Below are 576716 nucleotides of genomic sequence, written 5' to 3'. Positions count from 1 at the left end.
CACTGCATTTCTTTATTTCTTTATTTTTTGACATGCCCAGTGAACCTCGTGCCCTTCATTCACAAACTTTGAAGCTTGCAGTTGTCAGATCTTCACAAATTCTTCCTTTTATCTCTACAGCTTTTAAGACAGATTCCATATTTCAAATTTTCCTCTTTTTTTTTCTTCTTAGGACCCTTTACCCCTGCATTATTCATCCAGTTATGTTTTTATATCTGCTGTATATGTTTTTTCTCTCTTGCTTCTTGAAATAGAAGCCCAAGATACTTTCTGTAGTTTTAGTTAATTTTTTCCTTCACTTTCAAGTCCCGAGATCATCTGTCTGTGCTAATTCATTCCCTCAGTTCACCAAAGCTTACCCTTTTCAAATAGTGATAATAATAATACATTTCACTTACAAACCTACCTTTGTCTATGTTGCCTTTGAACTGAAATGCATCTGACTCATAATCTATCACTCCACAAATAGTTTCCATGACCAATTGCTTTGTAATATCCCAGGATCGTGTACAACAGCTTCATTCCTACTTACTTCTCTATCTTCCTCCTCTTCTCATATACTCCTCCATAGAAATGCAATCCGCTTGGAAGCATCTGATTTCAGGAGGAGAGATTCCCCGTGTGGTTAATGGACATTCTGAACCACCCCCTCAAAGTCCTCCATCCCAAGCTAAGCACGTACACTGGCATTCAGCTGCAGGCTCAGGCTATTTAGCTGCTGACAATATGCATGTATACATGGGAGCCGGGTGTCCAAGCTCCTGCCCTTGCCAGTGAAGAGTTCATCAGAGCAGGCAGTGGAGCCTGCGGAGCTATTCGGTTGGCTGAGTGTAGATGCCCAATGTAAGGTGCCCTGAATAGCTCTCCAGGCTCCACTGCTGAAAGTCTTGATTCTGTTACTGAAGCATAGGCACCTGGGGTCATCTGACATGCCCCAGAGGATCCCACCTACTTTTCAGATACTCTTCCAGAAAGGCATGGCTGTCATGTAGGTCTTATCAAGCCTAGTGCAGATGTCTTAGGCAATCTGGGGCAATGTAAATAATATCACACACCTACCTCTAGGCAGCTGAATCAAGCTCCAGCTTTCCATTAAATATAGCAGGAGCTTTGACACCTTTTTCTTATGAAGACACCTACATTCATATGCCTAAATTTTTATGTCAAAAGTCTGGAGCAGACTCCCACCTCCAATTATGAAGTCTTAATTCAAAAGATGCTATAATTCCCCACTGGATAGAAAGAATTCAAACAGAAGACTATGGTAAGTTATGGATAGCAGATATTTCAAGTACGAAGTATAATCATTTCCAGCACAGGTGCAAATGCACTTTATTCATTGAGTAAGCTGGCATCCTTGAGTAATGATCAAGAATAAATACAGAGAGTCCCTGGTTATTTGCCTCTCTTGCTCTGAATTTGGGCAAGAGCCTCATCACAGAGTTAAAGTTCTGTGGGAACTCGTTTCTAAAGTAGTGACAGTACATTACTAGCTAAGAACTAAAAATCAGCTGAAAATTCACAACAGTATAGAAGGATGTGCTGTGTGCAATCAGTTGTGTATTGACAACTGAGAAAAGAGATATGGAAACATCATTTGAGACTTGACAATGCAGTCCTCCAGCTCTACCATCACTCCATGGTAGGACGTTGTATTCTGCATCTGAGTAATACTACAGGACATAGCTGATCTTGCACTGACTCCAACCAGCCATGATATGATGTTCCCAGTTCATGCTGGGGCGAGGATTCTCTCTGTAAAGCCTGGCACAAAAAAAGCACAGGGCTAAGTGACCTTTTTCCCCTCTTCCCTGCCACAACTTTTATCACTAAATTTAGCCAAAGGTGGGAAGGCAAATATTGTTTGGTAATGGCGACTAATGCAACAGGTATTGTAAAGATTTTAGACTGTAGTAGAGCTCATATGAAACATGAAGTCTTGCCAGATTTGGGACTGTCAGATCCCAGCCTAAATGGATCAAGGAGGAAAAGAGTGCAAATACCCTGAAATGATCTATAGAGAAATTCTGCTGCTCCTCGCAAGAGGAGGGAAAAGGAAGCATAACAAAGCAGGAGGAACAGATGGCTCGATAGAAGCCATAAGACAGGTTGGGGATGTCTGGCCATGAGGATGTATTTCTAGAAAGTGTTTTTTTCTGCAAAAGGAACTTTCTCTGACTCACCTTCAGCTATTTTCTTGCTGGCAGAAAACCTTTAAACCGAGAAACAAAAGGACAAGACTTTCCTGCATGTGATAATAAGCAAACTGGAAGAGAAAAGCAACACAAAGGAAGATGCAGCAATGGATAAAGCAACGTCAGTGGTAAGAAGAATATTCAGCCAGGAGATGAAGAGTACAAGTATTCATGAGACCAGTGGGTAAGGCACTTAGTGAAATGAAGCTACTGAATCCTGCCTCAGAGCTGGGTGGATGAGAAGGAGACATCCTTTCATAAGAAAGGACTAAGAGAGCTTAGCTCGTTTAACGTGAAATCTGAAAGGGGGTATAACTGTTGGCTATGTATTTCTAGCCAGGGAGGAGGAGGCGAGGGCAAACACAAGAGAGCGAGCCAGAAAGGAACCGCTATGGAGAATCCTGGCACAAAAACAAGCGTGTCAATGAAACGTACCCTGGAAGTTAGAGAAATGTCCTTGCTCATTGTAGCTGTGAGGTCTTCACATAGGAATAATAGACTCCAGAAAACACTACTCACTTTGCGAAACAGAGCTTGACCTGCTTAGGACTGTACGATGTGATGGCAGAAGGCTGGCCTTGACAACTAAGAAAGTCTTTTCCATCCTTGTATCCCTCTGATAGCTTTAACTTACATTAGAGTGCATTTTAAGCCTCCACAGCAGTCCTCAGTCTGGGTAGCACAAAGGTGAAATGAAGCTTTTTCTCTTACCTATTTTGTACAGAGATGCAGCCTGGCATCTGGCCATGCTGGCAACTTTCTGGGCTGCTGGCATCTTCCCTCTCACTGACAGAGTGAAAAAAAAATCGTGAACAGCATCACTGACAACACATCAGGCCATGGACTAATGTTTATTTGCTTTTTCCATTTACAGTACTCAATAAGGAATGTTAATGGAAAGTTGTTTAAGCTCAACAAGCAAAAGCTAAACGTATGAATAAGAGGTCTTGGAACATTTTTATTTGAAATTTCCTTCTCTTTCCTCTCACCCCCTTCCACCCCTCCTCTTCTTTCCTATTAAACTGAAGTCAATTTCCCTAATAGAGTCCAAGGCTTTTAAATCCAGCCTAATGTTCGTGATTACTATCTTTTCCTGAATAAACAAAATACTTTGAACGTTCTGCTGGAGGCACAGGCTTCTCTTATTTGCAGGGGAGAGTAGTAGCAACATTTTAAACACTGCTTTGTGCACAGTCAGATGAAAGCTGAAAACCGTAAGAACTGGGCTGCTTGATCTTCATTCTCTTTCGGGAACCAGGGTGATAATGAAACCTGATGTATTGCGCTACTGTCCTTGATCAGCTGCTGATTGCAGGACTGTACACAGGGGAACCCAACAAAGGGGAAATGGGACCTATCCATAAACCCAAGGACTAATCTTGTGAGACCTCAAGCACGTAAAGTGCTCCCACTGCCTGCGACAACTCAGGCAACACCTAGGGCTTTTACAGAATCGGGCCTTAAGTGCCAATACCAGTAACAAAGAGATAACCCACTCAGATAGATTGCCCTGGGCAACAATACAGCAAATACATCTCATGAAGAGCAATGGGAAGACCACAGTCTGACAGACACAACACCCACAAAGTACCGCTAAGAAAGACTGCAATTTCTCATCAGGGCGTTGCCCTGACGCCAAACGCTCTGCTGGACATGAACCCCCTTTTCATGAGTCACTGAAACAGGGACGTTCCCCTTTCTCTGTTCTTAGACACCTTCTTCCCAAGGATGAGTACACGTCCTGGAGGGAGGGGATGGTTATCCCAAGGTGACTCAGCTAGACCAAAAATCTCCCTTTGACCTAGGGCAGCCCTGAGTTTTCTCCCTCCCTGATACACATGCATACAGCTCGTTGAAATCAACAGAAAACTCCCAGAGAGCCACAGTTCCTTATTGTAGTATCTCCTTTAGCCTATTAAATTGAAACAAAACAGAAGAAAAAACACACACTGAGATGCAGGAGTTTATTGTGCCGTTCTAGCCACACATGGTTTCAATGTATTTTATAACAGCCACAACAAAATGTGATTACTCAGTATAGGCAGGCATGCTTCTGAATGGTTCAATAAGAGCCTGGATCTGCAGGGGCTGAGCAGGCCAAGGCTGAGGCAAGGGCTTCGCTCCCCCTTCCCCTTTGCACAGTCGCTCCCTGGCCCCACCGGCTGCGCTGGCCCGGCGTGCTGGTCCTGCTGCTCTGCTGAACCTGCACCCTGTAACTGATACAGGGCTGACGCGGTCAGGGGGGACAAAGATGGCAAGACCGAGACATGATGGAGAGGAGATCGCATAACTGCTCACTCTCCCCATCCGGCACCTTCGTCAGGTTGTGGCTGCAACCGGCTGTCCCTCTGTGCCTGCCAGCGAACTCATGCTCTGATGAGATAAGACAGATAACAGGAGTAAAGAGTGTTTTTGCTTATAGGTGCAGTGCTAGGGCTCAGCCACGTTGCAGGGTCGGTCCGATGATCACAGATGTCTTTCTCTTCACCACACTAGGGAATGACTGTCTGCAGCAGAGCTGACGACAGGACTTAGATCCGTTGTGTATCAACAACTGCTCTGACATAATCTTGCCTTGACTAGTCAGTAATCTGAGACTGTGAGCCTGCTCAGGTTCTGGCTGCTGCAGTTGAGGTCATGTATTTGTCCAGAAGACTGGGAAAGATCGTGGATTTGAAAAGCAATTCAAGAAGAGCTTGTGAAATCCTTCTGTTCATAAATGAAAGAAGGAAGTAATTTCCCTTCTCAGTCCCCCCAAACATTCCTTGCTTACTTCTCTGATAACCAAAGTCTAGCTTAACTCAAATTAAGGGAACAAAATCAGCAGCCAATCTTATGGGAGCTGCAGATCATACAATATTACCCTTGCCGTGCTAGACTGTGAGATACTGGTATTATAGAACTCTTCTCTGGAAAAATCAGAAGCTATCCCAAATCCTGCTGACTCCCAAAGCATTCATGAGCACTAACAGGTGATGATGTGTGTTCGTGAATGACAATCTTCTTACAGCTCTCATAAGATCCCAGCCCTTTAATGACCTAAAGATTAAAAACTCGTGTGCCCTAGGATGAAATTTATCTTCAGTCAATATCCATGTGGGCAGTACTTATTCACAGAATATCTTTAAACTGCTTTCTAAGGCTTGCTTGTTGGAATAACACTTGTAGGACAGAGTCTCTCCAGGGTATGGTCTTCTCTCCCTGGCTATACTTGAAGGCACGGGCACTGTCTTTTATTTAAATATTTAGGTGCTGCTTTAACCAACAACCTTCCTGAGAAATTTGCTAGTCAATAAAGTCTCTCACATTTTTCTGCTAACTAGGCACTGAAAATCCAGTTACAGTCAAATGTTCATCTCCTAAATGAGAGCTGTGTTTTCAAGTGTAACTTATTGTTACGCAGTCACTTTGCATCTCTTTCTTTTTAAAAATTCATTTGGGTAGATCATTCAGCATCTAAATTCCAGTCAGTTCTGGGCAATAATAATCATTCACTTCATTGATTTCTGCTGTGTACCTACTCAGGATAAATAATAAGGCAACTCTGTGTCATGGATTCAGGCTGAGGTTTCAGCCCTAATAATGATTGAATGTCCCCACGGCGGGGTGTATGGAAGTCAGAGACAACAGTTCGTCAATTATGAGGCCCTGCACTTCACCTACTGCTGGCAAAAGAAAAGGTTAATTATCTAAAAATAAAGCAACTGTATTCTGGCGCAGGCGGGTGAGCTGGGGGGAGGGCTGTGAAACAAACAAGATAAGGGTGTGATCTACAATGTTAAAAAACCGAGGCTATATAAGGAACTGTCCAGTATAATATGTCACCCACAGGCAAATCAAATTGCATGGCCAAAAACTCTCGACCAAAATAAATGGGCTACGTCATGTCTTTTAATAAACTTTTTCTGGTCTGACATTGAAACCAACAGGTGCCCAGGAGCTGCAGACACTCTTACACCCACATAGTTTCTCTAAGACTGTACACATTTAAGTGACTTACTGAACAAGAGTGAGCCTAAGGCATGAGGACTAAAATCAGAGCTGAACTTGCTTGGTGTTTCAGTTGCATCTGAAGAAGACAAGGCCAGCTACTTTTTGCAGATGTGGATTTGATACTTTCTCTCCAAAGTGCTGTTGTGTTTAGATGAAGGGTTTTACTCTCCAGGAGCATCCATGAATCATGAAAGGTCTAGACAGTTGGAGAAGCATCCACAAGTTTAGGGGACGAGGTTCACCACTGCAGACAAACAGCCAGGCAGGTGGCATCTTTCAGTATTTGTCAGGACCACTATACTAGAGAAAAACTCACTAACCCTCAGTGGTTCTGTCACAGAAATCCCAGCAGCCAGAGTGGATAAGAGGAGCAAGGAAAAAATTACACTCCTTCAGTTTGCCCTCTTCATTTTGAAGGCCTGCCAGGCAGCCATGGACCTCACAGCTAGGTTCCAGCCAAATATCTATGGAAAAGAGGAACAAGCAGCAATTACTTCAGCCTGGATTAATAGCTAAAGCAAAATCCAAAGAGTCTGGAGTCAATTTGACTCCTAGAAATGAAAAATCACCAGTAAGACCAACAGGATAGAGCCTTTAATATAGGCCTTAGGTACAGCTTAGAGCCTGGAACGTGCATTTCATCCAACACACTCACATGCCTTTTTTTCCTAAGTCATTCATTCTATTGAGTCAAAATTTCAAGGGTTCATTAATACTTTGAGTCTTATAGCAACTGAAATCATCAAAGGCCATTGCAGGTGTTCCCGGTATTCTGTGCAACCCCCTCTGAGATAGGAAGGGGAAAATATCATGTCTGAGTAAGTAAAGGAACTGAGGCACTGAGAAGTTAAAATCATTTGGTTAATTGCACTTTACAAATCTGTGGGAAGGCTGGCAAATTTCAGATCTCCTGTCTCCAAGGCACGTCCCTTAACCACAGAACCGTTCATCTTCTGGGTTAAAGAAACTACGTTATAAGAAGCAATCCCCCCCACCCTCCCCCGAAAAACACATAATGAACTAATAAATTGCGATTACGTTTTCAGGTCATTGTACTAAATACCACCACTAACAGTACTAGATTTATGTAGCTTGGGTTGCACTGAGCTAAAAATGGATCCTATTACGTTCTTTGTATTTTTGGTCATGGCAAATACATGTGAGAACCACAACACAGGCAGGTGCATGGGTAGGATTCCCACGGTGTCACAAGCAGCCTGCAGAAGATGATGCCTCCCCTTCATGTAGTTCCTTCAGGTGCCTGTTGGCACAGATGACTAGTCACACTGTTACTGTGAGGAGAAATCAATGGATAATACAGTCAGGTGTCACTTTGATACAACCTTGTTTATTAATAGAGAAAATATAGAAAGTCTTGCTTCCCTGAACATAGGATGGCAGTTTTCTCTTTCCTATTTTTTGCTTTAATTTTTAAAGAACTGTAAGTCAGCTTTCTGAACAAGGATTGCTCCAAATCATTCAACTGGGAGCATGATGAGTACAGCACTGATTCATCTAGACCAGATGTACCATCACTGTGAGGGGGCAACTTTATTTTCATGGGCTACATCATATGAGACAACTTGACCTGACATGTGCTCATGTTTTCCTGACAAAGAGATGGAAAGGAACTTGGACTTTGAAGCTTTAGCTGGCTATGATCACTCTAGCAGTGTAATACCATGCTGCATATGTGCACAAACCCACAATACAGGTATGAACAGCTGGATTTTTCAGAGGCATTTCCATATGAGCTGTATGTATTCCTCATGGCTGCAAATGTGAGTATTTCTATTTAGATGCATTCTCACAGATTTAGGAACTCATGTCCACCTTAAAGATATTGTCATACGGTTGATGAGCTGGAACACGGCACCACATGGAGTTGTTGACAGTAAATTTGCCATAGAGAGAGAGGACATCAGCCAAGCTCCCACTTTTACATGATTACGCTCTTTATCTGAGTCTTAATATTTGAAATTTCATGTTTATTTCCTACAATGTGTCTGTTACTAAAATACCTGGGGATTTAGACACTCTCCTACTGCCTTGTTGCAGAGTTATATACTTTCCTGGCTAAAGCTGGTTATTGGAAAACTTGCTTCCAAACAGATCCTTCTTCTTCTCATTCCTAAAGCAACCTTTGCACTTCTGTGGGAAGCCCTCTTTTCTCATTCAAAGGCCCAGAGAAACGGACTTCTGTATGAAACTCTGACAGCAGCCTTTAGGATTAAGGATTGCAACGGGGAATAGCTTGCTGTTTGCCAGGTACCTGAGTCTCATTGTCATCATCCTTAACACATAGCAGATAATTCTATTTATTTTCAGAGCCAAAACGTAAAGAAAACATGTAAAATGACTTAGAGGTATGGGAAGAAGATAAAAGTACAAGCACTTATTTACTTATCTTAGGATCAACTTCAAGAAGACATGTCTCACTCTCACTGACAGCTGATCAGCCACCAGAAGCTTACCACTTCTTACCCAGCTTTATATCCTTAGCACTCCTTTCCTGAGAGAAAATCTCAGTTCATTTGCCTCCTCTTCCTTGGGGTCCCCTGGGGTTCTCTTCAAATTCAAGTCTCCCTTCACTCCTGGGATCACTGGCATTAATATATTTAGCAAGTATTTTCCATGCTCCTGCTCCAAGGCTGTCTGTCTTCAGCTCTCTAGAAATGCTAATCATATTTTGGTGGGCAGGTGCCGTCCTCTCCCATCCTGGTAGCAAACAGAAGCCACGGATAATGACTGCCCATCTCCTTAGCTGAACTGCTAGCAAGTCATTAACCATCATTAGAGCAAAATGCTTTCCCACCTGATGAATTCATATTCTAACGTCGATGCGAAGCCTTTCTGTTCACTAGATGAGGCTTTTCCTACAACACATACACTGACAATCAAATCATACTTTATACAAAAATATAAACAGCTTCAACGGATATGTCTCATGACCAGCTCCAGACATGACAGTAATCATTATTTTGGTATGCTAATAGTGACACCATCCTCATGCATGCTGAGACCATGGTCTCCTCTAGGTGAGGAAATTTAGGGGATTTTCTGATTTGAGCCATCTTCCTGCTGGAAATCATTAGCATCCGTCGCATGTTCTGACACTGGAGCTTGTTCCTAGAATAGTTTCTTTTTCTTCAGAGAAAGTGTTGTTTTAGAAGCCACCAGCAACCCACTAGGAGCTTGCTGAGTGATGGCAAACCTTCAGTTCTGAGGCACAGCTGCTGGTTTAATGCTTTGTAGCTAGAGGGTAGAGTAAATCTGAGACATCTTGGAGCCAGTTCAGCTACTAATGTGTAATGATATCTGTGTTTGCTGTGGAGCTGGAGAGGGATGGTGACATGAGCAAAAAGATTCCATTTTTGCTCAGTGTATTTTAACTAGACTTGCCTTCTTTGGTGAATGGAAAGTACGGAAGTTATAGATACAACAGTCCATATGCTTCAGTCCTGTGAGCTAAATGTTTATATGTGTAGAAGGGCGGATTCATCTCGCCTAAACATGGTCATTTATGGGCAGGTGTTGGTTCCTTCAGTGTCAGCATTAAGACAGGATCTTGCAAAGGATATCTCAGGCCACTATTTTTAATATGCTGATATGGGATGAACTGCCCTTGGGAGGTGCCAGTGCTCCCCCTGGGATGTAGGAGGGGCCACACTGACGAGGTTAGAGAGAGAGACTCACAGCAGCATGTGGTTTTTGTTCCCTTTGCGTGGTACCAACGAAAGCAATCACAACTCAGCGTGTCATGCCTGCTAAGATGGCCAGGAATTTTTTACAGAGCATTTCCTCAACCCTATCCCTCCTTGTTTTCTTCTTTTTTAATAAGTTCTGAGAACAGTGGCATTTTCTGCCAGTTTGCCAGGAAAATAGCAGGTCCCTGGAATGGAGGCTTCACTGTGTGACAAACCATTTGCAAAGATAAATACTCCATGAGCGTGATACACAGCTGCTCCAGTGCTCATTGGCAATACCAGCTGCTCAGTCTTACATGCTGAAGTTACTCAGAGTAGAGATTTTCCAAAGAGCTACCAGGGAATTAAATGTCTGAATTCTTTTCACATTCCACAGGAGCTTGGTGCTGAATAGTGCCCCAGGTTCATTTTCCAGTTCAGCTCTGGTACTGGAAAATTGCTTCCATTGAGAGGAACATGCCCACTTGCCGTCGAGTCAGAAGCTGCCAAGAGCAACATTAGCAGGGTTTATCGGAAAGAAGGCCAAGGCATTAGCACAGAACTATCTCAGGAATCTAAACATTGTTACCACAAACCTATCTTGAGTTTTGATTTTGAAAATATGTTCTTCTAACTCAGGAGAAACAGTAGATAAATTATGCAGTCCTGCCTCTCCTAGGAGGGAGCCAACAACTACAAAAGCTAAAGAGTACCTCTTGGCTGTATTCTTTGTATTTCAGCATGATAATAGCTTAAATTTGGAATTCACAATCAAAAAGAGTTAGGGAATAAAATGAAAATGCTTCTCGATGGTCTCTCAAGTTACAAGCCTTGCCCTTATCATGATGAAGTAAAGAAAACAGTGGCGTCATGTGCTGTGCATACCCATCAGTATGGAGGCACCTTTGGGAGGCTTCTGGAGCTCCACGGTCTCATCCCAGCTCCTGAAAACACTACTAGCTTGAGTGGGGCCGCATCCAGTTGCAAGCACTAAGCTCAGTGTGTTTGTTGGGTGTTCTCCTGTCTGACACATGAGAGACTGAACCGAGCAATTTCTGGGACAAAAGACCCCCTCAAAATATAAAATGTCACAATCTGAGGTAATAGCCAAGGCTCTGTAGTTGGGGCCATACAACTCGTGTCCTCTGAGCTGGCATGGAAGAGGCATGTAGCAAATGCCCCATCATAGTTCACATTTTTATTCAGGGAGCAAAATGCAGAGAAGAGGGAAATGCAAATGCAGAAAAGGGATGGTGGAGGGGAGTGAGAAAAGGGGGAAAAACGAACTCAGGTTCTAGAGTAACTCCATATGCAAACATTTGGCAACTGGCATGCTCTCTGGTTTGCTAATGTTCAAACTCGTGCCTCAGAAACCCTAATAAGGACATTTTAACTGTTCTGTCTTTGCCTTTGCCTTCTTTCACGTGATGTTAACAGACAGATCTCTTCCTTGTACCCTGGCTCAGTGCAGGATCACCATAAGTGTGATTCTCTACATGCTTTTGGATAAAAAGAGAGAATTAATATTACCAGTTGCAATCGTAGCTTGGATCTACAGTACAGAAATACACTTGAGATAGTCATCGAGGCTTCCTTTCCAGTCAACACAGAAAAATTAGAGAGAAATTAGGACTCCCAGAGCACAAATAATCTGACATACTTCCAGCTTAGGATGAGACAAAGTGCACTGCAGATGTACCTGTTTTTCTCGACTGACTCCAAGAAAACTCACTGGCTACCCTGGAAATAAACACCAGCTTTCAGGTGAGAGGAAATCAATGGGAAGTTGGGTGAAGAGGAGTCAGGTCTCATGGTACTTGGTTGAATAAGGGCTTTAGGCCTGGTTCCACAGAAGTATTTCTGAATGTGTATCATCCTATCTATGTAAATCTAAAGACATTAAATATGATTTAAATTAGTTCTCTTTAGCATTTTTTCTCTTGAGGGAGATTGCTTGTGCAATCTAGGGAAGAGGGGAGTCTTCAAGCATAAGAGTATCTTTATTTCATAAGGGAGGTATTTAGAAGACTACAAACAAGCTTAACATTTGTGTGTCAGGGTCTAAGGTGCTGCGGGATTAGTTATCAGCCAGAAATATGTATAAAAAAATCAATTATATGAGTACTACCACATTTTCTAATAGAGTCATTTAAATACTATAACGACTTCCATCAAATATTTGCTTAAGTTTCATCATTCCTTCACTTATGCCACACTCATACTCAGTTCTATTTGCCATTCTCAGCCTGTTCCGTTCTAGAAGCGATGGGTGGATTATCAATTTAACTTTTTTTCATAGGAGTTTACCTGAAAAAAAAAACAGGATAAAAATGGCCTAAGAACTTATGATATCATCCAAGCTATAAGGCCAATGGTAACAAGCTAACAAAAGGAAACTGGAAACAGCTGCCCCCAGATGCATTCGCATAACTCATATTCATGCACCTAACTCAAATTATAATTAAATAAGAAATCAAAATCCTTATATATGTGGTGCCAAGAGCTCATCCTCTCAACTGTTCAATAGAAGATACACTTTTAAAAGGGCAAGAAGGAGGAGCCAGGAAACTACAGGCCTGTCAGCCTCACCTCCAGCCCTGGAAAGCTGATGGAACAGCTCATCCTGGAGGTCATCACTGAGCATGTGGAGGACAAGAAGGTGATCAGGAGTAGTCAGCATGGATTCACCAAGGGGAAATCATGCTTGACCAATCTGAGAGCCTTCTCTGAGTGGCTGGGTAGAGGAGGGCAGAGCAGTGGATGTTGTCTCCCTGGACTTCAGCAAGGCTTTGGACAATGTCTCCCATCACATCCTCCTAGGGAAGCTCAGGAAGCACGAGCTAGATCAGTGGACAGTGAGGTGGATTGAGAACTGGCTGGATGGCCGAGCTCAGAGGGTTGTGGTCAGTGGCACAGTCTAGTTGGAGGCCTGTAGCTAGCGATGTCCCCCAGGGGTCAGTACTGGGCCCAGTCTTGTTCAACGTATTCATTGTTGGAAGGCACAGAGTGCACCCTCAGCAAGTTTGCTGATGACACAAAACTGGGAGGAGAGGCTGACACACCAGAAGGCTCTGCTGCCCTTCAGAGGGACCTGGACAGGCTGGAGAATTGGGCGGAGAGGAACCTCCTGCAGTTCAACAAAGGCAAGTGCGGGGTCCTGCCCCTGGGGAGGAAGAACCCCATGCAGCAGGACAGGCTGGGGGTTGACCTGCTGGAAAGCAGCTCTGCGGAGAAGGACTTAGGTGTCCTGGTGGACAGCAAGGTCACCAGGAGCCAACAATGCGCCCTTGTGGCCAAGAAGGCCAATGGGATCCTGGGTTGCATTAGAAGGAGCATTAATAGCAGGTGGAGGGAGGTGATCCTGCCCCTCGCCTTAGCCCTGGTGAGGCCACATCACAGAATCACAGAATCACAGAATCACAGAATGGCCAAGGTTGGAAGGGACCTCTAGAGATTTAGTCCAATCCCCAAGCTCAAGCAGGCTCATATAGAGCATGTTGCACAGGATCGCGTCCAGGCAAGTTTTGAATATCTCCAGGGAAGGAGACTCCACTACCTCTCTGGGCTACCTGTTCCAGTGCTCAGTCACCCTCACAGTAAAAAATGTTTTCCTCATGTTCAGATGGAACTTCCTGGGCTAACACACGTCTGGAGTACTGTGTCCAACTCTGGGCTCCCCAGTACAAGAGAGATATGACACTATTGGAGAAAGTCCAGCAGAGGACTACAAAGATGATTAGGGGACTGGAGCATCTCTCTTATGAGGAAAGGCTGAGAGAGCTGAGACTGTTCAGCCTGGAGAAGAGAAGACTGAGAGGTGATCTGACCAGTGTGTATAAGTATCTGAAGGGAGGGTGTCGAGAGGATGGGGCCAGACTCTTCTCCGTGGTGCCCCAGTGACGGGACAAGAGGCAATGGGCACAAACTGAAACACAAGCAGTTCCATTTGAATCTGAAGAAAAAATTTCTTTCCTGTGAGGGTAACTGAGCATTGGAACAGGTTGCCCCAGGAGGTAGTGGAGTCTCCTTCCCTGGAGATATTCAAAACCCACCTGGATGCGATCCTGGGCAATGTGCTCTAGATGACCCTTTTTGAGCAGGGGGGTTGGACTAGATGATCTCCAGAGGTCTCTTCCAACCTCAACTATTCTGTGATTCTGCAAAAAATACTATGTGAAATTGCAAACAGCTTTGTGTTCACTGGCTGTTCTCTAAGAGAGCTAGCGTACACAGACAGTTGTCCTTGTTTTGGATTCTGTGCATGGAGAGCATCTATGTATCTCCACTGTTAAGTCTACAGAAATGTGGATGCAAGTAAGGTCCATGCGTCAACTCTGTGGACTCTAGATCCTGCTCTTAAAGAGTATATATTCTAACCTCCTTTCATTTTAGAAGAAAAAAAAAATCAGACTGAAAATTTGATTGCATTGAATCAGCCACAAAGCATTAAAAGATACAAGGTCCTTAATTTACGCTGTCTCAAAACTGCATGCATTTCTAATATCATTTCTACCCTTTATTCTGTAGTGACAGGTCCTGAGGGGGGAAAGGACTAGCATGAAGCAGTGTCTGTTGGTGCATTCGCCAGCCTAATTATCATTTAATCAACCCTAGCAACGTCAAAAAGAAATGTAGAAATGTCAATCCACTTTCAACTCTTTCCTCCCTAGTTTCCCAGAAGACCGCCTTATTTTAAACACCATAAAAACAATTTAGGGGACTCTGGGCTTTTTCTTCTCTTTCTTCTTCATCTTCTACTAGTGTTACTACTTCTCCCCTTTCAAAATATTTTGTTCACTATCCCAGGGAGCAACTAGTTAAAGCCCAGTGTAGCCTTTAAGACATTTTCCAGCCTGTTTACATCTTGAATGGAATGGGAAACCTGAGAATAATGAACATTGAAAACAAACAAGCAAAGCAAATAAGGATTTATTTATAATTCTCTTGAGAGAAAGTAGACAAACTGGGTTTGGATCTACAGGACCACGAGAGGTGTGAAGAAAACAGAAAGTCATGGTTATCCCAGAGGTGGAACTTCATCACAAACCCAAATTCTCTGACTTTGAGGAAGCTTATGTTTGCTGATGAACTTTGCTTTTGACCCTGACCACATCAGAAGCTTCTAAGTAACCTCCCAGACTTTTCTGGAAAGCCTCTCTCTGTTCCTGGTCTTGGCACTTATGGCTTTGAGTCATCACTTTTTAAACATTTAGTGTGACTTAGGCTCTCTTGCTATAGCTGTGCAGAGGGAAGCCTCTGCCCTTAGAGACAAGGGCAGTTGTATGCAGAGAAAGCTACACTGGTGGTGTGTCCTCAATGGCACAGGCAGAAACAGGAGGGCAAGAGATGAACCTCATTTTTCCTGGATGACGCTGAGGTGAGAGGACTGGAGAACAGGAATAGTTACACTAGTTTGGGGCAGATATCTAATGGGCACCAGGAAGAAAGGTCTATATGAAGATACTATGAAGGGCAGAAGCTAGGCTAGCTGCTCAGAGCTCACTGGCTGAGACAACTTATATTAACACTGGATGAAACGAGTATCCAAGCACAATCCTGAGCCTTGTAGGTGGAAAAGTATCTCCTTAGCTCTTAATATCCCTAGTGAAAAAACAGGTTATTTTTGGAATGTGCAATATATAGCAAAGTAAATACTCCCTTTCTCAAAAAAAATAGAAGCACCCCTTTTTCGGCTTATCTTTGAACACCTTAAAGTGCAAGAACAGAAACTTACGGTTTTTCTTTTGCGAGTCATCTCTCACACATACGAAAAGCACACTGTTGTGATGTGAAATCCCCTCATGTAACCTGGAGCTCTCTCTTGGAAAAGCAAGTTCATTCGGTATCCTCACAGACAGGATCAAAAACAACACTCTATTGGGAAGGCGGGTAGACTTGGCAGATCTGAACATGTTTGCTGTTAAGGGTTCTTTGCATACGAATCCAAAGGATCCTGCCAGCATTCCAAAACTCTTGCAATGGCAACTTGTTCTTGAGGAATAAATGGGGACTCAGTTTGCTCCCGGGTTCACCAGATGATAACTGATTGTGCTTGTGATGTTAAGAGGTTCCCCCAACACCATGCTTGACGCTGTGACTGATTCTGCTTATAGAATGTCCCCCTTTCCAGGGAAACCACTGATTTTGACTGGCTATTTTTCTTTTAAAGGGGAACTAAAAATTGTTTCTCCAAAAATCCTTGAATGGCAGGGATGATTTTGTTTTCTAACTAGCCATTCTCAATTCTCAAGTAAGTAGCATCAAAGTTTTCATTTCCTAGCTCATAATTTACCATTCTGAGGAGAGCAGAAAGTTCTGGAGAAAAAGATTCATCAAGGTGAATCAGATGTGGCCTCAGAAACTCACCATGCTGCAATGTGGAAGCAATGCAAGAGACACAACAGTGCCACAACGAGCTCTTTCAGCCTCTCCTCATCCTCCATTGCTACTCCGGCAGTCTTACAGCCTCACACCAAGTCCCTGTGCATGCACATACATCACATAAACCTGAGTATGAAGGGTTATGAGGTTATCTAGCCCTGACATGGACACTAAGAAAACCAAGATCTTGTTGATATTTGCTGGGATGAGGCCAACATGTCTGGCTGCTGCCTCCAAGGAGAAACCCGCAGCAGTAGTACAAGGAGATAGTCATGGAGGCAATTCAATTCAGATCTGTAAGACCTGGAGAAGAAAGTCAGCTGGTCTCATCTGAACCTCCAACATGAATTATCCTATGATCTTATGATCCTATGAATTACTAAGGACCAACAGCATTCAGATTCAGGATAGAAGCTGGAATTCAAGGGCACTTGCACAGATGTGACAACATTTCCATCTCATACTAAGGACCAACAGCATTCAGTTTCAGGATAGAAGCTGGAATTCAAGGGCACTTGCACAGATGTGACAACATTTCCATCTCCAGTTCTATATTTATCTCTGTGATCAAGTCCAGTCTCCTCTCAAATAAAGTGGACCCTGACAGCTTCTTTCTTAGCCAAGAAGGGATCAGATAGGTACTGTGCAATTCCTTATGCATGACAGGCACAGGACACAATCATAATGGCAAGGCAACAACACACAGAGAGGTGAGGCTTTTTCTACCCACCTGCTCATGGTCCTCCTGGGACAGTGGGCAACTCAAACACCGTGTTCATCATCTGCCCGCTATGGACCTGCTGAGGGTGGGTGATGGAGGCACCTCACAGATTAGGCATATCCAGAAATACCAAGCCAGTAAGGATCTCTTTTGGAAACCACAGTATTCCCAGGAAGGATACTGCCCTGCTGGCTCCTGAGTTTGCCTGAGGAGCTGCATATCCTATATGCCATCACAGATTTCAAGTGCCTGCTCCAGCACTTGACACAACAGTCATTACTCAGAGCTAGTTACTGACGCACAGCAGGGAAACACTGCTCTCATGGCGTACCTCCCCCTGCAGAAACAGCTCATGTCCTCTGGCCTTCCTTTGACTGTATCTGTAAGATCTTCTTGCCACAGATATACACCTCTTGTGCAGTCTAATTGCTAAGGCACTGTCATAAACTGGCATCTTTGGTATCTTTGCCTCTATAGTTATTTCAGACAAGGACAACTCAGATAGATACACCTGCTCCCGGGTTCCCTCCAAGCCCTGGTCTCCAGGGCCTGCAATAGCAAGCTGCTGGCTGAAGGCCTGTAGGTGAGCTCATGGATGTGATGAGAAAGGAGGATTTTCTTAACAAATTATGTTCTTGGCTCTCAAAACAGAGGAGTTCCAGTCACTTTCCCAGCTAGGTTTACCTGGAGTGGAGGTCAGGGATAGGAGGCATGAATAGCAGTTCCTTGTTGGGTGGTAGCTGAAGCCCTGTTTTTCCTGTTTCTCTGGAGGCCAATGCCACAGATCCGACTATCTCTACACTTTGTCACTGGAGCTGACCAGCAGTAGCAGCATTTGTCACTGTGGGTAGGATACAGAGGCCACACGTGAGACCTTCAGTGCCTTGCTTCCTGGTCATCAGATTGGCCCGCACAAGAAAATCCTTCCTTTTTGCAGATAGTTTCAGTAAGGATGATACCATTTGGCCTTTCACTTTCCGTTAGAAAAAATTAAAAGTGAAAAGGGAGTTGGCCAGGAGGACCATTTCTGGTTTATATTCTGGTCTGACTGGAACTGGTGAGCTATCTATTGAGTTTATGGTGTGCTTCTGCCACTGTGTTATGTAGATGCAACCTGTTCACTCTAAAAGGAGACGTGACCATTCCTCCACCACTTGGGGTATATGGGCATACAAGTGATGCCAGCATAACTGTCTCAGACAATGATTTTGCAGCTGCAGCAATATATTTTGTATATAACACTCACCTGCGATACTTCACTGCAGTGGGTCCTGGAGGCAAAGGGACTCTTAAGAGTGTTCCAGTCGTGAATGCAGTTGCAGAATCTGATCCACTAATAGAACAAATTGCAATAGTGTTTATGTAAGGTGCAAAAGGGAATGCAATCATATAAAATGCTTTTTGGAAGCTTAAGCGCAATAACACAGCCCAGAGCCTCTGAGTACCAGCAAGCTAACTTCACCTACACGTTGCTTGTATTTGGGTCCTAAACTCATTGCTAAAAGGGAGCAGGTCTTGGGGAATGTTAATTTTGCTATGCCTTCTGTTAGGCTTGCTCCAGGTTTGAGAAGTGCAGCTGAGGGTGGGATTTCTGTATTTGATGTGAGAAGCAGCAGTGCCTTCAGGTATTGCCCGTAGAGGAGTCTCCCATCTCCCGGATATGGGAGTATTCTCCTCCCACGGCTGTTGTTGGGATTTAAACATACTCTCATCACTTTGGATCACCAAACATAAATCATCTTAAACTTTGTTCACTGCAGAATATCTCACTGCTTGGGACAGCAGCAAAAGCAGCAGGTGATTCATCAACACCTTCTATTTTGTCTCTGTGTAAAAATTCGTGGATGGACTGGTACTGCTGCCAAGTGACTGAAGAGAAATCAGGAGAAATTTTGAGAGCAGATCTTGTCAGATCTCTTGAATATGGCAGAATATTTGGGCTTAGACTGATGTTGCCAGCTTTCCAGTGATATTTTCCTAAAAGTGTTCTATAGACTCTATATGGAGTGCCTGAGCATGCTAGTGAAATGGCAGTTGCTGCTCAGCCCAAATAAATCTTTATCATCAAGCTCCTCCAAGCTTTATGATCAAGCCATTTTGAATGTGCCCACAGGGGAGATGGGTGTGGAGAGGGGAAGAATGTGTGATAACTTGTTTTAGTGGCTGGCAACCACTTCACTGAAAGATAATTTCCCCCCATACAATCTCTGCCAGGTAAGACAGACCTGAGGAAGAGTTTATTTTTTCAGAATTTCATTTTGTGCCTTTACAATCGTTAATTGCAACTCCTTGGAGAGTCTGTATGGAGGGTGTGGAAACCAGTATTGCAAGGTAGGAGGTTAAAATCACTATTTTATTTATTGTACTTCTAAGGTGAGACATCTAACATAGAGTGGCCTAAACTGGCATGCTGAAGAGTCAGTACGAAGAGCAGTCCCTGAGCAGACATTGGCTTTGCACCCTGAGACATACAGATAGCTAGTCAGGTCTCCTGTCACGTGCACAAGTGGGCTAAGGTATAGCACTACCTTGCTTTAAATCTCAATGTTTCCTGAAGAAGTTAATAACAGCAGCTGCTGATCATCTCCATCCTCATTACACCAGGAACCAAACACTACTATAACCCCTGATCCTGTGAATAAATTATTATTGTGGAGTTTTTGTGGATTTATTGAATTACCTACAAGACATGGCTACATAAGCCCAGAAAAACTCTAAAATGAGAAGGTAAATAAGAACATAAAACTTATTCTGAAGAAAAACCCTTTATTAAGCCTGTTTAGGCACTTTGGAGGCCTGTCTTTCGAATGTTTCGGTGACTAGAATAACACTCATCAGATTCATTAACTGCATCAAATCCACGTGTTTGCTGGAAGTCAACATTTAACAATGCAAATGAATATTTTTGTGTTCAAGGTAAATTCCAGCAGCTACTCACGTGCACCAGCAGCTGCTTTGCATCTGCAAATACTCTTTGCTTTCACCAAAACAAGTTTTTGCATGTGCATCATGTGTGCCTGTATATGAAAATGTAATTTGTAAATATTTACCTTATGTTTTAATAACTTCTATTCACCCCTCAAAAGGTGTTACCATTGCAGCAACTGGCTCAAGACTGATGAAGATTTAATCTGAGATTTCACAGACATTTCTCTGTGGGGCCAGTGCCAGCTTAAAGTATTTGTACCCCAAGTGAAGGAATACTTCCTTCTTATTCAAGTATCTTTAACAATGAAATCATCTTATCATTTCCTTTTCATCTTCAGCCAAGTAAATATCTTCAATTAGACTCAAATTACGTAGATTGTGCCCTACTTGGAGGCCAGAAATTGAATCACATCTCAACAACTTTAATTTTCATATCACTGTATCATAATTGTCACTAATTCCTGAAAATTGATGCAGCTAGAGCCTAGGTGATTTCTCAGACTCATGCACTAAGGCATTATGTCTAAGTGTAATGGCCTTAGCAGTCAAGCTGATATCCTAGAAGCTGTCTTCTATTTGTAGCCAAGTTGCCCTCAGCCTGCCAGTTCATCTTTCCTGATAAATCAATGAAACATGGAAGGTTGCACATTTTCCTGGGGTTTTCCTGAGAGTAACAAATGGTTAGGACCAACTCCAGCTATGCCAGATGGTGCTGCACGTGGACACTCATCTATGGTTATCAGCAGGTACCTCGCTGCCCTGCACAGACCTCCTACTGTGAGCAGGTCATGTCTGAAGCAACTACACATTGACAGCCTGTTTGCAGAGATCTGCAACTGGGCACAGGTCCACCCCACAGGCTCTACTGCATGTGTTTCACTCAGAATTCTGGTGGGAACCATCCAAAGCGATCAGTATTCAAACTGTTGCTCTGACTCACTGCAGACTGCCAGTCTATGGGTGTGTGAATCCAGGGCATTTACTCATTAGTTAGGGAGAAGTGAGATAGCTATTATATCTATAAGTCACTCTTCTTCCATAAGGGACCCGAGGCCAAAACTTGTGTGAGAATGGCACCTATGAAACCTCAGTTGTGTCATACTGTAGCCGTCATACTTGGCACATCACCAAATTGTCCCTGATATGACCTTCATTTGGCCTTGATGACAAGAAAACTGAGCAGAAGAGGTGGCAAATTCATATATACCACGTAGTTTTTATTACACCAATACCAACTCCAAGTTGGAGTCCCATCCTACATGGGCTTGTGGGATGATTCCTTTCAGTCTGCTGCCAAAGGTGCCAGCAGAAGCTCTCAGACTGTGCTTGTGGCCCTGCTAGAGACAGACAGCAGTTCTGTCCCCTCAACGTTATTCTCCAAAATAAGATTAGCCAGAGTCTTCTGGGTTTGCCACAGCAATCGCTCCTGGGTTGATGACTTTCCCAAGTCAGAAAACAAGGCTTCTCACTCCTCTGGCTTTGTCCCACCTTCACTTCATGGGTGTTCAGAAGGGCACACTCACACTAACACTCTGTAAAAGGATGTATGGGCTTTTCTGTAGCTTGGTACCCATCTGCGTACCTGGGACCCCTCTGTCTCTCTGCAGTCAGCAGCTGCTCCCTCCAGCAGGTGAGTTTGCATCTAGTAGGAAACACTTTCCCCATGAGACCCTCAGCCCTCATCCCGTATCCATTATTTCAGCTTTCAGAGATCTCAGTGTTCACCTATATCACCAGTTCCCACCATCTTCTTTGCAGAATTTTTAATCCTTGCTCCGTCAATACAAATACTAAGCAAAATCTTTTGACACAACCCGTTGTCATCTCCTCAGTGGCCAACTTGTTCATCACCTTGTGGTGGGACAAAAGCTTCCTGACTAGATCATTATCTCACCAGAAGATATTGTCCTGGTGTAGAAGGCACTGTTATCAGGCACTTTAACTGCTGGAAGTAACGAGATATTATTGCTCTTTGGGGCACTCTGCAAGGATGGCTGTCTTTTGAAACATGCTGAAGTATGATGTTGAAGGTTATTTGTGAGACCTGAGGTTTATTGTAGTGCTGTTTTTTGAGAGGGATGATATCCCTAACAGTCTGCTCCTGGTTTTGTTTTGGTTGTTCTATTATTTTAAATAACACCAACGGGCTCCCAGAGGAGATAATGGACTTAGTTCTCCCTGTTATTCATTGCCACTAATAAATACCAAATGGCAAACAGCAGCTAGAATGAAGGATACCTTGCCTTAACTGCAGATTGTGATATTCCCCCAGAGAATGCCACTGCTGGCCACTAACGCGGAAACATCAATCACTGTCGGAAAGAGATCATTCTAGCCATCCTAGGCTTCCTCATGTAAATGAAGAGCAGCCAGATTAAAAGCAGTAGGCTCACAGTCATGAGCTGAGGAGAGAGGGTGGTCCTGCAAGGAAGCTCTGGCACAGTTGGCAGAGCTATCGTGAAATAACCAGGACCAGTTCAGTGCTGTGGCTTCACAGTGAAAAGGGAGTGCAGGGCCGTTAGCTGCAGTGGGAAAACAGAAAATGAGCCAGCCTTCAGTAGGGAACATATGACCGTGCAGCATGCTTAGTAAGTCAGATTCCTAGGAAGAAAGAAAGGAAGGAAGGAAGGAAGGAAGGAAGGAAGGAAGGGAGGGGAAAAAAAGCATAAAAAGTAATTGATATGATTCCTTAATTAGGCAGCTTTTGCTTTCTTCACACAGAAGTCAATTAAACCCGCACTGGGAAAGGCTGTTCTGACATCTCTGAGGAATGAGACCGAACAAAGAAACCCTTGCCTCTCCCCCATCGTCTGTAGAGCCTCAGCATTGCTCCCTGACGCTGGAAACAAAAACAACAACTCGCAGGAGCTGAGCCACCCCGAGATGCCATCAAGTCAGCTCGATTTGTGCGATGGCTCACAGGTGATGTGGCAGAGGAGATCCAGCTGATGGGCTTGGGAGACTTGGCGTGTTGCGTCAGGTGGCATAGCGAGGTGTAGCACCTCCCTACCTGTCAGTTCGGTACAGGGCCAGCGCTGAGGCTGTTCGGCACGGTTAGGAGCTGACTTAGCTAATGCTCTCATCCTGCAAACGTAGGGCAGGGCACTGTCTTGAGAAAGGGGAAGAACAAAGACATAAGGCCGCTTTCCTGCTTCGCCCTTCCTACCAGCCCCCCTCCATCTTCCCCTGACTCCAGTGCTGCGAAGGATGAGATAAAGTCACACTGGGAGCTGCAGCTCCTGCTGACGGGGAACGACCCGGGGCAAGCGTTATGTGCCTCCATGCACACAAGCCTGCACTGGCTTTTTGTGATCCATGCACAAATGTCAAATGTGACAGTTCCAGCTGAGACTGTGGCGCTCCCTTAAATTGTTACTGTGACTTGAAGCTCAAAAGATCAAGATCAGCTTGTTAATAGAAATATTCTTTTTCCCTATTTCGTTAAATGTTCCCAGTTCAGCACACTAAGCTGACTGAGTGGCTTCAGTTATTTTACAGCTGCTGCTACAGCCTACCTCTTCAGCAGCCCCTTCAAGGTGAAACCAATATCCTACATGTTTTAGGATTTCAGCTCACAGACAAGCCAGCCAATTGTTCTTCCATGGTAAACAGCAAAGAAGGATGAAGGTAAAACTGCAGAGTTTCACCAAACCAGTTTGATGCCTGCTTTGGGCTTCTCAGCAGAAAAACATCACCTGGAAGCCTGATATTGGGGGTATCTGAGCAAAACCTTGTGTGCTATGGGTTTGATATGGGATTTGAAGCACTTCCCTGGACCCTGAAAGGCAGGATGGGAAGTTCTGTAACAAACCATAGCTTCCTGATAAGGGTTGCAAAATATTAAAAGCATTTGAAAGCAATATGAAACTCATCAGATTTCAGACCAATTGGTAATATAGGAACGTAACATTTTTGGCCCGCCTCTGATCAAACAACCGTTGGATTGTGACTCCAGAAACAGATTCCTCCCTGTGGCCTTGCCATTGGGTAGTTTTTGCAAAGCTGGTTCCCCCAGCTCTGCCCCCCCTCTCCCCAAAGCCCATTTTGCCTCTTATCCCCACTGACTGTGGGTTCTCCAGGGTAGAGGTCATCCTTTATACATCTTAATACAACATCCCAAACAGTGCTGACTAGGACTTCTATATGCTACTAGAATGGGTGAGAGAAACAGGGCCTTGGGAGGTCATCTGATCCATTTGCCTGTTCCACATCAACAGTGTCAGATGCTGGTCTAACCTGTTCTGAACCTCCCCCACCTCCTGCTCTGCCACCATGACAGAGGCTACACAGCTATCCCTGATAAACTATTCCACAGCTTCACTATTTTTATCATGAGAAAGATTTCCCTATTATCTAAGCAAAATGTCTTTTATGATGATTAAAGTCCTTTCCATCTTGTTCTATGCTCCATGGACATGGAGAGCATGTCCTTCTTTGAGGTACCAATCTTTTTTTCTATACGAAAAATGGTATTATATCCCCCTCCTCCCCCTTAGTCTTTTCTTCCTTAGACTAAACAATCCCAGTGACCTCAATCCTTTCTCACTGGTATCCATTGGTGCCAAAAGCAGCAAAGTTTTGACAATAACTTCAGTAAAGCAGTGACTGGGTACATGTGAATATCCATATAAATAGTCGGAGAAATGTCCAACCTGGCAAGTAGAAGTGGCTAAATGCAACACTTCCACACATTTGCTGAAATCTACGTTGTCTGGCTCCACACACACCCCAAAGCCACAGTGAAACTCAGCCGCACAGACCTCACAGAAAGTTTGCACAGATGTATGCAAATCCACTGGCTTTGTGTTGCTTTGCTTAGCGGCAGTTGGATGTGGGTGTGATGGCTGGCTAAGAAAGGCGAGAGAATGGCAGCCACTTTGCACCTGGATGGGGAGAGACCTTCCTAGCTTAGCCTGCTGTTTGAGTCGCCTGGGGCCAGCCGGCAGGGATGGGACAGAGGCAGGTCTGAAGGGCAAGGCAGTAGCAATGTGAGGGGGAAAATGCAGCCCAACTCCAGCAGAAAAGCTGTGGAAAGAGCTGTAAGATGTCTTTTTAGGCCACTGGATTGTGAAGGGCACTGAGAACTGCCCTGGTTTCCAAGCAGAGGTGCTTGGCTGGACAAAGAGCCCTGTTTTTCACCTTCTTCCAGGGTGCTCTCACACAGCCTACTTGCTCCAACTACTGAAGCAGTGATGGAGCTACGGTGTGCCATGCCATGAGCTATGACAACTGGCAGTGGTTTCCTTCTCTGGTCTTCCTTGGTAGTGGCAGACCTTATGTCCAGTGAAAGTTTAGGAGAAACTAGGAATGAGGCAAAACAGTCCTGTTGCCAGATCAGGGGAAGCACGGTCAAAGATCAACGTAATATTCAAAGAGTACATTAAAGTCATCCTTAAAACGTTCTTCTTTACCTTATCCCAAGACCCAGGAGCTACAAGACACTCTGAAATTTAAGAAAATCATCACTGCAACAATATTGGAAATAACTTATAGTTAGCTATTAATTCAGAGTTACAGGTAGGCATCAGATCCAATACACAGAGAGCTTTGAGAGGGCCAGGTCATCTCCTGAACAATAACAGCATCCAAATGAGTCCTGGGGCCCAGGACACACTTCAGATTATCTGCAGAAATGTTTTCCCCTCTCATATCATTTTAGGCCACTACTGGCCAGCAGCATGTAAAACTAAAATGTTCTGAGCTGGTATGCAAGGCATACTCCTTTTTTTCTGACATTTCCTCTCTCCTTTATCCTGATAAACCATGTAAGACCTGAGCGCATTCACCACAGCTTCAAATAGGAAGTCACTTTACTGTCTACTTTTCATACTTCTTATCCAAGCGTTACATCTCACACATTAAGTGTAACCCAGTTAGCTAGGACAAAACTGCACTGTAGAAGTCATGTGTTAAGCAGAAATCCTTGCAGATGAACAGCACAAGAGTGTCTGATTTGTTTCAGAGCCGTGATCGTTTCTGACCTTCTCTCAGTGTGACTTTTAGCTACACTGGATTTTCAAGTTAAAAATCTGTACTATCAGAGAAACACCAGATGGAAGACTGTTTGTTTTTACCTTCCTCTGAACGTCCTGTCAAGCAGTTTGCTACTACTCAAAATTCAGACAAACAAGATAACTGCACGCGCAAATCCTGTTTGTGCTGTTGGGCTCCTTCATTCTAAATATAGCCTGGTGGAGGAGTCCTGACTGAAAGCACAGCGGAGTCCTCCCCTTATCTGCACAGCGGCCCTGGCCCCTACAGGAGCAATAAACCATTTTCCTTGAGTTGCTCCACCCTACTTGGATTTAAGGGTAGAAAAATGATTCAAACAGTCAAAGTAGTTGCTTATGCTTCCCTTGCAGTCAACGGAAAGAGGGAGGGACTCCTCAAGGGTGATCCATCCCACCCCTCTTGGGCGCTCTTTTAAGGATGGGGTGAATCACTCTCAGGATCACCCTCTCCGGTGACGTATCCGGCTGCTCCTCCAGCAGCAGGGAGAGGTTTCCACCTCCCCACTGGCGGCAGGCCTGGGGAGCGAGGTTCCCGAGCTGCAAATTCTCTTCTCACTCACTCCATTTTAAACCTGGAATCACTCCATGAAAATCAAAGGCTCGTTTTCACTGGAGTGTTCCAGCTGTTTAACACAAATCCTTTGTCAACTGGCTGGTGAAGCTGGGTTTAGAGCAGCTTTATTCCAGCAGAACAGACTGCTGAATCTGACCCAGTACAGTGATTCACGCTAGTGCAGTTTTGACCCAGTGGGCCCAAATTCTCCATGATCTTTCTTTTTTTGCAGCCATTTTTACATAGCATGAAGTGTTCCCTTGGGAAGCTCATTCTTCTGCCTTCTCAAACAGTTTCGGCAGGGGTATGCATTGCCTTGGAAATTCAGCTCTTCAATAGAGAGGAATAGTTTATTTGCACCTCCCAAAACTTTCAGAAATTCTACCTCTGTGAGTCTGTGTATGTTTGTTTGTTTCTTTCTTTCTTTTCTTTTTTTTTTTTGGCACACGATTTCTAGGCTTTGAATCTGCCCCAGAAAGAGGAAAGCCAGCTAGAGATGGCTGAGTTACTGTGTTTCTCCACGTATTCGCCAAAGAACATTTCTATATAATCCTAAAGTCACACAAACAGAGCAGCTGCGCAAGAATGGAAATCCTGTTTAGGGCACAGCTAGGTTATTTTTCTGATGTCCTCTCTGGGAGATCTTAGAGGAGATTGTTACAATGGCCAGATTTTTGTCTTTTTACAAACATGCCATATCTTGGCTCCATTTCCTCCTTGCTTATCACTATTTTGTTAGCTTGAAGATAACTTCCAGAAGATCTGTTCTCACCTTAAAATCTGATCAAAGTGAATTCCCTGTTTTTGAGAAGCAATAGGGGAAAAGGGTGGGTGTCTTTTTGTCTGGTAAGAGTTTATTTTAATCTGAATGTTTTCTCCTTTTGTAATCCATGAGCACTCATGTTTTTAGAAGGCTTGCCAGTTATGATAGGTTTCCTTGACGTTACGGTAACAGACAAGGCTAAACACAGCTGTCTGGTGCCTGCAATCCTTAGGAGTCCTGCAGGACCCGAGTAAGTAAAAATAAACTGAACTTTAGACATACTCAAGCCAAGGGCTTCTTCAGCCAAATCCTTCATAAATGGGCAAAAAGTCAAAGGAGATGTAGTGGGACAAATCACGCCTGGGGTCGTCCAGTAGCTTCACTGAAATTCTACTGAGGATTCATTTGCTGAATTTGTCCTCTACAGAAATCCTTACATTAGGAATAGCAAGTAAATGAGAAGCCAAGACTCAACTCTTACACTTTTATATTCACGAAAATGAATAGAGAAGAGCTACTAATGGAGATAGCATACACCTAAGTGTCAATATAATATTGCATCTGATATGTTTTCATTAACTCCCAGAGCCGAAACAAACATTTCAGAATAATATGTGCCAAAGCACTTTGAAATATTCAGAAAGCATATGAAGATGAATGTTTGGGAGAAGGAGGATAGACACCATTCTGCAACATCTTTGATTTTCAGTCCACATTTTGATAATTCATCCAATTTTTAGAGTGGGAGGATTCAGCATGGCTGAGTCATAAGCTGGAAGGGCATCCCGGACGTCGATAATTATCCCAGCACGACACCAATGGAAAGTGTGTCCAAAACTTCTGTAAGGTAAAATGCCCTACTTGTCCTCGCTGGTATGTTATGGAGGTTTGTTACCATTTAACTACAGTTCTCAGGCTTAATTTGCAGTACAGAAGAGGGAGAGAATATTGTCCAGATGGCACTTTAGAAGAAAAGCTTAACTTAGATGCTCTACAGTCATATCTAGGTTATTCTCCCTGGGCCTACTTCCAAGTTCTTCATCTGGATGCATACCCCAGACATATCCTGGTCCACAGTGCACAAACCCTGCTCTTTTTTGTCCCCTGGTTTCCACAGAAAGGCAATCCAAACCAGCAGCAGTGTGCTGTGAACAGGCCCCAGTCAGGATGGTCGATGGACCCCAGGGTGTCCTGTCCCATGCACCTGTGGATAAGTCTGGCCTTGGCGTTAGTGTCTGGAGAAGCTTCTCCATCTTCACTAGCAAGTGAAGGGATGCTATGCTCCTATGTGCTATGTCACCGGTATGTCAGGTGACGTGAATATCCACCCTGTACATCCTCCTGGCACAAAAGTAAATGACCAGCTGAAACTTTAAAATGATCCTAACAAATGTGTCACTTCAGCCCTCCATGAAGGCTGGGGTCACAGCTGCAGAAAAGCATTGCAACACAATGATCTATCAGGGAATAAAGTTAGAGCAGGATAAATGATGAACTGGGAAAGCTTTAGGAACTCTTCCAAGCACCAAGCCCCTGTTTTTTTTCCAAATGTACCACATCACAGGAAAGAGGCATGGATCTGTAATGTTTCTCCTGGAGAAATTGGAATTAAATGTTATTCTTAGGAATGGCGTATGCAGGTGTTCACCAGATATTAACAAACGTTTGGCTCTTAATTGCATGCCTGGTGGTTTCTACAGCAAACACTTCATCTTCTAATTCATATAGCTCCTCTCCTGTTGCCTCGCTACTTTTTTTAAAAAAATGAATGTGTCAGCCATGCAAAAAACATACTATGCACAAATGGATATTCTCCTAAAATAGCAGCACATATTGTACATTCGCTTGTCCTGAAAGCTCCGAGATGCTTTGGGGAAATCCCCATCAGGGAGTAAAAATAAAACCATGTGATTTAGGTGACCAGTACCGGACTTGATTTTCCAGTCACTGAATACTCATAGAAATAACTGCAGCCAAAAAAAAAGGAGAAATCAGGAGGATGAATTATGTTCCCACACACCAGTCAGTGAGTCACGCTGAATAACACAAAGAGGACTGGTAAAATTCATCAGAGACTGGTCTCTGTGTGCAGCTCTCAGCAACCTCTTGTCATAACAGCACAACAGGTTGCATGAATACGCACACACACACACATACACACAGTTTTCTTCCCTTTCTTACACATAAAAGTAACATTCCTAATAAATATTGGAGTTTTGGGGACAATTTATACCTGCTCTCATTGCTACTGTGTTACTTTTTAGAGATAGCTAAATTTAGAAGAATATATCATGGTAATATTACGAAGGGGCACACTGTGTTTCTAAAAGGAGTTTCTTCATTAAAAATGCATTAAAAAACATGGAGGTCTGAAGTACGTATCAATATTATAGCAGGCACTTGAGGTTTGTTTTCCTAAGATTGATCTTGCTCCTGTGTAAAGTCTGCCTCAGTAAATGCCAGCTGTTTGTTTTTGTTTTCTTAATTCCCTGTGCCCATGTTGAAAACAAATCTACTTAAGACTATGGCAGTGTAACCTTCTTCTGTAGGAACAGATCTATACATTTTCTAGCATGGGCAGAAAATACAAGATTGACATTATTCTCTCATGTTCAGAGAAACGTCTTTAATCAATAGATTTACCAGGTTCACTGCTAGTTTGGCACCACTGAAGCTAGAGCAGCTGCACCTTCTTGTATCTGAGTTGAGTTTATTCCTACATATTAATATGAATAAAGACAGCATCTGCAGTTACTCCAGAAACACTGAAATGACATGGCCTATCAATCTTCATGCTTCAGGGTATATAATCTGATAACCAGCTGAGGTCAGGGAGAAATTTCCCCCACTGGTATAATATTGACTAATTGGATTCATTAGAAGCCTTTTATGTCTTTCTCTAAAAAATTTTGCATTAGCCACGAGATGGAACAGTGGCCTGTTCTGGCATGGTAATTCCTGTGTATCTAATCTGCAAAACAGTCGGCTATGGGTGGTATGGCTCCTGTTTAAAATACCATTGAATCAGCAGCACAGCAGATGGGACTCTGTTTATATCCCCATGGTGGCAGAAGACTCTCCAGATGAGGCCTTAGTCAGGAAGTGGGGAAGAAGAGGAGGCTTTTTGCCACCACAAATGTGTCTACAGAATATCTGATTTACAGTGTTTGAAATGGAAGTACACATCATCTGATCTGACATCCAGGCAAGGGTGAAAAAGTAGGGTAGCATAGGATAGGGCTGGGTTGGGTCAGGTAGGATAGGATAGGATAGGATAGGATAGGATAGGATAGGATAGGATAGGATAGGATAGGATAGGATAGGATAGGACAGATCTGGAGGCTGTGTAGAGGAACAAGAATCCTGAAATTGGAGATGAGCCAGTGCCAGTCTGTGAAGCGCTGGTTTGTCTGATGCCAAACTATCTCCCTTATTTCCACCTCAGAGGAAGAGAACAGATGGGTGGATCAGAGTGAAATAAAGCGTAAAAGCAGATCTCTGTGATCAACTTTCTTCAAAGAACAGTGAAAGCCCTTATGATATTAAAGAAAGCAAAAGTACCTTAATATTTCCTTAGTGGTACTTCCCACAGAAGCAGAAGCTGTATTTGCCACTAAACATAAGGTGGCTGTGTGATTCTCAGGCAGCAGAGGCTGGTATGTGATGTAATTAGGAAGGTTGTTCAGAGAACAATTTCACTGGTAAGATGAGGTGCATTAGAAAGGGGGATTCTCCCAGAGTACAAAGATGAGAAGAGAGAGGTGAGAGACTGCTGTTCCCCAGCTTGCTGAGTCACAGTTCTAGGAATATTTTCTATCCAAGGCTATTCTTGCTAATATGCTACGCTTTAATGACACTTGAGGTTCAAAACGGAACACTCTTATTCATTTGGCTGCTTGCCAGAGTAGCTGGAGATTTCCGGGCTGTGTGCTGACAACGGTTTATTCGATTAAAAGAAATTGTACTTTCATTCTGTCCCCGGGAGGAGAGAAGGCTGCAAAGCAGCATCTTCGTATCTCTTTATGTGGAAAATACAAGCACTTAGGCAGGAATAAAAATAGTGTGTTTGGTTTCCCTTTATACTAATCATCCTCAGTGAACTTATCAACTGGAACCAGTGTTTCAGCTACTCAAATAAGTTCCCAGTAGATAAACATATCTGCCATGAATCATATATATAAACTGCCCTATGACCACTGAAATAAACACTGATTTAGAGTCCATCTGTTGCCTCTGTTTATCTCTGAAGAGCCACACTGTCAACAATTGTCTCACCATTGCAATGCACAGCAATATTCATGTAGCTGAGCCAGTTCTAGGCAGCTGGAGTTTTCTAACACATTGCCTTTTCCTCATTTTAGCTATTTTCTGATATCTGGGAAGTGTTCTGGGAAGCTTTGAGGAAATCCTTCTTAAAAATTGGGTCCTGGCCTTATTTATGCTAAAGTCCATTTCTCATCTGCTAGATGGTTGGCAGGTGAGGGTGGCTCACAAGCAGCCCAGACATACCTCCCAAACTAGTCTGCTCCATATATAACATCACTCTATGATGGCATGGGGGTGCTGGGTCTTTTGGATCTCTCTTGGTGAAGAATATTAGTCAGAAAACTCAACATCTCCGTGTCTTACCTGCACCAACCCCAACCTAGCAAAGGGCAAACGGGACCTACACCAGTCTCTTTCCCTTCCTGTTAGCTCCAAGGAAGGTACTAGGCAACCTGTGGCTCTCAGGTATTAGAAGATTTTTGTGTTCAGATCATAGCAAGGTGAGGCACTCCTACAAACTGAATGGAATAAACCGGCCTTCATACACCTGAGACTCAAACCCGGTAATTTTCTTTTTGCTAGTATGGGCTGCGAGCCTGAGAAGAGAGTCAGAGGGAAAGGAGCTGCCCTTCACCCACAGTGGTCCTTTTAAAGTCACTTTTGCTGTCTGCTTTCCTTCAGGCCAGCATGAAGACACCCCCGAGCACAAGTGACCTCCAGGCCTCATAACCAACATGTTGTGGACAGAAAGGGCAGCTGCAGCATTCATCCCCAGACAAATCCATGTGGGTGGGGCTTGGAGGAGACCGTATGCTGGTGCCTCTCATTAGTGGAGTGAAAGGGCAGCACAGCAGCCTGTAGCCAGCTGGAAGGTTCCCCAACCCTTGGTCTAGGGGCAAAGGAGGGGAGGTGGCACAGGTCTGCGCTCAGAGACTGCACTGTGCGTGTAGCTGGTGTTGACTGGGACGAGTAATTTCTGACTCACCAGCTTTCATTGCCTTTCAGTTCATTTCTGGGCGGGAGTTTGCCTGCCAGGCTGAGAGCCTGGGAGATCCAAATTCTGTATTTCTCCACAGGAACTGGAAGCCAGCAAGGTGTTGGCTGTTTTGGTCTCACTCTTGATCTCCTTCACCTGAACTGAAAAGGACCACCAGGAGAGAGGTAGAGTTCACAGTTTCCATGGTGTCAAAACTGACACGACTGCGTTTCGTCTGATTTCTGATTTAAAGGGGGATTCTGTTTCAAAACCCTTAGTTCTTAAGCATGTGAAAATGAAGACTGGGGCTTTTTAAAAATATATATGTGTAGTTAAAATGATTCTAGTAGAATGCAACTCTCAGTTCTGGCGAAGACGTGGAAAGGGGGGAGGAGAGAGAGGACAATGAATTTATAATCTTGCTTTTAGTGAGGTGTAAAGTTACCACCCAAACTCCCATCCATTGCACCACAGACAGGAAACCAGCTGATTGAGGGGGCAGCGAGTTCGTTGTTCCTCCTTGCACAATGACTGCGTGTGTTATTTATTTCACAGGCCTAACCATGACTGGTGTAATTCTTAAATCTGCCTCTTGCCTTTTCATGTTTCAGATCGGCTATGCGTTTCATCAGCCTCCTGCCCACCAGCAATCATAAAATATGAGCCTTTGTGGGAAAGCAGAGACGTAGAAAGAGTTTCTTATGAAACTGTGGCTGGGATTGTTCCAGACACCTCAGGCCAGCTGCTTTCCAGGCAGCAGCTTTGTGATACAAGGGACAGTAAACATCAGCCTTGGAAAGTCAGACGGTTGGGCCTTTTGGCTTCAGGCCCACTGAACAAGTTCTCCTGTCTACTGAGGCATGGCTAGAAAAATAAAAGGACTCTTTACTGCTGATATCTTTGGACGCTGCCGTGCAATATAGCTGGAATCAGTCCAGGATATTCCTACCTGCTTTGCATCTTAGGCCAGAAAGCAAATCCAAACACATCACTCCTTTCCCTGTGCTCAGTTTTAATTAAAATATCTCCTGCTCTCAATTCTGTCCTGTCCAATCTTGAACAATGCGATGTCACTGGGCTGCTGTATTGAATATGGTGACTAGAAATAGATGATATCTCTCATGAAGTGGCAGAGATGGCAAAAATATTTTTTTTTCCAATCTGCAATGCTGTATATATTTGCATAAATTCTACATACAGAAATTCTGCTTCTTGCACTTTCCTCCTGACTGTCTGAAATGTCAGTCAGGTTAGAAAAGGCAACGCTCACTTGCAAGGTGTTTTATACGGATAAGGCAGGACTCTGTATTATTCTTGAGGACTTTACATTCAAACTACAGAAAAGGTAAAGAGGAATATAATAAAGACGAATACCTTCCAATTAAGGAGAGACTAAATGGGCTGGAGTTTTGCAGTCTGGGAAAAAGGATGAATTGAAATCTAACATCGTGCAGCTTTTCAGACAAGTCAAAAAGTGTACAATTGCTCACTGCAGGGGAGGAGCAGGGGACACTGAATGAAATGATCAGGTAGAACATTTCAAGCAAACCAAAGGGAACAGTGTTTCATGCAGCCTGTAATTCTGTGACGAGATTCACTGCCATAGGCTGGTAGAAATGCCAAAAATATAAACGTCAGCAAAAGAGATTGTGAACAGTAGTCTTAACAGGAAAAGGTAGACTCACCTCAGGACAGTAGCCTGGACACAATGGCCAGCTCCAGAAGTCCCTAAAATACAGATTATTAGAGGCTGTAATCTCTAATCTGGTGTTTCCACCCTCTCCTTGTCCTCTTTTTTATATCCTTTTTCAGCAGCTTCTATTGATAACTGTCAAAAACAGGATACTGTCTTGATGGGCTTTTGATTTGACTCAGTGCAGCCACTCTTATGTGATTTAATGGACCGGCTCCTCCTTGGGGCAATTCCAATGTCTTCAGTGAATTTGAAGCAGAAATGATTTCCTATGTGTTTGACAATTCCTACTTTATTTCCTTTTCAGCATTTCCTAAGGCTTAAAAGCTGCTCTTAGCCTCTGAACTTTTCCTTTGAGTTCATGTCCTGGTTCTCTCAGTTGTGCTTGGCACAACTATATTACTGCTACTCTGGATCTGAGTATTTTTAAGTACCTGGCAAGAGGGGACAGACAGGCTGTGATGGACATATCCTGGTAATAATCATTGAAAACAGCTGGGAGCACCAGTGCAAGGACTGGGTACCACTAGCAGGCCATAGGCAAGCTGGATTCAGATCTCAGTCCTGTAAGGGCTGCCTGAGAGGCAGCTCCCTCAGTCTCTCTAGCATTTCTGTAGAAGAGGGAGGACCTAGGAGTGCTTTTGGTTCCCCAGGCCGGGTGCATCTCTAGCCATGCCCTGCCCCCAGATGAGGCAGAGGCCCTGCACCCTTCTCCCTCACTCCAATTGCCGTGTCCAAGCCTCCAAAGAAAGGAAACTCGAGCATCAGAGTTGAACAGAGGTCACTTGCACTTTGTCAGAGCTCCAGTAGGGCAGACCAGGAAGGAGAAGACCGAGTTCCTGGGACTTACTGTGCTTTGCCCCAGCAGATCTGTGCGCCTCCATTTGCCAGGAGAAGGAGAACAGTCTTTCTTCCACCCAGCCTCTGATCACCACAAATATATGAACTCTTCAAGGCGGGTGCTGTCCTGTCCCATTACACTGATGCTACATAGCCTACAGGGGCCTGGATGTAATTTGGGCCTCTTATCCATCCTAAAGAACAATAAACTCATGTCTATCTCAAAAGTCTTTCCACCCTCTATTATGATAAGAGATATTATCATCCTCCATAATCACAGGAAGAAACCAGCTGGCTTAGTATGAGGTGGAAGTGTGCACTACAGGCCTTCTGGCCCTTGCTACGCGGACCAGACAAAATGCCTGCTCTCCGGCTTACTTGAGTAACGAGAGTTTATGCAGTCTTGGATGCCTGCACAGCAGCAATGGGAAGAGACACCTTCCTGGTGGTCAGATCTTACTGCCAATTCTCCTTGGTTTTCTCCCCCACCTTAGGAAGTGGTCTAGTGCAAGGAAAGCAGAGCAGGGATGCTAAGCACTGCATATTTGTTGGAAAGAATGAGCTGTCAAAGCTAACACAGTCCATGAAGTGAGTGTTAAGGAGTATCCTGTACAATTTATCAAGGGCGATATTATGAGCCCAGTCCTCCGTTTCCTGAAAACAGGCTGGAGAGTTCTTCCTCTCTGTACTGTCCTGCTTTAAAAACAAGCCTTGCAATTGTAAAGAGACTCCCTTGCAAAGCTAGAGCAGCAGTTAAACCAGCCTTTTCTTATGATATTTGCCACAGGAAGAAGGGGATATTTATTGAGAGCCACAAATGGGCTGTCTCAAAAGAGACAGCAACTTCCATTTTCATTTTCATTTTCCCCAAAAGAGGCATCAAAATGGGAAAGAAGGTTCACGGAATAATTGAAAATAAAGATATTAACAAAAGAGCTAGACTTTTACTGGGAAAGAACTGTGACTGCCTCCGCTCACTTCCTCCCCGCCCTCCCAGTCCCATGGTAATGGAGCAGCTTGTGGCTGTGCAGCCCTCAAACCCAGAATGGAGCTGTACTAGCCCTGCTAGCATTCAGCAGAGCTGATCCCTAGGTTATATGTTACAAAGCCATGGAAAGACTATTCTTTTCTATCTTCTGTGTAGTTTCACCTTTCTTAAAAACTCGTGACAACTGATTAAATACATCCCCCAGGATTCTCTCTCCAAATGAAATGCGATTAAGTGAAATTCACTTCTAATAGGAGATAGATCCATTGTAAAGAATTCACTGTTCCTTGGACTCTCAAGACATTTGATTACACATATCTGTTTATGTCAGTGTAGATTACCCTATTATCTCTCTATTGTCAGTGCAGGCTTGAAGTTTAATTCTTGTTCGTAGCTAGTGGTGATAAGCCTGCTCTGAGGCTCTCGGCATCAATAGGAAATTTTCCATTGAGTCTGATGGAGGTTGGCCCGTTGTTAGGAATTCAATGTTTAGCAGAGTATGGCTATCCAGCATTCTTATCCATGCAATTACCATAATGACCATCTATCGCAGAGACTCCAGCTCTGCCACTATTTTTGCTCGCCTTCTGACAGTTACCTACATTTATGTTCAAGAGTTTGAGAATTTCACCCAACTAGCTTGCTTTCCTTTGGCTTTGGTTTCTTAAACACACCATTTAGTTTGTCCTGAAGCCTATTTTCTCACAGGAGAAAATCCTGTTGAATTATTAAAGCAACCAGGTACCCCTTCCAATATTCTGATTCTCGCCCAGAATCTAAATGGAGCTAAGACAAGTTGAATGATTCCAAAAGTGAGTTCACTCTTATGGGGCAACACAAGCTGAGAGATTAAACATTAGATGGGTGCTTACAGCCAGGAGATTAATGGTAGTGCTTCAAAATGTGTGGCCCTTTGGCCGCCCAGTTCCCTCTAGTAACGTCAGAAAGTACATCACACACCATCTGTATCTACCAGTAAGAATTTCTGTCATGCCTGCAAGATCATTCTAAAATGAAAAATATTGCTAATGTTATCTCCTGCAGCCAGGGCTTGTACTTGCACAGGGAGTTTGAGGCTGCATGTAAGCTATTGCTAATCCTTTGATAGCTCCTGGTTGCAGTTATGCTATTGCTATATTTCCAGTTAAGTGTTGGGACAAAAAACTAGTCTATGTTACAGAGAACATTTCCCTCAGTTCTTCAAGCCCTGCAAACTCAGATGCAAGCCTTTACTTGAGCAGATGTTCTGAAACTCCATGGTAATTTTGCTATCAGCTTCTGATCCAGCTCCATCCTGTACAATTGAGCAAACCTGGCAAACACGTCTTGACGAATGAGCATGAAGATGGGGTCAGGACGCTGCACTTTTTGGAACTCCTCACGCAGTGAACAGAAAGACAATGTGAAAATCTGGGATCTTTAGAAGCAGTCATGTCTTTGGAAGGGTGGAAGGTCCTCCAGGCAGGACTGAACTGGTCTAGGCAACTACCCAGGGTGAAATATTAAATGGAGCTTTTGCTTGACTAGCCCAGCTGCATGAGTACAGTGGAGGAGCTGGCAAAAAACTACGTGTGCTCTGAGCTGCCACCAATTGGTGGTGCATTGGATGGACTGATTGGATGGTCCTTTGCTGGGCTTTTTGTTTTACAAAAGTGGACACAGTTTTAGTATGTAAGTGCATGACTAAAAATGGTGGTATCTCTGCTTGTTCTATACTGTAACACTTGGCGCTCTGCCTCTGTTGATACAACACCCCATTTATTCTAGGTTATCACAGCCAGCACTGAGGCATGGCTCCTATTTTGAACAGAGCGGGATCCAACCCTTATCATTTGAATTGACACTGCATCTTCAAAAATACACGTAGAAATGACCACATGGGGAATAAGAGAGATGTAATTACATATTTGAATTTCTTATGTATGTATGCGCACACACAAATTCATTTTACCTGCCTTATCTATATAAGTATATTTGTCAGGACATACCTAAATCATATACACTTATAAACAGACTCATACATATACACACATCCATGCTCACCGACATATATACATATATGTATGTATGTGCTTACATACATATATTTACACACCCTCCCAATGAATATCATGGTTCTGTCCCAATCTGTTACAAAGCAGACAGAGGCACTGAACCTCATACATGTGCAAATAGATGGTATACCCTGCTGTGGAATTAATTGTTCCTGAATTCTTCTGTTTTAGCTGTGGGACAGTTCCATTTTCAGATAGCATTAAAAGAAATTCAACATTTCTACCTTTTTTTTTTTTTAAAGTCAGATTTATTTCCTTGCTCTTCTTTTAATTTCAGGACTTCAGGATATACACCTCCTGGGCTCCTGTTGTGGAATGTCAGTTCTGCAATTTGTCTAGGTTACAAATTGGTTTGCTTTGCAGGCTTGTAGCTTGAACCAGAACTGTTAGTGGGAAACTCGAATGAATAAAATGAGAGAGACCCTCCAGGCACCACACAAATTCATAGCGCAGATTGCCAGTGCCACTTAGGAAACAGAGTGAGATCAAACACTAATCCATCTATGTCTGCAGGATACTATGGAATACAGTATGGCCAAAAAAGGACACATCAGCCTTTTAAAATATGAGTTATACTTCTCATACATCAACAGAAAAGAAGGATACAGACTCTAGCTCTCTCAAGGCACTATAAGAATACATTAAAACTTTACTGCACATATGTATTTCTTAAGTTACTGCAGCACTGTTTTTTCTTAGTGTAAATTGCTTTAAAATGCACTAAGACTGCATTTAATAACATATATTCCTGCACAACACAACTCCGTTTGTAAGAGTCATTGGTAACCTTTCCATGCAAACCACGCAATGAGTGTAGTGAAAGTTGTACATGTTTCTATGATCCTACTCAGTAGATTTATGATTCAAGAAATAGCATACACACACACAGACACACACACACACAGACACACACACAAAATCAGCTGAAAAATCCTTCCAGACCTGCTGAGCTCCACAGTTCAATAAGAAGACAGAATTTAATAAACCTCACCCCATATTGTCTCACCAATGATGTTTTATACATCACTGTTGCCCAGGATGTCTGAGGTTCATTTTATTGTTCAGAGTCTTTTGAATATGCTCAGGCTAAAGTAAGGGATTGCAAATTCTAATTTGTGGTGACCCACTTATATGAAAAGACCTTAGGATGAGCAAAATTTGGAATAAAGCTCCTGTTCCTTGTGTTTTCAATCATTCATTGTCACTACAGTGCATAGTCTCAATTCTGCAAAGCTTTTGGCCTCTACATTTAATTTTAAACACAGGTTTAAGGCCATTCAAATTATCCACGTTTAGCCATGTAATTTATATCTAGACATAACAGCTTGGCTGAATGAAGTCATATAATAAGAAATAACTGAGTTTTCGTAGTGAGTCCAAATGAAGCTGTAACACAGCTTCAGTATGCAAAACTCTGACTTATATTTACAGCTAATGTTACAGGAATAAGGGAACATTTCTGGAACAGGGGGAAGATTGTGACTGACAGCTAAACAAGAAAAAAAAATCAAACTCCTAAATCACACTAACAACAGATGAAATAAATTGAAGCTGTCACCAGAGAAGAAAACACAAAATTGTCCGTCTGTCTGGCAAACATCAGAAAATGAGGCAAAAGTGTGAAACCAAAGAGGGGTATAAATTCATTCCAGTTGCTCCTAGATGCCTCAATTAGGGAAAAGGAAGAGATAAAATCAGCTGCATTGAAAGAGGGGGAATCTGATGCACCTAAAGCAGAGCAGGACAAAACCGAGTTCAAGCCCTCATTGGTAGTACTGAAAAAATGAGCTTTTCTAAAAGAGAAGAATTTGATCTGAGTACAGGTAACATAACTTCCCTGTTAGATTTGATTTTGATTTTTAAAAGAAGAAGAAGAAAATTAAAAACCTCGTGGATAGACCATAGGAACAAAATAGGCCTGATCCGATTTTAACAAACCACAGTGGATGCTGTAGATGGAAGAATGGCAGGAATAAGTGAATAAGAGGTTAGGATAGACTTGAGAAAAAAACAGCCTTTTCAGCCATTTCGTTACACCTAACACAGTGCCCATGGTTTGTTTTACCATTTGTTTTCTCCTGCTTGTGAGCTTCATATTTATACTAATTTCATGTTTCATGTATACAAATGCTACAGGATCTGAAAAGTTATGACTAGGAGAAAAGTAACAGAAGTCACCATTTGCTTCTTCAGCTACACTCTTCCAAAGAAGAGCTGGAAATCCTATTGCTTGAAATATTTACTACACCGGACACAGAACAGACAGCTGTGTACAAGCTTGCCCTGGCAAAGGAGTGAAGTGGGTAACCTCATCTACCCTTTCAGTCTCTAAGCTTTAATGATTCATATTTTACAAGAGCAGCTTTGCTTATAAATAAAAGCAGGTTTAGCAAGTGAAACCAGTTAGCCTCTACACACAAGCTAAGCTCATGTTTCCTAAGAAAAGGAAGAGCTTGCAGTCAAAGAGCAAACCCCTTTTGCTGTGAAATGCTTTCCAGTGTTTAATTGCGCGTGCAGGACCAGGAGCACTCACAGGGGGAAGGTGGAGTGAGTCATGTGGGGATGTCAGGAATCGGGATGAGAAAGCATTATAAAAGTACCCATAACATAATTGCTTATTCTCCTGTCTTTTGTTCTTTAAATGGAGATGACTTTGGCCCTGTATTCTGTTCTAAGAAAAAAGTAAAGACAGGAGGGTGCCAGACTGAAGGCTAATTCTACCAGCACTACTGCTGTACTGAAAAGCAGCACAATTGTTTCTCATGCGATGCTGTAATGCAAGATAAAGGAAAAGTTAACAATATTTTTGGAAGGTGGCATTGTATCTTAGTTGCCCTCTATCTGTGTGGAGTGACTTATTTCAGAATGAACAAGAGGTAAAAAAGCTTCCTTCTGGTTTGACAGACTTTCTACCTGTTTCCTGAGTGCTTTGCATTACTCTAAATGAAAAAGTGCAAGGCAAAAGTTGTTCAGGCATGTTAGTAGTGATAGAAACTAACAACAACAGCCTTTCATTTTATCTCCAATCTAGTCCTGCTTTATCATTCGTATCACTGTCAGTCCAGCAGAGAGGAAAGAAGCCACAGAGGAAGAAGGGGTTTTGCTTGGCTCCTTCTCAGGGTAAGAGCACACATCCTCAATCCAGCCTACACAGGTTCCATTTCTCAAGGGCTTTTATGCCTGAACACCACCTGCACAAGTGAGGCCTCTTCACTTATCTTGTAGAGAAAAAGCCCTGACCCAGAATTGCTGTTTTGCCTCCTATATATTTTTATGTGAATCACAAAGCCCAACGCTCCTCTCCAATGCCATCTCAATGTAGAGCCTGATCCACGTTTAGCTTTCGTATCCGTTTAACTCTTTCAGGGAAAGGGAAAGTGATTTTTCTAGGTAGTAGGGTAGTTCCAGGGTAGTTGTCATTTCCTAGGATAGGTAGTACAACTGGGGTGAATCAGTTAAATCAGAGCAAAGACAATCTATCCTAGTGTAGTTTATCTGCCTCCCTCAGTCCTGTGTATTCCTTGTCTGCTTTTGCTGCATCCTGTGAAGCAACTATGTTACACCAAAATCTTTCCTGATTCAAACAGTTTCCCATCAAACTTTGGGAAACACAGAAATCCTTCGTCATGGTGGAGGTCAGTCAGTTCATCCTGTTAACATGAACGCAGTCCAATACTTTGTTCCTTCGGCAGACAGTAGAATTACATCACAGAAGCAATGCAAAAGCCCAAGGGGCCCTCTCCTCCACTATCCATCCTTGTCGCAGCTAGTCAGTCCAGCGTAAAGTGGGTACGAAATGCTTCCGTTGTGATTTAGTGGCATTTAACACCCGGCCATTGCTGGTGTGAACGGTTTGACTTCACAAGAGGTCCAAGAACAGAAGACAACAGGAAATATACAGCAAATATGTTTGAATATGCATTGCCCCAGCTCTAAAATGTACAAATGAGTGAAACTTTTGTAACATTTGCTTAGTCTGGGTATAGCTGAAATTGGTGCCACGAACCCTTTTTCCTTGATGTCTTGTCTGCTACAGTGACGGATGAGTAGCTGAATGGCATTTCCCTTTTTTTTTTGTGTGTCCATAGCAAATTCCTGAGAAACTGAGCAAAACAAGGGTCCTGCTGTTAGCTTGATCGGGTTTGAGTGAGTCACCTCCTTGGGAAATGTGTCTGTTGCATATGGGGGCCTTCTGCTTTCACATGAGGTCTGGGAGGACGGAGAACTGGTCCCTTGTACGTTACTACATGATAACCCAGGGAATCCAGAGATGGAGGAACAAAGGGGCATGGATCCGTCATCCAGAGCAGATTAAAAAATAGTACTAGAAAATTAAACCATATTTGCAGATGGCCCACAACACAAGGATCTTATCACTTCATTCAGCAATGGGAGACATAGGAACATCTGTCCCCTAGATTAAGGTTTGGTTATCGTGCTTTTGCAGTCAGACTCATCTCTTTTAACTTCTAACATATACATGCGAGCTAGTCACATCAAGCCCCTTTTATAGCTAATGGAAAGAAATGGGAACTTCTAAGCTATCCTTCACCGGGCTGAGGCAAATTTAACTTTTAGTATCTTTCACCTGCAGTGATTGTTGTCTAATCCTCAGAAGGTAAAACATTCAAAAGCCCCATAGTGAAACTCCAAAAATTGCAATCTCCTATCAAGTATTCCAATGAAGATAAGGAAGTTTTTACTTTGTCTTTATTAGACAGGTTTTTTCACTAGGCAACATTTTTTAGACAACATCTGGAACATTACCTATCTTGCATCACAAATTAACATGAAAGGACCCTGCTGGTAAGGTTGCGTTTCTGTAAATGAGACATCCTGTGCAAATCCCCATCCACATTGCTATCAATGGCCAGGAGCCCTGCAGGGCCACTGAACTCTGCCTAACCAAAGTGACTGAATTTGTTTGCCTATCCCCTCCAAGCCTGAAGTCAGACTTGTCACATATTGATTTTCACAAATCTGAGAAGTCATCGCAGCCTTTCTCATCTGCAACACTGCTCACACATCAGGTCACAGGATGGCGAGGAGCTCTTAGTGCTCCTGGTGGATCACATGCCCTTTAGAGGGCTCCTTTGGAGAGAGGGTAATCCAGACAACAGAGCAATGTCCAGGCATCTCTTCCAGCCTGTGACCTCACTTACTTGCCCTAGGTATTAGCAGAGCAGAGGATCCATTGGCCAGCAATACCTGCATGGCACATCGTGGAGTGGGAGAGACACCACAGCTCTGCATTTTAAATGCATACAGCAAAGGCAGAAAGGAAGGGAGCCAGGTGGGAGCTTCATGCTAAAATACACAGGACCCAGCAGGTTTGAGGACTGCAGCTGATCGTTTCAGGGAGGAGTCCTGTTTAATGTATCTGAGCTGGAATGACAGGTTAGTCATGCATATGGCCTAAAGCAAGGAAGAAGCAGAGATGAAAGAGGGGGAATCCCAAAGAGAGGAGAGGTGCAGAAATACACATCTCAGTAAAAAAAAACACACAAACAAACAAACCAAAAAAACAACCTTTACTTTAGGAAGGGCGGTTTGCTCTGGATTAATGAGAACTACACAAATAACCCAACATCCAGGTGTCCAGCGTAAATCCCACAGATCTTTGTCCTGAGGGGCTAGGGATGGATGCTAGCTCATAAACCACATAGATGACACACAGCCTGCAAGGCATGTAACTGGTCTGCTAAACCATGTTAAATAGTAAATATCATTAATTTACTCACTGCATAAGTCTGCGGTCCACAGAAAATTTGAAGGCTACTGGCAGTTTACTGCTCCAAACATTCGGAAACCACTCCTCTAGGAGTCCTCCCCAGGCAACTGCGGGAGAAGCTGTCTGTCCTCTGTGGGGGAGAAAATACAGGACTATCGTCACCAAAGGGATTCAAAAAGAAGGTGCGTTCAACTAAGTCAAAGCAGAGCTTTGGCTATAACCCATGCCTAACATATAAGCTAAGATTAACTTCCATTACAAGCACACAGGGAAGGGGATGGGCACACTGTCAGTTGCTTCATAGTAATTTTCTTGATCCTATCTCTTACCCCACACTACACACAAGACAATGTGCGATCTTGAAAGTGCTAAATCTGCCTCGGAGTGAGAGCCTGACACTTGTTAGTAACCATTAAGTAGCTCATATGCAATAATATGGCATTTAGGAAAAACTTATTTGTCTGCAAAGCTTTGTTTTTCGCATGCTAGCTGCACAGATAAGCTAAAAAGAGACTGAGACTCTGGGCTGGTTCTGTAGTGAAGACCTGTCCTCAGATCTCAGACAAAAACATTAGTACAGTCATAAAGAATCAGGAAAACCAACTATACACTCTCTGAATTTCTGTATGAAGCAATTATAGTTATGCAACACATAATTTATTGAGTTTGCTGTTCTTTATTATACTGTTGACTAATGAAGTCTTACTTTAAAATAAAACCCCTCTTCTGGTAACATTCGGGTGTTAAAAAAATTGTTTGTGTATTGTGTCTATGCCAATGCTAAAAAGCAGATGTCAACAGTGAAATCCGAAGAGTTTATTATAAGCAAAAATAATTAGCTTCCTTTTCTGTAGGAACAAGTCTGTTGTCCACCAAACTAATTAGAACATCAGTCAGTCTTACATCTTGTTATAACTAGATCTCTGAAATGTTATTTTTTAGGGTTCCTAGGCCTGACCATGAAGCAACTCATCTGGATATCATATGAAAGGCCTGATTTTGCTTTCATTTATTACTATACCACCCTATTTATTGAAGTGGCATTATACAGATAACATATTGCTATAACTATTTTTGTCCTTGTTACTATTACATGCTATGACTCTAATAATTTTTTATTTTTATTTTATTAGATCTACAATCCCCTGTGCACACAGATAGAACAAAAAGATATTCTCTAATCTAGGAAAACTTGCAACTGAACTCAGAAAACAACAAGCAGATAGAGTGCACTTTAGAAAAGGTAGGGACCAATTGTAGAAATGTCAAGGAGAACAAAGAGAATGACCAGACATCTGAGAAAGGACACAAAAACAGTTTTCAAAGACATAAATAAGAATGCAGATGAGAAATGAATAACTTTCTCCCTATATTTATGTTAGGTAGGGCAATATTTAACCTGCAGCAATGGTGATTTCAGTGAAACATTAGGAAAAAAAACTTCCTAATTGTAAGAATAGCAAAGCACTAGGGTAGATTGTCTAGGAAAACTGCAGATCTGTTTTATCCATGCATGTTAGACATCTACTGTCACTGTGAAAGCTGCTGCAGGGTAAGATGAGATGATCCCTTAAGGTCCTCATGCTTCATGATTGTATGGGAGAGATAGGCAGGCTGTCAAGTCGGTGAAACAATGAGACAACCCGGTACCCAGAGCTGGAGTGAAGATAGATAGGAAGGATCACATTTTAGAAAAATTACACAGGAAAAATCTGCAAGATAGTCTTGGTCTGAAGAGTTAGAGCATATTCTGAGATGATGGGCTGAGGGTCAGAAGAGCTGCAGGATTGTCTAGGGTGACATCAGGAGAGTTGAGATGACAGCTAAGACTCACAGGAGCTGCTATAGGACCAGATTTGGTGTCTTTTTTTTTTTTTAAGTGCAGTTTGAAATAATCTATATTGTAAAAGAATTTGAGTCCACAGGCTATGCTGGAAAAGCCTTTATCTGACTACAGTACGGCGCAAACACACAGGAGGAAGATAGTCACTACCAGAGATGGGTCCACATCCAAATTTCTTCAAAGTATCAGGCCATTCAGAGCCAATCACTTTCAGACAAGTCTTCATCTGGAAAATACAGTTTTTAATGGATAATTGTGCCTTATTTTTCTAATCAGTTCTCTGATCATACATGAATTTTTATAGTTGGCAGGTAAAATCCTAGCCTAAAATATCCAGGATATCTTCTGTCACTGCAGAACATGCCATATGAGGTATGGAGGAGGGAAATAGGACCAGGCACTCAGTTATTTTGACTAATGCTCCACTGTTCACAGAGCTGTCAATTCCTAGGCTTAAACATTGCCAAATCTTTTACTACAGCTACTCAAAAAGGTGGGCCAAAAGAGCAGGGACCAGTTTCATATGAACCTCTCCTTAGGTTTGTGTTGTGTAATGCTGGTTTCTGTTTCTCTTTTTGCAATAATAAGCTGTATCTGCTGCTTCAGGGATTCCAGAAATGACAAAGCTTTCCTTTCAGGGCCTTTCATGTAGTAGTCCACCCACACGCAGGCAGTGCACACAAATGACGTACCACCCAGGGGCTGAGACTTGCGGCAGAAATTGATAGTAAGTCGTTGTTATTCTAATTATGTGGCCGTCTTCCTTAATTAAAGCTATGCCACAGGTCATTTACCCTGGTGCAGAGTCCATGAACATTAAGCCAGGCAGTGTCTTGAAATCAGAGAGTTCTTATTAGCACAGGATTGGCTGTGCGGGAAGTATAATCATCTGAAACCCTTTACAAAGGAATGTAAATTAGCATCCATGCCTCCCGTGTGCTATTGACATAGTGAATTATTTTACTGACTAGAAATGAAAATGAGCATAGAGCAATGACGTTCATATTTGCAGCTCAGGTTCTACTCTCTGTTTGCTGTGGGGATTTGTGTGTGTGTGTGTCTATCCACAGCCAGAAACTCCAATTATCATCTTTGATGGCTCATCAGCTCTTGAAGCTCACGCTCCTCCCCATGCAAAGCACTGCAATCTGTTTACACTGAATGACTGAAGTAATGAGTGAGTATAAAAAATAGACTTTATAATGCCTTATTAATCTTGGTGTGTTTCAGTCAGTAGCACAGAGCCCCGTACTAGGAGTGGATGTAGATTTGGGAGTGGCTTCTTCTAATAAGAGGATTTTAATCTCTGAGTTGTCTAATCAAACACTGTTAGAACTTAGTTTGGTCACAGCCTAGCATAAAACCGTGGTTCAACATAGACCTTTGCTTTTGCAAACTATAGAACAAGCCTTGAGAACAGAAAAACTGCCTGGTTGTGATCAAGTAACTCAGTACTGATTCTACACCAAAACAAGATCATTCTCACGGTAAGTAGAACAAAGTGTACCAAAAAATGTGTGTTGTGCTCTCAAAGAGATTATGACCATATCATTTTGATTGCTTAGAAGTTTTCCATGTCTAGAATCTGAAATCTTTCCTCACATTTTTTCATTATCTCTTCTATCTCTCATGTGCCTTCAAAAGATCATGGAGCACATCATCCACAACTAATCGAAAATTATTCCTAACCAGGAGATGAGATGACGGCGATCACCCATGTTAGAGCAGAAGAAAGGGACATTGCACCCAGAAACAGTGGCCGAGTGTTCTGACCATCGGTCCCCTATTCTAGCTATCCTATGCCATTGCTTTTACATTTATGTTATTATGACAGCATAGAAATGACAAATGCAGTTTTACAATAAGAATTGTTCTAAACAGTTGAATTCTTCTTTCTTCTTGAATAATTATTCCTCTGGAACAGCTCCCAGTACCACGGCTATCATTTTGTAGACTACTTCTCAGAAAAAAAGACTTATGTATTGCTGATAGTAAAATACAGTCAGGACATCAGGACTGTAATTGAAAGTAATGCAGTATTCTACCGTCATGGATCAAAGGGCTATACTTTACCATACAGATATAGCCAGAGTAGTGGAAAAGCCAGGGAGTGTCAGGATAAAGCCTATTTTCCTCAGAGTTAAAGAGACTGGTTCTAAGGTGTGACCCTTCTGGCAGTCTTTACTGGAAGAAGATAAAAACCACTAAAGAATAGGAACTTGTATATTAAAAATGAGCAAAAATAGCTACTGCTCTTAAGGGCCACATCGAGACTAGGACAGAGTAGTCAGCAGTACAGTAATACCATTTCTAATTAATTTATATTAAGGCATTGATAGGATTACCAGCAACACAATGTTCAAGTAGCTCACAACACTGAGATATTATTACCGTCTTCATCATCATTTTACAGGTGAAGAAATGAATGCCTAAATTCTTAAAGCTATTTAGGTACATAGGATAAGGCATTTCAACTAAGTGACTTGCCCTGCGGTAGATCAGGAAATCAAATTCAGGTTGCCTACTCCCTCAGCAGCACTCAAATAACTGGTCCAATATCTCCTTTCAGTGGGATGGTTTTCCTCTTGTTGTAGCGTAAAATCATCTTAATCAAGCACACATGGTGTTACTGAGTCCTATCTTGCAAGGGTTCAAAAACTGTTCAATCATCTCACTTCCACATTCACGAGAGTAACGTATTCCTTTGAACATTCAAAGTTCAATCTCGTGTGTGTGAGTTTGCTAACAACTCATGATAAATTTGTTTTCCCACCTATATCTTTGCCTTTAGCAGCCATTTGCTCCTGGTCTCCGGTCATCATCATTCCCAGCACCTTGGCATCAGAATTATTTGATCTTCAAGGTGAGAGGACAAAAAAGATACACAGTTGTAAACGCTTCCAAGAAGCACCTGAATGACGTGATAGAAGGTCTGGAGCTGACAAAGAGGTCACTCTTACTCTGCCAGGATTTGAATGCATTCTGCATCCCATGGTGCCACATCATTTATGCTATTTTTTTTGTGCTGCAAATAAAAAAGCTGGGAGGTCAGTTAGCAAAACAAATAAGACTGGCCCGTGGAGTAGTTTTGGGAAGCAAAATTTCAAACACTCCACACTGTTTTCTGTAATCAAACTTTCTTTCCTGATTAGACATCAAAAATTTGTAAGCCACAAGGTTTCATCCAAAGTCCAAGCAATGTGAAAACAAAGGAAGGACTCCCATTGATTTTAATGGGCAGCCTGCCATTATGACTGTAGGGTGGGTAGGTAGCAGTTTCTGATTTTAGTCTAGTGAGATGACAATAGTGGAAAAGTTGTGGCAGCAGAGACTTCAGCAAAGGCTGGAAACCTGAACGTACACTGCAATCGCCTGGTCTGGGTATGCAGGGTCCTATGGTGAATTCTTTGTTGCTTTGTTTTTCTGACAGAGCTTTCCCATGCTAGCAAGTTTTATGCTTGCTTATAATACAACGTGTCCCAGGAACTGAAAATAAGTGGGCAACAATATGAGTTCTTTAAGTGTATTGGCAACAAAAGAAAGGCTTGTTCTCCCTGCTCAGTGGGACAGGGGACTTAGCAACCAAGGACATGTAAAACAGTAAGGTACTCAATGCTTTTTTTGCCTTAGTTTTTATTGGCAATGTTTGCCCTCAAGCCTCTCCCGTCCCTGAGATTACTAGCACACTAGGCACGTGAAGCATTATTCACAGTAGAGGAAGATACAGTTGGGGAGCATCTAAGTCGACTGGACATGCACAAGACTATGAGACAAGATGGGCTGCATCAGGTAGTGCTGAGAGATCCAGTTAACGTAATTGCAAGGCCATTCGCTATCATATTTGGAAGGCCATGGCAATCAGGAGGTTCCTGATTGGAATAGTAAATATCACACACTTCTTGAAAAAGAGTAAGAAGGAGGATCGGGGGAACTACAAATCAGTCAGTCTCACCTCAGTCCCTAGGAAGTGAGCCCAGAGGAGGGCCACCAAGATGGTCAGGTCACAGAGACTGAGGTTTCCTCAGGGGAGATCTTACTGTTTGTCTACAGCTATCTAAGGGAAAGATACAGAGAGGAAGGATTCAGATTCTTCTTGGAGTTGCATAATAAAAGGAAAAAAGACAAGCTGCAACATGTTCAATTCAAACTATATAACAGGAAAAAAAATCACTATGATGGTGGCACAAGTTTCGCCCCAAAGCTGTGGAATCTACATCTTCAGAGATACTCAAAAGTTGAGCGGTCATGGCCCTAAGGAACCCGAAACAGTTGGTGCTGCTTTGAGCAAAGGATTGGACTAGATGGCTTGGCAAGGTCCCTTTCAACCTAAATTATCCTATGACTGTGTAATTCCAGGTAAGCCCAATGATTTGCATTGAACTAAGCAAGATGTCTCAAGAAGGTAGCTAGTTGTGATCTGAAGATGTGAGAAAACAGAAAATCCATTTCTTCTGTTCCTGATGGGTTTCAGTCACAGTGTTAGAAGCAAGCTCTTCCTCCCCTGTCAACATCCTTCTCGGTTGTGATATGTGAAAGAAACAAGGACTGTGCAGAAATCAGGAATAATTTATTCTTATTTGTTTAAAGTAAATTCCTGTCAAAAGGCAGATGCACATTTCAGTGTGCTGTATTAGACATGCTCTCTCTGCCCTCATCAACTTGTATCATTGTAATACTTGTCAGCATTTCCTGGGAAGGTCCTCAGGACACATCCACCTTTTTATGATGTGCTTGTACAGATGCTATTATGAATATAGCCTCAACTGGGGCCTCCAGGCATGGCAGCAACACAAACTGAAAGAAATCCTAAATAAACACAGGAGAGACAAAGGGCTTTTCCAATCATAAGTAATTTTAGGGAGATGGGTAGGTCATTCTCTTGCACTCTATTTTCGGCTGGGAGGAAGCCTTTGAGATGCAGGATACAACAAGGGCAGAGGGGATAAATTTGTTATGTACGCTAACAGCAAGCTGCTCGGGTATTGGAGGTAAGTCCTCACCTTCCACATGGAGACGTGAGCATGAGGAGGGCAGGGAGTCTGAGGGATGAATGCAGCCGAAGGTAGCAATGTGCCACCCACCCCTGCAGCTTTACAGCATCTGCAAACAGGTGATGGGATATTTTGCAGGTCTGGCCATCCTCTCCCCTCGGCAGCTGCCTGATTTGCCTATGCCCTGCAACGACTGTGGAAGAAAAGGCCAGTGACCGAGAGGGAAAGTGTCCAAAGCAGAGCTGACAGAGCTCATTTAGCTTTGGATGACCAACTATCAGGAAATGGACTTTCTGAATTCAAATTCAGTGAGGCAAAGGGACTTTCTGCTGCCTGCATTTCTTTCAGAAAAGCCGTGTTTGTCGTGCCACCAGTCTTTGGGTTAAGGCATTTGAGATAGGAAGAAAGGTTCTTCTACAAGAATTTTGCTCTGATCTGGGGAGGAGAGAGAAAGAAGGACACAATATTATCCTTTTTTTTGCTTTTTCTTCTTTCTCTTAAAACACGTAAGACAGATAAAACAATGTACTTTGGTATACAGCAGAGATGTCTCACCACGGACTCCCGTAAGTGCTTTGTGAATGTCTACCCAGGTAGTGACTGTGCTGGGGTTAGCCTTGCCCCATTTATGTTAACTTGCTGACACAACAGGGTAACAATTAAGATACTGCAGTTAATCTTCATACAAGGTCCCCAGTAGTTATGTAGGGCCACTAATTCCAATGGGACTTAGGTACTGTATATGTCCTTGGGAAGCTGGGCCTGAGGATCTCCCTAGATACTGCAGCTCTGAGTCTCTCCTCTGAGCACCATATCTGACTGATAGCACAACCAAGCTATTAATTACTGGTGGGGGGTCATACCTCAAGTCAATTGGCAGCAACAAATACACATTCCTCGAGTTCTTAGCTCTGGCTGTCAACCACAAAACTATCCTCTTGCAATGTATATAAACCAAAACCATTTTGCTATATGAAGTACTGGCAACACCTTCCCCCTCACCCTGCCTTATTTGAAGGACTTAAAGTCGTGCGTTTAAAAATATAACACCGATGGGCTAGACTACGGAAGCAAGCCTTCTCTCCAAAATGGCAATACGTCCGGCCTGACTGACTTCTCCAACATACCTTTTTTGGCTCACGGAAACGAGCACAGAAATTACACAGTTCTGGGCTGAAAGAGAGGCCAGGGAAAGATAGAAGAGCGAAGTGACTCCACCAGGCCAAGTAGGCACAGTGGCTACAAGGAAACTGGTAGCCAGTTCCTGAAGCTGGATGCACACATTGTGACCCCTACCAGGGCAAGACAGAGGTGCACACCACCAGTTATTCCCTCCACCTTTGTTTTCTGCGGAAAAGCCTTTACCAGAAAAGAGATGTGGCATCTTCCAGGCAGGTCACTAGTCCGCTTGATGTGAGGCTCAGGACTCCAAGATGTATTCCTGCATAGGCCCATGGTTCAGACCAGCCACAGCTAGTCATGCTCAAATCAGGACTGACAGGACTAGTGAGATGACGTTTGGTCAAAAAAATCGAGAAATTGAATTAATGGAAAGGGCAGATCCTCTTTCTGTTTGACAGGATTTGAAATGTTCCCCTTTGCCGGTTTTCTTTATATCTTTACTAAGACTTATTAAAATAATTTAAGAATTAAACTGTTAGTTATCAAACAGCCAGATTTACCAGATAAAAAAATAGCCATAATTTTCAGAAAACAAAAATAAAAAACATGGCATAAAGCCATTTGCTAGAAATATTGTTCACATAACAGCAAACAGCAAAAGAATTATTTTAAAGTTGTAATCTTTTGATCTTAAGTCTCATCTCCAAGAAAAAAAAAACTCTAAAAAGATAGTGCTGTTGATAACATTTTCCAACAAGTTTTATATTGAATAATTTGAAAAGCTGGCGCCACAAAGGTGATGTTAAAAACAGAAAGAAAAAAGGAGAGAAAGAAAATCAAAACACTTCAGACCAAGCTCAAAGGCTGTAAATCGTGAAAATCTGTTTGGTGATTTACACTGTCTTTGGACTTAGCCCAGATAACATAGCAATGTTTTTATTTATCAGTCAACTTTTTATAAATCTCCGACGGGGAACTTTGCATTTTATAAATCAATGTGTAGAATGCTTTGGCTTGTGAGGCTGATTTAAAATGGTCTTTTCCATCTGCTACCTAAATCCCTCATCCATATGATGTAAGAAGCCTTGTAGGGCAGCCTGTGACGATGCAAACAGGAGTAACAGGTTTCCTAAGCCTCATCAGTGCTATGATCGCGGAGGGAAGGATGTGTTTGCGGCAGTGGTAGCGGCAGGTGTCAGGTACTTGGCACCACAGGCAGCATCCAAGCATGTGTCCGGCGTTCCTGGATGGACAATGCCGCTCAGTGGTTCAGTTCTGGCACTGCAAGCTCTATGGGGTACAAACATCACTGCCAGCCTCCATGGCTCCAAACAAAGGGAACAGCAAAATGCTAGAAGACGAAATGACTGACATCATAGCTCTGGGGATGGATTTCAGCCGGGCCAAGCTGAAACTCTGAACCTGAGCCAGGTTCCCAGAAGGTGCCAAGGGCTGGTCAGGTCTGGGAAAGGTCTCATTTTTTTACCGAAGGGGTTCAGTAGGATTGGGCCTAAACTGAGACTGCAACATCCATTAGGCAATATCCAGGCCTGAAAGGACTCCCCATGGGACCCCAAGAATCAACCAGAAGACATCCTCCAAAGCAGTAGGGACCTCCTATTACAGAGAATACCAGTCAGACCACACCATAAGGACCAGGTGAAAATAAATGAAAATTCCCCCCTTTTTAACTTGACAGATGATTTAAATATATGAATGAGAATATTATAAGAACCCTTGCTTCATAAACTAGCAGACCCCTGCGGATGTTATTTACAGTGGATATTTAAGCAGACATTTCAGTAAGACACAATGAGGGGCAAGAGACATGGGGAAGGAGGAGTTTGAGGCCCTGTCCCCAGCTTTTCTATAGGATTTAGGAAGAGAATTTGCCTCCCCCTGCCCACCGTCTGCCTCACCTGCCTACACTGTGTCCTCTGTGATGTTCCTAAGACGCTGGCACAGTGCCTAACAGAGAGGGACATCCATCTAGGCACTGCCATCATACAAATGATAATAGTAATAATGCTAACAGATGGCAAATCTAAAAGGAAACCGCTGCCACCAATGCAGGCTAGCGGACAAACATTCCAGCTTTGGCAGCTGGAACAACGGTAGCGCAAATGAAACATGAACAATTTCCTCCCCGCCAGCAAAGAAAATAGCTCCAGGGAAAACTCACGGAGAATAATTGTCAGCCTCCTCTAGGTATCAAGGGAACAGAGGCCATTCAGCAATCCTGGAGTAAACAACAGCTTCTTATTTTAATGCCGAATAAAACCCCAAGAATCTAAGAGCGGGTACTGTACAATGCTGAATTAGCTGCTCCAGTGTCCACCTCCTCCTGACCTTTCCTTGAAAATTATTGAAGTGAGGCACATAGGAGTTTAACAATAACTGAAATGTGCACATAATAGAGGGTGAATCTCTTGTCACAATACAATGCAGCTACAACAAATGCTTCACATTCTTCCTGCTCTCTTCTTCACAGAAGATGCTAATCATTACTGTAGTGAAATTCCTCCCAGCTCCAGCCCCTCTCTTGGGATTCAGTCAGGTCTCTCTTTCTGTCTGCAGAGGCTTGTTTCCTTTCAGTCATGTTTAAAATGTACTGCAGTCTTACAACGTGTACCTCAGACCCAACAGTGTACCTCCCAAAAATTTCGGTAGCAGCAAGGCTTGATTCTGCCTCTCACAACAGTGTAAATGGGTATCTTCACTGATATCCAAAGAGTTAGACCAATGAGTGATTCTCAGGAAAGTTAAAATCGTGTAAATACTTACTGGGAATTCATAATAACACATCCAGGAATGGTGCCGTGGAGTTCAGTGGGACTATTGCTAGCAGAAGGAACTGTGGCAGAATATCAGAATAGCTATACTCAGCTAGACAGATCTATCTCACGCAGCCTTTTCGACAGCAGCTAATTATGAATATGAAGGAAATAATAAAAGAATAGGGCAGATTTTTATCACTGCTACATTTTCTCAGTTTCTAATAATATCCAATAACACTAGCAGTTCCTGGCTTTTTAGTTGCAGTACTCTTAATATAGTGCATGTTTTTATTCCTGAGGAGTGTATCAAATGTCCCTATTTTCATTCCACCAGGTACAAGAATCCTTTCCAAGCAGGAGTGTCTAAAAGGTTCCTGCATGATCATTTTATGTCATGGCCTCTACTTCATCTATACTTGCAGATTAGCCTGATGTTTAAGAGGTTTCTCTCGAACATAGGGTTTGCATACAGATGGTGCAGTAGAGATACGGCTACCAGCTTTTCCTATCTACAGCAACCTGCTGTGCAACATGCCTCTGGCTTTGGTATAAGAAAACTGATGAAAACGAAACTGCCATGAAAACACACACTGCAGTGAACACAGCTGTCAGGAGGGGGGGAAAAAAAAAAAAAGATTTCTATATCCAGGGCTTGGAAAGCAATCTCTTTTCCTATCCCAAAATTTGGAACATGCACAGACCAAGAGAAGTTAATGAGAGGCCTGCTCAGCCCTTATCACCTTTTTTCTTTTCCCTTCTCTTCCTCTGTCCCCCTCATACCCCCTCCCCTCTGCCAGCAAAACCCTGCACTCATTTCCTCAGACACAGCAGAAATAACACTGATAGGCAGTATGTTTTCCTTCACCACATGGATGATTTGCACCCAGAAGCCTGATTCCAAAATGCATTCTCCAGCCATCATCTCTCCTTGAATGTCTGCAGTGGAAAAAGCCCCACAGCTGATTCCTCTAAAACCACTTTTTCCTCAATATCTGATTCAAGGAGGGTAAAAAATCTGCACATTCCTGTAACAGCAAATAATAACAAGACTGCCTCTGGCATTTATCAGAGAAGGACCTTAATATATTTTGACAGCAAGGTTGTGTGAACATTATGGTAGCTTCATAAACCTTCATTTCTGTACATAGGCCCTAGAAACTGGTAAAGTCTTAGGAGAGCCCGTAGAGGCGTGGAGCAGGGGGCTCTGGCTTGTCATGTGACTACAGCCAGGCTGGGCAGGATTTTGGCTCCTGTCTTTCATGTGATGGGGAAGATGATTCAGTTTCCACAGAAACAACTGTGTGATGCCCTCCCCAGAACTTGTATTCCACAGTTGCTCAGGCGAGTTACATTTCCCCTCAAGGCTTTTATTTTCCTCGTGTATAATTTCTCGGTGCTCCAGCAGGTCTGCCTTTTGCAGTTTCCAGTAGCCTGTTTCGGGAGCGAAGGGGCCCTTGGGAGACCACACAAGTAAGGCTCTGGTCGCGCTTTCCCCGTGACATCACTTCACAAAAGACACAGTGTTCCCTATCCCTGTCTGACTCGTCTTCACCAAGGTCCTCCTCTTCCTCGCTTGTCTCTGGCAATCAGCTCACGCATGCCTGGCTTTACATAACAGAGCAGAGCTGTGTGCAAGAGAGGGGCACCCCCACAAAGCAGGAGTGCTGCCCACAGAGGAAATGTCAATATTATTTGTTATTTACAAAACCTGTTTTTATCCTGCTACAGAGACGCATGTAGCCCTGAAAACAGTCATACCTGTGCATGCTCTTCTCTGCCTCGATTTTACCCACATGCAACGTAGGGAGCTTCTTGCTTCTCTTGTTGCAGAGAGTGTCTCCCTCACCAGCACAAAAGAGAGCAAAACGTACTCAGAATAACTGTGTAACTGCAAACGACACTAACTATTCTGGGGATGCGTAGGAGGATCTGGACAGCAAAGCTAATTCGTTTCTGCAGCTGATCAGTCTTCAGTGCAAGTGTTCCTTTAATTTTGTGCGTTTGACATTTGTCTGCTTGAGAATTACGGGACCAAATTCTGTTCTTATTAGTGTCATAAAACATTTTCTCCTTTGGTGCGGAGTCCACAAAGAGAAGGGGCCAAATTCTCCCCGGTGCACTGATTTTGACAGGTTTCCTGAAATATGCATGCACAGTATATCTCTGCCTGTGTTCTGGGAGAACCCAAACCATGTAGTGGAGGCACGTGCACCCCAGGGAGGCCTGTTGATGGGCAAGACACATGAGCTCAGCGCCACACTAGCACAGTCTCCAGCTTTCGGATTACAGTTGGTGCTGCTCCTACCAGCACAGACCCTGACAGATTGAGCTAGTGCTTATGCTTTCTGGTATGGGCTCGCCATGTGAGGACCACAGGATGCAGCACCCAGTGCAGTCTTGGCCTCCTGCTGAAGTCTCAGTGCATCCACTGGTGGGAAGGGCATAATTTAGCATCCACTCACGTTCCAATACCACTCAAGATTATTCCTGCTGCTCCTACCATTGTTCCCGTGCTTTAGGCAAGCTAACTCCTCTCTGCCTAACTTCACTTACTGGCATTAAGATATTCATCTACCCCTCAGAGGTGTTATTTATATCCACAAATGTTTACAAGTACCTTAAAATAAGTGGTCTGATCACCACTTTCAGTAATACTGTTGGACTGATGTGGTGGAAGACCCTCACAGGCTGCACTAACAAATCAAGACCTCCTTGTGGTAAGTGATGCTAAGACAAATTTGACCACAAAAATCCCATTAATTTCCATATGTCACCAAATTTTCCAGTCATCTTGGGAGAATCTTCTACTGGAGTGCGACATCTGTTCTGGCTCATAAAGATGGTAGTAAATATCACATCTTAATTAGAACTGTGGGATAAGTTGTTCTGGGAGACATATTGGCACCTCCTAGAAAAAGGATATTAATGGCTCTGCTCCAGGTACTGGCACAAATGCCTATCGCTCTCATTGTCTTAGAGAATGCTGAGATCCAGTTTGTCCTAGTCAAAACAGAGTTCAGAGGAAATGAAGCAAAAGGATACTGCCTCCTCTTGTCCGAGTGACCCCCTATTGCAGAAAATAACAGATTACCCTTCACAACTACCTTGATAAAAAAAACCCTCTAAGCATGGGGTGGGTGCCCTGATAACAAAGGATATAGAGAAGGCAGTTATTGAATGCCTTCTTTGCTTCAGTCTTCACTGCTAAGGCCAGCCCTCAAGAATTCCAGACCCTGGGGACAAGAGAGGGAGTCTGGAGAAAGGAAGGCTCTCCCTTGGTGGAGGAGGATCGGGTTAGAGATCTTTTGTCCAAACTTGACATCCATAAATCCATGGGCCCCGATGGGATGCACCCACGAGTGCTGAGGGAGCTGGCAGAGGTTATCGCTAGGCCACTCTCCATCATCTTGGAAAGGTCCTGGAGATCAGGAGAGGTGCCTGAGGACTGGAAGAAAGCCAGTGTCACCCCAGTCTTCAAAAAGGGCAAGAAGGAGGAGCCAGAAAACTACAGGCCTGTCAGCCTCACCTCCAGCCCTGGAAAGCTGATGGAACAGCTCATCCTGGAGGTCATCACTGAGCATGTGGAGGACAAGAAGGTGATCAGGAGTAGTCAGCATGGATTCACCAAGGGGAAATCATGCTTGACCAATCTGAGAGCCTTCTCTGATGGAATGAGTGGCTGGGTAGATGAGGGCAGAGCAGTGGATGTTGTCTCCCTGGACTTCAGCAAGGCTTTGGACAATGTCTCCCATCACATCCTCCTAGGGAAGCTCAGGAAGCACGAGCTAGATCAGTGGACAGTGAGGTGGATTGAGAACTGGCTGGATGGCCGAGCTCAGAGGGTTGTGGTCAGTGGCACAGTCTAGTTGGAGGCCTGTAGCTAGCGATGTCCCCCAGGGGTCAGTACTGGGTCCAGTCTTTTTCAACGTTTTCATCGATGACCTGGAGGAAGGCAGAGTGCACCCTCAGCAAGTTTGCTGATGACACAAAACTGGGAGGAGTGGCTGACACACCAGAAGGCTCTGCTGCCCTTGAGAGGGACCTGGACAGGCTGGAGAATTGGGCGGAGAGGAACCTCCTGCAGTTCAACAAAGGCAAGTGCAGGGTCCTGCCCCTGGGGAGGAAGAACCCCATGCAGCAGGACAGGCTGGGGGTTGACCTGCTGGAAAGCAGCTCTGCAGAGAAGGACCTGGGAGTCCTGGTGGACAGCAAGGTCACCATGAGGCAACAATGTGCCCTTGTGGACAAGCAGGCCAATGGTCTCCTGGGGTGCATTAGGCAGAGTGCTGCCAGCAGGTGGAGGGAGGTGATCCTGCCCCTCTACTCGACCCTGGGGAGGCCTCACCTGCAGTACTGTGTCCAATCCTGGGCTCCCCACTACAAGAGAGACATGGTGCTACTGGAGAGTCCAGCAGAAGGCTACCAAGATGATTAGGGGACTGGAGCACCTCTCCTATGAAGAAAGACTGCAAGAGCTGGGCCTGTTCAGCCTGGAGAAGAGAAGGCGGAGAGGTGATCTGACCAGTGTGTATAAGTATCTGAAGGGAGGGTGTCGAGAGGATGGGGCCAGACTCTTCTCCGTGGTGCCCAGCAACAGGACAAGAGGCAACGGGCAGAAACTGAAACACAGGAAGTTCCATCTAAACCTGAGAAAAAACTTCTTCACTGTGAGGGTGACAGAGCATTGGAACAGGTTGCCCAGAGAGGTAGTGGAGTGTCCTTCCCTGGAGATATTCAAAACGTGCCTGGATGCGATCAAGGGCAATGTGCTCTAGAGGTCCCTGCTTGAGCAGGGAGGTTGGACTAGATGATCTCCAGAGGTCCCTTCCAACCTCAACCATTCTGTGATTCTGTGATTCTGTGATTATTTCAAAAGTAACAGATGCAGGTTACAAATTCAGGACGGTATCTATTAAGTAAAGGGACTGATGCTTTACCCTGCTTTTTACTACACTGAAAATTTCTAAATGTAATGACTTTTTTCAACCATGCACAAACCAGCACAATCCTTCTACGTAAGCATCAGCTAATATGTTCTCAAGCAGGCTCACAAACTGCCTGCATTTCATATTCAGTCCCCTTTCCTGCAGACCTACTCGCAGGACTAACATTAAAATGACCATCTCATTCACATATAAATACAACAGCTTCAAGAACCTGTTTCCAACATCCTATCCTCATTATCCACTGTGAGTTGCTCAAAAAGTAGAATTTCATAAGAACTCTTTTCTACAACTTTTTTGGGTTTGAATGAGACTGAAATAAAACTAGAAACTCGTTAGGGGATGCAGAAACTCAACAACGTTGTTAAAAGAAAAGAAAAAAAGGAAGAAAAAGAAAGTAAAAAGAGAAAGGGACACTTGCAGAGGTCTTCAGGTTCATGACACACATATCAAAAATGAATATTAAGAATATTTAAGTGAGAATGTGACTTGCACTGAGCACCTGCTTAAGGCTTTCATAGTTCCCACTTCCCACCAAATTCCTTTGACACCACACAGCTTGTGAATTCTCCATCCCCACTAGAAAGCATCTTTCCAGGAGGCACAAGAAGTGGTATTCCTCTTATATAAATGCAACATAGATGTCCACACTTGAATAAAGTTCCTTAGACTCCCTTTTCAGCCAATGAAAAGAAACAGACCCTTCTAGGATGCAATCCATCTGACTTAAATAGTTCATGATGAAATGAGTTGCACTCTACTTCTCTCCAGTTACTATGAAAGAGGTCTTTGTTGACTAAATCAGATGGAAGTATCAGCATTTCATATGTCTGAAGTAAGTCTGGAAGTGGCCTCTGGAGGTCATCTGGTCCAACATCCCACCCAAAGTAGGGCTAACTTTGAAGGCAGGTCAGGTGTTGCTCAGGGCCTTGTTGAGTTTTGAAAATATCCAAGGATGGAGATTCTACTGCCTCTCTGGGCCCTCACTGGGAAAAAAAATATTTATATGCAATCAAAATTTCCCTGGCTGCAACTGGTGACCGCTGCCTCTCATTTCTTCACTGTGCAGTTGAGATCATTTCATTCTGAGTTAGTCTGCCTCTGTATTTTTCTGTAACACTCCACTAGGGAGTGCTATAAAGGAGGAACTAAATCCCATCACCCTTTGTTCCCTGGTCATGGAGCAACAGTCATCTGTGCATTCTTTGAAACCTCAACAATCCCCAAGATATTTCAGATTAAGTATTCCATGCTCAAATGCTGAGATCTTCCAGAAAAGCCTTCTTCTCCATCATAAAATTTATATCTAGCACCAGTGCTGAAGTGGGAAGATTTAGGCTAGGCCACTAAGTTATCTTCTATTTTAGGTTCATCCTTCCTTTGATAGCTGAGCTGGATTTACACTTCTGGTATAATCTGATGTTGGCACGGGCATGTGTTATGCTGTTGGAGGCATAACGCAAAGACTGTGCCCCACAGTCCAGGATGCAGCTCTTTCCTTGTTGGCCTTCCAGTCCATATAAAGGCATAGCGCAACTGAGTACAAAGCAGAGAGAATGAGCACGCAGTTCATAAATGCAAGGCTATGTGACTGTGTAATGAATCCTGTGAGTATCTTCATTGGTTTTATGTTTCAGTCTGTTTTGATTTGTTCCATTTCTTTTCTTCTTGTTTTAGCAGTTTTGTAATCTGCTTGTTGCTTTGAGGAAAATTAAAAAACATACAAAAACACTGCAAAGCTCACCCAATTTTGTTACTATTCATATTAGGTAAATTAGATTGAAAGTATAGTAAGTCAGTTCTACAAGATAAATATGAAAAAACTGATGTTAAATAAGTTTCTTTTGTGGATGGATGATGTTGACACAGATGCTAAGTATACTTAAGAGTTCATTCTGAAACCATTGTGCCTTTGCTGAAGGAAAGAGAAAAAAGATGGCATAGTCTCCTGTTCAGGAAAGTCCAGAATTGCAAAAATGAAATAGATAGAATTAATCAACAATTCAGAAGCTCAGTGATTTGCGTCCTTGTGAAAGCCTAGGCAGATCGTTTCATAGGACTCCATTTTAAAAACAAAATAGGAGCTGCATAAATATGTAAATGAGACATCCAAGAATGAGCAAGCCAGAGGAATATTATTGCTATTTGTCTGCCTGGCCTGATATATAATATTAACAAAAACAAGCTCAGAGTTGTATATGGCTCTGGTGTGCATTTTTAAACACAGATGCATAACTGCAAGCATGTGTCTATGCATGTAAATAAGTGATAAAAATATGGATGGAAGCATATGCATTCAGATTAGTTGGCACCTCTATTCAAAGAGCACAGAAATTTCATTTCTGAAATTTCATGAAATTTCATTTCATTTCAGAAATTTCACATTCAGTGATTTATTTTTAAATTCAAAATATCTTTCTTCCCCAACCTGTCTACGTATTCTTAAGCACAAAACAAACTTCTCAGACACAAGAGACCTTCAACTTCATTGCTATTTTTCACATTTTCTGACAATAATTCTATGTTCCCTCTCAAATGATTTCATATGTGAGATTTTAATATGCCATCATATTCTTCCACAACACTACTAATGCTTTTTTTCATTCAGAATCAATATTTTGTACCGAGAAGCTGTGGTATTCAGTATGGAGTAGTTTGGCCTCTTGAAAATGTTACGTTATGGACTGACTTTCCAGGTCTAGCTCGCAGAGCACCCTTCAAAATCTGGATCTAGTGCCCAGCGTAGCCACTTGAATTGTATCATCAGGATCTGTTAGGCTCCTGAGGGCACTATTATGGTCCTGACCAGCCTCACCTGTGGCTTCTGCACACACCCTGCCCACGCTCAGGAGCTCTATGTTAAGCTCAGCCTGGGGCCATCACTCCCTGTCTGAGCTATGCTGGAGAAGTGCTTGTCTTCAGTTCAGTCACAGTCATGCTTTATTCACTTCTCTTTTTAAAAATGGTCTCTTTGGTTATGCTCTTACTCTTCATATACTTGCTTTCCACAAGTTTTTATTCATTTTGGGTTGGCATTTATTTTTCCAGTAGGAAAATTCGGGGAATTTTGAGTCCATATGTGACTTTGGTAACCACACTTTCAGTTCCCATGCAGCTATACATGGGTAAAAGTAATTCATACTCCTCCAAACAAAGAGCTAATTTGATCAGTCACGGTTTATCTGTAAATTCGGAACAGAAAGGATGACCTTCAGGAGACATTTTCTTGTGATCCATCCCCACAGTTGAAAATTTTTAGTCCTCCCCATCTCAAAACACATCTCTGAAAACTTCAGTATGCAAACAGGAGAAGAAAAAATATTACAGCGATTTCAAATTGTTCCCTCTGCTCATTTGATAAATAAATAAGAATAAAATGCTGCTTCCCACAGTGGATAAGGCAGGAAGTAGGAAACAGTCCAAAATTTCCTGAGATGGTCTGTAGAAACTGCATACTCAGACAGAATTTGAGAACAAAATGGTCAAAGTTGTTTTTGCGTTGTTCATTAAACCAGATGATTTGTGAAAACATTAACTCACAATGAAATTACTACATTATTGCAACAACACTGATTTTCTTCGAAACAAAAGGCCTTACCTATGGCTGGGGAATTCCACTGCTTACATAAGAAATGCTTTATATAACATGTTTCTTACTGTAACAAAAATATATCCTAACATTCCTATCCCTTTAAAAAGTGTACATTTCTCACAGTGGGCCATCTAACAGCAGCCAGAGAGAGCCTAAAAATGTGAAAGGACATTACAGTGTCCTGATCCTACTATGTATAACACATAACCCATGTAGCAGGCTGGGGGTAGATAACTATGGCTTTTGAGAGACATGAGGTTCACAAGCTCTTAAGTACAGCTCCCAAAGCAATTCTGTGTCCCACAACTTACAGAAGAGAGCTGTTTTTTCATGGCAGATGCTGTCCTGCTGGGGTGCCCTCTGGCAGACTCAACTGTAAACACAGCCACAGATGCCTCCTAGATACATCACACATAAAGCCATGGGATTTCTGCTCTTGGCATCTCTTCTAGAAATCCCCCCCCCCCTCTCTTCTCTTATTTTTGAAAGTATCTGGTATGTCTCATGGCTATGAAACTTTAGGATGGTGCTTGCAAGGCCTAGAAGTTTGGTACTGTCCTGCAGGCCTCCTGGTCTATACATCTTACATGTCTGGAATCAAATACTAGAGATCCTCTTGAAACTCTAATCCTCCCAGCAGAATCCAAAAGAACTGATTCATTCCTTCTCATGATCTGTCTTCTCTCAGCCCTGCAGCCTTCTGTAGAGTCTTACGTTGGCTACCATGTAAATAAAGAATAGTTTCACTATATTTAGCACCCTTGTCCCCTCTGCCCTCCTAGGACTGGCTGGGTCCTGGCTCTGCCTCATCCACTGTGAACTAACTTCTGCCACAGGGAGAACACAACAGCTGAGAGCAGAAGTGTTAATGGTAAGCGCTTACAGAGTCAAGATGTTCAGATGGGGCCCCATAGCAGCAGGGAGCCTGGACTTCTAAGCAAGAAGTTTGGGATTTGCTCCATAACAAACACAAAAAGATTCTTCAAAAATCTTAAATCTCAGCTCTTGAGCCAAACATACCTCATGCCTTTTATTCTCACAGCTAACTTCAGAGAAATATTTTGATAGAAAATCTTCCAAGTCTGTAGAATTGGGCTTTTAGCCAAGCTGAGTGAAATTTCAAAAAGCAGCTTCTCTTCCATATCTTCAGTCCAGTAATACAGCTGCAGAGGGGGAGAATAGGTTTGCCCATCATTGTAATTCTCCTGGACCTGCTGGGGTGTCAGAATCCTGCATGTAGATAAGACGTGCAGCAGTCACTCTCTTTCTCTCATAATAAGCTGTGGTCCTCCCATTACTTACATAAATTAGAAGCTTGTAAATGCATGATAGACCTCTAGCTAGGGTTAAATTAGGGGTAAAGAGAGAGGAAAACTAGGACATGTCCATGAGTACTCCATACTCCAGCCTTCCCCATGGCAAAAAATCTTGAATACCTAAAAAGATGCCTTGATAGCTTTAGCAACTGTGGCAAGTAACTGCACATAGGAAGATGCTTGGCAGCATTACTCTTCACTTCTGACAATATGGTAGGGGGTCATATTTCCACATGGATGAACTCTTCTTGCACTACATCTCCCAAGTGCAGGCGTAGAAATGTCTTCATTGTCATGATGCTGTCTTTTTCTGCCTCTTCTTTCCAACAGTTTCTCATTATGGATATGCAGGCTAGCTGCATCCCAAGGCAAGTTTTTGTTCCCTGCTTCTGTTTGTTTATAACAGCTTCCAAGACTTCAGCAGAGCCAAGGAACGACTGGCTGTTTTTTTCAGTCTCAGATATTGGCTTGGAAGAACATGGCTCATCACCAGCCTTAGCACTCTCTAACTCACTTGCTAAAAGGATACACCAGAACCAGAAGCACCAGCTAGGAATAAATATGGCTTCTACAGCGATAAACTGTGAAGTCAGGAGGGGCCGCTGTATCCCCCTGTTTTCTGCTGTCTTTTATAACAGTGGCCATAAAGCTTCACACCTTTATTCCAGCTCAGCCCAGTCTATTGGGGACAAATTAGCGTGTATAAAGGCATCCAATCTTGACGTAAATATAATGCAAGGGAGGAATGTTAGGTCTCATACTCTGTTAAGCTGTCACAGGCTTTTATTTTCTTTCCTTGTAAAACTATGAAATTATTTCCATTTTTTTAGTTTCCTTGTGTTGGTGTTAGATTTTGAAGAAGTTTTTGCTAAAGATAAAAATTTTCTCCTACCATAAAGTCTATGTCAGCATCAGAAATACCCACTATTTTTCATTTGTTGAGTTGAGCCACATTCATGAAGATTGCTTCTAGAATGAGGTGATGGATTATGAATTATATCTAGGAAGTCTAAAATAAATCCTAATTGAAGTGCAATAGACTATGACTCCTTGAAAAAGAAGGAATGGAGAGAGACCGAGGTTATTCAATTAAGACCGCTCCGAGGTTTTTTGTACTGAGAAACACAAGTTTGCAAGCACAACAGAAAAACAGTCCCTCTACAAAGTTCAAAACAAAAATTACTACTGATTCATAACTCCTAAAATACTAAATAAGTGTGGAGTTGTTCATGAGATTTTTCTGGAAATATCTCATAATCGTTGCATAACATTTTTATTACAATTATGCTAACATGAGGCAGGCTGAAGCATAGGCATTTGCCTATGCTTATGCCTATGACTCCAACCATTACTAGTTTGGAGTTACATAAGCTGGGATGCTTCAGTGGTGGAAGAGTTTCAGCAAAGCTTCAGTGCAGTTGAGGTAACTGAAGAAAATCTAAGCATCAAATGTAGCAAGAACTGTCCACGAGCCTAAAGGAGCTTTTCTAACTCACATCTTGGTCTGCTCACTTTTTACCTCCTGCAAGTTTTTCATTGGAATGATATACAAAGAAAGCAGAGATTTAGAATAAAATTGCCTGTATAATCATATTTTAATACTAATTTTATGAAATACCAATTAAAAGCACCTATTAAAACCTATTAAAAGGGTTTGAGTCACCTGTCACAACACTGATTATATAACTGAGTTCTTTGTGATTCATTCCTGTGTAGGAAAATCAAGCTCATCGCTTTCAAACAAAGAAAACCAAAGCAGAAAATAAATGTTTTCCTTCAGCAATGGTGTATACTTGAATGTTCCTTTAGAACAGAGCTCAGTGCCTCACAGAGAAGCCCTAAAATATTTATTTCAGATAGACAGGGCTTTCTATAGCTGTCATTAGTAAAAATATTTTAAATGAAAATAGCTGACCAAAAGTATGAATCACTGCCCTGAACTATTAAATCGCCTAATAAAAAGTGAATTATGCATTCTGAAATGCAGACATTGTTTTCAGTCTCCCTTATAAAATGCATGTTTTGTTCTATGGTAGGCATACCCCACATTTTTACATTACAACCCATTTCAGATGGTTAGGCCTTTGCCATGTGTGGAAAAGGCAACACAGGAATACAAATAAAATAGTTACTATTTACGAATTACTTTTGAACTAAAATACAGGAATTGACCCCTTAGATAAAAGCATTTGTGAAAATGAACCCTAACAGTTTAGTACAGTCCATATTGATTTTGTCTCAGATCTCTTTTCTGTTCCAGGAATCAAATGGAAATCCATGCTGTGTCCTTGCTTCCATGATTGCTGGAATTCAGGTTGCCCTGGAGACATGAGGTCACATTTGCAGAAGTGGAATAGAGAGATTTCAGTCAGCCGTGCACCCGGGACCCAGCTGATGAAATTCTTCTGTAGGTCTCCTTTGACCTCCCGGGAACTTGCAGACAAAGAGCTCCAGCAAAGTATTTGAAACGTGAGATGCTACTGTAAATTAAACGCTTACTAATGAAAGATCAGAGAGACCACTTTAGAAAGCTAGCTTCCTATTCCTCTGCATGCCTTTGGGAAACACATAATAAGGCTCTTTAGCAGCACGGCCACAGGCACTATGTATTTAAAGCAAGCAGACCAGCAAATGCTCTTAGTTTTATAAAATGGTGTGACACTGGATAACAATCAATCAGTAAGTAACATTCTGGATACAAGAACATACCCAATAAAGATAGTTTTTAAATCCACATGCATTTCTAACTGAATCTTTCATCTGGAAACGCTGGCTACTGTCTGCTGGAAATGGAAAGTAGAACAGCTTTACAGGCTGAGCTTGCTGTCACTCTTTAGAGGTATGTAGATCTCTCAGCAGGTCAATACATTATTTCCTCTGTCACATGTAGAATTTACTAACCCTGTCAGTTGGCTGTCCTGTTATAACGTTGCACAGGAGATCTGAGTTCGGAGAAGACTTTGGTGCTCAGAGAACAAAAGCCTAACACACGACATTAATGCATACACACACACACACACACACACACACACACACACACACACACACACACACACACACAGAGCCTCAGGATAAGTTAAGTGCAGCTCATCTCTCTCTTTGCATCACCCAACAGCAAACTGAGCATGGAGTGGAAATGAGGACAGCAACGAGTGAATCTAAGAATATTGACTTATTTGCCATAGAGGCTGGAAATTGGGAGCTCTTGTGGAAATCTGCACAATGGGAATGGGCTGGAGGACACTGATAAGGATGCTGTGCTGAGGGAAGATATTGTTGCTAAAACAAAAAAGGCATGTGTACAGAAAACAGCAATAATTGCACTGGTCTGCACAAAATGGGATCTGCTTCCTCCAGTACTGCTCAGTGAAGCCTGTTACTTGATTCAGAGGCCTTGTGGGTGGTTGTGAATGTTGCCAGATAGAAAGATAGCAATGGACAAGAGATAAACATGAGGAAAATAAGGCTGAAGGCAAGTAAGACCACTTTGCAAATTGTATTACTGCTGAGGAAAGGTGATACCTTTCTGTCATTAAATGGTTATAATTTGGAGGGAATGTGTTGTCATTTTGATACACTTGTTGTGAGTCAAGATGTGTCCTACTGTTCTGTTGACAGTCCAGTCTCACAACTTCTAAGTCTGCTACCACTCTCATTAGCTCAGCCATCCAATGCAGTATCCTGTCTCCAAGGGTTGTTAGTAGTAGACTATCATTAGACCATCTTTAATAGCCACCGATGGACCTTACCTCTACAAATTCATTTAAGCCCTTTTTAATCTAAACCCCTTTGTATTTTTGCAGCCATTATACACTTGAGCTGCGCTGTTTTACCAGAATAGTGCTTAAGGCCTTTCTCAAAAACGCTTTGATTTACTTAATTCAAATATGTAAATGTAAATGAAGAGGGCTGTGCTTAGAATTTACAATTACAGCAAATAAACAGTAAGATCTACCAAAACCAGTATTCAATGTGATCATGTACTTGTGCTTTCCTCAGAGTATGCCACAATGATAATTAATAATGTTCTTTAATAACCTAATAGACCAGAGATAGATTATAAATTCATGGGTGAGGTTAATAAATAGGATATGGTCAGTAAGTAGGTGCAGCTGAACAATTTACGAAACATTTTAAGAGCTTCCCTAGAGATGGTGAATCAGGGATGATCTGTTTGAGTCTTTCAGCAAGCAACAGGAAAAAAAAGGAAAATATCTACAAATTCTTCACATACAGATAGAAAACCAGCCTCTTCTTCTTTTTAGCATGTCCTTCCTAAATTTTTCATGTTTTTTATTCCTGAATTATAATGCATTTGTAGCAAGGACTTTTGAAAGAAACTCTCTCCATATATGATAGAGCGCCTAACCTCTGCAGGGGCTCGACGTTATTATTATTACTATTTTCTTATTGGTCTTGGAGATCTCCCCCTCAGCAATTCATGTACAAAAGGCTGCCTCCTGTCCTGACAGGTTTACAAAGTAAGTAATTCCGTGTAAACGAATTAATGAATAATAATTGTGGTAACGATTTGTCTTCTAAAAGGCAAAGCTTTTGGTGTTTCTGCTCATTCTGCCATGTTCTCCAGCTTGCACGGTCCTTCCATGACCTGTAAATGGTGTTTTTCTAAACAGAAAAAGTCTCTGCTGCCATTCTTGAGCAGGTATGAACAAGCCAGGGTTTATAATCGGTTTCAAGATAGTGTGTCTTAATATACTGTTCAGCATCTGAACTGTGGCAACTAACGTAGGTGCAAGGTCATTTTACTTACTGCAAAGTGAAAATGCGTTAGTTTAAAACGACGTTTGAGGTGAGATGGACTAAAAGCAGGTGCATGGGCACCTACGATGTTTTGGCCGCCAACCAGTAATCTGCAAAACAGAGTAACTCAGCCGCTTTTGATTGCCTACTCTTAATCCACAAAGGAAGAGGGTTAAGAGATGGGCAATGACAGACAAGCTCTGACAGAGCTTCAGGTGCAGGGATTGAAGACTACATGGTGCTACTGCCCCCATAGCAGAAACAACAGAAGGGAACACGTCTTACTCACTCCATTGCTAGGTCAGGCAGTGCCCATAAAGTGGGTGCACACTTAAATACGAGGGCAGAGGGATAGACTAAATAGTGAGGGTAGGGATTTTTTTACCGAGTGCAGCAAGATAAGCCTGTCAATGTCCATAATATCTTACTCTATATTTGGCATAGGTCAATAATACACACACATACCATGATTGTAGCTCAGCTACTGTGCAGTAACATGTTTAACAGCATTAAGTTGCTGAGTGTGAGCCTGAACCCCTGTTGGAACTTAAACGTCTAATTTGAACCCAGCTGTGAATGTCACAGCAGTAAAGTCACAGACAGAAGCTGAGCTTGATGAAAGTAACAGAGAGGTTTTTCAAAGACAACTGAAAGTGAAAGAATTGTTATTTTAAAGGCCTAAAGTACTACAGCACAAGAGGAATAATAAATAAATATTTCTAAAGAAGAGGTAGGAGAACTGGAAGAAATAATTTTTGGTAGATGGCTATAATCACAGGGTAACCAGAATCACTCTTGTCTAAGGAACACCATTGACAGTTAAAAGAAAGTTTTTACAACAATCTGTTCTTCAAGAGGACAAGGCTCTGAATTGCAGCCCAGAAAAATGAAAAATAGATTCAAGCACAGATACCAGAGTAACTTGGCAGATGATTGCACTGGCAAAAGTAGGAGCGTATGCTGTACAACGCTTTGCAAAATGCTGTTTGAAAAACCAGCTACAAAGTGCAGGTAGGGATGGAAGTGCAGAGTAAGTGAGCACTGACCTCTAGTGGGCAAAACACTCTGGAATTTGTAAAGCCCTTTGGATTCAAAAATAGAACGTACTGCCTATGGCCAGTTCTCCAAGCTCTCTCCAAGCTGAGCTTGGGAACTCTGCAAGCTACAGTCAGCAGTTTTAGACCTGAAAACAAAGGACTGAACTATAAGAAGGTTCCCGCTGTTTTTGTGTCAGGAACGGTCATATCTGTAGAAATGTCTACAGACAAATTTTCTATAGGAGCCTAAGAAAACTGGGTACTTTTAGGTTTTGTTAGCAAAACAGGTAAGTCAACTATTCGTCAGTAAAATTAGCTGATCCTCTGGCTAAATTCACATTCCTTTCAAAATATTTACCAGATAATTGAGGACTGTTCAGACAGTCTCAATGGAGATTAGCTGAGAGTCAACAGTTTAATGAAAAATGCTAAAGAAATATAAGCATAGATGTCATACCATATTAAGAGCCTTAGTCCTATTCTTCATAGAATGAAAAAAGCACAAAGGGTGAGGGTTCATAAGCTTGCATCTCAGTTTTATAACTTAAGGTATTTTTCTATAGGGAAAGCCCTGTAAGCGTTTTAGTGCTTTCTTTAAACTAATCCAAAGGACAAAAACAAGTCCAGGCATATCATTCTGTATAGCTAACCTTTAGCGGAAATTACCGAAGTCGGGTGTTCCCAAACAATTAACATGCAATACAGGTTTCCTCTCCTGTATCGATATGTTATACTTAACTTCATTCGGAAGACTCATTCAGAAGCTAATACACTTTGTGGTTTTTGTGCTTTCACCATCTTAAGACACTGAGGTTTCTGGGAAATAGTTGGTCAAGAAGGCAAAACAATGTGAGCTTGCATCTGGTATTTCAGAGGGGGTTTGACAACAGTGGAATTTGCCCTCGTTCCCTTTGGCTCATGTCCCACAAGAATTATTGGCCTTATACCGCAGATATTTCTTCTTGTCTCAGAATGGCAGGGAAGGAAAGCAGGAGAATCTCAAGACCTGTGAATTGCTTACTGAAAGTCCATGAAAGCAAGGATTAAGACCTATTAGGAGAGCAGGATGCTAGGCAAGGCACCAGACTTACTGTCCAAATACCATTCAAGAATAAGAGATGCTAACTCAGTCTTTGATTGATATGAAGCCAATCTGTGTCCCAAAGTTAGTGCCATCACGAAAGTGAGAGTAAAACTTATCAGGGTGGCATGCAGTACAGAAAGTGATATTTTGATTCTGGTCTGTGACAGAATCATCCTGGATGTTCTCAGGAAGAATCCCACCGGTCTCAAGAAGAACCCTTAGAGAAAGGAAGAGAAACAGAAAACAATTGATCTGCATGTACATCTTCACAATCCTTAAGATACTATTACTCAGCAGCTCAAATACCATCTAAATAAACTATGCCGATATTGTGATTGAGGCTTTTATTTGGTTTGGGGGATTTTTTCTCAATATTAGACTAAAATTATTGCTTTTGTACAACCATTAAGAACCCACTTAATTTGAACATTTGTCTAGAGATCAGAAACTATTTTTAAAGCATAACAGTAAAATAATAGTTGAAAACCAGCAAAGGTTAGCTGATACTATTCATTCAAAGCTTGATCTGCAAAGTGGCGGAGAGTACTGTAACCCTGATCATAATATTGCTGGATAATACTCTATATTGATAACTAAAGTGGGATTAGTGCTACAAGTTCTTTTGCCTTCATCTCTAGTCCACTCAGCACAAAAAAAGCGTTGTTACAGAAATGCAGACTTACCGTGTTGCTCTTCTAAGATCAATATAAGGACTTGCAGAGTCAAATAGTCTCACGCACTTTGGATCAATTCTGTGAAACTCTTTAGCTGATTCATGAGGAAGTTTATAGCAGCAAGGTCCTACAGACGGGCCCAGCACCACAAGGATATCTTTCACATTACAGTTGTATTCAGATACCATAGCATTCACTGTGGCCATAGAAACTCCTAACAAAGTGCCTTTCCATCCTGAGAGAAATGAGAGGTTAACAGTTAAATAGATTGTAAAAATTTTCTCTTTAACTTTACAGTAGCTAAAACATATATCATTACTAAGGACACGAACGCAGAGACACAGCACAAGTAATTAGTTGGGTTTTTTTTAATTAATGGCTGACAGTTTAGTGATATTACTGTTTTGCAGAGCTGGAAACTAAAGACAAGAGTTTGGATGAGGATTCCAGAATTCCTTCCTCCCAGTGTCCTGGTTTTGGCAACTACAACACACCTTATTGCTTGTCCTGGCCTAGAACAAATCAATGGGAATATGGCATAATAGAAATATGTTCCAATTAAAAACATATTTTTATAAAAGGATGAAAATGTGTTTGCGTTATTGGTATGTGTTTGTTATAAGGCAGTTCCAGCCTCTAGCTTTGCAATGTTTAATCACAGGAAATGTAAACTGCCTTTGCACTTTGGCATTGTTTGGAATAGATAGAAGAAAGCTCAGCTTTGAGTTCTCATATCTTAGTTTGAGTCACAGGAATTCTTTGCATTGCACAGGGAGAGCCTCACACCAAAGGATAGGATATGCTAGTTTACATTTCCTCTACTTTTCCACATCCAAAGACGGAGATGTCCCTGTACATAATCGTCTTTATTTGTATACATAGCAACATGTGCACAAGTCAGACATGAACTGAGGTCAAGTTGGACAGGAAAGAAAGGATTTAGGAAAGGAAAACTGTAAGATAATTGGAAATTTGGCAAGGATTGTGATGTGGGAATGAGGCCCAGAAATTGGGGAACGGAAGGTGGGAGTTCACTCTGGGTACAGACGGTAGGGATGGAGAAGGCAGCAGTATGGTTTGGAGGAGCAGTGTCGTGGGTCAGGGAAGGCAGAACTAAGTAAGTGAAAGGCAGCACAGAAAATAATAGCTACAGATTGAAGTATTTACCTATAATGAGGTTTAAACACTTTCACTGTAAAACTTCAATCTCTTAAAACTTTCAGGAGCAGAAAAAATCCATCTGTCCCTTCTCCCCATTAAAACTACAACACTCCCCTCTCTCCCAGTCAGTTGAGGTAGAGTTATCATTCCTCCCACCATTTTTAACCTAAGCTTGCTATGGTCCACATAAGGATCTCCTAAGGATAGACAAGTTTATGAAGCTCCTGTGTAATATGACTAAAGCCTCTCATGATCATATAAGAAAAACAGAACAACTCATCCACAGAATGCCTTGCTGAAAGTTGTCAGGAGTCTGCATTTCAAAGGCATCCAATGATACCTAAACTGTATTGTAGACAAGGCTCAGTAAACTCTTAGGGGTGGGGGTGGAAGCAACAATTTTATTGACAGAAAATCAAAGTTCTGATCATGGTATGATGATTCACAAATTTGAGTTGGTTATGGTTAATTTTTGGAACGCATGAAGAATTATATGAATTAGGTGATATTCACAAGGTCAAGGTAGAGGTGAAGCCTCCCACCATATAAAGGGGTGTACTAGCATTGAAGCCAAGGAGAAACTCTCAGCCATTCATTCACCTTGACCTCACAAACACAGCTCTTTTTTATAAAGTGAAAGAGCTCCGACGGGACAATCTCCCCACATAGGTATTCTAGCCTAACAGTTGGGACATCTTGTAAAGAAGTGGAACGTATCACCTGATCTGCTTCAGTTTTATTCTCACTTGGTTTGTGTCACACAAGTATTTCTGATTCAAAATGGCTGTTGGGGGCACTGGCTTTATAGGCATTCTTTTACATAAGAAGTTTGGAGAGGCACAAAAAATTTAGTTTGGTTTCAGCAACCAGACCAAAGAAAAGAAATAGTAAAATCAACAAATTTCATAGCTCTAGAAACAAATTATTCTCAAGACTGGTCCTTTTTGGGCAGGATACAACGTTAACAAGTCAGGAACTAAACTGTTATGTGATCTTTGATTTATTTGTTCTCATTCAGCGCATCTTCAGCTGCTAATTTATAAATCCCAGTCCAAAGCTCTCTTTCCAGGGGTCTTCTGGTCATTTTGGTATCTGTGATTTAAAATTCCTTACCAGAGTGAGCAGCACCACAGGCTTTTCTGACAGGATCAGCAAACAGCACAGGTATGCAATCAGCCCCTGGAGCCGCTATTGTAACACCTTTCTGATTCGTAACTATTCCATCATAGCTGTCAGGCTCTGTCTTTCCCATAATATACACAGCATTACCATGATCAATCTGTCAAGACAAAAATAGAATATGCATAGTGATAAGGCAGCAAAAATTCAAGTTCCGATTAACGCAAGAACCTTCTTTGCCTGAAACATTCTCCTTGGCACTAACTGCTATGCACGCAAATCAGGCACTCCCTTGTTCAAACGCTATGCAAATGTATCAATAGAAAGTCATTGAAGAAAAACTATTTTTTTTCTTTTAGGAGAAACTGCTCTGATCATTTATCTGATTATTCTACTCTGTGGTAAGCTAAATGACTGATCTGTTAGAATATACTTGGGATAAGAAACAGTGCTCCTTCTCCACAGAGTGCCAAATGGCTGATAGTTTTGAGGGCTATTCCCAGAGATAAACTGCCAGAATGAATGTTTTTATTGTCCTACTTCTCACAAGTTCTTGCTGAGAAAGATAAGAATAATTCCCACAGTTTTAACTAGTGATACATGAAGGAAGATCTGATCAGTTTACATAAATTCATTGTTAGATAAGATACCTTGACCCTGTGAAACGTCTCGGGGTTAAATCCTGCAGTACTAGCTAGCCTCCGGAGGTTTTCTTTAACCACAGCTTGTGGGTCCCTCCGCTTGGAACTGCTGAAGAGATTGCAGGAGCTTAGAGTTGGTATGTAGGAGATCCCACCTGTCCTTGTGGTGAATCCATGTAGGAAGATATCATCTAGCAAAACAAAGAAAACAACAAACAACTGCTTTCAAGACAAGATAAATCCAGATTGTACATGGTTTTATGCTGAAAAGAACTGGAATCAGCCAAGAAAGTTGAGAATTACTTGACCTCTTAGTTAATTGTAACATTTAAACGCAACGGTGCTAAGCTTCCTTCTTGCTCTGCTAAAAGTAAGAAAATGTGCAAAATCCAGAGAAGAGGTAATTCACTGAAGAAAATGAGATTTGATTTTAAAGCAATACTCTAAGGTGGCATCTCCCAAGGTTTTTTGACAAATGAAAATGTATCACCCTTAAGATTTCCTACAGAATCTCACACACCTTTCAAAAGGACATTCAAAACATTGAGAACTACTAATTTAATTGAAAAATCCTCTATTTTTACAGTGCAGACCCCTTATCATGGCCTCATGCACCCAAAGGGAACGAGTGTTTTTAGATATAAATGATTTTTTCTGCATGGCAAAGTCAAATACAGATAGCCCCAGAACTGGCATTTGCTGTCTTAATAGCTGAGGAGCTTAGTGATATAATCAGATTGGAGATTTGCCATATCTTTCATGTAGTGTGATTGTTTTAAAGTCACAATCAAGAACTTGAAGCCCAATGGGAAAGAGAGACTGAAGGCTTTAAGTCACCTGTGTTCCCTTCAGGTTTTGGATGATTTCAGATACATTTTTAGGGAGAAATAGTTCCAAATATTTGTAGGGGCAAACGTTTCAGCTTTCTTCTGGATCAGGAGATGCTGTAACCACACTGCACGTGAAACATACTGCAGTACGCTGCGTCACACCATGGCAAGGACACTGAGATACTGATCTGATTAACCTTAAGGCATGCATGAGGTCACAGGACAGAAGAAATCCTGCCTTGCTTTTAAGGAAGATGAAGGTAACTTTCACAGTTTGTAATCCCCACACAGAGTGGAAGAGATTTGCCTTTCTCCAGTAATGCTGCCAATAAGCATAGGCCTCTTCCTCCTCTCTCTGTGACCCCAGGCCTGGCACAGACCTGGGAGTCTTTTACTACACTTGCAGTCTTTTACTACACTTGCATTGATACTTCCCCCTCTTAAAGAGGGGGGGAAGTATCATGACATATCATGATATTACAACATCATATAGTACTATTTGCTGCCTGAAGAGATTTCCAAATCTTGAGCAATTTTGTGATTTCCTTAAACTAAGTATGCTGAGGAACAGTCTATATAAAATGCATTGGCTGAAGCATAGTTAGAAGCTGTTTTCCATTTTACCTGGGATAAGGGAAGATCTGAGGATGGTGAGCTCCCCTTTCAGGCTTGGCAGGCTTTCCAAATGCATTTGAATCTCACTAGTGACAAGCTCCACCTCCTGGGTGGGATATGTTTGCCCTTCAGTCTGAGGTTCAGCTATCAGTAGGTTATTACAATCAGATGCCATCTGTAAATCCTCAAATTCAAACTGGTAGACTGCAGTAAAGAGATGGTCTATATATACTTTCATTAAGTGCCTCCTGAAGGCAGGTATAACAATTTTAATGACACTTAAGTCTTTTTCATCCAGTCTTTCTTTGATGGTGTACAAAGCAGCAGCTGTCGTCAGAGCACATACTACCTCCAGTCTTTTCTTCAGACTCTGAAAATCTCTCAGAGCTGCAAGCAAGGACTCTTGCTCATCATTCCTTTCACTCCACTGTGTCTGGCAGCACATGACATAGACCAGTGGAGCACTGACGGAAGAGCGTTCTTCAGTAGTTCCCAGCATGTTACACAGTAAATCTTGGATGCTGTTCTGCAAGTTCACTGGCAGGCCAAACAGATCAATCAATACTGCTTCCACCATATTCCAGGCAACTGAAAGATTTCTAAAACTACCAAATAAACAAAAAGACAAGAGGGCATAATTAGTTCAAACACGTAGCATTATTTTATTAAGGGGACACATTTAGTGATAATGTTTAGAGAAGGTGACACCGTAATAAAAAGTCTTCGTATTTCCCCCATCGCATACAGTGTTGCAGCAGAAGAAAACTGTGTGAAATGGGAATTATTCTGTATTTATTTAAATTTGTCTGCTACCTCACCCACCTCAATTTTCTTCCAGGTCAGGGACAATAAAGGTTAGTCTATAATACTAGATTTATAGACACAATTAACCTACATTAACATAATGGATTGTCTTGACCTCCGATGCTGAGCACTCTCCAGGTCCTGTGAGAGGAACCAGAGCTGGAGGTTTTCATGCTCTCAGCTTGCTGGGACTGGGGCAGTTTCCATAATGATTTGGTGTGTGTGTGGCGGGGGCGGATTTACACATTTATCACTGGGGTAGAGCTTATCTACCCCTTCTGGCCATGTGGGTACTAGGCTGTGAAAACACATTTCCTACTGGCCTTCACAAGACTTTTCACACTTCTCCTATATTCCTATCAAAAGTCTTGACTTCCTGATTTCTAACTTCTACCTTCAGAGACACATGATAGCATAGTTCTTTCATCTGCAAACACAGGCATGGCGACAAACACACAGGCAGGAACTCAGCACAGGATACTGAAACTTTACTTAGTAACACAAGAAATACACAGAAGTAAATCATATATACTCTGCACAACTTCCTGCCTCAGTTTCCTCACTAGGCTAGTGGCATTCTTTGCTCTGAAATTAAGACTCATTAAGAATATCTAAAATCATCCTACACTTCATCGCTTGTCTGGTGATCCATGGTGTACTTCCAGTTTTGTTTTTTTTTCTTTTGGTGAACTTTGTTGATCCAAGCCCTGCTATGTCGCCTATCTGTGGAAACCTATCTATCCATCTCTTCCTCTTTCTTTTGTTCTGGGACCTTATTTTATATATCCTCTTAGAAGCATCTTATTTTCTTTTTTCTATCTTTGATAAGTTTTCCTTTGCTTCCAGCGCAAGACTCCTGCAGAGGTCTGCAACAAGGCACCAGTTCCCTTTTCTCTTAGGAAGCTTGAACAGGTGGCTATTAAGGTTTCATGACCAAGTACTGTGCCTGATCTGGGAGGAGCATGATGCAGCTTTGTCATCAGTGTTAAGACTCCACAATCATGTAGAGTGTTCATTAACATCACAATTTTTTTTGGCACAGTAACAAATTGTGTCTGAACACAAATTAATAGCTTTACAGGAACAAAGGTGTTAATTATTAATACAAATGTATTATTACTAAAAGACTGGAGAGTCTTTAAGTCCTTGAAATCAGCGCTCTGCTACCAGGGCTAACCACATCATACAATACCTGGCACTATTCTCCTGTCACAACTCCCCATTCTCTTGTAACAACACGCTCTGGCTTCACAATATTTCACTACCCTGCAGAAACACTTTGTACTTGAGTCCACTGTGGTGGACGTGGTGTCCTCCTTGGCATTTTATGGCTGACAATGGATTTCAAGAGATTCAAATGAGAGGTTGAAGACCTTTCTAGTTTTAATGGATTCTCTGTTCAGGGTAGGTTTCATAGAAAATATTCTTTGCTTTCTCCATTGTTCTTTCCCCTAGACTGGAAGAAAAATAATCCTGACTCAAAATGATGCTTTCCTATATGTGAGTTGAATACTTACTTACAAAGATTAATTTATCAAAACGGCTGAACCGAAAGTATCAAAATGTGACAGCAGATAAAAGCAGCTATCAAGGGATTTATAACTCCTGATCTTGCTCAGAGTATTATTTACCTGTAACTGATGTAAAAAAAAAAGAAGAAAAAACAGCTTGCTAAGCAAACAGTGTTGAAATGGACTGATGTCAAAGACTATGACTTGGGAAATCAGGAGATTTCCTTCTTTACCCTGATTATCTCTGTGGGAGGCTTGTAATTCAATGAGAAGATCCCAACGTAAGTACAGCTAATAACCCCAACAAAGTACAACAGAGAGGTGTAGTGTAAAAACAGATTATTGCTCCACTTCAGATATGTCAATAGAAGAAGGTAAATAGAGTTGATTGCTGTCCTCCTGCTTCCCCAGAAAAATACCACCAAAGAAAGGATGGAAGAAAAGTGTTTGCAGAGGGAGAGGTAACTGCCTACTTTGTTACTAAGCTGCGTGTGTACTGCAAAAAATCCAAAGGGGCAATTATTAGGGTGTACACACAAAACATGGGGTTGATTCACATATCCCTCCAGATCCCTCCAGTTTTGCATCATCTAGCTCCACTAAGGTCGGTGGTTTCAAAAGTACATTTGCTTACGGTTATAAGAACATTTTATGACTGCTTTCTCAGTCCCCCAAACTAAACCCTTTTCAAAACAAGACTCGATAAGCAAAACAATGTTAGAATGAAATGCGTTCATGAGTATTCAGGTTTTAAATAACTTCAGCTCCACCGACCTCGTTTTCCATGAAAAGTTTCACTGTATGTAACTGTACCAGAAAAGATTAAGCGCATTTATTAAAGCGCTGCTCATACAAGTGCATAAGGCAGGGCAAATACTTGCATAACCCTGAAGCCAAGGCCTCCCATTAGTTGCTTCACCCACTCTCTGAAACGCTGTCAGTACAAAAACGTGGAGAGTAGAAAGATTCTCTGGTGCTGACTTCCATAAAAGAATATCAAAGAAAAGGATAAATGCCGGGAAGTGCAAGGAGGAGAGGAACAAGAGTAAAAAGGAGAAAGTGAATACAGAAAAGAAGCAATGAAGGAAATAAAACAAAACGGTAGAGAAGAGCCAGATCAGGACAGAAAATAATCTAAAAATAACTTTCAAAAAATCCTGAAATCTAATTCTGAAAGGTCTCTATGGAATAAGAAAAGATCGCTAACAATTTCTGCATCTTTGGATCCTACTGGTCACTTTATTTTCTTACAGAATGTCAGAAAACTGATAATTTTGACAAAATAAAAAAAGGTAAGAAATATTTGACAATTGCTAGAGAGAGATGCCCAGAGAAAGAAAGCAGGCCATTAAAACAGTTCAAGCAAACAGGGATGAGAGTATGCTTTTAACAAAATAGTGTATTGTGACAACAGCAAAGCTGAAAAAAAGCATAAAAACTTCTTAAACTGGATTAAAACAAAACACTGACTCTCTATTTAAGGCTATTTACGCAATGTAGAGGACACAGAAATCAGCACTTACAATTAAAACATTGAAGTACACGCAGTTTTCATAAATAAAGTTTAAAAAGCAGGTATTTACTCACACAGGTAGGCAATCCTTTTACACGCTGGAAATATACCATCTGAAATAAACACACATTACCAGCTTTATATATCTTAATTCTCACTGTCAGTCTTCCAGTTGATTTCTACAAGATGGAAATTCCGCCTCTAGGTAAGACTGGAGAGGGAACCCGTATTTCTTCTTCATGATGAGATCCTGCTTTGTTGAGGTCACCAGACACAGGAAGTAACAAACTGTACAGAAAGGTACCAACATGATTAAGTGCCTGGGTAGCATTAAACCCGGAAGCAATGTTAACCCTGCCATGTAACTTACTGTTGTAATCCTACGTGCAAATGCATTAGCTTTGCACAACCTCAAACAGATTCAGAAATTCTTGGCAAGCCGAAATAAGAACATGAATACAAATAAGCTATGGGAAAAACTTGTGCAGACAAAAAAAAGTTTCCTTTTCGGAAGGGTAACTCCATGTTCCAGTGAAGGATTTGGCAGTCAATCAAGGAAAAGTATTATTTAGAAGGTCCAACCCTGACAGAGAGCTTATGAGAGGCTGGACTGCAGGGTCACAGGCCAGAAATGTGGAGGGTAGTTTCTCCTGTGAGCAGGAAAACGTGAAGTAATTTTCAAAAGATGTCACTAAAACTGGACACTTTTTTCTTGTTGTTTTATCTGCACTGGAGTCAGTGTATTCTGTAGAGCTCTATAAAAAAAAGTTTGAATGTTCTGACAGGACAATGCAATGGTCAAAAGGACAAGGTGGGGAACGAGGGATTTGTATCAGTTTGTCCAGGAATCATATGATAATAAATACATTTTCTCAACGGTGATTAATACTGGAGTAAACCTGTATTTCTCCCAGATCCAGCTCCATCATACACCTTAGCAGTCCCTTGTCACTTCCTGTCCTGTTTCCGCAGCCAGCATGTGCTGGGCTGGACTGGAGCTGCTGCCAGACAGAAGGGTTGAGAGCTGAACTGTCCCAGCTTTCCCTCCCGAAGGGAACCAGCCTGCGTATCTTGTCCTTCCTTCACCCACACACCAATTTTCATGAAACGTGCAGAAAGCAGTTACCTTATGAGGCTTTTGGCCCACTGTCAAACATGGCTGAAATAGGCCATGGAATTAAAAACTAGCAGGGATAAGTGTTTTGTTTCCTTCAGCCAGACTAAGAAAAAAAGAATTACTGAGATATTTTCAGTGCGGAGTGCTGAAAAGGACAAAGGAAGAGGTCAGAAAACATCCAGGGTAGAAAACACTACCGAGAACAGAATGGCAAACTGGTATTGCTTCTCCAGCTGGAAGGTTATATTCGGCTTTTGTCATCCAGTTTCAAAGAAGAGATGGGTGGATTTGCTTTTGAGTAAAAAGTGAAAAGGTTTAAAACGCTTTAACCCGGAGCTCACAGGAGTAAGAGCAGAGGTGACAGAAATCCGTTAGCATAAAATAAGGCATGGAGTTAAGGAAGGACAGCTGGGGACATGTTTCTTCTTGCTCACAACCTAAGGGCATTCAGTGGAACTTCTGTGCATACCAATTACAGGCAAATTAAGACACACGGAAAATCGAGTTCAATACAATGAATTAGATAACTCAAGGAACTTAAAGCACAAATAAAGCTTAACAAAATTACTGGGAGAAAAAACTATCAGCTCTTTGTAACAACAGCAGCAGCTAGGGTGAACTGGCGGCAACGACGGGGCAAACACGGCGGCTTCGGGCGCGGGCCCCGCACAACCGCCGCTCCCCCACGCCTGACACGGCTCCTTTCTCCTCCTCCTCTTCCTCGTGCTCCTGCCGGGCCCAGCCCGGCCCTCCGCCGGCCTCCCCTCCCCTCCCGCCGCCTGCCCGCGAGCAGCAGCCGCTCTCCCCTCCCTCCCAGGGCGGCCCTCCGCCCCGCCCCGCCCCCTGGGCGGCCGTTGGCGGCGGTTGCCCGACCGTTGGCGGGTGTTTGATGTGCACCACAGGGAGCTGAGCTTAGCGTGCTGCTTCCGTCTGCTGCGCCGCGCAGCTAGAGACTGGCAGCGACGCGGCCTTGTCTGGGGCCGGGCAGGCCTGCCTGCTCAGGGGGGAAGGTGCTGCTCCCCGGGGGCTTGGAAAACAGCGTCGAGGGGAGAAATGAGGAATGGCAGGACAGCAGGAGCGACAGCCCTAAACACAAAAGGATGAATCAGGTTTCCTGACTAATAGTACCACCTTTCAGAGACAGTTCGTGGGTCATTTCTGGGCCAGTTAGTTTTATATCGGTCTTGAAGATAGGCATCAGTCTCATGAACGTGTTCCTGAGAAAGCAGTGCCACCTTCTGTGACAATACAGATTTCGTCATTAACTTCTGTTTGAAGTGATACAAACACAGTACTAAATACTTCTAACCACTAGGTGATCTCCACAATAGCATCAATTTGTGATGGTTTTGATGTGACAACTTTCAGTTATTTTCTGTGAGTTGTTTTCAATCAGTTTTTGAACAATTTTCATTTATTTTGTATCTTACATTGAAGATGGTTGAATAGTTAACAGGCAGTTACAGCATGACAGCAGCAATTGTATTGTAAGTGTTTGGGCTGAGGGAAGAAGATGTTCTTAGAGCTACGACTGTATTCACAAACTTAGGATCTGTCCTGTGGAGCAGCGAGGAGAGTGTTGTAATACTTTATTTTAAAAAACACTGCAAGAAAGAGTTTTGATTGTCAATCATTGTCTTCAAGTGTCCATTCATTAGTGATCTGTTCTTGACAATAACAAGTGAATCAAATGAAATTATGTATTGATCCAGGCTCTCATACAAAAGTCCTTAATATTGCTCTCTGTCGCTAACAGTAAGGAATTAAACTATGATAAAACAATTCACTTCCATATTTTTACAGTTCTGCCCTTTTGTGTAAAATGGCCAAACAAAATTCTCCATCACTAATTGAAGTTGTAAAACAAGTTGCAGAGCAGCAGCATTCACAATCGTCAGAGATAGAAAAGAGCAAAATAGTTCTTTTCCAGTTGCAGGTAATAAGCCTTCCTTAGAATAGTTTACTTCCTCATCTAATCAATGTGTTGCAAATTATTCTTATGAGCAAGAGATGCTTATCATACATTGTTTCTTATGGATGTTTGCGTTTAAATTTCAGGCAGCTACTCTCTTTTTGTGAGTGGCATTTAAGCTTTGCCAAAACTGTGTATGTGTATCATCATACATAAGTCTACACCAAATCTAAAACTTTATTATAGCAGGCTTTAGCATAAGCTTTCATTTTTTATGTTGAAAAAAAAAAATCTCACTGAAATAGCACCCTCTAAAATGTTTGGGACAAACTTAGAAGTCTTTGAATTTTTCATGATGATTTCCTAAGAAATGAATGGGAAAAAAATGGAGTTCAAAATTTGGCAGGTTTTCACTAGATTATATTGGTTTTTCTTAGCATTGTTTTCACGAGAAAAACATTTTTTTCTCTATGGGTTTGGAATGAATGCATCTTAAACAGCCGTTAAATATAGTTTTTATTTTCTAATAGTTTAGGGAACACTGGTCACATGTGTTTTCCTTAAGGCTATGTAATCATTTCTATTACAATCTCTTACAAACATTATTAAACTTTCAATTACTCTTTGAGTGTTTCAGACCAAGTTTCTACTGGGAGACATACATTTACGTTGGTGGAAAACCACAGTAGCGTTCAGGCACTTTTAAAAATGTGAAGATGGAAAGGGAGATACTGTTTTTTTGATGTAACTTTTCCAAATAATGCTGCATCTGAGATAACTGAGGTTTGAAATTTTGGACAAAGATAATTTCTCTTAAGAAGCAGTGAAATACCTTATTCCCTATGAATTAACTGGCCACACCTTTCAAGAACCATTCTGAAAGAAATTTAAGATGTCATAGTACGATATGTTGCAGCAATTAATTTATAATTGAACAATTTAAACAGTTTCTGTTTTCAAAAACCCACAGAACTTCAGAATCCTAGACTCTTAAGGTTGCTCATTTCCTTTCTTCCTCTCTTGCATGTTTTCTTTCTTTTTTCAAAAAAAAAAAAAGCTTAGGAAATTTCACACAAACATTAATGTTAGTAGACCAGTGAACTTAAACAGTTAGGAACATAAAAGTCAGAATGCAGGACTGCTTTTCCATCTTTAAGTCTGTTCCTACATGTACATGTCACAGGAGGCATGTGAAACAATTTTCTTTTGAAAATTTGAGATCTTTGCTATTAAGACATTTTGCTTACCTGTCCTCAGATGGTGGTGAGCACTGATACAAATTCTGCTAAAATTGTAACTCAAGGTTTCAAAATTAAACATTATGCATAAAGGATACTTTTTATTCTTAAAGGTTAATGTAAGTCTTACTCTGTTCAAGATATTCAACAAGAAACTTCATAAGTCTCATAATGCTCCCAGCAGGGAAAATATAATGGTTGAAATAAATCAGATACTAATCTCACTTAATGTGTTACTGTTGGCTGGTACTTAGGGTGGGTTTCATCAAAGCTAATTTATGTCATCTGCAAGGCAGATGTTAAGCCTAAATTTGTCATCTAGGCTCCCTCTGTAGTTCACAAAGAGAGAGAAGCACTTTTGAGATGGCATTTCAGCTCTCCTATCCTAGACCTCTTATGATGGGATGAAACACTACCTGGAGGTGTCTGCTTCTGATGACTGAGGAAGCATAGGTGACTAGATGCTTAACTCTTAGAGGGTTAAAAATAGCTGAGATTAATCTCACTTGCAATAGAAAAGACTACTGAAGCTCAGTCAACCTGAATGCTATTCAATCTGTTTGTGTGTGTGTTTATAAGTACACTTTGTGCAGTTAGCTATTTTTTAGTATGATTTAAATTAAAGCAGACCCCTGCTCTAAACAAAGATTAAGAAGACTGGTGTGGATGTGGTATAGCACAGCCTCCATATCTTGTGGATATGAGCAAGTTAAAAGTATTTTGAAGGATCCTTTATGTCATATTTGAGACTTATCCCTTATATCAAAAAGGACATATCTAAGATAGTATTCTTGCATGATGTCTTAATCATCTTCCATTCAGACCACATTAAGCAAATGAAAAGGAAGATGAATAAACACAAACTATAGTGTTTCACTAGATACATAATATCCCCTCAAATAAAAATATTCTGAAATATTTTACAGGCTGAGTTTAGGGAACTTGAAAAAGAGATGGAGTCTATTCTGTTAGAAACAAAGACAACAGAAAGGAAAATATATCAGCAAGACGATGCCATAGAAATGACAAAATATCATTGTGAAAATCTGGAGGCACAAGTCAGAGCCCTGTATTCTGAAAATATAAAGCTGAGACTTGATGCAGAAACAGTACAAGAAGAGTTTGAGATGACATTTGCAAGAAATAATGAATATCGTGAAAAAATAAAGGCCCATAAACATCTCTTCTGGGAAGTGGAAAGTAAAATGCCAGTTATGATTGAACTTGCAGAAAAGCAAGCTGTTGTTAAAGAGCTAAAGACAAAGAAGGAAGAGTTAATGCATGATCTCCAGAATCCGGAAGGATCTGTTATTAAACAAGTACAGGTACTGTATTTCCTCTTTGAATCTTTTCCTTTTATGTGAAATACTTTTCGCATGGCTTAACTAACATGCTTCTTTGGCTAATATGTTTACCTTAATGATGGACTGACTATATGGAGTATGGGTTAGTTTACAATGCTAGATTAACTGAAGAAATTAGGACTTTGGTTAAAAAAAACCCATCAGCCACTTTTATCTGCATATTATTCTGAAAGTCAGGTTCATCCTACATGATATAATGAACTCAGCTCTGGAAAATATTACAGAGCTGTAAATTAAAATGTGTCATTGCCAATAATTTGTGGGATTCTGTGGGTTGTTAGATGAACTTACATATACACTTTTCAGAATTTTTCAGATAATTTAGTTATCTGACAAAGCTGAATGAATACTGTGTTCTTATACGAAAAGTGTAACAATATTGTAATCATACACAGAAGAACACAGTATTCGTTTGGTTTTGTCAGATAACTAAATGCAGTTGAGCTGTTTGCCAGCAGGAAGTAGATTTCGTTAAGAGGGCAACGGAAAGGAGGACAGGGGAAAACATATGAATTTTGATATTCTAGTTTCTAACACTGCGATTTGTACTTAATTTGTACTTAATTTTTAACAACTGTAACATGTAGAAAGTTTTCACAGCAAAACTTTACCAACATTTAAGCAAACACATGTATGAAGTTGAGCTGGAGTGACAAATTCAGGCTCTGAAGCAGCTTTCGCTACTGAAGATCTGATGTTACTCTGTTCAAGTAAATTGATGAAAATTTGGTTGTACAAATAGATCTCTAAACACTGACAAATAAAGACTCATTAGCGTTATAATTCCATATGAGAAAAAGATTCATCTCAAATCTTACAATGAGTGTTTCTTGATTTTGCAATAAATTGAAAGTAAACAACATTAAAAACTCCAAAATGAGTTAAAATTCCTGTACAGTTATAGTTGTTGGCACGTTTCAGATCAATAGTATATCTTCTTAAGAACCTAAATTCCTATGATTTGCTTAATATTCAAAAATTATTTTTAAGTCAAATTACTGAATTGTGTATTACTATACTTCTATCTCGTTTTTATTAATGAAGTGACTATTAAAATGTGACTCTTTAAATGAGATGCATAAAAGTATTGTACAATCATTTAAAGAGTGGATTTCTATATCCTAACTTACATTTGCAGGAAGAAATTACATTTTTAAAAAGGGAAATCACAGAAGTGAAAGAGTTCATCAATAAAAAAACAGATTTGCTGGAAGAAGAAAAAATATTACATGCTAAGCTTAGGAAAGAGATTGAGGTGAGTCATTTGAATAAAATATAATTGCGTTCTCGGATAGAACGGAGATAGTGCAGATGAAGTTATGAAATACTTCTTACATGGTTTCTAGCCATACAGTATTAAAGCATATATAGTAACCATGCAATCTCAAATTCTTCATGTTGCTAAAGTCTTTCTAAACTTCAGGACTTAACTGCTATCATCAGAAAAAATGACATTATGAATACTTTTCATCAAACCTTTTAAGGAGTTTAGTTGTGATCTCTTGAAACAATGTCCTGAACAGGAAGAGGTCACTGAATGGTAGGTAGTAGAACAGCATGAACAATTTTTATTTCTGTAATATTTTTGAAATAATTTAAATCTCACTGCTGTCTTGATTATTCATGACTTGTCTTATGGTTCCCGATAACTCATCAATGGGAGAATCAGTTGCACCAAGAAAATGGCCTTCGCATGAATCTCTCTAATTTGAGCTGACATTAAATTAAGGAAAACACAGCAACTCCTCTCTGCCAAGATAAAAGTCCGATGAATAGTTAAAAACCTCTCATTTTAAATAATTGAACTATATTTTATATTTTGTTCCTTATTAAAATACTTTACATGTCTAGAAAGTTTTTAGCCTGGAAGTTTCACATCATCTATCTTGTTAGTTCAAATAAATGCCACAAAATTTAATGAGCAAAGCCTGATGATATAAAGGTTAACTGATTTGAGGTTAACTCTGTTGTCCGTTGTAAAATTTAAGGAGAAAAAGAGTCATTTTTCATGTGATGGAGAACAGGAGAGAATTCTTAAAATGAAGAGCAAAATACAGCTACTTTAAAATAGGTCTGTTCTGCTCTTCAGCATCTGAGAAAATATTTTGTTATCAAAGCAACAGCCTCCTAAGAAAGATCTCTAAATTCAAAGTCAAATTAGACAGGCTAAAAAAATGCTCTGTCAGAAACAACTTAAATAAAGTGAAGGTTTACTTTTTTTTGATTGCTTGGATTGTAAGAAAGATCTTTGTATCTCAGAAGTAAGCAAAATTAAAAATCAAAACACAGAATCACAGAATGGTTGAGGTTGGAAGGGACCTCTGGAGATCATCTAGTCCAACCCCCCTGCTCAAGCAGGGACCTCTAGAGCACATTGCCCTTGATCGCATCCAGGCACGTTTTGAATATCTCCAGGGAAGGACACTCCACTACCTCTTTGGGCAACCTGTTCCAATGCTCTGTCACCCTCACAGTGAAGAAGTTTTTTCTCAGGTTTAGATGGAACTTCCTGTGTTTCAGTTTCTGCCCGTTGCCTCTTGTCCCGTCACTGGGGCACCACGGAGAAGAGTCTGGCCCCATCCTCTCGACACCCTCCCTTCAGATACTTATACACACTGGTCAGATCACCTCTCAGTCTTCTCTTCTCCAGGCTGAACAGTCCCAGCTTTCTCAGCCTTTCCTCATAGGAGAGATGCTCCAGTTCCCTCATCATCTTACTAGAGACACAGGTGAAGTTTCATTGAGCTGCAAAGGTGGGATTCAGCTCCAGTTTGCAGACACCTGAATGTAGCTGTTTGAATGTAGGTGGCTACACAAGTCAGCCAAATTCCTGCTGTAATCAATGGAGATGCAGTTAGTACAGCTGATTGATAGAGTCTAGACAGCACTTCAGTTGGCCAAATGTAGGTGTTTGCAGTAGGGTGAGCTGCATAATCTAGTCTTTCTAGACTTTATAGGCTGTATTGACTAGGTCCCTGTTGATTAAAATAGGAACTTAAACATGGAGCTCATGTGTACACCTCTAAAACTAGGTGTCTTAATCTGCAAACTGACCCCTGCCCCAAGGCTCAGATCTTTTCACGTGACTTCTACATATCATATGGATTCTCAGCTTCTAGCACTGCATGGACTAAGAGTAATTGGTCTCCTGTCATAAATTTGCCAAGAATATATGAGTTCCCAGGGTTCTGAGCCTCCCACTACAAGCTAATCATCACATTTGATTAATGAGTTTGTTGTTGCTGTAGAACATCTGGAGCCTTGATTCAGCAATGGTTTTAAGCACTGAAGCAAGGGCACACCTATATACCAGAGCACTTAAGTGTCTACAGAATTCTTTCTGAAGCCCTGCTAATGGCTAGGCTGGTGCTCAGAAAGAAAGAATTGACTCTCACAGCCCTGTTGCTATCCTTTTGCCTCACTATTATTTCAGGTGTCCTAAAAATGTTTTCCTAACTAAGCACATTGTGCAGGAATGTGATTTGAAATGCCTTTCAAAAGCAGCTAAATTTTGGAAAATCAAGGAATTATTGATGAAATGTCTGTGTGCAAGGAAATGTGTGCCTCAGTTTTTTTTTTTTTTTTTTTCCCCAAGAGAAGTCAGTGATCTGACATTGCAGGCTAATTCAAAAACTATACATATAATTCGTAACTGAGATGAGTTAGGGGTACCCATGGACTTGTAAGGTAGCTCACAGACCCTGTCCGACTTGCTTTCCTGAACAGCAGTACCACCACCCATCTTTTAAAGAGCAGAGCCAGGATTCCCAGAATTGGATAGGAGTATTAACAATAGATCATGGTGATTACCTGTGTAGGAGCAAGACATCAGTCATAAAAACTAATTCAAGACATCCATAAATAACAGAAAATGGATTGTTATGTAAAATAATAAGAAAGAGAAGGCTGAAAAGACTGTTTAGTCCCCTGCTGCAACCCTTTCTCCACTTCAGCATATGCCTATATTATTCTTGACAGATGTTGTCTAACCTGTTCTTAAAGACCTCCAGAGGTAAAGTTTCCACAACTCCCAGGGCATTTTTTTCTAATGATTAGTTTATATGTACACAAGGCCCAGTAAGAAGAGCAATGTTCTTCCTTCCCTGTGCCCAGTAGACATACTAGTGCACTCTGCCTCAGCAGGTGTGCCGAACAGTCCCTAGTAACAGTGCTGGAGAGGGATGTAAACTTGAAGTATTAAATGTTCTACTGCTTGGACCATCTCCTTCCATGTTACTGGATTGGCCTGTGCTTCCCAACTGGCTGTTACAGCTCCCTGAGCCAAAGCCTCCACAATTTCTTTCACTTTCCTTTCAGCACCAAACAAACCTGCAGACCTGCACAACATTTTACTCACTAGTGTTCGCTCCATGCTATATAATTTTCCCCAGATCAACAAGGGAGTCCGCTGCTGATTTCCTCTCTGTTGTTTAGCTGTCTCATTCAATGAGAATTAGGTCATCCACCACCTCATTCATGTCTTTACTCGGCAATGATAGGATGCACATTCTTGAAAAGAGTGGATGGTACTGATCGTAGATGTTTCAGTGCCATATAGCACAATCATCATAATGATGTTCAGATTCTGCAAGTACTCATTCAGATGAGTGAATTTGACAGAATCACTAGAAAAGTTGTGTACAGTGATAGCAGAGAACTAGGCAACGTGAATAAAGACAACTCATTGCCAATAAAAGAAGGCAGAGCAATTTATAAAAGCATTAGTGAGGAAGTTACGTGATTATATGTTAAGTTTAGGCAACGAAACTCATAGGAAGTCTCTGGCAATGCTATGGTTTTGATGCAGCTGTACGCCATCATTTGTACAATAATTACGGCATAATAATGTTTCAACAAGCAGACAGAAGAATAATTATATACTACCACTCATATGCCATTCAAATTAAGGTGAGTCCACATTTTCACTAAGTGAATACCTATTATCCATTTTTATTATAATTAATATTTCTTGTTTTTACTCTTCAGAATGCAAATCTTCAAAGGGTCTTTAGCAGGCTTTCTCCTCCAAATAATGCAGTGTTGAGGTACTGCATTGTTTCAATACTGCCTTGCTAAGAAAAATATGTTACAACAGTGGAGCTGCTTCTATAGCCATCTAGCTTTCCTCACTTCTAAACTATACCTGAACACACATTTCAAAGAATGAAAATTTCTGCCTTTGTCACCTCTTTCTCTGCAGCCTGAAATCTTTAGTGTAGAAAGTAGTGTTGTGACAGCTGTGACGTGCTGATTCCAAATCTTTGAATGGGATTCACTTCATTAAACTTTAGACATTTACAGAGTAGATACCCACATTGACGTAGTCGCTTAAGCTTCCTTGTTGAGGAGAATGAGGTATAATTCATATTATACTAAAGCAGATACCTAGAGTAAGCCTGAGGAATTGCTTCACGGATGTGTCCGTGTCTCTTCAGTACTTATAAAATGAACATGGATGTTTGGGTCAAATGTCAGTATCTACACTTTAAACGAGTTAGATGAGGCAAACCGCACTCTGTAAACGTTGATTTACTTGGAAGCAGTTTTAAAATGTACTTTATTCTATTTTATTAGGTGCAGAATAAAAGATGCGATGCTATTCTAAAACGTTTGCATTGCCAATTGAACAAACTTCATTCAAATAAAAGGCAATGGCACTGGAACATTCAGCAGATGGAGAGAAAGGCAGCAGAACTAAGAAAGTGCCTTGGAGTTGCGGAGTGATAAAATAGCATACAGGAAAAACCTAACAAATAAAATGAGGTAGTGCTTTCCAGACAGAGAAGGTTTCTTTTGGAAATAATAGAAATGGTAAAGTAGTCCAGTAGTTGGGCCAAGGCTAGGTGACTTCTTGGATTTTTTTTAAGGTTTTCTCCCCTCCGTTTTTTGGCCCAAACCTGACTGTAGTCTGTGCTCAGCCCTTCATGGTTTAGAATAGTTTTCCCTATTGTTACTTTAGCCACAGGCTGTTTAGGAGGGAATGTATTAACATTTCCAGGAGCTTTCAGTGTCTGGGCCAAATTTATCTAAAAGCTCATTTGAAGTCAACCAGATCAGATTTGAGGAGTTCCTTTATATCTGATTAGATCTTCAAAAATGGGAGATCTACATTCTTTTTGCTCCCGAGAGATCAATATCAGTGCGTATTTGCGTTCTTGGGATACAGAAACTGCAGATCTTTTATCCATGTTCCTTGTTACTGTGTCCTGCTAAGTAACTCTGAAAGGTCTGATTGATAGTCTGTATTTTGCCATATGAGAAATTCATATAGCCGATACTACAGCTTAATTGCCCTTTATGTGCAAGAGTGTCCCAACATGGGGGTCAAAGAGGACACTGCCTTTCTAGCTGTAAGGCCTAGGAACAATTACACTCAGATGTAGCATTCAAATAACCTGACTTTAACTGGTCTAATGCATGTTCTCCTAGTAGGTTACAAAGAGGGGTGAGTAGGTAAGGACCGTACTGCATCCAGACACCTGTTTTAAAATGGAACAATGCACCATCAAATAATAGAAATGCATTGTATATAGATGGCGGATTATAGAGGACCTGATTGGGTAGAGTATCTTAAGTAACTTGTACTAACCATTTAATGTCAGGTAATTAATATTAGGTAAGACGAGTATTAACATGGGTGACCACCTATTAAAAATTATTATTAAAATACTAGTGAACAGTTGACTTTTTCTTTGTTTTATTTTTGATTGTTATGTGCTTTGTATGTAAGTGCTTTCTTTATTCTTACACTTAACGTAAAAGTGCTGGCTGAATGTAACCTGTAAAATTCATTTGTTCCATTAAAGTAGTTAGCATTTTATTTGAGGTACTGGCTTGCTTACATAATTTAATTTATCTCTATACCTGAATATAAAATGAAGACTTTAGTAAATTGAGTATTTACTACTGAACTTACAGTATCTGTTGAGCTGCCTATATATTGTTAGTTTAGGAAGTCAGAGTTTAAAATGCAATACTATTATTATTTTTGTTAGGACATTCATATATTCAAGTGCATGTAAATTGTCCTTTAATATGTATTTTCTTTAATATAAAGTGATTTTAAGCAATATGCTGACTCATGAAAGAGCTCTCAACTGTTTTAGACTCCCAGGTTTGTTTGGCCTAGTTATTTTCCTTTGCAGTGTTATTAACCAGGTTACTTCTATTAACACGATAATTTAGAAATAAAAAATTCAATACTCTATGCTATAGTGACAGTAATGTGATATGAATAATTTTCTGAGTTAAAACATTTCTAAACGGATTTAATTTAAAAGAAGACAAGGACATCTTAAAACTAATCCCTAAACTTAATCCCTAAACTCTCCTACCTTTCATTGCCTATGAATTCAGAAAGCACCATCAGAACATTTAGTGTGATCTTGTACATAGTACATTGCCCTAACATTTGAACTGTTTATTCCTACGTACAGCAAAATAGTTGCCATTTGATTCAGGTATATCTTCTAGAAAGAGATCCAGACTTGGAAAATTGGATAATTTACTGTTTTATTGGTAGTTTCAGTGATCTACCTGCTCTGCTTTTGTTTTGCCTAATTCCTAATTTGAATTTATTCAGTCATCCAGTGAAATGACTGTAGTTTGCATCAGATACTTTCTCTTCATAAAAAATACTTACACTCTGTTATCAAATACTGCCTCTGTGTTTTTGCTAAATTAAATAGATCAAGCCTTCCAAATTTATTGACTATGAGGTCAGAGTGCGATTAAATGGAGTTTAGTTGATATTTATCATTTCTGAAAGGTTACTTTCTCAGCAGTCACAATAAAGTGATGAGAGAAGGTCACAGGGTTACAGCAACAAAGAGCAAGCGAGAAGCTTAACATTTCTTACTGCCAAAATCAAAAGAAGGGTTTTAGACTAATGTATCTTCAGAAAAGCAGTGATGCAACATCCAAAAATATCACCCAGGGTTTTAAGATTAATTGCCCTTAAATGTGCTTTTTATAACTTATTTTGTCTTATTTTTTATTTAGTTCCTAATTATTTCTGAACCAGAACAACCAGTGCCCTAGGATATATTTTTTATGAGCTATACAAATTACTTTGACCAAATTTAGTTTGACACTTACTCTCATATTAACATGTTTATAATATCACAGTTTAACCTTGCGTTTTATTACCGGCTGAAAACAATTATAGAAACAATTCAGGCTAATTTAACAAAAATATCACATCTCCATTTTTCCTTTTAACCAATGAGGAAGTTCTTTCTGTGTTACAGGGCACTTTCCGTGTATACCTACAACACAATTCGCTCATATCAAGCAAATACTTTATGTCTAAATTTTCTCTGTTCTCCTTTATAAATTTCAGTAGGGTTCAGCGTCTGAAATTACTTGTAATTTTTTTTTTGTATATCTTCATAGATTGTTTAATATCATTTAACAAAGGTGAATGCAACAACTATAGGTAATACTCCCATTTGTGCTACCTTTGGAGGAAAAATCATTCCTTCTCCTACGCAGACTTTCCTGTCATCTAAGGTCGGAGGATTATAATATTCATGTTTGCTCTGTGTTTTCCAGGAGAGCTCATAATCTTGTCTACTGTGGCCTTTGACCCCTTTGAATGGATTTTGGCTGTTAAAGGTGTGCTACCCTTTCTTCGATATATTGCATGTTCTTCTAGCTCAGTGTAGAGCTTGCTTTTTCAATATATGTATTTAAATAGACTAAGCTTATATAAATTGCATCTAAAATGCTCTGGTAACTACATAGGATTCCCCTACTTCTCCTTATAGCTGAATTCTCTGTCAAGAAGAGCCCTGGGTACTTGTGATTCCCTCCAACTCATGTCCTGGTTTTCCCAAAAAAGAAACTCAGCCGTGCAGGCTAGAGCTGCTGCATGCTTTAACCACATCCTTCATACGAATGATGTGAGCTTTAAAGTTCAAGCACACCTCAGCTTTCCTGCCACAAAAGGTAGATATATGTTCAAGTGTTTCATGTCAGTGAGTGTGTTTGTGCTATGTGCAACTTGTTCTGCCCTCCTTTTAGTGTTATTAACAAATTATACTGGAACTGAGTTTATCTTTAATTCCATATCAAATAAAAGTAACTGTTGGTCTTGACACCAATCCCTGTGGAGTCCTACTACGAATATCCCCATTACACGCTGGAGCTTTAACAATTTTCTGTAGAAATGTGATAGCCAGCTCTTAATCCATTTTACTTATACTATACTGACCGTGTAGAATATGGGCTCTTTAATACAAATGTTGTGCAGTACAAAGTACACCATCTTCCAAAAAGTCTGTTTCATCTCTGAAATAGTTTATTATAGGAGATGGACTAATTGTTACTGGCATCACACATTACTGCCCTAGCTAAATGCCACAGTTACAGGCTCTCATCCTGCATACACATACTATGTTTCTGTTTAATTCAAGTGTCTTGACACCTAAGTTGATTTCGTTCTTCATATGTGAAGCTCTGACTGTTCTCGGTCCCTGCTAAAATTGCAGAAGTGCAGTCACTGAGTACAGCTGAAATTTCCATTTGGTTGTTTAGTGTGCTAAGCCTGATTTTACAGGATGAAATCCATTTTGCACAGTTCTTATTAAACATAACTCTGTACCACACAATATTTACATCTTTTCTCACATGCAGTAATTTGCAGCACTGCAAACTTAGAATTTTAATATTTAACAGATAATAAATGTAAGAAAAGCATAAGCATTTTAGTAGTGAATTCCAGTTCATCAGGAAAATGCTCATCTGGAAAAAAACTCATCTGAAACAAGGAAATATAAATTACTGCCTTCTTAAACTATTAACATTCTGCAAAGGATGTGAAGAAGGAAATGCTTTCAACTTTTTATAAAACATGTAATTCTAGCAAATCCTGGCAACCTGCTGAGGCCCATTTTTCTTGGTACAATGTTGAACAGTAGTAGGTTCATCTCAGGGCATTTTTTCCCATAGCAAGCAAACGCAGACAGTAGTGAAATGGTTTATGATTTTAGGGGAATAACTCAGTGAACGTGCTTTGTGTTCTTTACCTGAGGCTTTTTCCAACTCCCAGTACAGAAGCATGCTGCCAAACCCATATCAATCACTTCTGCGGATGGGTGTGGGGGTAAGACAGGAACTTGTGGCTCCAGCACTCATAGGCAAGGGGAGGAGGAGGAACTACCCGCTCTGAACAGCAAAACATACAGCAAGCAGTAACAGAGGTTTTAATAAGAACGTGGGAAGACTTACCAGCCAGTGAGCCCTACCCACAGCTTAGCAAGACATTGTGGCACAGAAAACTCTGGACTGGTTCCAACGATACGGCGTAAATCAGTAGGAAAATAGCAGAGGAAACTCCACACTCAGCAGGGGAACAATACAGCAGTTTGATCATGTCACATGATGCAGCAATATGTACAAACGGGTGCTAAGGGGAAGGACTTTACCCGTGTAAAACCCCTTGCACATGACCCAGCAACATCATGAAATGCTGAAATAGAAGAAATTTGTCAGAAAGTACAGAAATATCTGCTGACATCATTGTTCTTGTCTAGGCTACACTCTATAATAAAGAATCCAAGAGGGAAGACAGGTTGGAGATAGACACCAGTTTTATCTTTTATGCTACTTTGCCTCTAGTGCTAGTTACTTTGGTCCTCAGAAAAAATGAGTCACTTTCAGAGTGCCATTCATTTTCGTGACTTTGTGACAGTAAGTAATGCATGGTATCCTACTGTGGCTCATATAGGATATTTCAGAGGAAGAAGAAATACTGGCTGCACCATCCATCAATAGTGTGCCATACAGCTGCATGTCAAAAATGACTTTCCAGACTCTCACTCAGTTTTCTGAAATACAAGAATATATAGTTATCAAAGTAGTTATTTGATCATTTGCTAAAATGCAGCTACAACACGTAGCTTTGAGTTATGTTGAGGCAATGACTTCGTGAGGAGTTCCAAGCAGCACAGAAATATTTTTCTTTTAATTGTCTCCTTTGCAGGAAGCAAAGTTTTTTTCCGGGGCAGGGTTAAGGCAGTGCAATGAACTGCCTCAGAAGTATGGATGATGTCGCAAAAACAGTTTGCAGCCTGGTTAAAGTACCAAGCCCAATTCTTTCACTTGGCTTTTTCTATCATTTGTGTGAAGCATGTATAGATCCAACAAAACAAAGAAAAAAAAACTTCTAAAGACAAAGCAAAGTAAATAAGCAAAGCCTCTATCCTGCCCTCCCCCCCCCCAAAAGAAAGATAATTCCACTACATATTTGCCATCCTGAGGAAAGAAGGAAATAACAGATAGATGAGCCAGGTTTATCATGTCACTTAATATACTCCTGGCTGACAAAGGGATACTACAGGAATGAGTATAGGACAGTGATTTGTGATGAACGGAAAATTTCTCCTGTCGGGAAATTGCCTAAGTAATTTTATACTATGCTTTTAATTTAACCCATTCTGGTTTTACATAATTTGGTAAAATCCTCTTTAAATCTCTCCAAGACAAGCAGTCGTCTTCATCTCTCATTTTATTTAAATGACCACACAGCTTGTATCTAATACTTATTGACTGAATGTCTCATAAAAGCTACAGTGTTTTGAAATACACCTACACATCATATTTTATCAACATAGTAAACCATTTAGAGTGTTTTCAACAAATTTGTAAACACTTCTTGAGTGCAACCAGCATTGTCAGTTTAAACCGTAGTTGCTTCGTCTTTTGCCACCCACAGTAAAGTCTAATAGTTCCCTCTAGTGGTGAAATGTCTTTTTACATAGTCAAAGGCACCTTTAGTACTTGCGTGGGTCTGATTTACTGTGGGAATAGTTAATGTTTCCACAGAAGCATGCTAAGTATTTCTAAATTATAATTTGTTTATAAAAATACAGGATGAAAGATCGTGCTGAGTGCTCACTCCTACAACTGCAAACAACACGAGGATTGAATATATGTATTTTCTTGTTAATTATTCTTCTGTTTTTAAAAATCATAAGCAATTTCATTTTAGGCTGGCACATCTTCTATGTAAAATTACTCTAGCTGATTAAAGAGTAAGAAAGATTTCAGAAAATTTCCTAAGAGTTTTTGTTCTTCTGATCCAAGTTATGATGCAAATTGCATCTACTGCAAATAGAAGGACTTTTTTCCTAATAATTAAAAAAAAAAAAAAGTTTTCCTGAGCTAAAAGCAAGCCTCTGCAAACTTTTGCTCAGTTCACTTTTTTCTTAGAAGTATCCTATTAAAGATCATTGGCTCACTGCTGTTTGTTGTTGAAAAGTACATTTCAGAAAGACTAGGTGCTTTCAAAAAGCCTAATAGCTTATTAAGGCTGATTATAGCTGGTAGTTGCGGTGTTACAACGTATTATAAACCTTATTATTAAACCGTATTATAAATTATAGGCTTTCTAAATAAGCCTACCTAACTGGAATCTTTTGGGCTGACACTGGGATTCAGCCTCAAGTTCAGTGTTCTGGAAAGGTTAAGCATAAGGTATGAATGTTATCCCTTGAGTCTCCTAATATACTCAACACAAGAAAGGCATCCCACAGCTGATTCAGATCTTGACTGCCCTATGGCAGAGTCTGTCTCTTTCCATTCACTACAAAGGGATCCTAGTGCATTTACCCTTAACTTGAAAGACTCAATTAAATGCCTATAATTCTGTGAGATGAGCCGAGAGTAAATAGTACAGCCACTTTCAAGATGAGTCTTAGGAAAAAATTTGCTGCAGTATTCTAATCTATTGAATCCTGACATTATAACATTGGTATAAAATTAATATCAGAAGGCTAGCGACCTCCTCAGTCAATTTGGATAAAAGCTATCTGGGTCTGATGATTAAGAGCTTACCCTCAAATTTTATCATATCCCTCAAAATTACTGAACGACCAGAATGCCCTGTTCTGTGAAGTACAAATGCACTACCAACCTTTTGTTTGTCTCTACTAAGTATGTACCATTGCTAAGAATTCCTTAATTGCTAATGGATTTTTATTAGGTTAGCTGGTGCAGCTGGAAAAACAAATACACTTTTTGGCAGAGAAGAAGGACTTGAGTAGCTCAAGTTTTTTTCACAGTTATGTCTGTTGGCCTTTGTGGGATTCCTCTCACCTAATTTCAGATGTCCATGTTGAAGAAATCTATGCCTGAGCTTATCATTTCAGGCTTCCTTTATAATCATGGAGGGAAATAAAGACTTCTAGGGGGTGTTTCATCTGAACTGCTCTAGATATTTGCATTTGGATGACAGGAACTGTGCCCTAAAAAGTCCTGTTTCTCTCCAATGATTGTAAAGGGAGTGAATGGTGATTAGCTCAGATGTGAATAGCTATATTCTTCTGATATGTAAAGCTGGTTAAGATGAATCCCAGCTCTATATCCTTAAGCCCTCAGAGCTACAGCAGCATTATTAATGAATGCTAAAAATTCCTCTTTTTTTGTCCTTTACTGTCTTATTCCTGGCTGTATATTTTCTCTGTATTTCCCTAGCTTTCCTTATTGAGTTTCTAGACTTTAAGCTCCTAATTTATACCTATTTCAATCAATGTCACCTTTTCCATATGTTACATTGGGGTATGTGGTAGGAGGTTATTTCAAACAGTTGCTTCCATTTGCCGGTGAACCAGAGTAGGTTTTTATCTAAAAATTTCCTTTTTCTTGATGGTATGGGGTACTCTGTTTTTCAAGCATCCTTTTAGTTTCTGTTGGAGAACTCTGACTTTTCATTTACTTTTTGCTATCTGCTTTTCCACAGTCAACCTCATTCATAATTTTCTTCAGCCATGGGAAATTACCTATTTTACTGCATTAAGTATTGTGCAGGAGACTCGCCTTGCCTGACACCTATTTAGAATTTGCTAACTCACACTCTGGTGGTGCCTTGCCCTTTGCATTGAGTATGAAGGTAATCTGGAAAGGAAGAAATCTTACTTTTGGATAACTTGTGTGAGGCAAGATGAAACATCCCAGGGAGCTAAGAGAGGTGGCATTGCCTTCTGGAAGTGCAGGGCAGCCAGTTTTAAACTACTTGTAGATTAAGGTTATATGATATAAATCCCATCTATCATCTTCACTTATCCCTCACCAACTCCAGGCCAGAAATTAATATAGCTCTATGCATTGTGGTAAGATCCGTAATTGAGTTACCCCCTGTTGAGTGCAGTAATACTTTCTGTGTTAAAGGATTGCAAGGAATAATTTTAGAAACTCTAATAAGTTATGTGACCTCCATGCTACATTTCTGAAATTGAATTCACCCATGGCAAGGCAATTGCTCCCCCAGTGTCTTCCTCCCACTACAGAAAGGTAGTAAGAAATAATTCTGGTATGATTTCACAATCTGTAAAGAGTCTCCCACCTTCCCGCTCCACTGTATTCTCTTCTCATCTTTTGTGTGTTAGCACATTGACCAATTAGTTTCTGAATCATCAGGATATATAAACCGGGTAGGATTGTCTTTGTAGTTCTGCCATCACATCATTCACTACTTCATCTCTTTCCTCAAACAAATGTTATGTAGAGGTTTTTTAGCATTCCAATCGTGTGAATCATGTCACCAGTTACCGGTAATACTTGCATTAGTGAGACTTGCCAGTCTTCTGTATAACCTAGATGTTTATAATTGTAACTAACCACCATAAAGATGCTAAGCAGTCCCTGAAAATCAGGGTAAAACTGGAAGCTTAGATAACAGAAACCGAGAAAACTATAGGAGAGGGATGTGATGGGAGACAGACATAGGCTGCAGTGGATGGGAGCAAAAGAAATCAGCAGCGGGAGAAAGGAGTAGGTAGGCCTGTGTTCATTTTATGCCACAGAACCCATAGTGGAACCTGAGGTTCCTAAGTCTGAAAAATCCTCCACAGTCAGCAAATAGCTGTGACACCCACTGTTTTATCTGGCTGCAGCCACTAGGAAATCACAACCTACTGTTGCGGTCAGTGTTCATTAGCTCATGGGGCAGAGAACTGTGCGAAAGATCTAAAATATCGATCCTGCTGTTGACCCTATTAGGATCAGTAGAATTTCACAAGATTATTATTTTTTAATTCATTCTTTAAAACAACCGTGAGATTTGTTTCATTTACGTGTTCAATTTCCCATGTGACTGCTTGCTCTTCCTCACGGTACCTCTGGTGCTTCCTCACAGGGTGCAATAGATGCTTAATTTTGTTAGGGTAATAAGCATGGCAGCCAGACAAATAGCACCTAGATCCTGTTGTAGCTCAACGCAGCAGCTACTTCTTCACTGTGTAACCTAAAGGCCTGGATGTATTTCACCATCATGAGACCCACCATTTTGCTGTCTTATGAACTAGGAAAGAAATTGCTTGAGAGACCTAAATGGAAGAGAGGGTTTTTTTTCCTTGATATTGCATGAATAGCTGCCAGCATTAACGCCTGAGATCAGAATATATGTTTATTTTGCCATCTCTTCAGTGGTGTTCTGTAGTTCTTACACCTCTGACACACCTGCAATCTGTTTGCCTAGGCAAGGAACGGAATTTGAGTTTCAGTGAGTTATCCATAATAGCGGAGGAATTTTATGGCAGAGCTTTGCATAATGTCAGGATTAAGGATTCTTATATTGGCATGTGGAGAAGAAAATCAGCCCAGTGCAGCTGTTATCATTTCCTGTTCTACTTTTGAGAGTAACTGTATACACAAAAAATTCAGTCTTATAGGTAAGAAAAAAAGATTTTGAGCAGGTTGTTTGATGAACATTCAGAACCCCTCAATGAATTGCTGTAAAAACTCCTTTTTATACCCATAACCATTTTTAATGAACTACTGCTTTATAATTATTCAATTATCCATTCTCTTGCTAAAGGAAACTGGCATGGCAATGATCTAACACAGCACCGCAGCAATTAGCACTCACAAAACAACAAAGAAACACCTCACTACTCAAAGAGGGATCAAAGTAGGAAATCAAAAATAACTCATTACAATCATCCTAGCACTGCTTCAGTTCTTACAATAGCAATTACAATGTTTTGGTGTTTTTAACTCCTTAGGTACTTACCTAAAAAGAAGCTACAGAGTATGCTTGCTACATTTTCAAAAATATAACTATTAACCATTTCAAAACTTTGTTGATTCTCTGTTGAAAGTCAGGAGCTAATAGATGAGTTGCTGAGCTATTGCACCTTTTATCTAGTCTGACTCCATCCACTTTGATAAGTCTGGCATTGAAAAAGGAACCATACTTTGGCAGGTATACCCAGAGTTTAGTCATAATTTTTAAAAAAAACTTCATCTAACTCACTTTGTCTTCATATTGTCCAGACAGTTGAAAATGACTTCCTTTGCATTCAGATGGCTTTGTGAATAATCTTAATGATTGCCTTTTTTTTCTTAGTATTACGGGATATTACTAGATGATGGCACAGGGGATTTTGACTACTTTTTAGGTTGTTGGCATCAGCGGCATCCGTAAACATGCTTGTTACACTTTTAAGGGTGCTAATTTTCTTGTACAAAGTGAGTTTTGAACTTTCGACAGTGTATTTCCAGATGCTTTAATTTTATGATAGCATTTAGTACAATTATGTTTACTTTTAATATATATGTGTGGAAAATAATGCACGTTGGGAAACAAACGACAAAAAAAGCTGCCATGTAAAAGCATAAAAGAGCAGCTGATAATAAAAGTAGCAGTGACTGCATTGTTTTTAGAAGGCATGGAACACATAAAGAGCAGACATATTGTGATGCTAACAACTTTAATTAACATTGTATAAAAGGTCAAGTATAAATCAGGAAGAGAAGATCTATTAATAGAAAACATGGGCTAGTATACTAAAATTAGAAGCTTAGAAACATGCAATACAAAACCGGAGAATCCTGAAGAAACGTTTCATTGGAAATACACTTAGTGAGATCTTTTTCCATCCTGGATGGAAAATGGGGGATACATCTTACAGATAACAAAGAGAAAAATTTTTCTATTCCAAATTACCAATGTGAAATATGCACCCATTTTACCTCTTCCTCCATTCATGTAAAATAGTTATACATGTGAAATGGCCTATTTTTTTAACCTAACACTTCTTTTGAATCAACAGCGAAATGGGAGTAGTAGTGGGGAGCTAATAGTTACGAAAATGAATAGTTTGTTTCGTGGCCATTAGTTTTCTTTCTTTTGCAGATGTGCCTAATGAGCTCCGATTGCAAATGATGTACCTTATTAGATACAATAATACAGATCCTCAATGCTGAAATTCAAAATAATTTATTCGCAAAAAAACCCTCCCTCCACAGCCTGCCCTTGGATATTGTATTAGCTGATCAGTTCCCGTCTCCAGAATAGGAAAGAGACTTTTAACAGTGGTCTGTACAGTGAGGCACATGACCCATCATGTAGGGAAGTTTGCTGGATCTTTGTGTGGGATTCTTCTTGGCTAACCTCAGCCATGCCAAAGTTAAAAATCTGATGCAAGCTAGGCAGATAGATTTCCTATGCAAAAGGCACCTTGGGAAGGTGATCCATCCTGTCCTCAAGTAAATGTTTTAGTGAAATGAATTGCTCTTGGAAAGCAGAATTGCCCTCCAGAGATATCTCTTGCTAGAGATGCTCCCTTTAGCTGTGGTGGAATTCATCTTGTCTCATATTTAGCCATCTAAACATTACCAAACGTAACCTAATCATCGAGGTTCCTTGAACTGAGAAGGACATCCAGAGTGCATGCTACATTGATAACTGTTACAGGTAGGATGAATTACCCTGTGACCATGACTCGTTCTTTTTCCATGGACTGTAGAGGGAAGCAACGCAATTAGTTTCATCTGGACTTTTTGAAATCAGACCCAACTCTTTAGTTAAGATAGAGCACAGATACACCTCACTGAACTTCAACCATGCCAAAGCTGGTTGTCTAGTTTAAAGGAGGTGATATTTTCATTCAACCTGTCTTAGCTATTTATTTTAGGCAATAAAATCACCTGGAAGTGCTTGTCTCTTTCCACTGTCTATAGCAGAAGCCTAGTTATGCAGCTTAGACTGGAAGCTTTAGAGTTAGATAATGGAAGTCTGATGAGAGTGTTAATGTGTTCAGGGCCTAGAAATATGCGTTGATGTTGCAAGTTCGATGAGCTGGAATGGAAGACATAGAGCTTTCCCCTGGTCAATGGAGAAGCCCACGGAAAGACTGCTTTAGCCGGGGATCTGGAGAAGGTAAAACAAACCGATTGTATTGATACAACAAGATTCTTCTCTTGGTCTGCTCATGGTGCTGCTCGTATTTGTTCAATGCTTAGTCTGACTGTGGAGGATGGAGACTGGTCTCTTTCTTTTAAGCTTATTGTATTGCACTTGTTCCTTGAGCATGCACAGAGAATTCTTCATATGTAGAGCAAGTGAAAAATACACGTGGGAGAGGAATCCACGGAGCACGTGGCACATGGGGAAGTTACTGCAAGCTACACCATCAAACATTTGCAACTTTTACTGTTGTTGCTTGTTCCCTGTACAGAATGCTGAGAGCACATCTGAGCTCATGTTCATTGGATTTATGTTAGGTGTCAGATGTGACTCTTTCCCTCTAAATATTACCTTACTCTCGTGCCATCCTAGAGTATTGAAGTGACAGAGAAGAACATGTGTAAAGGTACCGTATTAATAATAATACCATAGTCTGGTTCTGGGTGACTATAGTATTTACTGTGTTGAATAATACATTTCTGACCACTTACTATCAAAAATATAACACCAGACAGTCTTTCTTGCATTTATCCGGAATCGAGGTGATGACATTCAGAAAAGCCAAGTCAAAATACTTGCTTTTTAATTTAGAATCATATATTCTGTTGAGATACTGTGCTGAGGGTTCTGCCAACATTTCCCATTGTGATCTCCTATATTTAGAAACGTACAGCTCCAACAATGAAAGAATGGAACTTGGCCCTCTAGAGCGTGACCTTTTTCCATCTGAGATAATTGAACAAATCCATGTGGACAATAAAGTATCTTCTTTTTAGAAACTGATAGTTTAAGAGGACATTTTAGATCCTTTCCATTCAGAAGTATTTTATTTGTTTTACTACACTGTAAATGACTGATCTGTAATGGAGTGTGGTAGTTTAATTATCTTTCATTTTAATTAAAAGCATAAAACGTCCTTAAAAACAGAGAAAAGTTAGCAACCTTACTCAAAAGTGAAAGGCAGACAGAATCTCTGATACAGTTCCTCCTCCAGAGCAGTATAGTCATTGTCATTTACTGTCCGAGAGCATGTAAAATATGTCAGGGACATTACAGAAGACAAAGACACAATTTGTTACCTCAAAAAGAGTGAGATCCATAGCCTGTAACCTATAGGGAAGAAGGAAAAGTAAAAGTTGCGCTTTTATGTAACATAAAAGTTGTTATGCGGATGCCACTCTTGAAACCGGAATAGTTTAATGGAACTGTTCCCAGACTTTTTCACTGCTTCCAGCATGCTCCAGAACTCCCAGTTGCAATTACAGTCCTTTATTCCTGCTGTCAGTTGTGAAACCTACTTTTGCAATAAAACTTCTGTCACACTGCCAACTCTTACTGAGTTCTGATCCCTTGTTTAGGAAACACTGGTCTCATGTTAGTTTTTACCCAGCATATTTTTCCCAGGTATGGTAGACTATTCTGCAGTACTTTTTTTATAAGGACTACCAGGCTTTTTATGAGAGTGGGAAAAATGCTTTAGAGATGATGGCACTCACGTAACTTCTTTTCCACTTGACACTGTAAGAGAGAAGACTCACTTGCACACAACTTTTGCTCTGTGAAGAATTTGCTAAGTCCAAGTTGCCTCACAAAGTTCTGCAGCAAATTTGGTTAGTTGCAGTTGAGGAAGAATGATTGTCTGCACTAAAATGATCGTTGTTTTCACTTTGCTTTGTTAGTGCTCAGATATCTGTAGTTCTCTGACATGGAAAATCACTGCTAAGAGAAAAGTGTGAAGTATTTGCCAGTTGATGGCCCAACACCAGAACACATCAATTAGCAATATCCCCATCTGCTGCCTAGACTCCTGCTTGCTTCCTGCCTGTTCCCAGAGCCAAGAATGGAACTGGAAGCCTTCTGTTTCATGGATAACATCTATGGCCAATTTCACCAGTGCTGCACGTTGTCCAAAGAACGTCTTACAGTAAGTGGAGAGTGGAAATATTGTCAGCACTTTTCCTATGGAGGCTAGCTTCTTATTTTAAGAGTTACACTGGTCAAAAGATCACTGCAGACTAGTTGAGATCCATTCAAGATGAGAGGTTGGAGCTGGTGCCAAAAAGAGAGCTCTAACTCTTTCACACTAGTAGTACTGTGACAGTAACTGCCCTGCTTGGTAGAAGGAACCAGTGTGCTGGCTGTCCTCTTCATTAGGTTAAAATCTCACACGAATCTGAGCCTGATGAAAAATGTAAAGGGAGACCGATGAAAGAGTGGTAGAAAACTGACTCTGTATCTGCCAAGATACCAAATCTGTAGAACTTCAGTTCTACAATATCAGGCCATTAACTGCTGGGTAAACTACATGAAGTGAGAGGAAAATGTTTGCACATATATTAATTTCCTGCTGACAAGAAAACAGTCTGTTAGGTAGGTTCTGCATGCTAGTTACCAAATGCTCACCATTTTTATTGGTGTAACATTCTTTGTGGCCCTCACTTACACCCTTTAAAAAGTACCATTGCATATGTGACAATAGGGTTTTCAACCCATGTTCCATAAGTTCCTGGAGGTCTATGGATTGCTTCTACGGAATCCATTAAAGGTTGCTGAGAAATGGAAATCTGTTGTCAGTTAGCCTAATTCTCTATGCGGGGGTGGAGGACAGTAAGTGCGCTCCTCCACTGGAAAATTTTTAGCGTTCCTCCAGTTTGAAAAGGTTGAAAAACACTGCACTAGAGATAAAGATTGTATATCTAAATGAAAAATCTCCTGGGAGGCTGGGGAATATGGGTTCCATCCATAGGATCTATTCTGAATTAATCTATGTGAAAAGTGCGTGGCAGAATAAAGATGGAATTTGTTCTCCCTTCAAAGCAGTAGTGATTTTATTTTCCAGAAACCTATCATCTTAAGGGCTGCGCGAAGGGCTTTCCACAGCAACTCCAGGACTCCCAGTCTCTTCCAGCAACTCCAAATGGAGTTGTTTTGCCAAAAATTCCTCAGTATGTGATTGTTGTTGGAACTCATACCCCTGAGGACTTCGTTAAAATGTTAAGTTAGCGTTTGTGGGTGCGGATGGAGCTATGAGAGGAGCTGACCCCCTCTTTGCACGTCCCCCCTCTTTGCACTTCTGACTCAAACATGGAGAAATCTACACCAAGAAATCTGCATCTTTATCAGGGAACACTTTCTATAATCTCTTGTACTTCTAAACTCTAAAAGCAATACGTAAGGCATATCTAAGCATGATCTTCATTGATAGGAGGTGAAGCTGGAGTCCAAGAGGCTATAACTTGCTCTGATACAGGTTGCATTGTAACAATAAAATCTTGGATATCCTGCAGTCCTGCTCATCTGTTTTTTACGAGGTAAAGACTAGCATGACAAACAAATATTTTATGAAAAACCAAACTGAAGGTGCATACATACCTTCCTATGGATTTGTGTATGTCGGAGAAGAGCTCCCCCTTGTGCTTTTTTCTCCAAAGGAACACTGACAACCACCATGCTTTTTATGAAGCGCATATCAAAACTGTGTATTTTTGAGACTGTTTCCCCTTTGCCAGATGCTGTGATTGCACTAGTCTCTTCTTCTTAGGAAATCAGACAAAAATAGCTCTACAGCTGACTTTTGCTTGTTCAAGTAAATTATCCAGATATAGTGAAAAGAGCAAAAAATAAGAATATTTTATACCCATTCCCTTACTCAGTGACACTAGTTCGCCCTGTAAGAGGCGCCAGCATTGCTTAGTGTAAGTGAAGTTAGAACAAGGCCCTGTTCATGTATCTTTCTGAGGCTTAAGACAGAGGCAATTCTTGCTCCTGGTATAAATCAGGAAAAGCATTGAGCTCTGAGAACAGAAATTGACCCATAGCTTCTATGTCTATCTGTATATTTCTTCTGTCAGGGCTGTTTGCTTTTTATTTTTTGCTTAATTGAAGAATTTAGAGTGGGTGGAAGGGAAAAAGCAGCATGATCAGATATTCTTTTTCTAGGAGAAGATTAATTGGGAGGGTTTGGACAAGCTCTCAACTGTCCCTCTAAGCAGTCTCATCACTGATGTGTCTGTCCTATGGGACGCCTGCATCTGGTTCAGTTTAGCTGCGTCTGTCTTCAGTACCGACCCTTCATCCAGTTTCACATGTCTGCTGGAATGCTGCCTTTTCTCCTTTGCTTGCATCTTGTCGTTTCTTGAACTACAGTTATTTCATTTTGGACTTGTTTACTTCATGAAAACCCCTGTAAATCATTCCAATATCCGTTGTGCAGGAAGTGCACTATCTACACTCATGCTGGCTTGATTTCTTTGGTTTTAAGGCTACTTGCAGTAGCTGTACTGTACAATCAAACCCTGACACTGAGCAAAAGCAAAAGAGAGCCAGTAGATGGCACCATTTATTATAGGATTCATAACCAAAGCCTGGAGGGTTTTTCCCCTTAAACCTGGTTGTCAGTGAAACATAAATCAAATCTCCATTTTAAGAGATGTTACTTACAAGCTTAGTAGAGACCTCACTTTATATCCTTTCCCAAGGCTTCCTGGGAAGGGTTCAGTGGCAATGCCTTAAATGGAAAAACATTTTAGAAACAATAAAGGAACTAGAGGTCGATAGGATACCACCCAGGGGAGCTTTCTTCTGTTTTGCTCTTAAAAATACCCCATAGCTTCTTTATTTTTTTCATTCTATTAAATAACAGATTTGCTTTGAGGCATATCTCCAAACCAAATAACTTTGGAGAAGATTCAGGCAGCGGTCAGTTACTAGCATGGTTGTAGCTCTTCCGTAATAGTGAATAGTACTATTTTCTTACAACATAGAGCAGCTGTTATCTAGAGCTCTCGGAGTGCTTCTGAACACTAATGAAGTAAGCCTCACAACACCTCTTTTAGATAGGGAATATTAATTCCTCGTAAGTCCTATCGACCTCAGTAGGTGCTTGCATGGTTTTACTTGCCTGAGAAAGAGATACTCATGTGAGTAACGACTGCAGAACCAGGAGTAAACAGGCTAATATATTTTCTACCATTTCAAGCATTCATTTTTCCTAGAAGGAAAAAAAAAGTTATTTTGCCTTACAAGAGTTAACCTCTGCAGAGCATTTTTGGTAGGGAGTCAGACTGCGTGTCTGTTAGCTGCAAATTTCAGACTGGCAATGTGTGCACTGTGTGTGTTTCAAACACTTAGTGACTTCAGCATCATTTACTATTTAAGGTTAAAAGCAGTTGCTCTTTCTAATCTGCTGCTCCACAGCCAATGTAATTTTAATACTGTGTGCTGTAAAAAGGAAAGAAATGCAATGCTGAAACATTTAACAGGATATATTTTTCCATCTTTATTTTAAGTTATGAAAACTGTCTGCGAAAAGCTAGTAAGTGTTTCCAGTCCATGATAGTTTCCTGGCATCAAAAGATGAAGAAAATGAAATGAAATATCCAGAGGAAGAAATACCAAGAGGAGAAGACAAAAAAAAAAAAAAAACTTAGATTTTCTGTATTTATCTGTATGGCATGCGTATCTGCTTCACTAGACTGTCAATTTTAATTGAACTGCAACCTACAGTAGTTTGGTTCATGCTGATTCAATTAGAAAAATCCTGTTACTACTTCTTTCCATATTGCCCATAAATAGGAGTATTGTAGGAGTAATAATGTTAACCCCAGCATGCTGGCAAAATGCCAGATCAGGTAATTATGCTCTGCCCATGTAAAGTTCAGTTGCAGCTTCAGCTGAATACATTAGTCTTTATTTTCCCTTCCCAGTCGTCTTATATGGCATTGCTGTGGTTTGTTAAAGAGCCACCCAGATGTGGCCGATTTTCATGATCGCTGAACTGAGTAGGAAAAAACCAGGACCTCTCCTCCTATTGAAATCCTAGACTGTTTACAACGTCAAAGTGCAGTGTTGGGGGATGCAAGTTGCTTGAATTAAAGATAACTTGATGAAGGTACACAGCTGTTTTGGACGGTCTGTGCAGATAGTTAATGGTTTGTGGAAACTTTCTGTACTGATGTTGTTATGACAAAGAGCAGTGCAAAGTTTTCCTGGTCTCTCTCAGGAAGATCTTCACAGGGCAGGTAGGCCAGGCTGTGTCTTTGATGTAGAGAATGATGTAGCATGGGAACAATAATCCTTTTAGCAGCCTACCTGACAGGCCTGCAAGAGGACTACTAATCACCTAAGGCAGAAAGAAGAGGGGCAGTTAGTTACTGAAAAAGTGGTGATGGTGCCACCAGAGAAGAGTTACTAGAAATGGAAATTTTGTACATCCTTTTCTACATACGTATTGATTCTGACTGTTTAAAAAAAAAAAAAGAAACAAAAACTCAAAAAACTTAGGACTAGCCTATGGGAATGGAATCTTTCAGCATATTTACTGTTAGCTCTTCTCAAAAATACACATGATGTTGCTGAAAAAACATATATTTTGAATACAAAATGATCACCAACAGCTAGCTGCTTAATGCAGCATTTATTAACATATGCATGAGAAAAGATGAGCAATTCTGTGCTTTTGCCCACCACCTCGCAAAGGAAACCTTGCCTATAACGCCTAAACAGCCCATGTGAGAGTTAAGAACAATGATTGTGCCTTTCCAGAATCCTGCTTTGGGTGACTTCTAAATGAAATGAAACCTATGTTACAGAACTAGCAGAATAGTGATAGAGTATGATGGGCATTCAGGAGATCAGCAGAAAAAGGATGGCACAGAGGTCAAAACACCAATCTTCTCTTTCAAAAGATCTCCTTCTCTGAAGCGAGGGGGGTGTGCACTGACTCAAATGGCTGAGATGTATCTAATTCTCATGTACTTTCGATCATGGTTTGGTGCCTACCTCACCCTTGTGCCTTGAAGACATCCATAGCTAACAAGTATAGGACACTGTTAACCTTTGCATTGTTAAGGTGGAAGCTGAAACTGCATTTAAGAATTTATGAATCTTCTATTTAGCTTATATTATCCACACTGTCTCTGCATCTGTTTATTGAGCATAGTATTGCCTTGTAAACTGTCTTCATATTTTTTTTTCCTTTGGGATTATGAAGTAGCTCCTTTTAAACAAAAAATGGACCTCATCTAAGTAATACTAATTCTTTCAGTGAGCCTATTTGAATTAACTGGGTTTTCAGTGGAACTGGCTGCATAGCCTAGTACACCTATGTGACTGAGGATGAGAGGTTAGGCCCAAATCTTCTGATTGTGTTTCATGGTTATTTTCAGTCCTCCTAATTTAATTTTTCCGATGTGGGGGGAATAGAGAGGATAGAGGGTTTTCACTTTCTAATGGTGATTGGAAGATTAAAGATGAGCTGCAGGGCTGGTGACAGCACCTAACTGTTCTCAGAACTGACAGCATTAGCTTATGTATCCAATCATACAGTAATGATGCAATCCTTTAGTGTACAGTACATGGGGAACTGTCAGGTCTGCAGCAATCCAATTAAGTTACATGGGTTCTAAACCTAGATGATTTGAGGAAGCTTAAAACAGAGTTAACACTGTGCTGGCTGGTTGTGTCAATTATCTGGTGGGATGTGTTTGTAGCACTGGCTGCTAAAGTGTGTGGGACTTTTTTTCTTTCTTTCCTATAGCAGAACTAGGGAGAACACACTTCAGAGTTAATTATTAACTAGCTTTATTTTTTTTAATTAAATGAGAATCCTAATATATATTTGAAAGAGGTGATCATGCCAGTTGAAAAAAAAAAACCAGGATAGATGCATTATGCTTTGTTCAGGCTCTTTACTGAAAACTGAGGTATAAAAGTTCCTTTATAGTAGCTGAAGCTGTATTAATTTCTGTGGAGGTCTTTGGCTGACCTTTGCAGTGGAAAGCTCAGGCAGGACCTACATGGTTCTTGTCAAAATCTTCTTCTTCTAACCTTTAGTTGTGGATGTCTGCCTGCATTTCTGTTTGTGCTGTTCACATTATCTTTGAATCTGAAATGTGTGAGGCAGAAGAGGAAAGCAGCTCCATGGCATAGCTACCCTTTTTATAACTCCTTTTTTTATGGCAAATTAGTAAAAAACCCTATGTGCCGCCACCTTCGAATTTAGCCCTCTGTCCTTCCAAGTTGTTCAAAGACCTGCAGCCAGGTAACCTTATCAAACTCTTAATGAGGATTTCTCACAGGTGCATGTGTTTGGCTCTTTATTTAGTAATTTGTACAAGGAGCTACCTTATAGACTTGTGAGTAAAACATGCAAGATTAGAAAGAAAAAGAGATCTAGGAAGTAAGGTAACCAAAGGGGTCGTCCAACAAAAACATAACTAGCCCCTTCTTGGGCAAAAGCCTTAGGAAAGAGAAGTGTCACTCACTGAGCTATGTTATCAGTAACCGGCCTTCATTATCTCATGTGGAAATTCCAGTCAGTATCTGGTCCTCTAAAAATATGTTGCTGCCGGTCCCAAGAAGCTAAGTTCTGGCCATGACAAAATCAATGACAAAATCCGTATTGATTTCACTGAGACCCTGATTTCAGCTCAGATACATAGATCTAAGAAGTTACTGGCTTGATCTCATCCGCCACTTCAGAGAAGGCGTCAGGAGAGCTAGTCACATCTGTATCGGAGTGAAAACAATCCAGCTAGTTAGGTACTATGTTTCAGGAAAGGAACTGCAAGAATGAAGGAAAATCCACAAAGTGAAGTCGAGGAGGGAGGAACAGCCTGGCTACATATCAGAGAGGAAGCCCATTTCAGCTTTATGAGAGGAAAGTTCTTCAGAATTTGCACTATCAAAGTTGATAGAATTATTTAACTTTTGTCACATGTTATTCTTGTATGCCATATTGGACTCTGATAGAAAACAAAATATTGATCTCAGATAGTTCAATTGGCTAGCATAAGCACTCCCATCAGCTCATATTGCAGAAAAGGTCCTTCTAAGGTCAGTGATTAGCCAAGGCTGACCTTCTGTGAAGAATAAGCCAATGTAGGTGCTACTTTTGGTGGCTGTTTTTGCAATGGATTTTAAAGCAAGAAATGTCATTTGTTTATTGTTCAACTGCCCCATGTACCTCTTTGATATCAAGGTATATATCAATATGTATTCATATATTTCTTCTTAACATTCTGCTTGCTGATCAGGCAAAGCTGACCCATAAAGACAGCCACATGCATTTCTCCCAGGACAAAAAAGACATTCTCAGTACAAATTAAAGTCTGTTACTGTGAGCTCAAGCATACCCTCATCTGTAGGAAGGAAAGGTTGAAAAAGAAATGAGCAGCAATGGCCCAGTCCTCTTGCTATCTACAGTCATGGGCAAAACTCCCAAGAGAAAGCCAGAAAGAAGAAAGGGAAGCAGGAGAATTTTTAAACACAGAACTTCCCCTTTTATCATGTTTCTAATCCTATTTTCTTTGCTTCTTTTTTTCTTGCTTTGTTGTTGTTTGTCTCTGGCATGTACATTCTTGAGGCTTTGTAAGGATTCATCTGAAGGGGGAAACTGAAGAGCACATTTTGTTTGCTAACGAATAACCTGAATTTTTTCATCACAGAAGCCAATCAGAGGAAGGAGATTCTAGTAGACGGGGTAGGGAGATTTGCATATTAACAGCGCTGTTATTGAAGAGTAGCTGCCTTATATTTAGACCACACTGTTCACTCTGATTGGCCAATAACGGCTGCCAGCCAATGCAGATGAGGGATTCACAGGTCATATGTTTTTTTGGAGAGACTCGTACACGCTAATATAAATCAGAGAGCGAAACCAGAGTGCAGGAAGCCGAGTAAGTGGAGCGAACCTGTTTGATTACGCCTCTGTAACTGCACAGCATCCATGCCCTCTCATTGGCTCAGAGTAGTCTATCCCTGCGTAATGTATCATATTGTGTATATTAATGTTTCGGCTTTACAGTTCTATTTCCATTAAGGGAAGATTGCCTATGAGCCTCTTAGTGGATAAATAGGAATTTACAGCTTTCAAAAAATCTCTTAAAGCTTGCAGGGTCTGCAGAAGAAGGAATTACACATGACTATTTTTGAAGCTTTAAAAGGTCCAGAGGGCCTAATTGTGCTCTCAGATATGCCAGTGCAGCTCCTATTGAACTCTTTGGATATAATGCATGCTTATGAGACAGCTAAAACGAGTCCTCTTTTTAAATTTTAGAAAAAGAATCCTTCAGTTATTAACAAATTAGACTGTAAGGTCTTTGGGGCCAAGGCAGCAACTTCCCAAGAACTATACAGAATAACAACGCGAGGTCTTAGCTGCAACCTGGAAATGTCCTGACCTACAAATCGCAAATACGTGCTGAAATGAGGAAGTGTTAGTGAAAACCACACAGAGAAGATAATACCTGTTTCTGCAGACTTGTGCATGCATACCTGGGTGGGTGTTTGTCCAGAGAGTTCCAGGGGAGGGAAACAGTGTAAGGGCACAGCCCTAAATTGCCAGAACAAAATAACCCCTTCAAATGTTTTCGTCACATGCAGCCAGATATGTTAAGTCCAGTATCAGCAGAGACACTTTCTTTTACCTCTGTTTTATATCAGCCAAGGCTTGACACAACAGTCAAGAGGGCTGTGTTGGAAAGGTCTGCTCAGTGTTTGTTGTTGTATGTGTGTGTAGGTTTCAAAGTACAATTACATTCAGTGTTAGAAAAGATGAAGAGGAAAATTTAGCACAGGTAAAGGCAACAAGCTTCAGAGTTACATTCAGATACTGGAGTTTAGTATGTGATTTGTTAACTCTTGCCTCATTTAACAACTAGTTAAGGTGAAGAACGTGAACTGTATGTCAACTTCCCTAATTTTCTGCTTATTTTTAAAAGTAGATGCTTGCTTAGGAATGAACAGGCTTAAGGCTTGTGCTTTAGCAGACTGAATAGGTGTGTTTTAGTGTAAATAATATGGGAGAGGATGCCCAAGTTATAATTATGTCTTACTTTCGTCAGGGCTAAGTCTAACAGAAATGCCTCCAGCAACTTTTCCTTTATACAGCTATCTATATCACACGTAAAAAGCACAGGAAGAAACAGTGAAGAAAGCAGCAGCCCACATCTGCACAGTTGGGTGAAGAGCAGCTCCTGCTCAGCAGACGTAGTTAACACTTACCTAAAGCAGAGCATTAATCTCCACGATTTGTCCTCTACGTAGATGTCCTTGTATAATTTGTGTCAGTATTGCTTGTTGTCACTTTTCAAACTGAAGCTGTGACACTAACCCTGCCAGTCAGGGGAAAAAAGCTACACGCAGAGGCAACACAAGCCAGTCTTGTTTAAATCAGATGAGCTTAGTGGTGTGGAAATTACTTCTGTTGCATAAATGTGTTTACTGGTAAACCCAAAACGATGGGCTGGTGAGCCTATATAATTAGCCCAATACCTGTGGATGTATTTGAATGCCACTTTGGTGAAAGAAGCACTATGAAAAAGAGAGGCTGGAGGTTTTTCTGTCAGATCTTCTTTCTACCACTGGAAATCATAGCTGCTGCGTGCAATATTTAATATCTGATGTTAGTTTCCACCTTTCAGCCACAGCCACTTTTCACTTACCAACGAATCGTCACCTAGAAGTATGCTGAAGCCATCTCTGGAGAGGAAGAACTGCTTACAGCAAGCCAGCATAATTTAGGCCAGGAGAAGGAGAACAGGCTTTTCCTATTCAAAAAGCATAAAGAGTTCAGATAAGCAAACACCTTCTGCTGGAGCTGATTGAGCCACAAAAACCTTCCTTAACTCTGCTCAGACAAGGTTTTCAGCAGCATCCCTAGGAGACGCTCAGCTCTCGGGAAGCACTTGTTCCCGCCAGGCCCTTCTGGGCCCAGTGTCTTTTCCTGGGGAGAGCTCTCCTTGGCCACCTGCCCCATGGCTTTGTGAAGGGCAGGTGAGGTCAAGCACTCTCCTCATGCTGTACCCAGCTCTATGTGGGACTGTGAAGGGGCCTGGAAAGGAATAAGTGAAGCCTCCAGCCTCTCTGGCAAGGATTTCCCCATGAAGGGTGCTAGTTTTAAACCATAGCTAACTAGGAGGTGCGAAGCTCTGCAGATAAAACATGTAACACTACTTCTTGCAGGAAGATTTCTAAAAGAAACACCGATCCCATGAGGTGGGGTACAGTTCCCAAAGCAGAGCAAGGTGCTGTAAGCAGAAGCAAGCTGAGTTTGAGCGGGCATACTCGGGCCGGGATGCTCTGCGGAGGTGCTGGGAGTACTTCTGGCATGTTGTGGTTCCTCCCTGTCCCAGCTCCCGCAGCTCTGCGGGTCCCGCTCCGCTGCCCGGCGCAGATTGCCGCACCTCGGCACACAGAGCGGGGCGCTTGGCGCTTCCTCCCCCAGCAGCCGGCTCCTCTCTGCCCTGGCGCCGGTGGCAGAGGCGATGGGGGTCCGGTCCGGTCCGGTCCAGCCCGGCTCCCTGCGCCCGGCGGCGCCCCCGCTTCGGCTGCCCCCGGCCCGGCGGGGCCGCTGCCCCCGGGGCGCCCCGCGGCCGCTCCCGCCGCCGGGCTGCGCCCTCCCCGCCCTCCAACCCGGGCCGCCTCCTCCTCCTCCTCCTCCTCCCCCTCCTCCTCCTCCTTCCTCCTCCTCCTCCTCCGGGAGCCTTGCCTCCGCTGCACACCTGCTTTGCCATTTGTCGGCGGCTTTGCTAGGAGGGGAGAATTTTCCCTCGGTCCCTTGCAGCATCCCTCCCCGACGCACACACACACACACACAGAGGCACCGCGCTGTCTGTGTGCGTGTTGTGCATCGGCGGCCGCCGCCTCTCCGGCACCCCGCGCCGCCGGCCCCGCGCTCCCCGCCGCCGCGGGGCGTCCTCGGCCCGCTGCAGCGCCGCCGGCCCGGGCGCCGCCGGCGGAGGCGGCGGCGGCAGCGGCGGCGGCTCCCGCTGCTGCGCGGCCCGGCACCGGCAGCCGGTAGGTACGGCGGGGGGCCGGGGAGGCGCTGCGGAGGCACGGGGCGGGCAGGGGAGGGCGGCGGGAGCGGGGCGAGCCGCGCTGCCCCCGGCCCCGCCGCCGCCGCCCGCCTCGCCCGGCTCCGGCTCCGGCTCCGGCGGGGCCCGCGGCGCCCCCGCGGCACTAGCTCTCCGCCGTGAGTCAGAAAGTTTGCTCTCCTGGGCGCGGGGTTTTTGTTGTTGTTTGGGGTCCGGCTGATTTTGAGATTTTTTTTTTCCTTCCTTTTCCGTTTTTCTCCTAGCGGGTTATTTATTTATTTATTTATTATTATTATATATATATTTTTAATTGTGGCTGCTGCGGCGGCGAGGAGGACGGCGCTCACGCCGCGGAGAGCCCCGCGCCGGGCCGGCTCCCCCGGGGCACACGCGTGGGCCGGCGGGCAGCCCACCCTGGGCAGCCGGGCTCGGACGCCGGGGTCCCTCCCTCCTTCCCCCCGAGACTTAGCGGGCTGCGGCTGCAGCCACGAGCACCCAGGGCGTCCCCAGCCTCAGCAAGGCAGCCCCCGCCCCCGCAGTTTCCACGACAGTTTTTGTTGGCAGCTCAGAGGGTGACTGACTGTCCCATCCCTCTCCTCCTGCCTGTTCCTTGAGTGCCTGCTTTGCAGCAGGGTTCAGGGAAGCTCTAGGTGACAGGCTCCCGGTGCGCGACCTGCGAGGCACGGGGGAAGCGTTAGGCACCGTTTCGGCAGCGTTACCGTAGTAGGTTACTAGCTGGAGAGCAGCCGGGTCCCACCGTGGCACGGAGTGGGATCGGTGGTGGGTCGCGTCCGTCCCTCGTTTCTTTGATCTAACCTCTAGAGGTAGCTTGTTGTTGTGAGGTATGGGAAAAGCTGTCTTGCATTTCACTCCTGTTCCTTAATTTTAAATGTGTTTTTCGTGGGGGCTTTCTCGCTTCTATGAGGAAGGTTAGACTCCCAGTAAATCTGTCTCAGGGCAGGAGGGGCAAGAAGCTCTCGGATCCTTCCTGTGAATTGGGTGTTTTCTATGCTGCATGTTCTTATTTCTTTTTTAATCATTGGAAGTTCTGCTGAAATATGTCAAAAGCTTTGATGTCTTTTGCAATGTATACCTCATTCATTTTTTTCCCCTCAAATTTAAAATGGAATGATACAATTCATAGGCATTAATAAATAAGTTGAAAGCACTTTGAAATTGTGTGTGTGGTGCATGATGTGAAATTGTAGATATGCATAAAAAGTAATAACTACTGTGCAGGTTTTATTTAAAACCTTTTCTATATGGCTGTGTGCACAAGTCTATTCATCTGTCTCTCTGCTTTTAAGTGTGATTGTTTTTTTGCTACTGAGGTCTCCTTCCATCGTGTTGTGGGAATGCGTTCATAGGCACCCACATTTGTCTGGTTTTAACAGTCTTTTAATCTCTTGCTCTAGGAAGATTGGTTACTGTCAAAATATGTGAAATTTGCTGTTGTGGCTTACTATTTTAGATCTCTTTCCCTGGTGTTTTTATTTATTTATCTATTTTATACTGAACTGGGGTGGGGAGGGGGGGGGGAAGAGTGAAGGGAATGATCTTAGACTTTTCTATCTATCCTAATGGGCAAAATATGTTACATAAAGGATTTAAGGCACCAACATAACCCTGAGTTGAATTCCAGAAAAATGATTCCAGTTTATTTGTTTGCCTGCACCAGGCGTTCTGCAGGATGTGGTATTTACAGAACTTACACTGTACAGTAGCTCTCAAGTAGTAAGAGAACATTTTGTATCCTCAGAAGCAAAAGTCTCTGGCAAGTCAGACAAAACTGTAGATACAATAGTGGAACGATGATGCACGTGTGTACGGGTGTATGTATATAAATATCACTAGACTATTTAAGTTCATTTTTCCTTAGGATAGTTTGTCTTCTTTGACCTGAAATATTTGCATTCTTTCCCTTGAATTTTGAGGCATTGTTATTGTTCCCTCCCTATGTGCATGTGTTTCAGTGTTAGTCTTAATCTCTCTATGAAATACAAAATAATCTAGTAATAGATTTAGAAGACACTATTGCCAGGCAAACCAGGCAATAGATCATGAAATCAGACAATAGTATTTTGTTTCCTAGCAACCCCCTACTGTGAACAGAAAACAAAACGATGGTGGATGCTTCCACATCATGATAGCTGTGTATCAAAATCTTGAAGTAGATACAGAACTATTAATTGTGTAGTAAGATTTGTTCCTATTTGTTTCAGCTGCTTTGTTAATATCTTCCATTTGTGAGGAAGAGATTTACTAGGAGTTGCAGTTAAATGCAATTAAATGGTTAAGACTTGACTCTGCTGCTCTTAGCTTTATAACACTGTCTGTTAAAATGATGAGGGCACAAAAATAGTAATATCTGTAGAATTTTTGCTAGCAAGAGTCATTTGAAATATCCTGTTTGTATTGCTGGAATATTTTTAAATCTATGCTATTACAGACCCTTGGAAATCTGATTTACGATCTACTGTTAGATACAGTATGCAATATCTTTTTGGACCTTATCTTGTTCATCAGCTTTTATCTTTGTGTTTTAAAACTACATTTGTTAGCATGTAGTCAACAAATCCTTTGTTGCTGACGGGAATGGGGAGTGAAACCCAAAGCGCTGCTTTGCCATGTTTACATCCTTGGCACCCAGTGTGAAAGAGAAAGAAGAGCCATCACAGTGCAGCAGAATTGGGTCCTAAGCCATGAGGTTTTTAAAAGTGATTTTGATAATGCAATAATTCCCTCAGTTGGAGTGTCTGAGCATTGAAATGGAATCTCGACGCTGGACGGATCTTAGATGCACTTTGTGCACTGCCATCTATCTGAAAAAATCCATTAGTGCAGGCTGTGGATCTAACCCTCTATCTGTACTTACTGCCTATCGGGTTTCAGCTTTTCAGCAGGTGTTAGTGCTTTGGCGGCTGCAGTAGGAAAAAGAGACAAGTAGCCACAGATGAGTAACTGCGTGTACAACCTAAAAGAGGAGATGCTACAATTTTGCCTCTTTGCCACCCTTCCTTCCTTTGTAGTAGAAAGTAGAAAGTTGTTCACGGGAGTTTTACCTCTGCCTTCCGCATCCGGTACTACTTACCCATGAATAAAAAACAGTGCTGGTTTTCCCATTGGTTTCATCAATGAATCTGCAGAAGTGGAGTTGTTTATTGCATACAAGTTTTTAACACCGTTGAATACGTCTTGGAAACTATAGAATCACAAGGAAGATTTCCTGTGTGGAAAACTGCAAGCTTTGATTAGGTATGCATTATTAAATAACAGTGTTTGTGCATGGGAACTGCGTTCTGTGAGTGATTTTGGGGGGTTCACAGTGTTATTTAAGAGATCCAATGTGCTATCCTGTACAGTTTATTTATATTGCCTATAGATTTCTTTCTGATTCATCTCAAGTACCGAGGTAGGAAAGTCTTACAGTGCTTCAATAAAAATAGTTGAACAGTCAGAGAATATTATAATTCTGATAAATATCAATGAGAAGCTACTTATGTATTTTGGAAAGCCTGCATTTTAGTACCCTACTACATGGGGACAGTTTAATTTAGAACACGTTAATTGATTTTTGGAAGGCTTTATGTTTGAGAGGAAGTAGTCACTTTCCAATTTTTCTCCTGTGCTTCGTTTTGATGGCAGTCCTGCCAAACCTAGAATCCTACAGTCAGGTAGTCCCCAGATTAAACTTGGTACGGCTAACTAAATGCAGTCACCACAGGCAGCCCCTGCCTGTGTTTACCAGACGACAGAATGAGGGAAGGCAAAGAAAACAAAATCACTTCCAAATGTCTTCCATTGTTTATGTGCAGAACAGTTCACAAGCTTTTTCTCCCCCCCCCCGTCTTTTTTTGTTTGTGTGGACTTTTTAAGTACTGTCCAAGAAACTCCAACTGTATTTATTGCTAGCGATGAATGTAAAACCTTACATCTGCTGTTATGTAGGTTGGAAACTGGTGGAAATAGTCAGCCCATGAGCAAAAGCAAAGTTTAGTACCTTCTTTTCCCTCCTTCCCCTTAAAATCCATCTTGTTTGGAGCACTGAATTTAGTGTGTTTCACTTAAGGCTATTTGGTACATATGAATTAAGAAATTGACATCTTTGCTCTTTCCTTTTAACTACAAAATGATGGTAGAGGCTAATGAACTGACAGGGAATGTCCTGCCTATCTTATGTGAGATACATGTGCTGTAGTCCTATAGTTCTGTGATTTTTTTCACAGCCCTTTCTTTTTTCTTTTTTTCTTTTTGACAGTACTGCAGTAACAAGAATATAGCGTTACTTATTGCATGTTTAAATCCTAGAGGCTTAATGATTGTTGTAGTGTTACATATTTACTTAAATATTTGTTTCCTTTTCTTATCTTAAGAAAGGAACAAATGTGCAATGTTAGTTTTGGACTATCTCGAAGCTTCTTTTTAAAATCCTATAACATAAATGCACTGAGCTGTCAATTCTTGCCAAATATGGAAAATAAACCATCCAAGTGATTTACAGACACTGAGCATTTGATTCAGCAAAGCATTGACTTGCATGCCTAATTTTAATTTCTTCCTTCCCCCCCACCCCGCCCCACATATGCTTAAGCTCATCTCTGCTTGCTGAGATCAATGGGATTTAAGCATGTGGTTAAAGTTAGGCATGCAATTAAATGCTTTGTTGAATAGGGGCCTCAAGCAAAACCTATAACCTTTGAAAATAACATCATTTTTGCTTTGAAATAAACAGAAGTAGAATAGAATTCTTACAGGATAGTAGAGAAAAGGGAACAAAATTGGGTAAAATGCAAGCTCTCCTGGGGAGGAGTGTCAAATGTTCCTGATGGGAACTTACTCATGGATAATAGTAGTGCTGGAAAGAATCTAATATTAATACCTAACAGGAAGCAAGACATGAATTTACAGTGTGATTTGATTACAGAACAGATCGATTTGTTTTTGAGTTGTCAACAAAAAGGTACAATGTCAGAGAGCAAAGAGGTAGGATTGCCTTTTTACAAGACTATTCTGAATACATGTGAAAACTCTGAATATCATATTATCAGAAAGTTATTGACAAACTGAATGGAGCTCAAAGAAGAGCAACAAAATACTCAGGGGTCTGGAGGAACTAGCTTGAGGGGAAAAATTCAGAAATAGGCGTATCCTTAACCTAGCATTGAATGAGTGGAGATAGGTTACCTACATTCGGATATTTGAAATGTATTGCAACAAAAGGAATCGGATTTCTCATTACAGCACATGGGAGAATACCTAGGACTAAATGGAGAAATAAAGGAAGTAAAAGCCTAAGGTGAATATTGGGCAACAACTTCATGATGGAAAGATGCATTACAGTCTAGAATAATCTGAGGGTAGTGAAAGCCCCACTTACTCGGACCTTTAAAACAAGAGGAGCAAGTCATTAATAAATGTACTAGGGGAAGAAATCCTGCATTTTGAAGGAGATGGAATACAGGATCTAACAGCCCTTTCTCACGTGTATGTTTGTTTTCGTTTCAGATGAAGGTTACAGGAGAAACTAGGCCAGATATTGGGCCAACCACCCTCGACTTGATTTTTCTCAAACAGGGGTCTTTATACTTTGGCCAAGCAATTTTCAGCGCCAACAGAGGTGGTAAAAAGTGCTTTTATAAATGCATGACTTGAAACAGGTTCATAATGTGGGCGCAGGTTGAGTTGGTGCTGTAGCAGTGTTTATAGAAAGATCAGCTACAGTAGATTTTACAGTAAACAGCTCTATTTTTTACATTTGTTTGTTTTTACCTTTTGAAAACAATGAGCATCCCATCACAGTGCAGAGGGCACAGGGATGACAGCTTCTGCAGCATTTTGTTTAATCATATAATGAAGCTTACTGCCATCAGATGGCAATGATAGCTAGCTAGCAGGTACTACCGCTTCCTTTCTGCCCCTTTATCCTGATGCCCTGGACTCATAACAGCTGTCTCCTATGATCTGGCTGGACTGTGCACAGTGCAAGCCCTGATGACTACTATCACCCTGGAAAGGGGAGGAAAGACTGGCTTGTTTTCTCAAAAAGGCCGAGAGAGGAGGACAGATGCATGAGTAGCCTTTCCCAGGGTGCACTGATTTAAATGGCTCCTACATCTGTTCAGCCTGGGAGAGAGCTTCTCCAGGTAAGATGCAGGTTCAAGCAAGAGCTGGCATTTTTCTTGTGGAGCTCTTGCCTGGAATGATGTAATTGCACTAGTCTTTTCTAATTCATTTTATATTGAAGCAAGTGTTCAGAAAAAATGGTTGTGCAGAATAAAGACTGTCTGACATAGGGCCATGTTTCCCGACAGCCATGGAAATTGCAGAAGAGAAGGTAGATTCTGCTTTGTTGTTCTTAGTGGATACCTGACAGCTGACTGTTTATAAACAAGGCCTATTTTGGTAACAATAAGATTTAAAAAAAAAAAAAAGTGTTTAAGAATAGCCTTTCCATGCATGAAATGATTAAAATAGCAAGCTTGTATACCAATGCCTCGCATAAGCTAAAGCTGATCTGCGGTAGAGCTGCTTGATGAGGCTGACCTTTTTTTTAACTACTTGATGGTGCAAGAAAGGGGTGCATTGAAGCTGTCACTTATAGTAAATCTTTAGGTTTTCTGTGTGAAGCATAAGGTTTGATCTGCCTGTAACTGAAAGTCAGTACCCTCTCAATGTACCAGAGGTGACCACCTAAATCCTCTGACATATAAACCAGGTGTTGCTGGTGTTTGTCTTGAGGGTTGGTTGATGATATTGGGGATGGAGGTCAGAGAGGGGGCCAGGTGAAGCTGGAGGAAGGTTTTCTTGGGCATAATGTAAGGGCTAAGACTGAACTTACTGGCAATGCATTGCTGATGTAAAATGGACATTTTTTTTTTTTTCATGAGTGGACCTCAGAGAAGGTTTAAGGTGAGTAAAAAGAACCCATACAATTGAGCGGATGAATCTAGGTCCTTGCCGGTAATAAAATATGGTAGATTGATTTACATAAGATTAATCTTAATATAAGATTATATTGGGTATATTAATACACTGTAAGTGTTTATGTGAGATCAGGCTTATTGGATGGAATCCTTTAGACTGAAAGGTACTGTGTAAATGTAAGATTATTATTCTCTCTGCTGTCTTTCCAAGGAGAAATTAGGTCAACAACAATCTTAATTACAATTTGTTTTTGTTAATAGGTCTTTATTTTTAGAGTTAAGTTAAACAAGACTTTAAAGATTTTTTTATGCAGATGCTTTTAACATGATGTTAGCATTTAGGATATCGGATTTGGTATGCTAAATCTCATCAACTCACTCCACATGAAAGCACAGCATACAGCTCTTTTGGTATGACAGGCAGGATTTATGTGATTTTTAAAGGGGTCTGTGCCCTACACGCAATACAAAAATGCTTCAGGATATAAAAACTGTGTCTGGGGTAGAAAGTATTGAGGGCTTAACAGTATTCTGCAACTGTCTTTAGACTTACCCATACCTGTTAGGAAGCATTTTGACAGGGAAGCAAAGAAGAAATGAAACAGAAGTAGCTGAAGTAGCTGATAAAGTCATGGGGTGAATTTAGGGCAGTAGAATGCAATAACCTGAGTGTGAGCACGCTTTTAGAGCAGATGCTGATATCTGTGCCCTTATAAAAAGAGCCAAGAAGGCTTTAGGTGGTGACAAATAACTTTGTTTCATCTGCAAGTATCAGATTGCTTCTAATGTTTTGCTGGTTTGGCGTTCCGGGAAACAGTGTTACACCCTGATTTAGTGGCTCCTCTGCATATAGAATAGGAGCTTGCTCCTGCCACCAGGTGAAGCCGTTCCCTCTCATTCTCCAGTGGTAGAGGCCTGTGTTTTGGTGGCAAAAATCCTTAGCTAAATCTCCTCTGATGACTTACGATGGATGTTGGCATTATTTCAACACTGACTCAGAAGAAAGAGTTGCATTACTGAATAAGTGATCCACTTAGTTTATTGAGGGTTTTCCTTGGAGGTGTGACCCTGCTTAGTGGTGAAATCTGAGGAGATCACAGCCCAGAGTAGTATGGTTACAGATGCATCAAAAAAGCATATGTTTATAGTCCCTTGCTGGCAGAGGGCACCTGGATGTGAATGAGCACTCTGTGCAGATTTACTAGCTGTAAAGGGGCAGTCTGTTCATGCTCAGTCGTGCCTCCTCTGCAGACGCACATCTGGCTTCCACAGTCTTCACGTGGAGTATAAACAGAGGTATCATTGGCAGGCTGTTACGTATGGAAACCAAAGACTTAAAGGACATGGAAAGTGAGTTTGATTTAGAATCTTCTTTGTTTTGTCTTTCTGTTAGTTGGCCTAAAATGAGTGTCTCTTGGCTTAATTTCTACTTAGCAGTCCTTCGAAGAGGCCCTCGGCCAGTTTTTGGTCAGAGGTTACGCATATCTTAACAACGAGAGGAAATATTGTTTATTCTGGTGACTTTTTTTTGGATTGGGGGGAGGCAATGTAATCCCCCATTTTATATGAACAACGTAACAATTGTCTTTTTATTTTGCTGACAGCCTGTAAGAGAGCACACACTTTCAGCTCCTACAGGGAACTGGGCTAAACTTGACCTGATATACTCCAGGTGAAAGGCTTGGTGTACTGTTGCCAACCTACTTAGCTATCCAGTTTCTTGCCAATTCTGTAAGCAAGGTTAATATTATTACACAGAACATGTGAAACCAGATGCAATGCGTGTGTAATTAGTTGGGGTCTGCAGCTTTATTTTCCAAGGTACGTTTGTTTAACTTTAGTATCATTTTGCAGAACATACATAATGTGCTCTTTGTATTGTTTCCTTTGCTAAATAGAAGAAGGATCTAATTTCAGCCTGGGAAGGAAACTATTTACCTTTTTAAGTAAAAGGGAAAAAGGTTGAAAAATTGGAATTTCTTCTTATGTTTCCTCAGAAATATTAAGACATTATATAACTACACAAAGTCTCCAGGGAAAGGGAAAGAGAACACTCACTGATAATGAAAGAAGAGAGTAACTGCTTGATGTTTTCTATTCCTCATGGATAGTGAGGAGAAGGAAGTGAATGGCGTACAGTGCAGCCAGGTTTTGTTGGTTAGAATGTGGAAGTTCTTCCATATATACTTCTATATCGAAAACATAAATGTTCCCAGAGTAACTAGACAGCAAAGACTTGTGGTCATCTTGAAATCATGCAGAAAATCCATTTCTTTTGGTTCTTCAATGTCAAATGGGCTGCCAGATGAAACTAAAAACTGAAGTAAAAGAGCAGAACATTGAGTCTGATAATCCTGAAGATGAGATGCTTTGACAGCCCTGTCACTGAAATATAGCTGTGATGATCCATGAAGTCACTGTTCTTGTTGTTTCAGAGGCTCCTCAATATGAACTTCGTTCAAGAGAAATCAAAATTTTTCTTTGTTGTTAGGGAGCACAGAGAGCAATAGCTGCTCATGTCTTAAACACTAGGAAAATAAAGACCTAAAACTTGGTAAGAAACTTCTTTTTGTGCTAACACTGCAGTCAGCATAACACAAAATGAGCAATATAGGCTGAGATGCAAGCCTTTATATATTACCCTTTTAAAGAGACTTACGTTCACCAGTTCACTTTTAAATGGATAAGGGAAAAGGGGAAATGCAGAACTAAAAAACAACCCCTAAGATAACCAGCACTTGTATTAATGCAATGTGGCTCACTGAATATGAGAAATGTTCGGAGAATGGCTATAAGCATCCATGCAAGGAAAAATGCAAACCTTTGTAATGCTATCAGTTATGTCTCTAAGGGATGCTACGGAGTACCTGTATGACAAGGAGGTGCTCTGTAAGTGCCTAAGGAGCAAGAGTAGCAGCAGTAGAAACAAAATAAAATGAGAACTTCTGAAGCCAATTTGTCCCAATGCTGAGAGTTTGTTCTCTGTGAGAACAAACAGTCACGGCTGCATGATTAGATGATGACTGGAAAAAGTAAAATTTGTACTCCATTCCTTCAGTTACTCTGAGGTTGTTCTCTGAGGAAGATCTTGTCTTTATTTTTGCCTCTAGTTTGGGATTCTCAATAACGCAAGTGTATTTGAAGTGAAACTAAATGTGGCTTTTATATAAATCTTGTACTGCAAGAAATTCTCCCGAGACTAACTAATCTTAAGAAAGCAACCAAAAATGATTTCAGAGGGATTTTGACCAACTATAGCCTGATGACACTCTGTTTTAGAGGAAGAAAATTTCCACTTAACTGGCAAACAAATAGCACTAAATATTTGAGAAAAATATTAAAGGATGCTCCAGAAGCTATAGAAACTGAACCACAATATGAATGCATTGGATGAAGGCTGAGAACAGGAATAAGCCTGGTAGGAGAGTGAAAATTCTGTCTGCTATGTCCACTATGAGCAAAGGAAAAGTGATAGGCTGAGTATGTTGCAAGAAAGAACATGTCTAGGAAAAAAATTCTAGTGGTAAGGATGTAGAGAGGAAATGGGGTGGTCAGAAGGAAGGTGATCCTACAAGGTAGACTGAAATCCGGATTCTTACAGTCTGTCATCCCTCTTTGTGTAAGAATAATGGAGAACTGTAGCAGTAAAGTTACAGGAGACACTGGCAGATGAACATGCTTATAGTCCAGGTTTGAAAATATCTTCTTCCCAGTCCAATGTTCAGCACTTTGCCTTGTTGTACCATTATGCTTGAAATATTTTAAGTTCACTTGTTCGTGCATGGTCCCTTGCTAACATAAATTCAGGTTCAGCCCTGGCTGGTGTGTAGGCCTAGATAGAGAGAAACTGAATCTATCTTCAAAAGGCTTATGCAGACATATCCCAGGTTGTTAAAGAACAACTAAAAATAGACTAAAAAATGGTAGACTAGACTATTTATACAGTTATGACTCAATTATGGCAATTTTGTGCTTTCAGAGTTGCACGCTTTCAGTTTTGGACCATGTTGGAGGGATAATCATGTTACAAAATGAATTCAGTAGTGCATGGCTTGTGTTTTACCTAATAAAATCTTTATGGACTTTAACTTAAGGGTTTTCTAGTGGCTGTTTTATGTTGGAGAGAGAAAGATGCATTTGTTCTGGAAAGCATGTAGGGAAAAGACTAAGTAACGTATCCCAGTTCCAGCTTTTCTCTTGACTTTCACTTCAAAGTTAGTAACAAAACTTACGTGTAAACCAATGAAAGCAGAAAAATATGTTAGGAGTACCAGAATAAGCAGAATCCTTTTGGCATAGAGTTTTGAGCTCTCTTAGGAAACAAATTCATTCTCGTGCCTTGTGTGTTGATGGAGATTGCATCCTTTTTATGTGAGTAATAAGTCAAATATTCTTTTAGAGTTAAGATCTATAGGGTCGGATTCTGATTCCCAGTGATTTGTCTTAAGTAATCCAAACTGTAGAGGTATTCATGAGTTATAGTACAAGAATAGATTATAGGCTGATTCTTACGCCTTAAGATTTTAATATGATTATAAAAGGAATATTTATCTTCAATTTCTAAATATCTAGCAAGTTACTGAGTTAATCTAATGTTGTCCTCATTCTGGAGGAGGTTTCATAAGTTGAATTTCATTGTCAAATACCATTCAGGCAGGCTTATGTGGTGGTAACATTAACTACTGATACGGTTATCCTGATGATACAGGTCTATCATTAACTAGAATTACAGTGTAACTCCAATTGTTTTCAGCAGTGAAAGACCACATTGCGGAAAGAAAGAAAGCACGCTATTTTGCAGTCACTATGCAATTAACTCATATAACCTTTATGCTTGTCATGCTTTGTATAAGATCCAGGGTGACCAGCTGTAGGTCACTTATATGAGAATGAAGACCCTGTGGCTGAGAGGCAGTTTATTAGGATAATACTGTGGTGTGAAGATCAGCTGTCACAGTAGCTGCTGTTGAAAGTGTGTTTGTAAAGTGTCCAACTTGCAGTAAATAAGAGTTGCCTGACTTGGACTGTTTTGAATTCTGAAAGACAGAAACACTGACCAGATAAATGGTGGTGTTGTGAGTGCTGGAGCCAACCCCGCCTTGTCTTCTGCAGATTCTGCTTCAGTGGTAGTTCCTCTGTGGATTTTCTGAAGAGGGTGAAGTACCTACCATTTCACACCATGGGGCATTAGTCATTCCCCCCTGCCTTCTATTCAGTGGCTTACTTATTTTCAGGAAAATGTAAGTGCTGTGCCCTCTGTCAGGTTTAGTTGGTGTTGACCAAAGATGCCCCCACTTCCTGGAGAGAATGGAGGGGAAACAGATGAAGACACAGATAAAGCCATCATGGATGCTCTGTTTCTAGAACGCAGGGCTAAACAAATCTGTTTCTTAGACATTTATCTTTTCCAGAAAGAATAGAAAAGTTTAATTGAATTCTTCCATCCATATCAAAAGTGCAAAGGGTGTTGATGCTTGCTGGTACCTCTATGTGTTTGTCACTGGGAAGCCCGCAGCACTGTGCAATTGATCACTCAAAAACGTGCATATAATCTGTTTAAAACAAAATGTACTTCTTTCTTTTTACCATTAGAGCAAACCAAAGCTGTTGCAGATAGTAGATCGCTTGTCACCTTTAGAGTATGTATGATTACAAGTCTGGTGTCTGACTACTGGCTGTAGTAATATAGTGGCAAGTTCTTCCAGCGTCACTTTAAACATTTTCTGTCGATTTTTTTTTTTTTCTCCTAAAAACCTTAGTTAATGTGTAGTTACATTTGAAAGCATCTCTTATTTCAGCCTTTTAGGGAACATGAGTTTTCTGTCAAAAGCATAAAGAAAACTCCAGGTTTAAGATTTAGCTTTGCAAACCCGTCCTCCTTCTTCAAACATTCATATGAAAATACACCGTTAACTGTAAGATTACCTGGCCACTTCAGCAGCCTAGAAGAGGTCCAAAGTCCAGCAATAGTCAATTCTCAAGGAATTTCTACTACCTATTGTTAATATTCATTTTATTCTAATACACAATTTGATAGTACTCTTTCCAAATTCTCTCCTCTTTCTTTCTGTGAGCTGCAATGACTGTTTTATCAAAATGGCAGAGTATTCACTGGTGAAAAGTGGAACCCAAAGCCTCTTTCTCCCCAAAACCCTCTTGAAATTTTCAGAAAATCCACTTTAAATTTATTTCATAGCTATTCCTTTGCTAATTGCTAACAGCCCATAATTTTTCTCTGATAAATTGGTCATTGACAGCTGATAGAAGACTTATCAAACTATTTATAAGGTTATAAAGTACTAATAACTCTGCTTAATGAGAGAACTTGTAATTTCAGGTGCACAGTGGCTGCTGTATGGAGTACTATGACAGTTTTTGCACCTCCTATTCTCTTACCTAGGAAAGACCAGTCATCCTAAAAAAATCCCGAGCTGATGTTATGGTATGCAATGTCTCAGGTGTTTAAGTGTGGAAAATCAGTCAGGCATCGCTTGAGCTCAGTCTTATTCCCATGGGAGTTCAGGAGTACCGGCAAAAAGTCCCACTACTTGACAGAGATGAGACTGAACCCAGAACTGTCAACACTGAATGAAGCTTCTTTAGTCAAGGACACAAATTTCATTTGCTTCCCCTTCAGCTCTACTTTCCAGTTTAATTTGAAGGGGAGGAGGGGGAAGGAGAGGAGGAATGTAGATTTTGTTTGTTTGTTGTAAGTTGTCCCTTTTGTATGTCTTCCTCCCTACTCCTTCCTTTTTGTCTTATCTTTTCTCCTTTCAGTTTTTAACCCTCCTTTTTCCTACTCTTTTTGTCTGTTTCTGTCCCATGTCTTCCATTTCTTTTGTATTTCAGAATTGCCATTTCCTTTTAATGCACCACCCTCTTTATGACTTTCTTTTTCTTTACTCCCTTCAATTTTTCTATTTATTTTTCCCTCTCTCCTACATTATATAGCTTTATTGAGAAGATCCTAATTAATTTACAAGGATTGTAGAATCTATTTTTAATTACCACTTTTCTTTGATTTTACATTTGAAGCTTACTGTAAGTGTTTTTGCTCGGAAACACTGTTTCATCCACTCTTAACTTTTTTGCTGTTCTTTGTGAGTGACAGAAATGTGCATACATTGTATGAAGTAAAGATGGATAATGGATGAAGTCCAGCCATGTTGTATGACCACACTTAACTTCTTATTGTTCTGAGACATAGAAAACTGAGCCTCTTCTTGGTAGACTGTCCTGTCACCTGAGTTTCTTGCTCTCAAAAATAAACTTCTCATAATCTCTGCTTTGCGCCTTTTCCTGTTTGAGGCCGGTAGTGTAACAGGCTGCTTACATCAGAATGGTAATTTTGGCCAGTTGTCGGAATTTTCATGTAGTTTGCTCAATGAAAGATACTTACTTTGCATACAGATCTGTACTTTGAGGCAATTGTTCCAAAAAAAGGAAATATTTGTACCATATAATATCCTTAATCAGCTTATATATGGGTAAGTGAATTTGGGAAATGTGGTTCTGTATCATTAAGGTCCATAATCTTAAATGTTCAAAAAAATACTCTCATGTCTTTGGTCTCAAAATTTGAGTGTGAAATAGGTAGTGCTATCAGAAAGCTAAATGAGTGGTGAGTCAAAGTAATTAAGGGAAAGTAAATAATCTCTAAGGTTCTTATTCCCCATGAAACTAATTTCATATCTTATCCTTCATGTATTTAAAAATAGTTCCCTGCTAATTCAAGATGCGTGTGTACTATGTGTGTGAAGAGCACTTCAGCTCTATTGAAAGGATGGCAGAGCAGGGACTCTTTTTTTTTTTTTTTTTTTTTTTTTTCTCTTTTAGGGAGAGATTTAGTCATTTTCACAAAGTAAGTGAACAAATCTTATAAAAACAACCTGATGTGCATGCAAGACAGCAGGTGATCAGCCAGTAATCTTGTGACAGTTTATGACTAGAAACCCTTTGTTTCTATCCTTAAAGGCCCACGGGAGATAGTACTTTCTCTGCAAATGTGTGGGTTCCCCCCCCCCCCTCCAATCTAGTAAGCCATTAACTATTCTGCTATATATGTGTTCTTTTTACCTGTTTTACCTCCAAGAGATCTGTTTCTTTTCAGTGACCTTTTCTTCTTTTCAGATTATTTTTGTTTTCTTCTTGTTCTTAAACTAATAAAATATACCTTGGAAGATGGATAGAATGCATCAGAGTGGCTAAACTGCTGTGCAGCTGCAGGTCTACCCTGAATAATACTAATATGAGTCTGATGGGAGCGTTACAAGATTATACTGTCAACTCCATCAATATCTTGAGTAGTTATCTTAAGAGAACTAATATACGCTTGTGACATGTCTCCAGGTCTCAGCACAGAAGAAAATAAATCTCAAATTTATTTTATTTCTGTGCACATCCTGCCCTTTAACTCCTGGCATTTTCTGTTGCCCAAAGAGGGCTGCAAGCATAATGCATATGTAGATTTCTTCCTCTTAGTCATGGAGGTGCCTGTCATGAAATGAGGCAATTAGGGCTGAAATAGCAAAGGGGATGCAGAGGTTTGTATGTATAATGTGCATCAGATGTTGTACTATGCTGAAATTTGTGGGAGGATTGCAGAGCCTCACTCTGAACATGTAACGTAGGTCCCTTAACTAGGAGCCTACAGGTGTATGTAGTCAGTGCAGGGCCTCAGGCTCTGAGTTGCCTGCTGGAGGTCTCTGAATGTCTCTGCTGAGCATACAAGAGCCCTACAGTTGCATGTTTAAGTCACAGTGAAGTTAAGTGTCTAAAGTGGATCGTATGGGTGTATCCTCACTGCCTCAGATGAGGATACCACGTTACTTATTAAAGAGTAGACCTGCTGACCAATTTCATATTGAATTTTGAGGAATTTAAGCTTTTTTTATTGTTTACTTGTTGTTTTGGGTTTTTTATTAGTTTGTTTGTTTTCCAGATTTGTAGCCTTTCCAGATGAGCTGGTAAAGCTATTCGTTTTATTCAGGTTAACAGAAGCTTTCTGTTTATTAATTCAAAGTCCTCATGTTAGTTTAGAAGGATTGGAACTTAGTGTTTATGTCCTGCTGTCATCGTCGTGCTCTCTAAAAGCACTGAGAACCTCTCTGCAGAAAAAGTCAATGCTTGGCCAGACCCCTGCAGATCTGCTGAAAGAATAAAACCCATCGGTCAGTATTTCTGAGAGCAGGGTAAACTTATTCAATATAAAGGGAATTTTATAACCTGTTATCTGCAGCAGGAAAGCTGCTTTTTATTAATCGATCAAAGAAAATGTTGAAAATAATTGGAAAAATGACTTGAGGGGGGGAAAAGTAGAGTTAAGAAATATTAGTTGGCGACTGATACTGTTTGTGAAATCAGACTATTCTTAAAGCTTTCATATGCTCTATGTAGTATATGCAAAAAAACTTTCCTTTTTTTTTCTCCTGAGAGAAGCCATGATTTTATCTCAGTAATTGAAAATGATCTCTGAATTTGCTCCTTAACTAAACTTATGTGAACCCCTTTTAAGTTAGCTGTTATCTTTCAGTGAGTTTCTCAATAAATGTTGCTGCCTGCGCTTGGATGGCGTGATGCTGTATAGCAAATAATGCTGTGCATATTCCATTCATGACTCAAAGCAGAGCATTTCTTGCCTAATTATGGTGGCATTTGGCAGTGGTGCTGTAGTTAAAGGTGCTTATTGGCGTTTCTATTATAAATTGTCTTTATGAAGTACTTGAATGGCTTAATTCCTGCCAGGCAGAAGTCTGACCAGCTATTTTCTAATTTTTTTTGTTTTTTCATTAAAATTCCATAGTGGAGAAAACAGTTTTAAGGTCAGTTTTTTTTTTTTTTAAATATAAAAAATACCTTGCATTTCTTTCATTTCATAACTTGCTCTGTTGTGTAACGTGTATGATTCGAGTTCTGTGCCTTGCATCACTCCCAACACTTTGGGTTCTTCAGAAGAAGCTGAAAAGGGGGAAGGGAAGCACAAAGCGTATGGAATTATCTAGTCTGAGCAATCTGCGTGCAGTGCTGTCTGTGGGCAAAGATGAATTTCAGTATCCTCAGTTAGTGCAAGTGGGCAATATTAATTTATGGACTTCTCACTTACTAGGGATGTTGCCAACTGAATTCCTCACAGTTTCACTACCACTGAGCAATCCCTCTGGACGTCACTCAGTAGTCATATCTGTCACGGCTGCATTAATGCATATAAACTATTCTGTCATTTCCCACTGTATAATGACTATTGCTAAATCCAGTTGTATTTATTTCAAATTTTTGGAAAAGAGGAAGAAATCCAAACGAATTAAACTGAACTGGACTGTTGGAAATGCTGCTAAAAATGCACAGTGAGTTTTGTGTAGAAGTGGATTTTTGCAAGGGAGTTCTATTTAGATTTCCCTTTCCTAGGCAAAGGGCCTCATTTGAAATCTATTGAACTTAATGGTGAATTTTCCAGGTCACCTTCCAACGTCTGTCTAAGGCTGTAGATGCCCCGAATTGGTAATGCTGAGAGGTATGATTGGTCCGATAAATCTAGGTGGGTCATTAATTCTAAATTCCTCTAATGTTAAGACCAGGATGCGCATTACTGAAGCAAAGTGACAAGCATAGTAGGAAGATTTATGCAAGCATTGTCTTGCTTTGCTTTGCATGGTAGTATAAATTATTTGTAGTTTTGGCTTGGAAGCTTTCTTTATACCTTAACATCAATTAACATGTATCACCTCTGTGTTTCTGGGAATTTATAAATGCATCTTTTGTGTGACCAGGATGTTTTGCATGATATCACTTGGGCTTGTAGGGGGTATTGGAATATGACTTGAAAAATCTCTATAAGATGGATATAAAAGCCCCACCTCTGATCATTTAATTGTAAAAAGAACCTGTTTTCAAAACAGTATTGCAACTAATGATAGCTCAAATTTTAAAGCAGGTGCATATTTTTGTGTGGTCTGGGTAGGCAGGATCCTGACGTACAGGGAGGTTGTAGTTCTCGCACAGCTGCACCCCAAATGGGGATGCCTGCTTCAGGCAATGCCATAAACCCAGCAGCTCTACATGTGCCCAATTAGGACTGGTAACTAACATAAGTCTTATTGTTATTTACCATGAAGAAAAAGACTTTTCAATGAGTTAACTGAAAAAAATTGTTTGATTTTTGGCTCAGTGAGAACTTATGTCTTGCTTCCCACAACAGGAAGGTGGGAATGTGCCACCATGTGCCCTTGTTTCATGATTTGGGGTGTAGGTGGTTGTTGCTATAAAAGAATATAAGCAAGAAGTCAAAAATGAATCTACGCCTAGCATGCATCATTTGGCCACCAGTCATGTGCCCAATCCATCTGAAAGACCGCTTGCATTTTCCCATGGGACAAGTTTTAATGCCCTCCTAAGGATTATTCAGATGGGTGGTCTTTGCGGCATACCCCCAAGGCCAAAAAATATGAACGTATCCCAGCAGTGGCAGAATGCTATGAGCAAAGAGATAAGATCAGTAGGGGAGAAAAAAAACAAAGAAACAAACAAAAAGCTGCACAAAGAATAAGAGGAAATAGGCCATTTGTGCGAGCAATCTTGAGTATCGGTATTTTTATATAATCTGAGGTGGAAAGGGGAACGTTTGGTATCCCATAGTATTCTGCTGTAATAACACATTCAGCCTTCTGAAACATGTATTTGTCATTTATCTGCCTCCATTTATAACTGAAAAGATAAATTATAAAAGCTTATTGCTTGGTCTCTGACCTTTCTGTGCAAAGGCGTGCGTGCACTGACTTAGAAATTTTGAGAGACTTTATTAGGGTCTATCCCTACAAAAGTTTGTCAGGTGCTTAGCAGCAATGTGAGCTCAGGAGGAAGGAAAAGAAAAGATAGAGTTTGTATGTGTGTGTGTGTTTTTTTTTTTTCATCCATTCTTCAGGCAAGCAATTCAATTTCAGTTTGATCTGTAGTTCTCTGGCTAAGCAGTGGCTTTGACTGCAGCTGTATCTGGTTTTTGTCCAGTGGATGTCATCAAGCCTTCTACTGTATTTGACATGGTTCCATAATATTTTTCTGTAATCTTGTGCTGCACCTATAACAAAATATCGTTATCTCTTAATATTAATGGGCAAAATAAGAACTGATATACACAGCCTGCCTAAGCTGAAGCCTGGCCTGAGGACAGTATAAAGAGGATCTAAACTCAGTTAACTGATCAGTTGTGGATTTCCGTTGTAGCGAGCTTTTTATGTGCTTTCACTGCTCTCTAGGACAGGACAAATAGGTCAGGACCTGGCTTAGGGACAAAGATGTAGCAAGAGCCTCTCTGCTGTAGGTGAACTCTCAAAATGGTCTTTGTGAAGAGTGGTCAAAGTCAGAACAGCTGTGAAGCTGAACTAAGCTGAGCCTGGGCTCCTAGCAAAAGACAGGTCTGGGGCAATTGCAAAAAGACTGGTCTTTGAGGAGCACTTAGCCAATCTAAGGGTCACATCAAATGTTTCCAAATAAAAGGACCCAAGACGTTCACTCTGTGTATCCAACCAGGGCAGATATATGGTTTTCTAGATGGGTCATGCTTAATGTCATGCAATGCAGTTTCTACTGCCATTTCTCTGTGTGAGTCAGGATACCGTCTCAGGATCTAGAATATGCAGGATTTTTCTTGCAAAGAAACTTGCCTAGGGATACTGAAGCTCTTTTTGTTTAGCTTTGCCTATTTAGTTTATGAAATCTTACTTGATGTTATAGTTTTTTATTTATGTTGCAGGACTTATAAAACAAACAAACAAAAGGACGGTATAAGCTGCACACATGGTAGTGCTGGAGTTTGAGTTGGAAAACATCTTGGCTTTTTCTACCTTCGAGCTTCGATTTCAGAGATAATATGATCAGGATAAGAACATCTGCAGGATCAACGCCCTCTTTTAGGTGTTCGTTACAGTAACAGAAAATAGATGTACAGTGAAACTTCACTTCTATGTGCTGTATGTGGTGTCATTCCCCTAAATGATATGAATGGGAGAATTATCCCAGTGCACATCTGTTACGATCCTTCTTTCTGGAAGGGTTGCTGATAATTGCTGTTAATCATTTTGGGGATTTGTGCAAGTATATCTTGTGTGTTCATTTCCCATACGTTTGTGTCCAGGGGGCTTCAAAGTGACAACAAAAAAAGTCACAGTAGAAAATAACTACTTGAACAAAAGCAGTCTTCAATGTTTTATGTTTTAAGTGGTGGGAGGAAAAAAGAGGGAAAGTTATTTTTCGTTACGTTTTCCCCGACTTCAGCTCATCAGTGCCTTCCTCAAAACCTCGATTTCTGTCCCCTCCCACCACCCCCATCCAGGTTATGGGCAACAGAAACTTTCACTTAGTGAACTTCCTTGAGCTGAGGAAGGCTTAATAGCATTCATAAGAGTTTTATAGTCCAGGTATTCTCCTCTGTGTTCACTAGAGTATTTTTTTTTTATGTTTAGTATTTCTGTTGTCATTTGTCAAGGTGTTTTGACTGAATCTTCAATATTATTTACACTGAAAATGACGGCATTCCTTTTTACAAGCTCTTAGAAAAACACATCTGAGGCAGAGAAAACAAAAGTATAACCTGCATCTTAAGACTGTTGCTATATAATGATAATAGCATCATTCTGACTAAGATTGGATTTCCAGTCTTACTTGTTTGCTTGTGCAGACTTATGTGTCTTATACACATCAAGGACGATCATTGTGCCTCAGCACAGGGAAACGGCTTCCCAGATAGAACTGTGGATCTTACTGTGGTGTCTGACAGAAATTTCGGGCCAGTTCAAAGAAAGAGGTTAAAAAAAAACAACAACAACAAACTCTTTCATAAAAAACAGAATACATGGCATAATGGGATAAATTTATATGTCATCATACTTCTATATAATGCCATGGGCATTGTATGGGAGAAATTTGAAGACAGAATTGGGTCTTCTAAGTTTTTGGACTTAAGAAGAACTGAAGGAAAGATAGCTCTGTTAGTTTTGGCCTAACTTTGGAAAACAACTGAATGCTGAGTTAGGCAGAATCTTTTTCCATATAGAGAAGCAGGATAAACTGTTCAATGCACTTTCATCTTCATTCACTTGTGAAAAACTCAAGAACAAGTCTCTTGTTGTGAGAAAGTGAACATTTATGATGCTAGATCACCCCTTGGTCGAGAGTTGTACACTAAGAACACAAACTTTTTTTCACTTTGGAATTAAAGACTTCTGGATTTACCTGGTGGACTTGCTTGATTTTTGAAAAGTTCCTTGAGCAGGGAGTGAGAATTGGTTTGGAAACTGTTGTGAGGATTTATGGAATCTCAGCATGTGGTTTATGAATTCTGGTTCTGTTCCTTTATCATGCAGATATGGTTTTGGGATCCAGAGCAGGAATGATAGATGACCATTAGCCTTTATGGTACCCACTGAGGTGGGAAAAACTGGTGCTGGAGTCTTAGAAAAAGAGGCTTCAGCCAGGTTAATCTGCAGAGAAAGCAGTGGGAACACTTGATATTTTTCCAGAAGTAGAACAAAGAAAGTTTATGAATAAGATCTTGAGGGACTTGCTGAACTACAGGAAGCTTGGCTGACTTGTAGCAAAGAAGCTTGCTTTGCTTAACTGTCTAGCTTAGGAGGAAAGAAATTCTTTACATGGGTGATAGGGCAACACGATGTGATTCAGTGGAGGAGCTGTACGTGGTAGAAAAGGATCACAGATTCATCATAGGATTCTGTTTTCTGTCCAAATACACTCCAGAAAAGGGAAACAAAGAAATACATATCTAGGTAAGATAAAGATGGTGTATTAGTTCTGAACTGTAAATCCAGAGCACCTGTAAGAGCGGAGCCCTGGGTCCTTGATTCCAGCTCTCATCCCTGAATTGCACCTCTGTGAAGGCATAACGGGCAGAAGGATTATTCCTAGAATATGTGCCATATAGGCCAGACAAGGAGCAAGCACTGTAGTTTTTGCGTACCAAAGGGTGCTTAAGGACACCCTGGCTGAATGTGTTGGGACCTGAATGTTGTCAACTTACTCAATGTTCAAATGGGGAACTCTGGCAGAGCTTTCTGAAAATATGTGAAAAATATGCTGTTCGATTCGGATCAGTTCTCTTAGGCAAATGGAAGGAATTTTACTGCAAATTCTGACACAGAATGACACAGAATTGGAATTTATGCTCATGTTACCTATTTCTGAATATCTGGTTCACTAAGAATTAGAACAAGCACTCTCCTTATAGGTAACCTGAAGCTACTCTTTTTAACTAAGAGCAAGAATTCAGATACTATAAATATACATTTGAAACTAATACTCTGTGGACCTTGTTAGCTCCTGCCATGGCTCAGAGATCTGGAATCCTTTTTCAAATGTCCATTTGCCAATAAATAGGGCCTCCATAGTGTAGAATCCATCAATCATCTGCTTATATATCTGCAGTGTGCAACAGAGCCAACAGGGCATGAAAATCTGGACTGCCATTTCTTGGAACAGGACGAGATAGCAAAAGAGACAGTAAATTTACTGAGAGCGCTTGTGTATGTGTGAGGATGTCATCACAGCCTTTTCTCTTCTTTCTTTAAACTGTCTTATTTGTCCGTTTCTAAGATGTCTAGTAAGGTACATGACCAGAACTGTTATGCGTCCTAGATACTGTTCATCTCTTTGTTGTTAAGAAAAATAAAAGGTAGCTTGAATGTTGGGAAAAGGTAGCCTAAATTCGTCCTAGATAACTTTGTGTTTAGCAGAAGTGTCTTTCTAGAAATGTAAGTCATCCAAGTTTCCTCTGTATTGAAAGAGGCAGACACCTTTATAGGGTGATTTTGGTTTTAGCGTAGCTGACATCCTCTGGAGATACCTATCCCTCTGCGTTGACTACACAGATAATCTAAGATGATTGCATTCTCCATTCAGGTACTTCAGCTAAGAACCTCAAGTGGAGCATCTTTGATACTGTAATGGTGGTGAAAAGCACCTTCTTTCTAGCCTTTCTTCACCAAGTGCATGCTGTTGTGTATGTGATTTGTGTAATTTGAAAAGAGGGACTACCTACAGAAGTGAGGTAGCTGAAGATTGACCTTCACCTGTATTGACAAAAGGAACAAGTAGGGGTCTCGAAGAAATGCTGATTGTCCTAGGCCTATTGGACATAGAAGCAAGAAAGGAAAAGGAGTGGCTGTAATTAGTCTGTGCTTTCTGACAACTATTTTGTTGTACTGAGCAGAGAAGACAGCTGAGACTTGAGCAGGTGCAGAAGGGGCAGCAATGAAGAATTAAGTGACTACTTCTCTGTAAGTTTGTTAGGGGACTTTGGATAGTGACTTTGAGGGTTGAGAAACAATATGTTCATATTCAGGTGCTTTAGGTCTGCCCAACTCCAAAGGAAGAGATAATAACTTCTTTCTGAGTTGCCGTAAGGAAAGACATATAACGCTAACTAGCTATACTCCAAAGAGGAAACTTATCTTTAGAATTCATTTTAAAGGGGAACACATTAAAATGAGGTCCATTTGCTGTGTGTATAGTGAAGAATTTGGGTGTTAATGTAAGGAGGGTTCACTACTGTATATGTATTTTATATTGTAGTGAGTTGGAATTTTTACAAGCTCATTAGCAACTTTATTATAAGCTAAGCAAATTACATTTTTGATCACTTAACTATTCGTATTTTATGGAAGAACATTACTCACTGAATATAAATGCACTGGGCAGTACTCCTATATGATTAACTACTAATTCATATAATACATAAAACAGAATAAGCATCACTTTACTACGTTAAATTCATTCAGCATAATACTATTGGTGTGCAGTCAAGGTATGACTTTTCCATGCTCTCTGCCTGGCATTCTGTTTGTCCAAAGTGGAATCAGATATGGAAATTAAAAATATTTGTTTAACTACAACTTAGTAGCCTTCTTAGAGCCCTATGTCTCTGGAAGACCTTCTGGAGATGGGCTCCAAGTAGATTTCCTCCACAAGTTTAGACCCTCTGTTGGCTCTTTCTCTAAAGTGTCTGTTATCTTTTGTCTTTGCTAGCAGGTGATAAATCCACTCACAGTTATTTTTTGAATAATCCAGAGTTCACTAGAGATGATCATAAGGAAAATAAGTTGTGCAGAAATCAAACACAGCTAGTCCAGAACTCTTTGATGAATGTAGACAGTTGGGTGCAAAAAATTCTGTGCAACTTAGGGAGTCCTTTTCTTTAACTTCTAGCTTGAAGTCTCCCTCCCTCTCTTTTCTCCCTCTCTCCATTTTTCTTTCTAATGTCTCAATTTAGAATCTAAGAGCTCAGAAAAGAAGGTGATGCCTCTTACACTGGTATTTAAGATTGACTTTGAAGGCTGTTCTCACATAATCAGAGCTGAGCAAGCTTTCTTCCTACTATATACTTCATACCTGGTAAGTGTCTGCTGTCCTAGTCGCAAGCTGAGCAGAGCCTTTCTGGAAATTGAGCTCCTCTTTTCCACTGGCCTAGGAGAGGCTAGGACTTGCTGGAAGAGGCAGAAGGAGTCTGAGAGAGGCAGTGCAGAACTGGAGCTGGTGACCATGTGCGTGAGGTCCAGACCCTGAGATCACAGAGAGCTACCGGGATCAGGCTGGGACTATCCCTGAGGATGTAACATGTAAAACAAGTTTCTTCTTAACTTTGAATGGACAAACTATTCCGTAACTGCTTCATGTGTGTTTTCCTTTGTCACAGAATCACAGAATGGTTGAGGTTGGAAGGGACCTCTGGAGATCATCTAGTCCAACCTCCCTGCTCAAGCAGGGACCTCTAGAGCATATTGCCCAGGATCACATCCAGACGGGTTTTGAATGTCTCCAGTGAAGGAGACTCCACTGCCTCTCTGGGCAACCTGTTCCAATGCTCTGTCACCCTCACAGGAAAAAAGTTTTTTCTCAGGTTTGTCGTTTGATTCCTGGCAGCGGGATATTTAACTAGCCCCAAACAGTAATTCTGATGCTTTGCATTGCAGAATTTGGCCGAAGAATTTGAGAATCTCTGTAAGAATTAATATTAAGGAATGAGATATTAAGCTCTATTCAAAACTAAAATGAATTTAAAAGAGCTTTTTCCCATTTTCCCCTCCTTACAATCTCTGAAGAAGGTGCTGCTTTTCAGTGGCTGCAGCTTGCAGTTTTTGATAATTCCTGAATGGCCAGATGCTGTTTGGCTGTGATTAGCAGCCAGATGCTGATACATGGCATCTCCCTGTCATTCAGCACCAAGGAGAGTAGTGACTGCCTTCAGCTGTGCTTTAGGCCTCTCCTGCAGCAGGAAATGTATGAGTGAAAACCCGAATAATGCATTCTTAATTGCATAATGACTGTAAGAGGTGTTTGCGTTAGTATTATTGTAGCTAACTCACTGTATCTTGAACGTCTTTATTAGGTCTGAAAACTTTAATGTGTGCTTGTTTCAGTCTGTGTTCTGAGTCTCACACATCTATTATATGCCATAGAGGCCATTAAAGCCTTGCTTAGCTCCCAGTATCATTCTCTGTGTTATAACAACTTACTTTTTGGCTGAAGGCACTTCTGTGACCTAATCAGTGATGTGTTTATACTGGCTGGAGGAGTTGAAATGCTTTTTAAAAAAAAAAAAAAATTAAAAGCTCCCCAAATGTTCCTGCAGCTTTCCTTTCTGTTCCTATTATGATAATCTGATTGTTTTTAATGTGAGGGCTTTTTTTGCCCTGGGTCCCATGTAATCTACAGTATCATAAAAGGTATACCACTTTACAGCTAAGTAATACAGACTGCTTTATAACTTAGGACATTTGGTGTTTTCAGTTAGGATACTGTACTCTGTATTCATATATCCTTTTTTTTTTCTCCTCATAGTTTCTTGAAATGTAAGAAGTCACCATACTTTAATGTCTAGGAGGTCTTACAAAGATATGTAAGCAAGCTATCTCTAAGCAAGCAGAAGCCTGAGAAATACAAAAGGTCTGTTTTCATATCTTGGTTTTTTGGTCATTGGACAAAGAATTTCTTCCCTGCCTTGTTCGTTACTACTGTCACTTAGTAAGCAAGTAACGTAACTTGTTACTTGTTGGTTGGTTATGTCATGTTAGAATTAACTGGCCTGTCTCTGCCTTGGCTTTCTGGGGCAAAGAGACCAGGAAGTGAGAGTGAGCTAATTGTCAGTATTTGGGAAGTTTGATTTTTTTTTTTTTTTCCTTCGGTTCTGCTTTACTCAAGTTCATATCTATGTGTGGTGCAGCAATAGAGATTGTTCTAGCCTGTTTCATGGTCTTCTAGAAAAGACCACTGTAGATGTTCATGCTAATTCACGGAGTAATGCAGATCTACTTTTTAGTGAGCTTGTAATACTCTTGCATGGATACCCAGAGTTATAGCTAAGAAGCTTTGCTTCTCTCTTCCCCTAATTGCCTCAGAGAAATCCCAGTAGGTGAAGTGGGTAATAATATACCTTAAAGCTTTGTGGTGAGAACTTCAGTTAAGCAGGTTCTCTTCCACATGCATTTAATACATAAATAAGGGTGATGAAGAAACTGCAACTTGGGATTTAGTGATGCTATGGTGCTAATGATATGCAGGCCTGCTGCCTTAGCACTGGACCCAGCTGGTGATTTCCTAATGTTTGGCTGGAGCTCGGGCTTGGATGAAAGTGAGCTGGCTGTAGCTCAGGCCAGATAATTTGGAGATGTTAATGGCTCGTTTGTTAAAATAAGTAGAGGACTTGGCAAAGAGAGAGGGAATTTCTCTCTATCTCATCTCACCCCTCCCCTCCATGTTCCAACATTGCTGTCCATGGAAAGGGTATTCATTTCAGTGGTGCTCTTCGGAGTCCTCATGGTCACTTGTGGCTTTAATCATGAATGTCCTTTTCCATTGGTACTCTGCATGATCATAACTGCTTCTTGTGGAGGTTGTTCTTACTGTATTAATATATATTCCCATTTGGTGTAGGCTGGCTTGTTGCAGTGGGTTGCTCATGAGTGTATCTTTGCAGATCACTTAAGAAAGAAAGAAAGGAGGAAAAAAGGGGAAGAAAAAAAGGAAGAAAGAAATGTCAGCTGTTACAGACTATTGACTGCGAGTTATTGATTCGAACTGGCTGGCATGAACACGTTTGTGGCTGTGTTCAAAAGAGAACTCTAGATTTCTTTGCTGACTTAAATTCCAGCTACACAAAATTGTGTAGCTGTTCATGTGATTTATGGCCTAAATTCAATCTACTGCTTCCTCGTGTACAGTTATAACAGATAAGGGCTGTCTATATGTATATCTTTAGCATGTTAGTCTAGACAGTGTGTACACATCTCTGCTTTAGGGTCGTGCTATTTGGTCTCCCTGTGCATAAACTATAATACACTAAGCATGCCTCCTTGCTGAGCGATCTGTTGCAGAAGGAGGTGAACTTTCTTGATAGGAGATTGTTGCTTCTGTCGTGACAAGGCCTTTGCAAGTAAGTGTCTTATGTTGCTCATTAAAGAAGGGAGTTCTGTACTCAGATATCCTGGCTCTCCTCAGAAGGAATGGAAGTGCCGTGCCTCAATAGCTTGAGCTTAGGTACTTTAAGCTGTTTCCTCTGTGTAATCAATACTGTTTCTAGAGCTCCATGAAGACAATTTCTTAAAGGATAGTCAGACCCTATGTCTCTACTAGTTACAGAAGAGCTCTAAAGCATGCAGCACCGGGATGATTATATATATTTTTTTTCACCCACCACTCATGGCTCCACTTTAGAGACATACGGCTGCATGTTTTATGAGCTAGAGCTTCCATTGTCAGTTGCAAGCAGAAAACGTTTTGGCAGTTCAGCGTAGAAGTGATGGTGGAAAGATCACTGTGGTCAGGTCTGTGTTTGAATGAAGTAGACGAAATTCTGCCAGATAGTAATGAAGAAAAGATATTTCTGGCTCCTGTTCACAAATGAGGTGTCCAAGCGTAGAGATATGAATTTGAACATGCACCAAGAGGTACAGGATCTCATTTGAAATGCGGTGAACTTAGTTAAAATATGCCCATTGACAGCTCTTGCCATCTTGGATTCAGCCCAGAATGAACAGTTCTGAATACCAGAAAATAAATAGGAAATGGACCTTGAAGTGGACTTTCATGTTTGTGTACAGAAAATACTTGCATAGCTGTGTATTGTTTTAGTAGAGGAGCATATGATGCTCATTTACTTTATATTTCAAAAGATTCTCTAATGGAATGCAACTGAAAGGTGGTTGTTATTGTTTTAATGATGTTTTTCTTTTAAATTGAGTTAATGGAAACTTTGTTTTGTTATAAACATCATGCAGCTTGGGTCATTTAGTGGAGATGGTAAAAATCTTGATACATCTTTTTTCAGCTGGCAATTTTTTCCATTTACAATGCATATATATCATAAAGGGACCAAAACAAAATGTAATTAAAATAACTTTGTTTCCAGAGGGATTTTTTTCCTAATTTATTTTTATGCATTCACTATTTTATATACCCTTAATTATACAGTTTGCTTTTAATCATTTATATCATTTTATTGTGGCAAATTTGTTCTTGTTGCTGTTTGGGCTTCGCTGTTTTGCTCAAACACTTTTATTGAGTATTCACCACATTAAATAAACATAGAAAAGATTTGCTCTACACAAATTTTGATTATCCTGGGAATGATTCACAGTTTAGATCTGTAAATACCTATACAGGTACTTTAAGCATGGAAGTAATTCTGTTGAAGTTGTAGGTCTGTCGTCAAAGTTATGGGAGTAACTAGGAGTTTATATGCGCTAAGCTGATGGGCCCTTGCTACTATCTGAAATTTATTTTTTCTAGGGTATGGCTTACTAAGGAAGAGGTGTATTTTCTTTTAATCGAAATAAAGGGAAAAGAAGTTAGATAGAAGCAAAGTCTCCTGGTGGCAGGAAATTGGCAGTTTGAAAGATGCTGTGTGCGGTTTCAAAGCGGACACCCTGTCTATCCATGCATTTTAACTGACAGAGCAGCAGGACAGCAACAAAATCTTGCTGCTTAAATTTGATATCTCATCTTAGCAATCAGCTTTTTTGGTTAGTAAATCACAATAGCTAATAACAGGTTTTAATACATGATACTATAATTTAATAGCTATCTGATGCAACTATTAAAATCTAATATTGCCCATTAAACTTTCTTACTAATTGTGGCAAATTTGCTTCTGAAAAGGTGATTCCCTACCACTATCCCTCTTTGCTGCTAGGGAATCTTTATTAATTTCAGTAGAGAATTGCTAGTGATGCTGCTTCCATTTTACAAATAGGTTGGAGATCCTTTTAGCAGCAGCTCTGAGTGTTCCTGGAAGCAAAGACATTAAAAATAAAGAAGAGTCAAGTTGTTGGGGCAGGCAGGAAAAAGTCTAAAACGGAAATATTGAAAACCAAGGGGAAATGAATGGAACTGTCCATATGTAAGGCAGGGAGGGGGGGGAAAGAGGCCACGATAAACAAGGAAGAGAAGGAAAATAACAAAATAAGGCAAACTTGTGCAGTGCCTAGGGATTTGTACACAGAGCTCTAAGTCATGTCCACAAAAGTAACATTTTCCACATGTTGTGATGGGAACTGGGGCATTGTTGTTGTATGCAACTGTTATATAATGCAGTTGTTCCTGAGAATTTTTGCTTTTTCACAGTACTTCCATGCAGGAATTCCACGTTCCTGCAGGGGAAGATTTACTTCTTGCAACAAGTATCTTTCACTGCAAAAGTGAAAATGTACCTGGAATTATATGCTTGAGTTAGCATCATATTAGCCATGTGGAGCTGACCAGAGGTTTTGTACTCCCTGGCAAAGGCCTGGGAACGTAACCCTGCTTGGTAGAGCTGGCCAAGACTTCTACTACGGGAGCACTAGTAAAGGTCCATATGTTGTTAACACTACTGAAGGCACTAAAAATACAATGATTCCTAAGCACCATCAAGCAGAGGAGAAGGCCTCTGTGCCATGCAAAAGCCAATAGTTCCTCTGGCTGTTCTCCAAGGGATGGACAGATCCTGATACCTAGCAGGCACGCAATACATCAATGTTTCTGCAAATAAGCATTATATACTATAAAATGAATGGAGATTGTATGTAGGATTGTATGGAGAAGACTAAGAAAATTTTGTTTCAAACACCTAAAGGCTGCTGCGTTTTTGCACAGATAGAAGCCAAGAAACTTATATATTAGTTAGAGCTGATTTTGTTTCCAGAGCCCTTCCTGTCGTCTCACTGTCCACATTCTCAAAGCAGTACATCTGTGCCAGGGAATTTCAGTTCAGTGACAACTGTTTCCTTGCAAATTTCAGATCCTCTCTATGAAAGAGCTACTGCAGCTTCCTCTTTTGATCTGGTTTGCATCCCAGTTCTCTCCCTGCTGAGAGTCATGTCCCTTCTATTTCACAAGGTCAGACTAGCTATACCACAGTTGCCTAACTTTCGTCTAAATTAAAGGCAGTGTGACACAAATACGATTTTGAAACATCAAGTAAGGGGAAAAAGCAGAGTAAATTTGATCATCTGTCAGTATTTTGTGTGATACACTTTCCAGAGTGAAACATTAATTTTTTATTTTTTTAGATAATAAGGCATATTACAAACTAGCTGTAAATATAATCCTGGTATAAATTCTTTCATTCACTACAGTTACTTGCAGGATTCTCTTTGTTTTATATGGCACTTTGCATATATCTACAAGCAACATAAAAATAAAGTATAATACCTTATTTCAGCATGAGTATTGCAAGATAAAGAAGATTTCTCCAAGCAATCTGTATACAATCATCAATATTTTCATAATCTCTGAGGAAATAATATATCAGTAGATATGTACCTGGTCTGTTCAGTAAATTTTTTTGAAAGAGTTCCTTCTTTCTTGGTAACTTGTATTGCCTGAGGACTGTTGAAAGTATGCAGGATAACAGCCTACCTGTCTATCACTCTAACAACTTAGGACTAAAATCGACTGTATGCAACAGAAAGGTAAAGCAGGTCATGTTGTAGGATCTCCAAGCACATGCAACAGGGAGAACAATGTGATAACCGTTCTAGCGCTTTTTAGAAACGCAATGCTTTTGTCAGTGTTGCCACAAAGACTGGAATTGGTACAGCAGCTATTTGTCCTTTTCTCAGCCGTTACACTTAACAACCAGTAGACATAGGGAAAAGAACATTATCAACTCCAAAATGTGTCACACATCTCTGGGACAAGCAGAGAAGCTCCAAAGATTAAATGTTTAGTGTTTTCTTGGTGACGTTACAGAAGAGGAAGAAGACGACAAAAGAAAAGAAAGAAAAGGACAGAGAGGGTGTCCTTGCAGGCACAGCAAAGAACCAGTTAATAAGGAACAATACTTAAGAGGCGGTAATGTACAGAAGCAGTTTTGAAGTTGTGCAGAAGGCAGCAGTACTAGTGGAGAGCGTGCAAGTGTAATCCAGCACTGGGGCAGCCATGTCCAGCAGTTTCCACAAAGCATTTTCTATGAGAAGTCAGTCACTGCTCAAGGTTTTCAAGCAGATGTGTAATACCTTCACTGTTTAATGCTCACAGCTAGTAATGGCCATAATTTCAATGACCTAAGCTTCAGCAGTTAGTAAAGATGGCTCCTGACACTGATGTTCATCACTCTAAACAAAAGACAGTCGTCAAGACAGTCATTGAGCACAGCCAACAGAGGCAGCGAACAGACGCAGCAGTTTGCGCAGCAGTTCGCGCAGAAGGGCGCCAGAAGGGAAAGAAGGCACCTCTCCATTTTGCACAGTGGTGTGTCCGGGGCCGGGGCCCGGGGCATGGTCATGACACGCCGCAGAGCACGTTCCCCAGTGGCTGCGGGAGGTGCTGCCTCGGCTGTGTCTGAGGCTTCAACCCAGACAGACCCTCAGACAGCAGATGCAGCTCTGCAGGTGTCAGGCTGCAGGGAGTGCCTGGGGCCTCTCCGTGAGGCCTGGGCTGACAGTCAGTTCTCCTGCATGAGGTGTGCTGTGGTTGACCAGTTGCATTACCAGATAAAGGAGTTACGGGAGGAGGTTAGTAGGCTGCGTAGCATCCGAGAGGATGAGCAGGAGATTGACAGGGCGTTCTCGGAGACTGTTCAGCTCCGGGAGTCCCCTGCCCCCACTGCAGCGGAGGTGTCAGAGGGCTCAGCACCGTGTGTAAAGGTGCATCATAACACTGTTGAAAAGGGCTGGAAGCTGGCGACCCCTCCTAGAAGGAGAAAGGCTCTAGCTCCTTCTCAAGAGTTGCCTGTGAAGAACAAGTCTAGCGCCCTCCAAGCCGAGGAGGACCTGGGCATGGCTCCAAGGGAGGCAACTGGCCTGGCAGACCCTGTGCCGTGCAGGAACCCCCGGAAGAAACGGCGAGTGATTGTTGTGGGTGACTCCCTGCTGCAGGGGACAGAGGCACCTATCTGCCGACCTGACCTCTTGTCCAGAGAGGTTTGCTGCCTGCCAGGGGCTCGAATAAGAGAAGTCGTGGAAAGACTGCCAAGGCTTGTCCATGCATCGGACTACTACCCTCTGCTGCTCTTCCATGTGGGTGCTAATGACACAAAAGGCAAACTGGAAACCATCAAACAGGACTTCAGAGCTCTGGGAATGGTGGTGAAGGGTCTGGGAGCCCAGGTTGTTTTCTCCTCAATCTTGCCTGTGAGGGGAAAGGATGGGAGGAGGAGTAGACGAGTTTTCCGAGTTAACAACTGGCTGCGCCGCTGGTGTTGGCAACAGGGCTTTGGTTTCTATGACCATGGAACGCTGTTTGAAGATCAACAGCTGATGGGGAGCGATGGGATCCACCTTACCAAGCGGGGCACGCGTGTCTTTGCCAACAGATTGGCCAGCCTGGTAAGGAGGGCTTTAAACTAGGCAAGATGGGGGAAGGGGAGTGGTATAGTGGCAGGGGAGTCAGTAAAACACCGCTCAAGTCAGGATGCCTCCAGCGGGTGCATGCAGCCAGGGGAGACAGCATGGGACATGGCTATGGAGGCTCCTCTTGCACCTCTCCTGGGAAGCCTGCCTGCTTGACTGGCTCTCTGAAATGCCTGTATACCAATGCACGCAGCATGGGGAATAAGCAGGAAGAGTTAGAGATCTGTGTGCGGTCGCAGGACCATGATCTCATTGCAGTGACAGAGAAATGGTAGGATAGTTCACATGACGGGGATGCTGTCATGGATGGCTATGTGCTTTTTCAGAAAGACAGGCCAGGAAGGCGAGGTGGTGGAGTTGCCCTTTATGTGAAGGAGCAACTAGAATGCGTGGAGCTCTGCCTCGGGGTGGATGAAGAGCAAGTGGAGAGCCTATGGGTAAGGATTAAAGGGCAGGGAAACATGGGTGACACTGTTGTGGGGGTCTACTACAGGCCACCTGACCAGGAGGAAGTCATCGATGAGGCCTTCTACAGACAGCTGGAAGTAGCCTCACGATCACAGGCCCTGGTTCTCATGGGAGACTTCAGCCACCCTGACATCTGCTGGGAAGACAGCACAGCTAGGCACAAACAGTCAAAGAGGTTCCTGCAGAGGACTGATGACAATTTCTTGACTCAGGTGGTGGAGAAGCCAACAAGGAGAGGTGCAATGCTAGACCTTGTACTAACGAACAGAGAGGGTCTAGTTGGAGATGTGAAGGTTGTGGGGCAGCCTTGGCTGCAGTGACCAGGAGATGGTGGAGTTCAGGATCCTGCGAGGAGGGAGCAGGGCAATGAGTAGGATTGCAACACTGGACTTCAGGAGAGCTAAGTTTGGCCTCTTCAGGGACCTACTTAGGGGAATCTCCTGGGTTAGGGCCCTAGAAGGAAGAGGGGTCCAAGAAAGCTGGTTAATATTCAAGCATCACTTCCTCCAGGCTCAAGAGCAGTGCATCCCTCTGAGGAAGAAGTCGAGCAAAGCGGGCAGGAGACCTGCACGGCTGAGCAAGGAACTCCTGGCAAACCTCCAGCAGAAGAAGGAAGTCTACAGAATGTGGAAGAGGGGACAGGCCACTTGGGAGGAATACAGGGACATTGCCAGAGTGTGCAGGGATGCGAGGAGGAAGGCTAAGGCCCAGTTGGAATTAAATCTGGCAAGGGATGTCAAGGACAACAAGAAGGGCTTCTTGAAACACATCACTAGCAAAAGGAAGACTAGGGAAAATGTGGGCCCGCTGCTGAATGGGGCAGGTGCCCTGGTGACAAAGGATACAGAGAAGGCAGAGTTGCTGAATGCTGCCTTTGCTTCCGTCTTCACTGCTAAGGCCAGCCCTCAAGAATTCCAGACCCTGGGGACAAGAGAGGAAGGCTGGAGAAAGGAAGGCTCTCCCTTGGTGGAGGAGGATCAGGTTAGAGATCTTTTGTCCAAACTTGACATCCATAAATCCATAGGCCCCGATGGGATGCACCCACGAGTGCTGAGGGAGCTGGTGGATGTTATCGCTAGGCCACTCTCCATCATCTTGGAAAGGTCCTGGAGATCAGGAGAGGTGCCTGAGGACTGGAAGAAAGCCAGTGTCACCCCAGTCTTCAGAAAGGGCAAGAAGAAGGAGCCAGGGAACTCCAGGCCTGTCAGCCTCACCTCCAGCCTCCTCCTGGAGGTCCTCACTAAGCATGTGGAGGACAAGAAGGTGATCAGGAGTAGTCAGCATGGATTCACCAAAGGGAAATCATGCTTGGTCAACCTGATAGCCTTCTCTGATGGAATGAGTGGCTGGGTAGATGAGGGCAGAGCAGTGAATGTTGTCGACCTGGACTTCAGCAAGGCTTTGGACACTCTCCCATCACATCCTCCCAGGTAAACTCAGGAAGTGTGGGCTAGACGAGTGGCCGGTGAGGTGGACTGAGAACTGGCTGGATGGCCGAGCTCAGAGGGTTGTGGTCAGTGGCGCGGAGTCTAGTTGGAGGCCTGTAGCTAGCGGTGTCGCCCAGGGGTCAGTCCTGGGTCCAGTCTTGTTCAACGTATTCATCAAAGGCCTTGAGGAAGGGACAGAGTGCACCCTCTGCAAGTTTGCGGATGATACAAAACTGGGGGGAGAGGCTGACACACCAGAAGACTGTGCTGCCCTTCAGAGGGACCTGGACAGGCTGGAGAGGTGGGCTGAGAGGAACCTCCTGAAGTTCAACAAAGGCAAGTGCGGGGTCCTGCCCCTGGGGAGGAAGAACCCCATGCAGCAGGACAGGCTGGGGGTTGACCTGCTGGAAAGCAGCTCTGCAGAGAAGGACCTGGGAGTGCTGGTGTACACCAAGTTGAGCATGAGCCAGCAATGTACCCTTGTGGCCAAGAAGGTCAAGGGTATGCTGGGCTGCATTGGGCAGAGTGCTGCCAGCAGGTGGAGGGAGGTGATCCTGCCCCTCTCCTCAGCCCTGGTGAGGCCTCACCTGCAGTACTGTGTCCAGTTCTGGGCTCCCCAGGACAAGAGAGACATGGCACTCCTGGAGAGAGTCCAGCGGAGGGCTGCCAAGATGATTAGAGGGCTGGAGCACCTCTCCTATGAAGAAAGACTGCAAGAGCTGGGCCTGTTCAGCCTGGAGAAGAGAAGATTGAGAGGGGATCTCATCAACGTGTACAAGTATCTGCAGGGGGAGTGTCAAGAGGATGAGGCCAGCCTCTTCTCCGTGGTGCCCAGCAACAGGACAAGAGGCAATGGGCAGAACCTGAACCACAGGAAGTTCCATCTGAACCTGAGAAAAAACTTCTTCCCTGTGAGGGTGACAGAGCATTGGAACAGGTTGCCCAGAGAAGTAGTGGAGTCTCCTTCCCTGGAGATATTCATAAGCCGTCTGGATGTGATCCTGGGCAATATGCTCTAGAGGACCCTGCTTGAGCAGGGAGGTTGGACTAGATGATCTCCAGAGGTCCCTTCCAACGTAAATGATTCTGTGATTCTGTGTTCAAAAACGCTACACTTAGAGATACTTGTGATCAAACAGCATAAAGATGAACGCTTTTAAATGTGTCATTGTATATAGGTGGGATAAAGTTGGAGCCATTTTGTTAGGTGATTAGTTACTACAGGAAAAATTTGCACATATTAATTTGTGCGGTAAGTGGTTCTATAACTCATGCTGTTTCTTCAGCAAGTTATTTTTGATTAAAGTGCCACAGTTTCACAAAATGACCCATCAACCTGTAATAAAATGCCCTTTCAGTAAGCTACTGCTTAAAGCACGTACACAAAAAGTAATGAAAATCTACCAGACCATATAATAATTTTCATTTCAGTTCTTTCAGTCTGTTGCAAAGTTTATTGACAGGGCATATGCAGTACTGTGGCCTGAGTAGAGGCTGTATATAACATTTTAACATAATATCTCTTATTTCTGTATCCTGTTTCATTAATGAGGTTGAAAAATACTGCTGTTGCATATTAAGTATGGGTCAGCAGCTGCTAATTTTACAAAACTGCACCATTTCCCTCTTAGCCTTGCAGACTTGCTCATATGTCTTTCTGGAGCTGCCCAGGATAGACGTGAATATCAGGTAGAATGCAGAACTTTTTTTTTTTTTTTCTTGTATCCAAAAGCCTAGCCAATGGTCTCACTAAAACTGAGAGGAATAAATTAAGGATGCTGAAAGTGAAGGGCTGTATGTACAGCACTGCTGACAAAAGGATAATGGTCGTGAGTTTTGAAAAAATCCTAGGTCTTATGAATCTCTCCAGCCTATATGAACATGAGAGCATTACGTGGCAGGCATGCTGCTGAGAAATCTGCTTCTCTGTTTGTGAACAGTGATTACTGGTGTCCATGACAAAGACTCTTCTCATGGCACGTCAGTGACCTCAAGAGAACCACAAACCTCTTCCTGAATTCTCCCCACCAATTCACTAGAAACTTAAAAACTTTGTCAGTTTTCTGACTGTTGGAAGGGAATTGTTCTTTACTGCAAATCATCTCTTTGTGACAACAGTCCCAGCACCAGGCTGGATAGCTACTGACCCACACGGCTGCCAAAGAGGAGAATAAAAGGCTTCAGTAGATGAATACACTTCTCTATATTGAAGGAGAATTTCCTCACTCCCACCACAGCTTTGAGGTAAGGTCTGCACAGATATCTAGAAGTGGTTAATCTGCAGTGTGGTGTTCATCTCCATCCTTTCCTCCCTGCCTTCCAAATTCACGTTGGCCTCATTCTGCAGCTGCTCAAGGTAAAGTCAAACGCAAACTTTGCTTTTCAACAGTTAGCCTGGGTTTCCTTGACCTGCAAACAGCAGTTTCCTTGAAGAGGCTGTGCTGGGGAAAGTTCTTCTAGCCCTCCTCTCTTGTTCATCTGTCTAGAGAAACTGTAAAACTTTGTGGCTTCTGCCAAAGCTATGTGACTAATTACAAATGTAATGCGCTAGGGACTGCCAGGGGAGATGAGCATAGTATTTCCTCTGTATTAGTTGATGTAAGTTTAAAAATACTACTGTGATTCGTAAAGAGAGAGGAATAAGAAAGAAAACGCTGTCCATGAAATGTTAGGAAAGAATCTGGAGTATTGGCTAGTTTGACCAATGTGGTTCATGGCTGTGGATTCAGTGGGAAGAGGGTGAAAGATAGATGTGTGGATCCAGTCATTTACAAATATTTGTTCTGACCCAGTTAGAGCATGAGGAAGAGAGGTTGAGGGAAGGCAAGTTCTGAGAATCCCCAGAATCCTCACTTCTGGCTTTCTGAATCTGAGATTTTCAGGGCTTATCTACACATTACCTTACTAAAGATACCTCATGCCCTTGCTAGGGTCTTTGTAATGGAGTGCCAAGAGGAAATATATATAAACAATGGATTGAGTTTTGTTTTTTTTTTTCTTCTTCTTCTTGAAAGAGCAACTCAGACCTGCTTTTATGAAAAGTTGAAAGAATTAATAAGATCAGGTTCCTTCTTTTCATTATGGGTTTGGCACATCTTGGAGCTTGGTTCGACAAGCACATAGCCATGTTGCTGGATCTAGATACTGTTACTGAGATACCTCAGGTTGCAAACTTCCTCTAGTGTATTCATCAGCGTCCTATTAGTGATTTTTAGGCCATTTAGGCCAAACAGACATCCTTTTGCCTGAATGAACTTCGTACCTGGTTGCACTGTAGAAGGCTTCTCAGTCAGTAGGAGGCTATTTTCATGATGCCTCATAGATGTGGGTTTATTGAGAACTTGAGTAGAGCATCCTGATTTTTTTGTAGTTCACCTGGCAGGAGTGCAGGCAAGAGAATATGTGTAAACAGTTACAGTATCTCTTTGCCACAGACACTTCTTCCTATTTAGAATAATGGTTTCCTCATTCCTTCCTGATAGACTTTCCTTTTTTATAGGAAATGGTATTCTAAGAAGAAACTGCCCTGTACTAAAAGTGGAATTTGGAATCCTGAAGGTTCCAAAAACAAATTGTCAAGTTCCTAATGCATACTGGATAGAATTACGTATTTTCCAGATATCTCCCCCAAAATACATGTGTCTTCTTATCTCATTTTCTTTTTTCTGTACATCTACCTTATTGTAAATGTGATCAGCAATAAATTAAAGTCCCCCAAGCCACAGTGATTCCAATAGTATAGTATTTTGTCTGGTTGTTTTAATAAGTTGTGTTGTCTCTTTTCTTTTTGTCTTTTTGTCCGTCCTCCAAAAATGCAGTTGCTGCAAAACTTTAACTACAAATTTTAACTACAGTTTAACTGCAAAAAGTAGTTAAAGCCAGCATTACAGCCTTAGCCAAACTCGGAAAAGCAAAGTAGAAGTTAAAGTTGAAAATTGGGCCTTGTCATTAGCTATTAACTCATTTTGTTGTTGGCTATTACAGAAGTGTCCAAGAGAACGTGTGATCTTGCACGTTATATTTGATGTATTCCTCAGACACAATATGGTTGGTTGAGGACAAAGTGTCAGATACAGTATTTGTCATTACTTATGACTTGCCTAATTGCATGCTGTTGTGGATTTGTGTTGAACTATTTTTCCTTGAATGTAGATTTTTCTCAGAATCAGTCACTTTTTTTCTTAAGTTCCTGAAGTGCTTTATCCCTCTTTCATTTTAAATAGCAAAAAAGTCTGCTATTAAATGAAGTTTGTCTCAGTTTTTCATTTCTCTTTAAAGAAAGCAGTTAGCGTGTTAAAATGAATAATATGAATTTAAGTATTTGCTTCTCTTTTGTAAATGCTAGTAATATGTGTTATTGATTACATTGCTATAGTATGGCAATGCTATAGTAAGGTTTTTTGTTGTTATTGGTTTTTTTTGCTGTTCAGTAACTCTACCTTCTGTTGTGTAACTCTCTTCTATAAAGGTCAGCTTTTTAATCAGACAATAATCCTAAATGTCATGCTTTCCAATAGATTTAACTGCTTCATACCTTGATAAATACTTGGTCGAGCACAGCACTCTGCTAAATGACTTTTGAAGACCGGCAAAGTAATTTAATTCAAAATAAATAGAACTTCAATATTTTTCTTCCTGTGTCTGTACCTTGCTACTTTGATATCATCAGCCAATTTTGAGAATGCCTGTAATTGATCTCCATTTGTTTTCTGTTTATAAATCTGGCTGAGGTACTTTGTACTGAAAATCAACTCATCACAGTGGTGATGATTTACCAAAGAGAAACACTTTGTGCCTGAGAGCAGTTTGCCTTCTGGTAATCTCCTGGCATTCCAAATAAAGCACAGGGAAGTAAAACAACTGCTTATATGTTTTAGTAGGTCTGTAAATGCTGAGGATACACATGTCCTATTAGAGACACTTATATGTGGTGGTTATGTATTTTTGGAGCTGAAAGGAGTGTTTTGAATATTTCATAGTAGCTCATTCGGGTGTATGTGTGTTATGTGTGGGCATGCCTAGGTAGGTATGACCTATAACCTCTGCAACGTTAATGGCTTCTAGTGCAGAATTTAGAGTGTTTCAAATACTCTTGCACTTTGCTGGGTGTTCTCTAGGGAGAGTAGAGACCTGCAAGCATTTGTTCCTATTCTCACTCTTTTCATTTCCGTTATTGTTCCAGACCGTTTGTGTTTTCCTTAGATATTTGCTATTTTGCCTTCCCTTAATATATAGGGTAGTGGGTAAGAAGGAACTAATCAGAGGATATGAAGGCTTCCTACTACTTTGTAGAGGGAGATTTTAGTTCATGAGACAGAGTTAAGCTCAAACTGTCTTACACAGCCAATTAAGTGTATACTATCTTTTACTTTGCATGCATGCCCTTCTGCAGTTAAATGAAATTTATGTTGGTAATGTATGCTGTTTGTTCTTGCTTAGTGACCTGGGTTCAGTCTGTGGCACGTTCAGTGCAGCCTGACAGTGAAGGAAGAAAACCTACGTATATACACGTGTAAGACAGGATTGTTAAAACTGGGATGGCAAGGTGAAGTTAAAGATCATATTTTCTGGTCATCATGTGCAGGCAGATAAAAAGCAGGTCTAGTTTTTCTTGGAAGGTCCTTGACTAGTCATTAAATTACTTGATTTAAGAAAAACCTGTCAAGTTGGCAATTAATGAGAATTAATCTGGTTGAGAATGTCTTAAAATTAATACTGCACAAAACTGTGGTATGAATTTCTTTTGCCTCTGTCATTGCTGTTGATTCATAAAGGCTGGATCATTGAGAGTCTATTATTTAGAAGGAAGTGAGTTTATCTGAAATTGTACTAAAATTAGAGATTATTTTGTGCTTATTTTCTGAGGTTTGAGATTTCCCTGCCATCTTTAAAAGGCATATGCTGAAATGTAAAACAATATATTTTAATTGTATTAGTTTTTATTTTTCTGAAATTACATGTGTATATGTATTCCCCCAAAATATATGTGTATATATGTGGGTATTTGAATATAGTATATGCATTTTATAAAATACTTCACATATACAACACATATATTATGTGCCTTCCTTGTACTGGTCTGAACTTCAGGGATGTGTTCCTTTTTTATGGTACTAAGAAAGCTATTCTGTTACTTTTGTTGACGAGATTAGCATCAACAAAAACAAAAATGGTGTCTTTTGACACCATTATCTTCTGGTTATTTCTCGGTGTCTCAAACACAGTGATCCTACATTTTTCTTATTCCTTCTGAAAGTTTTGCACCTTCATGTGTGGAATCTCGTAGGCTATCAATAGGACTTCCTGGCCTCGGTACCTGGGATCACTAATCATGAATGAGGACCCTCTTCTTTAACACTATGTGAACACAAAATGAAGAGGTGTAAGCTGTTTAGGAGAGCAACTAAATGTATATGAGGTAAGAGGGAACAGATGGCTATAGACAGATGGGGGAGTACACGGAAATGATGAGATAGTATTGACCAGCATGATAAGCAATAGTCTTGAGCTTGCTGAAAACAAGTATTTTGGAGGCATCTCAACAAAGCATATTTTAATAGAGTCTGCTTGGCAATGTTTAGCCAGTAAACAGTAGAAGCTGGCATTATTGGAAGAGCTGACATCACCATAAAAGGTGAGAAAATGTATCATCAGGTGTGAGATGAACAGTAAAGAGCCTTAAGAGTGAGAACATATTATGTTTGATGCACCAAAGGCTGGGATAAAAAAGGGAAATGCTGCTGTTAAAGTGAATGACAAAGGAAAATAGCTCTTGCAACAGTGTATGACTGAAGCAAGACTGTGTGTGTCAAGTGTAGAGAACATGATGGGTGAGACCAGAGCTTTGGTCAAGAATTTGAGCTGAGTGGATGGATAGGAAAGGCAATATCATAGAGGAAGGAATCCATAGAACTGACACATAATTGGCATTTGAGAGACTGAATTGGAAATGTTATCCTTTTTGTGGTTTGCATGACAGGCAAGACCGTGATATTGTCCAGAGTGATTACAGGAGAATACAGAAAGCTGAGATAGGGGAAAAAGTTATCTACTTTATCTTCTGCATCTTGATCTTGATCAAGACATCTCATAAGAGAGAGGCAGGGAAAAGGAATAAGAAGAGGATAATAGAAACACAGGAAGAGGGTTTAGTGAGGCCTGGAGCAGATAGGGTGGATTTAGAAATTCTCGGTGGATGATTCATGTTTGTTGACATTGTACTGAGATAAGGTATGGACGGAGAACAGAGGGAGATTAAGGACAAAGCTGCTTTGAGTTCTCCACAGGAAGCTAGTGGAAAATGAGGAGGCCACACAAAATTTGGCATCTGTTTGACTGAGAAGGACTTTAAACAGAGACTTACAAGATAAAATATACATGAAGGTTTCTTCATGTATATTTCATCATTTATCTCCAGTGTAAGACCCTAGGATATAGTGTATTTGGAGCTAATTTTTAAGGACAGCTGACCTTATAACTGAAGACATTTAGTTAGGGGCAACTTTTAAAAGCTTTGCTGAAAACTGACTTGGAGGAGCATGCGCATTGAGAAATAACGGCAACTCTCTCAGGAGATTACACACTTCCTAGGATGTCATGTTTTACATGGGAATAAGCTCTAACTTGTTGAAGACAAGCTTAAGAACTAACATCTCCAGATCATCCTGTACTATGAATAACCGTAGACCAGAACTTTTGTGTAAATCATATTGATAGGTGAGTAAATATGCTAGTTCTTGTAGAGCTGATGGGCACTTGTTCCTTCCTCTCCTGGATGGTGATTTCTGTGACGCAAATTTGAAAGAGTAGGGAATAAAGCACGACCTCCTCTGGGTTTTCAGTGATATTCAGGAAAACAAAAAGTATGTTAGAATTCATTTTAGTTTTTAGATTTCATTCATTTCTGGGATCTAGATCCTCAGTTTATGTAAACTGGCATAATGCTGTTGAAGGATGCAGAAGAACTGACAATGTACATTACACAGTGTGTGTGTTTGAATCAGAATTTATGTTAAAAACCAAATCAATTAGTGTTTCAGTCACTCAGAGAATTACTTTTGCTGTATAAAACTTAAGTCTAGACAATTTTTGTTCTAGTCAGAAGGTCTTAAGCAATATCTGAAAGCAAATACATGAAAAATGAAAACCTCGGGCCTGAGGTTAGCCATTTACTGTAGTTCTAGATTTGATTATAAATAGATTAAGGAAATGAATTCTGTTCATTGCTGTAATTTGTAGAATGGTGGCTCTTTATGTTGATAAATACTTAAATGATGTTTTAAAGGATGCTTTTTTAAGAATTTTGTCCATAAATAAGAATATATGCATAAAACTTCTGAAAAAAAACAGAAATCATGCTAAGTCTTAGTAATTTGATGAAGATAAGGTAATTTTATGAGTTAGTGAGTAGAAAAAAGTACATTTTTCAGGAAGTCAGAGGATTCTACTTTCTTTATGCAGCTATTCATTTATTCGTTTTGACAAATTTTTGTCTTAATGTTTTATCTCGTAATATACTAGTAAATGTAGTATTTCTAATGTAAGAAAAATTAGTATAACTGGAGACTTTGTAGTATCACCCTCTTGTCAAATTTCAGAGGGATTAGGCAGGTAGATTTTATTTTATGGATTTCTCTCTCATTTTTAGTACCTAATACATTATACCAGGGATTTGGGATTAGTAGTGAATGCTCTTAAAGTTAAGGGCCAGACCCTGGTCAGTTTTGCAGAACAGTGTAAACGGGCCTTTTGATTATGCTCTGAAGGGAGAGCTGAAAACTTATATACTACAGGGGACTATCAGGGGGATAAAGCTGGCATTTTGGCTTTCTGCCACTCCTTTTCCTTCTCCATGACTAACCTCAAGGATGGACAAGCAGGGATTGCCAGGTGGCCTAGCTTCCTTTTTTTTCCTTCTTTCTACTCAACTGTACAGAACTCAGTAGCAGTACAGCCAAAATGATTTAATCCTATGTTCAGAGGTTGGGTGATGTATAAAAACAATGAAACAAACAAAAAGGAAACAAAGAATAAAAAGAGAGAAAGAGAGCCGCAGATTTTGCTGGCAAAACTAGCAGTCCATGAGTTTCTCATAGATTCATAGAAATGTTAGCCAGAGGGGAGCTCTGGATTTCTATAGTCCAAACTCCTGCTCATAGCAGGACTATTACTGAAACTAGTTCGGGTCAGCCAAGCTTTCACTGATGGATGAGAAACCTGCTCCAGTGCAATACCTTCCTAGTGATGAAGTTTTTCCTAACGCTCCTTATGGACCTCCTGAGCTCCAATTTGAGGCCATTGCCCCTTATTTTAAAATCTGCCAATACCAAAAAGAGATATCTTGTAACTCTCTGTCAAGTAGTCGTAGGCTGCAACTACTGTCTCCAGTTCATTAGGCTAAACAAACTCAGTTCTCTCAACCTCTCCTCACAAGTTATATGCTCTAGGCACCTAAAAATCTTGTTTTTTCCAAGACTTTTTCCAGATTTTCAGATCCATCTTGAACTGGATGAGGAAAAGCTGGACAGAGTAAAGGGAAATACTAACTTCCCTTGTATGCTGGCTATGTTTCTCCTAATTTAGCCCCTGTGTGGTTTGTCTGATTTGCAAAAATATACTGTTGGCTTATATTTGATATGGCATCTACCATAAACTTCAGGGTCTTTCTGTCAGGGCTGCTACTCAGACAATCTCTTCCCAGCCTGTACTCGTGTACAGGATTATTCTGGCCCAAGTGCAGAACTTTACACCTCTCCTGAATGAGCTTAATGGCGTTTCTGTTGACCTAAACCTTAAGTTTATCAGGATGTCTCTGAATCAGAGGTCTGCTATATTAACCACACCTATAATCTAGTATCATCCACATACTTTCTGAGGGTGCATTTTGTCTTTCCAGTACTGACTCCTGGGGTACTCCTGTCGCTGGTCACCAGCGGGATGTCAGGCATTGGTTACTACCCTTTGAGCCCAAAGCTCCAGACAGTTTTCAATCCATATAATGCTCCATTCATCCAGTCAATACGTTTTCATTTTCCCAATGAGAATGAATTCAATGTGTGTTATGCCCACTAGTTTCCCTTCATCCACATGGCCAGTCATTTCATTATAGAAGGAATTTCCTAGAGGATGAGGTAAAGCTTATAGTTCCTTCAGGTCTCTTTCTTGCCTTCCTTAAAGATGGGCATAAAGCTAGCCCTTTTCCAGTCATCAAGGACTTTCCCCATTTCCTATGAGCTTTCATACATCACAGATATTGGATTTACAATCACATCAGCTAGTTTTTTCAGTGTGTAGGTGAATCTTCTCTTTTTTCTTGGATGTGAATACATCTGACTTCTCCAAATAAAACTTAACGTGTTGCCTCCCTGCTGAGGGGCTGCCTTTCTTCCTCTGAAACTGCACTGGTACTTGCAGAGGTATGGGAGCAGGCTTTGCCTGTGAAGAACCAGGCAGAAGAGACATCGAGTACTTCTACCTCTTCTGTACAATCCATCCCTATGTTGTCTTCTATGTTCAGCCACAGTCACATTGTTCCTAAAGATACCTATAGACTCACTTCTTGTTACACTTTGTTTGTTGTTAGCTTTAACTTCAGATGGGCTTTGATTTTTCTTACTTCTGTCATAGTTAACTGAGTAGTGCTTTTATATTGCTCCTTTGTAGCGTGTTCTTGTTTTGTCTTCTTGTATGCCCCTTTTTGTTTTACTTCAAACTCTCTGTGCGACCGAGTGGACTTTCTGGTGAATTTTCTGATCTTCCTGTACAACAAGATGTTTTATTCCTATATTTCCAGTAAGTTTTCATTAAAAATCAATCAATCAGCTGTCTTGGGCAGCTTTCTGACCTCTCATAGGAGCTTCCAGGGTGACTCTGCCAGTGTTTCCTAGTTGAGTTGAAGTCTAGACCCCTCAAATCCCAAGTCCTAAGTCTGCTGCGCAGCCTCCCAGACTTCTTCTAGATCCCGAACTACTCACCTTGGCCGTAGCCTAAGTTGCCATCTAAGTTGCTAGCAGTTTTTTCCCTGTTTGTGAGCAGTAGGCCATTTAAAGTGTTACCCCTGGCTCTGGCCAAAATCTGCATTTTGAAGCTGTTACCAACACAGCCTTATTCACTTCAACCTCTTGGTCATGGCATCTGTCACAGACTGCCACAACTTCACCCAAGTTACTCTGCTTTTCATCCAGAGACACGCTGGTTTCATACACTGGAGCTATGAACAGTCAATGATCTTCTTTACACTAAGCACAGCTGCTTCTCCTTTTCATTCCTGCCTTTCCTTCTCAAACAGCCTGCATCTATGGCAATTCTTTGGTCATATACACTGTTCCAAGTCTCTTGATTCTGATCATGCCATAGCTCTGCTGCTGCACACAGGCTTTCAGTTCTTCCTCTTTGTTGCTCAAGCTTTCTACATTGGTATAAAGGCATTTGAAAAAAGTCTCTAAGTGCCTTCCCTTTTATAGACTCTTTCAACTTGTACGTCCTGTGTATTTGGACTGCTTCCTCAATTACTTCTGCATTTAGATACTATCACCTCATGAACCTTGCTTAAAGCTTTCCTCACTTGGTTGGCAAGTCTGTTTATGAAGATATTCTTCCTTCTTGTTATCAGGTGGAGTCCATCTCTTCCTGTTAGTTCTCAGAGCTTTTTATTTTTTATCAGGACCTTTATCTGAAAGCATCCAACATCTCCTGTCTGGAAACATGGAACTGGGCAGGAAGAAAAAACTGCACTGGACAGTTGAATAAGACTGACTCGTTGCTCATCATTTTCAGGGCCGGACCTTACTGATATAATAAGACAATGAAATTCACCTGAACAGAGCAACCTCCTGCTATGTCCTTAGTGTATGAGTTTTGTGAAACTGGTTAAATAGGGACTTTTGTGGCTTGCTGGGGCTTGTATGAGCTGCTCAAAAGTTAATGAACTGAATTAATTCTAAGAAAACTGAAAATAAAGTCTAAACTATATACATATATATGTATATATAGCTGTTGGAGAGAATGTTCCTGGGGAGGGAAAAGAGTTAATGAGGCATTTCAATGTCTTTATGTGGAGCTATATAAATTTCAGCCACTTAACTTTAGTAAGACTGTCCTGGGCTGTTTGGAGTGTGGTGAATAATTTAGAATAAATAAGGATAATAAAAAGGGCTGTTTGCCAATTTGAAATGCAAATTCTGAAGACTCTTTAAGATTTTTGCCCGGCCGAGCCCCCCTGCCCCAAAAGTTAAATAATTAGGTCTACTCCTACATTTTATAAACAGTTGAGTGAAGTACAAGTTCTGTTATCCCAACAATCTGTTTGATCCAGTTCTACAAGCATGTACTCATCCCTCTTTCCAGTGTGAAACTTTAATTATTTTTCTAAAGGATCTTCAAAGTGCAACCAAGGTAGTTTAGGAAAACCAGGTGAGAATTGCTAGGGATGGTCAGAGGAAGTCTGTATAAAGTGAGATATCTTGTCTTTTGAAAACATTATTAAGGCTATTTCCTGCTCCAGCACTGACCTTGACCCTGAGAATTACTGAATGTCATTAGCACACATGAATATACATCTGACCCAGGGATGAGTAACTGTCAGTTTTGATGACCCTTGAGAGTACTCATGGAAAAGACCTCCGGAGGTCTTGTAGGCTGTCCCACTGTCCTAAGCTAAGAACATTTATTTTTCTGGCAGATCTCTGATTTGTTCTTAAAGACCTTCTATTCCACTGTTCCACTATTCTTACTGTTAGAAGAGTTTTCCCACTACTGAACTTGAATCTTCCTTGCTGCAATTTGCATGAACTACTTACTGCCATCACTCATAGATGTCTCTTCTCTTTTCAGCAGATGGTTTGGTATTTGACAACTGTTATGGAGTTCCTTGTTAGCATCTTCTTTCATAGGTTAAACAATCCTCGCTCTATCCATCTTTCCGCAGAGGATATGTTATCTAGAACTCTGCTCTGGGATCTCTCCAGTTGTTCTGCCTGCCTCTCTTTTGGAGTGTGATGCCTCAAATTTAACAAAGTCCAACTGTGTGTCTAAAGGATTACTTCTCATACTTTATATAATCTAGTTTATTCATTCTAGTAGGATGATTTATATTAATGAAAAAATAAGATATTGTTTACTCTAGATTCTGTCCTACAAAAATGCAACTGAGGTAATGGTTCCATCTCATATATTTCTATAGCTGATTATTTGCACCCAGGTATCTTACATGTCCCCGCTGAATAAATTCTCTTTTATGTTGGCCTCAAGATTGTGGATTGGATTCAGCTTCAAGCTGTAAATACCTGAATGTAGGTGCCTAAATATACATCTGTATGTTAGCTAGGTCTCTAAATTTGCAGTCGAGCTAATGGAGATCTAGTTAATGGAATCTGGCCAATTGGACATGTCTTGCTTGGGGTCAGCTAAAGAGTCTCATTATAGTCCTCCAATGACTGTATTGTTCTCCATAGACTAGAGAAAAAATTTGTCTACAGTCTGGAGCTGAATCTCATCCCATCTCTCCAATTTACCCATATCATACTAAATTCTAATCCTGGCTTCCAAGATACTCGCAGTCTCTTACAGCTCAATGTCATCTATGAATTTCATTAACGTACTTTCTATTCCTCTAGTTAAGCCATTGATACAAATACTGAATGGTGTTGGACCTGAATCACAACCCTGTGGAGCCCTGCTCAATATGCCATTCCTTTGTGATTGCAATGATTCTTTTCTGAATATTTTTCCAGTTAGACAGCACCCATATTAAAGTGCTTTAATCATTTCTTAAAGTATGCTGTTAAATGCTTTGTTATTTTGTGGTTTTGCATCCTCAGGATCATGAACTCTGTTACTTTATGGTGACTCTCACCTAGGCCCTTCCAACCTTGACAGTTTTAAGCTGTTTCTCCCAATTTATTAGAATCAAATATAGATGACCCATCCCTTTCCCCTCTGCCTTTACGAGCTGCTCTTTTTACTTTCTGTATTAAAAGCTGACTTCAATTTATTCTGGAATTTTGCTGAACAAAATGTCCTGATGTATTTCTTTCCCAGCTATCCCAGATATGTGAGTATTTAAAATATGCATTATTCCGGTTCTGTACCCTGCGTGATTTTACCAGTTGTTCAGAAGACTCTTCTCCCTGATTTTCCTGGTTTGGTGGTTTGCAGTAGATCACTACCATGGGAATGTTCCTGTTCTTTGCTCCTCTATCTCTTTTTGTAATCTTTGCATGGAAGTTTCCAGAAAATCCAAAAATATTTACGACCTGGAACTCAAAGCCATTGTATATGTCCTTGCAGTACACTTTCTTTCACTGCTGGTCCTTTTGAATTAGTGCTACCTTTTAGTATACATATTTAAGACACTTGGATTATGCAAGTCTGTGCTACTCGACTTAAATAGTATTTATTTTAGATCCCTGGCTTCCACAGTTTGTTTCCAGTGTTATACTGTGTGTAGGACTTCCAGTAGACTGATCTGCCATACCTGTTTAGTGCCCTTCTGAATTAGGGCTTTTAGACCCTTCTCAACAATGTTTTTTCATACATCTCCACAGGGTTTTGTTACTTCTTTCTGCCCCACACCAGTCCTGGCTTAAACTATTCAGTTAACGTCAGGCAGTGTGCAAAGATGCTCTCCTCTTTTTCATGAGATGAGCTCCATTCCCATCCATTTGTTTTCAGAACCCTGGCCACTTGGCTAAGGAAGCCAAAACCCTCAGCATCTTCCAGGTCTGAAACAGAGAAATGTCTCATCAGAAATAGGAAGAGCTACGAGCAGCTTTTTTTTTAAATATACCTAACAAGTTCTTTTTTCTGTTTGCTGCAGTGGCAATGCTGACAGTGGTTGTAACAGTAAGGTGGCATCACCTACTATGTTTATGTTCCTTAGTGCTCCTACAATGCCACCTGCTTGTACTGGAGACGAGACTTTCCCAGCCACTCTGTGTATTGCACAGGACTGGAATGCCTCTTTCAGTTTTCACTGCAAAACTTATTTCTTTGATCTTTCAGTTCCTTTGCAGCCACATGTAATTTCACTCAGCACTTGCGACAGAGCAAGTAAGAGCCCTGTAACTCTTAACCCAGACTTCTCATGCTCAAACTGGATCCCTCATCAAGGGTTGTGGAATCAGCAGCGCTTTGATGTGGCTCACTGAGAATTGTGTCTCATTTTAGAGTTTTATGATGCCAGTTTTTCATAAATATAAGATGTGACATTACAGCTGGGACACTTAATCTCTGAGTATTTATTTTCCATTTCAACAAATTGGTTTTACGTTGTTCTATGTGGTCACTGTGCCAGACTTTGATTTTACTTGATTTTAGAAGAAGCTGAAATTTAGGTGTTATGCTGCAGACATCCTGCTACACTGGTAGGGTTTGAACCTTGTGATTTTGGGCAGCTGTGACTTGACCTGCTTACGGACTTGTGGGAAATAGCACAATACCTGTTGTTAACAGCAATGAAATAGTTAACAACACTGACATGTAAACCAGCTTGTTATTACCTCCCAAAGAGGGGAGTGAGGCCTTGAGTATGGATCTCCATGATGGAAAGGTGGGATCACAGCCAGACTCAGCAACTCTCAGGCCCATTGTATAGTGCTAAATTGTATACACTAGGTAGAGGGTGTTTTACGAAAGCTGGATAAAGCAGAAGTGAAATTTGTAGGCTGTGGGCAAATGCACATTCCTTGCTCTCCTCTGGACTGGATGTAGAAATCATTTTAAACTTCCATCTTCTCCCGTATGTGTATAAAGTCCTGACCCTTTAGCTATTGTTGTAATACTCTTCACTCAGCTCCAGAGGCTCCATTTCAGTCTTGGGTGTTGGTCATCTGATGGGACTCTCAAGTTGTTAAATTGTGTTGTTTTTCTGTTTGAACTGCTTAAGTCACCCGTGCTAGGAGAAGATGTGAAAAGTGGGGCTGTCCCCTTTTCATGGCTGAAGGGTCCTGAGTATGCCTATGACGTGTCTAATCAAATGGAGTTAGTGGGAGGATGCATACTGTGGCTTGGATTCCTATTAATAACAACCTGAAGGATGGCTTCTCCGCATGATCTACCGGTGTTCACTATGTTATTTAAAAGACTTAATGCTCTGTCGTATATGATTTATGCAACAGAGGTGCATTTCTATTACCTTAGATGCAGAAGGATATTAGCAGCAAGACAGTGCAGTATTTTTACATTAAAAGTCTTGCAGTGATAAAAAGAGATATCGCGAAAGATCAGTTTTCATTATTTGAACAGCTTTTTTTCTACAAGTGCATAAAAATTTCTCTCTCTGTTTTAATATATTCCCTGTACAAGATGTATACATATTCACAGAATTATAGAATTGGAACAATTTAGGCTGGAATAGATCTCTGGATCTGATCTGACCTCCCGTTCAAAGTAGGATCAATAGATCAGGTTGCTCAGGTATTGTGCAGTAGGATTTTGATCATAACCAAAAATGGAGATCGCACAACTTCTGTGGGCACTGTTTGACCCTCACGGTGATTTTATTTTTTTCTCATATCCAATTAGAAAGTGCCTTATTACAAATTGAATCATTTGCCTTTTGTGCTATCGCTGGGCACCTTTGGGAAGAGTTTGCCTTCACTTTCTCTGTACCATCCCATTAGGCAGCGGTAGACAACAGTAAAGTCTCTTCCTGAGCCTTCTCTTCTTACGGCTGAAATAACTGAGTTCCTCAGTCTCTCCTGTTCGTCACTTTCTCCAGAAATTCATTTATATCTTAGATGAAGGTATATTATAAGGCAACTTTTAAAATGTTATTTATTTAAAAATGCAAAAGAAATCCTCGAATGTAATGTAAATGTACTTTGAGGAACATCCCTTTGTGAAATAGTTCGCTTGGGAACTGTGGATCAGCAGTATGTTAATTTTTTGAACAGTATGTATGTTTTGAAATTTCTCTAGATTAGTATTCATATTACTTTGCAAACACATACTACATTTTTTATCTGTTTTATACATAAATAGGAAAATATTACCAAATATAAATCTACAATATTATGGTGTTATATCCCTCTGTTCTTACATGTACAACAGTGTGACACAGAGGAGAAAAGCCCTGTCCTTGAAGTTTTATCACACCAAAAGTACAATGTTGCCTCATGATGATTTCTTCTGTGCAGCTTGGAGGATGTGATCTTTAACTGGATTCCTCTGAGAGCTAATCAGTGTCAGTGCTGCTGTTGGGATTAGCAGTGAGAAATTGCTGTGTACTCCTTGGTAGCTCTTGCTCAACTCTGCATCATTTGTTGTCAACAGAAAGACTGAATTTTACCCTCTCTGCACCCCAGACCTGGTGGTGAAAAGGGGCCGTTTTAGCTAGAACATCGTGAAGCATGGCTAGAACAGGCTGGCAGCTTCTGGCTGAGGTATATACTCAGGGAATCGGAAGAGCCTGCTGACACAACTTAAGTCCCTTTGGCAACCAGGTTTGCAAATTTAAATTAAAGATAGTAAGGACTTAAATTTTGTCTTAAATATAGATGTCATTGTTTTCTAAGTGATGGAGTTGCAGGTACCCAGAACCTTTAGGCTGCTTTGTGTAAGTCCCTGCAAGCTAATGGCTTGTCAAGAAGAAAATAATTGATGTCATGCTTGAACCTGCTGCAAGCCCTTGGTGTTTTGGCACGCAGTTCATTACTCCAATATGAAAAAGCCATGAATTAACACATGCATTCACGATTTCCTGATCTTAGCAGCTAGCCAGCTCTAGAGGCCTTTTCTTCCTGCTCTTTCCAAGCTCCTCGAAGAGGATATTCCCCTTCATTTTTTTTCTAGTCTGTAACTGTTTCCCCTCTGAGCGCCTGAGTGAGCGAGTCCAGAATGCACATGCTTCCTTGGAAATATTCTTTAGTAAATTATATCCAAACTGTGGTATACCCTATATTATACAGAGTCATGGGACCAGGTACTAGTGCATCAGCCCAGGTTTGGTCGTCTTCATGAATCACAACCGTTTTAGAGCTGCTACGTGTTGGGCTATGCACTGGGTGGGAAGAACAATGAAGAGGAGAGCACAGACTACAGCTATTGGAAGGGAGGGACTTCTGAGGTGGCCTCCTTGCTTGCTGAAGAGCCCTGTTGTGCCATGCCTGAGAGTAGCAGGGAAGAGACAAGACAAAACATGTGTGAACTCTTCTCCATAGCTCTGTTTGTCATGCCTCTAGCCTAACTGTAAAGCAATAATTAACTTAAACCCTTTAGTTTCTCCCAGTTGGCTATAAATTAACTTTGTCATCATGTTGCCTGGAGTAATTCTTCAAGTATCTGTGGAGCTCACTGCAATTTAAATTGTTTATAGGTGTATAGGTATTTAGTGTTCAATCAGTATTTATTTTACTACTGTCATTATTTTCGTTATTTCTTTGGATTTCTGTGTTTGTAGAGGAGCAGTAGTATTGGGCTGCATTGTCTTAGGCGCTGCACATAGGAAGAATAAAGTGGAAAATCCCCTGCCTTTTCATTGCCACCGTAAGGTCCTAGGGTCTTTAACAGTACTTGTGGCCAAACCTTCTAATGTGAAATGAAATGTAGCAAATTAGTTTTAAGAAATTTCAGATCATAATCCTATTGTTAACAAGGCTTTGTTTCTTGAATAGAATGTTGCTTGTTTAGATGTATTAAAATAGTATTGTTTTCAGTTTTTCCAGATACAGACGTCTTTTTTTTTTTTTTCCCCGAAGAAGGAAAATTTCTAATTTATTATGAATGACATTCTTAAAGTAGTTTGAAATAGGAACGAGTCAAGGAGAAGACGAGACCCTTATGTCAGCCAGTTAAGTTTTTCACACAGGTCCTCATAAATCTCATATTAATGTCAAAACAGTAGGACAAGTTACTAAAAAAAAAAAAAGTCTTTTCATGCTTTGTTTAATCGAGAGTCTAAAACTGCTATTTTATTAGTGTTGTGGAGTAATATGATCCATAACTGTAATTATTAAACCCTTCATAAAGCCTACGGAGAAACTTCTTTCAAATGTTAGTGTGTTTTTGTAAGTTATAACCCTCTAGAAATTGCCTTATTATCAGTTTTCCATCAAAGTAAAGTGTTCCAGGAGAATGGAAGATGACCGAACGTGACTTACATTGAAAGCTTGAGTGAAGCTTGATTATTATCCTTATTTGGATACTGCATATGATAACAGTGGATTCTTGTCAAAATACATGTGGATAGTTGTAAGGCAAGCCAGAAAAACATACCTATAAATTAAGGTTGCTGCTTGCATCCCTGTAATAATAATAATTTAAACAGTCAAGCTATAACTAAAACTATAACCCTCTTATTTATTTCTGAATTGACTGGCAGAAAATCCAGTGTAGGACAAGATAATATAGATATGGCAAACTTTTAATATTCAGAACATGAACTCGCTTCTTTGCATTTGTAAAATGATGGTATGAAAATCTAGCAGCGTACGAAAACTAATCTAGCAGTATGCAAAAGTAATTAAAGCAAAGTAAATAATCTACACTGTTCTTATTCCCCACAGAAATTGTTTAATATCTTATCTTTCAAGACTAGTTTTCTGCTAATTCATGATGTCTTTGTAAGACCCTTGCTATTCAGCTGCTGTTGTTGTATTCAATGGTATGGGAATATCTCCTTTTGTAGTATGGGACAACACTTACTGGGCACTGTCCAGACTCCAAAAAAGATTTTTCTTCCATACAGTGGAAATGCCAAGCATAAAGCTAACAGCTGCAATCCATTTCGGCCAGGTATTATTTACATAGAGGAAGGACTTTGGTTGGTTCAAGTGTATATGGTATGTGACACTCTTTCTAAAGTATCCTGGTATGATGCTGTAGGACGTTTGGCTGTTGGAAACCAGGGACGTGATGCTGATCCTGTTTTGGTACAAATTAGAGACAACACTGTTGAAGTAAGAGAAAAGTAAGACTGCTGTGAGGTAGATCAGACTATCTGTCTTTTGAGTTGTCCATAAATATTAGACCCGGATGACCTGTGGCTCTTAAAGTTCCCCTGTTATTGCTGGAAAAAGGCATGACGTTATCCTCAGGGCTAGTTCACGGTTCATTTTGGACGAACCTTGGACACTTCATCTAGCTAACTTTAGATGCCTCTGGATAATTTTCACAATAATCCCCTTTGAATGCTGTGTGTGTGTAAGTTAAGCAATGAGAAATGCTGAAAAAACTACAGATTTTAAATTTGGACCTTAGATATATCTCTGGGCACAAAGAGAAACCTACCGGACACAAGATCCATGCCCAGAAACCTCTTCTGAAATCAGTGTCCCCAGCTGTTGGGTCTCTCCCTCCCTCCCTCCCTCCCTCTCTCTTTCTCTCCCTCCCTCTCTCCTTCTCTCCCTCCTTCCCTCCCTCCAGTAGGCCTATCCTATATGAGAAAGTGGTTGCACAGGGCAAGGAGCTGGTGAATTTTTTACAACTTAGGCCCTTGCCCATTCATAATGAGGGAAAAACCATACTCAATATACTTTTCACCCTGAAAGGTCCCAAGATAATTCCTGCCACTCCAAGGAGATGCCCCAAACACTGAGCACCAGCTAGTCTGATTGGAACAGCTTCCTCACTTCTTGAAACTGGTATGCTGAGCAGAAGTGAAGTCACTGAGCTATGAAAAAAATACAAGAAAGAAAGAGACTTTGATATGGTGATTAAGATATTCAAGGGGACAGAGACAGAAGGTTTCCCAGGGAGCTGGTCTCTTTTCTAAGAAGTATTTACATCGTTTAAATGAATGTTATCATCAAATAAAATAATTAAGGGTTCCTTGGAATTTACCAGGCTTCTGAACAATGCATTGGCTCCTGAACTGTTTCTTAGAAAGGCCGTCCCTAAAATGTGTCCCCAGTGCGCCTCCTGGCTGGAGAGCAGGCAGAACGCACCAGAGGTATCCTGTTTGAGCACTCCGGCTCAGACCTGGGAGTGGTGCAGTCAAGGGGCTGCTCAGCATTGACCAAATGAAGATGTTCCCAGACATGGAATCTGAAGCTGAAAACTGAGATTTCAGACACACAGAGGGTGCTTTTTAGAATTCCCTCTTATGTGGACAACATTTAGGCAAATGAGCACACTTTCATTATATTTAGGTTTCAATCTGCCTCTATGTCAGTATGTCGTACGTGCTTTGAAATGTTTAGTGTTGCAGTAATAGGAAAATCAACAGTGCCATGGACGCAACGGGACATGATTAGTGTCAAAACAGTCCAGTAATCTTATATAGGAGAATGTATTTCCTTATATTAAATCTATATATATCTATATACACTGAAGCATAATTTTAATTTAGGAAAATAAGTGAAGTACCAATTGGTACTGTGGTACAGTGATATGACCTGAAACCTTTCTTTTACTTTATTTTTGGAGCTGATTATGAGAATAAGGTAACATTGCAAGAGCAGACACTAGGCAACATTCTTTTTGACAAACAACATTCAGTTGGATTCTTTTAGAGAAAAGATCCTTTGGAAACTGCTCTGACAACTTTTCACTTTGGGCTTTCTGTCTATGACATAAACTGCTGTAAGGATCATGACCATGGCAGTTGGCTATGAATTGCCAGTTTTGATCATACCACTTTGCTTTTGAATAAATGTTAGTTTGTCCATAATGAATAGCACCTTTCTTGAGAACGTCCAGATAGCTAGATAGAGCAAATTCAGTAGAACAGCTTCTTTTTAATGTTTCTTGACATTAACAGCTCAATTTCGCAGTAAGAATGGGAGATAAAGCTGATAGTGCGTGTCCACAGGGTGACAATGTACTTTTGATCAGTAACTGTAAAGTAAACTGGAAAGGTCACTATAAATAAAATTTTAATTTAATTGTTCCTAGAAGGGCCACAGTGACTCACTACAGTTTTTTTTTGCTCTTGTTATTCCTGCAGCTAGTAAATGATGTTTAAAAGACTTATTTGTTTAAAAGACTTATTTCTATATATTTGTAAAGAGACACATTTTGATGACATAGCTGTTTTTACCAAAGATAGTTTCTGTAAACACAGAAAAGTTGCTGTGCATGTTTTCTTTAGTAGCATTTCCATGTACTTAACTCAGAATGCTTTCTCATTTTGGGTTCAGTAAATATTCCAAGCTTAAGCCTGCCTATAAAACAACTTCCTGCTTTGTACACAATCTCTAACAGAAACTGCATTCCAAGATGAGATCTGCAGATGATGATATTTGAAGAAAATAGTGGATTTATTTAGATAATATTGACACTTTTATGGGGTCATTAATGAAGATCTGCCAGAGCTAGCAAAAACTGATTAGAGAGTACAGAGCAGAGGTGTTTAGTGTTAACTTTATTTTATTTTTCACTAGTTAGGCCACATTCATTTCCTCCAAGACAAAAAGGCCAGGTTATTTTTGTTTATTATAGATACATCACTGGTCTGAATCACATTTGCAATTAGTAGCAAGATTTTAAGTAATGTCAGAGTTTTTTTTTTTTTTGAGTGTGATTTGTATTGTTAATTTACTATACACACATACATATGTGTATCTACAGATTTAATGAGTAAAAAGAACAGCTGGTTCTATTTAAAAGCAGTCAGGTAAAGGTGTTGCATAGTTTGACACGGCTATACCTTCTGGTCGTGGCTGAACTGTGCTGCATTTGCTGCTTCTGGACGGCTCTAGTTTGTCATAGAAAAGGAAGCGGGTTTGGAAAACCAGAAAATAAACCTGTGCTTGCCCCTGTCATCCGCTCAGCCCACTAATTCACTGTACAGAAGTGTTGGTGAAAATAGCACTCCTTAGGCTTGCTCTGTTGGTTTCTGAGACAAATAGAGAAAGATGCTGAAGGGAGGGCAGGATTTGCGGGCAGGCTAGCAACGAGCAGGCCAGGAACATGGAAGAACTGGACTGGAACATGGCATGTGTTCCCCTGCTGTGTCCAAAATGAACCACTGAATAGGTACAAGTGTAGACGGCAGGATAAAAATGGAAACTATTCAAACCAAAAGCAATTAACTTGTATACAGATGGCTTTCTGGCATTCAGGACTGCACAGATTTTGGTTGCATACTTTTTTAGATGTGCCGTGGAAGGTTAAAGCCTCTATATGTCCATTTCCAGCTGTTCATGTGCATAAAACAGATAAGGAAATGAAGCCAAGAGAGCTTTGTGTATAGCTTCAGACTTGCTTGCAGAGATAGGCATCTAAAACATTAGTGCAACATCCTGTCCTGTCAAATGGTCGTTGTATCACTCTTTTATGAGAAGAAATTACATCAAAGGAGTCCCTCCTATTGCATAAAAATGAAATAGAGAGAATTACTAAGTACATGTCATATTTCTAGGATAAAGCCTGGGGCCTGTTAATCCTGAAAAGAAGTGGGTGATTGCTGTATGTATAAAACCTGTAGGTTCTTCAGGCCGCTTTGGTCTGTCCTAGAGACTATGCCTCTGCCAGCCCTGGGAGTTAAGCTGTTTCACATAGAACAAAGTATGCTGTTTATGTGCTCTGATCCCAAATAAAGCAGTGCAAGTAATTAACTTTTCAAAACACTTGTTAAGCCAAGCTTTTTTTTAAAAAAAGAAAAAAAAGAAAAAAAAAACAAAATCATTTTGGACTAAGATGAAATCTACACTGATTTGCACTTTTATAGGTAAGATTTAAAAAAAAATATTGATTTGGGTCAGTGAGTACCTTTATTTTTTGTCTTGCATTCCTTCACCTTAAAAAAAAAAATTAAAATAAAAACAGTCTGAACTTGAAATGTCTTGTTAAAATAGTCAAAATGTTTACACCCGGGCCGGGCTTTCCCAAACTGTGGTGCAGGTACCTCTCTGAATATTTAAAGCGGGTACAAGGCTACCGATCGAATGGCGAATCACCACCCCATGTTTATGCATTGGGCAGGAGTTGTCACTGCAATGCAGAAACTGCACAAGAGGAGCAGTTACAGCCCTGGTGTAGACTACTCTGAATTTTATCCCTCAGTTTCTTCTTGGTGACACTATGAGCTGAAACAGTTTTTCTGCAGTTTCAGGCTTTTTTCCAGTGGAAAAACTCATTCCTCTTTTTTTTTTTTTTTTTTTCTTTCCATCCAACTTCCAAGAGCAGAAAAGCACAGTAGCCACCACCTAGTGATGCACAGCTGGCACGCAGAGCTGTTGGAGTGCCTCCCCGCGGGTCCCAGACTTTCCTTATCACATCATGTGCAGTATGGATCTCCATAGGGACTGCTCTTAATCCCTGCCTGCTCCTGCTGAATATTTGCACCGTGGTGAGCCTGCAGCTGTATGAACCATGTGTTTTCTCCCCTTTCAGTCAGCCGATAGCTGGGAAGAGATGTCAGTCTGGGATTTGCTCTGTTGTAAAAGGTGGGATGTAGTCCTTCCGAGGGTAATTTTTTCTGAGGAATGAAGGAGCCCATCCCGTCATTTCTAGTGGGATGTTGCACCTGTTTACTCGTCATTAATAAGACTTCTCTATTTAATGTTCTCTGGGGTATGTGTTTCTCCCTTGTTCCACTTGAAGCGCTTTCTCATGGTTAATGATCTGAATTTGCCAAGCACACTGACTCATTTCAGTGCTGTTTTTCATTATGTAAGCTATTAACAGGTCACTGCTCAGACGCTGGAAAATCTGTTTAAGGCTAATAGCGAGGTGCACAAGTGCCTCTCCATGGTGTATTTGCTACCTGTGCACACGTGTTCTGGCTTGATAGTTGATAGAAAATCCCACGGCAATATGGGATGCAGCACCTATTCCATTAGTAGTCAGTTCCTAATCAGCCTTTCATTAACACATGCAGCACTTCACCTTTTCTAGGGTTTTTGCACTCTGTGACTGAAGGAGGGTGAGAGGAAACACGCTGCTGTATGGAGGAAGGTGTTGATAAGAAAAGAGATCAAATTCTTCCCAGGAGAAACAGAATTCTTGTGGCGGAGGAGGTAATAACGCAACATAATGCATTGTCTTGGAGACTCATTTCAAGTGGCTGCATATGAAAATCTGGCTCTCTGGCATACAATATTCTCCCTGAAACTCAATAACAAGGCTGTTGAGGAATCAAAATTTGTGAAGACAGGTCAGAAGATAAATGGTTGGATACAAGAGAGCCTCAAAAAAAAAAAAACCAGGAAGGGGGTTATTTTAGGTCCCAGGTTTTGACAACTCTATTATGGCAGAGAGTAATTACTACAGGAGCTGTTCTTGCCATTGCCTCTTCTTTGTTACACCCAAATAACATCTCTCTGCTTGCAGATGGGTGTGTTCACTGCATACAGTTTTTTAATTTTTTCCTTCAGTGTACAGACAGATTTTTTGAACTGATGGATGAAAGTCAGAAATGGTGCAAACTAGAATTTCATTCCTCAGCTTCACACATTTTCAAGGTAGAAAAGGGAGATTCAGATTTCCTGGATGAGGTATGATTTCTATTAGAAAACAGTCCACTTTTTTTTTTCTTTTTATTTACTGTTTTTGTGGCTAAAGGCCAATTAGGATGAGCTTTCACTTTCCTCTGTATTTTTTTTTTTAATCCTTCTTTGAATAATATCTATAAAAAACCTTTTAGGAACCAAATATGAGAGCAAAGAAATAAAAAGTACCACTCACACTTCATTTATTTTGGAGGAAGGTCTAAGTTAGGGCTCCCAAGGGTAACAGATCGTAGAAGAAACTTTCCTCTTTGCAGAGATTCACAGTCCAACAGGTAGAGCTGAAGATCTTGGATGCCAGTGCCCTTCCTTACCAGGGAGATCCTTTAGGAGAAGATAGTCCTTGACTGAGCTTGTATAAGGTGGAAGAAACACAGTTAATGCATGTCTTGAGGTCTGAAAGAGCTTTTCAGCATAAAGCGGTGCAGAAACAAATTCCCTACAGGGAAAAAAGGGACACTGAAGGATTTATAGTGTTGCCATATTTATTACATAAGGGCTATTTGCATGGTAAAGAGAGAATGCAGATTTTATTCAGGGTAAAGAGGACAGGATGAATGATGTTGATGAAAAGCTGATTGATGGAAGCAGGAGTTTGTCTACCATGCCACTTTCATATTTTCTGAGCCCCAGGAATAATTTTATGGACATTTGAGTTAAATGATGGGTAGATTAATCCTTTGGCATGCTAAATTTGTACTGAGAGCTTGTTGTGCCAAGATGGAGGCACCTATTCTCCTTATGCAGTCAAGAGAGAGGGAGAGAGCAGCTTCAGAGAGTGATTCAGCCCAGCTATGTTTTGCACCGCACTCTGGCAGTACCTATCTCTCTCCAGACTGTACAGGAACATGACATAGCAACAGCCTGAACTCACTCCAACCAGCCATAGGTCCCTAATCGGGCATCTCAGTTGCCCTAGGCTCCATGTCTTGCTCTGTTGAATATAAGGGGAACCCAGGCCAGGGAGGGAAGGTAGTTGAGATGTGTCTCTCTTTTTCTTGAGATACAGGAAAACATGCTGATTAACCAGTGGTACTCTGACAGCTGGGACTGCTCTGTTTAGTTTGGTCCTTGTGCTAAGGATAAGACTTCTTGAATGGCTGTGCTAATAAATACAGTCCCTAGCACAGGCATGTGTTTTACAGACTTCTTTTGTTATCTGATCTGGTTTCTCCACGTCCTGTTTTTGTGACTAAGTAGAGCCCACGTTCTGCCGAGTGTACGTCGTGATAAGAACCTACCTGCCAGACTCGATGCCATTAATCATTTCCATATTTTGTTTATTTCAGCTAATGTCCCTAAACATCACGTAGCAGGTCCTCACAACAACTTCTCAGGTAGATTCAGTGGCCTGATTTCTCTTTGACGTCCACTGGTGCTATGCTGGTGGCCATAATCAGTGGGACAAAGCATTTTCAGGAATTGTCTGTGCCGCTCTATGAGATTGCTTTGAGCCCCTCTTGTAGGAGATACAAATATTTTCTAAGAATTTAGCTCTGCAGGGATCCAGGGCTTGTAAGGCAAGCACTCAGAATGACATCTTAAACTCAAGGACAGTGAAAAGCCAAGATTGCATGCCCTCACTTGAAGCCTAACAATCAAGCTGACAGAGTAGGAACGGCCATGTGCTACGTCATTATCAATTAGCCACCTGTCAGGGATTTTCTGTGACTCAAAGATGTAATGGCTGGCTGGCTGCTGCTTTCTAGGCAGTCCCTCCTAATATGGTCCTATGTCCTCCTCTGTCATATATAAAACCTAATTCTTGACATTGCAAATGCCTTGTGTTCGTTCTCATTATGTGATGCGTGTCTGTGGGATGAGTCAGCTGCACAACTCATCATGGGCAAGACAGCTGAAATTGGGCCGTGCCACGGAAGATGCCGATTTAGTTGCTATTATTGTTTTCTCTAATATATGGCAAGTCAAGCACATGTTAATTATTTTTCTTCAGAACAGCCCCATTAAAATTCAAACTAGTATTGTTAGTGGCTAGAATATCTTTCGGTAGTGTGAAAATGCCATGCAACCAACAGACCTTGCAATCCTGTGCTTGAGCCTGAGATGGAAACCCTTCAAAAGCCAGTGTGCCAAAGCGTGCCTTTCTTTCTCCAGTGAGAGATAGGATATGCTGCTTCTCAAAAGGTCGATTGATTTTATTTTATTTTTTTAAGATAAGCTTAAAAAAAGCCACATAGGGAGACAGTATATAAACTCTGAAAATAGATATTATCTTTCCTATATCAGTTAATACTGGAATAGTTGGAGAGCTCTTTGGGTTGGGCTTAGTACAGTGAAGATAACTATTCTTTCATCTCTAAATATTAAATCTGGATTAGTCAAATATATTTTTAGTCAAGCATATTTTAAATTATATAATTTGTGGGCAATCAGATTCCCGTACTGGAACCCATCGAGGAATTTGATTGAGGAGGATCGATATTTTAAGTTTGCAGTGGGGGTGGCGGTTCAGGAACCTTGTTCTTTGCTCTTGGTGAAGTAGAACTGTGCCTCTGAACCTCATTTTCTGAATGACAGAATCTTTACAATGCTTTCAATATTCAGTCCTCTGTCTTAGCAGGGTTTACGCTGAAAAATTCAAGCCACTTGGGATCTGAGGGAAAGCTGGAAAGATTTTTTTTTTTTCTTTTAAATGTTGAATGGCTTCATACGCAGAGAAGGAGTATTATCTAACTGACTGGGATTGTTTTAAAATAGGATATGCCTGCTGCATGAATAGATTTGACGATTTTGGGCTTAACTGGGTAATGCAATTGCACTCACAGACACTTCAACACTGTGGCAACAATTAATGCATGTAAACTTGCTAGATTTTCTTGTGTAGTTATAGCATATTTAAAAAACTCATTTGTAATGAATTAGGCTTCTTTTCCTATAATTCAGAATGCCAAGCAAATTTTGATATCTTTGAAAGTATTTCTTGTTTAAAAAAGCATGTAATTGTTACAGCTGCTCATGTAACACATGTAATGTTACAGGGTGGAGGAGGAGCCCAGGAAAATTTCAGCTTACAAATAAGGATTTGTAAGTGCTTTATCCACTAAATATAGCAAGCTTTGGTCCCTGTAAGCTGTTGGGACACACTGCCGAAATATAGGCATACTCTGTAAAGATGATCAGCCCCTTGCTGCTTCCTCTTCTCCCTCCTCAACCAAACTTCCGCACCCCAAAAAAACCCGCAAAATCAGGCAAACATAAAAGCTCGCAAGAGTCCTCAGGACAGTACCTTAAAATATACCTCTTGAAGCAAAACAATAAAGGTGCTATTGTTAAAAATCTAAGCTTAAAGATAAAGCATAAGAGGCCCCAAATAAAGATTTTAAGAATAAAAGAGGCTTTTTTTCCTCTCAGTCTTCCTGCATTTTAATTTCCCTCAACTTCTGTCACTGTACGTGTGAGGGGGTGGGAAATAATTTGACATTGAAAAGCACAGCTCTCTTTGCTTTCTCAAGCTGAGACTGTTTCCTTTTGCTCATGCTAAAACAAGAACCAACTGCTCCACAATTCTTATCACTGTCCTTTTTCTTCCTTCCTACTTCACCACCTGGACTTGGCGTCCCTTCCGAAGCAGGACTGTTAATACAATGTATGATATCCAGAGCCGCAAAATGTTTTTCTTGTTTCCAAATTATCCTTTTTCTTTCAAAAAAAATTATTTTTGCAGTTTATTTCAATTTTACGTTATCTTTTCAATAAAAGTCTGAGCTTGTGAGAGGACTCCATTTTAGGCATTTTTGTTTTCCTTAAAGTGAGTACACTACATGAATGACCCCTAAAGCTGCTGCTTCCTAGTTTTGGGTATTAGAATGCACAATACTAAACTAGAGCCAAATTATTCTTTAAAGAGAGAAAACTGTGACCTGCTGTGTGAGACAGTCCGAAATAATGAAACTGAAAAGAGATTGCCCCACTGCAGAGATGTCTTTGGGATGGAGGCAGGGAGATCTTTCTCCTGGTCGTTCTTTCCAGTCTACAAGTTTCAATGTTAACCACAAGTCCAATGAAATCCCCTTGGGAAAATCTCCGTGAGCAAAGTCTCCCCCGGCTCGCTCTCTCTTTCCTACCCATCCTTGAGAAACTCCCTGTGGTTGAACACGCAGTTGTTCCCTGGGAATCTAAGATCATCTGTCTCTCCAGATATTTCAAAGTGACTGCAGAAACCTGCAGTAGGAAACTAGGTAGCTTTCATCCCTGCTGCCTGGCCACACTTCTTTTAACAGAGCAAAGCATGCAATAAACTGGACAAAGAAATCAAGTAGCTACTCTGCTGTATAGCTGTGAAGGCATTTTCATGCCATAGCATCTTTATTGTGTTGACAGTCTTGCTAACTGCTGGAAAAAACACCCTTCAAGCGAGGCTTTATGTAGTCCTTATATATGATTATTTTTAAATGGTTAATTCTTGCACTTTTAGTTAAACAGAAATAAAATATTTCCCCTCTCCATTTTTTTTTTTTTTACATAAATTCAATGTTATAGATCAGGGAATAATTGCAGCAACTTAGCTTTTGATTAAGATATCATGATTAGAAATAGCTGTCTGATTAAGAACAATAAAACTGATTTTTTAATAATAATTTGCAGAAAATACTTCTTTTAAAAAATCTTTCCACGTCTTCCTTGATCTACCCCTGTGTGTGGGACTTGAATAATTCTTTAGTTAGCTTCTATAAAACTGCGGGATAAAAGGAGCTTCTCACAACTTTTTTAGGCCTTTCTTGTAGGCAGTGTCTTCTGCCTCACGGTCATTTTGCAGGTGTTAAAGTGCTGCTTTGTCTGGGTCCCTTCCCCATCTGAAGAGATGCTCTTTTCTTCCTTTTCCTATCACTGCCTGCTGCTGCCGTCGTGTGCCTTCCTCCTGCAGCCCATGTATCAACGTTTTGGCCCCCATCACCTCGATTCTCATTGATTTCCATCTTATAGGATCTGCAGCTGCTCCTTGAGCTCCATCCCATGTACACAGCCGTTCACGTCCAACCCCTCTGAAGTTTTTCTGTTGGCATAGCTTTGGACCTATTAAAAGTGGTTGGGACACTTTTATCAAGGCAGCTTCCGTTCTACACGCAGGGCTGTAGGTGCCATTTTTTTTTTTGGCCTTGACTCTATTGCCAGGGCAGAATTAGTAGCTAGACGGTTAAAAGTAATTTGTGTTTTGTCTCATATTATCTTAAGACAGGAGAGAAGGAGAAATTTCAACTGTATTAGCATTGCATATGTTAAAATTCTAGCATTTTAATTCTTTTTACTTTTTGGATGAAGGAAAGAAGGTAGGAAAGTAATAATTTGGTTCTGATTTGGAAAGTTCAAGGGAGAAGGGGAAGAAATGAGGGAGAGATTATTTGAACAATTCAAAACTAGTGGTATAAGCTATGAGCTATTGATCTCTATTCTGTTATACAGACATAGATTTCCATTAATATTCTTTTTTGAAAAACAGAAATCTTGCCTGTGCCATTGTATGCTTAACTGCACACTTAAGGCAAAAAGGTTTAAAAAAAAAAAACATGTCATGCAGACTTCTTCAGACTATGATGTTTAAATACATATTTTTTTTTAGGAGGAGATGTCCCCTGCTATACATGCTAAATACATTCTCCGAAATCTCAGACATCTCTGTCAAGTGGGTAGAAGAGATTTGGTCTGCATTTACCATAAAGTTGGACAGCTGTGGGAAAAATGGAGTTACAATGTGTTGCAGAAAGCTAATGTTATACTTGAAAACACTTTCTTCAGAAAATATTTTTATATATATATATTGTTAAGACCGTCTAATATTCCCTAGTGAGGAAAACAAAATCCACAACTGAATTGAACAGTGATTCTTTAAGAAGTCTTCTGTTATTTGCTGCTGCGATGTAACAGAAAACAGAGAGTATATTAACATAGAGGCTCCTCAAGATTTCTTTTTCCACTATAAAATTGATGTCATAGCCCCCTCAAAATTAAAGAGAAAGCTATTGCACCATTTAAAAAATAAGTGAAATAACTTAATGAAAGCACTGTTGCCCTACTCTTCATAGATCGACATGTGGCAAGATTATTTCAGTGGAAATATGTCTACCGGCTATTTTTTTTTTGTGTTTTGCTTAACATCAACTGGCATCTGAGATCAGGAAGGCTTAAACCAATTATGAGTAGGTGACGCGGCAAAAACCATGATTGATGCATTTAGGAAACAGGGTCAATTTTTCTGGTAAAGTTATTTTATTAAGGAGCAGAGCATGGGAGAGAAAGGGGAAAGCAAACATAGGTTTTTGTAACATTGGATTAACCGGGAACTCTGGCCACATACAGATGTTCCTTCCCTCTTGCAAGACACTGATTGCGCTATGCAGGCCTCGGAGAAGAGACGACTCTGCAGTTGTTGCTAAGCCTATTTCCCTCTTGCTTTGGCTTATTGGATTATTTTATACAGTGGAATGATAGGAATTTAAAAAAGAAAAAGTGCCGTTGAGTCATCTAGTCCATCTTGCAGCTAATGCAGGATTGTTCTCTGCGGATCTTCGTCCAGTTGGCTTTAGATGTGATTGGACTTCAGCCAATTTCCTTTGGAAGCTTATTCTACAATAGAATACATTTCATTATTAGGAATTTTTTCCTGTCAGCCTAAATTTTACTTTACTCAGTATAATCACATTACTCTTAGCTATATTTTCCTGAAAATCCCTATTAAAAAAATCCTTAGTGTGAGCATCCATCTAGAGCTTGTAGATAATTATCATATTTCTCTTTCAATGTAGCTTTAACAAGCTATAAGTATTTAGTTATTTTAATATTTTCTCGTAAATCAATTTTCCTAAATTAATGATGACTTTTATTACTGCTATCATTGTGGCAAATCTCGAATTCTTCTGTTTAAAATTCAATAAGAAAAGTTTGGGCTAAATACAGAGTTGCAGATTAGATCATGGAATCACTGAAAACCCATCCTTTGAACCCCTGTTTATGACTTTAGATCTGCATTCTGAGTGCCAACTCTCCTGAGGCAGACTTCAGCGGTAAGATTTATCTCAGCTACCTTGAGTTATTGGTATTGTAAGCGTCTACATCAAAGCTGCTCTCCCTAGATTCCTGTTATGATCGATGGACCCTATAGTTGGGTGCAATTCATTTAAGCTGTTTTAGATACCCACATTGGGATGAGTTGATTTGAGCCCCAGAGGTATTGATTTCTCTCTCGCCATCGATGGTAGCTCAAGGTGACATGCTCAGATATTGACATCTGCAGTTAGGCAGACAAATTCCCCTCTAGGTGCAGAAGTCTTGGAGATCAACACAGACCAACCACACCGGAGGGTCACCTAACTTAAATCCATCAGTCCCTCTGTCCTGTACCACAGACTTCCTTGGACATTTAGAAGTAGGGTCTATGCGTGTTCAGAAACATCATGGCTTAAATAGGGAGATGTCTTGATGCTCTTGGTTGCAATGCAGAGGTAGCAGTGAGGTGCTTTGGCACTCAGAGAGAGCTGATACACTGGGTGTACTAAGACCATTCCTAATACATTTGAATGGCATTGAATTCAATACAAAGTGTAGTGGTTACATTGGAAAACAAAGTGGAGGATAAAACTACCTCTTGCATAGAAGTGAAGCAGGTGCAACATTTACCTAGAGAACAGGAGGTCTTGGTGCCAGGTGCTTTGGATTTTGAATCTTTTCAGGCTGGAGCAAGTCTATGGTCAATGTCTTCCGCTTTCTAAGTCCTCTAGTAAGATGGCTATTATATGACAGGGGTCTACTCCTTTCCCTTCTGCTTTTAGGTACTTGCGCTTGACAGATAGCTTAGTGTTCAGAATCCTAACTGCATTTAAAGTGCAGCCTCTAGGTGGGTGACTCTTCAGTCCTAATTCTTATCTCTTGGTGGGCCTTAGGTGGTAGCTTGTTCTCCATGCAGGCATTATTATTCCTAATGTATGCCTGGAGTAGCGGGGAAAAGAAATCAGCTTCCATATTTTGTTTGTTAGTTTAAAAAAAAAAATTAAACATGGTTTCTCAGTGGATGGTTCCCCTCTCTCAGACTTTATGGGAAAATACACTCCCCTCTCTATAGTTTGTATGTCAAAGAGGAAACTTTATTCTAAGTACATTTGGAGGGCAAATACCAGGGAGGGAGGGAAGTTGTTGAAATTGAAGGATAATATCAGCACAAGATAATAAGGTTATTAATTACTTCTGAATGAATTTAGACTGAAAATTGGAAGAAATTTCTCAACTATCCCAAGAGGTGAAGTTCTAGAATAGATTCCAAACAAACTAGCTGAGTAGAAAACCAAAATAATTTGATGATAGAACTTGGTAAATTCAGAAAGGGTTTTGTGAGAATGCATAGGAGCATTTATAAAACAATAAACTCACAATCTGAGTGTTCAGTCACGGTATTTCTAAAGGGGCTGGAAAAGAGACTGGCCAGTGTGCATGGGTTTGCACCATCACCTATGTCATGTTTAAGCCAATGGTCTGTGCATTCTGCTGTTTGCTAACAGATGCCAGGAGGATCCAGTCTGAGAGGTCAGTGTAAGAAATTCCCCGCTGTTGCTAGACCTCCACAGCTGGGCATGTTCACTCCAGCTGCCTTCCCAAAGCATACTGCGTTGTTGGCCTTGGCCTTTTTTTTATCGGTATTAGAAAGGGACTGTGTGGTGTACACGTGTCTCTGTGGAGCAGGTACTGCATGGCTCTCCTGAGCTAAGCGTGATCAGACACAATCCCAGTTCGTTCCTCTGAATAGCATATTCGTTCAAGACTGCAGCCCAAGCACAATACTCAAACTTTTCCCAGCTGAAGCCTATGCGCTGCAAATTTGCCAGGCAGCGGGATTCTGCTCTTAATTTGCAATAACTGGAACAAAATGCAGCTATTCTCATCGTTCATACAGACATGCAGCCCTTGGAGATTACAGGCCTACCACAGCATACAATGCTTCATCTTGATGCTAGCAGACAGAATACAGGATTTTCTTCTGGGACATTTAACTTTGAAGCATCACCATGCTGAAGATGAGAAGGACTTGGAGAAGAGTGTTTTAGGGCTCGGGGGTGGGAGGAAGGAGGAAGTATTTCTAGTTACCTTTGTTTAAAATTGCTCTACCTTTCTAATACTGTTTTATTATCACTACAGTGAGCTAATTCTTCCACTACCCTGTCTGTTAATAGTCTTTCCCTTGATGAGCTGTTCCTCATTATTTCTAACTTTTCAGAGGGTGACACCATGGTGCCTATCCTCTGCTTTCAGCAGGAGTCACAACTGACTACTTAAAAAGCTTCGTAGACCTCATCTCTCTAGTTTCTTGATCCTGCTCCTCTTTGCAGCTCCATCTGCCTTAGCTGCAGCTGAGAAAAGAGGAGATGTTGGCCTTTCTTTTCTATAATGCTAGAAATACGTGAAAACACCTGTGAATTGCAGCTGCTACCCGTTATCATGCGTATCCATTGCAAGGAGGACATAATGGTCGTCTTGTTTCTTCTATGGAATTTTTTGGCCTACCTGTGATTTCTGAGACTGGACTTTACTGGTGGCCAATTTGGAATGGTTCCTCCTTTTATGCAGGCATGAGGTATCATAATATTCAGATATTGTGCTAGATGTTTATTTAAGAACCTGAATGTCACAGATATGCTAAACTTAACAGAGTCATCCTCATAGGTCTCAGTCCCGAAAGACAGAAACTATACTTAAGTTACTGGAACTCCTGTTTAAGTTCCTTGTGATTATTTGAACAGGTTTTTCACAGCAGTTGTCACAGTAGTTAAAGAGGGGAAGGATTAGAGATGCATTGAGTCTATTGCATTCAGCTGCTTATTCACTCTTCCACTGGGATGAGCAGCACAGCATAGCGCTTTGGCCTTTCTTTTAGAAGAAAAATAAGTATGTATTTCCCTACTGAATTTATTTTACAACCTTTAGATTGCAAAGATGACGGTACTTGCTCTGCATATCTCAGGCCCTCTTTAAAGATGCAGCAAGGCAACTTAGACACTGCATTATCAAACTACAGGCAGCGGCTGTGTTGTGCAGCTGTTCTGCCTGGGTGTGTGTGTGCAGGTGAGGATTGTTTCCCTTCAGAAGTGTCTGCCTCGGTAAAGATGCTCAGTGCTTTGTACTTTCACAAAAGTACTCCAGTTTGGGGTTCTTTGCACTTTGTCACTGCCTTTGAGAGACACTTTTGAGCAGTGACTGCTTTCTTCCATTTTCCCACACACCACTTGCAGACCCCAGTTAGGGAAAGAGGCCCTTTCCAGCCTTTGGAAATTAGCTTTCTTTGAGTAGAGAGAGGTCTGCATTTTTATAAATCTCCTCATTTTTCTTTTTCAACAGGGAACATTGGTTTGTACCAACTTGCCAAGAAGATAATCAAATAAAGGATTTCACTTTCTAATCTACTTCACTGTCAGTTCAGGATAGTCCCAGGTCCATTTGCTGTTATTGATTAAGCTGCTGTCCAGTGTAGTTAGTTTGTCTGTAATAGCAACGGGTGAATACCTTCACTGCAAAGGGTGGCAGAAATCTGCTAATGGGTAAAGGATGTGGGACTGGGTAGACACTGGTTGGCTCTGCTCTCTGCCTATTTTGTTAAAACGTGCACCCAGACTTTAAACACTGATGTTCCCTAAGGGCGGGGGGATAAAACAACAAAAAAAAAAATTAATAGGTTAAAAAAGGTTTTATTGCTTTACCATATAGCACACTCCATTGCACACTGTGAATCTAATTTTATCAATGATGGTGTACAGGCTAATATATTTTATTGAAGCTGTTTTGTTAGACTGAAGCTGAAATCTATGTGGAAGGCATTTTTTTTCTGCAATCTATTTGATGTTGTGTCTTAGGGGAGCTCTGAAAAGATTGACTCCCATGAATAATTTTGTCCTCCCTCTTTCAGAGAAAACTTAAAATGTTTAATTTTACTTGAGATAATTAGTATAATTTCGTATAGGTTTAGGAGATAAGAGAGGAGATGTGAGATGGAGCTTCCTTAATTTGCCTTTATTAGCTACACCAACCATGAACCTGTTGGCCTTGATATACAGTCAAAAGGGGACACGTTTTTCTGTACTTGTAGATTTATATTAAAAAGAACAAATTTAAAATAGAGATGGTAATAATGGAACCTGAAAGGGTAATTTTGAAAAATGAAGTATAATAAAGAAATGCTTGGCATGTTCATTTATTTCCAGATTTCAGTCTTTGCCTGAACATGAAGGGAAGCCAGAGAATGCACCATTTTGCAAATCTGAAGACAAAAAAAAAGATGTAAAAATGAGAACAGCTCGACTTATTAAATATGGGTACCTGGCATCTAAGAACGATACCAGATTGTTGAAGATATCACTCCTTATTGTCAGCGATACAAACTCAATTCTATAAACAATGTTACAAATAGTTACTCTATTATATATTAATTTGCAAAGACATAAAAACCCTTTCCATGGGGTCTAACACATTCTGAATATTCAGCGTAACAGAATGGGAGGGATTTTACAATTTAATGCCTTTAAAACGAGGAGATCACAATAGATTTCTGATATTGTGTTTCAGTCTGGTCTCTCTATTTCATCGTTTGGTTAATTCTTAATGCAGAAACTGTATCCTATGATTCAGAAATTTAAAATTCCTGCACTGCATACTGTCGAATTTAGTCATTTTGCCTTAGGCAATAAGTAAATCTTGCCTCTATTATTGATAGTAATAGCAATTACTTCTATAGTAGTGTAAAACACGTAATGGACGATATAAGATAAGATAAGAGGTGAAATTGTTTGTATATTAGACATTTTTTTGGGGTGGGGGGGTGGGGGGGGGGAATTTACCTTGTAAGGCTATCAGCTAGCATTCTCACTATACTTGCGTCGTGGACTTTTTTTCTAGCGTAAACTAACGAAGAACCCAGTAAAACATTACTTAGCATTTATTTATTTATTTTTCTTTTGCAGTCCCAGCACTGGAGTTCCTTTTATTTCCTATAAAAACTTGAATTCTGTAGAGTGTGATGGGCATCTTCCAGCTGGACACTTTTAGGCCTAATAAATAGCATGTAAAAGAACTGGCAAATGGTACCCTGGACCTTGTCCATCACAGACTCCAGAGAAATAGATTGAAAGGAAGATGAAGACATCAGATAATTTGTGTTCTGTATCTGTAGTCTCTGGATGACTAGGAGTTCAGAAAGTGTAAGGTAGTGGTCAAAAATTGTAATGAAATAAATAAACAAAAAACCTCAACAAAGTGCCTTCCCTCTTCCTCTTTGTTTCCCAGCTCACCTTCATATATATGCAAGTAAGCAGACAATCTGGGATAAAATAATAAACTGGCATTCATAGTTTAGTTTAACTTTCAGTTGGCTAGGGAAGAGAATCTTGTTATGTTAGTACAAATGATGGTTTGAAGACTTTTCTTCCAAAGGGTAAGTAGTCCCTGTACTTGGGAAAAAAAAAAAAGAGAAAAAAAGAGAGAGAGAGTTCACAAACAGTGGTCTAATCCATATCTCTGCTGCAAGGCTTGACCAGATGCACGTAGGCTTCTTCTGACAGATGTTTTTGGAGAGAAAAAGGTCTTTGAAGGAGATAATCAGAGTACATCACAGTGCTTTTTCTCTTCCACACCTACCCATGTTTAAATAGTAAAGCCAAGATACAGAAACTCCGCACCTACTAGTTGCTGATAAGATTACTATGCCATGTGTTTTCTTCAAAGTAAAAATTTAGATAAGTTCTATTTTCCTTAAAGTCATAAAGGGTGGGAGGGTTACTTGTTTGCTCTCTTTAGCTTCTTTTCCGAAAAACTGAGAGTTTTTTTTAATAACATGGTAAAAAACCTTTCAGTTTTCAAGGACAAATAAAACTCTATAAAATTTGGAGTGTTTTTTCCCTGGTAGTCATTTTAACTCAGAAGCCATTTTTTCCATGATCTTGATGAAAAGAAAATGACTCGATCTCTAGATCAATAATGTTGAAAACAGCAACAGTAGTCATCATCCTGGATATATGTTGTTTTCTGATGTGCTTTCAGATCTAAGCAGTTCTGCATGCGGTAAATATTAGCCTGACTTACACTCTGGCTTCAACCTCACATCAAGCAACTGCGAAAAAATAGTGGTTGTTTAAATGTAGCAAGGCTCGGAAATAACAATTTTTTATAAATGCCAATGTGTCAAAACATTGAAGGAAAATATTGAAGTGTACCAGTGCGCTTCCAGTTTGTCTGTTGCTGAATGCTTTTTCTATTGAATAATCGTGTTTTCTAGGGTCTAAAGCAGAGGTTCATTGTATGTAATGTATTTCTGTCATGCCACAAGGCATTAAAAAAAGAGATTGAAATTATCTTGAGGACACCAAATCACTTTATTTCAAAGACAAATTAGATTGATGCATCTTACCATTCTCTATAGATTTCTTCATAAGCACATTATTGTTGAAGTGGTATCAGACATTTTATATATTATAGCAATTTGCATACGTTCATTAAGCTGTACTTTGTAAGGCTTACTGACAGGGGCATTTGATGAATTTTTCTGTGAACTGCATTGTGTCTTTACACAGAGAAATCTGTTAAATCATGCCTTTGTCCTTGAGTTTGTCAGTATCGGTAAGTGAAGCAGATGTTAATAACTGTGGGAAGGTTTGGGAGTTTCTTTTGGTGTTTGCAGAATATGGGGTAACTGGAGGGCATGATGTGCTTGTAAAAGTGACAGCCGGTGTTGTTAAAGGCAGAAAAAGAGTGCTACAATTAAATACTTTTACATGGCCTCTTTCAACAGTTCCATGAGCTTTTTTGGAATACTCGAATGGGTGGTCACTTCTAAAACAGAAGCTGCTGATGTTAGGCACAGCAAATCTGTGCGTATACTTACATAAAACTGTTTTTATCTTTTATTGCAAACTTTGTATCATACAGCTATCTCAGTCATGCAATAATTCATAATGTTTCTCTATAAATATCTTATAAGCAATCCTCAGGTTAATAATCCCTTAAGACGTAACTTTGAGCAATATTGTTCCCGGCATTATCACGTCAGTAGCGTTTTACATGCAGTTCACGTTTTGAAAGTTACCCTTGCAACAGAAATTTTGCTGGATTTGACAATTTTTAAAATAAAGATTAGCCCATGGAATATGCTACTCATCACTTAAGATGCTTGCAGCAGGGGAATTGCATACAGCTAGGTGGTTAATATGGTTCAGTCGACAAGTGGTAACTCCTGTTAAGCTGTGGTAACGTGAGTGCTTGTGGTCAGCTGTAGAGATCTTGCAAATAAAGGTATAATCACGCAGCCATAGAAGAGCATAAGAGATGAGAGGGATGAGTTATCTGGGAAAGCGCAGAGGATGAACATATGTGGAAAAAGAAATATTACAGGAATAATTGATGGAGAAATAAAAGCAGAAAAATGGGAGAGAGTACTGTTGAAAATAAAGGGTAAACTTTGAACACCCTCTGATCTTGCAGTTGTTTCTTATCAGCATTACCTAGTAAGCAGCTCCTGCTGCTTTTAGAGGTGAAATATGGCTGATTTTCACATTAACTTTAATGGCATTCTCTTTGTGATTTCTGTATTCCTTATTGTGGAAATCTCTTTGGGGGAATAGAGGATGCAAAGGGCAGAGATACAGCAGTGTTGTTCATGCCTCTCTCTGGTGGAATCTAAACTTCTGAATCTGGCTTGTTTGCAGCTGACATCAACAGCAGGAATGGCAACACAGAATGTAGAATGAATAATCCTGAAAATTGTCATGTTTATACAGATTGCCTGAAACTAGGTAGAGAAGACCAGTCAGGGATTTCTGTAGTTTTTTTTCTTAAGCATGAAAGTCGTTAGCAGCTACAAATTAACAAACTATTGCTTTTGTTAGAAGAACTGGCAAAATCTCTCATGCAGTTGCTGGATCAAAATTTCTACTGCTTCTGCTTCTCAGAGAGAGCCTTATCTTTCTGTCTGGTTATCTTACAGAAAAAAATGAGCAGTGAAATAATTATCCATGCTGATATTTACATTTTGCCTCTCTGCATGAAAATTACCAGCTCACTGAAAGGAACAGAGGGAGTCTAGGGCTCCTTTGGTGGGCCCCAACCTTTGGAGAAGAAAATGCCTGCTCTTCAGCTGGAGCGCACAGGTGCTCCCAGCCAGGTGACTGTTGATGCATAGTGCATGTAGGCTGTTTTGTAACTGACTCATCTAACTCTACTGGGATGATTCAGTTTGCCTGCACCAGAAATCATGCTGTGGGTATCAGTGATGCAGCTGCAGGCAAAAAGTCAGGAAAAATTGTGGGGAAGGGAAGGAGGTAAGACATTTTCTGATGTGGGTTCTTTTTTTTAAGAGTTGTAGCTATCTGACAGCACTGTATGAAACAGTATTTCTTACTGCAGGATTCAAAGGTAGTTATGGCTTAGAAATACTTGGTATAGCATCTATGCATGATGGTCAGAAGTTGATGTGATCGTCTCAGAAGTCATTGTACAGGTCATGGACTGGACCAAGTGCATTTGAACATATGAACAATATTTTCTTCTTTGTTCCTCCTTTGGTTTGCTGAGCCTGTTTCTTTTTTTTTTTTTTTTTTCAATACATTTTCCACCTCTTTTTCCTTTTTTTTTTTTTTTTTTACTTTCTTAAGCACATTAGACTTATCAAAGGTGTTATTACCTATGTAAATATGTCAGAATCACCAAGAAAATGTATAGACTCAAGGACTAATTGCATAGGTGTTGCATATATGTTTACAGAAAATGTGCACCTAGAATTTTACATCTGTAGCAGAACTGCCATATTTAGCATGTTTGGATAATGAAGAGGTAATGCACGTAATGATGTCCTTGATTTTTCATGTGGTTTCCTTATTCATGCCACTGTTTTGCTGCAAATTAGAGGTAGAACATTGCTTAGATGTACACAGGGGTTTTTGCAGTTTCCTAATGCATTTTTATTTTGTGCTATGCCACTGGCAGTTTTGCATATTGAATGTATTGGTTTTGTTCTTTCATTATAGATAGTTGTGGCAAAATTGCTATTCAGAATTATGATGTGTTTTCAGAAGCAGTTTTGTACTAATTTTGAACTCCTATGTAGAAGTTGCCTAAGAAGCTGTACAACATTATGTATGTCTTAGATCTAATATCCTGTAAATTATCATACCAGTTCATCATTTTTATCACTCACAACATGTCTCATGTGATGTACAGCTGTGGACGGACTAGCTTATAAACTCATTTCCAAAGAGTAATTTTGTATGATGATATTTTCCTTTCCTTTTCTTTTATTTGCTTAAGCCATTTACTTTTAGTGACTTTTAAAAATATGTATTATCTCCTTTGCAGATCTTGGACTCTGAACCTGGAACAATTTTTGACTATATGCTTCTCTAAACTTAGAAAATATCTGCAATAAATAGGTATGTGTATTGGCTAAATTCATACTTTGTGTTGGATGATTTGGAGTGTGTGTAAGTTTTGTTGACAGTTTAATGTTGAACTTCTTAAAGCTTTTGATAAATCTCAGCTGCCATGAATGGGACAGTATGATAGATATTTGTAGGCTGAATTTTCAGTAGCACATGTGGTGTTTGTATGGCAGAACTTGGGAGTGCATGACACTCACTGTTACTCAAAGAGAAACGTGTAGCCAAACCTACAAATTTAACTTCAGATTGAACAAAAAGGTGAGTCTCCATGAGCAAGTAAGAAATTTCGAAGGTAAAGTCTGTGAATTGGATGAAGAAATTGCTCTACTCTTGATGCTCTCGTTATTTAAGACTGTGCTTTAATCCACTTTTCCTCAGTATTTCCTTTGATTTTGCATCTGCTAAAGATAATGAAGGTATGAATGTAAGTAAATACTGTAAGAAAAGGGCCATAAAGGGTGAAAACTTGGGAAACCAAAATTCCTGGAAATGTTCTCAAGTCTTTCGATGAAGCTTGTATCTTACTTGGCACATTTACAGAAAATATGCAGCCACTTTCAGAAATATATTCTTGCATATCACAGAACAATTTTTATGTGATTTGCTTTTTAAAAGTCAGGTCACACCTCATGAAATACTGGAAATGCTGCTGAGCAGTGGAAAAAGGGAGACAAAAAAAGTTTTAGAAACTTTTAAGTTTAAAATAAAAGTTTTATTCTTTCTAAAGAATTTACAGAACTAGACAATCTTTGCATTTTCACCCTAGAGAGGAACAGGTTACTCAAATGCATGGATGTGATGACTGAACTTAATTTGGTCTGTGTGAGAAACTCAGAAGAGATTTGTACTGGTGAAGACTGAAATGTTCTTATGCAGTAAAATCTAGGGCCAGTTCTTGGCATATTGGACACCTACAGAAAGAAAAGATTTGGCAGTAAGTTGATTGCTTTGTAAGAACTAGAATGCAAGATATTTCTGTAGTGTATTTTGTCTGTAGGTCCCAAGACGTTTAACAGAAACTGGAGAAGGACCGTTATCTCCATTTTATGAACAGAGTCAGGTACTTGCTGAGATCACTTCATAAATGACAATCCTGCTAATGTGTGTCCATTAGAGGATACTGTGTCTAATGGTGCTTTCAAGGTGTTTGCAGATGATCCCCGAAGTGTTTCTGGTTGTGTTTACTTCACATTCGTCAAATCTGACGATGTGCCTTTACTTCTCTCCTTTTCGTCTATTCCCTCTTAGAAGAAACACACCACAATCTCATTTGTTCTGCTTTGTTTTCTCTTTTGCTCCTTTATTTTGCTTTCCCATGTCTTTTGTTTTTCCCTCCTCTTTTTTAGTTCACTTTGAGTCTCTGGAGGTTGGCAGCAGGGGGATTTATACAAGGAGGAGCTTCAGAAAAAAATGGTAGCAGAGTGAGCTTTCCTTTTTACCACCTCCCTGGGGAGCCTGCTGTAAAAGGAAACTTGCAGTCGTTCCTGTAAATCTTCTTTTGTGGCCATCTCTGCTGGGTGTCCCCTTTGTGCCCTGTGAACATCTGTGTTGCAGCTTATGTCTGAACCCAAATGGAGAACAAATATGTGAATCTGCTTCTTATTTTGAGCAGGAAGCTGTTGCTATTAGTAGGGCAGGTGGCCTTGGTTCACCTGTGACTGTTAATCCTCGTCTGGGAGGGAAATAGACGTCTGTCCTCTCTCCTGCCTCCATCAGTGCCTTTTTCCATGGGGAAGCACGTTTTCCTGATTTCCTCAGGGCAATTCCCAATGCCTGTCAGTAATCTGCAGTTGTTTTCTCCCTGAAATTTTCCCAAGACGTCATGCAGTAGGAGGAGAGGAGCAAGCACTGTATGACTTTTATGGCACAGTTTACTTTCCGTTGCTCCTGGGAACTTCTGCCTGTGTGCACGCAGTCATTCAGGCACCACCCAATGACACCACCCTTCTGCATAAGGAATAAATCTTTAAGCTCCGAAGTATTCAGGCTGCAGCTCAGCGGATGCCAGGAGGGAAGAGGTAGCTTCATCCTTTGGAAATTCCGGAGACTCCAGGAAAAGGCATCAACATACCTGTACAGTTTTGGAAGACAACACAAAACAGCTCATTGAACATAAATTGTGAACTTAACCTCAAACAGACTTGCCTGAAGCAAACTTTTGCTTTGAGGGAGGGAAAAAAAAAAAAAGAAGAAAGCAGTAGTGCTGTCCTATTTGCAAAAGTGCTATCCCTCTTGAGCATGCTCAGCAACATTTGAAAAGCATAGGTGACGAACTGCAATCTTTGTGGTGTATGTGAGCCTCAGAGAGAAAAATTAAATCTGTTGTGTCAAGCTGGCTTCAGCTTGTGCTGGCAGGGTTTTTATGACGAGCCCAGAAGGTGCAGAAACTTCTGTGAAAGATCAGGTATGACGGCAGGCAATGACTGTAACTCTGTGGCAGGAGGAAGCTGGAGGACACGAGGTAACTCTAAATTGGCAGCCGTCAGTTTGGGAAGGAGCATGGCTGATTTAGCAAGAGGATGCACCAATTCTGCAATTTCCGTCAGATGCTTGGATTGAAAAGGCTCAGAAATAGCAAATCTCCCCAGCTTATGTTAGCTGAAATGGCTACTGGACAACTTTGTTTTCCTTCTCTTTTAATAAATGAGCTCTCTTTGGCTGAAAGTTAAATGAGTTCTGGAGCTCTCCAAGCCAAGTTAGAAGAAGTTGGCCCCTTTCTCTCCAAAACTAACTGTCAAGGCAGTCCCAATGCATTGCAGACCTCTCTGCTCACGTGAATCCTGTATAGGCAGTGATATGTCTTGCTCGTTCATGTATGCACTTGTTACTGAGGGAAGGATTGGTCTGGCTCATGGTGCGACTGGGAGTGCTAAACAGCTAAAAATTCTAAACACAAAAATCTGGTCCTCTTTAAACGTTGGCGGACAGCTATCTTCCATCTGTGGCAGCCTATGCAAAACAACAGAAGAGCTGCAAATTTTGTGTTCTGAAACCTTGGAGAAATAACTGGCGTGTTCCAATTTATTTCTTAACTACAGGCGAATCTGAAACATTAAACACCGAAGCTAATGCTAAATTGTGACAAATAGGCGAAAGCTGGGAGGTTTAACTGTACGGCCCGTATCTCGTCCGTTCACACAGCAAAACACCCAAGCCTCCCTCCCATGCCGTGCAATCGCAGCTGGCTGGAAGGTCCTCGGAGCTGCTGCCCAGCCGTACCCAGGCGTGGGACAAGGCTGTTGCACGGGCACTGCTCTCGCCTAACGGGTCAGTGCTCACCTAGTGGGGAGGCAGAGTCCTCCAGCTCCACCTGACCTCCCGTGACGCTGAGGCTGTCCCCGCTGGGTGGGTGCCTGAGCCTCTGGCCAGGTCACCCGCACCACAACAAGGTGTTGCGCAGCCTCAGGCAGCAGAAAGGAAGGCGGCTGAGCGTCCTGCAGGCATGTCGCTTGCAAGGCTTCTCTGGAGGTACTGGCTGGTTGTTTCTGTCCCTTTTATTTTCTTGGACAGAAAGGTTGCAAGCTCCATCGGACAGTGTCAAATGTGAACGACTGTATCCTTAAACGGCTCCTTACTGGAGTATCTGAGCAAAGGAGCTCAGTTCAGATGAGAGAGGGGAATATGGATAAGACAGCAGGCTGTAACTGATGTGTTGGCTCCTCAGGGCCATGGCCTGCAGGGAGGGGATGACAGCAGCCTTGGGCCAGCTCCAGCAAAAAACGAGGACTGTAACAGCCCCCAGCCAGCCCCCAGCCATACAGGCTGCACGCAGATGTTTTGTCCGTTCTTGCTCTTCAGGCTTCATCCCAAAAAGGATTCTATTGATTTCACTGAGCTTTGGATCAGCCTTACGGAGCAGCTGGGAAACAAAAACTGTGCATTAGCCAATACCCCTGGACAATAGCAGTTTGGTTTGATTAGAGAAGGTGTCAGTTTTTAGCAGTTCCCAGTTTCTTTTTAATTTGCCCTGTGCTTCCTCGTCTAGCCAGGGGGCTGGGTAGTAATGTGCCTCTCTGCAGCGTTGTCCTTCTGTTTATCAAAGTTACACAAAGAAGTTGCACGTTAAAACATTTGCCTTTTTCCAAATCGGCTTGGTGCTGCCACAGTTCGTCTCCCTTTGCAGTGTTAGAAAATGTGTGTTTACAGTAGGTGATTGCAAGTAGGACACTTTGGTATAGGGGAATCTGGAAGCAAGGCCTCCTCCTGATTCACTGGAGCAATTGTGGGTGAGTCACTTTGCTAAATATGCCCTGTGTTTCCAAGTAACACGCTATGTTATAAATTGAGAATGTCACTAACCTGTTATACAACTGTCAGATTTAAAATTAAGGCACCAATAAGGAGCTTAGAAACTGGTTGCTGTTATAACACCAGCAATTCTAAACACAAATCCAAATGAGGGAAAGTGAAGACAATCTTTCTGCTTACATTACTTAATGTCTTTGCAGTACTTAATGAAGGGACAGTCCCTTAAGGCTGTTAATAGATATTGTCCACCCTACAGAACTCACCAAAGTGGCTATCACCTGCAAGAATTATTTTTTGGGGCCTCCCAAACTCCCATTACAAAGTTCTTGCACATCACTACTTGCGGCGCATGTATATTGTGAAGATAGTAAATGCTCAAGTTAAAGAGGTATTTGGTTTTTGTTTTTGTTTTTTAATATGAGCAGTCAGGAAAATAAAGCAAACAGTGAAGAAGTGGATGCGATCTGCTATTGCGTCTGTTATGTCCTTTTACTTTGCTTGTTTGAGGAACTGTTGTAGGATTGGATAGACAAACATGCACTCAGATGTTGTAGTTTCTGTATAGATAGTTATTGTGCGTTTTGCTTCTTGTTGCAGTGTAACCGAGCAGTGTGCATTGCTATTCGTTATGCAATGATTGGATCTGTAATCTTACACACACGGAAGTGTGTGGTAGCCAAACGTAGCAACACAATATTTTGTAAAGACAAGGTACTGAGCATAGAGTATCATAAATTGATCCCAGGAGGACAGATCTGGAATATAAACTGTAGTGCTTTGAATATATGCACGTTATAATTGCATTAAACACTTTGCAGCAATTTGTATTGTAGTACAGCCGACAAAGTACTTTACCTCCTAGTAACTAAATAAATAGTGTTGATATTTTTCTTTTCCATATTTATAATTGCATTAATTGCTTTGCGTATTAATAGCAAATAGTTAAATGCCAAAGCCCAGGCTGTAGCTGCCAGTCATCCACATGCCATTTCTTTTCATATTCAAGCTATGAAATTGAACAGTAACTACACTTTTTGCAAGTGTGTATATTCACAGCTTAAATTTTATATAGAAAAGCCCACTGCTTTACCTAAATATTATCATTTTCATTATCCAATCCATTGCTCATAGATTGTCTTGCTGAAAGGAAGAGAAACTGTACTAAGAGATCAGAAGACATCTGAATAAAAATAAATAAATAATCAGTTCACTTTAGCTAGGAGTTGTGACTTGTTTCCAAACAATGCTGAACTTTGAAACAGTTCTTTTTCTGCTTTTAAAAATAGCCTCTTTCAGAAGGCACAGCTGAAAGGTCCACATTCATTGCAATTTTTACTTTTGTAATGCGCTTCTATTGGGCTAATAGAATGTAGCAAAGCAGCATAGGACAACTGACTAGTTTTCAAAAGGGAGCTAGTTTTTAAAGTTTCCAGAGAAATCATCTTCCTTCACTTGTATGTAGAGACAATAAAAGTTGAGATTGCAACATAAACCTGGCTAAAACTTGAGTTAAAAAAGACTCCTCTTCAGGTTTCTTGTTTTTCAACTTTTTTTTCCACTGTAATTTTGCTGCTTTATTTGTGTTGAACTCCTTACTTAAGGCCAACATTTAAAGCAGCCAGTGGTTCTGAAAGTTTGAAAACTGCTGCCGTGTGTCACGGCTGCACTGTAAGGAGTCAGTTCCAACTTAATATTGCAGATGTATGCTGAACTATCTGGGGAAGAGCAAAGGTTGATTAAATTCACAAAATAAGGTGCTTCCTAGTTTTCTAAATATGTCACTCAACCTAAAATTAACTCAATTATTTACCAGTCACACACATGCTAATGAATCCTGACAATCTCAATCGACCTGCTGCGAAGAACTTCACTGTCACCCAATATTATTTCCTCTGTGTTTTCCCTAAAAGGAAAATGTGATTGTAGCATTTATCACATGGAAAGCAAAAATACTGTGGGATTTTATTATTCTTTTTTTAATACCTGCAATTCCAGACCACTAGTAAATTAATTACATTTAATTAGTGAGTCTATAAAACAGAGGCTTCATTTTTGTGAGCGTGTCTGCTGAAGTTTAATCCCCAGGAGATGTCTCCTGTGATAGTGATGTAAGTGGCTGCTTCTAAACCAGCATCAGTTATATTATTTAAGAAATAAAGCTGAGGTTACATTTTCATGCAAAATGTGACAAAACTATAACGCTTCGAAACACTTTGGTAATATGGTAAATATAATGGATTATTATTTCTAAAGTTAGAATCACCTGGGAATGACATTTTGAGCTGTATGTAGCCAGTATCTATCAGGATAAATAAGAGATATGTAAGAAATTTTTAAGTTAGCTGAAATCTAAAGTGTTCTTAGCTACATTCTTGTTAAATACAGAAATACATTATTTAAATAAAAATGCAGTTATCTTGCATTTATACCTGAAAACAGTTACGGTTAAATCTACAAGAGGCTGCGTTGGATTATGAAATAGTATTGCTTTCCTTTTCTAAGGTTTTTCCCCCTGAAGCTCTACAAAGCCCTGGACGAGAATCAACCTTGACCCATAAAACAGACATTGCTGTAGCATCGACACGGGTAGGGAACAATAGTCCAGCTGAAGAGATATCTGGCCTACGGTTATTTCTGTCAGGAAAATGGAGCTAGAGAGAGAGACATACAATATTTTAAGCTGCTAGCAATGGCAAGCTCTTTGCAGACAGCTGCATGTTCAGCCTTTTTGGATAGAACGGTTTAGTGCTAATTAAGTGGACAAGTCAGATCTCAGCATGCCCTTTGGGAGAAGTCTGCCGTGCCTCAGCTTCCCGTGAAAATTTTGGCAGAGGTGGGTTTGAAGCTACAAACAATCTCATTGTGAAATGTGGTGCTGGATATGATATGGGCCTGCTAAAACCCATTTTACTGGATTTTACTCAGTTGCTGCTACCCATAGAGAAATATAAAAAATTAAAAAAAACCCAAAACATGCAGTTTTGGAAATGGAAATTAATCATTGTGTTCAGTTGAATTCCTTTCCTAGTTGTTCCTAGTTATTACTGCATTTGTTTAGATGTATTTTTTTTTTATCATTTCCATGATTTTCTTACTTGATTCATTCAGTGACATAAGCTGTAGTGACCAAGCAGTTGTTTCCGTGGTGACAAATTGCAGTGTTACAAGCATCCTTGCATGAATCAGGTAAAAGAAACATGTCAACTAAAAATGGAGAAAGTTTACTTACAAAAATAAAATAGAAATAATGGGTAAAAGTTTATAGGAGAATGGTTTGGAAATCTAAAAAATGTTATCGTGTAGTCAAGTCTTTGATACTTCCAAAGATGCCAGCACTGCCACCACCACAGTGAAACACAAAGGGATCTGTCCATATCTGATAACAGCCATCATCTGGGAACACTGATTGCTTCACTGAAAATAGACAAATAACTCCATAATAGAGCTTCTGCAATTCACGCTATGTAAGTGTCTGATTTGAGTGAATGAATTTAATAGTAAGAAAAAAAAAATAAAGCTTCTTGCCCATTTTCTAGACTGTGGTAATAAACATCGCAATTCCTTGTTCCTTGTTGTTAAGGCCTATCTCCTTAACAAACTGTATCTTAAAAAGACCTTGAGTACTTCTGCCATATCACTGATCCAGGAGCTAATCCATTGAAAACGATGGAGTTGCATCAAGCATATATAAATGCAGGTGAAATCTGAGTTGTGTTCAGTGAGTGTAGTGGGGAATCTAGGCTGAAATTTAGGAAACCCCTTTAGAAAGTCGCAAATGATATTGTTACTAAATTAAATGTTTTTTTGGAGTGTATACTGAGAATGCCAGAAAGACCCTCAATATATAGAGTGATGATAAGAGTTAATTTCATTCCCATCATGACAGCGCTCAGTGGGAATATTGTGGCTTACCTTGGCTCAGACGTTATTTCCAATAAATATGGAAATAATGGCTCACAGTGCTGCAAACTGTTAGGAGATCTCATGGGAAATCTCATCAGATTATGTGATAAGTTTGAAATTAATCCATATCCCCACCGTATTTACACAATATACAATTGTTTCTCTGATGACTTATAAGGCAAGGTAAACACTACCATCCTAAATCAGCAAGGAGACTTGCTGCAATACATTCTCTTGGTAGGGACTAAATTTCTTTGTATTTGATGAAGGCAACTGACAACATGATTATATAACTTTGTTTCACTGCAGATATATTGTTGCCTGTATTTTAAATTAGTTTGTAACCTCGTTATACCAAATCATCATCTTTCTTGTAGTTCTCCTTGCCTCCAGTTCGACAGATATTAATTTTTGTATTATCCTTATTCAAAATCTAAAAGGGAAAAAATTGCTGGGAGCCTCTTGCTTCTAGTGTAGAAAATGCCGAGCTATAGATCCATCTAGCCATCTCTGCGATTGCTCTTTGGTGAGGGTTTCGTTATGGCACTGCACTAGCCCCTTTGCAGACTGGTTTGGGATTGCTCCATACCTTGCCTGTTTAGGTGGACAGGACTGTGTCACGGTAAGCCAGAAAATATCTTCTTATTATCTTTCCCTGAAGGATAGGAGAGCATCATCCGCTGATATATGTATACTTTGCCACACTTGTAAGCATTGAAAGTCTCAAGAAGCAGATGACACTCTCTCCAGTCCCTGGATTGAGTTTCTTGCATCCTACTTGTTTTGGAGTATGATCATGAATCCTTAAAGAACTTAAAGCATGCCAGAAAAAAATTTTGCTGGTCAAGAGGTCCTAAAAGGACTGGAAGAGCAGTGGTCCTCTTCAGTGATGTGCTTCTACCCTACAGCTTGAATACCAGCGCTATGTAATTTTGGAAGCCACAGCAAAAAAATTTTGCGATATGTGAAAGGCCATATGCGATGAGCAAGGGCTGTTAGCCTGGACTAGGCCTTTATTTCTTTTAAAGCAAACTGACTTTCCACTTTGCTTTTGTGAACATAAAAACAAAGAAGAAGAGTCACTGTGCATTTTTGCAGCTTCTCTCTCCTCTCACCGTTTTAGCTTCCGTGTAGCTGCTTTTGTATATGGATTCCACCCTTTTCCTCCTGGTCTTTCCTGAGGCCTCGTTCATATTGTAAAATCCATGCTTTCTCCAAAAAAAGAAAGCATGCTTTCTCTCCTTTGCTCTTCTATAAGTTCCTCCTCTTCCTTGAAGGTTCGACAACCCAGTGAAGATCCTCTAAGATCCTTTCTGTTGGCTTTTTCTGTCCCACGTAGACTGTCTGCTCCAGTTCTTTCTTTTCCCTTATTCTCTATGCTTGCCTTTACTCTGAAGTGAACTTATCTCCTTTTTATCTCTGATAGCGACTAGCAATGGCAGGCAAAAGATTAATCCAACAAGCCCTTTTCTGTCTTCCTACAAATTTGGGAGGTTCACATAGGCAATTGGTACAAACAGTATCTTTGATTTGCTATAAACTCTAGTTCTACTCAGAGTTTTTTTTTTTTCCCAATAAAAAAGGCATTTCAATAAACTGTTGCGTCAGTGTACCAGCAGTCCCATCTGACACTAGTGTCAAAATACAATAGATATATGGCTCCCTTTAATTAATCATGTAGAAGAGAGAACAAGAGAAAACCCACATAATCAGTTGTTTCCTCTAACACGAATGCTTCCTAGATTCCCGTCCTCTTCATCAGATTTTAAAAAACATTTAAGTATATTTTAGAATCTTGTACATTGTCTGATCAGTACAAACACAGTGAAGCTTCTTTTCTACTTCTTGTTATTCATGGTAGAGGAATTTTGTATTTCATTTGTAGTTTCTGATATGCAGTGGGAGAGGAAAAAGGACAATACAACTCTTTATTCTTGTTTACCCTGCTGAGCCATAGCAGTTAGCTTGGGGCATACACCATCTATAGACCATATGCTAAATTTCGGTCGATTAATCCCCAACGTGATCAAAAAGGAAACACAGACTGGCAATACAGGTGCTGCTGACAGCATAAATACAAGACAGTGAGGTTGCAGGAGAGTAGCTGACGGTCTGAAGAATCATTGTCGTTGATAACGATGTATGAGATGGAAAGAAATCAGGTTGTTTCAGAATCAACATTGGGTTTGTAAGTGGGAATCTAGGTTAAAAACAATTGTTATTATTCATCAACTGAACTAGTTCTCAGTTGAATTGTTGGAGCTTTTTTTACTTTATATGATGAGAAATTAATAATTTAAGTGCATCTCCTTCTTTCTGCAACATTGAAAAACACAAACGTGAATAGTATAGGGTACTTAAAATTGTGTTTAGCGTGGAGTTATTTATCTGTTTGTCATTTGCAAGCAATATTAATAATACTCTGTGCACCAAAACCTTAATACTGAATATTTTCTGAAATTTCGGTACATAAAGTACGATAGAAGCTCTTTTTGTTTTCATGTACTGTAATGTGTATTTGTTCAAACAGAGAAATGTTTATCTGCTGAAAAGATAGCAGTGATAAATTACTTCAGTTTTCCTGCCTACCTACTGTTTTCAATTTGTCATTAAATTCCTGGTTGGATCCACGAGGCAGATAGATCTGGATTCAAAAAGTTACCTTGATGCCTTTTTCAGCCAACCCCTGTGACCTGATGATAAAAAGGAAATTCAGTTATCCACAGGTTCATCCTTCTTGTGTAGTTCAAACTCCACTAGATACCTAAAGGACTGCAATTTTACCATTTTCTCTGAACCACATTAATTTTCAGGGGATGTACGGGACCTCTACCTTTACTGTCACAAGAGCAGCACTTTAGATATCAACAGTGTAACTATCTGTTGAATCTAAATAGCATGCAAATTGTGCTTCCCATACTCATCCAATCTCAGTGTGAGTTATGCTGTATATGCTCTGTTAATCCTTTTGAAAAATTATTGACTCTTGAATAACTTTCTTTTACTACTATAAATCATATCTTTTTTTTTATCATTGACTTTTGAGTTCAAGGGCCTGTTTTATTTCTCATCAGAAAACAAATTTCTCACTGTACTTAACATGAAGTATTCAGGGCTTATGTTTTCCATTGTAATGGTTCATCAGTCTCCTCTGCCTTCTCCTCACTGAATAAGTGATCCTTATGCAATGTACAGGATAGGAGCATGCAAACAGAGAAAAGAGAAACCAAATAGTTTAAAAAAGCTGTAAGTGAACATGATGTAAGTTTTCAGTACTAATATATTTGCAGATGTAAGAAAAAATAATGTGGAACTCTTCCCTCATTTACCAATATTTACCATACTTCGTTTATTAGAATAATTGTTTTTTGCCAGAGAGCAGCATAAGCCATGTATCCCAGCTCACTCTTGAGGTCTGCGTCTATGCCTGCTACTCTTGAGGTGTGCATCTATGCCTGCTACTCTTGAGGTCTGCATCTATGTCTGCTTTTTAGCAGATCCATCTTGGCTGCCCACCAAAGGACTGTAGACGTCTGCTCGCGGAAGAGGTGAACGTTCTCACACTGTTTTAGAAAGGGCATTTGCTGCCTTCGGATGAGCGAACACATGCATTTCGGATTACTGACCACTTAGAATAGACGTGTGCCTATGTCTGTTTGATGAGTAGAAAAGGAGCCTGAGCTGACTGGGTTAGATGTGGACACCAATAGATGTGTCAGATGTCAGATGAATCCAGCCCAATGTATCCAGAGATTCCTGCCTGCTATTTTTGGTCTGCTAGGCCATGATTTCTGCAGAACAATTTTGCACTGTTATTTCTGTTGCTCCTCATCCTTTTGCATTGCCTTCTGATATGAAGCATGAATGAGACCTAGTGACTGGAGCACAGAATCCAAGTATTCTGGCGTTTGCTCCTTGCTTTACCACCATCTCATCCTGTGATTTTCCACAGGACAATGGTAGCATTGATCTGTGGTTCTCGTTTCCCTTTCTGTTATATGGGAGCATAATAATGAGCATTCATAATTATTTATGAACGTAATGTACTATATAAGCTGAGTTTTGGGATGGCTTCTTCTGTAAGGCAAAATTCTACAAAGTTCAATAAACTACTCATTATTACCATTGTTATTAATATCATTACTATTATTATTTCTGCGCTGGCTTCCAGCTGGGTTCTCTGCACTCCTAAAGGGGTTGATTTCAATGTGAAATTCTACCGGGAGAGGTGCACCTTCAGCTCCCTTTTAAGCAATGGAAGTCAAGGACGTTCATTATGTTACAAGGCTCACACTGCAACAAAGACAATATTACTAATTACTTCAGGTCCATCAAAATTCAGGTGTTGCCTGTGTGGAAGAGCTGCCGGACAAAATTATTTTGAAATGCTACTTCACATTAAAGGTAGCGTGAGAAAATTATCCCTGTGATGTTAATATCTGTGTATAGCCGGTAGTTTTAACAAGGAGCTCTTCCTGATATATTCCCAGTCTTTTGAAGAAATCTGCATTCTGGAGTACAGTAGCCTGCAGAGGGAAAGGAACAGGAAAGCTTTTTTTCCCCATTAAACAAATGCTTTCTCCTAACTAAGAATAGAGGTAGTTCTCTTTTGGCAAGCAAATGATTGTTAAGGGCACTTTGCTGGAAGTGTTTGTGCTACTCTGTGATCTTGCTGTCTGTTTATTGGTGGCCTGCACAAATGGGCACAATCCCCAGAAAAATGACAGCATGCATAAGTTAATTAAACAAAAGAACCACATCTGCGTGTTCTTGGAAGAGGGACAGCAAGCAGCTCACCTCCTGCTGATGGAGTGGTTGACTTGCCTTGTGAATTATTTTCCAACCCTGCCATTCTTCCCTTAGGAGGGGCCTTAGTGGGGTTTTTAGGTGGTGGAAGTTAGAATTAAGGTTTTCTTTTCTTGCTATTAAATACCTTCTCCATTAACAGAACCAGTCTGCTGCAATTCTTTCTTGACAGTGTTTAGACTGGGTAATTTGAAATGTGAGTGGTGCAGGCAAGCTGTACTTTTTGAAGTCTGAGAATATCCTCTTTCTGGAAAATCTTTCTGAAATTATCTTTTGGTGAGTAGAACTTGATCCATTCTATAGATGAAAGAAGATGCTGTTTACAGATATTTTGATGAGGCTTAGGCATTGTCACGTCTAGATAGTTTGATGGATTTCATTATATCCAGAAGAAATCTAAGCCTGCTAGAGACAAGTAAATAACCTCAAACGTCTCTCTCTCTCTCTCTCTCTCTCTCTCTCTCTCTCTCTCTCTCTCTCTGTCCCTTCCCCTCCCCCCCCCAACACTTTTCTTCCTTTGTACTGCCTGAATTTTAGCAATCGGCTTCTTCAAAAGTCTTTAGTGACCCCTCACACGTAGCACCACTCTGTGTGAAATTTTATTACAATGAAATCATCAAGGGAAAACAAGAAATCAATCCTGGCCAGATAGTTATTATCATGCTTTAAAAAGGTAAAAACCTTTGGAGAACAGAGTTTCAGTAGACTGATGATATGTCACGGAAGAGCTATCTTTTCCCTGTGCAAGTCCTTGTCTAAGATGGATACGAGGAAACAAAATATTCTGTCATCGAGCTCTTGCCCACATCCCGACCCCCCTCTAACAGCAGCCTGATGTTTACTGCTGTTAGTCGCCACCTGCTTCCCTTCAAATCCTCCTCATGCAAAACACAGTCCTTTCAGAGCAGTCATTATACGTTTGGAAATGGCAAAGCAATTCTCCAAGTCCTACTGATTATGTTGTATAGCAACCCTACTGTATGCTGTTTCTGCTGCTTGGAAGGCTGGTAGCTGCTTGGCAAGCTAAAGAAGAAGCTTCTTTCCAATAACAGTGTTTTTCTTTTATCCCAGAGTGTGGTATTATTTTTCTATTGGTGTGATTATAAAAGAAAATATATACAAAGCTAAAGAAATATTCCAATATATTCGTAATATAATATTATGATGGGCATTAAATAAAGTCATTCAAGTGCTTGAGTTCATTCAAGTTTTTTTTTAGCTTTTTTAGAGAAATAATTATTGCACGGAAAGTCTGGCCTGAATAGGAATTATCTGATTAAAAGAATACTGGCCTAGGTCTTGTGCTTGGCTTTCTATAAGCTTAAGCATGCAATCATTTTTATTGCCATTGTTGAAAGTAGACGGATTTAAATAGGGGTTCTCCCACACAGATTGTTTAATACTGATACTTTTAAGGAAGAGAGTACAAGTGGATTGAAATAAAATCCGGAACCCATGGCTCAAGACGAGTGAGGGACAGCATCGGAAGGGAACCCTGGAGCTGGTAGGAATGGCAGGAGTAGCATTACACAGCAAGGAGACTGGAGAGCTGGAGACTTTGTGAGGATGGAAAAGTAGCATTCTTTCTCTTGAGAGCCCTTTGTTTTAATTGGGTTCAGGCCTCATTCTCTCTTAACCTATTGCTGCCTATAACAATACTTTCAAATGTAGTTGGCATTCCTTCCATCTGCCTGCAATCGTTTATAGAAAGCAAACTGAGTTTCTAGGGTTTCTTAGGCCTACCCTACCTAAGAAATGAAACTCCCTAAATGTGAAACAGCCTAAGAAAAATGAAAACATGGAAATCATGATAAATTCTTTATAAAACTTTAAAGAATTTGCATTCTGTTCATTGTAATCTACATTAATGAACTGGAAAGACACATTACATTTCTGCAGATCTGGATGAAGATAAGATAAGTGCCAGAGGTTTAGCCTCTAAGACTCTGGGCAAAGCTTCGTGCTGCTGGAAACATTTTTGTTTTGCAAAGTGAATAGTAGCTGATTGTTAAAGCATTGTCTGTGGTGGTGGCAGGAGTTCAGAAAATGGCTAAGAATCTCGAATGAAATATAGCTGAAACTAAGTTTTAAACAAGAAGAATCCTGTCTGCAAAAACCAATGTGCTATAAAACTCTTTTTGCCAAGAATGTGACAAGCAAGGACTCGACAGATAAAAAAAACAGCAACAAACAAACCTAGCGTTTCCAGAGGCGGTCGAAATGTGCTCAGAGCAATGATGCAAGCTCTCGGTGATTCTGGGTGTGTCACCCACATCTTTCCATTCCAAAGAAGTCCAGAAATACTTGATGTGTCCTTAGTAGTTTGGAAAGACTTGGCAAGAGGCGTCACTGAGTGTTTATTTGAAATGTAGTCCCAGGGAAATATGAAGCAGATATTCATTCAGTCTGAGGGTTACAAGAGGAGAGAAAAAAGAGGTGCAATTATTTACCTGAAGGCATCTGATTTTTCAAGTTCAGAGAAAACAGATGTATTTCTTCTTGTATACTGCTGTTTGAAAATTTGCAGGCTTTATATAAAAAGTGTTATATTTATCAACAAATAAATATCTTTAAATGGTACCTAAAGGCGAAAAATGCCTTAGCTTTATAACAGCATTCTAGAGAATTACCTCATTCTAGAGAATTACCTCAAGTTCTTGTTAAAGTAACTGATATTGTCTGAGAAGCTGTTACTTTAACGCCCTCCACTATTTGTGTTCTGGCATGTATCCATGTACTAGGTGACTTCTGTATTTCACACATGCCAAAAAGATGTTACCAGCTTTTGATCTGAAAGTGAAATATGTGGCATCTTTTTTTTTTGAGTAGCATAGTAGAAATGAAGGTAGCTGGTATGGGTCAGAGGAAGAAATTATTGTTTTGAGTTTCTTCCTGGTGGTCAGTGCTTAGAGATGGTATGAACAGAAGTGGGGAAGCTTAACCCTCCAGGAGCAGCTCTGAAGATATTGTAAAAGGGCACGTTGTTGTTTTGGTTCCCCATCCACTTTCCAAAACTGCCAGATAAGTCCAGAGTTAAAGTTTTATTTATTATAATAAATACATTTTTCAGAAAAAACACAACATAAAAATGTACTGGACTATGCAGAAATCAAGCACATCTTCAAAGGGCTGGTCCAGAATCAGTAAAGGATCTAAAAGAAGAAACGAGGTGCATAAAAGGTTGGAGGGTACATAAGTCAGAGGGTATAAAAAATCAATACAATTAGGCAATTCATCCTTAGCTGATTGGGATTTTATTGAGGCCTTTCACTTTGTAGATCTTATGGATTAATATAAACTGTTTCTGTTCTACACTTTGCATAAGCTCGAGATATTCAGCATCCCTGGAGAAGAAGTAGAACAAAGACAGTGGCACTGAGTTTCCAGTAGACAGACCCCCTCCTCCCCTCAGCTCATCAGACAAAGAAGTACTTGCTGGCTGTCGTTAGATATTCCATGTTCAGAGTATTAAACACGTTTAAAAGTTGAGTTTTTTTTTTTTCTCATACAGATGCTGTGACTGAGTGGGAAATTTATATTTCTATTTCAGGATAGAATTTGACTTAAATTTACATCTTGGTCTGATTTGCATACTGACCTCTTATTTTAGGGAAGTATGGATTATCTTTGTACAGTGATCTGAAAAAAATGTGCTAACTGATTGACGTTAGTGCTTTGGATTTCAGTACTCCACGTTTGCTTGCAGATCTACTTTATTTGTATGTAATAGTAGGACACTAGTCAAGACTAGTGCCCCAGGCATTTGAGACTAAGTCTTGAAGGACTTTTTATGTAAAGGGAGAAAAACAAGCATTTTGGGGAAGAGGGATAGGGGTGGCTGGGCTCTAGCTTCTGGATGGAGCGAAGGAGGGAATGGTTTTGCAGATGATGTTCTGATGCTACACTTAATGTTTTATGTTCATTACCATTATGCTGTAAGTGAAGATAAGCAGAAAAGGAAAGAAGAGAGAAAGGACGCTCAAAGGAAAAGCCTGAAGACAAAAGTAGAGAAGCAAGGAAAAGAGAGAAGTAGAGAGAGCTGGTGAAATAAGTCTGCTGAGGCGTGGAGAAAGTGTAAAAGTGGTAAAGCCCCTGTCAGGCACTGCGTGAGTCTGCACGGCAATGAAAGGGGAGCTTTCTCCAGGCTCGCACCTATGTCTAGCTGGTTTGGGGAGCGCTGGGTAGCAATGGAGATGCAGTGATATACAGTTCAGCTTGGCCCATCAGGAGCCCTGGCTGCGTATTTTGGTTGCTGTTGCATTGAAGTCTGCATTTACTTTGTTTTAACAACCGTTATCAGCCAGGGAAAACAGATTAAGGTAGCACAGGAACATCTCTGTGCTGCAAACGTGCCTTTGTTCTCAGTGCAGGACTCCTCTCCTTCCTTCCCCGGCTTTTCTCCCTCTTGCCCAGAGGCTTTTCTTCTCTGCCTCTTCTACCAGATAAGGGTCCCTGAGTAAATACGTAGTGAGGAAGACTCACTGGAGCAGTTTCTTAACCTGACTTCAATCCGGCTTCAAATTTGTGTATGAAAATGTAATAGGGTAATTTATCACCTTTATTCAGGTAAACAGATAGAACCGTGGGCAGCTAACGACTTTCATTTTCTGTGCAGGAAGTTACAGGTTCCATTTAGCTAGCGGAGCCTTTCCCTTCCCTTCTGGGGTGGAGTGCTCAAAAGGGAGCAATCACTTATAGTTTTCCACTTTGCCCAATGCTGGCAGGTAAATCATAGAGCAGAGACTGGTGCCGTCCTTTAGCTTTGATAGCTGTAATTGTAGCAGTTCTTTAGCAAACATCCAGTTAATCCATACAGGACTTCCCTTCAGTCTAGCTTTTGAAAATAAATAACGAGTTTGTAATAGCTGTTTTCTATATAAGAGCAACCAATCAAGCGCATGTGGAAGAAGCTTCATCAAGACCGCTTGACCTACGAGTAAAATAAAAAGAAGGACAAGACAGGCTTTCCTAGTGATTTACTTTCTATGCCCATGAATCATGGTTTTGGGTTTTTTTTTCCCCTCTGCTATTGTGATTGTGGGGTTTTTTGTTTTTGTTTTTATTTTTTGGTACTGCTTACCCTATCATTATGGGTAGAAAAAGTAAAAGGGATTGAGATATTTTCTCAGCAGTGATGAAAGGCACAGGACATTTCAAGGACATGCTATAAAAGTTGTTAGGACTGCAATATGCTGTATCTTCTTCGAGATGAAAGTACAGTGTATGGTCTGTACTGGATTAATGTGATTCATACTGAAGGATGCTAACTGTACCATAAGCAATGGTGATTTTGCGTGTTTACATTTTAACTTATCATTTATATTAACTTCATATTTTCCCCAGAATTTGGGTGAATATTTCGTTGCGGCTGTAAACCCCATGGGAAGGAGCCAAATAGTTCATGCTGGCAAAATCTGGCAAAAGACACTGTTTAAATATTTAGCACCAGCAACAGAGGGATATTTGAAAACTAGCTGCACACTTTAGTCTATTTTCTTTAAGGAGCTTATTGGGAAAAAATGATTAAGTAAAGGCACAAAATTTTGAAATTTTTGAAGAGCTTTCAAAATGTTTAGGAGTATTTATGATGTAGTCAAAGTTAAATATATTTTAGCACAAATTGATGTGGGTTGGCTTTTTCCTATTTTTGGTAGAGAGGAAGGGAAGAGAAAGCAGAAGGGGCTGGGTGCTCCACAGTCTACTAGAAGCCTTGGGATTGGAAACCACAAAATGAAAAACAGCAGATGTGAAACAGTGGCTTCTGATTTCCTTCATATGTGCGCAAATGCATCAACTTAGCATCATTTAAAACTCCTCTTCTGAGGCCGTGGAACAAAAGAACATGAAAGTAATTAGTTCTAGTCTAAAAAAATCCACAAGAAGATGTTTGTCCTTGGTAAATGTTTCTTCATATTGCTTTATGGTTTCTACATACCCAAACAAGTTAGCATGAGGGAGTAAAGCAGCACTTTGGACATCATATGAGATTGCTATGCAAGACTGCAGTGTGGATGTGGCTCTATCATAAAAGACAGCTACTCCACTGTGCAGCAGAGCTGTTGGTATTGGCTGAAGTGAGGAGGGAGGCTCTCACGATGTACCAAACTTCAAGTTTGGTACATCCAAACCCTTTAAAAAATAATAATTATTAGGAATTTTAATCCAATTACACTAGCAGGTTGAGGAATTAGTGGGCTTTCATACTGATGATATTGTGTGAAATATTGAGCTGTGCAGCTGAATAACTATAGAGGATTTAATTATGACAGTCACTGGTGTTTTTCAGAACATCAAAGACCTAGCTAGCCGATTATGAAGCAGATGTATGGCATGAAGTAGAAGTTGATCACAATTTTCTGGATATTTGTTTTGTGTACCAAGCAAGAACATAATTATTGAATAGCTTCTACTATAGTTTTTACAGCTTTATTTTTTTTCAGCAGTTAACTTTATCTGGTAGAATATGAATTTACCCTCAACAGAAACTGTGGGGGAAAAAAAGCATTTTCCTGTAATTATCTCAGTACACTTAATATCATGCTAACATGCATATAGTTTGACGAGTACCGAGGTTAAAGGTAGACTGGTTTATCCTAGAGTTAACATTTTCTAATTCATGCAACTTAAGCAGATTTTTTTTTATTCAAAAAGAATTTAGGCCACAACAGTGTTACTGGTATTCTCAAGCCCTGTTCCTTAGCAAGAATGGTAGGAGACGCTGTTCTCAGCAGAGCAAACACAGCTCATTCACAGGTGGGCTGAAGGATATTCTGTTTTATTTTGTTTTCAATAAATCCATAGGAAGCCAGAAGTAATCTCATATTTGTGGTGCTGTTTTATTAACTGAAAGAACCTCATGAATTTTTTTTACATATAAGCTGTACCATGAGGTCTCAGCTCTTCTGAGGGGTGCAGCCACACCGAATCAACTTCATGTGAGGTCAAGGAAGTAAACATTACAGTACATGGTACCATGTGTACCCATGTCTATTGCCTTTCCATAGTGGGTTAAGTGCTGACATTGCAAATACTGGTCACCTCCAAAACTGGATAAATACCTCTGCTGAAGTTGAAGCATGGGCCTGACAGAACAGAAAAATTATGCAGTTGTTTTGCATGTGTACTACATACCAGCTTCTCTGCTGGTGTTAAAGGATGAAACAACATTGACATCAGTGGAATTGCTCTCATTTTTACCAACAGCAATATTAGTTTTGTGGCATTCAGGTACTACGAGACTCGAGGAAACTCATGGCCGCCAGATTTTTCAGAGAGTCTGTAGCTAAAAGTAATTTTGTTTATGACCTCTCATGAAAAAACAAAAGAACAACTGGCATCATTTTGGGGGAAAAAAGCTTATTATGTTCAGAGTGGTGAGCTTCTTGATGGTAGTACTGTGTACGATGTGAATTTTTTCTCCATTATTTGCCACAAATAGGTCAGATGATTGCAAATAGTATGCAAGTATGAAAATAGCCCTTTTTAAGGTAGCAGTGCTAGAAGAACTTCTGGGAACAGTTCTGAACTGGCAGATAATTGCTTAGGTCCTTTTGGCCTAACAGGCCTTTTCCAGTTCCGCAAAACTGACAACAATTAAGGGAAAAGATGAACAGTCTTTGCTGGGACACTGCAGCATTTATAGGAGAAATGGAAGTGGGTCATTCTGGATGTGACATTTAATGGAAGCACGTTATGTCAGCATCAAGATGACATTTGAAGATCCATCTGGAAAGGGTGTGTCCACTTCTTCTGCCGTGACATCTGTTTAGAGGCAGACATAAAATTCCCCTTGTGAATCATGCCAGCGCTACAGAGCTGGCAAACTCCTGTTCCTTCTCTTTCTCTCATTATGTTTGATGTCTCATCCTTGAATGGGAAGTATGGTTTACTAAGGGTCCCAGTGGAGAAGAAGGTTTTAAAGAAATTGTGAGGAAACAAATGGTAAGTTCTCATTATCATAGATGATGTGAAATACAGCTCTCGTGGCACTATTAAAATGTCTGAAAATTATTTATTTCTTAAAACACTACAGAGATTTTTATGATATATTCTTTCCAAAATAGGTGATATAAATGAACAGTAATGAGTAATAAAATAGATAGCAAAATGAGGGGGTTTGTTTCAGAATCATAGATATTGTGCATTAGATATTATAGATTAGGATGGAAAAACTGTTGTTTAAAAATGCTGTTTGAAACATCATGGTTTAGGCTACTTCATTTTCTCTTCCACTTGGGTTTGAACATTTCATGTCCCTTGGAAATTACATATTGAAACTAATATTCCCCATAATAATGCATTAAGCTGGAAAGTGCTGGATCTCAGGCATATTGAGCAGTAAATACTCTGAATTTTTATTGTTGCCACAAACCTTTTGATAGTTGGTCCCAGAGTAATAGAATACTATGCCTAGAACTGATGTGTTTATTGTTCTAAAAAGATGAATAGGCCCTGATGTTGATGATGATGTTGACCCTGGCTGCTAGACGGAAATGAAGATTTGTACAGCATTCAGTGTAATATTAAATTTGCTGCATTAAATGATGTATCTTTATTTTGGCGAAGGATTTCATTTGTTAAATGTGATCCGTAAGTCTACTTGCAAATATTTTTAAAAATACTGTCAGAAAACCAAATCTTGTATTAGCGTTCACAGTGGACAGAGGAACAGATCTGTGTTCTGTCTTATTCACTGTGATGTCCTGAACACTTCAAGGTGCTTCCACATCTATGCGTTGAGAGGTGAATAGTGCCATAAAATCTAGGTCACTTCTGTTGCACTAAAACTGAAGCAGAGCCGTAGAGGTTTTTGGTAATATGTAAGCCCTATGAGTTACAAAAATCGGTCCCCTGGAGGCAGGCTTTCTTAGCATGGGCACAGTTTTATAGTAAGATATCAAACTGTTTTTTCTAGAGTGGAGCTGTCTGTGTATCAAACTTTGCAGTACAGAGAATGGGCAGATAAAGCTCAGGACTACTGTTGAGTGTATAGGCATATCCTTAAAGGGATCTATCTTGTGGAATTAGAGAAAATAGTCTGTTTGGAATAATCTAGCTAAACTACCGTATATTCAACTTATGTCTATTTTCAATTGTCTGTGAAGGTAAGGAATTAGTGTTTGCCTGCAGAGGAATCATACTAGATTTGCCTTTTAAATCGTTACAGGATATACAGCTGGGTAAGCACATCTGTAAGGCTGGAGTGAGAACTATCTCTCGTTTGTTTTCTCCAGCCGAGTGTAAATCTCTAATTTTAAGGGCATTCTACCCTTGGTTTAGATTTGTTTATTTTAGTTTTATAGACCCCATTTTAAATCTATTTTAATGAGCTGTTTATGCAGTGATAGTATTTTTAATATACGCTTAGGTTCTGTGTAACTCTAAGTCAGGCAATGTTGCATAGAGAGGGCATGAATTAATAATATGGCAAAGGCAGCTGAACTATCTCTAATATACCAGCCAAAATAGATTTTGGTGTGGGTGCCTGTCTGCCAGCTTGCTTGTCCCTGTCTGGAACTGACAATTCGAGTTGCCTTTTCTCTCCTTAAGGGTGGCTGATTTTGCCAGCCCTGCTGCATCCTGGAGCTAGTTAGGATCTGGGCTCTGCAGCACAAGAGAGATATGGAGCTATCAGAGAGAGTCCAGCAAAGGGCTACTAGGATGATTAAGGGACTGGAGCATCTCTCGCATAATGAAAGGCTGAGAGCCCTGGGATCGCTTAACCTGCAGAAGAGAAGACTGAGGGAGATTTTATCAATACGTATAAATATCTGAAGGGAGGGTATGAAGAAAATAGAGCCAGCCTCTTCTGAGTGGTGCCCAGTGATAGGATGACAGGCAACAGGTACAAACTGAAACACAGGAAGCTCCATCTGAACATAAGGAAAAAGTTTTTTACTGTGAGGGTGAGGGTGACTGACCACTGGAAGAGGTTGCCTGGAGAGGATATGGAGTCTCCTTTCTTGGAGATGTTCCAAAGCTGTGTGGACTGGGTCATGGCCAGCCTGCTCCAGGTGACCCTGCTTGAGCAGAGTGGTTGGACTAGATAGTCTCTGGAGGTCCCTTCCAACCTCAGCCACTCTGTAATCTCTCAGCCTGGTATATGAATAGTCTCAATGATCCTTGAGATGAATAGTCTCAATGATCCAATGATTGTGAATGTGAGATGAAGATCAGGGAACAGAAGAATATCAGGAACCAGCATTTCAGCCTGTTCACCATCTGCAGGAAAATCCTTCTGCACTTAGCTCACTCTGTATGGATGAAGAGAAGCAGAATAATAATAATAATACTCAAGCCAGCACATCTAATTAGCATAATAATCAGTTTCACCCAAGCCCATAGCTAGCCAGCTTACAAAACTCTACAAGTATTTGTAAAATGTTGCAAGCAAAGTTCCCGGAACCGTTTCTTGGATAGGGAGCATGATGCATGGGTGTCAGCTGGGCAAAGACTTTTTGGCTGCTTGGTTTGCTTGCAGCTTTTCCAGCAATGACGGATCTGGACGGAACAGTTTACTGGCTAGCCAGTGCTGGGGTATTACAAGGCTCTTTGATAGTTTTGTGTGTGCCTACTTCCTGGCCACTCATAACGGGTTCCCTAATCTGTCTCCAGACATATCTTCAATATAATAGCAAGAATAATTAAAATCGGAATAGCAATTTGGTGCTCTGACCATCTGGGATCCAGGCTAAGAGATGAGCAGTACAGACCCTAAAGCTGTTGGTAAGGTAAGCTTTCTTATTCTTTTTTGTAATTAATTTAAATGGCTCTTAAATGATTTTTAAATGAGTTTATACTCAAAACAGCTTTGAAAATCTGCATCTTTCCAATGAGGTCTGACTGCTGCTTCTACTGCTGTGTCTCAGTCTGATTTTTCCAACAGGAGGAACTGACTATTAGGCGTACCAGAACCTCCGTATCAGCTGAGTGAAACCTCAGCACAGCAATAAAGAATAGCAAATGGAAATAGTAGGAAGCTTTTCTAAAAACCTTTTAGAAAATCCCTATTCCAGTATATGGACCCCAGAGAAGGATAAAAAAAAAAAAAACAAAAACAGGCAAAAAGAGGGCATTACATGCATGAACATGTGATGACTGTGGTGCTGGCTAAGAGGACTTTGGAAGGTACTGAATGTATGAAGTAAAAGCTGATGAAAGTCTAAAATACAGTAGCATTTTTGGAATGTCACACTTTTAGTAGGATTTTCTTTCTCCTTGTAGAATATCAGAGAGAGGTTGAATTGGCTTTACCATGCCACTAAGGCAAGAGATTCTACCACACTGAGGTATAAGGGAGGAACTGGAAGTACAGCAGAGTCAGAAGAAGTAATTGTGGGCTCATCTTTGGACTTATCTGTCCCAAATATTGGAGCAGAGTGCAGAGGAGTAGCAGCTGAACTGGTTCATTTGCAATGTGCAGTAGTATCACCATGAAAGGATGTGCCGTTCCAGTGCTGCCGTTCCTGGGCTAATTAGACTTATTAAGAGGCAGAGCTAATGATAGCAGGTACAGTGGTACACTGATGCAATTAAGCAATTTTCAGGACCCAAGTTAAGCCAGTGTTGCACTGCACCGTGAAGTTATGAGGGCTTTTGCTGAATGTGTGTTCCCAGTGTTTGATATAACTCCTGCTGCCTCAGCAGGAGAAAGCCTCTTGTGCGATTGGTGGATTTAGTCTTCCAAAAGCTAACTGCATAGCAGAACCAAGGAAAACGGGTCCTCTTTAGCAGCCAGAGGAGGAAAGACAAGAAGGAATACATCCAGATGCCAATCTGGGTTCAACAGGAAAGGAAAAAAGGCTGATGTTTTTCCTGAAGAGCTTCACTTAACTGAAAGGTGAAGCTGGGGTAGGTGAAAAGCAGTCTTTATCATCAAGCATAGGCTTAGACTTTTGGCCAGGTGAGTAGGCTAATACTGACTATTCCATTTTGATTCATCCAAAAAGTAGAGTTTCTGTTTCCTATTGCAAAGGAATGGTAGAAAAACAGCCTCAGTTTTTTCAGTGCAACAACAACCTGCCCAGTAGCTGCTCCACAAGAGACAATATCAACTTTTGGAAGCCTAGCAACGTTAGCCCATGTTTTGCTGTAGCAGTGACTGCAGCAGCAGTGGTAGGTTGAAGAGCTGATGTACCAGCAGGTTGCCAGCCAAGCCCTGCTCAAACAGTGACACTGGGTTCTGGCCCACCCCTTTAGAGAGAGGCCAGCTGATATCTCCAAAATGCTGTCCACTTTTAACTGTTGGTCACATGGCCTGTACTTTTTTGTCTCAGAAAGCTCAAGTCACAAGCAAGGTTTAAGACTAAAATATCCAAAAGATACTCTTCTCATTGCCCCCACAAGATGCAATTTTCCACCTGGAGTGCAAAACTTTTTCCATCCTTGCTGTTGCTCTATGCCTGATGGACACTTGCAGACCCCACTTGAAGGTCTGAGCTCTGATGATCAGTCTGGAGTCAACTTGAGAAATTCTACCAGCTATCTTTCAGATCTGGGCTTATCAGACAGATCTGAGCTAGCAACATTTGCAACCGAAGATGCTCAAGAGCAAGTAACATCACCAATAAGTTCAGAGGCTTGGCTTTCAGTTCATCTTTTGCAGCTACCTCTAGAATGGGATGTGGACCTTTTAGGAACCACATGAGGTACCCCTGGAAATTTTATCAGAGAAAGAATGCCAAGTCACTAATGGAAATTGCTTCCTAGCCCTGTTCAGATTATTCTCAGGCTGTGAGCCAGGAAAGTTCCTACTTAGTTCAAGCATACCAGAATGTGATTACCTGATACGTGTTAGTTGTGTCCAGGGGATGCCTCGTTGCAAAAGAGCAGCTATGCCACTGGGTGAGTACAGCTGAGAAGCATGCATGGTGAGGGGGAGGGTATGGACTGGCATCGCTCAGATATGAGACCCTAGCAGTACTTCCCTTCTCCCTCCCTCTTCAGCTCTTAACTTTCATCTTTTCAATGTCCCATCAGACTCACGGAAAGTTAGAAAAATAAATAAATTTAAAGAAAAAATCAAAATCACCACTAGAAAAATAGAACCAGTGGTAGGAAACCAAGACAGCCTGGTTTTAAGTAGATCGCATAAAGGACAAAATACAAATGCCTGCTTCCATAATAGTTATTTTCCACCATTTGGGTGGAATGCTGTTCACAACAGAGGAGCTCCAGTGATTTGGTGTTTGAATGGCATGGTGAGGATGACACCCTACAAGAGTCTCCCACTACCGCTTGGAGGGCTGGGACAGTTTCTCTGCTACGAATTTCAGAATAACTTGCTCTGGTTCCTGGGACTTATAGGATTAATGCTGGTGCCTCACTCGCTCTAAGCTCTTTGAAGCGTCAGGAACAGAACTGGTTCAGTTCAGATTGTCTTGTAGCCATATAAGAAGGAGGACAGTACTTTCAAAGATTACCCTCTGTACAAAGTCCTTATACAAAGGGACTGCCAATTTCTGTGCACCCTTCCCCAAAAGAAGTCTCTTGAGTAGTTAGGAACTCACATAATGACATAAGAAGAAGAGGGGATTTAGTGTCTTAAGAATACCAATTTATGACTGTTTTGTACCTATGTTGCCCACTAACCAGATGGGTAGAGCTGAATAGAGATGAGGGTTGCTGGGGGAAGGCTACCACTATACTCTGCAGTATATACCTCTCATTCCTGTTCTCCTGCCCATGCAAATCTTCATTTAGTTACTGCTTTTTTTTTCCCCCTCAGCATCACTTCACTTGCAGCTTAGTCTGCGCTCATCTTTCACTTGCACCAAAACCCTTCACCTGCCCCCTTCTTCCCATCTCTTCTGTTCTGCTTTCCTTTGTCTATTCTTACTCCCTACCTTTCCTGTCTGTTTCCAGGGGAACATAAATTGCTGCTAAATGCCATGCCAAAATATACCTACGCTCCCAAAATAAAATTAAAAAAATAGTATTAAGATGTGCATGTAAGGAATGGAATTAACCATCTAATCTCATTACTGTCTTATCCTCTTTTCCCTTCCTTTCTCTCTTGCACTTTGCAATTCTCTTTCACTGTTTCACTTCTGAAATAGAGTAAATTCCTTGTGATATGAGGATCATCTTTTGCTTGTGTCATGTGCCTACCTGCTTTAAGCGTTATCTTAATTAGAATTCTAAAAGTATAAGGCACAGAGCAGTTTCTGTACTGAAACTACAATACTGAAACAGTGTAGCATGTTACTGGAAAAGTTTATCTTATTCATGTTGGTGAAACAACAGATCATCTTAACAGGAAATGAAATGACTAATAGCAACTGGCCGGCTCTACTCTTATGACAGGCCAGATTGCTGAAAATGGCTTGGTGACTGATAAGAAAAGAGAATAGGAAAAGAGAGCTAGAGAAACCATTTCACTGAAATTTTAAAAATTTCATGCACTGTAGATTGGTGGGTGTTCTGCCCTAATATTTCAATTTTGTTACTAACCAGAAAAGCAAAGTTCCCAAGGCACAACAAACCAAAATAGGCTAAATAAAAATATGCTTGAAGACATGAATAATGTATTAACTGTATTTTGCTTCATTTGTAAAGAGCAAAAGAGAACAAATAACCAGTGTTGTGGACCCAGATGGGCCTTTGTCGGAGATACTCTTCTCCAAGCTGTTCTATGGGGGAAAAGACTTCAAAGAACAGTTTTTTCAAAAGAGTTCTTCAAGCTGCCCCACAAATGTATCAACTATTATATGTTCTTGAGTTTTATTTGTAGCAGGACATTTGCGGCTCTCTGATCAGCTCGAGGAAACTTACTGCCATAAATAAAGTAACTTCAGTTTAAAGCTGTAAGCCTGTCTCCAGCCATATATCCTTAATAATGGAAGTAGATGCTTCTGAATGCTACAGGACAATTTACATGTATGTGGGCTGACACAGTTGGGTCTTTAAACATAGTTTCCATGATGTTGCCCTCAAAATTGCAAGTAAGAATTTAGAAGCTGCTTTTCCCATCTCAGTCATACATCTTCTTACAATGTGACTTAGAATAAAGTAGATTTAAAGACTGTATTTTTAAATCAAGTTTGTTCTTTTTCTTTTTTTCCCTGAGGAAAGTATCATGCAGATGTTTTAGAGATCAGAGCCTTATTTCCAGTGCAGAAATAACCATTCTGGCTCAAAATGCTGTCCTTACCCTGCCTCCTGTCTGTACGCACTGTCTAGCCCGCACACAACTGTCTGGTATTTTGTGCTAGAGCTTGCTGACCCAGCCATCACTGGAAATCTATAGGTTCTTGTAACACCCAAGGTGTTTGTGAAGTATTTCTTCTGAAGAAGAAACATTAACGGAAGCACTTTTGACTCCAGCTACTCATCTCAACCCTAAGATACCCTGCCAGCTGCTCTGGTGCAAGTATTTCTGTAGTTGTGTAAAGAATAGGATCAGGAAACAGATTTATTTTTTCATTTTTTTTCTTTTTAACTTGGACAGATTATTTCTTACCACAGGCATGGCTGAGGGTAAGAAAAGTTTGCAGAAGAATGCAGGAAAGGGAGGAAAGGGATATGGAAGCCAACATGATGGCTCAAAGAAACAATCATCAAAATACTTCCTAAACAAAGTAGTGTGGATTTTCTGAGGGACTTCATATCTTCTGCATTTAAACACTATACATATGCCATAGTGCTGTTGGCAAAGGAAAAGCAATTTTGTAATAAATCAAAATAAGGTGACCTTAATAAAGGTCACCAATTCCAGGAAAAAAACAGATTTTCTTCCCCTTCCAATTCATGTTGGATATCCACCTACATCTAAATACATCTAAATAAACAGTATGAATTTCAAACCTTTACCTGAAATGATCTTTGCAGAAGTCTGAGTATTTCTCTTTGCAAACTTCTAGTCAAGTTTGTATAAGGATTTTTTTTTTTTTTGCGCATCCTCTCAGAACAGGCTCATGTTTTTTCTATGACTCATTTACCCTATATGGAAAAACTCTTCTAATTTTTACAACACCTTCAATGTTCAGAAGCTTTAAAAATTAAATTGAAATATTTCAGTCTAATTGAAGAGGATGTATGAAAGTAGAAGCTTATGTTTCAGAGAAATGTCATACTTCATTTGTTTGTATTTGTGGAGTGCCAAACACATCATATGCTATGTATACACAGACTATAACTGCGTTTGGAAATGGCTTATGAGACTAATTTCTTGCTTTTATTATCTGTAACTTGCATATGTACTTGCAAACACAGCAGTTCAGCTGCACAAATGGCTGCTGTTTTTTTTTAAAGTATAGCTCTTAGGACTGGGCTACAAGAGACCCTGCCTCCCTATTTTCCAGAGCTGACCTCTACTTGTACGTACAGAGTCTTCAATATAACTCTCCTATGCATGCAGTTTTTCCATATGGCACAGATGCCTTAGTGATGGCCACATTACGAAGGCACATATATGTCACTTGCAGGTGCAGGAGGAATCTATTTTGTTTAAGACATGACCTCAGTTTATGTGTCTGTAGTTGCTTGAGTGCAAATATTTTGCAGTGCCATCATTTCAGCAAAACAAGTGCTTTAAGAATTAATTCCAATACAGAATTCTTACTGCTGTTTGATATTCAGTGAATGCCAACTGGTTTTGTAGAAACTTTCCACATGCAAAGCTATAGAGACACGGTAGGATGCCATTAAGATACTCCTTTGAAAAAGCATGCCCTGGTATATGGTTGCTGGGTTTGGGTTTAGCTTCTGGTTTTGTTTATTTTTAGTTCATTGAAATATTTATTTGCTGAAAGCTTTTTGTCTCTGGATGGAGGCTCCAAAGGCAGCAGTAACATGACAAAGATGTATCTGAAATATAACAGTGAAGGTTTTAGGATCTTAATCATACTTTTGTTTCTCGAAGTCTCTGTCAGGCTGATTTCTGGCTTAAGAGCAGCTTGTTAAACTGGAAGTGAGCAAGCTAGTGATATGTGTAGGAAAAATGTTTTGAAAAATAATGACCCTTCCTTCCATCAAGGGCATCTCCCTGCTCATTACTGTGATGGTGTGGAGTCACAGAATCCCTCAGGTTTCCTCGCTGATTCTTGCAGATCAGATAGCCAGAAAACCTCTTCTCGTCTCCGGCAGAACCTACTGTATATGAACGCAGGCATAGCGAGACTCCCATATATATCCCCTCCAGGCTTAATTAATGCAACACACAACAACTAGAAGTAAAAGTGGAGGCCGGCAAGAAGCTTCAGCAAATCTCAAGCCCAACAGTTTATCTAGTAAGAGACAGAAGCCTATGGGAACTCTTACAAGCACTGCTCGTTCCTCTAGCCCATAGTCTGAAAAGGAACGTTATTTCCAAATCCTAGCTTTGCTCTTTTCTACTCTAAATAGTTTAGAACAGCGGTTCTCAACCTTAATTGTACTGTTAACCTCTTCCAACCACAAAAATTGTTTTGTGGCCCCAGTCCTATCAGATTATTTTTAAGAAGTACAAACATGGCAAATGCTTGTACTCCTGCTGGAAGCATCCTGTAGCTGTATTTAGAGTCATGGATCTTAGTTTAAGAAAAAGGTAGTTCAGTCTAAAAGACCACTTCCCTCTCTGCATAAAATCGATCTACTAACACCATCACTGTGTAAATTTTTCTGGGTCAAGGACAAGACTGTATCATTGACTGTAAGCAGCCAATATCAAATAAATCAGAATGAGCCCATCACATATTTACAAGAAAGAATAAAGCTAAAGGAAAAAAAAAGAGGCAGAAAGTCTGTACTGACTCATTTCAGCACCTTTCAGCAGTGCCTCCAGCCCAGGAAAAGTGAAAAAGTGGCTGGTGTTCCTTATCTAGAAGGGACTTCTCTGGAGTCTTGTCCATGTAGTGAATCCATGTTGGCACAAAAGAATCCATGATATAGAGTTACTCATAACAGCATCTGAATAATATCTTAAACAATAACCAGAATTCATATTTCATGTGTAGATTCCTCAAATCATTGCACTGAACAGGAGCTTTTGCCAGCTGTTGCAGTGCTTTGAACGTTATTCCTGCCTCCTTTAGTTGTGGTCTTTTCCTCCAGTGACAACGTAAAAAAAAAGCCTAAGTTTTGCTTTCCTTTTCTCCTTATGATCAGCTCTGGGTATAGATTCAATTCTTGCTACTGTTGCCATAGTAAAAAAAGCATAATAATGAAAGTCGTTTTTGTGAATATATCCAGCATTTGCAGTCCTGATAAAAGTGTTCTCCTCCAGGCTGTTGTTTTCTCTGGACTTACTGCTGCTGCTGCTTCTCAGGCAGACTTCATGGTCTTAGTACTAAAATGGCTCTTTGCTAAGGGAGTTATTCACAAAGGTGAAAGAAGCATAACTGTTATTCTAGTCACACGCAAGTGCACTTCATTCCTGGTATCTGTTAGAAGTTCTTTGCTCCTGTTATCAGTGGTCTCATGTCTAGGTATATGGAGGATGTAATATTGTGTATTAGAGATGTAGTTTGGCGGGGGAGTGAATGAATTTATTTGCATGGTATCTTAGGTCCATATAGAATACTCAAATATGTCACCTCTTGGCAAATGGGCGAATATTAACTAGATCATAGTCTTTTGCTTTCTTCTTCTTTTTTTTTTTTTTGGGGGGGGAGGGTACTGGGCTGCAGAAACACCACTGAAATCAACTGGTTTATATCACTTTGTCCCATTTTATGGCCAAGTCATGCTGAGGCTATATAGCGTTGAAACCAGGCTACACTGATATTAAAAAAAAAATCTGTGTTTGTGTGGTACAGTTCTTTATTATATTGTAATGGGCAAATTACTGCTGTTTTTATTTTTGTTAGGATCAGCAGTAATTTAAGCTCTGTTGTAGCTGCTTCATACTAATATTCAAGTGGTTTTGTGCTCTGAAATATTATAATATTCCTTACCTTTTTTCCCTCCTTTCTATGCAGTCTCTCTCAACGAGCTGGCCTGCTGCTGCTCTAGGGTTAGGTGGCCTGTTGTCATCTCCTGGTTTCAGTGCTAGCCCCTTCATGCCAAAACTGCATATATTTAGCATGCATTTTGGGCACACATTTCTAGGGCATTTTCTTCCAGCTCTGTGCTCTGCTGCCTCCTGGACGCTTTCAGCTGGACATAGGTTAGCAGGAAGTGATTGTTTCCCTCTATTCAGCACGTGTGAGAGCACATCTGGATAACTGTGTCTAGTTTTGGGCTATCCAATACAAGAAACACATGGAGATACTGGAGCTAGTTCAGTGGAGGCCCACCCAGATGTGTAGGGGGCTGGAGCACAGGATATATGAAGGGAGGGTGAGAGAGCTGAGGTTGTTCATTCTGGAGAAGAGAAGGTCAATGGGGGATGCTACTGCTGTCTTCAACTGCCTAATGGGAGGCTATAGAGAAGACAAAGCCAGACTCTTTTCAAAGGTGGATGATGACAGGACAAGAAGCAACAGATATGATTTGGAATGTATGACATTCTAATTATATGTTAGGGGGAAAAAAATTCACCATGAGGGTAGTCAAATACTGATACCCAGAGAGGCTGTGAAATCTGTATCCTCAAAGCTATTCAAAATGTGGCTGGACAAGGCTTAAAGTGGGTAGCTTTGGGTTGGGCCTCAAGGGGTCCCTTCTAACCTAAATTATTATATGGTTCTATGATAATCTTATCCCATGAGAGAGAGAGTAGAATATCTGGGAAGCTTTGGAGGTTTGGTAGGGAAGCTTTGGGATAGGATTTTGAGGGGATAGCTGAGGCAATAGCTGAATGAAATTCCCCTCCAGAATTTCATATGCAGTAGTATTGAAACAGAGAAGAGAAAAGCCACTTACAAGAAGGCCAAGGACATAAAGCAGAAGTCTAGACTCCATTTTATTTTTGGAGGACTTGGCAGGAACTGGGCACAGAATACCACTGCCGACCTGCAGTTTATCTAGGATGCAGCTAATAGACAAAGGATGTGGAGGACTGGAAGACTGATGTTCCCCTGCTTGGGCTGCAGTAAGCAGTATCCTGAATGAGGTGCACAGATAGGCAGGGATGCTCAGCTGCTGTTGCCCCCTCCTTCCCCTGCCTGCCTGCCTGCATGCCTTGGGTCTCTGGGAACACCCAGGCTGCTGGCAGCATAGCAAGGAGCAGTGAGTATCATTGCCTTAGCCTTTATTAAAAGTTGCTAGCACTACATGCTCTGACATGTACCTGGCATTTACTGTTTTTTCTCTGAGGTGCATGCTATCATCTCAGAGGGATGTAAGCCAATTTCCACATCCTGCCCTTTTCCAAATCTTATTCTTCCTCTTCCTCTCCCACTTGTTCAAAATCTAGCCATACTCAGCAAGGATAAAAGCACTGACCTACAGAGCTCATGACAGCCAGGTACAGTCCCCTAGCCCCCTTTTTTTCCTGCTTCTCTCATCCATTTTTGTAACTGAGGCAGCTCCTGCTTGCTCTTTCTGATGCTCAGAAAGGTAACCATGCTTCTCCTGTCCCAGTGCAGAAACTCTTTGCCCCCAGCCATCAGTTATGCAAGGAGTTCATGTGCCAGCTGCACCAGATTTGGAAAAGAGTGACTTGACACATAAATGTGTGCAGTGAGAGCCAGCTATTCCATAATTCAGTTTTCAAGTATATAACGTGTTTTGATCAAGCAAGCAATTAATTCAGTTCACCGTTTCAAGTCTGTTATGAGCAGTAATCTCAGTAACACACTCTCAGCAATAAAAATCCTAGGAAGCCCTTATTTATCAGTATAAATCTTACTGAGGCATCTTCTGATCAGTAAAACCAGTAGTTCTTTTGCTGTCTGGTCAGGTGCCCTCCATGTCACAACTGCCTGGGGAAGTGCAAAAAAAGCATTAGACTGCCCTTGTGAGCAGTCACCTCCCTTGCCATACAGCAGACTACCCCCAAATTGCTGTACGTTGATACCTTTGCTCCACGGCCACTTGCTCATGACAGACAGGTTCCTATACTGAGGAATCACAGAGAAATCAGGCATAGAGAGGAATCAAAACCTGCATTGCCGTGCACAGTAAACATGCAGCTGACCACCTGCTATACATGCTGGAGGACCTATAGGGGAGTCTCCCACTTTGCATTCTGAAAGTCAGTAGGAGAAAAAGAGGAAAAAAGACCTGTGATGTGTGAAGTCTTCCAAGACTGGAAGCAGGCTTTGTTCCTGGTACTGCATAGTTGTAGATGAAAAAATATATGTATTTTCTGCCATGAAAACCTGAATAATGAACAGTATCCCTGTTTTCCTTGCCTTTTGGCAATCGTACCTGAAGGTGCCAGACCCTTCGGGGTGCCAATGTTCAATATTTTCCATCTTTGACAAAGTTGAATATGAAAAAGGTTTGATGTTCTGGAAGACTCTGGAAATGAAGGGAGGCAGGAAAATTATTTTCTTCAGGATTTTTTCCAGAAAAGTAAAGAGGACAGTGATGGGACATTCCCTTTATTGTCAGGATACTGATGAATAAAGATATATGAGGACCAAGAGTCTAGAGGCAAAGGGATTTGAAATGATGGATTGTAGCACTGCTGTGTGAGTTAAAGGTAGGTAACAGACAGATGGATATGGTCCATGCAGACTCCTCCTAAGCCAATCACTCCTCTTTTTCTGGCTGAGCCCTATGCATGAAGCCTTGAGTTTCCACAGGCTTTGGTGAACGTCTCCAGAAGGGAGCAAATCTCTGCAACACCTCCTTCAAGCCCAGGGGAACAGCAGCCCAGGCAGTCAAGTGTCCCTGCACGATCCATGCCAAGTGCAGGCTCACTGGAGGACCGGGAACTGTGGGGGCAGAAATGACAGGTTGCCAAGCTGGTCACGCTGATTGAGGCAGTTTTGGCAAGGAGCCACAGGTTAAACCTTGTGAACTTTTGTCAAACAACAAACCTTTTGTAGTTTATGTAGTTCTTAAGCATTTGTACTATTAAAAAAGTAAGTCTTTTTGTTAATTTTGAAAGCTGTTTACATGCACCTCATACATTGCCCTGTACATACTCTTCCTGCACAATGAAAAAGCTATCATCTACTGCTTTTAAAATGTACTGTAAGCTGTAAGACTTGCATAACAAATGCTACATTAAGATAATCAACCTCTTCAGAACAGTAGGTCATGGCATTGTAACTGCCTGTTCATGAAAGCACAAGTTCCTCAGCTTTAGAAACCCATGAAAATACACAAATCACTCAAAACAAACCCACAGAGAAATAATCTCCCCTTCCCCACTGCTGCCCTGCTGTGGGAAAGGCCTTCCGCTACCGCTGATTTTCCCCCAGAGTGAAATCACATCCGCCATTCTATGCAAAATTAATAAAGGTATACGGAGCATGTTGAGCAAACACTGACATATCCCCAATGGTGAATTTACATCCCACCATTCTGTTTAAAATTAATAAAGGTAGATGGAGCACTCAAAACCAACACCAGAGAGTATAAAACCCCCACACATAGAGCCCATGAAGACCTGGCACTGGGAAGAAGCTGCTGTGCTGCAGTAAGCAACTCTAAGTGTTAGGCAAAACACACACTGAAAGTACAGTTTGCCTTTCCTAGTCAGGTTCGGGAGGGCTCCCTGACAAAGTGCCCTGTGAATTTGTCGTTTGGGAGGGGACGTCTCGTGGGCTATTCATTGTGTCCGCAGCTTTCCTGCGCCATTAAGTTCTCTTTCCCTTGTTCCTGCAGATGATATGCAGAATAAAACATACTGTTATAATTTGAGGCTTGCTCTGCTGCATCTTGCCTTCCACTTACCTCCTTCCCTTCAGTCTCCCAAAGGCACACTCCACTGTCATTTCCTCATGCTTATGAGATTGTAAAAATTGTCTATGATCTGGAAAAGGCTTCATCAGCCATGGCAGAAGACAAGCAACTGCCAGAATAAGAGAATGCAGATACCGGTAACGTCCAGAGTGTTAGCCCCCTTCAGCAGGTAGCTCTGTTTGAATACAGAAAATAAATAAGAATTTGTGAAAATTACCTTTGGTAAACCTACCTGAATGGTTAGCCATCTCTCAGCACCTCTACTTACAAACATGGGAGGCCTGACATGGAGATGAAGTAGCAGGAAAATGGGCTTTAGTGGTTTGTTCTGCAGCAAATGCAAAATCCTTTACGCTCTAAGTGGTCAATAACCTCTTCCTGACTGACAAATGTTACATCTATACACTTCAGAGTCATGCAGACCTCCCCTGCAAGTGCCAGCCATTGATCTGGCTGCAGAAACTTTTCACAGCTGATCAGGAGCAGTTGGAAACTGTCAGTTTTTTAAACAGTTATGGCCACGCATTTCTGAAGAGATAAGAGATTTCTCGTATTGCACACTGGCTCCAGGTTAAGCTTTCCTTTATCACTCTGATGTTCTGCAGACACTGCCGGTTACCCCCAGGTTTGCAATGCTGGCGTCTCCCACCAGTTAATGCTTATTTTATGAGCCCAGAAATGATGCTGCACAGAGTGGAGCTGTGCCAAGAAGAGTTGTTCCTGCTTGTCTTCATCCTTGTCTTTTTTTCTGTCTGCAGCTGAAGCGGGGGGGGGGGGGGGGAAATGCTGTAGCTGTGGCAAGGAAAAGCAGCCCGATGCTTTTGTAGCATGATAGCTGGTGTGCAAATTTACAACTGCCTAGAAGCAATGTGTCATCTGTGTATCTTAGGCTGCTTGTATACCGACTCTTCACATTGCTGCTGAAAGGAACAGTGAACCAATCTGTGATCGTCTGTTAGAAGTCTGAATATGGTACTGACCGTTCCGGAAGTGGAGTATAATTTGGGAATGGCTTGCAAAGACTTTGGGAATTTTTCAAGTTTGACTCCCCAGGTGTGGAACAAGGTGGCCTGAAATCTGCCGCTGAGTGTCCTGTTGTGACTCTGTGGGCCATGGGTATGTGGCCAAGCTGCTAAGCCGCATATTTCAGAAGCGTATTTCATAAGCAATGTCTTATAGTCAACCGAAGGGAGAAATGTGTGTTTGGATGCAGCTCCTGGGCTGGGTAGAATGAAGCAATTGCAACAAAACATCTTCCTTCCAAGAATATCCCTTCCTATAGGCTAGTCTTTAGTCATCTTCATAACCTTTGTCATCCCCTCCTCCCTGGGGAGTCTTCTGTGTGACCTTTGCTATTCTACCAAGGCGTCTCATAAATTATTATTCTTTTAAATGGCACTTAGGCTGTCATAGTGGTTGCTAGCCTTGAAGATTTGCAGTCTACCCTGTAATTTTGAGATGAAAAAAAATTGGTTAAGTGACAGAAGAAATATTGTACTTCACGATAAAACTACTTTTGTGTTTCGTTTTCTGCTCAAGTCATTCATAACCCTGTCACTAACCTCATTCAGGTCAAGGGCTTGAGGCAGAGAAGGGGCATAATATTTTCGGTCAGACTGATGCATCTGAATATTACAAACATCTGTAATTTTGAAACTGAAATTGAGTATTGTGTTAAAACCTCAGGCAAATAATATTAAGGCATAATAGATTACCGAAGTTTGCATTGCACTGGCAATTCAAACCCAGGCTCTTTTGACTCATTATTCCAGATGTTAATGAACCTGCTAACAAGAAAGAAGCTGCTCTTTATGGCTGCAGATTGGATCCCAGGAAATTTCATAGGAAATTCTGCAGGCCAAGTAGTTGAAATAATAAAAAAAAAATTAATCAGGCACACATTAAATGTGAAGTGTGGAAAAAAACATCTGCAGCACTCAGTGGATGTCTGGGTAACATACTTGCAGGGCTGTTTTGCCAGCTTACATCTGGAGTGGTTCATCAGAACAGAACAGATGCTAGTGTGAAATGGGTCATCATAGCAGCAGGGCATTAGAACAGAGAAATTTCTTTTTGTCTTGCAGTAGCAGCTATTCCTTTTTATTCACACCAATTATGAAAATGTTAGCCAAGTCTGAAATACGAATGCGTGTATTGTGACAAGCCAATACTCTTAAAGGGCATTGATGTAAAAGCTCACCTAATGAGGAAGCTTCAGAAAAGTAGTCCTTTTCCAGTGTAGATCGAGCACCCTTTAACAGTCTATTCTTTGTTAAGATTGTGATTTCTCTGTAAAGATTATGATTTCTTTTTCCTTCTTTATTTTTTGTATGTTAGTAGAGATGTAACTGAGTGCCTTCTTGGTGGCAAATGCCCAGAAGCAGAGATGCTAATTCATAGGAGCTTCATCAGTCATTTCAAAGGAGAGGTCACACAGATAAGAAAAATGAACAGTACGCAGTATCTGAAGCAGTGACATTCAATGAGTCCTTGTCACTAGCAGCCATTAGCATGCAAGCCTGCTGTTATGTTTCAGTGCTTTATGTGCTTTTCTTGACCAGGCAGGGAGCCTTCGGAGCATTGTAGCAGTTAATACCATACAAGTTATTGTTTCTTTCTTGAATGCCTTATATTTTTAGTATCATTTAGATGCTTCTCTGTCCCCTTGTGCATCTAAAATTTTAAAGAGAATCAAAGAATGCATAATTTATATCTGTCCCAGAGGTAATGGAGTGACTCAATGATATCTGTGAAGGGGATGATTTTAAATTTCATGTCTTATGCAAGAGGTGATTTTTATATGAAAACTGCAAAAATTGGCCTTGGGGATACCCAGATAATTATCCTTACAACAACGGGTGTGGATTCCAGGGGGATTGTAGCGAAAAGCTACAGTGTATTGGATTTACCCTTGTGTATCATAGTTGTCATAATCAAAAACATAGCAACTGATGCATCCTGGGGAATAGAACTTGTTTTTTGACTTTGAATAGCACACGCAGGAGGTGTGAAACGGCAGGTTTGCCTTGACTCTGTTGAAGAATTCATGCAAGATGTAAGGCATTTGTTTACTGCTGAAATTCTTTCCTTCAGTTAAAAGAAAAAAACAATTGTTTGCTGATGTTGGGCAGAACCCATCAGTACATGCTTTATCACACAGCACAGTTCCACTAGACTATTTCTGGTTTCGTTTACCGAAAGCCTAGAAGTGCCATGGCTAGAAATAAATGTCTGCCTCTTTGATATGCTATACGTTTGAAAATGCACTTTAAGGTCTGTGTTACAGACAGTTCAAAGAGAATATAAATTGGTGCAACATTCTTTTTTTTTCCTCTTTTCCCAATCTAGTCCTATATATTTATTTCATTTTTATCGAGACTATTTTCAATAACATGTTTTTTAAAAAAAACCTTACCATTTTGTATTTTATTTAACTCGGACTTTGTTATATTTAAATAATTGTTATGATCTTACTGCTTGCATAGTTTAAAATGTTTAACATCCTCTAAACCAATTCTGCACTGACTTTTAGCGCTGCATATCCAAGCAGACAGCTGATCTTATTTTCGCTTCCTTCAGAAACTCTCTAGTGTTAATTTCTCTTTCTACTTCTTATAGGATTGGCCATGAGAAATTATAACACTCCATTGGAAATACAGTGATGAGGCTACAGAGAAGTTACCTACTTTTGTAAAGGTCTGTAAATTCCATTGCATCCTGACTATTTTAGCATGTAGATTCCTGTGCCTATTTGTTATCTTTTATATCTTGAATGCATGAAACGAAAGTAAAATCTATTTTTATTCTCAAGCCAACGTTAGGAAAATTAGTTTAATTTCTTGCAAAATATTTAGGGCATAACTCTGTTCTGTTGCTGTTATACACATGGAGAGTAACCCATTCGTCTTTCCTCTGAAGTGAAATATTGAAGTTTATAGAGTTGAACTGCAGAGAAGAAGTGGGCCTGTAAGTCATTTTTACCTCATCACTATGTCTTTCAGCATTACCTAAAAAGGCCCTGCAATCGATTGCTCCCACCCATGTCACTAATTTGTGATCGGCTGCCCCACAGCTGCAGCCGTGGATGTTTCTAGAAGGACGGATAGCAAAGGGTTGGCAGAATTAGCAAGACTTTCGGGTCAGGAGGAGCTCAGGTTCCTGGAAAGTTTAAGGAAAAAAAAAGTTGATATTTAAAAGCCTGTAAAAAGAACAGAATAATAATGGCTTGACTCCTGTACTGTCAGCATGGCAAGGAATGCTGAGGCAACTACAGCTAATGTTATATCCTTGTCAGCTATAACGAGAGTGCTATAAAGCGCTGTGGCCTGAGATCACAATGATTTAGAGAGTAGAAAACACATCTCTGCATTTCAATATGTTTTGCTATGCAGGTATATAACAGAGAAAAATTTGATTTCTTACAGTTTACAAAGGCAGTGCAGAACAGCATTTCTATAGAAATTTGGTGGGAGAGACCAACAGAAATCAGCTTTTCCAGCTAGTAGTCATACCCTGGTATCATAGCACAGTCAAGGTCTGTGGGAGTTGTATCGGGCTCTAAATAATAATTTTCAAAAATGTTCGTGTTTCGAATATGGCCTGTTCCGTTCACTTAGTTTACTTGACAGCACTTTGGGTATAATTGCTTTCATTGTTGCTTCTGCGTAGTCATTCAGTATGCCATTAGTCTGTGTGAATTCTGTAGAGCAAGAGGCTTGTAAACCACAAACAAAAGAAGGTGAATTTAGAGAAAGAGAGGTATCCAAGACTACTTTTTATTTGTTCTTTGAAATTATCGTGAGTCGATAATACCTTTTAATGCAACCCCAGCTCCAAAATGCTTTAGAAACTATTCGGACCTAGATGTAAACGTCACATATGGCTACAGCTTCTACAGTGAGCAAAAGCCCTAGATCAGACTGGCTGAGACAGCTTAGGTGCAAACCTGACTGCGATGCCTCAGGCCTCTGTTGAGTCAAAGCTTTATGTTCAAAATATGTAGCTTTTCAGAGTAATTGCATAACCATTGAATGATTTGTGTCATTCTAAGGCTTTATGAATGCATTATTTTGTTCTTTCATGGTGATATCCCTTAGGGCAAAGTCTGTGTTCTTGTTTTTCGGGGAAGGGGGGGTAGAAAAAATTGCAAACACCGAGAGCAGTTTAGGATAAAGAGAGAAAACTTTTTGCATGTGTTGGCATCGGGGTTGTAAATCCTTTACTAGCAGCAACAACTTCATAAAAATCTTCCTTTCCAGACTTATCTATCTATGAGTGTTGTTTGGATCATGGCTCACCAAAGATTTCCCAGAGCTACTGCTAAATTTGCCTCAAATTTGCTTACTTGTTTGGGCCTGTGGTCTCGTGAATTTGATACGAACGGAGTTGACAACTGCTGTGCAGACAGAGCTTAGTGAAGTCATTCGTCTAAAACACGTTTTAAAAGTTTACTTGTTCATAAGCCTGATTCCTGAAAAATAACAACGGCTTTGTGAGATATATAAAAGGATTATGTCATTTTAAAAGAGGACAAATAAGATGTGATATTAATATAATGTATGTATGCTAAGTGGCATAAAGTAGTTTGGGTACTACTGTTTACACCTTTATTATAATGCAGGAGCAAAGGAAAACCAATTAAATTAAAAAGCAAGACATTTCTAATGAAAAGGAAATACAATGTGTAATTTCCCCTTGGAAGTATTGCCCTAAAAATGATCAAAAAGTGTTGCATTGAATTTTTAGAGAAATGTAGATTTATGTGCATAAGAATGCCATCACAGATAATGTTTTCATATTACACGTTTATAAAGGAATTACAAAGCACTTGCCTGGTTGAACTCAGCCTAGAGATTGGGTAGAACTTCTTCTGCAGCTGCATAAGCATCTGTTGCACCACTTTTCTGTAGCATTTGGTACTGACTTTGAAGAAAGATGAGATATTGATCTAGTCTGATCATTAGTTTAATCCAGGTCAGTTTTGTCCCTGTATCCCATGTTTTCCACTGCAAATTTTGTATGTGTGTGTGTGTGTGTGTGTGTGTGTGTGGTGTTTTTTTCCCCTCATATGTATCTTCTCTTCTTCTACAGTTTTTGTTTTCTTAAACTCCCTTTTATTTTCTGCTTGTGATCCTTTGCATATTCTCCCAAGAAGCCTTATTTTCCCTTCTGCTTTTGTTGCTTGGCCTCTTTTTGTTGGAATTTTATTCATTTATTGCCAGAGTTTCTTAAATTTTCCTGGTGGAGTTAGTAAATGATGTAAATGGTGCATCTCTCCAACCGCCTCTCTGTGCCTCCTCTAATCTTTGCCCTTGACACTCCTATAGGGAAACACGTGTCTTGGTTTTAGAGGAAACAGAAAAACAAAGGTGATGAAAACCATTCAGAATCCTGAGAGGAAATTCTTGGCTGTGCGGGATGGGAAACCCCTTTTCCATCCCCTTCCACTTCCCTGCTAGCATTTCGTACTGGTGCCCATCTCCCGGGGCTGCTCCTCTCCTGCCCTGCCCTGGCGTTGCAGCCCCATGGGATGGCAGTCAGCTGGGGCTGGCTCCAAATGGGGTATTGGTGCAGTGAGTGTTACTCTGTTGTTTTGCCTTGTCTCCGGTAATGAAGACACGACTGTGAAAATACTGGGCTGGCAAAAGTCAAGGCAGGGAGAAGGGGAAAGGAGGGGGAAGAGCCTAGGGAGAGTGGTTTTCTGTGACAGCGTGTAAGCATGGCAACCACACATCTGCTCTCTTCACCAGCGCTGCACCAGCCCTGCTGCCACTGTATTATGTGTACATACCTGCTTTAACGTCATGTTACCAGCGCGGCCAAATCCTCGATGATACTGGGCTTTGCTCCCAGCTCCGCTCTCCCACCAGAGGCTGCATGATGAAGCGATGAAGTTGCCACTCGTGCATGGTGTGTGGAAGTCTGCAAAGAAGCAGGGGAAATTGATGCAGAAACCAGAACCGTGGAGGCAAAGAGGAGCGTGTTATCTTCTCACACCTTAGATGCAAATTGCCTGGCTGCAAAAGGGGAGAAAGGAAAGGGGACGTTGTTCCCTGTAAATGTGCCACATGTGCATTTGATGTGCATATTTGAATTATTGAACAGATGGAAACCAAGTAGCCTTTTACCTGAAGAAAATCTATACGCTAGATGCTCAAAGGAAATGTGACAGAATAAAATGGGAGGATGGGGGAAGTAAATCTCACAAAGCTGCTTCACAGGGACAGCTGTATTTCATTAGAACAGAAAATAAAACAAGACTGTGAGTTTATAAAGGCTGATGTATTCAAATCATGCATGCATGTACAAGCTGATTTTATATATATATATACATATATATATATATATACACACATATGCACATACATTACATACACATGTGTATTTGAATGATGGCTCAGTTCCATCAGTGTCCATAGGCCCAGACGCAGGTGTAACGCTCTTTACCTGTCTTACCCCAGTGCCCATCATCTTCTGTTCCAAAATGGCGATTAAATAATGGTCTTAGCTGATCTTAGCTCCTGTTAGAGCCCATTTGCCTAGGTTACTATCAAGAGCAAGGATGTTTAGACAATCTGGGAGAGATGCTTGTTTAATCTATTGTTAAAGAAAAATCCTCTAGTGAGGCTGATTCAGTGTCAGCCAGTGTAGTCTACTCTAGAACTACACAGCACTGAAGGGGTTTTGATAAAATTCAAACTTTACTTTCTTTTCTTCATAGTAAGCTGTTTGGTGTCATATTTCTAGTGAAGATGGGGAACAGTTGAACATCACCTTCTTTATGTTAGTCGGTCAGATAGTAAAAGGAAGATTATCTTTAGTTGATTTCATTTATTTGTTTATTTTTCCAAATAAGCAATTGCAGTTCCTATAAGTAACATTTCAAAACATTTTTACAGTTCCTAACTGAGTTCCTTGTATCTATATCCCTCTGTGTATTCTAAGTTCCTGACTCAGATGCCAATTTTAAGGAGCTGAATATGGCCAACCTGACTGTTCAATGCTTACAAATAATGTCAAAACAAGCCCAAAGTTTAGAAGCTTGCTAACTAATGATGAAGGTGTACCCTCAGTTAAAATGACTCCAGTGCATGTCTTACTTCAGCTTTGTCCAGGTGGAGTCCCTGGCAGTGTCTTCTCTCTTTTCTGTACTTTAAATTCTTCTCAGCATGGTACTAAGTAATGAATGGTATTGTTTCAGAGACAACAAGTGTGCAACTGATTGCTCGCAGCATATGGGTAACTACTCATTTTATACCTTTTCATTGCCTTCATTCTGGCTACCCAGAGAGATGTGAACAACAGGTGTGCTGAAATGGTGGCTGTAGCACATTTCAGAAACAATAATTGTCCATACAGGTCCATTTAAAAGACAGACAGTAAAGAACAGCTAAGTTTTCTATCACTGGTGTCCTCAGAAGGACCAATCACACATCATGAATAATAATGATAAAATAGGGAGGACAGCTGCTCCGCCTAATATCATCACCAGGAGGAGGAATCAGCAATCTCTTTGACCAAAGCAGGTGCCACAGCAAGATGAAAGTTCATGAGCTCCAGCTCCAGTGAAAGTCTGATGCCACAGACAGAAAGATATGAATTGTTGTCATTTCTGAAAGGAAGTTAAAATATCTTCTCCACTTGAAAGAAGGAGAAATCTCCTGTCACTGCTGCTATCCAAAGTCTTCAGAAACAGCAGTGAACTTTGCTGGGCTTGTTCCATAAAAAAACAGGGAATGTTAAGATGGCCCAGCGCCATCCAAATAGAATAGCTATAAAAAATCTCTTTTTTTGCACCACAGCCCAACCACTATGTTGGCAAGCTTATGTCCCTTCTCTCTTACTTTTTAGCTAAAATACATGGAAAGGCTAGCAGTTCAAGTAGTAAAAAATAAAGGAACTTTTTGGATTTGTGTAGGTGGAGAGAGAATAATGGTGAGTTTGATCCTGCAATGAATATATTTGCAACCCTATTGTCATTAAAAACTGTCTGTGATGATTATTCAACTCCTCGTTGCCAGCCTCCTAAAAACTCTTTGGAATCAGTTCAATTCAGGAACAGCCTCTCTTCATCTTCAGCACTCAAATCCCAGCAAAGTTCAATCAATAGCATAAATAATAATACGGGAAAGCCTTGAATTTGATAAGAAAGTTTCAGCTTGCTTTCTAGGCTGAAGTGTAGCATACATAACCATTTGGGACTGACATCCTAAGATAAACTGCTCCAGAGGGACTTAGATTTCTTGGGTCAATAACTGCATCAGATAGAGAAACTGATTATTAAATGTCACAAGTGAAAACCAAAAAGAAAAACTAACAGAAATGCACATCAACATTAATAGGTGCTCGTTGATTGTACAGAAGAAATGGTCCAATAATGACTACAGGCAACTGTTCAGGAAATAATGTGCTCCTGCTTAATGCCATGGATCCCACATTTGAAAAAAATATAATAATAGTAAGACCACAGAATATTGTATTCAAGAGGCTTTATAAAAGTTAGAGGAAAGTATGACCAGGCAGTTTACTCAAACAGCAAAAATGAAAATAAAAAGATGACAGAAAATCTTGGGTCAAGCCACTTTTTAACTTTGAGCTTTCAGACACTGTTAAAAATTTACCAAAAGAAGGTAATACATACTATTGCCCAAAATATCCTGGAACTCAAAAAATTATTCTCTAGCTAACTAGCCACAGATTGTTTCTCAGAGTCAGAGAAAATCAGCAGGTAGCCTGAGAGCCCTCCAGCTGCCTGAACTATTATTGACACTGTGGCCAGCAGAGCTTTGGCTCACCCGCTTCTGAGGGCCTCACTGCTAGAGATTCTGCAATCTATCATCTGGGCAGTTCATCCCAAGGCTTAATTTTCCTTACCACTAGAAATTTGTTTTTTCCTTTTTTAATCTGCAAGTTACTTCTGTCCTATCAATGGTGAACAAGAATGGTTTGTTCTCTTTTTCTTTGCAGCTGTCTTTAATATTTTCAAGGACTTTTGTCGTGTTTCCCCCAAATCTTGCCTTCTCTACATTAAACTGTATTTTATTCTTCCAATCTTTTTTTGTAAGTCATGTTTTGTTGAGTGCTCACCGTCAATTGGTTGTGTCCCCATTAAAATGTGGTGACCAAAACTATTGAAGTCTTTCCAAAGTGAAGAGGAGAATTTCCTCGTGGGTCTTGTGGATAACACTCTCCTTTGTGTTTCCAAACTGACATTTGTAAGTACATAACAGTGAGTCTGATTAAGCTTCTGATTTACTGTTTAACTTCAAACACCTCCTAGCAAGACTAAGCATATCTGGTTATTTCCCATTTAGTGTTTGCTGAGTTGACTATTTTTGGCCTCTCAGAGAAAATTGCCAGATGCTCTTAAGATTCCCTCACTCCCTCACTCAGTTTTCTACATGTTCTAAGGTGATGTTTATAAGGCCTAGCCAATTTGAAAATCTTTAGCTTATGTCGGTGCTCTCTAACCTACTTTTTCCTATTATAGCTGGAATACCTACTCCTTTGTCTCCAGTGTTAACTGTGTTGGCTCTCTGATCACAGGTGCTCTAGTAGCTTTTCATCCCACTGAGTAGGGATGAACTTTCTTTTTGCTATTGCTGATTGCATTTGCTAGTATTCTTCGGAAGGTTTTCTACATTTACTACCAGAACTGCTTTGCTACACAGACTAGAGGAAGGTCTTTGAAAGACAGCATACAATTTTCATAACGTGGGATTGCACAGAGATGCTAGATTTATGAGAGCAATTGAAGATAGTTATGGAAGTACTTGACAGATAAGACACTGACGACAGCATTCTTGGCATCTTAGTGGAAACCTGACTTGATCTAATTAAGAACCAAGAACCAGCACCAAAGAGAAAAAAGAGCAATGTTTCAGAGGGACTAGGAATCTTGAAAGCAAAGGTCGTATGTTAAATCCGGGAGAGGACTGAGTCTGAGCTATAAGAACTTCATAAAGTTCATAAAATTGACTGACAAATCGTAATTTTTGCTTAGAGGAGACTTAATTTCTTTAAAATGCATTTCTTTTAATGTTTGCAGACCACCAAATGTACTTAGGAAGTTAATCACAGTATTCTGTGTTTCTTTCACTCCATAAAAACATCCCAAGTGTCCTTATATTTTATTCTTCCCTCTTCACAAAACCTTTTTTCTATTTTGAGGGGTCAAGGAAAAAAGGGCAGAAGGGAAGGGAGATGATTAGAGAGTAGCACGTTGAAGATACAGCATCTTCTGCAATGAAATCTAACGTCATTTTTCAAATATTCTTCCTTTTTTTCATGAGCTATTCAGCTTTTTCTCTCTAATCTTGGTCAAAATTCTGCAGACCAGTTATTTTCATGTCAGTCACACATGAGTGAAATCAATCAAATGCACTATCTGGACCCAATGAACTATAGGGATATACAGAGGGAGCAAGATGTCCTCTTGTGCAGGGGCATGGAGCATTCTGAGCTGTGATTTTTCTATAAACCCTCGGAGAGTGTACCCCTTTAATGCTAGACCTCTGCCTCCTGAATTTATAATGGTAAATCGCATAGCCTTCCTCCTATGAATGCATCTTTGATTTTTAAAGCAATGTTTCTCATTGTAGCTCCTTCTGTAGGTTCAATTGAGTTGGGATTTATGTTGGAAAGTCTGTCTCGCTTGAGAGCCATACAACCAACAGACAGCTTCCAGTGTCATAGGACACGCTTTCAAAAGAAGTCAGTGTTTGATAGCCAAATGCAACACGCTATTTTGAGGTCTTTAAGTTATAATACAAAAACTAAGTTTACGTGGGTGTCCTTTGTGGCAGTATTTTGTTTGCTTCTATGAAGACATCTCACTACATGTCCTGACTCTTCACTGGGCTGATAACAAATGGCTTCACCCCTGAACACATGAAATTCTTAAAAGTCCGAAGTTTAAATCAAAGCTAGATATTGCTCTTCAATCTCAGGGCCTCCAGGCATATGTTCAGACTACAAACTTTTTACCTAGCACTCCCAATAGAAAGCTATAACTCAGCAACTGGTGGCCTGGGTCCAAAATCCATTCCTTCCTTCCCTCCTTCTCCTTCTGTAATCCCTTCTGCAAAATCTCCCCAAAAGTTTGAAATGACTGCTTTATACTTCAGTTCATCAGATTTCAAGTAGTCAGAGTCAACAGACCAACAGATGCGGGTTATATCTACCCAGTCCTCCACTGGTAGATATGAGTTCACTCTGCCCATTTTCCAAGCAGACTAGAAGCTGTGTGGCACAGTTAACATGATGTTGAGTACCAGCTAATGAATTTCCCTGATTTATTAGCTCTGACTTAATGCTGTTAACTTGACCTTGGCAGTGATAGTATGTTTATGTGGCTTCCAATTGCCTCCGACCATGGGCAGAACAATCATGAATCTGCTCAGAGTGTGGGCACAGCAGGCTAGCGTCAACATGCAAACCGTGGATCGTCTTTGCCCAACACTTAAAGGCAAAGCACAATGGTGCATAACAGATCCGCAGAAAAAAATTGCCCTGCAACCAGTGGAGGAAGCCTCTTTTAACAGATTGATGTCCCATGTCCCCTACAACTCCCACCTCAGTTTCCCAGCTCCTCCTCATACCCTATATGCTGTCCCTGCAGGTAACGCGTGGCCCCTGTTTTGGAAGTACGTCTGTGCCAGCTGGCAGGTCTGTTCGCATGTGCCAATTGGCTTTTCCCAGGCAGAATTTACATGGGCTGCTCTGCCTGCCTTCCTCTCAGTGGGCACCAGTTTGTGTGCTGCTTCGCTGTCTGACTGCTGGTTTTCATTAAAATCCTAGTAATGAAATTATCTTTTGTGACTTCTCTCCACCTTTTGTGACGGCTTCAAAATTTCAAACCTTTCCCACTTCCACCCCAGCTCTGCTAGTAAAGGCATAATAGATGAATAGGCAGGTTCAGTTTAAAAATAACCACAGAGAATGAACATCATACCTGCTTTTTTGTCTAAGACTGCAGTTTGATATTATTATTCTTTGCTGACAGATCTGATTTCAGAAAATGCTACCTTCAAGCTCTTGTTTCCACATTCACCACCAGAGGTTACCGTCCCTTCATCTGTGCTTGATGACTCTGCAGATTCCTTCTAAATTGGATCTGTGAAATGATTCAGGTTAAAAGAGCCATTTCTTCAAAGAGAAGAATGTTTAAAAATAATGACCCCAGTAGCATGGATTTTTTTAAAACATACAGCTTTGGGCACATCCTGCCAGCACTGGACACCATGGCCCTGCTTCTGCATGGGTCTACGCGCCCTGGGCCAGGTACACTTCCCTGAGGGCTCCCTGGGCAGATCAGAGGGTTTTATATCCCTCACTGTGGTGCTGTTATCACAGAGGCAAGCCCTACTCCCTAGTTCTGTTGTTTCTACAAGTTTTATCTCCACAGGTCACTAGCTTTTTAAGATAACTTTATATTTTCAGTCCTTGATAGCCTGTCCATATCAACAAATAGGCCCCATCCTAGGAGGAAAGCTATCGTATCAGCCGAGAGTTGAACAGTAGAAAAGTGAATGTTTAAACTATTGAAAATATTTTTCCTCACTAGTCAGAAGTTTTGCATGTTCTCTATGTCATTCTGCATTTGTGACAGTGTGGTTTTCATGATTTCATAATCTCTCCTACACTTTTGTGTTCAGATTCCTTAAGCAGTAAGCAGAATGGCCCAAAATTGCCCTTTAGGTCTTTCAAAGGGTGGCAAAATGAGTGAAAACGTTTGATCTCAATTTAATCTAGCTGTGCTATGATCTGTAGCTGAGTCAATTACTTTAGGTATCAACAATGTAAGAAAATCTTTGAGGATATTTGGCTATGACAGTAGGAAATGAGGAACACAAGTCCCATCTCCTTGATGTTTGTTTTGTTTCCCTTGATGGAAGGAGTTGACCAACGTGACATTTTGTACCTGGGATTATTACTAATTTTTATTACTAATTTTTTAATCAAGAAAATTGGAATATTTTGGCTATCTTATCCTTTAACTCTTCCCTGCTCCCCACTCAAACTGAGGGAGATTATAGATCAGACAATAATCAGAATGACATTCGTGTTAAGACATGGTTTTGTGCAGAAGCAAAAAGCAGTTACTGTTTCAAGAGAACCTGTCACCTTGTCCTCTATAAGAAAGGTGACAACAATCTTTTCCAATAACAGATTTGCTATCTCCCTCCTGGAATTTATAAGGCAAGAAACATATTGATCTAATTTGCAAGTTGCAGCCTGTAGTTCTCTAAACATGTCCAAAACCTTAGTACATGACAATATCCAGCACTTACTTTGCATTTAAGTTGCAGTCATGTACTTCCCCCTCCCTTCTGACTTGTGGGCTGCTGTTCTTTTTGCAATCCAAGCAGCCTAAAGTGGATGAAAAATTCTTCTGTTTCAACTAATCCATTTTAACTCTGTGTTTTAGGAAATTCTTTTACAATATTTTGCCTCCTTAGTCTCTCACCAGTTGTGAATTTTGAGCAGCAAATAGTGCATGGAAGTGTTTATATCCAAGCAGAATTGTCTTAATTGCAGTCAAAAAAAATCCTATAAACTTTTTTTTATATGAAATAATTATAAATTTTTGTCATTTTCTGCATTCCTTTTGGGGCTTGTATTTTTCTTTGCACAGAACTGGCAACTCTCTTTTAATCTCTGGGTTTTTAAGATTGCTCTGTATTTAAACTGACATCCTTATCCTTATCCTTACCCTTGTCCTTCTCAGAAGGCTCCATTGTAATGATTCTTTGTGCTTTACCTGTCACAATGAAACAAAAATGAATGTGAAATCATTCATTTTCTGATCAATTTAGAGTAAGAAGGATAAATCTTCCTTGTTTGTTAGAAACCATTTAAAGAGGCTGCTATGGCAACCAAAATTAATGACAAACAAGGAGGCTGTTAATTAATTGTTCAGGCAGACTAGAATAAGAAAATCCTTAATCTTTAGTGAATCCATTTACTACCATCCCAATAGCTCTTGGATAGTTAGTGCACCTTTTTATTGCACTGGAAAAATGAGGTTTATGGTAATAGGATTGAAAGGGCACACGTATTCTGTTAGCCTTCCCGCTGTGATCACGTGGGACATGACTGCTAATGTTTGGGTCGGGCTTACAGTGATCCCAGCTGATGCTTATTATTTGACTAGTAAAGCTGACGATGTCTTTATGGTCATTTAAGAGAGAAACTAGTCCTTGCCCTGAGCAGTTTACAGTTTGCAAAGCTGATACATGCCAGCAGTAAGTAATACTTTGGGATTCAGGTAAAAAGAATATATTTGATGACTTTTTAAAAATAGATTGGGGTTTACTACCAGAGATATTATGTTGAGATGTGTTTGTGGGCATGAGATGAGTGGAAGAACACGTACAATCGGCAGAAAAGAAGGAAGGACCCTTGAGAGGCCTGCAGTCAGTTAAGTATATAAACAACAGGTTTCTTTGAACTTGGCATATTATTCTCTGTAAAGCAGGACTGGTATGTTTTCTTGAACACAAGGATCAGCTAAAAAACTGATTTGAGACAACTTATAGAGAGACTGATCTGATTTACTTTTCAGAATAAATTACAGTGTGAGAAAATAAATACATCTATATGGAGAGTTTAGGGCATGAAACATTCAGGCATTGTCTGTTTTTATGTATGCATTCAACTCACAGATCCAGACATATGGTGGAAACACATATGGCCAACACTCTATAAGGTCAATTGCCGTATGGCCAAAACTCTGTGTTACCAGACAATTGAGAGACAGGTTACATCTCTGTTGGCTGAGAGTGAGGATAGGGGTGATCTGCTGGTCACTTTCCCCTTCTTTTCCTCCACTGTTCACTTTCTTGAGGTGTCAGCTTCCTGGCCATATGACAGTTCAATTTCTAAAGTGTCAGTTATGTGGGGTTAGAAATGTATGAACTAGAGAACCAAAGAGTACCCACTTTGACTTCCATAATAAAATTACTACCTCTAAATATATTAGGAATATGCTTCTGAGGCTGTGATCGAGATTGAAAGTAGATGACTAAGCAACTGAGAGATATTTGCTCTTCTGTAATGACCCTTCAGTAAGGAGCTAAATCCACACTGTTCAAACAAAAGAATAAACCAGAATATTTGTTACAGTAATGTATTACAGTTTGGCCCAGTGGGAGCTCATATGTTTTTCACTCTATTGACTCTTTCCCCACTACATTTCGTCATTTCTCTTTTAGATTGAAAGGTAACACTATAAATCAAAAGTGCTATGAGTTGGTATTTCCAAAACCTGTAGTGATGGCTGTTCACCAGCTGTGCGCTACTATCCTTCATGCCTTATCTTCTTCTCAGAGCCATATAAGTTTACTGGGAGAGTTATCTACTGTATGGGACATGTACAGAATCCTGGTCCTTCAATTCTGACTTGGACCGAACTCAAATTAGCTTTTCTTAGGGTTTTTCTCTCAGTCATGTAATGATAGGTATGTTAGGTAAGCAGTGATATGTAGTGTCTGCTGAGAGTACAAGTTTTCTTGCTTTACAATAGCCTTTAGAATATTTCTTCCCTTCCCCTACCCTTGCATTTATAAATACTTGCTTTTTCCAATGACGGTAGAGCTAGCTAAAAGAAGAAAAGAGGAGGAAAAGCTCTTTTCAGTATAATAGTAAAGATATTAAAGACCATCCTGTTTTCCAGGTGTTCTTCTGGTTCTATTGCCTATGATATCTACACCAAGCATGGTGTCATCAGTCAGCTACAGTTTGGTGGGTTCATACATATTTACCAATTCGCAAATTATGCATCTGTAGCTCTTAGCATAGCTGTTTCTTTGTCTTTCTGCTTTTCTTCCTTCACTAATGATTCAAAATGCTTACATGTCTAGCATCGCAGGGCTGCATTCTGTGCTTGCCGCTTGCCTTTGTACACCAATTAGGTCTTTGTAATTTAAATGATGTTTTATTTGCTGATTTGGAAGCATCCTCGCTGGTAGAATGAGGTTTTCTTCATCCTGCAACTGTTCTTTGATATAATGATTTATTAAGGTACTAGGAGAAATATTGATCCTGCTAATAGCTTCTGCCTTGCCACATAATGCTTTACATTTTACTCACTGAAAGGGCCATATTCCTTTTCTCATCATCTGATTGACCATAAATGCTTTGGCCTTTCCCCAGCAATTATCACAGTTACCAAAGTAGTGGGTAAAAGTCAAGTATTTATAGACTAATTAGAGAAGTCAACATGTCCAAACTGTGTATGTTACATAATACAAAGAGTCACTGGACAGCTCTTTGAAATTAGGGAGTGGTTCTATACTGCTTAAAAGCAAATTAGCAAATTCAGAGGAGTACATACATATTTTATTGATTAGGACTGTCTTTTTTGGAATTAGTATGTGGGGTTATATGCTGTGCCTGTGATCTGTTAATGACACTTATGTTTAAATTTTATTGATATTTTCCACTATGTTCTCCTTCATCTTTCCTAACCTCCTCTCTCTTAAGAAAACTTTCTAATGTTAACGCCTATGAGGTGGTGGTGAAGGCATCAGTTTTGTAAACCATCTGGAGCTGATTCATTTTGCAGTTTTTATTATCCACCTTGGAAAGTGCATTATTCCTACAGCAGCCACAAATGCTGAAAGAGAATAAAGGATAGCTGCATGAAAAATGCAGACCAGGCTTTTAAGGCATACAGTTTTGTTCACCAAAATAAACTCAAATGGAGCGGTAGATGCCCTGGATTACCTACAGATCAGATCACTTGTTTCTCCACTGGGCAGCTCGGAGGTATGGACAGAGCACTGTGGAAAACAGTGTCCTCTATTTCGCCTTGACTTCATTTTCCTTCCTGTAATTCAGGCATAATATCTCAGACTGTGATATGGCAAGCCTGAATCATTTAGTTAATGTTAATTTAAAGGAAGTTCTTCATGAAATTGGGAGAATTACTACCTCAAAGTATTGTTTAGTCAATATCTTGACTGTCTTGATTCAGCAGTTGGAGTTTCCATATATCAGTGTTCCAGAGTTACTGCAGTAAATGAAAACAAATTATTAGATGGATATTAAGCTTTATGCTTCACAGTTTGAGGTAATCTCTGACTCTTTAGGAGTTGAAGGAGACTTTGCCTGTGGTGGGAAGAAGATTATCAGATATCTTTTTTCTGTCGTCCTCTGAAAAATTTCCACCAAGGAAGACTGTTTAAGACAGGACATAGAGCAAGTATGGATTCTGCTCAGAAATGTCGATGTCCCTATGTAATCAAATACCCCCCAAAACTCTGTCCAGAAAGCACTGAGGAGAAGGAGAGCATTAATGCTGCCTTGGATTGAGATTTGTATCTCTAATTTTGCAACTGTGAGCCTGGTCAAAATTTTTTTCCAGTTAGCATCTGGGCCTTGTGTTTTATTTTGCTTAGTGTGAGCAGTGTCGCTAATGAAGCTGTCACATAAGTGAGATTACTTTCGTCATCCACATGTGAGCTAGTCACCCTGCACAGAGAGAAGCAGGCATTTCTAGGACAAGAATTATCTTAGCTTTAAATAGAAATGCAACATAAATCAGATTCATTGCACCTTAGAAGCATTTCCTTCTGTTAGTGGTGAAGGGAGCTGAGAGTGACTAGCTCAGAGGGTGATGTCCCCAGTTCAGTGAGGTGGACCCCTAATGATATGCCCCTGGAAGTCCCCAGAGCAGGAAGGAGACTGCAGAGAAAGTCTAGATAACATACATAAATTCAATCCTAATTTTTTAGATTATTTAAGCTACTGGAAGGCAGGTCCACCCCACGTATCTGACATGCTGCGTTACTGCTGGCCAGGATCTCGTTTGAGCATTGAGATTGGGTGCTCGCGGGTGTAAGTCGGTCTGGCTCCATTCTTGCCAGCAAAGCTCTGCTAACTATATCAGCACAACATCTGACCAGCAGAAAGGTAATTCTCTACCTGAATTAAAGTGCCATTCAGGGGATGAGATAATATCTTACCTTAAGTGGGCCTGTGTAATGCATGGGTTTGCCTTATCCCACCTACAGTAACTTGCCGTAGCAGTGACCAAAAGGCAGCCTTCGACAGAGGGAAGGAGGAGTGCTGCCCTCGGCAGAGAGGGCACGAGGGAAGGAACAGGAAAGAGACGATGATGGGAGTCCGTGAGGAGGAGGGATTGGAGCAATCCTTGAAGAGGGACAAAATAGAGTGACGTGACTGTGGAGGAAGCAGTGTGGTGTATTTTGTGCTATGAAAGCTAGACTTTGGCAGCAGGGCTCCTTAGGGTCCTTTTTGCAATAACTACAAGTGGTTAGGTTGTATAGTGTGTGCTATTCAGAGCATAGCTGTTCCTAGGATATTGTATTTCTGTCACAGAGGCCAACATGGAACAAGCAGGAAGGACCCCACCCTGTGGTCAGCATCATCAATAGATGCCCTTAAATAGTTTCTCTAAGGCAACATATCTTCATCTCTGAATATTAATTAATAATTGATCTTGCTATGTATGTGGAGGACACCCTATAATTCAGTTCTCTATGTTTATGTCTCATAAATGACTCTGCCTTGTCAGATTTTATGGTGAAATAGTAGATCCCAAATTAGCATAATGTAACAACCAAATAACATATATAGCCTTGATCTGCAAAGATTTTTGCCCATGAATAATTTGAGTTATTACAACTGAACTCACTGGGACTCGCATATGCTTACGCAGGATGAGAGCCACAATGTTTATTGAATTAATTTATTTCGTACACTACATGTGTTCAAATGAAACTAATTAATCTGTCACGTATCTAGGCATTTCTCAGCATATATTATGTAATTTCTTTAAAATATCATTGTAATGAAACGGAAGCCTAATAATATTTACAATAGATGTTTAGATAAAACTGAATCTCAGCTGATATTATGAGATAGAATCTCACTTTGTTTGTATATCAATATGTTTAACACACATATACATATTAGCTGTTATAGAAAACTATGCATATGTAGGCATATACAGATAGATAGGCATGCGTGTGTGTGTATAAAAATATGTATAACTCTTTCTCTCTAAAAATATATGTATGCCTATATATACATTCTGTGAACTGGAAAATATAACCTATGGTTATATTACTAAGTACATCTAAACTAAAAGTGATTACATTACTTTACAGATATTTCTGCCCTGCGAGGCGGATGGATTTTGCTTCCCTACTGATGCAGGCTGGGGGATCTGCCCGAGCCTGCGGCAGCTCCCCACCTGCCTGCCCGCTCCTCTTTCCCGCTAATGGGAGAAGCTGGGTGTGAAGAGCGTGTGCGGGCGAGTTGGAGGATGGAGAGGTGGTGTGCATCCCTAAATGAGCTTGACATGCAGTCACAGCATGGCTGGGGTCTCCTATTATGGTAGATATGCCCATATCAGTCTAACCCAAACCTATCTATCTCCATTTTCAAATAAACGATCTGATTTCATTTTTGCAATTTAAATAAGATCATTCGCCTCATGGGGACCAGTATGCCATCTAACTCTATGAAGATAGAGACCCGTAAGATTTGGTTTTAATGCAGCCCCCAGTGTCTCATTGTGGACAAATGTCATCTGCTTTGTGTCTGTGTCATGAATCTGAAGAAATATACTTTGTAGTGGCATTGTGCTTATATATTACTTTGCTGAAAAGAGGCAACAAAGTGAAGGTAAGACACTTGTGAATATCCTGCATATTTAAAAATATAAAATAAAAAGTTAACTGAAATTTCTATATTTCAATAAAAACATAAGGAAATATGTTGAGTTTGCTCTAAGGATGTTGCTTAATGATACACAAATAATCACTGAGATTGCAGCATTTCAAATGAATGTGGTTTATGATCTAATGTGTAGAGATCATTAACTAACGTCTGCTATTTTCTGGAAACAGTGCTGAATAGAAGCTGCAAATGTAAACTCCTTGAGTGAAATAGCCCTTTTCATATGCTGTAGGTAGTGGGGAGAGACCCATAGTGAAGTCTAGAGGTGCTGCTTGCATTCAGGTAAAATGAGATTGTTCTCTGTCATTCCGAATTGACCTAGAGCGATTACTTGGTTTCCCTTGTAAAGGAAAAAGTGGTTGTTATGCTTGCTTCTTTTATTTTAAATGGCCTCGGGCAGCTATGAAGGCTTTTAAGCAGGGCGCAGTACATTTGGCTTGAGGGCTGGCAGCGCTGGCCTCTAATGCATTACTCCCTGGCCCTAATCTGTGTTACTGTGGTTCTCAGGGAGCTTGGCGCTCCCACGTGGAGCTGATTCCTGATCATTTTGGTCACAGGACACCGTGCCTTGATTCACTAGCCGTCCTGCACGTGTTGACGAGGTAGTTCATGGCGCAAAGTATTACTTAATGTGAATAAAGCTATCTAGGGTTGACCCCTGCAGGAGAATCTCTGGACTTGAGATATGCTGGTGTGTGGGTGTCACTCCCCTCAGTTATCCGGTTGTGTTATATTTGGCTAGTGTTAGAGTAGGAGTTAAGATAAATCAGATATGTACTGGAGACTGCTGTGCTTATAGACTGAGCTCCTAATATATAAATGCCTTATCTTCCAAACATAAGATATCTTTATATTCACAGTCCATTTCCAATGGACTTGTCAGGCTGTTTGTAAGAGGAAGGCTTTTTAAGACTGGATCCCTTAAGAAAGATGACTGTAGATAAAAGGGCATCAGTGCACGTTAGGGATGAAATTTTCAATGCGAGGACATCCCATTGAGCTCTCTTTTGCCATTAGTGTCTTACATGCTCCTTCCTTTGTGTGGAATGGATTGCAAACATCTCTCTCGGAGACCTTTTATTTTGGTCTTGATCTGAATTTAAAGGCAACAGCTTAAAAATGAGATTAAACAAAGGTGATGAAATTACTCTAAGTAAGTGAACTGTTTCGTTTTAGTTCATTTAAAACTTAACAGTAGAACAGCCTACAAGAAGGCATTTACTTTGTTACCAAGGCTGAAGGTATTTACACCAAAACAGATCTACAGGGCAAGATATGATCCAGGTACACTATTAACCTGCATTAAATGAAAAGCAGTTTGACTTAGTTGATCCCTCAGAGAAAAAGCACATTGCTCTTTTATTTTATTTTTTGCTGTGGGGCAATAACATGTCTTTGGACCGGTACCACAGCAGCCGATGCACACCTGATTCTGACCCTAACTATCCCTAGCAAGGTCTATTTGTGCATCCACTCTCTCCTTGATTGCCAGGGTCATTTGAAACTATCATTTAGGAGTAAGCGTGTTTAGAGGTTTTGCAGAGATACTGATAACATGTAAGCATGGGTTAGCGCAGCTCAGTAGCATTCAGTTGCATTTTTCAATTTGTTGTTTTGACATGTGTTCCCTTGCAAGTGGCTTAACCTCTCAGTGTACTGCAGCTCTGTAAAATGAAGCAAGCAGTTACTGCCCACTGAACAGACTTAGTGCAGGCATAAGATTGTTGATGCATCGTGAGGCATCTTAGGAGTCATGATGACACTGTAGATGTAGAAAACAGTCTAAATGTTACTAATAGTTATTTAAAAGGCAGACTTTTTCCAAACCTTTTATATTAACCTTAAAAAGACTATAGGTAAAAAAAGTTTTAGCTTTATTAAGTTATCAAATAGTTCCTTTTGGATATAATAGAAGATGTCCCTGCATGTCCTCAAGTGTCATTTTCTTACAGGCAACTGAGGAATTTGCCTTCTTTTCCCTATGATTCAGGATCCTGTGATCTAAAGAGAAGAGGGGTTTCCAGAAAAAGAAATTACAATTCCTTTAAGTTTATGTTAATATTTTATCACATAAACTGAAAAGGTCAGGGAATTCCAGATTATGTGTAAAGTTTCAGGCTAGGTTCTCGGCTGAGGTAAGTTAGCAAGCAAAGTTTGAGGCAAGTTAACTGAAGGCAGTGAAGTTGCACTGACTTAGCATGTAGAGTCCTGGAGCTATATATTTAACAATTCTTGATTTAATTAATACACTAAAATTCAATTTTTATGTATCTTTACATATATACTGTTGGGGAAACTACAACCTGAGCAGTTGGGGAGACTGAACTCTTCTTAGTGACCTGAAAATCAGATACGAGCTGAGCTTCTCTGCCTTACTCATCCCATCTTTGTGCTCTAGGTGGACAGGAAGGACTTACCTAGACTTGCCCAGACCACTAGCCTTTTTCTTCATAAAACTTTTGTGCTTCCTGAAGATCTGCCTCCTTACTGGTTATTGTTCCACTAGCCAAGCAGGAGCAGATGAATTTCTCCATTAGAGGACTACAGAACTGTGTATTTTGAGATGTAATTTGAAAAATCTATAGTACAGGAACCAAAAGAAAAAAAAATGCTTCTAACCTGACATAAATAATCTCTGTCACCATGCCATCACACTGTATCACGGATCAAAGTTGATTTTTGACTAACAAACATCTGAGCAGATTGTTTTGAATTTGTAGAAACCACTCCTAGATTTTTCTGATGCTGTAACTAAAATGTCTCATTATTACATTAAAGGAAGAAGAATGCCCTTGGCCTGTGGTCACATTGACCAAGATTTTATGATGAAATTTTAAATCCCCTAACCATAGGGATTTGTATATTGAAATACAGATGCAACCTTGAAATATACAGTTTCAGTATTGTTGACTGTGATATATATGAGCCATAAAGTAAACCTGTGCTGTGAACCAGATTGGATCAAGCAGCATTGCTGAAGTTCATTTGCCGTTTTCCTGTGTTTCTCTTCTCAGCATCGGTTCTACAGATCACTTTTCTCCATTTCAAGGTTGTATTTTGTTTTGAGGTTGGGGTTAAGGAGTTGTCACATCCCAAGAGGAATCTTTGTTTTATTTTTTTAATCTATCTTGCTGTAGCTTTATTTCTGCAGCAAGTGGTTTCAGTAATCCATACTGATGAGTTGTCTGCTCTCCAGGTAGGGTTGACAGGTACATTTATGAACCAGGAGAAGATAATCTGCTTCCAAAAGAGGTCACTGGTACCAGTGCACATAGCAACTAGTTTCTGCCATGCTTCTGTAAGGGACAGGTTTAGACAAGCTTCTCATCAAAATGGTAAAAAGCAAAAGATTCTTATTCTTTAAAAGATACCTAAACAGGAAATGGACAAAACAGATAAATGAGAGTACTTTTAAGAATTTCTTTTCTTTCAGTAGTCAGGTACTCAGATGATGAAAGTCCTTTGTGCCACCCCTGGCTAAGACCGGACTTTATCGTTCTCTGCTGGTATGTGATGTCTCTTCAGTGCCTGTGTTTTAAGGGTCGCGCGAATTGCTGGAGCTACAGATAGCATAAAGGGAAACTATTAATTCATCTGTAAAGTAGAATCTGTACAAGTAATTAATACAATTTCCCCTGAAATCCGAATGCCTGCCTGCCTATTGTTAAAAGAGGTTGGCACGGGGTGTAATTTTAGAGCACTTCTCTCCTGGTTTCTGTATGTGCAGCCAATAAAGGTCCTTGGTGTCAGGGGACAAATCTCCCTTTTAATTTGTCAGTCTGCCTGAAAATCACTTCTGGAGAGAGGTAACTCCATTAACATGAATTAATAGAGGCCTTTTTCTAGGCAGGGTTCTTCGCAGAGTGCTGGTGTTCATAATAATCAGTACATTTCATGAGCATGTTATTTCTATGTTTCTAAAGCTTTATGTCAAAGCTGATTATCTCAGGGTATACGTAGCCCTCCAGCACACTCGGAAATACATAAAGGTTTTTGTCTTGTTTTGGCATCCTGTCTGTGAGCAGCTCCTCGTCCCCTAAGGATAAACAGAGGAAAGCTTTCTCTGCTATCTAGTGATAATTTTCTAAAGGTCAATGTTGTCATCCCTTTTACAGGAAATCTTGCCTGTCAACTGCTGTCCAAAATGGCTAGAAGATACTTCTTTGCTCTTCGCTTGCAGAAGACGTAGCAGTGAGACTTTCCATGTGCAGCTCCATCTGAACCTTTTTGCATTCACATGTGCTTTATGCTATTTTTTTCTGAAACAATTTATTATCTTCAAAATCATCTTCCCTCTCATTTCTTCCCTGTCATTCACACCAGCGACAAAATCCCTTGAATGCATGGCACAGATTCCTGACATAATAATTTAATTGCTGATGTGAATTTTTTTCCCTCTTTTCTTTTTTCTGTAAGGAGAACAAATAAGAGATTCATGTAAGCTGAAGAAACTGTAACTCCCAATGGTATTATTTTAAATTGTTTATATAGAGGTCACTTGTAGAGCTGGTCAGGAGTTTTATGAGGAATAGGTTTCTTTAATTTTCTCGTGTGAAAAGGTCAGTTTAGGCATATTTACCAGGAGTCTAGAAGGACTTTATTTCTTCCTACATCCCTGTTTAACACTGTCCAGGGAAGGGGATGGGCTTGTGCTAGGTGATATAATCATAGCTGCCCAGTCCTCATGGCCATATTGGAGCTGCATTCACCTCTGAATTTGCTAGAAACATCTGTTTTCCTCAGGGGAAAGGAAAAGCAGAAGGAAAACTACACCAGTTGCCATGAAATTTCCACTGCAAAAAGTTCTGTCACACCCCAGATGGGATTTCTGGTCATAACCCACAGCTGCGGGGAGAATAAATGCCTTTCCCAGGAACTCCAACTAATTTGTACTTAGATGCTCAGCACTCACTGGAGATGTGTGACGGAGAATGGCAGGTTGCAGACTTCAACACTTTTTCCCCGTGAGTTCCCTTCAGTTCCTGAAGCTCCAGGCTACTAGCTATTACAGCACAGGTAGTTGTTACTGCTTCTTCTCCAAAAAAATCTTTGAAAACTCTTGGGTCGCTCCACTGCAAACTCTTGGTTTGCTTTTAATTAATAGGCTCTTATGGGAGGTGAGTAGTGATTTCTGCCCAGCTGTAGTCATATGGTAGTGTTTGGTCTAGAAGAAGGAACAAAATAAAATAAGGGAATACTTTAATTTGGATTAAACAAACACTTATCTCCTCGAACTGGTCAGAGAGAAATTAATTGTTTTATTCTTCTAAACTACTAATTACACATACAAGTGAGCCCATCTAAGCTTTTCCTGCGTGCTCTATCATTAAAGAATGGATTACGTCTGAATTAAATTACTGTATTTCCATCAAAGGTCTCTGTGGGTCAGGATAGTTGGCAAGATTTATAGGCCAAAAAGAAGGAGGTCAATGGATGTCAGCGGTTAAGAAATATATTGTTCTGCTGGGGGAGTTTTCCTTTCCTGGGAGTCTGAATTGCTCTTTTTCTCATTCTTAGCGTCCCTTCACACCCTTGCACTGCACGGACATTAATTCTAAACTATTGTAGTTTCTTGTCAGTTCTTGCCTTTTCAGACTCCAAGAAACATTGTGTCAAGTGCACGACTTCCAAGTCCCTGCTTCAGACAGGGATGCATAAGAGATCATGATGGCAATGCTTAATTTTCCTAGATGACATCTATTCTTAGGCCTGTTTTGTTGACAGTGGTGGGGCCCACAGTCACAGCAGACACAACTACTTTTGCATTGCAATAACTATAACAACTGTCTTCTGTCTCCTCCTCTGGCTACATAGAAGAGTAGATTAGAGTAGAAAACTGAGAAAAACTTGACAAAAAAATTATTTTTTGAAGGTGAGATTCATGGGCAGAAAAGACAGTGGGTGTCACCTTCAGGTCAGCTGCACAGAGCGGTGATTTGAGAAAGAATGAACAACTCTATTATTGTTTTTAAAAGTGACAGAAAGATAACTTTGGACATTCAATTGTTTTTCTACCCTATCATAAGAGGCCTTTTCCTAACTATATAATTTGAAAAAAAAAAAAAAATGCTACTCAATCTGAAAAACTGCAGTAAACACAGAAAATTGCATGTGTCAGATTACCTTATCCCCCTTTCCAGGTAGAGAAAATGGATCTGCGCAATAGAGAAAAAATGCAGGCATATGAAATATAAATGACTACTTAATAAAAATTAAATACATAAATAACTAAATTTCTCCTGGTATCTGATCAACCTCCTGTTTAGGCAGCTTACAAAGGAAAAGCAGGGAATCATAAGCACCGTTTGAGACTCGTTTCTCTAAGCCATATTAGTTGCATTATTACCGTAATTAACACATTCTCTAATACAGCAAAATACACCAGAGATTGGCCCTAGTTCTGGGCTTTGGGACAAATGACTTCTCTGTATGAGAGCCAGCAAAGAGGCGTAGGTTTCCCTCGTGGTCTCTGGCGCCTCAGCATTCCCAGGGACCGGGTGAGGAGCTCTGGCACATCTGGAGTGGAGCCAAGGTTTTACGACAGAAGACACGCAGCCCTCCCTCTGTGCAATCCTGACCTGCTCTTCTACTGCTCAGCAGCCCTCTAGATGCAAAGCAGGTTTCTATGTCAGCAGCATAAACATACCAGTCACCTAAGAGGAGATAATAATGATAATGACGAAGCAAATGCATCAAACAAGCAGGCAGATTTTACTTGATGAAAACTCAGCAGAATAGGAGGACCCACCAGCCTCACCCACCCGCATGCAGCTTGCCCTTGAGATTCACTGATTTTCCAGCTTGGCAGCTGTATGAAGAAAATCGCAGTGAGATTTTGGTGACTTGCACAGTTCCATCAGATTTTATTACATAGTTATTTACAGGGAGAACGAATGAGTGAATAGTTGCCAGACAATTTGTAATGTGGTACTGTAAAGCAGAAGATTCCTATCATAATCTACTAATTCAGGCACGTGCAATCTTGCCTTGATTTTTCCTGGTGCATGAAGTGGTTCATGGTAGAGGATGGAGAGGTGTCTGAGCAAACAATTCTGACCTTGAATTTGGAGCTGTTTATTTATTTGAGCTTATATTCTTCTCAGAGTGCTGTTTTTCCATGTGAGCAGTTGCAGCAATGGATGGGAGGCAGAAAGCTGTGTGATTGTGAGTGGAGGGAGAGGCGGACCATGAAAGGTTGTTCGTTATTATTTTGTACACATATTTGGGAATCCTACTGATGGGAAATCTCTCTGGATCCTAGATGTCTGCCTTGCTAAGCTGAACCTCACACTATCAACTGAAGAGTGAAAAAGGAAGGGATTTTCACAGGAACTGGCACAATGTTTTATGTTTGAGGATCTTTAGTTCTGTCTTGGCCATAAAAGCAGCTGGGGAAAAGGGTGAGGTGCATCCAAAGGGAATCAGGAAATTTCCAATTAGATTTCATCCTAACCCCAGATGCATGAGGGTATTAATATTAATAATTGTTATAAAAATATTTTGCTATCATATAACCTTCACATTCTTGTCTAATATATACAGTAGACATATCTATTTAAGTTTTAAAGTTTTTGGAATCTTTTCATCTGAACTCCGTATGACCAGAGGTTTACACTGACCTGTCCATACTGGTATGAAGAGTGCTTTTTTCAGTTCAAAGACTTATGGAGTAGTTTGTGAGGAAGAGACCTTTTGAGGGAGCTAGTCCAACACCTCACTCAGAGCAGGGCCCGTCTCAAAGTTAGAGCACGTATCTCAGGGCCACATCCCATTGAATTTTGAAGCTCTCTAAGGATGGCGGTGCCACAGCCTCTCTGGGTCACAGTGCCAGTGCTGCCTCACTCTTATCGAGCAGAACATTTTCTACATGTCCAGTTGGAATTTCCCTTGTTACAGCTTGTACCTGCTGGCTTTCACTGTGCAGCCCAAGAATGGTCTGGCTTCGCTCTCCATAACCCAGCTCCTTCAACCTCTCCTTTTGTGCTGTGTGCTCCAGCCCCTCACTGTCGTAGTTGTCTTCCACTGAGCTCACTCCAGTTTGCTTGTACTAGGAGGCACAAAGCTGGAAACATCATCCCAGACATAGCTTCATGAGGCTGAGTAGAGGGGAACAATCATTTCCCTTAACCTGAGAGCCAACACACTTAATGGTGAGCTATGTAATGTGTCCTAGCACCTCCTGCTGTGCCCTCCAGTGTTACTTGGCATTTACTAGCGTTGACATTTTTCTTTTTATTATGTTGCCTTAGTTATTTTAGGGCTCTCTAAAATTTCTCATAGACCTCTCAAATGATAAATATAAGTTATCTGCAACTTTCATTACCTTACAATCTCCAGCACACACTTGCTTTCTAGTTCAGTAATATGTTTAGGAAAAGTCACAGGACCTGGGAGGAAAGCTCTAAGAACTATTAACTTTTTTCAAAGATGGAAGCTAGTGATTCCACACTGTTCTTTTTTCTCTCTCCTGCGCATTTTTCATCTATGACACTGTTTTCCTCTTATCGATAGCTGATTAGTTTCTTTATTAGCTTCGTGTGTGAGAGCTCATCACAGACGCGGGCTTCCTCTTGCAGGATATCTATCTATCTGCTGCTTTATTGTAGGGTCTCAGTCATAGATGAGGAAAAGATGCTGGTAGTTGCTGCACAAGCAGAAAATGAAGTTAGTATCTGCCTGAAAGACACGAGCTTATTTTGAGACAAAACATTGTGGAACGGTATACCTCAATTTGTTTCTTGGTTGTTTTGAGCAGTGACTTTATTTGGTGTTTCTGGAATTTTCTGATGGAATGCCATCTCCTTCCTTATGAAATTAGCCTTAACAAAAAGATATCGCAGACAGCCACTTGAGCCTACCTGCAGCATAACAACTGGCAAGACTTTTGTTAGCCAGAAGGTGCTTCTGAAGAGAGTATTAAGGAACTGCAACCTGTCAGCATTACCGTTCTACACAGATTTTCCCACAGACGTGGAGAAAAACCCAGAAGACACTACAAAGACACCTGTTTGAAGAACTGGCAAGTGATCAATGCAAGTAGGGACTAAGGACTATTCAGGTGTGCAAGCTGATCTTTTGATGCTGAATAAAATAAGCAATAAAGTGGAAGAGTCCTCGAAAGTGAAGACCAGTTGCTTATTTGATATGACAGGGGAGAGAAGCTCGGAAGATGAGCAAAAAAGAAAGCACAGTGCTAAGGAAACGATCTTCGCAGCAGCAGCAGCATGGATCAATATACCATCAGGGCAAGACTTGAGTTTATCAGTGGCCAGGGAAAAGATGCTGCAGTAATGGAGACATGGAGCGATAAGAGCCTAGATAAGAATTTAACAGCATGGCTGAGAGCAAGAGATGTGCCTGAGCGATGTTAACTGGAAGGAATGGGCAGAGTCCGGGGCGTGTCGACGACGCAGGCAGGGCTCCGAGTGCAGCTCCCATGGATCAGCCTGTGGTAGGCTCAACCCAGGCAGCTCCGCAGTCAGAAGCAGTAACGATGCCCTGACACAGGCTTTGACGTGGGTAGCTGCTCAAATGGGCTGTTAGAGCTCAGATGGTGGCTACTGCCACTGGATTTTGCTGCTCCTTTTCCTGTGTTTTCCTGATCTAACTCTTTCGTGGGGAGGAGGGAGATCGCTTTAAAAACTCTGAAAAAATGTTCCTTTCTGCTTTTTTTCCTTTGGGCTGGTTGGCCCATGTGCACACGAAGAGCTGAAATTTCACATTTCGTTCAGATTCTTGCACATTTCTTTCACTTGATATTGGAGTCACTAGCATGGCACTAGTAAATACTAAAGAAAATAGAAAAATTAGGGATGTTTTCAAATTCAGGAAGAAAATAAAATTTTGCCCATTGAAAAAGTATATGCAGAAAATTAAAAAACAAAACCCAGGCAAAGAAGGGAAACAATGAAATCAACCAAAAATACTGCCAAAGGCAAAAAAACTGATTACACTTCTGAAGGATATTAGATTCGTGGGGAAAATATGCACAAAAAACAGTGCAGTATAATACAGCCACGTTTTCCCCATAGATGCTTGCCATAATTTACCCCCAGGTGTTCTAAGTCACTTATCTCATTAAAACATGTCACATGCCCTTTTCTGAGGCCTGTTCTTTGCATTTTTATATCAGTGGCACGATGCTTTGTGTGCTGCACCTACTTGCATTTGGAATTGGACTTATGCAATTGATTTTAATGTACGTAGGGCTGAGATTTAACCATCATGCCAACTGAAAAGTGGAGATTCGTAATCCTTCTCTAACAGTGTAAAAGTGCAGCTGTTTAGAAACAAGTAGTATCTTACAGAAGGTCATAAATACGACCATGTGGTTAATAGCTGTTTTTATTTACACAGGCACAGGAATGAGTCTCTTTACTTTGCGCATATGTGATGCACCTGCTGAGCCTGAGGAGTCTTACAAAAGTAGAAACTTCAGAAATGTTATTAAAACACTGAAATACTCACAGGGAAAATTATCAGCCTACTAATTTAGAAATCCTTTGCTACATCTGCCATGCATTATTTTTAAAAGAAATCTGAAAACCTTAAATTAACCTTACTACCTTAAATACAGTTCCTAGGGAGCCTTAATCAAGTTTGTGTTCTAATACCTTTTAAAGCGAACAAGTAGACAAAATCAGTGGGAGCAAAGGGATGCAGCAGTGTGAGAAATGTCGCCCTTGACATTTAAACTTGAATTAATCTACCGTGACACTAGCAATATTTGTTGATGACTTAGGGAGAGTTTGTTTGTGCTGGTGAGTGGGATCACAGATGTCATCTGATTTTAAGGCTAGTGCCTTGGATGAACCAGTTTCCCAGTTTTCATGTTGCTGACAGGGAGCTTACTACTGAAGTAAAGAAATCCTGGGAATGGATAGCTCGTCACGCTGGTCCACTATTGGTGATGCAGTATGTATTTTGCATTACTGCCCTGCAGAGTGTTAAGAGCTTACCTAGCAACATTCCTTCTAATAGGAGAGGATAAGTGAATCCCCTGGCTGTTCACTTCTTTAGCCTTTTCACCAAGACTGCTGAGTGTGGCCAGGATATGTTTCAGGTACAGGTAAATGTCCATGAAAGACAGGGGCCATCAAATAATTTTTGCTCAGTAGTACTTTGCAGAGTGTTTGTCCTGCAAGAAGCACACAATTAAAGCCATTTCTAATCCCTGAGCTGTGCGTTCCAGGGGAATGATGCAATTTCAAGTGATAACATAAATGGATTATAATGAAATTCACGTGTAGCCAATGCAGGGCTTTCTGCTTTAAAAACAAAGAGACTGCAGCTCTTCTGGTAGAGCCTTTCAGGGGTAGGCGTTAGCAGCTTTCACTTCAGGACATTGTTTCTACATTTTCTCCTTGCCCTGTGGTTCTGAAACTTTGGCAATAGACTTAGGCTTTGCTCCCAACCTTGAGATTTTCATTTTTTTAAAGCTAAGACTCAGCAGCGTTTGCTTTTGCCCTAAGCCTTAAAAGAAAAAAAAATCCCAAACCAAATGCAGGATCCAGTCTGATAAATTATTTGCAATGTATCATTCCAAATGTAAGAGCTTGATGTCACCAATTGGTATTTTTTGTCTTGAAAACTCTATGAGTTTTATATGTCAGAGAAAAAATAAATTTCGTTCTGCTAGAGTTGTCCCATGCCATTTCATTTAGCTTAAGTTTGAACACAGTGGTAAAAGCAACTGTATATATTTGGCCTATGTGTGCACACATTTTGATGACTGGATTATGATAGTTATTTGCTATGCTACTCTTGGTAAAATGTATATTTATTGTGTTGTTTTTCATATTTTTTGTTGGTTTTAACAGGAGAGAAAGCAAACGTAGCAAATCCTCAGTCCACTTGGGAATCGATGTGCTGTCGCAGTTTTGAGTTGCTCTAGGGAATGACGTGGTATTTGCTGTAACTGAGCCCTAGCGTATCTTCTAAATTATATTAGCATGTCCCCGTCCTGTGCTAGCTGGAGGCCCAACAGGATTTAGCATGGTGAATCCATCCAGCTGTACCTCAGACTCCTGCACCGTGGGCTTCTTCCTCACACCTTGCTCTAAGGAAGTCCTTCCTAACTGTCTCTGATCTCTGTTGCACTTCCCCAGTGCCTTCAGTTAATGTAAAAGAGCCAGAGGTACAGTATGAACCTCACGTAGGTCTCTTCTGAGAAACAAAAATGTTTTTTTCACACCACTTCCCCGTCCATCCTAGCTCTTTTTCAGGCTTCACCGTAAGGATAGAAATCTGACTTCTCGGAAAAGCTGAACTCTCTTTAAAAATGTGCATTCAATGCAGACACTCTAAATAAAGGTGACAGAATGTCCCTAGTGGAGGGCTATTTTCCAAGCTGAAGGAAACAGGTGTCAACATTAAAAGCCAAGCATAAGCCCCACCTCTCCAAACCCCAAAAGGCTGGTAGGTTCCAAAGCGAAGTCCTTAGCTTTTTAGCCCACCCTCATGAGCCAAGAGAATGTAATATATCACACTAAACAGTATAGACCTCACAGACTTCTCAAAAATAATGACCCTGGGCTTTTTAATATATGTTTATTTTAAATCGACTGAAATAAGTAGAAACATCTCAGATTTCCTAAGTATTCAGAGAATCCTTGGGGCCTTGATAAGGAAAGGCTGGAGTGTGCGCTCCTTACTTTCAACATAGAGTTGAAATCAAGGGGATTATTCACGTGGGCAAAAGTGTAACAATGTTAACAAGGGCCATCTAGTCCTAAGTGGTCACATTAAAACCCTGCAGAGCAAGGGAATAAGGCTGGTAGGAGTGGGATCCTTCCTGTGTATTTAGAAATCTGTTATATTTTGATGCTATTTTTTGAATGAATGAAAAGGTCAAGGATAATTGCTGCAGAAAAAAGCCATTTATCATCATGCCTGGGTAACACAGGGGGTGTCATAAGAGTCCAGATATGCAGAATTGCAGCTCCTACACCCTGGACCCCATTCAAGGTCTGCTTGCTACTTGCCTGGGGCCAGGACTACGCTGCTGTGATCTGATCCTTGTAGTACCTTTTAAAAATGACATTCAACAAGCTCAGCTCCCCACTGTGGTCCCCTCTACCAACAAAATCCTGTAGGCTTGGGCTCAGTTAATATATCAATCAGCGAGACTTTCAAATCAGGAATTGGCCGTTCTGCAGCTGACTGCATGGAGCCTAAATGTGAATGCAGACACAGATCACTCTGGCAGGCTTGAATAACAAGAGGCAAGACTTAGCAAAGGCTGTATCCTTGTGGTTTTACTGACAAGTTTTCCCCAAAATGCTGAAAGCAGGCATGTCATTGAAGGCCGGTGGCATCTGGTTAATGAAGAGCTGCATTTACCTTCTCATCTAGCATGGTAGAACGATCCACTGCCATTTCCTAAGTGTCCCGCAGGCACTGCTCTGGATGGACAAGCTTTGTCCTGTTATATCTAGTTTATATTTTTTGCTAAGAATCCTTTTCTTTTAGCTTTTTCTTCTTTTTTCTTTTTTTTGCATTTATTTTCCCTCTCTTATGTCTCCCTCATTCCTGCCTAAGCTGAAAGAAGCCAAGCTATATCTTGAGTTCTACTCTGCAAAGCATGGATTTTGAAATTAACAGAATGAGCTAGTCCATTCCCAGTTTATTAAAAATTGTTTTTCTGGGACTGATAAGGAAACCAATTAAAAGCCATGAAGTCTATTTTAATAACAATGCTAAATGGGGCACTCCATAAACTGAAGATTCACCATGCAAAGAAAAAATGATTTATTGTAGTTTATTAAAATGAGTCCAGGATTCTCCAAAGAGTAGAATAGTTACTTTTTCCTCTTACTTTGAAATTTGTCCTTCATTCTTGCTCCTCACTCAAGCAAACTTCCTGCAAACAGCCAGGAGGCAGTTCAACAGCTGTTATGTGGACTGAACGCAAGGGAATATTTGCTGAGGACACGATAGGGTAGGGTGAATGATATGCAGTGAGCAAATAATTTATTAGGTTGGCCCCATTTCTTCTTTGTCATTTGTCTATAAACAGATCACAATTTATGCAATGTTGTTTGTTTTTCAGAATTCAACACATGCTTTAAATGTAACTGCTGAATTTCTCATGAACTTTAATCACTTATACCTCCAGATATTCAAAGCATACTGTTTTTGCTCTTTTAATATGACACATGGCACTAGTTTCAGATTCCTAGCTGAATAGGATTTGGTGATTTCTGGGATAAATTCATTTGTAAAAATGAAAGCATGTTTTCTGTAAGACTTCTTTAGAATTGATTTAGAATGTACTATTTCAAAAAAACAATTCCAGCCCTGGAATTTGCTTTAAATATTTGGGGAAAGGGGAGAAAAGTGGAAAAGAATTAGCAAATCACTCAAAATAAATTTATTTTTCTGCTTTCAGACACAGGTATGCAGGTAAGTGGTTATTCTAACAGTTTCTATTAGGGGCTTAGCCCTCCTAATGATGGCTAAAGATATGATCACAAGTGTAATGATCATGCTTTACAGCTGTTCTAAAGTTAAAAGCAGGAGGGTTTTATTAACACTGTGTGTAAACAATGATATACTTTCCACTCAGGCCTAAATGCTGCGTGCATATTAAGTATCTATTCTCCTGGCATTAGACATGGTTTAGTAAAATTTATATTTTGATTTGTATGAAAGTAAATTAGTAGAAGATTGGATGAACAGAAATGTGTAAACTTTCCTTACTGAAGAAACCAAATTACTGAAAATGCAAAACTAGTTACCTGCTTCATTAAGAAGCATGAGTACAAACAATTTATATGAAAAAAATTATGGGAAACAATTGGCTAGGGAGAGATAGCAGGAGTTACTCTGTGTACTAATTGGCTTGTTCAGGATGTACACAAAATCTGATTTACCAATCATCTGCAGTTGTTGTAAGTGATAATGTTATGGCAATTAAAGCATGATTCATTTTTCCACAATGTTTCCATATTAAGTTAAAGTGATCATCTGGGTTTAATTCAGATCTAAGAAAAAAGATTTTATTTAAAAGCGTTATCTTTCAAGTCTCATCTCTTCTTCTGCTCTCTGAGTGCATACTCTTTTATTATTTTTTATTATTGCGGGTTCTCATGCTCAGACTATGGATCCTAAAGGTTTTTATAGGCACAGATGTTCCTTATATCCTGTCGTTCTCCCCTGCCCTTTCCTTACAGTGGCTGTAATTCCACTGTGTGTAGTGCCACAGACATTTTCATGGCAGAGAGCCACAGTGTCTTTCACAAGTGCTGTTTCCCATGATGGACCAAAGAGCGTGCAGATCCCACAGTGATATATGAGACAGATGGGGCAGCAACAAGAGGAAATGAATACATGGGATGCTGCAATATTGCATCATGCAGCAAGGACATAGTTAACCTTAGAGGGGAACAGACTAAAATGTGAAAAAAAACCCCGAATCTTATTAAGAGATATTTTACCCCACAGTTTGGAAGGAAAAGTGAAATACTCACCTGTAAAGGTCTTTTATTCCCTGCGCATCATCTATTTCACTTTCAATTTGCTGAGATTTCCTGTGCAGACAGCACAATTATTTTGCTTGTGTCTACATGCCTGACCAAGAGGACTTATCTAAAAACAGGTCTTCTCATTGGGTCCAAACCCCAAGGATCTACTGAGCAGGCTAGCACTGAAAAGCTATTTGTTCGCGAGGGGTAAAAAGGGGCCTGCAAATATCATATCAGGAGTCTTATTAAACAGGAACCACAGAAATCTATCCTTGGAACTGGATTGATGATTGATGGGTCAGTGAAGGTTTTTTTCCTTTGTGCTTGGAGCAGGTGGAAGACTGGTACCTTTTGTTTTAATCCAGCCCTGCAGGATGAGAGGCGATGAAATTAAATTGAGCCAGCTACAGAGAAAAGTGTCAGAGTTTGCTACAAACAAATAAAATGTTTATCAGAGTTTGTAAAAACTGCAGTGAAAAATGAGCTGAGACATGCAGACAGCTTGACTATTGTTTATAAATATTTGTAATGTCATACTGAGAATTTCTTCAGCTGTGTACATGCATTTAAAAATATTTGAAGATTAAAAAAATCTGAGTTTGACAAAGTAAATTGAATGGATTAAATGTTAACCAAATTTAATTCTTATTGATGCAGGACAGAGTGGAAGTGCCTGCTAGGCGATTGTTCATGCCCTGTGTCCATGTTGTTCTTGAGCCTGATTTCCTCTGAACCTGTGCTCACAAGTTCACACTGCGTTTTGCAAACCACTCATTAACACTTGCCTTTGTGGCCCTGCATGGGTGAGCCACACGGTGATGTAAATCAGGCTGCAATCTGAAGAAGTGTTTTTATAAGCCTATTTATTTTAGTAATTCAATGCTCTCAAGTAGAAAAACAAATAAAATGAAAAAAAAACAAAAACATATTAGCACTATGTTATTTTTCCTAACTCTTGACCAAAACCTTTGTTCTGATCTTCAGTAATGGTCTGATTTATTGCATCTTTGTTACCTTCACCTACTTTTCATGCATCCCATCTCTTTCCTTGCTCCTTCTCCCCTTTCCCTGTCAAGCTACCACCAAGAACAGGACATCTTCTCACTTCCTTCTTCTTCCCCTACTCATGTCCAACTTATGCCCTCTCCTTTCATGCGCCTCCTGATTAGTTATCCATTCATGTTCTGTACATGTTCCTAGGGCACAACAAATAGTAAGCAATATAGACCGAAGTATATCTAATGCTTTACATTATAGGTCGAAAGGGGTTGGATCTAGGTATTAAAAATCTTGCACTTATCTGCTAAAACCAAACTGATTGGAAAGCAGAACAAATCTTTTTTGTATCCCAGACATTCATTACTCTCTATATCTTACCGTCACTGAAATAAATGGCAGCGTCTTCACTGACTTTAACAGGGAGGTATCTGATTATAAGAGCGATTGCAAATACGCCCAGAGGTTGCAGCAGAAGTCATTTTTCAGAAAGGTTCAGATTCCACCCCGAGCTCTGAGCGCACACCCCGGGGTTTCAAAAGGATGCAATGGAGAAGGTTACGCTATCCAGAAATCCTGTCTATAAATATTGATGAGAGAGCTATGCAGAATGCTGCTGCGTTGAAAGACGCTACTTTCATCTGGAAAGTGCAAGAACGAAGGAAATGAGCTTTTCTGAAAACCCGCTCATGCTTGTGGGTGCTGAGCACCTGAGAACAGGATGCTGAGTAATGGAACACTTCATCAATGTTGCAACCAGGATGAGACCTCTGTGGAAAGGCACAAGTGTACCATAAATGTACATTTGTGCCTATACTGTTGATTTTTAATGGTTTATTTTGGAAAATTTCCCATAATTCTATCAAGGTCACCATCTCCTGGTACCTTTCCATGTTCAGTGGCAGTCTCCTTGCTTCAACAACATCAAGCAGATAGGGCTGGAGCTGCTCAGTATTGTAGGCGGTGCTCAATGTGAAGGGAACCTGGTAAGGATCATTTGCAGCTGTCTCAAGGCAGAGTGAGTTCAGCAGCCGCAAAGAGCATTATCTACAGTGGAATATTAAAATATTTGTATCCGTGAGAGTTTATCTTAACGCTGTTGAATTATATCCCCAGTCTGAACTGGAAACACTGACTGCACTGAATATAATGCTCTTGAAGATTGGTCTCTGTTGAACAGCTTATCTGTATTTATTCTCTTTGGAAATGTTTTGTTAGCAGAGTCACTTACTTCTCGGAGCTGAGCAATACCAGACAAAAAAATCTGGTCTGCACATTTCTGGAGGGATAGTGATCCTCCTTTGGACTTCTTATACTTCAAGTGTTTGGTGACCGTGGACAAATTTATGCAACAGCCTTCTGAAGTGGGCTCATGCCGTTATCCCTGTTTCTCGAGTAAGGAATCGGAAAAAATTGTGAATTTCAAGTGACTTTTCAAGGTATAGCTCTCAGTGATGAGCAGGGATAATCACTGAGGATTGTGAAATTCACTATTTTGTGTGGCCTGTAATGTCTGTCTCACCCTTTAAGGAGTTATGTTTAGAATTATATGCCAAAATTGAAGAAAAAAATGGGGACTTCCAGATCTGAGCAAATCATGTAGATTCATAATATATTTACTTTAATTCATGGAAACACAGTTTATATTCCTATTATTTAGCGCAAGATAGATGTTACATGGAGGAAATAAATCTCTGAGAAGTTCAAACTTTTTCTCCCTCATATTGGATTTTCATTTCAACAGAAGTCTCTCTTCAAAAGTTATGATAAGAGTTGCATTTTTTGAAGTGTCTTAGGGTTTGATTATTGTTAACCTTCTTGATACACTTTGCCTGTGGCCCTTTCTCAATGATACTACAGAATTTGTCTTCTAAAGCCTTGTCTCCAGCACACAGATTTGAGTATATAATAGGTTTTAAACCATCTCTGCAGTGCCCTGTAATCTGTAACTAGTATCTGTGCTGGTTGAACGATCTCCCTGTGCTTTTCGTTGATGCTGAGATCCCTGGGGTGTAATATGGAGCCCACATCCAACCAGGATGGTCTATGCACAAGTGGGAGGAACATGCTCTGCTTTCAGCCAGCTTCTACCCCAAATCTGCTTATTTAAAGAAAGGGGATTTTGTGGATGAGACGGAGCATGTTGCTCGTGACATGTGTAACAGCATTGCAGAGATTTCTAGGAGATGGAAAATGCAGTGTAAGTAAGCTCCCATCCCACTGAGCATCAAGCTTATGGGTGACCTTCTCTGTCTTTATTCTGGCTGGGAGCAGGGAGTATCAGCACACGAACTGGACCTGTCCGGTGAGAGATAACAACTCCAGCACAGCTCTGGTTAGAAAGAGAAGGTCACAGATACATTCCTGCAGTTTTAACTAAAGAAGGAGAAAAAAAACAATCACTGCATGTGGCCTTCTCCAGTTTTCCTGATAACCGTGTTGCTGCAGGAGTTGCACCCCACAAGTTTTGGTGTTCTGCTGACTTTTAACATCTCCAAAGTGAAACTCTCTGTTTTCTTCATTTGAGAGAAAAGTTCAAGAAATATCTTGCACAAATAAATACCAAAGATGAGACTTCTTTGAATCATTTTCAAGAACCTACAGATTTGTGTCACATTACGGTTGTTAAAGTCTGTATTTAAAATATTTTTCCAGAGAACCCGCTCAGGTTGTGATACAGTTAAATGCTAAATAGAAATTAAGAACATTTTGCATATCTGCTTCAGAAATTTAATTATATCATGATTCAAAATTTGTAGCCTTCAGTATCTGTAAGAATGCTATCTAATTTCCTGCAAATGCTGTTGGACTCATGCTCCAATCAGCTGAAATATTTTATTCATACTCATTTGGTGCCCAGAAACCATAATTAACAATTGTGTGTCAATTTGTCAGGTGCCATAAAAGAAAAATAGGAGCACAAACTATACTTTCATTTTTCTAAGGGTCAGCATATATTTTTTTATTATAAATCCCATTTCTCAGAGGAGTTCCTGAAATTACTTTGGTATTTTCATATTTAAAAGCAAACAGTAGCCAGTATGCAATTACATTTGTTCTTGACCGAAAACTCTGTAGGATGCAGTATTTTAGTTTAAGCTGCAGTTTCTAAATGAAGGAGAGGAATGTTCCCTATGTAGTCTGTCTCGCAGGTGGTTGCATGGTCCTGTTCTTTTTCAACTAGGCCCTGATCTGGTGAGCTGCCTCTGTTCTCACTTTTGTTATGTGGTGAATCGAGAGGTGTCTCAGAGGATTGGGACCTAGTCTGCTTATCTCATTACAAATATACCTTCCTTCCCCCTTTCCTCCTTCCTATCTCAATCCATTCCCAGTGTTGATAACTATATAAGTGACTGTTGGACATGATCATCACATTAATTCCTGAGTACCTTGACATTAAATCACAATCAGGAATCCAAAGGAGGATAATTAAACACTAAACAAATAAAATAAATCAATAGTTCCAGCAATCAGTTGCACAGTCCCTGCTATTGGAGTAAAGCTGTTGTAATTACATCCATTTTCTTTTCTTCAGAAGGTGAAAAACCTTTTCTAACCTAGTTCTGGGTAGCAAGAAAACAGATTTCAGCAGAGTCAGATATTGAAATGGTTAAGACAGTTAATCTAATGTGCTTCACTAAACTGTCTATGTAAATACGATTGATATAATATATGAAGGCTCCACAGACCACTAGGTTTATATCCTGCCTATTGAATCTATCCATCTCAATATACATCTGTAGTTTCTGTGGGGAACAGGTTTTTAAGCAGAGTTTGGCAACTTGCTGCTTTCATTTTGTACACCCATCATCTTTTTCATTTAGAAATCCCAGCACAGCTTTTAGAAGCAGGGTTGAGTTTTTACTTATTCATAGTGGGTAGTCATGATATAGGACCTATACACAGAAAAATGTAAACCAAAAAGATAATTTATCCTTGAAAATCATGAAACTGGAATAATTTGTGCTCCTCTCAGCATTTATTTTTATTATTATTTGTTTTTCTTATCTAACTTTCATCATACAAACTTCCAGTCAGAGCTATTGCAATTTCTAGGCACCAAGAACAGTTTCAGGATGACGAGAGACTGACAGTTCTGCTTTCACACAGCACAATAGTATCTTGCTAAGCCCAGCTGGTGACCCTGTACAACCGTTTTTAAATGCCAGTAGGCTAAGAAAATCTAGGATAACATATTCTGATGGGGAAAAATGTGGACATTCTTTTGGCTATTCTATTGACTTTAAAGTGGGGTGAATGAATTGAATTTCAGTCATAACAACTGATAAGTGGTGGATCAGTACAGTTAATCTGGGGACTTGGAAATTTGCTCTCGGAGTTTCTCTATTGCTTTTAAATGTTATATATGATTTGTAGTCACCTGCTGAACCACAAAGAAAATGCACCTGAAGGGGAGGGAGGAAGTGGGCTAACTATTCTTTACTGTGAAATGATGCACCACAACCCTGTTTTGAAGGAACCACTTAACGGGGATGGAGTAGCTGGAATTGCAAGCCTCTCTCTGAGTGTAGAGGCCTTTTGATAATACTATCACATAAATGCCACATATCCGCTCGTTCTATGGATTCTTTTCTCCCTGGGAACTGTACTAAAACTTCTAAGAGGTTTATGAAACTGCTATTTGACAGAAATATTTTATTCTAAATGGTATTAAATCCAAGATTTAGTCCTTAAAGTTTCCCCATGTTCCTCAAACTATCACAATCTATTTTCCATGTGTCTATACACACATTTATTTTCTTAGCAGTCTTTAAAATTGTCGGTGAAAACTTGACTCTTCTTTTTGATCTCTTTTTTGGTCTTTCTGGTGAACTTCCCCCTCCTTTTCCGAATGTCTTTGGCCTCTCTACTCTTTGTTACTTCTCACAACAGAAATTAAATATGTAGGAAGACTATTTCAACCTAGCACAGCAGAATTTGAAACTGTGTATTCTGATGTGATGATATACCTCAGTGCATCTGACCCTACCTTCAAAATACTTATTCCTCTGTTGGATGAGTCATATCGGAACATAACTTTGTAATGAATGTTTTCAGCTTTTGCGTGATTATTAAATGTCACCTCTGTTGTCTAGATATCAGTTGTGTATTTTTGACTGAGCATTGACCACAATATTATTCAATAGAGAAGCCTGTTGGTATAGTACAGTTTAGATTTAAACGATTTCTTGAAAACTGCTTGTTGAGTATTCTGAGCTACCACTGTAACCACATATCTCTTTTTATGCTTCTGATGATGGATCCATGCATCTGTGATGGAGCTTAGGAGGACTGTGCAGTTGTGGGGAGTATACATATGTTTCAAAGTCTCCTAGTTGAAAGCTAGGCCAAGGTGGTAGCTGTGAAATGCCATATCCATCTGACAGCAGGTTAGGCAAGCTATTAGAGGTCTCAGTCCAGTTCCTATTGGAAGTGAACTCCATTATATAAAACTCAAATAGCAAATAGTTATCAAAATTCCGTGAGGCCTATTGTTTTTCTTCCCTTTATGTAGAAAAGGAAATGCTCTAATTTTGCCTTTGCTCAAGGTTTTTCAAAAGGACATTAAAAACTAGAGCTGCTTTTCGTAGCCAGGAGATGAATGACGTATAGATTTGGGATATAAAGCTTGAATGGTTTCTTGGGTCAAGGTGTTCTGGGTTGTATAATCTCTTCACAAAGGCTCCTTCTTAGAAGCATTGAAGGCCTTTTCCTTCTACTTTTCCCCATTGGAAGGCTGTTCCTAAACTCAATTAATAGTTAGGAACTTTATTTGCATTCCTAGCCTAAACATATTCATGAACAACCTTTATCCATTTGTTTTGTGACACCATTACCTGTTATCTTGCATAGTTCTTAATTAATAATTAATAGAGAGCAAACATATCCTCCCTTACCTTTCCCCTTTGTTGCCCCTCTTCATTTTGCTAGACTAAACAACCTAAGGGCTTCTAATCACCCTTCAAGAAAAAATAAGTGCTCTCCAAACTGATTTTAGCAGCCTTTTTCTACACCTGGTTCGTTTTCATTTTCTGATGACAATGGCCAAACTCCAGCTTGCAAAATGCATGTGGGTTATAAGCTCTTGCAATGTGACTCTCTTGCTGATTATCCAGTGCTAGTGCTGCTGTCCAAAGCACAGAAGTGCCTTGCCAGTACTACAAGGTAAGAAAACAGTATAAATAGGCACAGGATCAATGTGTGATGCTCTGATATGGACAGTGCTTCTGGTGAGCAGGAGCAGCTTGCAGCTCTGCTGCATGCTCCACTGTGCCTGCAGGAGCTAAGGACATGGGGACAAGGTGTCACCTGCTGTTTCAGCAGGGAGGGTGCAAAAGGAGCGAGGTTCAGGCGGTTGAAGTGTCCTCTTTCGGGGACATGTAGGGCATGAACTGAGAAGGGGACGGGGATGCAGCCTTTGGGCTGTGAACTTTTTGCACACGGGGCTTGTAGGCTGAGGATCAGATGAAATGTTAATATAGCAGTCTGGAGCTCAGCTGTCCTGCTAGCTTTGACACCCTAGGCTTTCTCTATATGGCAGACTATAGTAACACCTGAGCTGTGTGAACGCGCTAGCCCTGGTGCTACCAGGCTGTGTTAGTGTGATATTCCACCTGTGCTGATGAGCCCTTCTCACATAGCCAGGCTGCTCCCAACGCCAAGGCTAGCGGATATGGTCAGCATGACCTTGGATGTCGCAGCCAAGCGTTGCAGACTCAGGCAACAGGGCATATAACAGCCCAGAAATCTCCCATAGTCTCATGTTTGTCGGGTATGTAAATACCTCAGATTATTCTCCTTAGATTTTCCCTATGGGGATAATCTATAGAGCAGTTCTATAACTAGTTTTCTGCATAAAATGTAGTTATGGTACTGAGGTTATCTTTTACGTAGTCAAACATTTTCTTGTTTGCATGCTAATCTAACCTTTTCATCACTGAATAACTTGAGCAGCCTTAGTCTGGTTTTCTTATGGTGCTTTGCTTTGGAAAAGAAAATGAATGTGTCTGCTTTTCTTAATCATAAATTCAGTCTGCTGTTTCTTTGTTATAATTCTTTTGATGTGAACAAAACTCCAAATCCCTTTTTTTTGTGAAATTTAAATAGCAAGTATATTTAAGAACTTGCATGTATTAACAATGAGTTCTCTGCCACTGAATGGTTAGTAAAAGCAGGGGAAATGTCAGTGTTTAAAAGAGTGCTTTCATTTTTCGTACTTTGGTTTTGATTGTGTGTGAGACATCATTTGCAGTCTCAAAATAAATATAGCATTTGCTGTTCCAAAGTGGTCAAGTGGTCAGTTAAGGCTTCCAGTTTACTTCTTTCAGGGGCCTCTTTTTATTGTCTTGTTTTATTGAAAGGTGTAATCCTGGTAAAGGAGCCTGGAGGACATAGAAGTTCCATTTTGCTATGTTGGGCCATGGCAAAGTTTAGAAATAAACTCAGTCTCACGGAAGAATGTGTCAGGTCACGATAATGAATAGTAACACTTTCAAATAATGCTCACCAGTCATATAAGGTGAGGGCTGCCGCACTTCTCTAAGCCCTTAACACGCAGCTGTCATTACGTCTGCTTCTATAGATGTGTTGCAAGGGCAGCAGTGCCCGTTCCCAGGTTGTAGTCAGCTCAGATCTCCAAACTCTCAATTGCGGCCTGATTGCATGCGACTGCAGCTGCCATTTCTAAACTAACCTGTGTTTAATTTACCACCACCTAAAATACTTGTGCTGCGGGGACTGCCTTTGCGGTTATGAATGGCCGGCTGCTTCTCAGCCGGAGAGTAGCGAGAGGCTGACTTACGGTTTGCGTATAGGGCTCTTACTATTTCTCACCTTTTGCTCGGGGATGCAAAGCAATCAGATCACTGACACGGTGTCGCTGCACACATTTGTTTGGACCCGGTTTTTTTCTTTCGACAGTCGGAGGAATACTGAAGGTAAAGCAGTGGTGATTTTTGTATGCAGGTATAGTGAGCAGGGCAGATGCCTTCCCCTGCAGATGTCATGTCCCAGGAATGCCTCAGGGAATAACGAAGGGACTTCGCTGTGACACAGGACATCCTCGTGGCCCGAGAACTGCTGCAGCAGCATCATGTATATCCCATTAGTACTCTGAGACCCAAATGTGGACAGGGTATCACCTGGGTAAGGGATGGTGGTATCCCCAAGGTACATTTAAAACCTATCCTTAAGAACTAGCAAGTATGAGTACAGTGAAGAATGTGACTTGGTCTTGTCTAAACTTGTGGTTAAGCAAGATCTAGTATAAACTCGACTAGTTATTAATGTCATTTTTCAGTGGTGAAAGCAAAGCTTTCACAGAAAGTAGAGCTGCTGAGACATATTAAGTGGCATGCAGCAATGCTACTTCAGAGTTACTTTTCAGAATCTGACTGTATCTCTAGTTCTTTTTTATTTATTTTCTTCTTTTTTTTCCCCTGCAAAGCTTTAAATCCCAGGCTGACAAGATTGAAATATGCTGGTGTAACAATACCTGCAAAGATAATTGGCTCAAATGAATAATGCGCATTTATACTCATAGTCTAAAGTCTCCTAGTTTCTATGATGGATTAATCACCTTGTCATTGTGAGTTATGTCATCATCTCCAAAATAATAGCTTAGTTTGCCCTGAACTGCTGAAGCTACAGATAACTGGTTTATTAACTGATTACTCATAACAGCTCTATGAAACTAGAATTTTTGTCAGAGGTAAAGGCTAAAGGAATTGGCAAAAGATAAGAAGAGGTCCCAGTTTACTAGAGCTAACCACTTGCATCAAGACATTATGAGCATTTTTTATTATATTTTCCTGCCTATATATGGGACTTGCCGAATAAAGTAATCATATTTGCAGTTAATCAGGACATATATTTGATTCTGCCCCAAAAGTAAGGAAACCGAATGGTGGCAGACTCAAACTCCTTATTTCAGCTACATGCTGCATTTAAGGAAAAAACAGTTGGGAGCAGTAGTTATTATCATTAGTGACACCCAGCCAACATGTGCAGTCTTTCTGACTGCATTATAAATATGAAAATCTCACAGTGTGTTAAATACTGGGACCAAATGTTTTTTATAATAGCTCAGCCTTGGCACCAAATACCAGCATTTTATTCAAAGCTCCAAGTGAGCACATTACAGGACTGGATAATTTTAGATTAAGGTAATCACTATGTATTTTTCGGGGGGTGCAGAGTGGGGAAATGTAACTTTTACAAATTGTTCCCAAATTCATCTTTGATAGGAGAAAGGAACAGGGAGGACATCTCTTCCCAAAAAGCTCTGTAAAGAGAAGGAAAAAAAAAGAAAGAGTAACTACCATTAAATGATTTTTTTTGTGAAAGTATTTGTTTGTGCTCTCCAAGGTCTAATAAATATTGTCCAAAAGGCAAAGTGTGCAATTCTATAAGACAAACTCAAAACACTGCAATCAAATCCTCCAGCCCACTGAGAATGTTCAGCCTACCACAATTTAAAGTCTGTCATTAATAACTGACAGATTTTACTGACATATTTATTTTTCCACCATATAGATGAAGTTTTAATCAATGTAATCTTAGCATACTAAAAGTATGATCATTTGCTAGGAAATTCATTGGGAAGGAATAAATACCTTTAAAAATTGCAATTCCAAATGCTAAAAGACTTTAGACTTTGCAAATGCATTTTCTGTGATTTTTACAGTTTTCCATCATCTTCATACAGGACTGTTAGGTGTAAACTCCTCTCACAACACAATTTAGAAATATAAGTGTCCAATATCATATTCCTGCATAAATAAAAAGAAATTCAAATTTCTGTTGAGTTCTGTTCTGTTCTCTTTTTTTTCCTGTTCTAGAGTCAACTTGTGATCTTTATTCAGTGGACCAGTCCCATTGACTGATGACTGAAAAGCTGATATAGATGAAAAAATAGTCATAGTGGGTCAGATCAAAAGGTGGTCAAGCCCAGTATTCTGTCGCCAACTTTGACATCTATGCCTAATAAAGAGTATAAGAGAGCAGGCTGGTGTGGCTACATCCAAAAAATACTGCATGTTGCAGCACTTTTTTGCTCAAAGACTGGCTGTGTCAGAGATGAAAATCCTTGGCAGGTTATCATTTCTATGAAGTGCTCCAATCGGCTTCTGAGCATATGTACTCTTCCAGCAGCTACATCTTCCTGCAGAAAGAACTTACTCAACTGAACTACGTATTGTATGAAGAACAACATCTTTTTGCTTGTTCTGAACGTACCATGTGCTAGTTTCATGCAATATGCCCCAGTTCTACAGAGAGATGCAGTGAACATTTGTTCCCTTTCATCTTCTCCATTACCTTCATGATTCTATAAATATCTGTTTCATTCCCCGCTCAGTCAACTCTTTTCTGGGCTGAAAAGCTCCCAGTCTAGCCTCATTCCTCTCTCTTTTTTTTTTTTTTTTTTTTTTTTTTTTGCATAGAAGCTGTTCCATGCCTTTTGAATACTTGTTACCCTCCTCTGGGTTTATTCAATTTCCCCATCTCTTTTTAGGGTGGAGAGACCAAGAGATATGGGCGAAATTTTTACAGTAACAGATGATGTTTGAGTGGGTTTTTTGTTTTTCTTTTTGTTTTCCTTTCCTAGTAATTTGATTTACTTTCATGAGCACTGAGCTGAGCTTTTCATAGGGCTAACTGTTGTGACTCTGAGATTTCATATCACAGAATCACAGAATCGTTTAGGTTGGAAGGGACCTCTGGAGATCATCTAGTCCAACCTCCCTGCTCAAGCAGGGACCTCTAGAGCACATTGCCCAGGATCACATCCAGGCGGGTTTTGAATATCTCCAGGGAAGGAGACTCCACAAACTCTCTGGGCAACCTGGTTCAGTGCTCTGTCACCCTCACAGTGAAGAAGTTTTTTCTCAGGTTCAGATGGAACTTCCTGTGTTTCAGTTTCTGCCCATTGCCTCTTGTCCTGTTGCTGGGCACCACGGAGAAGAGGCTGGCCCCATCCTCTTGACATCCTCCCTTCAGATACTTGTACACGTTGATGAGATCGCCTCTCAGTCTTCTCTTCTCCAGGCTGAACAGGCCCAGCTCTTGCAGTCTTTCTTCAGAGGAGAGCTGCTCCAGTCCCCTGATCATCTTGGTAGCCCTCCGCTGGACTCTCTCCAGGAGTGCCATGTCTCTCTTGTCCTGGGGAGCCCAGAACTGGACACAGGACTCCAGGTGAGGCCCCACCAGGGCTGAGTAGAGGGGCAGATTCATTTGTGACTGAAAACCATCAGACTTCATCACCCCAGGTGTAAAATTATGATTGCTGGCTTTTTTCACATGTCTATTACTTTAAATTTATCTGTCTCCACTTTCACCTGGGATTTTATTGCCCAGGCCCCACATCTCAGAGAGTGCACCTATATCAGTGGTTTACATTGGAGCAGGAGAGTGCTTTTAAAGCAAATCTCCTAAACATCTTCACTTACTGCACCTTGATTCACACTGGGAGGGTCTGAAAGCTCACAGACTGGACTCCTTTCAGATGAGACTGAGCTGAAAGATGAGCTCCAGAAGTGCAACTTGTGTGCTTTGTCCACAGATGTTCAGTCCATGGAAGTAAACTAGAGCTAGTCCAAATTAAAAAATTGAAAACAACCCTGAAATGTGTATCATGTAGGTTCTAATACAAGCCAGAAAATGAATGTTGCCTGGCTATGGGCAGCTGTTCCACTGTACAGATCTGCTCCTGTGGGTCCTCATTTCTTGGTAGTTTCGACATAGCTTCAACTTCTGTTCCAGTAATTCACCAGCTGCCTTTGTCTTTACTATCCAGAGCAACTATCATCAGCAAGCTTTGTTACCGTACTAGTAACTACATTTCAACTTCATTAATTAATATGTTTAACATCTGGAGTCCCAACACAACTCATCTCTTCGTTGTGAAACTTGACTCAAGCCTTCTCTTTCCTTTCTTTAAATCAAACTTGTATCCTTTTGAAGACTTTCCCTCACATCCTCTGGCTGCCTATGTTCTTTAAGACCCTTTGGATGAGGGATTTTACTGAAAATCCTGACTCTATCAGCCAAATTTGCCTAATCCATAGGCTTGTTGATTCATTCAAGGACTGCCAGTGGGACTGAGGTATGACTTGTCTTTACAAGAAACTATGTCGACTCTGTTATTTTTCATCCATGTATCCACTAAGTCAATTCTTTTTTATAGTTTTTACTAATTTGTCTCTTTCAGGCATGAGGCTTATTGGTCCACAGTTCCCAAGATCCTTTGTTGAATCCTTTGAAAAACTGGCCTTACGTTTTGCACTGTCCAGTTCTCCAGTATCAGAGCGGTCTTTAGTGAAAATTTTCATGCTGGACTTAATAGCAGAGCTATTTTATTGTCTGATCTCTTGACTGACTACTACCATCCTGTTACTGATCCTTCTGTCTGTTTGCTCCATAATGCCATTTACTGACCTGTCAGTTGGAGATAGATCCTATGAGTGTGGCAGTGGAAAGGTTCCAGCTTGAGAACTTTCTGAAGCTCTTCAACAATGTGTGTAGATGAATAAATTGTTTATTAGTTTTTCTGCTCTGACCTTATCTCTTCTGAATGCTCCTTTTACACCTTACTTGTCCACTGGTCCTTTATCTGGGAATTATTTTGTTCTCATGTGCTTCCAGTTTCCTGCCAATTGGGGCAGGACATTTGAATTTAGTCATCAAAGCAAAAGGCAGAAAGCGAAAGACTTTGAGTTCTTAATTTCTGGGAGATATCTTCAGCAGCTTGGATGTGAACCTCAGCTTCAGCCGTTGAACACAGCACAGCAGAGGCTATCTGGTAGAAAAATGTGAATTTCTATTTCCTATGTCCTATAGCCAGGCAACATTCATCTTCTGGTTCACACTAGAACAGCGTGAGAGTTGTTACTTGCACTAGGCATTAGTAGTCCCCATGACCCTTGGAAGCAGCTGAGAATACAAGATACACAAGGGAAGGCTGTGCTCCCCATCCCAAACACACACTAGTAACTTGAAGTAGGAAAGAAAGGGTGTTAAAAGAAAAATAATTATTTTAATGCCAAATTTAGTTTTTGGTTTGAGGTATTAGACCAACATCACTGCATTGGGATACATTTTTCTTGTAGATCTACTTAATCTGCGCCATTTTTTACCAGCCTTCTTCTGTTAATGCCATGATGCTTTGAGCCTTTCTCAGAGCAGTTTTTCTCCACTGTTTTCTGCAGTGAACCTGTGAATGTAAATATATATGAAGTATATCCAGGATGCATGATTCAGCCTCTGCTTTATATCGTTCGTTTTCAGTGAAGGAGAAGTTGCAGAAAGTAAGAAAGGGAAGTACTCGATTTTGATTGAAAGGTATATCCTTGGTTGAAAATTGGCATAATCAATGACTGATCTTCAACATTTGATTTAGTGGGAAAGATAAACAGGGACCAGTCTTGCATAAATGCAGTTTTGAAGAGTGGTGAACAAGCTGGTAAAGTTAATATAAATTATCTCACTAACCTTTTGGTGACAGCAGTGATTATGATATAAAACCTTTTTAACTTGCAGGATTATCACATTTCTCCATATTCTGTTTTTCCATTTCAATAGGCAAAATTTCACTTATTGGTGCATTTGATTGGGAATCTGAAGAAACCAATTTTCTGCTCTTTTTGAGATGGAAACTAATCTTACTGGACTTGTATTTGAGAACTCTTGACAATGCTTATATTTTATTTTAGGAAATTGTTTTCATTACTTCAATCTGCTGAACCAAGAAACTCCAGGCACTTTATTCAACTTTAGATATTCAGAGTGGGATAAATACATAAACTGGTGATATGTAATGATTTATGATTAATTTAACCTTTCGCTGTTTTGATGTTTGAACTAGCTACTGTGAAGAAAAAAATAAAAAAAAAAAAGAAGGAAAATAAAGTGTCCTCATCCTCCATCTATCAAGCAGGGATCTCCCTCTTTCGTGAAACTTGCTGTTACTACAAAACAAGGACCTTAATAATCCTCATTGTCAGTGTGCAGAAACCGTTCATTCTGCCCATTTATCCTGCTACCTGGGATTATGTTCATTCCCATTTTCATCTCTAATCTCCTAGACAGTTATGAAATCTTCTTCTTCCATAGCAGACCTCATAAATATAGTAGGATCTTTGATGCAGTGCTCCTTGATGTTTGTTCTTTTAAACTCTTTTAACTAATGATTTGAAATCTATACTGGGGTTAGAGACAAACATCCTAATATGAAGACTCTTTCAGGCAGATATTTTTGAAATACGTAAAATAACAAGACAATAAAACTAGCATTGTTACTGTACTGAGTAACATTTCTCTCCTTTATCAAATGACCTGCATGCTTCACAACCCCAGTCTTCTTTGCAGGTGTTCTATCAAAACTGCTAATAAATTAAATCTTTATTGTTAAGCTTATTTATGGCACATTTTGCTTTATTCCTGAGCTATGTGCCATTTTTCAGTACAGCCTCTGAATTAACATACTTCTGTTACATATTTATAACTCTTAAATATTATTAACTTCAAATCACAGAATTAAGTGCTAGCTCTTGTTATTCTTTTATCGTTAGAATGGAATAAGCATTTGTGCATTTAGTTTACAAGATAACATCTGCTGCAGAGGGTGACAAACAGCCAGCTATTTTGCAAATTTAGCTCCAGAAGATGACTTTTAAACCAAGGTCTGTGCTATGAAGACAATGCTGCAACGGTTGGACAGTCTTCAGAGGATGCGTGCTGCGGTGGGAACGCTGCCGTGCTATCAAGGGCCACGAGGCATATGGTCCCCAAATCTCTCTCTTGCCATACAAATAGGGTTAATCACCTGCTATTCTCTATGTTTTTCTCGTAAATATTGAAAAGGGTCAAGCTATGAGTGTCTGACCCTTTCAGTCAGTGACTACACTGGTGTGTAAGTGAGAGGGAATGTTCAGTCGCTGCTTGCATGAGGTGCAGCTCTGCATAGGAGCTCCGGGCAGTGTTCACGCGAGGCAGAATTTGTACGGTGCTTGAGCGGTTCCTGGCACAGCGGCCCAGGTAGCTGTCTGGAAAGAACTGCACTTCACAATCTATTCATGGACTGGATGTTACTTCTTAGAGTTAGCCTTCAGGAGCCCGCAGTGCCTTGCGAGCAAGCAGTTGTTAAAACGTAAGTACTGTTCACTAGACACTCTTCCAAGATTAAATATCAGTGTTTCTCCTATTCTTTTAAGAGGGCACATCTCTGGAAGAGTGTTATTCAACCTGAAAGCAGCTGCAGTTGCTGCTGATTTTCTGCAGAAATATTCCTGGACTGTTACAGACTGTTGGTCTAACACTGCCAAAGCATTAGAGTAGAGAAAGGGTAAGAACTAGCAAATCAGTAAAAAGTCAGGTGTGAATTTGAAGTTCTGGAGATACAGAAGTCTCTAAACGAGTTAATATGGTTTTAGACTTAAGCAACTTTCCTTCTTTCCCAGGAAGCTTTTTTTGTCAGCTCCTGGACTCCCTTGGCACACCGCTTGGTGTCTTCTGTAATCAAACTGAATCTAAGGCTTTTCCTTTTTAACGACTTGAAGAGATCTCAGCATGTCCTGTCTGAACAGTTCTACTGCCATAGAGCAGCATACCTGGTTTAAATATGTTCATGTAATTATTAAAAAGACCTTATTAGGAGAAATAGCAAAACCATGTGATCTGCTGGGGAATAATTTGCTTAGAATTGAGAGTATATTATGCACTGAAATCCTGTAAGAATTAAAACAACAATAAATTAAGAAGCAGTTACATGCAATCAGACAAGAGAGGAGTTAAATGCCTACAGAAATAGAGATAATGTAGTCCTAGATCCTCTGGATGGGACATAGCACAGACTTGCTTTTGACTGTAACATGGCCCCATCACTGCTAATTTCAGATGAAAGTTACTTCTTTTTTTTTTTTTCTCTCTGAATTGCTTGAAAAAGAACTTTTTCCTTCCCAAAACTTTTCCCATTTCTCTTTCCTTACCTAATTAAGATTTTCAGAAGGCCCAGGTTTTTGTTTCTTTTGAAGATTGGAGCAGAATTCTCAAGTTCATACTTCCCGTTCTTTAAGCACTCTATTCTGACCCAAAGAGGATTAGTTTAATTCATGTTATACAACAGTGTTTGGAAAATATTATTGGGAAGAGAAAAAGAAGTTTCAGTTGAATTCGAACATCGTAACATCGCCTTCACTCTGCAATTTCTTTGGAAAAATAATATATTTCTAGCAACGCTGCATGAAATCTCTGCTGGAGTTGACTGTATAGTGCAGTATGTACCTCATGTCAGATTTAAATTTAATCTATCTGTAGTCAACCAAAAGCAGATGCAGCATTAACCAAGTAAGTGGGATATAAATAAAAAAGGCAGCCACTTTACTGGGACAATATTTAACAAAATAGTTTTTTCCTGTTCAATTTTCTGATTATTATGCTGTTCTAAGGGACTGACGGCAAATGATCAGGCCATTTTGATGAGAGTTTCTGATTGACATCAGATTTCATTAGAGGCATTAGTATTGAAGGGAAGGGTCACAGGTTGGTCACGGTTCATTCTACCTGCCTGTCTCACTCAGCAACAACCAGGAAATGTCCAGTCATTTTCTGTTTTTATGCTCCTTTTAGCGTTTTAATATTTCAGATGGGTAAAGTGCAAGTTAATCATGTTTATGCATTAATAAAAGGTACATAAAGCGTTTCAGTTATTCAGTTGAATGAAATGATTTCAGAGATGTGGTAATAACCTTAAGTGATGTTTTGAATACACTTCATATAAATTAGATCCATTAAATGGGACAAAAGTGATTTTTGTAGGCATCCACTACTAATTGGCATGTTCACTAATTCCTGCAGCACTCTGAATACACACTAGCTATCATTCATTTTCCAAATTTCCCTGTGTCATGTACCCTGTATTGCCTATAACGCACCTACCCCAGTTTTTTGTTCCCAGGCAAAGCTTTCGTAGAAAAATTTACTCTCAAACCCTCAAGGCTCACTGAATTACTTTCTGAATTTCCGACTGGGGCCCACCAAGCTCCTGGAGACAAGAGAGCATCTGCCCCCACTGCAGTTCCTGTGGACAGCTTACTTGCTCCAACTCTATGGCATTAATGCAGAGCTGGCAGCACGGGGAATGAATCTGAATACAGTGCTTCTTTCTGCCCTTTTTGCATGCCTCTGCTGGTACAGTAGAAGAAGGAATTTATTAAACTGTCCTTTGTCATTTGGATCAGAATGAACATGTTGGAGTGTGGCCCACATGCACTAGAATTGCATCCAGTAATAAAACAGAAAGAAGCAGAACAAAGGGAAAGCAGAGAGGGACTCAGAGGAGGGACTATTTACCTTTATGATCTATTTTGAAACATATTTTTGTAGAAAATCAAGGGCATGACCAGTTCTAATAACATAAGCTGATCTCTGACAGTAGCAGTCTTCCTCCCTGAAATTAGTGCTAAACCGCATCTACAGTCAGTAATGCATCGTCTTCATCATCTTCTTCTTCCTCAATAAATAACGGTTGCGTTAAGTAAATATTTAGCAATTAAATGCCATACCTGGTGGTTGTTTTTCCTTTTTCACTTGTGGCTTTGAGCATGCTACAAAAAAGATTCATAGCTGTGTTTGACTTTCCTATGCTTTCCACTTTTTTCCTATGTAAATATGCAGTTGAAATTTCCTATTGCATATTTTTTGAACTTAGCAAAGAAAAGGCAGTTTAAGAGCCAGTCTATGCAGCTTACCAGAGGATAAAGCAAATGAGGAACAACAGGATGCTATAGCTCCAGTATAGATGCAGCAGAAGAGGATATTGCACTTTGTAGGTCAGATTTTCTACACTTCTTCTGTAAGCAAAGCAACGGAAAAAATCTAGTGATCAGAGATCTTAATGTACTGGAATTTTACATGGTCATTAACAGCTCTGGCTTGTGTACTGAGAGGTAAGGAATGCTGTGGCTGTCATTGATTAAGCTTGTTGATGCAGAACTCCATGCAGAAATCCATGCAAATAAAAACATTCTGCTTGGCATATACATCTTTAGTGTGTCCATTATAGCAGGCAGGAAAACAAAACTGCTTTCTATAAGCTTCAGGCATAAGGGGAATAAATATGTATTTGAAAGCACAGTTCAAAAGATCATAAATGTAGTTTTAAATATAGAAAAATGACATTCCCTTTTGTTAGCTGAAGGTAACAAAGCTTGCATACATAGTCATTGTTTTCTCTAATTCTAGACTAGCAGCAGTGCTGTACTATTTTAGCCTCCACCCTCAACAATTTATCTTGTTGCGTGAAAAGTATTTTCCCTCTCTGAGAACTCTTTTTGTTCCTAAACAAAACCCTGAAAAGGTCACATTGGAAATTTGAGTTCCAGGTATTTCAAACGTAAGCCTGAGTTAAAAAACGATGTGTCTGCAGCTTGCCAAGTGCTCCTAGAATCTATAGTGTTAGTTCAGATTCAAGTCAAATAGAATGGTATCCATGGGGAAATTATGCTTTCCTGAGAAGCATGTATAGATTTTTTCTTCCTACATACCTTTCCAATAAATATTATGATAGCAAGATTCCATTTCCTGTGAATTCTTTATTCAGGTTAAGTGTTATGTGCAAACTCTGATTTCATGGTTTAATCCTGATGGAAGTAGTTGATTTTTAGTTTATCAGTTACTAGTAGGGAATTGCATTAAAACACACGCTAGACTCATATGACAGTTCTAATAAATATAGCTTTCAATAACACAAGTCCAATTACATGGAAAGGAATAAAAATGAAATTATTTGAAACTTCAATGTAAGTAGAATTTTGGTTTTACTATTTAGATCCACGGTGGTTTCTGCCACTGTGCACGTAGAGCAGCCTCTGAACAGAGGTGAAGGCTTTCTTTTCTTCTGCTTCTCCCCAGCTCTGATTTCTTTGCATTATACATCTAATAGCAGATTCTGTTTTCCTTGGTGTAAAAATAAATATTCAGTACCCGCAGTAAAATCAGAAGAGTTTTAGGTGAAAAAAGGGTGAGATAAGAATTTTGGCCACCCATGCTCCTTTATAGAGCTCCAAAATAAGAAGCAATGACTCAATACTTGTTATATGTACCAATGGCTCAATTCCATTGTGTTCTAAGCCCACCGCTTGTGGCACAGAGCTACTACCAATTTTAGGGACAACAACCTATGCTGAATGTACTTATCTCTTTGCAAGATTAAGCCTCTTGTCCCTTCTTAGGTTTCTGAAGTGCAGTGAGTACAAATTCAGTCCTAACAGGTTTTGATCAGCACAACCCCCTCTTTTTGTGGGATATGTGGATGCACAACACCTCAATGAGTCTGTGACTCATCCTGGTCTTTGGAAACTGGTTGTTCATAGTGCAGTCCTATACTCATCTGTTTCTGGACAAAGTGTAAGCTAGCTAAAAGCAGTGAAAGGCACATCCATATAAGAATGACTGATATCAGCTGTGGGGTGGGAAAGCATTGTGTTTTGATAGTTGTGGAGAGACCCAAACTGACTTTGAAGGCAAAGTCAGAATTGCAGTAGGGCTTCCTGTGTTCAGTGCCATGCATCTGAACATGTTGGCATTCAGAATACTAATGAAATTCTTCTCTGGTGTATTTTACACTCAAATCGAAAGGTAAATGTGAAAAGCGTTAAAACTAATAGACACAACAGTATGGAGGAGGCGTGTTGCTAAGCATCACTTAAAATGCATTCTTCTCTGAAAAGTGTTGGTAAATACAGCACTATTTGACTCAGGAGATCTAATCCCAGCGCGTATTCAGTATGCTATCTACAAATGCTAGCGATAAAAATAAAGGGTTTTTTTGCCTTGTATTTTATTTGTGTTAGCACAGTAGAGTCAACATAGCTAAACGTGAGCTCTCTACTCTTTGTCACCTGTCAATATAACTGTTCTGTAAGTTCTGTTTACAAAGCCAAAATCATCCACAGAGGTGTATGCCAGTGCACTGGCCATTGCACAACCAAGGCAGGGTGAAGGGACAGCTGGAAAGGACACAAGCTGAAAAGTTAGCATCATACAATTACTAATTGATACCAGAACTATGCAGAAGTTTTTTAGCCTGGAAATATTTCACCTGAAATGCATGGGATTTGGTAAACATTGAAGGCAAGGGAAGGCAACGATCTCAGTCCTACTGAGAACATCAGTTTTGTAGCTATGATGCCATGGGTCATACCAGGTTTTCCAATTTTCCTTGCCAAGAAGTAGAGAATCAAAGGGCTTTACTATATGACATGCTTTCTGACTCCATTACAGACCCTTGTGGGGCAAGTGAAACCTACCTTATTCCAAAACTTTTGAGCTCGGTCTTGAACATTGTTTGTGATGTGGAGTCAACATTACATATAAGGGAGATTCATATAATAACTATGTCTCAGAACAACACACTGGAAACATCCAGAAAATTAAATATCATTTGAGAAGTCTTACTAGCCCCATTTCCTTGGACTTAGCTGGGAGGTGAAATGGGAAATGGGAAAGTGAAAAAAGTTTTTCTGTGTTTTCCAAACTGCTGAATAGTACTGACCGTTCAGTACTGCTGAATCGATGTCCAATTGAACTCCACACAAGGTAATGGTATTAATATGATTTATTAGCCCCTGACTCTGTGTCAGGCTAATTGGGAAAATTTACTTGCTTTCCCCACATCCTTTATGGGTTCTCTAATCTCTGAAGTCAGAATATCTCTTTCTCTCATTTTTTTTTCATTATGGAAACAAAAAAGGGGAAGAAATTGTAGAAAGGTATTTGGCTTTTCCTGTAATGGGGTGAGAACATTTTTAAGGTCTTGAATAATGTTTTTGTATGGAAAACCTATTTTGTGGCCAGCTCAAATTTATGATATGGTTGATATAAATAACCCCATCAAATAGCACCACACTTTTAGTTTACTAAAGTCCATTCTGAAGCTATAACTATGGAAACTCTTGGATGTTCTCCATATCTATGGTTCTGCGATGTTGTCCTAGCAAAAATGTGGTGCATGCTGCTATTGGTACTAGGAATGTAAAAGTTTTCAAAGCCAAACTGCATTAATGGTGGTGAATGAGGGCATTCTTCTGGCACAACAAGGAACAACAGAAAAAAGTAAAGAGACTTCTAAACTGGAACTCATTGGATGGGGGGAAAAAAATTCACTGTAATCTGCAAATAAAAATGTTGAACTATCCAGCCTTACTGGTGAGATATGATTTTATTAACTGGGACTGCTTGTCAAAACCTATTGAAAAGTTGCTACAGGACTGAAGGAAGAGTTCATGTCCCTTGTTGCTGTGGGTCACGTCACTGTAGCTAGAACTGCCCTGTGGGCTTCCTGGAACACAGCATACAGCCTCCAGGGCTTAGCTGTATCCATTGCAAAGCACGGCTCATCTTGGCTTTATTTGTCTGAAGTCCCTAAGAAAGTACAAATAGCAATTTTAGGCCTTCCAAATTGTTCAGTGGTAAGCTAGTCAAGTTAGTGAAATGTATCTCACTCCTCTAAGTACAGCCATCAAGTTTTTTGGAGTATATACATTTGCTCCCTTACAGGAACAACATAAGCCAGAACCTCATCATAGGCAATAACTTCACTATCACTTTAACAAGGCAGCAGACCTCATATTGTCATCTATTCCCTATGGCGTTGAAGCATCAGATTTGACTGCTTGACTAAATGCAAAGATGAGCTATGTCATTTTATATTTATCCTTTGCCCAACCAGCATAGCCCTTTTAGTCCTTATGTCAAGTCTTTCATGAAAATACATCTGTCATGACATGCTGTTGCTTCTCATTCTTAGGTTTTCCTTGCACCTGGATGTTTTGCGACGTATCCCAAGCCTTTCTTGTTACATGAGTAAAGAATGGAACTGGAAAACATACACAAAATGGCTTTATTCATGATTCAAAGTGTGCTATGAGCTGGCTGGTGAGATGCCATCATTAAGGAGAAAGTTGATACGGATTCAGGCTGCTTCATTAGCTTCTCCCAGAAATGTGCTTATCAGTAACAAACTTATTGAAGCAGTAGAGCTGCTCCATTTACCTATTACTATCTTATTGCTCCTATTATTGGGAGAAATTGGGCCCACTTGCTATACTGACACCATTTAAATAGTATTTTCAGCAAGAATTTACTGCTAGGAAGCTGCAAGCCCTGGTGTGTATATATGTATATGCATGTGTATGCTTACATACGCAACAGAAGAACTGACTGATTTATCCACACAGCAGGTGCAGTTCTTTCTTTGACTTGTGCTATTCATGTATGTCTTCTGTGTCTGCTCCTGCACTGCACTGGTGCCTGATGACATTAGGACTTTGGACTGGTTGGTTATTCCAGCCTTGTGAGCTGCCAGTTTAGAAACATGAGAGCACCAAGAGCACCATCACGGTGCTCAGCAGGTTTTGTACCGAGAGCTCCAGCACAGCAGCCAAGGAGTTACTAACATATTATATCTTTAGGAACTGCAGCTACTGCATAAGTAAATAAACTATCTTTTACTATCAGCAGTATTATGGAAATGAAGTTTCTCACATTTTAAAGCCTGTCTCCATGCTTTTCCATTACTGTATGGAAGAACTGTGATCCTCTTCAATTGTTGTATCTTGACCAGGTATTATTTAGCAAAGGGGCAAATATTTAACACAGTTCAGTGATGACTTTTGTATCCCCAGTTTTTCAGAAAGAACCTGTAAACCAGATAAATTTAGTCTGCAAACAAAGAAACAATAAAACAGTCACAGAAGTTTTTTCTTTTTAAGCACAGTTTAATTATGAGTATTCATAAAACTTTGAGTGTACTGTGTCTGCTTTTTTCCTGCAACCTTACAGAAAAAAATTAATAGCCTCCTTCCCTCATTCAATAAAATTCAGGATTTTACCCTATTTTCATAGGGGAGAGAAATAAATTGGGTGAGTACACATAGCAATGTTATCTTTTATGTTCCCTGTATGTACATCAGTATATGACTCTCAGAAGTCTGTAAAAATGAGTATTTATTGACTTTTGCATTGCTTGTGATTATTTAGCTAGTCTCACATAAAATATAAAATTATTGACCATACAGTCACAGCGCACATGCATCTTCCTTTCCTTGTCTCTGTAGTACTGTTTGGGAAAGACAGCAGATTCTCCCTTTTCTCTTATGAGCAACTTTTATGTAGGTACATTATGTTTGCAGTCATAAATTAGCACAAGAAAGCCTTATGGTACTCCACAAGATTTATTTTTTCATTGTCGACACTAACATGTTTAAGTTTTTGAATGATTTCAGCTTTTATTACAGATTCTCATCAAGTCTTTCGTAGTTAAGACACTGACGGTGGTTGGACTAGAAATTTGACATCTGCAAATTTGTAACAATAATTTATATACATGTGACAGTATATCAATTACTTGAAGTTGCTGCTTCAAATGCAGTCACCTCTTGCGCAGTATGAAAGTGAATATAAGTTAGGTACTTCTTTCAGAATTAAAAAAATAATAACAAACTGGAGAAAACTATTTTCTACAATCTGAAAGAGGTTCCTTTAGAAAATAAAGGCCCTTAGCATAGTCAGCTGATAGGCATGTAATTGTGTTTAGCACCTGATTCATCTTCTCCAGCTGAGCAGCAGATAAGCTGCTGATTAAAATGGAAGATACTACATAAGAAAGTTTAGAGTAGCTCTGGTTTGTTAGACTTCTTTCACTTCTTGTTTGGGCAGTGACTTCTGCCATAAGGAGGACTTTAAAAAAAAATACTGAAATGAAATCTGCTTGGGTCGTACCAGCACCCTCTAAGTGGATTCATTTCATAGGTGAGTCCTATACATTTTTCAGACTATCCTTCCTGGTAGTTGTTTGCAGAGGTCGCACTGCAAGAGGTGCCATGAGGGTGCTATTCCGCAGCACCAGAGTAACAGCTCTTTTCAGTCTTGCATTGTACAATGTTTTGGGTTTGAAATTATTAAACTGAGTAAAAAATAAAATGCACCAAAAGGTGTATGAAAAACTGCTTCCTAAGTTTGGCATTAAGTGGTGCCTCTGTTAGCTGTCTCTGCAGATGATCAGTGGCTGAGTAGGAAGAGAGAGACCCTCTCCATAGAGAGGGTAAATTGACATTCTGTCAATATTTAGAGTCTGTGTGTCCTTGAAAGTTTAATGAAGTTGGGATACTGCAAAAGCAGAACAGTTTGGTCCTTAAGAAAGGAAAATAATATTTTTCTGTAAAGCTCTGTCTCACTTTTAGACTTTTATAATACACAATCCTGTTTGTTTTTCTGGACAACTTAACTGCCATTGAGTAGCACAAATAAGTTGTTTCTCTGCAAATGTTGTTTAAAAGCACCTCGAGATCTCCAGTCTCTTCTAATGTAGTAGTTGTGGTGGCAATTCAAGGACTCTATTAGGAAACTGGGCAGAAAAAAATGAAGTTTCTCCCCGTTTCATTCTCTGGGTTGTACAAACTCTATATTTCATGATATATAGAAAATAATGGAAAGTTTAAGGGATTATTTTTAAGAAGGAAAAAAGAGAGAAAAAACATAATATAAAAGAAAACAGAATTATAGAAATTAGAGTTGTGTGTAAAGAATAGCTATGCTGTGACTTTCCTGGGTATCCTTCAATGCTTCATTTTTTATTTTTGGCACTGAATTAATATTGGATTTTATGTGTTCTCCTCCTTTCTTTTCTTTTTCCCCCTCTTAAGAGGTAGAAAAAACTATAGATGCTTTAGTGATGTCTTTGTGGTACTAAGCCACTTTTGAAGCAACTTTAAAACTGTTCCTAAATACCTCAACCTTGCTAAATCATGTTAACAGTACATTCTTATCTGTGTATTTGTCAAAGCAGGTAGTCACAGAGGCTTATCTGTGCATGTTCAATATCCTAAATCTGTCTGAGATAAGGATAACAGGGAAAAAGGAGTAGAAAATTGTGAAGTGTATGAAAATGTTAAATATCCTGACACGAATGTACTTCTGTGTACACTTATTTAATTTTACTGAGGTTTTTTCAGGAGTGAATTTGGTCTCTGTATTTAAAAGGGTAAATGAGAGATGGGTTTTTTCTTGCTCCCCTTTGGACCTCTCCAACACAGATGTCTGCGATGGAGCTACTTACCTGAAGTTCTCTGCATAGTTAGCAAGGAGAAGTGGGCACTTTGAGGGTGCTGTCCACCCCATACCAACAGGAGCCAAAACATTGAACTTACCACAAATACCAGTCCTAGTTGAGCAGTATTAAATACGTTGACCCAGTTTTGGTGACTAGGTTGAGCTATTAATTTTTCAGGCTATTTTTGATGTTTCAGAGTAGATCATTTTTTCATACCATTTTGTATATTCAAAACACAATGATTCCAATCTGCAGCTGAGCTCCTGCCTTGCGGCCCCCAACTCAAAATGAAGTTGTCTGGTTTGTGTAGCTCATCCAACACCCAAGAAAGAACTGAAAGCTAGCAAATACAGAAACTGGTTCTCCCTGGTGAAATTTCACTCCCTTTATCATGAAATCTTTTTATTGTAGTCCCTGCATGCCTTTGGCCTTCTGCAGCTTAACAAGCTTGGGGCCCTGCAGTCAAAGAGTCTTTTTCACTTTGCAGCCTAAACCTAGCCAGTAAAAACAATATTTAGTAAATTACTGAACACAGCAGACATTCTCATGTAATCTCATGCATAATATAGGAGATATAATAAAAATTGCCTAAATTAGCATATTACTTAGCTCCTGAGATCTTCACTTATGATTCTTTTAATATATCTTCTCTTAAAAATGCAAAACTAAAAATGATATTTTACATAGTAGCACTCCCATGCTAACTGTAAGCTGAAATATCTAGCTTCACAGTTCATGCCTCTCCCATTTGAGTTAATGGAGCAACTGACGGTAATAGTAAGCTGTCTGTCCTTTGTGGACACCAGACATCAAAAGACAAGTAAGCCAGTTATTTTCCTTGTGAGTATTAGAGGTATTTTGTAAAAAAACAGAGGAGTGTCAGAACTTAGGCTCTCCAGGATCAATTCTAGTCTCTGAAGGGAGATGCATAGCTATTACTTACAGACTGCCTTGATTTTTATACCTTACAAGCTGTTGGTTGTTTTGCCACTCAAACATTTCTTTCTTTTTTTCCTTTCTTTTTTTTTGTTCTTTCTGCATCTGTTCTGCTCTTACATCTTATATTCACCTTAGTCTCATTCCTGTCTGCAGCTTCTTTGCACTCAGTCAGGGTGGACAGGTTTAGTCCGCTCTGTTTAAGGCATCTGAAATAGAGACATTGACAAGTGAGCTAGCCTCTTGGAGCTCCTCTGCATTTTCTGAAGAGAAATAGTCATTTCACAGGACAATTCACAGCACCATAAAATACACATCTAAGATCAGACAGATCCAAGATACACATCTGAAATCGGAGAGCCCTCAAGAGAAGCCTCTTTTCTCCATTGATTATTAGCAGTCTATTCCAAATCTGAATGTCTCCTGTTTTAGACAGCTAAAGCTAGAATACATTAAACCTATCCAGAGCTTCCTTTTCTCCTATGATAACTGGACATCAGTGAAGGGAAAAGAGTGGGCACAAAGGAAAAAAACACCTTCACAGTCTCAGAGCTAGTGACCAGGAGCCGTCATGGGAAGAGGTCAGTTTGTTACGTGAAGATTAAGTTGGAGGTCTGGAGTTTGATGGGCTGGGGCGCTCTCAGCACAGATGTCATCTGAGGGCACGTGAAGAACATTCTCAGACCCCAGCGTTATGCAGACAAATGTGAATAGGCTGCCACTAACATCGCGAATGTGGCCCTCTTTGAACCTGCTCAATAAGCATACTTTACTGGAGGCAATAGAACGTTTTAACAAAAACAAACGAATAAACTTGCTCTTGACCTTTTTCTGAGAAACAACCCAACTAGTTAGATGGACTAACACAAATTGTTTTAAATTTTTAATCTATTGGGGAAAGGAAGAATGCAAAGGAAAAAGAAGAGGATAGGGTAAGGAGAATAGCCTATGGCAGACACCTAAACAAGGAAAACTTTAACCTGCATGACTGGTAAAGTTTTAACTACAAATATGCTCCTACAGTGTTATCTAAACTTAAATATGTGGGTCATTTTGCATAGAATATTCAATGTATATTTTCTTTTCACTGCAAGTCAAGATGCAAGAATAGAATGCATATTTTCTAACAGGATTTGTTTATCAGTTTAACCAGTCAAACTGTATTTTCCAGCATTCTTCACATTTTGATGCATTGGAAGTTCTTTCTAAGATAAGGCAAGCAGAAATGTCACTTTTCAACCTGCTTCCATTTTCAATACAGCCTACTTTACTCTTACAATATCAAACCTTCTGGGAGTCTCTTTACATGACATGAACTATAAAAGGTATCAATAACAACAGTAGTTCCTGCTGTGGAAGGGTACTGTAATTGCAATTGCCTAGGATCTGGAGATTCATTATGGAGAAGGCGAAATGTTCTGCAGTTTGATTCTCTTGAGTGTATTCCATCTCTCCCTAACAAATCACCACTTCTAGAGTGAGTTTTCTTTGTATTTATTGGCTTATTTATTTACTTAAAAAATAACTAAAAGGAAAGCAGTGCATCTTCACGAGTGGCAGAATATCTGATGTAAATAAAAAAAGAAAATGCCACGGACAAATATTTTAAGAAATAATAATAATAGAAGACAAAATGTTTTACATATATCCTGTTAGTTTGTGGTTTAAAGCTTAATGACCACATACTTGGAATGCATTCCCAGTAAGTATCAAGAAGCCATATTTCTCCATGTGTACATGAAATAGGATGTGTTTGTGTAGCTGTAAGTCCTATTTTTGCAGTTTAGCTTGCTACTCATAGAGGAATAAATATTAGTTTTATGCCAGATAATTTTAATAGTATTTGAAAAATAGGACATAATAAAAACAAGAACATAATATTTAAAAATATGAGCATATATTTTCTTTTCTTATAGGTGTATATCCCGCCTCTGTACACAGTTACAGTTTGCCAAGGAAAAGCACATTTGTAACATAACTTGCCCGCATTCATTTATTCATTTTTACTTTTCTAACTCTTCATTTTAAATGACTGTTAAGTAATCTCACCAGAAAAATATTTCTATCTCATGGTTTTTGGCACTTTGCCATACTGAGATACTTTAGTTGTCTGTTTTCATTTTGCAGTTCATATGGATTTACAAACACTAAAACCAACTGCCCAAAGCTCTTCTCCCTGCCTTCTGCAGATATTTAACTTCAGCATCTCACACTAAAGTTTGAGAGTTGCAAGTAATGGGTAACCCTCAAAGATCAGACAATTAATTTATTATTCCATAAACATTCTAAACTAAGTATTCCCACTAACGAGTGCATCTGTGAATATCCTGCACTAAACCATGCCTTAATGGTATAAGTACTATGTATATATAATTTAATTTTTAAAAAAGACAGAGTAAGTGAAGAAATAACTATGGTCTCAGAACATTGTAGAGTCCCTGTATGACTGTTTAGGTGTAGAGCTTTATGGCTGTATGCATTGCATGTGATTCTTCATATGTTTGTACAGTTTGATATAGTGAAATAAAACATTCCTAAGTGGGCTCTTTCTCTGTTGTAATCTAAGCATTAAATAAAACTCGGTACAACCTAGAGATGAAACATAACATTTAAATTCTGTTATTTTACATACATGAAGAAAGATGTTTTTCCAAAGCTATTTTTCCAAACGCTCAACAAGTATGTTCCTGAAGTATTTTTTGTGATAATACAAACCTGAAAATGCTGCTGGAGCTCCTGAATATCTAAACATTTTAATTCATTTCAGGATAGCTGTGCTCTCATTTATTCCAGTCTTGGCACTAGTTGCTAGAGCACTCCTGCCAAACCTGAGCAAGCAACCTAATCCAGTCCAGCCTCACCAGAAAGATTAATCCTTCATGTGACACTGAAAAGCAGTCAGCCACAGCCACCCTCTAAGAAGGGTTTTTCAAAGAGCTTGTCCATCAGCCCTTCAGAAATACTCCTCATGTACCTCATTTCAGTAACAAAGAACATTTTCTAGCAGTCTTAACAATTTTCAAAGGCATCAACTAAGTATTCTTCTAGTAGCCACTGTAGAATCATCTTTGAGCTGAAAATACCTTTTTTTGGGGTTGTCTTTAGCCATGTGCATCTGTTCTTCTTCTAGCTGTTAGAACTGTCTCAAAATCTCCCAAGTAAGGACATCCGTCCATCCATCCACAGAATGGTTGAGGTTGGAAGGGACCTCTGGAGATCATCTAGTCCAACCCCCCTGCTCAAACAGGGACCTCTAGAGCATATTGCCCAGGATCACATCCAGACGGGTTTCGAATGTCTCCAGGGAAGGAGACTCCACTACCTCTCTGGGCAACCTGGTTCAGTGCTCTGTCACCCTCACAGTGAAGAAGTTTTTCCTCAGGTTTAGGTGGAACGTCCCGTGTTTCATTTGGTGCCCGTTGCCTCTTGTCCTGTCACTGGTCACCACGGAGAAGAGGCTGGCCTCATCCTCTTGACACTCCTCCTTCAGATACTTGTACACATTGATGAGCTCGCTCCCTCCGCCTTCTCTTCTCCAGGCTGAACAGGCCCAGCTCTTGCAGTCTTTCTTCATCGTAGAGATGCTGCAGCCCCCTGATCATCTCTGTAGTCCTTGGCTGGACTCTCTCCAGGAGTGCCATGTCTCTCTTGTCCTGGGGAGCCCAGAACTAGACACAGGACTCCAGGTGAGGCCCCACCAGGGCTGAGGAGAGGGGCAGGATCACCTCCCTCCACCTGCTGGCAGCACTCTGCCTAATGCACCCCAGGAGACCCTTGGCCTTTGTGGCCGCAAGGGCACACTGCATTTAAGAACATCCATTTAAGAACTGTCTATAGAGTAGAGTAAGATATAGATATCTTAAGGACAGCAGGTGTCTAATGATGGGCATAGGTCCTCCAGCTGCTAGAACCATTTCTGATATCACATTTTTCTATTAATGACAACCTATTTGAAACATTCCCATTCAGTTGCAAACAAAGCTGTAGCTGAATACGTTTCCACTTGTTGCAGGCTCTTTCCATCACTGCAGAATTATACTTCATTAAAAGTTGTCCTTACAAAGTGCTCCACAGTTCAGGTCTCATAGACAGATGAGCTCTGGTAGGTCTAATTTGCAGTATTTTAAGACTGCAATACTGAATTATTTCTCACATCTGTCTAAACTCACTGCTATTGAAGTGAAGAGTGGCAGAAGAAGGATCATGTGCCTCCACCTAAATAGTCCCACCTCAGAGGATGGTCAATAGCGGAGCTGAATTTTTATCATTATGAGTAGGATGGGTTATGAGTAAATAGGGCATGGGCATATGTCCCCTTCTGCTGCTTCTGCTGTGGAGCCAGGAAGAAAAGAGGGCAGTTAAAGGTGGCAACATATGGAATCATCCCACCTTTTGTGTGCTAGAGCTAGAGTTTTGGATAACCATTTGTGTTTTCGCTCTGAGAGGTAAAGCAGTACATCTTACCAGAGGGCCTTTTCCTGTTTTGCTAGACTCAAATCCGCTCCATGTTAGCGTACACAGCAAATTCAGGCTTTTTATTCTTACTGAGCGTGTTGAATAAATGCAGCAAGGGAAGAGGAAACTCGTTTATTTTTCCTCTTGCACAGCAGCAGTAAAATTGCTTACTACATCTAAATCATTGTCACCTGTGCAAACTTACTGAAGACAGAGAGGCTGAGCAGATGTCAAAGAGACTACAGGTTTTGAAATCAGCAGAGTAGCAGATGTATAAATAATGGCCTGACTTTTTTTTTTTAAGTCAGTCGTTCGTAACTAATAAGAATGCATGAGGAGGAATGTCTACCTCCTTTTCAGATCCCAATCTAATTACTCAAAGCTGGAAATTAATCCTCTCCTCCTTTTGCATGTAGACTGAGCAGAATTCACCTGAAGCCACAGGCGGACAGAAAGTGTGAGCCTAAACGTAGACGTTAAAGTGTCCATTTCCTATAACAATAGTAAAAAAAAAAAAAAAGAAAAAAGAAAAAAAAAGTTGAAACGGGGTTTGGCTATGTAGATTAGCAAAGTGATGGTCTGAGATTGTAAGGGTCATGTTTCTCTGGCATCATCACTTCAGTGCCCCTTTACAATCTCTGGATTGATAAAAGACAGTGTGCTAAGCTTTGTGCTAAAATATGTTTTAAATTTCAGTTGGAGAACTGGGATACTTTGAAAAGCCTCACATACAAAAAGAACAGTATTAACTGATGTGAAAATAAGTAGTGTTTAAAATAACAGAAAGTGACTAAGTCAAAATTCTTGTTTATTTTTAACTGAGTTTTCCCTCTCAGTGATTATACTGTGCAGTTTTATGGATTTATCATTTGCCAAGTTTCATATTTTTTAAAAATCAAAGCCATTTTTGTGAAGACCAATAATAAGCATTTAAAGTGTCTTTTGCACTGTTAACTGCATAGAAATTACCCAGATTTAATTTGTTTTGAAAATTTATTTGTAGCAAGAAAACACTCCCAGGCTGAAGTTTTCTGTGCCAAATGTAGTGTGCAGTGAGTTTTTGCAGGCCAAATTTCAAAGCTAGTGAAGAACAGGGCTTATTAAGGGAAATTTTGGCATAATTTTACCTGTCTGCATGTTTCTGGACATTATAGTGGTATTAAGTATTTCACTGCATACCAAATCAATGTATTTGTTTAGTAGACCCATCATTTTATTACAGTTTTAAAAATTCTTCATTAAACTTGCTTCAGGTCTCCTCAAATCCATATTTTTTATTAATAGTGAAAATGAGATAGTCATTGCAAATACACAATAAAAACTCTATGCAGAGATGGCAAATCATTTACTTTTTATGGTAACAGAATGCTTGATTGTTATAGTTTTGATGAACTGTCCAGAACCTGTTTATATAGTGATTTTTTTATCCTGCTGTGTTCATACACTATTTCATCTAATGCTTCTTATCTGAACCCTAGGGAACTCTATAATTCTTGAATCTAAAAGTAGAGACATGTCAGATATAAGATAGAAAATGTGGAACGTGAGGTTTTGAGGAGTATTCTAGGTGATTTTGAAAAATATATCATAGTTAATAACAAGAAATGCTCCTCTAGGGGAAAAAAATATGTAAGGAGTGAGAAGTGAAGATATTCTTTACAAGAGGCTTTAGCTAAGATAGGAGAAACAGAATGTGAAAAATGAAGTCAGTAATATGCTTGTGAATAATGAGGGAGTTACATTCTGGGAATGAGTATTAAGAAATGTAAGTTCAAGTGAGGATGGATGAAGAGAGGTGACAGAAATCAAACTGAATAATGGAAATCAGACTATATAGATTACAATTTAGGCGTAGGAGAAGAATCTCTTCCTATGAGTCTTGTCATAAGACTAAAGATGTAAAGACAGCGAAGGGAGTGCAGCAGAATAATAGAAGAGGAGGATATCAAGCAAGTACTCAGAGCTTTTTAACCTATTACTTGGTGTTCCACAATGACCAGGCCATCAGTACTCTAGCGATGATGGGAGGTGAGCTTTAGGATTGGTTTTGAGAGACTGGTTTTTCCTTTTCTACAGTGAGATTTTTATATATAGAATCACAGAATCACAGAATGGTTGAGGTTGGAAGGGACCTCTGGAGATCATCTAGTCCAACCCCCCTGCTCAAACAGGGACCTCTAGAGCATATTGCCCAGGATCACATCCAGGCGGGTTTCAAATGTCTCTAGGGAAGGAGACTCCACTACCTCTCTGGGCAACCTGGTCCAGTGCTCTGTCACCCTCACAGTGAAGAAGTTTTTCCTCAGGTTCAGATGGAACGTCCCGTGTTTCATTTGGTGCCCGTTGCCTCTTGTCCTGTCACTGGCCACCACGGAGAAGAGTCTGGCCCCATCCTCTTGACACCCTCTCTTCAGATACTTGTACACATTGATGAGCTCGCTCCTTCCGCCTTCTCTTCTCCAGGCTGAACAGGCCCAGCTCCCTCAGCCTTTCCTCACATGAGAGATGCTGCAGCCCCTTGATCATCTCTGTAGTCCTTGGCTGGACTCTCTCCAGGAGTGCCATGTCTCTCTTGTCCTGGGGAGCCCAGAACTAGACACAGGACTCCAAGTGAGGCCCCACCAGGGCTGAGGAGAGGGGCAGGATCACCTCCCTCCACCTGCTGGCAGCACTCTGCCTAATGCACCCCAGGACACCCAGGTCCTTCTCCGCAGAGCTGCTTTCCAGCAGGTCAACCCCCAGCCTGTCCTGCTGCATGGGGTTCTTCCTCCCCAGGGGCAGGACCCCGCACTTGCCTTTGTTGAACTGCAGGAGGTTCCTCTCCGCCCAATTCTCCAGCCTGTCCAGGTCCCTCTGAAGGGCAGCAGAGCCTTCTGGTGTGTCAGCCTCTTCTCCCAGTTTAGTATCATCAGCAAACTTGCTGAGGGTGCACTCTGTCCCTTCCTCAAGGTCACTGATGAATATATTGAACAAGACTGGGCCCAGTACTGACCCCTGGGGGACACCGCTAGCTACAGGCCTCCAACTAGACTCCGCACCACTGACCACAACCCTCTGAGCTCGGCCATCCAGCCAGTTCTCAATCCACCTCACCGTCCACACATCCAACCCACACTTCCTGAGTTTACCTAGGAGGATGTGATGGGAGACAGTGTCCAAAGCCTTGCTGAAGTCCAGGGAGACAACAACCACTGCTCTCCCCTCCTCTCCCCAGCCACTCTTTCCATCAGAGAAGGCTCTCAGATTGGTCAAGCATGATTTCCCTTTGGTGAATCCGTGCTGACTGCTCCTGATCACCTTCTTGTCCTCCACATGCTTAGTGAGGACCTCCAGGAGGAGCTGTTCCATCAGCTTTCCAGGGCTGGAGGTGAGGCTGAGAGGCCTGTAGTTTCCTGGCTCCTCCTTCTTGCCCTTTTTGAAGACTGGCGTGACATTGGCTTTCTTCCAGTCCTCAGGCACCTCTCCTGATCTCCAGGACCTTTCCAAGATGATGAAGAGTGGTCTAGCAACAACATCTGCCATATGCTGCTTAATGTGAAAAACCTGTGGTAGTGATGGCTGGGAGGTGGTGTTTGTGTACTTGTGAAAGTGCCCTTTTTTAGAGAGCTTTAAAAAAAGGAAGAACCTAAGGTTTAAACTTTGTATATCATTGTTTTGTGAATCTGGCACATTTGACAGACCTTGTGAAGTTACACTTCAGAAGACCTAATTCTTTGGGGTGAGGGTATTCTAGAAAAGATCCAACCGGTCTTGCATTTCTTTATATATTTTTTTAAATGGAATAGATATCATAGTGCATGTTTAACCTTTCAGCATGCTCTTTTCATGTTGTTCCCTCCATGCTTACATGTCTTTTATTTTCTTTTTCTCCTCTTCCACCATTTATTTTTCTCCTTCTTTCTCTAACTACCTTGATCTCTTTTTTTTTTTTTTTTATGTTTTTCACATATACATAATGTTATGTGAGTGCCTGCACAAAATGTATGAGAGTGATCTCTGCTCACTGCTCTCTGCTCACTGCTCTCACTTTCCATCCAGGGCAGAGGGAAAAGTCTGTGGCTTCTCTTTCCTATCCCTAGTCAGAAGAGATTCAGGACATAAAACTAAACAATAGAAATCACTAAATTCCCTATATCCATTATGACAAGTCACCCAGACGAAGGAGGAAGGTAGACCTGTTCCCTGCCACCTAAAGCAAAGAGCTCTATGGGCCCTTTTTAAATACTCCAGCGTTGCAAAGAAAACGAGAGAATGATGAGGCTTCTTTCTCAACTCTTGCGGACCAGAGCCCCAGTAATCCCCAAAAAGCGGGAAGACCTTTTTCATTTTAATGTGAATATAATGTGAGCATTGCTCCCTGCAAGGAAAAGGTGTGGCCAGGGTAAAGAGAGCAACAGAGGGTGAGGAAAGGAGAGGGTGTGTTAGGGGCTATGTGATCTCTTCTAGCATAGGGGGGGATGCTCAGGTTTGCTAAGTCTGAGTTCATCCATTTTTGATACTTTGACCTAGAATAGCTTGGACCTCATTTTCAGGAGTCTTGGGTGCCTGCTGTTCCTCACAGAATTGCAGAATCATTGAGGTTGGAAGGTATCTCTGGGAATTTTCTAGTGCAATACCCCTGCTCAAAGCGAGGTCACCTGGAGCAGGTTGCTCCATGCCATGTCCAGGCAGGTTTTGAATATCTCCAGGAGACTCTACGACCTCTCTGGGCAACCTGTTCCTGTCACTGGGAAACAGTAAGAGGTGTCTGGCTCCATATTATTTACTGCCCCTCTTCAGCTATTTGTACACATTGGTAAGATGTGTACCTTAAGCCTTCTCTTCACCAAATTAAACAGTCCCAGCTGTCTCAGTGTCTCCTTGTATAAGAGATGCTGCACTACCTTAATCATTTTCACGGCCCTCTGCTGTACTCACTCCAGTATATCTATGTCTGCCTTGTACTGGGGAGCCCAGGCCTGGACCCAGAGCTCCAGATGAGGCCTCACCAGGCTAAGTAGAGGGGAAGAATCATCTTCCTCAGCCTGCTGGCATCAATCCTCTTAATGCGGTCCAGGATGCTGTTGGCCTTCTTTGCCATGAGTGTATGCTGGTGGCCCATGTTCAATAGGTTGTATACTAGGACCCCCAGGTCCTTCTCTGAAAAGCTTCTTTCTAGCTGGTTGGCCCCAAGCCCATCCTGGTGCCTGGTGCATGGGGCTTTTCCTCTCCAGGTTTAGAACTTTGCATTTCCCTTTTTTTTTTTAACTTCGTGAGATTCCTGCTGGCCCATTTCTCCAGCCTCTCAAGGTCTCTCCTCTGTCAGCCACTCCCAGATTTATCCCAGTTTATCCCAGTTTTTGCAGTTGTATCACCTACAAAGTTGCTGAGGATGCACTCGGTACCATTATGTACGTTGCTAATGAAGGTGTTACACAATATTGGACCCAGTATTGACCTTGAGAGACGCCACTAGTGACCAATCTCTAGCTGGACTTTGTGCTACTGATCTCAGCCTCTTGAGTCTGGCAGTTCAGCTGGTTTTCTGTCCACCAGATCCTCCTAAGCTCCATTCTCAGCTTCCTTGGAAATCCTCTTCAAAGTTTCTTACAGTGGCTGAGGCTCTCCCTGTGTCCAAAATTACAGGGAACTTTGTCTGTTTTACCTCAAATATTATTCAAGGTCATGCTCAAATCTGTCATAGAGCTGCAGAATAAAACCAGATTTTTTATACTTTGGATATTAAATTAAACTTCCCCCCTCAGCCACCTTTACTAACCAGAATTATAAAGAAATTTCTTTGTCACATTCTCTTTCTCACAAGAGAATTTTAAATATGTGAACCTTTTTTTTAATAATCCTACTTTTCCACTATGAGAAATTGAAAAAGGATAGCAAATGTAATGTCTGAGAACATCCTGCTTTCAGACAGCTGTGTCATCACAAGTGCGTTTTCATCCAAAACACTACTTCTAATAGAAAGAGAAATAAACACTTAAATGTGAAGAAATTCTGCTTGTCTGTTGCAAACAATTCCTATTGCTTTTGTTAAAAGCCTCGCCTGAAGAGGACTTGACTGGAACAGATTAGCACAATCTTTTTTAAGAAAAGGCAGTGGAAATTGCATGGGGAGAGAATGTAGACGTGGACACATCTTCATGGATAGTACAACTGCATACCTTTGTGCATGATAAAGGTACAGTGGTTAGATGCATTTTCTAGCTTCTGAATATATATATAATTGCACAGTCATAGCAGTCTCTGAATACAGGGCTTTTTCAGTTATGTTTTAGACTATCTTCAAAGCGGTGGAACCTTCCTTTTTCTATCTACAAATTGCACTGGTACTCCTTGTCTGTATTGCTAATTTTTTTTTTCCAATGTGACTCCCAAGCATGTGACATGCTTTGATATAGGAGATACTGCAAAAACCCTGCTGACATAGGGAGTCAGAAGTCTCTCAGTAAGGTAAAATAAGTTTCCTTTAGAAACAGATGCTATTTCATCTTTTCTACTTGGGACTCAATTTTGATGTTCCAGAGGATTTAAAGTATTTTTTTAATTAGTACTTTTTTGAGGGGGAAAGAGGAGAACACCCTAAAATTCAGATTGACTAAGTTTTATACATATACATATATATATATATGTGTGTGTGTGTGTGTGTGTGTGCATGTGTGTGTGTGTCATTTACTTTTGAACAGAACCTATTTAATCCTACTCCTCTCTTAGGCTTAAGAAATGGATCCTTTTCCATGGGCCGTTCTGGATCACTGTAGCAGCTCCACGTTGGTGTGTATTAGGACACCCTATGAGAGTGACAGTGCACTGACCATATCTGCAATGGATGTAGTGTGAGCACTAAAGGCAGAAGCTACTTTTTGAATCAATATTGCAGTGAGTGACTTTCTTAAGAGTCCTGTTGAGGGCTGCCATTACATGTTAGTCATGTTACTTTACTTTTACAGGTCACCTCAGGATTTTCAGGTGAAGGGCCTGATGTTGAATGCAACCGTCGTGACTGACATTTTCCATACCATGACTGGCACTACCTTGGTTACAATAGATGCAGCAAAGGACCTGCATTTTGCTGCTCTTTTAGTTAAAGGAGCTTTCAGTTAGAACTCTTTTTACTCAATGAGTGCTTATACAACTTCTAACAGGAAATCCTGGGAAGGGGTGAGCTTTATCGGGAGATAAATGAGAACTATAGTGTTATTCTTTTGGTCTGCAATTGTCTGAAGTTCTTGTCAATAGAAATAGTTGCATACATTTAACTTCATTAATCATTTCAAGGTGTTGCTTTTTGATGCAGCCAGCCCTAGCAGTTCACAGACACTTTAATTTTCCAATTATTGTACCTGTGGCTCAGAACAGATACTGATTAGTTTCACATTTTGCTCTGCGGGCAGCTTAATGTTCTTGTCACCTTACATTGAGTTTTAAATGTGCAGAGTATAAGAGAATGTCAGATGTGCTCCAAAGTCTTCTGGGTCGGGCTCAGTAAGTTATGATGCTTCCAGATACAGTACTGATAGGTTTCTAAAAGACTGATGAAAGAACAAGGTGTAGCTTTAGGATCCTATCACAAAATTCACGATTCCCCTTGTAAAGTGACTGTGAGTGATTTTGTGTCATATTCTGCTTCACACAAGTTTTTAGCTGAAGATGAAGGCGATACTGCTGGCTGCTATTACAGCATTACAAAAGGAAGCTGCAATAGCAGCAAGGCAAGAGTGATGCTTTTCAATGTTTGCACACAATTAAAGACCTTTTCAAACTATAGTAGTGAAAGTGAAGGAGAAAATAAATTTTGAAAGCCCTAAGCATGAAGATTAACTTCATAACAAATAGAAACGTTGCCTGTCTACTCGTTATCAATTGTATAGCAGCTATGACTCATTTGTGCATGCTTTTTTCTTTCTCAAAATTGCCATGGAAGAAATCCCCTCCAAAACACAAAACCTCACTGAACATCTGCTGTCTAGGTATTCATTAGTTCTGTCTGCTCTGCCTTTGGCTAATTGCCTGGGAGTGAAGTTGAATCATTTACGGGGACTTAACCTGGTGCCAGTAATGGTAGTAGAGATGGTATAACATTTTGGTAAAAAACAGGAAATGTCAAACATGTAGCCTCTCAAACATAGAGTTTATTTACTGGTTTCTCATACAGTTTGTTTGCCTACAATGTTGCCTGCAAAACTGATAACAGAAAATGTATTTAATAACTACTCAGTGCTAATATGCTGTAGTATGCATGACTGACTAATTTAATTTATCTCTGATTAAGCCTATTATGTTTGAGATCACTTTACAGAGGAGACTTTTTTTGCCAGCTGTAAGCTTATTTGAATTGTAATATAAGTTAATAATGTGTGAAATAACTACTAGTGCCTGTTTCTAAATGTTAATTTTACCAAATGACTTCCTGAGTTAGTGCATACACAACTCATTCATTGCAGTGTAGTTAGTATGTTGTGTGGACATAAGATTGCGTATGTAAAAAGGCAGGTATGTGGGAAGAGGATAAAATGGCTGTTGTTTTTGCTGACAAAAAGCACAGGCATACAATCATAACACAGTCACTGGTGACACAGAATCTATATATCGACAGCATCAGCTAAGAAGCCCTTGTGATGTTGTTAATCTTAAAGTATTTGTTTCCTGTGAGGTGCAAAGGGGAATAGGTACTCCTCAGAAAAAACATAGAAAGAAATATGTAAAGCATAAAGTCATGAAGAAAAAAAATCCAGGAGCTGACTATATTTCAATGAGCAAAGTAGCCGTTTGGGTGGAATTATAGATTTTGCTTAGACTAAGGTTAGAGCTGAAAGCAAAGTGGGGAAAAAAATAAAACAAAACAAAACCAAAAAATCACACTCCAGGGAAGAAAAACCCAGAGAAATGTAGGGAGAAAAAAAAGAACCTAACTCTACCAAGAAAGCTAATCTTTTTTTCTCTGGAGAGAAGGAGGCTTCTCCTCCACTGTTTTCTGTGATCTAATTGTTAGAGTAGGCAGGCACCTAATGGAGAAGGAAGGAAAGCTTTTCCTATGCATAAGTCACATCCCAGAGCTATTGATCACGGGCAAATGAAACTTTGCAAAGTCTGTGCTTTAACCACTTGTTTCTCTGAGAGGCTGCAGGTTGCTATTAGTTGTTGATTTGGAAATAGTTCTATGTTTATCAATTGTTGCTTTTATCAGAAACCATAATCATGCATATTCTTGCTTCATGCATTGTTCATCTGAAAGCCACTGAGAAAATTCAGGTGCAGGGAATGAAGTTTTCTCCTTTTTTTAAAGAAAGAAGTGTGATAATCTGGGGCTTAGTATATGAGATTATTTATAAGCAGAGATACCTAAATTATGTGTATTTTTTATTTAAATATATGCAGCTCCATCTGAAATAAAATGAAATGACTATTTTTCTCTGTCAGATTTGTGTATCTCTTCAATTAGAAAATGCATAGGATACCTCACTTACTGTGTCAAACTGTGCTGCCAAAACAATGTCACTTGCTAGCATGAAAAGAAAAGTATGCTCCACATAATTTCTTTTTATGTCATTCTGTTCCACCATCCGAACATCTGGCATGTGATAACATGTGGGATGTCAAGGACTATTGTTCACATTTTGTCATGTTAACTCATATAGATCAGTTATCAGCAAGCTGAGTTGTCTAGTGGTTCTGATTTCAAGGTACCTCTTCACGGAGTGTCAAGTGCTAGCTGACGGGACAGGAGTTTGGCAGGTCCACCCCTGAACGTCTGGATGCATCCGTATGTGTGACTGAGTATGTTATGCTTGTACTGTGCAAAGTGCATTTTCAGTGGTATATAATTGCTGAAAATGGTATCTCTATATGGAGGTATTTCTCGTATGGAGGCTTCAGGATTTGTCCTGTAGTGCTGGTCATACCAAAACTCTTCTTCTTGGTGTTTGCCCAGAATAATCAATCGGTGAATTTAGGGGGGGAACAGTCAGTGGGAATCCCTTTTTCACCTCAGCCACAGGTGTGAATGATATTCGTATAAACATTTGGCAAGACTCAATGCAGTAGTACCTGGAGGGAGCACAGTGCATCTGCTCCTTGTGCTCTGTGCGGTCCTGCAGTTTGTATCCAGGTGTAATCCAGGGACGAATGTAATCTGCATAGATATAAAAATGTTGTGCCTTAGCTAATTTAGAGATAACTTTCTTTCCCTACATGCTAGCACAGGGTCTGAAACAGCTGAGCATGCTCTTGATAACAGGTCTGAGACCTGGGCAGCTCACTGGAGGGGACAACTTACTGGAGAGGACTTTGACTTTTGAGAATTGCCTCCTTCCACCAGCCTGAGAGCGCCCAGGTTTGCCCTGGTGTGAAGGCTTCTGCATCCCTATAGGTAGAGAGGTAATTCAATTTATTTTATTCTGTATTGAGGCAGGGTTCTTTTTAAAAATGATAAATTGACATTTTTTTCTTTTTTTTTTAATGTGTTACTAAAAATAATAGTCAGGGCTTCTGCACCTGACAGAGAGGCAGACTATAATGTAATTTATATGCCAGTCAATTCAGAAAAGTTTTCCTATTTTTACAAATTGTATATAATTAGTGACAGGCTGGAAGAATTTGATGTTTCATATTTATTTGCTGTAAGCAGTAGGATTTTGAAGAACAGTTAAAGAAATAATGTAGAATATTTGATTGTAAATACACTAAATTTTCAGTGAATTTCACACAATTATGGGGCAGTGTCCTAGGTGCTTTGAAATACATGAACTGTGAATGTAACCTGTCATTATCATCAAGGGTCATTTTTCTGCAAAATACATGATTAATCACTCTTTGTTCCAGTTCTCCTCGTATAAGGCTATTGAACTTCTCCATAGACGAGTTCAATGCAGAAACCATCAATGTGTCAGGAAATTGCTACTGCTTTACAGAGGACAGAAAGAAGATTAGAGCCTTCTTCCCTCCACCCCCCTTCCTTTCTTTTTCCTCCCTAAAACATAAATTGAGGTCAATCATTTAATAGAAAAAAGTACCGGTAGGAGCAATGAAGCCAGAAAATGGCAGGTGGTGAATGGCCAACTCAATGCAATACTGACACTGCTCAGCCATTTTATCAGACTCAGCTTACTCTTAAGTAAAGATTACCAAGGATAACTTATGTACAAGTTTGTAAATATGCATGCTGTTCTGTGTCTCTTATAGACAAATAACGCTTCCTAAACACCACCTTTGAACATATTGAGAGTCAGCTTTGAATGACTGATAAATAGAAGTCAAACGGTTTCAGGTGAGAAATCAAATAGACTTCAGTATATTAAAATATTAAAGGCAGGAAGAAAACTCATTAGTACATTAGTTAACTATGCTATGGTCTGTCTTAATAAAGACATATGTTGAAAAAATTTATTATAATTATGAGCAACGCTTCATAAAATATCTACTATGAAGCTGCCCATCTTGCAACAGTGATTAAGTTTTGTCTTCTGCTAACAAAGCAATAATGACAATGTACACCCTAAAATCCCTCCAAAACATACTTTTTGAAGGTTTACAATTTTGTTTGATTACATTGCCCTGATATTTTTATACTTTCTTACGTGAATCTGCAACAAATATATTCAACAAGTACATAAAAGCAGTCAGACAGGGGACATATGAAATGTCCTTTTTTTCCCCCTATAACTAAAAGCTTTGGGCTTCATGAAGAAATAAGGTAGGGTTAAGAACAGCATTTTTTCACAGGCATTTAAAAAATTTTACTTATTATCTTGAAAATAAAAAAGGCAAACCAAAAGCATACAAAGAATCCAGTTTACATAAAGGTATTTTAAAAATGAAAAACTAAAGCTCTAGAAAACACCCTAATGCATGAAATAGGAAGTTATTTTGGTTATGTAATTAGGCAATTTTAAGTTTTTTTATTGTTTTAAATAGTCTATTTAAATCTAAAAGAAGATACGCTATAATTTGGAGGAAAAAAACACAAGGCATTTGTAAGGATAAAACTGTGTGGTTGTTTTGGGGGGATTGTTTGTTTTTGAAATGTCTCATAGTTGTTTTCTACCTTGTTTCAAATTGGCTCAGGTTCCTTGATGCTTTTTGCTTGGACTAAATCCATCAGAAACCATTCCTGTGGTCCTACTCAGAATGTCCCTGTCATCAGTGATGTCTGTTTAGGCAAGACAAACAGTAGTTATATGGCATTAAATCTGGTAGGAAACACTTTCTTTTTTTGTTTGGGATTGATGGTGGGCTGATAAGGCTGCATGGACCTCGGTCACCTCACTTACCTTTTACAAAAATTGACATAGTTTTAGCTTTCTGCCAGCGCTCTAGAATTTCTCTGGTATTCTAAGATTAATTGAAAATCAATATTAGCGTTTCAAAAACTTCCCAAGCCAGCTCCTCGTATAAACCTGCTGACATAGCAACTATTTAATAAGTTTTGAGGCTATTGACAGCAAAGAAAGTATTTATCATCAGTGAGTACGAATTAAACATCAAAAATGCTAAGTAAATTGAACCTACCTAGTATGGCAGGGTAGGTCAAAGACAATGATGGATAGATTTAATGCATCTCCAAGGAATGCCACTCACATGACTTCTCTGTCAAGTGAGTTCACGTTCACTTGTCAAACGGTAACACAGAAAGAGAAGAAAAGCTCAACCTAAAGAAACATTATGTAGGACAATGAAGAAGGAAATGCTGACTATCAAAACAATACTTGAAAGTCCGAATAGGCGAGCACAAAACTAGAATAAAGAATGGCATTTGGTGGAGAAGGGTAAATTTTAGAAGAGCTTCTTCTTCCTCCCAGAGACAGAACAGATATATTTATTGAACGTTTTTACCTTTTTTTGCTTTTTTTATTGGCAATTCCATCCTTTCTGTGCAGCAAAGGACTAAAGTCTTTGTTAGGATTCCTATTCTGCTTAAGAATGTTTTTATTGTCATTAACTCTGCAGGATATTGACTTTTTTCCTTCCTTCCATCAATTTTTTTCTAATCTTTTAATGTATATTAATTACAATACATTTCCCTTTGTCCTCGTGTTGTAGACTATTTTAATAGCTGTTTTAACTTGAGTAAACCAGTGTGGCAATTTAGGAAAGTGTCCCTCTTGCTCATTGTTAATATTGTTTGGTCTCTAGCAAAATGTTCTTAAACAGGTCCCAGCTTTCATCTTTTTCCCAAATTAACTGTTTCTCCCAGCTGAATTTACTCCTAATTGTTTTCAAGATTGCAAAACGGGGTTTTTTAAGGCACTGGCTATATTTGCTTTCATTTTATCCTATCTGCAAATAGCAAACATAATGAGCAAATACTGTCATTTATAAAGAAGCAACCACTAATTTTTAGTTCTGTGATAAAGTTTATGTTATCTTTCAAGATAAGGTATAATACAAAATTCCTGCAAGTAAAATGCAATGCTTACTGAGTGCAGAAAGTGTCCTTTATGTAGAATTTTTTTTTAACTTCAAGGCAGCACAAAGCCTCCAGCACATACTTCATATTTAAGTCAAAGTTTTTTTCCTATATGATATAGACAGATGCTTTAGGAATCCTTGGTCAGCTTTTTCTTCAGTGTATTTGTGGTCTGGAACAGATACCACCCTGTTTACCTTGCATACCTTATTCTGCCAGTTAGTAACTCCCCAAATTGTGCAGACCCCATCTTCCTACTTTTGTCACACCAGAACAGACTGTGGGAAGACTTTTTTTGTCCCGCAAACATCTCTCCATCCCAAGGGACGGCGGGTACAGTCTGGCCTTTATTGTTCAGTCTGCCTTAGGAAATCAAAGATTGCACTGGATTGTATTCAGAATGTGAAAATGATTAATTAAAGATACATATTTCATACTTTTCAGTCTAGCCTTTCATAAAACGTTAAACTGATTAAGTGCTGGTCTTTACTGGTGGGACAAAAGATGAATAGAACAGCCTTTTTAAGATGTAACAGAAATAAGGAATAAACATTTCCACGTATCCTGGTGCCAGGGAGGAAGGGGGAAGGTGACAGTGAGGCAGGCAGGGCAGCATCCTCACCGACCAGGTCCCTGCGCAAGGCAAGCAGAGCGGGTCCAGGGATGATCTGCAGGGTCATCCGAGAGCCCAGTGCCCACCACATCGGCTCGCAGTGACAGGACCACTGATCGTTCCCAAAGGGTTATTGCTGCTCGTTCCATAAATAAAATAAAAGTAAGGCTCCAGGTTACCCAAGAAGTGTTTACTGAGATCAAATGTGGCATAAAATTTTTCTGTCCATGGTGAGTTTAAATAGTCTATGATCTGAATTTAGTGTGCATTTTCCTTTCACTTCAGATTAGACCTAAATGTAAATGCCATAAGAATATCTTTTAAGATACTTCTAAGATGGTAAGATACTTCTAAGATGGTAAAAGATACAGCTCTCCAGATACCAAAGTAGAAAAAAACTAAGTATGTTGTGTTTTTTTTTTTATTTTAATCTATTCTGATGTTCATGGAATGCTCCATCTGTAATGCCTTTTGTATTAATGATAATAAATATTTTTTCCTTTCTAGAAAAGGCACGCTGACGTAATGTCTAAGTGAAAGAGGGAACTTGTCTCAGCTACTTTATAATACTTGCTGAACTTAAAATGAATATCAAAAAACTCCAACAGAGATGCTGTGAAGACAGAAAAGTCAAAAATATGGATAGAGATACAAAATAATAACCACATGCAGTTATTTGCTTGCATGCTGTTCTCTAATTTACAGAAAATATAGCTTACTTGCAGGGCAGAAGTACAAATATAGTAGGGGCAGCAATCCCTGTTATAACCAAAGGTGGGGAGGGAAGAAGCCATAAAAACCATAGCAGAAAAAGTGTGATAAAGTTTTCAAAAGCAGACATTTATTGACTACATTTTTTTTTTCATACTACTCTGCAAATAATGGTCATTCTTGACAGGACTAAGCCAAGTAGTTCCATGTCCATGCTTGGCCTCTGTGGGGGCGGGGAAGAGCATCTGTGCTATAAAGGTTAAAGCACTGAACTAGGAGACATGAACATCTTTCTCACCACTGCTGTTGTGGTGGCTGGACTGAGCTTGGAGGTATGGCTCATTCCGAGTTTCCAGTTCCAACAGTGTCTTGTCTTTCAGCGATCTTTATCCCGTCACATGCAGGTTTTGTCAATGCGCTCACGCTGTAACGAGGAGAACTACTTTGGTTAAAACTGTGCTGTGATAATGGATCTTTTCAATGCATGAACACAAGGTGCTTAGCAAGAACTGAACGAGCTAGGTTTCTTGTAAGATAACGCATGATGTTTTTTCACTACCTTCCAAAATCCCAAGCTCAAGCTTCTCTGCTGTAAGTCAGAGGACTTTCAAAAGCACTTTCAGAAGACTTAAGTGTAGCCCTCAGTACTGACATTTAAGCCTTTTGCATGCATCACCCTTCTGTAAAATTACTGAGTGCTTCTCTTTTAGAGCAGTGCCTTGAGTACGTGTCCTGGCTCCCCTTTCAGCAGCTCTTCTTAGACACGTAGATTTGAGCTGGGACTCAGCCCTGAACAATCAGTGCCTGTTTATCCAGGTACTAGCAATGCTGTGTGGTTCATTTTTTAATTGCAGCCTGCAAATAATGTTTCTTGGCTTATTTCTTGGCTCTGAGAGCACAACGTGCTCAGAACAAGACAAGGAGAGAAATGTGTATTTTAGAGTGGAAAACAGCATCACAAAGTGGTGCTCATCTTACTGACTGCTGAAAGCCACTTCTGCCCGCAACGTGTGGGCATTCTTGCTTCATTATTAGCTGTAATTTAAAGGTGATGAAGAAAATGAACAAGAGAGCTAAGCGTTTGGGGAGCGATTGCTGGATGGCATAACTGAAAAACCCTACAAGAGCTCTGGAGTAGGAGGGGGTGGATTTAACGTGTGGTTCTTATTGTGGGAGCGTTTCGTACATCTGGTTCAGTTCAATGGTTGGCTCCATTTGTGTAAGGGAGCCTTAGATGTTATTGTTTGGTCTCTGTCTTATTTTAGCTTCATATTACTCAATGTCTGGTTATCTTGGACAATATTCACTGTTGCTGTTGAGAACGTTTTGGATAGCAGTGGAAAAATGACAAGGATAATGTCAATGTCATTCTAGCACTGCTTAGGAAACCTATGAGAGTAAGCCAAGGCAAGCGATGAATGGTTTGCAGAAGAAGGAGTGCCAACCTTGGAGGAAGAAAGGAAGAAAGAAAGGAAAAGAAAAGAAAAAAGAAAGGAAAGAAGAGAAGGAAGAAAGGAAGGAGAGTCTCTCTTTTCCTCTGCTACCCTGACTGCCTACATAACAAGCAGATGAACTGGGAATCCTTGAACCTCTTGAATGATGATCCAGGGTCTGAAAAGTTAGAAGAGAGAAAAAGAAACCTGCTTTGTTGCTATAGCCAGATGGAGGCTATGGAGGTGTTAAATTTGCAGACAACTTACAGAGACGCACAAAAGAGAGATCTCATTAGCAGAGGTCGGGAGTGACACCTTGACAAGAACACCTCTGGTCAGTGGTGGTGCTAGGGTGGGAATTTTGCAGATTCTGTGAAACAAATGAAATCAGATAGAATATATGGTGCATAAGGTATTATATATTTTATTGTAATATTTTCAGTGGATCCAAAATTCTGTAAATATCCAAAATTCATATGCTCAAATGCTACATATCGCATTTTTGTCTTAGATTTATCTAGAAGAAGCATCCCCATTAAGCAAATCTGAGCAAATTAAGGAATACTCATTATTTCACCAAGGTTAATGTTACTTTATAATAACACCTATTCTTTACCGATTCATTACTTAAGGCGATAGTGCTCAAATAGAGCAGACCACATTAAAATTTTTACAAATATTTTTGTAAGTAACTAAAATGGATTTAACATTTGTGATATTCCCTCTCCCTAGAATAGGGAATAAAGCAGTTACTTAAATTACCTTCGATGCAAAACTATAAGGATTTCCATTCAGGATTTACACTGCAGAAGTGAAAACATAAAGTGCCATTTGGGGTGGTGTGATTGTATTGCAATACCTCACAGACCCAATGCATCTTCATTTTTTGGTAAATAAATATAAATAGAAAACATCTTCTCCTCTATATCCCTCTCTCTTCTGAATATGGATCACCCAGCTCACATCTCTGGGGCTCTCAGGCCTGTCTTATCCAGCATCTTATTTTCACTCCAGCTCATAAAAAATAACCCCTCCTCCTCACTCCTCTGCAATGACTCCTGCTCACCTTCTTGGTCCTCCCCTAGAGGAAAAGGGAAAAAGAAATATGGAAAGAGTAGAAGATAAGAAACCTCCTAGAGGGATCTGCTACAGCCAGGATTTGGTGTGGACGTGGCAGCTATTGAAATGGGAGGAGATGTCTACCCTTCTCCAGCAGCTTTGCAGGCACAAGGCAAAGAACCAGACCTCTCAGGTTACAGTGGTCCCTCCCTATCTTCTCAGGCACTTATCAGGCAGCAGTAAAGTAGGCAGGAGCCGATCCTAGGCAATGCCTACTTGTCCATGTCTGGAGCCACTCTAATGATGCTGACTGGATCTCAGGGAAGAGTGTTATTCATGATACATCCACTGACTGCATTCTCATTCTTTTGGGCTTATGTTTGCTAGCCTCGTGGAGCTACAACGAGTTTAAGAAAGAAAGAAAGAAAACTTGCCTCTAGCACTTAACTCAGCAGCTGAATAAAAGTATTGCAAAAGTGCTGGAATAGGTCTGTTGAGTAAACAAGTGCATTGTGGTAACTATTCTGAGTACAGCTGCTCTTTCATGACACCTGCTTTGAATTATTTCCATGTGGAACACAGCAGCCCTGACAGGAGCTCTTTTTTAGAGGAAGGCAATTTCCTTCATATATGACTTGTCAACAGCTAACTGTGGGTGTGTAAATATAGCTGAAGTTTGGAAATGGTGCAGATCTGACAGAGGTTTGGGCAGTTATTATTTATGGCTAAATGGATGAGATTTACCAAGCTCAGTTTGATGGTAAATGTTGCAGGGCAGGTACATTACCCAAGCTTGTGTTTGTGGAGCACCTTGGCAGGTTTGTATCGATTTTAATAATGCAGTTGTTCTTGAAACAGCTCTGTAAGTAGTGAATAATGTATGTAACTTATATAACGAGCATAAAAACATTCAGAAGCAACTCATTTTAATTTTACTCTATTCTCATTGACCCCTTCTCCTCCCTTTGCTTTTATGGCTGTCTCCTCCCTCTCTCATCACTTACATCTCATTTGGGATTACTCCTCCTCCCACTCCATCTTTCAGCTCAACTCCCACAGGACGTTGGATCTTCCCTCCGTATATCTGGCTTGGCTGACCTCATTTGTTTGGAGAAGCCTCTGTTCTAATCTCTGCACTTTTAACTGACTGCATCATCTCTGCATGTTTCTTTTGTCTTCTGTCATCTAGTGCCATGGTTCTGATTTGCTTTCTCTCTGATAAGTAATCTTTCCTGGTGCACTCCCAACTCAAACTTAACCACGGCATCCTCTCTTCTCTGTGCCAGCTTGCATTTTGTGTGAACATGAAGGGCAGGAGGTCAACTACAGGCTAGTTCCCAAGTCAGCATTCCCATAAAGCCAGTCGTTTCAAACAAGCTTTTAACTTCATGGAGTAGTAATTGAGAAAGGTCTTAAGAGCTTTTAAAAGGGTAAGGATTTGTCTGTCTTTGCAAGCCTACTAAAGATGCAGCTGCTATAATTACATGTCTCAGCCTTCTGAGACCCTCCTCTTTGATTTCTGTCCTGGCAGCCCTTTTCCTGGGAAATCACATTAAAATTTTTCTTTTTTTACTCTCAAGATCTTATCTCCTTTTTGATGTGAATGTGTATGAGATCCAGAAAGAGTGTTACAGAGCTCATATACCTTTTTCATCATAAGTTTTTGTATTCAGAATACTAGACCCTCTGTTTCCTAAAATTCAAATAAGTCTGCTTTCTGTCCATCATTCTATCTGAATTTTTGAAAAGTATCTACAAAAGAACCCCTTCCTTTTTACATGAGACCTTCAAATCCTTTTATTAGTCAGATGATCTCTCCATCACACAGTTGCAGATGATACAAACTCAAGCAATAAGTTCCTACTTCAATAGTAGCTTGTTTTAGTCATGTCTATTATGATCTCCATAGGGCAGAAGATTGTCTTTATTTGCTGTGGCCTGAAGTGAGCTTATTACTGAAACTTAAAGCTAGTAATTTAGCTTGAGTTGTCTGAAAGCTGGAATTTTGTATATGCTCACATTTCTTGCAGATGTCTGTCACATAGCAAATGTTGCTGGCTGACTGCCCTGAAAACACTGAGAAAAAAAGGGATTCTTGAAAAAGTGAAATACAAATGAATTAGAGCCATTTCATATCTAATAGTTAGTGAGTGCACGTCCTGCTTCAAGGGAATGAGAACAATGAAACATGAAGTTTGTTTGGTGGTGAAAGGCTTTGTGTTATTTCAGAATACTTGAAAATACTTGAAAATTCCCTATTTGGTGGCTGATTTTTAAAAGCAGTCAAATCACTAAGTGGTGGTGATGAAAGTGATCATATTTGTCTAACTTCGACTCAGAATATACATTGTATTGGACAAAAAATGAGAAACTATTCAGAAAATATTCTCTACTGGGTTTCAGTGTCTCAAGGGAGCATCATTTTATGACTTTACTAGCTTGCCTTAAAGCCACAGAATATGTGATTCACAACTTTACCATCCTATTAGTTCCTGTTCGTATTGGGAAAGTGAATCAGTTTCTGGATCTGTGTATATAAACAGCTTCCTTTTCCATATATTCTCGAGGGAAATCATGAAATGTCCAAGGAATAAAGGCATACAGAGATATAGATGAATTCCAGTACCGAAAACTGGAAGTTGAGTATCTAAATGTTAGAACTTTAATAATAATTATTAGGCTAACAGGTCAGTAGCCTGTTAGTACTGACCCAGGGGTCAGTACTGGGTCCAGTCTTGTTCAACGTATTCATCAAAGACCTGGAGGAAGGCACAGAGTGCACCCTCAGCAAGTTTGCTGATGATACTAAACTGGGGGGAGTGGCTGACACACCAGAAGCTCTGCTGCCCTTCAGAGGGACCTGGACAGGCTGGAGAATTGGGCGGAGAGGAACCTCCTGAAGTTCAACAAAGGCAAGTGCGGGGTCCTGCCCCTGGGGAGGAAGAACCCCATGCAGCAGGACAGGCTGGGGGTTGACCTGCTGGAAAGCAGCTCTGCAGAGAAGGACCTGGGTGTCCTGGGGTGCATTAGGCAGAGTGCTGCCAGCAGGTGGAGGGAGGTGATCCTGCCCCTCTCCTCAGCCCTGGTGGGGCCTCACCTGCCTGTGTGTCCAGTTCTGGGCTCCCCAGGACAAGAGAGACATGGCACTCCTGGAGAGAGTCCAGCCAAGGACTACAGAGATGATCAAGGGGCTGCAGCATCTCTCATGTGAGGAAAGGCTGAGGGAGCTGGGCCTGTTCAGCCTGGAGAAGAGAAGGCGGAGGGAGCGAGCTCATCAATGTGTACAAGTATCTGAAGAGAGGGTGTCAAGAGGATGGGGCCAGACTCTTCTCCGTGGTGGCCAGTGACAGGACAAGAGGCAACGGGCACCAAATGAAACACGGGACGTTCCATCTGAACCTGAGGAAAAACTTCTTCACTGTGAGGGTGACAGAGCACTGGACCAGGTTGCCCAGAGAGGTAGTGGAGTCTCCTTCCCTGGAGACATTTGAAACCCGCCTGGATGTGATCCTGGGCAATATGCTCTAGAGGTCCCTGTTTGAGCAGGGAGGTTGGACTAGATGATCTCCAGAGGTCCCTTCCAACCTCAACCATTCTGTGATTCTGTGATCAGCGTTTTGCCAGCAAATGTGGCAATACTCTCTCTCACAGTGACCTCCTACTTGTACACAGTATCATTTGGTTACTGGGCACAGTAACCAGAAAAGAACAAAAGGTTTAGCAAATCAAATGTAAAGATTTCTACTCCTACTGTAGAATAAACAGATAAGTATAATGTATCATTTCATTTCAAACTAAATTACTTATCAGGGCATTCATACCTCTCTCTGAAGGCATCAGTATGTAAAACTCTGCTATAACAAGAACAGAGATGCTTAGGTTCCAGCAGGTCAGTTATGAATTTTGATGAAAAAACTTTAAACTGAAAGCAGAGATACCCAGCTGAACAGCTCTGTGATATAATTAATCTTTCCCTTCCTCCTCCTATCCTTATTATTGATTCCAGTGCACATGTGAAATAAGGACTTGATCAAAAGGCTTTTGAAATAGATTGTAGACTGTCAGCTGGCTCGGTTCAGTTTTAGATAGCACCGATATGTGTTATGTCTTTGTAATGAATAATTAACCTATTTCTTGGGTGCCAGTAGAGCACATGATATACAAGAAGAAGCTAAGATAACCAAGTTTATTCAGCCTTACGAAAAGAAAGTCTAATTACTGTCTTGAAGTACCTAATGGAGGGTATAGGGAAGATGAAACCAGACTCTTCTTGGAGAGGGAGAGTGATAGGAGAGAAAATGGACACAAATTGCGACATGAAAAAATTCCAGTTAGATATTAGGGGGGAAAAAAAATCACAGTAAGGTAACCACAGTAAGGCATTGGAGCAGGTTGCCCAGCGAGGCTGTGAACTCTCTGTCCTTGGAGGTATTCAAAACCCGACTGGACCCAGCTCTGAGCAACCTACTCCAAGCTGGCCCTGCTCGGAGTGAGGGATCACACCAGACAGCCATCAAAGGTGCCTTCCAGCCTCTGTGGCTCTGTGATTCTGTAAATTCTGCTCATTTTCTGTAGCTTGCTGTTTTCATCTACTTCTTAAATAAAGTTGAAGTGTTTTGTGTGTTTTGAGAAACTGCTGGGTTTGCTCTCATTCGCTTACACAAATGAGAAATGGGAAGGTTGTTAAAGAAAGGATTCAGTGAACTGCAAAATCATGTACTTTTCTCTGGAACTATGCATTTTATACATTTGGTTTATAATACCAGGTAGAAAATATGTGTTGAGAGCTCATTGCTTTTATGGGCTGAGATATCTGTACCCATGAATAATATGTATTTGTGGTGTTTTCTTCTTTTTTTTAATAAACAAAGCAAATAGAAGCATTCTACGCTTGTTGGGAATATTAAAACATGCTTGCATTCAGAGTGAAAATAAGCTGAAGTCTAATAAATACTACTATTGCCACAGATAGATCTATTTTGCCATATAAATATAATCATACCTCCTTGCTTGTTCTATTAATCTGTATCTTAGTGGAACCACATCTTTTGCACCACATATTTTTGCAATATGTTAACTACAGAAGATTTTCTCTGGCAGTCTATTAAACTTGGGTTTTGTTTTTTTGTAGCTTTTTTATAGAAGCTGACAATCAAAACTGATGATATTGGTAATAAAAGTGGTGTTTTAATGAATTTTCTGATAAAATTTTCAGTTTTTTTAATTAAGAAATTAGATTTTTCCATTTGAAGTGGCTTTTTAAACTTTAAGCTAGCTAATTCACAAACTTCTGAAACAACATCAACATGAAATATCTGATGTACTTAACTGCAATTTTCTTTGCAGTTCAATTAAACTTTTAAGATTTTGATCACTATACTTGTGCCAATTTAGGCTGGTAAAATAATCTTTGTGTGTCAGAATTTCTCATAGCATAGTAGAATGACTTCTTCTGCAGCATGTGATATGTTGTATAACCTAATAGAACAAAAGATGGAATGTGAATATGGGATTTGTGCATATGGAATATACACACTATGTTTTTTATGTGGGCTGTAGTAGATATACTCTGTAGTAAAAAACCTGGAAAAAGGACAATCATGCCTGATTGAGAAAAAAAAGAGAAAAGCTGACACTTCCTTAATTCAGTAGATTCAAGTGGACTTCAACTATGAGAGACTCTTGTAATACTTCTGTTATATACAAAATAACCTCGGAAATGAATGATCATCAAAAACATTAAGACTGTACAGGAAGCCTACATTTATCCTAAAGCTAGTTGCATGCGAGGAAGTGCTTGTGCCCTTTTTTGAAAAACTGAGTAGAAATAAGCACAGAACCAGAATAGTTTAATGTGAAAACAGTACATGGTTATTTCTGCCTACCACATCCTCCCACAATTTTTGTTAGAACATCTTTTTTTATAACTAGTAATTTTATTAGTTAGTACAGGTCTTACACTGTCCTGCCTTCTCAGGGAGACAGAAGAAAATCCTACGAAAAATAATGTTTCTTGCAAGCCTTTCTGCTGTAAAGGCCAAATGGAATCCATCAGGATTATTTGCTTAGCCTAAAGGACTAGATATCACAGTAATTTACAGATTATTCTAACCTTATAACAGACAACAAAATAATTGTGACCAAACTGGTTAAGTTTCATTCTTGCTTTCTTTTTGAACATTGGTTTTCTTGGCAATGCAGTGAAGCTTTTGAGGAGTAAAGCTTTGGTTTCACAAAACAAATATTTTTTATAGTTTAACTGAAAGCAGCCAAGATTGTAATTTTTAACAAGATGTCTTCTTCCATAAATCATTTTTGAGGGGTTTTTGTGGCAAAAAAGTTGATGATTTACTCACACAGCTTAATATTCGGCAAGAGCTGTTTGAAATTGTATTTCATTTTCAGTAGCTTTTCTTACACTTGCTTGTTAATCAAAAATTATTTGATATTACAGAATCATAGAATCATAGAATGGTTGAGGTTGGAAGGGACCTCTGGAGATCATCTAGTCCAACCCCCCTGCTCAAACAGGGACCTCTAGAGCATATTGCCCAGGATCACATCCAGGCGGGTTTTGAATATCTCCAGGGAAGGAGACTCCACTACCTCTCTGGGCAACCTGTTCCAATGCTCTGTCACCCTCACAGTGAAGAAGTTTTTCCTCAGGTTCAGATGGAACGTCCCGTGTTTCATTTGGTGCCCGTTGCCTCTTGTCCTGTCACTGGCCACCACGGAGAAGAGTCTGGCCCCATCCTCTTGACACCCTCTCTTCAGATACTTGTACACATTGATGAGCTCGCTCCCTCCGCCTTCTCTTCTTCAGGCTGAACAGGCCCAGCTCCCTCAGCCTTTCCTCACATGAGAGATGCTGCAGCTCCTTGATCACCTCTGTAGTCCTTGGCTGGACTCTCTCCAGGAGTGCCGTGTCTCTCTTGTCCTGGGGAGCCCAGAACTAGACACAGGACTCCAGGTGAGGCCCCACCAGGGCTGAGGAGAGGGGCAGGATCACCTCCCTCCACCTGCTGGCAGCACTCTGCCTAATGCACCCCAGATACCCTTGGCCTTCGTGGCCACAAGGGCACACTGCTGGCTCATGCTTAACTTGTTGTCCACCAGCACTCCCAGGTCCTTCTCCGCAGAGCTGCTTTCTAGCAGGTCAACCCCCAGCCTGTCCTGCTGCATGATTTTTATATTATTTAATGTTTGATGTTTCCAGTAAGACAAAGTTGACAACAGCAAAGTTATTGAGCATAAAACTACAAAAATACACCTTATTATCATAATTAAAAAAATAACTTATGATCATGACAGGTTGGAGGATGGACTCAAAGAGGCATCCCGAACTCTCCAAGCAGGCTTGTAACACTTAGATTACTTTTAATATTAATTAAACTGTGAGTTACCAAATATTTTTTAAGCTTTTTCACAAAGGAGATAGAGACTATGAAATTTCTTTCTCCTTTTACACCTGCTGAATATTGAAGCAGAGAGAAAACACCATATAAATGTTCAGGGCTGATAGGGCTATGTCATATATACCATGAATAGAAGACAGGTAAAGAATAATACCACATTAAGAAAGAAATAAGAATGAATATATTTCACACATCTGTATATTTGCCCTGTCAAAAATATCTAGAAGGTATGGGCTATATATCCAACTCTGAGTAGCACTAAGGATATATTTAGTTCAACTGGCAAAAACCTATTTGGATTAATGGTTTGAAGATGCTGCTTTTCACATTGTATGCTGGGGCAGCAGGGAGTAAACACTGTGATGACTAGCACTAGGGTGGCATTGACCACAAGAGAAACGCAAAGCTTAGAATTAATATTCTAAAGCTGTAGGTCCCCCATTATAAAAACGGACAGGGAATAATATTAATTATTTTGTTTAGAAATGTCTAATATGCTCAGTACCTGTATACTTTAATCTCTAAGTAACCATTGCAGAGACTTACAATATTGTCAAGATCTTCAAAGTTATGAGAAATGATTATTGGTTCTTATTCTTCACTATGACATGAGGAATTTCTGAAAGGAGTAGATTCAGGTTCCCTTTGGAGGCTTTTCCCCCCCACGTTATTGAACAGCAAACTTCAGAAAAGATGTATGCACACCTGCTTTTGCTTGCATAGAAGCATTTACAATTTTTATTTAAATAGCGTATGTATATATGTGTGCCTTCCTAAGAGGCAAGAATTATCCAGAAGGAAGAATCTTCACATGTGAAGTGCACATCCAAAATAATATTTAGAAAAAAAAATCTAGTTTGATACCCAGGACAGAGAACATAAGAGCACCTCAGCCAACAGTAGTGGACTTACTACGCAGCTATGAAATTACTGCTGCCTGGAGTGTCACATAAGCACAGGGAGCAATGCAAAGCTAAGCCTCACAGCAATTTGTGTGCAGCACTTGGATATAAAGTCAAGATAAAAATCTCACATCTGCCCACAACTTCGCTGACAGACTGTCCCCCTTTCCTTTTCTTACTACTCTTTTATGAGAAGCATCTGATTTCTAGGCCTCTTTTTCAGCTACAGAGGTCCACCCACCTTCTCTTTTTCCTAATTGCTAACTATATGGCATGATCTGATGAATTGTTTCCACCACTTTTCTGCTGACTGCACTGCAGGCTGATGGCATCTCCTAAGCACGCACCTCCTCAGCATGCTCATTCTTTAGGGATACCTGACCATAACTTTGCTTCTGTAACGTACTTATACACTTTCTCTGGCACGCCATGGCATTCCTTGCAGGGTACAGCACAGTGGCTTGGGGGAAGACAATACCATGTGCTTCTTCATTCTGGGGATACAATGTCACTGGGGTGGGGTGACCAGCCACTTTAGGGCTGGTAACACTTAGGTACACATTGACTCCTTAAAGATGAATGGCTCATAATGAGAAATTACTACCCCATGGCAAATTAGTGATTGATGGAAAACAGAGAGTTATAGATTATAATTGTGCTAGCAGGATATGAGATGATGTTTAAAGCATAATTTTAAGAGTATTTAATTATGTAGAACAGCAGGTTAACCACCACTATTTCAACTAAACACATATAGTAGGATTGCAAAATGCAAATGTTCATTATTGCTGAGTTGCCTCTGCTGTCAGTGGTTGAATTGGAGATGAGGTGATTGAGTTGGATCCGATTGAAAACTGCTTGATTCACAGACTGGATTTTAAATCTTTTCCAGTTGTTCTCCTTTAATGCAGGCAGGGAGGGAGACTCATCTGTTCAATGCTGCACGGTTCACTGGATGGGGAGAAGGTGACATATTTTATCTGGTCACTGAGATACCACTACGTTACTTCACTCTGTGTGTAGCAATTAAAGCAAAGTGAATCATTTACTTGACAAATTCAGGCTTTTGTTCTTCCTATGGAATTATTATCTCTAGTTTATTTTTTGTTTGAATTGCCTGATGGCAGATTTCTCTCATCACCTTAGTTGCTGGCAAACTGTAATTAGCTATCCATGTACACAGCTCTAGCTAAGGAAGGTGCAGAGAGTCAGTTCCTTCACTGGCTTGTCTAATTACCTTGGTGTGCTTATTCCAAAGGGTTTTGAGAGCCCTGCTTCCTTTGCTTTTTCTAGCTGTGTAAATCCCATATCAATTATACCTCTTCTGGAAGCAAATCATGGAGTGTACAAGCTTCAAATTTACTTTGCATGATTATTTGTAGGAAGCAAATATAAAAGAAGCTTGTGCTCAGCCACAATAAATTCATTTTCAAATTAAAGTGAATATTCATAACTTTCTTCTCACTATTTGTCTGACACTACTAGCAATTAATTTGGTATTCGGCTATTCTGCCCAGTCTATGCCAGATCAGAGTTTTCTGTCCCTGGGTTTCCAATGCATTTGCTATTTAGTATTGTATCTTTAATGCCTTTATAACTTGTTTATTGGAAGTAGGTCTTTAATTATTTTCTAAGAGTACTGGAGACCTGATTTAATGAGAAATTGTTAGATATGCTAGGGAGATAAATTCACCTGATTATTGTGGAAGGTAACTGAGCAACAAAATTGCTTCATGAAGAAACGGCTGTACACAGAGTTAAAGTGGTAAGAGAGTTTGAAGAAACGTGAAAAAGATATTAAAGAAAAAATACTTAAAATAAGGTACCCAGCAAGCTGAGGATTAACAATTAATAAATAGAGAGTTATTTAACTACTTTGCTGGTTAGCTAGCTTGCTGGTTATATGGATGCACACACACACACATACACATATATGTATATATTAGGAGATAGTTTATATAGGCTTGACTGAAAGATACTGCATTGGAGTAACAGGATACTCAAGGACTGTGAAAAAAAGGGGGGATAGGTCCTTCAGGTGTGCGTCGAAGATGAAATTGTGCTGCAGCCAGCACTTTAATTTCATGCAGTGTGGGCATCTAGCTTCAGTGCTAATGTGTGCATTTGGAAATGGATCTGTCCTTTGGGAAACAGGTCTTTTCACAGAGAAGGGAGGAGAGAAGAAGTTGGACAGTTTTGTTGGCAGAGCTCATACTGAAATATTTCTCATGTTACCAGCTTGCTCCTATCAGTTGCAATTAGGTTCTCAGTTTGCAGCCTCGTGGTGAGCTTGAAGTATCATACGAGCATGATCGTCATAGGGCTTTAGCACAAGCACTTCTGTTTATGCATTTGGAGGTCGTTTTTCCTAGGGACATCAAAAACAGTGTTTGCAAAAGCAGATGTCCCGGTGGGGCCCCAGCAGAAGCTCATAACTAGATCACTGGGTTCAGTTCCTCCTGAAGGTCGCAGAGAGAGGAACCACAAGGAGATTAGTGAGGACAAGGTGCTCTGAGGCTAAAAAATGGCACAGCTGCAGACACAACCAAAAAAAGTAAAGGTAAGCCCAGGAGGAAACAGAACTCCACTGGTGCCCAGCCATGTAGTTTCCGGTGTTGTGTGTATGATGCAAATCTCCTCCCAAGGACTGAAGACACAGAATGTTTCAAAATCATTGCATGATGTAAAGCATCCCACTCCTGCATTTACCGGAACAATTACAGCCTAACACAATTCCTGTGCTTTCCTGCCAGGGCTGGTGGCTTTCTGTTCCTCCTCGTTCATGTAGTGGTAAGGGTAGGAGCTTTTCTTTCTGGGTGGGAGGTTGTGTTCTTGCTCACCTACTTCTAGTGAGATGAGAGCTGTACGGCTTGCAAAGAGCTCAGCTTGGAAAAATGAACGGGCTTTCTGTGCCATGCAATAACTTTGGGAGCCAAGAGCAGGGAGAAGACTAAAAAGATACTTTGCAGAGATAAAAGCTATCCTAAGTGAACCTGGGAGTGAAACTAGATACATTATAGGCTTTTTAAGAGATACAGAAGCAAATAGAAGAAAAGACAATTAATCAATACCTATTTGGAAGAGGAAAATGCTCTTGTGGATGATGAGCACCCTGCAGCACCTTCATTGTGCCTCAGATGTGACAATTCTTTACAAAAAGGTTTTATTTCCTTCCCTGCATAACGTGATAGACATCTAAATTACTTTAATTATTTTCATGCTTACTCGGAAACCAGAAGGGATGCTGATCTGATGGTTAGAGAGTCAGACTGGATTCAGTTCAAGTTCCTGTCATAGCTTAGCTTTAGCAGGTAACTTTCTCTGTCTGTGCCTCATTTTATTGTCTGCAAAAAGGAAATAATGATCCTTATCTTCTACCATACTGTCCTGCCTTATTGACTTAGCTGGTAGGTTTTCTGGAGCCAGGCCTTGCTCTTTCTAGGTTTATGTTTTGGGCCAGCAGTGCTCTGGGCGCAGCTGGGACGTATCAGCCCTACATTTTTCACAAGCATTTGTCTTACCTGGCTTGGAGAGAAAGTTCCTCATGATGTTTGGATTCAGGCTGTAACTTCCTTTTGTTATTTTTCACATCCCACCTGTCTTAAACCTCTCTGGGTGTTGCAGCCAGCTCAGCAAGAGGAGATGGCTGTGCAGCGAAGCTCTCTTTACAGAGCATTTCAGATTGCCTTATGGAGGGCTAAGAAAGGGCCTCAGTTCAACAGACTATTTGAGCACATGCTTAATCTCTCCTTATTCAACAAATGCTTTAAACATAAACATGTTCCAAAGTGTTTTGCTATAGATGGGTGAGCTCCAAAATATGCTGCTGTGCTTTGCTAGATGAGGATCAGTATTGCTCTCCAAAGAAACTCGTTATAGGAGAGACATATCAGTACTGCTTGCGTTTTTAGGTAAGAGACGTGACGCTTTGTTATTTCTGTGGCAGCTAAAGTAGAAAAGCTAAAAACATTTTAAAATTGCTTCCTGACATGTAAATACAGATTACTTAGTGTGATAATTTGCATGTGCATTACAGATTAATGCAGTAGCTTAGTGTGATAGCAACCATTGAGCAACCATCTTTATTGTTCAAAAACAACCACAAAACTCACCTGTTTTAAATGTACCTTTTTCTCTGAAGAACCTGCTGCTTAGTGCAAGTCACTTTCATGAAGGGTATACTGAATTGCTGAGTCCAAATTTTCATTTTCTAACATACAATTTTAAAAGTACATCAAGATGAAAGGGTTGTAATGGTATAGGTTATGTCTTCCAATGCAGAGGTCTCCTATTTTTCAAAAAGACACCGTAAATGATTTTTAAAAATTGCTTGGAGTGTGATAGAAAATAATATTAGACTATCACCTTTGAAAACTTTGGGAGTTTTATGTAATTTCACAGTCAGCCATTTCTATGCAATTTTAACTTGTTCTAAACCTAATGCTCTGCAGCTGACAAATAGTTACAGAAAAAGTAGGTGATCTAAAGCGCATGCTGTCAAAGCATCCAGGCCTGCATGCATTGACTCCTGTTTAAATCCCATATGGAGAACTATCAATAATAGGCTTTTAAAATGCCTGAGCCAGAATAGTATATGAAGCAAATGCTGCAGCCAATGCTTGTAAAAGTGACTCATGTCTAATACACATACACATATGTGTGTATATATGCATATACATATATATTTGTACAATATATAGTGTGTATTCAGCCCTGATACGGAAGCATGAAAGGCAAAATGCACTTGCCATTCATGCCATGCACTTGCCCTCTGAAAAACTGGCTGCCTTCAGGCTGAACCCTCTTCCGTCACCCCGATCCACAGATTTATCAGTCATATTTACAAAGCTCAGCCCTTTATTAGCACCACGCTGAAGGGAAAACTTGACATGATTTCCTTCCTTGTAACTGTGGCCCTTTCCCTAATTTACTGGTCACAGATAGCGTCCTCAGCAGTCCCTGAAAGGGATTCAAATCCCTCCCTACCATCTTTATTCCCTGTAAATTCTTCCCGATAAACACTCCGCAACTCTCTCAACAAAGTAGATTTTTTTTTCTTTCCAGGACCCAAGTATGAATATTTCTGGTAGGAAGCACATAATAGAAATGTGTTTGCCAAGTGCTGCTGCCTCCTTCCTTGGATATGGGAAAGTGTTTTGCTGAAATGGGAAAACCAAATGAATAGCCTCCTCCAGTCCCACACGCCTCCTGTCTGCAAGCGTCCACACCCCGGGGACGTGGGCTGTATTACAGACCCCGGGGGAACGGGTTTAGATGAGGCTTTTGTTGCGATATTGGCAGCACATCACTGGACTCGTCGACGTTACAGATGGAGCACTTTGCCGAACAGATGGGTTCTCAGCTTTCTGAAAGAAAGGGAAGGTACTTGATGTACCACGGTGGGAAAGGAGGGGGGTATTCCAGGCAGATGGAAAGGCAGGGAAGAAGGCACGTTCTGCACTTTTTGGTGCACTTGGAGCCTAGCAACCTCTCTCCTAGCAAACTCATTGGGAAAGTGTGAGCGCAGTGCTCTGTAAGAGTTACTGTAACAGGCTCGGAGGAAGTAATTTGCACGGAAGCAATAAAAATGAAGGCACAGGCTAGGAAAGCCTGCTTTATAATGAGTACTATGTGCAAGAGACCAGAAAGTGCTCCTGTCCAGGGTCAGAAGGGCACTCTAGCTAGGCACAGAAATAGTGCTAGAGCAGCGTACTGGACAAGGGGACTGATTAACTTGTTAAGGTCTATTGTGCTATTAACAGAGGCTAGAGGTGAATGTTACCTGCCACGGTGAAGCCAGGAACCCCCATCTTCCAACAGTAGAGGCATCAGTCTCTAGCCATGATGGTGACATTTGTTACGATGATGTCGTCCTGATACCATCTTGCCTCTTTTCTTGTGGTCTTCTTCCTCCCCTCCTCACTTCCCTGTTTTGTTGGTATCTCGCTTCCATTTTAGTTGTTAGTGCAGAATCAATTCTGGGCAGCACCCAAGAGCCTGCAATCCTGTCTCAAAATGGTATTATCTATCTGATCCAATATTTACTGTTAAAATCTTGATGAAATTGCCAAGTAGAATATGATAAGGAAGCAGATTTGAAAAGAGGTATTGTATTTTGTTGTTGTGTGTTAACTGTCTACAGCTTTTCCAACACTAAGCACACACACGCATGCACACGGAGAGATAGCACAAATATTACAGTTTATTGTGGTACAATTTAGGATATGATGGCATCGGGCTTTAGTCTTTATTTTTACCTGTTAGCTTAATTATACAATTGTAGCACTGCTTAAATGCAGACATAAAACCTTTTTAACAATAGTAAGATGTCAAAGTCCTTGGAAATCCAGATCTTCTGAGAAAAAAAGAATGTAGTAGAGTGCAATAATGTCAAGGTTCTTTTAAAGTGTGATTGTCTGCTGGAAGTAGCTACACAAAAGCACCACTTTCTTAAGTAATGGCTCTGGCTTCTGTTCATATTCAGGATTGTGTCAGCAGCAACAGAGATGTCTAATGTCTTCTTCCTGAAAAATAAAACAAACTGGATTACATGCCCACTTGTGCATCAACTGAGTTCCATTTTGTAGGTTCAAATTCTCAGGGACGCTCTGCAATAAAATAAACAAGGAATCCCATCACTGAATTTCAGTATGAACATTTTTTAGTTTGTTCTGTCTGGATCTCTGCCAAGTTTCAGCCCTATAATAAATTAACTCCAACCCACACAAAAGAGAGGCAAAAAAAAAAAAAAAAACTCAACAGTTTTTAGAAGACAAAAATACCGGGCAATTTTAATGGGGAAACAAGTAGCCAAGAATATTTTATTGGAAAAGTAATTATCTAAAGAGAGAGTGGGCTCTTCTCTCTAATTGGAAACAATAGCATTTTGCAGCCTTACTAAACAGAGAATAGGAAGAGTATCAGCATTTTGCTTCATAAACCTGGCTAAATCATATAGAGAGTTGAACATGTTATTTCTTCTTGTTTTATGTATGCCAGCACTCAATACTATAACTGATCCCACTTTCCTTTCTCTGTGGCCAAGTCTAATCTGGCTGCCACAGGACCTCTGTAATTCATGGAAGTGATGAGCCAGAGTCTGTTTTCTTCATCGTATGTCTGACTTTATCGAATCTCTAGTCACCCCTCAAATAATAAATATTTCATATGTTGGACAGGTGAAAGGTTTCTTTCAGCTGCAGATCTGCTTCCAAGGCAACCGATTCCTGTCATTTGAACAGTTTAAACATGTTGAAAACAAAGCTTTCTCTATGTTTAATCTCTTCTATGATTTTATGTTTAAAGTATTATCCATCTCCCTCCTGTCCCTCTGACAAGCAGATACAGAAAAGTAGATAGCATTAACAAGTAATTCTAAACAGTTTATACCCTAAATATATTCTTTTTTCCAGTCAAGATGGGATGAAAAATTCCTTTTCAATTTGCAAGCATAGAATAAATATCTAGAGATACGAAATTGCCCCGGTTAGCATCTATAAATACTCTGTATGCAGCAAATATATGCAACGGCACTACCATATTATGTTTCCCCATGACAATGGGTGTCTCCCCAGAACTGCTCTGCTACAATTCTGTAAATATAGTTATTTTACTTTTTGGGGGAATAGCCCAGTCTTTTCTCTAGGAAAAGTTACAGAGAAGATTGTTAGCAAACTCTCTCCAAACACATCTGATTTCTGCCAGTATCAGTGCTTTTGACAGATCTTCATCTGGAAAATGTCTGCTATATCCTTTACATCTTGCAGCTGAATAAGCTCCTGTTAAAGTTGGTTGTGCTCGTTCTTCCTCCGCACATCTCTGAGTTTAGCAAGCAGCTGCCTTTCCTCCTCCTCTCAGGCTCTCCCCTGTCTGGACTTCCCAGCTCTGGGTCCTGTGTCTGTCTTGCACTCTGCTCCCCACCCAGCTCTATATCTAAACCTGCATCCGCTGCTAATCTTTTTTAGGTCCTCTGTGAGCTGGTGCTGGTGGCTTCAACAAACGTTTCTCTTTCTTGCCTGCCACAGTTGTGAACAAAGGGAAATCTGTTGCAGCACCAGTGAAATATTGATAAGCAGATGCCAAATAAGGGAATTTTCTGCCATCTCAGATCAGGCTCAGCCTGAGACATTTTACATGAGTCTGTTGGCCCTTCTGTGTGGATGCTCCCTTGATGCAGCTATGGTAGAATAGTACATTTCTCCAGGACGCACACAGCTGTCTTTGGAAATAAGATGGACAATGCAGTGGCTTGGGGTGAGATTTATGATGTTTAGCTACTCTGATAGAGATCCATGCTTACATGGCTTATTTAATCTCTCTGTCCTCTCTTTCTACTTACTATATAGGGGTTTTGCTCTGATGCTATATTATGGGAATAGGAGGATGTTCTAGATCAGTTGAGAAAGACTAAAAGTGAAATGCACAGCTGCTGTTTTGGGTCTGGGGGAGAGGTGAGAAGTGCTTGCCGTTTGTTATAGCAGTTTTTCTGGCTTGTAGGTCTGTAGCTGATCCTCACATTAGAAACAATTAAACTATGTCTGACCTTGCAGCCGCCTTCTTTCTGTTACCAGGCATATAGATTTTAGCCAGCAGGTCTCTGGTTAACCCGTCCTCACTGTTGTTTATTTCCTGCCACTCTGCAGACACACCACTGAGCGTTAAGTATGTGAACTCAAAGACGCTTCCTCTCTATCGTACAGTTTTAATAGCAAACAGTCACGAGCCGGGTTTCTCCAGGCAGAATTATTTCTACCTAAGAAATACAGGCTTCAGGAGTATGCCCTTTCTCTCACCCTTTTCAGATTGCATTAAAAGCATCCACTTCAAGAAAGTACAACTGTGTTTATTCAAGTATTGAATCTGGAAGTAGTACCGGGATCCCTGCCACTACACGCTTGAACCACGAAACCCAGGTCAGTTCCATTTTTTGGTTTTCATGTACTGGCAAAGCACAGCAGCATTTTGAGTTTCCAGGTCTTGGTGGAAATAGTTCTTCTTTTAACATGCAGAAAACATCATATTTGATTTTGTAACCTTACTTCTTGTTTTTTTGTATTACCAGACCAAAATGTCAGAGTGGCATGTCAGCAAATGCAACACATTCAGAAAGAATCATGCTGACAGACTTGGAAACCAAACTCTCTCTTTTAAACAGGCAGGAACAATTCAGGTTTTCCTTACTGACCACCAGGCTATCCCTGGACCTGAGGGGACAGCTGTGCTTAATCTGCCTTTGCTCTGTCACTGGGACTGCTACCTATGGCACTATATTACGCGTTTTTAGGCTTTGGGGGAATAACAAGTTTCAAACACCGTGCACTGAGGTTGACTTTGTGACTCAAAGGCTAGTGACTCGGTAGCCCCTTAGTTTGATCAGTGAATCAACCACTTCTCTGCCTTCCACCTTCCATGATATTAAGGATTTTGTGGGTTTGTCATGTTTCCATATAGAAAGGTGCTAGGGCAGCTATTGCACTGTCTACTGCTGTCTGGGGTAATTTCTCAGGAGGCTGTTTTTGTTAATAAGCCTACTCTAGATCTCATACTACAAATTTTACACATTTTGTCCTTCTGAAATTTCCTGTGTGCAGCCTTTTACTGCAAGAGGGATTTGCACAAAGAGATAAGCAAAGGTAGCAGGATTTAGCACCTACAATGTTTGTTCCCCTCAAATGTTTGTCAGATTACTCTGCTTGGAGCTGCATGAATGTTAGTCTGCTTATAGGAGAACATCTGAAGTCAGCAGTCCTTTCTGCAAGGAAATTTATTGATGTTTTACTGCGAATCGTGTTTCCCTTGAATTTCTGTCCCCTGATTCCCAGTGGCTGTATGCTTTGATGTTTCTAGGAGTGCCTTTGGAATAAAGGATCCTCTCAGTGAAAGTTATGCTACTACCAGTTTTTCCACGTTAGAATGGGTGAAGAATAGTCTGAAATATGCCCAGACATGGGCTTTTGATGGCCAAGAAACTAACCTGCAGCTTGAGTCACTCTGCTCTTCATCACGGATTAACGATCTAGGGAGCAAAATACAGCGTTCAGCTTCAAGTTTTCTCTGACTCATCCGTCATACCTTGAATTACTCTGCTTCTAAGCTTGTTTCTGTTCTTTTCAGCTCTTCATTCTTCATGTATTTGTTCCTTGTCTAATTATTTTAGGTCAAGACTACAACAGTTGAATAGATTACAGTAAAAGTAATGCTCTGTGATCTTCCTGTGGCAGGGAAAATTTGTATGAAAAGATAAATACCTTTTTTATGTATTATTTTTACAGAAGACAATGGAGAGATAAGTTTTGAGTGACTGAAAATTTTGTAACTGCACCATTAATGTTTAATTGCTGTTGGCAGCCAAGAAACACTCTTCTGGATTAACCAGACACTGTGCTTTAGGGATATGCATAGGTGGCAGAAAGTGATAAAGCTAGTGAAACCACACCTCTGGGAACATGTAATGGGATCTTTCCTGTGATATGCAAATTATGCTGCCAAGTTGCTGTATAAACAATTCATGGAAGAAGTGTTGAGAGCTAGTTAAATAGCTGGATCACATATCAAAGGTAAAATCCATCACTGGGAATGGAAAAATACATTAAAAGAGTGGTTTTACTTTTTACTTTTTAAATAATATTCTTTACTCAAGCCAACCAAACAAAAAAAAAGGTGTCGAAGAGTAAATAGTGAATGTTTTATCACAGTTGTTACAGTTTAGAATAAAGGCGAGTTTACGAAACCAGAGTGTGCAGAATTTACAACAAATAAGATCTTTTCTGCTACAGGTAATCTAGCCAATCAAATTATTTTTAAAAAGTACAGAGAGAGAGTGAGAGAGAGAAAGAGAGAGAGAGAAAGAAGATTACTTCACAAATGCTAATTCGATTTCTTTTCAGGCAGAAGACATGCACTGCTTATTTTTCAGCAATAAAGCCAATCCTGTCATTTCTATTCTAAGCATGAACAATGATCTCAGGCAGCCCAGCAAAACATATTTCAGGGTCATATACAGTCATAGATCAATGAATGTGCACAAACCTTATTGACGCTGGCAGAAGTTGAGCTCATGGTTTTGGCCTGAGTTTCTACTTATTGTATTTTATACCGTAGGAGAAAAGGATTCCAGCTAATCACACTCCTCCGATAAATCAAAGGATATTCTTTCACAAATGGCATTGAAACCCTCATTGACATTGTGTCCTGAATTATTTTTCCACAGAGGTCAGTCCCTGTAACAATTGTTTTCCCTTAGCCCTTTCCCCTCCTGCTGTTCATTTGGGACCTGATGTGGCTCTGCTGAAGCCAACTGAGAAGTCCCTGATTAACTTCAGCGGGAGTTGGGTCGTGCTTTAGAGCCCTAAGGGGCCAAGAGAAGAAAATTTAAGAAGGCAATAAGGAATTTTAAAGCATCTTGAGGGAAGTGAAATATTTTTGGTATGTGACTTGCTTTTGTTTTGCTGTGCAATAGGAACAATATTCTGGATAGAGCCATGTAGTCGTAATAAACAGATCCTGCATTCAACAAATGCATCAGATTCTGTTCAGTGCTTAATCACCCACAAAAGCTGCCTCGGATGCTCTTCCACCAGGAACAATATCTCCTAATTAACTGTAATTAAGGTATATTATAACAACAGGATGTGAAATTAGATGAATCTGTCTCTTGACATTTCAAATTTGAAATTTTTTTTTTTCTGCCAAGTCTCTTAATATGCTTCAATTAATGATAACAGAGGTCAGGCCATTCTCAGTGATGGATCTGCATATGTGAATCTTAGTACCATTGAGATAAGATGAAGCATGTACCTTTTTGTCATTATAGCACATTTAGAAACAGGCATGTTCCCCAATTAAGCAGAATGTACTGGCTCAGATGTTGATTTCTTGGAAGTCAAGGGTGAAAGTTTCATCACCTTATCCTGGAAAGTCCGAAGGCTGTGCCAGAGATGATTGGGAAAGCCTTTGTCTGCAGATTCTTCAGAAAATCTGTATCCACTCGCAGCAGGTATAGCACCTCTTTTCACTCACTGAGAAAGCATATGAAGTTGTTTTATTGATGCATTTATCGAATAAGCAAATTCTTACGTTCAGTGGTGCATGAAAGAGGTTAAGTTAATATCTTGACAATTATTGCCTCTTCTCTGAGCTGTGGCAGACAGTAGGGCTTCACAAATGGTTAAGTATTTGGAGGGCTAGTCAGTAGTAAGGCTTAGGTATAGTTTGAGTATGGTTAGTTTAACGCTTAAGACTTTTAAACTATTCCTGAAAGAAGATAAATTGCCAACTTATTCTCGCTCAGGAATTTCTGGACATGATATTTAACCGAATATGCTAGCCTCTTGCAGCTGGTGGCAGTTTTCCTCAAGAAAATTAACGATACTACATTTCTGCTGAGACTGAAATCTTATTCGTACACTGAAGTAAACACTAACACGACAATGTGCTACAGCCCCATCTGGCAACTCTTCCAGAACTTGGTGAGGATTTGCTGTGTGTCAGTGATGCATTTCACCACGTCGTTCGTAAACACACCACACGACTGGGGAGGAGTTCACCATTTCAAAGATGAGCATAGATGAAGCTGGGTTTCTGCCGTGTTTAGTGCAGTGTATAGATATTTGCCTGCAGTCATCTATTAAATGTCATAAAGCATATGCAATCTTAAGGTCTCATGCAAAATACTAGGGAAAAAAAAGGTGAAAAGCACATCTCCCATGCTAGTCCTGTGAGCAGCTCTATTATGATAAAGGCTTAATTAAGTGATCTGTATTTCTATGGTTGCAGAATATAATCATATGTTCCTAGGATTTATTTTTTAATATTTTTTATTGTTTATTTTTAGCTAATCTTATTCTCTATACCTTCTAAAGAAAAAATTTTTGTAGATGTATTTGAACTGTGTTCCCAACGTTTTTATGATAAATCGGTTATCTCACTGAGAAATGACTTGATTACTAACTTTCACTTTTCTTTTACGGTATCCATAAACAATTTTTTAAAAGGCTCATATTTTGTTTGCATCCTCTGTGCCCATACTTGCTTGATCACATGCAGAAAGTATTTTTGTACACTGCTGCTGTGCATGGTTAAGAAAGGAGCTGCAGATAGAACAGGATGAGATACAGACTGTAATTTACACCTGACAGAGTGTGAATTTCATTGCAAGTCCTTTTAAAGGAAACTTGCTATTTTCTTCACATTCAGATAGATAGTGATTCCCTGAGAAATTTTGATCGTTGTCTCTTTTTGCTTCTTGCTTTAGTTTTGTTTTTTACTAGAAAAAATAAGTTCTTTGGCCTAATATAATCCTGTGTTATGTGCAGGCATAAGGCAAAGTCCTGTGACACTGTCATACCCCATGAACATAAAACTGCCTAACTAGGCAGGATGAATAAAGTGTGAGATAAAGAAAGTATTATCAGCCCATTTCATGGGTGGGGGATCAAGGCACAGACAGTTTAAATGATTTGCCTAGGGTCTATTGCAGAGCTATACGAGGAAGAGAAATCTCCTGGATCCTGATCCAGTTCCTTTTCTAGTTCTAGAGAACAGAAGATCCCTTATTTGTTCTAATTTCACATAGTTTGGAAGGCATTTAGAGATAGAAAAGGCCTATTAGGACTTTCCTACTGAAAGAAATATTAGCAGGCAATTAAAAGAATAATAAATGTGACCTGTTCAAACCACTCTAGTTACTGTTGCTCTGAGCTTCAGACAAGAAGGCATATACATAGAGGTCATTTAATCTGACCGTTTATATATCACAGGCCACCAGTGTCACCGAGGCACTCCTAAATTAAACCATACATTTTAGACAGAAATACACCAGTCTCACAAAACACTGACTATTCAGATTGTGAATTCAATGGACTGGGCTTTGTCCCTCCATACATCTGCTTCCCACCTCCTCTGGTATCACATGGATAAATAAGTGTGGCTCATACTCCTGTCAGTGTAATCCTTTGCATCAACAGAATTCTTTTGATTAATTTGATACCTCGCAGCTTAAAAAAGCAACTCATGGACAGCACGACCAGAAACGGTGCCAGAAAGGCGCTGGCACTGAGCCTGGTGCCCCAGTCTGCCTCACGGGTGCCAGGGGAGCTCTCTGCTCCCCGGATGGAGATGGAGCAGAGGCCACCGAGCCGCGTGCAGGAACTGCTCCGACACCGCAGGCTACCTCCGCTGCTCATTCGTGGTCTAAAGGAGAGGTCTGGTCCCAAGACAGCATAGTACACGAGTCTGCTACATGACAATATACACAAACAAGTCCAAACCATCAGTTACCATATTCGTAGCTACAGGCTAAATGCTTTATTCATAATGCTGCAGTGAAATTATTAACATTATGTTTGTTTAAAAAGTAACCAGTAGACCATTTGTGACCCTCATAATACTCATGTTAAGCAGTGCTCTGCTGGTTTACACTGGTTACATTCTGCTTTATGTTTTCCAGAGGGCCAATTTCCGATGACTTTTACTGCAGTAACAAATGCTATTTATGAATATAGGTAACTAATTTACCAAGGTTTCACACGGTGACTTCAAGGCTCCCACTTCACAATGAAAGGTTCTGTGAATTTTTTGGTCTTATTGTTGACTCTGGGTTGCTTCTGATTGTATCTTGAAGCCTGGAAATACTGTATTACAGTAAAGTAAATACATTATTCTTGTTATTGCTCTTGTTATTAGAAAATATTTATATAGCGCAGTAAATTTACATTGTACTTTACCAACATAGATAGAGGCACATTTCTCTGCCCTGAAGAGCTTATAATTCAAACAAGACAAGACAAACAAACACACATCACTTCAAAAAAGAGTGGGTGAAAGGATTTTTAACTATGTGACAATGGTGGAGGGGCTGCATGAGGAGAAAGGGGGATGTTACCGTCATCAGCGTTCACAGTTGTATATCACAGTAGCATCTTAAAAGTCTCTCGTGGGACAAAAGCCCGGCTGCATGAGGTGCTGCACAAAGGCTTGGCAGAAGGGTGGCCGTGCCCTGGAGCTCAATCACTGCCCGTGCGGTGACATCCCTGCCCGGGAGCACTCCTGGCGAAAGCCAGCGTCAGCCCAATTACAGTACAAACAGCACCCAGTCTCTCTAGTAGGTTTTAGTCCTGCCTGAGGGAAAATTGCCATAATTTGCTGCCCTGAAGAGTTATAACTGAAATTGGAGAAGACAAATGCACGCAGAAGAGAGCATGTCAGGGAAAGAGGAGTGGAAGGCTTGTTAGCTGGGTAAAGGTACAGCAGGACCAGTCAAAGGGAGGGCTTTTAGCATCACCATATTCACTGTGATTTGCAGATGAAGCCCCCTCCATGCCGGCCCCCAGCAGCCAGTGAAAAGGGCCAGAAGTGACTTTTTGGTTTCCTGAGCACAGCTGATGCACAGCAATGTGTTTGCCTGCTCTGGCCTTGTGTTAAATATGGGACCACTTCTTCCTCTGTGGAAAAGAATGAAGGTGTCTGAAGCTCTGCCAGTGATATAGATATTGTGATATTATTTCCTGAGTGTGCAATCCTGCAGTAACATGTTCATGATCCCATACACACAACAGTTCAGAAAACAGAAAATTCCTGCCTCTACTTAGCAACATACTTCAATCTGTGCTGAAAGCTAATGGCAGTGATGGAGCAAAAAGGGCCTGGAAGCGCTGCTCTGTCCTGTGAGAAATGGGAAGCCTTCTTTGTTTCCTTTATTTACCCACAGCATCCAGCCAGGGACAAGGTAAAGGACAGAGAGAAGCTTGCTGTAGCTGTCCTTGCCTCCTAACTGAAAGAGGGAGCTGCCCCAGAGCAAGCCATAAAAGCCAAAGAAAGCCAGTAGCAGCCTGGGCAAGGCTGAAGGGCAGAAATCTGGGGAGCGTGGGAGCCGAGTGCGGTGTGTGGTCTGCACTGATCTTTAAAACAGGAGCTGCAGGGAGCAAGGGAGTTCAGTGTCTGGAAAAGAAATAAGGTTGGAGGGATAGGATTCATTTGGAAGTGGGAAGAAAGGGACTGGAAAGAATTCTGTCTCTGGAGAGCAGGCAGATGTAGGGCAACACAGTTGTAGGAAATATGTTTGAGCGTGCAGCTTCTGTTATCAAGTACTAATAGTCATGTGTTTGCCTCTTCACTGGGGATGGGCAGGAAAAAAATCAGAAAGCAAGTTATCTCTCTCTCTAAATATATATATATATCCATATCTGGGGACATCCTCATGAGTTATTGCAATCTGACTCATGATATCTGTTCCCTTGAGGTTTGCTGTGCTAGAATTACTAGGTAGGAAAAGGACATGAGTGGGAGCCAAATCCCTCAGGACTGAATGTCTTGCTGGGATTCATGCTGTAAGTAGGTAGCTAAGTGGTGGCTGGACTCCCAAGGTGCAATTTGCTTAGTCCATCCCCAGTTTGTCCTATGAGTGCCCAGAAAGTTTCATCCTCATCCAAAACTGCAGTGTAGACTTGAATAAAAGAGAACGCCAGTGAAGGGAGATGCATACATCTGAAGTGTGCTTCATTGCATAGAAAGACAAATGTCTAAAACAGGTCACCTGAAGTATCTGTTTCTCCCCATTGATGACGAAGGCAGCAGAAGAGCTCAGGCACAGATGTCTGCTTTGGCTGAAGTTAGGTGAGATGAGTCTTCCCCACACAATGAAACAAAACGCAGTATAGTAGACAATACTGTGTCTTGGTTGTGAAGGGATGTTTGAATGAGGGAATGGCCCGTGGCAAAGTAAAGCAAGAGATGTGCCTTCATTGTAAGGGGAAGCATGAAGTCAATGGATGGAAACAAAAAAATCACGAAGAAGAGCGAAAAAGAAAATTATGAGGTAAATGGAGAAGAACAGAAGATATACTAAGAGTAAAGAAAGGAAATCAAGATAAATGAGACGAGGGAGCACGCTACCAATTCAGAGCTTATAGATGGAGAAAAGATCCAGAATGTGATGTGCTAAGAGGTGATGGCAGCTTTTGGAGAGAGGAGAGACCTAGCTGGTAAAAGAGGTACTATTTTTTCTTTTAAGCAGAACTTATCACCAGAAACCTTGAATTAAAACAAACAAAACAAGCCAAAACATCTCTTTCAGAGTCTCGCTTAACTGGCATCACTGAGAGAATATATGATGGTCTTGCTTAAAATTTTGATCAATATAATTTTAGATTGTTTCAGTGCTTTGCGAAAATGTGCTCTACGGATCACTCAGACACATAGCCAAGGACACTTAGATGTCACTTGATGACATAATTTAGTCCAAAGATAAATATATATTTTAAAAATATGAAAATAGTTTGATTGACAAGGAATTTTTTTCCATGAATCTCTGTCTGAAAAGACAGACTGCCTTAACTCCAGGAGTTCAATTATACAGGCTTCGAAGAAAAAAGAAATGATAATGACTACATTTTAGAAACTTCTAAAAAGTTACTTAAAATAGATTCTCCATACATAATGTTGCTATATCAATTTCAGCTCTCTCCTGGTCTTCTGGGGCTAAAAGAGAGTAATGTGTATTCATTTGAAAATTTGGTAACGAGGCTTCCCTGCCTCACTCTGGTCGCCTGTATGACACTGTCCCCATGGGTCGGCCACAGGCAGGACTTACTCACCCATCAAAACTGTTCATTTTTGCAGGAGGTGGGTGTTTCACTTTTAGGTTCAGTAGGAGGCTAAAATGCTCTTCCTGGAAGGCTGTCCCGGGTTGCTTTGGGACTCTCTCTTAAAGGTGTCCCCATGGAACTAGAAAGGTGAGGCTCAGGCTGGTGGATCCCACCCTGTGACTCTCCAGGTCTCCCTCGTGGCTTGCAGACGTGGCTTGCTGGTTGCTTCTTTGTGAGATCGGCCAGGTTATGGCTCAGGGACGCTTTTGTGGGGCTGGGGCCGTTTGCTTAGCTCAACTGCTCTCCATCCTCTCTGCAGCCTGCCTGTGTGGAGACACCCCTTGGTGCCCCGAGGGAAGAAGAAGAAACATCTGTGGCATTTGGGGTCCCTGTTGATGTGAAGTCGGCAATGTTATTTGTAACTGGCTTTTCTGCATGCCTTGATTGAGGAATCCCTTTCTCGTCTAATTAACATTGAGATGAACTAAACAGCCTAGGAGGCCTTTTCACTGTGTTATTTCTGCGCTACACAGAGGCTTTAAATCACATCTGCCTTATTTTCTCATATATGCTCTTCCCTGGAAGAGTTGGGGTAAATGCCATCTTGAGGTAACTAGGAATTTTTTCTATGAATGCATAGAAGCTGACACAATTGAGTCACCTTCTTTAATATATTTTAATTATCTTCACTATGTCTAGATGCTTTGGTGTTTTGTCTGTTGTCTAAAATACAGCGATGTAGGATGTCAAGTTTCTGAACCACTTGATAGCCTTCAGTTGAAAACAGCATTATACAAGGCCTATTTTTAAAATATATTATCTAGAAGTAATTGAAAGATTTCAAAATTTTTTTTCTAATTACCTATAAAATGTTAAAAAGCAGCAATTTAAAGAGGAATTGGTTTACCTTATTCAGTAGGCCACTGTCCCTCTAAAAGGGAAGCGAACTTACAATTTCAAACAGGCTTGACAAAGTCATCAATTCACAACGGCATTCTGTGCTCAGGGAAGAAGCAGACCTGTTTTTGTCATGGCTGCACTGCATTGCTAGCCTGAAAATTTGCTTTTTTTTTTTTTTCCCCAGACGATTTTGGTAGTGCATATGCTTTTTTTATCACTAAGCTGGACTTCTATAATGGTTTGCTTAATGTGCCTCCAGATTCTGTTATTTATAGACTTCAGCGTATTCAAACTGCAGCTGCTAGAATGCACACAAAAGAAAAAGCACATTTGTAACCTGTTAAGACTTTGCTCTGGCATGCCAGTGAAGTTTGGGATTTAGCATGAAACATTACTGGATGACCTTTAAAGGAGCATCGCAAGAGAACACCTGTTTATCTTTCAGACCTTTGTTTTATTTTTTCACTGTTGAAATCTTCCGGTGTTCTACTTTCCGAGGGAAATCTGGCCTTTGTCTGTTCCACATATTATCTTCAAAAACTGCTGGGGCAGAGGATTTTAGTAATGCAGCATTTCAAATGAGCAGTTCTTCCAGAAAATGTGCTTTGTGCAAACTGGCTTTGTTAAATTTAAGATGAAACTGTAAATATATTGTGATTTTCCTCTAAGTTGTCTTGTCCTATCAGTACGGCCACGATTTACTTTTTAACTGTTTTCAGTGCATGTTGATGGAAAGCATCCTCTATGGGTAGGTAAAACCATACAAATTCAGTATATGTACTAAAAGTGAAATCTCTTAATGCTGCAACATTTGTTTTATGAGTTTATAAGATGATAATGTAATTAATGGTTTAGGCTAGAATGGGCAATGTTGCTATAATTCATTCCTAAGACTAAAAATCAAAACAATCTTTTAACTGAACACATGATCAGAGCTCTCATCGAGGCACTAAGGGTAGGACCTTGTTTATCTTCACTGGTTTGTGCCTAATGAAACTTCTTTCTTAAAGTAAGCACCAGTTCCTGCAGAACCAACCTGTGCCTTCAAAGGCCTCCTGTAAGAGGGAGACCGAATAGAGAAGACCTGGTAAATAGGGTGACTCTGCGGACACTCTGGAAGGCACCTCTGTCCAGCAGAGTTGTGGGGGCTGAAGCATATATTGGATGCCTAAGTAAGGGTCCCATCCGAGAAGATAAGAAACATTTTTAGAAGTGCTCTAGTGTTTTATTAATTGAATTAGTAAATGTGTTTTGGCAAATTGTTACTGAAAATATGTTTTTCCTTCAATTCTGAATTTGAAGTTTTAGGTGAGGTTTTTTTTAGGAATTATCGTACTTACCTCTAAACATGCAAAAGTATAGGACAATGCCTCCTCTTGAAACATTGCACATGAAATATTAGGGATAAAAGCCATCTCTGGAGTCACATTGGAGATGTTTCTGTCACGTGCTCCAGGCAGGGTAGCTATGGTAAAAGCCTATTATGTTCGTTGCTGCTACTCCTAGCTTTCTTCTTCTCCAGAGATGGTCAGGAAGACACTGATAGGGACTAATGGCAACTCCTTGTCTATCTTTTCTTTCTTTTTCTTTCTTCTATATTGGGAGTCCAGCTTTCAGCTGGAAAATAAAAACATTGGAAAGAACCTGTACAAAATACTTGATATATTTTAGAAAACATCTTGAGCTCATCTGGTAAATGACCGGACTACTGGGGCAGGTCAGGTGGAGCGTGACCAACCTAATGACCACTGTCCTATGAGTCACAGTGAATAGAAACAAATGTTTCATACATGTTCTTCTAAGAACTGGAAAACTCACCTAGATGTAGTGGTTTACAAATCATTCCCGGCCTTCTGTGTTGTCTCAAGAATTGGCACCAATAATATTTAATGTCTTTGCAACTTGTAATCTCAGCTTTCAAAAGGCTGAAAGCATCAGTCCTTTCCTTGACAGATTTAGTGGTTGCTAAAATTAAACAGAGAGGTGAATGACCTCAAGGTCAACGAACAAGTCTGCGTTGGTGGTGGGCAGAGGACTCCTCCTTGCATCTCAGGGTTTGCCGCTGACCCAGGCACTCCACGGAGCCTCTTGACTGTGGTGCATTTAATCAGCTTCACTCCATGTCATAATTCATTGTCTGTAGCGTTATGGATATCTAAAGGGTAGGATTTTAACTTAGCAATCTGCTGTTTTATTGAATTAGTTTTATGTTGTGTTAATTTCTTTGTCTTATGGCATTCATTGCCTGTGATAATTGATGCACAATCTATAACCAAGTTCTGTGTTCATTTGGGTAAGTGCATTTAATTGCCTGGTATAAAATATGTGTACTAAGTACAATCTGCTATGACTGAGAAGTGCTCATTGGTATGGACTTGAGGGTGCTTCATCTTCCTGACAACCAGTCTGAGGAAAGTCTAAGTGTCTCCCACAATCCACCACCCAAGGTTCACTACTTGCCTTGTGCCTAGAAAAAGAAAAATCACAAAAAAAAAGCTTTGTGAAAGTGCTTTGCGCTGTTTGGCATTATAATTGTGTTAATTAGAGGCTCCCAAGTAAGGAAGTTAGTATCAACATCCCCTCACCCCCAGTGCTTCAACAACCAGCAGCACCTGGAAGACTTTACACATTTTCTCCTGATAATCAGGTTTATGGCTTCATACGCTCATTGAGTTACTCCCCTAGAGTAAAGCTACTCCCACGTGAAAGTGTTTATAAACACAGATTTCTTTTACATATATCTTCAGGTCATTAATACTTAAAAAATTACTACTCAGGATTGCTTTCTAAAGGTGTGACATCACTGAGAAGATGTTGATTTACATCTGCTCAGGATCCCTGCATAAACTCGCACTTTCTTGCCTATTTTACCAGTACCACCTTGATTCCTGTTATTTTTAAGGAACAAGAACCTTCACTGTTAGATCATTTCTCATCATACACATCACTTCACTTTTTATATGCCCTAGACAGGAAAAATACAGTGGGTTTGTTTGTTTCTCTGGCTTGCTTTGTTCCCAGTGCTCATGAAGAGTGTAATAGTGCAGTATCTGAGCTATACAAGAAAACACTGAAATTTGCCCAGAGCTGTTTTTATTTAAGATATTAATGAAACCTCCCCTCCCTTCCCACACTGGAATATTTGAAAGTTTTGAAACAAAAGCTAAAGGTTAATTCTAAATTAGGCACGGAGTGCCTGTGAGATTGTTTTTAGCCATATAATGTTGTTCTGTATTAATGTAATCTGTGAGCTGTCAGTAGAAGGGATCTTTGCAATTAGTATCTTCCCTTGTAAAAGAGCTGGCTTCTACAGTCCATGTCCTCTGGATGTAGCATTAGTTCTGCCTACGGCTTGCTGCAAATTATTCAGTGTTCATAGGTGCATTTATGCTTGTTATTCAGCTCTCTCCCACTGACAAAATAGCCTGCAGCAGTTCTTGGTTAGATAGGACTAGTTCCACTTTAGGATCCTTGGGTGCGGTTTGCAGTTTCCTCCTAGTTCAGCCTGCCTTGCATCTAGTTCCTTCTGATAAGACTGTGGATCTGATGGCTGGAGAGAAAGCAAAGCTGCCAGAGCCAGTGTGGGCTATGAGAGTGCGTTTAGATCAGAAACATCCTTGGCATGACTGGGCAGAGCTGGTGGCACAGTACAGTACGGCATTCACGAAATGACGCAACGACTCTGCTTTACTTTGTGTGCATGGCATCACGTTATTCCCAAAGATTTTAACAAATATGTGTGGCTGATTCATGAAAATAAACACAGTTTTCAAAATTTGTGGTCATCCTGGCAGGAGGAAAATGCAAAAGAAATCACCTATTAGTTTCCAACAGGCAGAGGTGTGTTTGTGTAGTCCAGGGTCTGATTCTTTATGGACTAATTACCATTACCACTGGCAGAGCTGATTGATACAGCTGCATTGTGGGTTTGGGGAGGAGAAGAGTGTAAAGTCCGGTGGCAGACCTCCTTAATGTCACTCAGCACACACTTCACAAGCAGTAAAATGGGGGGAAGACACGGTGGCAAAGAGAGTCCAACATTCATTTTATGCCCCTTTCCCCAGTAATCCGTGCTTGTTTGAGATGCCTTTGCAGATCATCTTCTGCAACCATGAAGCAGCACCTCCTTCCTCCTAAGCGGGCAAGGTGATACGTTATGGGGCTAAGCAACGAGCACACATAAATGTATGAAGAGGCATTTTATCACTACTGGACTTCAGACGCTGCCAGTCTCAGCCCTCTCACTTACATTAGGGCAATGAGGCTCCGGGTCATAGGACCATGGCGCACATGGAGCCATGCTGGAGGCCAGATCTGATCCATGGGTCATAGATGAACCACTCTCATCTGAGCTTTCAGCATACACTTGTAAATCAGGATTGATTTGGGAATGACTCCTAAAGAGGAATGGGGCTGTACTAAGTGAGAAATAACTTATTGACAAGGAATAATTCAGCCAGCCCCAACCTTGAAATAGATGTTTGTGGTCAGAAGTTTATAGCCTGAGTGAAAAGAGCTAAGTACGAATTTAAGGAGCTGAACAGGAGACACCCAGTTTTTAAAAACTTGATATAAATCTCAGGTAGCTTGCCTGTTGTTAGTCACATTCCCTGTGGAGGACTTTTGTTCAAAGTTTTTTGGTGTTTGTAGAGGTTATTTAAAAGCTAATTTTATCATAAAATTATTTTATATTATGTGCAATGAATAGTAGAAATCAAAAAAGAATTGGAATTGCAAATTCAAATATTAAGAGCTGATAAATATTGACTTTTAAATAGACCCACTGTAGTTTTGAACCAAATGCTTTTTAGCTTAGCATACGGTTATTTGTATATTACAACATACTAAAAAATGTACAGCATTGTCTGACCCTGCCGCTTTCTTCACTTTTACAGCTATTAAGGTGGTCATTTTCCCATGAAGTGATCTGTACAGTGTTAGGGAGCTATAATGTAAACCTGTCTAGCTTGTACTTTATGTACATCATATAAAAAAAGAAAAGTGTAGGAGGAACTGAGCTAAAATATAGTATAATCACTTTAATTGTTTCTTTTATAAAGTTGAATTCTTAGGGTATGTATATTGGAAACCTCATAACTGAGATCTTTCAAATACTTTTTTAAAATATAGTCAGTATAATTGTCTTAGGACTGAGCGAGTCACCAGCATGCACTTACCAGATATTAACGACCATCCCCCCTCTGCCCCCCATATATTTCGAAGCAGTCAGTCAGTTGGGATAATTATCCATTAGTATCAAAGACTGGTAGATCAGACCTTTAAGATGTTGGCCAGTCAACAATATAACAGTCCCCTTTGCCACTGGTTATGTAACTGATGCACAAAGACCTAGCATGGGCATATCTGTGTATTCATCTTAATCTTGATATTTCCTGTCTGCTGTGAGCTCTGTCAGCTAACAGCCTTTGGTCACACCTCCCATTCTGTTTCCTTATTCAGCCTCTTTACTGTCAGCAATGCACTGACGCAGTGAGATTCACCACCAACAATAGCAACAGCAAAAAGTTAAAGTTATGTAAAATTCATGGTCTGACAGAGACTTGATGAAAGCAACACATTTTAACTAGAAGCAGATGCTCCACCTTTGCATCGAATTAACCAACCTTTGTGAGCCTAAGATGCATTGTGACTTAAGGACCAGGCATCATCCTCAGCTTTGTTAAGTTGTGCTGCATTTCTACGTCTCCGCACGTTCCCTTCTGAAAGTCATTGCAGGGTTGATTTTTTTCTCCCCCCCTTTAATCTTAGAACAGGAAACTATTTCCTTGAGATGTGCGACATCAGTTAATTGTTAACAGTTAAAAAAATAATAATCACATTCATCCCTAAATATGTTCTTTCAGCTGATGCCTTCATGCTCAGGAAGCTGCGTAGGTACTGATAAGACCTAATTTGTGAAGGGCTTTTCAGCCAGAGGCAAGCGGTCTTACAGGTTCATCCGTGGCACTGTTTGTTTAGCAGATGAGCATTCACTGAAACTCTTCTACAACGGCTGCTAAATGTGTGTAACAAGGCTGGGACTGGCCATCCAGTGAGAGCAGGCAGGAGCTTAGAGTGGATTCCCAAAGCAGTCTGTTGTTTTGAAGCTATACTCTGAATGTGACACTTGATAGCTGATTTCTTCTGTTCTCTTTCAGAGCCTAATGAGCTGTGTGTGGGCCCTGCCTTTGATGACACCCCATCTCAAGATGCTGCTAATACAGTAGTTAATTATTCCTGGTTGAAGAAATCTAACAGGAACAAAAGGAACTGGTGGAAAAACAATGGCTGCCGGTAAATATCTCAGATCTGCAATGGTCATAAGAAAATAGCTGGAAGGAATTGAGTCCAGCTGGGAATGGGGAAATGCACAGATATGTGGTCACATTTTGGGTTTGGGGTTCAGAAACAGAAGGGTACAATCCCCTCAGCTCTCAGACCCTCTTTTTCTTCCCCAGCCCAAGAAAATCCATACCCGGACTCAGTCTGTTTTGGCCATAGTAATGATAATTCTCTTTTGTTTTCAGGCAAAATAGAGGGAATCAGTTTGGCCCGACCTCTGTTTAGGTAGTAGCTAACATATTCTTAAGTCCTTTATATTTAAAAAAAAAAAAAATGTGTCTCATATAAGACAGGTCTTCCCTCGCAGTGTATTTGATTCTCACAGCATTCCGACAACTTGCCACTGGTTATATAAAATTAAAGTAAATCATAGGATTGTAGAATAATTCACTCATGTTAAGAGGGACTTCAGAAGGTCTCTAGTCCTACCTCCTGCTCCAAACAGGGCCAGCCATGGGGTCCGACCAAATTGCTCAGGGCTTTATCCAGGTGGGTCTTGAAAACCACCAAGGATGGTGATTGCGCAACCTGTTCCGCTGCATGACTGTCCTCAAGGTTACAGGTTTTCCCTGTAACCAGTGTGAACCACTCTTGTTTCAATTAATGTCTATTCAATGTTCCCAATGTCTTAATTTTTTTCTGTACAGTACCAGGTACTATTATCAGTGGTCTAAAATGTGAATCACAGTTGAGAAACAAAACAAACCTAAAACTCTTGGTATCTCATTTTCTATGAAAGTTTTGGTTAAAAATGTCTGCATATTGACTTTTATACTTATAATGTGTTTCTTTTCTGCAGCAGCTGATGGTCTGGGAAGTATAGCTATAGATACCACACAACTTAACATGTCAGTCACTGATCCAACAGCTTGGGCTACAGCTATGAATAATCTAGGGATGGTTCCAGTAGGATTAGCCGGACAACAGCTTGTGACAGGTAAGATTTTTCTTTTTTAGAGAGGTCTGTGATGCCAGTCCGTGAATTCTTTAGGTCCTTTTTAAAAAACATCTAGAATGATTTCAGAGAACATATGCTCTCAAAACGTCATCTATGATTAATACGCATAATAAGTATTAGTCACTTCTTGTAATAGGTATATAATCTATATTATATTTTAACCTTATGGAAGAACTAAAATTTTGGGGGGAAATTAGAGAGCTAAGCAATCAATCCTCATGCTCTGTTAAGACTAGGGGGCAGGCCACATAACAGAGAAATGTGCGAAATTCTGATTCTTGATTTAAGCAAGATGTCTTGAGGTTCTGCCAAGAAATATCATGGGCTGGGAACTCTTGACTGGAGAAAGATTGTGAAGTTATGTTAAGTGGGAGAGAAATATGAAGCACGTTCCGTTCATCTGCTCAGTTAATATTAGTGAAGTGAAGCTCTCTTGTCCAGTGCGTGCTTATTTACTTTCTGCTTTATTCCATACATTGGATTTCAGGAGGTTGTTCTTGTTGGATTTTGCTATTTTTCTTACAGTTTGGGAGAGTTTGCAGGGAATCACTTTTTCTTTCTAACAATAGTAAAAATAATGCTTTGAATACCAGCCATGTTTCACATACAATCCTGATGTCATTTGGTTTCTGTGGGAACTGTAGAGGCCCGATTATTGCGATTAATTAGACTTCATCACTCCTGTGAGGTAAAGAAAGTTTATTTTTATGTGGGTGGGTGCCTTATGGACACAAGCCATCTCTGTGTTATGAGCTGGACAGACATAAGACAGATCCCTTACAGAAAATGCATAGCCATTTTAGCTTAAGGAGAGCTATGCAACATCTGGATCAGAGCAGCTTCCTGTCATATCTGTGTCCACCCGTGTAAACATGGATGCGGTGAGCCAGGTCACAATGTAAATCACTCTATCTGACTCACTGGGGATTTGTGAAGCTTAATTTTAGCCAAATATGTCCCCTCCTGAGATTAGGAACTGAGTGGAGTTGTGCCAATTCACAGAAGCTGACAATGAGGCTCTGAATTACCTGTTTTACAGATGGGTAAACTAAGCTGCAAAAAAGTTGACTGACAATGAATCAGTCTCAAGCAGACAATTTAGCTGGAGCAGACTGTTAACAGATTCTCAGTTTCCCACTTTAACACATATAGCTGTTGGTTTATCCCTCATGCGTTGTGCTGGTGCTGCGCTCTGGAGATGAACAGTGGGTCTCTCACTCAGAGCTTATGTAGACTCACCCATACGTCCCCAAGGAGAGAAAAGTATTAAACTGCTGCCCTTCACACATGTGGGACACGGCAGGGTGCATCGTAAGAGAGTGCTCTCTCAGCACTGCCAGATGGACCTCACTGGGCCCCATTTGCCTCGCACATGTGCTGGTGGGAAAACAGCTTTTCCCATTTTCTAGCATTGGCAAAGGCCAGTGGGGTTCTGCCTGGGGATGCCGAGGACATTCCCAGAGACTCTGGGATTGGCAGCTCCCATCCCAAGCAGAGGAGTGGAGAAATCCCAACAAACTGTAGGCGTGATCCAATGAGTTCACGGCCCCCGTGAATGAGGTCACCAAACCAGCACATTGATGTCCTTTCTGTGTGCTTCACTTGAATGTAATTACCTCCACGCTTGAAAATAGCCTTGTGTCAAAATCAGCTTCTCCTGCTTTCATTTATAAGCATCTCAGTTGCATGTCTCGCAGAGGGTTTGCACAGCTTTTTGTCTTACCCCTCTTTGACTCTCTCTCCAGTTTAGGTGCAAATTGTTTCCTCAGGTGTGCTGTGCAATCCCTACCAAGGCAGTCTCATCTCATGCACAGCACTTTTCCCCACAAGGGAGGATCTCAAGGTTCATTGCCGGCTCCCTACTTTAATTTCCATAATTATGTGTATCACGTCTTGTAGGAGTGTTGTACGGGTCAGTTGGTATTTGTTCAGCATTTTCAATGTATGAAAGGTGCCATAAGTAATAAATATTAATTACTGAAGTCTTGCCTGATTTCTCTTCAGAGCAGGATAACTTCTTTTCCTTCCTTTTCCTTTCCTTTGTCTGAGACTTACTTTCTTGTATTTTTCAAGGTAAATAGGTCTTTTGACACTTCATTATATTTCCTTATGATTCACAAGTTTTTGACACATTTTCATCATGGCGAATCCGTAATTTTGATCATAATTTTCCAGAAAAAGAATTATAGGCTGGTTTACTATGATATATTTACTATATCTGTATTCAGTGACAGTTTCCGTCACCATATTAGGCCAAATATCTAAACAGTCCTTAGCCCTTTCTGACTTTTTTTTCATTTTTTATATCAATCCTAGCAATGAAATGAACTTCCTCAGCAGTCATGTATTACTTTTGTTACTGTCATCCATGACATTTCTCTGAGATGAAAATGGAACACCCGTGTCCAAATGCTAACTTTCTGTCTGCCTGTAAAAAGAATTATTTTAGATTTTCTTTTTTTTATTCTGCATGATGACAGCTGGGAAAACAATAAGTAGTCTAGATGAATCTTGGACAGAGACTGATCTTTCCTGGACATCTTTATATAACCTGCCATAGTCTGAAACTTGATGTGTGGTAGTCATCTGTAACCTGACACATCCCTTGGCTCTGTGCTCTTTCCATTTCCAAAAGACCTATTCAATCAATGCCTTCCTTCCCCCAAACCTGCTGGTTCCTAATTCTGAAATTGTAGGGTGGGGGGTTGCCCACTTGGCTATGGAGTCAATATGATCTGCTAAGTCTGTTCAAAGGCTTTTGCTGCTTTTTTTCCAACTGATGTTAACTTACCTGCTTCGTGACATGCTGGGATGCCTGCCTCGTAACAGAATTACGCTAGCCACTTTGCAATCTGTGAAGCTCTTACCTAGCCTGAGAATTTGTCAAAACGACAACTGAAGCTTCTGCAACATCTGGCTGATATTCTTCTAATGGTCCAGGATGTCGGCTGTCTGGTCTTGGTAGCTAATCAATTTTAAGCGCTGCTAACCTTTTAATACCAGTTTAGATGCTATCTGTACTCTATTTAATTCCTTATCTCCCAGTGCTGTAAAATTGGATTTTTGATCTGGGCAAATGTCAGCGCCTTTCATTTGTAAGCATGGATTCTTGTTAATAGTTGTATAATATCTCTTCTGTTTCTATATATCCTCTGCTTATACTTCTTGTTATTCAGAAAGCTTATCTTTTCCCATAATATTTGGCTACTGTATTACATATACGCTAATATATGTATTTATACATTATATATACATAATTCATACAATAAACTGTAGTTTAATAATGCATTAGCTAAAGTGTTAAAGATTGATGTTGCAGAGTTACGGCTGAAAAGTAATTTTATTCTAAACCTCCCCTTTCAGCAGGTTATAATTTTTTTCCAAAAAATTGCCTTTTGGGATGGATTTTCTCATGCTTGGTCTCAGCCCAGAGGTAAAAATTTTCTTGAAAGGTTTGAGAAAAAAATCTGCTTTTAAATTATCCAGGCCTGCTTTTGAAAAATATTGTCAGGCGAGAGGGAAAGGATAGGTAGTGCTCCACCTATTTTGAGGTCTGAACCATCTGGGTGTACCTGGTAGCTCTGTTTCAAATGCGTTACGGTCTGCTGTTTTGTTACATTTCAGGAATAGCAGAAAAACTCAGGACTGCAGGGTTCAACAGTGAATGTTTTATTTTGCCTTTACATTGACACTTTTAAAAAGTAATTTGGGCACTGCTGAACTTAACCTTCTTGCGCTCTCATTTGTTTCAGCATATGGCATCAGGTCACCTGTTTGCTAAAGGAAGACATCCTGCCAGGAAAATAATTTACTTCTCCAGTTCAATTTGGTTCTTCTTCAGTTCTGAACCATTGCCCTGAAAAGCACAAAGCAGTTTTCAGATGATTTCCTTTAGAGTGATTTAGATGAATTAAATATTTGTTAATCGAAGATGGCATCTGTCAGAAAGTGCATATAAACAGGAGGAGCAGCGCATACATGGTCATTCTTCTAGACTCAGTTAAGTTAATTCCCTGTGCTGCATGTTTGCAGCCTTACAGAAAAAAAAAAACCAAACCGTAAGAACAGACATCCATGATGAGAGTTTCTGCCTAGAAGTCAAGTGTATGCCTGAAAACAGATGACTTCTGCTTATTGAAAGGGTTAAGGCAAGTTTTCCCATGTGAGTCCAGCCAACTGGCCTCAGCTCCAAGATACTAAAATTTTCAGTGGGCTCTAGTCTTATTTTTGCTTAAATTAGGCTTTGACCACCTTTATAAAAACCAGGTGAAATCAGAGACCAGTAAGTTTTGAAGCCTAACCTCTTGCTTATCAAAAGGTATAGGAAAACTATATACCATTTTTGTGGTCTCAGGCACATGTTTTTTAGACGTTGCGGGTTGTGAAATATTGGACACTTACATCAACCTTTCTGGTTTTCCATTTGTGTTTTCTTTCCCCACACACTTATCTTTTGACCTGATTTCCATGCAACACAAGAACTGTCAGTTTCAATCAGATCACCTGGCTTAGTGTTGCACTTTTGACAGTGTCGAGTATCAGATACTTCAAAGGAAGTTGTAAAAAGCAAGCCATCACTGAAATCTCCCTCCAATGGGCTCTGCTCTTGATCATTAATAGACAGAGCAAGATTTCCCAAACTGCAAGTTGTATTTCCAAATCAAGTCATAACTCAGCAAAACTGCAGTTTTGGAAGCAGCACCTGTGACAATAAGTGGTTACTCTACTGAAAATGTAACCCCAGAAGTGGTTTATGATAAGAGAACAAATTGGGAAATTTCAGTCTCAAGACTCTTAAATCCTAAAACACAAAGTTAAATATCCCTCACATATTTTATTAGCTCAGGTCCTCCAAGGACCTAATATTTAGATTCTCTTTTGCTTGAGGATGAGGATTATAACTAATTGTAAGCCAGTCACTGTATCTGGATTCCAAAGAGTTCCAAGGATTTTACCATATGATGGGCATGTCACCTGGAAGATTAGCTTGATCGCTTTCCCTCTTCCTCCTCAGTCGACTGGCTGGAGATATCGCTGATTCCTATGCAAAGGAGTGGAGACAGCTCAATGATTATTTGAGAAAAATAAAGGGTGGGCTGAGACTTAAGAATTCACTCAGCAGTCTGCCTCAGCTATAGAAAAGTCGTTTAGGCTTCACTGGATTTCTGGTGTAAAATAGATGAGGCATGCTCAGCAAATTATTTTCTACTGCAGATCATCTTATCCTGAGCAAATTGTAAACATATTCCTCATTGTTCTGATTTTGTACTATTTTTATTTTGTTAATGAAGAGAAATCAAATATTGTCGGAAATCAAGGTATATTTGATTATATTCAGCAATTCCCCAAAGAAAGGCTGTACAGTAAGCACTGCTGAAGTTCCTAAGAGGTCAGCTGGCCAGAAGACTGCCAAATCCTGTGCATATACTTCTTCTTCCGTGGTATCTCCATTACTGGAGGCTTGGCGCCATTGATGTCTGTCTGGCGGTCTCATTTTGTTTTATCCCCGCTATCCCATTACTTATTAAAGTACACATCATTTTTTTGCTGTTAGTGTTGCTTGCCAGTAATCACAGAACTTGCATCTTCCAAGTTTTGCATCAAGCAAAACACAGCTTCCTTTTCTGTGATTAATACTGCGCTCCTATTTAGTGATTACAAAGTCCATCCGGAAAATTTTAGAATAATTCACTTGTGCCGTGACCTGAAGATAGGAATTATTTTAGGAACCAATGCTTGAACATCTATAGTTTACAACCAAAATTTAACACGTTCCAGATGTAAGCTTTTAAGTACATACACAGCTGGTGAAGGCATTCCACGTACGTTCGTTCCCTACCTCTGTAGCTGCAGACCTCAAGGAGCTGCTGAAAGGAATCAGCAGTCCCATGGTACGGTGGTGTGGAACATCTTTACTCATGTTCTAAACGATCATTTGATTGACATTTGACAAGAAAAGAAGATATATAAAGTCTTAATCAAACCTGCATAGATTTCCATAGATTTTGCAAAAACCTCAGAGCTACAAGATCTTCAGAAAATGCCTTTTCAGATATTATGGATTCCAAATGTATTTTATGCCTTGCATTTAATTAATTAGCAGGCCTACAGAATGAAAGAAATCTAATAAGGCATACTGCGAAGAAAATCAAATAATTTCCCTAATTTTATTGTAGTTCCTTCCTATACTTCACCATTATAGTCATCACTGCAGAAACATTGCATTTTAGTCAAGAGGAAGAGAAAAGATTTACTGTTTTAATTATCTGAATGGCCAATCAGAATAATTAAAGAGGTTTGAAATATACTCTGTAGGGTTAGAGTAGAGCCTGTGCCCAGCTAAAACTATATACTTATATTGTCGAGACACAAGGCAGCAGCAAGAATGAAAAAGAATAGATCCTTTTGGAATCATAATATGTAGATCCACTGGGAATATCTTTAAAGAAGCATTATATATTAGTGTAACAAGTAGATTTTTTTTCATTGACCTGAAAAGCACCTGCAGAGTTAATCACACTTTCTATCATGTGAGTGTTACTCAAGGAGACTTCACATCAGGGGACATTAAAGTGCTAGGAACAAACACAGCCCGGTTACAACAGAAAAAGGAGAGAGAGATTCAACGGCCAGAGAAAATATGGCAGAAACACTAAGTGCCTTTGACACACTATTCAGGATTAAGTGCGCCTCTTAGGTCATGTCAAGTGTCTCTTCTATATTAGACCTTAATTGAGGCCAAGGATAAAGATAATGATTAAAATCTGTTAGGTGCTTAAGGGTGACTACTACTTTTTAACATTGCGTGAGGGGCTGAATGTCCCAAATAAGCAGAACTCAGAAGGTGAGCAGGGGCACATAAAGGGATGTACCAAGTGTGAAGCTTATGTTGTGTGTGTTTTTATTTTTGGATTACCACATCTCTTTCCTCTGTTGTTATACTTCACTAGTTTTGTCCAGCGTCAGTTAATGCTATAGGGAAACAACCTGATTACTATCTGGCACAGCTCTTTTTAACTCTCTCAAAATATCAAAATACTTTTATGATTACTACACACCCAAACAGAAGATACACTTTTTTTAAAATTCCTGACTATTTTTAATTGCATCACAAGAAAAATCTTTATTTTGCATGTTTTTAATTGAAGTTATAGTGTCGTAACTTACAGAAATATTTTATTTTTGTAAAAATATTCCCCCGCCTTTTAGATGACTTTGAAAAGCCTCCCTTCACACTATTTTCCATGTATTTATTCAGTCATGACAAGAAAAATCATGAGTGATTATCAGCATCCCACTACATAAAGTAAGCCAGGAGGCTGTTGGGAACCATTTGCTGCTGACTGTTCACTTCCTCTGGAACACAGATTTTTTTACAGTACTTTCCATTCATACATCAATCCTCATGCAAGGGCCTCAGGTTACTTGGACAATTTGGGGAATCCAGTGTAACCCCTGTGTGGCAGATAGATAGTTTATTAATGAGAAAATTTAGATATGGTGGATAGGAATCAACAGGAAGAGTAAATTCACCTTGGAAGTGCCATTTTTTGGTCTTTAAACACAAGATTTTTGTTAGAAAGTAAAATATTAGTTAATCCAATGTGTCACAGTATCCCTCAGAGACAATTATCCAAAATCTGTTATGGCTGGTTAGCATTTTAACCAGTGAAAGCTGAAGTATGAATACCAAGTTATGTATTCACATGGCAAAAAGCCTTATTTGTAGTGGACTGCTGGAAAGCGGCCTGCTGAGCAAGTCATGCGTCCAGCTGGGAGGGATGTGATCCTGCCTGAAGCCCTAAGGCCCAAGCTGTGACTAGGTCTCTCGTTAATAGCCTGCAGGAGATGGACGCAGCCATCTCAAGGGGCATGCCGAATAGTCTTCAGAGAGTGCAGTGACCAGGGTGGCCTGGATGATACTGCCTGGGGGAGTCACAGGGCAGGGTGTTATTGGAAAGAGAGGACCTGAGTAGGAACGAGCCCCCAAGTAGCCGCCCCAAATAAGGACTGTAAAAGTTATCGTGCTCCCCTAGGCAGTCTCTCTCTTTACCTGCATGAGCTATGTTAGCATTTAGAGCGCGGCCACTGAATAGCAAGCAGGAGAGGCTTGCTTTTTGCATTTTACCTTGGGATAAAGGGTGTAAGGATGGATTTCTTTCCTTTCTTCCACCTGTCCTTCAAATGCCCTTTGCACATGCAAGAGACTTAGGTCTCACAAAGCACAGAGATGCACTTTCACATTGCTGCAGGAGTCTGTCCATGATATATCAGTACAGGCGATTCGTGTGGAAAAACGTCTTTTGATGGTCAGCATTGAAGAAGCCCACTAGGTTTCAGTGAGCCTAACCCCTGAGCGTGTGAGGGCGGCTGTAACATAATACTTTGCTAATGTTGCCTTGGTTCAGATAAACGGGGGATTTACCGCACCTTCCCATGCTCCAGCGGTGACAAATGATGTGCGTGACTTCATCGGTGCTGAGTAACGTCTTTGTAATGGGAAGCAGCTGGTCATTGGAGTAGTTCTGTCCGTGGACTTGGAGGTGAAAGATAATTAAACTTAATACACAAAATATGTTGAAATACTCTCCAACGGGTGTTTAGATTGTGTTCTGCCAAACATTAAAGATACTCTGTTACTTTAGTTTCAGAAATACCAAGGACTACTTTTTTCCTTGATGCTTTTCCTGTATGTGCAGATTTCTTAATGAATTTTTTTCTTAAAAATATGGTCTTCTTGATCCTAGCTGATTTTCTTTTATAAATAATCTCCTCCTGACCACAGTGCCTACGTTATTTAAAGATTATTTATTATTGGTATTCAAGAAAGGCTTAGAGATAGAGAGCTCCAGTAAGGTAAACACTGTAGGAACATTTAATAGTCAAACCCTGCCCAAATTGCTTATGGTCTGTTTTTTTTCACTTAGATAAACCAGGTAGGTAAGGGACCGCAAGGAAAAAATAGGATAATACTGATTGGCGTGAAAAACAGCAGTGATTAAGAAGCTACCTGCCTATTGTGTAGTTTTTTTACCAGCAGCTTAGCACTGGTATATTGTATTAGGTGGTAAGTGAAAAAGCAGTTTAATTCTTTATCTGATATTCTAAGTCACGCAGTGAGAAATGGGCAAACTTGCTATTGTACAAAGGAGAATCAGGCATACAGTTCCTACCTGCACTTCTCCTTGACTATGCTACTCCAATTTTTAGAGAGGGGTTGGCAAAAAGGGAAATGAGAGAATAAGAAAGAGCTTTGCTAGCATTTACGGGTGAAAGCACAGTGCGAGAAGGCACCTATTGTAACCTTTTTTTTAAAGCTCCAGCAGCACTAGCCTGTATTTCAGAAGAAAAAAGAAAACGTGTCCAGATCAGAGTGGATGGAGGGGGCAAGTTACACACTTCTTAAGCTTGTTTTATTCTCTCTGATGTGATTGTATTTCAGATGGCTTATTGTACCAGAATTAAATGTGGAATATTATGACCAAGTACAGTCTTAATGTTTTTACTCATTTTGAGCTGCATCTGTCAATTTTATTTAACCTTTTGCAGGTTTTTTAGGACTTATCTATACTTAGAATTGCATGACTGGTCCCTTTACAGGAATAAACATTGAAATCTTTTTTTCTGAGGCCTATTGATAACAATTTTGGCCCTTCAAGCGTGCTTTGGAGAGTATTTTTAGAACTTTCTAGAATGTTTTAAAATTTTACCTACTAGAATAGTCAGTACCAACAATAAATTTACAATTCCTTAAAAATAATAATAAACTCATCAAAAATAAGAGGATGGGGAGAGAAAAGTGGCCAGATTTTATTTTCTTTTAAATAGCCTGATACTTAGAATGTTTTTACCTAGACACAATGATGCTATCCTTTACTATAGTAAATGCCATATCATCATTTATTTTTTCTTTACCGTGCTTTTAATATTTTACTTCTGTAAGCCTCTAGGAACTAAGAGAAGCATCATGGGTTGTGAGAGGAGGGAACTCAGATACTGCACCTGGATATCAGGACGGTGTGCAGGCAGCAAGGAATGGGAAGCTGCAGCTGAGCAGCTCCAAGAGTATCTAATTTAATAAGCTACTTATTGGAAATATTGTGGGGTCCCTTTATGTTATTAGCCAGAATTCAGTATGTGAAAAAAAATCCCAAGTACAAGTTCATTCTTGTTATTCACTAGCCCGTACAAAGTAAAATGTTTCCTCATTTCTTGCTACATATGTTGCCTTTTAACTTTGTGTCCCTTTGTTCTCATCTGCCTAATTACCTCAAGTACATAATCAAGCTTGATTTTATAATAAACCATAGCTGGTTCAGGCTTGTCATGACTGATTTATTGACTCCCAAGACAAAGGACTTTCAGTCTCAAGACTAAGATCATTTCTGGCTGCAATTCAAGGTGCTAATTCTGAGCTTTAAATCTAAATGTGGTTTGGAACATGTCTTATGTTTTCCATTCAAAAAGATCAAAGGTAGCCCATGTTTATGTTGTTAGTTTTGTTGTCACCTGAGTGGAATTAGTCTAGAAATAGGATAAAAGAAGGCCAAACCATCCAGTTCTGCAGAAACAGCCTTGCATGTAATCTTCATGACAGAGACTGTCTTCTGGAAGGCAACAGGACTATTGCATATGAATGGAAGTTACCAGCAGTGGACCTCAGGAGGGGACATACATCTCCATGAGGGATCCTGGTGTATATTTCTCTATAGCAAATCGCTTCAGCACAGCCTGATGGGGTGACACGTGTCCCGGCAGGTGCACGCTCCTTAGCAATGTGAAGGTGCAGTGCTAAGAAAGCAAAACGATAATAGCTAATGACTCATATACACCATTAGGTGCACCTTAGGGAGTGCCTCTCTTCCAATGTTTTACCTCAGCTGTTGAGCTCATATGGGACACAAAGGCTAACTGTCCTTTGAAGTGTCCATCCAGGGGTCTGAGGCTCAGGTTTCTCAGCAGAGGGCTTTTTTACCACCACTCGTTTAACTGACTGTTGGGTTCTTACCATCCTGCTTCCTCATTCCCCTCTTCTCTAGTTTTCCATCAACAAAGCATTACAGTACATTTGAATATAGTCTCTGTAATGCAACAGATATCTCCTAAGAGGCATTGAGATCTCTTAGCTACCTCAATAGTAATGGAGGGATTACATTATTCTAAGGATGGTACACAGAAATATTATCACACAATTGCATATTCTAGTCGCCATGAGCGTATACTGCAATATTCTTTCCTATCGCAAAAAGGAGTTAAATTGTTGATGTGGTGATATTTTCTCAGTGTTTTCTTGTTAGAATTCCAAAGACAGTTTGGTTTTGCACGCATTTCCTAGGTTGGTTTCCTTTTGCTAGCTTGATTATTTCACAATTTCCTACGCATAATGGCATTTGGCCTCTGTGGGCCACATTGCCTAAGAGAGCCACATCTCACCAGACTTGTTTACATGACCTGTTATTTGTTGTGACTGCAAGTTCTGTTTCATCTGTAGCCTCGAGATATTGTTTTTAATGCCTCATCCGCATCTGTACATAGTAAGCATGAACTAAAGAACTCCTCTAGAGAACTTTTTTATTGCTCAGCATGCATTTATGATCAGAAGATGACAACCTGCCATAGTTTGCTTTTATGGTTGTGTTACAGACTGAAAATATCAGAAAGTTCCATGTTACTTAATGACTGCATATAAATGGAGTTTACAAGTTTGCAAGCACTGCCCGCTCTGCAAATTCACTTTGGGATTTAAAGGGTAACAAACCTGTTTTCATTCTGGCATCAGTAAAATCCAGTAGTAAAACATTGCTGGCCAAATATTGTGGTTGGAGCCCTGACTCCCTGGAGTTGTGGAGGTGAAAATAAGAGGAGAGCGTGATCCCAGGGTTAGATGGAGAGAGCCGTCCCATCAATAATATAGAACTGAAATAGGACCCAGCTTCCCTTTTCCACTTCTGTAAGACTGCAGAGCCAGCAGGAAGAAGAGGCTGTAAAATTTTTTCTTTGTGTTAGTAAAATAAAGAGAAATGATTCTGACTGCAAAAGAACAGACTACATTTGTCTCTTAGATTAGAAGACTAGAAAACAAACGAACAACAACATCTTTTCCACCATATATAGTTAACCCTCTCATTTAATGGCTGGGCCTACTCTCAGTCTGTGCTGCCTTGACCTGTTTGCAGATAACAAATCAAGCTTCGGCAGGTGCAAAGGGGAGAAGAGGCAGGGTCACAGCAGGGTCCTCCAATATACTTGTGCTCACACTGCAAGGAAGCAAATGCTGCGCATTTCTAGGAACAGCCTGCACGCCTGCAGCCTGCATGCCTTCTATGTAAGGCAAGATTTGTGGACGAGGGTTATATTGCTTCTTAGACCAACCTGTATAGCTGGAAAAGAATGTGCCAGCCCATCCCTGGTCTGAAGCAAGTAGGGAACTAAAACTTTAATTATAACAGATGGTGAAAAAAGTGGATTCAAAGGAGGGAGTAGACCTCAGACCATCACAGCTATAGCAGTGCTATTGCAGCTGTGTGATATTATGCTTACAGTAGCCCTCAAATGCAGACCCACATGACAATGGCCAATGTGGGACTGTAAGGAAAAGAACTCTTGAGTGAGAAGGGGTTGTGTTCTTTTGAGGGCGAAAGCACAATTTGAGCTAGTTTTTATACACAGGAGACTTTTATTTTTTTTTTATTCTTTTTCCGTGCCGTTTAGTCATTAATCTCTGGTATGGAAACTTGTCAAATACTTTTGGAAATTGAAACAAATGTACTGCTTCCGTACCTATTTTTCTTATCATTTATAACCACAGTGTCTTTAAAGAGCTCTAGCTTCTCTTTCTGTACTCCCTATCTCCTAAATCCCCGTTGCTTCATTCAGAATGGACTGCTGTTCCATTTAAGTCTGACACATTTTTCATCATGTCCCTTGCAACTGGTTTTTAGTCAATGGCTTTTGTGAAGTTTTCATGTGACATAGGCTCTTCAATGTTTTAAGCATGTCTGAAATTCTCAGCCTTGCCAGTTAATGTATCGGCAGTTGCTTGCATGCACAGCCATGCAGGGAAATATAAGTTTTTTTCCCTGCTGTGACTTATCAAAAGACTGTTGTTTCTAAGCCACTTCTCTGATATTCAGTGTTTTTCACAGAAGCTGCATTCGAGACTTAAATCTTTTTGTTTATTTATTTAATGAGGTGCCCCAGTAACTTCACAATTGTTTCTTTATAGCTGAGAAGTACGTACAAGGTTCTGCCTGCCTGTTGTCTGATGCATAACTGGAGTGCCAAATAGGATGTCTGCTGGCACTAGGTTCTTTTAATAGTCTCTGGAAAGACATAGAAATATCCTTTGGGGGATGTGGAGATTATTTGCAGTGGGGCTGAATCATTCTTCAGTCTCCCACCTCTTTTCTTGGACCATATGAGGAGCCAAAGATGAAAAGGCTCTGAGGTGCCATGGTGTGGCATAGATGTTTTGTTGTGGGTAATATGAGTCTCTCTGTGCCTACAGTGAGTCCTGGATTGGCATTACTTGCTTTTCAGCTGCAGTTGAAAGTAGATTTTTACAATAAAGCTGCTTCTTTGTTTCTCAGTGAGTAAAAAAATTCCTCACAGAAAAACCTCATCATTCTCCAATATTAGATTAGACCTGGGATGAAAGTAGAATTTTGCTTCAGAACTAAAATTGAATTACAGAAAGGGTTCCTGGATTGTGTCATCTCAGAGTTGTCACATTGCCACTAACCAGGGGAAAAAGGCAAACAAATTCTAGATTTCTGGGCTCAGCCTTGCTTTGTAGATTTTAGACGACAACAGCTTTTGAATTATAAATGTTGCTGTGGCATTTAGGGCCTCTCAAGCTGTTACGTTCACGGGAAACTGCAGAAACTGTGTTAGGAAGCAGATGGAGGTGGGTAGAAGATGGGTGAGGTTCCTCACTCCCAGGATCTCCTGACGGACCTGTATGACAAACAGAAGGGAACAGGTATGGGGGTGTGGGTGAAAGCTGGGCTACTGAATCTGGGCTTCAGTGGTTGCTGCGAAATTGTCAGGGTGAGTTTGGCTCTTTAGCAGAGTTGCACAAGCAAACTTTGAAGCAAAGGCCCTTAGAGAGAGCCTTTCGTTCACTTATCTGGCTCGTAGGGAAGGCAATTTCCAGGTCCCAGATATGCACGTCCCTTGTTAATTAAGGAGATGCGTAAGTTACACATTACACAGTAGCGCTGCTGTAAAATGAATGTTTTGTGTGCATGGTAAGCTGAACGTGACTTTAGGCATACACTCCTATGCTATTTCTCAACTAATTACGTTTAGAATTTAGAGCTGTCTGTTATGGTAGCTGGAAAAGCTTAGTGTGCTGATATTTACTGATAGAAAACCTTTTTAAATCACATTCCCAACCAGATGTTCATAAACAAGAGTTCGACAGTTGGTCTATAAATCAAGTCAAGCATTTCATCATTGTTCTCTTAGGTGGCTCTTTTGTTTAAGCATGTTTAACTAAATACATACATTTACTTAAGCTAAACTGTAAAAATAACATCTGGAGATCTTTTTGCTGAAAGAAAATGCCAAAGGGTCTTACATAAGGATCAAGTACGTTTTATGAACTCTGTTTTGGTTTTTGGAATTTGAGCTGAATAAATGCACTCTCTGCCTTTGAGAGGATCAAGGGCCAGTGTTATTTAAATGTTCTGCTTCCTTGTGCGGCACTCTGCAGGGAATGTGTTCCCACCAAAGCATTCTTACATTTCTCCTTCCATAATGAGTTTCTGTTTTCAGCCCTGCCACCTGGGACCCTGACACAGTCCTGTTGGTATTAGTAGAGTCACACTGATGGAACTGGATGCAAAGTTAAGTCCAAAATATTTGTTTTGGAATATTCTGCTCTGCAGTAGACTATGTTCAAAGCGGAGTGTCAAAGAAGGAATTGCTGGACGCTTTATATTTTAACATGTACTTGCATCAGTCACATCTCTTTTATCCCTCATTTTTCCTTTTCAAGATATGTGAGATTCTTTCTTTCTCTCCAGATGAGGCCTTTTTTTCCCTACTCTTTTTCTTAGAAAATCATGCTAATGAGCTGTGGTTTGCTTGCCTTTTGAATCAGTGTTACTATGCGGGTTAGCTTTGCTGAGTATCAGTTTGGTAGCTTTGCTTTTTCATATTCAGCTCACAACATGAAGGAGAATTCTGTTGAAATTTAACAAGCCTTAGGGAAAAAAATTCAGAAAAGTGCGTTCAGATTTATAAAGTGGCATATAAAGTGGGAACAGTTTTGCATTACTTGAGCCACTTTGGATGCTTTTCTCCATGGATGGACTCTATCTCCTCCATGATTCAGAGCGATGTTGGTTCACATTTTGAGGGGTATCATGACAACTTTAGCTGGTCATGATAGCATAAACCTCTAATCCAGAAATGCTGGAAAAAGTAAGTGTAAAGATAATATACATGAACATCTGGTCTAATATGACTGTTATTGTGTAACTGAATTGTAAGAAACACTATTACCTGTTACAGTACCTAGTACTATAGGTACTGTAAGGTACCTATTTCAGAATGTGAGACTGGCATGTAATGTCAGCAACCTGTTTTCAGAATTATCCAAGGTGGTATGCAGCTGTTTAACGTTTAAATGAAAACAAAACATAAAGATGCTGGCCATAATTCTTCTTGAAACAGTACTTTTCTATGAAGCTCAGAAGAGTACCTTCTTCATTTAAATATCTGAAACTACAGTACACAGTAGAAAACATAAATACTGTCAGTGTTGGAACCCAGAGACCAAAGGAACTATTCCGAAACCTCTCTGAACTGCAAATTTATCATTTGGTTTTAAATGCATTCTAGACTTGGAAAGGACCTTTCCTAACCTAGTCCATTTCAGCTGTGCAAAGAAGCTATCAACCTGCCTACATGTGAAAGGCTGAAAATTCACCCACCTGGCAAAGGCAGTTAAGAGCTGGCACTACACAATCCAGGGTGGCAGGGCATGTGGCCCATTAGCAGTCCCCAGTTAAGTACCACAGCCTGACAAAACTCAGAGCTGTCCTGAGGCCACTTCAGAATAAATCAGAGGGCAAAGCACGGCACTTTCCAGCGCTAAAAGCCTCTTCTCTTAGCTTCCCTGAGTACAGCTGTAGTACAGATGATAACGTGACCCTCAGAGCTGAACAGTTCAGCTGGTGTGGAAAAAAAAAAAAAAAAAAACCATCTACCAACTTTAGTAAATTCAACCAGCCCAGCTGCATGGACCAGATCCAGATTTTATGCTGTCCACCCCATGCTAACCATACCAATGACAGCAGCCGTCCCTGTCTCTTCTCTCCTCTCCAGGGCTCATGCCAGCAGCCTCTCAGGTACCTTCTCCTGAGCCCGTCACAGAACAACACAGAGAACATAGGTGCTCCTGCCAGAGGAAGGGGAAGGAAGGAAGAGAAGTGATACAATCAACCTAGACCCACTCTCTGTTTAGCATTAGGGTGCATGCAAGAAACTGCCATCATCTGCTTGGTCCACACTTACTACATGAAAAGCTAACTCCTGTCTCTCTGGTGAAACTGGTGGCGGGCAGTGAGCTAGCAGTTCATTCAGAGTGAACTAAATGCCTCCTGGTTGTGATATATCCTGCTGTAGATATAGTTTGAAAAGTTTATTCTTCTTCAAAATTCCGGCACAGTGGAGGCATTTCAAATGAAATGGTCAGCAAGTCATAAAAAGCTAAAATTTTAGAACTTTGCAAACCTCTCCTAGGCTTGGGATGAAAGATACTTTGTTCATAAATGAGAAGAGAGGAAAGAATAGCACAACTTAAGAAAAAAATCTACTTTCTGGCTCTGATGTTCTTTGTGTGCAGCTGCTGGAAAATCACAGACAGAACATATGGGGCAAGACCCAATTAGCTACTCCAGACCTGACAAGGTTCTGCTAGGATCGAGCTGCTCAGACAATGTTCTGATTTAACCACTCTGATCTCAGCAAGTGTCACAAGGTTAGATTTGTCCTCTCTGGCTAAGCTGGAAACTTCCTAGATAGAAGGTAAAAAGAGCACAGAAGCAGAAGGCAACTTCAAATTTCAAGTTTGTAAAAGCTGAAACAAGTTGTTTCAAACGTTAGCAACAGCTGAAATCTTCCTGATTTAACTCTTCCCTGGTTGCAGAGCTGAGGCTCAAACATCCACCAATACATTAACGGAAGGTATAATCATTTATGATTTCAACTGTTAAAGCCAAAATTAGATCTATTTTTCAGAGTATGAGTGAATACCAATTTATTCAGAAATATAATTTACTCAGAAGTATAATTTGCCAGAATTTTTGGGTAGAGTTTAAAGACAATGTCACGTACTGCTGCTAAAATGAACAATCTGCTCACCTTCCAAATATTACATCCTCCTTCGAAAGTCTGGAGGTGCTACAACTGCTGGAAAAAAAAACACTGAATTTTTAACATGCACAAAAATTAGCACATTTCCCTGACTCCATTCATGCAGCAGATGAATTGTTTGGACTGAAATTTTCCAGAGTATTTCAGGCGCAGGCAGATATTCAGCATGTAAAATTTCAGTTCAAACTGTTAATGACTGACAAAGTTAAAAGCTACTAGCAACAGGGTGTTATTATAGAAAGTGTCAGACAATTTTAATAATAGGTGACCTTAGTAGCCTTAGTAGTGTTTTATGATTTTTGAATGCTTTTGTTGTCTAAGTAAGGTGCATTGTGGTGTGTGTGTGTGTGTGTCTGTCTGTATGTATTTATTTATTTATCTATTTCTATTTTAATTTGATAAGGTCTTGCTTCAGTGCTGTTTTAGGTAACATGGAGTTCCATGGGAGTAATTGTTTGTTGCGATAAAGAAGGGTTTCCTCCTGCGTCTTCTCTGTTTACAACCTTTCTATTCATTTCACTAAATGCTTCCCAGGTTTGCATGATGGAGTCCACAGAACCTGCCCATCTACCCGCTCTGCAAAATTCATGAGCTTTGTGATGTTCCTACAGTGTAGCTTCTTCTTCTCCCAAGTGAGCAATTCAAGCTTTTTAGTGGTATTTTCTACAAGCGACTTTATAACGTTCCTGAAGATATTCATTGTCCTGCTCTGAGCCATAATATTTTTGCTGAGCTTTTATTTTGTTTGGGGAGGATGGGATGATTAATTCAGAACATGCTATGTCAGGTGAGAGCATGATTTCTCAAAGAGCTCTGCAGTATTTTTCCCCATACTTTTCCCCTCTTGTCCCTTACCTAGGCTAACGTTTAGTTGGCTCCCTTGGCCCCTGGATCTCAACTGCACAAGCTGCTGCGCCCATCCTCTGCAAAGAGCCTCACTGGGAGGGCTATTAAGCACTGACATCCTTGTGCCGGTTTGCCTGCCTTTTGTGGGTTCTTCTAAAGTGCCTCACAGTGTTAGTTTTTTAGCTCAAGGAATTGTGTTTTGCGGGGGTTTACCATCTCGTTACTTACCCTCTTTTCAATGCCATTAGCAATGCATTACTTCTAATAACATCCCTCCTCTGAAATGGGACCTACTCATTTGTTCCTGTTCTTTGTTTTCTTGTCTCTTTGGCCAGCTTCTGATCTACATCAGTCATGACAATACTTTGCCTTGCACTTTATGCCTGTGTAGTTTCTGTGACAGTCTCTTGGGGAGGACTTTGTCAAAGAACCTTTTGAAAGCTTAAATAATTATGCTCCATTTGTGCATACATTGAATAGCAAATATGACTACACCTTTTCCCCCTGTTTATTTGCATCCTGCAAGAATTGCACTTTTTTATATCTATATTGCCCCACTAATACAGAATGTAATTCGACACCTTTTTAAAAAGCTCCTTTAAATGAAGCCGGTGAAGGACGTTTGGGTTAGGTTTTCTTTTTCAGATTGGAGAAATATGTTAAAAACATATTAAGAACAGTAATACCATTTGTCCTTGAACTGAGTACACTATACCAATTTTCAGCCTGGAACGTATTTTTATGGCTGAGTTACAAATCTCTGAAAAAATGGTTTACACAACCTTTGCTGCACAAATGTACATGGTGAGAGGCACAAGAAGCATCTTAATGTGGATAACATTTTCTAGTCCATAAATGTCACAAAGAAATGTGTTTTTCTCAAAAGCGGGGGAAAGATGCATTAGAATTTCAAACAAAGGCTGTCTGACATCATTCAGTTTCATCTTTAATTTGAAAAAAATTGATTCTTCTTAAAACAACAAACTTCTGTTCTTGGTGTTTATAAAATCTGCATCTTTGTTGAAGGCATTGTCAAAGAGACTCACATGTAAAGTACTCAAATAGTAATTTGAAAATAGCGAAAAGGCTAATTCCGTTTCTGAGTGGTGGAGTTGGTTCTGTGTGTGAGTGTGTGTGAAATTGCTGTGCCTTTAGTTCACTGCTCTGAAATATTAGCAGATAAATCCTTGGTGTAGCTTGCCAGAAATTACAAATGAAATTTTCTAGCAGCAAGAATCTAAGTTTCAAGTAATCTAAATCTGCTGTAATCTAAATTAAAATGTCTTATGCACAAGAAAAACAAAGCCTGGATTCTGCTTGCAGGGCAAACAAGTTGAACAAATTTTGTGTACACAGTGTCTCTCTCTGCTTCCTAAACTATGCTGTTCATTTATAAAGACTCCTGATTTCTTTTCAAACAAGATCTTTCCTCTATTTAACTGGATAATGAAATATGACATTGTAAGAACGTTGTCAAGATTGCTACATTTTAAGGCAAAATACACCCTTTTTTTCCATGTTGAAAGACAGCCAAGAACAATGCCTGTATTTTAAGCTACCTTTGAGGTACAGAGCTGCAAGTGTTCCTGGAGAGATCCTCTCTGCCTCCTGTAAGCATTTGTCCACTTTTTAGTCTCTTTTTTGGTGACAAATGTGATGAGTGGTTTGTGTTTGTTGTGAAATGAAGCCTATATCATAATAAACTTCTTGACAAAACACAAGAGTTTTATCAACTGTTCTAAGATTTTTTTTCAGTTGATTTGGAACTTTCTTTTTTACCCACCTTATTTTCCCTTCTGCTGAAGACTTCAGACAGTGCTTTGATTGGGCTAGCTGATAGCTGACCAGAGAACCCCACCTGTTTGATATTTGGCTTGGTCTACTCTACATGCTCAGTGCTGTTTTTTTATCAATTGAGGCATACATTTCGCTTGCTGTGAGAGACAGGAGAAGAGTTGGAAAGGGGTCGCTGTGAGCCGAACCCATTAACCCAATTCTGTGCACTGCCCTACACAGCTTCCAAGGTAACTTAAAAGAACTTCAGGATGTTTTAACCCATCCCCACTGGCTACCCACTGGGCTACTTGCCAAAATCAAGGATTATTAGTTTGCATCATTCCATTGATAATGGCTCCTGCACTGAGACCCGAGGGAGGGAGGCCAGCAGAGCAGCTGGCTACACTGGCATCTATATCTGCTGATGACCTTCCTTGTACTAGAGATATGCCCAGATGGTACACAGAAGGGTGTTCTGCTCTGTGGGAGATGCAAAGGAAATGGAGATGAGCTGAAAAAGCTAGTTATAATGTTGTAATTATTGTACTTGTGCTGGAAAACTTTACGGTTGTGACCCAGATGTCAAAGGATGCAGAAATGTCTGTCTAACTCTGCTGAAAGGCTGAAAGAAGATCTTCCAGACACATGGACTACCCTTATTTACCTTAATGTGACACCCTTTCATGACACTCTTCTAATGACAAGCCTCTTCTAAACCGGTCAGCGGAATAATTACTGTACTCAAACTGCGTGTTGCAGGAAGGGAATTATTTTATTATGAAGTTAGAAGTATCCTATTTGGAACATCTCTACAGGCCGTGAAGAGTAGTGCAGTTACCACCATCACTGGCCATTTGACCATTGAGTCTGGCTGCCTAAAATAGGCACTTTGGAAAACTGAAACTTAGCTATCATTCTAAATACCTTTAGGTCAAGGAAAATATTATGAACTTAACTTATGTTAGGTTCATGAACTTAACAGCTGCAGATCAAGACAAAGCTAACATGTGGAAGCTTATATTTTATTTTACCTTTCTATTTATTTGTTCATTTTTGAGACTGGGAGCACAAGTCAAATCGCAGCTGTAACAATGGAAAAGTTAAAAAAAGAATCTGTTAAGTGAGTAAAAAAGTTAGCAACACATTTAATTTTTCGGTAGTGCGCTTCATTACCCTCCTTTCTGACAGGTGTCTAGCTGAAAACCTAGGGAGCTGCAGATTGTCCAAAGCTGAGGGTGTTGCAGGATATCCAAAGCTGGAGAAGAAATAGCAGTTGCCTAAGTCACAGCACTGGGGATCCTCAATACCATGCTATTTTTGTCATTCCTTCTCTTTTGAATGTAGAGGGAAACATAAATTGGATAATAATTTCCCTTTTTGCAATGTCTGCAACTTTCATCCAGCACTTGTCAATGAAAAACAGCTCTTCTTTCTCTAAGGTCCTGCTTGGGTCTGATTTTACCTCCTTTACTGTCAGTTTCTGTGTGCAAGCTGTCACGTCACCAGAGCTCACGCTCTTTTCACCTTCATCTTTCTTTGCACATGTGCAGTCCTCGGGCAATATCTGGCTGAGACCCTGTGAACTCACAAATCCTCCTGTTTTGGAGGGAGATGTATTGCCTATGGGTTGAGCCTGCCATGAGTTAAGATACCTGCCTCTGTAAAATGCCTGACTGATTTCTCAGGGTCCTGAAGAGCTGTAGTAACACTGTACATTTGCAGTGGGAGCTAAGCACATATGAATGTTTTTAATTTGCTGAGGTGCTAGATGACTTTTAAAGCCAAACTCTAACAAAATATTTTGTCATAGCGCCCTGGAGTTTAATTAAGGTAACTCTTTTTATCGACATTCAGGAGCATTACTTGCTGCTATCAACTCCAGCTTCTTTTCAGATCATGTTTTATGTTGTGTAGTATTTCTCAAGATAGGATTCTTGGTTAATTCTTAACCAATAAACAGTTTATTAATTCACTAAGTGCCACTTCATTACTTACTCAACAGTTAGTTAATCAAATTCATAATCCAACAGGTATTCTTCCCATGCAAGAGCATTTAAATATTGGCCTACAAGTTATTGCCATATACTGTATAGAGGTCAAACAGTTCTATTAGGGGATAATACAAAATATGAAAATTCCTTATTGCATTAATTTATAATCCTCTGCTAGTAAATCTTTGCTGCATCTGATGCACTTATCCTCTTTCCACTACTCTGTGGATTAAGGATATGGTTGTCTTAATAATGTTTTTGGGAATTAGGACCCTGCTACTTAAATGTTTTTACATGAAAGGGACTAGGGAAAAAGCACCAGGAACAATTATTTAATGTTATTGTTTAAGTATCTCTTGTGCCCGTTTGCTCAGGCTTTTAAAGGAGAAACATTCACATAGAATGACTTGGTTAAAAATTTGAAATATCGCTAAAGATTTCCAGTTAATTTCACAGGACATTTCTGTCATCTCCAGTAATAACACCAAGAGAAATGCATTCTATGCAGTAAAGCTCACTGATATTTTCATTCATGCCCTGATAACCCTGAAGAATGCACAAAGCTTCTTCTGGCTTAGGAAGTCCCTGAGCTGCAGACTACTGGAGGCTGGGAGATTATTATATGGATGTTTCACTGCAGGATTATCCCATTCTGGTACTAGACAAAATTAGGAATTTGCCATTAGAGATAGGTGTGTGGGCTAGAGGAATCCTTCAGTCTGACAGAGACCAGTTTTTCTCATGTTCCCATGAGAACTTTTTCATTCAGGGGATATGCATTTCTGGACTGTATAGCTTCTTTCTAGTTTCAGTAAAAATTATGTGACTCTTGTGACGCTGGAAATTTAAAGAGAGTGTTTGTATGTGTTCCACAGATTCTATGACACACATTGTAACCTCAGTTTAATAGATAGAGCCTCTTTTACGATTCATGAGAAAAATCAATCCTTTTGTTTTCAGTTGGGAAATGACCAATAGAATGTCTGAATTTCAATTTTTTCTCCAAATTTTTTCTCTGAGGTCTCATTAATATCAATAAGATGGTATTTTACCATCTTTTTCTCATTGGAGTCTTCTTATGTATCATTTCTTACAAGAGTTACATTTCAGTATTAGCCTAGCTTGGGAATTGAAATTTCACCTACTTCTTTTCAGTATTTCATTTACATCTGCTTAGGTGCTTGTATTTTCAAGTAACCTTTTTCCTTCTGATGCCATGCAAATGCCTCTCAATTTTATGAAATACAGCAACTATTTAGAAAGCAAACAAACAAATATCTATTAACAGTTCCTAGGCCATGTAATCATATATTATATATTTCTTTTCCCATCTTCCAGAGCTTTGAAATGACAGGTGATATCATTTTGAAGGATCACGACAACGTCTTACCATATAGGGAGATGCCTGAGTTTCACCAGGCAAGCAGATTGAACACTTTCAAATGGAGGGAGTGTAGAAAGGCTACTTCCTTAGGCTAAAGTTAGCCTTACTGAGTAGTCCACCAAGATGAGGACAAACCTGGAGAAATGGAATCAAGAGGTGCAAAACTGGGAAGACTTATCCCAAGCAGCACACAGTGAGTGCAAAAAGACTTTTTAAAGTCAAGAAGTACAATTGCCCATATTTTACATTTTATAAGCACTGCAACTTACATATTGGCCAGTCCCATATTTTTACAAACCAGCTTTGAAACTTTTCACTGGAGATCAAGTGGCACAGTTTTGTGATTTCGTTCAGGAAGAATTTGTGACTGGCTTCGTGATATGAATTGATGTATTAATAAAAAGAAGCCCAGAGCTTCTACAGTGTGGAATGTTTTTTAAGCACAGGTGACTTTGGAAAGATCAGCACTCTGGACCTTATGAATGTTATAAGTGTTATAATTACATGAATCCTTCAAAATCCTGGCATTGGTCAAAACAATATGTGGATAGAGTACAGACCCATGCCCCACAGAGTTTCCAAATGATACTGTTGTATATATGTCTTTCTCTCGTCTTCTCCTCCTTCCTTGCATTTCTTTTGATTTATGTGTTTACCCTTTTCCTTCTTTCCTGTTTTTCTCTTTCTCTTTTTCCCCTGTTTTCACTTCCACAGGTTTCCACGACAATGGCAACAGGGCTTTACACATGGAAGAGCAGCTGATTGTGGAGGCTAAGACTAGTCAGTTTTTTTCCGTCTTTAGCTTCTTACACATGTGGCTGTCAGCTGTGAAAAACTGACAAACTGTTGTCAGAGTCCCTCAACATCAAGTCCTGAGTTTTTCATCTCATGCTTCGGTTTGCTTGTCGGGTTCATCTTTGCAGGGCTGTTCTAAGGGCAAAATAAATAGATTCACCATTTTCAGGTAGTGTCTGAGGCCTCTTTGAGGCCAAAGTGGCACAAGTTCCTATCCATGAGCAGAAATCGTGGGAACAGTAATAGAATTAACATTACAGTGAAGCTGCAGATTTCTTTCCACAACAGCGCTGAAGTTGTATCTTAGGAGGAGAGTGGCATGTATTGTGATAACATATTGTTGTATTATTATTATTTGCTATTCTTACCTATTATTTGCATTGCATTAGAAGCTCTAAACGGGATTGGGGTCCTCTTGTGCCAAGCACTGCAGCAATAAACGATGAACCTGGAATGATTCACCCCATGATTTGCTTGTAAAAAGAGGTGGTGTTCTTTAATTTGGTCTTTGTCATGTATATTGCTGTAAATATAGTGCTTGTGGTGTGATTTTGTGGGCAGGGATCAAGAGCAGGCCAGATTTGCTTTTACTGTTTTCAGCTACCACATAGCCAGCTCTAAAGAATGATATCTGAAGTTTCTAGACTGCCTACTGTAAACTATTTCTCTGTGCAGCCACAGAGCTTTATTCAAAAAACAAAAGCTCAATAATACAGCTAAATCTTTGCTGGTGATATATGTCTCACAGAAGTATTTTTCAAGTGTCAAATGTTTTGATGGTGGTGCAAGGTGTTTGTTTATGGAGTGAGTCTAGCAGACGCTGTAGAGTTCATGTAAATTATTACGTGATCGATTATTAATGAGAAACACTCATCTGGATTCCCCCCTGCTCTGCCTCCCCTGGAGGGGACCATACCAAATTCCCTTGGAGAGTTGTCTTTGCTACGATTCAGACTCTGTTTCACAGAATGTAGTTCTTGCTGAAAGGTTCTTGCACGCACATGCACAGACACATACATACACTGCCATTATATGCCTTACTCCTGTTCCTGTGGCAGTCCAATGCCCACATGGTGCCTCATCGATTGGGCTCCTGCACAGCTTATTTAAGGGCATCTGCTCATTTCTTTAGTATCAGTTCTTAAAAAATAAGGCCTCGATGAGCACCTTCAAAGACATCTTAGCCCATGCAGTTACCTGCTCAGATTTCTTAAAAAAGGCCACAGTCAGAGGTTCCATATCCATATTTCTTCGTAGCTTCTTTACAGATACAAAGATTGCACACCAAAGACATAGCAAAACATAAGTGCAGAAATAAAATCTGCAATCTTATCAGGATTTCCTCATAAGGAATTCATGATTTCTTGGAATGAACAAATTAGAAGACGCCCCCTAGAACTGGCATATACCTTGTTTAAGCAAACCAGAGGAAGCTTGTTTCCACACTCAGTTAATGTCCTTAAGGATAGAGATATAAACAAGATCCAATGTATTCAAAACATAAATAACAGGATTTGATGAAAAGGTATAAATCAGATTATGTGAGACAGGTGTCCATCAAAAAGTAGTGTTCAGTTGTGATCTCTACCACTGGCAGTGTGTAAATGCTCAACGTATGGGAACGAAAAGTAGCTTGCTCTATACCTGCCTGCTTCTTATACTGATTCCCTGGGCATTGGCTACTGATGATCCCTGATCAGATGGTCATACCATCCTTGGTCTGAGGTAGGACAATAGTTATTTTGCTGGGCAAACAGAAGAGTTGCCATACTTTTTTCCTTTGTTCATTGGAGCAAATCTGGAAGTTTAACAGACAGTCCAGCATCTATTTTAGGAACAGAGCAATCTGAAAGTTTAAAGAAGTCTGAAGTGGACAATAAATGTAGTGGAAGATGCCAGTGGCTGGCGCGTTGCTGTGTTCCAAGGTCTGACTCTCTGGGGCTGATAGTGGTGCTCCACAACTGGGCTGGATCTATGCCATATTAAATTGGCACATCTCCTCCTCCAGTGATTTGGTACCCTGTTGCTACTCCCACTCTTTTCTTCTTCCTTTTCCACTGAAGAAATCTTACATTGGCAAAAGCCCTGCAATACTGACCAAATGAATCACTTGCATCAAAAGCTTCCTCAAGGCCAGAAGATGATAAGACTTGAACAACCAGTGACACAATCTTGATCTCTGTCTTGTTGTTGAATAGTCATTCTTAACTACTCATACAGAAAAACAGAGGTTGATATGAGACTAAAGAGACTGGACAGACAGTAGAGTTTTGATGGAAAATTTTAGATTGAAAAGACAGGTAGTTTTTTAGAGAAACTTTCTTCTTATTCTAATAATGCTCCTTCTTCATTCTAAGAAAAAAAAAAATCTTTCTTTGCTATTGCCAAGTAATGTATAGCCCTACTGATATATTCCTTTGTTTAAAGAGAGGCAGACACAGTATTAGATTTGTCCTTTTTCAGGGAAACGTAAATCTCAGCTTTTAGAGGCTGACTCTACATTCAGTCTCAAAATACCCGGCAATGGTGTTCCTGAAGTACGAGATCAAATCTCTTGGCTGCAAAAGCTTTTCTTTTTTCTCCACAGAAACCAAAGTTTAATGAGCATCTCACTACATTTATTACCAGCTGCTGCCTGGACTGTCCTAATCATTATAGTGCATGTTGGCAGGCAACTCCATTCCTTCAACTAGATCTTTTTTTATCTTTCAACCCTAGCAAAAATAGACTATTTTTCTTAGGCATAAAATTATCGCTTTTAGGCCGCAGAGACCCTTTCAGTCTTCCTTATTTTGGATATCTATTGTGCAGGGATACTCAGATAATCATTTTCACCACTCACAGACTTTCTATGAGTTAGACCAGTGCATCTGAGTACCACAGCCAACGTCAGCCTACCAGTGTCCAAGAAGGAACCCGTTTGTGCGTGTGCACATATGTACACAAACAAATCAGTGTTTGTACACATGGTTGTTCTTGTTCATCCAACAAAAACATAACTTGGCAGCTATCATAAAACACCACAGAAACAACTGGCAGTAGCAAGCAAAACAAATTACACATCCGCGGACTAATACTGAGAAACATATGGGGGATTATACCCTTAAAAAAGTGATATTGCACAGACATATAGCTTGTGGTATTAAAATCAGAGCTAGCTGGAATGGGCTGGTAACTTAGGACTCCTGAGGGAGTTCAGTCCCCAAAAGCACAGCTGGCAGGTGCAGACACCCATGTTACTTGGACCAAGCAGTAGCGTGGCAAAAGCAGGAGGTGACTCGGATAGCGATTGTTGCCAAAGAAGGAAAGGAGGATGGTTCTCCAAGATTGCACAGCTAATTTTAAGGATAGCAAAGTTGCTCATATCCTCCCAAAACTTAGACTGCTACAAGCGATTGTTTTACACTGTGTACTATGTACTATGTTAGAAAATAGTTATCCCAAAAGGAATTTTTTCATTCTTCTACTTTTTCAAGACTCCAAAATTTCATTTGAAATGTCTTCTTCTTCCTATATCCTTACGCAAAGAAAAAGGAGCTTCTAAACCTATTCTAAGTGTTCAAAAAGATTTTTCTTTTTGCCCCTGTGACCTCCAGTTGAAGATATTTATTTTTCAAAGGTTTTCATTGTTTTCCATCATGCCAATTTCTTATGAGATGAAACAGGAACTAACTCTCATTTTGATGAATTTAGACAGAACTTGAAAATAGAATTGAAAATATTAATGTTCAGTGCTTTTATTTTCTTGTACAAATAAGCCAGTATCCAAGCCTTACATATAATATTCACAGGTCTATAACTTGAGCAACATGTGCTTTTCCACTCTTTAAGTAAGTTCTTTATCATTACTGAATGTTCTCTGTTGTAATCATTTGATTTAGTAATTATTTATTCACATATTTAAAATGTAAACTTTCTATATTCTTCCATATTAGTATTTATAATTCTAAGAGACCCCAAACTTTTACTTGTCTGCAGAAGTGCACATATATATATATATATATATATATATATAAATACACATATATATTATATATATATATATATACATATGTATCCCTTAAAAATAATACTATAATCCTTGAAAGCATAAAATGTTACTTATTTGAGTTTTTAGATGTATGATATATAAATATAATGTATCTATCCATGTTTAATTGTCTACAACATCTTAATAATCGTACATCCAAATGTATCTCGCAAAAAAAGTATGTGCTTAAGGTTGGTTCTCATTTTCCTATAATCCTGCATAGCTCTGTCAGTATCTTTGTTTCTGAAGACCAACAAACTTACCAAAAAGTTCAACAGGAGTTGTCTCCCGCTCCACCTAGATGACTCTAGTGTCCTGGTCCTGATCCAGATAGGTATTATGCCAGGACATGAAGCGGACTGCTGTGGTGGCACTGATAGATGATCATCTCCTCTCCTTAGACAAGAGCTATATTTCCAACTCCTATTATCACGCCACTCTCCAGGATTAATATAGTTAAATTTGGGATTTTTCCGGATCCCATCAGCAATGTGGCAAATTTATTGGCTCTCCTTTTCAGTGACTTTATCAGCAGCTTTTTCTGTGCACCCTCAAAGCCCTGATCAGTATTTCTTTGGACATCTCATCCACAGACTATCTTCATGGTTTGAAGCACCACCAGTCTCTTCAGGGGTTTAAACAAGATCATCAATGTTCAGAAATCCAGCTGGCTCCAGCTGAACTTAAGAAAAACTCTAAGAATAGTGTTGGACAAAAGGAAGTACTTTGAAGAACATCCTACCTCCATGAGGTTGCTCACTGTGAAGTTTAGACAAAGATTATTGTGGAATAACCAAGCTAGATGATTCAAACAAAACTTGGAACATGAGAAGAGTAAAGCCCCAGACATTCAATAGGGTGATAATCCCTAGAAAGGTATACTTAGATTGTTAAAACAAATGCTAGAACCTGCAGATCAGAATCACGAAGGTACAGAAATAGTATCCTGTGATGAGGTTGACCATGTGTACCTGACTACTTTTGAGCTAGTCACCTTGAAAGTCAATGGAGAGGGCACCACATTTTTCAGATGTGCTTCACATCGTACAAATGTGGACATCTAAACTAGTTATAATCCTAATTTCTCTTCACTGAGCCAGAAATGAAGAGCTCACATCCAGGCATGTACATTGTAGCTGTCCAAAATTAGCTGAAAGAAAAGTCTGCCAGGAACTGGACAGTAAAATAAAAGCATAACATCCAGAAAAAAAATAAAATCCAAAGTTCTTCCTGGTACATGGCCCTATATCACTGTATATTACATTTCCAGTGTACTCATCATGCATTAATCAGTTAGAACTAAAAAATTAGAAAATATCTATCTATTTAGAGAACACTAAAATATAATTAGAGTGAATTGTGCCTTATTGAGTCATGGGACATTGTATTTTTGGCAGAACACTTCAAAGGGTTGGACTATAAAATCCCAAGAGGTATTCAGATGTGTGCAGGAAGTACGCATGTTTGAATGTGCACTGAATTTCCATCTCTGCAATGCGTAGTAATACTTTTTAGTATTTGGAGAGTGTTTTTCATTTTCAGGATGCTCTACAAATGGTACTATCACCTTTTCTCAGTGCTCATATGATATATGAAAGTATTTCATTCTCAATTTAACACACTGGGAAACTGAAGCAACCTAGCCAAGACCACAGAGGAAGTAAACCTGGACTTGGATTCATGTCATCAGTAGTCTTACTTACTATTGATCTTAGTGGGTTTTGGATTGGTGCCTATAAGAAGTGGAATACTGATTTCAATAATTATTGACTCAGTCCTCTTCAGTAACCTTCAGCACACTCACTTTCTGAGACAAGGAGTCCCAGAGCACCTAGATGGGCATTTTGGGAGTGTCGTCCCCCAGCAGTCTGATCGTGCTGTTGTAGATGATCCTTCTTGGAAGCAAAACTGATGACAAAGCAGTATAATTATTTGACACACACATAGTTACTTACAGAGCTGCATTTCCTTGAACGTGGCAGGAGTTAGTGGGAAACCATTTTTTCCACTGGAGTCCCAAATCCCCTTTAGTTGGCATGTAACCTAAAAGCTCTCCTTCTCAGCTTCTTTTCAATGCCATGGTAGCAGTGTTTGTGAACATGCATTTCCTTGTTGCTAACTCCCTTAAAATCTTTGTTTTTCTCTGTATCTGTACCACTGCCAAAGGTATATTCACAAAACTCTGTCCTATTGAAAGCACCTCATATCTTTGCTTGGGGTTATAGCCTGTATCTCTATGTTCTGGGTAGAGTTTGCTACTGTTTCAGTTTTCTCTTGTAGAGAAGCTGAAATGTATCTAGTAACTGTCTGAAGGAGAGAGCAGTAATGATTAAATACAATCCATGGTAGTAGTCACCAGATGATGATGTTTTTCCTTTGTTTTCATGTGGAACGTAAAAGATGCATAGGAGACCTGAAGAACTTGGCCTTCTCTCCAGCTTCTTGTGCATTTCCACCTGTTCCATTCATGTTTCCTAATGCTGTTGGTCTATCATGAATATGCAATTTAATATAAAAATACATGTGGGTAGGACTGTGGCTGATCCTGCATTTGTCCAGAAAGATGGAGTAGATAACTTCACAGGCCTCTTTCCAGCTCTAGTTTTCCCTTATTCTAGGAGAGGATGCAACATGATACAGTGCATTCAGTGCTATTGTGATATGTCACTTTATTTGACATGGAGCTCTGCAGGCCGTTTTAGCAGTAAGTAGTAATGATGGACTTCCATCCACAGTGGGAGAGTGTTGCATGTGATGGCCTGCTGTGACTATCATAAGTCTGACTTTTAAAAACAAGATCAAGCAAATTAGCATAGCCAAAGGACTTCTTTGAATTGTATGTTGCCCTTTCACCTCTGACTTTATCTCCCAGCATTCACTAAACATGAATGTTTAATATGGCCAGCACTTCATCCCATGAAATAAATGACAGATTCTGAGTTTCAAAGCTTAATCTGAAAAGCAATGCACATACATCAATACTGAAAAAGCATCACACCAAGAGCAAACCCTTTTTCATAAGCCTACTTATTAAAAAAAAAAAAAAAGTAATGTAATATCATGGATTTTCATTAATACTAGTCTTCAATAAGCCTTAAGCAAATCTGTGCTTGCTGTGCACTTGCTATGCTTGCTGTACAGAACTGCCTGAAAGTGATGAAGGCACACAGTCTGTGCATGGAGAGCAGGGGGCACAAGGCAGAGACAGATACCCACTCTACCGGAGTGGAGATTCTCAGTTCTCAGTTGTCTGTCCTGGAGAAGATGCTTACGAATGTTTCACAGGAATAATAATGTGGTGCTAATTTGCAGCACTCACAGTGTGCTTTACACCTGCAAAGTGCTATTAAAATGTGAGCAAATCATTGCCAGTAAGTGATTATTATTGTAATTGTTTTGCAGATGCAGAAAACAAGATACAGAAAGGTCACTGACCCAGAGCCACTTAGCTTTTCAGCAGCAGATTTAGGATGAATGGACAGGCATCTCTGGTTAGATCATCAGTTCAGTTGATCATGCTGCCTTGTGTAATATGTAGTTCAAATTTCCCAAACATAAAACAAAAAAACAGAAAAAAAAAAAACAAAGAAGGACTTATTTCCCTCTTTGCTTGTTGAAAACAAACTCCCAAGCTACCAAATCCTGTGTTTACATGTATCGTTAAATACTTTTCAGTTGCTAGACAGAAAACTCAGCAGAAAACCTGTAGAACACCAAAGTAACTGTCTTCTTTTAAATAATTGACGATGCCAAATAGCAGCAGAGTTATGCCAACAAAGAGATTGGTCCCTCACAATATTTTATTCATTATGCCTCAAGAAACCCAAAGCCATGTTTTTAACAAAAGCAGATTTCAGAAGTTGGCTCTCTGTTCATCTAAAACATCTGCTTATTACAATTCATGGTGCTACAGCACTGGTGCTCCCCAGTAAAATCTGTTTCAGCTTTAAATAATATGAATAGAACTCTTGGCAAAGAGATCAGGAAGGAGAGAGAGTAATATATGCCAAATAGGCATTTTACTTTACGGGACTGTAGTGGTATGTTTTAATATGTGCGTTGAAGAGAATCTGCTAATCCGATTAAATAACAGGACAAAAAACAATTAATTCCAAGGTTCAAAAAGACCTCGTTCTATGCAGTTTATATTCCAGGAAAAAATAGTTAGAAGTCTTGACTAGCTAGACTTATATAAAACAGTCAGAAATGGAGCTTTCTCTGTAACATTCATAAATCAAGGTCATTTATGTGAGAAGGCTATGTTGTGATAAAGTTGTCTGACAATCAGATGAAAAGGGCATATCGATGTTAAATGTTATTCTTTCGACACTCTGGGTCAGAGGGCAATGTAAACAACACAGTAGCATTATGAAACAGAAAATTGCATTCTGGATAATAACAGATCTTCATGGTGCACGGTTTTAAACTTTAATTTTTGACTTGGTCGTATTAATATTTTAAATTATGTAAAATTTCCTTCTTTATGCGTAGTTTAATTTTTTTCACTGGAATAGATCACTAAAAGCGCAGCCTCTTTTTTCTCTTCCTCCTCCTCTTCCTTTTCTTTCTTTTAACAGCGATACTTGGGGAAAAAAAGCCTAAAGCAAAACTATCTGTGCAAGAAACTAGTAACAAGCGGTTTCAAGATTTATAAGCCAGGATTTTATGTTATATATTTACAGATTCAATCTGTGTACCAGGCTTTGATCCAAGCCTTAGCATGATGACTGGAATCACTCCGATTAACCCAATGATACCAGGCATGGGGTTAGTGCCACCACCACCACCGACAGATGTGCCTGTAGTCAAAGAAATAATTCACTGCAAAAGCTGCACGCTCTTCCCTCCAAACCCAAGTAAGTGGGCCTAATGAAAGAATGTTATTTTCGTAAATATATTGTATGAAATATTTTTTATGTAATAAAGATTATGGTTTTTAGATGAGGTAGGGGTAGTTTAGATGAAGTGGGGTAACTGTAGTGTTTCCACCTGAGTTCTGCTGTGCATGCAAAGTTTGGTAGGACATCCGAGCATGCTTATCCATCCTTGCAAGGCACCTGCTGAACGGCATGTAGAGCAACTCGTTGGGGCCATAGCCAAAATTCATCCCCTCTGACTCTGGTGACGTAACGAGGGGACCTAAACTAGGCACGTGGCACTCTGAAGACGTCCGTCTCTCTGTGTTGATTATACAGCGCTGATCACCTCTGTGCTCCCCTTCAGGTGCCCAGAGTAGGTTGGCAACAACCTGGGCCTGTGTGCCTCGGGCTCATAACACTGAACGTGACGCCACACACCCAAACGCCAACTAGTTCCAGTCCCTAACTTGGGGAAGGAGGGGAAGGAAAGCTATGTTTTGGGGAACAGCATGAAGATGGGTTGCTTCTCTTTGAGAGCAGAGATCTGTTTCTTTTCTGTCCCTTCTGGGACCTTGCGCAAATGGAAAACACTTCCCACTGAGCCAGCAGCATGAGGACAAAGCACAAAATCTAATTTTGTGTATGTTAGCCCCAGGAGTTTTGTTTCAGAGCCATCAGAGCGGCGGCTTTCAGCATCACTCTGAAGACAAGAGAGAAAATTAAGCAAATAATCTGATGCTCTGGATTTGCAGTGTACCCAGATCATTGTTTAATCAAACTGGCTGTATGTGTGCGCATGTATATGTATTTCAAGACTGCAACTCCAATTACTTAAAGGGCCAAAAACCTAATTCACGCTAATCAGAGTTTCTTCTTAGAGAATTATTTCTGGAGGAATGAGTGGGCTAGTAGTCTACATATAAACAAGGTGAAGTGTTATGACAGTGTATTTTTTATACAGCCTTCAAAAATGTTATAGTTTGCTCATTTAAACATGTGCATATATATATATATCTATATATGTATATATATGTTTATAAAATTTGTAAGTCACTCCATCTCATGATCTTTCTCAGCCAAATGAGTACTTGCAAACGAAGCTTATCCCTCCTCTGTTTTGGCCTCTGTTCCATTATCTGGCAACAAGACAAAACAGATAACCGGCAGAGTGTTTTCATCATGTTGTCACTTCATCACGTTTCCCGCTTTTTTTTCTTCTATTTGCTCTGCTCCTGTACTTTGAGAGAGAAATGAAATTATGCTAAGATCAGGAAAAGTTGTCAAGACCAAGTGCCCAGGGGCAAGCTTCCCAATGTGGCCTAATTTTCGGAGGGCCTAAACTGGCTTAACATGCTGGCTGTGGCCAGTGATGGGTAAGAAAGAACCGCAGATAGTGGAGTTCAGGTTCTGAATGTATTTGCACCAATACCTGAGATCTGTGATTGTGGTCAAATTAGTGCAGAAGCTCTCCTGATTTGAAATAGAATATTTTCTGGATTTGCTTATTTTCTGATAGAAGCTGTGCAGGAAAAGAAAAAAAAAATTCTCTTAGGCCTTCTGGTCTGTCCTGGAAAATGACCGGCAGTGGCAGGGATTGGAATCTAAAACACGACCTAAACACTTGAAGAAGCTTAGATTCAAGTGGTCAACTTTGCATAATCCCTACAATATACGATTATTTTGCTTATCCCTCTCGCATGCCTCCATGCTATGTGAAATAACTATTGTTGCTCAGAACCAGTTATGGGAATAAATAGAACCAGTGGATCAAAGGAGAAATTTTGTATTGCAATGTGATTTCTGTTTTTACTTAGATCTTCCACCACCTTCAACAAGAGAGAGACCTCCTGGGTGTAAAACAGTGTTTGTTGGAGGATTACCAGAAAATGCAACAGAGGAAATTATTCAGGAAGTCTTTGAGCAGTGTGGAGATATAACAGCAATTCGGAAAAGCAAGAAGAATTTTTGTCACATTCGTTTTGCAGAGGAGTTCATGGTTGATAAAGCCATTTACCTTTCCGGTACTTCACAATTTTTAATGGATTTTCCTTGCTTCTCATTTGTTATTTTGTGATGCTAATGCTTACTTTTTTTTTTAGCTTTTATCTCAGCAAGTCTTTCTTGAGCTCAGTGGCTCTAGCTTGGAGTGGCAAGGGCCAATTCTGTATTTCTCTGTATCTGCCAAGACTTGTATGCAGTTTTGTATGTTTCTTACCCAGGAGCAATTTCCTGCCAACCCGCAACAATAGAACAGATCCTGAAATTCACTACAGAACAATTTTATTTTCGATTTACACAGGTTTATATAGTTTTTCGCACAGGTCCTGGAAAGACGAGGGCACTAGGCCAGGAATGCTGCTGTCTTCCAGTGCTAATTTCTGTGATAGGCTGGCAATTTCATTAGCATATTTTTATAGATTTGTAGTGCAGCTTGAATGCATCCTACCTTTATGCTAGTATATATTTGGCTATCACATGGGTTGGATTCTGAGACCCATCTGGAGGCTATGCCTTTTGCCACCAGGACGAGGAGTGCTACAACAATTCACGCATAAAATTTCAAAATCTTTTATTTTCCAACAGACAAAAGAACGGAGTAAAAACCATAAATCATTGAAAAAAAAAAGGAAAAATAAAAACAATTCTGCTTTCTCTAAAATCAAGCTTCAGTGACCATCAGTGACCTCTTAAGTTTATAGCCTCCTTCATATCAGTATTTGCTTCCTGCATGAGCCTTCCTTCACCTTCCTGAGCTGCATCCTATCGCCTGTATACATTTGTCTCTATGGGCAGGTTCATCACTCCTTCTGGGTCCTGGAGAAGCCCGTAAGTAGTGTAAGACCATCTTTCCCAAAGCAAGGCCTATATTCTTAAATAAACAAGGGCCAGGGACTGCTTCTTGGGCAAAAGCAGACACAGGCTGGATGGCAGCCACCCTGCTCATGGTTACCTTGAGGGGACTCACTGGGATCACCCAAAACAGAGCCATGGAGGGAGCTAGCAATTAGGGATACCTTATCTGAGCTCACATCCTGATCAGCTTTTTTTTAGCAGTATGGGCATAACCTCAAAGTCCCATAGGTGTGCATGGGAAGCTCACATAGTTACAAATAAATGATTCCTCAGATCACCATTAATTCCACCTTTAAAGAAATATAAAAAAGAACAAGAGAAAGAACATCTGACCTTTTCATCTTGGCAGAAAGTGAAATTCATAGTCAGGAAAAAACTCACTCCCTCGTTTCACAAAAGGTGGATTTTTTTTTTTTGCTTTTATTTTTAATTAGGATGGCCACTTTAAAAACTCTGTTAAAGAGCTACAGAAAATTGTGAGTTTTGTGACATTAGAGATTTTTTAAAATCTTGTTGCATTTTAAGGTTTCTTCTAGATATTCATTCCATCCTGTTTTTCTTCTTTTTTTCTTTTTTTCCACCTCATTTCTTCTTCCCTCCTCATCCTCCTTTCCTATTTTCCATCCTTTCTCTTTATTCACTTATTACTTCCATAACACTGTATCTTATTGAGGCAGATTACAGACATAATACTAGTAAGAAGAAGCAGCATATTTCCTAGCTTCCAACTTCTTTCCTAAGGAGAATCCTCCATAAGTAACGGAGCACTTGCAGAAGAGCAGGGATCCTTCTTCCGTGAATTTTCTCTCAATTTATTTCCAAGTTCCTGAACCTTTTCTCTATGTTTTTGTTGCATCCTTCCTTCTTTCTTCTCCTTTCTTCATAGCTGCTCTGCTACCTCTGACTTCCCTTTATTTTCTATGCCACCCTCTCACCCTGCGGCTCTCAACCTCCCTCCTCGTCTTTCTTTTTCTCTACTCCTTTTATTTCTTCTTCTAAAACTTTTTGCCTAGTGTCTCTAATCAGATCAAAAAAAGAGTAGGTGGAGCTGAGAGGGAGGGAGGAGTAAAGCAGGTAAATGTTGCAGTTCACTTCTTTTTGTCACTAGTGCTGATTTCTGTACAACTTTGCCGTTGAAAACAGGGGTATTGACAGTCTCCCAGCACAGCAGAGAGGGGAGGCCAGGCACTAGATAGGTGCATGTTTTGTTTGTACTGAATTAGTGGGTTTTTCTAACCAGTCTTTATCCTGATCTCAAACATAATGTATTCTGAAATGATGGGAGAAAAGCATATTGTTAAAGCATTTCTTTTCCTTGCAAGAGACCAAGCAGACATACAAACAGAATCTGTGGTAAATATAGTATGCATGCTGTATTAGGGGAGAATCATGCCTTTGATATCTGCAGTATAATGATGATTTTATCTATCTAATTAGCTTTATCTGTCTACTCCATCTAATCTCATCTATCTTCAGCAGTTATCCTATGTTTATCCTGAGAGTAGTATATGTGATTACAAAATCCATTAAGTAGTCTAATCACTCTTTTTTTTCCTTCCACAAGTAAATGCATATGAAAAGGAGATTGGAAAATGGGTAGGAGATTGTGATAAAAGAGCTAACCTGAGGAAGTGAGGTTTTCATTTAGCTCCAAAAGTTGCGTTTTCCTATCCAGAGCAAAAAACTTTCTAAAATCTACACATCAGCCCATGAGAAAGCTCCTTTTCCAAACTGCACATGCTTTACTCTTAAGGTTGACAATTCAGTAACTCCTGCAAATATTGATGGCCCTGGATTTTGAATATGGGGCAAATATGAGACAGATCAGTCTAGATCTCAAAAGCTTGAGTGTGCATTCTTCATGCACTGATATGTTCTCGTGCAGGCTTCCATTCAGTACTATGTACTAGCTTCATTTTTAAGTTCTCAGGGGCATGTGTACCTCAACATGCTGATCTAGAACCCCAGTTAGAGAGCATCTATTGGCTGATCCCCAATATAGCAACACTCAAAGGTAAGTCAAGCCACGGAGTATTTACTAGATCTGTGATATGGAAACACTGTGTTTGATTTTTATTTATCACTCTCATTTATTTTTCCTGTTGCTGCTCCTTCAAGGTGAGGATGTTGGCAAGTTCCTAGAAACTTTTCCTCTTCCATGTGAGTGTGAAACTGAAATTAAAAATGACAGGCCAGACACACAGTTAGTGCTAGCTGCAGTCCTGAGCAAAGAGCTGGGAAAAAATGTTCTGTAAGGGCAATTCATTGCCCATGTATGAAGAGGTCTAAAATGGCAGGTTGTTCTCTCATATAAAATACCCTTGAACATGAATAACGACACATGGTACTGGAAAACAGAAAGCCTTCAGATGCCCTGTAGCTCAGATCTGCCTTTATAGATGGGTGTCTGGGGATGCCGTCTGCAAAAGAGTTTGACTTTGTGCACCCATTCCTACCCATTCAATCTTGCTGGATATCAACCTGTCAAAGAGTCTGCTCTTCACTGGAGAGACCGTTGGTACTGTGGTGTCCCCAAAGCTTGATTTTTCAGGGTGCAAGAGGCCAAGCCAAAAAGGCATCTGCTTTTCATTAAAGGGAACATGCAAGGCCCTGAGCAACCTGATCTAACATTGAAGCTGACCTTACTCTGCGAGGGGGATTGGACAAAATAACATCCAAAGGTCCCTTCCAACCCAGGTTATTCTATGTTTCTGTGCCAGCTGACTGCCTAGTAATCTGCAGTCTAAACAGTTAAACCAGCAATGAGATTTTTTCAATGCAATTCATGGGGAATTTCAAAAATTTGTTATTTGGAGGCACTTAAAACTGGTTACCCGAAGGGACCCTTTGTCCAATGCTACACCGGATACTGGGTTTTGGACTGAAATTTAGACTGTTCCCCTCCCCACCACCACTATCCTAATCTACTTCAAAAATAAGGGCTACTTCAGTAAAACTCAGCTTTCTTGGTGTACTCATAAGCTACAAGTGCAGAAACGTCTTCATTCATTCCTTATTCAGATGAAGTGGAGCCCTGAAGCTTGCAAGAGTCTCGCTTTCTGCAGTGCTCTGTGTCTTAGTCTGTCCATACCCAGTGTGCTCCTGAGGAGCACACAGGAGGAGAAAGGCAGGGGAGAGGAAGAGACAGTGCATCTTCCTGAAAAGTACAGCCTAAGCAGGAGGTCTAATTTTAGTTTCATGAGACTTGGCATCTTGGCAATGCCCTTTCACATTGCTGATAACACCCTTTTGGCTTAGAATAGTCACTATTTGAGGAATGCAACTGGAGAGCCAAACTTGGGGTGGGGCAACATTTGTCACGGTTAGCAGGGCAACTGTGCCACTGACCCCTTTTGGCTGACCCCTTCATGCCTACACCTCTGTGGATAAAACCACATAATTATCCACTCATTATTAGTTTAGGGCCCAACTCTGAAAGGTCTCCCACACTCTTCTAACATATCTCACTGAATATAGTGTATATGTAATCCTTCCCTTCAAGACCTTGTGACTAGAGCTATATATATGACCATAAACAACATTCTGGGGGGGGGGGGAAGTAGTGTTTCCTCCTCAGAGCAATAGAACGCAGAGCAAAATAGAGGAAAGTTTAAAACAACAAACAAATTATTTGTTTGCCTTTCTTACTATACTTGGCTCTACTTTATCCCAAGCTTGCAAACCTTGCAGACCAGATTTGGTCAGTTCCATAGAAATCTCTGTTGCCTTCTGTCCTTGAGAGGCCTTCTTATTCCTCACATTGAAATGAGTTCTCCATCTGTGTTTAAAGTCCTTACTGGAAACTGAAAGACACACCTCTTGCTCATTGACCGGCTACTTAATTGAACTCTACAAGATGTTTGAAAGGAAAATGTCAAAGCAAAAGGCACTCAGGTTTTTTTTGTTAAGGATCGTTACCTGTATCGATCATTACATAGATGTATATAATGTCTCTGAAGCCATTGTCTCATGCTCTTACAGCAGTGAAGCAGAATACACCTAGGTATGCATTTTTGCAAAGGTGCTCCAAATCTGCTACCACACCCTACACAAACCTTAACTTTGCTGTCTCCAGAGAGAGTTAGAGACTGAGTTTAAAGTGTGGTGGTGCTGGTGCAGTGCTGAAACTCTTTAAACCAGAGACAACCCTCGGGACTAAGTGTAGCGTCTTTTGTGTTGCTGTTTGAAACAGCAAATAACACTTTTCCTGTCATTTCAAATAGGAGTTTCCTGTCCCTGGAGTGATTATACAATGGTTGTAGTAGTGTATATTTCTGAAAAGCCTACTGTATGCCAGCTCAGCATGGAGTACAACTCCACAGCATCCCGTGATTTGAGACATCTCTGTTGAGCTATTCTGCTTCTGAGGCTACTGCAGTGGGTTGGCAGAGAGAAATTTGAGCTAGCCCTCTGCAGACTGATTGATTTTACCTTCAGTCGGGGGGGTCTGTTTACAGCTTTCTCTGTAGCATTCTCTCACATTTCCCCTGAATCAGTAGATTAAAAGCTGGAGAAATTTCTCTGTGAGCATCTTTTGAGCTTGGAAATAAAACTTGAAAAAAGATCAGTGCCAAAAGTATGTTCTTCCAAAGTATGTGTTTCCACAGTGTAGTTGCAAAAGGCTCCCTTTTTTGCTTTGGCATGATTTATTTGTCTTCTGGTAGCAGCCAAGGGGTCTAGTTCAGAACAGGGCCCTGTTATGTACAGCCCTGCATCAAACCATGCTGTTGCAGCTGCTAGCTTTAGCAGAGGATGTATTGGCCAAATCATGAATATGTAGAACGCTGCTGAAGGTGAGACATAATAGATTTCACACTCTGCTCCACACCCTTAAAATTACTTCAAAGAATGTTAAACTTAATTATTTTTTAGACTGGCTGTATACCAAATTAATTTGTAGATGGTTTGTATTTGCTGGGGATTTTTGTGATGTGATGTTTGCAACAGGAAAGCCTCAAAATTTGAGATCTAGCATCAATACAGGTACGACACAACCCTCTCTGTGTCCTAGTAGTTTAAGTAGCTCAATTTTCTCATTCTTCTACCGTCATGATTTTCTGAAATTTCGGTCTTTTCCCATACTTCTAATTCCTTTGGAAGGCTGGAGAACAGGATTAAACCACATCTGATCTAAATAGGGTCAGGGGAAGAGAGACTTCGCATCCAAACCAAATTAGATCCCTTTTAGTAGGTTTTTCTGTTTGTTTAAATAGCCTTTGCACTTATAAAGGTTGGGAGTATCAGGTAAAATAATGACATATTCTGAGAAACGTTTTAACTTAAATGCAGATTCTGTACCTTTGGGGCTATTTCTGTAGCCTACTATGTTGATAGGTGATTCAGAAAATCACAGGGCAAAATGAACTGATGAATTTTTATCTTCCTGTGAAAGTAAAATGATTGATAGATCCTCCATAGATAAGTGGGAATATGTGAATGATTTTTTTTACTTAACTGCACCTGAGGAGAAAAAAAGGAAAAAAAAAAAAAAAAGCAAAGAAGTCCTGCAACAGTTAGTTCTGCTTGTTGGTTTCAGGTTACCGCATGAGATTAGGATCTAGCACAGACAAAAAGGATTCAGGTCGCCTTCATGTTGATTTTGCTCAGGCAAGAGATGACTTTTATGAATGGGAATGCAAACAAAGAATGCTGGCCAGGGAAGAACGTCACAGACGTAAAATGGAAGAAGACAGACTGCGCCCTCCTTCTCCCCCAGCAATAATGCATTATTCTGAACACGAAGCTGCTTTGCTGGCTGAAAAATTGAAAGGTAAGCAGCATTTGATACTTTTCAATGTATTATTCCTTAAGAGCAGGAGCCACCCAGAAGTCAAAACAGGAGAACTGGTTTCTCTCTGATGCATTTCATTACTCGGTTAGTCTTTTCCCATTCCTCTGCCAGTTCTATTCCGATCATAAAGCTATTCACCTGCCTGGTAGAAATGTACATCTGTCCATCTAGCTGTGCTTTAACAACTAAAACAAGACCTTCAGAAAACTGTAGAAAGGTTTTTATTTTCTTCTGCTCAGTTGCTGTCATCATCTACCTTAGAAATGACCTCATAATGAGACAACTTGTTACACAAATATTTCACATTTAAGGCCAGGTGTTTAAAAACTTTCTGTCACTGAGTAATATTTTCTCATAGTACCTACATGTTGCTGTCCTAATTTCTGACATTTAAATTGCCCTCATGAGCTTTATTTTCAAGTGCCCCTCATATGCAATGGTACCATTTATCTCTATTACACATGACTCATTCTTTCATTCCCTTTTTAGGGTTAAAAGTACTTGTGGAAGACAGCATTTTGTTTCTGTTTGTGCTTGCTTGCTTGTGTTTTTTTTATTTCTAGATAAATATATGCTCAGTTAATATTTTTTAAGGCTTGAGAATTTCTATTTTTAATAGTTAATGCCCAAAAAAAGAAGTAAAAAAATAATCATAGTAAAGAAATAAAAATAATCAAGAAAACAGCTCCTCTTACCCATTAGGGTTGTATTTGTTTGCATTTAACATTTAGCGAATATGTGTGGCATTCTTTCCTCATGTGATGGCCAAGCACGTTACTTCTACTGTGTGCCAGGTCACAAGAAACTGTGATTCTTGCCACCGTTTCAGAAGTGTCCAGATTAGACTTAGGCTGTCTAGCTGTCAACACACTAGCCTCCTACTTTAACTGTGAAACACATTTGGAAAACCAGAGCAAGACAATGCCAAGTGTTGCATCCTTGGAGCGTGGAGCAGAGAGGCACCCTACTGTCTCTTGGAGTACTGCTTTGGCCATTTTAAGTTGTCACTGTCACATTGGTCAGTTATTAGTTTGTCTACATGATATTCTGGCCAAATACACTCCTCTATTAAATAATTCATTGAGTAACTGGGAGATTGTTTTGATAACCCAGATGTACTGATAAAGCAGGAAAAAAAGGAAGAGGCCCAGGGAAGTATAAGCACAGCTTTAATTCTTACCTAGCTTCCTGTCCAGCTCCTCCGTACAGAATGAATACAGAGGTTTAGATCCATCTGTTCCCAGAATCTGTTTTCAATTGAATATTTTAGGACTTAATATTTTATCTGGAAGTTTGTCTTTATGTAGTAAGGCCTAGAGGTTTCCTGATCTAAGCCAGAATATGCAAGTAATCTGGGCAGTTTCTTCCATATGGCTAGCCATTGCTCAGGGCAATTGACTGTTGGGTCTTTGCAAGATGTTTGAGATGTCTATATTTAGAAAGGTTTGCTCTTCAGTCTGGGAAGTGCTCGTACTTAATTATAACTTTTTAAAGGTGTCAGAGCTTTGGCTCTCTCGAGGGACATTTGAGCAGAGCTTGGCATGTAGGTACAAATTTAATACAGGAATATTTTGATTGCTGTCTAGACCAACACCATGCACTATTTCTATGGAAATAAAGATAAACTTTCAGAAACATACAGATTTAAATATAAGCAATTATGAAATTAAAGTTTATTTTTTATTGGTAAGCCATTAAAATACAGCAAAAGAAAATAATGCAGTTCTAACAACATACATTGCTAATTAGTCATTGCCTTGTGGCAAAATTAACAGCATCTGCCCTGCATCTGTATAGGTTCTTGGGGAAGGAGGACACAAAGAAGCCCCCTTCCTTCTCACTGTTTCCGAGTTCTCTCCTATACAAAGTAATGTAGAAAGTAGGGGTGGGGATCGGTCATATACTGGTGAGTCCTACGCTCTGGCTAATCTTTCTAACAGCATGTGAGGGAGCAGAGCAGAACAGCATGGTTTCCTTTGGGCACCACAGATTCACCACATGAGCTCTATGTGATGGCTTAAAACAGAGGTAAAGTAACACTAGAGAAACTTCTTTCACCATGGCAAAGGACAGCACATATCATCACACCCTGACAGGTTAAATATGGGCTTGAGGGAAGCTAACAGAAAATACCTGTATATATACATAATACATACTCACATATACAGATGTGTGTTATATATACATATATATATATTTACACAGAGATATACATACACACACATATAAAAAAGTTGGGGTCATAATCTCAGGTTTCTTTATATCATCAGATTTGCTTTGCCATAAAGGCCTGAACAATTTATTCTAAAATAAAAAAAAAAGATTAAAATAGATTTGCTCTTGGCAGAATTTACCTTGAAAGATTGGTTGTTGAACAGATGCCTTGCAGTTTTTTCCTTAAGGAAAGTCATGATCTCCCCATGGTACCCCCTTCAAAACAGTCCCGAGCTTTTCTGCTAACTCATGAGACATGAAGTGCAGGTGCCTAACTTACAGGTTTTAGCTCCTGCAGTGCCTCCAGAACTTCACTGAACAACACTAGCTGAAAATCAAGCCAAAAAAGCTAAACATCTGTCATCCCGAGATACTGCTTTGCAGTCACAGATGTAGACAACTTGGTCTGAATCCAAGCAACATTTGTTGTCAAAATAACCTTGGAAATTCCTGACAGCAAGGAAAATTTGACTCTGAGCAGAGATGAACTAGGCTCATGAGCCAGTCTCCTGTTGCAATCTTTGGATATTTATTGAGTCTATAATAGAGGTGACAATATCTTTCTCCACCTTCTGCACACTGCAGCAGAAGATTAAAGAAATCATTGTTTTAGTGTGCCAGACTTGGCTGGAAACCCCTGCCCCAGTATTGTCAGCATATTCTTATTTACGTCATGCGCTAAAATCACCTGATATGGCAGTAAATATTGTGGGGAAGAGTAGGTGAGAAAGTATAGAGGGGTCTTTTGTGCTGGTTGGAAATGAAAGTTCATTATAAAATCTCTACCAGGTAATTGATAGTGGGGTCCCCAGTTAAACTGCCACGTCCTTCTAAGTCATCTTCAGTTCTCTGTTAGTAAAGTTAGACCCTGAAGGTAGATGGTTTAGAAGTTCAGAAGAGGCAGCAATCATCTTATAACAGTAGTGCAAAACATCCATGTATTCACATGATATTTAAAGCCTTACTTCAAATAAAAATGTAGTGATTTTCAGCAGTCATCAGGAAATAAATAGGACACCCCAAGGTCCGACAGGGTGCTCGCAGACCCCTTGGTCACAGAAGAAATCTATGGGCTGCCGATTGCTGAAAGCTTGAACAGAATACTAGGGAGCACATGCTTTTTCTCTAATTATCCACTACTGTCCATTATCAGAGGTAAGTTACTGGACAAACTGGATGCTTTACCTCACCCATACAGCTATATCCTTGAAAGAATCCTTGATCTAGCAGCTGACTGTAATGCTATTCCCCCCAGATTCTCTCTGTGACTGAAAATCAGTGCCAACTGTTTAATAACTGTGTAACGAGTCTCTCTTTAAGCTGGCATGAGCCCCATCCTGGAATTCACGGGCGAAACAGAGACAAGTAAGAGATCTAAAAGTTAAATTTCAAAGTCTGAGCCGATCAGCTTAAGCTTCCTTTAGTTAAAGTGATGAAATAAGAACTTCTGACCTATCCTACATACAGTCCTTAAAAAGAGGTGAACTACCTGTCTCACTAAGCATAAAGAGAATCTATGTTGTCCAGATCAGACTTTGACAGATATCTTCCAGGTGCCATGAGATCAGCTTAGTACTACCCAAAGAGAACAAGTAGCCAGTATGACAGTCAACAGCATCTACCACCGGCAGCCTAAGTTTTATCAATATCCGATTAGACATAGATATCTTTAAATACTGGCTTTAAATACTTATCCAAAATATGCTGGCTTTCTTCTTCACTAAACCATGCTTTATTAGGACTTTATAAATAAAGTATATGGTTTGCAAGAAAAGCCAAAACCATTTTATTTATCATCTGAGAGAAAACATCAGGCAAAACTGGCATATCAAAACTGTACATCTAGACTTGTGCTTAAAATTTGATATTATGGTGTCTTCTGCAGTCGAAGACAAGAGGAGATCTTGACAATTTTCATCCTGTCTCTAGAGTCTCCATATCTGTCGTGTGACTGTTAACTTTGTAAGACAGAGGAATGTATTTGCCATAAGTCATCTCGTATTTAATAACTTGTTAAGCTGTTTGGTTGGCACTAAAATAGTGTCATGGCAAACCCTATGGTAAAAAGAGGAGCTGATCATATCATGGGTTTTGCCTGTGATGGGAAGGTGCATCTCTTCTTTTGCATTGCAAAGCATATAAAGATCAGACTTGCCATATGACCAATGGTCTGTCTCATTTGCTACATTATTTCAGATAGTGGCCAATGCCAAATGCTTTGGAGGAATTTGTAAAACCTCAAAACACACTCAGCCTCGTGTGACCTTACCATACGGCAGTATTTCTTCCTGACCCCAGTTGGAGATGAGCTAATTCTCTGAAAGAGTGATTGGTAGACCCTTTATTTTAGGCATGTGAGTTTGGCACGTGGCACATTCAGGACATTTCCTTGCTGCATTTCCAGAAGGGCGTTGGGGATGCTCTGAGGATCGGGACCGGAAAGGGGCTCTGCATGACCTTGACATCCATCCCCTCTCCTTTACTTTTGTTTATCAAGTAGAGAGCACTCGAGGTACTTCTGCATCCTATTGTTACGTGTGGTCCGAAAAGCCACCTGTTTTGTCTCTCGGGGAACTTGGGATGCGGGCCTAACAAGACTAGCTGCTGTAACTTGATCTTTGTACTCCTGTATGCCTTTTGTTGAAAATCAAGTCCTCCCTGCCTTGCCATAAGATTTGCAAACATCTGTAAACAGTTTGCTCTTACCATTATGCCCTCTTGTAAAATATCCGGATGCGTATTTAGGAAGTAGTCTAGGACAGTTGCTGCTTAGAGGTATTTACCTTTTCTTTTTTTTTTTTTTTTCTGTTCCTGCAGCAACATCTGAGATAATGACCTGTACTGTGAAAACTTTTAAGAATTAGAATCTGATATTTATTTGCAGAGAGGCCTCTTTCCATCACCGTAACAGTGTAAAATCAGTGCAAGGGTACTTTGTTCCCATTTTGAAATTCCCTGTACTTTGCCACAGCAGTGTTAAGGCCTCCTGTCTCCCAGATGAGAACTGGGCTCTCAGATTCTGGGCTGCTTTGCCTTGGGGATCATGAATCTATGTTCAGACTTCTTAGGCTTGCTTCTCAGTGGCCCCAGTTATTGCCTAACCCCCAGCAAATGCCCCAGTCGCATTTCACATAGCATCACATTTTTCTTGGGGAAAAAGTGGTTCTCCTTCACTCCAAAAGTCTGAAATGCTTCCAAGCATTTCAGCTGATTTCCGAGCTCCTCTGATATTGTTGGTGTTGCCAGATGTTCCTGTGAAACAGCAAACTGAGGAGATAATGAACATTATTTGACATCAACTTTTGCATCCTGAATTTTTACATTTAAAAGTAATTTTCTCTCACTGCACAAGTTCCACTACCATGCCACGGCCTTGGTAAGGAGCCTCACTGAAAGTAAAGAACTGGTTTCTCAAAATGGACTGCCTGGTGGCTGGGACTAAGATGCCTCCGATGCGTGTGAAGCCTTGTATACCTGCAAAAGCTTGAGGGTCATGACTTGTTCTCCATTTGCTGTTGACTATGGACCGGGCTGGAGGCTCAAATCCCTTTACATCTAGGAAGAACTTGCTCTGGACATTGGTTTCTGGAGAAATTGTTGGGAATAATAAGGGAAATCCATCAAACTACAGAGCACTGTGATTCATTATGAATTGTATTTTCCTATTGTCCCCTTTCACTATATGGCATTATCTATCATTGACAGTGACAATATCTATCACTGCCGGTACCTTGTGTCTAGGCCTCACGGATCTGAGTCTGCAGCTCTAAAAATATATGTCCAAGCTACTGACTCTCACTGATTAAACTTGAGTTGCTCTGCATTTATAATTTGTGCTTACTAGTGATGTCACTGTTGGTCACAGCTACAGGCAAAAAGAGGGAGAATCCAAGGAAATAATAGTTCATAGAAAGAGAACTTTTCCTGAATTGAAAAGATTACCTGCCACAAAATACCCAATTTAAATCTGTTTAATATATTTCCATGTAAAGTTTGCATGCTTCCTTCATTAGTCCAGCACATAGAAGATATAGGACGAGAAGACAGAAGAGAACCGAGCCAGGTTTATCAGAATGAAAAATGCTTCAATATTTAGACTATAAAGCTGACATGAGATGAATGTGAGCTCCGTCTCATATCAGGGCTGTGCTGATCACTTTTTGGTTTCTACTAGTTATTTTAGGTTTGCAAGCCAGTTGAGAGAATAAAATCATTGTTTAATTTTGCATGAGAAGTTATTTTTGTTTAGAGTTTCTTTGACTTTCTAAAACATTGAAGCAGACTTTGATGGGTAAAGAAAAAAGTAAAAAATAGCACAATTTATTTAAAAATGGCAAAGGAAAAATTTACTTTTCCAAATCTGCTTTTTGATCCAAAATTTGACATAAAAATGTAAATGGCTTCAATGAATCATTGGCTTCAGTGGCTTCATTACCTGATTGCTGTTGAAAAAAATAACAGCTAAGCATAACTGTGGTTAGTTAAACTTTTGGCCTCCTTTCTGAGAATCACCTGCCTTAGGTAAAAGTCTTATGTTTCCTTGTGAAAATATCTCAAAAGCTTGATAGATGCGAATTCTGGGAAACTGAAGTCTTTTACAGTGAAGTGTGACTGTACATCTGAATGCTCCTTTTAGGCATTTGAGGTCATATTATAGAAATGTGACCATTTTGTCTTCATTGCAGCTTTTCTGTCTGGTGTGTGTCTTTCAGATTTTGATTCCTCAGTACTGAATCAGATGCATTATTACAGCACAGTGAGATGTGTTAGTAGATATTTGGGATCAGATTTGCATATTCTGACATCTGTTTTCATGAGTGCATTATAAACGGTTGAGTAATGTGGCATCCGGAACATCACACAACTAGAGAGAGAGAGGCTGAACATGTTGACCTTTTATTTTTAAGTGGAACTCTGCTCTGTCAGGTGCATTGAAACAAATCATTTTAATCTATGGGCTTATGGTATTTGTGTTTCAAAGCAGTGTTTTGCATATTATGATATTCTTAATTCAAGCATATCTGTACCTAATGGTATCATCTCCAGAAATTACTTCTTGCAAATAAGCTCTTTTAAAATACTACATCTGTCTTATTTGCTGCAGGTAGTTAAATAGTTCCCCCATCTAACAAAGATGTCTTTTCATATCTGAATATCTATTTTTTAAATATTTTGGGAAAAGAAGACATAAACATCTGCAAGTCATATACAATACCTTGGTATTTACCTCCCTTTTAAATACAGTGTCTCTTTATGAGTGCAGGAAAGTTATTCATGTGGTTTTCCATTTAAAAAAATATAATTTGAAAAATTGAGGAGCTGCTTCTTTGCCAGGCACTGTATTATCCCCTGAAGAGAGAACAGATTGGAAATTTAAATAAATAGATGGCAGTTACAGTAGAATGAACTAACTGGGGATGCATCTTGTGCAAGATTCAGGTAACATCAAGCCTGACAATCTCAACCCTTGCACATCGTTTGAAATATAAACAACATTTAATTGCTTGGGAAATAGGATATTTCACTGAGAAGAAAACCACACTGCTTTCATTATCACTGTGTACTTGAGAGCCAGACTTTCGGAGTGCTGCAGAAGCGGTGCGGTTATCCAACGAGGCAGGTTTCTCATAGAAATGATCAAATGCAGTGCAAGCCTATGTCAGAAAGGGAGGCATGGCCGAGATCCTCCTGGCAAATCCAATGAATGCCAAGTTTAATCGCTGCTGAAAGAATCCAGACCTTTTTTTAGCATAATCTTTTTTTATTAGTTGTATATCAAGACAGAGACCTATAATAGACATGTTTCAGTGCTTTAGTGTCAAATCTGTTCACTCACCCTTCCCATTTTTAGATTATCCTTTTCCCCTTCCTTCTTCCATATGCTGCTGACATCTGTTGTGACACAACACATCTGGCTCAAAGAGCCTCACAGAGGGGTTACGAGCAGATACATCGTGAGGACACTTTTGTCTGCTGGCAAAGAATTTGAGGTGGGTTCAGCTATCCGCAGCCTGGTAACCCAGTTCCCTGGGTACCTTGCTCCGTAAACTTGGAAGAAATATGTGTGCTGTCAAGTATTGCTAAAGGCAGTCCTCCCTCACCTAATCTATATTATATCAAGGCAAATTTTAAGTTTTTAATATAAACCCACTTGATTAAATGCACAGCACTGCAAAATGACTCAAGTTAATTACTATGAACTGGGAAAACGCAGCTCACCAATCTGAAAGTTTGTGGTGTGACTGTGAGAAATAGAGAGGAAACTCAATAGCCTCATAATTACATTTTATTGGAAATAATGGCATCAGCAGGATAAGATAATGGATTTCTCTATCTCACACAGTACACCCACTTCTGAAAGGATCTTGTGCAATTTGAATTTGGAAGAGATTGATTATACGGTGGGGAGAAGTTTCTTTTGGGGATGTCTTTTAGTAAATGTATATATTTATATGTGTATATATATATATATTAAAAACTAGTTCCAGCTGATCATTTATTATGTAACTGAGCAGGTTTCTTGGGTATAGAATACAGTTAAGGCTATTTAAGAAATACTAAGGTGGATGATTAATCATTCTTTAAAGTAACCCTTTAGCATTGAGAATCTGGATTCCCTGATGCTAACTTACTATGCAGTGCCATTGAGTTTAAAAAGTTATTAATTCCAGAAGTACCAGACTGATATATGTGTTGCACAGTTATATAATTTGCAATTATATAAGTTATTTGACCAGAGAGGTAGACTGAAGATATGTTTCTAGGTCAGTGGCAGGCACTGTGGGCAGGAGATGCTCTTAAGCCAAGAGAAAAATAGGTCAGCATTGTGGCACCAAATATGTTGTGTGCTAGGAAGTAAACCGTTCCTGAATGCACAGGGGACCTGTGCTGAACTTACTCATGAGTGAGATTAGTAAACCTTTTCCCTGGCTTGATTCACCCACATCAGCCACCTGCTTTGTTTTACTATTTTTTATAAAATTAAGTGTTTGAAGGTTAGAATTCTTAGTTGTAGGCTAATAAATTACCAAATCAGATGACAAATTAGCAGTAACCTTGATCAAATGTCCTCTCCTGGCTGCAGTGATATGGACTGAAGAAGACACCGTCCTGACCTGGTCATTACCACTTCCTGTAATAACAGGACTGGGCTCACTTTGACAAACTGGAACTTGGGAGTGATCAAGTGGATGGACCTCCAGGTGCAGGCGGGCCTCCAGGTAGACTTGAGGGCAGGCTGACCACAAGCAAAGGGATAGTGAAGAGCAGTGGGGGATGAGATGAAGGAGATGCCATCTTCCTAGGGCACAGCTACAGCTAACAGAGGACAAGCTGTCATAGACATATTCCATGAGCTCCGCTGTACATATGCTGTAGCACAGTCATTCTCAGCTACAATGACGCCGTCACGAAGAATTCGTTAACTGGATTTCTAATGGTCAGGGCAGAACTTAGAAGGGCACACTTGACCCTCCCATCTAACAGAAGAGTCAGAGAAAAATGGAATCATTAACACAATCCGGAACATATGCAGCCAATGCAGGCACCATCTAGGTGTAGGCATGAGGATAAAGAGTAACAGCTCAGTCTTTTCTACATCTTCTTGCAAATCTAGGAGATTGCATTAGGGGAGGAAGATTAGGGACAAGAGCTAATGTGTGCTTCAGGCTCTGGAAAACATCATGGACTATAGGACGGCAAAGCAAGATTGCTCTAATTTAGACAAGCCCCCAGTGCTGTGTGAATTATGCCAGATACTTTTCAAACCTTTGAAAAATCCCAGGGTCGGGAAGACAAAAAGCCTAAAAAGTCTAAAAGCAACTGTAGCTCCATTGTTCCATCTTCTCCTAGTGAGTAGTACAGCACACAATGTTACTCTCTAAATATAGAAATAGAAAGTTGTTTATGTTTGAAATATACCTGTAAATGTGAAAATGATAATAATAATTGAATATTTGAATGCCTGGCTTCAGAGTGGTAGATTAGTCTATCTCCTTTCTAATAGTTAAGGCCTTAGAAACTATTACTGTGTCCTGAAAGCACCTTATGCAAATGCTTAGCACTGAGAGATGAGTAGTCACAAAATTTCAGATTATGCTGAGCTGAATTCTGCTCTGTACTACACCAAAGAAACTCCATAAACTGAGAGTAAAATCTTTGTTTCCTGTACTTGTCCCCAGTATGCAATTTGTAGCAGTTCTTGTCACAACTTCTTCTATTAAGAAGTTTATGCCAGTTGGGGTTGCTTGGAGAGGGCCAAATCACAAGAAGAAAAATGCAAAACATTTGTCAACAACTGTTCCTCTTTCTTCATAGAAATATCCCTGATGACAGTTTTCCAGGCAGCTCTAGGGATGCATTTTCTTTTCTTTATATTTCTTTTCATCTAAGTTGTGAGACAGGGTTTAAGTGCAAAATATCTTCAGCTGATATAAAAGAAATTTGAAATATCTTATCTCTGGAGGCCTATAATTGAGTCTAGGAGCATCTGAAAATCTCTGTCAACAGACATCCAGCAAGCCATCCTCAACAGAATAATAATATTTAAAAGAAATGCCATACATCACAGCTTATAGTATAACTGAAAACCCAACATAAGTACACAAATACTGCATAGGTGTTCTGTAACTGCTATACTTGTGTTATAATTGGGTTTTTGCTGACCTAATGTAGACGACTGATCACAGGATCCCTTTATAACCAGTTGAGGGAAGCAGGCACTTTCAGGGCACAGTTCACCTCACCTTCAAGTAGACAGCTAAAAGAGGACCAATAAAGCATGTCCGAGAAGTGTCCACCTCCTTTCGTGACTGTACTGGGAGCCTGAGGGTACTAACTTAGAGGTTGACATAAAGGAGATGAATCCCTACCCTATTTACTTAAAATATGCTGTAACCTGAAGGAGAAAATATTTAAGTGCAAGAGATAATTCACTGTGTGCTCATTTTAAAGGAACAGTTACACACTGGAGCATCTCTTATATAAAGGGATCTGTTTTAAGAGTATGTTTTTAAAAAGTGTATATTTCTGTGCATCCTACCTCGAGGGAATAATTTTAAACAGAATTGGAGGTTTTGTTGTAGTTTTTTAGTGAGTGACTGCAAACAGGACAATTCATCCTCTGCTTATATTATCTTCCATGGCATTCCATTCCATTGTGTTTCTTCTGCTATTTATCTACTAAACAAAATAGTAATGAACAACCTGTTATGGAAATCTGATTTTCCAAGTGAACCTCTGATTGCTCAGAAAGAGTCACTGCTTTCTGGATAAAAAAAATTAATTCACTGTGAGTTGCCCTATGCCAGTCACCGAGTAGTAGACTCGTGAATATAAAATTAGAAATAAGGAATTTTTAAAATTGTAGAGAAAAGATTTTATTTACTAATGTGCTTCTGTTGTGACTATATTACCATCTAGTATTTATAATATATCTCCTAATTATGTAATCAATGACGTTTCTGATGCTTACCAGTGAAAGTTTTCTTTTCCTGCTAGAACAGAGCCATGAATTAACTATAACAGGCCCATAGACCTCTGCAGTTCTCTGATAATATAATATGTTGAAAACAGCTTTTTAGTGTTTCTTTTTAAAATGGGTTGAAGCTATCTGGCAGAAGGATGGCATGTTTATGAACCTCTCTTATAGACACCAACTGTGCTTGATAGAAACAAAACAAAAGGAGGGGTGTTTTCATTTCATGTAGACTCTGTAGCAAAACAACATGCGACCACGTACTGTGAAGAGATTAAAGTAAAAAAAAGGGAGAATGGGTCTGCGCAACTGAAATTTTTTTTTTTGCATTTTACTAATGCATCTCCATGAAACATTTTCGTTCAGTTTTCTATATTGTTCCTTCACATGTCACCATGTTGCCTATTCAGAAGTACTTCTGCGTATTGTTTCTCCCACCTTTGCCGTTCATGTCTTGACCTAGATTGAATGGAGCAATTTACTCTAAATGATATTTCAGTGTTCTATATTTACGTGTAGATTACATATAGATAATGATGTCTAGAAGTTAAAAGAGAAATATTCAGCTGTAGTCACTGCGTATTCGCAGTCAACTGCACTCGCAACGTTAACAGGTTGGTGCCATCCACAGAATGACCTGGCTCTACAGACTGTAGGAAATGGCATACTAACGTTTCCAGAAGCCAAAACAGGCTATTCTTATGGAGAGCTGTAATTATAATAAACATTATGTTCCAGGAATATGTCCTTGGCAAATCCATGACACCCACTTTCCTTGTATTTGAGCTGGCTGAAGATTTTACCCAAGCTCAGGGAGTCTTATCCCAGTGTTTTCTTGCAATGAATACACTTTGCATGAATCTTGTGTATGTCTGACTTTTCTGAGGTCCATATTCAGCCAACTTTACTCATCAGATCTGCTTAATATATACCTCTCTTGTCTGTATCCAGCAAAGTCAGGAAGTGGAGACTTATCCAAGGGAGGAACAGGGAAAGAAAAGACCTCTGACTGAATCTTCCTCCCACGAGATAATTACTTAGTGAGTGATGATGATGAATCACATGTTAATATGTGAAGCTAACGACCAACACATCATGATACAAAGAGAGGACATTACGATGCTCTTATTTTGTCAGTTTGTTCAAGGATCTCAGATGGACATGCCTACCCACTTGTGGAGCACAAGCCTCCTTGCTGAAGCTGCAAGCATGGTTCAGTTAATAAGATGCTAAAGATCAGGCAATATAAAACCTATTCTTCACAAGCTGTCAGCACAGAGCATGTCATTTGTCCTCCCTATACTTCAGGTTCCTCACCTTTTAGGAAAGTGATTAGTAGTTCAGAATAAAGGTTCAAATCATCACTTAAGTACTAGTGTTCCATTATTCTTTGCACATGGAATGCAGTACCTTACTTGTCCCACTTTTGTATGTCCTTTAACATAGCTGGCTGGTCTTAATATTCTCTAATTTATATTTTAAATGCCTTTGTATTATAACCATACTAGCTCTTCCTACTGAAACTGTATATCTTCTCCTACAGAAAGATATACCAACTATCTAAAATATGTGAAGAAGTGTAGATACCAAGGACCAGATGAAGTATTTAAAATGATTTATTAAAAAAAAGAAAGTTTGATAGAATAAAAACCTGAGGAAAAAAATGAGATTAATTTGCACAAAAATGGTTCCACGGGATGGCATTCTTTGTTGTAATAGCATTTGCTCGCAGTTCAGCCTAAATGTGACTTAAAAAAAAAAGTCTTCTTAATCCTGATGAAGCCAAAAGTGTAATGGATCCTGTGTTAAGAGTCTTCTGAGGAAGCTGACAGCACTGTCAGAAGAAATGAGATTACGTTGGAGGAGGGCACAAAATCTAGCCACAAGTTTTATTGATCTTTTTGCAGAGAAATATAACAACTTTAGTCATCTGAATGGTAAACACAAAGCAGACAGATACTTGTCAGGGCTCCTTTAAAAAAAAAAGTTAAACAACATAGAAAACGTAGACACATCATCTGTTCAAAGCAGTTACTTGTAATTAATCAGTGCTTTGAGTAGGAATTGTTCAGCTTAGTCATCCTTCACTGATTAGAAAAGCTATGTTAGTGAAATCTATTGACAAAAGCATGACTGAGCCCAAACTCCAAGACTGAGCTTTTGGCCAAGCAGATTAAGAAGGCCAAATTTCATTTCTCCAATGGTTCTGGTAACATAAAGGTGCCTGGCAATCATTGTTGCTGTCACTCCCAGTGTAAGGTCATTTTCTATTGCTAAAGCAACTTAAAGGGAACTGTTGCGTAAGTGAGGATTTTTTTGTTTTTCTCTTTGCTTTATGTCATGAGAGCACTGTTAAAATAATAAGAAGATATATCTTGAGGGAAGATTTATGGAGCTTCACATGGTCATATTGGCTTCCTATATCTAATAGAACAAAGGACCCAAAAGTTGCTCCGTATGATATAGTGCAAGCACAAGTTATTGTAATTTTAATGTAACACAGAACAAGAAACGTGTTCTCGACAAGTTATTTATATCTGTAATTTAAAACCTGTGCTTTGATTGTCCTAGATGATAGCAAGTTTTCAGAGGCCATCACAGTGCTGCTTACCTGGATCGAGCGAGGCGAGGTGAATCGTCGCTCTGCAAATCAATTTTATTCAATGGTGCAGTCAGCAAACAGCCACGTTCGCCGGCTCATGAACGAAAAGGCTGCTCATGAGCAAGAAATGGAGCAAGCCAAGGAGAGTTTTAAAAATGCCTTAACAGGGATCCTCACTCAATGTAAGTAACCCCTTTTTGTCCAGTGTCGTTGTAGTGCTGGTGGTGGTGGTGGTAGTAGTTTTTTTTTATCTTTTTTTTGTTTGTTTGGGGGTAAGTAGTTGCAATGCAGTCATATTCTACTTCATATCCTATTCCATACTCTATGGCAATTTGGAGGAACAAGGACCATTCCTAAGAGCTTATTTCTCAAGGTGAGCAAAGTTTCAGTAGTTCTTTTATTAATAGATGAAGACATGCTCTAGGCACATTGTCTACAGTTATGTAGACAAAACACTTCAGGAACAAATCAGACAGAAGCATCCCTGCTCTGAACAAAGGTCATGCTTTATGCAGAGGGAAGTGATTTGTAACCTGTGAGTTGTAGGCATAAGAATTCTAGTTAACTAGGCCAATTACAGACTAGAGGACAATCGGGATATATTTTTAGGCTAGGTTTGGGCCAAAGGAAGTAGGATTGAACAACTTTTAGGGATATAATCACAGCATACCGGGCCACCTCCACAGTAAAAGACTATGCTGTGCTGCTGCTGGCAGCAGGATTGCTTGGCTGATACAATGCCAGCATTAATTTGGCAGATAAACTGTCTTAAATATTTAGTGCTGGCAGCTATTTCCTTAGTACAGAAATATAATCAATGAAGTTACCTTAATGGGGTTCCCACATAAAACAGTAATCAGGATACTTGCCTAGAGGTCTTCTTCAAAAGAAGAGGATGAGATGAAAGCAGAAGAGAGGAGAGGAGAGGATGAGAGAAGAGAGAAGAGAAGAAGAGAAGGGAAGGCATTTCACTGTTGCAGGGTTTTAATATGTCCCTGCAATACCTTTGGGTTCATCTCCTTCGTCTAATCCACGTGGTAAAACAACCTCATGCTGCTCAAGCAAAAGGCCGTATAATCCTTCTAAAGATGGAGCCTGGAGTCAGCTCTAGTAGGCAAGTTAAAAACAAATAGCAAGACAATTCACCAGATGGACACAAAAACAGTTGTTGCACTGTAATTTCTGAATCACACCCCTAAGCTTTACACAAAAAAGCCTAAAGGCCTTCCTACAGTAATATTCTGGTACCTCAGGGGTCATCATTCAAAAGTTAGGGCTAAAAGACGTTTGGATGGACTTGCTCAAGCTTCCTGGGTTATTATCCCCTGTAAAGCTTTCTGCTTAGGTGGTGGGCACCTAAGCAGGAGCTTAGCACCTTTGAGCTAAGCACCTCAAAAGACCACTTCAGGTCTAGCACAACTATGCTTCTAATTTTAGTGCCTTTAAGTTTAGATACCTAAACTTAGGAAGAAAGAATCTGGTCCAAAGGCACTTGATTTCTGAGGACATCTGTTTGGTGAGAGAAATTTAAAGATCCACTAATATCCTTGGTAATTTGCCTAGGCAATGTTGTCCTCCGTCTCAGCAACTAAAAGGCAGTGTGAGGAGCAGAGATGCAGGCACCATACATGGCTGTGCTGTTCAATTCACACCAGGGCCTCTGTATTTTCATGTGCAACAGCCAGCTCTAGTATTCAGAAATGCCTTCTTTAGCTGCATTAAAAAATCCCCCATTGTCAGCAGGCTGAACCTTAGTTAAATCTGTCTAAATTAGCCTGTTTGTCACCAACTGTTGTGGAACGTCTGTCACTTGGAAATAGAAATCCCTGCAGTTTCAGGTGGAAACTTGCTGTTTGGCTATATGGTCTGTTTCTGTAATGTACTGAATGTTGAACTTACAAAAACAGAAATAGGTCTGGCTTCAAAACATGAGTCTCAGAGTGACATACTCACAGCAATGGCTGGGAAGGAGAGTGTTTCTGGTAGATCTGGTCTATGAGAACTAGGTCAGTGAAAAGACAGGCTCAGGGAAAAGTGTTAAACGCTGTGAATTTTATAAGAACAAGTTTTATGAGCATTCCAGATGCTCCACGTTGGTTATTTTATCAACATCATAAACATTGGCCATTATTAGCATTAATGTGTCTTATTAAAATTCTCTGCAAATTTGCCATGAACAGATGGATGATGTTTTGCTTTACACGTGTATATGCCTAAGATTACTAAACATGGAGACTCTGAAATGAGCTTTCACTTTTCAAGATTTTTCTTGTATTTAGGTTGATTTGAGGGATGTTTTTCATGCCTCCCTCTGCATTGCTTTCCCATACATCAACATGATTGGCTGTAACACATAGTGTGTTTTATGAAAATGGATCTGATAATACTTGATGTCCAAAATAGGTGTGTTGTCTATTAAGTTCTGCAGAGTAGTAGAAAACACTTTTACTCTTCTGCAGTAAGGATTTGAAAGTCCAGTGTAATGCTGCAGCTGTGTGGTCATTTGGCATAAATATTGCAGAATTTTTGAAACACTAAGTGGCATTCCTCTATCATGATCTAGATGTCTAAAATTTAAATGTCCCACTTTCAGGCGATCATCCTGGGCTTTCTTTACAATCAACAGAGGAAAAAAAAAGCATCTCCAGGGGATGAATCATCAGACCCACCTCTTCCAGTGAGATGAAATCTCTGCTGCCCGTAGAGGACTCTTAGGGGGCATAACTCTGAACCAGACCTCTAACTTTTGCATGTCTAGTTTGGAGCAGATTAATCCCACTTACTGTGTGGAGTCTTTCCGTATGCAGAAGGACATAGTTAGAGGGAAGAATCTGGCGTAAGTTAAAAATGACAGCTTTGTATCAAACAGTGAGTGTTATGGGAAATGAAGAAGAAATACGTTAAGAAAATGGGCTTGAAGTGCACTCACCTGGAACACATACACTTGCGTATGTGGGTCTCAGTATAAAATACTTTCTTATTAATAAGGATTAGTGTGGCCAGAACATCTCAGCTTACGGTCCAGCCACTAAAGAAGTACAGGTATCGAAATCCCTGCTACTAATTTCTGCCTGTAGGTATTTAGAAGATTACCAAGAGGATTACCCCTAAAAATTTGGGTCAAGCATTCAGTACGTGAGTTAATTACCTGACCAAGATACTAGTGACAGAATAATCAGCAAAATAAAAGTGTATTACAGCTGTCACACCACCAATGTACAGCACCTGATTTAAGTTCTACCGGGTGTCTGAGCCTTATGTTCTGTTGCTTCTTCAGTTATTTAAAGGATAAAAAGACAAAAATGTCAATTTCCTTCTTTTTATTGAATTGCATAGTTTTCCTAGATGTGAATCAGTGTTTGAAATGCAGATAGTTTTCCTAGATTTCTGGTAGTTCTGTCTTCGCAGTTTGATTTTTCTAAATTCTTCTGCTCTGCTTTCATAGCAGTTACATGTCACACTCCTTCCTGACTTTCCACGCATCTTTTTCTTTCCCTCCTGAAACACCTTTTCAGCCTAAGGCTTACTGATACTGATCCTCATGTTTAAAAAAATGGAAGCCCTAGAGACATTCATATTAGATTGGTTTTTAGACTGCAACCAAGTTGCACTTCTCTCCTCTGACTCTCTCCTCCTGGCACTGTACATTTCATCTACCTGTTACTGAGAGTTTGAACTATTTAAGGCAGTGTCCATTGACAACATTTTCAAAAGAGCCTATAGGTGAGTGAAGAGCCAAAATCCCACTAGAAATGAATTAGGTATCTGAAGGGTCAAATATACAAGGGGATGGAAATGCCCCAAAAGGCCAAAGATATATAGTGTAATTAACAGAAGTGCCTCATGATTGGGTACTTAGCAACTAATGATGCTCCCCTATTTGATCATATTTGTCAATCTTCATTACAGATGAATCTGCAAGGGATTCAGGCACCCAAGCCCCATCAGGGTCCATGAATCTGGCTTTCTTGTTCCTATGGGGGAACAGTGGGAGGGTAGTTTTTATGTAGTAGCCCTATGGCTAAATTGTGTCCCTGGTACATGGTAGCCTTCACTTTCACTTTCATTTCTCTATCCTCTAAAGAACTTCAGTGCCTGGTGGTCAGGACAGTTTTTTGAAAAGGGGAAATACACGTTTATTTCCCCTGAATTCCAGGGAAGGAAGTGAACCTAAGCCTCCCTCCTTCCCAAGAGTGATCTAAATGGTGAGCTCTGAAAAGCAGGACTGACCTCCCTTAGTGTGTTTGACAGAAAGCATTCATGCACCTGATCCAGAAAGATCCCAAGGGGATCCCTGCCACGCACAACATAGTACCTGAACTGAGGGAACAGCTACATTTATGGCACATCCCCAACCAGAGGATGTGTGTGCATAGTCTAGTTAAGCCTACAGGCACAGGCTAGTTAAGGCTGTGGCCTTTGTGCGTTGTCACATGTGAAACCCTTCCCCTGTATTTTGTAGGAAACCTGAGCTTCTAACCCATGACAGTTGATTATGGACAGTCACTGGAGCTTGCAACTTTTATTAAAGGCCTGAATGCCAAAGTACCAGTCCACAGGTATAGATAGACAAATGGTTCATCCTACAGAGTAATTTGGAATATAAGCTTACAGAGTCAGGTTCTCCACTATGACTAATCATGGATGTCTCCTCACTTCCTGGTGGACATGAGGTTGCTCAAAAGGGATCCCAGCGACTTTGGGATTCCTTGGAGTGATGGATTGTCCATTAACTTGCATCAGAAAGAAGCGGCATGCTACAAATTCTCATCCTACTTTGGCAAGTGGTAATTAACTCACTATGTAAATTTTGAAAACAGAGCTTAGACCCACTTACACATGTTTAAAGGTTATGACCCTGTATTTTATTTGCAATGACTAAGTAAAAAGCCTACTGTTGGCATTAGGCAAACAAGTGGTAATCCAGTGTAGCAATCCTCAGCACTCAAACTGGGCCAGTATACGCCAGTAGGCCATCCTGATATTTGCAGGAGAGAGCACAGATAGCTGCATACAGACACTTTTTATTTGTTTGTTTCAGATATTAAGTATTATAAAAAGGAAGAACAAGCTATTATAAAAATGAATACACTTTACCAATGGCAGCATGCAATCCTCACTAGAACTGCTGGAGTATTTGTACTGAAAACAGGTTTGGCCACTAGCTAAAAACAGAATATTGGTGTTTTTTTCTTGGCACAGTTCTAGTCTTGACTAGGAACTGAAGACTTGTAGTTTCAGCCTGCCTAGGTAGTTTTAAAATAGAAGGACCCGTAGCTGTTGGTAGGAGTGACTTGCCACTGAGAGAGCATCTGACTGAGTCTCTAGTTTTGCGTAGACAATAAGCTGCCAGCTGAGGGCAAGGGGCTGTGAATCTGGCATCTCCTGCTCTACACTGGTCCTAGGCAAAGAGGGAAACAGGGAAAGCATCCAGGGGTACTGGAGTATTGGGCATAAATCTAAAGCAAGGACACAGCATCATCAGTCAGAATTTTATGACAACTTTACACACAATGGCCTTGTGAAAATGGTTTGAAGAGCTGAGCTGCATGGTTCAGATTCAGAAGAGACCTAGTCATCTTGTAGATGTTCTTCCCATCTTGCTACTGAGAGAAACTAATTTTGACTCCACAGTTCAATATGCAAGGTTATGTCCTGCCAGTAAGCTTATTTGCTTTCTTATGCTCTTCTGTAGTATATACAGGTGTACAGAGAAGTAAAAACAAAAAGATATACTCATGGTTCAAGAAGTCCTGAAACCAAAGATTCCTCAAGTTGGGAGATTTTGCAAGAGGAATTTCATTATCTGCTTATCTTGTAGTCGTAACAATAGCTCTTCTATTCACCATTTGTGACGCAGAATGTGGGGCTAAATAAACCTTTGATCTGACTCTCTATGGCCATTTGTAAAGAGGAAATGAAGGCCTGGAGGCAAATCTCTGTTTTTCCCCCCTTGGAAAAGTCAGGATTGACCTCCCTTGAATTTTCCCTCCCTACTGAAGGTAGGGAGTACGTTAGCAGTACATTACAGTACTCTAACTTTTTAACAAATGGCTGGTAGATATCCAATATAAGTTCTCCTCCCTTCTCCCCAAGAAACATGAAGTTAAATAATTCTGAAAGGAAATGCACTGTAAGCAGTCTGAGCAAAAATCCTTTCTCTTCTGGATTGTTCATTTTCATTCTCTGGTCCCTCTGGATATAGTTTAATCTATTTTAACATTACCAGTGTCTTCATAGATTGAATCTGATTTTTTAATGTCCAAAAAGAAGAAAAAAACTTTAAAAACCCTTTCTGAGCTTTCTTCAAGGATTTGTTTTGTTTTTCTCGTTACAGGTTCACTTTAAAAGTCGCTCTGTTACTTTACAGAAGATGGAATTTATGTTGATATGATGGTGATTACTAAAATCACTTGCCATCTTATCTGGTTTTCTTTAAATTCCCTCCTGCAGTCCTTTTTCTAATAATCCTTCCACTTTTTAGTATTTTTTCTAAGTACTAAAAATGCAGCCAGTTTCGTTACAGATATTGTAAGCACACTAGCTAAAATTCTCTTAGCAGTCAGACTTTTCTATATGCATTCACACTTTCTGAGTATTCTTTCAATTGCTGTGCATTAATAACAACTTTTAAAAGGATTTTCCTTCTCTTAATTTTCCGGTCTTACAGTCTTTTTTTCTTTTGCCAGTGACTAATTCAAAAATAGGAGCTTACTATAGTGCAATTTTTAGGTCATCATTAAGCTCTTTGTGAAAGAGATTGAGTCATATAATGTGTTTTTACAGTGCTGCCCAGATCTCAGCTGGTGTCATAGAGTGCCACTATAATACAAATAAAAACATTAATCATTCAAGTCATTAGTCCCCACTATTAATTTCTACCTTGATGCATTTGTAAAAAAATTAAATACCAAATAACGTCCACAATCCATCCACTCTCTTTTGATTAGCTCATTTAGTCAGCAGGCTGTTTGCTTGCTTCTCTACTGGTAATTTGTCCAGTAAAGCTCAACTGGGTATCTCTATTCTTCCTTAGGTATCCACCCATTTTCTGTCTCATGTACACATGTTCTCAAAAGCATTTCTATCCAGGATGCTGCTGCAGTGCCGGAGAATAGAGATGAAAGACTCCATTTCTATTTTGTCTTGCATTCTTATAATTTATCCCCCTTTCTGGCAGTATAACCCTTTGTGGCTGCAACCTGTAGTGATTCAGATAGTGTCTTCCTTTGCATTTCATCTTCTTTAAATTTCTTTGTTCCTTCCATTGTCTGTAGCCTTCATTCCACCTAAAGCCAATAGGAAACTCAGTATTGATTTAAGCACATCCAGAATTTCAATGCCCTATTTCAATGCCCTTGCCCTGTTATTTTAAGGGCTTTTTCTTTTTTTTATGTAGGTCATTAAATAGGCATAGCGCTTTACAGCAAAATAAAAGCACTTGCCTCCTAAGAGACTTCAGCCTTGAGGCCCCATTTCAACAACTCATTCCACTTACCTGGATTCTGCAGGATCTCCTGGACAATGAACCAAGGTTCAAAGCAAAGAGGCACATGCCTCTCTGCTCAGGAGGAAGTCTGTACTCATTCTTAAGGGGCCTTGATGAGTGGGAATGGAGGTAAGAGCCTGATGCTTGGTACAGCTGGGCTCTAAATATTGTATAGAAATAAATGATAAGGGGTGAGAATAAAGCGTTGGAACAAGAAAGGAAAGATAGAGCCTTCACCCAAGAGCTTTTTCCAATTGGCTGTGCACTCATATCATGTGACCTGCACGTCTAAAACCGTTCAGGCTGCATATAAATGAATGAACTGGCCTTGCCAATATGAATATGAATAATGCTATGCAAACATGACTGGTTGAAGCGCTTACTCCCTTCAGTAGGCACTACTCATATTAGAGCCTCATGTCAAATCATTGGCTTTATCCCAGTTGGGGTAGTTCATACTGATAACAGAGATGTCACGGCAGCAAGAAAAGAGGGGAGTTTAAGAGAAGGACAGAGCATTTCAGAGGCAAAGATGGAGATATATAGCAAGAGGGAGCAAAAATACTGGAGTAAGATGAGAATGGAGGCAGTAAAGGCAGAGAAAAGGGGATGAGTTATAGTGTGCAAGGGAACATAAGGTATGGCAAAAAATGAAGAAGTGAATGTTCCCACATAAGATGTCCAAGACAAGAGTTTTTGTTTAGACTGCCGAAAGATGCTACAGCTCTTGAGGCCTCCTCTTCCACCTCTCTGTTCCTTTTCTTCAGCAAAAGAAACCATATTATGCCAGAAATAAATACAGCCTTCCTGATCTTCTAGGAACATCCTAAGCTGTGATATCCCTGGGCAATTATTACTTAGAGAGAGTCCCTTCACTTAATGGGACCTGCCAGAGTTCAGTCACATTTATGATGTTTCTTCAGTGCAGGGTTCCCTCAGGGGATCTTTTGGGATAGGCGTACATAAATAGTTGTTCCTACTCCTGCTACGTTTAAATCTGAAAACTGAAAAAAAAAAAAAAACGAAAAAATGTCCATCAAACCATACATAAATAACAATGATCAAGAACAGCTAATGAAATGCAGTACATTGGGGACAGCGTATAATCTAGTCAAGCTGATGAAGAAAGTCCTATTCACTTAATCTTTCTTTGAGTAAGTGGGTTGGGGCTTTTTTGGGTTTTTTTTGCTTCTTTGTTTTTTATTTTTTCCTCAGGACATGGCCCATAGAGTTTTTTCTGTAATAAAAGTTGGTGACATTAAAAGAGCAGGTACTGTACATTTGCACCTGCCCTACTGTATTGTGCTGGCCCGATGTCAGGTTCCTGTTTGTTGAGAAATGACATGGAGGTGAAGTGGTCTTGTTGAGTCCAAGTGATTTATCACATGGCACTGTGCCAGCACTTGCTGTTGCACCAAGCTGTCAGTTTCTTTGTTCTAAATTAAACCAGGTTTCACAATCTAAAAGAGTTTCAAAGCTTATTTTGTAGATGGGTTTTCTAGCAATCCCTTGCAGGGCACACTGTGCTCTATTTAATCAGAGTACATTATTTTATTTCAGAGTATAACAAGGCATGTTCTTCAATTTCTAGAACTGTTAATTATTGATACACATATCTCAGACAAGTAATTGTGCAGATTTCAGTGTAAATCCTGAAAATTGGAAGTTTTCAGTATCCCCATAGTACTGCTTTCACTCTTCATCATTGGGTTTGGCTGAAAAAGAAAACAGGAAACCAACAGCTGCTGACACTGAGGTTGAATTTCTTTACGAAGCAAGGGAGTACCATTTGTGCTGCGGGACAAATATTTTTGGTTTTGTCCTTCATTTATGTGAGAGAACCATCTTCTTGCGTCATGAAAAATAATTTCTTTTTGCAACACTCAGGCATAGACCACTGTGAGTTATTCAGCCTCTTAATAACCCACACAAGCACATTTGCTAGTAGCACTCTGAGTCAGACCGGAAAACGGAGAGGAACAGGGAGAGCAGGATATATCGAGGTAGCTTTTTTATTTCATCTAAAGTTATTAAGTATGTAATCTATATCTGAATCGGTAGCTAGATGTAATATTAAGTGCTTACAACTCCTATTTCCCAGAGCCATTAAAAAAAAAAATCCTAGTTGAGAGGCACATTAGCAGTTTTTTGCTGGAGAAGTACAGATGACCAGTTTGTCTTCAGAAAGCAAATAGGATGGCCACAGCAATCAAGCCAAGAGAGCACTGGGATGTAGGATGCTGCCATCAACCCAGACACACCTCCTCCTGGGCTCAAGCACTGCAGGCCTAGTCAAAGAGAAACGCAGAAATAATATAATTCAGGGAGAGGACGCTTAAGCTTGTTTCTCGTTCTTTCTAGTGTTCAGGTAAGTGACACAAGGTAGGTAAAATAGGGAGAACCTCCTTCTGGTAGTCCTTGTAATGGCTCTTTGCAATGCTGAGACCCATACCTAGGGGGGGAGCAGAAAAGGCTTGTTCTTTCTTTTTTTTTTCCTTTTACAAACCAAGTCTGCCAGTTTCTTTCGGTAGATGTGGCATTTTGCATAGCTAGCAAGATGTATGTCTCCATTACACAAATGCATAACTGCATTTACTTACATACCCCGCTGATGACCAGCCGTATATTTTACCTTAGGTCCTATAGCCTGCATTATCTGCAGTCTTCTCCAGGCTGATATTTTCAACTTTTATTGTTCCCTCCTCTGCCAGTCAGTGGTAGTCACATCTGTTTCTCCCTCTCTAGCATATGTATTGGGTAACAGGGAGGGGCTGCAGGCTTTCAGCTGTAAATCTCTGAAAAGCAAATATTCTTCTGAAAGTAAACAGTATCATAACCAAAAGGCTGGGGCTTTGACCAAGTTTAATTTAAAAATTATGCTTCTTTTGTTACTCTCCCATATCTCTAAAATTTCTGTTGTTGATGTCACATGTCACTAGCCTACGTGCAATTTTAGCCTTGGACTTAGTGCTAAGGTCTATTCAGTACACCACCAAATGCCTTTCAGGACTGGTGCCAGAAATATTCTTTTTTTTCTATTGAAAACTGACCTGGAGACTCTAATTCATTCACTTACAGCATCTAGCCTTGACTACTGCAATTTCTTGATTTGCTGGGCTGGAAGCCAAATCGATTGGCAGGCTCCAGCCTATTCAGAACTCAGCAGCTAGGCTTCTGACCCAAGCCATGCCAACTCTATAACCTCCCTGTGCTGGGAATCTATATCTGAAAAGCATGTTACACGTTTACTGTAACAGTTTCCTTTACACTGTAATTTTATGGGTGGAATTCGTCTTTTCTCCTGCACATCAACTGTCTCGCTCTTACAGAATTTTTCTGAGCTAAATTGCCAGATAGTCTCCTCTTCCACTTGCAATAATTTAATGTAAAGCCCTTTTCATCCTGTATCCCTAACTGGTAGAATTTAGAGTGAAATTTTGTATGAGATCTGATTACTTTATTTGCCAGTTAAGACCTCTGTTTTTGGTTTACCACTTGAGTTTTAGTTTCTATTTTATTTCTTGTTTGTTGTAAGGCGTTATAAAACATTTGGTTACTGATATTCTTTGTTATTGCATTAAATAAATTAAAAATCTGTGTTTATGCATGGCAGCTAATAACAGAATAAGCAAAGGAAAAAATGACTACTTCTTGTCTCCTTAACCCTAGGAAAGATTTCAGCCTTTGCTGGATCATGTAGTTAAAATAGCCTATTTGATGAATGTAACAGAGTGCAAAAATGTTCTCTCTTTACTTGTTAATCTGCAGATGAGTCTGTACTTTGGTTCCCATTTATTTATTTTCTTCTATGGTAGTATCTTTTCCAAATATCCTGTATCAAATTTATCTTGCCCAGATAATTATTATCAGATAATCTGGTTTTCCCTTTGACATAACTTTTATGCAATTCCTATGGGCATCATTTAAGGGATTTTTGTTGTTGTTGGTCCTAGTTTGTCTGGCTGTTTTTACACTTACATCTGATAACAATACATAGTAGCATGGTTTATGGCAACAAAAAAATGAGGTTTAAGCTTCTAATCTAATATGCCTACTATGAGCTTGCACCTGTAATAACGTATTTTGCAGTTACACTGCAGTTTTTAAACATTAGCTGACACTTGCATATTACTCTAGGTTTAGTTGGGGGGGGGTTAGTTATTTATAACTCAGAGGAAAAACAATAAAATAATAATCCTTTATCTGAAATATTCCACATAAATTACCAGTTGTAGAATAAGTCGTTAAGAAAGATGCAATCAATTACACTCTCTGAATTATATTGACGTAAACCCTTCGAGAACAATGTGTTTTTTTACAACCTAATTTAGCAAGGAAGCAGCTTTGCATATGGTCAATGAAAATTTGATATAGCATAGTACTTACCAGCAGATGTTTGTCAATGAATATTTCATGTTACTTAATAATACTACTCACCAGTCACAGTTGACAGCACAGTGCATCCTAGAGCTTGAGCTGACTTAGAGAGATAGGTATGACCTATTCTTTCGTTTTGGAAATTTCCTTCTAAAGGTCAGGAACTAGTCTGAAAGTCATGACCAGCAGCTAGACAGGGAAAGACTGTTTCACTCAAATTCTGCAGAGATCAGACCAAAATCTGGGTCTTCTCTTTGGTCAAATCTTACCCAGACCTGGAGGAAAAAAGGTAAATTGGGGAGTTTCACAGCTGATATAAACTTTCATGGCTTCCCCTCAGGGATGAATCTGTCATCATTATGGGCTATGTGCTGTTGGATCACTTACTTACCCATGCAAATGTGATCCTGATCAGAGGTCGGTATGTTACGTCCTGTCTACCAGTTGGCCAGAGCACCGGAGTTTATGCCAGGTTTAGGCTTTTATGTTGGCTGTGGGAGAACAGAAAACTCTTGATGCAGCATGAATTAATCTATGAACAAATCTAAACAGATAGAATGGGTTTATATTAGATTGGCACCTGGTAACACAAGAATACAGGATTTTGATGCAATACAAGGAGAGGCAAAGCCGCTTTCCTGTACCACCACATCATGGTCTTGACTGCTTTTTAGTTGTAATGCTTGGAGGCCTTTTAGCTTGCGTATTACCTAGCTGGTGTTTGTTACATTTCATAACCTAAAATGTTATGTATATTTAAATTACTGCATATGCTTTCTTTACATATGGAGTAGTGGAACATTAGTTTTTGACATGTGCCAAAAATTTGCTCTTGAGGCCCCAAGAGATCCATGCTCAGAGTCTTCATTTAGGTGAGTAATGTCAGGAGGACTTTTGTGAGATTGAGGACTCTTAGCTTAGCTCAGCATATGATTTTTCTTTCACCTCCACCGCCTACATCCCAGTGAAATAAACTGAACGCAGTAGTCCCTGATAGATGAGAGAATCGAAAGGAAAACTTGATGCAACTCTAAATGTAAAGAACTTTCTACATGATAGGTATTGTTAATTGTAATATGAGTTATGATGGGCGTTTAATATTGTCTCCTGAACTTCCCTTTTCTGTTATCCTTTGCTGTCCATTGGATAATGTTTCTTAAAATTGCTTGATTTTTAGCATATAGTACTCATAGCATCCTACCTACCTTCTTTAGTTTTTTTAAAAAAACCTCAGGGATAGGTAAGTGAAGGAGACCCTTTTCCTACTCTTCTCTTTCTGTACTGCAGTGATGCAAGAAGATCCTTTGACATCTTCCAGTCAGGAGATTTTCTGAAATGATCACATAATGACTTCTGATAAATTTTAGCACCTATTCACAGAATGGAAGTTAAACACTTTAAGGTTCAAAAGGTTTTTTTTCAAAATTCGGATGATCTCATTAATACCCATTAGTGGAAAATGGCAAATCGTCTCTTTCTCATATTTTTGTGAATCTTTTCTACTTGAATTTCCACTTCCAAACTAAAAACAGATTGTTAATTAAGCAAGATTTTCTGAGCACCTGGGTCACTGACACAATGATAGTAATTAAATTCTAGCCTCAATTTCTATACACATAATAATAGAGTGCTTTTGCATTTTCATTCTTTTCAAATTAATTGAATAAATATATACAGCATAATTTAATCCTTGATATAGCCACCCTTCACTCCAAGCAAGTGTTAATATGTGGAAGTTATCACATCTATTAACACTTGAATGGATCAGGAATAGATCAGATCATCCCAGTAGTTTTGAGGGAACTTCTTTAGATTAAACAACATTTAGAGTTTAATTTAAAAATAAGATATTTATTTTTATGGCTTTAGAAGTTAATTAACCAGCCCTAATGGTTGCAAAGATATTCTTCCATATGTGATTCAAAATCTTATAGCCTTCCTGACTCTGAAAGCAGCTTGGAACAGTGGTAGACAGAGGAAAAAAAAAGAAATGTGCTCCTATTCAGCTGAGTGAGGTTAGCTTTCAGATCAAGAGATGGAAGACTTACTAGGTCATCTAGCCCATTTTAGAAGGAGATAGATTGTTATATATAATAAGATCCTCTGCATCTGTAACTAGCAGAGAGAAGGAGAGCAGTCATCGAGCGACTCACCAAATGCTGCATAACAGCACTTCTGCCACCTCGTCTTCAGTGAGAGAACAGGGAAGGAATTGCTGCAAGGTACAGAATGTTTTTGCAATCCAGGAACCTGAAGAGATCAAAAACTAAGAACCTGGTAGTACACTCAAAGGTTTTTTTCAGCTTGAATTCATAGGCTGGCATAGCTGCTCGCTCAAGAGCACAGTCCATGCCATTTGTAGAAAATTTGGATATCTTGGTGGTCTTGCACTTAACTATTCAGTGATCAAGACCACTTACATCTTGACCAAATCATGTTTCAGCAGGTCAGTGTCGTGAAAGGACAGCATTGCTTGTAACTGATGTGAAGAGAAAGAAAAGAGGGCTGGGAGAAAATGTTCTGCTTTAGGATAAACAAAAATTTAAGGAGTTCAGTTGTCCTAGTGTAATAACAAGGTCTGGCTTCAGAATTAATTAATTAGAGTTGAATGAGGGAACCCTATTTCACATCTCCTCTTCGTCCTATACACACTAAAATGCAGGTGTTTATATACATAAACATACATAGGCCAGGGACACAGGACAGACTGACCTACCACAGGTGAACCTCAGAGCAGCAGCAACAGCAGTTTCAGGATGCAGCATTTAAATATAATTTAACCCTTCCTGTCTGCTAGAAAATTCACATTGTCAGATACTGATCCTTCAAAACAGAGCTCGTTTGTCCTCCATACTTTCATTTTTACAGCCCTGTCATTTATACGCAGCTGCCGCCAGGAAACATAGGTCAGGTTTATGCCTTGAGCATCGTCTCTCTACTCGCATGCTTATAGCCACACACAGAGGCAGATGGGCGCATAAAGTTATAGTAGACCTCACTGAGAAGCCGCGGCATGCATGTTCTTTGGTATACAGTTATACGTTGTGTAGACTAAAGTTGTGGAGACAGACTTGAAGGGAGACATCTCCAACATTGATAAAATGTAAGTACGAAAGACACATCATTGGATGGATATTGATGATGTTATTTCAGTAATGACATCATCCATAGACTCCTAGTGTCTTTGCTTTGCTTCTCTATAGTGATCACAACATAAATTGCTTGTCTTGTTTGACTTCCTTGTTCACCAAAGTTGAGCAGATTGTGGCCGTTTTCAACGCTTCTACCAGACAAAAAGCTTGGGACCATTTCTCGAAAGCTCAGCGAAAGAACATAGACATTTGGCGAAAGCACTCTGAGGTTGGTGATTTTATTATTACCTTCTATCCATCATCTCACAGCTGGACTGACACAGACTGAGTGTGGTTGTAGCTGGACATAGTGCATTCAGCAATATTTATGGCCACAGTTTTAGCTGTTAATCAACTAGCCATTATACAATCTCATCTGCCTTATGAATTGCTCCCATTGCTCTCATTACAATAATAGTCATTAAATAACGCTAAGATAGGGAGCAATGTGTTTTTATTTTCAATGCAAGAATTGAGAAAACTTTGGAGGAATATTTTACTATCTAAGATAATGAACTGAAGTGATGAAATTAGTTACAATATTTTAAACTAAGGATAGAATTAAGTTTTCAAATATGAAAAATAAGTTTTTAGGAGTCATCGTGATCTGGTTTTAAAAAGTAGTATTCTGTAGAAACAGATTTTTTTTCTGGTTGTACCATTATATGGTCATTATAAGATGACTTTGCTTGAAAATAAAATAGATATTTCTTTCATAAAATAATGAATTACGCATAGTCAGTCCAGAATTATGATGTACTCCTTCCCACTTGTTTTATGCCCTTCTTTAAAAAGCAGTTCAATCACTTATATGGATTCTCAGTATATTACTTACAAACAAAACGGTATAAATGCAATCATAATACAACATAAAATTAGCAATGTGGGTTCATGCATGTGTGATTGTCATAAGCATGAGCAGAGGAAATGTTTTTCTACATCTGCTTGCTGTGAGTGGCAGCAAAGGAAGCGATAGTCCCCATCTTGTGTTTTGGTCATCCAGCTTTCGTTTTTAATTCAGTATTTACGCTATGAGCCTGTATTTTAAAAAGTAAGTACCACTGTCTTTGTTTTCTTTCTTTCTTCTTCCTTTTTTTTTTAATATGGGCAATTTACATACACCTGGCTTACCTTCAGGTAGTACAATATGTTGCTTTTTAGTATCACAGTCCTCTAAATGATTTTGCTCTGTCTCAGAATAAAAACTTTAGAAGGTAAGGTGCACTTATTTAATTATTTTGTAGTACACTTGTAAAATAAGTGTTGTACACTTAGTTTGAGAAAAACTAAAGTGCTGTGATATAAATCATTTGGATAACATTTTAAGTGCCCATTAACTAGTGCTAAATTACAGTTGAATACCAATGGCACTAAATGTGACATCCACATGAATACCAAATGAATTCTTTATTATCAGTGCTATTATGGCGAATACCAAATGACTTCACAATAATGGGACACTTAAAATAAAATGTTAGCATAATTTATTGGTACAAACTGTACTTTGCATTTTGTTCACAAATATTTCAAATAAGGAGTGGATAAAGTGTTTAACTGAAAGCTGGGAAGTTGGGGTTGCTATTTATCTTATCTTTTAGAGAGGTAAGAAAATGTGACTTGCTAGTAGTTTATTTCAATTATATTAGGACCATTCCTTCTTAAACTAATTTTTTTGTGAAGGGATATGGGGTATCACTCATTTACTTGCTTCTAAATCTTTAATAAAGGGAAATGTGTAAGAGCTGGACTTTCCAGAAATGTTAATTCACTACTTGCTCTTTCCAACATTATTGCTTTTTGTTTTTCTATGAAAAGGACACTAAAAACAGTTCATAAAAATATGAAACCTCTAGCTGAATATTTCAGAAATGCCTGTTTGCCAGATGTGAAATATGATGGATAGGTACCAAACAGCATCTTGGATTTAAATCATATTGTCTAACCATGGCATCACCCAGTCACCTTCCCTTCCCACTTTAAAAAGCTTTGCTAGAAACCCGAACACAAAGCAAGCCCTCATAGACAAAGTGGTTCCTCATGAAAGATTATTGGCTTTGCTGATAATGTAGAAATTGATGCATCAAAGACATTTATCTGCTAAAAAGGGAATAAATGTAAGTGGATGTCTGCTCATGTATGCAGTCTGCATTTCCCAGGAAAAAGTGAAAGTGGCCTTTTACAATGAGAAATTAAGAAGTGATTTGCTGGCTTCTTCCAGAGATGTCTCTTATTGCTTGAGACGCTGGTTGATAATTTACCATTTCAATCATTTTTTTAATTTGAAATTATTCTCGTGTAAAACGCCCAGTAATTAGCCTCCTTGCCTTTGCTGTGATAAGCAGATACATACACGTTTATTAGAGTATTTGAAATCTGATGAACCGAGGGTACAGCTCAAGGGAAACACCCTCCCTTTTTTTCCGCAGTCCCTCTCTGACAGTTTATTGTTAATTGCATGGAGCAATAGTTGGACTCCTCAATACCATTTCCGCCTTCCATGCAACTCTTCCTTGTTTCAAAGATTGCAAACCACCTCTTTGGGAATTAGGCTCTTTGTCGACAGAAAAATTAGCTGTCTGCAGACTCAAAAGGCTTACACTAATCATGGTGCAGCATCCCCATGTTACACCTGACAGGATTATTAGGACAAAATAGAATTCTCTCAATCTTCTCAGTGCTGCCATTAAAAAGCCAGCCATTGCACCAGCCTCAGCCTTTTTTTACCTAGAACAAAGACTGCCTAGACTCCCACAAAGCCCACAGGCCTGCAGACCATTTACCTAGTTACATATGTACAGGCTTCCTGCCTGTCCGCCCTTGCAGTGCTCTCTGAGAAACTGGGCTGCTATTTGTTTCAGATCACGATGCAGACGTTTTCCGGACAGTGTTATTGGGCTGAGTCTTTTAGATCTGAGGAAATCTGGGAATAGGAAGAGAGGATGAGACTCTTTTTGCCTAACGTTAGGCACCTAAAATATGGAGTGCTGCAGCACAGCTAGCTGCTTTAGACTCCCTTTGTAGTCAGTGGAGAGAAGTAGGCACTTTTAAGGCACAGTTAATCTGACTTAGTTTGGATTTCTACACTGTGGATGTGAATCATACTAAAGTGCTTGTTTCTTTACATTTCTACAAAGGGTGTGCAGGTGAACTAGCTTTTGTGACGATACCTACATTTGGCCAGATGAATCCTACCCCAAGTGACAGAGAGAAGCTGGAATTCTTACACCTTAAGCAGACTGACAATCTCTTTATCAATCTACTTTATACACAATTTTAACCACTATCCCTGCTGTTATGATGTTCTTCTATGTTCAGAACTAAAAATCATTTGACATGGAGACTTGCATTACCTCTTGTTTTGCCTGAGTGTTGCCTTTGATAAATTCAACTCTTTTACGTGAAGAATTCTATTTATTTCCTTCAACTTGAACCCCGTTCAAACTCTGATGAGTGTTTCGTTGAGCTTGCCCAGCACTACTGTTAATATCAACAGATTTGTATACAGATATGTATGATTACAATGATAAATGATCTAGAATTAAAAATCAGAGAAGTTTTAGAAACAGTTACTAAAAATAAAGCAATTACTTTACGGAAGTCAATACTGACAAAAGGTCATTTTGGGTTTTAGGAGCTCCGAAATGCTCACAGTGAACAGCTCATGGGAATCCGCCGGGAAGAGGAGATGGAAATGTCTGATGATGACAGTGGTGACAACCCCACTAAAAAGCTGAGAGTAGATGATTCAGGTAAGGTAAAATCCCTCTACAGTGTCCTCAAAGATGTGTAACGGCTTTTTCTCTTTTTAAAGCAAACAAAAGCATATATATGAGAGGAGCGACATATTAATAAAGATGTTTATATAAGACTAACCTATTGTAAACCTTCATAAAACAGTTATTTGAATGAGGCAAGCTGTCTCTAGGAGGTTTCTCTTACCTGCTAAGGTGTGTAATGATGAATACTGTCCAGTTCTGCCCATGGCTGGATGCATCATGGTTTTTTATCACTATCTCTGCTATCTCTACTCTGCTATAGTATTTCATTCTATGGTTATAACAATGTCCTATTACGAGGCCAGTTGAAGTTTGCTTTTGATCAGTATTGTCTAAGCCTTACCTTTCTGTTCAGCAAATATATTATAGTGTATAATCTCACTGAGAAATATGTGCTACCATTTTAACTGTGTGCTTTGTGGAATTAACTTTTAAGGATATATATTTCACAATAAAGTACTGCATACTGTGTTAATTTGATGCTCATTAAATGACTGTCATGAAAGAAGGAACAAAGTTGCTTGTTATATCTGGAAAGAAAAGTAACTGTCTTCCACAAATATTCTGCTATCCAGCCAGGATGGACACTCCAGGAGATGGCTCACAAGCTGCCTGAATTACTGATTGGTAACATGATCTGGATCCCTTTCTTGATTTCTTAACGTTGGTTAATAAATTTGTGGGTAGCTAAGAAGGGTTTACCTGTTTAGACACTCACCTTCAGAAAGAAAGCTTACAGCAGCTAAAGCTAAAGCATGAGTGTGGACTGCCAGCCACCAGGGAGCTTTACATATGGTAACGATGGAGAAGGTGATATGGAAGGAGACTGAGAGTTGATGATGAGGACAGTTTTGATCTAGGCTCTTGCATACCAGCCCCGTATTAGGAAAGGACTGAGTTTCATCCATACTGAATACATCCAGGTATAGTATGCTTGCAAGAAAGTGCAGTAGATTCACGCCCACATGGAGAGGGCTCTTTGGCTCCTCCTGTGACAAGATGCTGTGTGAGGTTGAATGTTTCTAGAAATAAAGACCAGAGGAAAGAGTATCATTCCAGTAAGAAATTTTTAGTAGGACATTTCTTATGAGGGGAGAATTAATGTTTTTCCTGAAAGTAAAATGCAACAATAGAACCTGTAAAGGGCAGCTTTAATTTTTGCTTGGCTAATTGGGTGGGCTTGAATTTTCTAGACATCATTAGCTGAATGCTTGGAACTAAGACAGTGAGTTTCTGCAGGCAAAGCATTCCTAGCAGCCACAGACTTTTATGAATGTCTAATCATTTTGCCTTGGCTATGTCCCGTGTTATGGAGGGAAGTCACTAGAATTAACAGTAGGAAGGTAGAGCCAGAAATACCCACAGCCTGCACTCCACAAAAGGAGTAATGATGTTTTGAGCAGTCTTATTTACCAATTCAGCTAGGTTTAACAAAATCACACTTAGGATTGAGATATGCAGATCATTCATTTTGCCTTAAATTAGTAATATTACAAGTAGGAAAACATGCTTAGGTTTCTTTCCTAAAAAGGGGACATTTCTGTCAGATGTTCTGGTATCTGAGATTTCTACAGCTTTCCATCCCAAACTACTTCCTTAGTTGCATTGTTATATATATTAACATGGACACTTGAGTCCCCTCAGTATTAACAGCACCAAGCCCGATACTGTATAGCACACTAAGGCAAAATTTAGTAGTGTGAATCCACTTGAGTACTTGTCCAGATTCATCATCCTCTTGATCTCAGTGAAGCTAACTCAGCCTGCCGTATAGGTAGAGTCACCCAATTATAAAATTATTTTTTATCATTTTCTTCTTCCAACGTTACACTCTCAACTAAAACATGTGAATTTGATTCTTCTGCCATTGACAGTAGACGGAACTCGGAGATATTTCAGTTAAACCCAAGGAGTAATTGGGTATAAAACATGGGTAAGTGAAAAGAAAATGAGTGAGTGTCATTTCCATTTTTCATTTTTTGGAACAAAACAGTGATTCTTCCTTTTCTTGTTTTAACATTTCTTTAATTATTATTTCTATTGGGCCTATTTTCTTTTCCCTTTTTTTTTATTTCATTCCTGAACCATCTCTTTATCCCACTAGATTAGATTAGTTCATACTGAAACAAAGAGGGCAGATCCCAGCCCCATCATTTCACAACACAATGAAACACACCTAAGTCCAAAAGCTGTGCAGGGACCTTGGTGTCTGAGTGATGATCCAGAGTTGCTGGACTTCAGTTTTCAGCGAAACGTAATAGTGAACTGAGGCCCTTGTCCACGGTGAATCTTGGGCATTTGGGTTAGATAATGAAAAAGCTATTAGCAAGAAAGGTTTGCATTTTGTCTTCAGTCATTGAAGACTTTGTCGCATACTAGAAATCTACTAATAGTTGTTTGTTTGGTAGGATTCAGGCTTGTTACTTGCGGCTATACAGAACAGCTCAAGAGGGACTCATTGCAAACTGTGTCACACCGTTCTAGACTCAAAGCTCTTCTTTGAGCCATTTGCTTTTCTCCTAGTGGTTATGAACCTAATTTATTCATATCAGTGTTTTAGTGGCAGAACTGGGATGATAATTGGGATCTTCAGCCTCTTGGGCCTGTCCCCCATCTCCTAGACATGCCTTTCAACCTCTAGTCCATGTTGCAGTGCTGGGGCACTGCCTTCTGGGCAAAGACCACCTGTTCCTCCAGGTGTTTTACTTACAGGTCATTCTCCTAAGGGCATGAGGTATTAGTAACCTACTCTCAGTCATGTGCAAGCTGAATATTCATGGAAAAGAAAGACATTAGTAGATGATTGTTCTGTGGAGGGCAATTCTGAATTGCTTCCAGGGCCCCCTGAACACCCCACTGGGGAAACCAATAAATGGGCTGAACTAGCATGCATGACTTGTTTGTAGCAATTCCTCCTCGTTTCACAGACTGAAGGTCATTTGTGTGAGGAGGAAAGCTGGCAAAAGGCTGTACTAAGACAGTGAATCTGACCTGTGGGCACAGCTATTCCTTTAGAATGATTTTTTTTTCCAAAACTCAGCCTTTAAACAGTGATTTCTCTGCATTGTGGATTTTGGAGTTTGAAAGGGACAAGGGGATTGCCGAAATAAAGCCAGAAAAAAATTACTAAGAAAAAAATAATAATGATGATTGGCAACTCAGTTAATACGTTTGAAAGTCAAGGTGCAGCTACTGAAGCATTAGCTCAGAGGAAAAAATGACATTCTGCACTGGAGTCTAGAGAATATAGGACAATTTGTAGAATGATCAGGATTTATGGATGCTTCATCTTCCACCTGCTGGCACTGGGAGTAAGGATCCACAAGTAAGAGTCTCCAAAGTAATTTTAAGAATTAGTGAAGTGAAGCTGCATGTTTGTAGGAAAGAGCTGAAGTTTATGCCTAGAAGGCACCTGTAATTTCTCTTTAAGAGGAGGTAGGTTAATCTCTTCCTTTTGCAGTTCTTGGCAATGTGCCATTAATTCTAGTGCTTCCAGCTTCAGTGAGAGACTGTGGTCAGCACTGCGTAAAAGGAAGAAATACACAGTGCTCGCAGACGGACACTGGAAGAATGGTCTTGTGATTAATATGCTTTTGACTGGGATCCCAGAGCTCTGGGCCAAATTCCAGCTCTGCTACAAACCTCCCACCTGAAAAAATCAATGAATTTGCGTTGCCTCAGTTCTCTGCTCTCAAGTAGGGGTAACAACACCTCCTTTCATTCACCCACTGTATGTCTCGTCTACGTAGATAGCAAGCACCTTGGTACAGGGCTCTCTGCATCTGCACATATATGCAGTATCCTGCTCTTTGAGTCCTTGGGGCATTTTAGCACCATTGTAATACCAGCAATGGAGTAATTCAACACACCTTGGGCACAGCATGCAAACAGTAAAGGAATTACAGGTTATATAGCGTAACCCCACGTAATATTGGCACTGCCTTCCAAGGCAGGACAGTTTGAGCAAGATTTTCAAACATAACAACTGTAAGCATCTAATTCGAACATTGCTGTTTTCCTGTCTTACACAGTGGCCTGACTCTCTGAGTGCTCTCCAGAGCTGGTGTGTCCTGTTGGCAGCAACAGCAAAGTCAGGTGCCGTAGGAGAGAGTCTGAGTAGGGGGCAGCCCAGATGACTTAAGAGTATTTTTGAAAGTTAGTATTTGAAAAGCACACCCCTGTGCACACAGCATAAATTAGGCATTGTGATACTGTTCATAAGTCTTTCTTGAAAGCTGCAGACGTGTCAAGTCTTCAAGGAAAGCCTGAAGCAACACCAAAGTGATCTGTGTGATGCTTATTCATCTTTTCACCACAATTCAATCTTCTTTTGTTTTTTCTAAGGCCTTGTGTGAATGCGGAGATGCATAAGCATAATAAAAATTGTGTTTTATAGCTGGATTAAACTGGGAGGAAAGCTTTATATAGCCTGTTACAGCTTTAAATAGAAATTGCTCAGTCCCAGCTGCGTGGAGCTGAGCTTTGCTTTTCCTCTGCCTGGCCCAGTGTCACAGCAGATCTCGTTTCAGAATTTCCAGATCTTCCTCTTCCTTCTGATTCTGCTCATCAGATATTTCTCATTTTCTTTATTATAAGTCTAATCTTTTGTTTTTACAGGAGATTTTGTTTTAAACAAAAGTCTAACTCATTTTTCCCGTATTACTTCTCCACTTCATTGCTTTTCAGTATAAGATTTTGCGAAAGCAATGCTGATGTTTAACAAGCCCATAATTTATCCATCTTCTTTTTAAACACTTGTTGATAAAGATAATGTAAAATAATAAAATCTATTATTTCCTTTAAAAATTAATGGGCCAACATCCTTTTTCCTCAAAAAAATCAATACCATTTCAAAGCCATCAGGAGCTGGCATCATAACCAGCCCTGCTGTAATAAATAAATAAACACATACAAAGAGGAAAATAAAATGTGTTAACAAAATCTACTAACTAGGTTTTATAAGCAATCTCAAAATAAAAAAAATAGTCTTTTAAATTGGAAGAACTGAATTATCATCATACTGACATGGTCCCCTAGCTGGCCAGACAAGACAACTGAATAGCCCGTTTGAGCTCTGTGAGTGGAGTAACTTCACTTTGAATAGAAATGCTCTGGCCACAGCAGAGACAATCAGCTTTGCTCCCAGGGACCATCAGAGATGATCACTCAAAAGCAGCGCAAGATGATTTCCCTCTACGCAGGGAAAAGTCTGTTCTAGTGTCTTTCACAGCATGCCAGTTTAGAGCTGTTATCATCAGACAGACTCCAATTTTGTGCCTTAAAATGCATTCCATTTTTCCCACAGCTTTTACAAAAATAGGTTCAAATTCAGGAAGCACATAAGCAGGTTTCTAATTTTATGCCTGTGGTTTTAAGTTCATTTGGCTTAAATAATGCTACTTATGTGGCTGAATTTAGCAACAATGCCTTGTGAATCAGTGCCAAGGTAGTTGCCAAGTCTTTCTTCTCTGAGGAATAAAGACAGCTCAAGTCCTGCCCCAGGTAGTGGGTTAGCTCCTTTGCATCATTAACAACACTTCAGCTTCGGGAGGAGTGTCTATGCTTGTCTAGTAGGTCACAGCAGTTAAAGGGTTAACAAGTGAACTTTCAGTTTTAAAGGAAATAGACACTTCAAAGAGACTTACCTAGTATGGGTTTTAGGAGGATGCCCCGTTAACTACAAAACAAGCCTGCTATGCTTTGATGCCTTTCAACTGCCAGAAATACTATTATCTAGATTACATTTTATTATGTTTTCTGAGTATTTCATACTGATACGGTTTAATACAGGATCATTACATATGAGAATAGATTTAATCCTGTTTTTAGTAAGCTTTAAGGACACTGAGGGATTATTTATGTAATAAGATGCAAAGTTGCTATGGAAAATGCTATAGCAACCTAACATCTTCACAAAACTAAGCAGCCACTTGTGACAGCAATCTAAATTTACATTTATTTTAGTGTCATTTTATTGACATTCTTAGTATCTCATTTTGACAGCATGTTAAAATATGTTTTGCGTTCATGCTAGAACAAAATTAACAGCATGTTGTTGGAATGAAGATGATTGTTATAATTTTTGGAGATAATTTTAGCATATTTCATTTTGTATAAAGAGTACTAAAATAGTAGTGAAAAGAAGTTTGAGTACATCCCTTGTATTTGTAATACAGCAAACAATGCACATTGAAAGTAACATTTTACGAGTCAGTGACAAGTTAAACTGTTTTTATTTGCTTCATATCTGGAAGAAAATATTTTTTAAGAAAGAAATGATTTTGTTATCAGAATTTATTTCAAATCCTATATCTTTTATTATAAGCTTCCCAGTTCAGGATACAGGCTATAATTTTTCATTAGGTTTCATAAAGCAGGGCATCATTTCTGCACACATAAAGTTGCAGTTTTGTAGAGAATTTGCCCTATTTAAATGTTACTTCTCTAAAACACAGAATAACAGTATATGTTGCTCCGTAGGAGATTATATAGAAAGAAGAGGAAAAACAAACACAACGCCCCAAAAACAGTCTGAACCCTGTCCTGTGTTCATCGCAGTTAGTAATAAAACTCACATTGACTTCAATAGGAGCAGAAGCGAGCTCTGTATATTGATTTTCTCCATCCCCCTCCATTAAGAATCTTGAAGTGAGGCTGTAACATTGTCAAAGTGGGATGTTGGCAGCAAAATCAATAAAAGACAATATTAGAACATATGCTGTTTTCAGCTTCCTCACAATCTGATATAGCCAGTATTAGCATCCTTCTCCAAATTACACTTCATGCTTTCTATAAAGTGACCTTCCTTACAGTGCCCTCTCCAATACCAAGCTTTTGCACTCTGTCTTACTCTTGTCTTTAGCCTTCAAGAAAATGAGCCATATTTATAACAGCGAAGATGGTTGATTCTGAACAGGTCATAAGGAACAGATTCCTTCAAAAGTGGCTTCATTTGGCTCTCTGTCTAAACCCTGCTAGTGGTCTACAATGAAAGATTTTTTTTTTTGTTGTTTAAACTAAGCTCTTGGATATAGGTTTTCTTAATTAAATCTCTTATAATTTTAATAGGAATTATAGGCTGCAGTTCCTGCCCTGTGGTTTTTTGGACCTTTTTTCACTCCAGCACATACAGAGAAGTTTGCAGGCACTGCTTCAGGTTGAGATTTAGGCACCCTCTTGTCCACCCTTAAAACCAGGAAACATCAGCCGTTGCTAAGTTGCCAGAGAAGGTAACGATCAGAAAGTAGAATCTTTTCCAGTGACAATACAGAGTACTAAACTCAGACCTACAGGTTTGAGGAGCTTCCTTACGTTATGATATGTGCAAGTCTGGATGAGATTTCCAAAGTAATTGAAAAGTTTCCTCTTCAAAGCCTGCAGGATCTCAATCCACGTGGGTCCAGCAGACTGGTAGTCTGTGATATGGCTGCCTTCCAGGAGTTAAAAACCCACCCAGAAGAGCTAGCACTCGAAGCTAGATGGCCACAGAAATTCCCAGTGCTACTACTGATCGTCTTACTTTGATGAATGAATCTTAGATTCAGAGGGATTTCATGAGTTTCTGTTGTTTACTCTGGGCTTAAAGACTATCTATCTCAAGAAAATCAGCTTCTACTAAACGCACATATCCACAATGTAAAGTTTTTGTGACCAATACATTTTGTTTATGAAGTCAAGAGCCAAACGGATTCAATGCTGCTTGGAGATGAGTGGTTTTCTTTTAGTTCTATTTGGCTTTCAATTCATGGCAGAAGGAAGAGAAAACAAGAAAAGCCATTTTAGATGTGAAATGACAGACTGAAGAACTAGGTACGATGCTAAAAAATACCAATTCATTCCACTTCTCCACTAATTCAAACATGTAGCTCCTTGAACACTGATACGTAGAACTCCAAAAGAGGAAAAGATGTTTCTTCTGTGTTAAAAAAGAAAGGTGTTTTTTTTTTTGCAATTGGGAGTTTGAACTGCTACTTTTTTTTTTTTTTTTTCACTTTTCAGTGGGCAAATAGCTGATATCTTTTCATGTATTTATTCAGCTCTCCATATGCTGGATGCATAACAAGTTTTAGTTCAAGTTTAGGAACTGTGCCAAACATGTCTTTACAGCAACTTCTGTATCCCAGTAATTTGTTGAACTGCTTCTACAATTGCCAAATGTCCACCTTATATGTCAAATGAAGATCTATTTCAAGAGATTTGGGTGGCTGCGAGTCCGCAACATCATTTTCTTCACTGCTTCTTTGTCATGTATCACATATAGACAGTCTTCTCTCTCAATTTGGTCTGAGCTTTGGAGACAAGCGAGCACTTCCAACAGTTCAGGAGGAACATGATGAAAAGCAATAGCACTCCTCATTTTGTTCTATTATCGGATAGGTGTCTGCATTATCTTCTTCTATTGATTGCTTTTGAGAGGCTTGTGCTGCTAGACCTTGATCCTGCAAGCTGCTGCCTGTTGCTGAGAGCGTTTGCGTTCACCTTCTGCTCAACACCCACAGATGCAAAGCTCTCAGCAGTGGCCTGCCCAGAAAGTCTGGTACCAGGAGTATTCTTCAGTTATCTCTTTAAAGTTACCCAGTTCTTGCAAATTTCAGTAAATTCTGCTTCTGAAAGGCCTGGAGGTATCACCAATCTCTGTAAAACCCTATCATCTGCAAGTCTACAGTGCATTTTATTTTCCAGCAGCTGAGAAGAAAACCTACTTAACATGTTAAATTGAGGAGAAGCACAGTGGCCTCTGTTTGCAGATACTGAAGGTGCAAAAGGCAGGACGAAGGGGAAGAAAGGAGGTTATGGCTTGAAGATACAACTCTTTTGGAAATCTTTAGTGGAAATACTCTCCCATTTACAAATGAATAAATGGCTCAAGAATTGCTATCTCTGAACATGACAGCCAAGAAATACTAAGCTGCATGTGATTATCTGCTGATGCTTTCCAAAGGGGTAAAAACATACTTCCTTATTTAAGAGATTCATTTTGATCTAAAACCAAAGTAACTGAGGAAGTATTTTAGTATCATGCACAGTTTTAAAAGAAAAAATAGCTCAGCGCTCCAATCCAGCACATGATCAGGAAGAAAGCTGGATAAAATTTCCTGATATTTGAGGTGCAATAGAATTTTGTACAAAGATTGTTTATTCTCACATTTATTAAAAGCATCTTATATTTACGAACAGAATTTTCCTATAATAAAGCAGAGCAATTCAAAACAGCACAGTCACCTAAGACAGGCCAGTGTCTATTGTTTAAGTCTGAATGAAATTATGGCAAATACTTTTACTCCTAAGAGATAACTGCCAGTAGTCCATCTATGCAGAGATTTAGCTATAGACAATAACTGAATATCCTAAGTGATTTATGTATCACGTGTGCATACACATAAATATAATATAACTAACATCCATAAGATTATGCCTACCATATATGAAAAACTGAGCATTCATCAGCATGTCTTGTGTTACATGGACTTCAAAAATCCATATCTTCAATTACAAGGCACCATCAAAGCAAGCAGAATTGTTCATTACTGATATGGAAGAGGGTCATCCGTGCCACTTGGCATCGTCTCAGAAACCAGTGCTTTTCTTACTTATGTGAACATATTCCTTGCCTCCTGAGACTAAAATGTCCTCTGTTCATTTTCAGTGTTACAGGAATATAGCCATTCTTGAAAAACATTGATTAGAGGAAAAAGTGCCTTCTTTGCTGGCATATTTAAAGCACAGTCCCTGTAAACTTGGCTTAATAATTCTATTTCTCAATTAGAAGGAAGCTAGAGCTACTAAAAGAGATTCAGCCCTTGATTAATTGCACTTAACTGAGGTAGCAATTTTTGATGCAGTTGTCAGTAAACATAAAGCATAAGTATCTGAAAAATTCACCTCATCACAAACCAAAATCAAATACTTTAAAAAGCAGTTGGAAGAAGGAGGGTTTTTTTAACTGAATCTTGAAAATATCTGAGAACTGCTACTATTTTTGATCAAAGTTACACATACCTCTGCATTTACTTATAACGGCTTGCTTCCTATGCCTTTAATTCAAGAGGAGAACCAAGCAGGAAAGGCAAGGCATCAGCCAGTCAGACTCAGAGTCCACCACAGTGGTCCTCTATGCAGAGGCAACTGTTTCTCATCCTATCACCCCTTATGCGTATGCCAAGTCCTTTGGCCTTGGCACGCATCATGGCTGGCAATAGAAGAAATATAGCCCACAAAAGAGAGGAAATAAGGCCCCTTAACTTGAAAGAGGCGACCTGGAGAAACTGGTCTCAGCAGGGCAGATTAATTAGTAACTGTCAAAATATCATTTACAAGCTATGTAGATTTCCGTTCTCCAAAGAAATGCTGTCAAGTAAAATAGACCTAAACTGTGACAGACTTTGATATTATTATAACAAGGTGGTCTTTTCCAAATTCTAAATATCTGTTTCAATAATATGATGTGACATCTTTGTAGGAAAAGTCCAAAACACTTTATGCTGTAATTTACCTGGGATAGAATTGGGATAAGAGGGGACTGGAGAGCATGTTGCAAAATAAGTATGAGTGAGGGAAGAGAGAGACATCTGGAAATGTGAACCAAGAGATGGGCTGTTGCATTTTGAGCTGAAGAACGTGATCTAAATACAGTCACTCTACAGAAGAAAAAAAGAGGAAGGTATGAAGAAAGGGGTAAAAAGACTGATCTAAAGTGGGAGATTAACTTTCTGTCTTCAGAGCCCTTTGGAGAAACTTGGTTCACCGATCAAGTGTTTTATCTGCAGCCATGAGGTCTACATCAATGATCCTCGGCTATGCTGCTGAGCCAATGACAATTTGTAAGACTGTAGTAAGTAGTCTGCAGCTGCTTTCTGGAACGGGCTAAAACAGTGAAATTAACTTCCCTCCTTAGAGTTTTTAATTAAAAGTCAGAGCTTGTAAGAACATGGAGAAGTACACAGAGGCAGTACTGATCCTCAGTCTAGCAAACTTAGAAGCCAGTAGCCCGGAAACTGAAAGCTAAGGTTTTCAGATAATGATCTCTCTGGAGATTTAAATAAAATTCAGATATCGTGAAACTCATCATAATATCACAAAAGCTGGCAGCACTGCTCTCTGGGGACATTTTTAGTCCACTGCAGAACCAGCATTTGCTTGCAACTTTTTGCCAGAGTTTTATTATTAGGCCCAATTGGGCCATAATCTGCCCCCTTTTCCCCTGCACCTTCTTTGTTATTTGCAAAGTGATATGCTTCATTGCACAGGAAATAATGATTCTTCATAAATTACTGGTGAGCCACAGGTGTAGGAAACCTAGAAAAGGACAATCCTATTGCCAAAGTCTGTTAATCAGGGGGAATTTTTGTGAGCTAAGACAATCTTTTCTCAGACAAGTGCTTTGGTTCCTCAAATGTTACAACTGTCCGTATTGGGTGGGATGGATAAAATTGCAGTTAAATGAGGGTGGAACTTTTTTTTTTTTTGGCAGCATCCTACCGTTTACTAATTGTTCGCCACCAAGTTTTATGTGAATAGGAAGCCTGAAAATAATTCTCATGAGTATTCAGTTTGAACATCTGGTATCATCGTGAATGTAACTTATATAATGAGCTTCTCTGAGTTGAATATAGGCAGCGTGGTGAGGAAAGGACTTTGAAGCAACTGCACCTGAGAAAAGGAGGCTTTGTAACAGAGTAAACCTCCCTCCCAGTGTGCGGGCCCTAACCCCCACTAATGTTAATGGCAATAACCCTTCCACATATGGGATAATTAGTGCTCTTAGAGTTTAAATTTGCAGGTACTGAGACATTCAAATGAAGCATGCCTAACATTAGAAAAAAATGTGGAAATTACTTCATTGTTTGGTTACATTATGTCTGAAGGGAGAAAGAAAAAGGAATATTCATGGCGAGGCTAGCTTGTAATTGCCCCAAATTATTTATTTTTATACCATTCTAATTCTGTTTTCAGAGTTTATTCAGGCTAGTTAGTTAGCTGTTTTCTAGCTTAAACCAAAAGAATATTTTAAAAAGCAAAGTGACATAGTCTATTTTTGTGGAAACAAGGGAGAATAATGGAAGAGGCATTTATTCAAAAATGCAGTATAAGAATAATGTTACTTTTATCTGCTAAAATCATGCTCCCATCACTGACACCTGAGCACAGTTTATGCTGGTGATCAGATAATTAGTAATTGTCCATAACAAAGGAAAGCCTCATCCAAGAATGCAAGGCAATGGATCACAGCCACTTTTAATACCAGAGGACTCAAGAGCCGGACAGTGTTATAAAACTTGGCTGAGAAGGAGCTTCAAAGTGACCGAGGTGTAGCTTAGTGTTACTCTTCCAGAATGCTTCTTGGAGATACTGCCAAAATTTGCTTTGAACTATGCACAGAGCATGTATAGCTAAAACTTGTTCTCGGAGCTCAGTTTTTATAGTAGGGTTTAGGGAAGTCAGCTCTGAGACAGGTGGATCTATAGCCGGGTTATAGATAAGGTCCTCAAACTTCATTCAGCAATGAGCTGGTAACTACTGGAGAGTATAGAGGGTCGACTTTGATTGTTTGTGGTGGATGTGTTGATTAAAGTTTCTCCAGCTGCTCAGCCGTGTCCCCCACCTCCAAAGCCGTCAAGCTTTCTGTTTGCAATCATGGCCATGCTGCCTCACAGATGACAGGCTGGGCAGACCCGACCTTTCCTCTCTCCACAAGGTTTGGATCACTCTCTGACATTGCCGCAGACGCCCAGGTCTTTTCCATTGAGGGACCACGAGTGGATCCTTGATTTGTGGCACAAAGTTTGATTTCCTACAGGCTAGAGCACTAAGTAAAGCCTTATGGGTCAAAAAAAAGAGGTTCCAGAGATTCCTTTTAGTCTACAACACTCTGAAAGTTTTCTCCTTCACGGCAGCTCTAATCTTCTCCCTCCCTCTGGTACATGCCAGCATGCATGCACCGTATGTCCTTTCTCACACCAGTGCTTCCTTTCACCAGTTTGCATTCAATATGAAGCTGGTCCTATTACATACTTTTTCACTCTTTCTTCACCACCACCTCTCTTGTGTCACCACTAGGAGTCCCTTGTCCCTAGGAGTTCCTGGATTTTCCCTTGGTGGCATTGCTTGAGAGTTCTTGAAAAACGGGCAAACTAGATAAGAGGTTAAGGACAACTTTTATTGTTTGTCTTTATAATGGTGAACTTTGTGTCCTTATTAATGTTCATCCCCTCAGGCTGAAAGTTCTTTGGAGAACTAGCTGTGCCTTGCAAGTTTTTTTGGCATTGTAAATGCTCTGCAATGGAAGTGATGCAGGCAAAAAATTACCATAATAACAGCTATCATTTTGACAGTTTTCGTTGCTTTTCTTGCTATTGTTATCCAAGGCACATTATACCGTTTTAAACTTCATTTTCAAGTCAGGAAAGCCAGGAAATTAGGATAATGGCATTAATAGAACTCCGATGGCACTGAGGTTTGAGAATATGATGTTCTTCATCAGTTTGTACCCACCTCACTGTTTCAATAAATTCAGTACAAAGTTCCAAAGCCTTGAGAAATTCAGCTAAAGAGCTTAGATCAAAAGTGTGAAGATAGACAAATAATCACAGAAGTTGCCAGTTACGTGATTTACTTGAGTGCCAGGTATACCGAAAAAAAACCTAAAAACCTGTAGAAAAAATTCTCCTAGTTGGACATAAGGGAAATCTGAGCGCTTGAATTTACGGGAGGGATGTCTATGGTCGTTGCTATTGCTTGCTCACTTCTTTTTCTGATAGTATTTCCAGGTTGCTGCTGACTCTTGAAATAAGCTACTGTCTATGCATTTCAACTAGAAATGTTACCAGTATGTGAATTATTAGTTTGTCATTAGTGTTAGCTATGATCTTATTAGGATATCACCTAATAAGAAATGCACAACCCAGATGTGCACCAACAGAACTGCTGGAAATTTTCAAATTCCCTCTAAATTCTCCAATAAATAGCTAAATTCAGGAATTTGGGATTTTTTTTTATTTCCAGGCCACTATCACATGATGTGAGTCATAAATGTTACAATTATGCTATATTACCTTCTCAGACCTACTGCACATTGGCTCCAGAGGGCATTATTATATATTAGGTTAAACGTAGTCACAGAGTATCAGCTCAAAATAACAGGCACATATCAGCAGTACTCATTAATAAAGTAGATGTCTAACCTTACCTAACAGAAATGCCCTAGAAAGACAAAGTTATTATTTGTTTCTTTTGAGACATCAGTCAATAGCTATATCCTTAGACTTTAGTGGATTTCTGATCAGAGTGTCTTACTGCTCTAGGTTTAACCTAGATCCTGACCTGGATCCACCAGATGGAGTTGGTGTTTACCACTGAGTTTCTCCCCAAATTACGTCTGGCGCTTCTGCCTCGACACAAGCAAATCCCACTAACCTTTTAGATTTCCTCAAAACTAGTGAGCCAATTTCTCCCGTTCATCTGCCTAATCTTCTCCCACCTGCTTCTCTTAGGATAGACTGGCAAAGGTATCACTTTGCATCCCTCAGTGTAAATGCTGTAAAGCACGTATGGGCAGGTTGCCAGCTGTATTTGTTTAGGTACAAATATTCTCTTCTGTTTGCAGCACAGGCAGCTATTTGGGATTCTTGTCAGAGTTTTCTTTTGATTTGGTTTGTTTGAATAGAGTTGTTCTGTAAATGCTTTCAACTTTCATTGTCTTTAGCATAAGAAGCTTTTTAGCATGTTTCACAGAGGGATTCTGTAGATGAGTATCTGAACTACTGATTTTAAAATGGCATAAGAAGCTGGATTGAGATGAGCTGAGCAGAGTTGTAGGGCTGAAACATTTTTTTAATAAAAAATGCATTCACCAGCTTTATCAAAGAGGTCATAGAAAAAAATTACTGTAACATTTGAAAAATTGCATTTACTTTTTAAAATGCAGATTCCCTTTTCCCAAAAGTTTCTTTCAGTTTTAATTTAGTATTCAATAAAAAGCCTTCCTATATGCATAAAAATTAAATAAACTATTTTATCTGGAATCAAAAGAGACATTGCTCTGAACCCAGGATGATTTTAATTTTAATTCACTAAAATATAAATATCCTAAAGTTATGACTAGTTTAGGTCAACACAAAAAATATTTCGATTTTGTTTAAAACAGTTAGTTACTCTGTGCCAAAAGAAATGGAGCCCCAAGGCCTAACAATATGTATGTATTTGTCTTATTCTTCCTTTCATGACTTCTATGGTAACATCTCTGACCTCACATGTTAGGAACCCCCTATTTATAACTTTAAATTATATAGCAAAAGAACTATATAAATGAGCTCTATAGAGATTTTGGGCTCTTATCTATAATTAATTCACATGAAAGCTTGTGACAGTTTAGTATTCTATTACACTGCTGCTATGTGTATTGCATTCTCCTTATTTAAGGGCATATTTCTACTGTGGACTCTGTCTTAATTTCTCACGATTAATGGCTAAACAGATCGCCAGACTGTATAAGAATACTGATATTAATTTGGACACCTCTAGGTATACTACCTCATATCACAAACTTATGTCTGCTGTATTCTCACTCCCACACTTCATGCTGTTTGGGATATTTCCATTATGTCTTAAAATAGATTGTAGCCTCTTGCAAGCACTGCCTTTGTCTTTTGGGATCTGCAGTCTGGAATAATGGGGCATCCATCATCGTTTGAGACTTCTTGGTAGTGTTGGAATGTAATTATTGTCATATAGGCTTGAGTGCTACATGTTAAAAAAATGAAACAGTGGCATTCAGAGGTGCAACTAAAAAAAGAATAATCTTTTAGTGATAAAGAGCTGTATCATATGTTTAAAAGAGAGACATTGTTTTCTTCATTGTTCATATGGAATGTGATTTGTTTCTTTTTGGAAGAGTTATATTTAAAATTTGAACAGGTACACGGGCAGCAAATTAGGGGGAATAGAAAGGGCTACTTTCTATTTCCTCTAATTTGCTGCCCCTGTAGTAGGCTCCTCATCCTGTCCGTAGTCCCACTCAATGTGTTGAATTACCCAGGAGAAAAAGAGAAGAAGGAATTCTCCAGCTGGACCGCGGTGTGACCAGGAAAATATTCCACAGCAGCTTTTCCACATAAAGCAGCCTGAACCTCAGCTGAATCTAGGTCCTAAGTCCACTTTCAGCTGAGACAGAGGTTAGCAAGTATGTAGGCCTTACTCTCTTCATCTATACAGCAGCATTCAGAAGTTTTTTCAGAGTTGGATGAAGTGCTGCACAACAGATGAGTTGCTGCTCCCAAGACACTGTAAAAACATGAATACATCCACGTTCGTCTCCCTTGATGCCCTCAGAAAGCAGAAGGATATACAGTTTCTGGCTGCAATTGAATATTGGAAATAATTTTTTTTAAGTAGGGAAGAGTCTGATTAGTTGGGGAAAGAGGACACGAGATTGTGCCGTTTTGTATATTTTTTTGCCTGTAGGGACTCCAAAGAGAACCCATAATGTAATGTTTAGAATTTTGGTTCAAATCTATCTTTGAATTGACTTGGGTTCTTGTTAGACTGAGGTTTTATTTGCTTGGCCTCTTTTTTTAGCATAGTTTATTGGCTTTTACAAAAAAAGGGGAAAAAAAGGATTTCATCTTCTTTTTTGTCCATTGGACTCATCATTGCAATTTCTTGAGGGCAAATTTTGTCATGGCAGGATGATTACATGCTTTTGAGAACAATTTAATTTTATGTAACAATACAGTAACTATTACTAAATCTTCCGGGGAGATGCTATAGAATATCCAAATTAAATGCAATGACCAATCAAAATGTGTATATGAATAGTAGCTAACTGTACCTTATTTCAGATAATGCATTTTTATTATCTTCAAAATAGTAAAATTTATCCTAGAAAAAGACATATTTGGCCTTCCAGATTTAAAATATTTTTATTGGTAGTGAAATACTGTGACATTCTATCTAAATGATGATATAATTTCACAAAAATGTTGAATTATGTTATCATAAGAAACAGGGGACTCTTTATCTATGCAAGGGCTAGTCAAGAGAGGCCTAACATTAAGTGGAGTTAATATACAATTTTGCATAATTTGGATTTTAACCATATTGCTATTGTAGGTAGGCAAGAAAGAATTCTGTAATGTCAGGCCTGAAATCATTTAATCAGGAATGTAAATCAGTTATATGGTTCAGTTACTAAATGTTGATAGAATTGGCTATGGTAGATGGTTGTTTTTTAATTACAGCTGCTCCATAATGCTGTTGTGCTATCAGGTTCCAAGAAGGAAAATAGTATAGTATCATAGTTTGCTATGCCAAATGACCACTAATACTGCCAAGTATAAATTCCACCAAGAGTGGGTTCTTCTATGGGATGATAACCACATCCCTAGAATAATGAATGCTACACTTCCCTATATGTATTTATGTTCAGATAATTTATTTAAATAATGTTCCTAGTACATACTTTATAGCCTTCTACCTTTTGCTACACAAATTTCAGCTTATATTGCAGACTGTGCAAGTCATTTGGCAAATGTAATTTCCATCCCTGCATACTAATCGATTTCTTCACAAACACCTGCTATCAGTTATGATAATAAAAATGCCATTCTAAATTGAAAAGGGGCCAAATGGAGCTTCCTAAGGAAATGACTTAAGTGTCTTTCAATGCCTTTAATGTAGTAATGTTCTTGTAGTGCCAACACTTTTTTTGAGCATTTGCATTTTATATAATTTCATTCTATTACATCATTTTTCTGTCTAAATTGTTTCTCATAACCATTGCTATGAAGTAGTTCATAAGGAAACTGGAAAGGAATTTCCGTGTTTTCTCTCTCATGGGATTAAAACTAGCGAACTTTATGGAGTCAAAATCCCTTAGTGCAGATCTCATTGGAACATCTAGCCACTACAGTAGTATAAATATTAAATCATTGTATCAGATCCTGTAACATCACTGGGAAAATATTCTAAAGTCGTTGGGTGCTCTGCCCTTGGACTGCATGTCGGTTTCTTCTGAAAATATGAGTCTGAGTTTAGCAGTTGGATTGCAAGTAGTGTTTGAATTATCCAGCATCACTTTATGGTTCCTTCCACCTCAGGAAATGACTTCCCAGTGACAGTCTTTGCCAGGACCTAATTGATTTCAGCTCTGCTAGATCTTGTCTCTGCTTCAAAATGTCTCACTGGCTTTCAGCTGTCTTGTTGTTTGCCCTGATAATGTCTTATGCATTATTTGTAAGGAAAAAATCCATTTTACTGATTTCTTTGCATTTTCATTTTCTCTTAGCTCTAGTCGCCCAAGCTTATGCGCTTAAGGAAGAGAATGATAGTCTTCGATGGCAGCTAGATGCCTATAGGAATGAAGTGGAGCTTCTGAAACAGGAGAAAGGACAGCTCTTTCGAACAGAAGAAAGCCTTACGAAGGACCAGCAGCTGCAGTTCCTACAGCAGACAATGCAAGGCATGCAGCAGGTATTGCTATGGAAGAAAAGCAAGGGTCTTCTTTTTGAGGAGAGTGTTACCACGAAATTGTGCTGTGCACAGGACTATGTGTGAGTCATGGAGGGCCCTGTCTTGGTTTCTTTTCAGAGTCAAAATCTTACTGATTTAACATGGGGGAATGAGGCTGAGGAAAGGAGTCATTTTAGGAATCCATAAACTGTAAACCTATTAATCAGTCCTTCAAGGAAACTACGTACGTACGTTCTACTTGGGAATGAATTTCCCCTGTTTCACTCCTGACTTACTGAACCCAATTGGCACTAAATCTACTCAAAAGTTCAAGAAAGTTTTTCCAGTGTAGCATAGCTTTCATCTGCATCTTTAGACGTATCTCTGCTTCTCTGCATTGTCTTTTATTCTGCTGACTCTTGTTTGAGGATGACTCAGATATCTTCAGCTTGTCTAGTCTATCCTCCTGCTTACTTGCAAGTAGATAGCAATATCAGTGTTATATTCCAAGCTTTTATTATTGATCCTGACCATGGATATCATGTTTACATTCAGGAAATGTTTTAAATGGTGCAGTGCAGCAACAAAGCTTTTTCTCTGATTTCCAGTCAGCCAGAAGCTGTAATGTGTCCCTACAGTGGGTGCTCCATTTATCATATACATGTCCCCTTGTTTGTCGTTGTGCTCCTGATGTTGTGCAAGGCAAGTCTTGGCAAGTACATACAGACTGTTCCCCCTGCTTCATCTGAGTTATCCATTAACACATACGCACCTTTCATTCAACATATGTGTGTATAACTTCTTTCCTGTCCAGGCATGTATATTCAGCTACTACACAGCAGATTACAAGGGCGGTGGTATACCACACTACAGGACTGAATTCTTACCTAGAACTGAGCTTCTCAAGTGTGTCATTGCAAAGATTAACTTTGCCTCCTTCACGTGTGCCGTGAAGGAACACGTATGCTTCTGTGCCCCTTCTGGGTGGTTAGATTCCAGAAAGGGATAAGTTGTACCTCATCCCAGACTATACTAAATTCTTTTTGCAACTCAAAACTCCATGGCCAGGAAATGGATGTTTAGGTATAAATTGCCTGGCTGGATTAGCAATTGTATTCATATCACAGTACCGGTCACAGAATCACAGAATCGTTTAGGTTGGAAGGGACCTCTGGAGATCATCTAGTCCAACCTCCCTGCTCAAGCAGGGTCACCCAGAGCATATTGCCCAGGATCACATCCAGACGGCTTTTGAATATCTCCAGCGAAGGAGACTCCACCACCTCTCTGGGCAACCTGTTCCAATGCTCTGTCACCCTCACAGGGAAGAAGTTTTTTCTCAGGTTCAGATGGAACTTCCTGTGGTTCACTTTCTGCCCGTTGCCTCTTGTCCTGTTGCTGGGCACCACGGAGAAGAGGCTGGCCTCATCCTCTTGACACTCCCCCTTCAGATACTTGTACACGTTGATGAGATCCCCTCTCAATCTTCTCTTCTCCAGGCTGAACAGGCCCAGCTCTTGCAGTCTTTCTTCAGAGGAGAGGTGCTCCAGCCCTCTAATCCTCTTGGTAGCCCTCCACTGGACTCCCTCCAGGAGTGCCATGTCTCTCTTGTACTGGGGAGCCCAGAACTGGACACAGTACTCCAGGTGAGGCCTCACCAGGGCTGAATAGAGGGGCAGGATCACCTCCCTCCACCTGCTGGCAACATTCTGCCTAATGCACCCTAGGATCCCATTGGCCTTCTTGGCCACAAGGGCACACTGCTGGCTCATGTTTAACTTGTTGTCCACCAGCACTCCCAGGTCCTTCTCGGCAGAGCTGCTTTCCAACAGGTCAGTCCCCAGCCTGTCCTGGTGCATGGGATTATTCCTGCCTAGGTGCAAGACCTTGCACTTGCCTTTGTTGAACTTCATGAGGTTCCTCTCCGCCCACCTCTCCAGCCTGTCCAGGTCCCTCTGAATGGCAGCACAGTCTTCTGGTGTGTTAGCCTCTCCCCCCAGTTTAGTAACATCAGCAAACTTGCTGAGGGTGCACTCTGTCCCTTCCTCCAGGTCATTGATGAATATATTGAACAAGACTGGGCCCAGGACTGACCCCTGGGGGACACCACTTGCCACAGGCCTCCAACTTGACTCTGCGCCATTCACCACAACCCTCTGAGCTCGGCCATCCAGCCAAATCCAACAAATTGGTCAAATCCAACAAATCTGAAAATCTTGCTTAACACCTAATAGCAGAGCTGAAGATATGCCTAGTCAGTTCCACACATGTCTTTATCAACATTTAAGCCCAATCTAAGCTCGCAGAATTTTAACAAATTAGGATGGTTTGAGGTGGAGCAATTCTCAACAAAATATTAGAAAGAGAAAATAAGTCATTGATCATTCAGGAGTCCTTTGAAAATAGTAAAAAATGGGCAAAAATACTATGAAAAAAAGTGCTAGAGCACTTATGCTCATTTTGCATTATTAATTTTCTACCTAAGGTCTAGATGAAGGATAATCAATCTGTAGAATATAAATAGATTGCTATTGTCACTTCAAGCAAACGTTAATATTATAAGCCAATAACATAGAATACATTATTCAGTTATCTCTCCATTCAGCTGAGCCATCAACACTGCAGACCCTATTCTTCTGAGATTTTTTATGTTCATGGTAATTTTGCTGTGGGTTCTCAATTTTTCTAGTTTGCCGTCTTGGGGTCAAACCTATATCCCAATGGGATATAATTAGAGTTGGCCCAAGGAGCTGGAGAAGTCATTGCAGATAATCCAGTCTGACAATATGCTGAGGAGGGCAGCAACACAAAAGCACAGGAGGTGGAGTTCAGAATATTTGGTGGGACATTATCAGTGAATTAAGCAGCTGCATGATTACTGTCATGGCTTTGGATTTCAATTATTAGCCATACTCATGACATCCCATGACCTTTTTGCTTTTCATGCAGTTAATCCATGAATATTTAGAAATAAACCTTTGATTTAGGTGGACTATTTTATCTTTGCTTGGTTTTGTAAATGCTAAGAGCTGACAACCTCAGCTGAAATCCACCAGTATAGCAGGTGCTCCTAATCTATGGAAATCAGTCCCTCTATTAAATATTAAACAATACCCAGGACTTGAGTGGTAATAATTTAACAAGAAGATGTGCATTCCCTTTTATCCTTTTGTATATATTAAAATTAATTTCAGACAAGGTAAACTGACCACCACTGAATTCCTGAACCTGACATGTATGTCAACACTGAAAAATATATTCTCCTCCTTTCTTCCTCTCCATTCTCCCCTGCTCTTTCGTAGACATCCCTTTCTTTTAACTTTGAAAACTAGAGAACAACTGATTTGAGCTGCAGTCTGAATAACAGATTTATCTGAAAAAAATTGGTCCATTTTCCGAATCAAGAGAATTTCTTTAAACGTATTTGGTGCCAAACAGTAGCAAATAACACAACATCACTGTATTTTTAATGTACTTCCACCATCCGGCCATTTTTCAGGATTCTTTCCCACATTTGGAGGACTGATGAAATGATTGTTTATTTTCTGTTTCATCACTCCTACTGCCCCAAAGTAACATCAGCAAAATCACATAGATGTTTGCTTATGACGTATACCTTGTGGGCAGTAGTAGCAATATGCTTTTTATTGTGTCTAAAAATGAAAATCTTTTGGGCTAATGACATTGAATTTATGGGGTTTTGAGTCAACTTCCTCCATAAAACTGTGTCACAGTTTAATTTCATACCCACTGTGAAAGCTCAAACAAATGGAAATAATGTCTTGTATCCATGGTAACAAATGAGATACACTTTACCTGAATTTGAGATGGAAATTGAATTAACTTGTCACTGCTGCATAGGTGGTATTGCCTTCAATTTATTTCTATATGAGAACACACATACCAAGAAGATCACTTTTTAAATGACTCTATTTTTCAGCAGTGTTCGGTATTCCCTAAGAAAGTCTGTGATCTCAAGGAAGGATGTTTTAGTTGTAACTATTTTTGCAATACTTCACAACACAGCTGTATGAATTTTTTAAATCTCATCTCCCTTTCTGAAATGTTTTACCAGATAAATGACTATAGGTAATGCAGAAAATATCACATAGTAGTGTTGCTTAACACTTGCCATTATAAGGCTCAATTTTCAGTCGATATATAACTTCTCCAAATTTTAACCATTTACATTAACATATTCCATGTGGAGTAGCAAGCAGAATTCTTCTGAAAATTTTTCAACAAAAGAAAAGCTCAAGAAAAAAACAGGATAACTACATTCTCCTTCTTTACCATCCAATAAAGAAAGTTCTTGAGGAAATGCACTTGTCACCTTTATGCTTTGAAGCAAGGACTCAGAATGTGACAGTCAGTCGGTATTAAGTCAATGATGTGGCTTCCAGATCCTTTCAAAATTTTGTCTTAAATTAGCAAAGTTACAAGCCTTTGAAAAATCTCAGCCACACAGAAGATGGTACTCATTAGCACTAGTCTATATAAGTTTTACATTTTTACAGAGTATCCAGGGTCACTCATGAACCATCTCCATAGCACAACACCAATGCAATGTTTTAAGACTCAAGTTAGTCCTAAGTCTACAGAGCACAGCTCAGCTCCTGCAAATATTCCAGCTCCTTTAGCATGGATGTCGACTGGAACTAATTAGCTCCACTTTTTCATCAGGCTTAATCAGTCAAGGTGTGATGCCATGCTTGCACAGCTATACTGGTTCCTGAACAGGTCTATTTGCTAACAGTTTGGTAATTCTGGACAGTGCTGCATTGCATGGTATAAATATGCCATGATCATGTTTTTTCGCCTCACAGCTCCCTGAGCATGATCCGATATGAGCTGAAATGAAGCTCCTGTCTTCAAGAGACAGATCCAGAAATTTATGTGTAACTCATGCTTCTGCCTATGTTTTCTCCAAGACACACAGGTGCCTACAGTTCTGCTATTGCACATGCCAGGGTGTATTTGGGGTGCTTAAGAGGCGACTCAGCACCCGGGTGCCCCAGGGATCCTAATTCATTAGCTGGACTCAGACCAGACTGCTAACATGCAACAACAACACAAGCTCTCGTTCATTGGCAGTGGCACACAAAAGCCTAGCCGTGGGGGTCACTCCGTGAGGAGGGAGCAGGTGTGGGCACCTGAAAAAATTAGCGCTTGAGGTGAAAAGCAAAAACAACAGAAACAGTCCTGGGTGGTAGGCACAGAGTTGACATAAAGGCTGATACACTGATACTGCTGCCAGTGACTCTGTTAGCTCTGAATGTCTCAGCAGGAGGCTGAACAGATTTTGACCCTGTTAATGACCCACATAGGTGTCACTGATGCAACATGATCAAAGTCCTCTTTTGTCTTGCCTTCTTTTTTTCCCTGGAACAGCATCAATTTCACTCAAACAGCGATGCAGACTGCAAACTTGAGCACTCAAAAGCCAGGAACTGCCAGAACTGCTGCCTGTGTATTTTGCTTCATATATCTCAGGAACTCTTCCTCACTCAGTGCTCCAGACAGATTGCACAATAAATTGTCACCTATTCAGTATTTTCCTCTCCTCATTGTTCAGTATGCAACACAGGGTCTTACTGTGAAGGCCACATTACTCCTAGCATTTCCTACCTACTGAAATCTAGCTTTTACAGTTTACTCATCATTTAGCAAGTGTAATAAATAGCACATACATCTGAGAATTATACACCTCATTTGAAAGGGCTCTGATAAATGCCAGCTGATTTTAGCAATCGTTTCAGGCTTTCAGAGTCCATGTTCGTCCAGGGAGGGATGGCTTATTCTGTGACATGCCTCACTGCTATGACCTGGAGAGTGAGTAGACCTACTGGAGTACGTTGCAGCTTCCTCCTCATACTTGTAGTTCCCTCTGGAGGAAGATGACCAATGCACATATTTGATGGCAAGGACTATGGAGTGCACATCGCCTCCACAATATAGCCAGTTACTGGGAGCGAGATTAGGCCCCTCTTGTATAAACAAGCTGACACAAGGCTGCATCTCTGTCCAAATTCTGAGCAAGACAATATACAACTAATGTACAGTAACCATTTTGAGTAGGAAATTCAAAATTAGCTAGTGTTGTCCTCATTGTGCTGCCATTGAAAAGAATTGGATTTTCTACTATTCCTTTCCACTGGAACAGAGCTAGTACTGTGCCAGACGTTGGATTGTTTCAAATCTCCTTGCAGGGCTAACAAAAGTTTTCCCATGAAAGATGACATTGCTCAGGTCTTTCCTATCTTATCCTCTCTGAAAAATCTTTCTCTTACAAGTAACAGAAGAGCTGACTATCGCTACAGTTCACTCTCCTTCAGTGGGAGCAAGGAGGAAAAGCACATTTCTGTCCAGGATGCTTTCAACATCTAGTAGGATGGGCCATCAAGAGGCTTTTTTTCCACCTCATTCTTCCACCCAATCTACTACCTATTAAATTCCAGTAAACTTCAGGTGACATTTAGCTCTGCAGTTCTCAGATGCTTCACAGATGTTCAACTGTAAACTGTCACATCCTTTCCTTTCTCTCACATGCAAACCTCCCAAAATGTCAGAAGTCACAGATGCATTTGTAGATGGCTGAAAACTGCTGAATCCAGTGACATGTGAGTGCCATGACCAGTATAACTACCATTCACCCTTAAGTATACGTGCTCTAGCAGTTTAGTACTCAGATTAACATCATTGTCAGGTAGATGGCCCGTATTATAGTTATATTTATTAATATGTTCTGAATGCGGAGGAGCTTTGTAATCTTTTTTATCCCCCTGCCTTTAGCTCACCAAACATCTCTTCAGCACACAACTTACCCAATGTACTTATGCACAACTATAAACTGATTCTTCTCTAAATGTGGTATTAAAGAGAAGAGTAAATAAAAGAGATAAAAAACATTACCCCTTGGATTTGCTTTTTACCTGCTGAATAAATAGACCAGAATAATTAAGCTGGAAATATTTCTATTACTCTCACTGTATGAATTCCAATTAGATCTTTCTATTTTCCTATAAAAGCAGCACTGGGGTAGTAATGGCAATATTGATCATCATAGATAATTTTATGGGGCGACGGATAAGAGATAAGTGCAAGGGACAGTACCCCGTGCCTGGAAGTGCTCTTCCAGGCCTCTCTCCTATCCTCTTCTCATCATACAGTTGATATTTGGAATCTGGTAAGAGATATGTCTGCTTTCAAGACAGAGAGAAATGTTCCCATAAGTATTCTCTTTGTTTCTCTGTGTTTTACAGGGCTCTGTACTATACAGAGCACATTCAGACTTTCAAAAAATACTTAGTCTTTCTGATTATATAAAAAAAAAAAAGGAGAGAGCAGCTGGCAATTAAGTGCTAATTATTTACCAGATCTCAGACAAGCCAAATGGGTTCTCCTCTATATTTAACAACCTTTTCTTATTGAAAGTAGTGTTTAACTTCCCACTTCTGCCACCATCTCCTCAGCAGTGTTAAGGGAAGTGTAAATAAGGACCTGCAGATGCTTTAAGCATCATATTCTCTACAGCCACTCTGAAAGTGGTGAAATGGCGGAGGATAGAACTGTTGTAGCGTCTTGCATGCTACAACTGGTAATGCTAAACAGAGAGCGACAGCAAGAATAAGCATGTTGGAGAGAAATAATCTAGTGCGCACATTTCATTTCAAATATAAAACAAATCAAATAGTATCTACATTGACATGATAGTGTACTCTGGTGCTGGTGAAGTACAGTTCTTGTAAGTTTTACGGTCCAACAGTGTTACATAGATGCTTTAAAAGATTACTAAACACTAGAGATGCCTTGCTGATTACATAGTTTCCAAAAGCATTTGATGTTTTCAGTAGTAGGAACTCTGCTTTCATTACTAGGAACTTTGTTTCAATGAGAATAACACTGAAATTGACTATCTTCCCTGATGTCACTTGTTCTCCTAGCCAAAATGTGTCAGGTGTTTTTATTCTCTTTTAAATAGATTAAATATCTCTTCTTGAATTGGAAAATTAAAATTAAAAAAAATGCTTTACTAAGAAGGAGAGTGGCATATCATGCTCCTTCGCAATCCTTGAAAGAATAGATGTGGTCATAACAGTTCAAATGCCCTTGCCTGATGATGAGGTATCAACAATGGATGGGTACAGGTGGAAGGCTGAAGAAGAGGAGGTTGCTATGAATAGACGATCATGTCTTCTTTTGACTGTGAATCATACCAGCTGCCAACTCGTTGCCTTGTAGGACAGATGCAAGGGCAGAGGGAACATGACCGTTCATCTGGGATCAGCCCTCTTCCTTTAATCCTGATCAGAGGAAATTATAAGTCCCCCTGCTCACTCACCTATTGCCAGTAAAAGTCAATAATATGCCAATCACTTCATTTAACAAAGGTAGGAGGTAACTTTTTGGCCAAACTTCTCCCTTCTGCAGGGCACCATGAAAATCAAAGACCTCATGTAATCTGCTGTAAAAGTCAGATCCCAGAGGAGGATCCCTGATATTAGTGCTAAGTTGATACTTAGATACTAATAGATGTTAGTAAGCTGGGAGGATTTCACTTCTAGGAGGAAGGATGGATCCTTTAAGGACCCTAACGACTTAAATCTTTTCCTCATTTGCTGTAGCAGTCTGTAACTGACCTAAGAGAATTTACGTTTCCTGACCGGAGCAAAAGGTATGCTTAGAACTTACTTGACAAACAAAAGCTGATCAAGCTGGCTTGATTTCTAAGCCATCCATTCCACCATTTGTTCCCTCTGTTGATCTCCTGTCCAGCCCCAAATACTGCCTCTTGTCATTGGTATGGCAGAATAACCATGCCTCATAGAAACAGAAGAAGTGAGATCTGATTATCTATTACCTATTAAATATTCTTTAGAATCATAGAATAAGGAAAGTCAGAAGAGACCTCTGGCAGTCGCATATGTTAATCCTCTGCTCAAAGCAAGGCCAGCTTTGGAGTTGTATGAAGTTACTCAGGGCCTTGTCCTGCTGAGTTTTGTCTCCAAGGACGTAGAGCACACAGCTTCTCTAAGCCCTTGTTCCAATGTTTGGCTAGCCTAGCTGTGAAATATTTTCCTTCTATGTATGTAACAAAAATTTTCCTTGTTGCAGTTTGTGTCTATTGACTCTCAGCCTTTCACTGTGCACCTCTGAGAAGAGCCTGACTGCATCTTTTCTGTAACCTCCCTTTAGGTAGTTTTAGTGTCTCATCTGTCTGTCTTCTGATTCGATATTTCTTGAGTTCAGTCTTGCCTGCTCTTGTTCTGAGTACAGTAAAGCTGCTGGACCTCTGCAGTCCATCTAGTAGCACGGGGAGGAGGGAGTAGTAAACACCTTCCTAAGCAAGTGGTAGGACAGGGTTCTTCAGTAGTGCCACTGTACACCCTCACCCATCAGGGGTTGAGCATCACGTGCGCTCAGTGTCCCATACCTCTCATAGCAGGTTAAGCTGCTAGCATGAAGCTAACGTGTTTAGCATACTTTTTTTCCTCTGGCCAGAGAAACAAGAAAACTCACTTCAAGGTGGATCCCTGACAAGCAGGAGCTGGCTTGTTGACCCACATGCAGCTTTCCAGCAGCTCAGGCCCAGAGTTGGAGAGTCAGGGCTTGGATTGTTTTATGGTAGCAAACCCCAAGATCCATCCCAACAGTGTCATCCCTATGTGTCCCCTATGTTCATATGACACAGGCAGACCCTGAGAGATGGTAAGGGTGAGAAACGTTGCTCTAGTACACTGTGTTTCATTTCACTCTCTCCAAAGAAACCTACACTCATATTCTTTATTTTAATCATGCCCTGTCATACATTAGGATGGCACATATGTTACTGTTAGTGTGGCAACATGGCTAACTTCCTTGAGGGCTCATTTCTAAAGCATCTTTGATTTGTCTTTCACGTTCTTCTGTTTCCTTGGTGATTTGTCTGGCCTCATCAGCGTCCTGTTACTAATGCATATTTGCTCAGCTGGGAAGTCACTTTCTCATTATTCAAGCCTGCCATGTGCTGGCCACTTGTGATATGAAATCTTGACTTAGAAATAGAGAAAAACAGTCTTACAGCTAGTCCACGGAAGTACTGGCAAAGGGATCTGTAATTTTATTTTGCAATAGATTATGCAGCTGAGGTTTCATTTTAACTCATTATTTCTTTTTCTTCTACCTAATGAGGATTCTACCCAGAAAAGTTTACCATCCTTCCTCCATTTATTTGTAAATAGTTTCTAAGACTTTTGAAACACATTTTCCCTTACTGATGTTTGTCTTCTTCCACTTGGCAAACTATAACTTCTTTTTCGTTCTGTAAAATAAAGATGGAATTGACCCAATGAGGTTTGCATTGGGAGGGTGGGAGGGGAAGCGAAAGAATAAACCCCCAGAAATTGCTAGCTTAAGTAAGTGTTGTAATCTTTAGGTGATCTCTGAGGTCCTTTCAATGCCTATAGTTTCATAGTTTTTAGATCTCTGATTCCAGTGTAGTACAGGAGAAATGGTTACCCTGTTGCATAAGTAGAACTGTTTCCCCAGGTCAGTGTTTATTATTCAAGCCTTAGTTTCCTCAGTACTGAAAATGGTAACCTTGGGTGGGAACTAGCCTGCCTATTTGAGGCACATAGTTTTAGGCACCTAGTGAATCAGATCTCCCCATTCTTCCTGTACAGGAATGTACAATTATTCCCCATAGGTAGTCAATGTAATATGTTACCCACCAAATATTACATGGATAGGAGAATTCGGTTTGCTTAAGTTCACTAGGTGTCCAAGTTGTCCATTCAATTGAGTTGACTCTGTTAGGCTGAGTAACACCATCCACCTTTAACTAATATGGTTGTTTCTGAAGTGTTTGCCACATGTCTTTTTGGGATGCACTGTAGTTGCTCCAGAAACTGAAGGAAAAATCTGTGCCTCCTTCATGTGACTGAACTGAATAGGTTTGCTGTAACTATCTGTTACCCTGTGGTCAAGATAGTGCTCCCACCTCACAGATGTTCTTTTGTCTGATCTTCTTTACTTCTCTCTCTTTTAATATCTTTGTAACCTTTTCATATTTCTGTTTAAACAGCTGTAGAGAAAACCATCACCAAAATACCAGGGGCAGGACCATTCAGCTGTATAACCGTTAAACTTGTGGAAAATGCTGGTTTTCCTTTTTTATTATTCTGTCAGCCTTACAGTATCTTAAGTACAGCCTCAGGCTTTGTGGTCTCTTCTGATCTGCCCCGATTTCTTAGTATACTGAGTTGATAGTTTCATGCTGGAAACCATGCTTTCCTTTTGAGAGACTTCTATGTCTTACTCGGCTGTATGTGTGCCTGCACTTGTACATATGTCCATAATTTATATATAAAAGTACACATGTAACACTGCCTTTTGGGGAGAAATAAAAAACCATGGACATGGAGGAGAAGAGGAAAGAGAAGGACAGTAGCTGCACAGTGATACAAAACAGCAAGCTATTACTTTCCCTTTAGGGATTCTCATATTTTTTGAGTCATTGTGTTAGCATGCTGTTAGCATTCTTGGCCACCCTGGCACCACATTGCACACAGTCTGAGTAATTCAGCTGGCTTCCATAATGCCTTCTGCATTTAATGCTTCAGAAGCTACGCATGTTAGTTTAAGTTGGTAATTTTCTGTCTGCACTTTTGATATCTACAAAATATGGGTGGTACTGGACTGTTTCTAACAGAGTTTTAGCATTGGAGGTGGGAATGTGTGAAAAAAACAGAACAAAACACACAAGCGCACACTCTTCCCTCCCATATAAAGAAATTAGCTACCCGCTTATGTGCAGGCAGGAATTTGGTTCTCATGAATGAAATAAGCTTAGCACTGGAGAGTGATGCTTTCCATTTCTGTACGGAGCTGCTCCAGAGGTGATGCTGGAAAAAGCAAGCTATCTTGCATTGTTTGCCTAAAATACATCTATTTACCTCAGAGAGACCTCTTGTAGGTGAATTCTGTCCCCTTTCTTACCTCCTCTCTGGAAATGCCAGCAGTAAGGAGCTACCAGTGATTTCTACCAGTCTGAGCTGAACCTACCCCCGGATTTCATCTCTTAGGCACCACCCAGTGGCCACTGCGACAAAGGGTTGTGATTGCATCTAGACCAGCTGAGCTTCCCCACTGAGGCTGGTGCTGGTGGAGCTGTACGCTGTGTGGGTGCCTTGCTCCAGGATCTTCAGAGCTGTTCCTGTGAAGAACCTCATTGGCATTGCACGACATTTTCCAGACCCCTTTCATTTACCACTCAGCCCTGGATACACTTACCTGCTGATTTCAGAAGCTGACTTCTCCCCTTTTTCTTACCCCTTTATCTTGGAAAGCCTTTCCAGAGTGTGGTGCTGGCCGTTCCTTGACCTTCCTCAAAAATCCTCTCCTCACTACAACACTCCCTAAATCAATTATTTTTTAGGTCAGGTTTTGTATGAGTTGTGTGCTCTTGGTGCTGGTAGCCTTTCCTCCCTTTGGCAGAAGGCTACAGCCAACCTCTCCACTTCTCAGCATGGGCGTGCAAAAGTAATATTTTTGACTATAATATCACGTCTCCACACTGAGATGCTTTTCTGTCTCCTGACACCGGGATTTTGGCTCAGGGAATAGACCATTGCATAACTTGTGGTGGACTTCAGAGACCCAGGAATCACATGAAAGTGCAGAAACACTGATCTGGAAGACAATAGAAAAATGAGCAATGTGTTTCCTGAGTGTGTAACCAAGAAGTCTCTCCTTTTCCTGAGAGAACTGAGGAACTGCTGACTGCAGAGAATGCCATATCTTTGCCACAACGTTTGGGGACATCAGGACTGAAGAAAACGGCCAGAGAGGTTTCAGGTTGAAGGAGGGGCCATTTTGACAGCTCTTCTAGCAGAAGAACTGAGACAAGCCAGCAGGACACAATAGGTGGGAAACAGCATAGCAAATGTTGTGTGTGGCTGGGTAAGGGGAAGCTCTGGCAGAAAGGCTGGATGACATGACGAAGTAGGTGGAACAGGATCAGACAGCACAAGAAATAAAATCAAAGGAGACCAATTTTGAATTTTAATTGATTGTAGCATACATTTGCAAGTCATCTGAAAGGCAAAGGAAATATCTATAGGATCAATTTTTAATAAGCACATTTATGTGAAAAACAAAATAATTCTGAATAATTAAATATCAGTGTCTTGGCATCATTCCTTACAGTGTTTATGGAGTGGCTATCTGTTTATAAGTGGCATGACTGCAGTCCCTATAATGAAACTTGCTTCATTCTTCCCCACAGAAGATCCTCATTTGATTTGCTTTTAATTTTGGCCAACTTCACGTGTTTGTGCAGGAGTTTTTCAAGCTGATCATCTGTTTCAGGCTGATATTTTTTTCTGTCAAAGCTACTTTGTCATTTCTGAAAGTAAGACTAGAAGGGAATGTTATGTTGTTTGGCAGGTATAATTTCTTGTTATAACTTATTGGTAGTGGCATCAACCACTCAGGAAAAAAACATCTCAGAACCTGGCCCACGCAAAAGGGGCAGGTTCTGTAGCTTTTATAGATAAACATCAAGGAGAGAAAGAAAAGAAGGTTAAACTTCCAGGGAACAGCTACAAACATTCCCAGCTGTAATTCTGGCATCTTAGGGGGTTCAGTGGGAAGGTTCCAGCGCTGTGATTACAAAACCTTACATGTGATCAGGAATGTGGTACCTTAGTTACAGATATTCCCTTTTCCATCCCGATGAAAAACAAACCGATTTGTGGCCTTTCAGCATAGCTGGTGCAACCACAGTAAGCCTGAAATAGTTGACAATTTAACCACTAAAGCTCCTAGGAGTTTTGTCTCATATTCAGAGCTTCACAGCTCATGCCGTGACCAGAGTGTTTGCACTGTCTTGCCATGGGGAAACTGATTGCCCTGGATATTTTCCTGGAATTGCTCCTCCTGGCTGATCTAGAGCCAAGTACAAGGATGCAGAGCAGTGAGCAGCTCTCTCCTTTCAGTGATTGTCTTCCACACCTCCACTTCCTGCCATGCTCAGGCAGTTTTGGAAGATGTCTCCTCAAACATGAAACAGATAAAGTCAGGATCAAGGGAAGAAGATTATAATTGGACTAAATCACAGTGGGAGATAGCAGTGGGAGATGTGAGATTTAAACAGTGGCAGTTTGAGGAGCTAGTTTGCTGTACATAAAAATTGTCCACGGGATAACCATGTCCATGGGGAAGGGGATTTCAGTCTTAGTGACAAAAGTGTAACAAGGTCAGCCTGGAAGTGAGAATTGGTCTCCCATTTGCGATAGTCATTAAATAGTGAAAAGGCCTTCCGGTAGCAGAGGTAGACTTAAAACTCACTTGAGATCTTCCACATGACATTTGATATTGATATTGTTCAGACAGGTAGGCTCTAGGATATCTCCCAGGAACTGCAGTAAAATATCTGAATGAAGATGAAGGTGCAGTCTGGAAGATGGTGATGTTGTCCTTGGTTCTGCATATCCATTCATATCTTTCAGAAGCTGTGGGGCAAATAGGATATCCTGTACAGTCCTCCCCAGACTCCCTAGTGCTAAGAACACTGCATTGAGACAGTGATGATAATCACATCTCATGCCTCAAGATTTCAGCTGGTTGCCTTGAGAGGCAATGAAGGACTTCCCTCCCCCATGTACTAACTGGCTAGATGCCAAGAAAACACATGCAAAAACCCTTATTTACTGTGAGGGCGGTTGAACTTTGGAATAGGTTGCTCAGAAAGGCTGTGGAGTCTTCATCCTTGGGGATATTCAGAACCTGACGGGACATGGCCCTGGGCAATCTGCTCTAGCTGACCCTACATGAGCAGGTGTTCGGACCAGATGATCTCCAGAGCTCCCTTCCAGCCCCAACTATTTTGTGATTCTGTGATTCTCGGCTTTATAAAAAGATTATTTCGTTCAGTTTGGCTCCTCAATTTGAATCATCAGAGACTGGCTGCAATGGCAAGACAGAATCGCCTAGAGAAGACTCTCAGGCATGGAGACAGAAACTTCTTTTTCTTAGGCTACCATTGTCCAGTTCAGGTGCATAGGGTTAAACAGGTTAGGCCTGGGAAGGAGAGGACATTCCACCAAGCCCTGTTAGGTGACACATCTGCTTGCCACACCTCAGATATCTCGTTAGCATTCTTGAAAGGGCTTCAGTTAGCTGGTGTCTGTATGTTCTGCTTCTCCTCTGGGGACTAGTGTCCCTTAGTCTTTCTAAAGTGCAGACATCAACTAGAGCTATCCTTCATGAAGCTTAATGATCTGTAATAAACAGGAGGTTAGATGAGGTGACCTAACGGTCCCTTCTGGCCTAAAATGTAAATGTTTGAAAAGTTATAACTCTGCTGAGGAGCCACATGGGTATCAGTGTGTGTGACATACGACTGTATACACAAAAATTCAGTGTGTCTTCTGAAAATGTAGGGACTGGTACCCAACAAGCAAGGTGAACATAGCTCTGAGGTAGCAATCCATCCCTGCTCAGGAAACACCAGAAATAAAGCTTCCCATGCAATATTTGGTTGGTTAATAGGCTCAGTGGAGCAGAACTTGTTTTTTCATGTACAATTTTGAGATTCAAAATGCTTTTGTGCCATGGTAGAGTGGAGTAAATGCACATACCTGAATGTCTCTTAGAGGCTCTCAGGGAACAGTCCAAGGAGTGAGATCCAACAATGAGCCCACCCAGCTGGATTGTAGAGTGTGTAAGATATAATCAGACATATACCCAAGTGGATTTTTACTGCAGTGCCTGAATGATTTGACTCCAATCATCAAATTGGTGTTCACTTATACCACAGCTACCAATAGCTCTGCCAAGCCCTGAAGTGTCAAATGTTTCCAAGCTGCTCTTAAAACAATCTTGGTGCTGCAACAGAAACAGAGTCCTTTGATGCCTGGGACTTCCAGTGTGGTGGGACAAGGCCAAGGTGTGTTTCTAGGTTACTTGTCTGGGACCGACTGAATGCTGAACACTTGCAACTTGAATCAGAGCTGCCAGTGCTAAGCACACCATAAAGTAAGCCTCAGATGGTTATAATGTGGAAGATCAGTAACTCAGGTTATTAAAGCAATTGTTAATTCAAGTAGTGCTTAAAAAAAGAGCGTAAGCAGAGCAATATGTTGCCCCAGCAATTCAGACTTTCCTTTCTTGAGGACAAAGGGAAAGCACAATAAACTCCTTTTTAATCTCTTAGTTGTCTTCTCTTGCTCTTTAGCAGTGTCTAACATTCATCAAGTCAAAACAGAAATATATAATTCTTTCAGAATTAATTAAATCTACTGACCTGCTCTTGACAGTCACAATAAATCTGTGCAGAACATAGAGCTAGCCAAAATGAGAGGATGTGGACTTTTACATATGTCCCTGCATTCCAGAAATTATCTTCATAAAAATAGTTTTTGGTCATAGCTTTTTGTTTCGACAATGCAGATCAACAGTCTTCATGGCTGATGTATTGATTGTAGGGCATCAGTCTTACTGATCTAATAAAATAACACAACGCAAGGAAAAACGGAAAGCTTTCTTCTTGGCAACTCAGTGTGAAAGCTTTCCAGAATATTGCTTTGCATAGAATGAAAATGGCTTTGGGCCAATAACTAATTATATTAAAGGGCTGTGCTTTTAAATTATTTATGTACTGTAGTGTTTACCCTAGTATTATTAAAACCACCACGTATACTTCTACAAATAAGATTCTGGTTAAGATGAATGTGACAGTCCCTTAGTGGGTGATATACTGTACCAAGAGTTTCTACTTTAGTGTAACAAATAGCTTAACACACGTTAACCAATGCATTACTCGTGGAGCACTGCTGCAGGAGGAGATGCAGATGAAAATAGTTTACCTTTGGTCCATTTAGACATAGCAGATTATGCAACAATAATAAATGTGGGAGCATCCTGCAAAGCATTGTTTGAAATGAGGATTTATCAAACTGAGGATTTAAATCCTCTTTGGAACCAGACAGTGCTAACCAGAAACTTCTTTTGTTTGTGCAGCAATTGCTGAGCATACAGGAAGAATTAAATAACAAAAAATCCGAACTGGAGCAAGCCAAGGAAGAGCAAACACATACACAAGCAATGCTAAAAGTCCTGCAAGAACAGGTGAGTGTTTTTGGTGGGAGAAAAGGCTGGCTTAGGTATGCTGAGGAGGACTCAAGGCTTCACCTCCAAAATCCACAGGAGTCTGACCACTGACTATGCTGTGAGCAAGACATAACCTTATGAGGCCTGTTTCTCTGCCTTGATTAGCACTTGTAAATGCAGCTGAAGGTGACATAGAGTTACCTTCAGCTTTTACCTTTAGATTTACCTTTTTGTAAGAAAACAAAGTGAAAATGGACCCTTATTTTACACTATCCAATATTAAATTTCACATATTGAATATTGTGTTCCTCCACATAGATATCAATGAAGTGTGTTTTCTCTCTAGAGACAAATAAATTTTAGGAGAGTTAAATATACCAGAAAAGTAAAAATATTTCAAACAAAACAGATATTTCCTTTAGAGACTACTATTGGAGAAAAAGAGCTTAGAACGTCCTGTGTTATTCATGCAGATGCAAGCATACAAAAACTTTATTATGATGATATTAGAAAAGTATTTCATCAATGCACTTATTTAACCAGTGAAAAACAAGTCTCTGTAAATCAGATGATTTTATTTTATATTTCTTTGGTACTGGGGTGCTCTATGACATTGAGAACTATATGTGATAGTGTTGTCTTAAAAGTAGAGTAAAATGGGTAGTTTCACATCAAAAAGGAAATCTGGAAATCTGGAAATGAAATATCATATTTTATGTAATCCCTGCGTGTACAAATACATATTGCGTATAAAACGTATGATATTGACACACCAGAATCACAAAGTCACACACATGCTGCATAGGCACGGTCTCTGCTTTGAGACCTTATTTTGATCTTTTCTTTGTGAACTTTAAGCTGAAACATTTAGTGCCTTGGTTACTTATCTGCAGTTTCAAGACTGCAGTATCTGAATTGCTTGGATGGCAAAGATTCAAAATATTGATGGCTCTTATGTTAAATATTTTGCAGCATTAATTTCTGAATATTTCTGAAAATGGATGTATGCATTTAATATACATATTGAGAAATGCAATTACACTTATTTCAGGTTTTTTTTTTTTTAGTGCTCATTATGAAAGCTGTGGCATCATTCCACTCCTCACATTTGTTACTGAGTGTATCTAGTGACACATATATTCTAGCAACTAAAATTTTAGATTCTGGAAAAAATAAGGCTTTTATTTTCAAATACATATTCTTAGCACTTGTGTTTACAAAGATAACCTTCTAAATGAGAACTGATGCACCGCTATATTCTACAAAGTACCATGAGGAGTAATGGATCTGGCAACAGCAGAATGTTTATAAACATATAATCTGTTAGATTTCTTCACTTAATGTCACTTCACTCACATTTTTCCATAGTATTCAAGATACAGTATTACAAAATACTTAAAAAAAAGAAATAATGAAATTCCATGAAATTATCTTATATCTTGATAGAAATTAATATATGCAAAAACATGTAAGAAGATCTTGCAGTAATAGCCCCAGTAGGGACCACCAGGGCAGACTTTTGAATCTCTGCAGACTCCTACTAATTGCAAATCAAATGCATGCTCATGCTAGGCAGACAGACAAAACAGTAACGGGAAGAAAAGCACAATGGATCTGCATGTCTCTCGAGAATTAACTTTGAAATATGCCGAAGGCTGAGACTGTAAGTAGCCAGAATTCCTAAGCAGTGCTACACAGCTAGCATGCCTCTCCAGCAACCCTGAACCATTTCCAAAACTTTCCGGAATAGCAAAAGCCCTTGCAGTAATGACCCCTGCTTGCCAATGCTCACAGCTTTCCTTTATGAGCACCACAGCTCATCTGTATGTTTTATCCACATTGGGTATTGAAAATCGTATGGCAGAGTCAAGTAAATATGAACATTTCTTGTAAAAATAAATAGCAATGGGCTCCCACCTCAACTGCATTACTCCCGTTTGTAATACATTTGCTAAAACGTGCCATTTCATCTCAAGTTGATAGAGGGATTGCAGCCTGCCGCACCGCAGGCATGTTTACATGAGGAGGTGCAGCTGTGTTTGAGCACACCTGCTGCCAGCCGTGAGCTGGCTCACCAATGCTCTGATCCCATTGCTCCATCCAGCTCTATGCAGGCATAGAGGTCCTGCTGAGAGAGGTCCTATTTGCTCATACGTCATGTTGCACAACTGCAGTGAAGGGTTTCTGGATCAGATTTGGCCCCTGGCCACCAGCTCTGGTTGCCAGAGGAGTTCATGCCTGCTGGCATGTGTGTAATCAACCCCAGTTATGCAAAGAAACGGAGCTCCCTAGTGCAGGGTTTTGGTCTGGTGGCTGTGCATTTTCTCTTATCTCTTGTGTCCCTAAAGAACATATCCAAGCAAATTGATGCATCAGGGACTTGTAACTCCTTAACCCTTCTCCTTTCCTTTCAGGTAGGCCCATGGTTTTTACTGACACTAGTTCAGTGTATTGTCTCAGCATGCTCTCTGCTGGTGATATCGCACTCACTACCGACCTGCGATAGAGCCTGCCTTGGGGGTAAGGCAAGTCCTATTTTTCCAATATTGTTTGTTTTTTGAGATTTCTGTTCCTACATTTCATTATTTAGGATGTGAGAGAAGAGTGTAATTGCAACTTAAATTAAATGAAACAATATTGGAAAAGAGGGACTGTTACCCCATTAGTCTTTGGAATACAGCTGGGCATTTTCTCCCCATGAGTTTTCCACCATTATCTCCACGGGTTCGCCTCCACCTACTACCACGTTGGTTCTAGTGCAGATGTGGACACTAGCACCTTCTTGCCTGAGCTCTGACATCCATTTCAGAGCATGGCTAGCAAAAAAATGGAAGAGCTCTAGCATCCCGTCTGCATTAGAACTAAATTAACGCTGCCTGCATTATTGGAGCAGCACCAGGGCAATAATGCTGGGAAAAGGTGGTGGGGTGGAAGTCCAGCAGACCAATGTAGACTAGATGCTGAGTTCAGGCTCCAGGCAAACGAGAATGAGGCTGACGGGGGAGCGGTATGTCACCAGCAGAACGCATGTGGAGCACTGCCCAAGAAGGCAGCCATCACCAAGGGGTGGCTGCATTTTATGAACCTGAAAAAGGAAAGGCAAAAGGTGAGTAATGGACAGAACTCCCTGAGCACTTGGGAGGTGGCGTTAACATGCAGAGCAGTTTTACATACACAAGCCTGCTCTCCTGACCTCATATTCAGATGAGTAACCCAGCTGAACTCAACAGGACTGGTCATGTGAGGTGAATTTGTATAACGAAGAACTGTCAGAGTTGGGAAACAGCTCTTTCGGTGATGCCACAATGAAGAAATATCTAACCTTGGTGCTTGGCTTTTAAGTAGCCTCTGCAGCTTGTTTCTACTGGCCATCCTCACAGTGCAATGGTTTTGCAGGCAAGGTTATTTTTCAGTGCAGGAAAAACACATAACGTTCATTGGAAATGCATCACGCTGCTTTAAATTGTAGCCTTTTCAAGGGTGTTGAAAGATGAGTGTCAACTGAACTGGGGCAGCTGATGAGTTTGCAGTTCCCAGCTACCATTTGTACTGCTTTCTCAGAGATTGTCCTGCTGCTCCCCTCCTCATAAGGGCCGATTTAACTGCTTGTGCAGCAGTTTCTGAACTGGTGCAGTGTAGTGCCCTGCATATTAAGGTATACAGAGATCATGCCCCACATATCTTGGCTGCCAATCATCAGCTTGGAAACTGAGAATTTGATGATTCACAACCAGTTTAGCTGTTGCTGTCACACAGCACAAAGATGATCAGGTAAGCTAGCCATCCCTCCCCAGGTAATCAGGCAGTGGTTCTGAGTCAAACACCTAATCGAAACATAAAAGCACTCATATTCTCCTGAATTTTAGGATTGTTGTCATTCAGTGTTAGAGCTGTCTCATAAACAGTTAAATCAATCCCAACTTCTTTGGCAAAAACAGATGGAAACCAAGGAATACAGAAGGAAGTTTCGTTTATTATTCCCCATCACCCCTACCTCAAATATCTGCCTTGAATTAAGTTAGCATAAACACATGGCTCTTCAGAAATTCACCTGAAGGGTAAATGGTTCTGTACTTTTCATTTAAGTGTGCAAAGCTCCATGGCTTACCAGGTCATGACAGCTGCAGTGTCTCCTTCTTTCTGTGTTTGCTCAATCACAGGATGAACAAGTGCATATTTCTATGTGGCTGAAGACATAAGCAAGGACATTTCTTGAGTCTCTTGGTAGCGATCTCTTACAACCCCCCATGAAGTTATCCTGGATTTCCCCCCAAAAGCTAATTCAGAGGGAAAAAAGCTTTGGTTCTGATCATGGGTCTGAAACTGACGGTGTCTTCTCAGTTCTTCCTTCCATCCGTTAGTTAAAAAAGATGTTCTTCCCTTCCTTTTCCGTCATATCCAGGAGCCATGACAGTTATTTAGATGCTTCCTCAGGAAGGAAACATACAGTAGCACTCTGGCATCTTAAATAGCTCACAATATATCATTCAAAAGTAATCATTAGCAAAACACTATTTAGCTAGTGGCAACTTGCAAATATTGCAAAGTTTAAATTAATAGCAACAAGAAAGGAAAATGAAATCATTTATTATTCTTGAGAGCCAATTCTGTACATTTTTTGTGCCTTGAAACTACTTTCTAATCTTATTATTTCAAAAATAATGACCCAGTCTTATTATTTCTCTTTTTTTTGCCAACCTATCAAGCCTTAAATATGTTAGTTTCAAAATGGTTTGAGCAAAAACTCATTAGAATTATATGCTCCATCTGTTTTTCTCATTGGAAGCTTTATAAAATGCTCCCTCTAATAAATCAAAGATAACTATGTGAAATACTCAAGTAATGTGCTTGTTTTGTTTTGTTTTGTTTTGTTTTTTGTTTACTCTTTGCAGTTAAAAAGTGCCAAGGAATTAGCAGAAATCAATGGGCATGATGAATCTCAGGCAAATGTAGGTACAGCTATATGTATATATGGCTTTAGAGATATATATGCATGCTTACGTTCTTGAATTTAACATTTATGTCTTAGTGCTAAAGCTGATAGAATGGCTCAATGACTTGCACGTCAGGTTTGAAATGCCTGTTTTTTCCTGAAGCCACAGGTTCAGATCCCAGCAAACTTCATTTCGAGGTAGATAAATTGAGTTCCATGCAATTTACTTTGTGGGATTTATTTGGATGAGACTTTAACAACCAATGTCCTACTTGCTGTATGTGGGTGTTAAAGATACCATGGAAACGACTGCGAGAGAAATGCTTTGCTGTAGTGTCCTGTCCAGGATTACTCAACCTACAAAGTTATACTGTTTGTCTCTATGGCTGCCACCTTGCAGCCGAGCAAGTCTGGCTATAATTCAGTTCTGTGTGAAGTGATTCATATATGTGTATAATTTGGAAACAGTTCATTTGCATAAAAAGGGCTAAATTAATTCGTTGCATTATTACTTTGTCCAAAATTTTTAAAGGATTTGTTAAGGTCATGTTTTATAAAATCTACTGCCAATAAAAATACTTCTATTATTCCTTTAATGATTGCAGTCGAAACAGTAATTTGGATAAAGTGAGAGAGAAAAAAGGAAAACTATCCTGCTATGTTTGTAATTCAAACTATGCAGCTTTGTGCTTTGTCATAAGCATACGAAAAGGAAATTTGATTAAATAAAATGTCTTTGTCCTAGCTGAGAGAACTGGCAACAGCCTAAACACTAATATATTTTAGCATCTTTTTTAATCAACTTAAAGTGTTGTCTAATAGCTCAACTAGGAAAACAGTTGTATTCTAAACCTGAGTGGGACTCTCAAATTTAGAGAACTGCTTTGTGATAAGGAAATATTATCCTCTCTTTTTTAATCCTTTCTTGAACCTTGTTCATTTTGGTCTATTTCCACAGTGAAGTCAATAGCACCTCATAGCTCTCAGCATTCAGATAGGAGACATTCAATATCGTCTGATAGCTCCAATGAACCTACAGCTGCAGTCTGTCTGCAGAACATCTTGTTGGCCTTTTGAAAGATTTTGTTTGCAAACTAAAACAAAGACATTAATCCATCAGTGATCTTGAAATGCTCTCACTTGGTACCTGAAAACTTTTGTCTTTGTAGAACAGCTGGTTGCAAGTTTCCTAAAGCAACTTAGAAACTTAGAAATTTTCTAAGGCATCTTAGAAAGCTTGCTGCTTCTTCAAAAGTGTGGATGAGACAATGTTTTGCAGAATTGAAATGTTTTAGAGGAAAACTCTCCAAATGCTTCAACTTTTACCATTCTGATTCCTTTCCAGAAGAAAACAGGAGGGTCTAAAAATTTGATTTTTATATAAATAAAGGCTGAAATAGGGTTGAAATAAAACATTTCAACTGTGTACAGAGAGGGCATTTCAGGAGGTCATTCCCATATGTCTAAAGGAAAGTATTTCAGAATCTTTGGTTAATGGTAAATTTTTCAAGATGTAATGTTTGTCCCAGTTTGCAATTGTAGGAAAGTTAAAAATGCCTGAATTTTCCATAGAATTGCAACCTATTTTCTGCTCCTCTTTTTCACGAGCTCTTCCCATGAAGATCTGATACCAAATTAGACTCCTAAGAAAAAAAGTCAATACTTAAGTTAATGGTGAAGAAGGAAGCTAGGCAGCTACAATTCTCAAGTTACAGCTGCAGTCGGGTATTCAACAATTGTGCCCCCTTTAAATCGGAGATGTTACAGCAGCACAAATGGAAACAGAAAACTAGTGAAAGAGAATGGATGTTAAAGCATTTGCTATGCTAGCGAACTCTATAAAATAGAAGTTGAGGCACCTTTTAAACAATTGTCATTTATATCAAATATGTAGTGAGACACCTTGCAGGTTGCCTCCACTCATCTGTTCTCAGCAGACTTCATGTTTCTTGCCCCTGGCTAGTGTGTAAATCTGGGATGATCAAAGAGAAAAAGGCTTGGTGGCCCCTACGTGGTTGTTAGTGAACTGCGATGCATATAATGGGATTAGGACTTATTTGTTACAGTTGATAGGTTGAATTCAGCAAATGAAATACCTTTATATGCAGAGCAATAGTGGGAGGTGTTGGTAAAGAGAAATGACAACGTATGTCTATACACTGAACTCAATCTAATCTTCACACTATGGCATATTTAGATTACTTGCTCTGCAGAAAACCAGGATCCTAAAAAGGATGGTATCAAGTTTAGTCACATTGCATATGCATAAGAAAGTCCACACTATAATCTTAAAATGATTATTTGCAACAGTTATCAGGCTTTCTGCTGATGACACTGATCTGTATCATTTTTTACATTTAAAAAAATATTATTTCTTAAAATAAAATTGGGAAATGTTTTTTGTAGCAAAAGCAGATACAGATGAAAACATATACTTGGCCCTATCCTGGTGTGACTTCTACTTTTCCATTATGTCATACCATCCTGAACGATAAGGTAGGAGCTGAGATACCTTTGGAAGCAGAAAAACATGCCTTCAGATACGTGCCCAACCTGTAAAACGTGCAGATCCTCAGTTTTTCTGTCGTTTTTGTCAAGAGAATTGAGCACATTTAATTAAGAGGCTGGAGCGGTTGCAATGCTACACTCCCTGCCATGGCAGTTCACACTCAAAGCTGGGGAAAAAAATGTAGACATTTTAGTGTATTGCAGGCACATCTGTTATTTTCAGGAAGCAAAACTATCTTACAAGGCTCTGTAAACACTCGTAAGGGTATTTCATGAGTGACTTGCCAGGTACATGTGGTAATATTTGTTACAGTTGTTGACATTTCCCAGGTACGCTCTGTGGCAGGAAAGCCTAGATGTCAAGTTCATGTGCCCAAAATCCTGGCCTGGTATTAACAGAGATTTCAATGCTCAGCACTGCCGGAGGTGCTGTCACTGCATGCTCATTTCCTTGAGCCCTGGGGTTAGGAAAAGATTGCTTCTTGTTTTTAATCTGTACCCCTCTTAATTTCCTCTTCGTTAACTGAATATAATGCTATTTAATTTGCACCTCTGTCTTAACTGAAGAGAAAATAATGGCTAATATACAATTATAATTTCAGATATAATCCTCTTCCAGGATGTGCCCAGTCTCTTGGAACCTGATTAGTCCCGCCTTGAAAAAAAAGTTGCTTAGGAGGTGCGTTTGAGTAGAGAATATTTTACAGAGTGAAAAGGCTAATCGCCTGCTTTATAATTTACTATATGAATGCAGTTCATTCCTCTGTTGTCTCTGTAAATTCAGTGGAGCCTCTTGTGTAAAGAATAATTCTTTGTTTTGATCAAAGAGTCCCTTTTACTCACTGCTAAGTTCAGCACACATAGGACACTGCATGCAAATACGTTAACACACAGCCTCGGTGAATATTTTGGAGTTGAGAAAGTCAGCCTCCCTAGTGTCCCTCTGCTGTTAGTGGAGAAGGAGGGATTTTGAACACAAGCCTTAATTTAGAAGTTCTCAGTGATCTTCTTCCAGGAGTTTGTCTCTCTGCCCTGACAGCTACCTGGTTTCTGTAGATTGAAGACAGCAAATAACTCCTGTCCTTTGTGTAAGTGCCATGAAATGGTAGTCCAGAGTATCAATCAGTTATCTAGGTTCAGACCAAAGCAAGACATGATTCACGGTCACCAAAGTTTTTTGAGTGCCCAAAGTACATTAGCATGGTAAAATCCTGACTCTGCTGAAGTCAATAATTAGATTCCTCATCAACTCTAATAAGCCAGGAGTTCACTGAGATATTTTTAGGGGTTACTTCATTATCGCCAGGGTATAATACAATAAACACCTACATTACAGAAGGAGAAAGTGATTTCACCCTAAGCTCTTTGCCATCTTTTTTTTTTCCTGCTTGAGTTTTGTTGTTTGAACAAAGTAATGAATTTGACCTCATTTGGCTGTCTTCCTCTAGTTAGCATCTCCAGCAGCCTGGACACAATATTTTGTGGTTTTTTCTCCAGACACAGAATCAATAATATTAAGTAGGGATGCTTTTTTCCATTTGAATGCTTGAAGCTATTATCAGAGCATTTCTCAAGTTCAGCCAAGCATCTTACATTTGATGTTGATTCTTCCTTTAATTTTTCCCCTCTGTTTCTGCTTTTCAAGCAATTACCAGAGGATCCCTGACTCTGAGGAGGAGTATACCCAGGGTGAAATATTTGAACCGTTTCACTAAATTGCTCACTTTATGCAATGCTCAAAGCAATCTTATTTCTTACTACACTCTAGTCTTCTCTTTTCACATATTATCGGTTAATCACTGATGATCTTTACCAAAGACAAATAAAGACAGCTCATAAATAAGGCTCATTTTTGAGATCAGCCAGCCAAAGATTTAAACAATGAACATCCCCCCCCCGCCCCGCCCCAGTATTTGGAGAATTCTGTAATTCCATCAGACTGACTCATTAGGGCTCAGTTCTTGTTCTTCACTACACAAACTTTTAATGGAAGCACACAAGGGTATTTGCTGTGAACATCCCATGCCAGTATATGTGCTGGTACATATCTGTCAAAGGATGGGGTGCCTCCATGCTATTTATGTGACTGTCTCACACTGAACCAGGTGAGATCAAAGGGCCTTCAACACATGCAGAAAAGTGGGAAGTGGTAGAGATCAAGGCCTGCTTGAATTGTCCCAGTGGTTCAGGACTACGGGACAAAAGTTGGTCATATTTAATGATAAAGAATCCCTAGAAAGTGATTGCTGGCATTTCTGTTTTGCTTTTTTGTGAATGCAACAGTCATTTCTTGGCTAACCAAGTCTTTAAAAGGTTTACTTTTCAAAGAACAACATAGCCTTCAAAGATACTCTACATGCCTAATATAGGACTTTGGGACAATTTGGGCCTGAGTTATAGGCCAGAAAAACTCTGTTCAGTGCCTGCTTATCTCACAAAATTGTTTCACTTCCTTTTATATTTGAACTTCGCAGCTGCCTAGGGTTTGCATGCTATGAATCTCAGCTTTAACGGCCTGAAGCGAGTCAGTGAGTAGCTGTCTAGGCTTAGCTGAAATCCTCCATCCATGCAAGAGGCATTTCTGGAGCATGTGGGAATGAGTGGGCACTGTAAAAACTGAAGTGATGACAGCTGAGTGCATTTAAGGAGGATAAGGAGAAGGTGCTGGCAGCCTTCCTGTACCCAAGAGTACAGGGGTTACAGCCCTAACAGAGGGTGCAAGAAGTCCTGGTTTGTTTCTCTCCTCCTCCTGAAAAGGCTCAGAGACACATTTTCTCCTCCCAAGAGAGTGGGCTACCTGCTCTCTCACACCCTTCTGTTGTAACTGCTCCACTTTCCAAAACTGCATTTAGTCCACGAATTTGGTTAACAGATACAGTTAATTGTCTCAAGAGAACAAACAAGACTGAACACAGCTATGCAGTGCAGGGATAAGGGTAGTTGCCTGAGGAAAGAGAAATCTGGATTTTTGTTCCTCATTGAAGGACTCTTTGGTGTGTTATGTTGCTAAAAGAAGTGCAAGGACTCTGTACGTTGGCTGTAGCCCTTGGTGTCTCCAGGCATTGCTGAAGGACCCAAATTACTGTCTGTACTTGGGTTCTTCTGCCTTGTTGGGCCAGAGACCACATGAGGAGGAGCAGCCATGCCTCTTGCTACTCCCCACGCCACTTTCTCCATTCTAGGCCTTTATTTGGAGCCCTTCCATCACTCATTTCTTCTTGTTTCCCTCCATTTAAGGCATGTGGAGTAGGATAAATTCAAGCAGCTATGACTATTTACAGATCAGCAGCTCTCCTATTTACCACTGCAGGAATGAGGAATGACCACCTCCTGAATTCAATACTGCAAGGGCTGAAAAATAACAGGAGCTTAACTGGTTGTCTAAGACCAGGTTATCAAAGAGCACGCTCACCCTTCAGAAGATCTTACATACTGATAGATCAAATGCCCCCCAAGTTCCTCCTTCACTGTCCCAACCTTGATTCGATATGCTGGAGGATAGCAATACAGACTCATTAGCACAGTAGAGATCTCTCTCCTGACACAATCACAGTCTCTACAGTTTCAGCCACGATCTAAACCCTATAGGGCACAAAGTAACACAGCAGACTGAGATATGTTCTGACATGGACTGAAGAACGTTTGGGCTTTGGCAATAATCCCTTTGTTTGTGTGGAGCAAGAAATCACACTACTTCTCTTGTCCCTGATTAAAAGCATCAGAGTGGCATAGCAACTTGATTTTTTGTTGAAGTGAATTCCTTTAATCTGAGGGAGGAGAAGAGAGAGCACTGAGACACAATGATAAAACCATTCAGCCACCCACTCACAGCAAATCACAGAAGTTTTTTGACTTTAGATTTCACGAGCTGCACAGGAAGACAGTTCCGCAATGCCTAGAGCTACCTGAAATTTTAATAATACCCGACAATTATGTTCAGCCTTTCATTCCAAAGCATTTTCCTGAGTGTATATATATTGCACATACATATAGGAATCATCCCATCATTTCTAGTAAGGAGCAACATTTGGTCTTATAGTTGCACACCTGTATGCTTAACCCACACTGTGCACAAAGCAGATTGGCTTGTTATTGCAGCGCTCAGGCTCCCTAGCACCTGCCTGAAGGACGAGGGCCACCTCTGTTTCAGCTACAAGCTTCTTACTGCAGTCCTGGGGGTCGCACACCAAATTCACATGCTCTCCAACCTGCCGAAGCCCTTCATGGAATATGAAGCAAAAAGAGACTGATGTGAGAAAGGAACTTTAATATCCCTGGGAGAAATTAATCTTGGAGGAGTTCACCACTCTAATCAAGATGTTATCCAGGAGAATGATAGCTCCAAAATGTTTGCTTCAAGTACTTCTCATAAATGTGTACATGGAGATCCCTGTGAATAAGCAAGTTGCCCACAGTTTTCAGGTACCTAAAATTCATATTTTTCAAAGTCCAAATCCTTACTAAAAACTCATTCACCCTTATAAAACATTTTTTTTCCTAATTACTTCCTTTTATTTCATCAGAGAAGATTTTAAAACAATTCTACACATCCCAGAAAGGAAAAGAATTGCCTTTTTTTTCTTCTCTTTAACTTTTTTTAGAAGTCCATTGCTGCAGAGGAGCCCTTGCAAAAGGGCTTTCACGGGTCCTCTGTCTGAGGACACAAAAGTATCCTCTTCCAGGATGATTTCAGTAGGTTTTGAGGACAGGTAATGCTCTCATTCAGCCAACCATTGGTTTGCTGCGATTTCCTAACACAGAGGGTGCAAAATGACAATTATCTTTTCCTTTGAAAAATAACCACCTTCACATCACGTAAAACATCTATGTTAAGACATCAGGAACCTACACATAAATCCAACTTTAGAAAATGAAACAACCTAACCACAGTTTTAAAAATAAGTGTGAAGTTTAACCTCCATATGAGTCATCCGTATTTTGCATATGTACATTCTCATAAAATACATGTGCCCGAGTACAGTGGGAACAAAGTAAAACGATAGTTTCAATGAGAAAAGCGTTTTCACATTATTGCTAGTTGCCTAAACTCAGCAGGTGAAAGTTATAATAGTAAAAGCTTTGTAATGAAAAAGTTAAAAGCATCCCTCTGGCAAATGGATTGGAAAAATAGGATGTCAAGAGCACCATAATACAATTAATCTTCACTCCTGAAAACATTTCTATCACATGGGATAAATCAGACAAACTAATTTTCGATGCATAGAGGTGAATTTTGAAGTGCTTCATTTGCAAAGTCTTATATTCGCTGTTCTAATTTCTGTTCATCATTGCTCCTATAATATTAATGAAAACTAATTTTCAAGCCAGTTATAAACTGTTTATTTGTTAATATCAGTGCACTCTTAAATTCACAGACATGGTATGATTTCACAGAATCACAGAATCACAGAATCGTTTAGGTTGGAAGGGACCTCTGGAGATCATCTAGTCCAACCTCCCTGCTCAAGCAGGGACCTCTAGAGCATATTGCCCAGGATCACATCCAGACGGTTTTTGAATATCTCCAGCGAAGGAGACTCCACTATCTCTCTGGGCAACCTGTTCCAATGCTCAGTCAGCCTCACAGGGAAGAATTTTTTTCTCAGGTTCAGATGGAACTTCCTATGGTTCACTTTCTGCCCATTGCCTCTTGTCCTGTTACTGGGCACCACGGAGAAGAGGCTGGCCTCATCCTCTTGACATCCTCCCTTCAGATACTTGTACACATTTATGAGATCGCCTCTCAGTCTTCTCTTCCCCAGGCTGAACAGGCCCAGAACAGGCCCAGCTCTCGCAGCCTTTCTTCAAAGGAGAGATGCTCCAGTCCCCTCCTCATCTTGGTAGCCCTCCACTGGATTCTCTGCAGTAGTGCCATGTCTCTCTTGTCCTGGGGAGCCCAGAACTGGACACAGGACTCCAGGTGAGGCCTCACCAGGGCTGAGGAGAGGGGCAGGATCACCTCCCTCCACCTGCTGGCAACACTCTGCCTAATGCACCCCAGGATCCCCTTGGCCTTCTTGGCCACAAGGGCACACTGCTGCCTCGTGGTCAACTTGTTGTGCACCAGGACTCCCAGCTTCTTCGCTGCAGAGCTGCTTTCCAGCAGGTCAACCCCCAGCCTGTCCTGCTGCATGGGGTTCTTCCTCCCTTAGTGCAGGACCCTGCGCTTGCCTTTGTTGAACTTCAGGAGGTTCCTCTCCACCCAACTCTCCAGGCTGTCCAGGTCCCTCTCAAGGGCAGCACAGTCTTCTGGTGTGCCAGCCACTCCTCCCAGTTTAGTCTCATCAGCAAACTTGCTGAGGGTGCACTCTCTGCCTTCCTCCAGGCCTTTGATGAATACACTGAACAAGACTGGACCCAGGACTGACCCCTCGGTGACACTGCTAGCTACAGGCCTCCAACTAGACTCCGCACCACTGACCACAACCCTCTGAGCTCGGCCATCCAGCCAGTTCTCAGTCCACCTCACCGTCCACTCATCTAGCCCACACTTCCTGAGTTTACCTGGGAGGATGTGATGGGAGACAGTGTCCAAAGCCTTGCTGAAGTCCAGGGAGACAACAACCACTGATCTCCCCTCCTCTCCCCAGCCACTCATTCCATCAGAGAAGGCTCTCAGATTGCTCAAGCATGATCTCCCTTTGGTGAATCCGTGCTGACTGCTCCTGATCACCTTCTTGTCCTCCACATGCTTAGTGAGGGCCTCCAGGAGGAGCTGTTCCATCAGCTTTCCAGGGATGGAGGTGAGGCTGAGAGGCCTGAACTTTCCTGACTCCTCCTTCTTGCCCCTTTATGAAGACTGGAGTGACACTGGCTTTCTTCCAGTCCTCAGGCACCTCTCCTGTTCTCCACGACCTTTCCAAGATGATGGAGAGTGGCCTAGCAATAACATCCGCCAGCTCCCTCAGCACTCGTGGGTGCATCCCATCGGGGCCCATGGATTTGTGGATGTCAAGTTTGCATGAATGATCTCTAACCCAATCCTCCTCCACCAAGGGAGAGCCTTCCTTTCTCCAGACTTCCTCTCTTGCCTGGAGAGGGTCTGGAATTCCCGAGGGCTGGCCTTAGCAGTAAAGACTGAAGCAAAGGCAGCATTCAATAACTCTTCTCTATATCCTTTGTCACCAGGGCACCCGCCCCATTCAGCAGCGGGCCCACATTTTCCCTAGTCTTCCTTTTGCTAGTGATGTGTTTGAAGAAGCCCTTCTTGTTGTCCTTGACATCTCTTGCCAGACTTAATTCCAGAGGGGCCTCAGCCTTCCTCCTCGCATCCCTGCATACTCTGGCAACGTCCCTGTATTCCTCCCAAGTGGCCTGTCCCCTCTTCCACATTCTGTGTACTTCCTTCTTCTGCTGGAGGTTTGTCAGGAGTTCCTTGCTCATCCAATGCTAGTGCTAATTTCCTATGCTAGTGTACCTTAAAAGTAATTAGTGTACTGTAGCTGACAAACTCAACAGTGGTTTCTTGCTCAGCACAAAACAAGGTATCAAACACGTTTAAGCTTGCTCTGAGTGAAAAGGTCACACCTACTCTGTATACTTTCTAATGAAAAACTAGTCACTAGCAAAAACTGTTACGATACTCACCAGTAGCATCATATATTGCAAATATATACTTCTGTATCACTAGTTAGATAGAAGAGGGATAGAGGTTCTCTGAGATCCTGGGGAAAAAACACTGAAAACCTAGGGGTTTTTTGATGAACTGTGTGAACTATTCCTTTTCCAAAAGTATGATGGGCTGCCCTGTGTTAGAGCTCTGGTTTTGGGCAGATGGTTGAATACTTTAGATGGTATTGACTCATTCTTTATACACTTAAAGTAATGGCATAATTTGTTAGTCTAAACTGAGTTGTCCCAGTGTGCATAGAGTCCAAGAGACTTCTCTACGTATAGAGAGCGTGTCATCTGGCCTTTCTGCTCCGAATAAGTGGCAAGATCACCTAACTTAATGTCAACCACGTTATTGAAAGCAAGTCTTAGGCTGTGGTGAACCAGTACTGTGTGCAATATAAGAATTCTAGGAAACAGTTCTTTTGCTAATATAGGACCAATTCATTTGCTAGGCTTTATTGCAGCAGCAAAAGCGTTATATATGTCAAAGCTTATGAACATTTTTCTAGTAATTAAAATATTTTAGTGGAGTAGCCAGCAGAGAGACTGAAATGGTTATCCTTTGACATGCTGAAAGAAGAGCCAACGCACGTGATGTTCCTAGGGAATTTTGAGTTACTTTCAGAGTTCACCCATCCAAATTGCCACACATCACATTACATTACAGTGCCATAATAGCCAGTGAAGGGGAATGAGCTCCCTTAAAGGAAGACTCAGAGCCCTTTGGGCCTGAACCAAGCACTAGCACTATTAGGAGCTGCTGAATCTGGCAGCCCAACAGAGAAGAGGTGCTGCAGCTCCCAGCCCCCACGTCCAACCAGTAGTGAGGCTGAGCACATGTTCCCCATAGGCCCAGACACAAACATGCATATACAACACATGCATATAGATACACATGGCTGGCCACACAAATCAACACAAACACCCAACACTCCTGTAAAAACAGCAGCCATGGCCTCATCCGACCCCCTCTCTGGCTGATCAGGATGAAGGTCCATTAGTGGGAAATGTATCCATATATACAATGTGGATCCCTATAGCAGCTGGACTTAGTTACTGTCTATCCAGTAGCTGTCCCTGGATCCTGGCTCTCCCCAGCCACTTGCCCAGGCAACATATGAGCCCCTGGGCCCCCTCTGCAGTTGCTAGCGCTCGAATCCCCTTGCACACACCAACACACACAGAGACGCATGCACTGGGCATCCTGCCAGTATCTGGCCTCAGACACCCAGCCTACCCAGTAGCTTGCCTCATGCACGTGCATGTACACACACACACGCGCACACTTACATAAATGGGTGTCTCATTCCCTGGCCCCATGGTCTCCTTAGCTGCTGGACTGGATGCCCTGGTCTCTCCAGCAGGCAAGTCACAGACCCTCTGCTCTCATCAGTGCGCGGCCCAGACTATAACAGCCGCTTCAATACCTGGCTCCTAAGCCTCCTATCTTATCTTATCTGATCCTCTTATCCCACTTAGCAGCTCATCCAGTTTGATGTTCACTAGTAATCACATGCTGACATGCATACTCATACCACATACATACACTTCGGTGTCTGTGGTTGCTGGCACCCCAGACACATGGGTACCTATGACCTATGGTCCAGCTCCAGTTGCTGGCACTTAGGCCTTACATGGTACACAGGTACACACAAGAGAGAGTCCCTCATCCAGGAAAATAGTTAGAAAAGAGTTTAATGAGAAGACTGTACAGACTGTGCTGATCAGGCGCAGGGCATGGCCAGACGAGCGTACTGACCAGCCCCCTGTTTGCATACAACTGGCCCCTTTATTCCCTTAACCCTCTATTTTCCCAGACTTTTCCTTTCCCCAAAGCACTCTGATCCCTCCCTTTCCCCACCCTTGGCTCTTCCTCTAAACACAATATTCTTCCCTGCATCCCATAATAAGTCTCATACTGTAGGCAGAAATGCCCCTTAGTCTGTAAGGTGAACCGGAGAGCCTTCCCATTTAGTCATCAGGTGGGTGTCTCCACCAGCTCATAGGGCTAATACTTTCCTGGGGTAGCCCTTAGCTAGGAGCTTCTTTCTCTGATGAAGTTATTGGGGTTCCCCCACCTGCTATTGCTCCTCTGTGTGTGAGGAGACAAGTCTTTTATCACATAGCTTAACAAGGACCAAGAAGAAGCAGCATGGAATGGCAATCAGAAAATCCCTTCTAAAGGGGATGGAGGTGCCCACCTGTTGAGATATACACTGTTTATTGCATGATGGGGGCCCAGAACTTGGAAGGTGCAGATAAAACGCTGAGGCTTATCTCGCCCTTGGACTATTACCCCCTGTTACTCGTCCATGTAGGCACCTGTGTTGCTGCCAAGGGAGATTTGGGGCAAAGCAATGGGGCCTACAGAGCTTTAATGGCAAAACTGAAGGACAAGGAAACCTAGCTGATGTTTTCATTGATTACCAAAAAAGGGCTAAAGTCTTTAGTAGGAGTGAATGCATCCTGCAAGTTAACAGCTGGCTGAATGGCTAATGTCAAAGGCAGACCTTTGGCTTTTATCACCAGGGGTCCCTCTTTGAGAATTGAGGACTGCTAAGTGGGAGATGGGATCCATTTAGTGAAGTGGGGTAAAAACATGTTTATGAACAGGTTTCCCAGCTCAGGGAGGAAGGCTTAAAGCTAGGTATGTCTAGGGAGGATTGTAACAGCTTGCAGATAAGTGAGGGAACCGAGGTCAGGTCGTAAGCAAATGGATCAGGGTGGTGAGACCAAGAGACCCCATGGGAAGGACAGAACAGGTCACACAGGCTCCCACCTCAGGTGCCCACACACAAACGCACACAACCTGGGAAACAAACAGGAGGACGTGGAGCCCCATATGCTGATGCAGAGCCATGACACTGTTAGGATAACTGGGACCACTGGGACAGTGTGTGTGGCTGGAGTTCTGCAATGTATCGGTCCAGGCTTTTTAGGAAAGACAGGAAGAGAAAAAGAGCAAAGCTTCTATCTGGCTTTTACAAGAAGAAATTGAATGTATGGAGCTCTTCTGTGGAACGGGCAACAAGCTGGCTGAGAGCTGGTGAGTCAGGCTCAGAGGAGGACAGCCTTACTTAATTCCCTAGAAAATTGATAGAGTAAGACCTCTCGGGAGCTTTTTCTGGTGCACAAAGGAGAAGATGATTGGGAGCAGCCAACATGGTTTTACCAAGGGCCTTGACCGACATGATCAGCCTTCTGTGATGAAATGACTAGCTCTGTGACTGAGGGAAAGCAGTGGATTGCAATCCACCTTGACTTTAGCAAGGTTTCTAATATGGTCTCTCACAGCACCTTTGTATTCAAGCTGGGATGTTACAGTCTGTCTAGGTGAACTCCTAGTTGTGTGAAAAATTGGCTGAATCAACAGGCTTAAAGGATGGCAATTAATTGTTCATACTCTACCTGGAGGCTGGTTACAAATTAACCATTTGTAAGTCCATTTTTTTACCTATCCCATTTAACAGTCACATGGAAGAGGAGACAGAGTGCACTCACATGAAGTGGGGAGGCAACAGGAACCTCACAAAATTCATCTAGGACAAATGTAGGGCTCTGCACCAGGGAAGGAAGAACCTCTGCAATGATACAGGCTGAGGAGCAACTCTGCTGAAAGAGACCTGGAGGACAGCAAGAACATGAGCCAGCAGCACACCCAGAAGCAAAAACAGCCAGCAGCCTTCTGGACTGTATTAACAGGAGTACAGCCAGAAGGTCAAGGAACTGGATTATCCCCCTCTGCTTGGCAGAGCACTTATTAGACCGCATTAGATACTGCATCCAGTTTTGGGATCCCCGGTACAGGAAAGACATTGACAAACTGGAGCAGGTTCAACAGAGGACCACCCGGATGGCACTCATACGAGGAGAGGTTGAGGGAGTTGGACTTGTTCAGCCTGGAAAAGGGACAGCTTCGGGGGGACCTCACAGCACCCTGCCTAGCAAGAAGATAGAGGCAGATTCTGAATACTTATGTATGGTAAGAGAATGAGAGACAACAAGATAGGCTCAGACTGGATACAAGAAAAAACTTATTCACCATGACAGTAGGCCAGCAGTGAAAAAGGTTGCCAGGAGAGTTGTGCAGTCTTCATGCTTGAGGATTTTCAAAACTCGACTGGGTAAACCCCTAAGCAAGCTAATCTGACCCCAAAGCTGACCCTGCTCTGAGCATGAGGTTGGACTAGCAACTTCCTGAGATCCGTACCAACCTAAGTGATTTTTGCATTTTTGTGATGATCTGAGTCATGATCGTTGTCTGTGAGTGTGCTCTTACATTGCCTCATTTGCAATGAAATTTCATTTAAGTTAAATTTAAATAAGATCCTCCACTGTATTTTAACTCGAGTTCAATAACTTTGTATTCATCCTGAGATAAGAACATACACAAGGAAAGCAGCCCATTGTCAACTGACAAGCATCTTAAGCTGTCAAAACTTGACTTGTAGCTCAACCTTGTGTGCCCCATAAATTTAAGAGGCTTCATCCGATATACAGTAAAACTGTTGCAAAGTTCCAGTTCACTTAACTGGAAAACAAATTAGGCTCCATTCAGCTTAAAACATCAAAACTAAATTTTCAGGTGTCAGTATGAAATACATTTAACCAAAGGCCAGGAAAACAAACACAGTTATGCCAGACTTAAAAGAGATCTCCACATAAATACAAATAAATGAAAAATACACTATCTTCATGTTATAGGCTAGTTTCTACTCATGTTTGCAGTGTAATTACCAAACTTGCATGGCTGTCAATAAGCAGAATTTGGGCAACCAGCTCTAAAATCTAAGCCTGATTTCTACACACTCAGAGAAGGTGCATGTATGCCTTTCAAGAGCTTAGGGACTGAGGATTTGGTATCATGCACGTATGGTTCTTTCCTCTATCAAAACCATACAATAGCTTTTTCTTTTCAAGCTTATAGCATATCTCTGGTCTGCTGTTAATAGCCTGCAAGCTTCTTGCTTATGTTATCAGATAACATTACCATTAATAGTATTTTTCTCCTCCTACTCATCTCTCTCAGAAATCCCCTGGCTGATAAGAAAGTGTGCTGTATTCTTCACATCTGAAAACATTCACCATTCACATGTCATGTGGCTGCTGTGTCCAACATTTAGTCCTTCCTCCCTGCTACTGTTTTAACTACATCAATTGGCTTTGTACATACAGCACAAACATCAAAATGTTCTGCAGACCCTTCCAAACTCTGGTAGTTTTTTTTTCTTTACTTGATCTTTCACAAAGCATAATATTCTTACCGCCTCACTACACAGTCCTGCAGAATCCCATATACCACAAAAGAAGGAACAAGGTCTTTGACGATCTATAAGCAGTCATCATTCTCTCTAGGTTTAAATGTAATTATCAAACATTTGGATTATCCAGATAGTTGAGGGAGTATTTCAGCTCTTTGGATATTTGTCATTTGCATCCTAATCACATGCCAAGTGTCTTCCATGTCACATTCAGTGACTCCCATATTCTGATTTTCAAGTAGAGTTCTGAACAATGGGTGAAGTGGAACTGTACTCTTGCAGGAGTAGTTTCCAGGTAGGACAGGAACTTTTTAAGCCCTGCTCAGCTCTTGGGTAATGTTTATGGGGAATGGCAACTCCTCACTCCCCCCATTTTCAGGGATGCTGGCTAGCAGATGCTTTCAGGGTCACAGAAGTGTTTGAGCTAAGGAGAAGCATTTCTGCCAAAGACAGGAGGCCTGGGCAAGAGCAGACATTTTATATGCCACCTGCCCATTTTGTACTGGTCAAAGAGGTGCACTGGATTATAGAGGATGTGTGATGGCTGGCATGAGAACGTTATAGGCAATGTCACACTTTCCCATTGAAGAAACTGATGAAGGCCTGAAAGACCCAAGTTATCCAGGAGAAACAGCCGGGGCTTTCCGATCTGCTAAAATCTTGAATGACAGAAGTAGCCTTCTGCAGCAATTCTGTGTAGAGATGAATGATATATCTTCCACCCTTCAGGACTTTTGTGTACCCTTCCAGCAATGCAGCTCTACCAGGAATTATGTTTTCATTTGCTGTGTCTACAGTGTGGGACCCAGCCGCTCCATGGTGGACTGGCAAGATCGGGCACCTTTTTGAGTGCATCGTGTTGTTCCACCTTACCGTGCTTCTGTATTTTCTTCCAAAAGAAGCCAGGATGCTGATGTAAGGATGGTGCAAACCCAGCCTCTGTCCCAGCTAATATCCAGGACATGCGTAGGGTATAGATGCATATGTGGGAACTGTCATGCACAACCATCCACAGTGTAAACACAGCCATTAGCTCTATGTCAGCCTTAGTGTTTGAAGTCTGCCTGTGGAAATGAATAGTCTATGTGAAAAAGTCACTATTGTACTGTTGTCTCTTTACCCAGCAAGTACTCCTGAAATTTGCCAGAAAGACTCTCTTTCTGTTGGTCTTCCCCTCCCTCGTTCCAAGGCAGGGAGCCCCGAATCAAAGTGCTGACCCTCAGGGGTACTGCAAAATCATTCAGATCATCAGGCTCATGAGGGAAATTCATGTCTTTTCATCAGCTGTTGAAGAATGAAAGTGCTCATTTGTAGGGAAAAGCTCCAAGCTGGCAATGGCAAGAGCACACAGAATGGTTGCATGCATGCTGAGCAGCTCTGGAGCTATCATCATCAAGTTGGACCTCCATGTTCTCTGATACCTGACGTAATTTGTCAATAATTAGTAGGGCCAGGTCCCTAATGGTCTCCAGGTGTGATTTAGCCTGGATTAAGCCTTTCATATACTGTTTTTAGTTCCTGCAAGGTCATTTCACTTCTAATGAGTACTGGTTTTGCACATGCTCATGTCCTTTAATGCAGTAACTGACAGATGGTAGCAAAATATTCCTTTTATAATGAAACCTGTTAAAGGAGAATGCTTAAGGCCTCGGAAAACAGCATTTGCCAAATAGAGGATGGTCTCCAGGAAAAAAAAGGAAATACTGTAATGCAGTATATCTTAAGTAATTTTCCTCAGGCGCCTGGTGATCAGTATCTTTTGCTCATGTCAGAGAGGTGACCTAACTGTTTGCTTCTATTCAGAGGTTTTTCCTATTAGTTATTGCCTCTTTCACCTTTATACTCTTAAAAGTTTTGTTTCTGTTCATTGTCATAAGTAGTGCCTCTAAAAATGTGCAAATTAACTGCATGAGAACAAATTGTAGAGGCTCCGTAACTACCAGATTTGTATCTACAGTGTATAGTCAGATATCTAAGGTTTTTGCTTATATTAGCCTAGTTTCTGGACAAATTATCTGCTAGGGTTTTTTTAGACACAGATATGCCCATTTCTCTTGAATAATTGTTAACTCCTACTAACATTGCTGTTGAATCCTTTGTTTGACCACTCACAGCTGCCCTGGATTTTCTCATGCCCTATGCAAGCTTGTTTTGGCAGCTGAGTACAATAGAATTGTTTAATTTATCATCTTGTCTGGGGCTGGCAGTCTTGGATGGCAGAAATCTCCCCTTTTCTAACCTTCAAGAACCTGCACACTTCTTCAAAAGCCAATCTTTTGCTGAGTAGCTACCTTAGCCATTCTTATTTTCCTCAGGATCCCCTATAATCAGTTTTTTGCTCTTTTATTCTCCACACCAACATACAGCTAAGGAAGGCTTGGTGTGACTTCCTTTAGCAGCCATTTACACTGCTCTATAAATCATATAAAATGTTCTGCACAGGCTCAAATCTAGCCATTAAATGAGAATCCATCTGTTTGTTGCTCCCAATGGGAATATACTTTCTTTCTCTGCATCACTGCTCGACAAAACTTCTAATCCCATCTGAAACTGCTAGCGTGTTGTGTTTGGGGCCTGTTATATCAAATACTCATCTCTCTGTTCTCTCCTTCCCCTCTCAGGAATTGTTATTTTTAGACTACTTTTCTATCTCCGACGGAGTGAAAAGTTACATCTTAACCTGTACAAGCTTTGGTGCCATATGTTGCTCTGCTCTTCTGCTCCTAGTATCCAGAAATCTGCCATCCAGCTCTGTTATTCTGATCCATAACCCCCTTGCCATTCATTTGAACGCTTTTCTTATATCTATTTTCTGTCTGGGTGTTGTTTCACCGTTCTTGGACGTCATGGCCAGCAGCAGATGAGTATTCGTCTTAGCCTTTGGTTGTATCGGGACGGGAATTGACCGAACTAGCCAACTCAGAGTACCTGTTTCTGCTGGCATGATGGGCCTTGTTCGTTACAGGACTACAGGATTGTTAGCATCACGGTGATTTTGTTGCCAGAGAGCTCAGGCACACTATTATTTTAAGAGTGCATCACTGCAGCTCTCGAACAGCAGACTCTCTCCTACCTGTCGTGTCTAAATTTGTGCTATAAGGTTTCCTTTGTAGCCAATGAGGAAAATGAAACAGGCTCCTCTAAGGTGTAATTTATTTCATCATAAAGTAAATAATTAAAATTACATCACTCTAAAATTAACCATTGCTTTTCTATTGACTGAAAAGGCAGTTTAGAGTGAGTATATCACATGTAAACAGCTACACATAGATCTCTCTGTTTGGCCAGGAGATATGGCTCAGCTGGCCACCACAACTGCAGCAAACATAAGGTGATTTAATGCATCTTACTCCTCTTTTACTATGGGCTAAGGTCAGTTAGAGTCTGTCATTTGCCAGGGGCTCGGGATACACACACTCAGATGCACATGCAGACTCTTAGCTGACACATGGCAACTTATTCTACTTCTCAGCATGAAGGAACATTTGAAACCACGAAGCATCTGAGCCAGCAGGCACTGAGTATCGGGCAGCTGCTCCTTGCAGACACCCTATAAAGAGCATGGAGTACAACAGCAGGGTAGAGGGAGGGCAGATTAAATTGAGAACAAGGAAGTGCCTCACTCCTTTTGCCATTCTCAGACTGTACAGTCCAATTCATCTCTAGAGAGATACATCTGACACATTTTGGGTCTTTCGGTTTTGTGGGTTTTTTTTTTTTTTAAGTACGGCCTATAGTTCCAGAAATGCACTAGAGATACCCAAGTCCAAAGTCTCTCCTTTACTGCTAAAAAAGCTTTCCAAGAATTGTAGAGCAAGACACTGCCCCAAGTGCATATTCTAGATTGTCCCCATCATTACACCAACCAGTGCAAATCTGCCTGCATTGAAGGCTGCCAGGTCTCCTGTCCCCTCCAGCTGTGTATAGCACCCCTGGTCTCCCTCAGCCAAAACTGGAGCACCATTCCTGCACAGCCTCACCAAACACTGACGTATCTCCAGCCCCATGCCCTCCGCCTCCCAGGTTTTGCAAGAAACTGCTGAGCATTTCACAGAGCAGATGCAGCAGCATGAGTCACTGCCTTACTAAGGAATGAGTTACTGCATATCAGTTGCTCCATGGAAACAGCTCATGTATATGCTCAGATATTGTGCGATGCACTTTGAGGCCACTTACATGCCTCTGAAATAGAGATAATTTGTTTGCTTCACATATGCCCAGGAGAAGAGCAATCTGTGTCACACAATTGCTGGGGTACTTGTGATGAAGGATCTAGCATATGAGAGCCTGGTGGAGATTTGGAGGGGGTCAGGCCACTGGACTCTGCAGAAAAGGGAGCTCAGAGCAGGAGCCTTGACTTGCTACTCCCTAAGGCTGGATCTTTTTAGCTCTCAAAACAAGGTGACTGCATGCAAGCCACCTCTTAGGAATGCTCCCTGAAATATGCCATCTTCCCAAATGTGCCTGGGAATTGTTTGGGATAGGGGCCTACACCATGGCCAGCACCGGTCTAAGAGTATAACAGGGTAGATGATTGTACTCTAGTAGCTAGAAGCAATGCTACTGTTGAATACTCTTACAGCTGTAGCTGAATGTTTCCAGCCATGTTCCCTAGAGGGAGTCTATGTTTACTGCTTTAATAGTTAGAAAACTGGAATTTTCCGACCATCTCTAGATATTATGGCACATTTTTCAAGGCAATCTAATGAAGAAGTACTCACAACAAAGTTAGCACTTACTCCATAAGACAAATTTCTCTTCCAGTAGCTCTTGGGGAAAAAGCGTTTCAAAAAGTGTCTTAGTATTCTGCAAACAAATCAATTATTTATAATTGTCTTGTCTTTAGATGTAAATTAAAGTAATGATCTTTTTTACAGAGTTGAAAGGAAGCAGACAGGTTTAACTGAAGTAAATGAAACCTACATGAGCACCTGTTTTCTTTTTAAATTTTATAGGAAATCAATGTATTGACAGTAGCATTGGTCAACCAAGACAGAGAAAAAAATTCTGAGAAACGAAGCCCCGGTCTAAAATCAGAGAAAGAGGCACTATTAATAGGTAAGATAACCAAAAATTAAATTTTTTGTCAAGCCTTCTTTTAACAAGCCTGTGTTTTGCATATGGGTTTGCATGCATCTTTGCTTTAATAAAAGTAAAAAGGGAGATTCTTATTTTTCATCCGGATTCGGAATGGTTTTCAGGAAGAGACATCCTGAAATAGAAGTGGACTTCTCTTCTTTTAGCTAAAAACTCTGCAGATTTTAATGAAAGGATTTGGGGTATGAAGAAAATTTCAGGATCTTTATATGGACTTGTATGATGACTATTTTCACTGAGATTTAACAGGCTAGAACTGTTTAACTTGTCATCTGATCATCAGGCAAAATGGTGAAGGAGAAAGGGATGGCAACAATATTGGCAAACTATCAAGCAAAAATATGTGTAGTGGATGTATTAAGCAAGCCAGATTTATGCTTTTGACATTAGTGATAATGAGGGAATTAGTGATATGAATATTTATAAAGAATACCACAAGGATTGTCACATCCTTTACCTAAAATTAAAACCTTTAAAATAAGCTCTTCAAGAGTGCCTTAAAATTAAAGCTTATAGGCAGTAGGCCAGCTAAGTGCTACCTTGCGTTCAGCTACATACAAATGCGACCCTGATGCCCTTGGAGGGAACATGACCCATGTGAATCAGCGCATCTTGCACCTGGTTTCAGAGGGGCAGGTTTTCAGGGAGCTTAAAGGTGCAGGGTCCAAAGTGCTCCTCAGGGCACGACTGCCATTTACCAGAGCACTCACCTAAAAGTACAGGTTTCGTTTCACTGGACTGGGGCTTTCACAGTCAGCACTATCCCAGTAGATGAGAGCTAAAAAAACACATAAATTTGTCTAAGTGCAATCCATGTGTGCCTGGTAAACATCAGGAAAGTTGATTGGTGGTTTATTCATGGGATATGGAAACACAAAAAAAGTTCATTTAAAAGTGAAGAATGTGTTTAAATGTTTGAAGATCTTAGTACAAAATAGGAAACTTACTGTGACTGGGGAGATGTGTTACACTGGGATGTACAGAAATGTATAAATTGATTTTAGTTGTTACTTTAAATTTTGGAACTTTTAATTGTAGTGGACAGTATTTGATTTGTTCACTGATTACTTACACTAGAAGAGTAGGTAGGATGGGATATTAAGAACAGGATACAGAATTCTTCTTCTTTAGGTCACCCATTATTTCACTGTAACAAATGGTAGCACTGCTTTAAATCAGGTGCCCAAGCGGCACACCCAAATAAACAATATAATCTCAGTCCATATGCTACCGGTCATAAAATCCCCACAACTGGCTCAGTTTTACACTTCAAAGGCAAAAGATTGTTCAAGATGGAAACTTCATTTTATCTCTTCCTCTAAGGCACGTTCAGGTATGGCTGGGGAAGACCATGCCCTGCCTTCATCCTTCACTAAGTTTATCGATATTTTACAAGTGTTAATATTCTCTTAGAGGGAAAAGACGATGAAAGAAAAACAAAATTGCTAAAAGTTATCATAGAACTCCACGGAATAACAAAAAATATTTTAACGCAACTTCTTCTTTCATTATATGAAAGAGCTATCTTTGAACATCCTGAGTTGAAAAGTTTTAGGCACATGCATAACAAATGCAATGCCAGTGGCAAAATGTGATTTGAATACAAATTGCATTTCCAGTCAACCCATCCAAGTGTCATGGTCTTGACTTTTGCCTCAGAAGCACTTGTGTATGTGCCTATGGTCACACAGAGCACGACGAAGGCAATGACTGCTAGGATTTGCCACAGCATGAAATTAAACACAAGATTTCTGCCTTTGCAGCATCGTAATTTTGCAAATGCTATAGGAAAAGTGAAGGAAGGAAGAAAGTGTTTTTTGCAAAGCTGATCTAAAATGAGTTAAATTTTACTTATCATTTTCGACTATTGCCAGTATTTGGGAAAAACTGAAATCCAAGATTATCCTAATTCATTCAGCATCAAGAAAGCTGTATGGCCTGTAGTACACAAGATACAGTGACCTATTTTTGTCATTTGTAAGCATTTTTAATCTTGTTGTTTACGCTTTAAATATAAGGAATTTCCCCTAAGGTGGTTCAGTTAAGAAACCCATCCAAACAGAATTGAAAATATTTGCTCTGATTCTTACAGTTCAACTCTCCCCAAATAGTGAGTACCACACATGCTATTTTCTATTCTCACTGTTTGTTTAAAGAAGGATAAATCGGCTAATGCTTTTAAAAGCAATTCCAATATCCTCAGTCCTGTTTCCTCTGGTCATCACTATTATGCTGTCACTTGATTTTCACTGCAGAAAAAGTATATAGACTTTGATCCCGACTCTTCCTAGACCACTTTTATTCCCGTATCTTTTAAAATGATCCTGTAAGTAACAATGAAGACAGACATAACTGTCTCTCTTTTAAGGAAAAAAAAAAAGTAAATATGTCAGAAATGATTTGTGTTTTCTTCAGCAGTAGTTGGGGTAATATGGATTAAACACTTTTCATAACCAGCATCAGTGTAATTACTAGAAAAATTGGAGGGAGTGAGGTTTCTGACACAATTATATGAAGCATTTTCACAATAGAGCATCCAGTGAAGGGCAAAAAAGCAATAATTTTACTATTTCAATATCCACAATTTTATATCAGTAAATCAAGCATAAAATTGGTAGTTGAAACGCTTCCAGCAAGTCTTTGTTTAGAAATACCTTTATTCGTCAGTATATTATCTTGGTCACTTACTTGCTAACTGCTGTCATTCCTGAAGATGAGCTATTGTGTTTATGATGTTATTATGACTGTATTAAAAATATGCCATTTTCTTATGTTTATTGGGTTGTGTAAGAAAAATAAGAATCATAATTTATACTGAAAAACCTGCAAGAACAAACAATTCAGAATTATTTTTCTTATTTTAGTGATATATTGTCTGAGGTAATTTCAGTACTGTGCATTTGTTTTTTAATACAGGTATCATATCCACATTTCTTCACGTCCACCCTTTTGGAGCCAACATAGAATATCTTTGGTCTTATATGCAGCAGTTGGACTCTAGGGTAAAAAAAAAATTAATCCAAATCTGTTTTCTCTATAGAAATATTGTATTATTCTTTACTGCAGGTTAAACTCTTCTTGCGTTTCCATTAGAAAGATAATGGGATATGGGGCTTGGGGGTTTGCAGTCTTTATTCATTCGCAAATTACAATGCACATGCTTGTGTTGAGATCCTTTGCTTCACATTGCTTAGCTGTTCATTGCGGCAAAGGCAAGCAGTGTTTCAAATGGCAAAGATTAGCAGTTGATTTTATGATACATGACCCTGAAATATAGTTGATAAGAAAGCACAACAAGAGGCAGGAGTAGCTATGGCCACTAAACTGAGGAGAGTTTTAGGAAAGTACTCCTTATTTTTCTAAAAGTTGTTGATCATGAGACACCCTGAACATGTGAGCACTCACGAACACATAAACGAACCGTGAAACATGCCCTTCCTCTCCATAAGGAAGCAGGGACCCCTTCATAAAGAAATTGGCTGGCCTATAAAATCAGACAAGCTACAGCCGACACAAAAGAGAGGCCAACACAGCACAGTGCACAGAGTGTTTCTTGATGCACCAGTTCATACAGTCTGTCATCAATAGGTACCTTTATGACAAGATTCTTCGACTTATTTTCAATATCTACTGTAAGATGACATGAATCAAGCCCTAAAAGTTCCCATTTCTCTCTATTGAATATAAAGCAAGTGAGAAGCACAGCCATGAAAGAGATACCTTTGATCAGGGGAATGCTACTCTAAATGCTAAACAATGGCTCTGCAAAGATAGCTAGAGTAGAAACCTTACTCTGCTTAAAAGTTTCTTTGAATCTCCATATGGTGGCCTACTTAATACAGTTTGGGTCAAATCCTGCAGCCTTTTATGCAGTTAGATCTTCTAGACTGCACTGGAGCTGCTTAACAGATTCTGCTAAGCCACAGGTCTGATCTACCATGCACATCTGCCAATACTTCCCCTGCACAGAGGGATGACAGTGCTTGCCCAGATCTTCTTGTGATACGGAGTCAGGATGCAGCTGTGTGTGCAAGTGGTATTCCTTGAATACTGCTGGTTAGACACAACTTCACTGATCCTGGTAATGTCTTGCTCCTGAACACTGTCTCCACCTATAGCCAAGATAGCTCCAGCTGCTTTGATGGGCTACTTCTGAAGGAGCTTTCCTCTGTTTCCATGAAGATATATATAACTAAAATCAGAGGAGATCCTAAGCTGAAAGCCTGTTGGCAATAAGATAGATTGATGGAGGAGTGAGGGAGGAGGGTGAACCTCTTTGCGCTTACCTCTGACTGTGACAGCTCAGATTTGCTAGTGCTTCACAATCCATTGTTAACCACAAAGAGAGGGTAGTAAGGAGGGATGAGGAGCTAGGGAATGTCAGTTAAAAAAAATAAATCTGATTTTATCAAGCATGGATACTTCCAGAGCTCTTAACATCTGTACCTGCAGCAGTTCCTCTTCTGCTTCGCTATTCTGTGCCTCAGCCACACATGCCCCTTCCTTCATCTTGTCCCCAGTTCCTGCAGCACCCCGTCTGCCAAGTCTTCTCAGTCATCCTTCAAGTCCTTCCTTAACCCACAGCTTTTGGGCTAAGTTTTAACTTCTTGTCTCACTTACTGGCCACTCCTGTTCTGCTTTTCTTGACTGAAAATAGTAAACATTTAAATATGGTGTCCTCGGTCTCCAGCCCTGCTTCTCGTTGCTTCTGTCCACTGAGGTCTGCTTTCTCCCTCTTCAGTGCTGCAGTCCTTCCTTGTGTGTATTTGTGCGCTCTGACCATGATTTTCTACTCATGGGCAGCGTGTTGGCTTCAGTGATGCTGCCAGGATCAGGCCCTTACCTTGTAAATGCAGCCTTTGTGGTCAGGGCCTTGTCTCACGCTCTCCAAGGTGTCAGTTGACCTTGCTATGTAGCTGTGACTCTACCTCCCTGCTGCATAATAAACCTGTGCAGCAGAATTCACCGCATGGTTTACTTTGCAAGCAACTGCTTGTAGCAACAAATAACTGTCTAATAGTGTAATCCTGAGATGTAATCTCAGAGATTAATTTTAGTTACTTCCCATGGTTAGCCTGTCATTCCTCACCTACACAGGAATAATAAGGTCAACATACCCGTATGGCCTGAGGGCTCGATATAGAGCCTCGGACGCATTACCCAGAGGTAACCAGCTATCAGTTACTGTTATGACAGTAGGTAAAAGATGGACCTGATTACTTTGGGGCTCTAGATTGACTGCCTCCAATACTGATTTTCAGTGCCACGTTTAACAAATCATTTAATCTTTCTGCCTCACTAACCTCTGTAGGAAAATAAAAGGTGACAGATATTTTCTTGCCTCCCTTAGGTGGAATAAGGTGCAATTAGCATACTTTATGTTTATACACTGCTTTGAAAATGAGAATCTCCACCATGAAAGTGTCCTGCTAATATGAATAAGCAGAAATGTCATCATTGCCATGAAGCCTATCACGCCACAGAGATACCTGTGGCAGCAGGAGCAGAGATTTCTTTACTCTTCCTCGCATGACTATTAGTTTAGTATAAGTAGCTGCAGGATTAGAACGGTTCATTTTTCACAGCCATTCATTTTTTGACTTCTTTGCTTATTATACTAGAAAGGTTGTCTTTGTGAAAGTGCTTTCTGCAATGAGAGCATCTTTCTCGATAGGAACGTGACCAGGTATTAAGATTTCAAGGCCATAAAAAAACATTCTGACCCGTTGCTGAGTCAGGAACTTCACTGCTCACTTATCTGGGGCTACTGAACTGGGCCAAACTGGGAAAGGATGATTCCACTTAGTCCCTAAGTAATGAAATTGAGCTGATTAAAAATGAAGTCTCTGCTTTAGTTTTTTTGCAAGAGAAAAACTGATAGAGCTGGGAGTACAAAGATTCAAGAGCTCATGGGAGGAGAAGGAAGAATAAGGTCCCATTTGTTTCTGCCTCCCCACGTGTATACCTGCAACCATAGTTCTTAGATGGGTTTCACACAAACATTACATGACAGCAACCGTAAAATAGCAATATATCCCTGCTATTGTAATTATTTTATAATGGGAATCTGCTTACAAAAACAGAATCATTCCTGCAAGGAATTTACACTTGTTTTGGAGTTTGGAAATTCAGATGTTAGACTAAGGTTAAAACTATTAATAATGATCAGCTTCATTTTCATCTGCCCTGGATTTGTTTTTCTTTATTTCTGTTCTCTGTATTTCTTCTTTCCAATCTATAGGGCAGTTGTCTCACTTTATTTTTATCTTTCTTTCTTTCCTAGATCTCTGCAAATGAGATAGAAATGCTTTTGATGAGACTACCACGCATGTTTAAACAAGAATTCACTGGTGTAGGAGCAACACTGGAAAAGAGGTGGAAGTTTTGTGCCTTTGAAGGAATTAAAACTATCTGACTGTGACTAGTAATGAAGCTATGCAGAAGAAGAATTCCTAGAGCATGGCAGGGTTACAAAGTATTAAAATAAGAAATTTGAGTTTTGGCACATAGTAGTATGTTTTCAGAGTTATCCAAGCCTAATTTTAGTTACATTTGTGACGTTCTCTTGTGAGTGGAAATGTAGTTGTGCACCAGTTCCTAAAATAAAACAAAATTTTTTAAAAAGTTTCAAAATGTGACAGATCTGTTTCCTATGAAAACTGAAGAAAGATACCACAGTCATAATGATTTCAAAATACTACATGTCCTACATATAAGAAAAGCTCATTGAGCAAACAGTAAAGAGAAAGATTGCCCAGTAACAGTCGCTAAATTACAGCGAAGTATATGTAATATGTAGTAGAGCTCATTAAGTTATGGTACTGAAAGTTTTTTCCATTTAGTAAGAATATTAAGTAATTTTACAGTGAGGAAAACCATACCAAAAGAAAACTTGAAGATGTGTCTGAAGTTATTGTATTTTGTAAATTAAGTTATATGCTGTACCAGGGAATTTTGCCTTATTGAAAGAGGCCTGAAAATGTGATTGGAGTCCTCAAGAATGCTTTATCAAGAATATTATTTTTCTAATGTAACTATTCTCCATTACGAGTTCTTTTAACATGGATTGCATATCAATTTTCATAAACATGTAAATAAGGAGGAAACCAGTGTTACTGTATTGTATTTGGTATGTAACATTCAGGTTTATGCATCAAAATAAATATTCAGTTGCATTACTGTTACAAATTTTATAGCAGATATATTAATTTTTATCAATAAATATGACTTCTACCATATTGTTTGTACAAGTTTTTCTTCTGATGTTTTTGAATGCTTATCAGTCCAGCAAAAGTCTTAGTTAAATTATTGAGAATCAAAAAAGACCCTGTAATATTAGTTAGAATGAAAAGAATTAAAATTGTTGCTGGAGGAAGCACCAGCATGGAGCTTTGCTGAACTGAACATATTTCATTTGGTTTTCAGACAAGGAGCCAGGCTGAGAACAAAGCACCTTTACATTTTTCATTTGCAGTGTTGTGTTGGGTTGTCACAATGCATCCGACTAGTTATTCCTTTTAACTCCTGGCTAATGGTTTTGGCCTTCAGCCAGACAAGGAATGGAATAGTGCACTTTTGGTCGTGTCCCTTAAATACCCAAGGTGAAAAGTAGGTCAATTTTCCTCATTATCATTTAGGACTTACTGTCAAACATGCAGTACTTCAGCACCCTTGTAGGAGCCAGCAAAAGCCCAGAAAAGTGTGTTTGTATAAACCAAGCCAGGAAAATGTGGAAGGAGTCACACCTCCCAGAGCATCACTTCAAAGAAGTGCATCAGCATAGCACTTAGCACAGCACTAAATGAGAAACAGCAGCCTTCTCCAAGTCACAGCTCTGCATGGGCAGAAGAGCTGGCCACACGAGAGCAGTCCCTGCAAAGCAGGGCACCTACAGCAGGAAAGAAGGCAAATCACAGCAGATCCACATACGTGTCAGAGTGCTGCTTCTCACAGGTTCTTCAATAAGCAGTAATTAGTGTCAAATGCAATTAGTCATGAAGGAACTCTCTTACATGGCTGTTAGCAATTACTGCTTTAGGATCTATTTCTCTTCTGGCATCTACCTGGAATATAGAAATATTAAATGAAATCTTAACTATGCACAAAAGGGGAAAAGAAGTAGACGCAGCAGATGAGATAAAACTATGCTTTCAGCCAGTATACACAGAAATTGTTTTCTTAAAAAACATGCACCTCTGTTATGGTTGCTTCAGTAGCTGTGCTGAGGTTAGTTACTCAGGTGAAGCTAGTAATTATATGCCAGTTATGTTAATGAAAATTAACTAGTTCAATCCCAATAGCAGCTCTTTCTTTTCCTGTGGCCATATAGATCTATGAATAATTCAGGTAAAAAATGTGTTAGGTCTGACAGTTCTTATTTAAGTATTATAACATAAATCTGTTTGGATGGCACTTAGACTGGGGAAAGAGATGTGAGAAAACTTTCACCTAAGCTTCCTTCATGCTATACTTTTTCATTACATTCTCTTCTCCTCCATTTTTCCTTATGTCCTCCTTTTTTTTCCCTCTCTTCAGATTATCCCTTCTCCTGTAAAACCATTTCTATCCCAGATAGCCACAAAAAAAATTTTAAATTGACGGGACACAACTACCGTTTTTGTTCTGCTTGTGTTTTCTACTCCTTTTTCCTTCATAGGCCTTTCCTGTCTGTCCAAACTGTAAGCACTTAAGGAGAGGGACTTTCTAGTTCTTGTGTAGGATAAATCTCCTTGAATGGCCTTTAGATACCACCGTAAAAGAACTAAACATTAAGAATAAATAACCTGCCTGCATCCTACAGTATTGTAAAGATGCTAAAGGTATGCATGTAAAGTGCTATGTAAAGTGCTAAAGGTATGTAGACCATTAAGGCATACTTAGCCTTGTATTAAGTTTTACCAGTCAGAATCAGAGTGTCAGCTGAGAACTTGAAACTAATGGCGACCCTCAGCAGGATCAAGCTGGGCCCCAGAACTGGCCTTGAAGTCAAGCGGTCAGTGGCTTTGGAGAAAACTGGGTGAAAATGCTCATCTCCATCACTTAGCTGCTGAAATGTCTAGGTCTTGGCTGATACAGATGGGAGTCCTTAAAGTGATATGATATAAAGGGAGCCACTTTTGAAAGACATCTCTTGTAGATATATTACTGATATGTGGAGAAGATGATGATGTTCTGCAAGCCAATGTTAAATTCAAGCTATGCACCCTTTAGCCAGCTGGTCTGAGCAGTAGTGCCAGTCAAGCTGATGCCATGCTAGCCAAGGAGGATGGACTCCCTGTGAGGTGTATTACAAGAGGATGGCTTTAAGCCTCCAGACATATGTTTGTGAGTGACAGTGCCCTTCTGTCCCAGCATTGCTGGGTGTTGCAACTTGTGAAAATGGCATGAAGTGATATCTATGATAAAAAAGAGGTCAATATAGTAGAACAGTACCCAATCTATAACTCACTTTTTCCTGTTGACTAGGACAGAGGCTTGATCAAGTGCAGGAAAAGTCAGTGTACTCTCCACCAGGGAGAGGAAGGTGTTGAGGTAGCCAAGTGGTGCTCAGTGAAATGAGGCAGTGCAGGACCTAAAGCAGGCTTCTCCAGTTGAGTCATATTGAAGGAAGCCAGTATGGGCTGGCATATGTTTGGCAAGGATTCAAAGGCCTGTATAGCAACAGTAGCAGCCTCGCAACAGTAGTGGAGCAAAAACGAGGAAAGGAGAGGCCAAAGAGACAGCACAGCACCAGGCTAACCACAAGCTCAAAAGGTGAGACTGCGTAATGGCCTGGCATACACCTGCAAGATAAGGCAGAAAGCTCTTGCCTCTGCTCGATCTTGCAAGATCAAGCGATCTTGCCTCTTCTCAAACAGGGGCTGGTGTAGCAGGAGAAGATCTGGTTTCCTATTGACCAAACATGCCAAGGGTATTTTGCAGGGAGTCCTGAGCTCAGGTGGCCCAAACTCCTGGTCTCTCAAACATGCTTTTTAGCTCATCCTTGGCTTGAGTTGGCTTGGAGTGGTAGCAGAGTTGGCTGCCCTTTGCCAACAAATATGTCATGTGGACATACCATCTAGACAGGGCTGGAGTTAAGAGGGCCAGCTTCTGAACTACACTGTACTTGATTCCCACTTAAAGCTTAAGAGATGCACTGTGCAAAACCTCCTGGACAAATGTGGATTTCGCCCTGTAGATTCAAGAGAGAGGAGGAGGTGTAACTTCTCTACATTGGCATGTAAAATAGCATTTTATGCCCACAGGAGGTACACTGTGTGATGAAAATTACATTATCCCCATAACAAAAAAAAGGAAATCTCTAATATCACCTTTTGCTATTTCACATAGTGGAGCCTAATTATTTGTTGAAGTGTGTGTGTCTTGGGCGAAACTTGCATGTTCACAACTGTCAGACCATCTCATTTACTTAAGAAATGGCTATACTGAGATTTCGAGAGAATCCCATATCAAGCTATGCTACATTTAGTTTACACATCATGTACAGTATATGCTACAGAATCTAAAGCCAAAATACTTTGCTTTAAAAGCATTCTAGATGGTCTGGGAGATGACCCAACATTGCAAACATTGTTTTATTTAAAATTAGAATAATTTTGATACTCGAGGTTAGTTTGACAAAAATGTTCTGCACTTATTTGAATCTGCATTGATTTGGAGATGAAGGGAGGGAAGTTTGGGGAGAGGAAGAGGGGAAAGGAATTGTTTTTTGGGGGAGACGGATATATTCTTCTTGTGCCTCCAGTAGTACTCAGGTCAGCTAGAGGACTGATGTTCATTTTGTAAAATATTCTGTCCCTCTGAAACGGGAACTTAAAAATGCATGTCAGGGTTCAACATGTGAAGTGTGAGGATTTTTTCATCTTTTTCCTATGAAACAGTGCAAGTTTTCCCTTGACTGTCTCAGTCATCACCCATATAAGATCTGCAGCTATTTTACTCTGATTTTTTTCCTCAAAAAGAATACAGAAGTAGCAGCAAATTCTTTCTGGTTATGTTCTATGCAATAATTCTGTAGTCAGTCTCCTCTGGCAGCAACTGCTGAGATGCTCAGCAAAAAGGAAATTGTCCTACATTCATTGGCTTGAAGTGTTCAGAGCAGGACATGATCTGAAGGAAACTGTTCCTCCTCTCAGACCTCCGAGAGCACAGCCGGCATGCCTGCTTGCAGATCCAAATGGTGACTATCTCCTTACTGAGCTGAATGTTTCTAAGGCAGGTAAGTCAATGAAAAAGCAGCCATGTTAGGAAATTATGTTGACATGCTGCATATCTTCAGAAACATAAACCCATTACATTGCATATGTGGAAATCCTACCCTGGAAGCAGCACTAAATGGATATGAGTGGGGTTCCTGTGGATTAAGTGTTTTGTCCTGTGCTGGGTTATAAACACTGTGCCTGTTCAGACTTCATTGGCTGACTCTAGTGTCATACGTGATCTCAGTGGGGATAGCTGGAGGGCAGGAAGAGGAAAGAAATGGGTATTCCTCTAAACCCAGCAGAGAGCTCCCCTGCAATCTTGCAACAGCCATATCATAAGCATTTCTTCAGTCTTCCGGCTAGTAAGGACTTCTTGCCAATTTGTACATTTTTATAGACATAACATTGAAGCCCAAAAGACATTATCCACGGGGACTGCTTGTCTCATAGCCATGTCACAGTTAATTCTGTAGTGATCCCAATAGCATATGGTTGATTAAAACACATCTTCCATAAAAGCACCCAGCCTTAATCAAAGTTCCCAAGTGATGGAAAAGATGCTTTTTGGCTTGGTAGTTTGTTAGAAGAGATTAGTGTTGTTAAAATTGTGTCCCTAATTCCTAACTTGATTTTTCTGGCTTCTACTTCTAGCCAGTTTTGCCTTTCTCTGCAAGACTAAATAATCCTTTAGTAGAGCGTATTTTCTCCCTGTGAAGATATATACCTTCTAGTCAACTTGCTTCTCAGTATTCTTTCTCATAAACTAAACAGATTGAGCTTTTAAGTGTCTTGCTGTAAAGCATTTCTCTTCCCTTCTTCAAATCATTTTTGTGGCCTTTTTTAATATCCTTTCCAATTTTTCAACACCTGTTTTAAAATGTGAGCAGAAAAGTTGTTATGTGTATTAGACTGATCAATGCTGTACACAGATGTGAAGTTGGGTCCCTGCTCCTACTCACCTCTCTGCTTCCTATTCCTACTGGACTAATAGCTAATAACAAATACCAAAATAGTAATCCAAGTAAATTGCTGTTAGGTCATCTCCCAGAGCGCAGCTAACAGAGGCAGTGAACAGACGCAGCAGTTTGCACAGCAGGGTCTGGGCTCTGCTTGGGCCTTTTGTGGGCCTTGTTGGAAGTTGTGGAGACTTTCTGGGGACCCCCGATGAACTAGATGGTGCTTTCTGCTAGCAGGAAAGGAGAGCTTGGCAAGGACAATGCCAGGAGGCCTTGACTTCTTCTGGGAAGCTCTCTTGGTTGCCCCTGATCAAAGGGATCAGAGGGAGTTGGGGCCTTTGCCCAGGTGGCCCTTGACTGGGGTGAGTCAAACACCCTGTGAGTCACTGCTAGGGAGAGGCCTTTATAAGAGGCAGGCCTAGAGCACGGCTCCCAGAGTCCAGTGACAGAGGCAGCAGTTTGCACAGAAGAGACTTTCACTTCTTGTAGTAGTGTGTGCTTCCCCAGGTATGCTCATGACATGCTGCAGAACATATTCCCCTGTGGCTGTTGGAGTTGCTGCATCACTTGTGTCTGAAGCTTGGACTCAAACAGACCTTCTGACATCAGATGCAGCTCTACAGGTGTCAGGCTGCAGGGAGTGCCTGGGGCCTCTATGTGAGGCCTGGGCTGACAACATCACCAGGTAAAGGAATTATGAGAGGAAGTCAGCAGGCTGCATAGCATCTAAGAAGATGAGCAAGAGATAGACAGGCTATTCTTGGAGACCGTGCAGCTGCAGGAGTCCGAACCCCCCAAAGCAGTGGAGTTGCCAGAGGGGTCTGTGCCATGTGAAATGGTACATCATAACACTGGTGAAGAAGGCTGGAAACTGGTCACGTCTCATAGAAGGAGAAAGGCTCTTGCTCCTTCTGAAAAATTCCATTTGAGGGACAGGTTTACTGCCCTCCAGGCTGAGGAGGACCTGGGCATGGCTTCAAGGGAAACAAGGGGCCTGACAGACCCTGTGCCATGTGGGAACACCTGGAAGAAGCGATCAGTAATTGTTGTGAGTGACTTCCTGCTGCAGAGGACAAAGGCACCTATCTGCTGACCTGACCTTTTCTCTACAGAGGTTTGCTGCCTGCCAGGGGCTTGAATAAGAGATGTCATGGAAAGACTGCCAAGGCTTGCCCATGCATCAGACTCTGCTACTCTTCCATGTGGGCACTAATGACACCAAGGGCAAATTGGATACCATCAAACAGGATTTCAGAGCTTGGGGGATGGTGGTCAAGGGTCTAGGAGCCCAGGTCATTTTCTCCTCAGTCCTGCCTGTGAGGGAGAAGGATGGGAGGAGGAGTAGACGGATTTTCCAAGTTAACAACTGGCTGCGCCGCTGGTTTGGCAACAGGGCTTTGGTTTCTATGACCATGGGAGCCTGTTTGAAGATCACCAGCTGATGGGGAGAGATGCGGTCCACCTCACTAGGTGGGGCATGTGTGTCCTTGCCAACAGGCTGGCCAGCCTGGTAAGGAGGGCTTTAAACAAGGAAAGACGGGGGAAGGGGAGAGTTATAGAGACAGGGTAGTCAGTAAAACACTATTCAGGTCAGGATGGTTCCAGTGGGTTCATGCAGCCACAGGTGACAGCATGGGACATGGCTATGGAGGATCCTCTTGCACTCCTCCTGAGAAGCCTGCATGCTCGATTGCTTCTCTGAAATGCCTGAACACCAATGCGCACACCATGCGGAATAAGCAGGAAGAATTAGAGATCTGTGTGCGGTCGCAGGGCCATGATCTCATTGCAGTTACAGAGACACGGCGGGATAGCTCACACGACTGGAATGCTGTCATGGACGGCTACGTGCTTTTTCGGAAAGACAGGCCAGGAAGGCGAGGTGGTGGTGGAGTTGCCCTTTATGTGAGGGAGCAACTAGAATGCGTGGAGCTCTGCCTCGGGGTGGATGAAGAGCAAGTGGAGAGCTTCTGGGTAAGGATGAAAGGGCAGGCTAACATGGGTGACAGGGTGGTGGGGGTTTACTACAGGCCACCCGCTCAGGAAGAGGAAGCCGATGAGGCCTTCTACAGACAGCTGGAAGTAGCCTCACGATCACAGGCCCTGGTTCTCGTGGGGCGCTTCAGCCACCCTGACGTCTGCTGGGAAGAGAGCACAGCTAGGCACAAACAGTCCCCGAGGTTCCTGCAGAGCGCTGATCGTAACTTTGTGACCCAGGTGGTGGAGAAGCCAACGAGGAGAGGTGTGCTGCCGGACCTTGTACTAACAAAGAAAGGAGGTGTGGTTGGAGATGTGAAGGTTGGGGGCAGCCTTGGCTGCAGGGAGCATGAGATGGTGGAGGTCAGGATCCTGCGAGGAGGGAGCAGGGCAATGAGTAGGATTGCAACGCTGGGCTTCAGGAGAGCGAACTTTGGCCTCTCCCGGGACCTACTTGGAGGAATCTCATGGGGCGGGGCCCTAGAAGGAAGGGGGGTCCAGGAGAGCTGGTTAATAGCCAAGTATCACCTCCTCCAGGCTCAAGAGCAGTGCATCCCTCTGAGGAAGAAGTCCAGCAAAGCGGGCAGGAGACCTGCATGGATGAGCAAGGAACTCTTGGCAAACCTCCAGCAGAAGAAGGAAGTCTACAGAATGTGGAAGAGGGGACAGGCCACTCGGGAGGAATACAGGGACGTTGCCAGAGTATGCAGGGATGCGAGGAGGAAGGCTGAGGCCCCTCTGGAATTAAGTCTGGCAAAGGATGTCAATCAAGGACAGCAAGAAGGGCTTCTTCAAACACATCACTAGCAAAAGGAAGACTAGGGAAAATGTGGGCCCGCTGCTGAATGGGGCGGGTGCCCTGGTGACAAAGGATACAGAGAAGGCAGAGTTGCTGAATGCTGCCTTTGCTTCAGTCTTCACTGCTAAGGCCAGCCCTCGGGAATTCCAGACCCTCTCCAGGCAAGAGAGGAAGTCTGGAGAAAGGAAGGCTCTCCCTTGGTCGAGGAGGATTGGGTTAGAGATCATTCATGCAAACTTGACATCCACAAATCCATGGGCCCCAATGGGATGCACCCACGAGTGCTGAGGGAGCTGGCGGATGTTATCGCTAGGCCACTCTCCATCATCTTGGAAAGGTCGTGGAGAACGGGAGAGGTGCCTGAGGACTGGAAGAAAGCCAGTGTCACTCCAGTCTTCATAAAGGGGCAAGAAGGAGGAGTCAGGAAAGTTCAGGCCTCTCAGCCTCACCTCCATCCCTGGAAAGCTGATGGAACAGCTCCTCCTGGAGGCCCTCACTAAGCATGTGGAGGACAAGAAGGTGATCAGGAGCAGTCAGCACGGATTCACCAAAGGGAGATCATGCTTGAGCAATCTGAGAGCCTTCTCTGATGGAATGAGTGGCTGGGGAGAGGAGGGGGGAGCAGTGGTTGTTGTCTCCCTGGACTTCAGCAAGGCTTTGGACACTGTCTCCCATCACATCCTCCCAGGTAAACTCAGGAAGTGTGGGTTGGATGTGTGGACGGTGAGGTGGACTGAGAACTGGCTGGATGGCCGAGCTCAGAGGGTTGTGGTCAGTGGTGCGGAGTCTAGTTGGAGGCCTGTAGCTAGCGGTGTCACCGAGGGGCCAGTCCTGGGTCCAGTCTTGTTCAACATATTCATCAAAGACCTGGAGGAAGGCAGAGAGTGCACCCTCAGCAAGTTTGCTGGTGATACTAAACTGGGGGGAGTGGCTGGCACACCAGAAGACTGTGCTGCCCTTGAGAGGGACCTGGACAGCCTGGAGAGTTGGGCGGAGAGGAACCTCCTGAAGTTCAACAAAGGCAAGTGCAGGGTCCTGCACTAAGGGAGGAAGAACCCCATGCACCAGGACAGGCTGGGGGTTGACCTGCTGGAAAGCAGCTCTGCAGCGAAGAAGCTGGGAGTCCTGGTGCACAACAAGTTGACCACGAGGCAGCAATGTGCCCTTGTGGCCAAGAAGGCCAAGGGGATCCTGGGGTGCGTTAGGCAGAGTGTTGCCAGCAGGTGGAGGGAGGTGATCCTGCCCCTCTCCTCAGCCTTGGTGGGGCCACATCTGCAGTACTGTGTCCAGTTCTGGGCTCCCCAGGACAAGAGAGACATGGCTCTACTGCAGAGAATCCAGTGGAGGGCTACAAAGATGAGGAGGGGACTGGAGCATCTCTCCTCTGAAGAAAGGCTGCGAGAGCTGGGCCTGTTCAGCCTGGAGAAGAGAAGGCTCAGAGGTGACTTGATCAGTGTGTACGAGTACCTGAAGGGAGGGTGTCAAGAGGATGGGGCCAGACTCTTCTCCGTGGTGCCCAGCGACAGGACAAGAGGCAACGGGCAGAAACAAAACACGGGACGCTCCATTTGAACCTGAGAAAAAACTTCTTTGCTGTGAGGCTGACTGAGCACTGGCATAGGTTGCCCAGCGAGGTAGTGGAGTCTCCTTCCCTGGAGATATTCAAATCCTGTCTGGATGCCTTCCTGTGCAATGTGCTCTAGAGGACCTTGCTTGAGGAGGGTGGTTGGACTCAATGATCTCCAGAGGTCCCTTCCAACCTTGGCCACTCTGTGATTTTGTGATCTTACTCATCCTACTGGTGTAACAAATTCCTCTGCATAGATGTATGCCAAACATACGTATGTTTGTATGCCAAAATCTAGTTTTTCAGTCCGCACTGATAGGCTTGCTTGTGTAAGGGCAAAGGTACTTCCCCATGAGGGTATTCTGGGGCTTATAGCCCATTCATGGCCTTCAAGATTTGCCTTTACTATGAGGAAAGTCTGGATAATTCTATGTTTATAGCCTTACATGATTAAAATGGGGTAATCAGATCTGCTGTCAGGATGTTAGCTGATCACATCAAGCATTCGGAGGGCAACTGCACAGGCTTTGTCTAGACTAGGATTTAAATGTGTGTCATTAGCACATATTAACTGATATATTTTAGAAGTCTGATACAGACAAGGCATGATGCCTTTAATGTGAAAAGCTGGCTGAGTTAGGCCCTTGGGCATTGGCATCTACACTGGTTTGTCTATTTTAGAATTTTAGAATAAGTTAGCCAAGGGCTTATCTGCAAAGACCAGTTAATTTGGAAAAAGGTAGGCTATGAATTTAAAGGATTACAACTACTGCAGGTGACAAAGACCACCAAGAGGTTCATTCTCCAGCACTTATTCTGAAACAGCTCTGTATAATAACATTATATACTTAGCTAGGTAAGCTTTCTCTTTTTTTAAAAAAACCTTCCCCAAAAGCAATTTCCATATGAGGGGTGCTATATTTAAAAATTAACCCGCTGGTGCATTTCTGTTTTCACCAATATTTCTTGCTGAGTATAGCTGATTAGTCTGTTCCTGTTTGGGGAGGAGGCTGGAAAACTTGTACACTCTGCAACTCTGGTTGCTGACATTACAAGCTGACTTGCATTTCACCGGGGAAGATGTGGTACGCTTGTTGTGAGAGGAAAGGGAGTGGAGCAACAGAACAGCATAAAATAGGATTAAAAATAGAGACTAGAGGGAATTTGTCAGAACTTGGCATTCCATTAAAAAAAAAAATCCGAGAACATCCCAGGAGCCTATAATGAAGTGAAAGGACAGATTGGGGATGGGGGGGAGAGGAGAGATTAGATTATGTTGTGCAAATCCTTGTAAAATATGGCAATATTGACTGAATGAGGGTTTGAGGGCTTCCCTTGTTGGTTCTACTCACAGAGTTGGTTCAGGTGGGCATTGTGTATGAGTTCCTCTGAAGAGGAGCCTCTCAGAGTCACTCTGCAGTTAGACCTATCCCAGGAATAAGCTACTCAAATCATAATAACCTCCAATGGCAGAGGAGCCGTCATGCAAGAAAAATCTGCAACTCATCACTGGTTGATGAAGAATGGTGATGTTAGTGAAAAACTCATCTTGTTCTTGAAGGCTAGCAAGGAAGTATATTGCTCACGGAAAGCAAATATTTGCTGGGCAGTCAGAATTCACCTAAGCGCCTAATTTCTGCCCAATATCCCTCCACTCCGACCACCTGTCACCTTTGCTGAAATTTGTCACTTGATTAGATGGAGATAACAAAGGTAAATTCTCACCTGGGAAGAATTTACACGTTTGTCTCCAGAAGATGAATAACCATGCATAAACATATTGTACCACCGGTCCAAGGCTGATTCAGCTATTACAGAATTACTTATGTGCAGAATAAGGCAGGAACTGCTTTACCAGAAGATATAAGAAGCCTGTTTTGCACAATAAAACATATCAACAAAAAATGAAGCCAGATGGTGGCTCAACAGCAGAACTTTTCTAAAATGAATTTCCAGCCCTGAGAGGCTCTTGATTGACAACTCTGGAAACAGACATTCTATTTGTCCACAGGGCAGGACAAGGAAGGTGTCTAATATTGTCCCAGCAGAGATGTACAAAAATCACCTGCCGTTTCATTTACATCCCTGTGAAGTCTTTGCCTAGTCTGCGCACACTGCAGATAAAGGAGACATCTGCAGAATGCACAGTTGACCCTGATTTGAGGCCGTAAAACTTTTGCTAGTTAAAAGTTTAGTTTCAGGGATGGATTTGAACATCTAAACTATAAAATGCACATAATACTGTCCTCATATGAAGTTACCCAATGACTGAGTAGGGGAAGGCAGCCTTCCCTGAAGTACAAATAAAGAAGCATGGCCTGGTGACCACATTTTTTCCCCTAACCCAAATGAATATAGGAGTTTTGCAAGTATGTACCTTGCAGAGAAGTCTATCTTAATAGTATGAAAGAAAAAGAGGTTGTATTATGTTCACAGAGAGTGTTTTGAGATGATTTCTAAGTCTAAAGCAAAAACTTTCGCAGTTTACAGCCATGAGATGCTCTAAAAATAGAAGTTAGCACGGGGAAATGCAGCAGCAATGAGGAAAGTATTATCTTTTATGAGCAGTTCACTGTTCTTCTCTTTGAAAAGATTTCACTGTGGAGGCTGAAATCCCTATTGTTTCAAAGGTTTACAGTCGAGAGCAGGAACAACATGGCATTTATAGCCTTTTTTTGATTTTTGTGGTCTGTGCAATCCAAACGTCCAAATTAAAACATGGAGGTGCACGCCCAGGTGAAATGGAACTGGATGATGGTTTATGCAACATGGAACAGTTGCTTTTCTGCAGTACAGGGCTTTTATTTACAGCAATAAAACATGGGCTGATGATCAGAAGTTCACTGCCATACATTGGTCACACAACCTGAAAAATCTTACTTGTTCAGGAGTGAGGCTTCCAGTTATTGATTTTGTTTCTAGAATTATGAGAACATGTTTCCTGTCATACATACCCTTAAGAGAGACAGTGGAGGGTAAACTGGCTGGATCTGGGCAAAGAGCCCTAATCAAAATCTAACTAATGACATGACTGTCGCACAGTATCGTGCAGAGATACCCCTGCTAGTAGTGAACAAGTTAGTTTGGCCACAGGAAGCATCATAGAGGTGCTTGTACGGTCTCTGTCCAGCTTTGTATGCTCTACTTGCTGCTCCCAGCTTAAGTAATATGATACCACATGGTCTGTCTGTCTTCTTGTTCCATGGGTTCTTCTTCTGAATAGTTTATTTCAAAGCAGTTCAAGAACTGTGCTAGGAGCCAGGAAGTTGTACCGTCAACGAGTTGTACCGTCAACAGAAGACTGTGGAGTAACTGCAGCAAGGGTGAGTGGATAACATGAAAGAGAATTTTGACCCCTTCTTCCTAAATTCATTAAAAGCCTTGAAACACCCTTAACTGCCAATTTCCAAAGGAGATGGAACAGTGAAAAGCTTTCCAGAAATAACCAGAACCAGGTTTCAGCTGATGCCGATGTCCCGTTTGGCTCGTGCCTGTCCTAAGTTCCCCAATCACAACATGCAACAATGTTCAGAGAAAAGCAAAACTCTTCCTGAGTTTGGGTCCTGTGAGCGATTCAGAGCTTTGGGCTGGCTACAACAAGGTCCCCTGCGGGCACAGTGCTGCTCTTCTCTTTTCTAGTCTGAAATAAGGTTTTCATTAACTCTCTTTATTTGGTGCACTGTGAAACAAACTGTATGAGAATGTCCAGGCTGGCACAAAAACAACAACAACAACAACGCAGATCCCAGAAGAGTCCAACTAAATGGCACACATCAAGAGCTGAGTAATGAAGAAAACTCTTGGCATGTGGAGTCTCAGTTTTGCTGCTAAGCAGGAGATGAGATAAGTTTAAGACTATGCATGAGCTCTAGGGTTCTTTTCCCATTAAAGATATTGAGAAATCACCACTTTGTGCCCTGCCATAGAAGTATATCTTATTACTAAAAAGTTCTTATTAATCACAGATGTATTACATGACAACACACAGATTTGGGCTAAGTGACAGCCCCCTTTCTTTCTGAACACTGAGTGTCTGAGAGCTGTCACCAAACAAATACATGACAGAAAGAGAATCTGTAACTGAAACTGATTTTAATGTTGCTCAGCCACACTCCAAAAAGCAGACAGATGGTGCACGTTTCCTACCAATAGCTGGCTTTTAAAATCTAAGCCATGAATAAGAGGAATTTAACTGGAATGGAGACAGAGAACTGAAGATGTAAGAAAGATTTTTAGCTACCAGACTACAGGATATCCTGAGACTGGAGGGATTCACTGGTATATGCTATAGCCCAGACAACGAAGCCTAATTTTTCCTTGTCCAGATGAGCAGTCTATCATCTGCTGAATGGTTGGGTAAGCAAGGTGCCCCATTCTCCATCACTTTGTGTAAGGTTTTATCCATCTACTGTGTTGCCAGGGTATGCCAGACCGATACCCAGAGTGCAACTGTAGATACACACCTCACTGCTCAGCACTCCTAAGGCCACTGCTGGGTTTTCAGTACTCCTTGGGTGTCATTAAGGTATACCTTTATGTAACCAAAATAAAAACCTGGTCCTCTGAATTCAAAGCCTGGGAGTCAGTCCGTTGCATTTTGGATAACGTAAGGCAATGCAGCTAACCTAGGCATGTAAGCATAGCACATGGATGGGTTGGATGTTCCTCCTCAACTTCTAAGGAGGCCTCTCTTAGGTCTTCTTAACCCAGACCCTTACCTCCCACGGTTTTGTACAGAGTGGAGTGTGTGTGTGTGTGTGTGTGTGTGTGAGAGAGAGAGAGCGAGAGAGCTCTCAAAACCATCTGGATAAACTATCTCCTCAGCTTATCACACTTTTTAACTTGTTCATTATATAATCACTGTTTATTTTACTGAAAGACGTGTAGGTAGAGAGGAATTGCAACAGAAAAATAACTATCAGTCCACATAATAAAATATGTATAATGACAATCTCATACATAGGGCAAATTTACATGGAAATGGCAGCTCAACCAATTTGCAAAGTAGGGAACCAACAGTTACAACTGTGAACCCATAAAGATTTATATAAAGGCATAGTATGAATTAGTCTTGAATGATGAAAGGATACCCACTCAGAGTTATTTTGTCCTGATAAATGAAAAGCTACTGTCTCACAGTTATTTAAATCTTAGTTGAAATAGGAGAAATGAGAAACCTGAACTCTTGCAGCTGACTAAGACCACAGATTACCACTGCCTAACTTCCAGCACTAACACTACTGCAACACCTATTCAAGAGATTCAAGAGAACAAGTTGTGACTCAGGCCTCCTGCCGTATGGAGCTACACAGCCTGAATCTGGCCTGAATCTGGCATTTAGACAGGTAGAGATCAGCCTTTGCTCAACGGGTCCTGTGTGAAGAGGATTGGACCTTGCCTTCAAAATCCAGCTCTGCTGGAAAAGGACAAATAGCTCTAATTTGTCACTCAGGACACTGTGCTTTGCAGACATCATGACAAGGTGCATGAGAGTGCAGTTAGCTGGGCCAAACACATACGGTGAAAGCACTTGGTCTTCACCACAGGTAGCTGTTGGAAAATTTAGAGTTGGACCATCGAGCCAATTTTGAATTTATTCAAAACAGAGTGATGAAGTGTGTTTGTGGCAGTGATTATATCTCATCCCTGTTCACGCTCCTGGATAGACAGATCCAGTGCTCAGTCAAGCCCAGAACCCTGCATCACCACCGTGTTAAGTAGGTGGTCAACTTGTTCACCTTCCTAGAGACTTTTGATTTTAGTGAAACAGGGAACAGCTGCTAAATTATGCCATTTTAAGTAGGATTTCCAGTGGTAAGGACTGTATTTGCTATTGCCCAGGGTGTTCCTAAATCTGCAAGGCCCACCTTGCTGCTGCTCCCCCCCTAAAATCAACCCTGCTCCCTGAAGGTATCAGTCAGCGAAGAACATTGCCACAGCTGACACATATAGGCAGAGATTTATTTGCAATGCTTCCAGAAGAGGCAAGTCACACAAAGGTCGTGGTGCTGCAGACAAAGTAAATAGCTTGCTATAACATATGTAGTGAATGGTAATGTCAGACATTATAAAAGAGGAGAGGAGGGAAAAATGTGTATTTTCCCTCTCTTAAAATTTATTGAATGATTGGAACCAGAGGAAATGCATTTGAGAGGATGTGGGTAAGAGAGGAGTCCACTGATTAACCTTTTTTATCCTTCCCCATCCCAGCCTTAAACACAAAATGCAACATAGGTGATAGATGCATAAATGAGCAAAAGCCGTAATGCATACTGAATTTGCAGTCCAGTAGATTTTTATTTGAATGTTTTAGCAAAAAACTCACTGTGACTACAAATCCTTCAAGGGCTAATTTTCAGATTCATGAGTTTTTGCTTGGTTTGCGTAGGTACATGCCTACGAGGTCTATGCCAAGAAAATATTTCCATTCTCGCACTGAAATGTAACACTGACACGCATCAAACTGCTTCTTTTGTATGAGCTCAAGCATACGTTCTCTTTGTGCTTTTAGTGGATTCATACATATTAGACACACATCTTTGGGTTTTAATTACAAAATTAATGTAGACAGCAACCAGAAATAAAGCTGACAAATCTAATTTCCCAAGTAACTCAATATCATCTCAGAATCTCTGAGGAGGAGAAGAAAAAGGATGTCCAAGAGGCTACAAGAATTTTCCTAAAGGGGAAAATTAAATAAAAATAAAAATAAAAAATAAAAGCAGCTGATCATGTTAATGCAGGAGCATGTACCTAGTGTCAAATTCCATCTTTTTCACCACTCAGAAGAATGTGATGGTATTTTAAACAGGAAATTACTTTTCATACTGCTTCCAATCCCAGACCTTAGGAGAAAAAGCTGTATAGATACACATAGCAAAAAATAAAATCTAAAAATAGTTTTTTAATGACCCAATACAAGGCTGTGCAAACCCAATCTTCCAAAATCCTTCCCAGTCCTCAGATTTAATCTAAATTTTTTTTCCAAGCAATTGACCTATCCCAAGTATTGACAGAGAGAAAGGATTGCTGTAATGTAAGCAGAGAAAGCCGTCAAGCGAACAGTCACAAGCAGCCTGAGAGCTGCACTGATGTGGCAGGGGCATAGGTAGCTTTCATTTTCCATGACATTATGTGGCAGACGTGCAAAGATGGCTCGGGACACACAAAACATTAAATAAACTTACAGATGAAAATACAACCCAGACCAGCAATCGGTTGTTCTGTCAGGAGGAGGTCAGGAAAGATAGAGAAACCTTAAGAGAATAATGCCATTTGCTAAACAGCAATCAGAACTCAAGCCTAGACCTACTGAGGCTTTAGGTTTTAACCCAGCTGTTGCAGTTTTCTACTTCTGTGTTCTCCTGGAAAAGAACATGGGACTAGGACCACACACACATCTATGCTTCTAATTTTCAGGCTGCTGTGGTGATTCGTCAGGCACAGCACTAATTCTGACTCTGGCATCTGTTTTGCCCATGCCCCGTGGTGGTGGATTTGCGGTTCTGGAGACAGACAAACACTGCTCCTCAGTGTCTCAGGTCTGCTTTGCTTGAGAACTGAAAGTGTAGCTTGTAAAATCTTCTGAGGCCAAAACGCGCTTTGTTTATGGACAATATTTTTCTCAAAATGGGAAGCAGATGAATTGTAAAAGCAGCCAGAGTTAGACCAATTCTCTATCCAGGCCAGGAACCTGCTCCAAGCAGTGGCTTTCAGAACTGATGCCTTGGAATTATTAGCCCTCAATGAATTTTTCTTCTATTAATTTGTTCCATTAACTTATTTGTTAATTTATTTTGGGAACTAATGCAAACTTTTAGTATTTGCTGTACCATAGAGAAGGAGTTCCACAGTAAGGCTGTGCAGAACAAAGTATTTCCTTTGGTTTTGAACGGGGCCTGTAGTAGTCTCATTTGCTATTCCCTACTTGCATTGAAATAGTGAACAGAGGAAGAGACTTTGAAATTATTTGATGTACCCAGTTCTGCCAGAGTGGCTGGTCATTGAACTGTTGCTGAAATTCATTCTCTAGCTCAGCCTTTCAGCTTGGCAGAGTGCGACACTGCTTGGCAAAAGCAAAGGTCCCAAGCACAGTCCTCTTGGATCAGCAAGGTGATGATCTTTTACCACAGTGATGTTGTTGCACTCATTGAAGAGAGGCTTGCCGATGACATGCTACTGGAAGGAGTGGGCAATGATCACACCTTCATTAGGTAGGTTGATCTGAGGATTAGTAGATATGGCCTGGAAGTGAATTTTGCAGCTGGTACCCGAGCTGTCCACAGACTTCAGTCACTTCCAGAGGGCAGCAGCTTCTGTTTGACCCAGTCATCATGGCTAGCAGTCATTATGCTTTTAACATCAGCACATATGCACCAGCTATGACTCACCACGGTGATAAGGATGCCTTCCAATAAGCAATTGTCCAGAGCTGGTAGTGCTAACTCCAGTGCCTAGTTACTGCTTCCTAAGTAGATTGGTCACAACCTAACCACTACCAATAAGCTTGTTTGAATTTGTTCCCAAGTATATAATAGCTCAAGTGTCTCCTTCCTCAAAATACCAATACATAAACAACTGCAAAACAAAAATATTGGTAAAGATTCACTTTACACACATATGAGGGCCAGACCTTAGTTTGCAGAGAAGTTGGTATCCTTCTCCGTTGCCCTCAATGGAGAAGCCTGCATTCTAGGTCAGTGAGGAAAATCAAAAGATGGGGTTAACTGTAGCAGAAACTCCTAGAAGCTCTTTATAGGGCCACAGAGCCATCTAGAAATATCTTCACAATATGGTAATCTCTGAAGTCCTCAGCTCTCTTCTGAAGAAGCTTTGGGATCGCCCCTGGAAAACAAATGCGTGCAACAACAGCAAGAGGCACTGTGGCACTGAGCTGGAGCTGGTTTACAGACTGCCCAGCAGCCCAGCTCAGGAACGTGTGCACTGAGCAGCCTGTCATGCCTAAACCAAATTGGAAGATCAACACAGGTAGGCTCAGCAGCCTTGAGATAAGGATTGGAGACTGTTAGGTCTGTGGCTTCCCTCCTCTCCATCATGCCTGTTCAGTCAAAGGGTCACATCATAAACACTCTTTGCCTGGAAAGGGATCCCAGATTCTCTCTTGAGAGGACCCAAACCTTAGCACAGGGAATGCAAAGCCCAGCATTCAGTTTCTCTTGCACTATGCTCAAGCAGCTCTCTGCCCTTCTCCAAACCCACCTACGTCTACAAGCACCCAGTCATAGAGACATACCAGAAACCTTCACTCCAGCAAAGTCTACTTGGCTCAAAGAAATTTAGGCTCTGCAAAGAATAAGGCCCTAGCATATGCTCCCACAAGTACACATTGGTACGTGAGCTGGGTGTCTATGTTTCCCTTACAGCAAATGGAAAAGCAAGTCACCCTAACATAGCCAGTACAGCTGAGAGAGTCTGCAGGGCTATTCAGCTATGCAGATATAGATGTCTACTTCAGGGAGAGCACTCCTATAATGTAGCAAGCTGAGTAGCTCCCTAGACTCCAATGACGAGTTCTTCAATGAGTTCAATAGCAGCTTAATAATCATCACTGTAGACAGCATTCGGGTGGGATGCAGCTTTAGTGGGATGCAACTAATATGGGCCATATCTCTTTTCCAGAGCCAAGGTGGAACTTCAGACCCAGGATTCTCATTTAATTCTACAGTCCATAAAAATATTAATTTAATCCATAGTGACAAAACACTTTGAGCTTATCACAGCATTTGGCCTGTGAGCCTTGATGACTTTTCAATCACTTCTTAGGTGGTAAAGTATCATTCTGAATTGTGCATGAAAGTACTTGGGCTCTAACATGCAAAAACTTTTAAGAATATTGTAAAAGCTTTAATTTCTAAGTTGAATTTATGCAAGTGCATGTTAATGATTTGGCATCTTAAAGGGGTTATTTTGAGTGCTATCTTTAACTTCATTACCATTAAATTATTCCAAAGAGATGTCGGCAGCTTGTGGTCTAATGCTTTGAACCAATTTAAAAACTCATACGTAGAGTTTGTGTTAGTTCACAGTCAAGGACATTTCAACGGTGGGAAGCAATTATGCAGCCTTTGGGAGCTCTAAGGTGTTTACCTTATTTGCACAGCGTTGATCCTTGTTCTATACATTTTCTGCATAGATTAAATTGGCAATCAAAACTTGAACAGGTGTAAATCCATGATAAATACCTAAATCATGTGGTAAAACACAATCCACATAGCCTACATTTTTGCCAGTAATTACTGAAGACTGGCCCTTCTCAGTTTCTTCTCTCTTCTTGAGAGAAACTTTTATCTCTAAGAATTTGACAATGCCCCATAAGGTTAAGGTGCAAGCAGTCCAAATCTCAGGATTGTATTCCATTTCCCTCACAGGAATAATATAAAAGGACAAATCAGGGAAGACTGGGCTTGAACTTAATCCTTTATGTGATTCTAATACTGGCTGTAGGGACTACCATTGCTAGCAGTTTCTAACTGCAGAAAATTTGGGGAATATAGCTATTCCACATAAGCTCCCCAAAGAAATTCTCTTCTTAGCTGAATGCTGCACTGAATCACTGCAGCGGAAAAGGAAATATGGGCAGCCAAAGGTACAATTAGATTCATCCACAGGTTAGTGTAGGCAGAGTAAAGTCTTTTATTTACTGACCAAGAGATCAATGACTTATCTATTAGAAATATAATTGCCTCGTGCTACAATGCTTTTAGAAACTGGGTTAAAGTAAATATCTTTAAAGGTGAACTCTTTGTCCTTGTGAGGTGTATTCTTAGTTAAAAGGGTTTTTTTGTTATGAATAGAATTTTAGGGGTAAAGAGAAATTTGAAGGACAATTTTCAGACTTACATTTCTTTTCCTGTTGTACATTCTCACCCCTCCTGAGGTTCTGCTAAGCACTTTAAAGTTATTATGGGATAGGGGACAATTGGTATTACCACTATAAAAGTGTCCCCTCAGTCATCCACAGTGTGAATCAGAAGTATAAATTGCTGCGCCTAAGTGGGAGAGGTAAGAAATAGACTGTTCCCACTAGAAAGATAAGTGACTGGAAATGAGCCCAAAAATTTGTGTTTAAGAGTCTCAGAGCTGGAATACTGCTACAGTGGATTACCAGGGAAACCAGAAGTGTGTAGGAACCAGAGTCTAAATATCTGACTGTGTTTGCCTGGCATACATTTAGGAGAGAAATGCAGTGTGCATAAAAAGCTTGGATTTACTTCAATGCACATCTCAGTAAAGAGATACTTTCTACTAAATTGCTGTAGAATATCATTTCTCAGTGGTTCAGACTTTGATTTCTTGGAAGTAGTGTGCTCCTATGTACACCCAATGGCTCTGATTTAGAGCAATCAGCATCTTCTTTTTCCCTATCTGAACCCACCAGTATGGTGAAAGGAGGAGAAAGGAGGCCCCTGTGCCATTTCCTCTTACCCCTTATTCTCAGTGACATAGGATCCTCTGCATGTCTACCTCTGTACAGTGAGGGATCTGGAATGCCCTCTGACTCTATATTTCCTCTTTTAAAAACTACGGTTTATGCTCCAGCCTCTTTCCAGCGGGCAACTACAGTTTCCCCTTGTCATCTCCCCCCTCCATCTTTCTACTCTCCAATAACAGAAAGTATCTTGCTACTTATAATTTTATTTTTAATTCCCACTACATCTTCGGGGTTTTGATTCTTCACCTGGCATTCAATATCACCTTCAGGATTTTTTCCTCTATGGTCACAAGAACTGGAAACACATGTCAGAGAGGAGTTTTAAAAAACACCAAGGAACTTGAGATGGCCAAGCTCAAACATGTGTGCGCATGTGTATGTATGCACACACATCTTCTCTGCAAGGTGTACTATCGATACAGAATTTACTCTAACTGTGAGAGTTTCACTTCTGAACATCCTCCACACTCACGCATGCGTTAATGCACCCCCTCTTGTACAAAGCCAACCTCTCCCACACTGATATTATATACTCTCTCTCTCCTTCACAGCTCTCTTTGCCTCCCAGCTAAATTACTCTACTGTGGAAATCGCCATCAGCAATTTTCACCCTTTGCTGCTCTTTCAAGGAGTTTATGCAGTGGTGCAGTCACACTGTTGGATTATTTCCTGAGATAGTTTCCCTTTATTTGCACCCATGTGTTATAAGGCGGCATTGTTTCTCATGACACCTCCATGTACTTGGGGCATGGACTGCAGCGAATGAGGTTGCACTTTCATGTTGATTACTTACTTAAGTGCTTCAGGGATCACACAGGTCCCATGCTGAGGCCCCTGCCTTGCTGGCAAGCACCCTTACATTAACTTGTGTGTGGTGCATAGTGGCATCTTATAGGAAGAAGGTTAGTTCAGAGGCTGAAGTGCTCTCCTAGGAATTAGAAGCAGTCTCAGATCATGGTGCTGCCACTATGGGAACAGCCAGATGTCCTTTCGTGCCCTTTGCTAAGGTGTGTACCACCGCTTAAGTGCTTGTTACCACCCTAACAGCTAGTGGTGAGCAGTGTGGTGATGGGGGTGAATGCTCTGTAGCTGTTTTAGTGTGCAGCCAGGCAGGTTGTCTTAGATCCAGGTAGAGCCTCATGAAGGCATTGCATTATTCCGAGATCAGAGATGTGAGAGTCTCTGTGACCTGCTTTCCTTCAAAGTAAGCTTGAAAGGAAGTGAGAAGGTCCCAGCCGAAGGCATGGCTTGAATTATTGACCTCTTATTGAGTTTACCAGATGGCCATGAGAAGAAGTCATCTAACTCTCCGGCACTTCAGTTTCTCAGCTATACCACAACAGCAGTTTCTAGTATATGGGGAAATTTTGAGGATGAATACATTAAAGACTGTGGGAACTAACCTTCTAGAGTAATGAGGGACATATTAAGTGCCCAAGAATTTTTTAATTTTTAGTATATGAGAATAAAAAATAATAAAGATAAAAAGATAAAATCCTTGCATTCAGGATGGAGGGAGAATGTTGTAAGGCTTACAGATTAATTGTCTGTGAAGCTCTGAGGTGCTAAGAACCATTTGGTGTTAGGATTACAATGTGGTCTGTACAATTTGATGAGCTGAAACAGCCCTGGCAGGTAAAACTGATTTTAAAGCCAGTCTTTTAGACTTGTTCTTTGTGGATAAGAAAATACAAACAAATACATGCATATGAGTGGGCTTAAAGGGGAAAGAGTGCTGTGGTGTGATGAAGTAGATGAGTCTCTGTTCCACATTGAAATGGTGGCTGCTTCATATTGATTATTCCCAGGCAATAACTTTTAGAGTTATGTCTAAAGATGCTGAGCCTGAGCACTGAGAAGCTGAGAGAAGATGGATAAGGATAATTCCTTTCTCAACTAAGGGCATGTCAAGTAAACAGGAATTTGGGAAACTATAGCCCTCACAAATCTAGATGAATATCTACTGATCTCCTTGAAAAGTTTCCAGTGCTGAAACCTGCCCCTCACCCCACCCCAAGTGAAAAGCTTGTGCTAAGAATGGCTTTCTGTTCATGAGAAACGCTGATTCTCCAGGAAGCAAAGGGAGCCTTTACTCAGCTGTTCTGATCACTTAAGTAAATATTTATTTATTTTCTGTATGAAATTATAAAAGTTTCTTGGGAATACAGATAATGTAGCAGGAGAAAAAGTAATTACTGTAATTTTGCCTCAGCTTTTGGAAAATAATCCATCTGATTAGAAACCCATTTATGTTTTGTGAATTGCACAGTTCAGCATATGAGCATCCCACCTAGATGCATGCAGTCCCTATTTATCAAATACTATCATTCTCATGCTAATAGAACTACTTGTCCTGGTCTTTTTACTTTTCAAAGTCCATGTGATTAAGATGTCAATGACATCAAGCACGCCTGGCATCTGTTTCTTGGGAAATGGCACGGTCACTGCTCAGAGATGCTCCCTACAGGTTAGCAGTGCTTTGAAACAGGGCAGAACTTCAGCCCAGAAGGGCAGTCAGAGACCAAGCAGTTGCCCATTTCTCTATTTGTTTTGAAGATCCAGAGCAGGTCCAAAACCCTCCCTACCCTTGGAACCGGACATTGCAAGCATCAGGGCAGCGTTTTTCCTTCTTCTTTCTAGAGGTTTATTTTCTAGCAGAGGGAAAAATCTGTCTCTCTGCTTTTCTAGGCATAAATAGGTAGACTCTGAAAGAAAACCTTGCGAATTTCCTGCGCTACAGCTGACATCAAATAAAACATTCTCTAGAAAGTAAAGTGACAGACTGCAAGGAAGAGGGAAGAACAGTCCTAGCATCCATCCCTGCCAGGTCGCCTGAGGACAGTCAGTTTCCATCAGCATGAATGAGGACTGAAGGCACTCAGCACCTCGCATGATTAGGCCCAAAATGAGAACATCCTTTCTCATCAAAATTGCACCGCCTTCCTCCCTCCCAAAAGGCATGTTGATTTGTAAAAACTTGCTATCCTTGCCAGCTGTTTCCAACCGAGCTCTTTTGACCTCCCTTCCCATCATTTGATGGGAGAGCACATGCTGGCTAAGAGCTTCAGGAGGCTCCAAAGGCAGTGCACAGGTACTGCTATTGGCCCACGCTACATTTTTCCCTGAGGAAAGAGCTATCTGGGCAGGTACCGTGTACAGCCAGGCAGCTACCTTCTCCTAGCACCTCCTTCCTCACCCCAGGGCACTGCAGTGACTCCCACATCAGATGCACAGTGAGAGGAGGTAAAGGAGCATCTCACCTTGGCCAAGCGTCTTTTACCAGAAGGAAAGCCTGGGAAGGGGCCAAGCAGGAGCACTTCCATCACAGCTTGTTGTTTCCCTCACGCGTGGGTTCAGGGTGTGCTGAGATGTCTGTGTCACACGCTGTCTGAGTGCGGGAATGAGGGAGGCAGGAGGTCATCTGCATGGCCTGGGAGAGTCTGAGGGCTTTGCTGTTTGTCCCTCTCTCTACAAAGTCTCAACCCTCACAGTTGCTGAGCTGTGGCTTCCCACATATGATGCTAGCAGGAGGGTTGTTTATTACATTTTATTGTGGGTTTTTTAGGAATTTGTAACTCTGAAACAGTGTTCATGTGACATATAGCAATACATTCGTTTTCACCAAATACCTTTCCCTTAAAAGCATTTTCTTTCCTCTGCAGAAGAACGCACAACATATTTCTAAGGCATCAAGGTTGTTACACAACCTTTTTGGCACTATCTATATACCAAAGCATTTCACAGCAGTAAAAATTACAAGGCAGCATACAAGGAAATGTAAGGAAAGCTGCTGCAGAAAGACACCGCACAGCATGAGCAGGAGAGGGAGGGAGGAGTCAGTCATAAGACCAACAACTGAAGGGGAAATAAATTAAGAGTCATAAAACAAACTGCCATTCAAAACTCCCTTTCCACAGTGAGGCCATTACTGTGGTTTCTGACAGCTTTACAAAATGAGAATAATTTGGGGAATAGTCCTGAGGACACATTTCGGCTCCTGTCCCGTGGCACGCAGGACTTGTCAGAGCTCTTCCGTACCCACGCTTGGAAACCCAGCAGAGCGATGCTAAAAGGCATCCATAAAGATAATGAGAACAGCCGTAGTTAGAGCAAATGAATGAAAAAAAAGGGAGGATAGAAAGTTTGGCTTGCAAAGCAAAGCCCTTGGCCAGTGGGTATCCCACTGGCAGCCCACTGCTTGGTTCCTCCTCACCTGGCATGCAGCTGTAGGATACGTGTGTGCCACCATTGCAGAGGGGTGGGCAGGACCACAGGCTTAATTTGGTGCGACACCTGCCCTGTGAGCTCTCTGCACTGCTGCACTCAGGAGCCCCAAATGGATGTGCAAATTTCCACGAGTTCCCACCTATTTCAGATGGGGCATAAAAAGACAAAGTTACAAGAAGACGAGCTATGTGGAACGTCACTGCAATGGCACAGGACACCCTCGCATATGCTGAGGGCAGTGAGCCTTAGAGAAGACATGCACACTGGTCAGTAAAACTCCTAACATGTACTGGAAAACACACACGCCCCAGGCTGTGGTTTTTACTGTCTACTTGCAGGCACAGAGGAAAATGGAGCTTGCTCAGGAACCCCACCTTTTAGCAATATCTATCTGCTTCAACGTATGCGGGTGCTTTCCTCACAAAGAGCTCCTGTTTGCAACTGCCAGTGTTGCAGCACAGTATAACTCCGTAAAAACATTTTTTGTGATTTTGTTTTCCATCTTGATTGCACTTGCATATAAGCAAACATACACCCAAAGTACTGATCATTTTGTGTGAAGAAACTGTCCATGCAAAATATAAATTATATGTGCCATTAAGTGTTATCGAAATGAAAAGAGCCTGTATTTGTTTACTGACCCATTACCCAAGTCTTAGAAGAGCTCTTGAGACAATGAGCAAACATAACATTATGTGTATCTCTTATCAAATCTCATTTCTTTTGGCTAGCTTTTCACTATGATTTTCTCCTCTGGCATGCTCATTAAATAAAAAAAAAAAAAGAAAGAAATGCTCTGCATAATAAAAGCTAGATAATCTTCTTCCTTCCCTAGAAAAACGTTTCTTCAGAAACAAATTTTTTTTCTCTTTGTGCTGCTTACTTTCTGCACCCCATCTTCTGCTTCTTATCCTCCCTACCTCTTGCTGTTTTGTGGACTAGCCATCTTACTTGGATTATAAACAATTGCTTGCTTTTGCCCAAAAATACTGTGGATGCCAGGAGTCCTGTCGAAATAATAATATTCTGCTTAACGCCTAGTCAGTAACTATGACAGATACAACATGCACTCAAAAATTAAAAGGATAGTGGAAACAAATAGGCAAAATGCAATGGTACCCAGGAGAAAATGACAGCACACCTGTCTCATGCACGGAGGTGAGAAAAACCTGAATTTTAAACCCTGACTAGATCTGTTGTGCTGCGTGACATTTCCAGAACAGCACTTGGGATCAGTGGAAGCAACAGGCACGCTTCCTCATGTACACAGTTAACACATCTGCCCATTGATATGTCATGTTCGTGCAGTCAGCCACTGACGCAGCTCTCGTGCTTTATGCCAGTTTTGATGCTTGCCTGTGCCACTGCTGCATGTGACTGTGCAGGATGCCAAGACGTGGAAGGGAAAAACTACATCACTGAATCCAGTGCTTCTTTTGAACACTTTTTTACCCTCTCTGCGTCACATCACAGAAAAGTTAGGCATGCTTTCCCTCCTCATATGTCCATAATAGTAGGGTATTCCTGAGCCAGCAAGATCCTCATGCATCTCCTGGTTCAGTATGCATACTCTTACCATTTCCCTGACAGGTTAAAATATAAAACCACTTGGATTTTGAAGTACATAGCATACAAACTCAGACGCTGTAACCACTCAGCTTTGATGCCTCTCCTGAGCTGTCAACAATATGACAATTTGCTTGATTTTAGGCATGTAAAAAGTTAGAAGCTGGCTGTACTCGCAGTGGAGTCAAAGTGGATGGGGGCTTTTATGAAATGTACTTAGCCTACCTCACTGTGTGCACACCACCCACCGGACTACAAATTGCTAGGTTTTGCTATTTCTGATTAACCAAAGCTAATTTCACAAAATCAGCTGTGTTGCCACAATTGAGTACACTGCGGATGCATACTATGTGTAGCAGAACCCCACCCTTCTTGAAGAGCCTCCTCACACACAGAGGGTTAAGCAGGGCTCCCTCATAGGCCCATGCCAAGTAGAGAGATGCCCCTATGTTGTGCAGATAAGACATAAAAACAAGAGAGTCAGAACTTACCGATAGTGGGAGAGGTTTAGTTTCCTGTTCTTGTTTCTGGAGTTGTTGCTGTTTTTTTTAAGCAACTAGTCTCTGGAGCAGAGGAAAAAACCCAGGAGTTTCCATCCCTTTTCCTGAGTGCCCTAACTGTGAGGATCATACTGGTTGCACAGCCACAGAATAACCCATATTCTCTGGTACCCTTCAAAGAAAAGCAAGAGCGGGGCTTGAGTCCCTATCCAAGGGAGGAGAGATACATGCAGAAAGCTCAAGGTGACACTTCCTGTTGTGTTTTGAAAGGGACCTACACCTGCCAAAACATTTTGTGTGGCACCTGTAGTAGGGAGTAGGCAATCTCAGAGCACACCTACCAGTGGAGCCCCTTGGTATCACAAAACACCTAACTTGGGGATGCTGTTAGAGTTTGGCTAGGATCTTACAGGCCTCTAGTTGCATTTCTACAGGAATTTCTCTTTCTTCACCGGCAACAGAGCAAAGGGAAGTCTCAAATCGTTTGCAGGTGGGGAAACATGACTGCGTGTAACATACTAAGTTACTCGTGGGGGAAAGAGCAGAAGATTATGTGGCGCACCCCTTGCTTTCCCTGCTGAGCTGCTGGTGGGCTGATGTTAGTCTGTTAAGCTCTGCCAGGGTGGAGATGATTTTGGCTGCACCTGACTGCAGAGCCCTCAGCACCTGGAGAACTTCAGCGCTGGCAACCCATCACGTTCAGCCTCTTCATGCCCTTGCAGAGCAGAGGGGTAGCAGAGCGGAGATTTCTGAGATCTGAGCTTTGGATAGTCTCAAAGCCATTCAACACGTCCACATTGTAGGTACAGACCTTTGCTCACATTTAAACCAGCAGTAGCCTCCTAGAATTTTTAACCTATTGCATTAAAATTATTATAATATCCTACTGACCCACCTGTCTCCTCTGGGGGGGAAGAGCTCTCCCTCTCCCTTTGAGTGTGACACAACCTGATCTTCTCCGACAGCTATTGATTTCACTTCTGTCTTCTAAATATTCACATGTCAGCAGATACCTGTGGTCTTTTAATTAAGTAACAGCAGGCTTTGTTGTAATGACGGGTGACCTCAGAATATTAAAATATATACTAGTAAAGGGTAAGATTCAATATTTCACCACCAAGAGTTTTATGAAATGTATTTCCAGTGAATAACTTGGTCTCCCACAGTCTTTACCAATGCAGTCATACCTGCTTTTTACATACCTAAAGCTGTGTTAAACACATACGCGCATGTAGCAGTGAGGACAGGACACAAGTGACTTTCTCAGTCAGAGAAGGTGCATTTCAGCCTGATGTTATTGGTTCCTAGTGCCATAACTCCACCTCCCTGAGCTTTCTTTCCAAAATATAAAATAATCTTTGCCAAGACAAAGTATACTTTGCAAAGTATATCTAGAAGCCACGCCACACTAGGTAATTACAAGTTTACAGCACAAATCTCTTCCTATTTCCAATCTGATATTGGCTACAGTATTTCAGTCTCCGAAGATAAATCACCATCCTTTCTATTTTTGTCTTCGGCCTGTGAAGTACAGTGGGTTTTCTAATTCAGAAAGCCACACAGTATCCTTTCACCCTAGTGCTCTGCTTCTCTAGATTCCTAAATCTTGCAAATAAAAAGCTACAGTTTTCTCTGTCTGAGCAGTTGTGCTGGAAAAGATAAGGAGGTTAAAATTCATAAGATAACTGTTTCATACCTGGAGCCTTGAAAAAACTGCAAGAAAGGATTTAGGGGGGCAGAGGAGAGAAAGCTCTGGAGAATGATATTTCCTAAAGATTCATCTTAGCAGTTGCAATTAGCTTCCTCAATACCCTTTTGGATAAAAGTTATCAGATAAGAGATCAGGAGAGAGAACATGATTTAGCTCTAGAAAGTCTCGATTTACAATCTGTCTTCCCTCATCTGAGTTCATTTTGTGCAATCCCTGTGTCATGTTCCTCTCTTGCAGAGATGGAAGAAAGAGTTTAAGTCAAAATAGATAAGTGTAGAGACTCCGGAGGCCAAAATGAAACGTCTGTTAATGGCATCTTTATGGCACTCCCAGGATATCTCCATATCCTACAGGGCTATTTTGATGGGAATTTCATCAGCTTTACTCAGAAAGCTTTGGCGACATTCTGAAAAAAAATGCATAATGCAGCAATTTAAAATACTTAAAATATTTGGTTCAAGTCTCCTGGTTTCAGCTCTGCCTGAGAAAAGTATGGAGTTGGTGGGACAGTGGATTAGAAGAGAAAGGGGGGAATTAGAAATAAACCTCTCTCTTTTTGCTCCCTTTCCCACCGCTCTTAGACTTTCAAAATCAACTTGAGGATGAAAAAGGAGGATCCTCCTGTTTAAGAGCAGTCACTACCAGGCTTCTCTGTGGAGAGGTCTGATTGTCATGGGAATAGATGGGAGACCTTTGCCTACCCACTAGTGATCATGTTTCCAGGCCTGGATTATTAACGGGTGTATTTTCAGCTCTTTAATTGCTTCCATTTCTAGTCATGTCTTTTTTTAGTCTTACTTCTTCAGTTAATAAGTGCTCAGTACATAATTAAGTAATGAAAATGCACAATCAAGACACACATGCCTCACGACTGCTGTTTATACTTCAGGATTTAAAACTGGAAACAGGGGAGGTTAATGTTATTCTTAGGAGATAACGCTCGTTGCTATGGTGAAGAAGTCTTCTGTCACTCACGGTAGGGAAGATGGCGCCTGTGTTATGAACGTTTGACTGTATTTTTGCTTTCAAGGTTAGCAGTAGTAATTATCCTAATGTAGATACTAACCCACCTTTTGCAGCGCAGGTTCTTATACAGATGTTTTGTATTGAAGCAGGCTAGTTTCTACCTTCTCAATGGGCTAAATGTGCCAATACTGAAACGGTTTTTAACCACTGAAGAAATAGTGGTAAACAGTAGTAGCTTGGGTCTGAAGACAGCGACGGTCTTGTAACAGACAAAGTACCAGACAATTCTGTTTTTTTTTAAATGTACATTACTGTTTGCTTCAGATTCTGGAGATTCCTTAGCTTTTTAAAATATATATAATTTCATTAGGCCTGATCTGCTGCTCACAACTTTATGATTTGCATTTCCTACTAAAATGTATTCAGGCAATAATCCACAAGAAATTGCTTGTTTTCAGCAGTTTATGGCTTGTTATTTAACATTTAACAGAATGGCAGTTTATTTTGGTAACAACCAATTCTGAGAGGTTTACTGCCATTGTAAACCATAATCAACTGTTTGCATCATTGCTAGTTTTTCAAGATATAAAAATGGCCAGTTGCATCAGAAGACTATTTAGCAGCTATAAACATTTGTACCGAAGATCATATATGGGGTTATTTCACCTTAAAGGTCAAATGAATGTAAAGAAGCCACTCACTTCAGTGTAAGTTATTCTGCAGATTGGTAAAACCCAATCCTAGCAAAATAATACTGAAGCAATTGCCAATAATTTTTTTCAATTATGGGCATGAAAAAGGAATCTGTAGGAGATGGACAATACAGAAGATTGCATTTTCTTTACTGCAGCATCAGGCCAGAAATTGCAGCTTGTAGCCTTTATAGATGTCGCAACTGTTTCACTGAATAATTTATTGTACTGTATTCACAAACAGCGCAGTCAGCAAGGTTTCCTTAACATCAGGCAAATGGTCACAGAATTCATAATTGATATGTTTAAAAAAAAATCAAAATACCTCAATTTTGATTGGAATAGGCTTTAAATGAGAGCACACATTTTATAACAGTATATATGTTCATTTTAAACCATATGGTGGGCCAAATCTTCAGCAGAAATAAGTGAGTAATTCACAGTGAATAATTCAAATGATCAAATTAGCTCCTATTTCTGCTCTCAGAATATGTCCGCAAGCAGACCACAATTTCCTTTGTTCTATTTATTTCACTACTATTTCTTTTTACTCCATAGCTGTATAAGTAGTTACTGTGGGATATTTGAGCTGAGTTTAAGAACAGTTGCTCTTCTGTTGCCGCCATCTCCATGGATATGCATTAGCACAATTCATGCAAATGGCCATTTAAGAATAAAAGAAAAATTTGTTTACTCTAATAGTTGTGCCTGGGTGTAAGTTCATTTTCCCAAACTGCTAGTGCTAGTAAAATTTTCAGTAGCTGGGAGAGGAAAAAGAGATGCAACAAGTCCATTTAAACCTTCAATTAGGTAAGGGAAGTTTTGGGTTTTTTTAATTATTTTTAGTAGTATTCATTCAGCTCTTCTCTTCAAAGCTGATTGGAATTTCTGGTAGACAGAAATTAACTCATGTTAGTGTTTAACTCTTTTTTTCCTTCAGTCTTCAAACCCTAGGAAGCAAATTAATCCCAGTATAACTCCACCAAATCTGAGGACATTATAGTACAAATTACTTCTGGCCCTATATTTCTTGTTTAAAGTGCTTACATATTCACACACAACTTTTATACAGTCAAGAATGATGGCTGCTGGTTTCACATTGAAATGATGGGAACTATGGGAGATACCATGGCCGTAATTCTCAGATGATTTCTGTGAGTTTACTTTCTCTAACTTGGAGTGGGCTATCAGGATTTTCAGATAGAATCAGCTGTTGCCACCTAGCTTAACCAGAAACAAAAGTTTATTGAGCGTCCTCAGAGGTACACAGCAGGCTGATGAAGAAAAAGAAACAGAAGAGACATCTCACCTGGAAGTGCAGTCTACCAGGTCAATCCCTTTTGAAGGAAGAACAGAATTTCTCTGGAGGGGGAAAAAAAAGCTAAAGAACAACAAGCACTTATTTTTGCCTCCCTTGAAAGCCCAGAAATAGTATATGACATGAAAGAAAGTGAAACAAAGTCCTTGGGAAAAAAAATAAAACAAAACCCACAGCCTAACCACACTGAGGCTCTTTCATGCTGTTAAAAATTCTCTTCACCCCTGGGCTCTGGTAGCAGAACTGTAGCAACAAGGATCAGGCAATCCTGACTGCCAGTCACAAGCATTAACCATTTGCTAGTTGCAGAAAAACTAAAATGAAAATTGAGTGTTTTGTGAAGAGAGAAAAGGGAGGCAGCTGCCTTTCACATGGGGCTACCAGGCATCCAAGATGACAAGCATCTAGGCCTGTTGGGTAGCTTCTCACAAACGCAAACAGACAGCACAGAGGCGGACAGAAAAGCTGCAACTTCTTCCTTTGGCCTGTATCAGCTGAAGCAAAACTAGATCACCTTCAATTAGAATCATTAGCCACCTCTGTGGATTGATACAGCTGAGGAAAATGTGAATCAGAGGGTTCAATTAATTTAATTGAAATGACGCCTTTGTATTTTGTGAAGTCATTTTCCCTTCATATTTTTATGGAACACGGAACCATTGAAAAATTTGAAAGCAATTATTTCACACTTCTTGCTGAATTTTGGGGAATTTTGTAAACTTATTGTCTTTTGTTGTCTTTTTCCTCTTTGTTTTGTAAGTGGCTATAGCTACATTCAATGGATTTATCTCCTTCGGTCTGGAATCATGTTGGCTACCAGTTAGTGTCATTAATAGCTTTTGTAACACAGCTTTTAAATTGGGCTTTAAAAGAGTAGACCTGCATGTTTATGAGGAACTACTGTACTAGGAGACTCATTTTCAGGGCTGTCAGTCATTTGCCTGCGAGTTCTGCATCCTTATCTAGGGACATCCTGAAACAATGAGTTCACTAGGCAGCAAGGACAGCTCAGTACTGTGTTCTTCTTCTGTTTCCTTGTTCATGGACAGACATTTGAAATAAGACTTTAACTATATAGAATCAAATTATGTGCCCTCCCCACCTCCACTACCAATCCAACAGAACCCAGGCATCTGCTGTTAAGCTTCAGGTCAACCTGAATAAACAGGTCAGCTTTCAAAAGCAGTAGCTGCTCAGCAGCTAATGCTGAAGTAGCATAAGCTAATTTATATTCTGTAGGGTCACTTAAACGCTGGAGTGTTAAGCTAAAGTGTCAGCCAGGTCCCTGTGGGGCAAGTCTCTACAGCTCTCGGAGCACATTTTCTTAAGAGGAGAGTTTCGTCCCTCATTAGAATTCTTTTCGTATCGCGGATTCCTTCCTTCCTTACAGAATTGGAAGAAGTAATTAGGAATAGTTATCACTGCTGACATTCAAAGCATTATTAGAATTAAAACCCACTGAAACAAAAAGAAAGTTCTGTATCTATTGTATCAGATTTTGAAAATTCAGGCAGTGCTACACAGATTCCAGTAGGGTCACCTTTGAAGCTTTCCTATCTCCAGCTCCAGAAACTTGACTTGTGTTACAAGCCAGTGAGACTGGAGAATAACTGATGCCGTCTGAATCTCAGGGTTGGTGGCCTTTCTTTGTTCAGATTCTGCAGAAAGCTGTTTAAATGGGTAGAAATAGTCCAGGCAAATTTCTGTGTTTCACAGTTTAACCCCTCCTGCTGTTTTTACTTCTGCTACTGCATTAACCTCTTCAGAGGTCCTTCATTTGCTTTGGTAACTTGGCCTTCTTAAGGTGCTCTCTCTAGTTTTGTCACTTCAAAGTTTCAGCTGAGCATAAATGGATTCAGCTGAGATAGGTGCACACTGATAGGCATACTCAGGCAGGGAATTACATACTAGTGCTAAATCACTACCGTATGCCTGACCTAAGTATACAGAGGATGTCAGTTTGTGATTGGCATAAGCAAATCTAAGACGTGCCGTTGCCAAAGGCTGCTCTTCTCCAGCGCTTGTGTGTGTGCCCCTATTCACTAACATCAGTGCAAGCCAGGGACAGCGTAGCTATGTGATTCACTGAAATTACGGTCCCATCACTAGAGCTCACACAAGGGGCAACATGTGCAAGGCAAGGTGGCTTTAAGTAGCTGTGTGCTACTAAATTGGTATAAGCAGGTCACGATACTCCAGTCTGAGACCACAGAGATTCCTGGTCTTTTAGGAACAGACCTGCCATTTTTATTCTGATTTCAGACTCTGGTAGAGCCAAAAGATTCTACCTTCACATCCTTTAAGCCATATAACTTGGAGGAGAGAGGGAGAAAAAAAAAAAAGATTTTTAATTCTCAGCAGCTGGTACTGCTAACTTGCTTGCTAACTAAACTTCCTAACTAGCCTGACATATGCAACTTCAATGCTTAGAGCTGCAGTAGACAGAGATTCACAAGTTTGAGGAAGAAAAAAAGGATCTAAAACAAATCACATTCAGAGATTCCAGGCGGATACCAACATCAAAATGGAAACAGGGATAAAGCGTCCAGAAGCTTAGGGGAAAAAAAAAAAAAAACTTCTGAGAGCTGCTGAAAAAGATTTGTGGAGTCTATAGACATCTTCATTACAGTAAAATCCTTCCTTCCATTCCCCATAACTTTTTTTAAACTATCTCCTCTGTTCATGATTGTCTTTATATTGTCATTGACATTATGTTGTATTAAGTCAATCTCTAATATTAGATGCAATTATGATACGTGACATTGAAATTGTGCTTAAAGTAAGATTCCACTTGAAGGAGTCACCTTAGATCTATGCCTTTGTAAGGCTGCTTATTGCTTTTGTGATTGCGCTATCAAGTATTCTTTGTATACAAGTACCAAGGTGCTAACAGCCAGATCCAAAACAGATAAAAGGAGCAGCTGAATAACTTGAATTCCAATGTGTACAGTTAAATAATTGGTGCTCTAGAAACCTCTCTACAGCTTCCTCCTTACCTCAGCTTTGAAATGTACTGCAACTTTTATTTATTTATTTATGTTGCTTGTTTTTAACCTGAGGTTCCTCTAAACTCCATTTTGCCTCTGCTCCTTGGTAGAAATGAACCTGTTAGTGCTAGCTGCCCCTACGCTCAACAGATACCAAGAAATTAAGAAATTAGACTAGCTGTGAATGCTTTTGGAGCCAAAGTGATTCTGGACACATCCACCAGTGGAAATACTTGCACCTATACTGTTGAGCCAAGTCAAGTGGAAATTAAGAGTTTAATTCACTTTGTGGATTTAGCTCAGGATTCTCAGTTTACCCTTTTTTCCCCATCCTTACGAATCTGGGCCACAGCCTAGTTAACTCGTCACCCTCACTGAAAAAAGTTTCAGAGCTCGGATTGTGCCACATGTGACACTAACCCGTACCTTCTGTCTTAAATTCATGCCTGTAACACTGGCTGACTTCTCAGCAGGAACACATATGTCTAACTAACCAATTAATTCCTCTAGAACTTGGATCTAGCTAATTCAGGGTTAAACCTATGATCATAATACAGTTAAGAGCAGAAAGCAAACTTAGAAGGGAAAAAAAATCAACGAAAATAGGATGTGACAAGTGCTTATTTACGTAGTCATTTTTCAGGAGCTGAGCTGCACTTTAGCACATAAATGCATTGTACCTTTAGTGAAACCTTCCTCCTGAATAGCTAATAAGTTATACTTAAGTGCTTTCACCAATGGACTGCCTTACTGTAGTTACTGTGAAATCATTTTTATTATCCTTCTGTCCAAAAAAGTTGAAGGTAGCTAAAATCATTTTGGTGCACCTCCTGCAAGTTTATGAATTATTGAAGACTGGAGGCAAAGCGGTTGCACTGAGAAAAAAGATGGATAGGAAGTAGATTTTCACCATTACTGAGAAGATTGCTTGAAGGGAAGGCAGGAGTCCCAGAAACATCTGCACGATTGTATTCTTAATGAAGCGGGGGAAGGAAAAGACCTAAACTGACTCACCTTAGAGTGAAACACTTAATTGTGTAGTGTCAGCATATGGAAATTCCAGCTGAGCATGTAAGCAACTTAGAGATGTTGTTCTGTGGCACAGCACCTGGCTTTCAAGCTTACTCTCTCAGGTATTTAAGGCCCCTGTTGAAATGATATCTACGTACTGTTGAGAGCAATGTCAGCTGGTGGTTAAATAACATACTAAGACCAGGAGAAACATCACAGATAAAAGCTTGCAAAGGGCTTTTTTTTCCAAATGGGAATCCCACTGCTTCTTCCCCAGCTGTGACTAAAGAAACTCTAACCCAGAATCTTGTATCCCTCTATTTAATTTGGATAAACCTGAACTGCTGTCAGTAACCTAAGCACTCAGATCTTTAAACCTCTCTTAGTTGATCAATTTGTCCCCTACAGCAATTTATACTGCGGTAATTCCCACTGATGCCACTGAGGGAAGCACTAAACAATTACAGACTAGCCTGCTGCTGAACTCTGCTAACTAGGTGCCCGTGATTCAAGGAGATATTTCTGTCTGTTTAGGCCACTGGCAGTTTTAAAGTCCAATTGTCTTGCTTTTGGCTCCATGGAGACTAGAAGGCTTCCCACCATTTGATGCTAAGAACAAAGGATTTATGCTGACCAGCGACACCAAGACTGGACTCACAGTCCTCTGGAGCACTGCCTCTATCCAACCAGCATGAAACTGTATTAAAATATCGAGCTTGAGTTCCTGTGCAGCTCTCCAAACATTGAAGACTATTTTAACTGTGGTTCTAAGTTCAGCTGAGGCCACAAATATTGCACTTCATAAAAGCATTATGGAATGCGAACCAGCTATTACAGGATATTTCCCAGATATGACTGTGCTGCTATCATATCATCTGTCTCTCCCACTGGACTTCACAGGATAGGATAGTTCAGGTCAGCAGTGACCTCAAAGTCTGTAGGCCAACCTTCTGCTCAAAGCAGGGTCAGCTGTGGGGTCAGACCAGGTTGCTTGGGACTTTATCCAGTTGGGCCTTGAAAACTGCCATGGATGGAGACTGCACAGCCTCTCTGGGCAACCAGTTTCTCCACTGCACTGTCCTCATGGTGAAGAAGCTTTTTCCTTGTGTCTAGAGTGTGAACTTCTCTGAAATTTCAGTTTTTGCCCACTGCCTCTCATCCTCCTGCCATGAACCACTGTGAAAAGCCTAGCTCTCTCATCCCAGTCCCCTCCCGGTAGGTGCTGGGGCTGCTGTGAGTCTTCCCAAAGCTCTCTCTTCTCCAGGCTGAACAAGCCCAGCTCCCTTGGCCTCTCTTCACAGGGCCAGTGCTCCAGCCTCCACCACCCTCGTGGCCCTGGCTGAACCCCCACCAGCTTGCCCACGTCTTTCCTGTGCTGAGGGTCCCAAAACTGGACCACGATATCTAGGTGTGGTCTAACAAGTGCCAGGTAGAGGGGGAGAGCCCAGTGCCTCGCCCTTCTGGTCAATACAGCCCGGGAGGCTGTTGGCCGTCTTTGCTGCTGGGCGTGCTGCTGGCTCGCGTTCCCCCAGGTCCCTTTCAGCACAGCTGCTCCCCAGCCCAGCAGTCCCAGCCTGTATTGTCGCAGGCCTTCTTCCTTCACTGGTGCAGGGCTCTGCCTTTGTCCTAGATGAATGTCCTGAGGTACCTGTGGCCCATTCCTCCAGCCTGTCCAGGTGATGCTGAACATCAGTGCTGCCCTTGATTACATTCCTATAGTTCGATGTCATTTGCAAACTTTATGAGAAGGCACCCAGTCTTCTTGTTCTGGTCACAGACAAACATCTTAAACAGGACAGATCCCAGGACAGACCCTTGCTGTACTCCACTTATTAGCAGCCTCACGGTAGCACAACCATTAACCTTATGAGCCTGATCATCCAGACAGCTTTTTACTCATAGAATTTTCCAACAGATTTTATTTAGATTTTCTTTCATTACATTGCATTCCCTGCACTGATCAGAACCTCTACTGTTCTTTGCAATATAAACTGTTCACTCACCTACCAGCATGTGAGGAATATCCAATGCATCCACATCAATTCCATCAGTAAAGAGAAATCATTACATCCAGAACCAGGCTTTATACAATGTTTAAATAATGCAACCATTTTGGAGAGGAACCTTTCCACCATTTAGAACTAGAGTTTATCACATGCAATAGTTGCTATATTAAAAAAAAAAAACCTAATTAACCTCTCTGTATGAGTTAGTACATAAATAAAGAAACTATAATAGCACAGTAGGGGTGTTTTAATGTCATATGAAGCTATATAGCAATTATTCTGTGTACCATGACTAACTCTTGAAAAAATCTTAAGAATATTAATCAGATGAAGCTACTATTGTCAAAATGATATTCCTCATTCTAAATACAGCTTTGTGATTTCCTGCTATTAAAAGTATGTTTATTGCTACCTTGGCTAATAATTCCAGTTATCCACAGCAGAGGTGTTTCTCACCCTGTGGTTCACAGATCACTGACAGTAAGACAACCAATAATGATCCGAAACCCCCTTCTTCCTATTAAAAGTCCTGAACACGTGAATAAACTTATAAAACAGGAGAAAGTAAAATTAATACAAAATTAATACAAAAGAGTATTTTAAATGTAGCTGAAATTTTAAGTCATTTACAAATAGAAAGCTTTACTGGGCAACATTGCAAAAGGTAGCCCTAGCTCCCCCTCTCCCCCCTCTCCCAGCAAATCTGAGACATCTCTCATTTAAAAAGGTTTGGAAACATGCATCTGTAAAGGTATAGGTTTGTACAAGAACAGCAGGCTGACAGCAGTGCTTGCTATTTCTATAAAAGACTCATATATTTGCAGTTCGTAACTATGCTGTATATATCCATAACAGAGAAAAACTGGATGCAAAGAAATTGAATAAACAGCATAAATAGAGGGGAGTTTTCAGTAGTGACCTTCCTGCTAAATTAATTCTAGTAGTTAAAAGGAGACTTGTAACTTTGCCATTATTTTTTCCATGTTTTGAAAGAGTGAAACGTGCAAGAAATTGCATGTACTCACCAAGAGGATTTTTTCTCTTAAATTCTAATGATCTGAGATGGAAAATTGATACCGATTCAAAAAATGTAAGAAAAAAAAAAGTTATTAGCAAAAGTGAATTCCACTACATATGAAAGATTCCTCATAGGATCTTAAGAAGTCATGTGTTTGCATATACATACACTTTATACATACACAGGCACACATTCCGTTCCTTGACAGCAGTAGCTGAAATGACAAAGCTCATCAGTCTCAAGATTGTGCTGACCTCATTGATGATACTGATTCACAAACAAATACGCCTTAGCAACCTACATGCCAAAGGCTGCTGCCGATGACCCAAGAACAATGTTAATTTTACCTCCATTCAAACTAAAAGTGCTAAAGGCTGTAGCTGGCACTTTGGTGCCAGTTTGTCGTGCTGCTTATCAAAGCTAGAAAGGCAGAAACCCATAGAATAGTATGAATTAAAGAAAAGATGACCTATAAAAAGCGATGCTGCTAAAGACATTATTAATGATTTTGGTCATGAGCTTTTTGATAAGCTGTTTTGATACTATTTAATGTTTTAGATTACCTGAGAAGTGGGGACTGGAAGTTAACCCTTTGGCCTTTGAACCTGCAGGCCTGGTAAGTCTTCCACACAACAGAAAAGCACAAGTTCAGCAAGAAATGGTGGAAGTGCTATCCCCTCCTCATCCCAGTTTCATCACCAGCCTCATTAGGGCACTGTGACAGTGATAAGGATATTCACACCAAGGCTGAAGAGGTATTGAACACTGCATCAGGCACACCACAAGCTACTACATAGCTACTGGATTAGGATTTTCAGTGAACTTGGACCCTGAACACCTAATTTGTGGATTTAAGGGTGGTTAAAGTGTTAAACTGAATAAAGATCTGGCAAAAAGGAAGCAATTTTGCATATATGCTGAAGCAGAAATCCAAGCATACAGGAGTTTAAATTTTTACCTCTAAAATTCATTAGGAGATCATGCAAAGATTTTGTCAATTGTACAATGACATGTGTTCACATGTTGCAATTCCACCCAAGTCCATCTTAGGCCAGCAAAGGTTTTGCAGGTTGCGCTCTTGCATTCTTTCAGAGAAAATTCTCATAGCAAAAACTAGGCAGAGCAGGAAGCTGTGTTTCATTAAATAAACTGGGAATCGCCTACAGCAATGCCAAATGAATGCACTCAAGTCTTGTCTGATTTCTAAAGTTAGAGGATACCTAGCCTTGGTTAGCATGCAAGTATAAAACTACCTGGGAATTCCTAACCTAAGGAGTTACAGATGAACACTTACTGAACATTAAAACACACTAAAAAGATCAGTTCCCTTGTTGCTGGCATGATGGATGGATAGAAATTGTACCAGAATAAATCAACCTCTATGCAGCTTTCCTACATAGAGAACTTTTGCATCTGGCAAGTAAAGAAAGTAGTCTCAAGAGGATGAATTAAGTTAAACTAATAGGGTATGCCACCAAAAAAAAAAAAAAAAGTAGTAGCCTGTTCTTCCCTGACCAGTTGGGCACAAAAACACCAAACTCGTGCTGTTCTGCAAGGCAGTCAATATAACCATTCTCTAAAGACACTCCTTAGTCTGTACAGCTTACACTCTGTGATAACTGGGAACAACTAAATTGAACAGTATTTTCATGATTTGCTTGACTACATCTTCACTTTCACTGTCCTATCTTCATCCTTCCAAATATGATTTAGTAGGTAAAACATAAGCTTTGCCAGTGAACAGGCAAGAGAAAAATTAAAGTTGCTTCCAAGGATATACACACTCACCCGATTACATGTGTGATGTTAACAGTGCTGGACATACAATAATGATGCTTTTATGACCATTTTTCATTAGCCTCCCCTCCTCTCCCTCATTTTACAGGATCTTCCAGAGATACTAGCGGCCAAAGTTAATTTGTCTGAGTATTTCAGAGGCATGATTCTGACCTGAAAAGTACATGAAAGCAGACCTAGAACTTGGATTTTTTTTTTTTTTGGAGAAGGACAATCTTTCTCATAACTAAAGGCAGAACATAGTGTTTCTTCCAAAATAATCAGATATGAATAATCAGATCACGAAGAAAACAATCAACATTACAACAAAAACTGTACTTCACAAAAGATATGGGAAGTTCATTTTTACAGCAGAACAAGATTAACTGTCTTTAACGCATTAGTTTCAGTTAATATGTTGAAATAGCTTTATTTATACATTCATTTACTTAGCCAAAAGGACAGGTGATCGTGTGAACAGCTGGTCTGTTCAAAATCATTACAGGGAACATTTCTGCTACCAGCAACTTTACTTTTGAGCAGTGATCTACATCACTTACAGAATCCACCTGTAAAAATTAAGAGATAACCTCCATCCCACCTGTCCCCTCCCAAAACAAAAACTTTCATCAATTTTTTTCTGCTAATACACACTTTTATACCAGTGAAAGGAATAACAAATCTTAAAACATGCATTAAGTGGTGGCTATTCCTTTAGCAAGATGAAGTATTTCGCATAGGAACAGAGTCTGTTATCTTTAAATTAAGCAACTTCTTGTATTAGAGCAGAATTAAATGGCAGTACTGTAGTACTCATATAGTGTATGTCCATTCCCAGGCAGGTTTCTCCCTTTGGCCTTTGTTGCTTTATCCAGTCAAGATATGTCATACATGTCCGGTAACTCTAATTGTCCAGAAGTCCCTAGATTATTAAACCTTAGCATTTTCTTTCAGGGTTAAATTAAACTTGCTCCATCATCTCCCTAGTGGGAGTAAGGGATTAGTTATATAGTGGGAGGAGCCTGATAAAAAACAAAAAACCAAAACATGTTATTTCTTCCTTCCAAAAAAAAAAAAATCCAAACAATCTGGATATCTGCCACTGGATGGACAGACATATGTACGTGCCAGGGAATAATATGTGGTTGGATGCTTTACTTAGTTAACTATCTATAGCCACTTTCCTCTGGCTAAATAACCTAGCAAATAAGACAACTAAGTTGTGTTTTTTTTTTTTTTTTAAACCTATAGCACTTCAGTGAGTTGTATGTTGTACCTTAGATGGCATTATTTTGAGTGAATACTAGGACGTTTTCCAGTCTTACTCAGAATATATTAGACTGATGTCTCATCTCATCATCCTCCTCTTTTGAGTTAACTCATCTGCAACTAGCTTCCTGGTAGGAATTTGCAGTACCCAACAGTGCCCCAAATGGCATCCAGTCACAACTATCAATTAATTTGTTCTCTTTAAAACTATAGATCCATGGCTTCAGTATTCCCAGAAGCCAGCACCAGGTTGCTGCATAATCAGGAAACGTGGCATAACGGTAGAGAAACAAGAAGTAAGTTTGCACAGAGCAATAGCCAAAGTAAATGTCAGCAGAAGTCCAGCCATGTTTGTTTCCCAGTGTATCAAGCTTACACCAGACTGACACCACTGCAATGATCTAGACAATATCCTATAAACATCCATCTGACTCCATGCCATGTGGACAAACCTCCTTTATTTCCACCGCCACAAAAACCTCTGCGCCACTCTGATTTCTACAGAGTGATCATACTCAATGACTTCAAGGAAAGTAGAAGTGTGCTGCACATAATCATTTGACAATTTGAGGGATCTTTTAATATGCAAAAGATCTAGGCAAAAATCAAGATTCCTTCTTTATATCTCTAAGTCCCATAGGTAGAGCTAATGGAAATTGCAGCCTGTAGTCCCATTAGTCATTTTTACTCCAACTTGCACCTCCAAAACTGCACTCATGAACAAAACCTGCTATTTCACAAATGAAGAGATTCTAAGGTGATGCTGAAAACTCACCTTAGAGGTCTGCCATACTTTCTGTGACTTATTTTCACAGATTTTGTGGCAGTGGTCAAGTCTTCATCAATGAAGGAAAAGCCTATATTTAAGACTTATTTTTTGATTTTAAAAAATTCCAAAAGTTTCAAAAGCGAGCATCTACTGCTTAAAAAAAAAAAAAAAAAGCAAAGCTTGTAATGGGTCACAATTCAGTAAAAATACACTAGGACTGACACATCAAATGTAAAATATTTCAATTTACTTTTAAGCAGTCTTGAACCTTTAATTATGGTAACAAATACAAACACTGAATTCAGTTTTAAGAAGGTGTGCAGAACAAGTAGATCTGAAAGCTGCTGCACAACGTATCTGCTGGATCTTCCACAGAAAGAGATAAGTAAAAAGCTGGGTTTTTTTAATTGTCCTATGACCCAGGGTCTAGTACTTCAATTTTTGGTACTCGATTCCAACAAGTCTTTTGCTTCATTTATTTTTGTTGCCAAATAAGGTGATCCACCTGAAAAGAAAGAGGGCAAAGGAATACCATTTACACACTCATACGAAATTTCAGACTACTTCTCTTACAGTATCCTGGTATTACTCAGTTTTATGAGCTCCTTCTTCCTAAAAAAAATTCCTTTGCAGAAGACTGATTTAAAAGTCTCATTGATAGGAAGTAAAATAATGAGTAGGGAAACATGACAAAAACGTAATCAAAACTGAAGTTACTGAAGAATAACGCTGAACAACTTGTCTCAGAAGTCATCTGATGAGGAAAAGTCTTAAAATGATCCTTTGAAATCACTTTAAATTAGCTTGACTTAGACTTGCAGTGCAGTGTTGCTGCAAATATATGCAAGGTCAACTGTCTTGAATGTTCATGTAAAGCTGATGGCTATTTTTCCCACCCACCCCGAAAACTAAGAGGCAAAATTTTATAAATATTTTTACCAATAAATAAGAAAAATAAAATAAATCAACATTCCCCCCACAAGCCTCTCCCACTCTAGACACCCAGAATTACCAGCTAGAAACTGTCACATTCAAGCTATTTAAACATGGTACGCCTTCTAACTTCTAGTCCTGAACACTGTCATTGCTTTACGCTCCATCTAACAATTTGATTACAGTTCAGTGGTCTTTTTGTGTTTGTTTTTTAACTCTCCCCTTGAGTGCCAACCATCTGCCTACAGTCACTGAAAACAACGTTACAAGGTCTATATCAGTAGCATGCCATTTACTAGAATACAGTTGTTTTTTTAATTATTATTACATAAAAAGGTTATTTGAGTAATACTGTACACTGCATAGCCTTTTCCAAGGCATCTGTCATAATTTTTCATTCAGCAGAAAAGATAGTGATAGAAGAGACATATAGAAGAACAAACACTAAACATATGTAAATAAAAACAAAAATGCAAAGCTTTCTTTAAAGACTTCTTTAGGACATTCCTGCAGGAATCCAAATCATTATGAAGTCATTTCACGGGCTATTACAACAACTACTTAGGGGAATCTCCTGGGGTAGGGCCCTAGAAGGAAGAGGGGTCCAAGAGAGCTGGTTAATATTCAAGCGTCACTTCCTCCAGGCTCAGGATCAGTGCATCCCTCTGAGGAAGAAGTTCAGCAAAGCAGGGAGGAGACCTGCATGGATGAGCAAGGAACTCCTGGCCAAACTCCAGCAGAAGAAGGAAGTGTACAGAATGTGGAAAAGGGGACAGGCCACTTGGGAGGAATACAGGGACGTTGTCAGAGCGTGCAGGGATGCGACAAGGAAGGCTAAGGCCCAGTTGGAATTAAATCTGGCAAGGGATGTCAAGGACAACAAGAAGGCCTTCTTCAAATACATCAATAGCAAAAGGAAGACTAGGGAAAACGTGGGCCCGCTGCTGAAAGGGGCGGGTGCCCTGGTGACAAAGGATACAGAGAAGGCAGAGTTATTGAATGCCTTCTTTGCTTCTGTCTTCACTGCTAAGGCCAGTCCTGAGGAATTCCAGACCTTGGAGACAAGAGAGGAAGGCTGGAGAAAGGAAGACTCTCCCTTGGTTGAGGAGGATTGGGTTAGAGATCTTTTGTCCAAACTTGACATCCACAAATCCATGGGCCCCGATGGGATGCACCCACGAGTGCTGAGGGAGCTGGCGGATGTTATCGCTAGGCCTCTCTCCATCATCTTTGAAAGGTCCTGGAGATCAGGAGAGGTGCCTGAGGACTGGAAGAAAGCCAATGTCACGCCAGTCTTCAAAAAGGGCAAGAAGGAGGAGCCAGGAAACTACAGGCCTCTCAGCCTCACCTCCATCCCGGGAAAGGTGATGGAACAGCTCATCCTGGAGGTCATCACTAAGCATCTGGAGGACAAGAAGGTGATCAGGAGTAGTCAGCATGGATTCACCAAAGGGAAATCATGCTTGACCAATCTGATAGCCTTCTATGACAGAATGACTGGCTGGGTAGATGAGGGCAGAGCAGTGGATGTTGTCTTTCTGGACTTCAGCAAGGCTTTTGACACTGTCTCCCATCACATCCTCCCAGGTAAACTCAGGAAGTGTGGGCTAGATGAGTGGACGGTGAGGTGGATTGAGAACTGGCTGGATGGCCGAGCTCAGAGGGTTGTGGTGAATGGCGCAGAGTCAAGTTGGAGGCCTGTGGCTAGTGGTGTCCCCCAGGGGTCAGTCCTGGGTCCAGTCTTGTTCAATATATTCATCAATGACCTGGAGGAAGGGACAGAGTGCACCCTCAGCAAGTTTGCTGATGATACTAAACTGGGGGGAGTGGCTGACACACCAGAAGACTGTGCTGCCATTCAGAGGGACCTGGACAGGCTGGAGAGGTGGGCGGAGAGGAACCTCCTGAAGTTCAACAAAGGCAAGTGCAAGGTCCTGCACCTAGGCAGGAATAATCCCATGCACCAGTACAGGCTGGGGACTGACCTGTTGGAAAGTAGCTCTGCCGAGAAGGACCTGGGAGTGCTGGTGGACAACAAGTTAAACATGAGCCAGCAGTGTGCCCTTGTGGCCAAGAAGGCCAATGGGATCCTAGGGTGCATTAGGCAGAGTGTTGCCAGCAGGTCGAGGGAGGTGATCCTGCCCCTCTATTCAGCCCTGGTGAGGCCTCACCTGGAGTACTGTGTCCAGTTCTGGGCTCCCCAGGACAAGAGAGACATGGCACTCCTGGAGAGAGTCCAGCGGAGGGCTACAAAGATGATTAGAGGGCTGGAGCATCTCTCCTATGAAGAAAGACTGCAAGAGCTGGGCCTGTTCAGCCTGGAGAAGAGAAGATTGAGAGGGGATCTCATCAACGTGTACAAGTATCTGAAGGGGGAGTGTCAAGAGGATGAGGCCAGCCTCTTCTCCGTGGTGCCCAGCAACAGGACAAGAGGCAATGGGCAGAAACTGAACCACAGGAAGTTCCATCTGAACCTGAGAAAAAACTTCTTCACTGTGAGGGTGACAGAGCATTGGAACAGGTTGCCCAGAGGGGTGGTGGAGTCTCCTTCGCTGGAGATATTCAAAACCCGTCTGGATGTGATCCTGGGCAATATGCTCTAGGTGACCCTGCTTGAGCAGGGAGGTTGGATGAGATGATCTCCAGAGGTCCCTTCCAACCTAAACGATTCTGTGATTCTGTGATTCTGTGAACTGGAAGAAGTAATGGACTTCAGTTCCTTTGTTTGTGTTTTGGTTTTGTTTGAAGGTAGTCCTAACAGTTAAGATGTATTTGAGGAAAATGGGGCAGGGGAAAAACAGGGTAGAGAAATGACTACTGGAAAATAAATAATGTTTGTTTTTTGGGTTTTTTTGTTTTCTAAATCTATAGGCTTTTTAACCAGGAATAATATTTATTAGGCTGAGTATTGCTTCTTTCAAAGAGTAGACAAGAGTATCAAACAATAATGACTATAAACTGCAATAAACAATGTATGCCAAGTAATTTTTAGCTATGCATTGTTTTTCTAAATTCCAGGAGTGCATGATCTTCAAACGTGCTCGAAGTGTTTTCGCTATATTTACATCCTTAAGTGCCATATTAATTTTGTAGCCCTCCAATGAGAGGAAATTCAATCTCATGACTGCATAAGTGTTTGTTTATAATTAGGCAGGTCCAAAAGACTTATCTCTCCCTCTGCTTTTGGGAGCAAGTATTCTTTCAAAAAATTAGTGACTTAAAAATTAATATACAATGTATCAATATAAAAATAATTTTAAATTGAATTATGTAAAGATTAATGCACAATTGTTGTAATAGCCCTTACTGTGGATGTTATTATGACATCTTCTATATATATATTCCTTCTTACTCCTAATAATTCTCTCTTCAAAGTTTCAATTCTTAGCTAATATATGCAACTTTTTAAAATCAGTAATTATTGTCCTTTCTTTTGTCTACTCCAACTAATCAAATATTTTAGAATAACATTCAGCAGTTGAACATTGTTTTTAAAACCATGGCTTTGTTACTAGGGCCCTGAAGAAATCAAGCCATCTACGTAAGCAAACAGGTCTCTGCTGCCACATGTTCAAGATCACCCCAGGCCCTAGCTCTGCAGGTGAAGACATTAAACACATTTTTTTCTGTGGCTACACAAACAGAGCTGCAGGGCAGCACAAAGGCACAAACCCCTTAAACTGGTGTTCCTACTGAGAAAACGGTCTGTCTTGATAGCACAAAGGAGGCCTTCAAAGCCTACACTTTGTCCAGCAAGCCCTACACTGTGCCCAGCTGTAGGTGTGTTACAGCTGTAAGCCCGGGCCCTTAAAATGTATAATCTTCATTATAGGAATTGTCTCCCTAGGTCTACTCTGCATCCACACTGAGATTCATGGTTCTGGCTCAGGTCTCTGGATACTGCTACAATGAAATTAAAAAATTATCAAAAAATTTTAACCTACTATGTACTCTGTTGGTTAAGAGATCCCTGACCATCACAATACATTACAAATGCAGAAGAGAACAACTTCCCCAGTTTTTGTGTGTAGAGTTTATACGTTACAAAAAGTGTAAAAAAAAAAAAAAAAAAAAAAAAAAGAAGTAGTGTGACATCAGATAAGCAGGACAGCTTTAGAATTAAGTTGAGGAGTGAAGACAGCAAAGAAAAGCATCGACTAAACACACTGCCAAGGGTCATTGTTATTTTTCCTTTTTCTTAAGATGGGGCGCAGGCAGGCAACCCTGTAATCCTGTCAAAAATATAAAAAACTTCCAATTCCCCCTTTTGACTTCTGAAATACAGTGCAACTCTTCACCATCTGTTATTTTAAAGCAGAAACAGCAATGAACATATGGGCTTTCTTTCTCAACCAGCTGTAATGTAGTTAAAGTTATAATAATAGCCTTTCTGTAAGATAAATTTACATTAAAAATCTGGCCAGTAAAGCAACAGTGCTCAGCTTCACAGTCCTTCCAAAGGATTTCAGATTTCCTTGAATTCCATCAATGATGTACTTAGTCACTGCAGAACACTTCCCCATAGAAAGTCACTTTCAAACATGTGACTGCTCCATCCCACTTCGAAATAGCATATTTAATGTAAACATATTATAGCTCATTTTTTCTTATGTTTAAATAAGTTTCTTACAGTGTAAAACAGTGGTCCATGAGCTCACGGTTTTAAGTAAAGCAGCAAAAGTCTAGAAAGCAACCTTAAATATAGCTGCACAACTTACAAGTGTGGTTCATGAAAACCGGGGGGGATCAGTCTGTTTTATTGGAGAGAAAGATACACAGAAACTTAAGTCTACTCTATAAACACACATCACACAGTTGCACTGATTATGTTCATATACACAAACAGCAAACTGGAGGACCTCATTTGAGCCTCTTCTTTTTCAGCTTTGGTTAAATAAAACAAGAATTACTTACCTTTATCAGGATGATTCAAAATCATGACTCTTCTATGGGCTGTTCTGATTTTGGCCTTGCCAGCAGACGGACTACAAAAATAAATTGAAGTGCTTACCACAAATTCCACCAAATCCAGGCTATAAATTAACAATTTATACTGGCTCCAAAAATAATTAAAATTTGAGATTTTCACCATCTTGTGGACAAAACACAAAACTGCATCTTTGAGGAAGTAACACACTAACAAAGGCATGTGAGACACATTGAGAAGGACATTTTTAAAAAGCCTGCGCATTTGAGGCATACAAATATCGTCCAGGTTTTTTGAACTCAATACATCCACTGCTATGTAAAGCAAACAAAACTAAAAAAAAAGCTCTATGGTATATCCACCCTGAATTCATATCATTAAATGTGGAAGATATTTTTTTCTCTCCTAGAAAATAGGTATTTATATGACCACTGACAAAACAACAAATATTTAATATTACCATATTGTATTCTACTGTAAATATTATTATTGTTGCTATAAATAATTCTTCTTTCTGCTGGGGCCTGAAAAAGCTGTATTTGTTATTTTTACAAAGCTGTTCAATGTGTTACGTTCAGGGACATGTTGATTTACAAGTGCTACATAATGTTGTTTCCTTCAATGACAGATACGTAAAACATGTACTTCAACTAAATTAAATATGTACCTTACCAGATAAATAACCACTTACGGATGCAGTATGCCAGCACAGTAGGTTATGGTATGCAAAAGAACAGTAATATTTAAATATGAATGGTTTACTTTTTCATAAATTGTTAGCATGCAGAAATGAAGCAGTGTTTTCCACTTCAGATCACTTCTTAATCAGTGATAATTCAATTAATTAATCTTTTTGAATGCAAGGTATCAGCCTAACTACATTCCTGAAGTAAACAACCTGTAATTATTATTCTGTCACAGGGAATGTAGAGTATGTTGCAAAAATATTTCACAGAACTGCACAAGAAAAGAATACTTCAAGGGAACAAAGTAAGCCAGAAAGGAAAAAATAAGAGAGGGTGAAAGGCCTCGAGCTATATAGCTCCAAAAAAGAAATGATTTGTTATCAGATAGCTAACGATAACAATTATCCATATTTTGATCTGTAAATGTCTTGTTTAATACTCTAACAATTTAAAGAAAAGTTGATATATCACATTTAGAAATTTAGACCACAAAAGTCAAATTATGGAAAAGCTGTAGTTGCAAACAATGGAAAATCAGGTTTGCTCTGAAAAACTACTGTGAAAATGACATTTTAAACCAAATTTGTTTGAGGTAAAATACCATTCAAATAGAGTAACATGTAAAATACTGCTTATTTTGCAGTCATGACTCATCACTGAAGACTCTTAGTCACTACCCAGAAAAACACTACTGTCAAATCCTATTTTCACCTGTACAACCTCATGACTTGAGTCACACCAATGTGAAACCCTTCTGACATCACACACTTTCCCCTGCCGGAAATTTCTATCATTTTGGGGGACCACTCCACACACTTGTCGGCAGGGCTTCCATTTAGCATCACCTGGACAGGCTGGAGGAATGGGCCACAGGTACCTCAGGACATTCATCTAGGACAAAGTCAGAGCCCTGCACCAGTGAAGGAAGAAGGCCTGCGACAATACAGGCTGGGACTGCTGGGCTGGGGAGCAGCTGTGCTGAAAGGGACCTGGGGGAACGCGAGCCAGCAGCACGCCCAGCAGCAAAGACGGCCAACAGCCTCCCGGGCTGTATTGACCAGAAGGGCGAGGCACTGGGCTCTCCCCCTCTACCTGGCACTTGTTAGACCACACCTAGATATCGTGGTCCAGTTTTGGGACCCTCAGCACAGGAAAGACGTGGGCAAGCTGGTGGGGGTTCAGCCAGGGCCACGAGGGTGGTGGAGGCTGGAGCACTGGCCCTGTGAAGAGAGGCCAAGGGAGCTGGGCTTGTTCAGCCTGGAGAAGAGAGAGCTTTGGGAAGACTCACAGCAGCCCCAGCACCTACCGGGAGGGGACTGGGATGAGAGAGCTAGGCTTTTCACAGTGGTTCATGGCAGGAGGATGAGAGGCAGTGGGCAAAAACTGAAATTTCAGAGAAGTTCACACTCTAGACACAAGGAAAAAGCTTCTTCACCATGAGGACAGTGCAGTGGAGAAACTGGTTGCCCAGAGAGGCTGTGCAGTCTCCATCCATGGCAGTTTTCAAGGCCCAACTGGATAAAGTCCCAAGCAACCTGGTTTGACCCCACAGCTGACCCTGCTTTGAGCAGAAGGTTGGCCTACAGAACTCCTGAGGTCTCTTCAACCTAAGCTATTTTATGATCATATGCTATACCCACCTGAGCAGTAAATTGGCCTTTTTGTGCCTTTTTTGTTTAAATATACACCTAATACATATATTATATATATATATATATATGTATATTTGAAGCAGGACTCTCAAACTTAACATATTTTTGTTCTGTTTGTGTGCTTATTTGATGATTATAATGTAATAGCTTGACTGCCTTTTTAAAAAAAATGTTTAGACATTTGCATTAAACTTTTTAACTAATTCATATATTTTCAAATTTTTTGTATATTCACATGCCATTAAGTATTTCCTACAGACAGAGGAACACTGTATTTTGTTTAATGGAGGAAATGGTACAAAATTTCATTCACTTTTATCTAGAATTTTAACTTACCATTTTTATCAGATATATTATCTAACTCCAGGAAGTTCAGCATTAGGAATCTGAGGGTAGCAAACCATTACACTTAATTTTGTCTATTGTTTGGAAAACACTCATGACATTTTCACCTCCCATCTCATCTCAGACATTTCCCCACCTCTCCCTACCAGCAGTTCCTTCTACAGCATACGTAATTGTTAAAATTAATGCTACGCTTATAGTGAGCTTCAGTAATCAGTCCTGCTTCATGGCAACTACTGCAAAAACAGTAAAATTTAAAATTACTGAATATTTCCAATACAGTACTTTGTGGCTTTCAATACCTTTTATACAGTTTAAATACAAACAATGCATACGCATATTTTTACTAAAAATACTACAATCCTAACAGATTGTTATTAGCAAGTAACATTTGAAATGTATAAAAAGTCAATATACTTGAAATGTAAAAGCAACAGTTAAATGCTTGCCTTTATCATGCCTTGTATTTATCATTTCGACAGTACCCTTGCATACTTAGCATTCGAAATAATGAAGAAGGTCACAGAGAACAAAAGTTATAATAATAAGATCAATGTCTAGTCAGATCTGGCTTGTGCATACCCTCGTAGTTTCCATAACACTTTAAAACTGATTTGCTTCTCTTTGTACCACTGTTTCAGCATAGGTAACACTGTTGTAAGAGCATATTTATAATTAATTAAACAGGAAGTTAAATTTAGTCTAGGAAGGTGTTTTTAAACAATATGAAAATTTCCTATAATGATGTTAGCTATGCTTCTACGCAACTAAAGACTCAATCCTTTAAACAGTAAAGAAAAACAACTCTCAAATGGCATTTGCAAGACTGAGCCCAAACACATGAAGCAGTGTCACCATCCTAGGTGTAGACTCAAGCTATTAAAACCAAAAACAAAAGCAGACTCCAATTTAAAATGTGATGAATCTTCACAAGTGAGGTAAAAGAGCAGTATCCAGGCTAAGCATAGCCAATTTAAACACACTTTAATGAGCTGCAACATGCTACTCTGGATTATCACTGAACCTCATCTTACAAGTTAAAACGTTAATACTTTATCAAACTTAAAGGTCAAAAGAAATATGTCTGAGTAGCACTCCTATTAATTTCCTGCTCAGTGTGCAAGCATGAAATATTTCTAACAAATGTATTCTTTTATTTTACAATTTCTTAAAAATGAATGTTACATCTGTATAATCCTCTTTACATTAGAGGTAAACATACATAACACATTGAAACAGGATTTTAACTCCTAGTTGCCACCATCTGAAATAATTTCCTTTGGAGATAATTAAAACCATCCTCCTCAATATTTTTAATCTTAAAATTCAGAGTCAATCTGAATGAGAAATAGGAAACCTACCAGTTAAAGCCCGATCTGCCCTCTCATCTGGAAAGCTTTCAAACTCACTGTTTGTTTTTACAGAAAACACTAAGATGGATGCTACCACTAGCCATCCAGGTATTTCCAAAAAATCCATTGATTCCTAAGCCTGGAAATGACTTCCTATACCTGCTCTAAATTAAAAGTCTCTCTGCATATTTTTGTTTGGAGTATGCGCCAACTCTTTAAACCCAAACAAATCAAAGAGTGGGAAAAAAAATAGTGACATGAAAAAAAAAAGAGCAAAATTGATTTGCTTTCCTCATTTATTAATACAATCTATGATATTGCTTATCTCAAGGGTTTGGAGGCTTTTTCTTTTTTTGAGAGCCGGCCATGTGATCACACTAATTAGCACAATATGCGCTATCCTTGCTATTCTGATTATTTCTAAAGCACCAATTCTCCACTGTAATATGTTACCATGCCTTCAAGCCACACACAAGTCACGTGTTTTATTAGTATTTTATTGTTTGCTTTTTAGCTTAAACAGAATATTAGAATGGTTTATGAGCCATCAGAAGGCTTAACAAGGTTGGAATTTTGGTGAGAGTGTTCCACATTCTTGCAATATGGATTTCTGCATTCAAGATTCTTCAAGAAACAAAAACATATTAATGCAACACACCTACCTTACACCTAAAATAAGACTAGCTTCTCGCCTACTCATTTTCTGTTCAAATCCTCCTTTGTAGTAGGATGAAAGACTCTATAAAGAAGAAAGGAAAAACATGAAATAATTAGTTCCATGTACAAGGTGCCACAACCTAAATCGTAATATATGACCTCATTCAGAGCATTACCTTTGTCTGTAATTTATTTTGAAGGTATGGAAAAAGTACAAACCAGACAATATCAAAGGACTTCTCCTGGGTTTCAACATATATAAAGGCTGACTTAAACAATGACTGTGTTTTTACTGTCTTCTACTAATAATAACAGATATGAACAGCTACAGCTATTAAATTCCTGTATTCAGGCAAAACAGTCCAGAATCAAAGTAGACACTGCCATGAAGCAGTACATCCAAGGGGCAGGCAAGGAAGAGAGTCTTCTGTTTAAAACAGCTTTGATACCAGTGCAATGGAAAGCAGCAAATGCAATAACAACATTTAAAAGAGATTCTGGCATCCAAGAAATTATGGGCACTTGGACGTCCAGATGTTTCTACCAAGAAAGCAGGTATAAACTACAGTGAAAGGATAAGAATAGATAAATATTGTATACTGATGAAAAGTCAATGTGTTTTTTGCAAGAAGGAGCAATACCTCAAAATTATGTTAAAAGTTCCTTGATGAAATCACTGACCATGCAAGCCAAGAGTAACTTGGTTGATGTAGCTTTGGTTAATGCAATTTGTTTGCATTTCCAAAAGGTTTTGACCCGGTTCCTCATCAAACTGTTCTTCAAAAAAATAGAAAAGAAAGGACAGCCATGGTTTAGGAGAGAACGTCTTTCCATGGGCAAACAAGTGGTTAAAACACAAGCAGCAAATGGCTCATTTTCTCCATGAAAGGAGGTCACAAAAGGATTCCCAAGGAGGTCTGTGCCAATGCCATATCCATCAGTGACCGGAAAAAAGGGGCTCGAAGTTGTAAAATACATTCAATGCCAACAAATATAAAATAAAGCACACTGAGAAACAGCATTTGTAATTTCAGTTCAAAAACCATCCCTACATATGTAAACTTTTACTACGTAGGAAAAACATCCTAGAATTTTAACAAACAGTTCTATGGAAACTACAGTTCAATGCTTAGTATTTGTCAAGAGAGCACATAAATGCATAAAGATATAACCAACTGTTGAAGAATGGAACCAAAAACCTATTATCAACCAATGGCCTCTGCCCTTCTCAGTATTGTCCACAGTTCTGCTCTGTCCCTGTCTTAAAAGGAAACAGTAGGATTAAAAAAAGAAAAATATAACAAAAACAAAAGAAATAGAATAGCTTTTATTTGAGGCACTAAACAAATTGGAACATTCAGCCTGTAAAAGAAGTGAGTGAGCAGAGATGATAGAGGTGGGGAGGGGGAATCACAAAGGGCATGACACAAAGGTTAATAGCAAAAGATCATTCACTGATTTATGTAACAAAAGAACAAGGGGCATCAGGTCAAAGAAGCATGCTCAAAACAAAATGGAGGTACCTTTCCACACAGCGGATCAGTTAAACCCTGGCACTCACTGCCAGAGGATGTTTTGGATGCCTGAAGTTACAAAGGTTTAAAGAGTGATTAAGTAAGTTTAAAAATAAACAAACAAAACCCAAAATTTAGCATAAAGCTACAACCTCTATTGCAGGAAATCGCAGAGCTGGAGATCACTGGAAAGTAGCAGAGTATACGGGAAGCCCTAACCTACCTTTGCCCTTACGTCCTTTCCTAGACACCCATTACTGACGGATATTAGAACCAGGATTTTTTTTTTTTTTTAAACTATGAGACCTTAGCCATTGCTTTACGGAGAGGAAAAAAAACGACAGGAGTAAAAGAAAATTAAAAACAACGAGATGGATATGAAAGTAAATAATTATAACAATTGTCATTAGAGGAAAAAGGTTGAAAGAATATTTGTCAACGTACAAACACATTTTAAAATGAAAAAAAGTTACTGAACCATCACTCGCAGTCAGCTGTGATCTCCTCAATGCAAATGCTTCTATAAGAGGAATTAGAGACTAGCCTGTTGCAACACAAACAATTCTCTAAGCTGCACGAGCCCCAGAGGCAGCAGATGTAGTTCCAAGACAGCCTGCCTTTGGGAACCAGCGCGCAGAAACCGCTTGACAAGACTGAAGTTCTTTCCTCAATGCAAAATTTATCAGCTGGGGAAAAATAAGCTTCTTTTGTTGCTATCAAAGGGAAGTCTGGCTTGAGAATTGAGATTTTTTTTTTTTTTTAATGTTCCTTTTACATCCAAGTAAAAACATGCCTAGCCCTTAATGACACATTTTTTTCCACCAGTTGCTAAATACATCCACTTATGTCTAATGAGAATTTTGCCTTACCTTTATACAAGCTCTCTCTCGGTTAACTTCAAAAGCATTTATAAGGCTCTGGTTATGATACCTAAACATAGACTTTAATTAAGATTAGGAACAACGTTCACCCAGAAGTATTGTTCAGAAATACTTCATCTGCTACCAACACGCAATTGTGTCTAAAAGCAGTGGTCCCTTAGTGCAGCCATGGCATCGCACACAGCCACAGAGATTTCCTGGTGTGGGGCTACGATCTGCAACAAATTTTCTTTTTCTCCTCCCCCATCACCATACATGGAATATCCATCACTGTAACACTTCAGTTATCAAAACTGAAGCAACTGCTGACACGCCATGCCTACAGCAAAAAAATGTTGAAGAACCATCGCTATAGGGTAACACAGAGCAGGTCTGTAAGAGTGCACATCAACATCACAGGTTAGAATACGTAACACTCAGGGAACACATCAGGCCTTCTGTGGTCCTTCAACAGCAAATGATCCTAGTGACTTTACAGTCACTGGATAAGGTCCTTGAGGAGGTGAAATTGCACAGAAATTTAACAAGCTCATCTAACAGTTAAGGGCAGGAGAGAAGACAAAAGCACAATTTAATGTTTTGTGAAGGCATTTTCCAAAACTTAAATAAATAAATACAGACAGATGGATCTCTGAAAAGGTTAATTCTTCTCTGCTCTTCAGTCTTAGCATACAGCCCTAATACAGGAGGACGCTGGTTCACCGTTCATGTGGAGCAGAGCAATATTTGAATTATCTCTACCAAAGCTCTTCTGTAATCTTGGCAGTCTTCATCTGAAGTACTGACCATGCTAGCCCATTTGAAATCAGAGACTAGGGAGGGATGGCTGTAGGCTTAAGTTCAGAAATAATTTTTCATATTTTTAAAGTACACTTCTCTGACACTGTTTTAACTTCAGGAAGCCTTGACTCAGTTAGCTTCCGTGAGGAATGAAAAAAGAAATCCTGTGGTCTATGCCTTTTGGCACAAAACCAAATCTGAACTAGAGCCTTCAAAAACATCATACTGAATTGGTCATCAAGGAAAAGCACTTTCTTCACAGAAGTAAAGCATATGGCAAGAATAATCAATTTCTTAAATTAAGATCTTGCTCCTAAATGGAATATAAAGCAAAAGGATATTAGACATAAAAGCCATTTTTCCCCATGGTTAGAAGGAGAAGAAACAGCAAGTCTTACTTTTAGGGGATATCTTGTCAAATTTCTAGCTCACAAACAGAACAACTTTTGCATACTATTCATATTAAAAGTAAATTTATGTTTTACAATTTAATTGCAAGTAATGGCCACAGAAAAATGCAACAATACTTTCATATTTTCCTATATAAGAATTCTTCAATGACTAGGCAGTTTCATCATTTTATCATTTTTTAACCCTGACCGTCACAAACAACTTCTGTACAGAAAAATCATTGAAAAGTGCTCTCCATTTCTTCATACCTTTTTTGGGGGGGGCGGGGTCCATTTTGTTTCACTGATTTCCTTTTGCAACAGCGTTACTGTTTAGCAACTCACTTAAGCAAATTCTGCTTCCTGAACAGATTATATTAAAAGGGGTAGGGGTGGGGGATAGGAAATGCAAACAGGATTTGCTCCACGAATGCATATTCGCTCTTGCAAATTTTCACAAAAGGAAGTCAACTAAGAAAATCTGATTCATTAGCACTATGACACCCTCAAGATACTTTCCTGCATGGCATAAGGTAAATGTGATTGCTGTTTCCATGCCAGATCAGAGAGATGCAAAAGATCGCAACTGAGACCAGACATTACATCATATTATATGAAGTAGTGTTTTGTTTTTTTTTTACTGAAGGCTCTGTGTGTTGCTTTACCAACAATATAGTCACCCACTGAAAAGGTGACAAACACTGGAAAAAGGAAAAAATTATAAACACATCTTCTCAGCAGCTTGTTATTATATTGTGTTTTTATATACCATATAATTTGCTAAGCCCAACTTCCACTTCCTTAACTTTCCTTAGAAAAACTTTACAAAATGGATGGGAAATCGTATTATTCTTTAGAAGCTTTATTTTCATTGAATGACAAGACATGACTGCTACCCTTATCCATCATTCAGAATTCTATGAGCCTGAGCAGAATCAGATCCAGTCGTGGAAATGGAAGGCAAAAATCTCTAATGAAGTACTTAAGAATCTCTAATGAAGTGCTGTAGAAGAGATCCTTTCCATCTGGAATACGGAGCTTTCAGGATTGTGGAATTTATGGATTTTAAGGGGTCATTTTGCCTAGAATTGCTATTTTTATAGCTCAGTCTTCAATATCATGGATCCAACAGGGAAAGCTAATGCCATTGAAATTTCATCTGTGCCTGCCCACCCCCCCATGTTAAGATATTACTGACATGATTAATAGCATTAAGGTCTGTCTGAGGAGGAAAAGCCAAATGACTATTTAGGCCATGCTCCTTCTACTGGTAAGAGTCGTGTCACTACATAAAAAAGCAAAACAGTGTCGCTGACATTAGTGACACGAGTAACAAAACTGGGTTCACATTTAAAAAGCATTTCTCTGGAAACCAACAAGATAGCTTGCTGTAGAGGGGAAATGACAACATTTACTTCTAATGTCTCTTTCCACTGAAATAACACAGTAGAAAACTTGAAGATTAAATTATAGTAGTATTTACAGTTCAAATTTAAGTCTATATATTTAACTGCCATAAATTAAAGTTCAATGGGAGTTAGAAATTCAGACTAAAATATAACAACCTTTACTTGCTATTTTTAATTAAAAATGGGCCTAATTTTTGACTATACATATTATTTATTTATATATGTAAACAGAAAGGATCAGAGACTCAAGATACAGCAGTACAGGCATTTAAAATGATCTCTTCCTAACTGCTCTGCTGGACTTTATCTAACTTGTTTATTAGTGAAGTGGAAGAAAAGATAAACAGCATCTGATTTATTTTCTGAGACTGCAGCTGTCATGAATTGCGACTCCTACTGCAAACAGGGGAAAAAAGGAATTTCAGATGCGGGAGGGAGAATGAAAAAGGTCACAAAGAGAACCAGCCAGCTTAGAAATATAAGGCTCTTCCATACCCTCCCACAAAAGGAGGTAATGAAGGAAAGGGCTTGATTCTAGAAAGCTAGAGTAAGAACTGAAAACTCTAGTGACTTACGAGTCTCCAAGCACCACAGGAAACCAAAAGAGTAACACTAAGCCTAGACATTAAATATCACAGCAAATGTTTTGTTCCAATAACACGGTTCTTGTAGAAGTACTAACTGCTTGATTTCCATTAGTCAGCAAGGTTTAGAAGGCAATATGCTGTAAAGAGAGGTGCTGAAAGAGCTAACCCATAAATTATACTTGGCAGCTTCGAATTCCCCAAATAAAATCAGGTAAAGCCATACAAATAAGAAGTTTGGGCAATAAGGACTTACATAGGTAAATAACTTACTTGGTAATTAATGTTTCCTCTTTCTATTGCTTTAAAAAAAAATTAAAAACAGGGAATAGTTGATTGTAAATGGCAGGAAAAAAAAAGTCACAAAACATACAATCCAAGAAAGTAGTTGTAGAGCAGACAGACTAAATATCTTGGCTGAGAATTAGACAAGGGTCTTAAATTTGCACCATGCTTGCAGAAGAATAAGTATTATCATTACCCTCATAAATGTGACGTTAACAAGTATATACAGCTAATGGCAAAGTAGAAGAGAAAGTTCTCCTGAATTTAGCAGGCAAGAAGATAGTGTTACACTGAAATCTTGTATTTTCAAGTTCAGAAATAGAACAGGAGAAGACAGATACTGCACTCAAGATCAACATAAAATTCTAGGCTTCAAGGAGGGGTTTGAAGGCAGAAGGAGAATATGACTCCAGGGATTAGGAGCACAGTGACAACTTAGATGCTCCCAGGTTGCTCTTTTGGGATGTTCATTAATTCTGTAGGGCTCAAAGTCATTAACATTAGAAGGAGATAGGTCTGTCGTGATTTTGGCTCAACCAGTATACTGTTTCTGAGGGCTATAGTTTCCCCAGACTAGACACTTCCCGTGCAGTAGCATGTCATATTTCCATGTGTTAAAAAGAGTCACTGCCTGCATTCTTATGTGTGCACGTCTGCATTTAGACACTACAGCTTATATCCACAAATGATGAAAAAATGCTGGAGTAAAACTTGTGGCAAGGAAGGATGAACACTGAAGCACATCCTACTCTCAGGCCACATGTCCTTATTGCTAACTACTCTTTTAGGAAGCCTGTAAGTCAGGCTGTGTATATTGCATAAAAGCAACAGAATTCACAGTAGCTGCAATGGCCCCTATGCCTCTGCGGCAGGCAGGAATCTCTCCAAAAGGGACTTAAAAAAGAAATAGTCTTGTTGGTGTTGGTCACGCAGTAGCAACACAAAAAGAAATAGGAAAGAGAGCAATAACTGATCTAGAAACACTATTCCTGGCTCATCTGCATCACAAGTAAGAAGTATGCGTCAGTCCCAAAGGACAGTCCATGCTTCACGTGTCTTTCCCTTCCCCAGAAGCTTGCATTCGATCAAGTCTGCACCTTCAGAACATGTACAGACAGTCAATGAATCTGGACCCTAAATTCTTAATATGCAGCATATAGAAAAGCCCTGTGTTGCAAATAGCCTCACATAAATAGGTATGATGCTAATTAACAATTAAAAAAAAAAATCTACTTTTAATACGACTTTCAGGAAATAATATTCTACAACAACTACACCCTCAACACCTTCCCTTACTAGCAAAAAGGGCACCGTATCCTACAAACAAGCAGACACCTACTTCAGTGGGAACTACTTTACTCAGACAGGAACAGAATTTATTTATTTACCAGAGAACAGTGTAAACAGCAAAGCCAAAAAGCAAATGCTCTGGAATATTCCCTGTATATGCTCCTCTACCAACACTCATTCTCCCTCATTATTATTATATTTTTATTACATTTTAAAATACATAGAGCAAAACAAAGAGTAGAAACTTGGTTAAAAGTTCAAATTAGATGGGGAACACAAAATAAAAGATAACTCATGTGAACAAGAAAAAAGCTTCCTCCCCTACCCCGAGCTTTGGTAACCTTTCCTAGAAGTTTCCCTATCAATTTATTTTCTGGATTTTAAAGACTGTATTTAAAAGACTAAACTTTCATTTTCAGCTTCTTAAAAGGAAACTGCAGTTATCACTTTATAAACTCTAGTCCATTTCAGCTCACTTTAACTTAAATTTCTCATAAACTTACCAGCAAAGAGTTCTGAAAAATTGAACATCACTTCAGGAAAATTAAAACTGCTTATCAGATCTCATAAACATCTTTTGATATAGCTTATAGCTTTATCTATAGATGTTTAAAATATATCAGATAAACACTAGAACATACAGAGCAAGGAACAGTCCTATTCCGGGGGAAAAAAAAAAAAGCTTGCACTTACTGTATTCTACACCAGAGTAGCTTCCTTTTAAATACTTGAAATATGTAATCATAAAATTAGCATCCACTATCCTCTAAACTTACAGAAGTTGAAATCCTCTTTGCTGTCTCTGTAATTGCCTGCTCCAATGGTTTCCAGAGGTGGAATGCATAACGACCTGGAAAAGATTGAAGTTAAAAGAAATTATAAACAACATTCATTGGGGGGTGGGGGTCTCTGACATATGCTCACCAACTTATAGCAAGAATAATTTTGGTTAAAAAAAACAAACAAAATTCTTCTTCATTGTTAATCTTTCCATCTCATTTCTTTGCTGTCCAACACTGTTGCACCTTATTGCTTTTCAAGATGTTTCCTGAATAGCCAATTTTGGAGGCTTGCCCAGCAGAGGTCCCACAGTGAACTTGGAATGTTTTATATTTTTTAATATTTGTACTAAGGGAAAGGGGAAAAAAATAAGTTTTATATATTTAATCTAAAAACCTAGCCATGGCCTGCAAATATTGTGCTTGCTCACAGAATAAACAGATTCAATTGCATTTCGATATGACAAATGGAAACATCTGCCTTGTGAACTTTAAGAAAGAGGGTAATATGTAATTTTAACTTTGGATATACATTATTTATTAAATACTGTTCAAAGGTTATATCTTAAAAAAAACTGTACGTACTACATGCCTCTTGCTGTGATGTTGCATGCTTACTCACGTATTTTGTAAGTAAGTACTGCATTTTTTATTTAGTTACAAAGAGAGGATCTTCTGGGATTCACAACCATTCATCTCCCCAATGGCAGTGAATATGTCTACAGCTAAGAGAGGCTATATGAACTTCACAAAGGGAACTCGCATTAGACTGTTTTTGGAAGCACAAAGTAGGTTTATCAACTTAAGAATCAAGATCTGTGCTATGCTACTGTAGGATTTTCCCTCCACGTCCCCTCCCACCCAGTTTTTGTTTTGATTAACTATTCATTAGCAGTGTACTTACTATTATACACAATGTTAAACCATTTATTAAAAAGGCACTGCATTATTCAGATTGCATCTTGTTTTCATTCTTAAAATATGGGACGTCTATATAGGTTATTTTAGTCATCTAAATTAAACCTAACTAAACTAAAAAGCTTCCACTTTGTCGTAAGCTAAAATAAATAAATAAATAAATAAAGCCATCTTTTCTCATGACATTTTGAAGGCAAAAACACAATGGAACTCCTTTAGCTGGTGCCCATAAAATAAGTTTCTCCAGGTGCAACTTCTTCAGAAATAATTTTAGAAACGTATCAAGGATTTTGAAGGGACAGAAACTACAATGGGATACAATTCTCCAGTAGCTCTATCAGGCAACCTTTCCACTTCCCAATTTATTTATACTCTGTAAGAACTCCATCAACCCTTTTGGAAATAGCATCTGACAAGTGCCAGTTCCACACTCTGCTGGTAATTTAGTTTACCTGCAAATGCAACGGTTGCAACACCAAGTCCAACTGCTATCACAGTTCTGGCCTAAGGCAGAAAAACAGAAATGAGAATGAATGTTAAATTTTGATTAAAAATGTATTCAGCTCTTACTTTAATGGCAATTATTTCTGATGTCCGACTTGGACATTTCATATGTAATTTATTTGGAAGACAAGGAAGAAGTTCTGTGTTCCACAGGATACATTACTTTTTATTGTTCAGTCCAATTATTAACCCATACCAATGCTTCAGGATTTAACTTGCAACTACTCATTAGCAACTTAATGAATACATACTAGCACACTGCTAACAGTACATAATAAAATAAATTAATAAATAACCCAAAGCAGACAGCTAATCAGGACCACCTGAAGTAAATCCTGCAGACTAGTTCAACATATTTTGAAGTGATCATAACAGAAAGTATCAGTATATTTGAAAAACATGAAGAGTTCAAAAACTGTAAGGCACTGGTTATTATTTCACAAAGTTCTTTACTGGGAATATCATCATGACAATGCCTGAAAATGAGAACAGAATTAACATTAAACTCTGTAGTTGGGCTCGCTCATTAAGAAACAACCCTGATCCCAACTGACCTCTGGCACTCATTCAAAGTCAGTCCCATCCTACAGTTAAGGTCACAAAGCTAAGTTGGGATCTTCCATCTTTCATTGTTTGAAAGCCTCAATGGAAGCCTCAATAAATACATGAAGCCCAGTAACCTCTTTTCATTACTTATTGTCAGTTGCTGGTTGGATTCTATCTTATATTTGATATTTCCAAATAGAATTATGACATTCTTCAGGCAGTTTTCATCAGCAGTTTAAATGCGCTTTAAGCCTAACATCTACTTTAGGCCACGCTGAACGTTTACTTTGGGCCACAGTATCTCCTAGCTTTTGCTAAATCTAAAGCCCTGGATTAGGTGTGCCTATTTTCCTATACAGTGCTTGAAGAAGGGAAGGTATCTCAAGAAGAGCAATAAGAAACATCTCCAAGTTTAAGAAGCTGCTAAAAGATATCCAGTAAAAAACCTGGAAGAAAGCACTGACTCCTCATATGTCCCCAGAACCGAGGGCAGTCAGCACTGAAATGGAAAGCCCATCAATCCACTTCTGAAGAGCCTATATATAATCTGAAATAAACTCGCTCATCTTCGTGCAGTCTATGGCATTATCTGTCTTGTCTTATCATATGATAGTTTAATAGTGCCTTGAACTTTTACTCAGGAAACAAGAGAAATCAGATGAGGCTGCTTCAGCCTGAATTCAAAATATATCTACAGTAAAAATTCCTTTATCATCAGATTGACTCTAAGTGTGGCTGTCTGCTCCTATAATAATTTCTGCATTTATTCAGTCACCGTTTTATATATTTTCTACCAACAAGCCTGAGAGCAGGACTGGAATCCCAGTTTTGAAGGTGTGTGCCCTAATAACAGGATTTGGAGCCTCGCTCCCTTTGCTTGTAAGATATCTGGGGCTAAAATAGCCTGTCCTTAATTGTACTCAACTTTTCTAACCAACTGTGTCTAGACAGAGAGGTAATAGAGGAGGAGTTGGGAAATACAGGCTTAAAACCCTTCTAGATTTGGATTAGTAGGGGCTAGAACACATCAACAACTTTCTCAGCGTATGGACAACTGTATAAAACACAGGCATTACCATTGCACCCAGTCGCTCCCTATAGCTATGTCTCCCAAGGAAAGTGGCTGGGATTGCAGTCTGTAATATTAAACTCAGCATGAAAAAAGTGGTAGCCTGCTCAGAGCCTATCTATAAGAAGCTGTATTCCTCCCTATAAGAAGCTGTATTCCTCTACATACAGCTTCTGGATCTGAAAGTGTTTTTTTAGCTAGACACCTACATCCTACCTACTCAGATGAGGCTAATCCAACCAGTTCCGTAATATAATATCGCTGTTTCCTAGAGGTGTATAGCTAAAAAAAAAAAAAAAAGACACCAAGCACTAAATATGCTGAAAGTAGAGAAGCAGAGATTGGAGGAGTTTTTGCCAGAGGTGTTTAAAAACCTACTTGTATTTCCCATTTCAGGTAGCTAACTTTCCTGTTCAGTGTAGCTTTCAGTCTCAGTATTAGCATCAATTTCTGAATGATAAGCATGTAAAAATAATGTAGCAGTTTTATGACTGTTGTTCCTTTCAATTCCACAAAATTTCCCTTCATCTTTAGACCGTGAAAAAATGTAAGTATGTTACCTTAAATATTATAGGATATAAAATAATGAAGCATACAGCTCATCTCCTCACTAAACTAATAATTCTTTCCATTTCTTCTCACAAATCACTTTTGCCAGGCTCTCAGCACTCAAAACCTTCTACAAAATTCTAAATCCCACATTTAGACAGTAACCAGCAATGGCTACAATATTTCTGGAAATATTGTAACATTATAGACATCATATATTATTCTCTATTTTGTAGTTTATGACCATGGGTTTATATTCCCTAGAGACTTTCCTTGACTTAGTAAAAGATTCTAGCTGTCACTCTGAACAAGTGGTTACACTCAATTAAGGGCCCAATAATGTATGAAATAGCTCATATTGCAAAAAAAATATTTATTAGCTTCTGCTTGTCAAAATTAAGTTATACTTACTTTACCACCATAAAGGTGGTTTAAGTCAGCAGTTTACCACAAGGCATGCTGTCACTGACGAGACATTAGCAGCAGACATCTCATCACAGGTAAGGCAGAGCACAGACAGCAGGCTAAAAAATAATACCCAGACTCTGTCAGTTCAATGTAGAAATAGCTTAAGCGGTTTGGGAACACAATATAGAGACCCCTGAGGGCCCCAGATAGAGTCAGTCATGTCCGCTGGAGCATATTTTATCAGTCTCAGTGGAAAGCGTTCGCAGCAGACTAAGAAAAAAGATTGGCAGCAGCTCTGGCATAGGAGCGGCAAGTAAGATCAACAGGAATCTGAAAACCAGAGAACTAGGTAAAACTGATTGGAAGTTCAAGCCAAAGAGGCATTAAAATTTGCCCACAATTTCAAGCGTGGTACAGCTACCAAAAAGACTGAGAAGCACTGGTGTAGGATAGCTCACCTTATCTGCATTAACAACAGATTACAGTAAAGTCACTTGCCACAGCTTAGCCAAGAAGCAGTAACTTGTGATGCTGAGGCATCTTGAATGTTCGCCATGAGATCAATATATTATAACTATACCAAAAAAAAAAAGACTTTAAATCTAACAAAATTTGTAAAAAGTGCATGGTCTATCTTTTACTAAGACAGGCTTTCTTATAAGATTAGTGATAATTTCAAGTACTGACCAGTAAACACTAAGTCTAGCTTACCTCAGTTTCCTTATTTACGCTCACTAATCTCAGGTGATTTAGAAGAATAACTCAATGTTTGTCCAGTGCTTTCAAGTATAAAGTACTAAATATTATTCTTACAACAAATACAGACCTTCAATTAAATGCATTGATTTCTTGTCAATATTAAAGTAAGGCAATTCATTATCACTCTACAAAGGATCAACTCATTTATGACATACTAAGATAAGTATCATCATGACTATTTTTGGTTCTCATTGGAATAAGATGCATTTTATTTCAGACTCATAAAGGCTCAATTACTTAATAAATACTCACTGACTTTCAGTTATGAGAGAACTAGCATTATTTTTTTTCAAAAAAAAGTGTTAAGAAATTTGCAAGACAAAAGTTTAAATGCAATCGTTCTCTTAAGATACAAGAGGGAAAAATAATGAAATAAAAGATTAAAAAGTAGCATCTGCACCTTTCCTTATTCAAAGCATCATCTCCCAAAGGTTATTCATCAACCCTATTCTATTCTGCTGATTTCAGTATTTTAATTTTATTATGTTGTTCAGCTTTCAGTAATAAACCCTTTTAGACAGATGACGATAAAGAAAGTTTTGCTAACTCTGCAAAACGGAGTCACAGAATAGTTGAAGTTGAAAGAGATGTCTGGAGATTGTCTAGTCCAACCCCCCTGCTAAAAACAGGGCCAGCTATAGGAGGCTGGCCACTGGATTTTCTTTATTCCTTTGAGAAAGGTGTATAAGAAAACATAAACATTAGAATGGTGACTGCAAGACTGGACTTACTGTGGTGAGAAGTTACTCTTGGTAAACAAGAGGATAAAGCATATACCTCTAAAACATACTAATTAATATCTCATATACTGTTAGCATACAGAGATCTATGGCCAATCCTTTAACATATAGTTTTCCAGTAGCCTTAACTTCTTAAGCAAAAGAAACTGGGATGAATTAGATATTCTTTCTGCTAATGCCTAGTCCACAATGCTCTGTCAACCTAATCATACTCACAAAAAATGTACCAGCAACAGCAGCAACCTTTCCTTCTGTGTAGCAGAAAAAAAGGACAAGTTAAAAAAGAATAAGTTAAAAATTCATAAACATGAAGAGAACTTGACCTTCTGAAGTCTTTATCTGGGAACCAATGAGCATGCATATTACCCCCTCTTCCACTATCTACACAAGAGCATCTACAGAAACTGTGAAATATATTCCATTGCCAATAGTATACTATCAGTTCACAACTTGTAAAATGCTTTTTCAGATCTTTGTAAGACGCCAAAAACTACAAGAGAAGAGCTTTTTAAAGAACTGCTTCACAACACATCCAGTCAAGACCAAGAGAATGCTGGTTAGAAGAGATGAAATCATTTCAATAATATTCTCACCTTCTGCTCAACAGAAGTCTCCAACTACTACAGAAATGGTTAGCCTCTACCCATTTTATTCCTCAAAAAGCTTGGATGAGCTGGTACGGCCACACGTAAAAGGATGTCTTAGTACCTGCAGACCCAAAGGTGAATTATCTTCCATTTTTCCACAACACAGAGCTGATCACAGTAGTGCATGGCTTTTGATTTAGAATTATTATAGTTCATAGCACCTGAATCTGAATGTGAAAATACCGCAGCTGGCCAAATGGTCCAAGTCTGGTTGATTACTGGTACATGGTTTAGGCTACCACAAATACAGAGCCCTTTTTGAAATCTTTCCCATCTCTTCTGTTTCAGTATCAGTTGCAACTATCTTCAAAACAATGACCTGATCAACCTCCAACTCCACTAAGGATAAACTTTAACCTTATGAATCACTGTGACAGCAACACAATGTAATGTTGAACACAGCCCAGAAATAAATGCTTAAAAGCAGAAGATATCGTATTCTTCACTAAAAGACCTGGCTAGAAAATAAACTTTAAGACAAAATTGCTGTAATCTAGAATCTAGTCCTCTTTAACAACCTACAGCAAACTCTAGACCATAGCAAGAATACTACAAAACTACTCATATCAATAAAGAAGCAAACTACACTAATCCCACACGCAATTTTTATCCTAGATAGGTAAGAAGATCTAGGGACTCATAAAATTTACTAGAAATTTCAGTGCTACCACTCTACAGAGAAAGCACACAGACATGACAATGATGAGTTTCAGAGTACACTTCTTAAGATTGCACAGTTTGCTGTCAAACATACAGAAAGACTGGGCTGGAAAAAGATACTCTAGTCCTAGACTGTAGTATCAATGAATAAGTAATCCAAAGGGAACTTCGATTTAAAAAAATGGTAGTATTTTTTAAAAAGAAAAAGAAGAACATGCAAATAATGAAGTAAGGTAAATACGTAATTGGGATCATTTTAAAAGCATGAAAGCTTTTTTTTCCCCCAATAAACTATAAATATGTTTAGTTTTAGCAACACAAACACTGATCAATGCTGACCCACATATTTTCCTCCTTTTTTTGTTTTCTTTTTAAACAGAACTCACTGTCTCATGAACTAGTTGATGTGAACACGAAGAATAAACAGGATACAGTTAAAAACCCCTTCTCACTAGAGCCTGGCATCATATAGGGAACTCAGGAGATATTCTGCCTCCCTTCTAGACCCACCTCCCTTCACAAGCTGTCAGATGAGAATTCCTTCTCCGGGATCTCTACAAAAACCATTAATATTCAAATTTCCCGCAATAAAACTCAACAGGGTAAGTGAAAATTTCACAGGCAACATCTCTTTACAGCGAGGTAACAAAATTTCAGGCCTTGTCCTCTCGTGCCTGAGAGAGCTTCACCAACCCAACGCTCAACGCAGGGCCAGGACAGCTCCTACTTGGGTTTCGCACCAGCAGAGCTGAACCGGCACTGGCAAGGCTGCCTGTTTTATGAGGCCACATCGCCAGGGCACACGCAGCCTCTCCCCAAGCCGGCATCCTGCCCCCACAACCCCGTCTCCTCCCAGCTCCTGCCCCTGGCGGGGTCAAAGCCCGGGGGGGAGGAGGGCAGGGCCCCCCTCACGACTCAACGGTCCGTCAGGCGCGCGGTGGCGAGGGGAAGGGCGGCCGGGCCGCGCCGCGCTCACCAGCCCTCGATCCAGCTCTGCTTGGCCCTTGCCGGCGCCCGTAGGGACCCTGGTGTACTCAGCATAGCGCAGGCCCTCGGAACGGGCCCCGGCTCCTTCCATGACAGAGCGGCACGAGGAGAGGGGGAGGCGGCGGGGCCGGCGCTATAGGTCGTCCGGAGGGACAAACCAGTCGGAAGGACGGAAATCGAAACTACGCGCAGCCTTTCCCCCCGCTCACCGCCAGTAATTCCGGCGAATGGGCGGGGCTAATGCTGGCCTCGCCCCCCCCACGCCCGCCTAGCCCTGCCCCGCCCACCGCGCGTCACGGCGGGGTCCAGGCGGGGAGCGGACAGGTGTGGCCCCGCCCCCATCTCCCCTCCCCTTTGCGGGGAGTGGGCGGCCGCTCCCACCACGCCCTGTGGGGGCGGGGCTTCCCCTCTCTCCTCCCTTTGCAGGGCGGCCGCCATCACAGGCGGTTGGGTTGCAAGAGAGCTGGCAGTCCGTTCACGGTGACTTTACCGGTCACCGTGAGGCCTGCTCTGCCCCCGCGGCCGTTGGGAACCCCGCACTTTCCCTCACACTTCTCTGAGGACGGGTGACCGCCGGCTCGCAGCTCCTGGTGGCGGGAAGGAGCCAGCGCCTGAAGGGGGCCCTCCTGGCGTGGCCATCTTCTGTCCTCCTGGCTGGTGTGAGGGGCCTGAGGACTGGAGGGTGAGCGGCTGCTTGCTCTGAACCCAAGACAACCGAGAAAAGAAGTGAGGGGGGAAAGAGATGAACGGATGAGAGTTACCATATGCATAAAAATTAGAGTAAGAGGAAAGAGAGTTATCACTTGGGAGGATGAGAGGCCACATAGAAGGGATTCATGACCGTCTTCTGAGAGAATACAGGATTTTAGGAAAGGATAAACATCTACGGAGGAAAGGATAAAGAAAAAAATGGTCTGCAAAAGCAAGCAACTGAATGTATCTTTCAATGTTTGCATTTTTGCAAGTTAGTTACGTGTGTTTATGCTTCAATATATTTATATATATTTCCTGAAAATGCTTACAGTTAAAATCATAGTTGATCCTTGTGAAAATCTTCAAGTTATATCTCCACTGCAGTTATCAATCACACCATTAGTCCTGTGTGAAAGATTCATAAAATGTTCAATCTCTTTTCAATACCGCAACATAACAGACTTTCTTTTGCCCTTATCCTGGTTTTCTCTTCTTCTTACCTGATAGTACTGGCATTGGAATTGAATTGTCTGCAGATTGTTAGGCAGCAAGAATCAACAAAAAGAATTACTCTTTTTATCTGCTATTTCAAACAGTGCTTGTACTTCTAAGGCATCATTCTGAGCACGTATCATGGTTTTATATATCTGATTGATACTCATCAATCTGCTATAACACCAAAATGCAACTGCTTTAATTCATCTCTCAGTATCTTTTTAAAGTACAGCTGCTATTAACCATAAAGGTGAGTTGACCATATATAGTATTTCATTAATCTTAGGCACAAGTATAAATGTAACTTTCTACAGCACAGAACTCATTGGATGTTGTATGATGATCCATTCTGGAAGAAATATATTTGCTTTTACTTCTTCATTGAACATATAATATATGATCATATATGATTAATTTTTAAACCTTCACTGGAATTGAATTTCTTGTAATCTTAAAACCTATTTTAAAATCAATAAAAATGTCCCCAACTAATCATTTTTCTGTTCATTGATTTGTATAGAGGTCAGAAAAAATAGCATATCCCTTGCTACTTTTTCAATTAATAAACTTAGATTAAAAAATAATAAATTAGAAGGAGAAGAATTTAGGAGGGGTTTATTTCTTACTTCTCTCCTGTGTATTATTGCAACTTATTAAGGCGATCTGGGTCTCTCCTGATGGCACATTGTTCTTTGTCAAAAGATAATGACCCACAAGAGAAGAAGCATTATAAGTATTTGTTTTAGGGAAAAAACTGAAATGGCAGGAAATAAAAAGAAGCCCAGCAACTAAGAGTAGGAGAAAATAGGCAAATCTGAAGTGAAAGACTTCAGAAAATAATAACATTGATTTTTTCAGCTTCTGTAACATTTACTCATATTGAGAAGTACCTACCCATAAAAGTAACATCTTTTGAGTCCAGTGTGAAGTGAATGGGAATTACTCATTTAACCACCATGTGTGACTGGCAACTGTATGCCCACAGAGCATTCTCTATTTAGCTATTTTTTTGCAATAGAGCAAAAACATCTGTTTTTACTTCTGTACCATAAATCATAAGCATCAACTTAGACAAATCAGTCTATGCACTGTGGGAATTTAGAAAGTTTTCCCAGCTCATTGACCTTGATCTGTGTTTTGGCTGAGTGTCAACTCTGTCTGGAAGAAAGGTAGGGTGCAGGTCACCCCTCCATTTGGGAACAGATGTGTGGAACAGGAGGGAGGTACAACAAGGATGTTGTACCTGTTATACCTGTATCCGAGCTGCCTAGTGAAATACCTGCTTGGAGATCAACATCATAGTAGTTTTGTAGTACATCCTTATTAACCAATGTATTTCTGCTAGTTGTTTTTTTCGCTTAATATATATGTATACATTTGATAGTTTGGGGCAGAGTCCACCACACCAAGTTACAGTGGTGCAGATCTATGGTTGTAGATAACAGACCAATTAAGGTATTTGCCATGTAAAGAACTGCCACATCAAATCTATTCCAAAATCCTTCAGGGTAAATGGAAAACTCATTGTTCTTGGAACATCTCTATTGATGTGGTATTTCAAGGCACTGTCACAGAGTCAAAGCACCAAAAAAACATTGAGGTTGGAAGGCCCCTCATGCGATCATCTGGTCCAACCCTTCTGCTCAAAGCACGGCCAACTAGAATAGGTTGCACAGGGCTATGTGCAGTTGGGTTTTGAAGATCTCCAAGGATGAATACTCCACAACCTCTCTGGGGGCAGCCTGTTCCTGTCACTATGTGCCACTGGGAAGTGTTTGGCTCTGTCTTCTTTGCTTCCCATCAGGTATGTACACAAAAATGGGATCCCCCTCAGCCTCCTCTTCTTCAGGCTGAACGGTCCCAGCTCTCTCAGTCTCTCCTCATATGAGAGATACTCCAATCCCCTAATCATTTTTGTGGCCCTCCTCTGGACTTGTTCCAGTATGTCCATTTCCTTCTTGTACTGGGGAGCCCAGAACTGGACAAAGCACTCCAGATGTGGTCTCACCAGTGCTGAGTAGAGGGGAAGGATCACCTCCCTTGACCTGCTGCCAATGAACTTCCTAATGCAGCTCAGGAGGCTGTTGGCCTCCTTCCTGCAAAAGGAAATTGCTGGCTCAAGTTCAACATTTTGTCTGCCAGGAACCCAAGGTCCTACTCTGCAAAGCTGCATTTATTGGCCCCCAGAGTGTATTGGCATGTGGGTTTATTCCCCACCAAGTGCTGAGCTTTACATTTCTTTTTGTTAAACTTCATGAGGTTCTCATTGGCCCATCTCTCCAGCCTTTCAAGGTCTGTCTGAATGGCAGCGCAACCATCAAGTATCAACTGCTTCTCCTAGTTTCGTATCATCTGTAAACTTGCTGAAGAGTGAATGCACATTCAGTCTCATCATCCATATCATTACAGAATCACAGAATCGTTTAGGTTGGAAGGGACCTCTGGAGATCATCTAGTCCAACCTCCCTGCTCAAGCAGGGACCTCTAGAACACATTGCCCAGGATCACATCCAGACGGATTTCAAATGTCTCCAGGGAAGGAGACTCCACTACCTCTCTGGGCAACCTGTTCCAATGCTCTGTCACCCTCACAGGGAAGAAGTTTTCTCAGGTTCAGACGGAACTTCCTGTGGTTCACTTTCTGCCCATTGCCTCTTGTCCTGTTGCTGGGCACCACGGAGAAGAGGCTGGCCTCATCCTCTTGACACTCCCCCTTCAGATACTTGTACACGTTGATGAGATCCCCTCTCAATCTTCTCTTCTCCAGGCTGAACAGGCCCAGCTCTTGCAGTCTTTCTTCATAGGAGAGGTGCTCCAGCCCTCTAATCATCTTGGTAGCCCTCCACTGGACTCTCTCCAGGAGTGCCATGTCTCTCTTGTCCTGGGGAGCCCAGAACTGGACACAGGACTCCAGGTGAGGCCTCCCCAGGGCTGAGGAGAGGGGCAGGATCACCTCCCTCCACCTGCTGGCAACACTCTGCCTCATGCACCCCAGGATACCATTGGCTGCCTTGGCCACAAGGGCACACTGCTGGCTCATGTTTAACTTGTCCACCAGCACTCCCAGGGCCTTCTCGGCAGAGCTACTTTCCAGCAGGTCAACCCCCAGCCTGTACTGCTGCATGGGATTATTCCTGCCTAGGTGCAGGACCTTGCACTTGCCTTTGTTGAACTTCAGGAGGTTCCTCTCCGCCCAGCTCTCCAGGCTGTCCAGGTCCCTCTCAAGGGCAGCACAGTCTTCTGGTGTGCCAGCCACTCCCCCCAGTTTAGTATCACCAGCAAACTTGCTGAGGGTGCACTCTGTCCCTTCCTCCAGGTCACTGATGAATATATTGACCAAGACTGGACCCAGGACTGACCCCTGGGGGACACCACTAGCCACAGGCCTCCAACTTGACTCTGCGCCATTCACCACAACCCTCTGAGCTCGGCCATCCAGCCAGTTCTCAATCCACCTCACCGTCCACTCATCTAGCCCACACTTCCTGAGTTTACCTGGGAGGATGTGATGGGAGACAGTGTCCAAAGCCTTGCTGAAGTCCAGGGAGACAACATCCACTGCTCTGCCCTCATCTACCCAGCCACTCATTCCATCAGAGGAGGCTATCAGATTGGTCAAGCATGATTTCCCTTTGGGGAATCCATGCTGACTACTCCTGATCACCTTCTTGTCCTCCACATGCTTAGTGAGGACCTCCAGGAGGAGCTGTTCCATCAGCTTTCCAGGGCTGGAGGTGAGGCTGAGAGGCCTGTAGTTTCCTGGCTCCCCCTTCTTGCCCCTTTATGAAGACTGGAGTGACACTGGCTTTCTTCCAGTCCTCAGGCACCTCTCCCATTCTCCAGGACCTTTCCATGATGATGGAGAGTGGCCTAGCAATAACATCCGCCAGCTCCCTCAGCACTCGTGGGTGCATCCCACCGGGGCCCATGGATTTGTGGATGTCAAGTTTGCATGAATGATCTCTAACCCAATCCTCTTCCGCCAAGGGAGAGCCTTCCTTTCTCCAGACTTCCTCTCTTGCCTGGAGAGGGTCTGGAATTCCCGAGGGCTGGCCTTAGCAGTAAAGACTGAAGCAAAGGCAGCATTCAGCAACTCTGCCTTCTCTGTATCCTTTGTCACCAGGGCACCCGCCCCATTCAGCAGCGGGCCCACGTTTTCCCTAGTCTTCCTTTTGCTAGTGATGTGTTTGAAGAAGCCCTTCTTGCTGTCCTTGACATCCCTTGCCAGACTTAATTCCAGAGGGGCCTCAGCCTTCCTCCTCGCATCCCTGCATACTCTGGCAACGTCCCTGTATTCCTCCCGAGTGGCCTGTCCCCTCTTCCACATTCTGTGTACTTCCTTCTTCTGCTGGAGGTTTGCCAGGAGTTCCTTGCTCAGCCGTGCAGGTCTCCTGCCCGCTTTGCTGGACTTCTTCCTCAGAGGGATGCACTGCTCTTGAGCCTGGAGGAGGTGATACTTGGCTATTAACCAGCTCTCCTGGACCCCCCTTCCTTCTAGGGCCCTACCCCAGGAGATTCCCCTAAGTAGGTCCCGGGAGAGGCCCAAGTTCGCTCTCCTGAAGCCCAGCGTTGCAATCCTACTCATTGCCCTGCTTCCTCCTCGCAGGATCCTGACCTCCACCATCTCATGCTCCCTGCAGCCAAGGCTGCCCCCAACCTTCACATCTCCAACCACACCTCCTTTCTTTGTTAGTACAAGGTCTAGCATTGCACCTCTCCTCGTTGGCGTCTCCACCACCTGGATCAAGAAATTATCATCAATGCTTTGCAGGAACCTCTTTGACTGTTTGTGCCTAGCTGTGCTGCCTTCCCAGCAGACGTCAGGGTGGTGGAAGTCCCCCATGAGAACCAGGGCCTGTGATCGTGAGGCTACTTCCAGCTGTCTGTAGAAGGCCTCATCGATGACTTCCTCCTGGTCAGGTGGCCTGTAGTAGACCCCCACAACAGTGTCACCCATGTTAGCCTGCCCTTTAATCCTTACACATAGGCTCTCCACTTCCTCTTCATCCACCCCGAGGCAGAGCTCCATACACTCTAGTTGCTCCCTCACATAAAGGGCAACTCCACCACCTCGCCTTCCTGGCCTGTCTTTCCTGAAAAGCACGTAGCCACCCATGACAGCATCCCAGTCATGTGAACTATCCCACCATGTCTCTGTAACTGCAATGAGATCATGGCCCTGCGACCGCACACAGATCTCTAATTCTTCCTGCTTATTCCGCATGGTGTGCGCATTGGTGTCCAGGCATTTCAGAGAGGCAATCGAGCATGCAGGCTTCTCAGGAGAAGTGCAAGAGGATCCTCCATAGCTGTGTCCCGTGCTGTCTCCTCTAGCTGCATGCACCTGCTGGAGGCATCCTGACTTGAGCAGTTTCCCTTTTAAGGAAAGAGGGGAGGGATGAAAGTAACTTGGTCTTTGGTTATGGTTTTCACCTTAAGCTCCTCTAAGCATGGCACAGCTGTGTGCTACGTACACAATGGGGCTGGTAGAGACAATCTGTCCATTCCTATTTTAATTTAATCCTAATACGTGCCAGCATATTTTCACTATTAGTGTGTAGCCATGTTGTTCGTATTTGTGTCACAACTTAATTAATTGTCTGCACGCTTCTCCTGTAAATGACTTTTGGAAACAGTCAGTTTTACCGTGTTCCGTGTTGCAGTCAAGATCTATGTTTGCAAGAGTTTCTGTAAGGGGTGAAGGAGAATCTAGACTGGAAATTTCAACAGAAAACAGATCAAAGCTTGTGAAATTGAGAGCGAGGGAGGGGAAAGCTTTTGGGTTTACTTTTTATCGCTGAAAATTTGCAAAGTCTCTCTAAGTGTAGCTCCTGAACAGTGATGTTAGAATGGCAGGAACTGAAGTTTGATGCTGAAGATGAAAGTTTCTGAGGTCAAGCAGAGATGGGAGCATAACTGATAGCTGTCAAGAAAGTCATAAGGCATATGATATAAAATTGGTAGTCTGTACTTGAACCTTGCTGAATTCCTGTGTGCATACAAATGAATAAAGAATAAAACTTTCCAGCCACTTTACCAGGATTAGAGATTGGAAGAGTTCATTGCTCCTAAAAGCATTTGCATGTTTCTCTAATTACTGTAATATACTGTAAAAGCAAAAAGAGGCCTGGGCTGTGGAATTCTACTAATTTCTTTAACTAATTCATTTGATAACATTAAACAATAAAAAATGTAACATGCTTTCTTAATAATTGTCTGTAGGACACCTTAGGTAGGTTAGCTACCGCAGGGAAGTATGTTATAGAAAATTCTAAACTGGAACTAATCATGGCCTTCAGGAGTTGCAAGAGTACAATTATTCCTTGAAGAAGTGGTGGAGAAGATGGTACACACAGCAAAAGGCTAAAATGTCTTTTGTGAAGAGTGTTAAAATAAGGTATGCACAAGTAAATCTCCTCCACTTTAAAAACTGTTCAGAAAAATATATATTGAGGATTTTACAAATATTATTTTAATACTGACAGACTTATCAAGGATTTTTCCTTCTGGCCACAGTGCTGTAGCAATAGCTGGAAGAGTTCATTTTTTCTAATAGCATTTGTATATTTTACCAGTTAATTTAGCAATTGTCTTTTCCAACAGATTTGTTGCAGGCATTTTTAATGCTATAAAACATTCATTTGTTGTCCTAATGTTTTTTGTAACACCAGACCTTTAAAAGAGCTCTGCTGTATTATTTAGTATTATTTATATAGCAATATGGATATGCATAGCGCTCTCCAGGCATAAGAATACACTACTAAAATGTAGCAATAATTTTCAGATAGTACTTCAGGACTTCAATATAGCAAGTTCTGGACATCAGGTCAATTATATTTTCAATCTCCGCTTGCTTTTAGTGAAGTAGTATTAGCTAATGGAAAGGCAGACTTGGTCTAATGCTGAGGGATACTGCAGAGAAAGCAAGGGTCAATTTTCTTTTGGAGTGTGGAATATAATAGTTTTGACAGGTACTGTCAATTTCAGCTTTTTGCAAAAAAAAATGGGAAGAATTTGCAGCATTTTACATCTCCCAAACCGATTACCTAACACAGAGAGAGACACACACACACGCTTGTCAAAGCTAATGACATTCTTTCTGCTGAGCCTGACAAATTCCAGTCCTAAATCTAAACAAGAATAAATCTTGGCCAAATGTAACATTTCACCCTCCTTCTGGGGCTACCTCTCTAGGGAGCAGTGAAATTCTCTTCTTCAGCCTCGTGAGCTGATACAATTAGTGCTCTCAGCCCTCCAAAGCACACGGTCCTCACAGCAGAACAATCTTGCTCCTGATGGAACATTTTATATGAACTGCATAAAACTGACAGCATCCCAAAATCAAAGAGATACTACGGCATTAATTCATATTAATGTTTTGCGAGTTTGGTCTTTGTGAGTTCAGATATTTTGCTTGCCATAAGTATGTGTTTCAGATTAAGTATTTTAAAAGTAGAACTGTATTACTGTGTTTTCCAGTTTAAGCTTTTCTGTTTGCAGAAACAGTTGTTGTTCTGTACAATAAGCTATACTATTCAACCAGGAAAACCGTGGTAAAGTAAAACAAATACTTTTTTTTTTTAATTCCATTTGCAATTTGCATTCACAGTATAAAAACACTCGTATGCAGTACTAACTATAGACATACTTCTATATATATTCACCATCTTTTGTCGTTATTCCAAAATATGCAGAGCTGTTTCCAATAATCAATAATATATGTACTGTGCAGTGCATTTGGCTATGTGTCTTATCTGCTTAGCAAAACCACCCAGGACAAAACTTATGTTTGTGAACCCTTGAGCATCATACTCAGCTGTAGGACTAAATATTTTAGCTGATGGCAAAGGAAAAAGCTGTTCTCCTGAAATCGAGGCCTGCTGATACCATGCACTGACTCCTTGAGCTAATCAGAGTGGGGCTGTAGGAAGTCTACCATGTCCTGCCTCTCTTTCTCAAAACTGTCCTGCAATCTGATGCTTTTCTTAAGGCTTTAGGGTTCTGGTTTCCTTGGATTAAATGAAAATCTTAGTTTTCAATGAAAAGTGTTGATGGTTGTGGAAAAAAATTGAAAATGTGAAGTCTTAAAGCCTGTAAACCAACAGTGACATAAAACAGAATGATCAGATATTTTGAAGGATGGAGAGGTGGGGGACCTGAGTTACAATCTCAAAGCTTATTTTGTTTGTCTTTTTTAATACTGTTCCTTTTGTAGAAAGGAGTTGTATCCCATCTGACATTTCCCAAAAAAGTATGAGATGGTTTATTGGGGTTCTGAGTATCCCTTGGGCTGAGAAAATTGTGCTGATACCTCTCATTTTTAGTGTAGTTCATGCTGCTGCTGAGTTGAAAATACAGGTTCAGTGTAGCATGTTCCTCTCCAGAAATTATCTTGCTATATATATTACTGGAATTTCATGAAGAACTAAGTGAAGGAGGGATTATGGTCATTCTTAGTATTTTACATCTCCACTGAAGAAATTTCTCAAAGCCAAAAAGAAAGACTTTTCTATTCTAAGGACTTTCCTCCTTCAAAATACAAAAAAATTATTGTTGATACCTGGGAGCAATAGAGCTATACGGAGAAAAAGTCACAGCATTTTTTAAATCAAGGTAAGTGATAGGAAGCTTGAATAGAGATACCCTCTGTTCTGCTCCCCACCTAACTGGTTTTACATTTTGTTAATTTTGTTGTTAATGTGAGACAGCTATCAATCTCACTGACACATTAGGGAATGCATCTAAGACCATCAGATTAAAGACTTGAACCTAAGAGTCAAATCTCTAGGAAGTGTTATAGCACAGAAGGGAAATTCACCCATGAGTTACCCATATTTGCTAGCAGGACACATCTATGCAGTGTGTTAAGCAGTTCATGTTAAAAAGTAAAGGGAAAAAATTCTTTGTACTTTTTGCTCTTCTCTATTAATTAAGCATAGTCAGACCAAGTGTGCTTGGCACTGGGGTAAGCCATATGCTGTCAGGCCTTATGCAGCTGGTGAAAGTTATTTACAAAATAAACACAGATATATTCTCTGCTAACTATCATGTGGGACTCTCAACCTGTAGCACTGAAGTTCTTACATGCATTGCAAGGAAACAAGGAAAATGGCTGAGAAGGGCTCTTCCTCTTTGTCCCTCTTTCTTAGCATCTTTGAGAGCTATGAGAAGCTGAGACATGGCCTTTCCAATGGGAGACTGTGCAATGGGAAGTGGAGGCGCAACTGAACCTCCTTCATATGTGAAGCAGAAAAGAAAGCAATAATCCAGTCAGTCAGTAGGGAGGTAAGGAAATAAAGAGACACAAGGGCAACCATTCTGAGAACTTGCTGCTCCTTAATATCTCAGTGGATGGATGCTGACTAAACAGAGGAGGAAAAATATAATGGTGAAGAAAAGGTGGATTTGGGAGCACTCTGGAACCAGGGAGTTTCTGAAAGGAAGAGATACCGGTGTTGGGAAGACTTGTGTGCATGCTCAGAGGAGTATCTTGATCTTAGTGGTCTTAGGCCAATTCGTAGATCATAAATGCCATGGTGAAAAGGAACAGGTTGTGTTGGGAATGGAAAAGGGCAAGCTGAGAGCAGAATTGCTGAGGGCATTTAGTCTTCTATGTCCCCACTTTTCTTTTTCATTCATTTTAATAGTTCTTTCATAGAGCACACTTTCTCATATGCTACTATTCTCTTGCTCCTCTTCATTATCTAGTTGATTTTTCTCATCTTGCCTCCTACTCTTCATTCCTTTTTGATTTCTTTCCAATGTAGCAAATAACTGAAGTGGCAACATTCAGAATGATAAGTGGATCAGTTTCATCCTATCCATTCATTTCCTATCCATTACAGTTATTTTCTCCTGCTCTTAGTTTTTCTTCTGCAATAGTCAGAAGGATTCCACTACTGTGAGCAAAGACCCTTGTGACAGCAAGACATCATCTGATCTGTAGTCTCCTTTCTGGTAATAGCAGATACAGTATCTCTCTGTTGCTCATTTCTAAGAGCTGCTGCCACCTGAAGAACAGAAAGGGCCAAAGAAAGCTTCATGAGCTTAAATAAGACCAAAATATGTTTTAAAAAGCAGCAACCTTGCTGTTGAGAACAAATTCAAAATACCCCTTACAATTTCAGAATGAGTGAAAAGAGAGGAAATTTCTTTAAATTACATAGCAATAATGCTGGTGCATCTGTGATTGCCTAAGGATATGAGACATATCCCTCATTTTCATTTAAAGCAGCTGGACGTCACATCAGTGGGTTATGGAAAGTAAGAGAAAAAGCTAATAAAGAACATTTAAGAAACCTCAGCAGACAGTGTCTGAGACCCGTTCTAGAATTATGTAGCAGTTAGTGTCAAGACAAGGATGAAAGAAACAGCCAGGGCTTGGAAGCCATCAAAGGAAGTTGTTGGCACTCATTCAGACACAGGCCTGGTAATCATTGCTTCCTCATACATGCAGAATTAATTGGCTGATTTTGCTGCTGTCCAAGAATTGTGCTACTGTTAGAAGAGGATCAAAGTATCCTGTTTCTTTGGACTCCAGAAAGCTCAGAAAGTGGTGGCTCGTTGTTTATCTATAAATGCCTGTGTGGCCAACAGAATTCTGTTAGACAGAGCTGTTTGATCTTCACATATCTCTTTTAGACAGCATGGGCATGATGAGAGTCAGAAGAACTCAGAAATTAGAAGACAGAGGACAGAGACAACAAGCTACTCTCTGTGCCTGGTAGTAGAATTCTTTACTCTGCCAAAACAGACAAAGCAAGAACCTGGTGTGGCATGTGACCCAGTTAGGGATGTAAGACAACTATAAACATAAACTGTAGAATAGAATATAGAGTTGATACTTGTTTTGTTTATAAAAATGTAAGTTTGGAGTTAAAATTATTATACAGCATTTGGAAAGGGCTGCGTTTGGGGAGGGGAGGTTACTTATATTAGGGGGCTGCGTATATTAGCATTCTGACACTTTAGAGGCATGGACTCTTTAGCAGTATCTGTAATGCTAAATAAAATATGGCCAGACACTGATTGCTTATCCCAGAACTGGCTGGCACAGACTTGCTCATGTCTATACTGCCTAGGGCCAGCTTCCACAAGGAAGGAATATTTATATCCTTACTATAGGATATATATATATACTGCACTTAAGCTCCAAGTTTCTTGAGAGCCCCAAATGGTACCACTGTGAACCTAGAACATTATTATTTTGGGAGCATATATCAGCTCACTGTGTCTAAAGTAATATGTGGGATGTATTACAGCCCATCAGAAGTTGTGTTTTAATAGCATGAAATGACGGGATGTGTGGCATACTGGAGAATATGACACAGAGGTATGTTGGACGTATGTGAGATGCAAAGATAGCTGAGAGAGTGTTGGATGGCTGTTTAGCATAGAGGAAGCTAGACATGGTGCGGTCTTATCTTCTGGGAGTCGTGTCTGACATGAACCATCCTCAGAACCAGGATTGGGCATTGTCCTAGGATGATTTAGGTTCATCTAAAAGAGAGCTAAGAAATAAATTACCAGTGAAGCAATGTAAGCAATCCACTGTCTAGTGCTTGAGTTCATTTTATGTTCCTTTCTTTTTCAGCAATATAGTTTTTAAACTATTTAGATTCTGCAGTTACTGTTTGCCACCAAAATGTAAAGTTCAACAGGAAATAGATAGTAGATATGAATTTTACATAACAATGTGGGTTTGAAGACACGGCAGCAGTCAATTGCAGTCAATTTTGATCATTAAATTTGTGTCATTAAGACATAAATCTGCATGGTTGAAGAAGAATCTAGATGTTGAAATTGGATTTTTACCAAATAGGGTGCCTGTAGGCACAGTTGTTACCTCACAAATCTTCGGAGTCCTCAGCCATGACTTTCCTAGCATTTCCTAGCATTTGCCTTACACCTAGCCTCTCTGCACCCCATGTATTCACTCTACAGTCCTACATAAAGGACTAAGCTCGATCCTTACTTTCGTTTGCCAGTGGCTGGTCCAAAAAAATCTGTGCAAAGATGGGGAACCTGGGTTAAGATATCTACCTAAGGATCCGCCTTCAGCTATACCTGGCAGCCCACACAAAGGAGGATGGCAAGCCTGGGTCCTCATGGCCTACCTAAACACTTGGCTGGACAACTTAGGGGATGATTTATATTGTCAGGTGCCATATATTTGACTTCTGGTAAAAGCCTAATCGCTATTCGGAGCAGAATGCCTGAGACAGACAGAAACCAAAGGTAAAGAATAAGCCTGCACAACTAGTCCAAGACTATGATGCCCTTTGCTTTTTCAGCAATTCCTGAAGACATGTGGCAGAGGAGATCCTGTCTCCCAGAACAATCTGGAATACCCTGAAAGGAGAAAGCTGTCTATGTTGGCTCTTGGCAACATCAAGAGATGCCTTGTAGCTATGTAACCGTGACCCAGCAATGTCTTACAGATTAGAAACATTTCGCTGCCCACAGCCTATGGCTATAAATGACATGGGGCAAAGAGGGCCATGCTCTGCTCTGGCCTTTGTGAGCAGTTTCCAAATCAAGACTGGGACTGTGTGACCAAGCACTCTGATTAACGACCCAGACAGGAAAAAGGCAAATGGCATCCATCCCCTCAGCTGAGCCAGCTCCCTGGAAAATGTCCCAGAGACCAAATCTTCCCCTAAAAAAACTAAATAAGACAGTGTAGCGCCAACGTAGGCTGGCTTCTGCATATGATGCAATGCGTGCCACGTCCTTATCTCAAGAAGGATTGGACTGGCTTGTGGTGGAGAGCACAGCAGAGAAGTCAGGGCTTGGCTGAAAGTAGGGAGAGGCCCTGTGGTGTCATACGCTATTTGTCTCCAAGAAGTGACCATACTGGACTCTTCCATTGCATTCCTGTGTGCTTATAGACCAGGCTATCCTGTGAAGGATGCAAGAGACTATGCACCATTTCATCCTTTTGCAACACGCTGGCATTGCACTTCAGAATCTGTGCAAAATGATTTGTGTACAAATAAAGAGCATTGCTGCTTGCCTTCCCTGTTTCTGTCAACCTGCATATTCATGCACCCATACATTGCTTGCTCAAAATCTGTAGCTAGCCATGCTGGCCCTGTTGAGAAGTGGGAGAGTGGCTGGATCAGCAGAGATGGAGAAGAAGGCTGAGCAGGATCTGTATATAATAGTTCTTGAGGGGTGCTGCAGTGACAGGTATGCAAGTCTTGCGATGGGCTGCCAAGAGTCATGGCTAGACATTTATACTAGCCAGAAGTCTGTCATGGTGCTCATCTGGTGGTGTTGGAGCAGGATCCCCTGGTTCCCCTCTAATTCCAGTCCTGGCCATAATCCTTCTGCGGCAAGAGTCGTTCCTCTGGGGTGTGGGACATAAGAAACTGGAGTGCTCTGTTCATGCTGCAGAGCATGTTGGGGGGACTGTGGGAGGAGGGAGCACTGATGCTGCCTCTGTGGGCAGCCCTTGGAAGGTACATGGTGCTGGACGTGGCAGCTCTGGGAGGCATGCTTCTGGTGATGAGGTCCCATGAAGCACCATGAACATCAGGCAGTCTGAGGCTCTTCATGTGGCATTTTATCCTGCTATTTTCCCAGCATATGTGGAGTGTGCTGTTAGACCTACACAGTTTGGCCGATCAGGAAATCTAGCCACAGAGGCATTCATTAAACAGTGTAGTTTAAGTGCTGCTTGAGTGACTGGGGACAGCTCTTCTGTATAAACCTGAGTTGCGCTATTGGCACTTTTTTTATTGGGTAAAGAGCTATCAAACACCTTTATTTTGCTAGTGCTGTTAAGACAGTTCCACGTTTTCCCTAACCCTGCAGAAAGGCCAGGAAGGCGAGGTGGTGGTGGAGTTGCCCTTTATGTGAGGGAGCAACTAGAATGCGTGGAGCTCTGCCTCGGGGTGGAGGAAGAGCAAGTGGAGAGCTTCTGGGTAAGGATGAAAGGGCAGGCTAACATGGGTGACAGGGTGGTGGGGGTTTACTACAGGCCACCCGCTCAGGAAGAGGAAGCCGATGAGGCCTTCTACAGACAGCTGGAAGTAGCCTCACGATCACAGGCGCTGGTTCTCGTGGGGCGCTTCAACCACCCTGACGTCTGCTGGGAAGAGAGCACAGCTAGGCACAAACAGTCCCCGAGGTTCCTGCAGAGCGCTGATCGTAACTTTGTGACCCAGGTGGTGGAGAAGCCAACGAGGAGAGGTGTGCTGCCGGACCTTGTACTAACAAAGAAAGGAGGTGTGGTTGGAGATGTGAAGGTTGGGGGCAGCCTTGGCTGCAGGGAGCATGAGATGGTGGAGGTCAGGATCCTGCGAGGAGGAAGCAGGGCAATGAGTAGGATTGCAACGCTGGGCTTCAGGAGAGCAAACTTGGGCCTCTCCCGGGACCTACTTGGAGGAATCTCATGGGGTGCGGCCCTAGAAGGAAGGGGGGTCCAGGAGAGCTGGTTAATAGCCAAGTATCACCTCCTCCAGGCTCAAGAGCAGTGCATCCCTCTGAGGAAGAAGTCCAGCAAAGCGGGCAGGAGACCTGCACGGCTGAGCAAGGAACTCCTGGCAAACCTCCAGCAGAAGAAGGAAGTCTACAGAATGTGGAAGAGGGGACAGGCCACTCGGGAGGAATACAGGGACGTTGCCAGAGTATGCAGGGATGCGAGGAGGAAGGCTGAGGCCCCTCTGGAATTAAGTCTGGCAAAGGATGTCAATCAAGGACAGCAAGAAGGGCTTCTTCAAACACATCACTAGCAAAAGGAAGACTAGGGAAAATGTGGGCCCGCTGCTGAATGGGGCGGGTGCCCTGGTGACAAAGGATACAGAGAAGGCAGAGTTGCTGAATGCTGCCTTTGCTTCAGTCTTTACTGCTAAGGCCAGCCCTCGGGAATTCCAGACCCTCTCCAGGCAAGAGAGGAAGTCTGGAGAAAGGAAGGCTCTCCCTTGGTGGAGGAGGATTGGGTTAGAGATCATTCGTGCAAACTTGACATCCACAAATCCATGGGCCCCGGTGGGATGCACCCACGAGTGCTGAGGGAGCTGGCGGATGTTATTGCTAGGCCACTCTCCATCATCTTGGAAAGGTCGTGGAGAACGGGAGAGGTGCCTGAGGACTGGAAGAAAGCCAGTTTTACCAGATTCACCAAAGGGAGATCATGCTTGACCAATCTGAGAGCCTTCTCTGATGGAAAGAGTGGCTGGGGAGAGGAGGGGGGAGCAGTGGTTGTTGTCTCCCTGGACTTCAGCAAGGCTTTGGACACTGTCTCCCATCACATCCTCCCAGGTAAACTCAGGAAGTGTGGGTTGGATGTGTGGATGGTGAGGTGGACTGAGAACTGGCTGGATGGCCGAGCTCAGAGGGTTGTGGTCAGTGGTGCGGAGTCTAGTTGGAGGCCTGTAGCTAGCAGTGTCACCGAGGGGCCAGTCCTGGGTCCAGTCTTGTTCAGTGTATTCATCAAAGACCTGTAGGAAGGCACAGAGTGCACCCTCAGCAAGTTTGCTGGTGATACTAAACTGGGGGGAGTGGCTGACACACCAGAAGACTGTGCTGCCCTTGAGAGGGACCTGGAGAGGCTGGAGAGTTGGGCGGAGAGGAACCTCCTGAAGTTCAACAAAGGCAAGCGCAGGGTCCTGCCCCTGGGGAGGAAGAACCCCATGCACCAGGACAGGCTGGGGGTTGACCTGCTGGAAAGTATCAAACATCTGAAGGGAGCGTGTCAAGAGGATGCGGCCAGACTCTTCTCTGTGGTGCCCAGTGACAGGACATGAGGCAGCAGACACCAACTGAAACACAGGAAGTTCCATCCGAACATGAGGAAAAACCTCTTTCTGTGTGAGGGTGACTGAGCACAGGACCAGGTTGCCCAGAGAGATAGTGGAGTCTCCTTCCCTGGAGATACTCAAAACCCGCCTGGATGCAATCCTGGGAAATAGGCTCTAGAGGACCC

At 40.4% G+C, this 576716-nt stretch overlaps 4 protein-coding genes and 1 long non-coding RNA gene across 22 annotated transcripts; 2 read left to right on the top strand and 3 right to left on the bottom strand.

Annotated features, from left to right (window-relative positions):
* Nucleotides 1-65620: 65620 nt before the first annotated feature.
* On the bottom strand, nt 65621-96193 carry LACC1 (laccase domain containing 1). Of its 5 annotated transcripts, none has more exons than XM_009680482.2 (7): nt 95975-96193; nt 80188-80401; nt 76295-76890; nt 74850-75031; nt 74194-74359; nt 71929-72154; nt 65621-71462 (listed from the first exon to the last, which is right to left on the bottom strand). In XM_009680482.2, the coding sequence occupies exons 3-7, from the start codon at nt 76860-76862 to the stop codon at nt 71288-71290; spliced, it is 1317 nt and encodes a 438-aa protein (XP_009678777.2). In that variant the 5' UTR covers nt 76863-76890; nt 80188-80401; nt 95975-96193; the 3' UTR covers nt 65621-71287. The 5 variants fall into 5 exon arrangements, with proteins under 5 accessions (XP_009678777.2, XP_068785855.1, XP_009678778.2 ...); XM_068929754.1 differs by having other exon boundaries at nt 80188-80226; nt 95975-96094; XM_009680483.2 differs by lacking the exon at nt 95975-96193 and adding an exon at nt 80484-80688.
* Nucleotides 82122-91613, top strand: CCDC122 (coiled-coil domain containing 122). The gene is made up of 5 exons (XM_068929756.1): nt 82122-82339; nt 83034-83166; nt 85307-85705; nt 86883-86999; nt 91319-91613. The coding sequence occupies exons 2-5, from the start codon at nt 83053-83055 to the stop codon at nt 91466-91468; spliced, it is 780 nt and encodes a 259-aa protein (XP_068785857.1). The 5' UTR covers nt 82122-82339; nt 83034-83052; the 3' UTR covers nt 91469-91613.
* A 12997-nt stretch (nt 96194-109190) lies between the features above and the next one.
* LOC138065574 (uncharacterized) lies at nt 109191-117562 on the bottom strand. Its single transcript, XR_011138596.1, has 3 exons — nt 117469-117562; nt 115379-115483; nt 109191-110055 (listed from the first exon to the last, which is right to left on the bottom strand). It is a non-coding gene; the product is annotated as an uncharacterized lncRNA (long non-coding RNA).
* On the top strand, nt 116460-490817 carry ENOX1 (ecto-NOX disulfide-thiol exchanger 1). Of its 13 annotated transcripts, none has more exons than XM_068929740.1 (18): nt 116460-116568; nt 116677-116732; nt 193120-193193; nt 232497-232574; nt 346716-346851; nt 347699-347836; nt 380747-380920; nt 382738-382944; nt 389313-389546; nt 403828-404040; nt 418978-419084; nt 422487-422604; nt 440912-441096; nt 458077-458184; nt 463059-463115; nt 483438-483540; nt 486496-486581; nt 489863-490817. In XM_068929740.1, exons 5-18 carry the CDS (start codon nt 346842-346844, stop codon nt 489992-489994), a joined length of 1872 nt encoding a protein of 623 aa, XP_068785841.1. In that variant the 5' UTR covers nt 116460-116568; nt 116677-116732; nt 193120-193193; nt 232497-232574; nt 346716-346841; the 3' UTR covers nt 489995-490817. The 13 variants fall into 13 exon arrangements, with proteins under 13 accessions (XP_068785841.1, XP_068785849.1, XP_068785842.1 ...); XM_068929748.1 differs by lacking the exon at nt 116460-116568 and adding an exon at nt 330877-330987 and having other exon boundaries at nt 116660-116732; nt 347702-347836; XM_068929741.1 differs by lacking the exon at nt 116460-116568 and adding an exon at nt 330877-330987 and having other exon boundaries at nt 116660-116732.
* A 42755-nt stretch (nt 490818-533572) lies between these two features.
* On the bottom strand, nt 533573-559873 carry DNAJC15 (DnaJ heat shock protein family (Hsp40) member C15). Of its 2 annotated transcripts, XM_068929739.1 has the most exons (7): nt 559587-559873; nt 553181-553232; nt 551808-551881; nt 543905-543981; nt 541882-541931; nt 539195-539265; nt 533573-533852 (listed from the first exon to the last, which is right to left on the bottom strand). In XM_068929739.1, the coding sequence occupies exons 1-6, from the start codon at nt 559686-559688 to the stop codon at nt 539216-539218; spliced, it is 405 nt and encodes a 134-aa protein (XP_068785840.1). In that variant the 5' UTR covers nt 559689-559873; the 3' UTR covers nt 533573-533852; nt 539195-539215. The 2 variants fall into 2 exon arrangements, with proteins under 2 accessions (XP_068785840.1, XP_068785839.1); XM_068929738.1 differs by lacking the exon at nt 541882-541931 and having other exon boundaries at nt 559587-559863.
* Nucleotides 559874-576716: the final 16843 nt, after the last annotated feature.

The sequence above is a fragment of the Struthio camelus genome, chromosome 1, assembly GCF_040807025.1.
Source record: "Struthio camelus isolate bStrCam1 chromosome 1, bStrCam1.hap1, whole genome shotgun sequence".
Classification (NCBI taxonomy): domain Eukaryota; kingdom Metazoa; phylum Chordata; class Aves; order Struthioniformes; family Struthionidae; genus Struthio; species Struthio camelus.
Note: the sequence above shows the minus strand (reverse complement) of the source record. Positions and strands in the feature narration are given on the sequence as shown.

Bases quoted from the DNA above. Each gene is read 5' to 3' on its own strand.
- LACC1 (XM_009680482.2), bottom strand. From the start codon at position 76,862: ATGGTGGAAGCAGTATTGATTGATCTGTTTGGCCTGCCAGTGAACTTG. The intron at 74,360-74,849 runs GTATCTTATCTA...TTGTCTTGACAG, and splicing joins AGACGTTTCACAGGGTCAAG to ATTGATCATGGTAATGCTGT. The intron at 71,463-71,928 runs GTAAGTCTGCAT...CCTTTCTCTAAG, and splicing joins GATCTTAGAAGAGCAACACG to GGTTCTTCTTGAGACCGGTG.
- ENOX1 (XM_068929740.1), top strand. The intron at 404,041-418,977 runs GTAAGTAACCCC...TGTTCACCAAAG, and splicing joins AACAGGGATCCTCACTCAAT to TTGAGCAGATTGTGGCCGTT. The intron at 422,605-440,911 runs GTAAGGTAAAAT...ATTTTCTCTTAG, and splicing joins GCTGAGAGTAGATGATTCAG to CTCTAGTCGCCCAAGCTTAT.
- CCDC122 (XM_068929756.1), top strand. From the start codon at position 83,053: ATGGCCAAACAAAATTCTCCATCACTAATTGAAGTTGTAAAACAAGTT. The intron at 83,167-85,306 runs GTAATAAGCCTT...AATATTTTACAG, and splicing joins TAGTTCTTTTCCAGTTGCAG to GCTGAGTTTAGGGAACTTGA. The intron at 85,706-86,882 runs GTACTGTATTTC...TTACATTTGCAG, and splicing joins CTGTTATTAAACAAGTACAG to GAAGAAATTACATTTTTAAA.
- DNAJC15 (XM_068929738.1), bottom strand. From the start codon at position 559,688: ATGGAAGGAGCCGGGGCCCGTTCCGAGGGCCTGCGCTATGCTGAGTAC. The intron at 551,882-553,180 runs GTAAACTAAATT...AATCTTTTCCAG, and splicing joins TGCAACCGTTGCATTTGCAG to GTCGTTATGCATTCCACCTC. The intron at 543,982-551,807 runs GTAAGTTTAGAG...TCTTCTTTATAG, and splicing joins CAAAGAGGATTTCAACTTCT to AGTCTTTCATCCTACTACAA.